This window comes from Uloborus diversus, chromosome 10 (assembly GCF_026930045.1).
Source record: "Uloborus diversus isolate 005 chromosome 10, Udiv.v.3.1, whole genome shotgun sequence".
NCBI lineage: Eukaryota > Metazoa > Arthropoda > Arachnida > Araneae > Uloboridae > Uloborus > Uloborus diversus.
Window position 1 is genome coordinate 134858731 of NC_072740.1, and position 465373 is coordinate 135324103.

Genomic DNA, 465373 nt, shown 5'->3' on the forward strand with positions numbered 1-465373 from the left:
ATGGGTTGAATATTTTAAGTGAGCTAGATACTCCTGGACGGCGATTGTTAATGACATGTTACGTTGCCATCCATGAAAACGAATTTATCGCCCACAGCACCACAGAACACGTGAACATGAGGCAGTAGACCAACATTAATGTATCACTAGCCGCCATAGTCTTGTTTGGAAGCACACAAGTGCGGTACGGCCATTGATCATGACCCTACCCATACCATGACACAACTTGTAGGATACTAGTCCTTTTCTTTTATGTTTGCCGACTTGTATGCTGTACCACTCTCATGCCAGGTTAGTTGTCGTCCACAAATAAACGACAGACTGAACCTACTTTCATCTCAGAATAGTACACAAGCCCAGTCGACTTCTCTCAAAATGCGATGCGGAAGACATCATTACAAACGAGCAAAACACCAACTTGTTGTAAATTAGATGCACAAAACAAGCTGACGGGCGTATAGTCTTGCTGCATTTTCAAACATCTAGCTAGTCTTTTGGGATATTTGCTTGCTAGTAGAGCGGGAAACTGCTTTGCTACCTTAGTAGCTGTGTTGCATGGTCCGTTTTCGTTGCTAGCACTAAGTACCAATCTTCTGATAACGTCGTATTGCGTACACGATCTCCCTTGTGACATTTGCTACACATTCCATTTGCTTGAAATGATTTCCAAACTCTAGAAACAACCCTTTGGCTGACGTCGAACACCACTGGTAAAATCTAAAGACATAGCAAAAAATGCAAGTTAATCAGTTGATTCTTTCCCGTCAAACTTGCTTTTGAACAACAATGGTCATCACGCTCCCAATCCTTCATATCGCTTATCAGCGCCATGACGTGACCAGCTACGTCGTGAGACTTAAATTTGCATACTAACAACACGTCTTACTGTGCCCCGAACTTAAGCTAATTTCTGTACTTCTATATTTCTATTCAAGAGTCACAACGGACTACAACTGTATTATGTCGAGGACTGCATACTAAGTGCCTTGCCTCCATTATTTTATATACCGATAGATGGCAGCACCATCACCGGATCGAACAGTTAATGAGAATTTAGAACTAGTCCAAGAGCTAATAGCTACCTGGTACTAGCACCCCCAGAGGTATCGTTTCACTTGGAGGACATTGAGACCACGAGCATATTTAACGTCGCCCAGTCCCCTTTATTTCTGTACTTCCTAGTCTTCCATTTTGTGGTTGCTAAAGCTGCTATTGCCATCCGTCCTTAGCAATTGTCTACCAGTATATATACAATGTGTATCGAAATGATAGCTCCACCCGCATTTTAAGTTTAGACTCTTAATTGAGAATGAGAATCACTTTTTTGGTATAGATAATTAATCAGTACTTGTTGTAACTATTTATGAAGAAATTTCGTAAAAATAAATAATTCCTTTTTATAAAATGCAAATTCTTATTTTCAGACCGTTTCGAAAAGATAGGTTCAACCCCAGAAATTTTACTCTAACCACGTCTATTTCCCAAAAAAAAAAAAAAAAAAAAAAAATGCATAAATCTCGTTGCTTAGTCTTACTGCGTTATCATGCTGGCTGCTGTGAGGTATTTAAACAGATTTAAGCATCAAGTTGTAAGCAAACGAAATGTGTCGTCGTTGGTCGTTGCAGTCTTTCGCTGGTTGAGCAAGGGAAAATTGAAGCATTTAAAAAGTGTAGAAAATCGAAGAGAGAATTAGGCAAGCTTTTAAATATATCGGATAATGTTGTAAACAATTTTTTGTGACTTAGAAATGCTTATAGCAGTAAAAAATCATCTGGCCGTCCATCAAAAAGTGACACCCCGACAAAGAAGGACTATCGTAAAGGACTTAAAAATCAGGAAATATAAGCATCCACTTTAGGCAGACAACAAAACCTTCCAATATCAAAATCTACAGTCCATAGAGTAGTAAAGAAGTTCGCCAATTTAGTTTACGTGAAGAGGCTCCAAAATTGACTAAAGAGCACAAAGAAAAGAGATTGAATTTCGCTAAGGAAATGATGATCTTTAAACAAGATTGGCATCGTGTGATATTCACTGATGAAAAGAAATTCAACCTGGATGGCTGGCAGTAGTATTGGCGCGATCTGCGTAACGACTGACAGATACTCTAGAAGAGGTAAGCTGGTGGTGGCTCCGTTATGATATGTTGCGGATTAGGAGGTGCTGAAAAACTAATATAGCATGTGTAGACAATTGTTTGAACGCTGCAGGCTACCAACAGTTGCTTGAACAATATTTTCTTCTACAATCAGAGTATATTGGGGCCCATTCTTCATGTTCCAACAAGATGGTGTGCACACTGCAAAGTCCACTTTCAAATGGTTTCTAGATAATGGTGGACATGTTTGGCCACCTTGCAGCCCCAACCTAAATCCGGTAGAAAACATGTGGGGTATACTCGAAAGATCAGTGTATGCAGACGGAACGCCATACAATAGTACTGCAGACTTGGAAAAAAAAACTATTTCTACCGAATGGTCAAAATACGAGGCAAACAAACGACGCGTGCAACTCACGGGAATAGTTTTCATGGATACTGGGTTCTGAAATTGGGTTACTCATCTTGAACATTATCTGAGGCTGCGTAGTTTTGTGTTTTCGGGCGTCAATCCTCTTCAACACCTGTCTATCATGGTAGTTCAACTAACTACTTTCGCCCAAAATTCAGCCTTGTAAGAGCTCATGCTGCATTTTTTAAATTCAAAAGCTATACTATGAAAAACAATATTGTAACGGATCCGGTGCGACTTCCAACTTTCTTGAAAGGACGACACAGTTCTTGAGGGAAACACAGGAAATTTATTTACACTATGTACAGGAAAGATCGTCAACAACTGCTAAATTAATGATCAGCAATTAAGCAAATATTACACAACACCGTAAACTCAACGGTTACATACGTATTTACTTCCAAATACGAAAAACAACACAGCGAAAAGCCTCGCAATAAACAGAGCTAATACACTCTCAGTACAAATTCTCAATCGAAACTAAACTCTTTATCATGCATAAAGCTTTTTATACACACCGAAAGAGAACTCTCAAATATTCCACAAGATTCCAAATGCTTCTAGAAAATCGTAGACCGTTATCTTATTTCATTCACAAATTTTATCAATGGAAACAGAAATAGGGGGTTCGTATACTTCAGCCGAATGTATAGGGGTTGTATATTCATTACAGGAAACTATTTACAGGTTACGTTACTACAATAATTTTAGATGAAAGATAATTTAGTAAAAGCCTAATTTAGCTAGATTACGACAAATTAATCACAAAAATAATTACTATTTATAGAATTTGTAACATTGCCCCCTTCCTAAGGACCGCACGTCCCGGGCAGTACAATCCCCAGAAAGGGTGCCAAACTTCTATCACAAGTTTACAAATATACACATTAATTAATAACTAACAGATACAGAAAACACAATAATAACAAGAAATATTACTGAACATTAAAACCAAAAATTATATACAACTTTTATGTTATCAACCATGGTTGTTTACGTAATACTCATGAACTATGGCCATAGTATGGGGTTAACCGATCATAATGTACTACCCTAGGTTTTGCATTAGGTGATTTTTGGATCCTCACTACGACGTCATTCAGTCGGTTAAGGATTTTGTAGGGTCCATCCCAATGCGACTGCAATTTAGGTGAAAGACCTTTCCGTCGGATAGGATTCCATAACCAAACCTTGTCGCCTTCGTTGAATTCATGTCCAGTAGACCTTGTGTCGTATCTGTTGGGGAGAATTTCTAATTTAATAATATCTCCCCAATAATTCTTTGATACTAGCAGAGTGAGTTCGGAAATAAGAACTTGACAAACTATTTCTAACTTTCATGAAGTTTATTTAAACGATAATGTAAATGGTTAAAAACATGCTGTAAATGATAAAAATAAATACTAACAACATAATCTCTCCACATGCTACTTCTGCATGAGAAAACTAACAGTGCAACGCAAACTGCATGACTATTGACTAAAAACTTTGATGATGTAGACCCATTGGGAAATAAGCTAAGTCCAGCTAATCATTTCTAATAAAGGGCGAACGGCACGAACAAGCAAGTTCGAAAGCCGAACGAGCGACCGCCTACCACGACGAGAGATGATGAAAGAGAGAGAGCGAACTAAAGCCGCGAACAGTTTAAATATCCCCCGGGTCATTAGCATATCAGAGTCACGTGAACGGACACATCACTGCTATCGTTAAGCACACATGCCATCAGATTTCTTCTAGAAGCTTTCTATGACGTCATCCACAACGGAGTTCCCGCCAAGGGTGAACGAAAGTGAAACAAACATTTGGTCGATTCGACCAATGTGAATGAGTGCTGATAAGAATCTTTTACCCCAGTCATGCAGAATGATTGGTAATACATTATAAGTAAGGAAAAACATTCTTTTACTCTTGGTGTTGTGAGGTGATGAGATAGGATTATTTACTGTTGTTATTAACAGGCATTTATGCCTAACAGTATCGGGTCTTCATCTTCTCCGCCGCGATGTTGATTCGCTCTCGTGCGAAGTTATAAACGTCTTTCAACCGGGCCTGGAGATCCTGGATGTACTCCTCAGGCGATGCAGGCGCATCCGGAGGACGACCGAAGACGAGATCACAAGGTAGCCGAAGCTCTCGTCCGAAGAGCATCTGAGATGGGACATATCCGGTAGTCTAGTGGACAGCACTGCGGTAGGCCAGCAGGAACAAAGGTAACTTCTTGTCCCAACCCTGTTGATTTCTGGAGATCATAAGCAAGAGATTATTCAGGATTGTGCGGTTAAATCTCTCCACCATGCCGTCCGATTGTGGGTGTAGTGGTGTTGTCCTAGTTTTCTCAATTCCGAGAATTTGACATAGGCCCTTAAACACAGCAGAGATGAAATTCCTCCCTTGATCGGAATGAATCTGCAAAGGTGTTCCATATATCGACATCCAATGTTGGACTACAGTCTCTTCTACGGTGGTAGCCTCTTGATCTGGAATGGGATATGCTTCCGGCCATTTGGTGAAGTAGTCGATGGAAACAAGAATGTATTTGTTCACATCAGCAGTTCTTGGTAGAGGACCCAGGATGTCGATCCCAATTCGTTCGAAAGGAGCTCCAACGTTGTACAGATGTAGCTTCCCTCTGCTTCTCTTCTTCGGTCCTTTACGAGCAGCACAGGCGTCACAAGAATGGCACCACTTCTCCACGTCATCCTTCGCCTTGCTCCAGAAGAAGCGCTCCCGAACTTTATTGAGGGTTTTCAAGACACCAAAATGTCCTCCAGCCGCACTACTATGTATTTATTTCAGAACATCTGAAACCATTGATCGGGGAAGTAGTAACTGCCACCTAGATGTTTTGCCGCCGTCAGATTCCCATTTCCGGTGTAGCACGCCGTTCCGTAAATAGAGCGAGTTCCATGAAGCCCAGTATCTTTTTGTTGCAGGACTGAAGATGGAAACGTCCTGCCAGCTAGGTCGCCGACTGTCACTCTCCATGAACTCCAAAATTGGTGTTATGTCGGGGTCTTCAAGTTGATCTTTTCGAACTTGGTCGTCACTCCATGGATCAGGTTCTGATGATGTTGGAGTCACTGTCACCTGATAGGCAATAGGGCTAGTCGTTCCATTCTGTTTCTCGATTCGGGAACAATAATTGCAGTTCTCAGGACAGGGTCTCCTTGATAAAGCGTCTGCATTACCGTGAGACAACTCTTTTTGGTGCTTGATCTCCATGTCATATTCCTGGAGTCGCTGTATCCATCTGGCTATCTGGCCTTCCAGGTTTTTGAAGTTCAAAAGCCAAGTTAACGAGGCATGATCTGTCCGAAGCAGAAATTTTCGGCCGTAGAAGTAATGATGGAAGTGTTCTACAGCTTTCACTATGGCCAGTAACTCCTTTCTGGTGACGCAGTAATTTTGCTCCGACTTTGATAAGCATTTGCTCCAGTAAGCGATGACATGTTCACTGCCGTCAATTTCTTGGGATAAAACAGCTCCGATGCCCTTGTGGCTCGCATCAGTGTCTAGGATGAAGGATTTTCCAGGCTGAGGATATGAGAGAATAGGCGTTGATGTTAAAGCCTCCTTCAGTCGTAGAAATGCATCTTCGCATTCTTTGGACCATTCAAACTTTTGCTTGCTCTCCGTCAGCTTATGCAAAGGTCGTGCAATGTTGGAAAAACCCATCACAAATTTCCTGTAGTACGTGCAGAGCTCCAGGAAACTTCGCAGCTGATGGATGTTTTCGGGACGACTCCAACTCTTGACCGCAGGGATCGGTTTGTTCACCCTCAGAAGAGATGATGTGACCAAGGTAGTTCACTTCCTGGCGGAAAAAATTACATTTGGACGGGCTTAACTTCAGATTGGCTTCCTTCAGCTTTTGCAGCACTTTCCGAAGATTAGCCAAATGTTCTTCGAAGCTGCGTCCCACGATGATGGTATCGTCTAAATACACCAAACAGTAAGAGAGTAAAGAGTCCTCTCCGTAAGAGAGTCCTCTTAGCACTGTCTCCATAAGACGCTCGAACGTAGCTGGTGCATTGCAGAGGCCGAAGGGTATCACTTTAAACTGCCATAAGCCTTGTCCAGTTGTAAATGCTGTCTTCTCTCGGTCATCGGAGTGTATCTCAACCTGCCAGTAGCCGCTCTTCAAGTTCAGGGTCGAAAACCACTTGTGTCCGGAAAGAGTGTCCAATGTGTCGTCTATCCGTGGAAGAGGGTAACTGTCTTTCTTGGTCATTTCATTCAGCCGTCGGTAATCGACACAAAATCTGGTGGAACCATCTTTCTTTCTGACCAAAACTATGGGAGAGGCCTGAGGACTGGATGAAGGTTTGATGACGTCATTCTCCTTCATCTCTTTCAGGAGGGTCTCCACCTCTTCCTTCTTGGCGAACGGTAGTCGTCTTGGATGCTGTTTAATAGGGTGGTGTTCGCCAGTGTAGATCCTATGCTGCGTTAAATTCGTACGGCCAACATCCTCTGATGTAGATGAAAACAGATGCTTGAAGTCGTCCACCAATTGTTCCGTAGCAGTTCTTTGCTCTTTCGATAATGGCGCACACCTAATTAACTTCGATGTCAAGGACTCAGAAGACACAGTCTCGGGGGCTTTGATTCTTCTAATGATGCAGTTTACTGGAGTACAAGTTGCCAACACTTCACCTTTCCGGATATTCCTTTGGTCTTTCACTCACGTTGGCGACTCTCACAGGAATTACATCCTTAAAGGTCCACAAGCGTAGATGCTACTAGCACTCCTTTTAGGTTATTGCTTAGGTTAGGGTATTCAATGAGTCCAAATCGAAAACTATTTCTTTCTTCAATGGAGCCAGGTATTAATGATTCTGACCTTGAGGGAATCGATAAATCTGTTTGGGCTATTATTTGATGAGCGGATTTTACATCATTTTCAGCGTTGAAGATGGCTATGTCTTCTCTCATCGAGTGCAGTTCATTAGTCTTGAAGTCCAGGATGAAGTCATATTTCTTTAAAAAGTCCAATACGAGAATGAAGGGGTCAGTGATATCAGCGACGAATGCCGTATGATGGTAGGTGGCATTCCCAAACATTATTTCCAAGTCCACTTTACCTTCAATCTCGATTTTGTCACCTGTCACAGTCTGGACTTAACGCGTGGCGATGTCCACAACAGTTTCAATCCAAATTCACGAGCCACATCTGTCCTAATGATTGTCACATTGGCTTCAGTGTGGACAATCAGTCTGCAGGGATTCCCATTTACATGTGCGTAAATGAAAAGTCCATTACTGCCGCTACTAGAAGAGGAAATCTGCAGAGCTCTGGTGGTGGTGATTTCCTTCCCTCGTGTAGCTTGGCGAGCCAGACAACTCCTTCGCAGGTGCTCTTCACTACCGCATTTCCAGCACTTCTGCTCTTGTTTTTTTTGGGCTGTTATGCTGTTCAGATGTCTTTCCAAGTCACCGAGTTGTCTCTCAAGTTCAGAGAGGTGGGACGACCTGGAATCAGACTCATCAGCTTCCTGAGGCCGGATTAGATGGCGATCCACACGGGTTGCTTCTTGGGCGGCCTCGTATCTCATCGCATATACCAAAGCGGATTTCAGGTCGTTTACATTCACCATCCGGAGGGCCTTCTGGATTTCAGGATTCTGAACTCCGTCGATGAAGTAGTTGAGTGCCAGGTTGTCTCGAACATCCGCAGGACAGACGCAAAACGCAAGATGAGACAGTCTCTTGACGTCCGCCGCTAGCTCTTGCAGGGTTTCCCCGGTTTTCTGGAAACGGGACTTCAACTAAAGTAGGCTGAAATCTTTCTGACACTTCTCTCCAAAGCGTAGCTCCAACGCAGATGTGAGGGCGACGAAATCCAGGTGCTGGCTGTCCGGAAGGTTCAGGAGAATGTCCGCTGCGTCACCTCTCAGGGATGCTGCAAGATGACAGGCCTTGGTAACAGAGTCCCATCTGTTTGCTTCTGCCACTATCATGAATAGGGTTTTGTAAACCTGCCACAAAGTTTTCCCATCAAATGTGGCAGGTTTAATGGACGGTCGAGCAACCGATGTGGGAGCACCAAACTGTACAGAGCTGCTTTCCGCGGTCGCCAATCTCCTTTCCATGTTTTTAATTTTCTCATCCACATGATTTTCAACTGTTGCAATACGGTTTTCTACTGTTTCAAATTTTTTATCAAAAGCATCAACTCGATGCTCTATCTCATTAAATTTATTTTCCATCAGTCTTTACCTAAGTAAGGTCGTTTTTAATTTCCTCTTGGTTAGAAGCTAAATGATTTTTCAGCACCATTAAATCACTTTTCCATTGTTTTTGATTAGCCGCCAATTCATTTTTCAATTGTTCTTGATTAGTCGCCAAATCATTTTTCAATTGTTCTCGATTAGCCGCAATGTCATTTTTTAATTGTTCTTGATTAGCCGCCATATCACTCTTCACAGAGTTGATTGCATCAAGAAGTTGTTTTAATTGTTCATCCATTGCGCGAGTAATCACCATAAAAATAAAGACTAAATTCAAAAAGTCTTTATGAAAAAACGTCCTAAGTCACACTTACTCCAAGAAAGTCCTGAAGTAGCCCCACGTTGCGCGCCGTAACGGATCCGGTGCGACTTCCAACTTTCTTGAAAGGACGACACAGTTCTTGAGAGAAACACAGGAAATTTATTTACACTATGTACAGGAAAGATCGTCAACAACTGCTAAATTAATCATCAGCAATTAAGCAAATATCACACAACACCGTAAACTCAACCGTTACACACGTATTTACTTCCAAATACGAAAAACAACACAGCGAAAAGCCGCGCAATAAACAGAGCTAATACACTCTCATTACAAATTCTCAATCGAAACTAAACTCTTTATCATGCGGGACGCTTTTTATACACACCGAAAGAGAACTCTCAAATATTCCACAAGATTCCAAATTGCTTCTCGAAAATCGTAGACTGTTATCTTATTTCATTCACAAATTTTATCAATGAAAACAGAAATAGGGAGATTGTATACTTCAGCCGAATGTATAGGGGTTGTATATTCATTACAGGAAACTATTTATAGGTTACGTTACTACAATAATTTTAGATGAAAGATAATTTAGTAAAAGCCTAATTTAGCTAGATTACGACAAATTAGTCACAAAAATAATTACTATTTATAGAATTTGTAACAATATGATATTTGCTGTATGTGTATATGTTCATTGCAATCAACAGTTATTTGAAAATTGTGCCCCCCCCCCTTTCTCTGTGTTAAAAAAATGAGTATACAAGTTAATAAAACACAAACTATTATCAACATTTTTATCTTCATATTATTTTACAATAAACACAACTTTATAACTTCTATAAAAAGTACAATTGTAGGTGAAAAAATATGAGATCCATTTGCATATAATAAATCTAACTTTATATGATTAGGAATATTCATATATCACAGAAATTCAAAATGACTGTCATTCTAGAATGAACAATGCACACATGACTGCTCTTCATAATTAATAAGAAATTGATATTGATTTTTTAAATTGCAATTTTAATTTATTCGTCTTTGCTCCATACTATTGAGAAGTCAGAGAAACAGAGTCTGCAATAGGGTCATCAGATCCTCCACTTTCCATATCATCATCACTGTCACTTATGTCTATGTATGGACTAGAGCCTAAGCCATGCTCTTGATCAGACTGAACAAGAGCAACTCGAGCATAATCATCTGTGTCAATGGATTTGCAGAAATGTATGGCACATTTTAACTTTTCTCTTAATACAAATTTACAAGAATATTTTGGCATTTTCAGCAAGAAGAAACAGGTGTAACTTTCTGGCAAGAAATGATCTGGGGGATTGTACTTTTCCATAACCTGGAAAAAGAAAAAAAAAAGCTTTAATTTTTAATGCAAATGGTAAACACGTGATCTGAATACTTATTATCTCTTTTACATACATAATAATATAGATAAATACTATGTCAATCCCAAATTAGTTGACACATTAAGATCAAAAATTTTGCTCCAATTTAGTTGCTATTTTTTAATACTTTGTACATGGGCGGCTGGTGCACCAAAAAAAGGGGGGGGGAATGCCCTTAAAGTTTATTTATTTTTTTGGGGGGGGGAATTAGACTACATTATTCAATTTTAACTCTATTAATGATCTTTGAAAAAAATCGGGAAACAGCCTCAAAAATTGAGGCAGATGGCCATCGTAGACTCTCCTTCCATTTCAATTTTTATGGTAATACAAACATAAAATAATTAAATAAATAAAATGCACACTTATTACGTCAATTCTTCTTTGTTTAAACATATATGAACTCATCAATACTAGCATTTTTTGATCAATCAATGATTTCGACTTGATAACAGTGGTGGGGCAGGGCCCCTTTGCTTTTGAAAGTGAGGGGGCAGTCACACCTCTTGCCCTCCCCCTCCACCAAAAAAAAGCCACCAATGCTTTTGTAACAAATGTAGAAACTGAGGATTTTCAGAGATTTCAGGGTGCTATGCAACCTGATCCATCAACCAAATTGCATAAAATACAGCGCCAGCTCAGTCATTTCATCTGAGGACTGCAGTTTGTGCTTTTTTAGCAATGAAATTGGTTTTAAAAATCAAGGACGCACAATCTAAAGCAACATCTTATTTTGTTCTCTCATCACTTGTTAATTGCATAAAGCTATTTCTAGCCAATTAATCATGAATTCATTGCAAAGCAAATTGAACCATCTAGGATACTGGTGACTGAGTCCTTACAAAATGGGATGCGGAAAAGTGTGCTAGATCTGGACTTTTGAAACTAATTTGGATCTGATTTGAAGAGGAAAGGTAAGTAAATATCGTTAAGGTATAGCATAGCACTTGAAAATAACTAAAAAATTGTTCAAACAAAATCATCAGTATCAATAATCAATACAAAAGTATTCAAACATAGCAACTAATTTGGGACAGGAGGGGTATGGGACAAAAATACTGCTTTTATACTGCCAGTTGATATACCAAAATTACTTTTGTAAAAGCTTTAGATTAATAATGCAACAAATTTTCCAACAGCACTTTAATTTCTCAAATCATTTGCAGTCACCTTTTTTGATTTTAGTGAGATTTTTATGGTGGTTCCTTCTAATGATAATAGAAGACAAGTCATTTTTATTTTCTTTCAGAAATTTTTTTGGCTGCGAACAAAGTTCCTAAAATAGGTTTCAAATTAGTATTTTTTTTTTCAAATCTACATTTTAAAATCTTCTATTATCTCGGGTCATTGCATATACACCAGATTTAATCCTTGAGGTTTTCAAACTCTCTTTAAGTTGAGCTGTCTCTTATAAGTTAAACCATATTGCAAAAATTATTGCTAACCTGCGGAACAACCTACCACGGTTGGTCAAACTTTGCGGACAAAAGTGAGTATTCAATTAGCTGTGTAGTAAACTTATATTCTACACACACACACACACATGTAATATATATTTTTAATTAAGAGTGCGAATACTCCATAGACAATCTTACCTTTTCTTTACAATGCTATAATGTTACTTGAACCAAAAAGTATTAAAAAATAACATTGTAATTGTTTGTAGTTAAAAGCTGTGTTTGCCGTGGATCATTGACTGCATAAAGGATAGTGGGAAGCATGAGATTTTTCTGAGCCAAGAACTAACATTTTTATTTTGAACGAATATACAGTAAAATCCCTCTGATGTGGACACTAACGGGACACATTTTTGTTATAAAATTCAAAATTACTTATCTGTTTCAAGGAGTAGAAACCTTTCTATAAAAATCCTTTATTTAACATGAACATCATTTGCTTCTTGCAAGAAAAAAAGGGCAACTGGATACATGGTGAAAAATAAAAACATGTTGCTGAAAAACTAACAGTTGGAAAAGCAGTTACATGTGTACATGCAGTTAGAAATGCAGTTACATGTGCATCACATGTGTGCCAACACCTGATTGGTCAACAGCCAGGAGCTAATTTGAATATCAATGGACCAATCACATGTTGGCTACAGTTAAGATACTAAAAAATTAATGTATATTCAATCTAATTTTATGTTAATTTTAATAAGTAATTAAATATATATTTTATTTATTTATTTTTTAACATGAAAGAATACTCTACAATTTTTTTGTCCACAATAGAGAAGTGTCTGCAGGACAGGGGTTTAATAATGTTATTTGCATTGGAACTGGGGAATTAAAATTCATATATATATATATATATATATATATATATATATATATATATATATATATATATATATATATATATATGAAATTTACATTCAAGTAACATAAAATCAACTAACAAATAAAACAAGTTTTGCCACTCTTTAGCTACGTAATGATGGAAATTAGATTAGGATGGAGCTGTGAAAATATTTAGCAGTTTAACATACCCCCTCCTTTTCAGATCCATACTAGAAAATGATAATTTTAAGCACTAAAATAAAACTCTTTTACAGAAACTCATTAACTGTTGCATGGTTAAACATTTTGTCAATCAATCTGCTAAATTGTTTTTTCTAGCAACATATTTTAAGTCAAATTTCCCATTTTTCGAATTTTCTTGGACAAAAAAAATTCAATGTATATATAGCACTGTACACCCTGAGCATGCAGTGTACCTACCTAACAAAAAACAAACCATCACATTGAATCAGTGTGCTTGCATTGGAATTTGAGATTTTCATGTTTCCATATGAAAGGCACATAGTGTAGCAAGCACGTGTTAAATGAGAACTGGGGGAAACCAGGGTATATCAGAACCAGGAGATGAAATCAAATGTGAGAATGATTCAGAAAAAGAAAAAAAAAAACAACTTCTCATATTTTTCGCACTATTTATTTCAATCAGGCATAGTTAAAGCGATAGTGAATGGTGAAAGTACATTAGAGCTTAATAGCAGAGAGAAGCAGATTGCATCTTGGGCTATCCTTACTGCAACCAAAATGTACACTATTTTACCAGTACTGTCAATTGTGTATGCATTGTTATCATACATGCTATTTCCATGTCTGTAAGTGAACTTTAAGTATTTTATGGCCATTAGTCAAAGTTTGTCAACAGACTGAAAAACCAAATATTTTGCACTTTAAAATAGAATAGTCAAGTTCCCTGTTGAATGTCAAAAATGCACTGAGATACAGGACCACCTAAAATACACTATTTATTTCTTCAGATATAAAAATCGTTCTTGGTTGTTAGCACTCAGAGTACACTCAGTGAGCACTTGTTTTATGTACTATTTATTGTTTACTTATGTCTGAAAACTTTTCTTGACCCTCAGTGCACAGATTCACAAGGTCTGAAAACATGGAAATTTTTGCTCTTGTCAACCAAGTTTGACCAATCTTTCCAGGCAGCACTAAAGTCCCATAAAAGTTACAAAATAGTTCAATTCACCTAATCAAGATCGTTTTAAACCTTAAGATTTAAATTTGGCTTATGCTCAATGAACATTGGCCCATTTCAGATATGTTGTAGGATACAAAAGTTTTTTTTCCTGGAAGAAAACAAAAATCATACCAATTTTATTATTATTAGAAGAAACTACTATAGAAATCTCAAAAAAATCAAAACTGACGCAAATAATATACTTCTAAGTCTAATACAATCAGTCTTTTACCGAGTTTCTTAGGCATCATCACACGTTAGGGGGAAATTTGCAAGTAAGTTTAAATAGCAGTAAAACATCTTATCTTGAAGCTTGCAATTTAAAATAGTAGCTTCAAATACCTTTAACATGATTTTTTTATGACCAATTGCTTACTGTGCATAGCTTTTGTGCATTCAAATTTTGAAGCAAAATAATTGTTGAACCATTTTTAATGTGGTGACTTTCCAGGTAAATTGAGCAAATTCAAGAATTTAACAGTAGAGTTAAGCACTTCTGCATGATCGAACAATAGACAAAATCTAACCTGTAGTACAAAGTCTCTCCCTCTGAAGTCAGCAATGGTACGAGGAAGTCTTGTCCTACCCCATACGAATCTTAAGAATAATGATCTTTCTGTGTTGTTAAACTCTTCCATTACTTCCCAAAACCATGTGACTAAAGGTGCATCAGGCTCAATTCCCTTATAAGTAGCTACAGCTTTCAGCAACTGAATAGGAATTTCAGGACTTCCACACACCTGAAAAGAAAATTTTTATTTAATGACATTCGTTATTTAACTACAATTTGTTGCGTATCACGATTTTTTTTTATTTATTTACTTATTTATACAGAAAGCTAATCAGCTTCACATACATATAGAACTGCATACAAAGCGCCTTGAATCCAGGCAGACACAGGAAAAATTTACAACACAATGAATGAGTGGAAATCAAACTTACTAACTCCAGCTTAAAAGATAGTTTCTACCACAAATTCACTTAGGCCCCTTTATTAGTTTAAAATTTTTAATTCATATAAAAATCACAATCCCTTTCTAATCACTGATATATGCAACAACACTATCTCAAATCAACTTGAAATACATGCCAAAGTTTTATAGTGCAATTTAATAACTCGCACAAATTATTATTAAAGGAACAATATGTACTGCTCTAAAAACTTTCACTTGAAACTAAAATTATTAATTCTTTCCCAAAAATAAATAGGGGGATTATTATGTTAGATGGTTAAGTTATCTGTAACTCAGCATTTTTAAAAAATACTTAATGAAAATTTTTAATTCCACCAAACTTTAATGTTGAGAAACAATTTCATTAGAAAGTCGATATCTTTGCCCTTTTCCAATACAAAATTTGTGATTGGCATGTTATTCTTTCATATTTACTTTATTATTAAGTTTGATTTCACACTCTATCAAAGCTTTTCATCCAAACAGTTAAATGTCTTGCATATTCTGTAGTTCTGTTCATGCATTTAGTATACAGAAAATCTTGTTAAGTAAATATGAAAAGGAAATATAAGCATGAAACAAGATTAAAACTTACTCAGAACCATAATTCAATAACTCCAAAATAAAAATATAATATACTTATACTGCATAAAAAATGACTAAAACCAAATTTTCATTTAAATGAAGATATGGTTCTGGAAACAGCATACATTTTTACACAATTACTACACTTCATAATAAGTACATTCACTTCTGGTACTTAGAACAATCTCATTAAAGTAGAAGACTTATAATGCACACCTTGGGACCAGAGCTTTTGCATTATACAGGTTTTGGCGTTATATATATCATTTCACAAATTTTGAGATTAATATACAGAACATATATATATATTTGCACCTCAGAATAAGGTGTAACTGCAATGAGTATTGAAACACTAAGTATAAACTCCTGTTTGTGAAAATTTCAACTCCATGAAGGAAGCATCATAGTTGAATGAAATTTAATACACAGTTGAGTGGTAATGGTACAAATATATGATTACATTTTCAAACCAAACAAACAATAAAAAGAGGTAGAAATTAGTATTTTCTGTGGCCATCACAGGACGCAATAAGAGCTGCTACACGACTCGGTATGGAGTGGAACAAAGTGAAAAGAAAATCTATTTAGCAAATTTGTGTTACATTAAAAAAGTTTGCAACTTTATTAATCTGTAATTTATCTCTAAAGCTTTGCTGGTTATTTTGCATTCATTAGATTTTACATCTTCCAATCATATGTAAAATTTATGGAAACCTTTGGGAGAAAACAAGTTATTCAAAAAAAAAAAAAAAAAAATTCAAAAAACACCACATGGTTTTAAAAAAAACACTTGGTTTAAACCAAACAACCCTCTATAGTTCGGCATTATAAATTATTCTACTGCTTTATCTCTTAATAAGAGAGTGTACAAATAACTCCTTCACTAAAACGCTACTACATATAGCAGATAACAATTAGAAATAGATGTATTTTCAGAAACACTCCCAAGAAAAAGGTTGTCAAAAACAATATTTTCACAAAATACGATGCAGGACATAAAATATTAATATTATTTTAATAAAATGCAATGTAACAGATTTTTCACCACTCCTAGTTTACCAGGGCAGATAAAGAATACCAACTTAAGGGGAGGGACATTCTGAACGTTGACCCCCTCTCCCTCTATGAACGAGTGTTTGAAAAAGTGTTTGAACACAATAGGAACAAATAGTATTATCAAAGAAAATTCGTCCTTTAAGAAAAGATCGGCAGAATCGAAAATTGATGCATTCATGGCACAAATTCATCAAATATATTTTGGCTTCGTTTAAAAAATGCAAATTCATAAAAAAAATATAAAGAGAGCTTATTAATTGCCATCTCTAGTGCCGGACATGAACTCTATAATTTACTATCATTCACAATAAATTTCCTTGTTTTGTTTTATTTAATAAACATGAAAAATCACAAAAAGTCGATGTTTTTGTTACTTGAATTATTTTAATCTCACTATTAATCAAGACAAAATCATTAGCAATTAAATCATTATACCATAGTCTCTAGTTCACTTCCAGTAAATAGGGATAAAAGTGGCACAGGAACAACTTTAGACATTCCATCCCTAACAGCAGCAACTTGCTCGTCGAATTCGTGTAATCTGGTTAAAAGAAGAAAAAGAAAACAATTAAACAATATTTCTAGTTTGTTATACATAAGGTTTCCAAAAACCTATTCAATAATAATCAATTCCCCAGTTTAATGCATGTACAGTATTACACCGATTTCACGATTGTCAAGGGGCTGGGAAAAGTTATTGTTAAACCAAGGATATCATTAAATCAAGGAGCATAGCCATTCAATTCAATCAAATCTAGACAAGTCAAATGTATCATTAAATTGAGAAAATTGTTAAATCAAAATTATACTCTTCTCCAAAAGAAAAAGGTAAGTTTTTTTTAGCATTTTACTAAAAAGCAGTTAAATTTTTTAAAACTGTTTCTGCAAAATATAATATGTATTTCTCACACAAATATTCATTATATGAGACAAATTGTAAACTAAACAATCTACATTATCATATTTTAGCCTTTAAAAGAGTAAAAACATTACCTGTAATTCAAAGCAAGTCTTATATACTCAAGACGATTTTCTGGTGTGATGTAAGAATACTTGGAACTGAGAGGAACTTCGGAACCAACTGAGTTATGAGTACTGAATGGTAAATCAATTTTTTTTATATTTTCAGGTTCCATGTACCTAATACTGACTAGACCTAAATGAAATGTAAAAAAGTATATGAGAAAAATATTTAACAAACAATTAGTCTAAGAAGCAAACAAAAATGAATTTAACATGAAAATGGCAAATTGAGAAATAAAATTATTAAATGTATATTATAAACATTAGACTTCACCAGAACCAACGTCTTCGATGAAGAAAATTAAATTGAATAACAATATTATATTTAAAGTTCTCTATATTTAGCCACATAAAAATACAAGGCTAAAAGTGAGTATCTTTACGTAAATTAATGAATGTTTGAGAGCAAATAATGAGCAGAATGAGTTGGTATTAACCTCTTTCACACAAGAAAAGATGTTAGAGCAAGTACTAATATCCCAGATGTATGAAGTTTGATATATATTCCTCAAAGTTTATGAAATCGATCATTTTCTTTTCAAATCATGCATTGAATTTTGTGTGGAAATTTTGCTAAACCAGCTGTGTACTTCCGCATCACAGAGTACCAGATTACAAATCAAGTCTGATTATCACATCATATACTGGGGCCATGTTCCTGAAACATCCAAATGTAACCCCAATGGGCTCCATAACAAAGAAGGAAAGTCATTGCAGGACTTAATATAATTTACATTTATTATATGATTTGAAACAAATTTCACTGCCTCCAGTTTGGTTACTTCCTAGTGTAGACTGATGAGTCAACAACAAGGACAAAACTGCAGTCTCAGGATGGGATAACCGGGCTGTTGGTACATTGCATCTAATTGAATTTTAGTTTGAAGTTGGACTTACAACTCAATTTTGGCACTGACAACCTTGAGTAAAAAGTTGTCTTTATCAATCCACTTCTTTGCATTACTCTGAAAAGCATTTCAGCAGATTCACTGACACCTTCCACAGTCCTTTCAATGGCCCGAGTTTAATGTAGCAATTTTAATATTGCATACTTGAGTGAATAAATACACTTTCTAGAAATGACAAAATATCCTTGTTTTTCACATCAATATTGAAGGGGAGGAAAATGAACATGTTGGCCAGAACTTCTGTAGTTCGAAGTTTCAAAATATAATATTGGTGGAAGAAAGTCTCTTATAGCAATAGAAGGGTTTTTCTAATGCCCTTCTCTAATCCAACTCCTTTACAATAGACTGTTGTCCACTGCCATGACTAATAACAAGTTCTTACAATTGGCGAAGTAGCCATTTCTTTGAACCACCAGATCCAAGATATTTAGGAAATCATCAGACAAATGACTTGTAGATTGTGTAACTTTCAATAAGCGTACAGGCCCATGTTTTGGGGAAGTATTTCCCTTTTTTTTAAAAACTTTCGATGGAACATTATTGAAGCAATCTTTTTAAAGCTATAACTTATATTTTATCGCATTATTAGTTCAACTTGAAAAACTCACAGCTCTGTAACATTATTAGCAGACATTAACGAACGCTACTGAGTGAAATGTTACAAATTTTTGACAACGAGGTCAGGGTCATTTTCCCCTCTATGTTACATTGCAATATCCTTTAAGTACAGTTCATGATAATCTAAACACAGTTGAAGCTTCATCAATATTCAATGAATGTTCGCCTTTTACACTATGGCTGTTGAAAGTGTGATGAAACCAGCCAGTGAGTCAGTATATGGGTATTTAGGGAAGAGGAAAGGTATGGATTGATATGAAAAAGTTAATACTCGTGATCATCAATGCTTAAACTGAGTCATAAGTCCCACTTCAAACCTGTATTCAAAAGCAGAAATCAGTTTAGTGTCATATAGTAATACATAAAAAACATGGCTGTGTAGATGGGAGGGAAAGATGGAACACAAAGTTCAGTCACCTCCTTGTGGTGGCTTCTGGGTTGTTACTGTAATAAAATATTATTGCTTTTCAACAAAAAGCTGCACAGTGTACATGTATTGCAAAAAAAGCTAAAAAAGTCGATTTTTGGTTAATTTCATGAGACTTTACAAGCTCTTACGCAAACTAAAAACTGTAAAGGAATGTAATTAATCAAAGCCATAAGAAATGACTGTTGTATACAATGATTTGGATGGTATTAAAGCAACAGTTTTAAGCATTTGTATTTAGACTTTTTGAAAGAAAACCAAGAGCTATAAGTAAATTGTGTTTTCCCAGTAACTAAAACTGCTTTCCTGGAACTTCCTTTCTTTTTTGCACCCATGGAACTCAAAAATGGTAAATACATCAAAAAATGAACGTTCTGAAACAAAAAAAAAAAAAAAAAAACATGCATTTTTATGACAGATCCTATTGCATATATTTGGCTAAGACTGCATGAGTGAAGAAAGAGCTTCCAAAGCTTTTAAAGAACACACTGCTTTCCTTAAAGAGGCAATGATCTTTGGATATAATTATTGTGTCATATAGACTGAAACATTTTAGTATTGTACATAAAAAGTTGTTACTAATGTTTGGCTATTTTAGAAATAGATATTTCACTGAGAATAAAGTACTAACACGTTCAAAATTGAAGAGAAAAAAAAAAAAAAAGAAAAAAAAAAAAAGCTTTAATAAGTCAAAAACTGATTAAGATAAAGAGTAATATTTTTTATAGATACTAATGAAAAGTAATTAATACTACTTGTTTTATTTAAAAAAAAAGATAATTGCTACAGAAAAATGCTCTCAATTTTTAAACCAGGGTCTCTTATACCATAATAGTTTAGCAGTTAAATTATAGAAAAAGATCAGCATTTATTTACGTTGTCAAAAATTTATCTCAATTTATACTTTGAGAACATACCAGGGACATAATCTTTGTCAACTTCAGTCAAGTCTGCTGAAGTGAGAGCCATTCCTGTAAGCTGCTTCCACACTGGTTCAGCCAAATTCAAACTTAAAGGACTCCCAGTTCTCATAGCAATACCCATCAACATACCTAAAAAAATAGAATGAATTACTACAATGTTGGACTGAACTTTAGAAAGTAATCCAGTTTTTGCATACAAAAGTTTTTTATATATTCCTTTCAAAGTACTCAGGCAATGGAGTTATTTTTGAAACACCAGAAAATTAATTGGTAAGTTTAAGATCGTAAAAGCTTAGAGCCTTTCATAGCACATAAATCATAACAAAGATAGCACATGAAAATAGTTTCCAAATTTAATTTACAACTACATAAGAAAACCTTAGTGTATCATCACACTAGTTAAATAAATAGTGTTTCTCCCAGGCATTTTTAGAAGGGTGCTGTGTCTTGCATCATATGAGTTAACATTTGGGTCACCCAGTCCCCTTTTTCATATTTCAGTGTAATTTCCTTGACTTTTCGAAGTTTTGCCAAAATGAAATCATAATAACGATTTTTTTCATTTTTTTGACAGGTAAAAGTTTGTGCACGCCTAGCCTTCAAATGTAACTCACTGGTCTCCCAGGGCTGCTGAGAAAAAAGGCTGGTCGCAGGTCCCCTCTCCATTTTTTAAACATAAACAAATTATACTACTCCAATGCCATGCCAGGCACTTCCAATGGCTGGGACTCTAGTTTCCGACTAGGCTGACACAGCCTCTCGTTGGCCATGCTGCCTCCCAATTCTAGATAATTTTATTTGAATTTAAATCTGAGTTTTTTCAGCTTTCAGCACAATTTTTGTAACCAAAAATTAAAAAGCTTTTCATTATTTAAAAAATAATTACCATAGAAAAATACTTAAGACTTTAAATGCTTACACTACATAGAAAAAAGTTTAAAAAACTCCTTTTCTACAAAAAATTTTTTAATTAAAAAGTGCCCTTTTAATTGAATTAAGGTGCCCTTTATCTGGAAGCACCCTTCCTATTTTTTGGTCTGGGGGAAAACACTAAATAACTATGACATTCCGATGATATTACATAAGCAGAGTTCTAATGATAAGTAACTTCAAAAAACCTATGTCTTAGGTGAAACAAGAAGCAAAAGAAAACTTAACATATCAATGCAAAATACAAATACAAATGTGACGACCAACAACAGGATCGGGGCCCAGCTAGGCTGGTCCTAGCTAGTTTATAAGTCACCAATGAAGATCAATGGCCCTCTTAAAGCTGTAAACCCCTTTGCTCCTTACCACCTTTTCCGGTAAGCTTGCGGTGTCAGCTTTTCTAGTAAAAAGAACTGAACTGAACTTGAACTAGTTTTAACTGCAACTGTACCCGCAGCAGTTGTTTATTTGCGTGCTCTCTGTTCTCCCAAAGATCGCGGAGAGAATTCAACTCTTATAGTCATTCCTTAAAATGTATAAATAAAGCGTATATATATTAGGGTGAGCCGAAAAAACATTTTTTGGAAATTTGTTTTTGGATAGTGTGGAAAAGTTGCTATATGGGCCTGTTATCTCCCTCAAAAAATTTCGCTAAATTTGCTAAAAATTTAGCTGGCCCTATTTGGCCTTGAAAATTGAAACAAAATGCAAAAATGTATTTTAAAAAAAAATAAAAAAAAACCCGTGGGATCCAAAAATTAAATTAATTTTAAACTATTTCCAGCAAACAGTAGAAGTATCATTCAGTGAATCAGTTGTAACACTCAAAGATGTTTATACATTTCATAGAATACTTAGCTGTGCCTATTTAAGACTGGAAAATGAAGGAAAAAATTAACAGCAGTAGTTTAAAAAGTAGTTTCAAAATAAGTACTAATACTGAAATGTTACGTAAATGTTGCATTACTTAGAATATACATTGAAATTTGAATCAATTTAATGTGACATTTGTATGCCAATTTTAAAAAATGCACATACTCAAATACATACAAGAAGCTAATTTTCTAATCTGCGGTTGCAATTGTTTCTCCTGGTTAATAATCGCCTCCCAACTGCTTTTATTATTCCTAAGATTATTTTACTACTATTTTAGATATATATTGTTAACAGCTACTGATAGCAATACCTTGCAAAGAAGATATACCTTTCAGATATACCTTGCAAAAGAAATTTTGCAAGGTACACAAATACAAAAGTGACAACCAGCAACTGGCTCTGGGCCCAACTTGGCTGGTCCTAGGTCCTGGCTTTGGGAGAAAGTGTAATATGAGCTTGCTCCACTTATCGGTTATTGGATGCGACGGAACAACTTTTATATGGATGAAAAGGTGAAGAAATTCGTTTACTTGAGACATATGTCAAGAGACTTAAGTATGCTAACATATATCTGCTGCATACTTATAAGTTGCCACTGAGGCATCTTATTGTGGAAATGGACGGTTGCACAAAGGACCACATTCATAGTCTGGAGCTATTGGACAGTTCCTCAGAGATTGAAAAAAATCCAGTGGTCAAATTTGATAAAATTGACTGCAATCTTCTGGCTCTGCATATGGAAGATATACAAATACAAATGTGACGACCAGCAACAGGCTCTGGGCCCAGCTAGGCTGGTCCTAGTCAATTAATTAGTCCCCAATGAAGATCAATGGCCCTCTTAAAGCTATCCACTCCCTTGCTCATAACGCCTCTTCTGGTAAGATATTCCAAGTGCCCACGACCCTGCTAAAGTAGTAGTTTTTCCTGATTTCCAAGTTAGCCTGAGATTTAAATAGCTTAAAACAATGACCCCTTGTCCTGCTTTCCCCACAAAAATTTAATCCATTTACATCTTTCATTTTGATAAATTTAAATAACTGAATCATGTACCCTCTGACTCTTCTTTGCTCCAGGCTATACATGTTAAGCCTATTAAATCTGGTATCATAATCTAAATCTGAGAGTCCCCTTACTAATTTAGTTACCCTTTGAACCCTTTCCAATACAAAAATATCTTTCTTCAGATAAGGCGACCAAAACTGAAGAGCATACTCCAAATGAGGTCTTACTAAACTCCTATATAAAGGCAGAAGAACTTTCTTAGATTTGTTTGAAATAGATCTATTCATGAACCCAAGCATTTTGTTGGCTTTGTTACTAGCAATACTGCACTGTTGACTCTGACACCTTGACCTGATTTATAAAGACACCCAGATCCAACCCATTTTCTGCCTGATTTATGACTGAACCCTGTAAACGATATCTCAAATGCTTATTTCCATGACCTAAGTGTAGCACTTGACATTTCCCTACATTAACTGCCATACCCCATTTATCTGCCCACTTAGTAATATGATCTAAATCCTCTTGCAGCTGTTTTACTTGTTCTTCATTTTCGACAATCCCCATAACTTTTACATCGTCAGCAAAACAATTCATGCTTCCAGAAATATTTTCATTGATGTCATTCATAAATATAATAATCAAAAGAGGCCCTAAAACTGATCCCTGAGGAACCCCACTTAAAACATCACTCCAATCAGAATGATTTCCTCTAAGAACTACTCTTTGCTTCCTACCAGTAAGCCAATTTCTAACCCAAAGTAAAGTTTTTCCTCCTATTCCAATGTCAGCTAACTTGCTGAGAAGAGCAACATGCGGTACCTTGTCAAAAGCTTTTTGAAAATCAATATAAACAACATCCACACATTTTTTGTTATCTAAAGCTGAGGTAACCTTGTCGTAGAAAGGCAATAAATTAGTAGTACAAGATTTACCTTTCCTGAAACCATACTGAAAACTAGTCAACAGACTATTAGCCTCTAAGAACTTCATGATCTTAATTTTGATCAAAGTTACGAAAATCTTACAAATCACCTAAGACAAATTTACAGGTCTATGATTCCCAGCAATACCTTTAGACCCCTTCTTGAAGAGTGGCGTTATGTTAGCCAGCTTCCAGTCCTCTGGCACCGTCCCCGAGTTATAAGAAGCATTGAAATTATTCAAAATAACATCCACTAATTCCTCTGCACATTCAACTAAAATTTTTGGATAAATACTATCTGGTCCCGGAGCTTTAGTTGCTTTAATCTTTTTCAAATGAAATAAAACCTCCTCCCTGGAAAATACAAATCCTCAAGCTGTATAATAGCTTGTGTCTTGTTAGTGTCAACTGTTGAGATACAGTTATCGTTAAACACACTGGAAAAAAAGTTATTTAGAACATTTGCAATATCCCTATCGTTTTGAATTAAATTTCCATACTCATCAACCAAAGGCCCAATTTGACTGTTTCCAGCTTTCCCAGAATTAGCGTAAACAAAAAACCTCTTAGGGTTCCCATCAATGTCATCTGCTAGCCTTTGCTCCAATTCCCTTTTCTGAATCCGTACCAAATACTTAAAATTTCGCCTTGCCTTACCATACTGGAGCCTCTTCGCACTCTGACCAGTTTCTTTAAACTTACGAAAAGTGGCTTGCTTATAATTAAGAGCTTCTTTAGTCTCCCTGGAGAACCACATGGGCCAAATTTTGGTACTAACACCTTTTTTCCTAAATGGAACATAGTCCCCAACCGTTTTAGCAAGTTTATCCTTAAATTCCGTCCACTGCTGATCTACGTCGCTATTTTCCAATCCTGACGAAAAAACCTCTTTCAAGTTCTTCCTAAGTGCAACAAAATCAGTGTTTCTGAAATTGGGCATAAACCTAAAATTATAATCTTTGCACACTTCAAATTTAACACGGAACCTAATGCTGTTATAATCACTATCTCCAATATGCTCCCCTACACACAACCCCTGAACAAAACTACCTAGGTCACAAAAAAACTAGATCCAAAATCGCCTCCTCTCGAGTTCCCTGAGTTACAACTTGATCTAAGACACAGTCGCCAATTACTTTTAAAAATTCCTCTTCTTTGCCATTACCAGGATAAAAATTATTCCAATCAATACCCGGAAAATTGAAATCCCCCAGTATGATAACGGATCCCTTACTGGACATGTCACTAATAATACGGTACATCTGTTCATCTTGTCCCTGGTTTGAATTAGGTGGCCTATAAATGTTTCCAAAGCATAGCTTTTTGCCCTTACTGCTCATCAATTCCAGCCAAACCATATCAATATCAGTAGGCTTATCATTTATGACCAATTCATTGCAAATAAAATTGTCTCTAACATAAAATAAAACCCCACCACCTCTTTTACCTACTCTATCCAGTCTGAACAAATTATACCCAGCAATATGTAATAACTCTGCATCAGATTCGGTAGCCCATGTCTCTGTAATTCCAATAACATTAAACTTCTCATCCATAACTATGCTTTTCAATTCATCCATCTTGTTCCTAATACTGCGAGCATTGGTATAGAAAACTTTAAGCATGCCTAAGTTGCATTTATTTAACACCCTGAAATTTCCTAAATTACAATTGTTAACATTACTACTCTTGTTCGTCACTTTATTTCCATTTCTAGCAATACCAAAAAAATTTCATTCTCTCGATACCTGATGCTTGAAGCATGCCCCCCATTCCAACTTAGTTTTTTGACTCTGAAGCCCTTAAAATTAATCCACTAACCATATTGACCCCTGTAGAGCTCAGATGCAGGCCATCCCTAGCAATCCAATCCCGTTTACAATGACTCCATACATCAATGAACCTGATACTGCGCTTTTCGCAAATTGACTTCAGTAGCAAGTTCATACACCTCGCACGTTGATTTAGCCAGCTCCTATGCACTCCATACCTGGGAAACAAACCAACCACTTGGACATTCGTCGAAAAGCTGGTTGCTTTATCCAACAGGGATTCCCATTCCCTAGAAAACTCCTCATTTTTACTGTCGCCATCATTTGTTCCCACCCACAAAGTAACCATGTCCTCCTTATTCAATACTCCCTTCTTTTCAGCAACCATATTAACGTCTTTTACCCGAGCCCCTGGTAAACAACACCTAGCCACCTTACGCTTTACTCTCCCAACTGTGTTACCCACCTCCCTTACCATAGAGTCCCCCAAAATTACACCCTTAGTTTCCCAATCTAACTCCTCATTTGAAACTTCCCCCTGAATCTCTGGAACATTTATACCCTCTACAACTGGCTTACATCCTAATGCTAACTGGGCTTCCAAAACTAGCATCTTAAGTCTGAGAGTTCAGCACATTTAGTGCAAATGTAATCCTCCTCAAAAACAGACTCATTTTCCCCCTTATACAGGCAGAACATATGACATAAATCACAAGAGATCCACCTGTCCCCCTTCCCACTCTTTACCTCTTTCATAATGCATATAACACCCATTTCTACTCAATGAATACATTCCAAAAGGCAAAACAGAAAGATAAATACAGAACTTAAGTACTGAACAACAGTATTTGTATTGAATCTGTCTTGCCAAAAAAGATAGTAGTTGCCCTTCTAGCGTGACTGACAGAAGCCCACGCAAACTCAGTCATGCACGATGGCTGACAACTGCAAACCATTTGTTGTGCTTGTGTATAGGCACTCCAAGTCCATCAGAAAATCTTACACTGCATGTAAAGTATGCAATTCTAGTTTATGCTCCAATGTGGTTTGAAATAAAAATGAAATCGATATGCCAGTATGGTGCCCAACATTTTTGGAAAATGATTTCTCTTGCAAGGCAGTTTCCAGACAAAGTTAAGCAGATAATTTTCAAAGTTTTCTCAAAAAATCCATATTTCGCTCATCTTGAACAGATACTGTTGACAATGTTGTTTGACTCTAGAAAATACATTCCGGAATTAGCAGTTAGGCGCATTCTCAACTCTAGAAATAAGAAGATGAAGAGTTTGGATGGTGTACGATTTTTTAAGCTTCCTAAATTCAATTTTGAAGCCATTGATTATGTAGATTTAGTTGATTAAGCAAACTGTGTTGTAAGAGAGACACCTCTCCCAATGCATCTAAAAGACCAAGACTTTAAAGACATGTGCAAAGAATAGCAACCAGAGTTAACTTTCGAGAAATTTCCCTGTCACAGGCAGGCTGTGGAACATTGTGTGAAACTAATAACTGAAGCTGCAATTAGAGTTTGAGGCGAAACTGCACGAGATGGATCTATTCCAAACTTCAAGCTAGGAAAGAACTTCCATCATTTGATAGCAAGGGACAATATTATTCGAAAAGATAATATTCATTTTACGTGAGGTATTATAAATGAAATTTGTAGATTTTTTTTCAACATTTTATTCTTTCTATATGAAATTCTAGAAAATGTATGATACTATTGCATGATAATAATTACTGTGATTAGTAGTGCTATTTAATTAATCACTCTATGAATAAATTTGGAAAAATAATTTTCATATTGGTTTTTGAAGAAACCCCATATTTTTTCATTTTTCTCCAATTTTTGAAGTCAGAAGCGGTTAAATATTCATTAAAATTAATAAAACATTTGACAGGCTCAAACTGGCTCATTATATAACATTTTCGTTGCATTCCAGCAAAATATTTGGAATTTAAAAAAAAAAAAAAAAAAATGAGCAAAATTCATTTTTCTCTTTTTTTCAGTTTTTCAGTGTAAAATAGGGCCCGGCTAGATATTTTTTAATATCCAAGAAATATTTTGTGGGTGCTAACTAGCTCACTACACAACTTTTGCGTGCTTTGCGAAAATGGATTTCGAAAGAAAAAAAAATTTCGGCTTATTTTGGCCCACCCTAATATATATCTCAATTTTCATAATAAAATGACGAAAAGAATCATCTGTATTCTTGTCATAGCTTACACTTTAAGCAGGTACTTGACTTCATCGAAACATCAGTACCTGTGGTGGTGACCCGGCGATTTCGAAACTAAAGGTAAGACCTCTTACTACTGCTATTTTATACTTCAATTGCCAGTTAGTGAGCTCAAATTTCGCTGCCGCCATGACAGACGCTCCGGAACAACAGACAGCTGCAACTCCAACGCTGGTGCAAGTTAATCAAGTAGGATTAAAACTTTCTCCTTTCTGGGATAAACATCCTATACTTGGGTTCAAAAATATTGTTCAATTTATTGTTTCTGGAATAGCTCAAGATGAAACAAAATATTACAATCTAATAGCAGCTCTCACACAATCCTCATCCCTCGTAATAAAAATATGACACCTTTACAAATAATCAATTGTTAAAATAATTTATTAAATGAAATACATTAAATGAGAAATTTCTTAACAAACCTTTCTAAACTAGAAGTTTTGTTTAAACACTAATGAAAGCTTATAAACAAAATGAACAAATTCACAATTTTTTTACGAAATTTTCCTATAAGAGAAATTTAATGATCAAATTCTACAGAACTTAATAGAATTAATTATCAATAGAAACCTTGTTCGAGTTCTATAAAATTTGCTATAGAATTTTATAGAAGTAAATATCTATAGAAATTTCATGTTTGAATTCTATAGCAGTTTCTAATGAATTTTTTAGAAGAAATTTTCTATTAAACCTTCAATCTCAAGTTCTATATGGAAATCTATAGAATTATATCGAAATAATTTCTATAAAAACTTTTTTTATAGACTACTATATAATTTTCTATAAAATTATATAAGCCTCTGTCAAAAATTTTTGTAAGGGGAGGCACTGTCCCTGAGTTATAAGAAGCATTGAAAATATTTAAAATAACGTCCACTAATTCCTCTGCACATTGAACTTAAGTTTCGGATAAATATTATCTGGTCCCGAAGCTTTAGTTTCCTTAATTTGTTTTTCAAATGAAATAGAACCTCTTCCCTGCAAAACACAAAATCCTCAAGCTGTATAATAGCTTGTGTCTTGTTAGTGTCAACTGTTGAGATACAGTTATCATCAAACACACTGGGGAAAAAAAATATTAAGAACATTTGCAATGTCCTTATCATTTTGAATTAAATTTCCATGCTCGTCCACCAACGATGCAATTTGACATTTTTGAGCTTTCCCAGAATTAGCGTAAGCAAAAAACCTTTTAGGATTTCTGTCAATATTATCTGCTAGCCTTTGCTCCAATTCCCTTTTCTGAATCTGTACCAAATACTTAAAATTACACCTTGCCTTACAATACTTGAGCCTATCAGCACTCCAACCAGTTTCTTTAAACTGAGGAAACGCAGTTTGCTAATAATTTAGTCAAATCTAAATTATATGTTTAGTTAAAGGCATTGAAATAAATAGCTAGTTTGCATACATTTTTCTAAGATTTTCATAGACTAAAGCAACTTTTTTCCCAGTTTCAGATAAATAATATGAAAAATGTGCATTTGCACTACGTAGATTATTGAGACATTCTTTGGAAAGGAAAAGTTTCAGCTTCAGTTAAAGATTCAAAAAAATTGCACACATGCACCAGGAAGCATGAGGGTTATTATACCCTAAAACTGAACTCGGAAGAAAATTCTGGTTATGCTAATGCTGGCATAAACAGACATTGATCAGTTAAAATAGAAAGGATCTTTTTTTTTTTTTGAAGAGAACAGGAGAAGTGCAACAGTTTGTCTGCCTTTTTTGGGGAGGAGGGAGGGAGTGCCTGTTTCCTCAGCCACCTGTTGGTTACACCAAAAATAGTTTTTTAAATTTTTATGCAATACAATCAAACCTTGTTGATTTTGAAATCACTTGATGTGAAATAGCACTGAACATGAAATGCTTGTTTAGTCCTTTGAGTAAACGATCACTAAAGAGGGTATTCCAGTCCAGAAATTAAAAAGAAAAAAAAAAATCTTTTCGTATTTTCAAAGTTAGTAGTAGTTCAGTATTTTCAAACCTTTAAGATTAAGCCTCTAAGAGGATTCATGGAAATTTGAATTATTTTCAGAGTTATAGTTAATTTTGTTACGATAAAGAAAAAGCTAGCAAACGAGATCAACATCGTGAAAAACACTCCGAGGTACAATCTTCCGAAGCTTCTAAAGAAGGCAGAACTGCTCTTATGGCTGAAAGATATGCAAAAAATGTAGCTTTTGAAGGATAAGAAGAAGCAATGTATAAAGCAGGGATAGCTGTTCAAAAAATATAAGTATAGCATACCATTAAACCCCTCAGGCTGCAAAAATGTAACTGCAAACTTTACACATGTTTTTCTAGAAACTACTTTTTTCAATACAGTTGACAAGATATCTCAAGTTCTAATTCACCGATTTGTTCGCCTCCACATAGAGGTTTCTGTATTTTTGTTCTTTTACTATTTTTAAGAAATTACTAAAGTTGAAAAAAGGAGCCTAAAATGACTTTTTTTTTCAAAAAGATGTCATTTTACATGTCTTTTTTTCTTCCCAATCGGCTAGTTCATACAATTCTACATCCTTGTTTAATAAGAATCAACCTTATTACCAGGCAATTTGGAATCTTGTCAACCAGTAGACACCTTTTTTTTCTGAGCCACATATTGCCTGCCTCTACTGATTTTAATTTTGAATTCCCCTCCCCCCCCACACTTTTTTACATTTTTATACTTCTCAAATATCAATAAAAAACTGACGAAAAATTGATAGAAAAAATGGTTACAGTTTTTTTTTATTACACCCGCAAAATTGCCTTAAAATTGAGCCTCTAGACTAGAATACCCCCTTATAATTTATAGGGTAAGATGAAATGTGGTTAACATGAACTAACCATGGTAATCTGAGTTTCACGTTGATGAGGTTCGATCACCAGTACAAAAAGCATCATTATAAAAAATTTAGAGGCAAAGTATATTTACAAGGAACATAAATGTATCATACCTAGAAATCGGAACATATCCATATGAAGAGTAGATTTGGCTGTTGGATTGAGCAGAAAGCAATCCTTACTAGTACCAGTATCATCACGCCCATTTGGTGTTTGAATGAGAAGTGGAAGAGATCCGTTCTGAAGTTCATCGCACATTTCAGCAATTGATTCACTATAACCACCACCACAGTCATCAACAGATTCACCTTAATAACACATATTTTAAAATTAAAACAAATTTAAACAGATCAACAAAATTATGGAGTGTAAAAATTACTTTAAAGTTAAAAACAATTTTGTGAAAATCAGCACAATTAGGACATGAATTAGGAGTGTTGCTAAATTATGTTGCAAATGTAAAGTTCTTATACAGAAAAAGCACAAGAGGATCTTAAAAAATTGATTATATTTTTATGCTTTTACCCAATTCAAACTTCCGCTCTTTATTACAATACAAATGTGACGACCAGCAATAGGCTCTGAGCCCAGCTAGGCTGGTCCTAGTAAATTAATTAGTCCCTTTCATAAATATTTTCTTTTTAGTTTTAAAGGATTCTAAGGTCACTAGTCTGTTTTTAGTCACTTGAAATAATACTTATATTAAAAAAAATGGAAGCATTATCATTTTTGCAATTAACTTTGTCATAAAGAACTTTTGAGAAAAGGAGACTGTAAAACTCCCCAAAAAACATTTTGCAATTACACAAGTGTTGCAAATAATTTTTAAATATTAAAATAAATTACAAAAATAAACTTCCTTTTGAAAGAAAAAATATAACTGATTTGAAATGAAATGATTTTTGCCATTTCTTGTTTTTTTTTTCAATTTAATTTCATAATACCATATTTACCTGAGTATAATCCGCGGATTATCTGCTAAAAAAGACGAAGTTTATGAGGTGCGGATTATACACAGCCGCGGATTAGCTGCGATTTTTTTTCCCCTCTTAACACCAACGCATTGAACCTTAATATTTTTACAGTAGGATTCACCGATCGAGATCGAGACCGTACGCCGACTGAATGTTGTTTATTTTACGAAGCATGCATGTTCTTCGCTGCCTGCCTGTATGTTGGTTATTTTAAGTTGCTTGAATCAGGTCATGTAAAATAAGCAACATTACAGTGAAATAGGTAGCCATTTGCACAAGATTAGACCGTTTGCTCCTTTGTCTCAACTCTTTGTTTTTCATGTAATTAGCGTACTAAAATCAAGATTTCAAGAAGAAATCATTATATTTTAGATTATATTTCAGATTAATTTTGATTATGCCTTGAAAGTAATTACTTTTTCACGTTTTTAGTTTAGTTGCTCAAATGGTATGTTAAATTCAAACTATCTTTTTACATCGTATTATCCGCGGATTATACGCAGCTTTTTTTTTTCTTCATTCCAATTTTAGGACCTGCGGATTATAGGCCGCCGCGGATAATACGCAGGAAAATACGGTAAGTTTGTTATGAAATACAAATAGGAAGTCATCAAAAATAAAGATTACAAAATAATAATACTGCCAATAAAAGTCTTGACTCAGAAAAGTGGAATTTCACATCACAAAGCCAATTAATTTAAGCTAGAGAGACTTAGTACAGTTTACATTTATCCACAAGTAAGAGTAATACTGTGTGAGTTTCTTTTTAAATATATTTTATGCCTATATATTTTGTGATTTACAACAATGGTTGCTAGACTACCAGAGTCAATGACTTTTTAAATGAATACTGTCATGTTATTATTAATAAACATGCATTATGATTTATTTTTAAAAATAAAAAAATGTATACAAAACACAATGGCCTCAAAAAAATAAGGTACAACCGGTTTTTTAAGTCTAATTTGCAAAAGAATGAATGTAGAAACAAAATTTGGAGGATATGTGCATTAAATGGTTTTGTATTGAATGCATCATAGAAATTTGTGTAAGTGTATTTGAAAAAACGATTTATAACAAAAAAAGCAATCTTTGTTGTTTGAGTGTAATTGTTTTTTGATTGCAATTTTTTAATAATGGCTGATATAATTTAAGACAGGAAAACTCATAATATGCAAGAGGGGTGGGGGACGGAATAGGAAAATAAATCATACTTTGATGGAAAAATGAACAGATGTCAGTAAGAAGAAAAAAATCGGGTTTGCTTTTACATGTCATTAAATGCATATTTAAAACATAACTCGCAAACCTCAAAGTAGATTTTAAAATAAAATAATTAATTTATAACTTATTTAAAACTAGTTGGGTACTGAAGGCTTTCTTGCTATACTTTTTCTAATTATCTTTTATTCATATTGGAGTAGAATATTTAAAATTATGCATCAGAGATGAATGATACACTTTGTATTTTAAAAACATTTTCCATCTTTATTTACCAACAAATTTCACTTTCCATACTCGATGAGGCAAACGCAAGCTGTCTTGTGAAATACTACTCATATTCGATACCATTTGCCCAAAAACTGATTTTGCACCATCTGCTCCAGCAAGACCACCTTTTGATCTTGACTTCTTCACCTAAAATTAAAAAATATTTATAAAAAGCAAATCCCTAAACCATCAAATTAAGCAATTCATTTCAACTCTGAATTCAGAATTCAATGCTATTGCTAAAAGATGCGGGGGAAAATACAAAATTTTAAATTTGGTAACAATAAAGATAAAAAGAGCTTTTTTTAATGACTTTTACTAAAGGGAAGAATTATGTGTTGGAATATTTTTTTTTTGTTAAGTGGTAATATAGCTGAAATAAAACCTTCATTTTAAATTATGACACTATCTTTGACTTTGTGCATATTTTAAACAAGACCACACAGAAAGACCAACAAAAATTGTAAAATCTAAGGAGCCAGGAAAAAATTGTGGTGCAAAATTATTTCTGAGTCTATAAGAAAATTCAGTGCAACATGGATTTTGAAAGATTTCTTTTCCTGAAGGGAAAAAGTTTCCAAAGTATTGGTTTTTAGTTTTCTCATCAACTTAGCAACCAGGATTTGTCAGATCCTGACAATGCAAAAATTGTTATTTTCTTCCTATGAATATGTGATTCATTGAAACAAATTCTCTGACAGTAATGAGAAAAAAAAACATGCAATCAAAACAGAAATAAAAAACAAAATTGCTTTTTAAAATATATAACAATCTATAGTATCACCTACTTGCATTCGGTTAAGCTCAATGACTGGTCCATGTTGTCTGTCTCTAATCATTGTTGCTTGCAGTACCTTTCGGAATGCTGCTTCCTAAAATAATATTTTAATGATTTTCCTGTTATTCAGGCAAAAGAAAAAACCGAAACATATAGAAAATTTGATGTAAAAATTAGTTTTCTATGTTCTTACCTCCCAATTTTGAAAACTAAACTTCAATGTGCAACAGAAACTTTTAAAAAATACTGTAGCTATTACAATATTATCTTTTAAAGCAGGGATTCACAACCTTTCAGGCTCTTTGCCCCTTTAAACATTTATGTGAAGTCACATCCCCCTCCCCTTATATATACAAATAAATACAAATACAAATGTGACGACCAGCAACAGGCACTGGGCCCAGCTAGGCTGGTCCTAGTCAATTAATTAGTCCCCAATGAAGATCAATGGCCCTCTTAAAGCTATCCACTCCCTTGCTCATTACCGCCTCTTCCGGTAAGTTATTCCAAGTGCCCACGACCCTGCTAAAGTAGTAGTTTTTCCTGATTTCCAAGTTAGCCTGAGATTTAAATAGCTTAAAACAATGACCCCTCGTCCTGCTTTCCCCGCAAAAATTTAATCCATTTACATCTTTCATTTTGATAAATTTAAATAACTGAATCATGTCCCCTCTGACTCTCCTTTGCTCCAGGCTATACATGTTAAGCCTATTAAGTCTGGTATCATAATCTAAATCTGAGAGTCCCCTTACTAATTTAGTTAGCCTTCTTTGAACCCTTTCCAATACAAAAATATCTTTCTTCAGATAAGGCGACCAAAACTGAACAGCATACTCCAAATGAGGTCTTACTAAACTCCTATATAAAGGCAGAAGAACTTTCTTAGATTTGTTTGAAATAGATCTATTGATGAACCCAAGCATATATGATTAATAATAGAACAGGATGGCGACAATACCTGTGGAAAAAAGTTCCCTGACTTTTCCTTGATTTACCTGATTTTGTTTACCAAATTTCCCTAACTTACATTGCCAATGGTAATGGTTTCCTTTCTTTGCCCTACTTAAAAACCATTGCATATTAAAATAAATGCAGTGTTTGAAATGTTTTAAGCTGTCGATTAAAAATATATTTTGAAAAAATGTTCCTTTGTTAGTAAAAATAGTACATTGAATTATCTACAGGGAAATATTGTAGGAAAACTATAACAAATACTCTTTACTTCCAATAACCAGTTAGCATAAGAATCATGAAATTATTCAAAACCACTCTTATTCTAATCATGATAAAGCTAAAAAGTTTATATGGAAATAATTTTGAAGTAAATTTTCTAGCAGTATAATTATTGCTGCAAGAATAACAAGTGACAGTGAAAGTATAGAAGTAATATAGTTTTACTTATGCAAATGACAGACACATTTATGTAAAACAAATTGAAACCTTTTAGCAACCAGTCATATTGAGCTAATTTCTAATCAAGAACTTAGGTTTTAAGAAATGAATACAGCATTTTAACTATTAAAAAATAATAAAAATATTTACTTATATGTACAAAAGGTAACTCAGCTTCAAATGCTTTCATTACTTGTAGGGAAAAAAAAACGCTTAAGACTACTTGTTAACGAACATTGAAATGCTTGGTTTTAAAACAAAGATTTTTAAAGTCTGGAAAAAAAATCCCTTTGTCTAATTTGAGGTGACAGCGAATAATACAATGGTAAAAAACGAAGTTGATTTTGATTTCCATTCAAATTTCGCAACTAAATTAAAAACGTGAAGAAGTAATAACTTTTCTTTTATCAGTATCAATTTAAAAAACAAAGATTTCTTCTCGAAATTTTGATTACAATATGCTAATTACTTCAAAACACCGAGTAAAGGCAAGGGAGCCAAGACATTAATAAGGGCTTCCTCTTTGCTCATAGGGTTATTTATTTTACGTAGCATGGAATGAGTGAAAGGAAATTTAAGGTACATAAAATAAACAACTTTATAGACACAGAAAAAATCATAGGAAGTTCACCCTGTGGTTAATAAGTTAAGGTTGGATACTTTGACGCTGAGAAAAGAGATGTACTAATTAATATGCAGCAGTGTGTAATTCCACCTCATAAGTTTTACTTTTTCTTAAAACAAATAATTGGCGAAAAATGCATAGGAAATTAAGGTACTTAATCTTGCAAAGCAAAAAAATTTCTCTTTTTTTTTCTTCATTTTATCAATTTTCAGTGAATTTGTTATTTTTTTGAAGTTTCCTGATATTTCCCTGATTGATGAAATTCCCTGATTTGTCTCCACCCAGTAGTGTAATAACGGCAACGATTTTTCACCAGAACTAACAGATCCACAGCAAATAAGCTACTTACTTTCTGCAGCTTGTAATTTTTCGTATGGTATTTTTCAAAGTTGTAATAATGTAAAAATCCCCTGTATTGTAGTAAAAAAACATCAGATCAAGAATTCTTGGTTCAAATCAATCTTCCAAACATATATTTTGGGTGTAACTCGTTTTAACTTTCCAAAAACTTATTTTTTTCTGTTATATCTCTGCACGCTTTTTTGAGATAATTGCAGGCTTTTCTGTAGAAATTAATCAAGTTTTCGATAATCACAATTCACTCTTATGTTACATGGTTTTTTTTTTTAATGAATAAGGTTTCTCAATTTTTTTTTGATTTTGTTGTCAAAGAAAATGCAACAATAATTATAATAATAATGATAACAATTAGGTCTCAGCAATAAGTGAATACATTAATTTATTTTTTAAAACTTAACACCAATCACCACCATATCAACCCTGGTGAGGGTTTAACTGGATGTGGTGATTATAAGTGAATACATAAAAGAAATTATTATAATATCAGCTTGAAATTAAGTAAAGGAAACATTAACATTTATTTCTATCTGTTAAAAGTCACAAAAGAAAATAATTCACTTTAATTAGTTTTCAAAATGCATCAGGAAATTTGCAATTAATTTTAAAAAAAGTATTTACATAATTAATTCTACTACATTCTCAATCCCTCTATTATTTAGAGAAATAGAAAATTTCCTACTCGTAATAAATAAAACATCGCACAGCACAATATCGTTAGCAGACGAACTCTGCAAGTTGGCGATGAAAAATAAAATGAATTTTTTCTATTAAAGTACTACATTAACTTCCTGTAGAAGAGAATCATACTTTATCCTCTTATCAATTAATTTCTAGTAGATTTTTTTCTCTCTTTAAATCCTTTTACAAAAAAGGAAGTATTGTATTCGCAAAAACAATTTCACTCAAAAATCGACCTTAATTTCCATTTTGCTCAACCCCGAATGAATATTGAGGTTTTTTTTCGACTCGACCACACGTGGAAAAGTGCCTAAGAAAGTAGAGACACGTGAAATATCCATTTTGACAATTCCCGAGTTAGTTACAACGAGTTTTCTCGTGACGTCTATATGTACGTATGTATGTGCATATGTTTGTTGCATAGTTCAAGAACAGTATGTCCTAGAAAAATGAAATTTGGTACGTAGACTACTAGTGGGGTCTAGTTGTGCACCTCCCCTTTTGGTTGCATTCGGGTGTTTCTAAGGGGGTATTTTGCCCCTTTTTGGGGGGAAATCATTGTTAATTTTGATGTAAACTCAAGTGATGTAACAATTTGGTGGACACTTGGCGATATATCGCCAGTCTTTTGGTCGTCAAGTTTTGTCGCCAATTTAGAGACAAATTTGGCAATTTTTCTTTTTAATTTGGTTTCAATTTGGCCACTGTTGGTGATATTTAGAGTAAACTATTGAATCACATTAAAATTGCCAATAATGGGAAAATGACATTAAATTGGAGTAAAAGGCAGTCATGTGAGACACACATCAGCTCGTTTGCTTTAATAGCAGCCTCTAAAAAAATGAGAAAAACTTTGCATCATTTTCATTGATTTGCTGTGATTGTACTTCCTGATTGCCTTCCGATTGATTTCTGGTTTTGTCTTCTGATTGACAGCACCCTCTGGAAAAAGTGAACAAATGTTGCCACCTGTTGTTGTTATTGTCATATGGCAAGTACAAAATAAAATACAATAAGAAAAAAAAAAGAGTTAAATTGAGCGGAAAGATTCAAAAACGGTTTGGGCGATTTCTTCGGCAAATAATGTATTAAAATTAAAACTTTTTTTAAAAATTTGCCTTTGTAAAGGGGGGAGGGTGCACCAAAAATTACTGCCTGAATGTAATCCATGCTAGGTTTACCACTGTATAATCACGAGTTTAAGAAGAAATCATTATTTTTCAGCTTAATTGTAAATATACCTAAAAGTTACTGCTACTTCACATTTTTAATTTAGTTGTTAAAATTGTATGTTTCGCCGATAGAGGGCGCTACTGTTGCTGGGGTGATATTTTGCTGCTCCTGAGATAAGTGATTTTTTACTGTAATTGTTTATTTTACTGCTTTAATTTCAGTATTTTTATTGTATTTTATCATATAATTAAGTATTTTTGTGCTTTTAAGTCTTATTTTTGATTTACTTGCTTTCTTAAAGTGTTTTTCTATTCTTTGTAGCTAAGCCTAAAATGTGCTGATTTCTTATTGTTAAGCCTAAGTGCTCTGTTAAGTGTGTAACTTGTTTATTTTAATTTACTGCTTGTCTTAGGATTTTGTAATTTTTGTACCTTTTTTACTTCCAATGCTTTCTAATTCTAATAATTAGTTTTATTTCTTCAATTTTGCATTTTTGTATTGACTTTTAAGTATCATTTTGAGCTAGAATGGGGGTTATATGCATAATGAAGGCGGTTAAAAGTGGTAAAGGGGACAAGCGGATTTCTTGTGACCTATGTCAGATGTTCTGCTTGTTTAAGGGGAAGGATGAGTCTGAGAAGGATTTCATTTGCACTAACTGCGTTGAACTCTCAGAAATTAGAGTTAGGATGCTTACTTTGGAGGGTGAGTTAGCATTAGGCTGTAGGAGTGTAGATAGGGTTAACACTCCAGAGGGAAAGGGGGAAGTTAGTAAAAAGGAGGTGGGCATCAGCTGTGTATTAGATAGTGGGAATATTCCAGAGGTAAGGGAGGAAGTTATTAAAAAGAAGGTGGGCATTAGCTGTGTGTTAGATAGCGGGAATATTCCAGAGGTAAAGGGGAAAGTTATTGCAGATGCAAAAGACTGGGAAACAAAGGGTATAATTTTGGGAGATTCAATGGTGCGTGAGGTGGGAAACTCAATAGGCAGAGTTAGACGTAAGGTGGCTAGATGTTGTTTGTCAGGGGCTCAGGTGAGAGATGTAAATAGGGTTGCTGAAAAGAAGGGGGTATTCAATAAAGAGGATGTAGTTACTTTGTGGGTGGGAACTAACGATGTAGGCCATAGCAACAACAATGAGTTTACTAAGGAATGGGATTCCCTATTGGACAAAGCAACCAACTGTTCGGCAAATGTCCAAGTGGTTGGTTTGCTTCCCAGATATGGAGTGCATAGGAGTTGGTTAAACCAACGGGCTAGGTGTATGAACCTGGTACTCAAGGAAATTTGTGTTAAGCGTAGTATCAGGTTTATTGATGTGTGGAGTAAATGTAAACGCGATTGGATTGCTAGGGATGGCCTGCATCTGAGTTCTACGGGTGTCAAAATGGTTAGTGGTTTAGTTTTAGAGGATTCAGAATCAAAAAACTAAGTTGGAATGGGGGGCATGCTTTAAGGAGCAGAATTCGAATGGGTACTAACTATTGGGATTTCAGTAGAAACGGAAATAGAGTGGCTAGTAAGAGAAAAGATTTTAACAGTTGGGATTCAAATAATTGCGCAGCATTAAATAAAGGTAGGATGGGCTTACTTAAGGTTTTTTATACAAATGCTCGTAGTATTAGGAACAAGATGGAAGAATTGAAAAGCATAACAATAGACGAGAGGTTGGATATTATTGGAGTTACCTAGACATGGTCTACCGAAAGTGATGATGATTTATTATCTATTGCTGGGTATAATTTGTTTAGACAAGATAGAGTACCGTATATACTCGCGTATAGGTCGATCTCGCGTATAAGTCGACCCCCCCTTTTTCAGAGAAAAAATCCAGAAAAATCTAAAACCCGCGTATAAGTCGACCCCCATACTTTCCAAAAACATCGCGAATTATTTTCAAAGAAATTTCAAAATAATGAACACATTTATTTACAAATAAAATAGGAATTAAATAGGAAAACATTTCTAAAAGCCTTCAAACTCGGATTCCGAGTCGGACGCAAAAAAAAGTTCATTAAAGTCCGCTTCCGTCATCACCGCGTCATCCTATACATCGGCGGCTGCAGAATCGTCAATGATATCAAAGGATGCGTTCGACGAACCTCACCGGTCACCGGTAAGTAACCAGTTACTAACCGCGGCGTTCTAACCGGTCGCGCTCGTCGAACGCACTCTCAGTCTGAATGGCGTGACTGTTGACGATAAATATTTTAATACGTTTCACGATATTTGTTAATTGCTGATTTGATCCTTAATAAAGAGGAATAAAATTATCTTTACTTATGTGTATTATTTAGGTTTTTTTAGTTATTATTTTTGAATAAGTTTACTTTTTCACAATAGCAACTTATCAGCGACTACCTGTAACCGCACATCGGCATTTCTCGTAGCTTCCCAGCTCTCGCTGATCGGAAAATTTTTTTCGGAAAATTTGACCCGCGTATAAGTCGACCCCCCTTCCTTTGATCTCATTTTTTGGACAAAATTTCTCGACTTATACGCGAGTATATACGGTAGGTAAAAGAGGTGGTGGGGTTTTATTTTATGTCAGAGACACTTCAACATGCAATGAATTGGTAATTAATGATAAACCTAATGAGATTAATATGATTTGGCTGGAGTTGATGAGCAATAAGGGCAATGAACTACGTTTAGGGAACATTTATAGGCCACCCAACCTAAGCCAGGGTCAAGATGAACAGATGTTTAGTATTATTAGTGACATTTCAAGCAAGGGGTCAGTCATTATAATGGGAGATTTTAATTTTCCAGGAATTGATTGGAATAATTTTTACCATAGTAATAGCAGAGAAGAGGAATTTTTGAAAGTAATTGGCGACTGTTTTTTAGATCAAATTTTAACTCAGGGTACTCGACAAGACGTGATTTTGGATCTAGTTTTCTGTGATATGGAAGGTTCTGTTCAGGGGTTATGTGTAGTGGAACACATTGGCGACAGTGACCAGCAGAGTATAAGTTTTTTGATTAAATTTGATACGAACGAAGTAGAGAATTTTAGGGTTGTGCACAATTTCAGAAATGCTGATTTTGTGGCACTTAGGCAGAGTTTGAAAGCAGTTTTTTTCTTCTGGATTGGACAATAGCGATGTGAATCTTCAGTAGACAGAGTTTAAGGAAAAGCTAGCGAAAACGGTTCGGGATCATGTTTCTTTTAGGAGAAAGGGTGTCAACACTAAAATTTGGCTTATGTGGTTCTCCAGGGAAACTAAAGACGCTCTAAATTACAAGCAAGCTACTTTTCATAGGTTTAGAGAAACTGGTCCCAGTGCAGATAGGCTCCACTATTGTAAGGCAAGGCGTAAATTTAAGTATTTGGTACGGATTCAGAAAAGAGAGTTGGAGCAAAGACTGGCAGATAACATAAACAGGAATCTCAAGAGGTTTTTTGCATACGCTAATTCGGGGAAAGTTTGAAATAGTCATATTGGGCCACTGGTAGATGAGCACGGAATTTTAATTCAGGACGATAGTGATATTGCTAATGTTCTAAATAAATTTTTTCGAGTGTTTTTAACGATAACTGTATCTCAACAGTTGACACCAAGAAGACACAAGCTATAGTACAGCTTGAGGACTTTGTATTTTCCAGGGATGACGTTTTACTTCATTTGAAAAAAATTAAAGAGGCGAAGACTCCGGGACCTGATAATATTTATCCAAAAATTTTAGTTGAATGTGCGGAGGAATTAGCTGATGTAATCGTAAATATTTTCAATGCTTCTTATAACTCGGGGACAGTGCCAGAGGACTGGAAGCTGGCTAACATTACACCGCTCTTCAAGAAAGGGTCTAAAGTGAGTGCGGGAAATTATAGACCTGTGAGCATAGGCGGATTTAGAACTGAGTTCCTGGGGGGGCAGGATTTTTTTTTTTTTTTTTTAGCAACATTTTTATTGCTTCCCACTCTCATGTTTTTGTCTGTTTCCTGTGATGCATAAGTCCATGCTTTACTTTTTTGTGTGTCGTTTTCATTAATGCATGTTTTCATGCTGTCCTTTTTGAATTAACCTAAAGATAGGGAGCTGTTATCGAGAGAGTAACGCAGGGCTCCAATTTTAAGGGTCCCTGGGTTTCTCCCCCGGAGGAAATTTTGTAAAATGGATATAAAATTCTGCATTTTGAAGCCTTATAAAGGTTAATTGTATAGACATAGAAATTGATAACCAGATTATACAGTTATACAGTATTGTTAAAATTTTGTAAGAAACAGTCATTTTAAGTTTGAAAGAAAAAATAAACAATAGATTTCTCATTGCAGCAACTTTTTTTTAATTATAAATTGTGCAGAAAACGAAAAGGAATAGAGGTAATGTATTTTTTTTTCCTGGCTAAACAGATTAACAATATGCAGTAGAAGTAATTGGAGCTCACATTGCTTAGGATTTTCAAAGACTTATCTAATTATTTTCAAGGACTCTAGAATAAATAAAATTATTTAACGCACTTCATTTGTACTTTCCAGTCTATGATATTTTAATACTTGAGTGTAAAGTTTTACCTTTGTGAGAAATAGCTATTTTAAATTTAAAAGAAAAAACTATAGATTTCTCATTACAACAACTTCTATTCAGTTACAAGTGGGACAGAAAACAAAGAGGAATTACACTCTACTTAGAGTGTAATTTTATTTTTGGGCTAAACAGATTGACAACATGCAGAAGTAAGATAAAAGCAAGCAACACCAAAAGAATATCCAAAATTTTGCATTTGGGATTGAATTAATAGCAAGATGTGAAACATGTGAGTCACAAAAATTTATTTCAAATAATATGTTACAAACGTGAGAACCATGATTTTTACATTTTTGATACAGGATGTGGCAAAGAGCTGAATTTGACATATTTTGGCATTCCTCCCCCTCTACCATTTGTTCTAAATTTTAAAATTTAAGGTTTGTAGCCACACTTTTCCAAATGTTCAAGGTTTTCAAGCACTTAAAAATGAAATTAGTTTTTTCAAGCAATTTCCATTTTTTAAGGAACGAATCATGAATTTTTTTGGGGGGAGTTGGGGACCCACTTCAAAGCAGAAGCCCTAAGCAATAGCTTGTTTACCTTATAGGCAAATTCGGCCCTGTTTGTAATTCACTCTTACCTGCAAATTTTTGCTTGATTTGCTTGTAATTTTTACGGTTAAAGGATTTTTACGATTTTACCAATCTTTGTTAGCTTTTTATAGACTTTTATAAAATTTCAGCAAATTTTTCCAAAACTTTTGATGACTCAATTATTTAGATTTCAGTAATGACAAGGTCTGACTCAATTAGATTTAGATGATTATGACTTGCATTAATTTTTAAATGTATTTATAAAGTAAGTAAAATTGTACTCTCCTTCTAAGTAAAAAGATTCATCTAATCAGAATACTCAGATAATTGAAATTTATTCAATTTGCGGTAGTATTTATTTTCTCTCTCTCTCTCTTAAAAAGAAAGAGAGAGAAAAAACAAATTTTTTTTTGTTTTTTAGAATTTCTCAAAAGGCTAATTAATCTACTAAGAACATAAATATTATGCATAAATATACTTGTAATGTGGACACAAATCATAACGAGTAGATCGTTCTGTTAGCGCTAATGGGGGGGGGGAGTTTTCCCCCCTTTGCTTTAGGTTCTAATTTGTTGAAATAATCGTCAATCATTATAAGTGTTGCAGCTTAATGTATAGCTCGTTTAACCTATATTTTCATTCATATACTTGCCCAAAAGGTTTTTCAGTCCAAAATAGTGAATTTTGACACATTTTCAACACCCCAGTGACAGCTATACTATTTTTATTTAATGTTCGTTAACCCCCCCCCCTTTTCTGTTCTCTCATCAGAAAAGGACATTCACTTTTCTCTTCATTTTCATTTAACTATTCAAAAAAGAAAAAGTCATGATTTTTTTTGTTTTAAGATTTTGGAACACGTGTTGTTACTATATAAAGTCCTCCCAAAACTGGGGGACATTGTCCCTATGACACCCTCTAAATCCACCCAACCCCTTCTGAACTATTCAAAAAAGAAAAAATAATGATAATTTTTTTTTTAATATTTGGAAGATGTGTTGTTACTATATAAAATCCTCCCAAAACTGGGGGGGCATTGCCCCCCTCCGACCCCCCATAAATCCGCCCATGCCTGTGAGTCTAACTTCGGTGGTTTGCAAAATTTTTGAAACATTGATAAAAATTAAGATAGTAAATTTTCTAGAGACTAATAATCTATTGACTAGTTTTCAGTACGGTTTCCGGAAAGGTAAAAATCTTGTGCAACTAATTTATTACATTTCTATGACAAAGTTACCATGGCTTTGGACAATAAGAAGCCTGTAGATGTTGTTTACATTGATTTTCAAAAAGCTTTCGATAAGGTACCGCATGTTGCTCTACTTAGCAAATTAGCTCATATAGGAATAGGAGGGAAAACTTTCATTTGGGTAAAAAACTGGCTGACTGGAAGGAAACAAAGGGTAGTTGTAAGGGGAAATTATTCTAATTGGAGTGAGGTTTTAAGCGGGGTTCCTCAAGGATCAGTGTTAGGCCCTGTTTTGTTCAATGTTTTTATGAACAATATTCACAAAAATATTTCTGGGAACACGACTTGTTTTGCTGATGATGTCAAAGATGTCAGGACTGTAGGAAATGAAGAACAAGCAAAACAGTTGCAAGAGGATCTAGATCATATTACGGAGTGGGCTGATAAATGGGGTATGGCTGTTAATGTTGGGAAATGTCAAGTGCTACATTTAGGGCAAGGAAATAAGTGTACTAGTTATTATTTGCAAGGTTCAGTCATTAGTCAGGCAGACAAAGTTATTGATCTGGGGGTCTTAATAAGTCAGGATTTAAAGTTTAGCCAACAGTGCAGAATTGCTAGTAACAAGGCCAATAAGATGCTTGGGTTTATCAATAGATCTATTTCAAACAAATATAAAGAAGTTCTTCTGCCCTTATATAGAAGTTTTGTAAGACCTCATTTGGAGTATGCTGTTCAGTTTTGGTCTCCTTATCTTAAGAAAGAGATTAATGTATTGGAAAGGGTTCAAAGGCGAGCTACAAGGCTAATAAATGGACTTTTTCACTTAGACTATGATTCCAGGCTTAGAAGGCTAAAAATGTACAGTCTTGAGCAAAGAAGAGACCGAGGGGACATGATTCAGTTGTTTAAATTTATTAAAATGAAAGATGTTACGGGGCTAAAGTTTAGCTCTGAAAACAGGACAAGGGGTCATTGTTTTAAGCTATTTAAATCTCAGGCTAACATGGATATTAGGAAAAATTATTATTTTAGCAGGGTAGTGGAACCTTGGAAGAAGTGGTAATGAGCAAAGGAGTAGACAGTTTTAAGAGGGCCATTGATCTTCACTGGGGATTGTAAATTGACTAGGACCAGTCTAGCTGGGCCCAGAGCCTGTTTCTGGTCGTCACTTTTGTATTTGTAAATCAAAACAACTTCATTTTCAGTTATTTTCAACTATATAATTTTAACATGCTATTAAACTAGACACTGCTCCTAGTATTCATCATTTCTTATCGCAAAATTAATCAAGTCTGCTAAGTGCATGTTTCATAAAAGGATATTGCTCATGTATCTTTATTTAGTTACCACATTATTACTTTCTAACTAGAAATTCTTAGAGGTAACCATAGATTAATAAAATCAAAAAGCCAGGCTATTCCAACTTACCTTTCCTGATGATACTAAAAGACCTCTCAAATTGTCATCATCAAGATCAAACATAGATATTGAAGAACAAAATATTTCAGAAAAGTGATAAAGTAAACAGTAACGATTGCGCAAAACAGGTATACTGATGTCTTTTAAATGATCATATTCCAAAGGTATAGCCGTTGGCATTCTTCCTGTATGGCTTGTTTTACATGTAGACCATGCAACAGTGTGAGCTGATCCGCAAGCAACTTTGTTAATTTTTTTTCCTAAAAATAAAGCATACATATTGAGTCAACATATTTTAAACAAAATGTTAACAAACATTAATATTTTCTGTTTTCATTAACTTCAGGAATTAAATGCACAGTTAGCATACATTTATGCTATTATATAGAAGTTCATGCTCAAATTTTAGTTATATTTTTCGATACCTGATCAGCAGGAGCAAATCTTGAAATTGTTGCTTTTACTCATTTTTTCAAGTTTTTAGATTAAATTTCCAAAAAAAAAAAAAAATGGTGAATTTGCAGCCCGGGGGTTTTACTGGTCCTCAGAAAAGTACTTTTGTAATTTTTGTTTATTACAGATTTTGTTTTAGTATTTTTACTGTATTTTATCATGCAATTCAAACTTTTTTGGGGGGAAGAACCCATATTGTATTTAATTGCATTCTTGTGTCGTTTTTGCATTTTTTTCAGCTAAGCCTAACATGAGGCGTTTCTTTGTTTTTTTCTTTGTTTGGCCTTTCTTTGTTTCAATTCTGTGCACTTTGTGGGATGCAGCAACTCAGTTTTTTTTTTTACTGCTCTTTTCCTGTCTTTAGTATTTATTCTGTGATTATTGCATTTTTGTCAATTCTGGTTTGCCTTTTTGAAGAGTATATAGAGTAGGACTGGATATTATATGCATTATAGTGGTACATGGGAAACAGGTGGATATCTTTTTACCTATAAATACAAATACAAGTGCGACAACCAGCAACAGGCTCTGGGTTCATCAGCTAGCCTAGTCAGTTTATAAGTCCCCAAAGAAGATCAATGGCCCTCTTAAAGCTGTCCACCCCTTGCTCAATACCACTTTTTTCCATAAGCCGTTCCAAGTACCCACAATCAATTAAGAAATTCACATTAAAACAAATATTCCAATGCATTTTAGGATTTTTAATCATTACTTTTTTTCTTATAAGGAAAATAAACACACGAGATATAAAAATAAGAAATAACATTAATTTTTAAATTTAGTGAAAGTTTTTGTCTTGAAAGCAGCATTCAGTATAAATTAAATTGCAAAATTTTTTTCAGAAAAAAATTCTTGCTCAGTTTTAAAAATTTATCTTTAAATGTAATATTTCAAACTGATTACGTTTTGTTGTTAACGTTTATTGATCAGCTTAAGAAAAGTTTTTTTTTTTTTTTTGCCTCTTGAAATGAACAAATAAATGAAAGAATGGAATCAAAGCAACTTTTATTTTAGTTACATTTTAAATATGAATTCTATATTACAAACGCATTGTACGAAAGAAAAAACATGGCCACCGTATGTGCATGCTAGTCATTTCGCTTTAACCAATCTGGGCCTTCAAAACTTTCACACGGTCCCCTGACAGAGTAAGGATTGTTTAAATGCGGTCCTGTATCTGAGTTATAAGAAGCATTAAAATTATTTAAAATAACATCCACTAATTATATCATATGTTCTGCCAGTTTGAGGGGCTTAAAAGAGAAGCCTAATTAGTATTAAGTTATGGGCTAGCTGTAGATGGTGCAAATATTCCACACGTAAAGGGGGAAGTTGCTAGAAAGGAGCCAGACTGGGAAACAATGGTGGTAATTTTGGGGGATCTTATGGTATGTGAGGTATGGGCAATACAACTGAGAGAGATTAAAGCATAAGGTGGCAAGGTGTTGTTTACTGGGGCTTGGATGAAAGATGTAAATAAAGTTGCTGAAAAGAAGGGAGTATTCAATAAGAGGGATGTGGTTACTCTGTAGCTCAGAATGAATGATACCACAGTAATAGTGAGGAGTTTTCAAAGGAATGGAAGTCCCTGTTGGAAAAAGCTACAAACATTTTGGTCAATGCCAAGGTGTTTGGCTTGCTTCTCAGGTATGAAGTACATAGGAGTTGGTAAAACGAATGGGCTAGGTGTCTGAGCCTGTTACTTAATGTTTATGTTTACTTACTGCTAAGACAATGTAATTCTTTGGTAAAGAACATACATTTTTTCAGGTATCAAAATAAAGAGAAATGACTAGGAAATAGAAGAATCACGAAATAACTAATTGTAGAAAGAGTATTTTAAAAATGATAACTTGGCTCGAGCAGCTTTAGAATTAAAATTTTTTTTTTGCTAAAAATACTTCAGTTTTAACTTTTGGGGAGAAATTATGTAACCGTCTCTGCACTTCATCAGTTTCATTAATGTAATATAACAGGGGTTCTCAAAATGGGTGCTGTGGTACTACTAGAATTGGTGAGGAGTGCAGCGAAGTGTTCCGATTTTGTGACAATTCCCACCAAGGCTTGGAAGGCTTATTAAAGGAAAATATTACCAATACAGCAATAACGTTGTTTTTACTGGAAAAACAAACTTTACACCTCTTTCAAATGTTCAATATGTGAACCTTTTGTTATGGGACAGATAACAAGTCTAAAGACCAATTCTGTCACTCGTTGTAAGATGTCACCATCAATGATCGTTTATTTTCAAACAAGATGGGGACGCCACAATTATCTGACCAACGTTTCCCATGTCCTCAGTAATGAGTTGCCTAGTCACTGAATTTGACGAGGTTCTGTTGACAACAATCACCTTCTTCCATGGCCACTGTGTTCTCTGAATCTAACTCCAAACAATTTTTTTTATGGTGTTACATCAAAGATCATGAATTTTTGCCCCATGAACCATGTGAATTGCAAGATTTGCGCCAAAATAGTCAAAACCACATTTTCTAAGATTGATTATGACATTTTATAGCGAGTGAAACAAGAATTAGACTTCAGACGTGATATATGACACAATACGAAAGGACCATATATCATATGAAACAAAACTTAGTTCAGATTATTTCTCCAGTAAAGTATATTTGTTTCAATAAGGCTTCCTAACCCCGAAAGGAATTCTGATATATATGTATATAACAGAGATCGACTAGGATGCTGTGAAAAAAATCCAATTCTTTAATGGGTACTGCAAGTTGGTAAAGTTTAAGAACCCATGTGTAGATAAATTAAATACTTAAGCACTAATTTAAAGTGAACACATTAAAATACAACATATAATTTGGTCATAAATACTAAGTAAACAAATTTCACCTGTAAGAGCCGGTACAAGTTTTGGTCTCTGAATTGCACTAGTTGAGCCATCACCAAGTTGACCCTCATTGTTGTCTCCCCATGTGTACACTTCACCTATTGAATCAATTTCAATAATAATACAAAATAAATAAATAAATACTGCAATGCAATGTTCAATGAAAATAAAGTAATCCTTTGTGTACAAAATTATGAAATTATTTGAAAGATCTCTTTTCTTAAAAAAAAAAGGATCTATTAAAAAACCATTGGTTTAAAACAATAAAGGAATCAATATAGTCTATATAGTCTGACCTACCGCCCATTAACGAATTACTTTTAAAAAAAATTCCATTTTAAGCATTTTTCTAAGTAATTGAGAATATTTGAAAATTTTTCTTGCAAAAAAAAAAAGCTATAACTAAGAGTGGTCATTTTTTCTTGGAAAACTTTCCTTTAACCTTCCCCCTTCTCCCCCATTTTTCAAATATTTTCTTTCTTTTTACAAGTTTCATGAAATAAAACAGGTTTTCTAGATAATTTTTCCGAAACACTGATATTCTTTACACTTCACTTTCTAATGGTGAAGCGAAGGGATCAATCTCAAACCCACTAGAAAAATTTCCCAGAACTTGCAGTGGATGTAATTTTCATCTTAATAATCCATGATTTTTTAAATTAAAATCATAAACAACATTTTAAAATAAAGGATACTAACAAATTTAACAAAATTTTCAAGTAATTGAAATTAAAGGTCCCATGCTAATATCATAAAACAGTGTAGCTCTAAATCGAAAAGCATTCTGCATTCAGTATTTTAAATTAAATATAAAATACTTGCATTAAAAATAGTAAATAGGTTCAATTCCAGACTGAAATGTTCTTTCTGTTTTTCTTTCAATTTTTTAGTGAAAAACTATGGCAAACAAATAAGATTAGTAAAGAAAAAAAAATATTTAGCATGATATTTAGTGCTCATGATTTTAAAATGTGACTTCATTTAAAATAAAGCGTATTATAAAATCTAAATCTCTATTTGGTAAATTTTATATTTAACTTTATTTGCAGGTTTTGACTTTGCTTAATAGAGTTCCAACTATAACTCATTCTGCAGAAATAAAAAATAAATGATCAAAATGACGGTCAGAAAGAAATTAAAAAAAAAAAACTGTGCTTCTCAGCAGAAAGCACTCTTAATATGATATGTGTGAAGCTCAAAGGCAAAGGTATGGTGATGTTTTCACCATAAAAATTGAGTGAATCCAATGTTTCAAGGACTAAATTTGACAACATAAAATCCACAAAGTACATTTTAAAAATTATATATACTCAACTCTTTCAAACTCACAGACATTTTCAGACCACACAATTTGTAGATTTCAGAATTTTACGAATTGCTATCAGATCACTGACTTGTTTTCTGCCATTTACCTTTTAAGGCTGAGATTTTTACATTTGGCAGCTGGTTAAATAAATTTGGCAATGGTATTAAAATTATTTCAACCAATACTTTTACCTCTACACATATATCTATTTTTACATATCTATCTATCTTGGTATCTATCAATCTCTATATCTATGTCTGTATCCATCTATATGTAGATCACACACACAACCTATCAGTTTCTTTATATTCATTTAACCTAACCTCCAAGATTAGTTTAAAACAGAAAAACTCAGACGAAACAAACTGTACCTATTTATTTTGCTTAAAATAAGCACAAAAAATTCTTGTATCCGCATGTGGAGGGGGGAAAAAACAACTTTTATTAAGTTAAAATGCACACAAATAATTTGACTTAAAATGAATAGAGAAAAGTGACCATAATAGTGGCATTTAGATAATTAAAAAAAAAAGACATAAATGAGGTTAAATACCATTTCAAAACTGACAGCATTCTTGAAATTTAAAAAAAAAAGAAACAAAATGTATGAAAAGATATTATTTGAAAAAAAGAAAGCAAGTGACATCTCTTGTTGGGAGAAAGAACATGAAGAACATAAACACATCCCAATCTCCCGGGCTCTTGAGAAGCTTTAATGCTGAAACATAATTGCAAGACTTCTCAAACAGGAAATGGCAACAGATTAAAATTGTCTAAAGTTTTTTTTTACTTCCTTTTATAAAAGGGAGGTATTGGATTCACGAAAAAATTTTCCCTCAAAAATCAGCCTTAATGTCCATTTTGCTAGCCCGCAAATGAATATTGAGTTTTTTTTTTTTTCAACCCAACCACATGTGGATACATGCCTAAGAATATATAGACACTTGAAGTATCCATTGTGAGGATTTCCCAGTTAATTACAACAAAATTTCTTGTGACCCTCGTATGTACCTATGCATGTATGTATCTTGCAAAACTCAAAAACGGTATGTTCTAGAAAGTGGAAATTTGGTACATAGACTCCTAATGGAGTCGAGTTGTGCACCTTCTCTTTTGGTTGCATTCGGATGTTCCAAAGGGGTTCTTTTATACATTTTTGGGGTAAAATCATTGTTAATTTCAATGCAAACTCAAGTGGTGTTAGAATTTGACAAACACCTGGCAATATATCCCCAAGCTTTTGGTCGCCAACTTGGCAACAATTTAGGCCCTTTTTTTTAAACCTGGTTTCAATTTGGCCATATTTTAGAGAGTTAACCATTGAATCACATTAAAACTGTCAATATTGGGAAAATTTATCTGTATAAAACGTTTTCTTTGCTTTGGTTTACAACAAACTTGGGGTGAAAATATTTAAAGTGTTTCTTTGTTTACAGCAAGGCACTATTATCATTAAATTGGAGTAAAAGAAAGTCATGTGATGCACACATCAGCTCATTTTTTCATTAGCTTTGACTTTTGAAAATGAGGGGGGGGGGGGGGGTTCAATCTTGTTCTATGCTTAAACAAACTAAAAAAAAAGTATTGCATATTAAAAATTTATTTTCTGAAGAGGGCGTAAGTTTTACACTGTAACATATGCAGAAAGACAAAATATACTTTTACATTTTAATTGGATATTTTTGAATCAATTTCAGAAACTATGCATATTATCCGTGGTGGCATATAATTCGCAAGTTATAAAATTGTCATCAAGGAAAAAAATCCCGATATAATCCGCAGATAATACGATGTAAATAAAAAGTAAAGTTTTGCTAGAACATATAATTTTAGCAACTAAATTAAAAGTATAACGAAGTAATAATTTTTAAGGTGTAATTGATTTACACCTTAAAAATTATTACTTCATTATACTTTTAATTTAGTTGCATGTATGTTAAAGCAAAACTTCGCTTATATATATTTTTTTTCACATCATATTATCCACGGATTACACCAGGATTTTTTTGTCCTTAAATTAAAATTTTCAAAAATTATGTGTAGAGGTAAAAAAAAATTAGTCTAAAAAATGATTTTTTTCTTGCAATTGTGGTTAAAATATGTTAATTATTTAAATCCAAAGGAGCAAATGGTCCAATCTTGTGCAAATGGAGGCTTCTACCTTGACTGTAAGGTTTATTTTACACAGTCTGAAATGCCTAAGAGAAAATTTCAATCAATGTAAAATAAATAATTCTAAATTATTCTAATTGGAGTGAGGTTTTAAGTGGGGTTCCTCAAGGATCAGTGTTAGGGCCTGTTTTCTTTATTGCTTTTATGAACGATATTCACAAAAATATTTCTGGGAACATGAATTGTTTTGCTGATGATGTCAAAGTTATGGGGACTATAGAAAATGAAGATCAAGCAAAACAGCTGCAAGAGGATCTAGATCATATTATGGAGTGGGCTGATAAATGGGGTATGGCTGTTAATGTTGGGAAATGTCAAGTGCTACATTTAGGTCATGGAAATAAGTGTACAAGTTATTATTTGCAAGGTTCAGTCATTAAACAGGCAGACAAAGTTACTGATCTGGGGGTCTTAATAAGTCAGGATTTAAAGTTTAGCCAACAGTGCAGCATTGCTAGCAACAAGGCCAATAAGATGCTTGGGTTTATCAATAGATCTATTTCAAACAAATCTAAAGAAGTTCTTCTGCCCTTATATAGAAGTTTCGTAAGACCTCATTTGGAGTATGCTGTTCAGTTTTGGACTCCTTATCTTAAGAAAGACATTAATGTATTGGAAAGGGTTCAAAGGCGAGCTACAAGGCTAATAAATGAACTTTCTCACTCAGACTATGATTCCAGGCTTAGAAGGCAAAAATGTAGTCTTGAGCGAAGAAGAGACCGAGGGGACATGATTCAGTTGTTTAAATTTATTAAAATGAAAGATGTTACAGGGCTGAAGTTTAGCACTGAAAACAGGACAAGGGGTCATTGTTTTAAGCTATTTAAATCTCAGGCTAACATGGATGTTAGGAAAAATTATTATTTTAGCAGGGTAGTGGAACCTTGGAACAGTTTACCGGAAGAGGTGGTAATGAGTAAGGGAGTAGATAGTTTTAAGAGGGCCATTGATCTTCACTGGGGATTGTAAATTGACTAGGACCAGTCTAGCTGGGCCCAGAGCCTGTTGCTGGTCGTCACTTTTGTATTTGTATGATGTATAACAAAATATTCTAAAATGTAAGATATTTTAACATAGTTTAAACTCACACATTATTTTGATTTTTCAGTCATTCTTGTTTACTTGAGGTTTCTGCTAATGGCTAATGTTATTATTTTTAATTGTCACTAAATTGCTACATTAATCCAAACATATGATGCATATTTGATCAAATAAAATGTAACTGAAGAAATAAGTCTTTGAATGATAGATTAATAAAAGGTATAACCAAAAAGTAAGCGTAAGATAGTGAAACCTGTCTCATGGACAAAGCATAACATGTAGTCATTTGGAGCAATTTTCAATTTGAATAATGATAGACTTCAAACAGATGAAACATAAAAAAAACTTTAAAAATTGCTTAGTACTTTTTAACATTAAGTACTCTCTCTTTACTAAGTTTAATGGTTTAGTTCATAAATACTGTGCAGATTTTAGGTCTGTGCATATGAGATAGTTGATTAAAAAAGACAAGTTAAAGACTTCGGTTCAGAATGAATTCATATAATATCAATTAAAGAAATAAAAAAATAGAACAACCTTTAGAGAATTCTATATTTTTTAATCACATTAAAGGACAACTCAAGGAACATCATCAAATTGAGCACAGAAAAAAAGAAGCATGTTAAAATTAAAGTAGAATATAGCAAATTATGGTACAATTGAAAAAAAAAATGAAGCAGCAGACCCCATTTTGCCAACCTAGCTGGCACAAGACAACAACAACAACAGAATATACTTTTTTTCTTCAAAACATTTTTATTAATTTTGTTTTACCAAAAATTTAAACTACAACAAAGACAAAAATACCTGAATCTGTACACACAACACAATGCAAAGACCCCACAGCAATAGAAATGACTCGTTTGTTGTGAAGAGCAGACACTTTTCTCGGTCTTCGAACATGATCATCAGTTCCATGCCCTAACCGATGATAATCTCCTTTGCCCCTAAGAGAAAAAAGGGATTCTCTAACAATAATGCTCATAAAGTAATAGCTTTTAAATAAACTAAGAATAAATCTTGAAAAAAAAAAGTGCAATGATATACAGGGTGTTTCTTTTTAACCTGAAAGATCTTTATTTTCACAACCGTTAGTCCTGGATGTATACTTCCAATTGCAAAAACGTTCAAAATAAGATGCAGAGCTAAGATATTGAAAGTTTGAAGTGAAAATGAAAATAAGTCAAAAAATACAAAATTTAACATTTTATACGGGCCCCAGGTCCCCTAACTTATATTTAGAGAAATAATCTCCATTGAAAAAAAATTCCAGCACAAAAAGTTTAAAATTAGTATGACCAATATTCACCAAGATATGGAACGTAGCATTTTGTGACTTCGATATTTTTCACTCATTGTCAATAACACCTTTTGGAGGGAAATATAGCAGTTAACAATAATTAAAATTATATGCGTGCATAGAGTGTGGTTTTTTAAATTGTTCAAGGTTTTGTGGTGTGTTTTTGCATATCACGGCAGAGTATTTGCATTTAATTTTGAATAGTGATGAAAAATATAAAAACCTTGTTTTTCTTACTTTGACGACCTGTCATTCTTCTGAGAGTACAATAAGTTACAATCTCATCTTCTGTATCATTCCTTAAAACTTTTAACTGGAATATCTTCTAGAGATTTGGTTGCCCAAATGTCAAGTTTTTTGTGTCAGTAATAGTTTTCAATGGAGATTATTTTGCTAAATATTATTTAGGGAACCTACGACCTGTGTAAAAAGCTAAATTTTGTTTTTTTTAACTCAATTTTATTTTTGCTTCAAACTTTTAATATCTTAACTCTATATATGAATTTGAACATTTCTGCAATTGGAAGTATACATCTAGGACTAATGGTAGCGAAAATGAAGGTCTTGCAAGTTAAAACCCTGTATACCAGCATTACTCGTATTGAAAAAATGAACTGAACGTTTCGTATCAAATTCTATCAACTTACTTTCTTTCTTTTTCTCCTTTGATTAAATCTTATATGTCAAGTTCATTTTGCATGTACAACTTAGTTTTATATTCCAAGTAAAATAAATAAACATCATAGACAACTGCAGAAATAGTTTTCTTTGAAAAGTTTGGTTGCTCAAGCATATGCTAAAACTGGGTTGAGTTATACAGATGCCATTGGGGCACAAGCCCTTTTGGTATTGTGTGCAACATGAGTTTGAGAAGCACTTAAGTACCGAGCCACTTACAGCCTCACATTTTTAGAAGGTGCCAAAGGGCAATGTACGGCCACACAGTTCGCACCAACTGGGGCTGCCACTGTCAGATACTGTATAATCTTACTGTTTAAGATTAGCTTGGGATTTAAAAAGCTAATTTCATTCTTTCACCTTTCTTTTTTCATACACACAGTTCGGAAACCCACACATAATAAATAAAAGCACACTTTTACATTATTTGGAAATAGAACTTCATATTAATTGTTATATTTTCAAGAACGAGACAGATCAAGACATAACTTTTTGAAAATATTATTATACATTCAAGATCGCTCACTTTATTCAATGTCTTAAGAAAATATAAGTGAAAAATCATTCATCAACCTACTGCAGTTTAATCTTCAACCTTTCATTGCATAAAGAAAATTACTATAAATGGCCTTATATATTATAACGGTTTCACTTCTTTTCAACTTAATATACCATGATTAGTTCATTTTCTTACTGAATAGTCAAAAAAGTAAATTAAAACAAATGAGAAAGCTTACCAGGTATAAACACTTCCTGATTTTGTTAAAGCAACAGAAAATTGAGATCCACATTCTACTTTCATGACACCAACACCAGTAAGAGTATCAATTTTCACAGGGATTTTACATCCATCACTACCGCCTCGGCCAAGTTTGCCATAGTCTCCATCGCCAAAGGACCATACACAGTCATCATCAGTAATGCACAATGTCTGTGCATCACCTGAGCCACATGCAACATCAGTGACATTATAATTAACCAGCAGTTCTACCTAAATAATAAAATTAAATAAATCAGGGGACATTATAGAGTTGGATATGTCACAGGAAGTTTTATCACAATTCATAGCTATAAACCTGAACAAACTGGGGATTAATGAGGTTCAATTATTAGATTTTTCTGATTTTGAAAATTGCTCATTTTTGTTTAAATGGCCTAAAAGTCAACTATACTAAACATAATTAGCTCCCAGTATCATCCAATATAAACTCAAATAAGAGCAACATTGAATTCATCTTTAAAAAGAGGTAAACATTTAAATATTGCACTAAATAGCAATTTTTGCTTATTCAAGTATTGAGACAGTGAGAAACGAAGTGATGTAAGTTGTAAAAGTAAAAATTCGGAGGTAACCAGTACAAATGGTAGGTGAACTTCTCCTGTGTCTTAGGGTAAGAAATAGTATTAGTAGCCATGGTATGTGCTGTTATACAGCATGATTTAGAAAAACTTTTTAATGAAATTCTAACCTAGGAATTTCATTTAAACATGTTTTACTTAAAATTCGAAAATGTCCACTTACATCCCTTTGCTTCTCACAGCCTCAATTCAGAAAATAGTTGGGAATGATTGATGAAATTCAGAGATCACAAAATGCACATTATATATAAAATACAAAAAATGCAGACTTGAAAAATTTTCTAAGTTTCAACAGTTTGAATATTTAGAAAACCTGATTTTTGATATTTGGCTTTTTTTTTTTAAAGTAATTCTGAAGTTATCTTTATTCAAAATTATAAAGTTATGATGATATCTAATGAACAAAATTAATTCATAAATAAATAATAGCAATAATAATAGTAAAACTTTTACAAATTACAACTTTTAAACCACTTGACATAATTCAATAGTACATTGTACTGTTCATTTTGGAAGTTGGCAAAAATGTCAGTGAGAGCAATACTTCAAAAACATCTTGTTTAAAAGTTAAATGATATGTGTTTAGATTAATGAGATTTCATTATATCCAACTGCTCTAATTTAAATGTCTGTTAGATTATTAAAAAAATAGTTGAAAGAATTGTTGGTGATTTAAAAGTGAATAATTTATTTGGCATTTCTACAAAGTTTGATTTAATTCCTGCAAAGTTTTCAACTTTATTTATTTATTTATTTTTTCAGTATGTAGTAGTTTTAACCCCTACAGTTTGCATTACAAATTGTAAAAAAGTTAATTTTGATCCCCAATACTTTTATTTATAGGCCTGAGAATATAAATGTTTCATACACATGAAAGTATAAATGATAGGGAATGTGGGCGCTGATATTCTTTAATTTTAATTTAGATTTCCGCCAGATCATTGGAATGAAGAATGGCATTCTCTTTCATGTGATAAATTCTTGAAGTCTTAGGCAATTTTGATTAGCAAAGTCATATTTCTTCCATGAGTTGTGCTCATGAATTCGCCTCTCAAATACACATTTTAAAAGTTTTTTTTTCTTTCAGTTTACTAAATGCTCCACAAATCAAACTATTATTTCAACAACAATGAAACTTACAGTCAGCATAGTGTCAGACGAAATCTATGTAAGTGGCGCCTAAAAATATTTGATATTCACTTTCAGGACCATTTATCTACAAAAACAAAGCACATAAAAAGGCAAAAAAAAAAAAAAAAAGGTATTGTGTGACACATTTAAACAAGGGTGTCTCTGAAATTTGAACCAAATTAATTTAGTTATGAACATCTTAATTCCTAAAAATAGGGTTACTTAAATTTGTTAAAAGTTTCCAAGAAAAAAATTTCTTGTTTATCAGCCTAATTTAAACTGCTTTAAGTTAAAGAAATTGATGAATAAAATTAAGAAATATCACAATTGAATTTTCTGAGCTAAACAATGTTTACCACTTAATGGTCTTTATTCCTGGATCTGCTAAACGCTTTAGGGTTAGGAACTGTATCAGGTGGCCCATGGGGGTCCTACATGCTTATCCATTTGAACGTTCACAAAATTAAAGGAAAAGAAACATTTCTAAGCCACTAAAAATGCAGAATCTTTGACATTTTTTTTACACAAAATACCAAGCTAAGAGAATACTGCAGCATATCTATACATACTCGTTTTGGCTTCAGTTGATCTTCACTATCCCCATGTCCTAAACGCCCATATCGGCCTTTACCCCAAGTGTAGAGCTCTCCAGATGATGTAATACAAGCACTATGAGCTCCTCCACATGCAATGTCCACAACCTCAAGGTCCTTAATGCTTTCAATTCGTTTGGGTTTGTCACATGAGCTAAAATAAAACATGAAAACATTATCAAAATCTAGGCAGTGAGATTAAAACTCTGAATTGATATCTATACTAGGGTCAGTAATGCCTCCATAAGTACTGACTAGGAAAGGCACTAGGGCATATCTCGCAGTGCCATTTTTTAAGGAACTTCCATCAGTGAAAGCTTGTTAAAGGCATTTTGTAGATTTTATTATTTAAATGCCACAAAACTAATATTAATTCAATTTGAGCAATATTAATTAAAAAATCTATAATTTCTCTTTACTAGATACTTTTTTTATAAGTAGCACTACAAACACAGGTTTGCTCCAGCAACTTGTTTTCTCCAAGAGGGGGGGGGGACCCTGACCTAAGCAATAGCTTAGAGCCTCAAGAATATGACCTTAACAATGGAAAAAAATCTATTCTACTTGAGACAGTATAAGAACATAAATGAACAAAGAATATGAAAATTGGAAAAGTCATGTTAAACATAGTGGAAACTTCAAACAGAATTCATTGCACCATGACATTAGGATTAGACCATAGCCTGCAGATCCTAAAACAGCATTCCAAACAAAACTGATACATAAGAATAAGGATATATACAAATACAAATACAAAAGTGACGACCAGCAACAGGCTCTGGGCCCAGCTAGACTGGTCCTAGTCAATTTACAATCCCCAGTGAAGATCAATGGCCCTCTTAAAACTGTCTACTCCTTTGCTCATTACCACCTCTTCCGGTAAGCTGTTCCAAAGTTCCACTACCCTGCTAAAATAATAATTTTTCCTAATATCCATGTTAGCCTGAGATTTAAATAGCTTAAAACAATGACCCCTTGTCCTGTTTTCAGTGCTAAACTTTAGCTCCGTAACATCTTTCATTTTAATAAATTTAAACAGCTGAATCATGTCCCCTCGGTCTCTTCTTTGCTCAAGACTCTACATTTTTAGCCTTCTAAGCCTGGAATCATAATCTAAGTGGGAAAGTCCACTTATTAGCCTTGTAGCCCGCCTTTGAACCCTTTCCAGTACATTAATGTCTTTCTTAAGATAAGGAGACCAAAACTGAACAGCATACTCCAAATGGGGTCTTACCAAACTTCTATATAAATAGGTATACATTGATAAATATACATAATGAATATATATATATATATATATATATATATATATATATATATATATACATACATACATACATTAATGATTTATGAAATTGTTGGAAAATTTGCAATATCAAGGTTTCAACTCTTTTTGGAGCTGTATAACGAGCAAAACATGCTACTCATGAACACCTCAAAAAGGGCTCCCCTGCTACAGTGCAATAAGAGCTGACTGTTTATTATCATTGTACCACTAATAAAGTACAAAATGTGTTTTGTGATTTTCAAGTGTTTCTGCAGGCAAGTTTTGAAACACTTTTCATCTACTAGTTCACATGTAAACATTGATATTTATCATAATATACTATAAAGCGATCATAGTTTTTCATCATGCGGTCATTCTTTAATTGCTAAAGTTTTGCTCATCAGTTTACAGGTTCATTTTCTATGATGGTTAGTCAGGTGTTATGGAATACTAAGTATTTCTTAATCTCCAACAAAACTCTTCTTTCAAGAGTCTTGATGTGATTGTTCCTGATACGTCTATGCTAACGTCTACCTAAAAGCTTTTGTGGTTTCCCCATATACCATTACCTCCAGAAAAGCAGAGGGCAAATAGAGGCAGGGAAATTGGATCTTCTTCTATAACAACCTAATGTATTTTCCTGCATATTATCCATGCAGGTCGGGGAGCACAATGAGCAGGTCCTAAAATCGGCCTGAAGAAAAACAAAATCTCTGTATAATGCGGATAACGCAACGTAAAAAATTAAAGTTTTGATTTACAAATACTAACACTAAAGACCAGCAACAGGCTCTGGGCCCAGCTAGGCTGGTCCCAGTCAATTAATTAGTCCTCAATGAAGATCAATGGCTTTCTTAAAGCTATCCACCCCCTTGCTCATTACCGCCTATTCCGGTAAGCTGTTCCAAGTGCCCACGACCATACTAAAGTATTAGTTTTTCCAGATTTCTAAGTTAGACAGAGATTTAAATAGCTTAAAACAATAACCCCTCATCCTGATTTCCGTGCAAAAATTTAATCCATTAACATCTTCCATTTGATAAATTTAAATAACTGAATCATGCCTCCTCTGACTCTCCTTTGCTCCAGGCTATACATATTAAGCCTATTAAGTCTGGTATCATAATCTAAATCTGAGAGTCCCCTTACTAGTTTAGTTACCCTTCTTTGAACCCTTTTCAATACAGAAATATCTTTCTTCAGATAAGGTGACCAAAACTGAACAGTATACTCCAAATGAGGTCTTACTAAACTCCTATATAAATGCAGAACCAGATCCATAACATTTCCTGCCTGACTAATGACTGAACCCTGTAAACGATAACCCATACGCTTATTTCCATGACCTAAGTGCAGCACTTGGTATTTCCCTAGATTAACTGCTATACTCCATTTATTCGCCCACTTAATAATATGATCTAAATCCTCTTGAAGCCGCTTTACTTGTTCTTCATTTTGGACAATCCTAATAAATTTACATCATCAGCAAAACAATTCATGCTTCCAGAAATATTATCATTGATGTCATTCATAAAGATAATAAAAGAGGCCCTAAAACTGATCCGAGGAACCCTGCTTAAAACATCACTCCGTTTAGAATGATTTCCTCTCACAACTACCATTTGCTTCCTACCAGTGAGCCAATTTCTAACCCAAAGTAAAGTTTTTCCCCTTATTCTTACGTCAGCTAGTTAGCTAAGAGCAACATGTGGTACCTTGTTAAAAGCTTTTTGAAAATCAATATAAACAACATCCACTCATTTTTTGTTATCTAAAGCTGAGGTAAACTTGTCGTAGAAAAGCAATAAATTAGTAGCACAGGCTTTACCTTTCCTGAAACCATACTGCAAACTAGTCAACAGACTATTAGTCTCTAAAAAATTCATGATCTTAATTTTTGATCAAAGCTTCAAAATCTTACAAATCACTGAAGTCAGACTTACAGGTGAAAAATTCCCTGTATTAACTTTAGACCCTTTCTTGAAAAGTGGCGTTATGTTGACGAAGTTACAAGCAAATTAGACGAAGGCACTGATACATACAGGATAAAATATATGAGAAGAGTTAAGAAAGATTCAAACTTATATTGGATATGGCCTGTAGAAGATGACATACACAAAACCAAACACGAAAAAATCATCATTATTCAACCTATAATAGACATTTCAGTAGATGTTTCGTCTACAAGAAAATATTTTTGAACTAATTAATCATATTTTAATTAATGATATTGCAGTTACAGGCACAGACAATATGTAACTTAGATTGTATTATCAAAGAAAATTACTCTAACATTTTTATTTCCTTATTGTTGTACACATTTTCAAAGCAATGTAAAAATGAGATATTAAAGTAAAAATATTTAAAAAAAAAAAACAGCTAGAGTTTGGACAATTTTTGTGATAATCAAAATAATTTGTATCTTATATCATCTTCATATGACATAGTATGATTTTAGGGGGTTCAATTTTAAATTCAGAAAAACATTTTTTTCCCATAGCAATGCTCCCCCCCCCCTAACAAAGTTAGTGATAAATCATAATTCCTGAGAACAAGGGATGACAGCACTTTTTTAATTATGGAGTAAAGAAACATTTAAAATTAATATATGTGTATAGATGAGTAATCTTCAAAAACATTGACATAAGAAAGAAACATTCAGACAGTTCAAAGCAAAGTAACCAAACTGTTTGGTTGCACAGTGATTGAAAAGAAGAAGAAATAATAAAGCAACTAAGATGAATTTTTGTGATTTTTTTCACAAACTCGCTTTTTTTGAGCACTTAGTTATAACGAGCAAATATTGCGGTTGAGAATTTTAATAATTATAAGAGTAACAATTATATTGAGGATAACAAAAAGAGCTTCATTGTAAATTTTACCCCAGCTTTCATTTTAAAATATCATGTTGATTGTTCAAAGCAATACTGTGTCAAAAAATTCCAAAAAACCAAAAAAGAAAAATGTCTACCTTTTTGAGCCATGACCAAGTTTTCCGTCGTCTCCTTCTCCCCAAGAATAAACATCTCCATGAATAGTAAGAGCTAAACAATGTTTTCCGCCAGAATTTACAGCAACTTTTTTTATTGCAATGTCTTGAATACTTTCTATCATTGTGGGAGTTGAAACAGAATCACATCCTCCAATTCCTAGGCGACCACCTGCACCATACCCAGTTGCAAATACCTTGACAGTAGAAAAAAGGAAGGTTTAAAATGTGAAGTTAAAAATAATAGAATACTTATGCAGCCTAAATTCATAATGCCATTCAAAGATAACAATATTTTTAAATAAAAAGCAAGGAACAAAATTGGAAATTTCAGGCTACATGAAAGAGAAAGGTAATTAATCTTTGTTGCATAATGCAGGTACAATCATAATATCTGTTTTGGAACAAGTGTGAGATAAACCCTGCATCCCTCATTCTCCCAATTTCCCTGGCATATATATAATGTTCATGACAGCGGAAGGAGCTACTATTCATTGAAAAACTACTTTCATATTAAAAACTAGTTTAATTAGAATAAAATGCTTGCTTTGCATAAGAAAAAAAATCTAAAAGTTACTTGATTTCATTATAAGTACTGTGCAAATTAATTGGGCCAAGATCAAAAATGTTTCAAATGTTGTTCAATTGGTCTAGGTTAAATTACATGCACAGTACAGCAATCTAATATGAAATACATCATGAGATGTTGTCCACGGTTTGGGCATGGATTTCACTAAATGGGAACATAAATTTTTGATCTAGTCCTCACCAAACAAAACTTTTATAACATTCTTAATCTTCGTTTTCTTTATTGAGCAATCCATTTTACTAAACAAGTCTCTTTACAATACTCCACTAATTTTCAATAGGATTTACATCAGGAGAGTTTTCAGGGCAATCCAAAACCTTTAATTCCTGTTCTTGAAAAAAATGTTTGGAAGATCTTGTAGAGCGATACTAACACCACCTGCAAACGTTTGCATAACATGCACAATTTTATCTTTCCATTATCAAAAATGTAATTTTTAGAATTCATCATTCCTCCAACAAGTACTGAGCTGCCTGGTCCTCCAGAAGTAAAACAACCCGAAACACAAGGATGGATTCAGAAATTTTAAGGGAGGGGCGATTGATTTTTATTACCTACTTACTTTTAACATGTATACTGATTTAAAGGTGTTGACCACAAAGGTTTTGGGCTTAAGTTCCGAAACAGTTCCGATATAGAGTCCCAAACCCAAACCTCTCTTCTCCCAACGTCAATGAAACTCATCTAAACTTGAGTCTTTTTAACTTCATTTTCGCAAAATTACCGGTGAAAAGTCCCTCAAGGGAGGGGCGATTGCTCTCATTGCTCCTCCCTTGTATCCATCCATGCCGAAGCATTTCTTTCTGAGGGTGCTTTGGTGCTAATCAGTTTGAATAAGATGTTTTTCTTTGAGGAGTTTTCCATCACTTTGCTAGACAAATCCTAATCAAAACCCTTGCACAATAAAATGATTTTTTGTCACTGAATACAACCTATTTTTAATCTTGTGCAGTTCAAGATTGATTTTCCTGGCCTAGTCAAAATGTTTTCTCTTTATTGCAGTTGTTAATAATTGTTTTTTGATTGATGTTCTTGCAAATCTCCCAGATTCGATAAGCTTTTGCATAGGCGGATTTAAGACTGAGTTCCTGGGGGGGGGGGGGGGGGCAGGATTTTTTTTTTTGGAGCAACATTTTTAATTGCTCTCCCTCCCCCTCCCATGTTTTTGTCTGTTTTCTGTGATGCCTAAGGAAATTCATTACTTTTTTATGTGTCGTTTTCATTACTGTGTGTAATCATGCTGTCCTTTTTAAATTGACCTTAAAAGAGAGGGGGCTGGTATTAAGAGAGTAACGCAGTGCTCCCTTTTAAGTGGGATATAGAATATCTCCTGTTTTAGGGGGCCCAGGGGTTACTCCCCCGGAGGAAATTATCTAAAATGGATATAAAATTCTGCATTTTGAAGTCTTATAAGGGTTAATTGGAAATAATAGGCAAATAATTTTTTTTTTAAGTTTTACGCTTTAAAAGTGCTTTGTGATGCAAGTTAATACTTTAAAAGAAATGGTGCACTGATTTAGAGAATAGGTATCAAGAGAGTAACATACTACCCATTTGAACAATTCTTAATTTATACACTTGATAAGAAATAAAATTGAAGCACACTTTGCTTGGGAGTTTCAAAGACTTGTCTAATTATTTTCAAGGTTTGGTTGGTTAAATAGGGTTTTTGGTTCAAGAGCCCTTGTAGGCTATATTGCGCCAATTCTTTTCAGGGATTTTAGAACCTATCAATAATTTGCACTTTCCAGCCTCTGAAATTGAGTAGTAGATTATACACTTGTACAGTATTGTTCAAACTTTGTAAGAAACGGCTATTTTAAGTTTAAAAGAAAAAATAAACTTTAATTTCCTATTCAAAAAATTAAAAAATCATGATTTTTTTTTGTTATAAGATTTTGGACGATAAGTTGTTACTATATAAACGCCTCCCAAAACTGGGGAGCATTGTTTCCTTTGCCCCCCCCCCCTATAAATCCACCCATGCTCTTCTGAACTATTCAAAAACGAAAAAATAATGATTTTTTTTTTTAAATTTTTGGAAGATGTGTTGTTACTACATAAAGTCCTCCCAAAACTGGGGGGGCATTGCCCCCCTCTGACCCCCCATAAATCCGCCCATGAGCTTTTGTCAAATTGCCAATGAACCCATGCTCGAACCTGTAGCTAATAATTTTCTTTGAAGTTGAGTATTTGTTCTCTAAGCAAGCATTTTTACAATTTCGTGCTAGAAATTAGTCTGTTTGAGGCGTGGTCTTGCGTTTACGTTCGCATTTACTCTTCTGGTTTGAAGAAACTGTCCCAAAATTCTATTAGTGATGAATAATCCTAGAAATACTGGATTTTCAAACTCTAACTGTGGCGCCCTATCCCTCACAGTCCTAGAAGTATATGCTGACTGAGAGTAACAATTCTAGACCTTTTCCTTGGGATGGTATCCATTTTTTAAATAAACGTGAGAAGCAGACAATTCACACAATCAATCACTTCTTAGTGCAACCGAAGGGGAAATTTTCGACATATCATGATCATGTAGTCATATCAGTTAAATGGGTCAAAGGCAGTTGCATGTTCTAAAAAAATGCAGTTGAAACTGGTTAGCCGCAGAAAATCACTGAGTAAAGGACCAATTTCCTTTAAAAAAAAATGGGTTTGTTCCAATTAATTTGCACAGTACTCTAAAATCGTGATTTGGGGTGGACAAGATAAACAGAAGAATTCTTTTAGTGTGGCTTGATGCAGCTGTGGAGGTATTACCGGTCCGTAATGGCTATCTTGGTCCTTGCATATTGAACACAAAGAAGGAAAGTTGAACTTCTACAGTTAGATTGTCATTGTAGATCTGCTCTTTTATCAAAGTTGTGTGATGACCCTCCTTTTTTTATGCATGCTTGTCTCCCGAATTCTTTCTAGCATAGTAACCAATGCAAGGTATTATGCTACACAGAATATGTTGAAATTATACTTAAAACTACTCATAATCATTAGAAATGAAGTGAATAAATCATTTACAATACCTTCATATCTGAAGTCACAATGAATAAAGTTTGTTCGCCTCCAACAACTTGCAAGGGTCTCAAATTAGTAATAGCTTCACACGGACTAGGCAGTTTTACTTTAGCTCCTTCCACACCCCCAAGCTGACCTCTATGGTTATGACCCCATCCATATATTGTTCCACTTCCAGCCCAGGAGACAGCCCATTCCTCAGGTTTCCTAAAGGAAAATAATCATTTCCATTATAAAGTGAAACAGTTGACTATCTGCATACAACATAAATTAAATTAAAATAACAAACAACAATGAGCCTCAAGACAGTTCGTCAAATATATACAGTTGAACTCTCTTAATACAATGACATTTATTACATTCTGTTCGTTAAGTTTGGTAAGCTATCTAATTACATTAAAATTTTCACATCTAATACATACTGTAACGGATCCGGCGAAACTTCCAACTTTCTTGAAAGGATGACACAGTTCTTGATTAAAAAAATACAAGAAATTTATTTACACTATGTACAGGAAAGAGCGTCAACAACTGCTAAATTATTCATCAACAATTAAGCAATTATCACACAACACCGTAAACTCAACGTTTACAGATGTATTTACTTCCAAATACCAAAACAACACAGCGAAATGCGTCGCTATAAACAGAGCTAATACACACTCAGAACAAATTCTCAATCGAAACTAAACTCTTTATCCAGCGTAACGGTTTATATACACACCGAAAGAAATCTCTCAAATATTCCAAACGCTTCTGGAAAATAGTAGACCATTATCAAATGTTATCAATGAACAAAAAAAGAAATAGGGGATCGTATACTTTAGCCATATGTTAAGGGGTTGTATATTCATTACGGGAAACTATTTACAGGTTACGTTACTACAATAATTACTATTTACAGGACTTGTAACAATACATTAAGTTCAATATCTCGGCTAAAGATGAACAAAAATTTATGACCTCTTTACTTAATTTTCTTTTTTAGGAATTATACTTCAATTTGTTAGGTAGTAGAAGTCACATTGCATAAAGTGAAGATAATATTAAATATTTTACCTAGTACCTGTGTGTGTGTGTGATTGTTGATTATCATTTTCCTTTTTCAATATTTTCCAAAAACATTCATTTATAAAAAATAAATGATTTTTTTTGAATAGACTAATAGTTATATACCAATGTGTGTATTAGTAGTAATGTTTTTTAAATATAGGTAAGCATTTCTCTGTTTTTTCACAGCATCACTCATTTAGGGTTGTTACAAATAATGCCTAACATGAACAAATTTGTGGATTTTTGGCAGTTTGTATTGATCAAGTTCATATATATATAGTTGAAGACTGTTATAACGCACACCTTGGGACCAGAGCTTTTGCATCATACAGGTTTTTGCATTATATAGATCATTTTGCAAATTTTGAAACTAATATTCAGAATATATCTATAAAAAAGCACTTCAGAGTGAGTTTTATCTGCAATGAGTATAAAAGCACTAACATTACAATTAGTCATTCACAAACAAATATGTTTCACAATTAAAAGAAAGTGAAATATTCTGCACTTCTGCTAGCTTCATGGTTTGCATAACAGCTGCATCTTCAAGAGCTATCTGGTATTTTCTGCTTACTATGAATACTAATTTTCATTTAAAAGCTTTAAATTAAGATGGAAAGATGAAAAATGGTTCCAAAATTTTGCCTAACAATTTTTATGTTTGCAAAGCAAACCAGAGGGATTTTTTAAACTTCAAAACCTATTGTTTACTTCTGAAAAGTTGGGCAGTTTATAGAGAATTGCGTTATATAGGTTGGCCTTATAAAGGTATTCTACTATATATATATATATATATATATATATATATATATATATATATATATATATATATATACAGTAAAACCCCTGCTAACGGACACTCCTCGAAGGCGGACACCCCTCTTATGCGGACAATTTTTAATTCCCCAGTTCCAATGCAAATAACATTATTAAACCCCTGTTCTGCGGACACCTCTCTATTGCGGACAAAAAAATTTGTCCCGTTAGTGTCCGCATTAGAGGGTTTTTACTGTGTATATATATATATATATATATATATATATATTAGTACCTCCTTAAAGGGACACTCTAAGGGACAGTCATAGAGAAAAATTGCAGTGATTTATGTACAAATGCATGAGATAAATTGAATTTATCGGAATAAAGTTTTTTGTTCTTTTTTTTTAAACATCAACTGGTAAAAGTTTGCCTTGACATTAATATGCCTAATATCAAATATGTATTTTAAAATTCTTGACGAGATTTATATTCACACTTTCTCTCTGAGTAATTTATTCATTTGGTTCAGCTGATGCAAAAATCGTTTTCGAGTTGAATTTTTCCAATATCGACAATTTAAAGGTGATTCAATTCTCTAAATATCACAAGTAGCGCCAAATTAATAACAATAATAAATTTAAAATTTATGCTTCTAAATTGTAAAATATTTTTAAAAAGTTTAATTGGGGGGTCAATGAGTTTAAATTAACTTTTGGTTTTCTGACCACTGCCCGGATTCGAACTTGAGCCCTACTTATAATCAGCAAAATGCACTTTTCATCCAAGCCAATGTGTCTTCTTTACTGGATGCTATTCAATAAAGTCAAGTATGACACTCAATTCACTAGTTAAATGAAAAAACAGAAAATAAAAGATTTATACAGTCAGACCTCGATATATGGTCACCCGCTTAGAAGGTCACCCCACATATAAGGTCACTTTTCTAAAGTCCCGGCTTGCTGAATAGGAATTCTACGTTATGTATTATCGGATATATGGTAAAGTTATAATAAATTAATCGCTTACAAGGTCACTTTTGTCTGACTTCTTTAAATGATTTCATTGCCTAATCGATTCACTTCCAAGAATTTTCTGCGATATACAATCCTTAAAAAGTGAAAAGTCATTTTTCCTATTAACGTAGTAAATTAACAGTAGAAAGTGAGTGTTACGACAGTGATACTAAAATATGAAGCAGTAACGTGAGCACTCAGTATGTACATATATTAATTTTTTACCACTCATTAGAAGCCGAAGAAAATTTTCAGAAGATACTTAGAAACCATGGTGCTTAAGGGGTCACAGTACCTTTCAAGAAATTTTTACAATTTTAGTAAATTTTACATTTTTTGAAACCATAACATGCTTACTTATTTCTTAATCAATAATTCATTTTCAAAATTTAAAAAATTGCCTACTTTTTTTAAAAACTCAAAAAACTGAAGAAAATTTCAATTTTTTGAAATCCCTAAGGCTTTTTTATTTTTGCACTAATTAAAATTTTTTTTTTTTTTTGCTAAAAGATCACTATAATCATCTCTAAAAATCTGTGCATTCATTTGTTTATGAGTTATTAGAAAATTTTCTGTGATTAATTATGTAAAATATCGAAGTTTTTTTTAAACATTGGTTTTTAAAGGTTTAACATGCTCTAAACATTTGAGTAATTTATAAAATGTTTATCCAATGCACAGTTTTGTCAAATATGTTATCTCAATTGCAAAAAAGATTACTTTAAAGCTGTATCTTTAATAGAAAAAAATCCTTAGCGATTCTAATGACATGAAAACACAATACCATCATCGAGAAAAAGTAGTTTAAAGTTTTTCTTTTGCATAAGAACACATGGCGAGCATGGCCTAAAACCACTCATAACTTTTTAAATATATGAACTAAAGCAATGAAACTTTTCCCTGTGTTCAGAATAGCTTTTAGTTTTGAAATAAGCAATAAAAATTTTTTGATCGTTTCATCATTTTTGAGGTACTGTAACCCTTCAAACTAAAGAAAAAAACTGTCAGTCCTGTATTGTTGTAATTTCAAGCAAGGTAAGTTGCACATCAGTTCTTTGCTTGGGCACATTTGAATGCAGTTTTATTCTAAATGGAAGTTTTAAAAAAGCACTTCAAAATTTCTTATTAATTCCAAAAATTTCAATTGGTTCAAATCAATTCAATTATTATAATTTAATTAACTGATGTTTTTGGATGTATTAAATTTTGAAAAGAATTAATATATACATCCTTGTAAATACATCCTTATTTACCAATAAATATATGTATATGAATCGGCTATAAGGTCACCCCAGTTATAAGGTCAGTTTTGTGAAGTCCCCTGGAATGACCTTATATCGAAGTCCAACTGTATTTATATTTAAGAAAAAAAAGGATGATGGTGAGGTATTAAGGAAGTTACAAAGCAATTCGTAGTAAAGCAAAAAGTAATAATGATAATAAAATAAAATTAACACTTCTACTTTGTAAGATATTTAAAATAAAGTTTAATTGGGATTTGATGCATTTAAATTAAATTTTGGTTTGTTGAGTTCTGTTAGGATTCAAACTTGCTCTCTATGTATTATAAGCATAAGGTGCTATCCTTCCACGCCACTGCATCTGCATTTCTGGATTCTAGTTAATAAAGAGTCAACTGTGACATTCAATTCACTAATTTAATGAAAAAACAAAAAATAAAAGATTTATATTTATTTTAAAATAATTTGTTTCATGTAAGTATGACATTCAATTCATTAATTTAATGAAAAAACAGAAAATAATTAATTTATATTTATTTTTTTGAATTTTTTTTTCACCAAATTCGTTATGAACTTGGCGATATATTTCCAAGTTGGCCATAAAAATTGGCCATTTTCCGCCAAATTATAATCTGACTTGAGTTTGAATTGATGATAACACTGATTTCCCGCCAAAAAGGTGTAAAAACCCCTTTTGGAACATCTGAGTACAACCAAAAATGAAGGTGCACAGCTAGGCCCCACTAGGAGCCTGCATACTAAATTTAAACTTTCTATGACATACCGTTTTAGAGTCATGCGAGATATGTACATACACACACACAGGCGTCATGAGAAAACTCGTAGTAATTAACTCAGGGATTTTCAAAATGGATATTTCGAGTGTCCATACATTTTTAGGCATATATGCATGTGCGGTAGGGTCGAAAAACCACTCAACATTGATTAGGGGAATGAGTAAAATGTAAAATTAGGCCAAAATTTGAGGGATTTTTTTTTTTTTTTTTTGCAAATACAATATGTCCTTTACTATGTAAAAGAAAGTAAAATGTACATTGGACATATTGATGCTTGAGAAATAAAACTGCTCCAGAAACCCCAAATGCGAAAGAATACTAGTAGATCTGCAAAACAAGCATCTTCTTCTTCTGCATCAAGCTATTTAGTAAAGAATGCAAGGGAAAATGAAGTGGAAGATGTGATGGAGGTGGAGACAGAGGGAGACAAGGTGCGCATTAAACACGCATCCACAAGACGTGTTCAAATACATTTAAAACTGAAAAACATTTCTTCTGAGTCAAAGATATGGCCACAGCTGCTATTGCATTGAGTGTTATGCAAGATTTGGGATTAATATCGGAATCCAATACCATCCTAATTGAAGATAAAATAAAATACAAAGGGAAAAGTCGAGAATTTACAGAAAATTGGTCTCAAAATCAAATGAAAATTGTTCCATTTTACTGTCCGACCATCACGAGAAAAGCCCCCACCGAAATGTCTTGGCCTGTCTGTTGCTATAATAAGGAGGCATCTCATTTTCCCCAGGGAAGCTTAATGTTGGAAAAACCCGTACGACTGCACAAGGGGAGAGGATGAGTGGCGAAATGGCGTCAAAAAACCCCTCCTGCTAACCCTCGCAGAAAATGAACAAAGTCCATTTCTATAGCAGTAGACGGGCTCAGACTTAACGGCGGGTGCTTTTCTCGTGAAAGACAGACAGCATCTGGCCTTTATTTTGCTGGCTGGCATGACAAAACTTTAATACCAGGAATATTCAAGGGCAAGCAGTTCCAAAGAAAAATTATAGAAGCATATTAAAGCTGTTCTGTTTTCTATAGGAAATCTTCAAGGATTCATACAAAGTATCAGCATTTCTGATTGCTATATCTCTTGATATACTACAAAAATCAGTTGATTTGTAAGAGTAACGGAAGAATATTGAAAAATGATTTTAAGGTTTTAATAATTATCCACATGCTGTCAGGTTGGAAAAAAAACTCAATATTCATTTGGAGGCGAGCAAAATAAAAATTAAGGCCGATTTTTTTCGATGAAAATTTTTTTGCGAATACAATACTTCCTTTACTTTGTAAAAGGAAGTAAAAAATTCTTATTCTACATGGTTTTTCATGTAGCGATTGAAATAGTTATTTTGCTAAGAGTTGTTCCTTGTCAATAGGTAAATAACAATTAATAATCATTAGATCCTCATGGACAACCTACAGGAAGACAAAGATCAGCCTATTTTGATGCAGTCTGTTGCCGTTTAAATGCTTGCCATTTATAAAAACTGAAATCATTTGCATTTACTAAAAATTCTTGCATTTGAATATGCTTCTTTCATTCAAATTGACACCTAAGCTATAATGTAAAAAGAACAAGCGTTGTCTTATTAATACAAAAAATAATTAAAAAAAAAAAAAACAATGAACAGATGTGAGAAGCAGGAGTTAGGGTTGAATTAAGCTCCAATATCACCCATAGGCTCTGGCTTGAAATTTGCCACTCCCTTCCTCTGAAAAGAACAAGCAAATTTTCCCATGCTAACCAAACTAAAGCTTCCAAAATGAACATTCCCAAAGTTAAAAAGCAAAGCTTAAGCAGAAATTGAATACTATTTTATTTATAGTTTTATATTGATTTATTATGATGAAGGGGCAAATATTAGTCTCGGGTAGATTATTTAGGGAACCATTTAAAATATACCTCATTTTTTTTATTCGACAGATGAATATAAATATTTAATAAAAGAAAAAGATGTCATTGAAGGAAACAAAAATTTACTGACATTTTGTTTTCAAGGAAAATTTAAAAAAATACATACAAAATAGTTTAACAATCGTAAAAAAATGCCACCTTATGCAATATTTAGTTTTTAAGAATATGGAATTTGAAAATTCAGCTCTAGATGGAGCTAACAAAATCACATGAAAAAGTACATATGAGGCAAAATAAATAAATAAATAAATTATTTCAAATTATTCCCAACCTATTTATCCATAAAATGAGTTGTTCATCATGCTCTTGTTTAAATAGATTATGATTTTCATGTTCATCTGTAACTTTTTCATCTTCTGAGCACATTTCCCAAATCTTTGCTTGGATTGTTTTACAAAATGCAAATGGAAGAGGAGTTCTTTGAATTAAAGATGCAGAAACTCGAGATGCAATACAATATCTTTTGAACCATAGCCACTTATGACTCTCATTACAAGATGGTAAGCTATCAATTCCAAGATCACAAGCTAATGCTACCAAGACCTGTAACAGAACCAAAAAGATAAACTTAGGAGTTAAATAGGGAGGCAGTCACTTAAATATAAAACATAAATTAAAATTTTCCAGTACAAATGCAGTGCACAATATGTGCACAAGTTTATATAACTTTAAAATAATTCAACAAACTTATTAAAATAATTTTTGACTAGGATTTTGACTGGATTTTAGAATTAAAAATTTTAATTCAATATAAAATTTTATGCACAGGGAAAAAAGTAGAGCAAATGATAAATATATTATGCATTAGAAAGTTTAGTAATGATAATGTCAGAGAAATTAAAACTTTAATGCATTTTCTAATGATACTGAAATAATTAGAAAAGAAAACAAAAATGATAGTTAAGTATAAACATAAGTTCTACAGTTGAACCTCATTAATTTGAACACACTTGAAAAGAGTTGATGGTAAGACAAACTATTTGTCATCCTTGTCCTATTGCTTGGTTGTTTATAATTTTTGGATAGAGTAAAATGTTGTTAAGACAAACTCATTTAAAAGGTCCATTTGAAATTGTAACTACCTCAACTTCAAATTAAAAAAAAAAAAAAACTTCTAAAAATATACGGATGTACCAGTTCAATTCAGCTGGGCTGTAATAATTGCATTTCGAATTGCTTCATCTTTACATTTCTTTAAACTTCAACAATGTCAGATGTGTATCTACTTGACTAAATATAAACATAAGTCAATCAACAGCACAACAGTCATTGGACATGTTAGAGAAAGGAGTCTTTGGCCCAGTGCAGGTATAAAGAAATTGAAGAACAGCCCACAACTACACAGGTTGCATAAGCAAACAAATAATACATGTCATCTGCCATAACAGATTAATATAGCTGAGTCATATTTGGAGAAGCACAGAAGATAATCCCCCTAACTACTTGACATTTAAAAAAAGCGCAAGAGACATAAGACGCTGGAAGGAGCACATAGAGGAGGGCACCCAATGCCTGCAAGTGGCTGTTATGTTTGTGAAATGGCTGCTGTGTGTATGTGTGCCAACCTCACAAAAGGAAAAACCAGGAAATTTTAATCAAAAACCAGAGGTTTTATTGTTATTATTATTGTTTTGCAGCCAGAAAAAAAAAAAAAAAAGATACTGTTGACCTTTTTACATCAAAAGAAAGAGAGAATACTGATATCAAGCATTCTGTAATTTAAAATAAAATGTGGCAGCTTACTGACCACTTATTAAGGTTTTTAAAAAAAAGATAAGAAAAAACTACAATCGATAGATCATTCAAATGTAAGTTATGTCAAACAGAAGACCCCTTATAATATGCTCCAAAATCAGTTACCTACTAGCATGACCTACTAGTGTTACCTACTAGCTTGGAGTTACCATTTTTATGGCATCAGTTACCTTTTTTTTTCTTTTGCAGCATAATTATACAAATGAAAGAATGAAAGTGACAAATACAAATGTAACGATCAGCGAAGGCTCTGGCCCAGCTAGGCTGGTCCCCTTCATACATTATAATTTTAATGCTAGTGAAAATATTACAACCAAACTTCAAAATATATTTGAATGCATTATTTCATCTAATATATTTACAAATTCTCAAACAGGTTACCTTTAGCCTTAATATAGATCTTTAAACACGCAACAAAATTTTTGACTCTGAGCCGCAACTCACTTTCTGATATTTATCCCATTCCTTGCATGAGGATTTTTTTAGGAATGCAAAACTTTCATGTGGCTTAGCACAAAACCTTGTCTCCTAGATGGATCAGACAGAATAATCCCTTGGGCTCAAACCTGGGGGATACAGGGCCCATTCTTGAGCTCCAATGAAATTCAGAAAATGTGTCTGGCTCAATCTTGAGTGCCTTTAGCTCTGTGTGCAAGTGTGGAATCCTGTTGAAATGTTAATCTTTTGTTTCCAAAGAACTTTTGCAACCAAAGTAAGGCAATATCTTCCAAAATGAGTTTTTGATAGTTTTTTTCGATTAATCTTTATTCCTTGATCAGCAATAACGAGTGGTGCTTTCCCACTAGAACGTATCCCCTCAAACCATTACAGTTTGGATCGAAAATTTTGTGACACATGCTCTGTATTATGGATAACGGTAGCCACTTTTCGAATTTGTAAATATATTAGGCAAAATAATGTATTCATATATATTTTTAAATTTGGTCGTAATATTTTCATAATTTTTAAAATTATAATGCATCTAGTGTGTCCAAGTTATTTCTTGCCACCCTGTAGTAGCAGTCGATTTTACTTTTTCAAAAATGTTGGTTGAAGTTCTTGCTCAGGAATTACAAATGCAATTTACACATTAATCTTGTGTCAGCTTGATCACTGCCCCCCCCCTCCTCTCCCCAGAAAACTTGTACTACTCCAATTCCGAGCCGGACTCCAAGACAGAAGTGGCCCCTAGTTTCTAACTATGCTGACAACTGCCTCTTGTTAGCCCTGAGCTAATTGTATCCCAATCAATTAAACCATGTGTAATGCTACGCAGTGCTTAAACTGAATGGGAGCTTAAGAATAAAATAAGTTCTGAGAGTTATAGAGCTCCTGAACTTCCTTTATTAGAAATTAAGTTCAGATGGTAGGTATGGGACACTCTGGAGTGTAGTCATAATCATATCTTTTGATTTCAGTACTTTATGCAATTACTGATTCCTTTCCTTGAAACAAAATTGCACTGAAAGATTTTACGCATTTCCAACTTCCATATCAACTAATTTCCTTTTTTCTTTTCTCCTTTGATTTTGAAGTAAGATATATTAATTCCTAGAATTTCAGCAGACATCAGAATCAAGTAAAAATAGGAAAAGGGGGAAAAAACCCTTCGAACTACACAAAAATATTTTATTTTGAAGACGGATGAAAAATTACGACCTAATTTTTTCCAAGTTGTTTCGGACCAACAAACAAGAAACTGCATAAATAATTTAATAATAAGTAAAATCAAGTAAACACTAAAATAATAATAATAATAATAAATGCTCAATTTAAAGTAGAATAGTAAAAAAAAACAAAAAACGTTCAATGTTAAAAATACTTTAAATACGAACCTAATGCAAAAGGATTGAAACCTCAAGCATGAAGTACATTTTTCGCGAAGCACAAGTGAAAAGTTTGTAAATTTCCAAAACAAATGTCTTTAACTATGCTTAGTAGAAATTAAGAAAAATCTAAATCTATTAAAATATTAGAGATCATTAAAATTTCAATGAAAATTATATTAATGCTCAAAGTGTAATGCAACTACTGTACTTTTACAGTGAAGCTTGATACATAAATAAAACTCAAATTTCTACTCTATGAAAGGATTTCAGGGCATTACAAAAACAAATACATCCAAAACTACTGACAATAAAATTGATATTAATTGTAGAAATACAAAATAGTTTTTTTTTTTTTTTGAAGAAAATTCAGCTGCATTGAGGACCAGTGAGAAATAAAAATGTAACACAGTAATTTATTAGGGGGGGCTGGAAAGTAACGCCATTTTTTCAAACAAATAAATTTTTAAAAGCTTTTTTTTCCCTAATCAACAATGTGTCAAATAATCAACAATAACACACGTTATCAACAGCCTTTTGCCAACGATTACGAAAATTTTCAATCTGAGACTGATAAAATAAATTGATTTTTTCAGCAAAATATCTGGAAACGGCACCTTAGATATTTTTAAGCTTTTGTCTCATAGAAAGTGTTTGAACAACAGGAAGCAAGGAAAATCAGATGGTGCAATTTATGGTGAGTATATTTCTACTATTATCAGCAGAAAAGGAGTGATCTTGAAATATGATAATGCAAGACCATACTGCTCAAGGCAAACCCGTAAAAAATTAATGAGCTGTGGTGGCTGCTTCACCCACCATATTCACCTGACATCACACCATCTGATTTCCCATTATTTCGATCTATATGTGACAACAAAAATTTGACAATTTGTCTGATATCCGAAATGCCATCTCCAGATATTTTGAGCGAAAACCGATTGAATTCTATCTATCTTGGAGTGAACATCTGTGCACTACATAACAAAAGGTTGTTGATAATGAGGATAATTACATCGTTGATTAAAAATAAAAACTTTAAAAAAAATTATTTGTTTGAAAAAACAACATAGCTCTTTCTGGCTCCCCTAAAATTAAAAAATTACTTTATGAAGAATAAATTTGAAAAGTGAATTTAATTTATGCTTTCTTCAATAATTTTATGTGGATAAATTTTTCAAGTTGAGGATAAAGACCTAGTGAAGAAAGCTACATTTGAAAAACTAGGGAGAAGAGAAAGAGAAGCAAACCAATTTTCAAGCATATCTAAATGGGGTTTAAGTAATAAAATAATTTGATGGGGCTCCTAATACAAACATAAAAAAAGTTTAAAACTAGAAATTAAACTACATAGGAAGTTAAGAGACAAATGTAAATTAAAAACCTTAAAAAAATCACTGTGCATAAGGTGCTTGCCAGCTCTGAGAACAGCATCTTCATATTCATACTGACGCAGAAGAGTCCAAGGAAGGTCTCTTATTAAATTAAACAGAGCAGAACCCGAAACAGGCTGAAAAATCATGAATATTTCAATTAAACTAAAAAGCACAAATTAGATGTATTTCGTTATAATAATTGCACACCATTTAATGAATTTTTAAACAAGGTTTGAAAATGGAAATTATTTCTCCATTACTATTTATTGGTGAAACGCAAAATTCCTATGAGATGGCAGAAGCACTTTCCTCAACATCCTCAGCACTTTGACAACAAAATTTAATGCACACTGCGATCCACCAATTTTGCAGTTCTTCTCAATCACTGCGTTAGAGCTCTTTTTTCAACAGGATAATATTTGTCCTCATACTGTTACTGTAATCTAATGCCACCTACACAATATCCTCAGTATGTTGCCTTGAAGTGCGAGATAACTAGATTACCTCCTGTCAAGATTGTATAGGACATTGCTGTATTTTGCATATCAAGCACCTTTCAATCGTCATTGACTGCTACTGATTTTACTGACCAAATGCAAAAGATATGGAAATCTATCCGAGAAATAACACACAGCATTCATAAAACATAATACTTGTCAGCTTGCTTGCCAGCATTCAAAGTTCCTGTTTTTATGACTAACATTTGAAGGGCGTTTTGGGGAAAAATAATAGTAATTCATTTCTTGAGAAAATCAGATTTCTACGGGAACTGTTAGATTACTGTAAAGAGATTTCAACTGTAATATCATTCTGGCAAGAAAGATCATAATTCCTGAGTTATAACAGGAGAAAGATTGACATTAACATGCAAGAATGATCATAGTCTACCTGCCAGTGGGCAAGATAGATCAATGTCTAATTCGTAACATTCACATCAGCTGCTCTACAGCCGTAAAAATGAAGGATTTAACATAATTTCATGTAGATAAGCCACTGCTCATACATGTTTTAAAGTTGAAATATAACATTTGTGGTGTATCTGAAGAAATCCCCCCCCCCCCCACCCTTATGTCGCTCAAATGAACGGCATAATAGAATTCATTAAAAAACACTAGAAGAGCTCTCGAATTACACCATGAAACAGGCTTCTCATTAAACTTAATTTCTCATTCACTTAAACCTGTGAGAGGTCAGTGGTTGGCGCCGATTTTACCACTGTTCTTTCCACTGTTGCCCGATTTGTGATGGTACCATACGTTCACAAGGCTGAAAACAGGAGGTATCGCTAACTTGTTTGAGTAATGTTTTAAAATGTCTCAATGATGATATATTAAAAAAAATCAATTGATAAAAGTTAAACAATTTTACAATGTACTACTAAGTAAAACACAATGATCTGAAAACTTCTCATCCAACCAAATGTAAATGTGTGCATCTGGCAAGACTAATTTTTTGCATAACCATAGCGTTTTCTTATCTTTTTCTTTTTTACACAAAGTTCACTATCTATCAACAAGTGCAGTTGATTGTTACAGTTTCGTTATTAATATAATCAATGATCGCAACCATAAATATAAATTATTATAGAGAGAGAGATATATAGAAGGGGAGGGGCGACTATGTTTTGATATGCTCTTTCTTCTTCAGCATATACAATGGGGCGACTTATCTACCCAAAATTACGTTTCTACATTTGAAACAATTCCTCACTAATCCCGACTCACAAATGTTCCAGAAATCTCTTGTTCCTGCACTTGAATTGCTTGAAAAAGAAGATGACACTGAGTTTTCAGACTACCCACCAAATGATCAAGCAGAATAATTGGTAAAAACAATCAAGGTCCTGACACCACTTTGTGTTTTAATAAATTTTTCATGTTTCATTTATGTTAATTGTCCCTGTTTATTTTCAACATGTAATAAATGATATCTCACTATATAATGAGTGTTAAGAAGATAATTTTTATCTAGTTTTCAACTACTTAAGCAACTTCAAAGTTCAAAAATGTAGTACTGGAAATTATTGTGTTTGGGACTCGGATCATTCTTCATTGAGGCCCTTCGTATAAAAATATGTTGAATTTGAGCAATCAAAGTTACTATTTTAATTACTAGCATTTATGAAAAATTAATGAACTTTTAAACAAAATTTGATAATGGATGAAAAAACATTATAGAAAGTACATTGCAAATTCAATTATTTTCAGTTACAGAAGAAAGGCTCAAGACTGTCTTTGAAGACCAGTGATAATCACTGAAAAGTATAGGATCATAATCCTCCTACAGTTACTATAATGCTAATTACATGAAGATTAATGAGAAAAACAATGTCAAAATACACAAAAATAGTTAAATAATGAGCTCACATATGCTTCAGGGATACTTTTAGCCCTAATAATGTCAAGGAAGATATTTTTTTCAAAAAACAAAGGAAAAGGATGAATAATTTAATGAGGGCACTTGATTTTTATTGTGGATTTATAAACAAACTAGGATCAGTCAAGCTGAGCGGTGAGCACAGAACCTATTGCTGGTCGTAATTTTAGTATTTGTATTTGCATTAACACATTAGACTCTTTAGGAACACTTCTAAATAAAATTAAGTAAACATAATTTACTTTCAGCATTATTGTTTTCTAACCGTCTTTTTTGATCAACAATTAATTCAAAGTAACTTTTTCTGCAGAGGATTTTGTTAAAGAGTTTCTGCTCAAATGATTACTTTGCTATGATGCAGAAAGTTTTTGCTGCAATGGAGACAAACTCATATTCAGTGAAGAACTGAATGAGTTTTGAGTCCATTTTGAATATAGTTTAAGAAGCTGTAAGTTTAATTTAAAAAACAAATGCAAATACAAATGTGACAATCAGCAACAGGCTCTGGGCTTAGCTAGGCTAGACCTAGTCAGTTTATTAGTCCCCAATAAAGATCAATGGCCCTCTTAAAGCTATCTACTCCCTTACTCATTACAGCTTCTTCAAGTAAGCTTTCATAAGTGCCAATAGTCCTACAAAAGTAATTATTTTCCTAGCCAGAGATTTGAATAGCTTAAAATAATGACACGTCCTCCTGCTTTCTGAGCAAAAATTTAACTGATTAACACCTTTCATGTTGATAAATTTAAACAACTGAAGCATCTTCACTCTGACTCTCTTTTGCTCCAGGCTATACATAATTAAAACTTTTAAGTCTGACATCATAATATAAATCTGAAAGACCCCATACTAGCCTAGTAGCTCTCTTCTTTGAACTCTTTCCAATAAAGAAATATCTTTCTTTAGATAAGGGCACCAAAAATTGAACAGCACAATCTATATGAAGCCTTACCAAACTTCTACATAAAGTACTTCAATATAAACTTGAATGTCTATCCCTATTTTATGTAGCCCTGGTTTGATAGAGTGTAATAATGTTAAATGTTGTGTGTTCAACGAAATCCACAAAAACTTTTGGTAACCAAAAAAAATTATGCTTAAGAAAGAAAATTTCAAAACAAAAAAACAATTAGTTTAAGAATTTAGAGAAGGAAAAAAAAAAGAAAAAGCTTTATACCCCTAACCTGTGTTTCAGAAGGTAAACTAATACTTGGAGAGTCTGCAGTCACACCAGTAATTCTTAATTCATCTTTAAGTACAGGGGAATTTAATTGCCGAAGTTTATTTAATGCCCACATTCTATAAACAGGACCTGAAAAAAAAAAGGAGACACAACATAATCAGGTACTGAAAGTTTAAAAATGGTTTTAAAAAGTAGGTGGGTTTTTCTGCATTTTTTTTTAAATATATAAAACAAAGATATTTTCAGTGGGGAATAATATTTTATGATAAATTTTTACTGCACCAATTTTGGTGATGTGAACAAATGATAATTTAACAAGTTAAAATAAACTTTATTTTAACATAGAACTCTGAATCAAACCATATGGCAAGTTACTCCATTTGTTTTACCATTTCCTCAATAAAACGTAACATTGCCTCTTTCAGTATTTGATGTTATATATTATTGAACTTAATTAATGACTTCCAGAAAATTTAATTGCTTATAAATGCTAATGTTAGTAACCCAAGCAAAAGTTATATTTCCTGAATTGAAATTGCAGATTTGGCAAATTTTCATAAACTTTGAACATGATTACATTCAATCCAGGGTTTAAACCAAGTACAAACGTTCTTTAGCAAAAAAGCTAATACAGGGAAAAAAGTTTTAGCAAAATGCTAAAATATTGAAGGTTAATGAATACGTTTACATTACTTTTTCCCTGACGATGTGTTTCATCTCCAGTTGAAAGCCAAATTCAAAATTCAGTCATGACATCTTTAAAGAAATAAATGCACAATAGCTAATATTTCTTTCAAATTTGAAATAAAAATTTAGAATCATACTTAGCATTGAGAAGAGAAATTTAAAACGCCAAGAATGCAATTACTGGGGAGAAATATAATGCCAATTAAGACAAAAGTACTGCTTAAACATTTCCGCTGAGATTTATATAAAAACAATATTGCAATGCTTGCTTTCTCTCTCGGATTATGCATAATTTTTTCTTTCTTGAGAATAAAAGTGTAAGAACCTTGCTTCATTTTCGTAAATTTAGATTGTTTTTCACATTTTGTGAGAAATGCGACCGTAGCAAAAACCCTGATTCAATCTAACCATGAAGAAACTTCCAGTTTTTTCTAAATCTGTACAGCAAAAGATGGCATTAACAGAAAGGAAAAGAATATGGGTATTAAATAAAAGCTAGAAGCTAAAATTTGCAATCTTAATTCTGTATCTCAGAGCTAGAAGGACTTAAGTCAAATTATAATAATTTTACGGGAGAGAGGAAAAACTTTTTTTACTGGCACATGCAAAGGATGGCACGCAAGCTCTTTTGACCCTGGTAAAAATTGAAAAGGATTTTTTTCTAAGAATTATGTTGACATGGCTTGATGTGGAATAGGCTTCTACATGTAATGCACTAATAAACAGAAAATCACGAATTTTGGACTTGCATCCATCTGGCTCTGAGGTACAGAATTGCTTGTTCATGTCTGTTAACTGCAGGTAAATGAAACAAAATCAGGCATTTAGTAGCAAAACCAGCTCAATCCATGAACTTTCAAAAGTGTTTTTATTTTATAATAAGATACTTCTAGGTAGATTCTATTTGGAATGCATCCAACTCAATCAGGTTAAAAACTGCTCTCACAAAAAGGTTTCCTTTCCAAAAAACAAAAAAGCTTAATCTGTGAATGATTTTTTTTTGTCTCTCCGGTAAAACTTTAAAAAGTATGTTGTACTGGTTTTGATACTTAATGCATCATATGGTGAAATTTAAAACAAAATTGTACTCATTAGAACATGAAAAATAATAATAATAAAAAAAGAGACAAGCATATTTATTACCAAGTGATCCATTCTGAGCACAAGATGCCAGTGCTGTTGCAAGTTGAGATAATGCTTTTACATCATGAGAAAAATTAATTTGTTTTTCAAGAAGGGACATAACAAGCTCAATTGATGGACCAGATAAAACAGATCTGTCTGATAACTCTTTGTCAGGACATTGTGGCATAAATGGATAAACTGTAAACTTCCAACCCCAGCCATTCACAGAATTATCACTAACAAATTTCCATCTCAATTCATTTCCAGTTATATAAAGATCAGATGACCATTCATGCCATTCTCTGCCTAAAAGTGGAAATTACAGATGTAAAAATTAAGAAGTAAAAACTATAACCTAAAAAAGAGTAAATTAATACACATTAAAATGTAGACATCATATGACAAGATTAGTCCTAAGTTTTTTGAGTAATTAAAGGTTTTGTAATAACATTTTCAAAATAAAAGGAAAAGAAAAAAAGCTGCTTAAGTTTTAATTTCCGGAGAGGGATTTGTATTTAAACATACGTACTTTATTAGTCAACAACTTTTTACAAAAGTGACTTGTATCTTATTTTAAAATAACTGTAAATGACATGCAAATGCAGGTTCAAGATAAAAATGTAATAACTATCACCTGATCTAATGGCAACAATTCTCCCTGAGCCATCTAAAATAGTCAATGGGTCATGTCTTCTTTCTGTTGAACACTGACGATCAAATTCTACCCTTAGGTAAACAGCACCTTAGCATGAACGAAAACAAAAGCAAAGATTAGAAGAAAAAAAATCCAGAATTTATTTTTCCTTTTTATAACAGAAAAATGATAATTTAAAAAAGCCTAAAGCAGTTTGCAAATAATAGAAATCCTTTATAAGGTCAACCTATAAAACGCAATTCTCTATAAAAGGCAAATCTTTTCACAAGCAAACAAAGTTTTGTAAAAAAAAAAAAAAAAAACCTTTTTTCAACCTTGAAAAGAATAAATTTTTTTTTGCAAATATAACTTTAAAGCACTTTTTCATCTTTCCATCTTAATTCACTGCTTTTAAATGTAAACTGGCTTTGATAGTGAAAAAGTGCTAGATTTTTCTTGAAAATGAAATTAGTCGGATCCTGCTGCAACGTGATCCGACTTACGCGAAATGGCTATAACGCGAGTTTTTCCTAAGTAATGAATTTTTTTATTGCTGACAGAAATTGCTCGCCTGCAACAAGAATTTTTTTTGAAAGGAGTGGTGGAGCGTTAGGATGGGCGTTGTTGGCACTAAATTTTGGTTTTGTGAATGGACTTTCATCCCTTTAGCATTACTGAAAGTGCAAGTTCACACACTGTATTATTAGTCTAAACCTATGCAACGATTTGCTTTAGTTTATACAAATAACCGCTCCAATTCTTATTGTTTTCTTTTTTTTCTCTCTCTCATTCTACATATGAACGTTGATAAAATAGAATGGCTCCCAAACGCGCATTTTCATCTAAAGTTGACGAAATTGGAAAGAAAATGAGAAAGTTTCTCACCATTCAAGAAAAGGTCAAGATCTCCATATGCTTGAATAATTAAAAAGTGGTGAAGGTAGCACAGCAATTAGGTATAAGTGAATCTTCGATACGTGCAATTCAAATTCAAGAAAAAAAGATCCGTAAAAGTTCAGAACTTAGCTTTAATACTGAAGCTAGCAGAGTAGTGTCTGAGCAAAATACAAACATCATGAAAATAGAAGATGCTCTTTCATTGTGGCTTAAAGAGACTAGAAAGAGGGGTGATTCCCACTCTGCATAAGCCATCATCTTCATCACTTTAAAAATTATAATTAAGTTTATGATATCTATTGTTCAGTGCTATTATAATGCAGTAATGTACTTAAGGTAAGTACCGTACTGTTTTAATTAATGTCTCTCACTGATCATTGATTTTTTGTGCTTCATAGCAGTAATTTATGTTAAATTGTTATGCTTTTTCCAAAATGCAGTAAAAAATTATTTCTTTATAAAAGATACGGTAATATGTGTATATAGTTAAGAAATGGTTTTAAACAGTTTAAGGGGTGTTAATACGTATCTGAAATAATTGGGTATGCTTATAAAAAAATTTTAAGCACACGTTGTCCCACAACGCCAAATTTTGACTTACGAGAGGGGTCTTGGAACGCATCTCTCGCGTAAGTCAGGATTCGACTGTAGCTAAGTAAACTGTTAAACTAGCCAAAGTGTAGGATAATACACTTTCTTTTTATTATGAAACATATTTATTTGTAAATGATAATTAAGTTGTATTATTTGGGATTTAATATTACCAGTTAAAACTTATGTGCAAATATATTGATACATTTTGAATACTATTTTCAAAAATTAAAATGATCTGTATAATGTAAAACTCAATATAACGCACAGCTTTTGGTTCCAAGCTCTGTGTTATAACAGTTTTCTACTGCATTCACTTATTGACATTAGACTGCACATTTTCCATGATTTTAATTTTGACAAACAACATAACAGTACTAAATTTTTAAACAAAGTTTTCCAAAAAGAAAGAACCTCCGCCCCCAAAAAGCATAATAACTGACATTTTAGTAAGCATTTGAAGTATTAATGAAATATTTTAACTATTTTACATGCATACATTAACATTACAATCTGAAATACATACAAAAACCGAAATCTAATCATATTTTTATCGTAATTATAAACATGATTTCCAGATTTAAAAACATTAGCTGACCCGAGCAAACAATTTGCACTTTTATAACAGGATAAACGCATACAAAAAAGTACAATGAGCCTTTTAGCATTTAACTCCTTAAGACCGAGTCCGCCCGAAAACAGCTTTGTAGCTTAGATCCGAGACCGCCCCAATCCGGCCCACTTAAACGAATGCAGGGGTAGCGGGCAGAAAGAGACCCCTACTGGGAGACCACTCCAAAGAAGTTCCTTTCTTCTCACCGGTAGTCATTTAGCAAGTGACAGCGACAATTGCGTGAATGGAGAGCTGTTAATGACTTGAGGTCACATGGTATCCTCAAAAAATGAGAAAAGGCGAATTCGTTGTATAATTGCGTTTTATTTTCTTGCACTTTTAATTCTCTCATTTTTATGCCAGTTTTTAGAAACAAATTGTATTTTGGGTTTTATAAATTTATGTATGAATTATCATTAGTAAAAATAATACAAAACAATATTGATAAAGCACACAATTTGCAAATAATTGCATATACATGCTTTGGGGTTAAAAGGAACTTCGAAACATGTGTATGCAACTACTATTTGCAAAATTTTGCCATCTGTTAACTTTTTTTTCCATTATTTTCATCCTCAAAGTACTTATCTCTTTCCAGTTTAAAAATCTCAAAAGCAACGCCTAGCAAATCAGAGCTAAAAAGGCATCTAAACAGATCTGTTAAGAGCTTGAATTAGGGATGAGAGTGGTCAAAGAGCAAAAAGGAGGAAATGCAAAAATATTTCGTGAAAGGGATGAAATCCAAAAAAATTTCGTAAAAAGGATGATATTCAAAACCGCATCAAAATAGAACCTGGAAGCCATGATATTCAAAAATTCAACAAAAAATGGCTAATTTACCAGTTTTAAAGATAATACGTATTAAATTAAGTATAAGTAATAATTTTGTTCAATTTGCTGCATTGTACTATTTCTTGTAAGAGTGTTTATTCCTAAATAAATCTACATTTTGAAAAAGAGGCAACAATTTCTAACCCCTGAGTCTTTGAACAAATGGTTGAGGGAGCCAGAGGTTAATCTTGGCCGCATCACACAATAGTGTCAACGTTTCATATTTTTTAGAGAAAAATACCTTTATTTCATTAAAAACATTTAAGTGTTAAACGAGTGTGAACATAAATTTAAAAATCTGCTTGTAAAGTAAAAATTTACAACAGAGAGAAAAATCTAAAATTTCTTTATATGGTAAAACATACATAAGAATTGAAAATAAATAAATATATTTGTATATAAACGATCGGTTATCTTTTTTCCTTGTATTGGAACCCAAACTTCGTTTTTTAAACTTCCTAATACGATTTTGGAATCAAAAGAACAACTTGCAGCTGCCTCATTTAATCATGAAATCTCAAAACTTTTAATAAGCATAAACCATTTGAGATTCACTATAAATATTTTTTACACTTTCATAAATACAGAAAAAAAAATAAATAAATAAAATAAATAAATAAAAAAACACCATGCCAAGTTTCAATAAATTCGAGACTGTGGGTGCTAAGCCACGTTTTTTGATTGACTTATGCATTTTTTCTAAAATAAATTAAAGAAATAAAAATAGTATTGAAATGATGAATAAAATAAGCAGATATAAGGCAGCATATAGTAAAAAACCACCCAACATTAAAAATAATGGAAATACTTGCAGGATGCAAAAAAATTGAAATCTAAAATGAGGCATGCAACTTTCGGTGCAGCACGTGGTTGACGTCGTTGGCATGATTCCAAAACATACGTTTTTGGCAGATATCGAGGAGGATGAAGATTCAAAGGTAAAAAATGAAAAGAGAAAGAAATCGAGGACCGAAAATTTTAAAAAATCGTATTTTTTTCTGATTGTTGAGAAAAATAAGGCCTGAAAGAGTCTAAAAAGGAGGAAAAGGAGGAAAGTCTTTAAAAGCCAACAGAAAAAGCTGGAAAAATCTCATCCCTGTTGAATGGGCCCTTGAAAATTAACTGCGTCCCCCCCACCCCACACACAACTGTTACCCAAACACTAGCGCAACAAAAAACGAGATACAAGGTCATAATTACATTAAGAGATAATAACTACACATACACACACATAATATGTATATTATGTAAGCATAGTCCGACCAACTCCAAGGCTCAGGTCGCTCTGGCGACTAAAAAAAATGTCTTGGCAACTATTCTCCCCGAAAGGGAGAGAAAACAAGAATTATGTTACCGTATTATAAAATATTTAATCTAGCGCTAAGGATCACTTTTCCTTTTGAGTTCAAAAGTGTAAGTAAAGTCATACTTACTAGTAATATATTAAAAATTTGCACTTCTAAAAATGTAATCACAAAACAGCATTTTCAAATTTTCTTCTGAACAGCATGCCACTCACGCTAAAAGCAATAGTTTTTATGCATAGATATCTATCTTTATATATATGTTAAAACAATGAAAATTTTAGGAAGATTTCGGTTAAGGATGAGGTTTGATAATAAAAAAAAAGATTATTGTGTGTCGTGCAATTTATAGTGCGGCTGTAATAAGTTGAGCTACTACGTTGGCAATATTCACCTTTTCTTAACGAAATTAGAAAAAATATAGAGATTTAGCTAGGTAGATAGATGGATACAGACATAAGTAGATTTAAACACATGTACAGAGCTATAGATTTTTTTTCTTCTCATTATTTAAGAGATACAAAACTCCTGATGCGCCGCAAATCACATGAGGCTTTGGAAATGATTCTTAGGAACCATCAAATTTACTTTAGCAGTCAGCGAAGGCAACATTCTTGGAGAAGAAAGTGAATGGCATAAAAGCGAATCGTGCAAAAAGGCAAATTATCTACACGTTGAAGGTGGTTAATATATATGTATGACATGTATTAAGATTTACAATCAATATGCGAAAGTTAAGGGATCTGGGAATTAACCTGGCAAACCTTCTCTCGCCATGCCCCTGTTACATATATATTTTTTGATTTTCTGTAATTCTAATATGTCTCTTAAAAATCTAAAAAATATTTATATTTCTAAAAAAAGAATGTTTTATAATTTTACTATAGCTTTTTTCAATAACTTTATAAAAAAGGAACACATGTATTAAAAAGAACTATATGTTTTATAATTTATTATTCTGCAGAAGAATAAAAGTTATTGGCTATGCTCAAACTTTTTTAATCAATCGAAATTGGGGGGAAATGTTTCCAAAAACTAAAGTTGCTAGAAAGGTTAGGCATTTTGCGCTGTAGGCTGAACATGATATCCAAAAAAAAAACAAACTGATTAACAATATGGGTAGGAACAGATGGAAAGTCACGCTGTGAGACCACCTCAAAGATCCTTTCTTCCGACCGAAGTATTTTCAACTGATGGGAAAGTGACAGTGATGTACAATTCCCAATGGCAATACAACTACAAGGATTGATAGCTAATAACTTGTGAAGATGCCCGCTTTTCAGGAGGAAGGGGAAATGAAGAAACTTTGAGATTTATTCTTTGTCATTCACGCGACTTGTTCTATTTTTCCCCTTTGAAATTCTTCATTCCAAAGTTGCTTTTGACTTTTGAATATTTTTTGTGGTTCAGATGTTTTATTCGTAATTTTAGAACATCCCATGTGTCTATAGATCGCAGCCAGCTGAACCAGGATACGCGATAAACACTAGACTAGGGAAATAGCGAAAAAGGCTGCACGCTTGAAGCGAGACAGCGATTAAGGTGACAGCTTACCACACCTCCCGCAATTAGTGCACACAAGAACTGACGAGATGCTGCCAATGGGGATCTCAGAGTGGACGATTCCATTTCCAAAATAGCTTGGTTGAAAAGGTCAGGACTTAACTGTAGTAAAAAATTCACCCCTTCCCAGTCTTAAAGAGTTAAACCTATTTACATATTTATTATACTTGCATGAATACAATACATGTTTAACATTTAGCAAACATATTTACATACTTACAGCACTTCTTTAAAGACAAACTTTTTAAGGGGAATCAAATTGTAGGAAAAATGACGGTACACAGCAACATTTTTTGTTTTAAATTCGTAAACCTGATAAACTATGCTTTCTAGAACAAATAATAGCTTTTTTTATACAATTAAACTACAGTAAACCATGAAGAAATAAAATATACTACAAAATAAGATCAGGAAATTTGGACGTTTTGCAATAACGGTTGTTGTTCTTTTGCCTATTGATGACAAACAGCCTACTGATAACGTTTTATCATCATTTATGATTTCTGATGACAATAAAGTCACAAACTAATGAATGTTTGTGATCCTGCATGGGAAAATGGGGGGGGGGAGGATAAGGGTTGGTCCTATTGGTCTGCATGGCCTTATTGTTTGGCACACCTACCTTAGTTCTCTTTGTTTGAATTTGTTTTCCTATTATTGTGAAATTTTATATAACAGCCAGGGTATCCCAGGGTATCCTAAACTAAAATTTTCAGGAGAAGACGGCAAATTTCTCAGTTGCAAAATGAAACTCCAAACTTTACTGAATGATAAAATATGAGCATGCACACATATTTAAACATAATTAGAAGATATATTACACCTAGAAAAGCTACACTGTATCCAAATTTCCCAGATAAATAAGCTTTTGGGGAGTCACAGTGACCTCCATGGGGGTGCACCTGATAACAGCAGGCCCATGAGCCAAATTAAGCCCCGAGTCACCATTGCATGTCCTTGTTTGATTTAGGACTCTTAAGTTTTAAAACAGAACTTAAATGGAACAGAATTTTCTTTGCTTCAAACTAACAATACAGCACTGAATGAACCTTCTTGTAATATTTGAATCAGCAGTTAAGTCAATTTTTGTTGAAACTGGGCATGTGTGGTTTTAATTGGTACTTTCTCAGTTGCTGAGTAAAACAAAATTTAAATATTCTACAAGAAAAAAAAGTTTCTTTGGAAGGAAAGCCTTTTATTGGTTAACTGTAGGCATGGAAACCACTTGTGAGGCTAGGAATTAGAACCGAGAGAACTTTTAGCACTGAAATCAAAATATGTTTCAAAAATATGCATGCTCAAAATTAAAGATAAATAATTATTTGAATAAATTAAAATCAGTATATATACTGAAATACAGTTTTGCATCATTTGAACCACTAGAAATCATGTGAAATATACAAAAAACGGGAAAATAATAGAATTTTTGGGTTTCCACATTACCTTGAGAACCCACTGTATACATATATTCAATATCACCCATATCAAATTATAGTACCTGGTATTCGTACAAAATCACTTAAATTAGCATTATCAGGATAAGGATGGGGAGTCTCTTGAATAACAGGCAATGGTATGTTTCGTCTAGAAGAAACGTCAGCAGCAACATCTTCTAGTTCCGTGACACAAAGTTCAAGGATCATTTTTGCAACCTATAAAAATAAACGGAAGATGAAACAACTAGTACTGAAAATTAAAATATTTCCAGCTGCATTTATATAACTTCATCAAAACATTAAAACCTCTTTTACTTTTTAAGAGACAGTAAAAGAACGTTGTATTTAGATGCTTATTTCTTGAAGCATTTGGATGGACAAGTAGTAGCATTTACAATACCTCCAAAATGTATCAATATTATAATAACAGAGGCAAAGAGGAAATAAAATTCATCTAAAACGAGTAGAAATGCAACTAAATTACAAAAGCTACATTGTGGCCTTTAACATTAGAATTACGGGAAAAGTCATTTTGACCCCCAACAAACGTGTATATATTTTCATTAAAAAAATAATTCTTCCTTGACCTTTTCTAAATCAATGTTTTTGCATATGTTTAAAGCAAATTACATAAGTTAATATATAGAGAGTGTGTTTGCATGTATTGAAAATTTTTGTGTGTACATCATCAGTAAAGTCTATATATTAACTACTTGAGCCGTCAATCAAGAATGAACTGCTCTCTCTCACTCATGTTCAAATATTTCCTTTTTTTTTTAAAGTTATCAAATTAAAATAATAATTATTCACTTAAAATCTGTTTCTTCAATGCATATATATATATATATATATATATATATATATATATATATATATATATATATATATATATATATATATATTGCATAGAATACAACTAACATAATTTAAGAAAGTGCAATGAAGTGTATGAACTAACCAGCAAACTTATTCAATTCGAAACACCTGTATCCTTTTTATAAACCAAATACATAAAACAATATACATAATGTGCATAATACTTGAATGAAATGTTCAATTGGCTAAGAAATTTTATATTTAATTCCAATTATGATTCCAATGATTAGTTTTTGCCATATTCCAGTTTGTGTTTTCAACTGCCAAGTGAGTTGTCCCCCTTGGAAATGCATAAAAATTTTACATTTGACCTTGACTTGAACCTGTTGCCATTATTTTAATTAAGTTGCAGCCATGTAACTCAGCATGTAGATTATCATGTTATACACTTCAACATCAAAGTGTAAAATTAACTGTCAAAAATGTAATTCAAATAGATTTTCGCCAATATGCAAAGGTCTAAAAGTCCCACTTTTGGCAACAAAAATGACTTGATCACCTTTAAAAAATCTAAAGTCCATATTAAAGAAAAAATATAAGTCGTTTTAAACATCTTTCATATGCAGCTTTGAGGGATATGAGTTTCAAAAAAATTAATAATAGTTGAGCCCAGCCATTGGTAGAAGTTGTATGGATTGACCCCATTTTAACAAATTCAGAACCTCCTCCTTTTTAAGTCTTAAGTAGTATCAGCCAATTTAAATTAAACCGAAAGCAGCTTGAAACAGTGAATCTAGAATACTGGTCAAACTTCAGAAATCAGACACCAGTTAAAATATATTTATTACGGATTATAAATTAAATAGTCTGGGGAAGGTGAATTTCTGTCTTTAATTCAACTTGAAATGAACACAAAATATGTTTAAAAACTGAAATGTTACAGGAAATTAACATGTCAATGACTAAATAATGCTATATTTATAAGTAAAAAAATTATTAGATCAATTAATTCAACTCCTTTAGTAAGAAAATACATTTAATTTACTGCTTTGTTATTTATATTTAGTAAGACTGTACTTAAAATTAACAGGCCACAGCATGAAAATTAATCACCCGAATGCCGTGTGTGCGTGTGTGTGTGTGAGAATTAAATATCATTCAGGATGAAGACAAAATCTCCGCCACAGAAATACACAATTCAGAGCAAAACCATGTGACCAAAGACATATCATTAAGATATGCCCACTGACTAGAATGTACTATTTGCCTGGTGATGTGAACGTAGCCAGAACATTTAATATTTGAAGAGTTTCTTTTATTTCCCTCATCAGACAAAGCCCAAATTACCGTGGGAACACTTCCGAAGTATACTTGGTTCAGGTGTCTTGGAGTATATAGTTGAGGAACACACAAAAAGTCTCTGACAAATTTCGAAAACCCCCTTTTTTAAAATTAGTGAAAAATCTACAAATAGCTTGATCTGTGTCTGTACCAATGAAAGTTATAAACAACATACATAAGGCACTTTAAATTTTTTTATAATCTTGTACACTTAAACTTACTTCTGGATTGATTCTACTCATATTTAGCAAAACTGTCGATATAATATCTTTTGCTTTCTCACTCATTCTGCCTGCAACAGCCAATTTTAGGAGATCAACAAAAACTTGAGCATCATATGGAGCCAAACAACCAATAAACTCATCCACATCTGAATCTGGCTCAGTAGCTTCTGAGCAGACCTAGATAATAATGTGAAGGAATATTTATAAAAAATTCAAAAGATTCAATTAAAATATCATAAAACTGCTTTAACATAAAAATCACGTTAGTAAGACTATGTAGCAGCTTTTCTTCCTTAAGATAAGAAAATACCATGTATTTAATTAAGTTAAAAATTATTGCTTTTAACTTATATGACACTACTGTTGTTGTTTATGTGTCCATGGTTAATAAACATGGATGGATTGAGAGCCATTGTCTCGAGATTTTGGACTTTTTTATTTATTCACATATGGACAACATGAGAAAGATTTTCAGCGTAAAGAAAGGAAATACACCACTCGGAGCATCCGAGGTTATCGAACCCATGTTTACCGGCATTTGAAGTGAATTTTCTACCACAAAGCCATGAAAGCCCCCAACACATAATGAATGAGGCATAATGAGTGATATAATTTACAAAATCATTCCAATAAATTAATGAAAAAGAAATTCTTTCGTAAAAATTGTCATTTTTGTGGAATTGCTCTTCACTGAAATTAGAGGCACAGTGAAAATTCGTTTTTACATGCATAAAATACGTTTTATCATAAAATCTGTGATTCTTTTGGTATGAAAATATTCAACTGGAGTGAGTATTTTGATGACAAGATTTTTTTTTTCGGTAATAATTTGCCTTCGTTGTAATTGCAACAGATGTTTCAATAAAATACCTTTTTATCAGGAGCGGCACAGATTTTCATTCCATTCTTTAAGTACTTAGTATTTAAACAAAATTATTTATTCTTTGGGTTGGGAGATTTTCACTTGATTCTGATTCAGCAATCAGGATTGCTCATAGTGGTCACATTGCGCAATGCCTTACGTTTGTCAAAACCTACTCTCCTTGCAACGGTAGGTGAGTAACGTGATCATTATCATGTTTTTACATGTGCAAATAGTGTTTATTTTTATTGATTATTTTTTGTTCTGCTTACAAATATTTTGAGACAATAAATCTAAGTTTAGTGATATTTCTATTTCTTTGCTTCTTTTACTGGCAGTATCTTTCGGAATGGAGAGCTAAAAGTTACTATCATATTTTTATCAACTTTAAATGCTTTTCTACGGCGATTTAAAATGATTCTAAGCATATTTAAATTCGATGCTATTTTCTTTGAAAGAGAGAATTTTGACAGACAGGTGTAATCTTTATATCAGGATTTTTAAAAATTACTTTATGTACTATGTTTGGAGCATAGACAAAATTATATGTGCACATTTTAACTAACAAAACAGAATCTTTCTTTTTATTTCGGAGTGGAAAGGTAAATTTACACTTGCTCTAAGAGTTTTTTTATTTGATTTTATAGCACGAGCAGAGCCATGCGGGTACTCCTAGTTGTAAATAACTTGAAAGCCACTGTTGTTCGTCTAAAAAGTAGCTTAATATATCTTAACTTAAACTACAAATTTAAAACTGATATCGTTAATTGACTCTTAGAAAATGAGTGCATTAAAAAACGGTAGTAATATTAAAAAATAATTTTATATTCTGCAAAGATTTCACTTTTTGAGCACCTCCTTAGTGTTTAATTTTCAGCTAACCGTTCCTAGACTCTCTGCCGATCTAATGCTTAATATTTTGTAGTTAATTTATTCGCATTTAAGTAGTGATTGTTTTCCATATCTAACTAATAATTTTAAATTGATGTTTCTTGATTCCCATGGCCGTAATTAAGGGGTGGGTTTTAAGGTTCAAACCCCCTCCAAAATTTTTTCAAACAAAGCAAAAATATGTTTTTTATAAAACTGTTTTGCTGAAAACTTCTAATAACTGTTTTATCATTTATTTATTTAATTATAATTTTAATTTCATTTAAAAAATAAAACTTTTTTAATGAATTTGTACAAACTCAGCTCTTTTTCAGCAGTCTTTATTTTTTATTATTATCATTGTGAATATCATTTCTTTTAAAACACTAGTTTTCTTCAGATTTTGAATATCTGACGCTAACAATTCATCATTTTTTTTTTAATTTACAAATTTTCTAAAATGCCAAACAGTATGGATTTAAGAAGTATTACTTTGAATGCAGATATGTGAATACAGGCATCTATTTTATTTCTCTTCCCCCCCCCCCACCGCCTTTTTTTTTGAGTCATCCAATATTTAACGGGGGTGCAGTTACATAATTTTTTTCTTCATTAAATGGACAAGTCCCCTTTTATATTTGCTTATATTGATACCCTTACCCTCATTTAAATAATGTATTGTATCAAAACCAATATAATATGGGGAAAAAAATCAAGTTTTATTAGTCGTATAGATTTTACGATAAATGTGTTGGTAAAACCCTCCCTGAAACAAAAATCTGACGACGGGCTTGTTTATTCTGACATCTGTCTGACTTTCTGTCCATTTTTATGCTAAAAGTGTCACTGATTCACTAGGGGGGGGGGGGGGGACATATAAAATTTTTTTGGACGGGTCCCCAGAAATAGAAAAGTGCTCCCGCCCATGTCCTTACAATGTTTAATTATCAAATTTTCATGACTTTACTTTTCAGATGTTTTTAAATATCCTCATAAGGCCAATTAATCTACTTTTAAGTACATAAATATTATTCACTGATATACTTTGAACGGGGCATAAAATATCTTCAACATTTCAAACAAATTAAATAATAAACCCTATATAATTTCACCGAGATGCTATAAAATTAGCGATTTCAATAAGGGACATTGTTATTATGATTATAATATCAGGGTATAGCTATTAAATAAACTTATACCTCATTTGAGCTTTTATAAATTAATTTATATTTTAACCATAAAATATTATGTAATTGAGAAAATCATAGCTTCATAACATATAAGCTTAATTAAAGAATTCAGAAACAATTTCATTGCGAATTTCAAAGCAATTGCTGATTTGTTCTTAAAGCCATGATACAGTTGAGATATCATTTTGATACTACATACCGTTTGCACTAATATTATGGTTTTGCAAAGAAACTGCTATGTGATTTCTTTCATTTTGCATTTTTCATAGCTGAGAAATAAATCTAGCATTTCACAAATAGCTTTGGATCGATATGGCTCTTTTAGGTACGTCTGCACATATTTTTTAAAATGTTAATTATTGATTTCATCACCAAAAATTTACTAAACAAATCACGATATTACCTTCTCTTGAGTTCGCAACCGGTGAGTTAAATATGCATTTTGTTGCTCTGGCCACTGATTACAGTATTACTTTTTTAACAAAGAAAAATGCTTTCGTGCAAATATGTTTTGTGTAGTATGCTCTTCGTAAAAAAGTAAAAAAAAATTTATTCATGTCACAAAGGAGTCAACGAAAAAATAATCAATGAAAAATTAATTTAGCCCTGTGGGGGGGGGGGATGCTCCCCCCTGCCCTCTTATTAAAATCCTCCACTGTGATTCACAATTACAGAGAAATAAGGTTGACTAAGTTAAACTAATAAAACACGTGTGGCTCCTTGGATAAGCACTAGTGAGGTGAGGTATGGTGTCATTTGATTGGTCAATCATTTCCCCATCTCGAGTTGCATGGCGAAGGGGAGAAAATTCTCATTAGGGAGTTTGAACATAGCATGAAATTGGCAACCAACTTTTTTCTCAGCGGTCCTTCCTTCTCGTGGGGGAGAAATAGGAGACACGTGAAGTTCTGGATGGCTTGAACGTAGATCGCCAGGAGAGAAAGCGATAGAAGCCACTTATTAGATTGAAGAGAAAAACACAATCTTAAAGTTAAGAAAAGAATTAGAAAGTGCAATCCCATGTTTGAAAGATGGGGGTTAGATGTCAAAATCTAATCAGATTGTGGTCAAAAGTGGAGAGTTCAATTGTTTTTTTCCTTAATTATAGGAGAACCCCCCCCCCCCCTTTACCCTATTGTCACTAAAAATTCAACTTTGTGGAAAGTATGAGTGTTTAAATTGTTATTTAAAAAGTAACCACACCCTTATTGGAAAGTACAGTATCCCCTGGTTATATCGTGCCTCGTTATCTCACTCATTCGGACATATCGTTCTTTTCTTCTGTCTCCCAAAATATTAAAGCCTAAAATAAGAAAAAAAAACTTTGCTTTAAGTTTGAAACCTTTTCTGAAAACATATGGTATTGCTCGGAGAAGGTCTCTTTCTTCTTTATTTTGTCAATGAACAAAAAGAAGCTATTCTTCTGAATTTGCTGGAAAAGTCGAAGCAATTCCTGTCATTCAAATGTACATACCCAAGCAGTATATTTCAGTTCAAGATAGTCTGTAAACTACTTGACATCTTCTTTTGTATTGATACACTGCCTTTACAGTGAGTGAGAGACATCAAGCAGGTGTGATACTAGCCCATGTAGAAGAGAACATATGCCCTTCTTTTAGTACAGAAAAGATTTGTGCTTGGTTGCACAAACCAGGATTTGCATCAAAGAAAGGAAGTATGTTCCATATGGGCAAAAGCGTTTTCTGTAAACAATGTGGTTACTTTTACTTTTCACATCCTTTCTACAGCAAGTCAAACGGATTTGAAAGTCTATTGGGAATAAGAGAGTATTGGAATGTTAACTCTTATCTCGCGGTAGCTCAGAAAGATCCTCTTTATTCACCATTTGATGTTTTTAATTTTCTGATGGTGAAAACTAACTTAAATTTCAATCTTGTTTAAATTTCAATAGGTGTGATAGTACATTCGTGAACTACATCGAAACCATTAGAGAATCATGTCAAAACAAACAAATGCTAATTTACTTGTGTACTGGACTAATAACTATTTTTAATGCCTTCCGTTATATCACTTTCAGATATATTGCTCTTTTTCTTTGTTCCCTGAAAAGTGAAATATAACGAGGGGTTACTATATTTCAAAATGAAATTTAAAAATAAGCAAAGTTTTTAATATTTTGTCTTGTAATTTCAGCCTTGTCTGCTAATGATTCAAAACTGTTAGTTGAATCTAATGAACAGCAACAAATTATTAATTAATTTATTAAATCTGCAACTCTATTACAAACTAGTACTTAGTTACGATTTTCAACTATTCTTGTTAAGACTTCACATTGGCAATGCCGGCACTTTGTACACAGTCCGGAAGGTGACAAGGAGGTTCGACTGCATTATATTCAGAAAGATTTTGATTACTGAGGGTTTTTTCGTTATTACCATGACAATTTCAGCCTTGTCAATGCAAAAAAGTTTACAAACTTTAAATATGTCTTTCAACGCTATTAGACCACACAAAATAACACCTAACTTTTGTATAACTATTATTACATTCAATAATTCAAAATGTACTACACAAAATAGGAGAAAATGAAACATATTAGGAGTTATTCAATTAAACTTCCTTAACATGAGCCAAAAGAAAAGGTTATAAATATAGTTGAAAAGATCACAACAGAGAGAACTTTGGCAATTTCAAGCATGAAGTGGCCAAGTAACTTACATTGAAAAAAAAAATCATATTGTGTTTAAACTACTACCTTCTCAAGAAGAAACTGAAAGAAAAGCAGAAATGCTAGTTTTTAAAATAGATTTTGAACTGATCATATGTAAAATGAAAGATATTTCTAAAACAGAATTTTTCTTATCCTTAGGATCTCAATTTTTTTTCACCAGCCCCCTTTTTACGTGTAAGAAATTTCATAAAGTTCATTTTGTATGCTCTATAATAAAAGTTATGTTTTTGTAATTGTCCTAATTTCAGGTAGATAAGCTGCACTAGCATATAAGCTGCATGTAGAATAATTGACTAACTAAAAACAAAAGATCCATCGGATAAGTCACCCTGTTGTGTAGGCTGCAGAAGAGCTTATCAAAACATGGCCCTTTCCCCTTCTACATATATGGACGCAATCAATCATAATATTAAGAACAAACCGTAACAAGTAACTGTGCTTGATAGAGTAATGGAAATGGACTGACCCTCACGTAGATGAGAAGATTGGAAAACGCTATGACTATACAGAAAAAACTAGTGTTGTCAGATATATACACCTACATTTGGATGGATGAAAAAATTTCAAATCATGTCATAATTGTTACATGGAAAAATTGGATTGTTTAATTTGCCATTCAGACATTTTAAACCAATATTCAAAATTATATAATTATAAGCTGCATCATCAAACAACAGTATCAAAATATTAAAAACAAGTTAGCAACTCTTCCATTTTCAACTTTGTGAAATATATGATACCATTAGGAATCTGGTAACAACAACAGTGGTGAAATCCTATGGAAGTGTCTAGAGCAACCTAATATAGTTTCAGGAGTTTAATAAGAGAAAAACTGTTTCATGATGCAATTTGAGAGCTCTACTAGCACTTAAAGGAATTCTATTATTGCCGCTGGATTGCATAAGCATGAGATGCGGCTTATGTGCCAGAAATTACGGTAGTTAACTGTTCATAAAATAAATGACATTAAGTGAACACATTAAAATTTTATTTTGATGGGGAAATACAAGATTAAAAGAACAAGGGAGAACTAGGAGAAATGGGACAGCTGTATTTATACCAAAATAAAATCTCGTCAATGTCCTGTAGGTGCAACAGCTGTAAACTCTACACCTGCTGAATAAGTTAGAAATAATTCTTCAAATTTATTTGGGCATAAAGGTAGCTGCCTCACTCTTTCTGATTTTCCCCTATATTAGTAATGTTTGTATTCAAGCAAAATTTTGAAATGGGGGCGGAGCCAATTTGTTTCATTATACCCTTACTTAAAAACTAAAATTTTCTTAACTGTGAGGTGGTGCATTTCAATGAATTTCAAATATTAAATGTATTTTAGTAGAAATGTTTTTTTAAATAAAGACATTTTTTCCAACATGTAACTGCAAAATCATGAGAAAAACCAAATCTACAACTAAGGTTTCAGCAAAAATACTTGCCTATATTAAAGTTTGAAACTGAATAGGGAAAAATAAATGAAGTAAATAGTACAGTGCAGAACATTTTATCTGGGAAATAAAAAACTGGGAAATCAGAAAACCGGCAACTTGTTGTTGATTTTCCCGCCATTTTTAAAAAATACTAATTTTTGGCAATTTTTGAAAAAGTAAGTATTTTTTTTAAATGCCTAAAAGAGTATAAACAGTTTCTTTATAAATACTGTAACGGATTCGGTACGACTTCCACTTTCTTCAAATGAAGACACAGTTCTTGATAAAAACACAGGAAATTTATTTACACTATGTACAGGAAAGATCTTCAACAACTGCTAAATTATTCATCAGCAATTAAGCAATTATCACACAACACCGTAAACTCAACGTTTACACACGTATTTACTTCCAAATACGAAAACAACACAGCGAAATGCCTCGCTATAAACAGAGCAAAAATCTTCTCAGTTCGAAATATCAATTGAAACTAAACTGTTTATCCATCGCTAACGGCTTAAATACACCGAAAAGAAATTTCTCAAATATTCCACACGCTTCTGTAAAGTAGTAGACCGTTATCAATGAAAAGAAAGAAAATAGGGGTCGTATACTTTAGCTGAATGAAAAAGGGGTTGTATATTCATTACGGGAAACTATTTACAGGTTACGTTCCTACAATAATTACTATTTACAGAATTTGTAACAATACTGTATTACTCACGTATAACTCTGGAAAATGTTAACAAAAACAAACTTCATAGCTGAAGAGTTATTAAGGAGAGGGGGGTCCTTTCTCTACATCAGGAGTGAACAAAATTCTGAGCTCTTGTGAATCAGTCTACGTTGAAACCACCAAGCATAGCATCAAGACACGCCTTTTAGAGCATGAACATCATTGCCGATTACGACACTACGAGAAATCAGCAGTAGCTGAACACATCCAACAAGGAGTCCATACATCAAACTTAAAAACACAGAAGTCCTGGTCACAACATCCTATTACTACACCCGCCTTCATCACCAAGCTTTTGAGATCTTCAAACATCTGTTTGGTTTAAATAAAAAAGAAGAGAACTTCACTTTATCAAAAACATGTCACCCTACTCTGAGATCTGCTCGCCATGACGCACAATGGGGGGGAAAACGCAAAAAGCGCTTAAAAATATCTTTAAACCTCTCTTGCTTGTTTGTTTACACAAGCATGATAATATGCTGATTTTTTTCAAGGTCTTTCTACAGACCATTTATGACTAATTAATACTAATTTCTAAGAGGACAAAAGAGGACATTTTTTCGTAGAGTGTTTTGAAAAAAAAATCCTTTAATTTCCATGTTTTCAGTGCTCATCAAAACCGATTTTCGGTTTGAGAATTTGATTACTCATTTTTTTCATCCTATTACTATCGTTGGACAGGAGATAAATGAAATATACCCGCCTTTAATAAGAAAAAAAAAATATTAGACTGCTTAATAGCAATTTTTGTAAATTCCCGCACCCATGGTTCTTTAGTAAACTTAGAGTAAGGGGTTTAGGGTTCTCTCAGAGAAATTTTGCAAAGTTTAAAACATTTTTTGAGCATAATTAAAACGTTATTTCAGAAGGAGTAACTGTAGGGTTCGGAAGTTCTCTCAGTATTTTTTTTTTTTTTTTTTGCTGATGAAATCCTAAGAACTCAGAGAAAGTCTTGAACTTCCTTTCACGACTTCAGAAAAAGATCTCTGGATTTTTTTTTGAAATTGAAGTCAAAAAAGCAGTTTATCGCTGTCTAGGAGGATTCTCTTCCCGATTTTTTTTCCTCAAAATGTAGTCTTTATATAGCAAATTTAAGTCATCTTTGAATTTAAAGAAAAGAGGAAGTGCACTCAAGAATTTTCGATTAGAAAAATTTCAAAATTAAAGCTGGTTACTGAAATTTTAAACAGTATCTAGTGACATTAATGTTCGGGTAACTTCACCCAGAATTTTTGGAATTGAAATTAGGCAATCTTTGATTACAAAAAAAGTGTGGGGGCAAGATGACCCCTTGCCTCCCCCCCCCTCCGATTCGCTGCCACTGATAGTGAAGGAAAGAAAACAAAAATTTATAGTAAAAATTACGAACAAAAACATAATATTAAAGCTCAAAAGTCATTTGAACAAAACAAAAGTAAAAGAAAAGAAAAGATGTTTGCAGCTTTACCTTGGGGTGAAAAATACAGCTATTAAAAATTAATTAAGTCACACTATTGGATGAATCAATCAGCTTTGTTATGGTAATGCAAACTCTAATGTTTTTTTTTTCTTTTCCTTTTGTAGAGAGGAACTAAAACTAGATAGGTCTTCCTACCTGCTCACAAGAGGAAAATGTTGCAGCTAAGACACTTGCTGCAGTAGGAGAAACTTTGGAAGAAAGACTTCCTGAGTTTGACAAGGAGTTTATGAAGAAAAAATCTTTGGATGGACAGTTTTCATCTTCACTAGGAGTCTGTGTAAAAGAATTTCATGAGTTTTTATGAAAAGAAAGAAAAACATTCAGCAATAAAATGGTATGGAATAAAAATTGAAAGAACAAAATTTGCAAAATATATACACAGGGGCATCCCTCATATAAAACGGTTAATTGGTTCCATGTAGTATCGAAAACATGCGCTGTGAGACTTTTTTAAGAATAACTTTAAAAACTTATTTTTTAAACTAATTAATATTGTACATAGTAAAAATTATGGCAATCTGTATTGTGTTGTATCGAAACCATGTTTCGTGTTACATTGAAACCGTGTTATACGAGACTTAGATCTAATGTATGAATCAAGGTATGTGTACCATGTTACATCAAAACCAAGTTTCATAAAAACAAAGTAAAAACTTATTAGAATTATTATGAAACAGTAATGAAGCGTATTTAACAAAAATAAACAGAGAGTTCCATCTTTTTTAAACATAACTTTCGCGTTATATCAAAACCATGAAGTTTAAATTCAAGTTTCCTACCATGTAATATCAATACCATGTTATAATAATCGCAAATTTGGTACTGTGTACTATAGAAATCGTTTTGTACAAGTACCGTGTTATATGAGGAACGCATGTATTATGCTGTACAAATCTGAATTAAATAAAATTTGAAAAGAACTACTTACATAAGGAATGAAAAATAATTAAAATGATTTTCAACATTAATTTACATTTAAAAGGACTACAACTGATGCAATTGATACACAACATCCAAAATGGAAATCTGCGCATGGCAAAAGCATTCCAATAAAACACTGAATGACAAAATTACAAAAAGAATGCAGATTACATATATTATTTAGTAAGGTGATTTTCAAATGCATTGGCATTAGGTTCGACACATTGTGAAAAATTTTGTTTCTCTAAACGTTAAAACTTTTTTTAATATACATTCCTTACAATTTATAGCTTTCTAACCAGGTGATTATTTGTGAGTTAATTTGCTTAGATTTTAAAAATTCCAAAAAACTTCTTGGGAAGTCATCGTTTTTCTCATGAATGTTACCATTACAAAACAGCCTGTAAATTCGTTTCCAAAAATAAATAATCAAACGAATCTTGATTAAACTATCTTAAATGCACAGTAATAAGTAAAAATGGTATAAATACTTATTTATTTATGAAATGTTTAGTATTTTTTATAACTGTTCTTCTCTTGAGTGTTACTTTCTTCCTTACATAAAGGGTAGAGTTTACGAAAAAAACATTAAATTAAATATTAAATGTTTTTATTGCAAGTATCATGAATAGCTAAAAAAATTCAATATGAAAACCAATTTTTAAAAGACAAAAGAAAATGCTTATTAATACAAATGCTAAATTTTAGCTATAGAGGTATTCAAAAGGGATGAACTAATGAAATAAATAATCGTAGAGTTTTGGCTGTGATTCCTCTAAAATATGTAGTTATTTGAATACAATATCTTAAGAATTAAAGTTCTTCCTAAACAACGCACACAAATTTCATTTTGCAAACATTAGCATTGTGTCAGAGTTCACTTTTAAATTTTTAATAAATGTGAATCTCTACTAATAATATAAAGCCGAAGAGTTTGTTTGTTTCAATGTGCTAACCTCAGAAACCACTGGTTGGAGTTGAAAAATTCTCTTCGTGTTGAAGAGTCCATTTATTGAGGGCCATTTATTGTTTATAAAACATTTAATTTTTTTTTTTAAAATCAGATTGACTGAAATATTTGTAATTACAAATCAAATGCTTAATCAATTGCTTAGTTATATGAATTCATAATAGATGGGGGGTTAGTTTAGTTCTATGAATTCCTGATAGATAAGTTAACTCATCGAGAGGGGGGTGGCCGACAGTGTCGATAGCTGCAAAGAACCATGCCGTGCATCTCCGTAGCGTGCTATATACTACATCTTCTACTATAATACTGCTACACTATTTTGGGACTATTGTGGTCAGCGAAATGATTTTTGAATGCTCTTCTTTTTGACATTTGTTGGCATAAGCCAACAATTAAATAGCTAGATTTTTAAAACTTCCATTAAAAACAATTAAATTTCATTTGAACAGGCAGCACAATTTTCCTATTCCTAAACCTTTACACAATTTCATTTGAATAACTTCAATTCTCCCAAACAGACCAAACCATGCTCTGTTACCACTTGTTGGCCTAGAGCCAACTGAGGTGGAGTGGTCTGTCCGGGAGAAATGAAATATAGATACTCATTTTAAATTAAATAACAATTTATTCAAAACCTGAGTATATGTGTACAGGAAAAACAATCATTCAACATCTATAAAATCATCAAATCCCCATAAACAAATTAAATAACATTTCCCTCCAACAAACATCATAAAGAAATATCACAAGACTTCGTTTCTTTTAAATACAAGTTTGAAAACGTCCTTGATACTTGAAATAAATCTACCCTAAACACAATGCCACACTGAGTTCTACAGGGGTCAAAATGGTTAGTGGTTTGGTTATAGGGGCTTCAGAATCAAAAAACTAAGTTGGAATGGGGGGCATGGTTTAAGGAGCAGAATTCGAAAGGGTAATAACTATAGGGATTTCAGTAGAAACGGAAATAGGGTGGCTAAGAAGAGAAAAGATTTTAATAGTTGGGATTCAAATAATCGCACAGCATTAAATGAAAGCAAGATGGGCTTACTTAAGGTTTTTTATACCAATGCTCGTAGTATTAGGAACAAGATGGCAGAATTGAAAAGCATACTAATAGACGAGAGGTTGAATATTATTGGAGTTATATGCCGAGACATGGTACTACCGAAAATGATGCCGATTTATTATCTGTTGCTGGGTATAATTTGTTTAGACAAGAAAGAGTAGGTAAAAGACATGGTGGAGTTTTATTTTATGTCAGAGACACTTTAACTTGCAATGAATTGGTAATTAATGATAAACCTAATGAGATTGATATGATTTGGCTGGAGTTGATGAGCAATAAGGGCAAAAAATTACGTTTAGAGAACATTCATAGGTCACCCAACTTAAGCCAGCGTCAAGATGAACAAATGTTTAATATTATTAGAGACATTTCAAGCAAGGGGTCAGTCATAATAATGGGAGGTTTTAATTTTCCAGGAATTGATTGAAATAATTTTTATCACAGTAATAGCAGAGAAGAGGAATTTTTGAAAGTAACTGGTGACTGTTTCTTCGATCAAATTGTAACTCAGGGTACTCAACAGGACATGGTTTTGGATCTATTTTCTGTGACATGGAAAGTTCTGTTTAAGGGTTATGTGTAGGCGAACACATTGGAGATAGTGACCACAACAGTATTAGGTTTGGGATTAAATTTGATATGCACAATATAGAGAATTTTAGGTTTGTGCCCAATTTCAGAAATACTGATTTTGTGGCACTTAGACAGAGTTTGAAAGCAGTTTTTCTTCCGGATTGGACAATAGTGACGTGAATCTTCAGTGGGCGGAGTGTAAGGAAAATCTAGCGAAAACAGTTGGGGATCATGTTTCCTTAGGAAAAAGGGTGTCAACACTAAAATTTGACTGATGTGCTTCTCCAGGGAAACTAAAGACACTGTAAATTACAAGCAAGCCACCTTTCATAGGTTTAAAGAAACTGGTCACTGTGCAGATAGGCTCCAATACTGTAAGGCAAGGCGTAAATTTAAGTATTTGGTACAGATTCAGAAAAGAGATTCGGAGCAAAGACTGGCAGATAACATAGAAAGGAATCCTAAGAGGTGTTTTGCATACGCTAATTCAGGGAAGGTTCAAAATAGTCATATTGGGCCACTGGTTGATTAGCACTGAATTTTAATTCAGGACGATAGAGATATTGCTAATGTTCTTAATAACTTTTTTTCGAGTGTTTTTAACGATAACTGTATCTCAACAGTTGACACCAGAAAGACATAAGCTATAGTACAGTTTGAGGACTTTGTATTTTCCAGGGATGACGTTTTACTTCATTTGAAACAAATATAAAGAGACTAAGGCTCCCAGACCAAATAATATTTATTCAAAAATTTTAGTTGAATGTGCAGAGGAATTAGCAGATGTAATTGTAAATATTTTCAATGCTTCTTATAACTCGGGGACAGTGCCAGAGGATTGGAAGCTAGCTAAAATTACACTGCACTTCAAGAAAGGGTCTAAAGGGAGTGCAGGAAATTATAGACCTGTGAGTCTACCTTCAGTGGCTTGCAAAATTTTTGAAACATTGATAAAAATTAAGATAGTAAATTTTTTAGAGACTAATAATCTATTGACTAGTTTTCAGTATGGTTTCAGGAAATGTAAATCTTGTGCAACAAATTTATTACATTTCTATGACAAAGTTACCATGGCTTTAGACAATAAGAAGCCAGTAGATGTTGTTTACATTGATTTTCAAAAAGTTTTTGATAAGGTACCGCATTTGCTTTACTTAGCAAATTAGCTGATATAGGAATAGGAGGGAAAATTTTCATTTGAGTAAAAAACTGGCTGACTGGAAGGAAAGAAAGGGTAGTTGTAAGGGGAAATTATTCTAAATGGAGTGAGGTTTTAAGCAGAGTTCCTCAAGGATCAATGTTAGGACCTGTTTTGTTCATTGTTTTTATGAACGATATTCATAAAAATATTTTTGGGAACATGAATTGTTTTGCTGATGATGTCAAAGTTAAGGGGATTGTAGAAAATGAAGAACAAGCAAATCAGCTGAAAGAGAATCTAGATCATATTACCGAGTGGGCTGATAAACAGAGTATGGCTGTTAATGTTGGAAAATGTCAAGTGCTACATTTAGGACACGGAAATAAGTGTACAAGTTATTATTTGCAAGGTTCAGTCATTGGTCAGGCAGAAAAAGTTACTGATCTGGGCGTCTTAATAAGTCAGGATTTAAAGTTTAGCCAACAATGCAGCATAGCGAGTAACAAAGCCAATAAAATGCTTGGGTTTATCCACATCTATTTCAAACAAATCTAAAGAAATTGTTCTGCCCTTATATAGAAGTTTGGTAAGACCTCATTTGGAGTATGCTGATCAGTTTTGGTCTCCTTATCTTAAGAAAGATATCAATGCGATGGAAAGGGTTCAAAGGTGGGCTACAAGGCTAATAAATGGACTTTCTCATTCAGATTACGATTTCAGGCTTAAAATGCTAAAAATGTACAGTCTTGAGCAAAGAAAAGACCAAGGGGACACGTTTCAGTTGTTTAAATTTATTAAAATGAACGATGTTAGGGGGCTTAAGTTTAGCACTGAAAACAAGACAAGGGGTCTTTGTTTTAAGCTATTTAAATCTCAGGCTAACATGGATACCAGGAAAAATTATTTTAGCAGGGTAGTGGATCCTCGGAACAGCTTACCGGAAGAGGTGGTAATGAGCAAGGGAGGAGATAGTTTTAAGAGAGCCATTGATCTTCACTGGGGATTGTAAATTGACTAGGATCAGCCTAGCTGGGCTCAGAGCCTGTTGGTGGTCGTCACATTTGTATTTGTAGGTACTGTCCAGAAAAACTATGTTGAAAAATGTTCTTACCACTGGCAGTCCGCACCCAAAAACTTGGCACACTGAAATCTCTAAGGCTACATCCGCCTGCAAGATGTACTGATGAGTTGAAAATGTACGGACATACCATCTGTGGGTGGAAGACAATACCATTTCCACGGTCTTTCAATTTCAGGCACACCCATGCCACAGTAGAGGATACCTCACGGAATGCAGCACATGAAATTATTTACCCAACTTCCAGGCAAAACAGGATCCATCCAGTAGTAGAGGGCACAAAGTCTATCAGAGGACACCTCACCCTATACTGAATTCGGTACAGTCCAATGGGCTCCAAAACCTGATATGAGCTGTACTAGACCATTTGGCCCCCATTAGGCCTAGTTCTTAAAACAACAACTCTTTAATTTTAAATTCCTTCTAAAAAACGTCTTCAAAACTTAGGGTACTGTTTTAAAACACTTCTGCACAAAAAGCAGAGCAATGAATCTTATTTTCTCTCTTTCACATATTTCAAAAACTACCAGGTCCTCTAAGTGAACAAATCAATCTTGAGCTCACATGCTCACTTCAAAACAAACCGATTGCAGTATGGAACCAAAAGATAAGAGAGCAATTGATAGATTGACTTTCCATTTAAGCAGTCACTGTTACCCCACTACTATAAACTACGTGATGTCATCAAATTTGCATATTATACATTGCATAGCCAACTCTACTCAGTTAATATTTAACTGTTTCCACTTTAAATTTGTTTCGTGCTATGCAGCCAGTCAAAAGTTCCTAAACTCTTTAGCTCTGACGTCACATCCATCGTGATGGGCAAAACACTTGATTCACTGTTGGGTGTTTAGACACTTAGGGGATTTTGCTTGCCGGTTATCTGTTACATTGAAAACTGAAATCGTTTTCATAGTTTGAATCAAAAAGTAAGTTTATATATTTCAAAACTTTCTAGCTTTTTATGAAATTGCTCCAAGAACTCTTTAAAAATGAAGGCTTATGCTAACAAGTGGTAGCAGAGCATGGTTTGGTCTGTTTGGGAGAATTCAAGTTTTTCAAATGAAATTGTGTAAAATTTTAGAAATAGGAAAATTGTGCTGCCTGGTCAAATGAAATTTAACTGTTTTTAATGGATGTTTTAAAAATGTTACCATTTAAGTTGTTGTTCCCAATATAAAACTTGGTGTGAATTTAAAAATGAATTGGTCCCCCATGTTTTTGGCCACAGTAGCTGCATTTAAGTAAAAGTCATGTGTTTTTCTTGAATTTGAATTCATTTGCCGCCAGATTATTTGGGCCCCTTTTATCATGAGTGTTGCTCTGTTCTCATGAGTGTTACCTGTTCAAAGTAACACGCATGAGATTTATATAAGAATTCTTTGATTTAATAAATTCTGTCTCGGTGTTTTTAAAAATGTAATTAGGTTTCTTGCTTCTTTAACAAAAAAATACATAACTGTGTAACTGTATATTTCTATACTTAAAAAAATATTACAAAATAAATGTGTAACACTCATGTGAGAGATGATTAAAATACTCCTCACATCGAATTGTACATTTCAATACACGACACATAACGAATAAATATACCCATTTTTAAACTTACACATTCTGAGAAAAAGCAAACATGGCTTCCCTAACACTGTTGCTAACTACAATAAAGAAATATTTTGCACATAAAAAATATTTAATACCCTGGGGTAACACTCATGAATTGCACTTAAGGACACAAACTGCATTGAAATTTTAAAATGTTAGATTAGCAGTTCAGTAAAATCAATTTCAGCTGTGTTTAAGAAACAAATATTACTTCTTTCTTCAATGCACACAAATAAAAACAGCTGCTTGAAAGCATACAAAATAGATAATGTTCACACAAACTTTCTAGTCAGGACAAGGAAATTTCCATTATCAGCTGACTAAAATAATAGAAAAGGCTTATTAAATTACAACCATGAAAAAAGGCACTGAATGCAAATACTTTAATGTAAGACAATACCTCACTACATGTTTATGCAATGCCAAAAAAAAAAAAAAAAAAAATTTAGTAACATTAAATTGAATAGAAAAAGTCAGGACACCAAACTCAGTTGTTTTGAAAATCACCCAGGATACATCTCAACAAAAATTTATCGTTCAGTTGTATTGTTTAAATTTAAGAAATACACTTGTATAATTGCACAGGTAGCAAAAAATAAAAAATATAATAATCTTAAATTTGTTGAATGCTAATTTATTCCGTAAAATACTGCAAATAAATTGATTTCACCAACATGGAAAGAATTGCACAATTTTAATTTGTAAGACTGTTTCAGAGCCAGTTCAAACTTTTTTTTTAATGAAGTTTCAATCAATTAATATTTTTTATTGTTTCGCATTGCATTACAATTTCTTAAAAACATACCCCTTTTTTGGAGAGATTTGTAGCAGATTTCAAGCTATTAGAAAAACTTGTTTTCATTATTTCTGGAAATAATGATGCAACATCTGATTTTACAGGACTAGATTTTTCTTGATTGGTTTCAGCTTCTGGTAATTCAGAATGAGGCAAAAATACAGAGACAACTGCCTTTCTATTAAATGCAAAAAAAAATATTGTTCAAGTCATTAAGTTAGAAAAGAAATTAAAATAATATAAGAATTCACTTATATGGTAAAAATATCACAAAGTCAAAATTAAATGAGTATTAAAAATAAAGGTTCGGAAAGTAGGGCTTTGAGCAGGGTTGTCTGGTTTTTCCACCCGGGGAAAAAAAAAACATTGGAAAAAAACCACCTCAGATGACATATCATTTTGTTTATTTTCTCCATGCGTTTCAATTATGAAATATCATATTATGAAATAAGAAATTGGTAAAAAAAAGGAAATGTTACACTGAAATAAAATTGAGTGCATTAATGATATAAATATAAATTTAAAGCTGACCTTCCTTTTTTTTTTGCTTTTTTTCATGTTTTGTTCACAAGTTTTCACTTTTAGCTTAATATTAAGCTAAAATTCATTCCGAGCCGTTCATTAATTGCAACAATACAAATGTTTGTTTTACATAATGTGTTAAGATTTCAATTTGCATACCTAAGAAAAACTTTGACAATTGAGATTTAAAAGTTGCTGGCTAAATTTAGCTGACAATTTTAAATTGATGAATGTGAGATATACCTTTTGGATTCAGAGATGGAGCATATCAAGCTTATTTCATTTATGCATTTTTTTCCTAAACGCAAGATGTTATTTACAATATTCATTAAATTTAACTTCCTAACCAAGTCTTTACTACTGACTCTGACACTGTATTTGTTTTTGATTAATTTATTATTACTTTGTTTATTTGATTATTTTAAAAATATTTTTACCATAATAAATTAATAACAGTGTATAATAATGCAAATTATGTTCAACAGCTTTTATATATATATATATATATATATATAATTTAACTATTTTGCAGTAAAAGATTGATTAAAAAAATATTGCACGAAAGAGCAAATATTTTTTTTTTTTTGTGAATTTACTGGATCATGATTAACATACAATAATTATGTTTACATAAATGATTAAAATATTTTTTTAAATACATAATGTAATCAAAGTATACAATAATTCTATCACATCACCATAGTATATATCAAACATATGGAAACTGCGTGAGTTTTCATTTTGTCCAATTTCTTCCCCTGACTTTTTACTAAAAACCTGTAAACCTGCTTTGAGAAGCCATAGATATGTGAAAAATGCAAAGAGCTGTCAAACTATACAATCCTAGTAAGCATTCAAAAGTCCACAAGATAAATATTTTACAAAGGTCTATGACAGGCAAAGGAGCTCCCAAAAATGCATTACAATGGGCCTGCAATCCCTTAAATGAAGCATTGGATTTGAGATGGGAAATTTTGTGCCTGATGGTAGATCACTCAGTCCCTCCTAATATCTTTTGAAGCAACAGTTGAGTTTGAGCTATTTCCCCCCCCCCCTCCAAAATCTTGTTTAGAATGTCTCATCACTATATTTCGTTTTTGCTTTAGTCAATTTTTGTTTGATTTTGAACAGTTTAGGAGAGCTTAACATCAGCTCTCAAGATGAAATTTAAGGCATACATAGAGCCTGAAATTAAAGAGATATTTGCATCAAATATACAATATTTGCAAGAGATTTTCATAAAATCTTCATAAAAAGATTTTTTGCTTTTATTACTTCAAAGTGGATGTTCGAACATCTGGGACAATAAAGAAATTTAAACCTCTTTAATTAAGTAACAAAACTTATTTTTTTGCACTCTTGTTATTAGAGATACATTCTGTTTTCAGAAACCAGTTTTAAATGTTTTAAGGCATGTTAGATATAGTTCAAAAAAAAGTGCAGCCTAAGCACCAAATGAGAACGTTATTTATTTGTTGTTAGAAAATCATAGTTGGTATGCAGTTAGAATACTCATTTAGTTTTAGACAGAACTTCAGTGTTGTTTAAGCGCCAAGTGTATTAAATCAGCAAAATCACATCTAAATGAATCTTCCACATAGGAGTTTCAATTTAATGCATCCGATCAGGCACCAACCTAATACAAGAACTAGAAAAGTAAATTTTCATATATTCATTTTCCATGGCTCTATGAAAAATGCTTTTTTGATCATTCAATTTCCCCGACAATTTTTCTTTTTCACTTTCAAACTCAATTTGTTTTTCCTTCTTTGCTTTATTTAGTTTTCATACATGAAGCATAATTACTGCTCGTACTACTTATTTAGGATACTAACAATAGAGTTCATGCACCTTCTTTAAAATATATATATATATATATATATATATATATATATATATATATATATATAACAAAATTGGTAACAAATTTAAAATTTCCCTCCAGATAGCTTGGGCGCTTAGTAAACAAGTAGAATTATATTTTAACAATGAAAAATGTTGAAAATATGCAGCCTTACTAAAGCTATTGCAAATTTTTGAAAAATAATGAACTCAATTGAAAGTTAAATAACTTTTTTAATACAACATTATAAAAACAAGTTACCAAAAACCACCAGACCAATTCAATTGTTTTAAAGAATCCTTTTACAGTAAAATGAATGTACTAATGCAAATGAATCGATTTCATCTTTTCAAGACACTGCTGAATTAAAAAGGTTTCAAATTATGCAGAAGAAAACTATAAAAATTGTTCTTGAAAAAATTTTATATATGAAACAGTGAGAAACAAAACAATGTAAGTGCCGAAACTAAAAATTTGGTGATAACCAGTACAAAATGTAGGTGAACCTCTCCTCTGTTTTGAGGCAAGAGAAATTATTAGCAACCCTGGAAGGTGCTGCTATATAGCATGATTTAGAAAATTTTCGTAAATGAAAGTCTACCAAGTACCGCAACTTTTAACACATTTTACTCAAAACTTGGTAATGTCCTCCTCCCCCCCCCCACTGCTGAAGATGTCATCAAATTGCAATTTAAAGACATTATAGAGAGCATCAAAAGACTAAAAAAGTCTTGTGGACAAACCAGACTCATTTTTGAAAATGAGAAAGACAATATTTTATCTGCAGAAAGAATAAAAGAGAGAAAAAAAAAAAAAAAGAGCAGATAAAACTAATTATGGTTCAAAAGGTTTCTTGATCAGAAATGACAAACACAAAAATACTGATCATGAATATCTGAATTTAATTTATGATTTTAATTTGTAAATGTTTTTACTGCTTATTTTTGTAAATTTGGGCGCACAAAGGTATGTTACATAACTTATTTCAAATGTATCCCTCAACATAATCATCATGTGTTATTGCATCACAAGAGGCAATGGTACTACAGTCAATGAGCAATGATCTTAAAACAATCTTCTGTTTAACAGAGCACGAGAAGATAACATTTGAATAAAAACTATTTGAACCTAGTTGCTTTAAATGAGACTTAAAACTTTCAAGTAAAAATTAAACTTAAATTATATGAACGTTAAAAGCAATATCAAATTGCACACATAAATTAACATAAACCAAGTAACAATTAACTAATATTAAATGACTAGTATGTTACTACATTCTCAATTAAAATAGCAGAATGGCTACGTCTATTAACAAAGTATCAGCACCAAGCAAAGCTGTCCCTTACAGAACTCTATCAAGATCAAACTTATACCAGTTCTGTTAATTGTGCTACTTTCACATTTGACACTTGATTTTAAACATTGATTCATCAATATATATTTATAGAAGACTTTCCCATAAGATAATTAAATGGCAGGCATTGTTCTGCTTTTTCTGAATGATACGCTTTATATTTATTTATAATTAAATGACATACATTTTTTTACGGCCTCAGTAACAAAATAGTGTTAAAGTGGCATTAGTTGAGAACAGGATAAGGTGGTCAAAATACACATCTAACATAAGTTGATAACAGTCCCAGAATATAAGTTTAAGGCCATAATTTTAGCTTTGGGTTGCTTGATAGATTTTTAAATTACGTAAAACACAGAGAAATGCTGCTACACTGCTGCTGCTACACTGCTGATACAAATGCTGCTACACTTAGGTCATGGAAATAAGCGTATGAGATATTGTTTACAGGGTTCAGACATAAATCAGGCAGAAAATGTTATGGATCTGGGTGTCTTTATAAATCAGGACTTTAAGTTTAGTCAACAGTGCAGTATTGCTAGTAACAAAGCCAACAAAATGCTTGGGTTCATCAATAAATCTATTTCAAACAAATCTAAGTAAGTTCTTCTGCCTTATATAGGAGTTTAGTAAGACCTTATTTGGAGTATGCTGTTCAGTTTTGGTCGCCTTATCTGAAGAAAGATATTTTTGTATTGGAAAGGGTTCAAAGAAGGGTAACTAAATTAATAAGGGGACTCTCAGATTTAGATTATGATACCAGACTTAATAGGCTTAACATGTATAGCCTGGAGCAAAGGAGAGTCAGAGGGGACATGATTCAGTTATTTAAATTTATCAAAATGAAAGATGTAAATGGATTAAATTTTTGTGGGGAAAGCAGGACAAGGGGTCATTGTTTTAAGCTATGTAAATCTCAGGCTAACTTGGAAATCAGGAAAAACTACTACTTTAGCAGGGTCGTGGGCACTTGGAATAGCTTACCGGAAGAGACGGTAATGAGCAAGGGGGTGGATAGCTTTAAGAGCGCCATTGATCTTCATTGGGGCCTAATTAATTGACTAGGACCAGCCTAGCTGGGCCCAGAGCCTGTTGCTGGTCGTCACATTTGTATTTGCATTTGTATAAATATTTAATGACAAAATTAGTATGATAATAAAATTTAGAGTTAATTACTTTCAGAAAAAATTTATCACTTGAAAGAGGTAGACATTTCTTCCACTGAGTTGGTTTTCAGAGTTGTTTTTTTTTAATGATAAATAAATAAACGTGTATAGAAGCAGAAATCCACATGACTAGACATACAAACTCAGAATGGGAAATTATATACACAATAAAAATTAAAAACTACCTTGCTAGATGAATCTGCATTGCATGAATAATGCTTTGTAGAGCTTGCTGTCTTTCATTATCCGAGTTTAATGACATGACAACTTTTGTTAAAGTTGGTCTTGGAACTTGAGGAAAATTGGAAGCAAGAACATTGCTGTTATTGGCAGAATCTACCTCATATTGCAAAGTAGAATCATTCTTTCCTGTGAATTCAAAAGAGTAAACGAATTAAAGTACACCATTGCTATATACAGGGTGTTTCGTTTTAACCAGCAAGACCTTTATTTTCACAACCATTAGTCCTAGATGCATACTTCCAATTGCAAAAATGTTCACAATCAAATGCAGAGTTAAGATATTGAAAGTTTGAAGCAAAAATAAAAAATGTGTCAAAAAATACAAAACTTAACTTTTTATACGGGCCCTAGGTCCCCTAACTTATGTTTAGGGAAATAATCTCCATTGAAAAATAATTCCAACACAAAAAGTTTGACATTAGTAAGACCAATATTCACCGAGATATGAAACGCAGCCTTTTGTGACTTCGCCATTTTTCATTTGTTGTCAATAACACCTTTTGGAGGGAAATACAGCAGTTAACAATAGTTAAAATTATATGTGTGCATAGAGTAAGGTTTTTTAAATTGTTCATGGTTTTGTGGTGTGTTTTTGCGTATCACGGCAGAACATTCGCATTTAGTTTTGAATAACGATGAAAAATGTGAATACCTTGTTTTTCTTACAGTTGCCGTCAATAACACCTTTTGAGGGAGAATATAGCTGTTAACAAGTGTTTGAAATTATATGTGAGCATAGAATGTGGTTTTCACATTGTTTAAGGTTTTGTTGTGTGTTTTTACATATCATTGTTTTATTATTCCTGAATAGCAATGAAAAATGTATATACTCTTTTTTTACTTTGATAACCTGTCATTCTTCTGAAAGGGGGAAAAGTTCTAATCTCATATTATTTATGGTACCTTAAAAATTTGAATTCAAATATCTCCTTGAGTTTTGGTCACACAGATGTCAAGTTTTCTGCGTTAGTAAAATTTTTCAATGGAGAACTCCGTTTCATACTGCTGGAGGGTTGCTGCATTTCATATTCACCAAGATATAAAACACAGCGTTTTGTGACTTACACCGCTTTACACTTGCTGTCAATAACACCTTTTGGGGGAAAATATAGCAGTTAACAAGTGTTAGAAATTATATCTGAGCATAGTGGTTTTTCACATTGTTTAAGGTTTTGTTGTGTGTTTTTACGTATCATGGCTGTATTATTTTTGAAAAGCAATGAAAAATGTAAATACTTTGTTTTTACTTTGACAACCTGTCATTCCTCTGAAAAGTCGATAAGTTTCAATCTTATGGTTCCTTAAAAATTTGAATTCGAATATCTAATTGAGTTTTGGTCACACAGATGTCAAGTTTTTTGCGTTAGTAAAATTTTTCAATGGAGGTTACTTCCCTAAATACAGGTGTTTATCAAAAAATTGGAAACACTCTGCGACAGGTGTATTGGGAATCGCTACTATGTCGTAAATGTTCTGTTAATAAAGATTACTTCTGACTGTAATCACTCACACTGGAGAATCCAGATAATGATTGAGTTCTGTGGTCTCTTTTGCTGCTATTATTCACTTTTTAGACCTTACAATTCGCAGCAATACCCCTTGGTTTCTTTCACTGAGCTGATCTTTCCGCCCACTATTTTGCTTTGCCAGAGCTTGTCTTTAGATACTGCACCTCTAGAAACGCCAAAAAGTTGAGATGTTTCAGTTACACTTGCTCTAGCTAGACGCTCTCCAACAATTTGGCCTCTTTTGAAATTTGAGAGGTCCGACATTTCACGCTCTTGAAAAAAAATCCAAGATTTCCAGAACTTCAATGAAGACACCATAGAGGTCCACCATAGAGATATATCAGAAGGTGTACATTGCTATTTATAAAAAACACAGATATCAAGTTTTATTCTTTATGACTCACGAATCACATTCAAAAATGTCACTTTTATTCACAGGTGTTTCCATTATTTTGATAACTACCTGTATACTGCCGTGCTAAGCACAAAAGTGGTATCTACACTTTTTGTCAAAATTGAGTTATTGTCACGAGGTGGTTCTTTATAACATGTTTTACCCCTATGCAATGTTTTATTGTCATTTGTGAACTGGAACTATTTTTTAAAAAAATCTAAAAAAAGTGAAATCTGGATCAAATACATGGAGGCGTAAAACTTTAAATAGTAGTTTTTCGGTTTGACCTCAGCTGCAGATACGACTTTTGCGCTTAGCACGGCAGTATAAGTTAGGGGACCTAGGGCCTGTATAAAAAGTTAAATTTTGTATTTTTTGACTCATTTTTATTTTTGCTTCAAACTTTCAATATCTTAACCCCGCTTCTGATATTGAACATTTTTGCAATTGGAAGCATGCATCTAGGACTAACAGTTTAGAAAATAAAGGTCTTGCAGATTAAAATGGAACACTCTGTATTACAAAATTAATAGATTGAGAAATAATATCATAAATGTAAAAATTATAAAAACATTTAAATTGCAATAAGAAATACAGACATATGCTTTGCGCTCAGAAGGAACCATTTATCAATGCAAAAAAAAGAGCTTATGGATGAGAAAACACCATCCATAAATTCGCTTAGCTTCAGCTTTTTTCAGATGTCTTCTCATCCATAATCATTATGGTGGTAAGAAATTTTATTGCGTGGTATATATCTAAAAGTATTTACAAGATTAAGCAGCGCAGAGAGTGCAATGACATTAATGATTATTAAGATAGAAGGACACCAGAAACCTATGATACATTCAGAAGTTATTAATGAAAAAGAAATAAAAACTTAAACACACACATAGTTACAATATTATACAAGAGAATAAAGCAATAACAAAAGGAGATTATTCTCAACAGTGATTCCACATAAGGGCATGTGACACTGACAAATTGTTACACAATTTATGAGAAATGCTTATAATGTGCTTAACACTGAAAATAAAATGCATAGATTTAAAAGTACTATTTATTTACTTTTTTAGTAATTCCAAAAAGCAGAAAATAATTTATATAAGAATTAATAGTTGAATGTTTAAAATACCCATTGTTAAAGAAATCATTAAATTATCATTTGAAATGTAATGTTCAAAAATCTCTCAATAATTCTTTATCTAAATTGATGTGCAGTCGACTCCCGCTACAACGCGATTTGACTTATACGAAATGGCTATAACGCGAATTTTTCACGAGTAACGAATTTTAGAGTTAACAAGAATTCCTCGTCTACAAGATTTTTTTTTTTTTTGGAAGGACGTACGGGCTTCATTATTGGCTACCAAATATTGATTTCGTGAATGTAGTTACATCCCTTTAGCATCACTGACAGAGAAAGCTCCCACACCAAACTAGTCTACGCATCACGTTGCTAGTGCATCAAATAACCACTCAGCTTCTTTCATTTTTTTTTCAGTCTAAATAGTAAAGTTGATGAAATGTAATGGCACCTTAGTGCGCTGTTTCATCCAAAGTTTGAGAAGATGGGAAGAAAAAAGTGACAAAAAAAACAAAGGTTAAGATTCTCGATGTGTTTGAACAACTAAAAACGTCAACGGTAGCACAACAATATGTATGAGTAAATCTCCCATGCGTACAATTGAAAAAGTCAAAGCAAAAATATATCCGTAAAAGTTTAGAACTTAGGTTCAATATTGAAGCTAGCTGAGTAATGTCTAATCAAAGTAAATATTATGAAAATGGAAGTTACTCTTGCATTGTGGATTAATGAGATCAGGAAGAGGGGCTGTTGAAAAAAGGGAAACATTATAAAAGAAAAGACGAAGCAACCATATTTAAAAATGTATTAGATAAGAAGAACAATCCGATCATGGAGCATAAAACATCACTGTCTTCATTTTTTAACTCATAAATATTATTACTGTACCTACAGTACAGTACTATTACAGTGCAACTATTTTTTATTACTACATTCTGTGTGTACCGTGTTGTTTTATTTCATGTATTTCTCTCTCATTGATCATCCAATTTGTGCATCTCTAAGTATTTTATGCTGAATAAAATAGCTTTTTTTTATATGCTGTAAAAGTTCAGTTCTTTATGTAAGAAACTGTAATGTATACTTGAGGAATGCTTTAAAGCAGTTTGAGGGGTGTTTATAAGTCACTAAAAGAATTTGCTATGTTAGCAAAAAAATTGTATACATGCATTTTTCCACAACGCGAAATTTCGACTTACGCGATTAGTCTTGGAACGCATCCCTCGCCTAAGTCGGGACTCGACTGTACATAATAACATAAAATTATCATGACCTTGAAACAACATACTTAATGACAGAGCACCAAGTGGGTCACGACGAATTTGAAAAAGCACTGGATCATGTCTTTTATTGCTCTCAACTTTGACAGTTGTCCATGCAACACTGTGCGATGATCCACAAGCAACACGTGTAATTTTAACATCATCTAGACCCTGAACAAGAGTTGGTTTACAATTACGAGTTGTTGTTCCATTAGCTTGTTGGCCATGATCATTGTCTCCCCAAGCAAACACCTGAAATTCAAATTTATTTATGAATTAGTTTTAATGTTCAACATGTACCATAAAATCCCGAAAGTAACCCCCATATTGATTATAGTCCTCCCCCCCCCCTTAGTATTTTGTGAAAAATGAAATAATTTTATAATCCCGAAATTACCCCCTCCCACTTTCACCTAAAAAATTTTCCAATCCATTTGCCACTCCCTCCAAAAAAAAGATAACATTTTCTGCTTTACTTATTATAGAAAGCTTTACAGAGGTTTAGTTTCCCCTCCATGTGCAGGTTTTCTTTTCTATAAAAAAAAAAGAAAAGAAAACACAATGATTGAAACAAAACAAAAAAACAGTCTCCATGGTGTATTCCTTGGACAATGTCTAGACTCCTTTTGATGCAAGGGCACCCTCTTTTTTTGTTCATATGTACTTCAAAAGAAATTTATGCAATTGTACTGCTTTTTATTCATTTTGGAAGGAGCATTTTTGCTCTGACTTGTGAAAATAAACAATCTTCAGCATAACACCATTTTGATAACGCAACGCCATTTTGGAAATGCGTTGCTTAAAAAGTAGCGCAAAACTTAAAAATAACCTTTTTTAAAGAAATAAAGTTCTTGAACGAGTTTAGGATGATCAGAAATGTATATTTTACTAAATCGAGTAAGAGATTTTTCTGTGTTTACGTTTGCGAATTTTGTAAAATGCAGTTTTCGAAATGATCGTGATTTTTCGTGATTGTGATTTATGCTTCTATTTTGAAACAAGAACATCAAGATTTTGCTTCTTTTACTGTAACCTTATTACATTCATTACATGATGAATTTTAAAGTGATAAAATATAGGGGTTTTGCCAACTTCTGGTGCAAAATCCTTTCTGACAAAAAAAATAAAAAAATGGCGCACACGTGCAATTTATTACAACGAGAAAAATATGAAAGGTTTTCATTAATTCATTCTCACTCTTCAGTAATATTAACACTTATTTACTTATTATTTCTCTTCTATACTCAAAAACTAATACTACTAAAAACTATTCTTTTGGCTAATTTTTCAAAAAAATCTCGAGTATAACCCATTCTCCTAAAATTAATAAGTTTTGTTTTGAAAATAGGGGGATTTACTTTTGGGATTTTATGGTCTTTATTAAATGAAAAAGAATTTTCATTAGTTACTTAAATTTGAGAAATCTTTATGAGTCACCTAATTTAAACCAGGGACGAGATGAACAGATTTATTGTATGAATAGTGACATATCCAGTAAGGAGTCAATCACAATAATGGGGGATTTCAATCATCCATGCACTGATTGGACTAATTTTAACCCCAGTACTGGGCTTATGCTAATTTTGGAAAAGTTCAAATTGTCTAATTGGGACAATGGTCTATGAGCATGGAAATTTTATCTAAAATGGTGCACCTACCTAGGCCTACGGCTTGTTGCTGCATGTCACATCTGTATTTGTATAAGCGATTGATGAGATTTATAAAGGTTTCCCTTAGGTAAACCAAAAGTCAAACAGGGAACTTACAACAAATGTGAAAGCAATAGTCATGAATATCACCAGTGTATACCAGGAGTAACTTTCTGACAAAACTGTAGGTACCCTATAGTTTTCAGATATCATTCTCAGATTTAAATAGTCTGAATTGCTAACAAATACTGTATTTTCCTGTGTATTATCCGCGGCGGCCTATAATCCGCAGGTCCTAAAATCGGCCTGAAGAAAAAAAGCTTCGTATAATCCGCGGATAATACGATGTAAAAAGATAAAGTTTGAATCTAACATACCATTTGAGCAACTAAACTAAAAATGTGAAAAAGTAATTACTTTGAAGGCATAATTAAAATTAATCTGAAATATAATCTAAAATATAATGATTTCTTCTTGAAATCTTGATTTTAGTACGCTAATTACTTGGAAAACAAAGAGTCAAGACAAAGGAGCAAAAGGTCTAATCTTGTGCAAATGGCTATTTATTTCACTGTAATGTTGCTTATTTTACATGACCTGAATCGCCAAGAGGAACATTCAAGCAACGTAAAATAACCAACATACAGACAGGCAGCTAAGAACATGCATGCTTCGTAAAATAAACAACATTCAGTCAGCGTATGGTCTCAATCTCGATCGGTGAATCCTACTGTAAAAATATTGAGGTTCAATGCGTTGGTGTTAAGAGGAGAAAAAAATCACAGATAATCTGTGGCTGTGTATAATCCGCATCTCATAAACTTGGTCTTTTTTAGCAGATAATCCACGGATTATACGCAGGAAAATACGGTCAGTAAAAATTCGCCTAATTTTGAAAAATGCAAGAGCTGAGCTAATGTGAGTTCTGATGGAAACTAAACCCTTGTGTATACTTTAAATAAAAAGTGTAGGTTATTGGATCTGCATAACTATAAGAAAAAAGTTGTAGCATCAATCCTAGAAATGAAGTGGAATGACACTGATGTAACAAAGTAAAGAAAATTTCAAATAAGCATTCTTAAAATGAAATGTCAGTAATCCAACGTTATTAAGCACAAAACTTGCAAATGATTGCAGACACGTGTTTCGGTGTTACAAGGAACACCTTTTTCAATGCAATGAAGTGTGAGCTTTTGGATGAAAAGTCATCCAAGAAAAGCAACACAGTGGAACAGGAGGTAGTATAAATATCAAAAAATAGAAATTAAACAAAACAAAAAAGATAAAATGACACATGGAGACAAAATTTATTATATAATTCCATCAGGAAAAAACCGTTAAGTAATAAATTTTAAAAGAAAACCCATAAACAATGCAAAAAGTCCAAAAATGAAACCACTCTGAATAAATTAGCAATAAATTTACCAGCGGGAAAAACTATGTATGGAAGCAATGTATCAAATGGAGAAATGCAGAAAAAACAGAGTGAAGGATAAACATATTGGAATTAGTTAATTTCTATTATTTTTATGTAAACGTCGTACATTTCTTACTTTTATTTTTTCATTTTTTGCTTTCTTATTTCGTTTTGTGATTAACTAATTCCAATATGTTTATCCTTCACTCTGTTTTTTCTGCATTTCTCCATTTGATACATTGCTTCCATACATAGTTTTTCCCGCTGGTAAATTTATTGCTAATTTATTCAGAGTGGTTTCATTTTTGGACTTTTTGCATTGTTTATGGGTTTTCTTTTAAAATTTATTACTTAACGGTTTTTTCCTGATGGAATTATATAATAAATTTTGTCTCCATGTGTCAATTTATCTTTTTTGTTTTGTTTAATTTCTATTTTTTGATATTTATACTACCTCCTGTTCCACTGTGTTGCTTTTTTTGGATGACTTTTCATCCAAATGCTCACACTTCTTTGCATTGAAAAAGGTTTTCCTTGTAACACCGAAACACGTGTCTGCAATCATTTGCAAGTTTTGTGCTTAATAACGTTGGATTACTGACATTTTAATTTTTCAGCACAAAGGTATTTATTCTTTATTCTTAAAATGATTCAACAATTTTACATAAGAATTTTTTTTTGCTTTCTGAAACTTACCTGGCCATTATCAGAAACAGCTAAACAATGTAATGCTCCAACAGCCACATGGACTATTTTTTTATTTCTTAAACTCTCAACAAGACGGGGTCTTCTAACATGATTTTCATCACCATGACCTAATCGAAAATAATCTCCTTTTCCCCTGAAAGTGAATATTAAAATTAATCAAAATAAGAACTTAGATTAAAATAGAAAACACTAAAGATTTTAATACATTCTTCTTAATATTCATAAAAACAAGAAAGCAAAGGGAAAAACTTCTAGAGATATTGAACCTTTATGTTAAAATGAGCTGTGAATCCTTGGAAAAAAAGGTGAAAACCTTGTAATTAAGAAATTACATTTAGTCTTACTAATAGAAATATGAAAGATAGTAATTACACTGATAAAAAATAATTTGAGGATCATTTTGGAGACAAACACTTTCAAGGTATTGCTGAAAACACAAAAACTATGATTTATGAAATACCGTATATACTCGCGAATAAGTCGAGAAATTTATTACAAAAAATAAGGATGTTTAAAGTTAGGGGGTCGACTTATACGCGGGGCAGAATTTCCGAAATTTTAGAAAAAAAAGCACTTAAAAATGTAAACATTTCTCCCGAATTAAGTCCATCCTTTTTAAGCAGACACTAAAGAAGTAAATACTTAAACATTTTGCTATGACTTTACATGGTCTGACTGTAAAATAAAGAACAAATAATTAAAGTAAATGACAGACTATGTGAAAAGTGCGGGAATCGAATTCTTCGCGGATTTTCCTAATAGTTGCGAATTATTGCTCATTTTTAAAAAATAATATAATATGGCTACAGCATAAAATTTTATTGATATAAAATCAAAATAAAAGCAACCAATAAAAAAAATAGTAACAGTGAAATCGAACCCTTTACAAAAATCGCAATTGCAAATAGGAAAAAAGACATATGCTTTTTAGTCGAATGTCTTTCATTTCTTTTGATGTGCTTTCTGGAGATGATTTTATACCAGATTCCTCTCCTGTCATGGAAATATTACAATCGTGCGTCTTTTATTTATATGAGAAGCACATTTTTTTGCTGTTGGAAAGGGCCTAACCTCGTTGAAAAACATTCAAATTTGTAGTACTTTTAAAAGTCTTTTTGGTTCAGTTTGGACCTTACTACACTCAAGCAGATTCATAAATGTCGAATAGAATTTCCTGAATCTGAAAAAGTTACCAATGGAAAAGGGATGACAAAATGTTGCAAGAAAAGTTGTAAAGAAACATAAGCTCTACGCTCTTTCCCGCCCATTATTCCAATAGAGAGCGCTGCAAGCGCTTATTGAATTAAGTAAGTTGATTATGGAAAAATTTAGTGGCATCACTGACAGTGGAAGAGATGGATAGAATTCGAAACACGAAGCGCAAGCTCCGTGGAAGCGAGTAATTTCGCTGTTTAGAATAAATGATTTGGTTTAATCATCAATGTAAATAATGTACATAGTCTTCAATAAAGATGTTAAGTTTTCTTCGAGTCGTGATAATTTGAACCTATCACTGAACCACCGGATCTACATAGAATTGCACATTTTTTCCCACATGGTGCATCGGCATCGGAAAGATGAACTATAACTTTTAGTAAGTGAATCTCATTTGGATAGCATTTTTATGCGAAGACTGCAAAAGGTAGGAACTTTTGAATCATTTACATTGTTGAAAATCATTGAAAATGGAACCAAAATCATTTATACAAAAAAGAACTGTTCTTCGCTCTTCTACTACGGTAATCATAAAAAATGTTGATAAATACATAGAAGAAGAGCAAAATGAAGAACTAGAAAATTGTTTACAACTGTTAAATAGCAAGGAGATAGAACTTGATAACTTAGATGAAAAAATACAAATTTTGATAGAAGACGAGAAGAAACTAGATTCTGATATAGAAACTTCCATGAATTATAAAGATAAAATAACTTTGACGAAATGTCGGATAAATCGTTATTTTAAGAAATTAGAGCAGCGAAATGAAAATAAAACGTCCCTTAATAACGTATCAAATAATTCCTCTCTTATCGATGAAATTCGAAACCAAACACAAAGTAACGTACGGTTACCAAAAACTTCCATCCAAAAATTCAACGGTGATTACGGTGATTGGATAAATTTTTGGAATTCTTTCGAAGTAACTATTCACAAGAACACAACACTTTCAAAAGTCGAAAAATTCAACTATTTGAAAAGTTATTTGAGCGGAAATGCTGCTAGTGCTATAGAAGGTTTTTCGATTTCGGAAACAAACTATGATTCTGCGATAGACATTCTCAAAAATAGATTTGGTCAAAACGACTTGATAATTAACACGCACATTTCCAATCTCTTGAGTGTGACCCCGGTACAAAGCTCAAATGAAGTTACGAAATTAAGAAAATTGTATGATAAAATTAACGCACAAATAAGAAGCCTTTTTTCACTCAATGTCCAACCCGAGAGTTACGCAAATATGATAATTCCTGTTTTGATGAAAGTAATTCCTGCTGATATCGCTCTAGAATTTCACCGCAATAGAGAGAATTCAACCAATATAGATTTGAATGCATTTCTAAACTTTCTCCGTTCGGAGATAGAATCTCGGGAAAAAATCGCTAGTATAAAACTTCCGCCTTCGAATAGCAGTGAACAGATTAAAACAAGTACTTTGAATAATAAGCAGTTCAGAAAGATCCCTTCCAGATCTCAGCACTTTACAGAAAACAGATGTCCTTCAACACATGAGCTAATTGCTAAAACGTCAATAAATCTTGACAAGTGTCTATTTTGCTCAGAAGATCACGAGTCGGAAAAATGCGTAAATCTCAACGTGGATGAAAAAAGGAATGTATTGCGGGGGGATGGCAGGTGTAACTTATGCCTTAGAAAAAATCACAGAATATCTGCTTGCCACTTTAAGGCAACTAAGCGTTGCAAAATTTGCAAAGGAGCTCATTCCGAGGCGATTTGTTATAAATCCCATTCAAAGTTAAAATATAATGACACCGACAAAAAAGAAGCAAGTTCACTTTCGAGAAATAATGATAATCAATTTGAAAAAAATAAGGAAATCATTTCTGCCGTATCACATTTTAAATCCAATTCGATGCTTTCGCAAACTTGCTCGGTAAAAATCAAAACAAAACAAGGCATAAGCTATCCGCGTCTTCTTTTGGACAATGGAAGCATGAAGTCTTTCATTACACAAGAATTAGCTAATAAATTAGATCTTGAAGTGATTAGAAAAGAAAAATTATCGGTTTACACTTTTGGAATTACTGCGCCAATTCAAAAGACTTACGACGTCATTAGATTAGGACTTGAACATAGAAGTTCCCCTAATTCTAGAATAGAAGTTGAATTATTGGTAATCGATCACATATCAGGTTCGGACATTCCTCCACCAAAATCAAAAGAAATTAGACAAAATAAACTGCTACGAAATTTGATATTAGCGGATTCTCTTGACAGTCAACAACCTGTTGGCATTTTGATCGGAGCAGATTATTACTACAATATAGTAACGGGTCACATTAAATGTTTGAACAAAAATCTTGTCGCTGTAGAAACTATTTTTGGCTGGAGCCTACAAGGACGAGAAGGAGAAGATAACTTTACTTTATCATTTAATGTGATAGTAGAGGAAGATTTAATCTCGAAACAAATAGAAAAATTTTGGGATTTGGAAAATTCCGGACTCATATGCGAAAATCAAAATTATAATTCAACCGAAAATGAAATCCTCAAACAGTTCGAATCTGATGTAGTATACGAAGATTGTCGGTATAAAGTTAAATTACCATGGAAAAGTGACACATCAAGATTGGATGATAATAGAGAAATCGCGGAACGAAGGTTCAACCGACTTAGAAATCGATTCAAAAAAAATCCGCAACTATTTTATGAATACCAAAACATAATACAAGATTACTTGAAACAGAATATAACTGAACCCGTCACAGACGAAACGGATAAAGAAAATATCGTGTTTTATTTGCCTCATAGGGAAGTAATACGTGAAGATAGAACCACAAGCAAATTGCGAATTGTTTTTGATGCGTCATCACATGACTCAAACTCCGCATCTTTAAATGACTGTCTCCACGTTGGCCCAAATTTGTATCCGGAGATATTCGAAATTCTGTTAAGATTTAGATATTATCCAGTAGCATTTACTGCAGATATAAAGCAAGCGTTCTTACAGATTCTATTAGACAAAGAAGATCGAGACGTAACCAGATTTTTCTTCACTGACTCCCCCACCAATGACAATATCCCGCCTCTTGTTTATCGTTTTTCAACAATTCTTTTCGGACTGAATAGCTCATCATTTTTACTATCAGCAACTCTCAAACATCACTTTAAAAAGTATAAACAACTCTACCCTGAAACAGTTAGTATTTTAGAAAATAATGTTTATGTAGATGATGTAATTTTAAGTCGAGACACAGTCAGAGAAGCCTTGACTACTTCTTTGGAAACAATCCAGATATTCAAGGAAGCGAGCATGCAACTGCACAAATGGCATACTAATTCGAGAGAATTACATAAACTTTGGGAAAAAGAAGGCATAATTTCAAATGCAAATTTTCAAATTTCTGATGTTGAAAACACCGCCTTAAAAGTTCTGGGCATGGCGTGGGATAATTCGAGGGATTTACTGTATTTTGATATTCGAAGCCTATTGTCATTTTTATCGAAGCCAATTGAGACAAAAAGGTTTATTCTACAAGTGTTAGGACGAATTTTTGACCCAATAGGAATTTTGGGACCCTTCACTGTAAGAATCAAGCTCTTGATTCAGAAGATTTGGGCATCACATATAGATTGGGACGAGCCACTTCCTGAAGATTTGATCTCCCTATGGAGAAAATGGTGCGAAGAGTTGCATCAAATGAATAAATTCAAAATCCCTCGACATTATTTTTTTGAAAGTTTGTGCTCAGACATTAGAAATATCGAATTACATTGCTTCTCAGACGCTAGCACAGTGGCATATGGTACAGTTGCGTACTTACGTTTCAAGACGAATGATAAAGAAATTTAAACGACGTTCATTGCTTCCAAAAATAGGGTAGCGCCATTGAAAATACTCACCTTACCCAGATTAGAACTAATGGGGGCATTACGATCTGCCAAACTGGGAAATAATATAGTGAAAATTTTGAATTTAAATGTTCCTTGTTATTTTTGGACCGATTCAAGCATAACGTATTTTTGGATCAAGAAACAGCCCGATGCATTTAAACCCTTTGTTAAGAATCGTGTTCAGGATATTCAGAAGTTGACGTCACCAAATAATTGAGGACACTGCAGAAGTTGTGATAATCCAGCGGACTTAGTCAGCCGTGGAGCAAAGATCTCAAAGTTGATTAACGAACCCCTTTGGACACAAGGTCCACCTTGGTTGAGACTTTCGCCTGACCATTGGCCAAAATTGATCCATGAGAAAATAGTAGAAGAATCTCAGCTAGAATATAGAAAAAAATCCCTGGAGACACATGAACTTGAATGTATAGTCGAAAATAGAGAAGACCCAGTTGATTTATCCAAATATAGTGACTTAGAAAAGTTGTTGAAGGTTACAGCGTGGACAAAACGCTTTATCGCGAAATTGAGAAAATCTAGTAACATACAAGGAGCTCTAATTACAGAAGAGCTACAAGAAGCAGAAAATTTATTGATACGATGTGAACAGAAGAGACACTTTGGAGAAGAATTTAAATCTTTAAATAAGGGTAATTCGGTTGAAAAGAATTCCCCGTTGTACAATTTCGCCCCCTACATCGATGAAAAGCAAGTCATGAGACTAGGAGGAAGATTGGAGTTCTCAGAGTTTTCTTTGGATAATAAACATCCAGTCATCTTGCCTACAAACTCCGCGCTAACAAGACTGATAGTACTTAAAGAGCATGAAAAAATAATGCACGGAGGTACATCTGCTACTCTAGCCAAAATTAGATCTCGCTTCTGGATCCCGAAGGGGCACCAGTTAATTAAAAAGATCATCAAAAAATGCTTGATTTGCCAGAAATATTTAGCCAAACCAGCAGATCAAATGACGGCGCCTTTACCGAAAGATAGAATCCAAGAGTCACCACCATTTTCCATTTGTGGAATTGATTTTGCGGGACCTGTATATGTAAAGAACTACAAAGATATGCAAAAGTCGTATATTGTTTTGTTTACCTGCGCAGTAACTCGTGCCGTACATCTTGAACTTGTGTCAAACATGTCGACACAAGCCTTTTTACTTGCATTCAGAAGATTCTTAAGTAGAAGAGGGAATTGCAAAATCATTTATTCCGATAATGCTAAGACGTTTAAGAAAGCTGAAGAAGAAATGAGAAAGTTTTCTAAAATATTGGAAGATGATACATTTAAAAATTTCATAGCTAAAGAAAGAACACAATGGAAATACATCATCGAAAGAGCCGCATGGTGGGGAGGATTCTATGAACGCCTTGTTAGATCGGTTAAGGAATGTTTGCGAAAAGTAATAGGAAAAGTCCTTCTGACGTTCGAGGAAATGACAACGCTTCTAACAGAAGTGGAAACAGTTTTGAACTCGCGCCCACTATCTTACACCTACAACGAGATAGATGAACCTGAAGCATTAACTCCCTTACATTTTTTAAATTATGCAAAGAATGACCACAGCTATCCAGTTCACTTCTCTGATCTCATCGCCAAAACTTCTCCTGACCAATTGAGAAGAAGAAAGGAGTCTCAGACAAAACTGTTAAAGAACATTTGGCTGAAATGGAAAACCCAATATCTTCTAGATTTAAGAACTGGACATCGCTTGGATTGCAGTAAAGAAGGAAAATCTCTCAAGATAGGGGACGTGGTACTTCTCGAAGGAAGTAACAAAAATAAGTTCTTGTGGCCTTTAGGTATAATTACAGAACTCTTTAAAGGACGTGATGGGCTTGTTCGTGCCTGCACAGTTAAGACAAAGGACGGACAATACAGGAGGCCGATACAACTAGTGTATCCTTTGGAAATGATCAATGGACAGTGAAAAAAAAAAAAAAAAATTTTGGAACTTTAATTTTTTTTTTCTTTTCTATATATTAGTCAAACAATTTGATAGTTTAGAACTTTAATTTCGTTATTTTGATTTTTGAATTTATCTAATTATTTTTCATGTTGATATTCATTACTTACTGAAAAGCATAATAATTTGAATATGATATTATTTGTTTCTCTAAATATTTCTCTCTATATTCATTTTTTCTTGTGTAAAATTGTTATTGTTATATTTCAATATATTTTGATTACAATGAAAATGTAAACTCGAGGAGTTTAGGTGGGGAGTGTGTAGAGAAACTTAAGCTCTACGCTCTTTCCCGCCCATTATTCCAATAGAGAGCGCTGCAAGTGCTTATTGAATTAAGTAAGTTGATTATGGAAAAATTTAGTGGCAACACTGACAGTGGAAGAGATGGATAGAATTCGAAACACGAAGCGCAAGCTCCGTGGAAGCGAGTAATTTCGCTGTTTAGAATAAATGATTTGGTTTAATCATCAATGTAAATAATGTACATAGTCTTCAATAAAGATGTTAAGTTTTCTTCGAGTCGTGATAATTTGAACCTATCACTGAATCACTGGATCTACATAGAATTGCACATTTTTTCCCACAAAAGTTGCTTGGCCAAGTAGACAAATAGAAAATAAGAAATAACAACGTCTATAGACATGTGTTTCGGTATTACAAGGAAAGCCTTTTTCAACACAAAAGAAATGAACTTATGGTTGAGAAGACATTCGACAAAAGTGTATGTCTTTTATTGGATGCCTTTCATCCATAAGCCGATTTCTTTTGCATTGAAAAAGGGAAACATGTGTCTGCAGTATTCTGTAATTTGTGCTATTTGATATTATTTCATATTTTACTTTTCATTCACAAGGGTATTTATTTAACTTAGACAAATAGTTTTTGTTCGTACTCAATAATTTATGGACATAATTTTCAATTTGGCTCCAAGTAGATGTTGTCTTTTGTTTCCATTTAAGTCAGTTTATGAAAATTTATTATAATATTGTTGCAAATAATAGCAATACAGTTGACTCCTGCTACAATGCGATCCGACTTGCGCAAAATGGCTATAACGCGATTTTTTTCACCTGTGGTGAAGAATTTTAGACAAAACACGAATTTCTTGCCTGCAACATGAAAATTTTCAGAACAGAATCACGGTGTGTAAATATCGGATTTGTTATTGGCTACTAAAAATTTTTTGCAGTGAATGGACTGTCTTCCCTTTAGCATTACTGAGAGCAAAAGATCCCACCCCATACTAGTCTGAGATATCGCTTAGATACAAATAACTACTCCTCACATTCCTTTTATTTCCATTATAAATATGAAAGTTGTTGAAATATAATGACACCTAAGAACGCTGTTTCATCTTATGAAGATAAAAAGAAAAAGAAAAATTCCTGAAAATTTCAGCAAAACCAAAAACGTCAACTATCCAGCCTGCCTGATCCATAAAAAAACTGGCTCTTAACTATTACATGATTACAAGCGATTTTACACTTCATTTTTGCAGTAACTTTGATATACAATGTTTAAAAGTAATATTAATGCAGTTTAGAGAGAGAATCAATTTTCTGTTTTTTAGGAAAATCAACAAATATAAGAATGGCAGATTTTTCCTTAATTATATCACTATATAAAACGAAATGAATATTTATTATTATTATAGCTGATTTTTTCATCAATGTTGCTTAAGAAGTTCTATTTTTCTAACATTTTTTAATTCCATTCATTTTCTTAAAAAATAGTTATAACAAAGAGCTTGACTGAAATGTAATTTTTCAGAGTATATATATGTGATGAGAGATAAACTATGGCTCTCTGGAAAGGGTTAGGCTGCACTTTAAATACCAATTTATTGTTCATCCCCCCCCCCAAAAAAAAACAATGACATAGCTGAAAGCCTTGAAAGTAGAAAATTAGAGATACTTGTATGTCAAATTAGGAAGACTGAATAAATAATTTTAATGACAAAAAATTGAGAGCAAAAAGGATATTTTAAATATAAAGTATCTTAAGTTCTTAAATTAAGTTTGTATAGGACATGAGATTCAGTATTCAGAGGTTCAGCAGGACCCAAAATTTAGATAGTGAGACTACAATGATTACATATTTGAAGATGAAAAACTAAAACTTTTAGGTTTAAAAAAATAAAAATAAAACAGACATGTTTGATTTTTTATATATAAACAAAAATAAACATTCCTTGCAACAGGTAAAAATTAAGGAAGTTCAGAGAAGGGTGTTAAAGTTTGGGAAGTATACAGTATTTTGTATGAAATTTGTTTTAGCAGTCTTGATCGTTTAACTGAAAGGATTTTTTTAAAACTTTGACCACTGCAAAATTCCATTTTTAGGGAGTTTTGTTGCATTAACGAAACTTTGCAAGCTATTTACTTTATTAGGGAGTTCAGAAGAAGATCGAAAATTGGGAGTCTCTCCAATAAATTGGGAGAGTTGGTGGCTATGCAATCAAAATTTTCCACAATCCAAATTTTGCTGTCCTGTGCTTGAGCATATTATGGTTTTTGCTTAAATGTAAGCCTGATTGCACACATAAAATGTATGTAACAAAAAGAGAACATTACTCACCAAGTCCATACTTGACCAGATGAAGTTAGCGCTAAAGAGAACTGAGCACCACATTCAACTTGAACAACACCCATTGAATTAAGAGATTCAATATTTTCTGGTTTTCTACAACCATCAGAACCACCACGCCCTAACTTTCCGAAATCACCATCCCCCCAAGAATATACCATCTCATCTTCAGTAAGAGCTAAAGTCTGAGCATCTCTATTTCCACAAGAAACTTGCTTAACTCTCTTTTCAGAAAGTCCTTCAACCTATAAAGGAAACATTTAATTTTTAGATTTGTACAAAACATCTAAAACATAATGATTCAACTGAATTCAATTGTCTCTTTAAATGCAATCAACTATTACAGGTGCACAGGTGCAGATCCAATGGAGGGGAGAGGGTCTTTTGAGTCATGACCTCCTTACGTAAAGGACTAAAAGAGGAATGTATAAGTACTAATACTTATTTACTTAGCTTATTTTGTTGACTACTTTAGTGCATTAAGCTTTGGGATTGGTATTTTTGCAGCTTTGAAAATGTTTTTGTATTTATTATATTGTTACAAATTCTGTAAATAGTAATTATTGTAGTAACGTAACCTGTAAATACTTTCCCGTAATGAATATACAACCCCTTTTCATTCGGCAAAAGTATACGATCCCATTTCTTTTTTGTTCATTGATAAAATTTGATAACGGTCTACTATTTTCCAGAAGCGTTTGGAATATTTGAGAGATTTCTTTCGATGTTTATAAAGGCGTCCCGCGTGATAAAAAGTTTCAGTTTTGATTGAGATTTCGAACTGAGAGCGTATTTGCTCTGTTTATTGCGAGGCATTTCGCTGTGTTGTTTTCGTATTTGGAAGTAAATACGTGTGTAAACGTTGATTTTACGGTGTTGTGTGATAATTGCTTAATTGCTGATGAATAATTTAGCAGTTGTTAACGATTTCTCCTGTACATAGTGTAAATAAAGCTCCTGTGCTTTTATCAAGAACTGTGTCTTCATTTCAAGAAAGTGGAAGTTGCACCGAATCCGTTACAATATGTATATTAAATACATAAAAATATACAAGTAACAAAAGTATTAAACGCAAAGCTAAAAGATGCACAAAAGCATTGTGTTGTGATGCTCTGTAGATTTTCGGAACTTGTACATTCCTCTCTTAGTTTATTTTAAAATATTTTGGTTTTTCAACCATAGATAGAGTTTCCACTGCTGATGAGTACTGGCTCCATTTATTAAGAATTTTTCTGTTCTCCCTTTAATATTTTATGCTTTCGTATGGCATTTTATTTAAACCTTATAAGCTATAACCTTTATATGCTATATATATATATATATATATATATATATATATATATATATATATATATATATATATATGCTATAAACCTACTGAAATAGAAAATTTTCCTGATTTCAAGATTTGCTCAACATTTAAAAAGCTTAAAGCAAATGAATCCCACTTCTGCAATCTACAGAAATGTAGTTCCATCAACATTTTTGTAAAAATAAACTTAAATAATTGGATTATGCTCTTTCTGACTTTCCTTGGACCATACACATTAAGGTTTTTGAGCCAGAAATCATTATCTAAATCAAAGTTCATTTACTAATTTAATAATCCTCCTTTGAACTATTCCCAATAGGTTAATATTTTCCTTAAGCTTACTACCAAACGTCACGACCTTGAGGGTCACGGATTTAGACGAAAGCTTAGATATAGGTCAACTCCCCGCTAGGTTTGAGCCCAGGTAAAGCGGTTTAACTGCATAGGCCCTAGTTTGACTGCAACGGTTGTCCAAAGTTGATAATTTGGACCCAGAAATGCAATGGAGTTTGCTTCAGAATTACCAACTGTACTGCAGTATGAGCCATTTACATGCTCTTACCTTTGAATTAATTATACTGAATAATAATTTTTAATAAGCGGTTCTCATATTTAAATTGGATACTACTTTTAATTTCAACAAGTTCAATGGCAAAATAACATAGTTACAGGATATTTATCGTTTGCAAATAAAATTAAATATTTTTGTTTTATATTAACTCTCTGCTAGTAAAAAGTATTTATCGTTTGCTAAAGAAAACATTTATTTTAACTGGATATTTATCGTCTGCTATCAAAGATATTTCACATAGATAAGCAAACAATGGGAGAGGAGAAAAAGCTCTAGTTTATTACACTTGGCACATAAAAAAACAAACGAAAATACAAGATCTTTTCAACATTTCAAGTAATTTAAATAATGCCAATGAATTAATAGTTCTCCCTTCCACTCCTTATACTAACAAAAGATGCCAAATATGTTAGGACATCGAACATAGTTTCAAAATCTAAAATTCCAATGGAAATGACATTGCATTTCTGGGACCAAAATAGCAAATTTGGACCCTTGTTGCAGGCAAACTAGGGCCTATGCAGTCAAACCACTTTACCTGGGCTCATATCTACTGGGATTGAAGCTATATCTAAAATTTTGTTGAAATTTGTAACCCTTAAGGTCCTGTTCTTTGGTCGTTAGGAACTAAAACTGAACAGCATATTCTACATGTGGTCTTGTTGTGAGATGGGTGTTAGATAGCAGTTTGGCGTAGGTCTTACGCATTGGAAAGTGGGTTCAAACCTTGGATTTTCATGATGCAAAAAATTATTAGCACCTATGTTGTAGGATTATGTAGTATGATAAAGATCTCTTCCATGTCCATTGGCTTAGACACTCATGGCTAAATTTCATTCCTAGAGTAATTTATCATTGTGAGATCTCAAGTGTTTCCATCTAGCTGGAAATTGAATGTCTAAATTATCATTTGTTAATAACAATCCATTTCTAGTGTGGCCAACTGAAAGATATGATGCTAAATCCTGGGAAATACACCAGGTCTGAAAGTAGCGAAGAGCTAACATGCAACCCTATTAAAAGAAAAAAAGGTTCTAACAAACTTCTGCAAAAAGACAAAAGAACATCCAAAGAATTGTGCAAAATAATCTCTTAATAACATCCACTTGTCTACTTGCTGTGCTGCACTACTAACTAAACCTATAGTCATGACTAATTAAGTCATGTAGAACAATTAAGACATCTGGATCAACATTTGTTTATTCTTTGTTAATCATGGATCTATGTCAATATTAGCTTCATGCTAATTCTCATGACTTGAATGACGTACTGGACATTTTCCCACACTGAGAAAAATAGCCCACTTAATTACTGACTTACAGTGGCACACACAAGGGGAGAGACCAGGGGGAATCGAGCCCCCTCCCATCGTCTTAAGAGTTTTAATAATTCCATAAAATAATTCCAAGCAAAGGTGAAAATAATTTCAGATTTAATAAATGGAAAAAAATATATATTTTCTCTTGTTCTTACCCTGCAAAACCGAACTGTATGTGAACATAAACTGTTCGATGATACTGAGTTTGCTTCTCTGTTTCTATTTGTAATTATCAGAAAAGTAAATACATTCCTTCTTGTGCTTTTTGGTATTTTAATCAAGCATTTGTTATTAACAAATTAATTTTATTAACTAATAATAAATAATTATTCAATAATTTTTTTAAAACCTTTATTTTTCCAGACAATCCATAAAATCAAATGATTATGTTTGGATGTGTGTTGGAGTATGATATGAGAATGGGTGACCTTTAATCCTGGTCACCCCCCCCCCCCCTTGAAAAATTCTTGTGTGCACTACTGCTGACTTATAAATCTGTTTAAAAGATTCCTGAAGCTTTATTAAATGTTTTGTCCTAAACTGAGGGTTTTTTTAATAATCCCCATACTTTTGACTGAGTAAACAAAAATATTGACTTTCCTAAAAAGCCTTTAACAAATATCATAAACGGAAACTGTAAACAACAATACTGCAAAAACTGAATCTTAAGGGATGCCACATAAAAAATAATTTAACTGAGAGTGATTATCCTCTACAACTACTATATTAGTTTCCTCCCACTCAGTCAATTTCAAACCCAAATTAAAGTTTTTCCTCCTATTCAAATAAAAGGTAGTTTGAAGAGCAAGATGTAGTACCATATTGAAAGCCATTTGGAGGTTGAAAATGTCTGCACACTTTTTCTTTAATCTAAAGTAATGATAACTTTGTCAATGAAATAAAATTAGTTGTTGAACAGAATCTACCTCTCCTAAAAGCATACTGCAAACATGTCAGTTTATTATTATTATGCAGAAAATTCATTATCTTTATTCCAATAAGAACTTCAAAAATTCTACAAATTGCTGAAGTTGGACTCACAGGTGTATAATTACTAGCTAAAGTACCTATTAGTACCATGCTAAAATAGAAAATATTATTAAAACAAATTACATGAAAAATGTGACATGTCTTTTTTAGCTAAACAAGATGAAATATTACCATTTTTGGAACAGTTTGAGTTATTAAATCACCATGACCTAATCGTCCATTATCTCCAAGGCCCCAGGTAAAAAGTTCTCCACACGAACTTATAGCAGCACTATGAGCACTACCACATGCTACATCACGAATTCGTTTTGATTTCAGAGCCAAAATGAGTTGCGGTCTTTCATAACTCCTATGGAAAACATACATAATGTTAGAGCTAAATGACTATGGCAAACTTAGTTGATATTAAACGATCACATGAGAACAAGCCTGACAGTTTTATTGAAGAGAACTAAAGCTGCATATCTATTTTTTTATAGCATAAAATGAAATTAAAAATTACGTACTGTACCCCATTATATGACATTAAAAGAAAATCTTTAACAAGGACAGTATTTACAGATAATTATTGTACTCTATTGTAACTTGAGAAAAAACGCTTTTAGAAAATATTTAAATTAGCTTTGTTTGTAGTGAAGTAAGGGATAAAAAAGCACATTAGAAATTTTTCATAAAAGTTTAAAAAGCAACAGCATTTTCTTTTGCTCCATTGTGCATTTAAAACTAAAATTTTTTTGAACTCATTACATCAACCAACATAAATGAAAGGGTTAGAACAGGGTGTTTCAAAAGAAACAACTCTATGTATGAAACCCTTACAGTCTAATTGGTTTCAATGCTGCTTGCACCAACAATTTCCAATACGGTTTTTTTTAGAGATAATGACAATTTTAAACAACCCAGAGCTCTCAGTTACAGTTACAATGAAACGATTTCAAAATTTTTGAATGGTAACACTTGTTATTTCTTGCACTAAACGGCCAGCATCTTGTCATATCACAAATGGCGTTAAAACTATTGCCTAGTGAAAACAATTGCTGTCTTATAAAAGCATTTGTGAAGAAGAGTCTTATTAAGGCCTAATGACAACACAAATGAGCAAGAGTTTTGATGCACTTAGCATAACTCACAGGGTCGCATCAACAAAATATTTGTGGTTTTTCAATATGCTGATCAATTTGCAGAAGAATAAAATAGGTGCTGTCTTTCCAAATTTTAGAAATCCACCACTGTTACCATAATTGTTAACACTGCATTGTTCATAATCATCTGCAATGTTTCAAATGTGTGAAATTTTGGTTTGATTGGTTGAGTGTGGATTGACCATGATGGTTCATATATACGTAGTTAGACCATCCTGTATTCTATATATAGAGTAGAAGGTGTATTTTTACATCACTATAAAATAGCCTGATTTATGCATTTTTGACTTTAACTCATGCATAACAAATTTGACAAGGAAAAATAAAAATAGACATTTACAGCTGTTATGTGTTGAGGCTGAGATTGAACAAAGAAACTGTCACAGTTAAAGCATTACAAAATGGCATTGTTTATGGTGGTTGAATTTCTGTTTTTTAAATTTATTGCTGATCTAATTTCTAGAGTGAAAATTAAATTATTTTGAAAACATCACCTAAATATATATATATATATATATATATATATATATATATATATATATATATATATATATATATATATATACAATCAATTTGTGATAACTCGAATCTAAAGGGACCGACGAAAAACTTTGACTTATCGGAAGTTTGACTAACTACTAGTTTTGTTTTATGACATTTTAGTATTAAAAACCATCGCACAATATGCACAGTTTAATCAAAGATATTGAGAGAAAAAAAATCAAAAGCATGGTTTTGATTTTGATACTGCTGGAACCACTTGAATAGAGCTGATTCTACTTCAGGAAAGGTTTACATCTACATTCGTTTTAAATTCGGATTCATGGATTCTACCACTTTAGAAGTTTCTCTTTTTCCTTTAATATCATGGACAGAGTACTTAATTAGACATCTTTAATAGTAAAGAAAACTATTTTATAGTAAGTTACCACCCTAAAGCCAGGGCTAAGGCAGAAATACTTAAAATACACCGCCAGCTCAGTTATTCCATCCGAGGAATGCAGTTTCGTGTTTTTTAGCACTCATCAGCCTGGAATAGAAATCACATGAGCTGGAGGCGAAAAATCTCTTAAGGGAGCCAAGAGAGCCAAACAAACTGGTAGCTAATGCAGAATTAGCAAACCAGATGAGCGACCGCAGCAATGGTGTGGTTCAACTCAAAGATTGATGGCAAAGCTAAGGTATTTTCTAGTAAGTTACTGCCCTAAAGCCAGGGCTAAGGCAGAAATACTTAAAATACACCGCCAGCTCAGTTCTTCCATCCGAGGACTGCTTGTGATTCCTATTCCGGGCTGATGAGTGCTAAAAAGCACGAAACTGCAGTCCTCGGATGGAATAACTGAGCTGGCGGTGTATTTTAAGAATTTCTGCCTTAGCCCTGGCTTTAAAGCGGTAACTTACTACAAAATACCTTAGCTTTGCCATCAATCTTTGAGCTGAACATACATTCAAATACATTTGTATCTATATTAAAACACTAGAATTATGGCAGTCTTCATATGACTAGAATTACAGCGGAGACAATTTTGACCCCTGAGAAGAAATCAGCCTAGTTCCCTACCTAATGCTACGCATTCAGCAAACTGGTAACTTACTGAATATACCTGCCTTGCCTTCAATATCAGTTGAACCGAACCATTGCTGGGGTCGCTCATCTGGTTTGCTAACTCTGCATTAGCTACCATTTTTTTGGCTCTCTTTGCTCCCTTAAGAGATTTTTCGCCTCCAGCTCATGTGATTCCTATTCCAGGCTGATGAGTACTAAAAAGCACAAAACTGCAGTTCTCGGATGGAATAACTGTGCTGGCGGTGTATTTTAAGTAAAGAAAACTCTGCCTCTCAGAAACTTATCAGCAAATGATCGCACTGAAGAATGAAGGGGAACGCCTTTTACCTGAGGTTAGCCTTTGAACAAAGGTACAATCAGTTGACTTGAAAACTTGACAGCTTAAAAGCAAATTCGTCGTCCAGCAACATGTCAAAATGTAAACAGCACAGTACAACAAAAGAAAACAAGCTAACTCATTTCTACACATGTAACTCCTTTATCGCACATTGGCTGAACAGTTGCTCACTGCTCATATTGCTTTAGAAGTCTATTGTGCAGGAACTGCAAGTTAAGTTGAATAATTTTTTCTCTCATAGTCACTTGTTTCTTTCTTTTTTTTTTTTTCGTTCTTTCGAAATAAATTTCAAGTCATCTTTGAAAAAACTTTGAGTTAAAGGAAGTTAACTTCGAGATATTGAGAATAATTAGCATGGAATTATAGACAAACGGGTCGGGACTTGATAAAAACTTCGAGTTATTGTGATATTCGAGTTATCGGACCTCGAGTTATCGCAAATTGACTGTATATACATGCATTCATGTTCGTTAAAATTGCAACACCAAGAAGAAATTATGCAAATGAACTGAAATTCACAGGAAATGTATAACAGGATAAGATATGCAAATGATTAGAATTACAGAGACGTTGCGCATGCGTGGACTGAGAAACGCCCTCTGAACTGCAACGTAGACTCTGTATATAAAGGGCTGTAAAGGTTTTTCGAAATCAGTGTATAATCTTCTGCTGAAGGTAGATGTTTCTCTAGTACTCAATATGTCTTGTCCAAAATGCATAGCCTCATACGAATGAGCAACGGAATACTAATGGGGCTGCATGATGGGCATGGGTGAGGGTGAATTTAAGTAGGGTCAGGTGGGGTGGAATAGGTATGTGGGGTGGAATGGGCAGTTTTTTAATCTTTCGAGTTACAGAAAAGAAAAATAATTTTTTTTTAAATAAAAACACTCATGTTATTTACAACAGCTCGACTTTATTTTGGTTCAAGAAAAACTGAATGGAAACAGTCAGTTTATTAGCAGCCTTCTTGTAAGTTATATTGTGAAAATCAAAACCATCTGATATGTTGAAACTTAGTTTTCAGGATTTTGTTTGCATTTATATAACATTCTATTGCTGTTATTTTCATTAAAGGAAGACTCCTTTGTCAACTGAAAAAGTCAGAAAAGAAAATTCCATAGATTTTAAGACATATGTTAAATTTTAAGTGGGGTGGAATGGGTATAACATTAGGCTTAATGGCATAGGCTGTGGAATTAAAATTTTTTCTCATTAAAAGTTATTCTCTGGAGTAAGTTCTTCATTTTATCAAAACCTTTATATTCTGAAATCCTTATGTTATGGAGTTGCTTATGATTGCACCAAATCTGGTTCGATGGATCTTAAAAGAATGATTCAAACTTTTCGCAAGGCATCTGAAAAGACATGCAAGCCAGCTGACCTATGAAGCTGTAAAGCATGCTATCGATAGTGAAATTATCATTTGCCTACCACCTAATACAAGTCATACCATGTAACCACTAGACAACGCCAGAGCTGACTAAATAAATTGAAAACCAGTCTGGTCAAACTCACATTCCACTAAGCTTATGTTCAAGTACAATATCTACAGAAGATTGGGTGCTAGTTGAATACAGTGTTAAAAAATTTAAAAAGTATTTTATTGCTCAATTTCTAGGATCTTTATATACATTTGCTCATGTTGTAAAGATTCTTAAGAAGTCTTTGATGGGAAATTTTTTAACTTTCCCCAATAATGCGAAAACGGAGATCAGATCATCAAAACTTAAGTCAGCCAATCATCAATAATCGTGGACATTATGTCTTTAATTGCAATGAAATTACAGACTACAGTGCCCAATAGATTTTTATCCTTATATTAATATATTTTTGTGAAAAAATAATAAATGAATTCATGTTTTTTTTTTTTTTCACTTATTTGATCTTTCAAATTGTGATTTTCTTTCATTTTCCCCTTTTCATTTTAAGATTTATAATTTAATAATTAAAAATAAAATTACTACTCCATTTTACAAGCAATAGCTATTAATAGTTCGAAAATCAAATCCACTGTTCTTCAGATACCATATCCAAGCACATGTTTTACATCAAACATATGGAACAGTTTTTAAAAGAAAATGAAGAAAATTTGAAAGATCAATGTCAAATTAAATTACAATCAATATCTATTTTTTTTAATACTAACACTTTATTTCCATGACCCAGTTTTCCATCATCTCCCTCACCAAAAGAAAATACTTTGCCATCTGCGGTAAGCACTAAAGCATGACGACCGCCTGAAAGAATTTCAGAAACATTTGCTTTAACTTACATGAATTTAAACATGAAAAATATAAATAATAGATATTATGGATGAAATCTTGTTTAGAAGACCGCATATATATATAAAAAAAAATAAACACAAATATAAATAACAACAAATGCTGGCATTTTATATTAATTTATGTTTGCACAAAATGTGAGAACAACTTTGTTTTATGCGGTTTATTAATACCTAATGTTCTACTATATTGTGGAGTCAAAACTACAACCGAGTTTTTTCATACTGCTTTGAGGAAAACTCAACAAATTGCAGTAATTTCTGGCAGATAAGCTGTGGCTCACATGTGTTTTAATGTTGAAATTTGACATTTGCGGCATATCTGCCAGGGCGGTGTACCTGAAATTCTTTTTATCCCACTCTTCTTAGTATTTCTCATGTTTTCACAATCCAGCAGCAATAGTAAAATTCATTCAAATACTAGCAGAGTTCTCAAACTGCACCATGAAACGGGTTTGCTCTCATTAAAATTGCCTAACTGCATTAAATTGTGCTTGGTACTTCCTTAGGATTTTGCCGCTGTTGTTGTGCTTTCTAATGTTGTTAGATTTATGATGGTTTTATATGTCTCACAAAGCTGAGAAACGGAGGAATTTTTAAATTGTTTTTAATATTTTAATACTGTTGATTGATGGTGCAGCTCATAATATTATAATTTTGAACAATGTTTTGAAATGCCTTAATGATGATAAGTTAAAACAAAAAACCAGTTCATATAAGTTAAACAATTTTTCATCTAACTAAATGTAGATATCAAACTGGTATCCCTGCAAAGTAATAGACTCGTCCGTTTTTGTCTGTAAACAGTTGATCTGTATATCTCATCAGTACTCAGACAGTAATTATGTAGTTTTGAAAATATATGACCCAAACAATGTAAATTATTAATTTCTGATGACTTTTGTAAATATGTTTTAAGAATATCAAGTATCAATAAAATATTCTATTCATTTTTAAAGTTTATTGCAACTTTTAGCCTGTAATTTCAATCAAATGTTTCTGAATCCCTCAACATATTTTTTAAGTTTTAAAAATCATTCAACTTCATACAATATTAATGAAACTCAGCAGTAAATGCTCTATCTGCGGGCCTTGAGGGCTACTTGACTTTAAAACCTGAATCTCCAAAAAGTCTAATTTTCAGATCTTGTCTTTGAATGAGGTTCAGTCGATTTTCATTATTCTATCATGTTCATTATTCAGTGATGATTCATCAGCAGTTTCTTTCTAATAGATATATGATGTGGTTTATGAACAAAAATTTACTTTTTCCTAAATTTTCATAAGATGCTAGTGGGTCGACTTACTCACTAGACAATTTCTTTTTGAGGAGCTATGAGTTTCAATATAGGGGAATATGGGGCAAAGTGAAATGGGGATATTCCATGGAAAAGTAGGCATTTTGTCCTGCACATGACAACCTATATTTCATTTGAAAATGTGTAATAACAAAAAATAAAATTAAAAATCCTAAAAAAGTCACACATGTGTGCGTGATTTAATATAAAATGCGAAACTGTCATTCAAAATACATTGGAAATAAATATAGTACTTGTGAGAGGTAATCATTCTTAGTAAAATTGAACTTTTAAATGGTGTCTGATAAAATTTAGTTTTAGGACTACAGTTGTTTATAATTTTTGTTAATGATATTAGTTAAAGCCGGGGTTCCCAAAGTGGGGGTCACAGGGACAGATAAGAGGTATCATACTTTAGTTGCTAATTAAACAGAAAAGTTTAACAGTGACTCATCAGAGTTGCACACAATTTCAGAGATATTCTATTTTAATAAACAAAAACAAAAAACACCATTCCTCCAAATTAAAAATTCAAAAAGTTTTATTTTATTCAATAAATAATAAGCAGTAACCCTGTTTAAACATACTTTCTGGTTTTTTCCACAAAATCATGCACATATATAAGCATTATGATTGACTGTCAATCTCTACTAGCATATATACAATTCTTTCTATTTAAAAGTAAATATACAAATATATACATATATATTAATCGATTGCTAGAAATAGATCTACAATAGAGGTGCCACAAAACAAAATTAATTGGTCAAAGGATGCAATGACCAGGAAAGTTTTGGGCACATCAATATTTTGCAAATGATGATGAGTTACAGCAATTGTTGTTCATGTGTTATGGTCCTAATAGAAACTTTCATGGACTGTGTCCTAATACAAATGAAAATAATGAGCAAATGAATTAATGAAAGAATAACTAAAATAAAAGATGAAATGCATTAATAAATGGCTGAATATATCAGCAAAGTTCTAGAGGTTATATTTTCTGGAAATATATAAGAATTTATCGGAAAAAAAAAGATTTTTCGGGAAAGTACAGGAGCAAAGAAAATATTACAGGAAGTATTATTACATTTTTCTAAAATGGATATTGATTCAAAATTCATACACATACACATTGCTGCTCTACTTCACGACATGCAAGACATTTAAAGAAAGTATGATTAAAATTTTTTTTTACAGAAATATGGAGTAATTCATGCTTTTTCGCAGAACTGCCTGTCAATAAAATAACGTCACTAAAGACAGCTTAAACTTTTTGATTTCAAAATTTTCCAAGGGACATTCTGAGAATCCTTTCTCTCAAAATATAGCTTAAAATTGGGAAAAAGATTTCTGAGGAATTGGGGGAGGCTGCAGAAATTTCACTGATTTTGCCACTGACTTCGTGTATCAGTTTCTTACAAAATTTCTAGCCCCTCCCAGGAAAAAAAACCTGGGTACACCACTGCTGACTGTGGTTGGTTGGTCAATAGATGTTAGGGCTGGTTCAGGGTATCCCATCCTGAGAGCATCTGGTGATGCTTAAGTTATAAGGGTTCTTCAAAAAGAAACTTTGAGCAGTAATATAATTTGGAAATTTTCATATTTCATTGATACTTCTACATCAAATTGAGTCACACTTTACCTGAATGGACAGCAACTTTTCGTACAACAAAATGGCAAAGAGATGTCATCTGTCGAGGAACAGAAACATTATTGGAATGCCCCAAGCCAAGTCTGCCATTAGTTCCTTCCCCACATGCAAATACCTTGCCGTCTTGTGAAACTACGATATAGAAACTTATTAATTAGAATAATAAAAATACACAGCATTATGAAATTCAGCAACGCAGTAAAAAACTTAAAACAGATAACAAACTTTAGAAAACTACTGGTTTCATGGCCAAAAAGAGTTTTAAATAATCATAATATATTAATACACACACACATACATTTATGTGTCTTAATGAAAATGACTAAGGCAAACAATTGCCTTCATTTCATTACTATCAGAACTATTGTCCGCAGTATATAACTACCGTTATTTATAAGTACTAGAGTAAAATAAAAATAAAGCATTTAAGAAGTAATTTTCAGTTTCACTAAATAACGCTGTTGGGACACAGGGACATAATAGAAAAATAACACATATTCAAGAATAAAAAAAAAACAGGAAACAAATGGTGATGGCTTTAAAAAGAAAATCATTAACTAAATCATACTTATAAATAAACTTTTTGATCCTCCGGATATTGCCACAGGTTTCAAAACTGACAGATTTTCTGAAAAAGCAGGCAGTTTCACCTAAAATATTAAATTAGATTAATGATGTTGAAAAAAATTATGAAAAATTTTTCTTATAAAGGAAAAATTGCAGTTCTGATGTGTACCTTAGACCCTCGTAATCCACCTAACTGGTCTTTATCATTTAAGCCCCACACATACACTTTTGTTTCAAGGTCTTTCTGAAGCTCATTGTTATTGGTTTTTGAGTTGTAAGATGCTTCACTACGATATTCTACATCAATATCTGAAGCTAAGTAGGTAAATCTGGCCCTTTTTTCTGCATCAACTTTACGCCGACCAACAACATTTAAGCCATGAATTTTGCAGTTAATGCCATCACTTAGGCACTTCTTTATAGCGATCTCAATATAATGATAAAACTAGGAAATAAAAATAGAATATTAGAAGTAACTAATACACTTCTCATAAAATGATAACTATAGTGCTTACATTCTTTCACTTCACTTTATTAAAGCATAAACATTGAAGTTAGATTGCACAAATAAGCATACCATAGGCAAATAAAATGAACAGAATATAATGAAATAGATAGGTTTTAAATAATATAGTCTAAAGTATATTTGCAAAAATAATCTATATACCGTATTACCCCACATTATCCGGCATGCTGGAAAAAAGCGAGGTTGACCGGCATGCCGGAAAATTCGAATTTTCCGGCATGCCGGTTAATTTGAGGTTTACTTTGCAACAAAACAAAAAGTCAATTTCCCCATTTAGTTCCAATCAGAAAACAAACTATTGTAAGGAAAAAAATAAACGAATCCTGGAAGTAACCTTCTTTCAAAAAAAAAAAAAATTCATAAATATGTTCTTGTTATCTATGGGAGGTCATTATTAACGGATTTAATTCTATGCGAATAAAGTAATCAGTTCAGAAGCAATCAATGTTACTGCCATTCGTTCATAATTTTTTTAAATAAATTATTTTAGGTACTTTTTAGAGAGGTGTGTTTAAGTTCGATTTATTAAATAGCACTGGTAAATTCTTCAGCACTGGCTTAGGGGCGGTAACGTAGTGCTTAAATGTTTGTTTAGTTTTAATTTAATTTTTATAAAATTATTCGTAATTTAATAATATTTTTCTATTTTTTTTTATTATATTAAATAACACAAATGACATTGTTAGTTAATATTACATATTAATATTATATATCGTTGGAAAGAGTAGAATTTTCTTCATTCTACGCAATTTGTTTCAATTCTCTAACTTAATTACAGCATTGCGTTTTTAGCTCGAATAATTTTAGGCTTAGCTGAAATTTAGGCACTACTTTCTTCATTAAATCTATCAATAAAAAGTAAAGGAGTTGAACCGCAGTTTTCCTTTTGACACCATTGGAAAAAGCAACATTTTTTATGCCCGATCTATCTCGACCTATTGTCGAAAAACTAAGCTTCTATCTCCAAAGGAAAAAGCTGCAAGCCGTTTTGAATAAAGTTCAAAAAATCTCATCTCCATTGAAATTATTGATGTTTTGTTTAATGTTGCTATGGTTACGTCTTTTAACTTTGTTTGTTTCCTATCTCTTACTAACATCTTCTCGCCAGTTTTTTGGCCACAGTATTTAGATACACAGCAGTGTGTCAGCCAAGTTCGGAAATCAGGAAATAGACGGGCGACACATTTGCCAGTGAGTATCTTACATGTACCATTTCAAGCTATTTTTGACCCTATCATTTCTCAAAAACTATTAGATATACATGCATGACATTTAGTATTTTTAATAAAGCTGCACAGAAGACCTATAATCCTAATGTCATGAGTCTCTTATAGTTATGGAATTATAAGTAATGGGGAAATGTTTTCACCAATTCTGCACATTTTACAATCTACGTTATGATAATTCCTCCAGACAGTGTAGCTCTTGTGAGAAGAGTTTGAGAATTAGGAGTCTTAGTAGTTTTCTCAATTGTAACTAAATTTCAGGAGAAGCAATCAATTATAGCAAATAATTGACTATCGGACAAAACCCAGTTACTAAAATATCTTTGAAATTACTAATGAAAAGAAACCAGTGCACTGTAAAAGCAGCAAGGGGGGGGGAGAAAGTCATGTATTTGTACGCTCTTTTACATTAAATTGTCTAAAGAAGAGCATAACGTATGATTTAGCTTTCAAATATTAATGATACAGTAGAGCGCCGATTATCCGAACTCCAATTAACCGAACTTCCAATTATCCGAACCGTGTTTTTCGCCTTTTAAAATTTTTTTCCGAACTTTATGCGAACAGCATGCAAGACCCTGGATATCAGATTTTAAATGACAATGAGATTGTGGCTGAAATTGAAGGCGAAAATGAAGAAAATAAAAATGAAATTGAAAATGAATGCTCTGAAAATGACCCAGGTCCATCACATAGCGAAGCCTTTGAATGCTTGGAAAAAGCTATGAAATGGCTCGAAAGGCAGAAAGACGCTGATCCTATTCAAGCAATGCATTTAAGAAGCATTAGAGATATGGCAGCATTGAAAAGAATGTCTTCTTTGAAGCAAGAAAAAATCAAAAGCTTTTTTACTTAAATTATAATCTTTTTAAAAAAAAGACAAAAAAAAAGTTTAAAAAATGAAAAAAAGACAAAAAAAAGTTTAAAAAATGAAAAAAAGACAAAAAAAAAGTTTAAAAAATGAAAAAAAGACAAAAAAAAAGTTTAAAAAATGAAAAAAAAGACAAAAAAAAACATTTTTAAACACGCCAGCACTAACAGTGTTGCCAGTCCTAAGCCTGGATAAAGTGTAAAGGTTTTTGTATAGATAGGGGTATCCTTTAAATTGTCTGTCCAATTATCCGAACTTTTGCTTATCCGAACTAGGGTCGGTCCCGACGTGTTCGGATAATCGGCGCTCTACTGTACCCCAACAAAACATAAATGTGAAAAGGAACTAAGTTCAATCGAAATGAGGTTCTGGGTAGGTAGTGTCACCAACAACAGAGTTCAGATCTAAACGGGTACCAAGTTCCATAGCAGTTTTTCATAGAAGTTTGATTGTCACAATGCCTACCCAGGACCTAATTTCAATCTAACTTGGCTCTTTTTCACTTATGTTTCGTTGGGATTTTAGTTTACAGCAATCCAAAGCACAGCTATTTTAATTACAATACAGAAAATAATACCTTTTAGTTCAGGGCAATTCCATGTGCAGCGTAAAGACAGTTTTGATTTTTTTTTTTTTTTTTTTTTAAGCTTTAAGCACTTACAGTGAAATTATTATCATTTAAGTTGTTTTTTTTATCTGCACTTTATTGTTAAAATATGTAAAGCAAAACAAGGAAAAAAATAATTTTTATTCCTTTTTTCTCAAAGTTTAGGCTTTTTTCCGCTTTGGGACAAAATGACAATGATTTTGTGAAATTATGTATTAATTCAATCTTTTAACTGATGAATTATTTCATGATAGTGAACTAACAGTAAAAAACTGCTAGTTTAACTAATTTTGACAAATTGAAGTTCATGTGTTGTGATAGAATGACTGTGGCAGAATGATAGGAACTTTTCATGTGTTGATCTATTACAAAAAGGTGACCATGTTTTTAATTAAGAAAAAAAATTGTTGCCTTTGGCTTATATGACGCTACTGTTATTGTTGTTTATGTGTCCATAGTTAATAACCATGGAAAGGTTGAGTAACATTGCCTCAAGATTTCGTATTTTTTTATTTATTCATATATAAGACAACATGAGAAAGATTTTCAGCACAAAGAAAGGAAATACCACTCAAAGCACCAGTGGGAATCAAACCTATGTTCTCTGGCATTTGAAGCAGTGGTGGATCCAGAGGCCTGTTTTGGGGGGGGGGCGATTTTATCCATGGGCGATTGGTCCACAAAAAATTTGGGGGGGGATCAGAGAAGTCACAGGAGGGGGGATGTGGGCAGCGCCCTTATTTATTTATTTATTATTTTATTTTAAATTTTATAAAATTGGGCTATGGTATTTTTTTGTTGGTTAAATGATCGTCTCAAAAAAAAAAAAAAAAAAACCTAGGGACACGACCTGAAATCTCGAGACAAATATCAACAGTAGACTTCCTTCTTTCGATTCAAAGCTCCAATTTAATCTTCATCAAAAAACGTGACAAACATTTAAAGTACCCTTATTAAGTCAATTCTTCTTTCTTTAAACACGTGAATCGATCAGCACCAGCATTTTCCAGTCGATCTATAACTTTGAAGTTAGAAAAACGGAGGGGCAGTGCCCCTTCGTTTTTGAAAAGGAGGGGCAGTTGCCCCCACGAGCCGCCTATGATTCCATCTCATCCGTTCTCACATGCGCTCAAAAGTATCAGACGCACAAAAGCTATTTTGTTGCGAAGATCATTCATGAGCTTTTAAATTGAGTCTTACAAATAAAGGAAATACATTCCCTTATATCGCCATTTTTTATATATTTTCTCTCATCCTATTATGGAATGAAAAAAAATACCATTTTAATGTAACGTGGGATTTTCAGAGATCGATATGACATGGATTTATGAGGCATTTCTATGAATCTCCTCGGTAATACATTTTTGAATAAAAATAATGTCTAATGATTGCAGAAAAAATGAAAACAAGTAACTACAAAAGTTCACTAATAGAATTTGTTTTATTCAATATTTATTCAGAAATTTTTATGTTTTAAAGATTGAAAAAAATATTTACTTTAATTTCAAATATCAAATTCTGCAAAGAGAGTTTTCTGTCGAAAAGGAAATATTTTGAAATTAATGAAAATTCAATTTATGGCTGAATATAGAAAATAATTTAAATGTTAGAAAATGCAAATTTCTTAATCTATACAATATGAGTTGATTCTGAGATTTCACGTACTTATAAAGACAGACTTGAAAAGTAAAAATAATACGTATATATTTCAAAAATTAAAACAGTTTTGAAAAAAAAATTAAAATAGTAATACAGCATTTAACTTCTATCATTTGAGCCTAGAATTTCGTTCAAAATATTTCAATTCATGATTTAAACAAAAATAAAAATAATGTTTGCTTTTGTTTACCTTTTATAACATACGAAATAGAAAGCTGAGAAAAGTTCGATTGCATAGCGCATTCGAAGATATTTCAGTTTTGAAAATAAAAACATCAAAATAAAAAACACAGTAAATGAATAAATAAAAAATTTACAATTAATATACAAAAGATACATACTTCATTTACACTTTGCAGCAGTAATGGATTTATTTTTTAAGGTAAAATCAAAACGCTCACAACTAATTTTTAGTTTTCCCTTAGTCTAATATTTCATTTACTTATTTATGCAGAAGTAAGATATTAGCTGGAAATGTTATGTATATAAACTACAAAATTTAAAACAATTGATACAAAAATAAAATTAAGTCAGCATTTCAGCATTTAATGACATTTGACACTCTCAAAAGGCACTCAGCTTCGTTTTAAAATGTTTAAATTAGTTTTAATAATAAAGAAAATATGTCTCTTTATAAAATGCAGTAAAATCAACAATGTAAAAACAGGATCTCTATCTTATAAAAGCATAGAATAAAATAGAAAAAAAATCACAAAAGCAAACGATTAAAAACTGCTGAGTTGGACTTATTTACTATTTACATAAAGTTATCTGAAATATAAAACATCTATGACGCGGAGATGACTGAAAATTCTGACTATTGTTTATTGTAAAGTAACATTTATTGTATTGTAAAAGTTTGTATTGTAAAGTATTAACTGAAGCTTCACAAATAAGTCAAAATAATAACAGTAATACCAACGATAATAATTTTATTATATTAGCAATAGTAACAATAATTTGTAAAGCGAAGAAATTAAAACTGATAGTGATATATATAAAAACAATTAAACAAGATTAAGTTTAAAGAAGAAGAAAAAACTACAAATAGCGGCAGTAAAAAACGCGAAACAAAAGTTTAAATAAAGATATATCGAAATAAATCTTGTAACAAAAATTGCTTTTATGATAGAACCAGAAGCAAATAAAGCGGTTAATTTTCGTTATACAAAACATAATTTTCCACTATTTAACCAGTATTAAAATAAATTTAGGATCAAAATAAAACGTTTTAAGTGTAGTTTACTTTTGTTTGAATAAGATTTTACTAGGAAATGCGAAATACAAGAGACAGAAAAGATCTTTTAACGATTAAAAAAAAAATTGATCTGTTAAAAAACTATATTCTGTTACAGCATTGTTAAATTACACTCAATCAGTGGCATAGCAAACTTGGATGTCAACCGGGGTGGTAATCTGGGCTATCACCCCTCACCCCTCCCCATCAACCGAAGGCGAAAAAAAACCTTATTCAATGTTCGATGAAAGAAACAAAGTTCAAACAATATTCATAAACAAAACGAAATTGTGTCCCCCCCCCCCCCCCCCGAGAGGGATATCATCCGAAATAAACGTTTCCCTCGTATTGATACCAATGCATTTGAGAGATTATAAAACATATGCGAATTTCTGTTGGTATTTACATTTTTCCGGAACTCTTACATGCGTTTTGGGTGTCTCCGCCCCCCCCCCCGGCCCCACTCCATATGAGTACCAGCCGCCTCAAATGCCCTTCTAGTGAGACCAATATGTTTGATAGAAAATTTTTTTTTTTTCATGTTGGAAATAAAATTCAGAATTGAAACATTGAAATTTCTCATATTCATTTTAGTGTCACACTCTAGGGGGTGTCACCCGGCTTAGCCCCGCCCTGCAAAATAATTTTTAATATAAATTGAAATGTTGGGGAATTTTTTTTAGAATTGAAGCATTTAAATTTTTCAAAAAAAGTTGAAGATCAATTTCGGGTGCCACCTGGGGCAAACCCATCCGCGCCACCGTAGCAATGCTACTGACTTCATCAACTCACATTTATATATAAAATAATTAAATTTATCAAATAGATAAAGGAGAAAAAAAACCCCGTATTTTCATATCAATCAATTAAAAAACCGCAAATTAAGGGAATATGTAAAACCCCCTCCCCCCTGGAGCAAAAATAAAACGTATGTATGGCACCAGTTATAAATATGCAGGTATGATTACACCTTCGAACGATATAAAACAAACGCTGAGAAGGAAATACGCTTTCAGTTTTTAACATTTATCATTTAAATTTTGAGCATAAATGAAAAAAAATTAATGTATAAATTTTGAATTTGAAAAAAAATTAGATTATTCTTCAGAAAGTGTTCAATCAAAAACGATTTATTTTGGTATGCAACCTAATAGTAAAAAAAAAAAAACCACGAAGTCTGTTGGGGGGGGCGATCGCCCCCCCCCCCTGTGGATCCGCCACTGATTTGAAGTGAAGTTTCTACCACAAAGCCAGAAAGGAACCCAACGCTGTACTGAACAAGGCATAAAGAGTGATATAGTTTGCAAAATCATTCCAATAACATTAATGAAGAAAAAAAGGTTCTTTTGTAAAATTTGTCACCATCGTGGAAGTGCCTTTCACTGAAATTACATGCAAAGTTTAAATGCATTTTTACATACATAAAATGCATGTTTTTCATAAAATTCTATTTTCTTTGAAAGAAGGAGTTTTGACTAACAGATATCGTCATTGTATCATGATCTTTTTTTATTACTTAATGGAATATGTTTCAAGTTTAGACAAAATTATATGTGCACATTTAAATTAACGAAACAGAGTCTTAGTTTTTATTTCGGAGTGGAAAGGAAATTTATATTTGCTTTTTTTATTTATTTTTACAGCATGATCAGAACCATGCGAGTACAACTAGCAAGTCTATAAATGACAATCCAGTACTTTCGTTGATGCCCAAATCCTTTTTTTCAGAAACCTAGCAAGAGAAAGCCTACCACCACACTGAATTTAAGTGGCTCTCTCCCAATTCTTATCCAAAGATCAAAACCCTTAACAGCTTGCATTCGACATTCATAAAGACATTGATGCATGTGAAGAGATTTCAAATGATCTTGTGAAAATAAATAAATAAGTAAACTTATGTAATGACAATATATCGTGTACTTATTTGTTCCTTCTTCGTTTAAAAGCCATGGTGATATCAGTGCAAATTATTAATTATTTTTTAGCAAGTGACACAAATTAATAATTACATACTAATAATCCCATGAAATGGTTTGATTAAGTACATTGAATAATATTTTCAAATCAAAAAATGACTGATAAAAAGCAAAAATTTTCGATTTTAAAAACCCCTCAAAGAAAATTTTTTCTGGCTGTTCCACTGACCTCCATTAACTATACTATGAATAAAATTTTGAGCTTTACATTCTGAAACATAAAGAAAATTGAGCAACCATAAAATCCTAAACAAGTGCTGAATATGACCTGCAATCTTATGATACTTTTTACAGGTTATGTAAAAAGACTAATTATCAAAAATGCAATTTAATAACTGTAAGAGTGATGCATAAAATATTTCAAATAACAACAAAACATTTAATTTAAATACAGTTAATTATAAATCATTATCATCATAGGAATTTGAATTTAGGAATTATTATGTTTGTCACTGACATTTTCCAATACATGTATCTGAGAACTATACATAAGGATCTCAACCTTATGACAAATGAAATGTGTCAAAAGCGATAAGCATAACACTGTGGAGAGAGAAGCAAAAGGTGGGCAGAGAAGGCTACGGATGACTTAGGACCTTTTCTCCTCTGTTACTCTTGTACTGAGAAATTAGTTTTAAAGGAGAACAACCTATATTTCTGCTTTTCATTTCACAAAACTGCCTACCGCATCAAAGCATGTTACTTTCTGAACATACTGGTGATGAAAGCTTAAAATGGGACAAAAATTGAGTGCAAAGCCATGTAGCCAGAACAATAATATGTTTGTCCTTAATTTGGTGTTACAATCCAATTGAAACCTTTTCTTCAAACTGCAGGTAGTATTTTTGATATTTAATTTGTCATTATAGATAAATACCCTGTTTCAAGTTTTTTTTTTTTTCCTAAGCAATTCAAATTATATTACTTTCCATATTAAAACTTTACTTCATTACAATTTTTCACAAAATTTGAAAGATTTTTTTTTTGTCAAATGTTATAAGTACACTTAGTTAAAAGGACATGCTAAAAAACATACCTCAGTTTGTTCACAAAGAAGTTGCACAACAGAATCATTAGGATCAAGCTCAATAGTTCGCAAATTCTTCAAAGTTGATAATGATGGACCACCACTCACAACTACTAGAGAAGGCATGCAACTTGATACAGAAGGATCAACTGCCATATGTAAATGATGAATTAAAATGTCTGGTTGCATTTCTAAGCGTATCCAATGCTGTAAAATTTTTCATGTACTTCATCATAGGAAAAAACAACAATATTTTAATAAGCATGAACTAGATGGAAATAGGACCAATGGAGGGGCGATCGCACCTCCCTGGAGGGACACTCCACCGGTCACTTTTGGAGAGTGAATTTTTTTTAAAAAATGCAATTTCAGACAAGCTTTGATGATGTTAGTGAAAAGAGTTTTAGGGTTTTCTCCCAGAAATGTTTCGATACTGAAATCCTAAAATGTGACCAATATTTCTAATCCAGGATATGGGTCATTCTTCAAAAAGTAATATTTTCTCACAAACCTTTTGCAATAAACACTTTAAGGAACAATTCATTTAATAATGTTTTTTACTTTCATCTAAAATATATCTATTTAAACCTGCAAAAAAAAAATTTAATAATAATTTTTATTTTATTACATTTTTGGTTCACAGCATTTGAATTCTCACCTCTGTGGCATGTTACACACCTGGTGTGACTGTTTACGTTGCTTAATAACTTGTTTAGGTAAAAGTATATATTTACTTATTTATTATTTCTTTTACAAGTGTCTCAAATACTAATTGTTTAAGTATATGTAATTTTCTAATATTGTGTTTTAGTTCGTTTTAGTAGTATAAGGAACTACGTCAATAAATTCTCACCTCCGTTACCTAAACACAAAATACCATTTCTCATTAACAGATGGCAGTAATGACATCACATTTTATTTCCCATGATACAAGAGAACCCCTTTGTTTATTTTCAACTAGAAAGAAGTTGTGAGATTTTTGTTGAAAAGCAACATAATAGATTTTGTTTTAAAAACCAAGAGTGGTTATTTAGAATTCTCACCTCCTTGAACTTGAACTTGAACTTCAGGGATGTAAATTAATTTAAAAAAAAAAAGTGTACATGTTTTTACATGCTTAACATGTGCAGATTGTAGCAACCAAGAAAAAAATTATTTCCCTGAAAAATGTATCCTTTAGGGTTATATTAATGGAATTATTTATGTCGTTATCAATGTCTTTATTTCTGAGGCGAGAATAAATGATGAAGGGGAAATACATCATTTTTAGACAGTCAATTTCTAAATTAGCAGTATATTCACAAATTTACTAATTTGGAAATACAGTAATATTATCCTATTTTTTTAACAAATTTGAACTAAAAGATAACTAAAATTAACGCTGTACTTTAATTAAGAGAGATTAATATTAGGTTCACACTAATCATTAAAATAGCTCATTGTTTGCACAATTAACAAAATTATTTCTTTGATATTAAATTGGCCTGTATTTTCAAACACTAAATTTCTTCTTTTTTTTTTTCTTTTTTTCCCGTGAACAGGGTATTTTATACATTTTTTTTTAAATTCATGAGCAAAATAATTGGAATTTAGCTGGGCCATTGTTTATGGTTACTTCTAGTAGGTAACACTTTCATGTAAGAATAAAAACAAAAGGTTTTGAGATTGAAAACTATTTTCGATCAAATGTTACACATTCTAAAGAATGACCCATATATTGTTAAGTGTAAGTAATTAAAATCAGTCGCCATTTCCTTGAAACGTTTCTGGATCTGATGATTTTTAAGAAATAAATAAAAATACATTGCAAGTGTATTAGTCAGTTACACAAAAAAAGTAAATACAAATACAAATGTGACGACCAGCAACAAGCTTTGGGCTCCGCTAGGCTGGTCCTAGTCAGTTTATAAGTCCCGAATGAAGAACAATGGCCCTCTTAAAGCTATCCACTCCCTTGCTCATTAGCACCTCTTCTGGTAAGCTGTTCTAAGTCCCCACGACCCTACTAAAGAAGTACTTTCTCCTTATTTCAAGGTTAGCCTGAGTTTTGAATCGCTTAAAATAATGTCCTCTTGTCTTGCTTTCTGTGGGAAAATTTAACCCACTAACGTCTTTCATTTTCATAAATTTAAACAACTGAATCATGTCCCCTCTGGCTCTCCTTTGCTTCAGGCTATACATAAGGAGAAAATACTCATTATGTTTCTATCAAAAAAAAATAATGCTTTATTAGCTGTTTTGCCTGCTTTAATCAGAATTAAACACAAATGGAGTAAGCTTCAGGGGGGGAAAAATCATGAAAATCATCTTATGTCATTGAGTATTTGCTAATACATTGCAACTTAACTATATCTTAATTTAAGGTTATTGAAAGGAAGACTAAGTTGATTTTTTAGATTTGTGGTTATTTCGGGAAAAAACAAACTACACTCTGGTGACGAAAATACCTGAGGTGGTCTTGGTTTTAAAATTAGATTTAAATTTAGTAGTTTATTTATTATTGGCGACTGGGTGGTGTTGGCCTTCTGTGCTGTGTTCCCCGGTTCTGACCTGAGGTGGCCAGTCGTTGAATTTTCAAGACTCAGAAAATGGTCAGCGCCCATGCCACATGATTATGCAACATGTAAAACTTCTCTTGTGTATTCGTTTGGCTTTGAAATCCCTTGGCAAAATTAAAACTCTAGTGCAGGTTTCCATCAAAGGGAGCCCAGTGCCTCCACCTGGTGGAAACTGCGCATCACAATTATCCATGCCATAGACATTTGCACTTTAATGGCAGCACATGAAAGACTGGATGTTGTATCGGGGGATAACACTAGGTCTGCTAAAGGCTAATAGCTTAAAGCAACCTCATTAGAAAGAAAAACTTATTATTGGCTCAGAAATTTGAACAAACAACAAAATCCTTACCTGAAATCAAGAAGCATTACAGATATTATGATTTAACAAAAAAAGCGCTTTTTTTTCTGTTCTGTGATTTATCTTAAAATCTGTTAATATCTTTACAATGTACCACATTATTTTAGACAAAACGAATATTCATCATTTTTTGACTTGTATAGTGAAGGCTCTCACTTTGACCATAAAGGAATTTAAAAAAAAAAAAAAGCTTCAGTTCAGGGAACTAGATTTCTAGTTCAGTGAACTAGGTGAGAAATCGAACTACTGGCGAACTAGATGCCAAATCGAACTAAGAAATAGAACTAAAGAACTAAACGAACTACTGAACTAGTTATGAAATTGAATGAGAGAAAGAAAACTAAACAGATTGAACTAAGAACTAAATGAACAAAGAACTGAACGAACTAAGAACTAAACAAACTAGTGAACTAGATTTTTTTCTATTGAACTAAAAGCTGAACTAGTTCAATCGAAATCGATCAACTAATTCGAGTTCGATTGTTCAGACCTGTGACCAGGTCCGAACTAAACGTTCCACCCGTAAAAAAAATGGATTGTTTCAGAGCTTTTTGCAAAGAAAATAGAACAAGTAAAACGGCAACATACCAATAGAAATTTAATAAGAAAATGTTTAATGAACCATCAATATTCTAAACCGGGAGCTGAAATGTTAGCAGGCTAATCCCATCCCATCAATGACATCTTCACTCTCCAGATAACACTAACTTCCATTCCACCACATGCACCATTTAGTGGAATTTGAACTATTTACTTAGTTACAAAAACTGCTTATTTTGGTCCCTCTACTTTATTTTAAAAAAATTTCAGAGAATTTTTATGAGAGTCTGAAAAATTAGAACTGAGAAAAAAAAATGCATAAAAGCTCACCTTTCCTTGAGACCCATTACTTTGCCAACATTCATTTGATCCATCGGTCAGTCTGTAAGCAAGATCTAACCTTGAAGATACACATACAGACTTAACACACTTTTTCCAATCGTGAATGAAACCTGTATTTGACTTTGTATGACATGAATCTGAGTTAAGAAATAAATTAAAATAAAAAATGTATCACAATGCAAGTAGTTTAAAAACACAAATATATTTTAGTGGATAATAGTAATACCTAATTCTTTAGCACAATACATTGGATGCATATGAACATGGCCATAGTTGTAGCATTTTGCACAAAATATGAAATTGCGGCAGATTCTACATCTGTATATAGGTTTTTGAATACGTGAAGCTTTTTTGTGACATCCCAGGCACCTTTAAAAGTACAATGAATTGATTTTATAATACATCAATGCAATAAATTTAAAATAAATTATACATCATTTCTAAGTAAAACAACATTTTAGGAGAACCAGAAAATACTGTTGTTTTTTTTTTCAAACAAATAAATTTTTTAAAGTTTTTATTTTAAATCAATGACGTAATTATCCTCGTTATCAACAGCCTTCTGCCATCTAACATGCAAACCTTCAGTCACAGATTGATAAAAAATAATTCATTTTTGGAGCAAAACATCTGGAAATTGTATTTTGGATTCAAGCCAAATTTTCAAGTTTTTGTCTCATAGATAGTATTTTAGCAATAGGAAGAAAGGGAAATCAGATGATATAATGAAATGGAAGTAAGTGGGGCTCAACCGAACCAAGCAAAGCGACCAGAGGTCTATTGTACCAGTCCCTAAACAGAAGTCTTATAACCGACTAGTAGCTGAAGCAAAATTCAGCAAACAACCTAATAGGAATGTCATGAATCTTCCATTACTCAAGCAAATGATAACAATATGTATGTGTGAGTGTATATGAGGGAAATTTCATACACATATCAGGACTAAAATCATCATCAGGGTAACTGATGCAAGAAAGGCCAGAGGTAAAGCTGCTTTCCAGCACAGAACCAACAACTTAATACCAAAGAATAGGTGAGAGAACACCACCCTGTGGACATCCAGCATTGGTACGAAAAGTTAGTTTCACCACCAAGAGAAGCACTAATATACCTAAAAGATAACAGATTTTTGATGGAGATCAGATGGTGTAATTTGTGGCAATAATATTTTCACTATTATCACCAAAAAAAGGATGATCCAGAAACATGATAATGCAAGACCACACTGCTCAAGGCAAACCCTTAAAAAATTAATGAGCTGTGGTGGGCTGCTTCAGCCACCATATTCACCTGACAATGCCTCGTCTGATTTCTTTTTATTTCAATCTACATGACACGAAAAAACTCAAAAATTTGTCTGATATCCAAAATGCAATCTCCAAATATTTTGCACAAAAGCTGATTAACTTCTTTCTATCTAGGATTGAAAATTTATGCATTACATGGCAAAAGGTTGCTGATAGGAAGAACAATTACATTGTTAATTAAAAATAAACTTTTGAAAATTTTAATTGTTTGAAAAAGCAAACATTACTTTCTTATCACCTTGATTTTTACATATATGGGATATTTACATACTTTAGGATAGTCCTTATATGAGGGTTTTAAAAAATATTAAATTTTCAATGTGGCACCCTGTGCTTTTGATCTAGTCTAGAAAAAAAAATTGCAGCATTTTTTCTTTAAATTAAGACAAATTTTAAGGGTTGCTGCCACAGCTGAAAAGTTTTGAATTTCTGAAAAAAATAAATAGAATTTATCTAATTTCAGTTAAACTTCTACTCGTAACTCCAGAGCTCAAATACGCTACCTTGCGTTGTTCAACAATACTAAAGAAAAAGGTAAAACATTTCATCCCGTGTGTTTTCTTTGTGGTAAATTACAGGCTTCAGACAGTTTATGGTGTAATGTAATTTCAGAAGAATAGAAAAGAAAGCTTCCCATAAACACGATGAAAAATTACTGTCATTCACTAAGCGTCAAAGCAAGTTATAAGTTGCGGCATTTGTTTGTTTTACCTTTTTCATCCGCCATTAGACAGGAGCTGCAGCGCCCCCTATAGTTTACTGGAGTTGCAAATAAAGCATTTCATACAAATTAAGATTAATCAAATCTATAAAGCCAGAAAACACATCAAATTAAAATAACAGCAAAAACAAATGCTTGTGTATTACAGCAATTTCCGATAGAAATGCTGCTAAATTCGTCACAAGAAAATTTTAAGTAAAACAATAAATCCTCCGACACATTAGTTAAATGAATAGAATTCAGAACAAATCTAGTTATTTAGAAATCTGAAGCTATTTATTCTTCAAATAGAAAAATATATACAGTTGATTCCCTATAACGAAGTCCAAAGGACCAGCAAAATCATTTTGTTATAAAAATTTTGTTATATACTAATATTATGAATGTTGACATTGCTCTTATGCAATTTGAGTTTGGAATTAATAATCAACGTCTTCTTGAAAAAAATTTTTTTGCTGTAATGAACTTCGCCAAAACGGGATTTGACTGTACTATGAACTTACAGTAGATACAATATATTCAACTTACAGTAGATTCTCATTGTAGGACTCAGGAACTTTTTCCACTTCTGAAGTTAATGCTTTCCAACCTCGTTGAGCAGGAAAATCTATGATCAACTTTTTTCTTTCTGATTTAATAGCTAGTGTTTAAACAAAAATATGAAAAAACTATAAGACTCAAACAATACAAAGATTTAAAATTTTTACTAAGTTTTAAGCAATACAATCAACGTTACTCAGTTATTAGCTTTAGTTTGGCTAAAATAATGCTAATCAACCTATTAATTTCTTATGCACTTCAGATGCTGAATGCAAACTACTTTACAATATCACTCCTGACTTGTTTTCAGTAAACATATCCTAAATGCAGAATGCCAGTGGTGTAAATCCTTTTAAGTTATTTTAAAACATGTTACAGATAGCTTTCGATGCAAGTTGACACATGATGAACATAGGATTGATGTTCAAAAGCAAATCCTTTTCCTTTATATTAGTGGATCAAAAAAATACTTGTCCTGAATAAAATATGTATGGATGAATTTATGCCAGATTGTACCTAAACCCCGTTTTGGCACTAATTTGCTGAAAAGAATAATTCTCCAGGGACCAGTCTGGATCAAATTAATTTTTATTCGCATTCCTGTGAAGGAAAACTTACGAACATATCAATATTGTGTGTTGCGACCTAAGGTGAACACTCGAATATTGTCATTATTTTCAGTGTCACATTGTGCACACATTTGGTGTGATGTTATGAAGTGCTACCACCTATACACATTCATCCCTTATATTGATCCAGGACACCATTACAAGCCAAGCAGTATGTAGGTGACATGATTCAGTCTCCTGTGTTAGCACTTATGTCAAGGCTTATGGGAACCATTTTTCACAGGAAAACACACAGCAAGGGTGCTTAGTGCATCCTAAGTCACATTATTACTTTGCCTGCACTGCTCAATCCCTAGATGTGCTATAAAATAAATATTATCTCAAGCCCTTGCCAAGCCTGAATGGCATTGTTGATAAAACGTCTTCTGAGCGCCTTTATGCAGTGATGTTCAAGGAAAATTTAGTTTAATGCTTTCGAAGAGTTATACATATTAAATATTTAAATTAAAAAAAAAAAACTGGAATACATAAACAGGGTGTTTGGTTTTAACCTGCAACACCTTTATTTTCGCAACCGTTATTCCTAGATGCATACTTCCAACTGCAAAAATGTTCTCAAAAACAGATGCAGAGTTACGATATTGAAAATTTGAAGCAAAAATAAAAATTAGTCAAAAAATACAAAATTTAACTTCTTATTCGGGCTTATATAAAAAGTCAAATTTTATTTTTACTCCAAACTTTCAATATCTTAACTCTGCATCTGTTTTTGAGCATTTTTGCAACTGGAAGTATACATCTAGGACTAACGGTTGCAAAAATAAAGGTCTTGCAGTTTAAAATGGAACACCCTGTATATACATACAGGGTGAGAAGAAATAACTAGGACACAAATGATACATTATAATTTTAATGAAAATATTAGGACTAAACTTAGGACAAGATAAGTATGAATACATTATTTCATGTAATAGATTTACAAATTTGAAAAGTGGTTACTTTTAGTCTTAACACCATGACTAATATATGTAAGAAAAGTAATTGTTCAATACATTACTTTACACTAAAAACGTACATGATGATGGAGACCTCGTCTTTAAGCAAAGCACAAAACAAAATCACATCTTATCTAAACATTATAACATATTTAAAAATCTTAAAACTTTATTGAATACTAGCGAAAATACCCGGCGTTGCCTGGGTCAGAAATAAATGTTAGGAACTCAAGACATATCACTTTAAAGTGATTAAAAATCGAGCTTCTTCCTTACCCATTAAAGTAAAATAGCAATAAGTATAAAGAACGAATGAATATTCATTTAGAAACGAAAGCACGAATTTAAACATATAAAAATTTGAAGAATTTCCAAAATATGAACTAACAAAAACAAAGATCACTGAAAAAACCGTGCACTTTAATTAAATAGTACACACTCAAAAGAAAAAAAAACCTCTCTACTGTGTTTCTTTAAGGATGCAAAAAGTAGAGTTTCTAAATGTTTAAACGATTTTAAACTCATGTCTGCTCCGGAGAAGCCTTGATTCAAAAATTTCATTATGATTAATTTTATTATTGCTGTTATTAGGCAACGAATTTTTGTAACAATGGGTTTTATATTCGCAACTTCAAAGCTCGAATACGCTACCTTGCGGTGATTACCAATACTAAAGAAAAAGGTAAAACATTCCATTCCACGAGTTTTCTTTGGGGTAAATTTCCGGCTTCAAGCAGTTTGTGGTGTAATGTAATTTCAGAAGAATAAAAAAGAAAGCTTCGCACAAATACGATGAAAAAGTACTGTCATTCACTAAACCTCAAAGCAAGTTATAAGTTATGGCATTTGTTTGTTTCACCTTTTTTCATCCTCCATTAGACAGTGGCTGCTGCGCCCCCTATAATTTATTGGAGTTGCGAATTTAATTATTTAATAGGGAAATGATATGAAATGTACTGTTTTCCACCACAACTTTTTACAAATACGTTTTTAAGGAATAAATTACAGCCTAAGTTGCTCCCTCATAATTTATCTATCTATGTTGAAAAAATGGTTAAAATCCGTCCAGTAGTTTTGAAGTTTACCCCAGACATTCGGTCAGAGATTAACCATAGCCTTGATTCAAAATTTACATTGTAATTACTTTTATTATTGCTGTTGTTAGGCAACGAATTTTCGAAACAATGGGTTTAATCTTTAATCATTTGATGTGGAAATTACATGACATTTACTGTTTTCAATCACGACCTTCTTAGAATAAGTTTTTTAGTGATAAATTATAACCTAAGTTGTTCCCCGATTATGTAGCTATCTATGGTGAAAAAATGGTTAAAATCCCTCCAGTAGTTTTGAAGTTTACCCCGGACATCCGGACAGAGATTGGCACTTTATGTATAAAGATGAGGATGCAATTCCTAAGAAATCAATGTCATGCTTGCTCCATAGAGGCCTTGTTTCAAAATTTACATTATGATTACTTTAAATATTGCTGTTGTCAGGCAACGAATTTTCGAAACAATGGGTTTAATCTTTAATCATTTGATGTGGAAATTACATGACATTTACTGTTTTCAATCATGACCTTCATAGACTAAGTTTTTTAGTGATAAATTATAGCCTAAATTGTTCCCCCGATTATGTAGCTATCTATGGTGAAAAAATGGTTAAAATCCCTCCAGTAGTTTTGAAGTTTACCCCGGACATCCGGACAGAGATTGGCACTTTATGTATAAAGATTTAGAGAATTTATCCTAATTTTAAGAGTAAACTGAATGGATTCATCAGTTCAGATTGTTTTAGTATCAAGTTTAAACAATTGTCTTCTTCACCCCAATTGAACCTATTTCAGAACTTTTGTCAGACAAAGAAACTGGGGGCTACAAATTGATTATGCCTCAAGAAATCCACTGGACTAGAATGGCAGATTGTATCTGCATATTGAAAGTATTAATCAACTTTGTTTCCATTTTCGAGGAAAACGATAGTCAAATTGATGTAATTTTCTACAACAAAGTCACAAAAAGAGAGAGAGAGAGAATACATAGAAGTTTTATAGTAATTTATTCATAAAACATCATTAGAGACATTTAAGAATTTTGTTTAAAATGGATGTTTTAAACTTAAATAGTTTTAACATGAAAAATAATGAAAAAATTGATCAATTATGGAAATTTTAAACATAGAGCAATAAGATCAAAACTTCAGGTAACTCTCAATTATTTTAATAACACTGACAGACACAAATGCTTACCAATGACAAAAACAGATCATGTTACAGTCAACTATCGATAACTCAAAGCCGCAAGGGATCAGCTAAAACCCTCAAGTTATAAGAAGTTTCCATCATTCTCAAGAATTTTGGACAAAATGAAAACTTTGAGACAGTAAAATATTCCAGTAACAAAGCTTGGGGTTATGGAGAGTTGACCGGACATACTGAGCAAAATTTGAAAAAGAAAAAAACAAACCTCTAATAATTCCAACTGAATCGTGTGATATTCTACCCCATTTATAAAATGGTCTTTTCACTGAAATTTTGACATGAACTTTATCACCAACTTCAAATGAGCATTGAGAAAACGTGCTATGTTCATATTGTGCTGGAGGAAAAATTAATTCTAACTGCAAATACTTCATTTGATATCTCCTTCCAATACGCTGCCATTCAACCAGAGCAACTACACTTTGCGAGTCATGTGCAAACTAAAAATATGAGAAGGAATAGTTAAAAAGAGTTACATGTCTCATACTGAAAACTCGAAAAAATACAAAAGATTGCATTTTATTTTAAAGCTGATTTTTGAAAATAAAAAGTATGTTTTAGTTCTAGTTTTAGTACACAAACACTCCATAGAAAGCAATAAGTACAACAAAAAATACTTATAATTATGTTAGAGTAAAAAAAAATCATGATTTATTTGAACAAATTGGATTTTTAAAATTTATACATTATTCGGGGTTAGTGAAATTTTAACATTACAGTAAGGAATGAAAAGTAAAAAATACTTGTTTTAAATATTAAAACAAAGTTTATTAAACTTACACATAATATTAATGTATACTAGCAATTTTTTCTGCTATGATAAATTTCAAAATCTTGAGATATTAAAGCCAACATCACAATCCAGATAATAGTATCAAGTTTCCCACCAAGATCTCTTATTGTTTGCATCTCTTCTCAAATAGCAAACTCAGTGGTCCATTATAAACACATTATTAAAAGATATTTTGTCACAGATTACAAACCAGGTGTATTCACAAGGAGAAGAAGTAGCTGAGCTAAGAGTACAAAATACATATCATAACTGCATATATTTGGATAGCCTTGACATCAAGGTTAAAATAAACTATCTCTAGTTGTAAGCAGTAAATAACCACCTTTAAACCAGGGCAAAAACATAACTACATGAAATATACAACAGCCTGGTCATGATATCCAGACTAGTTTTGCCATTGTTATGAACTCATTTGTCTGGAATAGTCTAAGGATTTAGTCTAAAATACTAGCTGGAGCCTCAACTCCCCGCCCACTAAGCTGATCCGAACTTTGACTGGCTCAACTGACAGATCACTAAGCTCAACTGACCATTGATTGGTTCAACCGATCGCCCGCTAATTTCAAAAGTTCAACTGACCTTTGATTGACTCGACCGACCGCCCACTAAGCTCAACTGAAGATGATGACCTCTCAGTGAAGCTGATACTACCTTCAAACTGATAGCTAACACTAATTTAGAACACCAGTGAAAGTGTCCAAACAGTGGTGTGAGTCAACTCGTAAAATAAAGGTAAAAGCTTAAGAAATAAGCAGTAAGTTACTGCCTTTAAGCCATGATTAAGGCAGAGATACATGCAATATACCAACAGCTCACTTATGACATCCAAAGACTGTAGTTCTCTCGGGGGAGCCTGTAACCCCTAGAGAGCGCGTCCCCGGGTGGCGGATAGGGGAATGCCTTCAGTGGTCTCCACTGGTGGTAGAAGGGGAATAAAATACCATCCGCGGACCAACAGGTAGAAGTCCAACCTTTCGAGGCTCTGGCAACCCTCCTTTCCATGGATAGTGCAATTTTGATTTCTAGTCTCCAAGCTACCGCGTCCGGGGCAGCCGACGCGTCGCTACCTGCAGTCCGGGGTTGCGTCGAGAAATATGTTACGGGGACAGTGAACTTTCTACAACTAAATATCAATGGCACCCAGAGAAAATGTGCCGAACTTTCAGATATCCTGCACACAAACAACATCCATGTTGCTTGCTTGCAAGAAACAAAGCTAAACCCCAAATTATGCTTTAACATTAAAGGGTATACTACTATCAGGAAAGATAGAAACTGTAGTACTGGAGGTGGAATTGCTTTATTAGTAAAAACACCTGAAATTAAATATACGGTCCTTCCAACCTCAAACACAGACAGCAGCACTGAAGCTCAAGCTATCAACATCTTTTTTCCCAAACACACTATTACGGTGGTGAATGTGTACCATCCTGATAATTTAACCATTGATACAAGTCCTCTTCAAGACCTCGCTTCAACATCATCTGAGATCAAAATCATTCTAGGAGACTTTAACGCAAAAAGCCCTACCTGGGGCAGCAAAGTTCTTGATCTCAAGGGAGATCAAGTGGAAGATCTCGCAGATGATCTCAACTTGACTTTTCTCAACACAGGAGAAAACACTTACGTCTCTAAAACAAATGGCACAGCATCGGCTCTTGACATCACTGCTATAAGCTATGACTCTGCAGATAAAACCCACTGGAGAGTACTTGACTCCGCTATTAGCGATCACTATCCGGTTCTCACTACCCTATCAATTGAACAGGAATGTCCTGCACAGGTTAAGCGCTCGTGGAACTTCCGCAAAGCGAACTGGCACGGATTTACACAAGAATTAGAGAACCTCTGCTCCGCCTCGCCGGAACACAAAGATCTTGAGCAACTACTCCATCTTTTCACCAGCTATATCCAAAAAGCAGCTAAACACCATATTCCCAGAGGAAAACGACGAGACAACTGGGTCCCGTTTTGGAAGGATTACAACATAGAAGACCTGATCCATGAGAGAGATGCCACTAGTCAAAAGCTCCAGAGGGACAATAACGAACAACTTAGAAGAAAATTTATTGAAGTCAGCCACAGGATAGAGGAAATGATCTCTGAGAGCAAAAAAGAAAAGTGGGCTGAACTATGCAGCAAACTGGACCCCACAAAAGGAACATCACAATACTGGAAACTATTAAAGGTCCTAAATAACTCTAGCATCCCAATGTCCAAGAAACCTCAGTCAAACGTTATCTCAATGGACGGAGTTAATGCAAGAACAAACAAGGAAGCAGCAAATATGCTTGCAAAACAGTATGAAGTCACAAGCAAACTTAAGTTCACAGTAGAGGACAGGTTACAGTACCAGAAATATAAATCAATCATTGAGAATAACAAGGGTTTTTGTGCAGAGGAAATTTTCACATCTGATCTTGCCCTCGATGAACTGGAATATGCTATTCAGCGCCTTAATCAAACGAAATCTCCAGGGCCTGGTGTTATCTTTGGTCAGATGATTGTACACTTTGGAGAAATTGCCAAAAGGTACTTACTGAACATTTTTAATACCTCCTGGCGCAGTGGCAAATTGCCCAAGATTTGGAAGAGCTCTATCATCATACCTATCCTCAAGGCGGGAAAGGATGCTTCCAATTGCAAAGGTTATAGACCTATATCCCTGACATGCATTCTCTGTAAGCTTATGGAGCGTGTAATCCACTGCCGTCTTATGAATTATCTCACGGAGCACAATATTCTTCATTTCTATCAAACAGCCTATCGTGCCAATCATAGCACTGTGGACCAGTTGTTCTACCTGAGTCAAACAATAATCAATGGTTTCCAAGAAAAGCCTCATTTGAAAACTGTCGCAGTGTTTTTAGACCTCTCTTCAGCTTTTGACCGAGTTTGGCGTCAAAAACTGGTAGACATTATCCACAGTTCTGGAATCAAGGGAAATGCACTCCTCTGGATTAATGACTTTCTCATAGGCAGGAGATTCTCTGTTAAGTTCAATGGTGTGCTCTCTGAGTCACGTAGACTGTGGGCTGGAGTACCTCAGGGTTCAGTTCTCAGTCCTCTTCTTTTTCTTACATATATGAACACCATTCACCCTCACATTCATCTAGACACGAAAATCGCATGCTACGCAGACGATGTCGCTTTATGGCATACTCACGCAGACATTGCAGCATCAGAGGAGGCTCTGAACAAATCTCTGAGGGGCATTGCCGCATGGGCAAAAGAGCTCAAGTTGACCATAAATGCTGACAAGACAAACTTTTGCATTTTCTCTACTGACAGACGACATAGAGGTACTTTTAATGCAAATATTAAAATTGAAGACTCCAACATCGAAAGGATTTTCTTCCCTACCTATCTCGGAGTAACCTTAGACCCTGAGCTTCGCTTTTCAAAGCACATTGAACAAACTTCCAACAAAGCGCTTGGAAAATTAAACATACTTAAAAAACTCTGCGGAACTACATGGGGATCAAGACCTAAAACCCTAAAAAGTGCTTATTGCTCTATTATTAGACCAGTACTTGAATATGCTGCCCCAATCTGGTGTCCGGCATCCGCCACTTCCAAACTTAAATTAGATTCAATACAACACCGAGCATCAAAAATTATTATTGGCGCAGTCTCTTCCACTAATAACGAAAAAGCTGAACAGGAATGTGGTCTGCCTCCTCTGGAGTGTAGGCGCAATCTTACCACCATTAAGTTCACCAACAAACTACATTGCTACAATAAAGACCATATCTCCACCAGAGTGTTCAACAAATGGAAAGACAGGAAAAGGCTTAAAAAATCATCAACGCTCCAACTTGATGGAGCCATCAGGAGGCAAATAAAGTTAGAGCATTCCACCTTGAACTTTTTGCAAGAGCCTCTATTTCCCAGAAAGCCACCAAAGGAAACAAAGATTAATTTGAACCTCCTACAGCCATGCTCGAAAAAAGAAGACCCACAAACACTCAGACAAAAAGGCCTTGAGACGATTGAAAAGTTCTCCCAGGGTAACTTTGTGACTGTCTATACGGACGGCTCATCTGACACACCCCTCAACAAAGGAGGTGCTGGCATTCTCTTCCTCCTTCCAAATGGAGATAAATATACACATAAAATCAACACAGGCATAATTGCTTCTAACTTCACCAGCGAACTTCTTGCGATTAAGGAGGCACTCACCTTTTACATGACCAATCAAGAGATCTCAGTCCCAACTGATGGATTAGCAATCTTCTCTGACTCAAAAGCGGCCTTAGAAGCAATCAAAAACGGAGCAACCAACATCACCTCTGCCATAAATGCCCTACTCGAAGACTTGCACGGCAATGGAAAATCCTGCATGCTGCAATGGATACCGGCACACGTGAATATTGAAGGGAATGAGTGTGTGGATTCCCTAGCAAAAGAAGGCAGAAACATTAGCGAACCTTGCACCACCATCACGCTAGCAGACTCAAATGCTGTCGCAAAACATAGACTTCTGCCACATACCTTTAAGAAGCCCCTCATCACCGACTTTGATTGCCCCAGAATCCTAACATCTACAATTGCAAGATTAACCTTTAGCCAACGGCGGTACATATGCAGTACCGACAAAAAGTGCTCTCTTCCTACGGCTGTGGTACAACGTCTGTACCAGTCCTTCCCTTCCCCCTCCAGTTACTTCCCGCAGTTGATAATCCTTTCACACACGCCTACGCAGGGAGAAAATGAATGAAACGCACTACACCCCTTTTGGGGGTCTGTCAATCAGAGGCGTTTGGCATAGTTTTGTTCCCAGTGAAGGAATGTGTGGCGAAGTTTCGAAAAAGAGGGGAGAAATTTAAGCAGAAGTAAAATACTTGAAGGAAAGAAAAATTTTTGATAGCCTTTTTCTGTTTAATAATCCAATAGTAAGGCTTCCTATAATTAATAACAGCATATTTTACTGAGTACAAAACACCTATTTAGTTTAAGCAGTGTACATATTTAGGGAGCAGAGCGCAAGAAACATCATTCTCCAAAATATTTCTTTTGTTATGGTTTTATAAAAATAATTAAACACTTGAAAAGCATATCTTATTTTGCTAACTTTTTGAAAATGAATATCATGCTGAATAAGAAACAACTTATCAATTTGCGATTTGCCACGTTTCATTTATTTCTTTATTTACATTTTAACTGAAAATTATTTGTAATACCGTTTCAACAAAACATGGAAAACATTCTAAAATCAATAAATTTGAAAGAGAGGTTCGATTAAGAATCTGTGTCGTGAATCTTTTGGTTTGAAAATTGAAAGTTAGACTAAATGCTCATTTTTTTTTTTTTTTTTTTTATAAAAAGAGTCACTAGCACAGCCAGAATTATCTTCTGGAGGGGGTTTTCTGTTCAAAACGAGCCTTTTCATATGTAAAAGTTATTGCACTAGGGATGGCAAGAATGTTAAAATCAAGGGCTCTGAGGGGTGTTTTTACCCCCCCCCCCCCTTCGCTATGCCTCAAAATCTATCTAAATGATCACTTATTGAGTGAAAAGCATAAAAACTTAATTTTGATATTTTAGAAAATATAAATGTATTTCCTTGATATTTTGTCTATAGCGAATATTATTTCAGTAGAAAGTCAAAAGGACTAAGGATATGCTGAATGAAACAAAATAAGTATGGTACACCAGGGCACGTTTACGAGGATTTTTTTTTTGATGAATTTTTTAATTTTATGGTTCAACTTAGGAATTCTTAAATGTTATGGCCTTATAAAGCAGTTAATAAAGTATAAATTTGTGCATTCAGTTTTCCCCCTGTTTGTATTTAAGGGGCTTAAAATGTTAATTTTTAAGTCAAAGTCGGTTGCTCCTCTTTCTTCCTTGCGCAAAAAAAAAAGAGGTTAAATGAAAAGATTTATAAGAGCACCTGATATATCTTACTCAGTTTTCAACGAGAGTCTAATGTCTGTTTATTTTTTTTTCTGTTAATTAATTCTTACATTTGGAACTGTTTATGCCAGTAAAAAATGGAAGAAAGAGGTTGGTTTTCTGTTTACTCATGCATATTTTTTTTTTACTTATCTTCTCTTACTCACAAATAACAACGTACTGGGTAGTGAAAATGTATTATAAAGATAGTACATAAATAGGAAATGTTGAAAAGAGGAAAGACTTGGAATCTAAAACAAATTTGCCCAGATATTTTTTTTGTGCATTGTGAAGGGAGCGGAACTTAATCCTTCAACAATTACTAGAGGTATTTCAACCACAATTAGAAGAAAGAGTGAATGGGGATATCAGGGGATTTGAAGGCTGTCTCTCCATATTATCTCACTCGACAGTGATTGACTTTGAAACGCCAGCTTCATATACAAAAAAGGGTGCCTTGCATGCTCTAAAAGATAGATAAGCGCTAACGTTCTTTATGTAAATGAATACGGTGTTCAAGCATATTCCGCTTGCACCTGCTCAGAAAAGCAAGGCAAGGAATTGTTCGCTATTATTGTGGATTCTTTCTTGGACACACGTATTAGTGTCATCATTTTTCTGAATAGCCAAGCTGAAAAGCAAAGTTGCCTCCCTTGAATCTAAGGTATTCTACATTGTATTTACAATGGCTTTGGTCTCAGTTGAACGCTATTTACCTCCGCATTTTAGCGCATAGATAAGGACATCTGGCATTTATTGAATCCAGTGGTCTACCACACAAATAGAGTTTGATATTTATTATTTGGTTGTCGTTAGCCTTAGGTTAGATGAGAAGCGTTATTTCAGTGATTTCAATTTTAAAACTGAACCAAATATACTTACAGAAAATCTAAACCTAGAGAACCCCATAAGGAACAAGGAGGGAAAAAAATTATTTCAAACCATTGAATAAGTGATGACTAGCCAAGTATAGTGTCCTACTATAGTAACCCTGTATTGCGGAGAGCTCAGCGGTGGAAGTGGACATCGTCCCCTTTATGCTGTCCTATTCGGGGGGGGGGGAAGGAACTAAGAAAGCTTTGAGCCGTAGGGAGAGGGAAAAGATAATTGTATAGTTGCCGTAGCCTAAAGGTTAAGAACAAACCACTATAAAGGGATGAAAATTCTTCCCGACAAAATGAGAACTTATATCCCCTGCAAGAACTGCACCGATGCCCAACTGACTCCGGATCACATTCTTGAGTGCCTGGCCCTTATCCCACATGTTCTGCAGCTGGGTATGGTGCCACTGACTTCAGAACTTCGAGAGGTCCTCTACAGCACAGATGCGTTGCAGCTAGCGGGCGCAGTCTTGAAGACACACGGAGCCATTTAATTGTCAATGGACACGACAAAAAAAAAAAAAAAAGACTGTAGTTTCATCCTTGTTATGAACTCATCAGTCTGAAATAGTTAATAACCGAGCTGAAGGCAGATGTTTTCACTTTGAAGTTAAGATACTGGCCTTCAAATCAGTAGCTAAAGTTAATTTAACACACGAGACAGAGAACACAAGTAATGGTGGGTTTCAGCTCAAAAGGTAAAAGCTTAAGTAATAAACTGTAACCTATAACCCGTTAGCCAGGGCTAAAGCAATGCAATATACCAATTGCCCCATTATGTAGAAAGCTTCAGATCTTAACATGGTTTGTGTTCTTATTGGTTCTTTTGATCTAGACCTCTCATTTTCCCATTGGTTGTTTGTTTCTTGACATTTACTATTTAAACTTAACTGTTCCACATCGTTTGTTGGATGTCTTTTCATCCATCACCACATTTACTATTATTTTTTCTTATTTACTAATTCACTTGAATGAAAAAAAGACTCCCTGTAGCCCTAAGGTACATGCTAGCATTTTTAATTGCTGTATGTGCAATTTAAATGGTGTTTTCGCTTGTAAATTATCACACAAAGGTAACTGTCTTATTTATAATGACAGCAAGATGTTCTTCACTCCGTATGTGAAGATAAGTAAGTGCCGAAGTTAATAACTTTTGTAATATTTTTTCAGTTATCTAGTTTAAAAAAATCAGTTGCTGAAATGGAGAAAAGGAAAACAGAGCACTGACAGTATTTATAAAAGTAAATTATGTGAATGTTCAGCTGACATGACAACAATATTTGTAACAAACCCAATACTTACGCCGACAACTTTCCCTATGTCTCCTTCTTGCAGATCTTCATACGGGGTCCAACAGCGAACGCAACTTCCAACACGAATGTTATCAAAAACATAATTTGTATACTCATAGCTGCTAGTAAAATCACTTCTTGTTTGATAATTGTTATCCTGAAAAAAAAAAAAAAAATTCAGAACAAAATTAGAAAATAAATGATGCATGAAATAAAATGATTCATATGAAATGACATATGATGGTTCCAAAGATCCATGAAACTTGAGAAAAAGCATTAGAAATATTATTAATATATCAAATGGGCAGTTATTGTTAAATAGATAACACTTTCACATGCACAATTTAACCCTTACAGGCGCGGGTCATTAAAATTTTAGAAATATAATAAAAAAACACAATGGATGGGATAAATTGGTTATCTGGACATAGAGTCAAAATTTTTTTTAATTCACCCCGTCCAACTGGGGGTGGTGTCCCCGTTTGTGACCACCGCCCTCCTAGAGCAGAAATTGTTTTCTGAAGTGGTTATGCTTACCTCGTATGACAATTGGAGTAATTTCAAATATTTTAAGCTCTTAAGCATTTTTACTAATTATTTCAATAATTTATGCCATTAAGAATATTTAGAACACAAAAATCAATATTTTTACTATAAAAATTCCAAGATAAAGATGAAGTAAAATTCAAGAAAGTTCATATAGAGTATATAAAATTATCTAAATAACAATTTAAAATGTTAAAAATATTTTTGGCACATTGTTCTTGCTTTATGTGCATTCCCTTTGTGCTATAAAATATTAAATGAAAAAATACGACTGTATAATACCATTTACAGAAAAAATAATATCAAAGCTGATAATAAAAAAAGTATACAACTGTCTGGTAGGAAAAGCAGATCTCAAATGTGTGCAGTCATGGACCTTCAAATTTACCTGTTCTGGGTCAAGAACCCAAAATAAATAAACAAAAGCCCATTGTAAACTATTCTTTTGGTCCCCCTTTTCTGAAATGTATCAAATTACATCTTTCACCCACAACAGTGAGATCAATGCTCTAGACGGGCGGTGTCCACATTTGGGGACACCTGGAAAGAAGTTTTGTTTATGCATTCAAAAATGAACTCTAATCTTTTGCAAGATTATGATTGATTAGCTCAGGATTCCTGAGGGAAAATGGTTGACTAATTTAGTTTATGGGGTAAATTTTAAAATCTTGAAAAAAATATTGTATTTGAGCTTGAAAATCGAGGTATTTTAAACAAGAAATTAAGCCAACAAAAAGAGTCATATTTAAGAGTGCTGCCATCTTTGTGCATTAAAGAGAAATAAAAGCAACAAATGCAGCGATTTTTGGAGTTTAAAAAAAAAAACTTTTTTTAAAAGAAATTTTTAAAATTGGTGTCCCTTTTTGTGACCACCGTGCCGGAAAGGGTTAAGGATGAACAGTGAGATGAAGTTGAAAAAGAAAAAAAAAGTAATCAACCAAAAATATTTATTAAAGATAAAATTACAAAACTTACACATTTTAATACATCAGTTTCATCATCTGATAAATCAAGATTTTGATTTCCATGCTCTATAAGCCAGCTGACCACTGCATCTAATTTAGTAGATAGATCTGCACATGGATCCAGTGAATCTGAAAAAGATTTTATTTAAGCTCGAAGTTTCTTCAATTATAACAACTAGCCATGCATCAAAAACATAAAGGATTTTTTATTCCATACAGAATAAGTAAAAAGCATTATTCACTATGTGTTGAGCTGTCTTTCAATGTCACAAGCAGATAATGAAACAAAAAACTCACAACCATTGATGATTAAAATAGAGCATGGGGACAAAATTCCCTTTGAAGAAAGACAGGTTTTCATGTGACATGGGAAAAATTATCAAATACTCTTTGTGCTAAAATGAAATTGAATTAAAATACCTATGTAAATATACCAAAAATTATCAAGAAATGGTGCACTTTTCTTGATAATTAATGCTTATTTGTGTTGGTGTTTTAATTCAATAATCTTGTATGTCAGTTTAGACCAGTGGTGCCAAACCTTTTTTTCACCTGAGGACTACACCTCATATTAAATTGAGTCTCATGGGCTAAAACGGATACAAAATTTCAAAATATTTTAAAATTCTCTAAATAACAGGAAAAACATAGATTTTTTTTTGTTGTTGTTCATTTAGATATCAAAAAAAGCTATTCACTTATGTCTTTGGCTGGTCTGGGGTTTGGAGACACGTGGCTTCACTTAACCCGTTCGCACTCAGTGTCTCACGGGTGCGATGCAACAAATCCTGTCTTTTCAGCTCAGCAGCACTTCCCTGTTACGCCCTCTGATCAACACTGACGTCCCAACATCACATACAGTGGCTCCCAAAAGTGTTTGTACACTTTGAAATTTTTTAGTAAAACCAAAATAACTCGAAACTGAATTCGAATACGGAGTCCAATATTTTTTCACATCATTCCTATGTCGTTCTAAATACAACCCATTGGTTTTTTCAAAATATTAACGGATCTACTTTTTTGAAATAGGTCAGAAACCGAAGAGACAGAGAAATAACACGCCACAAAAGTCATCGTACACTCAAATATTTTCGAATAAATTCATGATTAAAATTATCATATGCCGTTTTATTATTATTTTTGCATTGTTTTGACCCTTATAAGTCATTTGGCTTTAATTTTTTGTTTATTTATTTCTTAATATTGTGCTTATTGCTACAAAATCGCTGGTATTCGTGAAAAAACGCAAACACCATTCAAAATTCGAATTTGTTTCCCGCAGTTGCGGTAAATTGGTTTGAAATGACTCTAAATTAGTTAATTTATTTGTTTGTATAGTAGATTGCTTGATAAAATGCTTTAAACAAAGGAATCGGATCGAAAACAAGGTAAGAGAAGGTCAACCGGCAAAGTTGACAAAACATGATCAGAGATTTAAAGTTAAAAAAATTATAAAAAATACACATTTGAGTGCTGTAAAAGTTTTTACAGAGTTAAATTAAATATTTTACATTTAATTTTCACCTGAAATTTTTCGCCAAGTTCTCTGATTAGCTGGATTAAATGGGGCCTCTTCCCGCAGAAATTTTCTTGTTCGCACGAAAAACACAAAGCTTACGCTTTTCGTCGCAAAATCGAGGATAAATAAGCTAAAAACATTTTAGAGTTACGTCTTGTTTACAGATAAAAATGAATTTAACATTTTTGGTTAAATTGTTGCATAATTGTAAGTAAAAGAAAAAATTAGGAAATTAATCTTAAGAACTTAGTTGAATCAGTTAATCACGACGGTGGAGGTGTTCTAGTGTGAGGGTGCATAACAGCATCAGGACTTGGTAGTTTGGAATTTTTTGATGAAATACTGAATCATACTGTTCCTTTAAATATTTTAAAAACCAATTTTGAACTCTTAACCAAAAATTTGGTTATTGGAAACAACTTTGTTTTTTATCAAGATAACGATATGAAGCACTCGGTTTTCAACGTTTGCGTTTAGTGCCTCAAAAATCGTCCTAAAATTCAGAAAAAAAACCCTCAATCTCCATATTTGAACTTAATGTAATGTATTTAGAGATATCTATAGGCTAGATTACGAAAATACGGCTTTAAAACGAAAATAGAGCTAGAAACAGTAAGACTCGAAGTATGGTAGAACACTTACTCAGAAATTACTCAAAAAAAATTAAAGAAAAAGAATGAAATCTATTCCCAGACGTTTAAAAGGTGTTATGAATATTGTATGATATTCTACTAATTAATAACTTAATCAAAAGTTAGGTTATTCAATAATAAATAGACATTTTATAAAGTGTACGAAGACTTTTGTGACATAGAATTTCCGGCACTTTTTGGTTTTTGATTTTTTAAAAATTAAGTTTTAATATTTTTTAAAAACTTTTCATGTAGTTTTGTTAAAAATTAATCATAGATCTTATAATTAAATACCTATTCCGAAATATTAATTCTAACCAATGGATTGGGGCCTATTTCGTTGAAAGTCGCAGGTGTACGAAGACTTTTGGGAGCCACTGTATATGCTTTCTTGACATGAAACGACTGAATTGAAAATTTAAATGATAACAGATGGGGCCAAATGGCTATAACTTTTATCATATTTGTGCCACATGGTATTTGACCTTCATGTACGTCAGCTTCTTACTTGGGTCTCTCAATAGGACAGATTTATTAATGTAAACAGACAGTGAATCACTGCTCTGTGCATATGATTTATAAGATCTCAATTGCTCGTTTATATCTTTACTTCTTTTTTTGTTACGAGTAATTGAAAGAGATAAACATCTAGCTGAATAAATTATGGGGGAGGGGAGGTAGGTTAAAACATTTTTGCATATGTGTTCCAGACTATTGGGATTCTCCCGTTCAATGAAAGCACACGAATGATTTAAAGGGGCTTTAAATTTAACCTAATATGAAAACTAATAGAACTTTTATTAAATGTAGGAGAGAGTGTTGTACCTTGAGACACTGCTAATTTCTAAGAATCTATTTTTAGCAGCCATGTTTTTTTGTAATCTCTAATAGTAACCTTCACTACAAAATAGTGCCACAGTAACAATCAGCATCAAAAGAGTTAAATTGATGATTTTGTGAGAGAAAGAAAATTTCATGACTCCAGAGTAAATATTTTATTCATTTTTATTTCATTTTCTCTCTTTGTATTTCTAAAACTAACCAACTGAATTTTATTTTGCTATAAAAGAGAAGCACTATAAATATTTTGTTTATGAGAAAATACTAAAAGTGCATCTAGATTAACGACCATTTTGGTTTTTCTTAAAACACGTTATGATAGTACCTTAGGACAGTCAAACATATTGTGTCTTAGGACACATCCCCAGGTAAAACATATGCATGGTTCTTAATAATTAAGATAAGTTTAGGATCATGAAAAAAAATTCTAATCTGATGATAAACACATGTTAGAAAATAATTCATTAATTCTTGATTTAGTTCATTACCATGAACATATATACTGACATATTTTTTACTGTTTTTTGGTACAAAATTGGTTTAGGTATACGGCTACTTCCAGAATCATAAAGAGTTTCCCATGGTACAACAGGATGTATCCCAAGGAACAATAGGATGTTGTATCTTGGGGCAGTTTGAATTCTTACTTGAAATGGCAGGATATATTTTATTTTCAAAATATCTGAATTAAAAAAATGTATTGCAGAGCAATATGTTAGGGTATTTTAATGTGGCTTTTAGATTTTAAATTTGTTTGAATTATTGACAATAAAAATTAAAATAAGAAAAATGTATCAAGGTACAACACTCCCCTACTGTAATTTCAGATACCTAGGATTTTATTAACTACACAATTCATGTAAATAAATAAAACAAGTAGGTACAGAAAATACTAATTGCAGTCAGTTTCATGTAAATTATATACTTACTAAAAGCTAGTTCGATATGTCGTCTTGAAAATCCCATCTCTGTAAAAATTTGTATTTCTTGTGATTCAGGCCCAGCACACATAGAAGACTTCATTCGCATTTGTTTCTGCTTTGTAGTTGAGCTAGCTATTGGAGGTGTTTTCCTTGCTTCTTGGCTTGTGACACTATTCCCAGGTTCATTGCATGGGCTTTGAGAGTCATTTGCAAAGGAGGCTGCTGGTCTTATGGACACTGACATCAGGTACTGAGATAAAGCTAATGCAGCAGTCTTTTTTCATGAAAAAAGTGAGAAATCATTTTTTTAATAGAAAGAAAACAATAAATGAGATTCTTATAAAGCAATATGTTTAAAAACTAGCTAAAATAGAGTACTCAAAAAAAAAAAAATCATTAATTGGAGAACATGAATTTATGGTTATAAGTTTAATTACAAAATCAGGACAGTCAAACTACCTCTATTTCCTCCCAGGAAAAAGTAGATTTTAGTGGAGAAGGTTGACTAGCAGCAGCCATTAAGTACTGAAGCAACAATATATCATTTGTTTGATCAGATTCTTTTGAGCTTGTCATATCATTTGATGAAAATGTCTGATGATAAGGACATAACATTATTTTCTCTAACAAATGCTGATTTCTAAACAGTACATGTAGAGCTTTAATTAAATTAAGGCTAAAATACTGTTGCTGAAGTTGTGCTTTATTTATACCTAAAGTTAAAAGGGAAAAAAACAATTATATTAAACGATGAATGCACATAATAACTTCGTGACAATTTAAAGAACAGAAAAAACTAAATTTATTTGTTTAATATAACTTGCAAACTATTTTTCAAATAGTAGTTACTCCAACACTTATAAAATATATTGCTATTCACAATAAGCCTTCACTCACTTTCTTTAATGGTCCGTATACTTGCAGAGATAAGCAAAAAAGTATATAATGAAAAATACATAACTGCCGTATTTGAAAGTAACATTTTTTTTTAAACAAATAGGAGAAAAAACGGTAGAATTTTCATTTACAACACTTTAACATTAAGCTTATTTTATTAAATACATACTTATATAATATTACCTATTTAATAAAATAAAACCTATATAAAAATAAATGCAAAATATACTAAAGAAGTACTTTAATTTTTCTTTGCTTTTATTTTTTAATTTTTAGTACTCTGGAAACAAAACAAAAATGTATATATTCATACAATATACAGAAGAAACACATAAAACTTTTAAAAATTAGTTCTATTTATTTTATTGCTGTAAAAATCAAGTTTTTTTTTTACTTGAACTTATTAAATTTACAAATATAAAAAATATTCCAAAAAGCATCACTATTCAAAATAAATTATTAAAAATAATAGACACATCAAAATCAATTTTATTACTGATATAATAGCAAAACAGCACGATTATAACTATTGCATTGAAAAAAGAAATTCCCTTCAATATTGCATGGGTAATGTATCCATTAAACTCACTATAATTTCATTGGAGACCTCCACGGCTCATGGCTGAGAGGTGGAAACACTTGCTTCTTATGCCTAAGGTTTTGGGTTCCATTCCCAATGGTGCTCTGGATGTTATTTTCTCTCTCTTGTAATGTAAACCAGTTTTACATGGCCCTGTTTGAATTTTTTTTTTAAATGTACAGAGTAATGTCTTATTAGAAGTTCACCCTCCTTGTGAGGCAATGCCACCCCTCTTTGCCACAGCCGCGGGACACAACAACAAGTAAACAGTTTATTGTGATGAATAAATGCTTTTATTCAGAATGATTCTCACTGTGCTAAAGCAGCAAGTTGGCAAATTGTGATTTGTTACCAAATTTTGTTTTATGACTTTTTCAAAGATAACAATGATTTTTCCTTTGTTTCATTCTTTATTCAATTTTTTTAAAATTATTGGTTTTCTTATGTATAACCAAGGCTGAGCTTGAAGCCTTAGTATAACAAAGCTTAAAATAAATGTAAAGAAATTAATAACACCTGAAGTTCAGCATTTCATTTTATGGCATCTGAAAACTTGAACTCAAACTATCACAAAATTTGGTTTAAGCAATATCATAATAAAGTTTTAATCAAAACAAACATAAGTTCTATTTTTTTCAATATGGTTATCATCCCACTCCTGGATAATACTTTTGAAGCAATCCCGTGTACTTTTGAATTTGTCTATCCGTTCACAGTATCCTTAAATTTGTCAAGTTTAACATGTTTCAGAGCTTTCTTAATCATAAAGTCACAGATACAGAAACTTTTATCTGGCAATTGTGCATATCAGATTCAAAATCACTTCATCCACATCAGACTTTTTAACTCTTTAAAGAACAATTTGATGCATCATTTTTTATCATGTGGCACTTTTTAAATTGTTATTATGGTTGATAAACTGCTTGGTGGAATATTAAATTTTAAAGCAATATACACTCAAGAGCCAAAACATTATGACCACCCCTAAATTTTGCAATGAACTCGGCTGAATGTCGTGGAAGGCACGTTATTAGGTGGAAGTGGTATTTAAATGCTGTTGGAGAGTCTGAAGAATCATTCTTTCACTTACTTCTGTGTGTGATGGGAAAGGCTGCGGATCTAAGCGACTTTGATAGAAGGCAGATTGTAATGGCTCGAAGGCTCGGAACAAGTATTTTAGAAACTGCCCGACTCGTGGGTTGTTCGCGACCTACAGTTGTTAGTACTTATTCAATGTGGATGAATGACGGTGAAACCAGCAGTAGACGACATGGTATTGGACGTCCACACGCTATCGAAGAAAAAGGTCGTCGCTGGCTGTCTCACATGGTGAAGCAAAACTGGAGCCAGACAGTTTTGCTGGCTCCAGTGCCTTCTCTTATGTGTAGTTAAAGTGTGGGATGTTCTCTCCCCCAACAATTACCCCTAGAGGTTGAGTACCTCAACACCCCTGTGTGTGTGTGTATGTGTGTGAAATTGCCCCTCTTGACACGCCATGAATTTTTGTGTCTAGAAGGTTTGATTACAGAAGGCTCCAAAAACTGCTTGTTCTAGGGTCACCAAATATCTTAATCGGGTCCTACAAGTATTGTATACCAAGTTCCAATTCGTCACAAATTGTGCGAAACCATCATATGCAAGGCAAGAACTCACTAGTTAACCTTACCTCTTTGAAGCGTTGTTACTAAACTTGTCAAATATCGCATAATTTTTTTTTTAATTAACTGGTTGTAGACTGTAAATAAGACTGATATACTACAAGCGATCTTTGTTTCAGAAGCCTACACTTGCTTTATAAGTGCATAAAAGGGAGTTAAAACTGCACACTTTGAGCATAACAGCAGCACTGATTTCAAAATTAAAACTAATATAGAAAAACTAATTTCATATTTCTAGTCAGAGCCCCAATTTTTGCTAAAAACCGCTTCAAAACTTGGGGCATGAAAGAAAAAAATGTTTTTTGTTGCCCTGTGATCATGATTAAATTTTAGAAATCTTAAACTTACTTGTGCTTGAAGAACTTTCTGGAACAGTTTTATTCAGTTCTGCATGAAATTCATCGCCAACAGCAAGACCCAACAAGTATGCCCAAATAGATGTCATTTTTTCACATTTCAGTTTATCACACATTACAAATTTTGAACAAGGAACCTGAAGATACATTGTATAAGAACTTTATCATAATTTGTCAGATAAGTTGCCAAGTTAAGAATTAATTTTCATTAGTATAAACGTTAAAGCATAAAAACTTAATAAATCAGTCAACAAAAATTGAAAATACATGAGGTCTGTCAAAAAATAATACAGTGAAGTTAAGAAAAAACATTCAAAATGTAACTACAAAAGCTTGAAATGTAACCAAGTACCATGCACATTGTGGAAGGTTTGGAAATGGATCTTATTATGAGACTGCTATCTATGGTGAATAGAAAATGCTTGCTCAGCGGGATGCAGAGCTATATTTTACATATACAAGGAAGGTAACATCTTCAAATTTTTGTAGTAGAAATTAATGTTAATTGTTACTCTCCCTAAACATTCACATGAACTCCAAACCATTTTAAATACATACTCTGTGCAAATAACAACAGAACTTGTTGCGAGTAAGTATGGGACAGTTCTCAATTTAAGACTAATTTACATTAATCAATGACAAAAGTATTTTTGAAGCTTCCCAGTTTCTTATTGCTTCTTCAAGCTCTAAATTTAAGTAAAGATGTAAACAGAATTTTTTTCACCACTAGCATGTTTGTAACAGGAAAATATAAATAAAAATCACATGACTTACAACAATAGTAACAAATATTTTCAAGGGTTATGCAATTCACTGTCGGGAAAAATGATGCCACTGGAAGTGTGTGCCTCAAAATCTGAAAATCAGATGTTTTTTTTTTTTTTTCCTGCTTTAGTCCAATAATATGGCAAAGTTGTGATATATCATTGCTTTCATCAGCTTTCTTACATACAGTAGAGTGAAAAAATTGTAAAGCTTGGGACCAAAGATTGTGCCAATTTCCGGATTTTAGACCATAAAATATTGATTATTATTTAGATTTATTAGAGCAGAATGGAGCAAGCAAAAAAACGAAAACTTATACATGTTTCATTTGCAATGCATCATTTCTATATTAAATTAATGCAAGACAAAAGTAATGGATATTAAAAATATGTACAGCAAAAACAAATTAATGAAAAGTGACATCTGATCTTTTGAAAACATTTTATAAATCATAGCATGTTTTAAAACTCTAATTTCTGCCAACTTTGTACCTTTCTGGCATAAAAAAATAAGTAATCAGTAACGCAACTTTACTTCATTAAATTTGCTAAATATTTACCTCTAAATGACTTAATGTTAATTCTTCCTGAAACAGCAATTTGTCATTGTCATCATTATTATCATCCTTATCTTCTTAGAACTTAAACTTAACCCAGTTCAATATAAGAAATTGTCCAAATAACATCATGTCACCTGATGAGATGATTTTTTGTTTACATGGAACGGCACTTCAGATCTTCATGGGGCAAAAACAAATTTTAGTGTAAAAATAATAAGAGTAGGTTATTATTTAGGGCATTCAAAAAGTAAGTTACACTTGTTTCCCAATAGATGGCAGCATCTCGTAACAAGAGGGAAATATGCACAGACCATACTTTAGTTCCACAGCTTCCAACTGCAGCAATTTCATTTGGATAGTTTGAATCGTTGCGGCATAGTACGAGAAAAAAATGGTGCAGCAACTGAAAACGTACTCCAACATTGAAGTCTGTGGAACAGAACGTTTTTTGCGGGAAAAGCTGTGAAAAATGAGCGACATGGAAAGTTAAGCAAAGGTGTTGTCCTCTTGCACGACAATGCAAGACCTTACAAAGCGCGCATTGTCTTACAAGGTGCAAGATCAGGCGCCCTGCGACTTCCACGTGTTCGGCAAACTCAAAGAACATTTGGGGGGAAGAGAATTTACCAGTGATCATCAGGTTCAGATAGATGTTCTAAGCTGGCTCAAGGACCAGGGAGCGGATTTCTAGCGTCAGAGCATCGAACGATTAGTGCTTCAGTCTGGCGAATGTCTTCAGCAACTGGGAGATTTTGCATTAAAATAGAATGCTGTATCTGTGTCATATTGTATTATAGCACGCTTCTCAATAAAGAATTTTTCGACCTAAATTGTTCGAGTGTAACTTACTTTTTGAACCAGACTTTCTTTTTTTTGGGGGGGGGGGAATACATACATACTACCTTATGCAGCTATTGAGAATCAACATCACTGTGCAAACAAACCTTGAATATAAATTAAACCTCTTATGGATGTTGATTAGAAGTTTCAGACTAAACACAACAAAGTCAATTTTTACTTGCTGAAAAATGTCTAACAGAGAAGAATACACATCATTTAACATGTTAACATTAATTTGAAAAGACTTCATAGAACCATATAATCGATTATATTGAAAAACAAGTTAATAAGTGTGTAATATTGTAAAAGAGTTAAATTCTGAAGAAAAAACAGTAAAAAAACATTGTACAATAAAAACAGCAGTTGAACAATAAAACTAAGCACCTTAGTTAAACAACAAAGAAATTAGTTTTGAAAAAATAAAAATTTTACATACAGGGGTCACTTCACTTGGGTGGCAGTATCCAATCATTTTGGTATCCTGGAAATAAACATGAATTCCATCCCATGGATAAATTTTTTCAACAGCACCAAGATTTGAATCTTTGTCAGATACCATGCCACCTAAACGAATTCTGCTATCAACTCCTCCAAGAGTAGCTAGTACTGCAATATTTGTTCCAAGATGCTTCCCCATCATAAAATCATTCTGAAATTATCAATTAAATTAAAAGATGTGATAAATATGAAATTGAGTTTATAATAAAAAAAGAATAATGCACTTAGCAAAATATTTGTTAATCACTAAATCAAAACTTGAAAGTACAAATTAAATGTTTTACTGCTACTCTTTTCATTTATCCTTCATAAGCATTAGCATATCAGAAAAAAAAATCAATAACATCATTAGAAAAAATTAATTTTAGAGCAATAGCGATATGTACACTTTTAAAACAAGAATTAAGATTCTATGAACAAAAATATCAAAAAAATTATTGAATTTTGTAAATGAGAAAGAAGTTTAATGCTTATCTTTTTTTGAAAGTTTTGCATTGTCTTTTGCATGTTAAACTGGATCTTAAATGATTTTTATCTAAAGCAAAGGTTTTCAACCCGGACAGCAGAACATTTCTTTTAAAACTTCCAAATTTTATTTTTTTCTCTCTTTGCGTCCCATTATTTACAAATACGGTCACTTCATATGAAATACACAAATTTTCAGGCATTTTTGTGCAGCATCATTTTAAATTTTGTTGAAATTTGGTAGGTTATACAAAATATGACCAAAAGTATTGGAACACTTTCAAAAAGTCAAATTTTTACAGATTTATCGAGAAATAAAAGACCAATTGCTCTGCAATTTTTTTCACAAGTAATGTATACTCCGGCTGCTATTTTCCAACAAAAATTAAGTCTACTATTCATTTGGGGGACAAACAACAAATTGAGTAACTAAAAAAAGGTTTTTGATAATTTTTTATTGTAAAAAACTGGAAATAAGCTATAAATTTAAGAAATAAGTTAAAAGTGTATCAAGAATTTATTTTTATATTTTCGTTAAAGTACCTCTTATACTCATGGAGGGATAAGCATTTCTTTCAAAAATGCGAATTTTTTTTCAAGGTTTTCGGCTGCTATCACGCAGAGTTTTCCATCAAACCTTACTAAACTTTCAGAATGTTTAAAACCATATTAGAGAAACATAATAATAAAATTTGAAGTTAAAATATTGAAAATTTAATGAAATATGAACGTTTAAAGCAATTAATTTTTCACTGCACATGCTCGAAAGATAGCAATTTTTAACTTTTATAATCAGAAACCCAGATATTTCCTACAACTCATTAAAAAATTCCACCTTGATATCTTTAAAATGTAAAAAGTTATCAGCGATCTAATAAGCCGAATTATAACAATTCTTGGTTAGACGATGAATCATGAGGGATCGTTCACAAATATCCATTCTTATCATGAATCACCCTGCAATGACAATGGGAAAGTGTTGCCAGTTTACGAACGACCCCATTCCATTTGTTGCCTATCCAAGAATTACAGAAATTTGGCTCGTTAGATCCCTGATAACTTATTGAATTTTAAAGATATTGCAGTGGAATTTTTTTATGAGTCGTAGGATATATCTAAGATTTGGATTATGAAAGTTATAAATTGATATCTTTCGTGCATGTGTAGTGAAAAATTAATTGCTTTAAACATTCATATTTCATTAAATTTTCAATGTTTATACTTCAAATTTTATTTTTATGTTTTTCTAACATGCTGTCAAATATTCTGAAAGTTTCGTAACATTTGACAGAAAACTATGCGTGATAGGGGTTGAAAACCTTCAAAAAAAATTTGCAATTTTGAAAGAAATGCTTATATCTCTGTGGATATGAGAGATACTTTCATGAAAATATAAAAATAAATTCTTGATGGATTTTTAACTTATTTCAGAAATTTATAGCTTATTTCGGGCTATTTACAATGAAAAATGATCAAAAACCGTTTTTTGGTTCCTCAACTTGTTGCTGGTCCCCTAATTAAATAGAAAACTTAATTTTTATTGAACAATGACAGCTAGAGTGTACTTTGCATGTGAAAAAAAATACAGAGCAATTGGTCTTTTATTTCTTGAGAAATTCGTAAAAATGTGAATTTTTTAAAGCGTCCCAATATTTGGTCATATAGTGTAAGTATCAATCTTCTGTTCTCTCAATTTTTTTTTTTTGGAGGGGGGGATTTTTATCAGCTATTTTTTGCTCTATCGATGAGTAAAATTCAGCATTTCCTTATCATTTTTCTAAAAGCTCTAGTAAATTTATATAAGTTAGTAGGAACGTCAAACATGGCTTATTGTCAAAGGAATGAACTTTTATTTGTGCAGAAACAAATAAAATTTAAGTTAAAACTGACTACACATTTTTCGGGGCTAAATTGTGATTTAAAAAGTGTCGCTTTCATCATTTCAAGCATTATTTTCTTTTAGTTAATTGTTTCACACATAGCTTTGAAAAAAATAAAATAAATAAAAAATAAACATTTACCATATCAGTAAATGGAGCAAGTTTCTCCTTTATGAGTTTAAGTTGATTAAAACAGAGGGACCCAATTACAGATTTCCAAGTGGGTAAACTCTCCAAATGTCTCAAAACACTGATATATTCTTCTGCAACAGTGCTGCAATGAGATGCAGTCCATAATACTTGTGGACGCATTGCCCATCTTTCCGTGTGTGGGAACTCTAAAATAATATTCAGAAGTTTTAATTCAAGAAAGAAGGCAAAAACTGTAAACAAACTAAGGTGAGGAAATGAATGAAATGCCACAAATTATTTCGAACTTGAAGGTGAATAAAGTATTCATTTTAAATAAATTAACTCAAATAAATAGAAGTTTGGTAAGACCTAATTTGGAGTATGCTGTTCAGTTTTTGTCTCCTTATCTTAAGAAAGATATTAATGTATTGGAAAGGGTTCAAAAGCGGGCTACAAGGCTAATAAATGAACTTTCTCATTCAGACTACGATTCCAGGCTCAGAATGCTAAAAACGTGCAGTCTTGAGCAAAGAAGAGACCGAGGAGACATGATTCAGTTGTTTAAATTTATTAAAATGAAAGATGTTAAGGGGCTGATTTTTAGCACTGAAAACAGGTCAAGGGGTCATTGTTTTATGCTATTTAAATCTCAGGCTAACATGGATATTATGAAAAAAATTATTATTTTAGCAGGGTAGTGGAACCTTGGAACAGCTTATCAGAAGAGGTGGTAATGAGCAAGGGAGAACATAGTTTTAAAAGGGCCATTGATCTTCACTGGGGATTGTAAATTGGGGCCCAGAGCATTTTGCTGGTCGTCACTTTTGTATTTGTATTTGTAAATTATTGAGCAGGGGTCTTAACAACTAAGACAATCTGAAGTTTGACAGGTTTAAAATAATAACCAGATGTTCTAAAGATGATCTGTCACTTAATTTAACAGCTTTAAGTATTAAAATCCTGTAATATTCCTCTGATCTTCAACAGATATCCTGCACAATTCCAATTTATGTGAAAAGGAAAAAAATCAATAAATCAATAACAACTACTCTCATTACAACAGCAAATTACTTAAAATATGTATAACAAGTTTTAATCAAAAAATAAATAAGATAAATGGAACGAAACGGAAGAGGAATGGGAGAGAAAATATGTGCAGGGGAAATGGACGTATGAAGGTCTGGCCAGAGGAAGTTTGGGTCCATCTAAGGACTCTTCATGAAATTGCAACTACTTAAAAGGGACTGGCCACAGAATTCTGCTGTATCAAGATGGACCAATAAAAAAGTTCTGATTGACCAGATCAGACCTTTTACAAGCCCTCTTATTAATGAAATGATATGCAAATTGGAAATCTAATATGTATTGATACATCATGTTTGATTTAGATCTAGAAATTTCACAAATAAATTTGATTCTTCACAAAAAAAAATTATAAAATTCACAAAAATATGACCTTGAGAAAAACCTGGACAGATCTCTGATGTAATAATGTGTAACGTGTGATGTAATAATCAACTGCAACTTAATTTATCAAAAGTGTGAGTATTATCCTGTTATCTTACATTAAAACAAAATTATTTCAGTTGAACCTGTCTACCTCAAAAAACTGCATATCTCGAATTTTTCAAATTTTCCAGCAATCTTTATTTCTCACGCTTTTTCCCCTGTTTTTCTCAAATACTTCATACGCAAAACCTCTATTTCTCCCAATTCACAATTCGCTGCTACAGAAATTTGAAGAACAACCTTGTTTTTTCTTCGCTATTAAGAGAACAAAAGTAGGCAGGAGATTAGTATTTAACTAAGAAATAATGGAGGATGATACCCAGCCTCGGTAGGAGATAGAGGGGAGGGACAAAGTGAATGCAAGGTGCAAAAACTGACTGACCCACAATACTACATTGGGAAGGGAAGATGGAATATATCACTTCAAGATGACAAACTGGAAACGTGCTATTATTTCTCCTGCAAAAAAGGATAAATGAAAGAGTAGGGAGCAGGTTGAAGAAGGAAAAATCAAAAGCAGAAATTACAGCAGTTGCAAAATTTAAAAGAATTGTAGGTGAAACAACAACTGTCAATTTTTGTTAACAGATTTTTTTTAGTTGAGCATTAAATCATTATGAAATGTTTATCCAATTAATTAGATAATTTGTTTTCAGTATATTATATTTTTATTCAGTTCATTGGGGGGAAAAATAATTTTTTGAAAAGAAAAAAAAAAAACTTTTTTTTTCTGGTTCAAACCAGTTATTTTTGATTTAAACCATTTTTATTTCAACTGAACACTATTTTTAAGAAAAACAATTTTATTCTAGGAAAATCATGAAGATTTTATGAATAAATTGTTAAGGAATGTATAATATTCATATTTCTACCTAATTTCTTTGTAATTAATTAAACAATTAAAAGTAAAATCTTGCAATTTCATTTTCTCATACGTCAAAATTTCTATAGGAGAATATTGTTTGAAAATCTTTCACTATTATAAAAAGTACAATATGTAATGGGCCTTGGTATAAATAATCAAAGAAATAATTTACTGTGGTAGTTCAGACATTATTAACTACAAATAACCAAAAATAAATTCTTGTAAATTAATTTTCTCATAATCACAGCTATCTACAATAAATAAAAAATAAAAGTAAAATTAAAATCACCCATTCTTAAACATGGAAAGTATTTTGCAGTATCTACAAATGAATCACAAGTCTAATGTACATTACAGAACTTAAAAAAATCAAAGGTCAATGTACATTTTGTCTAAAGAATTTAAAAAAAAAAATACAAATCATGTAATATTTTTACCTAATGTATCAGTGACAACAATTATAGAAACAGGACAGGTAGGTTTTATGAAAATCATTATGGTTTTTCATTGCAGAGATTATTTCTCCTGGTTTATAAAGCATTTAGGAATACATTTTTTTTTTAATCAAAGAAAAAAAATCATTTTAATTAAAAGCCCCAGTATGAAAATACTCTTTTAACATATTTTAATAATGAAGACTCATAAAAATTAATGTTAATTTATCCTTGCACCATTCATAAGAGACTTCTTTTATTATCTTAGGATCAAAAAGGTTCTTAAAAAGGTGAAAATTTGGCATTAATTTTTTTTTAATAAGAGCACTGAGTTTCATGGATATTTTCTGGGTTTTTTTTTTTTTTTTTTTTTGCTCTGATGGCATCTTCTACCAGGGATTCAAAAAGTGTTCAAGTATAAGCGTAATTTTATGCCTACTCTAAGTGTTCTTAGACTTCTTTAGTTTTTTTTTCTCCTTTCATTTAAATATTCTAGCATTAAGATTCATATACACTATGCATTGCTTCAATGGTACATAATCTCTCTCAATAAATACAAATACAAATACAAAAGTGACGACCAGCAACAGGCTCTGGGCCCAGCTAGACTGGTCCTAGTCAATTTAATCTTAGTAATCAAATCTTAAGTAATGAAGCAAATTAGGTAGTAAATGAAATTTTGGTTGAAATATGCTTTTTGGAAAAAGTTTAAAATGCAAAAGATTTTTTGCATTTCAAACTTTTTTCTCCATGTAATTTTAGAAAAACTTAGTTGGTCTGCCTTGTACATTTATTTATGTACCTAATAGGAAAGCTGCATTGATTTAAAAAAAAAAGGAAAACACAAAAGAAAAACTATTTAGCAAACTTGTATTACCGTAAAAAATATAAGCTTTACGTTTATTTAAGCTGTAATTTATCTGCAAAGCTTTGCTAGTTACCTTGCATTAATAAGATTTTACTCTTTGCATTAATATGTAAAATTTATGAAAACATTTGGGAGAAAACAATGAAGTTTTTCAAAAAAAAAAAAAAACATTTCTGAAAAAAAAAATAACCACATGGTTTTTTTTACAAATACCCATTTGGTTTAAACCAAACAATCCTAGTACGCATTGCTTGAACAACTCATAGTCCACAGATTTTAATACATTAATAAAAACCTCCATATCTTGAAACCTATCTTTCTCAAAAAAAAATATTCTGAATCTCCCCAAGTACGGCAGATTGTCTTACTGTATCCAGTAAAACACATTTTAATAAAATTGCTTTTGTTAGGGGTATGTATAATTAAAAAAAGGTTGAGAACTCCAGATTATACTTTTTATATAATAGCTGCTCACATTATTTTTTACTGTTTTTTTTTTTTTTTTTTTTTTTTTGAGTCTAAAAGGGATTTGTTCTTCTTTTGTTTTTTAATTGGAAATTAGATCTAAATGTTTTGAACAAAAATGAGCTCTTTGACAAAAGAGTACATTTTGTTCTCTTCAGTGCAAAAAAAAAAACTGCAATATAGTTTTAGGAGGTTCTTATGTTAGATTCATAAAATTTTTTTTACTGTTATTGAAAAAACCTATACATATTAAGTTTTAGCATAATAAATTTTATTTATAAAAGGCACGGTACATTTGCACCTTCATTTCAACTAAAAGTCTGAATGTGCCCAAATGCCAACCTGGAAACAGAGATCTTGCAATTCAATAAAGTTAGTGCATGATTATGAGTTAAAAGCGATTTTGAATTGATGGGCATAAATCTTTCATTAAACATTTGGGGATCTGGTACAGTACAATTTTATGCATTTATTTTTCATTAACAAAATGTTTTTAAAAATGTTTATATCATAAAAATATAGCTTTCATTTGCAGTTAGATTCTTATCAACACAGCATTCATTTCAAACATAAATTGGCACAAAATTAAACACACATGCAATTTTACTCAAGCAGAGACAGAAAAAGGGCGAAAGAAATGTACCAATGAGTTCCAATGTCGGATCATTAGCACAAGACAAAAGAACGCTGCCAAGCATTTCAAATAACTGTTGAACAATGTTGATTTTTCTCATGTTTGAATAGCGACGATCCCAAGATGACAGGACTGTCCTTAAAAGTCTTAGAGCTTGGATCTAAAAATAATAAGAATCACTTTTAAAAAATAATAAAAAGAAAAAGTGGTGTACCTGGCATGTTCATAGAAAATACCATTTAAAAATATAATTTTGAACAAAATACAAAACAAAAACATTTCTATTCGCTAAAAAAGTTTAAAAAATGGATGATAGTGAATGAATAACGTAGGAAAGGAAAATATATATGATCTCAGACATTTCAGAGGTCACACTCCCCTCCCTCTCACCCCTTCAATTTGATTCTCAGAAAAGTGAGGGGTTTTTTTCATGGAATTGATCAACATTATGATCCTAAAAGTTTTTGTGAATTTCAGTCCTCCAAAATAGTTTCATGTCTCTAACTAACTAACTAACACACAGACACACACGTAACCTCAGAGCAACAGTAAGAGATCTAATCCCAGGAATAACAATAAGACATCTGACTGTTGCCATATATGATAAACAGTTAATTACACAAATTAAAGCATAATAAATTATGCAATTGAATTCTATTTAAAAAAATTCAATTGCTCTAAAAATTGTATCCTCTTTTTGTCTATTTATTATTTAAAGTTTTAATATATTGAACTGAAATTTTATTCTGAGGTGTAGGATCTTCTTGGGCTTTGGATTATGAAGATAATAAATGGCTATCTTTCACTTATAGGCAGTAAAAATTTAATTGCTCTAAACGTTCATATTTCTTCAAATTTTCAATCTTTTAATTTCAAATGTTATTGCAGTATAACTTTGATTTAAGGATACCCGATTGAACAATTTCCTCAATTACATGATACCATGATTTCATTGCTCTGGATCTGACCACATTGAATGTCTATGCTCCTCGATTTAATGATATCCTTGATTTAACGATAACATTTTCCAGTCCCTTGATAATCATTAAATCGAGATTATATTGTAATATGTTTCTCTTGTATGCTGTTAAACATTCTGAAAGTTTAGTAACAGTCGACAGAAAACTCTGCATGCTATGAGCCGAAAACCTTAAAATAAAACAAGTATTTTTGAAAGAAATGCTTTATATCTCCATGGGTATAAGAGATACGTCCACGAAACTATAAAAATAAAATCTACAATGTTTTTAAACTGAAATGTATAGCTTATTTCCAGCTATTTACAACAAAAGATGATAAAAACCTTTTTATGTTTTCTCAATTTGTTGCCGGTCCCCTAAATGAACAGTTGATTAAATTTTTACTGTCAAATAACAGCTGGAGTATACCTTTTACGTGAAAAAATTACAGAGCAATTGGCCTCTTAATTCTCAAGAAATTCGTAAAAGTGAATTTTTGAAAGTATCCCAATACTTTTAGTGATATAGTGTATCTTGGTGAGAACATTGGTCGAACTAATATATATATATATATATATTTTTTGTTCATATTGTTTGCTCATGCTTGTGTTTTTCCTAAATGCAATGTGGGGGACTTGGAAACTATAGAAGAAACTATAGGAAATATTTTTTTTTTTTTTTTTGCATTTTAAACTTTTTACATTTTAGCTCCACATCTTATTTTAACCACTTTAGCAACCGGAAGTATGCATTAGGGTGGTTCAAAAATGCATGTGAAAAAAAAGTTTCTCCTACATACCGGGACACCCCTCAATATTTTTAGACTTGTGGATAGCAATATACAGGGAGAATTTTAGTTTCCTATATATTTTGAGAATATGCTTTTTTTTTGGGGTGGGGTAAAATAGTATATTAAATTATCGACAGAGAAATATTGTAGGAAATCTAAAACTAATACTTTACTTCCTGGAACCAGTTAACATAAGAATTCTAGGAGAAATTATTAAAACCACTCTTAAAGATTTCTAATCATGATAAAACTAAAAAATTTAAATGGAAATAATTTTGAACTGAATTTTCAAGCAGTATAGTTGTTGCTGCAAGAATAACAAGCGATAGTTAAAGTATAGAAGTAATATAGTTTTACTTACGTAAATGATAAAGCCGTGTGCAGGTAAACGGCAGTATTTGCAGAAATTAGTTTTTGAGATATTTGAAGAAGTGTGGTGGATTCAGTGCTAACAATAGGAAAAATTTTGAATTAGACGCTTTTTTCACGGTTCTTTTTCAGCGGAAACCAAATTAGCGAGTATGTACAATAAAGATAATGTACAATAAATGACAAAAATGAAAAAAAAAAAAAGAAAAATGTGCAGTAACTGCCCTTTACTTGCACACGGCAGAATAGACATATTTATGTAAAACACATTGAAATCTTTCAACAACCAGTCAAACTTGTAGGGAATCAAAGTACTTCATTTTGCAAGAAAAATTTTTTTTTCTTCTTTGATCAATTTTCCATGAATTTTTGTTATTTTTTCAAAATTCCCTGATACTTCCCTGATTTTTCCCAGAGTGATAAAGTTCCCTGACTTTTCCCTGATCTCTGTGATTTCCCTGATTTGTCGTCACCCTGCTGATGATAATCTGCAAAAACTGCCAAATATATGCTGAAGGAACTGCAACATTTAATGCAAAATTGCACTTTTGGTGCAAGTTTGTCCAATTTTGGTTCAGAAAAGTCCATTTAGTAATCTTTGGGAGCAGTTTGACGTAAAATCGGTGATTGACACGGTTTGGCACAATTGGAGCTGCTGGCACATTCCTGCTTGCTTAAAAGACATACTTTGTTTTCTTTCATAGGAAAAAGTTTACACAAGAGCATTAAAAAAAGGTTAATTACTATACTTGAACGAAAAAAAAAAAAAACAGAAAAACCACGATGTAGTGAAGCCATGAAAGTTGAAACCCGAAGTAGGGAGGGACGACTGTACACAGTTTAATATGACCTTTAGATCTGAAGTTTTTTCTTAATATATTAGCCATTTTTCTGTGAAAGATATAAGCATCACTTTTCGGTTCTGAGTATGACATTGAAATTGAAAGTAATTTAATTGCAATTATTGACTCATTAAAACTCAAATATGTTCTGTGAGATAAATTATTTTCGTTCAGCTTTCCTTTTTATGTATATGAAGGTTGAGCTGTGAAAAATAATATATTTTTCCTTAAAAAGACATGAAAGTAAAAGGAAGTTTTGATGGACATTTGTCTCAAGTACATGTTATCAATTCATTAGTTAAAAAAATGCTAATGATGAAATTTCAATTATTTTTCCAAAAAATACTGAAATACTTACTTTTAAGAACTAAGCAACAAAAGTAGGAATCTTTGAGGCATTCGTATTTTTTCCTAAATGGTAACTTTTTTATGGATTGGGAGATGTATAACTTAACAGTACTGGTATATAACATTTAAAATAAAAACAATGCACATTTTACTAACTTATACAGAGTGTTCTGTTTTAACCTGAAAGACCTTTATTTTCACAACTGTCAGTCCTAGATGCATATTTCCAATTGTAAAAATGTTGTAAATCAGTTGGAGTTTAGATATTGAAAGTTTGAAGTGAAAATAAAAATAACTCAAAAAAAAAAAAAATATTATATATATATATATATATATATATATATATATATATATATATATATATATATATGGGCCCCAGGTTTTCTAACTTAAATTTAGGAAAATAGTTTTAATTGAAAAATAACACCAGCAAAAAAAGTTTGACGTTGGTACGACCAATATTCACTGAGATATGAAATGCAGCGTTTAGTGACATAAACCACTTTTCACTCGCTGTCAATACCTTTTGAGGGAACATATAGCGGTGTACAAGGGCTTAAAATTATATGTGTGCATAGACCCAGACAACCACAAATATCTCAAAGACATCTAAACAGGTCTATAACATGTCCAGACGTCTTTTAGATTTCTTAAGACATCTGAACAATGTCCAAAAATGTCTAAATCATTGATATAGATATGTGGACATCCTAAGGATATCATGGTATCTCCAAATCATGGACATAGATATTTGGACATCCTAAGGATATCCAGGTATCTCCAAATCATAGATATGGATTTGTGCATGTATTCTAGAGATCTAGGCAGTAACATGTTTTAGATATAGATATTAGGATATCTTATAGATAACTACTCAATATCCCGTACGTTGCATTATAAATATCCACGAATGTCTACTTCCAGGATGACTTCAAGATATTTGACTTTTAGATCTGACCGGATTTGTTTGTATTCTGAATTTTGCGGCGAAATTATTTTATTTTGAAATTTTATAGAAGAAAAGTGATTTCTTTTTTTTCCCAATTCGTACTTGTAAAAAAAAATCGAGTTGTGTGAACTGAGAAAACTCTAACTTCTTCTATTTCTAAACTTAGTTGATTTTTTTCAAGATCGCTTGTGACGATGCGGAGATTCAAGTCTGCTGACTTTTTTTTCTTTACGCAAGATTAAATTGATAGTGAAGGTGATATTCATTTCTTGATTTCCACAGGTGTTAATTTGTTTTTCAACGGCAGTTTGTAATGAAAGGTTAGTGATATGAGGAGTCAAAACTACAAGTTTAACCCTAACAAACTTTGATTCTGTGCGTGTACGGTTGGTCTGCATTTCTTCAATCTTTCATTCGTTGCTATTTGTTAAATGTTAAAAATCTATGTACAACTAGGCTAGGTACTTTGTTTTCTATGCTTGTGTTACTTTGCTAGTAAATTATATTTAAACTCTTATAACTGTGATGAAAAATGGGATGCTAAAACTTAAAATTGAGTTTAATTTTATAAGTGTCAACGTATCCGAATGTCCAATTGAATGATTTGTATTATGCTCAAATTTCTCCAAAAAAAAAAGTATATCCTTTTAATTAAATTGTTCAAATGCATACATTGCTCAAAATTAGGTTTGCATTTAAAAGATAAAGCAAACTCAATTTCCACAAATTCGAGTTTTCTCTCAATGTGTATTCAAATATCAAAGAGTGAATCTTTTCTTTAAATTGTATCAATTCTTTTGATTTGTAAAAATTGAAAATTTTGTCGTTGTGTTGTGATAAAAACCGAAAAACCCTTCGTCTTGCCATTCATATTATGTCTGATATCCTACGTATCATCATTTACACTAGTCCGATGTGTACTTTTATTGGTTTCTTCCTGTAGTTATGTTATCAAATATGTTAGAATTTTTTGTTTTATATACTTTACCTATAATAACTAATGTATTTATTTCATACTTCTAATTAAACCTCTCCGTGTTAATCATGATTTTGTTTGATTTTCTGATTGTTGCACTTTAATGATATTACAGTCGAATCCAGAAAACTCTGCGGGACCAAGAAGTGGTGTAGCTCTAAAATGCTGGGTTATTGGGTAGGCATTAAAAGTTTTTCATGCAAGTAGGGGAGCCCTGATGGGAAGTTATGTGTTTTTTCAGCATATGTTTGGTTATTTGGCAAATATAACGACATTATTTCCTTATTGATTGCCTTAATCTGAATAAAGATTTTCATTATTGATGTATGCATATGTGTATAACCGTATGTTATAATTCAGCAAAGTTTGAAATTCCTTTTTGGCAAATTAAGAATTTGACCTATCCAAAAGTTTAACGGGGCGTGCAAGTTTTTTCATCTTGCTGGAATGTGGTCCAGTTTTCTTTTCTTTTTTTTTTTTGTTGGGTTACCAAGTACCGCAGTGTTAAAAATAAGCAGTCATCAAGTCACATTTTGCGGCTGAAAATTTTTGATTCAATGCCTAGTTTTCAAACGCTTAGGTGGCGAATTTGACTCCATTTTGGATTTCAATAAAGCTTTTCTTTCCTGACTCTGATTAAGGACCAGTGATTGAAGGAGTAAATTTGTAGAAGTAACTTTCAAATGCTACGAATTTTGTTTTTAAAAAACCATTTTTTTCTGTGCATGTTAGAAATATGCTATTGGTTAGTGATGGGCATAATATAGTTCTCATAATCAAATCACTCGATTATTCAAGATCCCTTGAGAATTCAATTATCACAGCTCGAGTTCTCGATTGACACATCTTGACTTCTCGATTCCAAAAGCTCTCATATCAATCACTTGAGTTATCGATTTTAAAAGGTTTCTTATCAATTGCTCGAGTTCTCGATTTGGAAAGGTCTCAATTATCAATCACATCGATTATCAGAAGTACTCAATTACCGAGATCTCGATTATCAGAAGTACTCTATTACCGAGATCTCGATTATCAAAAGTTCTTGATTATGCCCATCACTACTATTGGTAGTGTGTAGTATATAGGAGAGATTATTGACAGTGAGCCTTCTATTTGGGACCTATAGTTGATTCATTAAAAATGGCTGAGGTTGTTTGTTTTAATGACTAGAAACATATACTAGGCGCATTATAATACCTAGATTTAAATTCTTGTATCTATGGCTGGTGCCAGGTTTTCGGGATGCTATTGTATTGAAATTAGAGATGTTTGAAAACATCTGAATGCTGTAAATTTTATAAAGTTGAAATATGAATTATCATAGTTTTCAAAATTCACCTTTTGTGTAATTGATGTTCCTAATTGATTTCAAGTGCCACACCAAATAGTGCTTTATGTGAGTACTCGACTTGGCAGTGTACTGAAAGTCAGGCATGCTTCAAACCATTGCCTCATGAACACCATGCCGAGTATGCACTAAGTTCTCGGTATACTGATATTTTAGAAGCTATCACTAATGCTATGCAATTGATTCACATAAAAATATTTGTCTGTTTTAGTTTAGGAAAGAAAGAAAGGAAGGCCCCGGCAATACACACAGGGAAGAACATGTAAGAGGTACTAGTTTAATTGACGTAGTATCTCTTTGATGTTTCATCTCTGTGAAGTCTATATTTTCCGAGCTGTATCCTGCTCAAGCACGTAAGGTAAGTATATCTCATAATTTAATCATTATAAATAGCAAAACACATGCTTTGTACATTATCATCCATCATTATACTATTTAATCTTATTTTCTGAATTGAAAAGTTTACTTGACTGTTCTTAAGAACAATAATCAGAAAAAAGGGATGTGTTCAGAGAAAATAGGTAAGTTCCAAGCATTATATTTATTTTTAATATGTATTTTTTAAAATTACTTATATTTTTCTTAGTTTTTGTTCAAAATATGAATAATCAAGTATAAGGCTCCTCGCAACAGATTCTGCTATGGAAGTTGCAGTTGAAAATTAGTTATAGTACATCGAAGCTTGAAATGATGAGAAAAAAAAGGAATGGAGATGTTTTGTACTCATCACTTTTAGAAGAATTGTGATGTTTTTTTTATACTGTATATTTTTAAAATATTTGTCAATAAAAATATTTTATAGTGTAATTTTGTTGACATTACATCTTTTTTAATTACATAGAATGTTGTTTTGAAATGTAGAAGCTGCTACGTACTACTTAAAGGAGCATATAAAGGTAGGTCTGCATCGGAATGTCAACATTTAAATCAAGTTAAGTTTTCACGTACGAAATTCAACATTGAAGCAATACAGTATAACTTTGATTTAACAATTTTATTTATACATTTCACTGGTCCGGATCTGACTGCATTGAACGTCTATGCTCTTCGATTTAATGATAACTTTTTCCAGTCCCTTGACAATAGTAAATTTGAGGTTATACTGTATTTCATTTGAGATAAAAATGAATACATGTTTTCACCATTTACCTGATATATAATTTCTAGATTATGAGATGCAGAAATGACAGAATATGAGAATAAAAATAGTTCACAGATATTTTAAAGTAACAGGGAATTATCTATTCTGGGGGGATTTTTTTCATTTATACATGTTATATTAGTTTCTTTTAGCATGTGAACTTATAAACATTTATTCAAACATTGTTTTGTTGAGAAGATTGTAGTAACAGATAACACCAATATGTAAATCAAAAGGAATGTTTCGTAAAAAACCCATAAATTACTTCATTAAAGCAATTTAGTTAGATTCATATTAACCAGAACTGATATTTTAAAAAGTTGAAGGAAAGCTAACTATTTCAAACAATGATTACATGGATGAGCTTGAGCTACATAATTTCACCAGAGTTCTTCAATATGCAAAAAATCAAAATTTGTTATTTTACAAAAAGTAAAACTTGGTTTCTAGTGTATGGTATTTGTTTGTAGTAAAGGAATGTAGAAAAAAATATCTTACAGGTTTGACAGAGGAACTTTAATATTTAAAACTGCTAATAAACTTAGTTGTACTAAAATGTATTCTTTTAAAAATGTAAACAACTTTATGGGTTTAAAAAATGGTTACTCATGGTGTCACAAATAAATTACTTAAAATGTTAAAACTTTTGCACTTAACTGCAGTTATTAACATTTATCCAAATTATTATTTGCAAAAATGTTGTTTTTAATAGATTATTTATTAATTGACACCAAAGAGTTACCACTTTTTAAATTGTAAATTTTTTTTAAAACATAAATCATAAAAAAAAGACTACTAAATCCAGCAGTCACAAAACTGAGACTTGAATTTAAAACAAGGAAGAAAAAAGCATCTTGCTTCTTTGTTTTTTAGCAAGGAGGGGGGGGGGGGCGAGTTAATTGGGGAAAATCTGGAACAGTATGCAAAAAAAAAAAAAAAAAAATCATAGGTACACATAGAATGAAAACCCATCTGTTGAAGATTTTTGAAAAAAGAAGAAAAGTATAAATAACTAATGAATGCCGACTTTATAACTTATTAATTTTTGTGGAATATATTTTAAAGCTGTAAACAAATTTACTGGTTTCAAAATCACAACTTTTTTTTCATATATCAATAAATAAGTTATTTACAAATATCAACACTTTTATTCATAATTATCAGTAAAATGGATCTTATAACTGCATTGAGAAAGTAAAACTAAGACATTTACAAATAACTTATTTATTAATATACAATAAGTTGCTTGTTTTAAACCTGTAAATTTGTTTACAGCTTTAAAATATATTTAAAAACATTAAATCTATGAAACATCGTTTCTTATGTCTCCTATACATCTACAGGATCAAAAATCGATATCAATAACCAGTTATAAAGACATCCAAAAGCTATCTGGACATGACATCCTATGAATATGCAAGAAACATCCTCCGGATGTCTATGAGATATCCAGAATATCCCCTGGATATCTCTGAGATCGCCACGGAACGTCTAGATATTTTCGACGTCAGAGGGAGTCAAAAAAGTGCAACCTTTCGACCACTGGTAGATATTCATTTAGACATTCGGACATCTTATAGTCATCTTCTGGACTTGCCTCATCTCTAGTTCTATATCTAGTGGATCTCTTATAGATGACTTTTAAAGATAGGTGGTTGTCTGGGATAGTTTCTTTTTCATTAATTCTACTAGAAAAAACTCCTCCCACAATCCGGCAACACGGGCTAAAGACGGAGGTTCAAAATTCAACTTCAATGACATCCATACAGCATATGGATCGTCTAAATCATGAATTGTTTTAACTCATCCTCTATGTTGCGGTAAATAATCGCCGCTGCTTGGCCCCTCCATTTCTTTATTTCTGCTGAAATACCTTCTTCTAATTTTGTTTGGGTTAATTCCCATAAATCTCTTTCTATCAGTACCATTTTCATATTTTTCGACCATATTGCCCAATTGCAGGAGTTAAGTTTCTTAATGTTTCGATAGTCCCGTTCCATATTTCTGAAAATTTTTGCAAATATGTCTCCAACTAAAAAGACATTCGACCGAGCTCTGCTACCAATCTGTTGGCATGATTAAAGTTAAGTTTAAAAATCCAAAGTTTAAGATATTTAAACTAAACCAACATTAACTGGCCATGTAATGTCAAGTTGGAGACAAGCAAAAAAACATGTTTCAGAAAAATACATTTATTAAATATGACTAGAACTGTAACACAATATCTCCATAAAAGAACACCCCCAAAATATCACAACAAAAGTGGTTCCAATAAGTAAAAGAAAAATGTCACCAATCAGTCGATGTAGTCGCTGGAAAGTCCGAAGGATCCACTAAAGAAACACAAAAAGTCCCCCGGATCACACTTCAGGAACGTACGTAACGGGAAGGCAACATTAGACAGTTCGGAGATCGGTGAACATCTCAGGTAGACACTTAGGAACTCACTACCCCGGCAATATCAATTGGCCGGACACAACACAAGTGTTTCTTCACCTGGACTCATACTAATTCCAGGACTTGGAATATTTCAATTCACACACCACTAAAAAAGCCACGCTAGCATCGCGGGGAAAAACCCCTCACACGTCAGCCGAACTAGGCTTCACGATCAAAACAAAACTGGGGATCGTTGAGAGAAGAGAGCGAAGAGTGCTGCCACTCGCCTCAATATATATGTTTCATCAGCCAATGAGATTCCATGCCTCGATGACGTCACCACACTAACTTCTACTTCAACCATCACTCATTTGTTTATTCTACTGCTGCGAATATTCGTACTCCTCTCCATAGCACGTGCAGTCAACAAGTGGAATTAATTCGAATCAATCAGGTGACAACTCAACTTTTTCTGAATCGACACATCGAGACATGCTATCTTCAATGGTTTTAGTAAACAGTCACCATTAATTATGGCATGGGGGAATTGTCGATTGAAGTGTTAGCACCAATTAGTTGACTAGTTCTACTTTTACCAGACTGGGCTTAAAGTAGGTACATTTAACTTTAAATTATTTTCTTTAAATTATCGGCTGTGGACCGAGAATAAAAATAAAATAATATTTTATGCCAACACATTTAGTATCTAAATTGAAATATATCTTGAATTTTGCGGCAGACCCTCAGTACAACCTTTCAGGGGTCGCCAAACTTTGTCCAAAAAAATGAAAAAGTACCATGTTTGAGAACCTCTGGTTCCCTGCATTGAGGCTCAACCATGGTTTTTGTACGTAATTTTTGTAGTAATATGTATAAATTATTCAATACCATCATTAGTTGGGTGACTCACCCTTTGCGCTGCCAAAAGAGAAGCCATTTTTGTATGAAAAAATGCTAAAAAGTGCAGTTTTCATAAGACTTGATCTCAGTGCACTGAGGGTCAATGTAGAACCGGATACCTGCATTTCAAACTAGAGTATGCGTATTTTCAAACAAGTGACAAACTATGGGCAAATTCTTTTCAAGAACACAATACGTATTTCAAAACAGTAAAATGAACTATGAAGATTTCAATTCAATCAACATATCCGGGTTTAAACTTCCCCCCAGGGTTGGCACTATGGTGATTACTGAAATTTAATTTGAGAGAGGTATAATAGAATACATAAAGTTCATCCAAATTTGTATTTTTTACATTATATTTTATTTCAGAAGTAGTTGTACAAGCAGTTGATTAGACTTATTTTATACAATTTGTACTTGTATAATCAAAAACTTACCATAAAAGAGTTATAGACTTATAAGTAGACTGATTATGCTTACTTGCATACTATATAATAATATAACAGTAAGCAAAGTGAAAAAAAAAGGCCATTATTGCGGTAAAAGAGTAAGTTACATATATTTGTAACATATTTTTGAAGGTGTTTTAGGTATATTTTTAAACATTAAATTAAGATAGCTTTTTTGGTTTGATAATGACGTGTTTTCTCCCATAAGAGGATGTACATTATAGTGACAAAAATTATTTTCTCTGAACTAAACTACCATGATAGCAAACAATTACAAAGTCAATTTAAAACTTACGATAAAAGCAATAATATGACATTATAAAACAAGGGTATGGTTGTCTTACTGACTTGTGGGTCAGTAAAAAACTGCAAAACAAAGCATATACCTTGACTACAACTAAGCTGGATGTGTCGTTTACTCGCATGCAATTTCCTCACATTGAAGTGCATTTTATGAGCCTGCGGAATCATTGCCAATAGCTCTGTCACTTGTTTATGAAAAGACATGCACTCTAGTTTGAAATGCAGGTATCAAGTTCCATACTGCTCCTCAGTGCACTGAGATACAGGCCTCTAAAAAGTGCACTTTTTATCATATTTTGATGACAAAACTGCTATTTTTTTGCAGCAGTGAGCATTAACCATATATTTAATGAGCCTATTTAATAATGTATATATATTATTACACAAATTGCTTGCAAAAACTATGGTTGAACCTCAGTGCATGGAACCAGAAGGCCTCAAACATGACACATTTTCACTTTTTTTGGCACAGTTTAGCCACCCCTGCCAGGGTGCACTGAAGGTCAGCCATAAAATTTACGATATATTTCACTTGAGGCACTAAATATCACATTGTAATCACAAAGATGATTACAACGTGCTGATGCTCAATGAGCAGAAATGAATCAATATCAAAAAATGTCGATTTGAGAACAACCCTGTGTCGGGACCAACTATCGGAATTTTTGTGCGTCACAAAAAGTTTTTTTTTGGAAGAAAAGAAAAAATATGTGTGTTCTAAAATTGTTCGAAGAATCCACTGTAACATTTTTAACGAAATCAAAAATGGCATGTATCTGACCTGCCTGACTCTTATAAAAATGGCTCTTAACTTTGTTTTCTTCTTTGTTTGAAATATCATAAAATTTGAAAATACTACATTCTCTTTCAAAACTATAATGTAAATTCTTAGTTAAGTTGATTTGATCATTGATATCTTTTTATTTTATTCTAACAAAACAGAAAATTACAAATAAGTAACTTATCGAAGCATATTGTTTTAAGAACAGAACTGAAACACTGTATAGTATTACTAGAAGCAATGTTAGTTCAAGTGTCATTTTACTTTTTAAATTTATAAGAAACAAATGTAAATAAATAAATGCTTAAACCTACTTTAATTTTAAGTTGAGAACTGGTGAGAGTCTTTCCACTAGATATTATCTTTATGATTAAGCTGATCCAACAGGGGGTGCTTAGAGTTTCACATAAAGCAGAGGAGGAAACAAGTGCTCTAATGAAACTCAGAGTGGCCCACTCAGAATGCTGCTCTTCAGCTAAGAAGTCTGATTGAAGTGATATTGGACTGCTACATTTTAATGCTGAAACATATACAGTACACTTATGAAATACTTGCAGGTATAAGTGGTATAAAACACAAATCAGCTTGCTGGCATACATTAAGAAGGAAAATAAATCATACACTATAAAATTTACAGTAGGGTAATATAAAATATTACAGCTAGCTTTTCAAATAGATCTGTAAATTAAACTTTTTAGTCAGTAGCCAGTGGCTGGAAGACATTTTTACTTTAGCAGGCTAGTTTTTATTAATAGTAGTCACTTTATGCAAGGCTTTTGATTTTTCAATGCTAACATTAAAGCAATCTTAAACCATATTGCTAAAAGGTAGCATATGAATAAAAGGTTTGGCATATGGGACATATTGTTACGCTATATGCATATTTTCACAAAATTAAAAATTAATGTTGCCAACAATATAGTTAATATTCTACAGTAAGTTATGGTCCTAAGCCAGGGCAAAGGCGGAAATACATAAAATATGCCACCAGCTCAGTTATTCCATCCGAGGACTGCTGTTTCCTGCTTTTTAAAATTCATCAGCCGGGAATAGGAAGTAACTGAGCTGGAGGCAAAAACCTCTTAAGGGAGCCAAGAGAGCCAAACAAATGGGAGCTAATGTAGAATTAGCCCACGAGACAAGTGACTGCTGCAATGGTGCGGTTCATGCTTTGCCATCAAAGAATGATGGCAAAGAATGGTATTTTACAGTAAGTTACTGCCCTATGCGGTAGGTACTGCCCTATGCAGTAGGTTGGTTGCAATATTTGAGACTAAATCACTTAAAACTACTACTGCATAAAATCTTGATTTTCTTCAATGCTTTTTTTTTTTTTTTTCATCTGTGTCACTTTTGTTGTCTGGACGTGATTAATGATAAAAAAATTCAAAGATAAAACCAATTAGGATTCAATTCATGAACATGAAAATCAGTCGTCTCCTTTGATAAAAACCCAAGAGATGACTGGTTTCGGGAGCCACTGATTAAATTTCTACCTATATTTTAAAGACAAATAACATTAAAACATTTAATTTTATTTAATTAAGATGTTAGACACAACAGACATCTTGTGTGCACATCAAAATATAACCCAAACATCATGAAGATGTTCAATTCCTTTTATGATCGTTTAGATGAGCCTTGCTTGGTATAATATACCATTATGAAAGCACAGCAGGGTTGCAATGAGAAGAGATTAACCCCGTCAGCCCTTTATTTTAAGCCAAATAGCTAATCTTAGTATATTACCACACATATATGTAAGGATATTTAAGAACCCTCTAGTTGTAAATTCTGGCTGCAGCAGTGAACCACAATTCATAGAAAAAAGGAAATTTTACTAGTCAACAAAGTGGAAAGCACATATCAAGTTTATCATAAAAGGACAAGCATGCATTAATTAGAACCAAATGCAGTAGATAATAGAATTTATAAATGTATACTAACCTTGATTCTGACTATATACAGCATCTAAAATATATCTCAGAAGGCCAGATAAGGTATTTAGAGATTGTTTAGGAATTTTATCTGCATATAAAGAAGTATAAAGGGATAAAAGTCTTAGCAGATGAATGCATGAATTATGAAGTAGCTTGGATGGTTCACGAATGCAAGTGCGCTCACATTTTACTACAAAGAAGAGAAAAGGATCAATACATAGATATATTCAAATGAACATATAGAAATGCAGAACTTAAACCTTTGCACTTATTCCTCCTATGAGACTTTAACTCAAAAACAGAAACATACATATTAAATATAAAAACATGAAACAAGCATTTTAGTACATAGAACTGAGGCTCTAGTTCAGGGATAAGCAAGTAATGTAAGTTGGGGTTTGAATACTGATGAAAACTTTTATGCAGTTCCAGTAGAAACCCTCATAAGCTACACAAGCCATTAAAAATTTTAATCAGTCATGCACTTATCCCTCCAAAATATACTATAATAAAAAAAATTGACACACCAAGAAGAAGTTGTACGATAGAGCCAAAAATTGGTGGATAGGAAGACAATGTACATAATAGTAAATGATTAAAATCTCAGAGCAATCGAATAACAGGGTGGCGACAGGAACTGTGAAAAAAAAGTTCCCTGACTTTTCCCTGATTTCCCTGATTAATACAAATACAAATACAAAAGTGACGACCAGCAACAGGCTCTGGGCCCAGCTAGACTGGTCCTAGTCAATTTACAATCCCCAGTGAAGATCAATGGCCCTCTTAAAACTGTCTACTCCTTTACTCATTACCACCTCTTCTGGTAAGCTGTTCCAAGGTTCCACTACCCTGCTAAAATAATAATTTTTCCTAATATCCATGTTAGCCTGAGATTTAAATAGCTTAAAACAATGACCCCTTGTCCTGTTTTCAGTGCTAAACTTTAACCCCGTAACATCTTTCGTTTTAATAAAGTTAAACAGCTGAATCATGTCCCCTCGGTCTTTTCTTTGCTCAGGACTGTACATTTTTAGCCTTCTAAGCCTGGAATCATAATCTAAGTGGGAAAGTCCACTTATTAGCCTTGTAGCCCGCCTTTGAACCCTTTCCAATACATTGTCTTTCTTAAGATAAGGAGACCAAAACTGAACAGCATACTCCAAATGGGGTCTTACCAAACTTCTATATAAGGGCAGAAGAACTTCTTTAGATTTATTTGAAATAGATCTATTGATAAACCCAAGAATCTTATTGGCTTTGTTGCTAGCAATGCTGCACTGTTGGCTAAACTTTAAATCCTAACTTATTAGGACCCCCAGATCAGTAACTTTGTCTGCCTGACTAATGACTGAACCTTGCAAATAATAACTTGTACACTTATTTCCATGCCCTAAATGTAGCACTTGACATTTCCCAACATTAACAGCCATACCCCATTTATCAGCCCACTCCGTAATATGATCTAGATCCTCTTGCAGCTGATTTGCTTGTTCTTCATTTTCTACAGTCCCCATAACTTTGACATCATCAGCAAAACAATTCATGTTCCCAGAAATATTTTTGTGAATATCGTTCATAAAGACAATGAACAAAACAGGCCCTAACACTGATCCTTGAGGAACCCCGCTTAAGACCTCACTCCAATTAGAATAATTTCCCCTTACAACTACTCTTTGTTTCCTTCCGGTCAGCCAATTTTTTACCCAAATGAAAGTTTTCCCTCCTATTCCTATATCAGCTCATTTGCTAAGTAGAGCAACATGCGGTACCTTATCGAAAGCTTTTTGAAAATCAATGTAAACAACATCTACAGGCTTCTTATTGTCCAAAGCCATGGTAACTTTGTCATAGAAATGTAATAAATTAGTTGCACAAGATTTACCTTTCCTGAAACCGTACTGAAAACTAGTCAATAAATTATTAGTCTCTAGAAAATTTACTATCTTAATTTTTATCAATGTTTCAAAAGTTTTGCAAACCACCAAAGTTAGACTCACAGGTCTATAATTTCCCGCACTCCCTTTAGACCCTTTCTTGAAGAGCGGTGTAATGTTAGCCAGCTTCCAGTCCTCTGGCACTGTCCCCGAATTATAAGAAGCATTGAAAATGTTTGCGATTACATCTGCTAATTCCTCTGCACATTCAATTAAAATTTTCGGATAAATATTATCTGGCCCCGGAGCCTTAATCTCGTTAATTTTTTTCAAATGAAGTAAAACGTCATCCCTGGAAAATACAAAGTCCTCAAGCTGTACTATAGCTTGTGTCTTGTTGGTGTCAACTGTTGAGATACAGTTATCATTAAAAACACTCGAAAAAAAGTTATTAAGAATATTAGCAATATCACTATCGTCCTGAATTAAAATTCCGTGCTCATCAACCAGTGGCCCAATATGACTATTTCGAACTTTCCCCGAATTAGCGTATGCAAAAAACGTCTTGGGATTCCTGTTTATGTTATCTGCCAGTCTTTGCTCCAACACTCTTTTCTGAATCCGTACCAAATACTTAAATTTACACCTTGCCTTACAATATTGGAGCCTATCTGCACTGTGACCTGTTTTTCTAAACCTATAAAAAGCAGCTTGCTTGTAATTTAGAGCGTCTTTAGTTTCCCTGGAGAACCACATTGGCCAAATTTTAGTGTTGACACCCTTTCTCCTAAAAGGAACATGATCCCTAACCGTATTCGCTAGATTTCCCTTAAACTCTGCCCACTGAAGATTCACATCGCTATTGTCCAATCCAGAAGAAAAAACTGCTTTCAAACTCTGCCGAAGTGCCACAAAATCAGTATTTCTGAAATTGGGCACAAACCTGAAATTATCTACTTTGTGCATATCAAATTTAATCCCAAACCTAATACTGTTGTGGTCACTATCTCCAATGTGTTCCCCTACACATAACCCCTGAACAGAGCCTTCCATGTCGCAGAAAACTAGATCTAAAATCACGTCCTGTCGAGTACCCTGAGTTACAATTTGATCTAAGAAACAGTCACCAATTACTTTCAAAAAATCCTCTTCTTTGCTATTACTATGGTAAAAATTATTCCAATCAATTCCTGGAAAATTAAAATCTCCCATTATGATGACTGACCCCTTGCTAGAAATGTCACTAATAATACTAAACATCTGTTCGTCTTGACCCTGGCTTAAGTTGGGTGGCCTATAAATATTCCCCAAACGTAGTTTTTTGCCCCTATTACTAATCAACTCCAGCCAAATCATATCAATCTCATTAGGTTTATCATTAATTACCAATTTGTTGCAAATTAAAGTGTCTCTGACATAAAATAAAACCCCACCACCTCTTTCACCTACTCTATCTTGTCTAAACAAATTATACCCAGCAATAGATAATAAATCATCATCACTTTCGGTAGCCCATGTCTCGGTAACTCCAATAATATCCAACCTCTCGTCTATAATTATGCTTTTCAATTCTTCCATCTTGTTCCTAATACTACTAGCATTTGTATAAAAAACCTTAAGTAAGCCCATCTTACTCTTATTTAATGCTGCATGATTGTTTGAATCCCAAGTGTTAAAATCTTTTCTGTTATTAGCCACCCTATTTCCGTTTCTACTAAAATCCCAATAGTTAGTACCCTTTCGAATTCTGCTCCTTAAACCATGCCCCCCATTCCAACTTAGTTTTTTGATTCTGAAGCCTCTAAAACCAAACCACTAACCATTTTGACCCCTGTAGAGCTCAGATGTAGGCCATCCCTAGCAATCCAAACTCGTTTTAATCCAATTAAGTTCACCAAATTTCCCTGATTTACGTTACCAATGATAATGGTTTTCTTTCTTTGCTCTACTTGAAATCCATTGTATGTTTGTATAAAATGCAGTATTTTGAACGTTTTAAGTTGTGTAAAGTTGTTGAAGTAAAGATATATTTTAAGAAGATGCTACTTTAATAAAATGGTTTTAAAAAAACATATCAAGTTTTTTTTTGGGGGGGGGGGAATCTAGAAAACAGTACATTAAATTTTTCAACAAATGGAAAGATTATAGAAAATTTGAAAAAAAAAATACTTTACTTCCAGAAACCACTTAGCATGAGAATTTTAAGAAACTATTAAAATTACTCTTAAAAGCATATGTGTATTTATGATAGAACTAAAAAGTAATTGAAATTATTTTGAACTTTGTTTTCAAACAGTATAATAATTGTTGTAAGAATAACAAGTAATAGTGAAAGAATAGAAGTAATGTAGTTATTCTTATATACCTAATTGACATATTTATGCAAAACAGATGGAACCATGTGACATCCATTCATAGGGAGCTTTTCTCTAACCAAGAACATAGGTTTTAATGCATGAATACAGCATTTTAACAATTAAAAAAATAAAGATATTTACTTAAGTACACAAATTAATTCTATTTTAAATAATTTCAGTATGTAACGAAAAAAAATTTTAGATTGCTTTTGTAACTTTGAAATGCTAGGGAAAAAAAAGAAAAAAAAAAGCAATAAGTTAATTTCAAAATATATAAAAGAAGTATACAACTTGGTTATAAAATTAAAGAATCACTTAAGTCTGATGAAAAGAAAAACTTTATAATCTGCAGTGACAACAAATAGTATAACGGCAAAAAACAAAGTTTTTTTTTTTTATTGAGAGTTCAATTTTAGCAATTAAAGTAAAAATGCGAAGAAGTAATAACTTTAAAGCTTTTATAGAATTAATTCAAAAACCAAAGATTTCTTCTTGAAATCGTGATTACAGTACACAAATTACTTCGAGACAATGGAATAAAGGCAAAGGAGCTAAGGCATTAAGGAAGGCTTCCTCTTTGCCTGTATGGTTGTTTATTTTACATAGTATGGAAAGTGTAAAAGGAAATTTCAAGCTAGGTAAAATAATCAACCTAACAGACACAGAAGCAATCTTAGGATGTTCATCCTGTGGTTAATAAGTAAGATTCAATACTTTGACGTTGAGGGGAAAAAATGCATAAATATGCAACAGTGTATAATTGCACCTCATTAATTTTACTTATTTTTTTTTTGAACAGATAATAGGCGGAAAATGCGTAGGGAATTAGAGTACTTAATTTTGTACAGCAAAAAAAAATTTTTTTCTTCATAAAATCAATTTTCCCTGATTTTTTCAAAATTCCCTGACTTTTCCCTGATTAATAAAGTTCCCTAACTTTTCCCTGATCTGTCGCCACCCTGAATAATTTACGTCAGATTTACAGTAATAAATTTGATAAGGTGTTGACCCCCTCTAGCCTGGATACAAGCTGAAGTTTGGTGTAGCATAGGCCGATAAAGCTCCCAGATGGAGTCCTGTGGTATTTCTTGCCAAATTCTCTCCAATTGTCAAATGAGGGCATCAACATTCCATGCCAGATGCAATCGCCTTTACATTATATCCCAGATGTGCTCCATGGGAGAGAGATGTGGCAGGCCAAGGAAGTGTTTGACAAGCTTGCAGACAGTTCATAGCAACACATCCGGTATGTGGTCTGGCATTGTCCTGATGAAAAACTAGCCGAGGGTACTGCAAAAGGAATGGTAGAAAAACACGTCGTAGGAGGTCGTTAAAGCACCACTGTGCAGTAAGTGTACCTCTAATTACGACAAAAGGGGTCTGGCTATCTAAAGAAATGGCACTTCAGACCATAATGCCTTGTTGAGGGCCGGTGTGGCCTGCAATAGTGAAAGCAGGATCCCTCTTCTGCCCTGGGTGTCTCCAAACAAATCTTTGATGATCGGCAGGACACAGTTGGAAGCGGGATTTGCCGCTAAAGATTATATGTTCCCAGTCTGCATCATTCCAACCTGATCGAGTCATGCACCACTTTAATTTGGCACGGCAGTGTGCAGGCATCAGTGGCAGGTGGCGTAACTGTCAGTGCAAGCGTAGATTTTGCTGTCTCAACCGTCTGTAAACGGTCATGATGTACATTGCCATTGGTGTTTGGCTTGAACGTCAGATGATTGATATAGATGAAGAAGGCACTGTGACGACTGATCGAACAATCACTTTGTCCTTACAATCTGCTGTGGCCCTAGGTCGACCGCTACCATCCTGATGCTTAACTCAGCCATTTTCCACCCATTCTTGCCAGCATCTTCAAATCGACGCATCGCTTCAACTCAAATGATGAACGATTCTTCAATATGTCTGACCCTCCTCTTTCAATCCAATGATATGACCTCTCTCAAACTCTGACAGTTGCTGGCAATGAGCACGAACCCTGCAGCAAGGCATTTTTTATATTGTTGAAAGGTACTCTGAATTGAAATCAAATCGAAAGTCTTAACCAGCCGTTGAAGAGCTACTCCTTATATACATCTGCTGGATGTGCAGTTCCGATGATCAAACTATTCATTCATAGGACACCAAATTTTAATCATTTGCATATCTGGTCAAAACACTCATGCATATGAAATTTCAAAGCAATCGGATGATTGCTTCTTGGTGCGTCAATTTTTACTTACTTTTACCAAAAAGGAGGTATTGTAGCCACAAAAAAATTTCACTCAAAAATCTGCCTTAATTTCCATTTTGCTCGCCCCCGAATGAATATTGAGTTTTTTTTTTCAATCCCACCACACGTGGATATATGCCTAAGAACATATAGACACCCGAAATATCAATTTTGATGATACCCAAGTTAATTACAATGAATTTTCTCATGACGTCTGTATGTGCGTATGTATCTTGCATAACTCAAGAACAATATGTTCCAGAAAGTTGAAATTTGGCATGTAGGCTCCTAGTGGGGTCTAGTCCCTTTTCGGCTGCATTTGGATGCTCCAAAGAGGGTGGTCTTTTACACCTTTATGGGGGGGGGGGAATGATTGCTAATTTCAATGCTAACTCAAATGGTGCTATAATTTGGCAAACACTTGGCAATATATCGTCAAGCTTTTGGCTGTCAAGTTTTATCGCCAACTTGGAGACAAATGTGGCATTTTTTTTTTAAATCCTTTTTTAATTTGGTCACTGTTGTCAATATCTAGAGTTTACCATTGAATCACATTAAAATTGCCAATATTGGAAAAATTAATCTGTATAAAACTTTTGTTCTGCTTCGGTTCGCAACAAACTTGGGGTGAAAATATTTGAAGTGTTTCCTTGCTTACTCCAAGTACAAGGCACTATTATCATTAAACTAGCATAAAAGGAAGTCATGTGATGCACGCAGTAGCTCATTTTGTTTCAGAATGTACTAGAGAAAGTCATCAAAGTGATCCCTAAAGATGTTGTTGCCAGCACAAAATTATTTTTAAATAATTTATTTTTGTAATTTTACTTACAAAACATTTTGATGGTACGATTTTTGACTTTTTGCAGTCTGAATCTGAATTGTGGTACGTCAGTTGCCGACTGCTGCTCTAGCTATATCAGACACTGTGCTTTTGAAGGGAAAAAAAGCCCTCTAGGTCTACCATTAAGAGCCATTGCTAATCTTTTATAAGGAGCTAATTTTTTTAGTTAAATAGAAAGTAAAGAAATTAATTAAGAACAATGTTGAAGAGGTACTTCATAAAGATGATGAGGGAATAGAAATTTCTTGGATGAGAAAGTATGATAATGTGGAAATTATATTCATGTTCCCTAAGTAAGAAAATGTAACTAACAAATGGCTCAGGTACTAGAGTTCAATGTAAACTTGAATTTCAGAATGTTTTAGTAGCTGAATAAATGATTGTAAATTGAAATCTTTCAAGTTTTTATTACTTTGAATTTCTGGTCCTTCCGTTATCATAAACAAGTAAGTAATTTCTGTGTTTAAAACAATTACTTTTAAAACCAAGGGGTCAAATCATAATGATTACACATTCTTGTAAATGCTTTAATTTTTTCAGATTTTCTTTTTTATCATTTAGCTCTGAATGTTTGGGGAGAATACGATAGAGAGAAAATCATGTCGAAAAAATATCATTCTGTTACCGTTTTTTAAATTTGAATTTTAAAAAAAAGTTATAAACAAAATATTCCTAACTATGGCTTTTTTTATGAACTTAAAAAAAAATGTTTAGCTCACAAACATAAATACATTGATTTCTCTGTATAAAGTATTCTTTTGTTACCGCTAGAATACACCTACTACAATAGTTTGTACTTAAATCCCTATTAGCATGTTGGCTACCAAGTTAGAATGCTCTAGCTGGCAGTGCACTTTGCTTTTACTTATTCTTTTTACTAATTTATTATCTAAAATGGTCAAACAAAATTGGTTTTATTCTAAGTAAACCCTAAAGATTTCTTTGACAAATTTTTCGTCAATATTCTTCTAGCAACTCTTGTTGCATTCAGTAAGGGCAGTTCACCTTAGCAGAGACATTAGTTTTGAACAATTTTATTGTTCAATACATATGAGGGGGTACACCTCTTGGGAAGAATGGGCACTTCTGCTGCAATGCTTCTATTTTTAAGCAAGACTACTATTAAATTGAAGATTAACCACCTATAACGTCATTTCAAATAGAGTAAAATAATAATTTAGTCAACTTGTGAAAAGTAGTTGTTTCTTTGTATATTTAATACACAATATAGACACACATGTTCCATCCATTTACACAACAACTACCGAACCAATCCCCAGACATGATGTTATTTGTATTGCCAATTAGTATCTTTATGCATAAAAAAAATTTCCATACTCTTCTGCAAATTTTATAGTCCTTAAATAATTGTCTGAATTTGTTGTGGTTGAGTTTATTTATTTGAAAGAATGCTGGGCTGCCATCCTAAGGCCTGCATACTGAATAATGCCATTGGACACTCTCTTCGTAGCTCAGACTTGATGCTTGAATGGCATAAACCAGTGGTGCCCAACCTATGGCCTGTAGTCCACATTTAGCCTGGGAAGACGATCTATGTAGCCCATTGTCATGTCCAATGTTATGAATCGAAAAACATATTTTGATATCTCCCAAAACAGTATAACAACATATATATTCAGTATTACGAATAATTGCTTCAAATTTGAAGACAAATAATTAGGAGCATAATGGTAAATAGTAGATGGAAACTTTGTATCAATAAAATAAAACTAGTAATTATAACAACACTTTTTGGTTCACATTTTCTTTTCTTTTACACATTTCCCCATGTTATCTATAAAAACGCAGGGCCGGTCCTAGGGTGTCGGCCGCCCGTGTGCAAGGACCTAAGGTGCCGCCCCTCAAGAGTTATTTGAATATTTTGACTAATCTTTAATGTCCATATAAATCTTTCTTCAAATTTCTATTCCAAGTCCTAATTTTAAGAAAAGAAAGAAAACAGAAGAATGATAACTTATAAGAAGGAAGAAAAGTTTTATAGTAGGAAACTCCTTAGGTGCAATTTATATCTTAAACGTAATAGATGCCAAAATTTACTAGTCGTAAAAACGCATTTTATAGTCTGTTTTCAGTGACATCATAAGAAGGTCTGAGGAGGGGGGATTGCTCCGAGAAGATTATCGAAATTGGCGTATGAGAAATAGTTTTAGTTCATCTTTGGTTGTGTTTGGTTGCAAGGACAGAACAGTCGGTCATATTCATTGAAAATTTTTCCATGGAGAAATTTTCAAAATTGACATCAAATATCGCAATTTTAGGAACTTTTTCGAGACTTCTGGGGAAAGTAATGTTGGAACTCTTTCCTAAAACTCTTTCAAAATTGAAATCAACTTGAAACTATTTTTGGTGATCGTAGCTTAGGAAGGATTGCGCTATTGCCAAAAATTCTCCGAAACTAAAGTTTTAAACACGCAATTTTGGATCACCTTTGTTGACGTTGCTAGAGGGAGGGAGATTCAATTGTCTCCCATCGAAAATTTACGAAACTGAAGTTTAAAACGCAAATTTAGGCTGTCTTTGCTTACGGTTTAGGGGATCTGATGGCCTTCCTCCGGGTGTTTCTCGGCACTATTATTTCAAAAACCCATTTTTGGTTATATTTAAAAACTATAGGGGTAATGTGAAAATGTTCTAAAACGAAATGTTTTTCGGAACTAAAATCCATTATATGGGCTATTTTTGGGAAGGGAGGGTTTTGGGGCTCCCATGCGGATATTTCTAAAAGCGCAATTATGTATTATCTTTGGTGACGTTAACGAAACTGGGAAGCTTCGGTGGATCTTTCGGATATTTTTCGATATTGATATCTAAAAAATAAAACTATTGACCTTTTGTCCACCTCACCTCGACCATTGATGGGTATGCCCTAGCGCCGTGAAAAGGTACGTAAGTCAGGCAGTTCTAATCCGGAATTTCTTAGAAATTGAAGTCCCAAAAGCATATTTTAGGCATTTTTTGAGAATGATGAGACTAAGAGCGGGCGGGGGTTCAGTGTGCCCTCAAGAATGTTTTTTGAAATTGAAGTCAATTTCAGGCTAGTTTAGGCAGGAAGGGTTCTGTGGCTCCACGGAACCATCTAAAAACGAAATTTTAAGGAGTATAGTGATAGGGATGGAGAAAAGGGGGATCCGGGGTCCTTCTCTGAAAGTTCTTGAAACTGATGTTTGAAAAATGCTTTAGTTTGTTCTTCAATACGTTAAGTGAGAGGGGGTGGGATTAGAGGCCTCTTTAGAGACGCTAATTGAGGCTGTCTTTGGTAGTTATGTTCGACAATAAATATCGGGGCACGTCATCGCAAAAATTTCAAAAAAGAAATCCGAAAAATGTCATTAAGTAATTTTTGATGACAAGCTGCCGTCTGAAAACACATTTTGGATTTTGGAGCCTACATTTTTGGGCTATGTTTGATTAAGTTAAGGCGGAAGGGGTGAATCAGAGACTTAATTAGGTCCTTAAGATCAGTGGTTCAACCAGCGAAATTTTCCGAAATTTAAGTCCTAGAAACGCAATTTTAGGCCTTCTTTAGTCTCGTCAAGGAGGCCATGGCTTCGTTTTGGAGCATATTTAAATTTGCTTCCCGGTGAAAGAGTCCTCCTACCTGCTCAGAAACCGGGCAGTTCATTCGGGATTTTAATTAGAAAAAATTGCCGTAAAGGGGGAAAAATTACAAAATTTTAGTTTGTCATTTAAATATGTTTGACTCCCAAGGGAGTCGCAATTATCCACTTTCTCTCCACGCGTCCATGATTGTTGAACACAGGATTTGTTGTTGAAATGCTTGCGAGACTATCTAATCAGTATAGCTTCTTTTTTTTTATAAATAAAATATGTCTTCATTGTCTATCTATACATATAATAAAATAAGATGTTTGTGTGTGTGTGTGTGTGTGGCGCGCATCCCGGGAAAACGGTAAGGCCTAGAAATATGAAATTTGGTATACAGGTGCAGTTTTTGCTGAAGTTGTGCACCTCGGGCTTCGATTTTTGATATTTTTAATAGTAAAAAAATTATTTAATGTTTTATGCGTTTGTTTGCACTTTTTACCTCACAGACCCTGAACTAATTGCACCACGCAAATATTTTTTGTACTATAGTGTAGGAAATTTAATTTTAAATATGATGAATGAAAAAAATTTGAAGATAGAGCAATTTTGGCATTTTTTATAAATTTTTGAAAAAAACCTTTATTTCGCATTTTTTTCTGGGTTTAGTTTTTTTCCAAACCCATCCTCCAAAAAGTATCGACCCCTCAATTCCAAAATTTTAGTTGGTAATAGTAAAAACATTTCGCCCCCTTCAGAAGAAAAAGTTTTTAAAAATACCCAAAAGTTTTTTTTTAACAATTTTTTAAATGCAGAACACGACGCGACCTGTAAGCATTGCCGGCTGAGTTCCGCACTTCCTCATCACGTGACCTAACTGAAATCGTTTGCTTTCTCTTCGCTTTTTTTTTTTAACGTTCAGAGATTTCTTAGATCTTTATTTTTCCAACTTTTTTTTTTTTTTCTGGACTGTTTGCTATATTTATTTTTGGTCAAATATTTTTGCGCATTTTAATTCAATAAAAGTGGTGATTTTTTTTTTAACTTTTGCAAGCGCTGCTTTTTGGACACTACAGGGAACATAGAGCCTTTTTTTACATGTAATTTTACGTAAATAAATAAAGCCCGCGATTTTTTTGCATGATTTTTGTAGGGATTGGTGGTTATGTTTGGTAGATAGAGAGATGATATTAAGTGGGCAAAAAATGTTTTTTTTTTTTTTTTACATATAAAGGATTGTTAATTACTATCAGAGGTAGATATGCTTGGATCGTATAGATAGATAGATAGAGAGAAAGAAAGTTGGATAAATATAGAGGTGGATACAGTAGATGGACAGTAAGAAATAGAGGAACTTCAACGGGGGATCAATAGCGCCCCCCCCCCCACACCATGACTTTGAAAAAACAATGCTTTCACATAAAAGTAGAAATGCTTTTTGTTATTTTCCGACAAAATTTGCATTAAGAGTATGCCTTTTGTGCCTCCCCTCCCCTTTCCTGAAAAATATTCCAAAGGACATAACGGGAGATAGATCTAGAAAATACTTTATTCAACACAAAAATTTTTTAAGCAGCCGCCGATGGCGGCAACCTTGGCGTAAAAAGGCGAATGCTAATATTGATGTATAGAGAAAAAGATTGATTAATACCATCGACAATTTTTTTAAGAAGACGAAGAAGTCAACATTGGTGTAAAAAGGCGAATGATAATATTGTTATATAGAGAAAAACATTGATTAATACCGTCGCTAAATTGTCTAAGCAGCCGCCGAAGGCGGCAACCCTGTCGCAAAAAAGCGAATTGCGTAAAAAGGCGAACCAGCTGGTCGCCGCAGGCGGCTAGTACATATAATAAAATAAGATGTTTGTGTGTGTGTGTGTGTGTGTGTGTGGCGCGCTTCCCGGGAAAACGGTAAGGGCTAGAAAGATGAAATTTGGTATACAGTTGCAGTTTTTGCTGAAGATGTGCACCTCGGGCTTCGATTTTTGAAATTTTAATTAGAAAAAAAAGTTATTTAATGTTTTATGCGTTTTTTTGCACTTTTTAGTACGTTTTACCTCACAGAACCCGAACCAATCGCATCACACAAATATTTTTTGTACTATAGTGTAGGAAATTTCATTTCAAATATGATGAAGGAAAAAATTTTGAAGATAGAGCAGTTTTTGTATTTTTTATGAATTTTTGAAAAAACCTTTAATTTGCATTCTTTCCTGGGTTTTATTTTTTTCTAATATCATCCTGCGAGAAGTATCAAAGCCACATTTCTAAAATTTAAGTTGGTAATAGTAAAAACATTGCGCCCTCTTCAAAAGAAAAAAGTTCTTAAAAATACGCAATAGTTTTTTTTAAACAATTTTTTAATGCTGAACACATCACGTCTTTCCACGCATCGGTCGAAAAAAGCGTTCTTCAATCTTTTATGTCTCTGACGTCACTATTTGGATTTCGATTCGATATTTAGGATGGAATCTTAATCGCAAACAAATGTTAATCTTCTTTTTTACCTACATAGTTTACTTCTACATTTTATGGAGTGATGACCACGTGTTTTTCCGGCAGTGCTTGCTTTTTTTCTTTCCTTTTTTTTTTGTTTTATTTAGGGATTGCATTTATTTCTTTTTCAATCCCCACCCCCACCCCCACCCAAACTGGACGTTTTGCTGTATCTATATTAGGCTACATTTCATAGTTGTGCGCATTTATTTCAATAAAAATAGCGAGATGTTTTTTCTTTGTCAAACGCTACTTTTTGCACACAACGGGGAATTTTGGGGATAACTTTTTTTTTTGCTCTACTTGAATTAAAAAAAGCGATTTTTTGAGTGATCTTTGTTTTTATTAGGAAATGGGCGGAGAGGTCAAAATAAATAGAGATAGATCGTAAAGGTGGATAGCCGCCGAAGGCGGCAATCTTGGCTTAAAAATGTGAATGGCACAAAAAAAGATAGAGATGGATTGATTAATACTGCTGTCAAATTTATTTAAACAGCCGCTGAAGGCGGCAAACTTGAAGTAAAAAGGTAAATGACAAGTTAGCCAAACAGCCGCCGTAGGTGGCTGCCTGCATAGAATGGCGAATGGTGTAAGAAGGCAAACCAGCTGGTCGCCGTAGGCGGCTGTGATGAAATAAGATGTTTGTGTGTGTGTGTGTGTGGCGCGCTTATTGGGAAAACGGTAAGGTCTAGAAATTATTCTATTCAAATTAATAATAGTATAGATATAGATTGATTGATACCGCCACGAAATTTATTTAAGCAGCCGCCGGAGGCGGCAACCTTGGTGTAAAAAGGCGGACCAGCTGGTTTTAGGTCTATAAAAGTTTGGGGGGTAAACATTAGTAGCCGCCCTCGGTGCTCCTTTTAGAAGACAACCTTTCATGCTTCAGGAGGGGGACCATTTCCCTCATTTCTCCCTCCCTGTATCCATGCCTAATTAACGGTTCTGTCACAATTTTTGCAACCAAATGAAGCATGTGTGTAAAGAGTAGATATTAATGAACAATGGACCAACAAAATGTTCCCTAATATTCTATTTTTCTTAAACTATGCAATGCTGTCGGGAAATCGACAGTTATGTACTTTGATAATTGAACATTTAAAATTCAGTATATTTATTCGACTTATTATTAGTTATCTTGTGAGAAATTCTTGAGGAATTTTGCTTGATTATAAGAACAATATGATGCAGCCCACGGCCGCCCCTTGCTTTGGCCGCCCTTGTGCGGTGCACACCCTGCTAGGATCGGCCCTGTAAAAACGATTTATGTATGTTTTAATTTGGCAAGCTTTCTGGCCTGAAAAATTCATCATAGTACGAGGTGTGGCCCTCAGGTAAAAAAAATGGTTGGGATTCACTAGCATAAACTATTCTAGGCGTTTTATTCAAAAAATGTATTAATATGTAAAGAGGAAAAAAAGGACAGTTTTTAGAATCACTAACAGAGTTGCCTGGTCCGTTAAAGAGGATTTTCAACATTGAGTCAGTAGGGGAAAAATTTGTTGTCTGGTTTTGGCTGTACAGAGAAGCTCAAAGAAGTTTTACTGTACATAAATTTTAATGGTGACTGAGCAAAAAAATTCTGTTTTCCTATGCCATTGTATATTTCTTCTCCTGTTCATATTAAAGTTACTTTGTGAAAATGCATGACAAAACTTACTTTTGGAATATCTTTCCAATTTACAGTGATTAAAATTAATTTGAAATATCATTCATATTATACCTATATTTTGACAGAACCAATTGAGCTTATAACACAGAAAAAAAATTACTTAAATCATCTTCATCTGAATCACTTAAGGATTCTTGTAAAGGCAGTGGCAGTGGATTTGCGAGCTTTAAATCATACTTTTCTTCTTTTCCCATCCTGTGACAGTTAGTAGATCCTGTATCCCATAACACACTTATCCAGCCATCCTCGCTTAATTCATTAATAACAGTGCCTTCTCCAGGTGGAGGACCATCCTGCAATAAAATAAAAAAATAAATTTGAATTTGTTTCTAATGAATTAGTTTTCACAATCAAGGATTACAGTCATATTTTAAAACTATTTATTCATTTTTTAATTTTTTTTTTCTATTTTAAATTTTTATGCTCTACAGATGATTACTAAAGGTTCCAAAAAATTATAGTTTTGCATTAATTTCAAACTTTTTCAGATTTTTTACTCACATTTTATACTGTACTAAAGGAACACTAAGAAAACAAACAGTACCTAAAAATTTGTACTATAATTCATAAAACAATCATTAACAAGTAAATTATATATGCTGTGACAAATATACCCAATTTTAATATAAAATAAAAGCTATATGCAGAATTGCAATATTAAATAAAACACACTGTCAAGAAATTGTAATACTAAAATTAATAATAATGATGAAGGTTAATTTTGAAGCAGACAAAATCAAAATGAGAAACATGTTCAAAATGAACACAATTAAATAGCCTAGTATGCAGAAATTCTCGAGTTAGCTGTGATTTAAAGAATAACCATTCTTGTGTACAACTGTAAAGATTAAATAAGATCAGAGGCCGATGCTAATTAGATTAGAGTTTTATTAAGGAGAAAAAGAAAGAACAGCACATGGCATATCCACACGCCTCGATAACACACCACAACAACTGAAGTGATGCCAAACTACCACACTGCAACTTAAGTGTTGCCATACTGGATTGACAAACCTTATAAATCATGGAGGTAGTGTGATTATTCTTAACAACAACATCCAAGTGTTTGATGTTAAATAATGGTTCCACAATCATATACACAAATATTAACACATAAAGAGTCTAGTTCATAAGAAATAGTCAAGAAAAAAAAAACTTTTGTGAATCAATTCTGATAAAAATCCTAATGTGCTTCAGTCAAGTGTTCAGAATGCAAAAGCTAAAAAAGAGTCTTTTTAAAAAAATCTCCATTAATTAAAGTCCCACAGAGATAAGACTGCACAAAATGGACTCCTTTTGAAATTCCAAATCACTTGGTACTTGTCTTAAACCCCAATTCCTAGCCATTCTCAGGGAGATAATGTTACATACATACTAATATATGTGTGTGTGTATTTTCAAAGGATTATAATGAAAAAAAAAAGTAGATCACTTACAGAAAAAAGAAAACAATAAAAATAAAAATTAATTTGAATTTTGACATCTGGAATTCAAATTATGTTTTTTACAATCACGAGTGTGTGTACGTAGGCATGTGTTTGCGTCTGTGTGCAGCATGAGTGTGTGTATGTGCATGTGTAGGAGTCTTGTGTATGTGTGTGTAGGTGTCATGTATGCGTGTGTGTGTGTAGGATATGGACCCAACCTAGAGACGGTTTTCGCAAGAGGAGCAGCATTGTGAGGTCGACGGTAATGCTGCAGAGGGACGCGGGGAAAAATCAAATCATAGGAATTCAAAACAGTCAAATGAGAACAATAAGCAATGTGATTTCTCAATAATACTTGATTATATGGGGGGGGGGGAGAGATAAACATGCTAGGCTTTGGTCCTCATGGGCTGTTGTGCAACTGAGTTTTAGAACAGATATATATTTAGGTAGATAGTAATAAAATTGGAAAATGAACATTTCACAGGAATAAATTATGACTTCAGCCTGGATAAGTAAAGCATTCAAATTTTAAATAAAAGGATGCCAAAAATATATTTGATAAACTTGTCTTTTAGAATGAAAAATAATAATTATTGTAAATTAATTCGACACAGAAGACAAATGTTACAAAAAATATTACCAGAGTAGTCGAACTCGCTTATAATGAGCGCCGAGAGTCCACATTATTTGCTAGTTACAACTGAGTGCTTGTAAAAATGATGAAATAAATTACAATCTATTACCTGATCATCCCATTTCCAATCACTTCCTTTCACAACTCTAGTTCCAATTTTCATAGCAGCTGCTAATTCAGGACCACTTAAAGAACTATGATCTTTCAGTTTCTTAAAATTTTCTTCCAAAACTGCATAGGTAGCAGAATTTTTATCTTCCTGTGAAGTATTTTTATTGTAGCCTTAAAGAAAAAAACATGAAGATGTTTATAAAACAGGGTGTGGGAAAAGATATTTTACAGTAAACTCCGTAAATTGCAAAAGAAATTTTAATTAAAAGAGTTGGTCAACCTTACCTTTTGGTGTAATTAATAAAGCAAAAAAAAAAAAAATTCTTTAACTAATTAAAAAAAAAAAATGCTTGAGTGTAATATAAAACCTAAAATTTTGAAAAAGAAAAAAGTTTTCAACTCTTAACACAATTTGATAAAAGTGATAGGTTATACTTTGGGACAGTGATGTAGATATGGTGTGTGCCACCCAGGGTGGTTCCTCAATTTGCCGCATTTTCGTTGTGAAATAGCAAAAACATTAAACTGTCAATGGTGTTTAAATTAAAAAAAGAAAAACAGGTAATAATTTCTATATACTTGTAAAAGGAAAAAAGTAGAGGGCGGATAAGGGACCACACTTGGAGAAAATAGCTAAATTTACTTAAAAAACCGCAATTTTAGCCAATTTTTAGTAATTTTAGAGCACTAGCGTAGCCAGAAATACCTTCTGGAAGGATTTTTTGATGAAAAATACCCTCTAGAGGTGTTTTTTTTGATCAAAAATACCTTCTGGAGGGGTTTTTTTTTGATGAAAAATACCATCTAGAGGTGTTTTTTGGATTAAAAATACCTTCTGGAGAGTTTCTTTGATCAAAGTACCTTTTGAAGGGAATTTTGTGATCAAAACAGCCCTTCATAAGCATAAACTACTGTATTAGAACTTGCATTTATGTTAAAATCAATGGCTCAGGGGGTTGTTTTCAGCCCCTCCTCCCCCTGGTGTGCCATTGTGTTAGAGGACAGGTTGGGTTGGGTTTGCTCCCGAATTTTTTTCACAATTATAGTCTCTTTTAGTGCTTCTTTGTTGACGCAAGGGTATTGGTGGGCACCTTCAGACGATTTTCCGAAATCAACGTTTTAAAATAATGCCGTTTAGCTACTTTAGAGAGGTTAAGAAAATTGGGAATGGTTGGATACCCGATTCAAAAATTTTAAGCTCTGAAATATGCAATTTTAGGCAATCTTTGGCAACGCAATTAGACGTCTATTCTAATGCAGTTAAAGACGTTAGGGGAGAGACTTGTGCTGAAGGTTCTTACTGAAATATTTTTTAAGTTGAAATCAATTTTAAGGGTATCTTTGGTAGTTTGGTAGAATGGGGAAGGATTGGGTTTCTTCTTTGGAAAATTTTCGGCAGGCACCAAAGTCTCATAAACGTAATTCTATCTTTGATGATGTTAAAGGGTTCCCTAACACCGTACAGCACCAAACATGTTGTGAAGCCAGGCGGCTCTCTCATGGAAAATTTTCGTAATTGACGCCAGACTTTAGGCTTTGATAACATTAGGAGCAAGAAGGGACAGAGGGAAGTGGGAATTTTCCTTCCAAAACCTTTCTTAAAGCTGAAGTTCATTTTAGGCTATCTTTGAGAAAGAAGGGTTAGCAAACTTTTCCACTCATGCAAAATATCTAGGAACGAAATTTTTGGCTATCTTTGACAACATTAGGAAAATGGGTATAAGAGGGCTTTCTTTCCTCCAAATTTTTTTTAATCGAAATTTTCAAAACGCAGTTTTAATTTTTTGATACATTTAGGTAAGCGGGGGAGAAGAAGGGGAATTAAGGAATATTACTTGGAAAAATTCCAAAATTGAAGTCCTAAAAACGTATTTTAGGCTATCTTTGATCATGTTAGAAGATCAAGGGTAAGGTTCAAATACTGTTTTCACAAATTCATATTACAGTATTGAAGTTTTAAAAATGTTATTTTAGGCTATAAGTTGAGACCTTTGAGAGTTTTCTCCAAGAAAGTTTTCAGAATCGAAGGTCTAAATAAGTACTTTTTAACTGTTTGCTACGTTAGAGGAAAAGAAAGGGTTTGGGGCTCTGCTGTTAACTTCTACTCTCTAAAAAACGTAAGTCCCATGACAGTCCACTGCCGTCCTCTCCCTCAGAGAAAAGAAGGAATTGTACAGATATGCTATCAAGAAAGACTCTTATTTTGTATCAAAGTAATTTTAATCTAGTAGTGATACAAAAGTTGAACATTCCAAAGGTTTTCTTTTTGCCTGCAGTAACACAGACTGAAACTATAATTTCTTTAGTTGGAAAATGCATTTCTTTTACACCTCAAAAGGGTTAATTTGCCGCCCCTAGAAAAGCGGTGCCCAGGGCGGACCACCCCCTCCGCCCCACCCTAGCTACGCCACTGTTTTGGGATGTTGTAAAAAATTACATCATGTAATGCATGTAATTTTTTTACGTGTACTTAAAGCTTATAATGTTGAAAAGAAGAAAACATTTAAGGAGTAATCTAATTTAAACTAGTCTTATTGGACATATCATTTGGCCTATAGCATACCAACATGAAATCTCAGCTGAAAACTAAATACGAACAACTCTTGATAACTCAAAGTCTTATAACTCGACTATTTCCTTAGCTTGAAGTTTTCATTGGGCCCCAAAATTATCAGTGTTTTCCAATGCTAAGTTGTCTCTGTATCTCCAAGGAAAAAACTTTTAAGTCGAAGCTTTAATTAAAGTTTTGTTTTCATTTCATACATGAAAATCCAGTAAAAATATGAAAAAATTAATTTTATTTTTACTTTTTCTTTACACAGTGCTTGGCTTTATCAATTTGCATGAGAGAGGAACTATAGTGCAACTTAACAGTATTTCTCCACCCCCTGCCAGGTTCTGTGAGACAATCGTCAGTGCCATGTCCTTTTCCTCCAGACGCTGATGAGGAATAGGTACAGTATTGCCTAGACGATGGAAATAATTGTGCTTTTGCGACAAAATAATGTTTGAAAGTAGTATGATCAAGTTAACAAACTGGTGCGTCAAGTCTTAACAAACTGAATAACTTCTAAAAGTCTGATAAAGAAAAAAATGTAAGCAGACAAAGATAAGTTCCTTTTTTAAAGTAAGTAAGTTGATAAAATTTATTCTCTGTGAAAATATATTTTTGTATTCTATTATTTTATTTTATTCTAAACTGTGATCATTTTAGTCTATCTAATATACACTACTTCTGAAGGAAAACAAAATGAAATTTTTGAAAAGGCAGAGGGGGGGGGGGGACTTTGGACAGCTCAATCTTCCGATAACGCAAAGCTTTAAGTTGGTCCCTTGCAACTTTGAGCTATTGAGAGTTGACTGTACTATAGAAATGCGCAACTTTCAGTCAAACAAAGTACAGTATAATACTTAAATAATACCAGCACTTTGTTTCCAAAATAATAGTTCTATCATTAAGTATATTTAAATTAGAACAGCTGGTTCTCCCTCTACTAGTTCTGTACAAAAGTAAAAAAGACAATAGAGAAAACCTTGCAGCAGGATTACAAACAACTTTCAATAGAAAAAATATGGAAAAACCTCATCCTTTCCCATTTCCCAATGGACTTACCAAGAGCAGTTTTTGTTGCAAATTTTAGAACAACTCTAAGACATGACTTTTTAGCTGGACACCTTCACCATATCTGTGTAGACAATGGTAACAGTCCATTTTGTTCCTTGGACGAAACTATGAACTTTTTACTTTTGACAAATTGCTCTGCACTAACTAGTTTTATGAATTTTACTCCTGAAAATTTCGCCAAGGCTAAATTTTACTGTGTTGTTAGTAGGCTTATGCCATAGCCTAGTTGACGTAGGATAAAAAAAGGATTTAAGTCTTAGTTGGGTAAATATTTATCTATACTCAATTGCAAGCTTACTTGACAATGGAGAAATAAGCTGAGACCAAGCAAAGGAAACAGTTCCTAGCTTTTTGTCAATATTTAGATGAAATTACTCTGTTACGAATTGCCGTAAGAGGGCGTATTCCTCACCTATTTAAGCAAGTTGTCTTGTATCTTTTGGTTTATGTTATGTTATGTTAAGCTTATGTTGGTGATGTTATGTTACATCAGTTGAAGGGAGCCGCCAGCCCTCATAATACTGGCAAGAACGAGCACTGCCTCGTTATCTTCATTCTCTTTTAAGTTTTAAACAAAAGTTAGTTTTTAAATTAGTGTTGATTTTTGGAACCACCGATAAAGCTACACAAGTCAAATTTTATATGGTGCATTACGGCCACGAATGGAGCTGCTATGAATTTGAGTAAAAGAGAATGTACTGTGAATTAAATCTTCTAAAGAAACTAAGGTAGGCTCATAAACTTCATTATTCAGTTTATCTCAAGTTTCAATTGTACGAAAATAAGTTTAAAAAAAATGACTTCAATCCAAGAATTGGAAAGCGATAAGTTTCAAAAACTTATAGCAAAGAGAACTGTTTTGCGAAGGTTAACTACTCAATTAGTCAATCAAATTGAGAAAAAGTTAAAACATGTAGGTGAAATTGATGAAGCAGAATTATGCGAAGATTATGAACTTTTAATTGCAAGGTCTAACGGATTGACAGCGCTTGATAGCGAAATGTTAGAATTTATTGAACTCGAACAAATAGAAAAAGAAGTAACTTTAAATGATGAATATGAAGCTAAATGCCTAAAGTTTTCTAAAAGAATATTGCGTTATTTAGAAGATAAAAATAAAGGCAGTCGAAATTTAAGTTCTTCAAGAAACCAAAGTACAAATCCTAGAATTAATGAAAACTCTAGACAAGGTTCAGTTAAATTACCTAAGCTAGTTATAGAAAAGTTCTCAGGAGATCCAAAGCATTGGCAAAGTTTTTGGAACAGCTTTGAAAGCACAATAGACAAAAATGAAACAATTTCAGAAGTTGAAAAATTCGCGTATTTAAAAGCCCTTTTAATCAGTCAGGCAGCTAATGTTGTGTCTGGATTCGATCTTTCAAGCGAAAACTATGATAATTGTAAAGAAATGCTAAAAAATAGATTTGGCAAAAGACATATCATAATTAACTCTTTTATGAACAAAATAATTAACTTAGAAGACGTTAAGAGCTCTTCCAATGTTCAAGCGCTACGGAGAATTCATGACGAAATTGAAATCGCTTTTAGAAATTTAGAGGCAATGAATGTAGAATCTAAATCCTTCGGACTCTTATTAATGCCTATTTTGCAAAAAAAGCTACCTCATGATTTAATACTGCAATTTAAAAAGCAGAGAGAGGACGGTGATATTGAAATTTCTGAATTCATTTCATTTTTAAAGAAAGAAGTGGAATGTCGGGAAATTACTTTAGCAGCATGTAATGAAAATAAAGCTTCGACAATTTCTGAAGGCTATAGTAATCAAAAGAATGTTAGTGAAAAGTACGATAGAGATATTTCTACAGCCAGTGCATTGAATACTTCCGTAAATCAAGTATGCATCTTCTGCCAAAATGCGCATAGTTCCTACAAGTGTAACATTCGTGCAACGGAAAATATAAAACAGCTTAAAACGGATAACAGATGTTTTAAATGCTTTAAGAAATTTCATTTGAGTAGGGTTTGTAATGATAAAAGTGTTTGTTTCAAATGTAATGGGAAAAATCATCATGAATCGATTTGTTTCAGAAACGGTGACGAACGTTCTAACTCAAGTAAATCTTTAGAGGAAATTAAAACTTCGGAAAATACTTTAGTCGCTTCTAATTCAAATAATGAATCTAGTTCCTAACGTAAATGCAAACGCTTTTGTTTCTCAGAACTGTAGTAATGCTTTGAGCGCGAAAAATGTATTGCTACAAACGTGTACTGTAGTAATTTGTACAGAATCAGACTCGAAAACTACGCGTGCAATTTTGGACCAAGGTAGTGAACTTTCTTTCATAAAAGACACTTAGGTTAAATCTTTGAATTTAAAACCCATACGCACTGAGAAACTATCAGTTTTCGCATTCGGAGCGGAAAAACCCATTGTTAAAAATTATCCTGTGGTAGTAATTGAACTTTGCGACAGGGAGTTGAAAAACAAAATAAGATTAGAATGCTTGGTAACCGACACAATTTCCTCATGTCCTGTGAATGGTCCAAGTTTACGCTCACTCGAAAAAATGCAGTGCTTGGGACTAAAGCCGGCCGATATTGTAGATAATGTCTCCGATTTACGACATTTGGGGGTATTAATTGGGGCCGACAAATTTTGGGATGTAGTGTTGACAGCGAGAAAACGCATAAATAGAGATCTTCAGGCCGTTAACTCTATATTTGGGTGGTTTTTAGTGGGTTTAGACAGAAATACGTTTAAGCAAGCCAACTTTTCGAAGCATTCAAATGTATCGGTAGGAAATGCAATTGTTTTAAATGATTTAAGAATATTTTGTGAATTGGATTCTATGGGGTTAATTGAGGAATCAAGTAAATATTCCAAAAAAGACGATTTAATTCATCGCTTCGAAACAGATTTGCGATTTGTAGACGGGAGATACGAATGTAAATTACTTTGGAAAACCACAACTGACGGTCTCAAAAATAATTTTGAGGTAACTAAAAGACGCTTTGAAACTTTAAAACAAAAACTGGATAAAACTCCAGAAATATTAGCGAAGTATAAGGAAATAATAGAACAGCAGTTAAACGAAAATATAGTTGAGAAATGCGCTAATGAAATCAAAGATAAAGATTATTATATGCCCCACAGAGCAGTCATTCGTAATAGCGAAACGACGAATGTTCGTATCGTATTTGATGCATCTTCTAAATCTGAAAATTGCAAATCCTTAAATGAGTGTTTAGAAATTGGTCCTAACTTGAATCCGTCCGTTCTTGATATTATTCTTAGGTTTCGGGAGCATGAAATAGCATTTAGTGGAGACCTAGAAAAGGCGTTTTTGATGATTGGGATAGCTAAACAAGATCGGGATTTTTTGAGATTTCTCTGGTTTGGGGAATCAAACGAACAGTTCAAAATTTTGTGCATGTGCCGCACGCCGTTCGGTACCAGTATTAGCCCATTTATACTAGCCGCTACTATTAAATATCATATTAAAAAATATAAAATTAAAAACCCTGATGTATTTGAAATGCTTAATTCATCAATTTATGTAGATGATTTGTTTTATGGTGCTAAAACGGTGGAAGATGCATACAAATTGTCTGTAGATGCAGTAAATATTTTCCGTGATGCGGGAATGAATTTGAGAAAATTGAAATCAAATTCAAATGAACTTAATGCTTTGTGGCTCAGGGATAATATTAAACAGGACGAAAATTTGAGTAAGAAATCAAAATTTTTAGGCATGAATTGGAATCCCATTAATGATTCTATCAATTTAGAGCTAACTGCTGTAATTGAATCTGTGAAAAGCAAACTAGACGACACAAAAAGGACAGTTTTAAGAACTGTAGCTAAAATATTCGATCCAGTGGGATTTCTTCAACCTTTTACTGTGCGGATGAAGATATTGTTATAAGATCTTTGGCTGTTAGGTCTAAACTGGGATGAAAGTCTTCCTAGTGCTTTAAAAGAAAGGTGGAATAATTGGTGCTCAGAACTTGAGTTCTGAAAAAATCTGACTTTCCCAAGGAAATTCTTCAGTGAGGCTGATTACACGGAACTGAGCATTCAGATTTTTTGCGACGCCTCTCCTAGAGCGTTTGGAGCGGTTGCTTATTTTAGATACACTAATAGTTACGGGGAGATTAAAACTTCCTTCATAATGGCCAAGGGTAGAGTTGCACCTTTGAAAACTTTATCTTTGCCAAGATTTGAGCTAATGGGAGCTATTATAGGTGCTCGATTAGCGAAATATTTAAAAGGCATTTTTCCGAACTTAACCGAAAATCTGTATTGTTGGAGCGATTCAACAATTGTACTACACTGGCTAAGAAGATCTCCAAATGAGTGGAAGCCCTTTGTTAGCAATCGCGTAGCAGAAATTCAGGCAATTTGCAGTCCAAATCAGTTTTTCTACTGCGATTCAAGAAATAATCCAGCAGATATGTTAACAAGAGGAGAACAAGCTGAAACAATGGCTTCTAGTTCACTGTGGCGAAATGGACCTAGTTGGCTTACTGAATCCGAAGAGGCCAAAGAAAATAGCAAAGTTCAACGAGGGAGAAATGTCCATTGAAAGCAGAAAATCGCGAAACGTCCTACAAATTTCCGCTAATAGTGAACCCAAGCAATCTGATAGTTCACTATTTGATTTAGATGAATTCGGCACTTTGAAGAAAGTGTATCGTATTACCGCATGGATAATGAGATTCATCAATAACTGCAAACCAAAATCTGAGAAGTTGTGTGGACCAATTGCAGCAGAAGAAATTATGACTGCCGAAATATTTTGGAGTAAAACCACGCAAATGGAACACTTCAAAAAGGAAATTGAAACCCTATCTGATGGAAAGAATATCGACAAAAATTGCAGCCTATATTTGTTGCATCCTGAAATTGATGAGAATGGTCTTCTGCGTTTAAAGGGGCGAATACAGTTTGCAGATTGTCAAGAATCAGCAAAGCACCCATTGATATTGCCATCAAAGTGCAGATACGTGGAACTTTTAATAATGGATGCACACGAAAGAGTATTTCATTCTGGAGTAGATGCCACACTAACACATCTCCGTGAAAAGTTCTGGATCATTAAAGCACGACAAAGAGTTAAAACGGTTCTTCACAAGTGTTTGATTTGTAAAAAATTCAACGCGCGTCCAGGGGCTCAGGTTGTAGCTCCACTCCCTGCAGATAGAATAATTGAGTCACCACCCTTTGCAGTAACTGGACTCGATTACGCAGGACCCTTTTATTGCAGAAAAAATAATGAAAAACATTATTTGCTTTTATTTACGTGTGCAGTTACGCGCGCGATCCTCTTAGAACTGGTACCTTCCATGAACACTGAATCATTTTTACTGGCGTTCCGGCGGTTTATATATCGACGAGGACTGTGTAATACAATTTATTCTGACAATGCAAAGTCATTTAAACGAGCAGATATTGAGTTGGAAAAAGTATTTAAATGCATTGGTCATCCTTCTGTTCAAGATTTATTTTCACATTACAATATAAATTGGAAATATATTGTAGAAAGAGATGCATGGTGGGGAGGATTCTGGGAGTGAATGGTAAGAACAATTAAAACAAGCTTAAGAAAAATTGTTCGGCGCTCATCACTCTCTCTCAATGAACTTGAAACGGTGTTTATTGAGATTGAAGCAATAATTAATTCTCGACCCATTACTTACGTATATGATGATCCCTCAGAACCCTCTCCCCTCACTCCTGCACATTTTTTAGTAGGTAAGCGATTGTTATCTCTCCCTCCAAAGAGAATTTCAAAGGATGATTTATTAGGATCTAGAAAATCCAAAGTTAAAAATCAGCAAAATGTGTTAAAACATTTTTGGAATCGCTGGCGAAAACATTATCTATTAATGTTAAGATCTGCTCATGTGTGTCAGCAAACTTCAAAAAATAAGGAATTTAAGCCTAATGATGTTGTTTTAATCGAAGATGATTGTTACCCAAGAAATATGTGGTCTTCAGGGAAAATTTTTGAAATTTTTCATGGCAGGGATAACAAAGTGTTTCGATCAAAACTAAGACAGGAATTATCAGAAGACCTGTTCAACTAATTTACAACTTAGAGCTCACTTGAGCAAATAGACTGTTAAGTTTGTGCACAAAATTTGAAAATTTTAGTAAGCATATTAAAATGTTTTGTTTAAATGTATTTGAAACTGTATTTTGTTAATAATTGTTTATATTTTGACAAGGTAGTCATAGAAGAAATGTTATGTTGATCATTTATGTAGATGAAAACATTAGATGTCCTATATGGTAAGTTTATAAACTCTAAGTAGAGTTTAGGTGGGGAGTGTTACGAATTGCCGTAAGAGGGCGTATTCCTCACCTATTTAAGCAAGTTGTCTTGTATCTTTTGGCTTATGTTATGTTATGTTAAGCTTATGTTGGTGATGTTATGTTACATCAGTTGAAGGGAGCCGCCAGCCCTCATAATACTGGCAAGAACGAGCACTGCCTCGTTATCTTCATTCTCTTTTAAGTTTTAAATAAAAGTTAGTTTTTAAATTAGTGTTGATTTTTGGAACCACCGAGTCAAATTTTATATACTCTTCACTTCAGAAATTGGTTCAGTTAGTTAAACCCACACATACGTAACCTTTTTCAGCCATAATTTCTGGCAATCGTAAAATATTTTCAACTTCATGAGCAAAGCAGTGTGGAACTTTACATCCATTTCAATCAAATGTGTCAGCCAATAGCAGCTCATAGACAGGTGGCGCTTTTCTCTTATTTTCTCTTATTTGTGAAGCAGGAAAGGTAGGTAGCTAGTAAGTGTGACACTTTATCTGTTAGGTCAGTTTTTCTTCCACGCACAGTAACGTCACTGTCAAGTTAAGTTGCAAGCAAGTATACCATATTACTGTTTCAAGTATATTGATTACCACCAGTTATTTATTGGATATTGGATTTTCTTTGCCTCTCAAGCTTCTCATTAAAGTTTCTTCTCATTTTTCTACAAACATTTATTTAGGTAAGGTAATAAGGTTTCAATATGGGTTGCTCCTTCCCCCTTCCTCTTCTAATAATCAGAATTTTTTTTTTTTTTTTTTTTTTTTTTTTTAACCACAAAGGAGTCAATGATGTGATTTGACTCTTCAAATGCATCATCTAGTAGGTTGGATTGTTCAGACTATTTCCTTGCTTTGAATTTAAAATCCGCAAGGTGAATTGGACCGCCAACATTTTTTTAAGATTGCAAGTGGAAGTTCTTTGATATACAATTTACTTTTTGATAACTTAATCAAATCTTTCTATAAAAAATAGTATAAACTGTATAATACATATGTATGTATCAATTTTACACATTTTATTTCATATTTGGATAAAAATTTATCATTAATTCACCTTTTACTTGTTTTCCAAAATATTCAGTCTTTGGGTTTTCCCCAGGCCTAGGTTAAATATCCAAAAAATATTTATCTACCCACTGGATATTTGCGGGATCCACATTACTGATTTTAACTAGAAAAAAAGTTGCCAATGACTGACTTAGGTCTGTTTCTTTATTATTTGTCCCCCTTTCAGCCAGAGATATTGCATTTAAAATCTCAGCAGAACCGTGTGCCGACAGCTAGTACCGTAATAAACACAGAACCATTCCAACCATACAGAACCAGATTTTAAGAATAATAATATACTTTCAAAACATATTTATACATAATTTTAAGCAGAAAAAAACTGTTGTAGACTTTTTTTCCCTTGAAATTATCAGGTGAAAAATACATACCTAAAATGCGTAGAATTGTCTGCATCAAAGCTAAGACTCCAGAACTTGATATGAGACCCACTTCATGTGCACGGTGCTCCCCAAACAACAAACCAATATATATCAGGGGAAAAGGAGCCAATGGAAGAATCTCAGCTATATATTTCAAATAGTCAATATGCATATCTTTTGCATCTACTGAAGCATATTTTGCTTTATTTCCATCAGTTTCTTGACTTTTATTTAGTAATTGAGAATGTAAAGTATCAACTTTAAGTACACTTAAACGGAGTTCAGATATTACCCATGTTAAGAAAGTAGAATACTGCACTTCCAAAGTGGCTCGGTCATAAGGAGGAATAACATTTATGTTATCCAAGCAATGGGGCATGTACCTGCTGAAAAACAAATTTTATTTCAGAACTAGGAATAAATATATGTTATAGAGTTATCACACAACAAAGTATAGGTATATTTGAAATTAGTTTTATTTGCAATAATACTACACACACTGTTGATTTTAATAAAGAGTTCCCGGCAGAGTATGAGCCCAGCACTCTTTTTAAGAAATCTCACACAAAAAAATTTAGTGTGCAATTTTTTCCTCCATTTGTTATGCCTGTTTAATTGAATCACTAATAGCAAGTAAAGGGGAGGGAGAGAAAAACACCCATACAGTGCAGAAAAGGAACGGCAATTTTAAACTCTCTGATTTTGCTGAAATTCAACCCTCTCTTTTTTACTGTGTTTTTCCTTACTGCAGGGCTGCCCATTCCTCCCAAGAGCAATGGCACCCCCCCTCAAAAACTACTGCACAGACTTCCCAGGAAAAAGAAACCCCCACAAATGAGAAAAATGTCCCCCTGAAAACTAACCATCTATAAATTCTTAATAGTGCGTTCTGCACCATGCCCCCCTCCAGGAAAGCGCATCTGATTACTGATTCTCTTCCATACTCTGTCTTATTTTAGTTATGTCTATTGATAGATTGACAATCATCCAAAGCAATTAATTAGTACATTAGAAGCTACATTATCCAAAAAATAAGTGAAACGCCAAATTTTGAAAAGGGGAGCAATTAAAAATTTCAGTTACCCACTTAATGTGTTGTGGCTTATCCTCAGACTGTCTGACGGAGTCAGACAAGGTCCATAAAACCATTGACCCTTTAGAAATCCAATACCAGGAGGGGAAATGAGTAAAGATCTTCCCCTAAAAGTCCTAAGCAGCTCATGATATGTTCAGGAGATGCCTATTGAGTTTGGCATTTTGTACAAAGAGTAAAAACCTTCTTCCCTTCACGAAAAGAGAGACTTTTAATGTGACCACTTTTCAATCTTGAGATAGCATCTTGGGAGGCTCGGTTGCACTCTAGAGAGAAGGAAGATCCGGGTTGTTTACTTCTGTACGGTGATGGTGGGGCAGTGTCTTCCATTCCCTAGATATTTCAGAATTTACTCTCGCCTGATGTTCCGAGTTGGTGAGAGCTGTGGAGATCAGTGAAGTAGTGCTACAACCCTCTTTGGTCAAGAGATCTGCTTGTTCATTACCCATAATGTCTACATGGGACAGAATCCACTGGAAATGGACATCATGGGACTTTGATATTTGTTTAAGTTTCCTTGTTTAAGATCTTACTTCAGTATCTTCTGTTAAGTAAGATATCTGGTTAAGTTAAGTTAAGTTAAGTTTAAGGTTAAGTTAAGTTTAAGGTTAAGTTTGTTTAAGTTAAGTAAAGAAGATCTTTACTCATTAGAATAGAGACGCTAGTTTTGTTTCCAACAGTAATCCAATTATCTAGGTGTTGAAGAGAACTTCTGCTATCGGAGAAAATTCAGATATCACCAAAGTCACATTCATTGAGAACTGTTTCAAGGCCATGTTCAATTGTAACAAGTTCACTTTTGAAAACTGAAGAAAAGTCAGGATTACGGAGGTAATGGGACAATTTTTCTCTCGGTTTCTCAATGTATACGCCACTACCAGCCTGATCGTTGAGTTTGCTGCCATCTGTGTAAATTTTTATGGCATTACTAGGGATTTTATTGATGACTTCCAATTCTAACTGCCTAAGATGGTAAGGAATCAAGTCCTTTTCAACGAGCCAAGTAGAAAAGCCAAAATGGAAGCGTACTCTTGGGATTCCTTCCGCTGGGCTGAGACAAGATTTCAAGGAGTGGGGCTCTACATCACCAGAAGGCAATTTTAGATGTTCTACATGACTAAAAAGGCTGTTTTTCTTTATTCGCAAATTGTTTCGTCAGGTGTTAAGGTATGTGGAAGTTTTGTCGTATTGGCTATAGCTAGAAATATTTATTGAAATATTTGGTGAGATCAGCCCGTCTTCTAATTCAGAGAAGTTTCAAGTTAGTCTAAAAAAGTATAATTTCTCTACGGCAGATTTGCCTCAATTCGGTGATAATTCTGGCAGCACTGAGTTGAACTCTTTCTAATTTGTCCAAATTAGCATCTGATGCACAGCTATAAATAGGAAAGCCATACACTAAGGAGGGTCTTATCAGTGCCGCATATGTATTTCTTAAAGTTATAGCATCGGCTCCCCAGTCTTTTTCTGCAATATACTTAAGAATATTTAGTCGTCTTCTGCCCTTTGAAACGATGTTATCTATATGTTTGTTACTTGTCCATTTGGGGTCCAAGATGTATCCTAGATATTTAGGGTATTTCTCATACCTTAGGTCTTGATTATCCATCTTTAATTTGGGCTGATGATTGCATAGCCTTTTGTTTGTGGTGAGACATTGGATTTGGTAGGATTGAAATAAAGTTTATTCTCTGAAGCAAAGGCTGATAAATCTGAGAGAGCATTATTACGAACAGTCTTCATCTTAATCAAGTCATTATCAGAGCGCCAAATAATGATGTCATCTGCAAACGAGCCCACTTTAACTCCACAATGTGTTTCTCAATGCCTGCTAGGAAAAGTGAAAACAGCGTAGGACTAAGAGCAGAACCCTGTGGGACTCCTTGTCCCAGCACAACTGGATCCAAAAGGGTTTTGTTAAATTTCACTCTAATAGATCTGCGATAGAGGAAGTCTGAAATCCACACCAAGGTGTTGTCATGAATGTTGAAAGTGTCATGGAGTTTGATCAACAATTTATGCTTCCAAACTCTGTCAAATGCTTTAGTAAGATCTAGAAGAGCGGGAGTTGTGTGATGATTAGGCTTGGTATTTTGTGCATCTCTGATGTTCTGGCAGAAAAGCAGAATTTGGTCAATAGTGCTGTGTCCCCTTCTGTAGCCAAACTGTTCGTATGGCATTAGGTTGTTGCTATCCAAAAAGCGCTGTATTCTAAGCAAAATCATTTTTTTCCATTATTTTGCAGGTGGCACTTGTCAACGAAATGGACCTAAAGTCCTTGAGAGCCCAAATCTTTATTCCTACTTTCCTGACAGGGATTATAGATGCTCTTTTCCAGTCAGTTGGAAGACCCCCTGACTTCCAACACTCAATAAATTGACAATATCGATAAAGTGCTGCTTTTCTTTTTCGCCAAAGTTTTCAGGCATTTGGCAAAAAATTCCATCTGGTCCCGGGGATTTGGTCAGGTCCAGCATTGCCATCGCAAGTAAAAGTTCCCTCAAAGACAAAGCCTTGGACAGTTCTTGATTCCCTATATCAGAGCTTGTACAGCCATTAATGATGTTTTTAGAAAACCCACTTAATATACATTGTGAGTGCAAAAATTGATATTTCTAATACAGAATGCAAAACTGTGCATTTGTGTTTCCAAAAATTATTTATTACACTTTGCTTTCATTCTTTCAAAAATATTTCTCTTCAACTTCCTGCCATAAAATAATAAAAAAAAAACCTTTTCCAAATGGTCTGACTGAAGAATCTTTTGATTTTTACAAGTTCAAACAAAAAATGACCAATCAAAAAGAAACTGCAAAAAGTAGAAAATTAAAACTTGTATTGTCCTATACTCAAGCAATTAAAAATATCATTTAACAAACTCTGAATAAATGAATATAAACATTTGCACTAACAAAAGCATGCTCTTAATTTAGGAGCTGACTAACATTAATAAAATGTACATCAAAAAATATTTCCTTTGATTGAAGTGCCAGACAATTTTCTGCCATATTTGGAATATGAAATCTGCTTTAAATTTTCTCAATGCAAAATAGTCTGTAATAATACTCAGTCTTCAAGCATTGTGATCTTTTGTGGAATAAATACTTTTAAAGGAACCTCTCTGAATTTTTAAAAATCTCACTCAAAGTTCAACTGAGGGTGAGATTTGCTCACCCATTTTTTCTTTCTAATGGGAACCTAAAAAATAATCCTCCTTAAAAATGGAATAAGTTGAGCTGAAAATTTCCCTTAGGAATTTCACATAAAGAAAAAAAATTTTGACATAAGGAGGTTTTGTAATCCATATTCTAAAAAAAACTGATTAAATGGAAAAAGATCAAAATGTTGCTGACCGAAAATATTAAGATATTCAATTTTCTTTAAAAGGCTACCACAATACTGGTGAATTCCAGCGGTAATGGAAGGACGGTTTTTACAACAAAAAAAAAAATTGACGGATTTCTGTCTGTGATCATATCAAAATAAATATTTTTTTCAAAAACTGATGCATAGACTTTTATACACATCACAGTAAACTGCTAAAAAAGCCAAAGCCAAGAATTTTTTGTTGGTAACTTTTTTTAAAAATCAAATTTAAAAAACGGTAATGGAAGGACATTTTTGTGACATGATTTTCACGCTATCATGTTCTCTTCAAAAGTTCAGCTAAACTATAAAAGAAAAAATTGTATAAAAATTAGAGCGCTTACGGGAGCGTTCAATCATTACAATTTCACCTCTAGTTTTAAAAAATAATTATTTTAAGCATATAAATCATGTATTTGTTAAGGGTAACGGAAGGACAAGAAGCCCAAAGCGATCAAATTTTGTAAATTTCAACTAAAAAACATTTATTCAGCTAATACAGCAGTCTGAAACAATGATATCTAATGAATGAGCCATCTGTTACCAATTCTGAATCATTTAAATACTCAATAATTTTATCAGAATCCATAGAACATTTATCTTCTTTCTCAAGAAATACAAAGATCATTCCCACATTATTATACATTCTCAAACAAGCTATTTCTATTCCTTTATCTTCTATATGAAGTACCTGTTCAATATTGCTCTTTTTTAGTTTCTTTCCCTTCCATCCAACTAACAAAACTTGTCCAAACGTTAATGAATCATTCTTACGATTTGGTGTTTTTAATTAAGCTGTATCTTCATTTTTAACATTATTTAAAACTGTCCTCAGTCTGTTGACTTTGAAGTGAAATCTCCTTTGATTTGTTGAATTACTCACTATATTCAATAACATAACTTGTTACAGGGTTCAAATAGTGCATATTTTGTGTGTTAGGATGAGAATGGATATTACTCCATCTTTGTGAAAGTTGATCTTTGAATGTACTGATCTCTTCGTAGTACTTTTAACAGTTAAACCAATGCTCTCAACAGTCCTTTCCTGTGACTTGTAGCAACAAATCTGAAAGCAGTTTCTGTATATTGTATTGTTTCAATATAAATTTCAAGTTTGTAAGCAAAAGTTTCTACTTGAATTGGCTTGTCATATCACAAACAGGTCATACCAAAATGATTTTCACATGCTTAGGCATTTTTAAGTGTAGTTTTAATGATTTTCGTCACATAAAATAGAAAAAACAAAATCACAAAACATTTTTTATAAAATTTAAATAAAAGTTTAATTTTTAAATAAAAGCACTTATAATTTTTGTTCAAATATTACTTATATATGTTTTAAATGTGACTACTATCTTTAACCAATAGTTTATTTTCTACTAGCATTCTTATATATTACCCTGTATCAGCTTATAGAGAAATGTCCTCCTGTTACCGTACTTTTTTGTCCTTCCGTTACCATTAAAAATCATATAAATTAAACATCTATTACAATTTTAATTATGCATCCTTGACAAAGGACAAAAATCTGCTTTGTATAAAAAAAAAATATTTTCTATACCCCATATTGAAGTAGTGTTGCTCTCTAAATTCAAGATCAGCTTTTCATTAGCAAAGTTGAAAAAAAAAAAAAAAAAAAAAAACCTGTTTTTTACATTTGCACAGAAATTTATCACAAAACAAAAATTGGTAATATTAGTACTTTAAGAAAAGTGACAAGTTTAGACAAAATTTAAGAAGACATTTAATCGCTGTAACCAAAAGTATTCCAAGAGCTGCCTTTGATGTAGAAAAATGCAAGATCTCAAATTGTTTTGTAAGAAAAGATAATTATAGAAGGATTGCCACACACGAATAATGTAGCATTTGTGTCAGTAATAATGAAACAAAAACTGGTAGTAGTGAAATACAAGCCTTTTGCTTGACCTTTCAAAAACATGAACTGGAAAGCTTTGGAGATATAAAAAGTCATTCTAAACTACGATATACAGTGAAGCACCGTTTATACGTTTCTCTTTTATACGTTTTTATCAATTATACATTTATTAAATTGGTCCCTGCAGAGTCTGATACACATTAACCTATACCTATTGTACCTTTTTTCATTTGTACGCTTTTTTCATACAGTCCCTACAAAAAAGTATAAACGACTCTTCACTGTAGTTTTACTCTAATGTTATTAGTCTAGCATGAAATCAAATACTTGGCGTAGCTTTTTAGGCATACTTTTATTTATTTATTTATTTTTTTCTGAGAACCACCTCACTAATAAAAAAATATAAAACCTGAAACAAGCAAAACTTTGGTTCAAAATTTTTCCAAATGAATCAATAAGTCAAGAATTCACAGCTCTAACTCTGGCTTCACTTAATTTCTCACTTATTTTTGAAACATTCATCAAATATTTGAAATTCACAACTCAATCCTTGAGACTAAATCATTAATGGGATCGGACACTAACAAACCTGAAAAATTATTTTGAAACTAACAGAAAATAGAAGTTAGAACAGCAGGGTACATGTTTATACTCTGCATACATGAAACAGCAATGGCATGTTATTAATAAATTTGCTAATACTAAAAGGAATTACACTAATTCACTGTCATATCATACTTCAGAAAACCTGCAAGATAAATACTGTGCTACTTAGAAAAATGCATTAATAGCAACTTACTTTTTATCATACCCAAGTTCTAGGAGAGAAAGCCATCCACCTAGCATGCAGTATTTCACAGATTGAGTGAGGTGGTTTTTCAGAACTAAAGACAACAATGATTGGTATCCTTTTCGTCTAACTTTTGCTCTTTCAACCTGTAATTTGAAATGAAAGAAGGGAAAAAAGATCTTACTTAAAACTCAATTTGAAAACCAATAATGATTAACATCAACTAGAGTAATAAACAGCTAGCAATTTCCAATAAAACACAGTATATGCTTCAGATTAAAATTAAAAATTACTAAATGAATGCATAGTAAAAAAATCTAAAGAAAATAATGAACGTTCTTACTATGAAAAGCAAATTAAAAATAACAACGAATCAATTTTAACACATTATCAAAAAACTATTGAGCAATTAAATACCTGAAAGTATAAAGCTTTTCTCAGAGAATCTACATCAACTTCAGGATCAAGAACAAATGAAACTATTTCATTGGCCAGTTTTTCCAATTCTGAGATATTCACTTCAAAGCTTTGCTAAAATTAAATATGATGATTTGTTATAAATATGTTTATATTTTGTGCCAACAAAATCACACATCGACTTTCATTGAAGAAAACCCTAAATACAGGATGATTTTAAATGGTTTTTACAAGTTAAAAAAGGAGAAAGTACCCACATATAGTCAATCAATGATTACATAGGAACATTGGATCACATTCCACACTAAGAAGTAAAAAAGAGGAATATTAGAATTTCAACCTGAATTTACAAGAGCTGGAAAAGTAAATGAGTGATACCAAAAGTTACACAGTCAGATTAATTGTTCAGTGAAAAAATTACAGGAAGTGCTCAAAATTCCGACCATGTCTGTCGTGGCACTGGTGAAAGATACCACTAGCACATCCTCTCAAAGATTTCTGGAACATATTAATTTTGAAAAATGCTGCTTCTTCTCAGTGGATATTTACACTATTCATAGTTGTAAGAGATATGCGATATAGGCAGGAACAAAATGACATCAGAGGCTATTACTTGTATTGCTTCCAGGGTTGGCAAGTTTCTGCCGAGGTGGTTAAAACCACTGGTAGAAACCGGTTAAAACCGGCATGGTAAAAACCAGTTTCTGCCACATTTGAGGCAGAAACTGGCAAAAACTCACAAAATGACAAAAAATTAATTATTGACACACAGTAGAAAATACATGAAAAAAATAATTAATTGTTAACTAAAGCACAATCAATTGTTGCATTGCAACAAATCTTACATTGTTTGGACCCTGCGGTTGCCTCTTAGAAAAGGTGGTTTCAAAAATCCAAACATTTTTTTCAATATAACGTGCACAAATGAGGCACTTAAGAATATTCTTGCAACATAAGAGCTAGCAGTCAATGCATCAAAGAACAAGCAATATTCGTGAAACTTTCATCTGTTGTATATTTTCTCAAACTGATCCACCATTTAGTAACTGAGAAAGTGGTAAAAATTTGCTGGAAAAATAAGTTTCGAGAAATGGGGCCAATTTCTTTTGTAAAGCTGTGACGTTAGGTACATACAAAATCTAGGTTAATATTGGCAAGTAAAATTCTGACACTTTCTTCTTGAAGCACATGATAACTTCAATCACAAGCAATTCAGATGAAGCATATAAAGCGAGCAAATTACAATCAGTAATGCCTGTTTAGTTCTGTATGTAACTCCTCTTGCCGAAGAACCCATATGATTTTTGTCCTTTGTTAGATTAATGCAACTATTACGAGCATTTGCAATTGAAAAGTTCCTTTTCTAAACTAAATTCAAGGGAATTAGCATAGGATTTTATTTTTTACAATGATAAAATGAAGTTTGATATCTCAGTTTATTTAAATGAATATCATTTAGTAATTATTTTAAAAGTAAAGTAAAGTTAAAGTGATTAAAGACACTTTTAAGTTTTTGCCAGTTTTTTCCGGTTATAACCAGTTTCTGCAAATGGCACGGCAAAAACTAGTTTCTGCCGGCAGAAAGTCAACCCTGATTGCTTCATCTCCCAGAATCTAGTTCTACTTCCTTTTTTTCTGCCTCTCATAATGGAATGCAACTATTTGTTCCTGTGTAATTATTAGTCTGAGATGTAATGCTTTTGAGATTGTTGCAAGGCATTTCTGTTACCTCACTGATCTCTTGAGGTGACATCACAAACTGATGTACAGTGATGTTCAGAGAGGCCATAGTGGCCTGATTGGTAGGGCATTGAACTGGAAACCGAAGGGTCCCGGGTTCAATCCTAGATCCTTCATGTTGATCAATGGTGACTGGGGCAAGTTAAAAATGTCATGGTCACAAAGTCCTTCAGGTGAATCAATATCTCCGAGGGCACTGGACCCAGGATTGCTCGGTTTTTGGTCTGGCTAAAAAAATCAGAGTTATCTTCAAGGCCGCAGCCAACCTGTTAAACCACAAATAGTGGTAGGTACGGGGGACTTAGGAGTGTGGAAGCAACGCAACTGCGACCAAATTGAGATTAAAACACTTTCATTACATCATCAAAGTAACTTGATTGTACAGTTAAAACATTATTTGTTGTTGCAGTAAAATGTTCAAAATGTCACTGTCACTTGAAAATCACAAAGTGACCAAATTGGGACATCTTGTGGGAATCATGTTGTGACATAGTTGAGTTTAACAAGACTTAGCAACAACATGGCTGAATAAGCCTAGATCTGCAGGCTCTAAGATGATGAAAGCTCAGGCCCTTTAGTCCAGGATCTGACAGCACTTCTGTAGGAAAGTTCGAGTAGGGAGAGTTTCTTTTCAAAAATGTTTAGTAGGTGTCCTAGAAAGTATTTTGGACTCGGGTGGACATCCGCCACCTGGTCACTTCTCCTGCTATGACGTCATCAAAGATGGCGGCCGCTGGCTCTCATAAATGCTTTAATACTTCGATAGGAAGATTGAGTATGGAGAATTTTTCTTCAGAAATGTTTAGTAGGTGTCTTAAAAGGTATTTAGAGTTCATGGGGACATCTGCCATTTCGTACATTTTTTTAGTTATGACGTCATCAAAGATGGCGGGCGCGCGCTTTCGTCCCCATATAAGCCCAAATTTATGTTAATACTTAACCAGCAAAAATTAAAATTTAGCCAATAAGTTACAATTAGTGATGTTACGGCGAAAGCAATATATTTTTACTACTGCTATAACGTAATAACTATTTTTTTCACTTTTTGGTTGCTCTTAATAAAATTATATTTAAAAGGGGTTGTTACAAGTTGGTTGCAAACCCATGCTATTACACTTACAGAAAGAGCAACAGGTTACTTCATTTGCTCTACAAGTACAGGAGGATTTGGCACACTTCAAGCAATTACATGCTCCAATAAAATAAGTTGGAAATCTCTGTAAGTTCTTTTCTGGCATTAAATCATCATCTACCACTGCAAAACCAAATTCACAACGATCTAAGTCAACAGCAACATCGTCAATACAATGTCGTTGTAGGTATGTGTAAAAATATGATCTTAATAAGTGGCCCTTAGCACTTCTGCTAGTAGGCGGCAAGTTATCAGTGTCAATATTTTTCGCATGATGATACAGCCATAACCTAAGTTCATCTAAAGATTTACAGAAGGACCCTTTTCGCAGTACTTGCACTAAGTATTCTTCTGCAGATTTAAGGCTTTGCTCTATATAAATCCAGTCAGATGATACGCCAAAACTCTCCAAATACTGTACAGATGCACAATGAAGAGCAGATTTTTTGGTACCAAATTTACTCGTATAATCTGATCCAGAGAGTGCGTGGACGGCAGGAAGCAACGAACATAAGTTTTCTCCTATTTTTCGGTGAATATCATTAACAGATAAGAATCGTGTAGAATCACCAACTCCAGTACGCACCCAAAGTTCCTGAACACCAAATCGTTGAAGAGTAAGATAGTGAAACAAAGCTAACACCATTATATCTTCGTCAGCGCTAACAGTAATGATTTTAGTGAACCCACACAGTTTCCACTTGTTTTCCACTTTGCACAGATGTACAGTTGAATATTACATCATCCTCTTCATCACCATGAAAGGCACTAAAAGTGTGGTTGGTATTGTTTGGTGTTTGAGTCAAAGAAGCTGTTACTGCATCAGCAATGAACTTTTGCAACATCAGTTTGTTTCTTGAAGATCCCCAAAAGCTGCTGAGTTGAACAGGCAATGGAATATCTTCTGAGATTGTGACCACATCTATAACGATGCTGCTACCTTGTCTTTGCACCCTTTCAGACTTTTTAGGAGAAAATTTGCGATAACTGTCAAAAATGTAATCCACTCTTCCACAGTTCTTGGTGATGCTCCCGATGTATGACGAAAAAGCTGAAACAGCTCCACCAAAGATTTTATTTTCATTTGTCATAACCTTTCGTACAGAGTTCATGACGACGACTATAAAACAGGTTTTATCGTCAGACTTGAACCATGTATCATCGCTAGTGCTACCATATGATGTTAACAGCTCTTTTAACAATGCACTTTTTTGTGGTTTTAACATTAGCCCTTGGTCATTGAACAATGAAGTTTTCAGACAGCTCATAACGAAAGAGCTCTTGCATGTCATACGAACGAGCCTGAGCTATTTGTATCATTCGGTGAGCTGACTTGTTCGATATCTTTTTAGTAACCTTCCTTGTAGCAGCTATACTTTGCGCTTTGGTGCAATGAAATGGTGGCAACATGGCTTTATGGATGGTGCTTGATATTCTTACTGTTTTGTCCTCGTATCGTGTTTTCCGCAATGTACAATACATCTCCTTGCCGGTCTTAAATAATTTTAATATTTTTTCCTTTGTATCTTGAGAAACCAGTGCTTTTGTTAGCAGATTGTGCAATGGATTGGGAAGCATATGCATATCAAACGGATTACTTTTGTGTAATATATATTTAAACATTGAGACAACCTTTGCATCTATGTTCTGAGTTTGCTTCTTCGAAAATTCATGGTGAATGTTCAAACCTTCGACAAAAGCAATAGAGTCTGTTATCTCTCGAAATAGATTTGATATCATCAAACGTTCATGACGCGTTATTTCCCACTCTGCTACAAAATCTTTCTGTTTAGTTCGCCCTAAGATGCCGGATGAGCTTTTTTGGGATCTATTTATGGTTTGTTCTAATGCCATATCCACAGCAACAGCTGAAAATTTATGATCATATCGTTTCACAACATGTTTCCCCTTCATAAACATTTCATGCACCTCTGGGGCTGTCTTGGATAGTCTCCTCATGTCTTCTAAATACAGAGAAGACCATCGCTGATAGTTGACACAGTCAAATACGGCGAATACTGGTTGAAGTTTCTGCACTGTATCTAAATGTAATTCCCAAAGACCTTGTCTATCTGAACGAATCAAATTTCTGAGAAGTTGGACAAGTTCCAAAAAATTGTCCCAGTACAAAAATTGCTCTGACATTTCCCTTCCTCTGCTGACAAACCTCTCAAAGTCCAAGAAGAGTTTTTCCACATTACCATCTACATCTATATGATCTGTTTTTTTTCCCATGCCAGAGAAATATTCTGCTGGATGTTCTGTAAGTTTTCAAACTCTATAGCGTAGGACTCAATGGAACGTTCTTCCAAAAAAGATTTCACCTGTAATCTGAACATGGTTTCCCCCAACATGAACATCCCCTTGACACCTCTCACAAAATTCTTTCCATTTAAAACCGATTGTAGCACATTTACTCCAAAAACTGAACATTCAATAAACACATCGGATATTCCACTTCCTCGAAGATATTTACCTAAACAACATAGCACAATTTTAGCCATATGGAATGCACCCAACACCAGTACAATATTTGAAAATTTATCTGGATTGCTAAGTTGCACTTCGCGTGCAATAGCGTATACACCTTCGTCACAGGTTACTGGTAAATAATTTTGATCCAACTGGTCGAGAACACTATTGAAATTCAATAGAGCAGTGTAAACCGTAGCATGCTGATTTACTGGATTTGGAATCACTGGTAGAAATCCGACTTGCTGTTGCTGCAAATTTTCATCTGTACAAAGTGCATTAAAAGCGCTCCAGGATGGGACAAGTTGTTCAAGGTTTTCTTCTTGATTACAATGCTCGTAATCAGCAATAACATCAGAGCTGTGTAAAAGAGGTTGTGTAATTCTTAAAAACTGCCATAACTTGTCTGAATTTTCGTATTTCTTCTTCTCATTCTCATCCATTCTAAACAAATCTGAGGAAAATTTATAATCGCTTGGAAGATCAGGACGTTTTGCCGATTTGAAATACAATTGTATCTTCTGGCATGGAAGTAGTTCTCGAATTGTTTTCAAACCTCGTGTGATACCAGTTTCCGATAAGCATGGTTTAACTGATATGTCTTGCTGTTTATCTTGGAATAGTACGCACACAGTGTCATGAGATCCTCCTATACCGGATAAAGTAGATTCTTCGTGGTCAAAGTTATCGAAAGCGCCAACCGTACATGAATCAGTATTAAAATGACTGGGCATTGGTACTGCAGTAGAAGACTGTTTAAGAGCATATTGAGCAAGATTATGGTGGTGACGAATGACCTCACTGTAGCTGACACTGAAGCCGAGATGATTCAAGCTTCTTATTAATGTTTTACTTTTGCATTTCTCATGTATTGCTTCGCCCATCATCATATGTAAAGGAGTTTTTTTAGTTCCACGATGCATGTTATAGTACATTATTTGTAATAACGCTTGTGCCTTAAGATACCACTTCTGAGAATACTTCCTCTTTTCTTCCTCTTCTTCCTCTTCTTGTTCATTCTCAACTTCTTTCATGGAGTTTGGATCTATGTCAAATAATGTACTGAAAAAGTTTATTAAAACATCAGGTATTTTACTTTTAGTCCAAGATCTTTTAAGGTGTTGCGCATCACCAAATTTATCGCTGAGCTCGAAATCTAGCCCCTGCAATGCGTCTCTTAGTAGAATGGCGCATTCTGTTACAGGATTGCAGCTTCTAAGGACATCTGCTACTTCTTCTGTGTGAAGATTTGCAGAAAAAAACATAATCGGTTTGTTTGCCTCTTTAGGTTTGGCGAAAGTAATGTCATTTTGAAAGTAATCACACAGCATTAGTTTAAGCTCCTTGTTGCTGATTTTGATGCCCTCATTTTGTATATTAAACTTGTCTCGAATGTAACTGAGCGTGTATCCATAGCCTTCGTGCAGTCCAGATTCGATGTCATGAGCTATAAGCGAAAAAGCTGCCACCTTTTCTGAAACTTGAGGTGTACTCTTGTCGTCTGCTTCAAGTTTTCGTTTGTACTTCAATAAATATCCAGAAATACAATTGTCAGGGCACAAAAGATCGTCGCCGAAAACACTTGATACATCCTCCAAATCACAAGTGCGAGTGAAAACATCATCTTGTAAGTATAATGTGGCTTTTAAAAACTCCTTAGCTCTCGGATACTCACTTATTCTGTACTTCTCGCGAATGCGATTATGTGATACATGGTTACAGATGATACACAATTGTAATCGATGAGGAATATCTCCTGCTTGAGGACTGTGATAACGTGCACGCTTCCTTCCAGATTTCCTTAAACTTTTCTGCACATTCGACTGAGCAGTAATGATGCCGTCTTCTTCATCTTTTGATTTTTCCTTCTCATTTTGAAGCTGCAAAAGAGGTTTCTTATGACAGTATTGCTTATAGCAAGCATTATTCATATGGTAGTACAACAAATCTTCCTGTCGTAACTCGTTCAAACGCTTTGTAACTACGTCATTTCGCAATTTTGCAGCGGCCTTGATTTCTTCACGACCATTTTCTGTATTTATCACACTATTGTCGCTTTTATTACATATAATGCAAGTCTTTTCAACTGGTTTAAGGTCTCTTATACTGTCTTTTGACACTCTCGACAGTTTAATAATATCCATATCTCAATTTTATTTCGATAAATCTCGAACAAAAGAATCACTCAGATTAACAGCGTTTCATCATCTCAAAAACCTCCCTCTGTCGCACTCATAACACATAAAATGATTCAATGACTGCCAACTTACTACTTCAAGGAATAACAACGCGCTCGAATGTTATGTCTGCGCCGCCTATAGTGGCGCGCCTAAGTGGAGCGACTAATAAACATTCGGATCGATTAGTCACACCAGGTGAAAATGGCAAATAAACATTTTTTTACGTAATTAGTTTTTGAGTATAATTTTATACGGTTATTCAACGATTGACCGTTGAAAAAATAATTTTAAAGAATGAATTTTAAAAAAGGAAAATAAATAAAAAACAATAAAATAAATTGTTTTTAAACTACTTTTCGAGAAAACTTTAACACTGTAACTTAAAAGTAAACTAGTTAATATAAATTAGTATAAAATGTGCAGGAATCACGAAAAAAAGTCAAGTATTAAAATAAATATGAGCATTTATGTGATCGAGAGGCCGCCATCTTTGATGACGTCATAGCAGGAGTAGTGACCAGGTGGCGAATGTCCACCCGAGTCCAAAATACTTTCTAGGACACCTGCTAAGCATTTTTGAAAAAAAATTCTCCCTACTCAAACTTTCCTACAGAAGTGCTGTCAGATCCAGGACTACTTAAAAAAGGGCCCAGAATTTTTTTAAAATACATAAAACTTCTTTTTAAAATGATTGCACAAATTTTAAACTTTGAAGATATTTAATAGAAAAGACATTGGGTATTACCTGACAGTCCTGATTTTTTACTAGAATTTAAGAATCAGAAAATAAATTCTCAATAGCACTGTGGCCAAAATGGGACGAGTACGTGACATTCACATGAGAGCGGTCAAGCTACTGACAAATAAGAAACTCTCAAATGTTGGTTGATAGTGACATCACAAAAGGATATTGCAATGACAATTCTTAACAAAGTCAAGTAACTGTTTTGTGATGACATGACACAATTACAGCAACCATTATGACATATTTGTGCACTTAATGACGTCACTGTAAAGCCCCATAGTTCCCAGAGAAGTAATATCCACAGGGATGCATCTAACTAACACAATTACTATGTGATGGTAAGCAGCTCATGATTTGTTATTTGTCATTCCCTCGTAGTGAGGGAATGACAAATTCATTAGTTTTGGATTCTAGGAGTTACGCCTAACTGATATTTGAGTTGATTCACATACAAATATTCTCAAACGAGGAAGAACTTATGATTATGCAGTTTTCATGCATTATTTTACTTTATTTTTCTATAAAAACAGGTGTGAAGGAATGACAGCTGCAAAAAACATTTTCTGGTTTTATGCTTTTTTATAGATTACAAGTAAAAATTTCCGACAAATCAAAGACGCAAATATGCTTTAATCTTTTTCTGAATTTTTAGCAGTAAATCACTACACTTTTTGGCAAAAAAAATTTATTTTATTGCGAATTTGGGAAGGTAATTGATTGTTGTAAAAAAATGACACTAATCAGTGGGAACTAATTTTGTGAGTATTACGTGAACTAATTTTTTGTGAAATTTTATATTTTTTTTCTAAAATTCTTTAATATTTTGAAATAAAACTACAAAAATGTAAACTTTTTGTTTGTTTGCTAAGAAATAATTTTTGTTTATTTTTTAGTACAAGTATGGACAAGTGAGGGAATGACATTTGGGTAATTTAAGACTTTAAATTAGACATTAAAGACATTTAAAATAAAATATAGAAATTTTACTTTAAATTATCTTGTTAAACTCTACTTTGAAAAGTATTTAAACACCTAAAATCATGTATGAGTTATAAAACATTTGTAAATTATAACAGGGATATGAAAATTACTCCTTCTGCAAGAATGGCCCATAAGCTTCTCATTATGGTCACTATACTATTAAGGCAGTCATAAACCAGTGAAATATTCACATAAAAGTTTTTAAAAAGTAAAGGAGAAAGATTTGCAGTTAGAAGGATAAATTTTAAAGAAACCTATCCATGTCATTTTACCATCATTGGAGAAACATATTTATAGTGATTGATATAGACGTTTGAAGCAAATGCATGCCAATTGCAATCAGTGCTGGAAATAAGCAATCATTAGTGGCATTGTGAGACCAAATATTTTAATTTGAAGCCTTGATTTGAAACCTACAATATATCACTAAAAGTATTTAAACACTTTCAAAACTTCACATTTTTACCGATTTCTCAAGAAATAAGAGACCAATTCGCTCTGTAATTTCTTTCACCTATTATGCATTTAGGGGACCAGCAACAAATTGAGAAAACAAACAAAAGGAATTGCAATAATTCTTGGATAGGCGAGGAATCGTGAGGGATCATTCTAAAATAATCTGTTTTTATCATGAATCACTCTATACACTAATAGGAAAGTATTGCCAGTTTGCAAAGGACCCCTTACCATTTGTCGTCTATCCAAGAATTATTGAAATTCGGCTAATTAGATTGCTGATAACCTTTTCAATTTTTAAGATATTGAACTGGAATTTTATTATAAGTTGCAGGATCTACATGGGCTTTGGATTATGAAGGTTATAAATTGCTATCTTTTGCGCATGCGCATTGAAATTTTAAATGCTCTAAACGTTCATATTTCATCAAATTTTTAATCTTTTAATTTCCAATTTTAATGTTACGTTTCTCTTGTATGCAATCAAATATTCTGAAAGTTTAGTAATGGTTGAAGGAAAACTCTGCGTGTTATGCGATGAAGACCTTCAAATAAAATTTATATTTTTGAAAGAAATGCTTATACAACCCAAATTCAAAATAGTAGAATATCTGAACTGTTTGATCAAAACTTGTTCCCGAGTCGGGAAAAATGAATGCAAACAAATTAAAAATAATAAAATACGTTATTCATGAATGGGTAAATCAATTTCATCAACTTTGAAGATATTATTTCAACAATTTATAGATTATTACATTTGAAAATTATATTCATTTTTTATACGCGTCAAAAAATTAGAATACTCTATTCATTCAATGTGAATTTTTTAAAAAGCAGCTAAAATATTTGCACACCCGTTAACTGATAGTTTGTCACAAGTATGAAGCTTGGGCTCCCGGATAATTTTACGTAGTTTTAAAAGCCTTTTATTGCCCAAAATGGGTCGTCAAGGTGATAAATAAGGAAAATACGAAGTTTTGTACTGTATCATAGCTTAAAGTTAGAGAAAAACAATCCCACTCAATTCAAATGACCTTTTTACAGTCTATGGTATGTATGATTTTAAAGGAATATAGAAAGTTCTTTTTTTTGTTTTCTCAACTCGTTGCTGGTCCCCTAAATGCATAGCAGATTTGATTTTTATTGGAAAATGACAGCTGAAGTATACCTTTTATATGAAAAGAATTACAGAGCAATTGGTCTCTTATTCCATGAGAAATCCATAAAAATGAATTTTTGAAAGTGTCTCAATACTTTTGGTGATATAGTGTAGGTGCCAAATAAGCGAATGCTTGACAAGATTTTTTTGTAACCAACGTTAAAGTCAATTCAGAATTGTCACCATAGAGATTCCCCCCCCCCCCCCTTGCCTGTACTAACTTGCATGGTTTACCGGGTTTAAGCAGCACCCCAAGCTGTAGCAAGTGGGTCGATCACTTAGACCTGCAGAAGTTTGTCATAGTACTGAATGAGAAGGAAAGTCTCTTATACCCTGAACCAGAGGTAACTGCTAGTGAAGAAACCCGAAACTTACTGATCCAGTGACCATTTGGTGATATATCCCCAATATTTTGGTTGCCAAATCTTTTATTTCTCAACTTGGCGACATGTTGGCAAGCTTATGGTTTGTATGCATGTTTCACCAAATGTGTCCCCAACTTGGAGATGGCGGCACCAAGTTAGCAAGGAATCATGCAACAAAAAAAGAGATGCAAACCCAGTGTCAGTTTGGTGATGCTGGCAATTTTTAGCTAAATTCCAGCAGTAAATTTGTACAGAGCAAATCACTTATAATTTTTCAAAATTATTGTCACAGTTATTGGCCTCACAAAAATTTTTAAGTTACATGAAGATATTATTACATCAAATCCACTTATTAAACATTCAATCTGATTTTAAAAAAAGGCAGCAGTCTTAACATTTTCTTCGGAAAATGGTCTGCTTTTCTCAGAGCCAAAAAAAATCAAAAATTACAAAACAACAAAATCATCTAGTGAATATTCATTGAAATGTTTTTAACACTTATTAAACATGCTCTTGAACATATTTTTTACCTCGCTTCTGACCAGGTGGTTGCTAGTTTTTAGCATCAAAGTTTCAGTGGACAATAAGTGCAAGGCCGCCATTAACTGCACCTTTTAATTTAAGCTACCAGCAATATGTATCATTTCGATTTAATATTTTCTTATCCTAGACATCATCACGATGCCTAAATTTAAACTTTTATTTCAAACAGTGATTGGAATGCTTTCAAATATGTCCAGGAACTAAAGTTTTAACTTCTGGTAATAAGTGTGGGATGAAAACTATTTTACAGTTGAACAGAAATCACCCAGGGAAAAAAATCACGAACTTGCAATACAATGCCCAGATAATGAACCTGCCAAAAACAAAGCTTAACACAAACTTAAAACTGACTATCAAGCGGATAAGAACAAAGGAACAACTTTGTGAAAGAACAAGAAAAGTAGCCCAGTTGGTAGTTGGTGGCCTAGACTTTCTCATCAAATCGATAGACATTACATTTAGAGAAACACTGGTGTTACTTAGTGAGAATCCTAGCAGTAAGGTTAACATTGAAACTCATGTAATTAAAATATTCTTTCCACATCATAAAGTTGTGATGATACCACTTTACAAGAATAAAAGCAAGACTTGAAAAGAAAAAAAATCTGAAATACCAGTATACATAAAGATGCTCAAATTTTCAGTATATTGCAAAAATACAAACATGAAAATATTTTTAAACTCTAACCTAATAAGTTTACTTACATACAAACTCCTGGATTCTATATGAAAGTTATAGTTTTCAATATTCTTGTCTCGCTCAACAATGCTTGGATCAACTTTCTCCTTAGGGACTAAAATCAGAAAATGTGAAAAAGGAAAAAACCAGAAATGTGACTACGGTGTAGCAAAATAATACGTTAAAAATGATTTTTACAGTAAGACAAAAGAGCTACAACAATAAAATACTGAGAATAATGCTTCCCTGGATTAAATCAACTACAAATTGTACAGAAACCACCCTTATATGCAGTTATGATTGCAAGAGGTCACTGGATATGAACAATAAAAAAGTAATATCAATAACAAAATAATTATAATAATAATAACAATTATTATTACAAGGACTGAGCATTAAAATCACCAAATTAGAGAAACATCTTAAATCCTGAAAATTGCTATAACAGATATTTTATTTCAAACTTAACATCTTGTTTGTCCTGTGTAGTTTCAAATTTAATAACATTTTCTAATTTACACAATTGATAACCTGACATAAATTGAAATTCATAGTATGCTTTTACAACCCGAATTCAAAATAATAGAATACTTCTCACTTTTTGAAAAAATGTTTATTTTAACTAAATATAAGTGCAAATTATGTATTTAAATGAACATGCCACCTTTCTTAGACCTTAAATTTTACATCGAGTCAAAAAATTAGAATATTCAAATTAAAGGGGGAGAAACACTTTCAAAAGAAACAATATCAATACTAAAATGCGTCATTTTTTACTGGATTCAATGCTTTAATCCTTTCACACACGAATTCTACCACCTGTTTACATTAATCGTTTCAGACGCTGTTTCCAAACCCTATTCAATGATGCAACGAGCTCAATTTTTTTGGCGGGCACCAGGTCTTGAACTGCTTTCTTTAGATTTGATGGTGCCTCAAATTCTTGGTCGTATTGAGATTGGTAGATTTGCTTGACTAGTTTAATACCGAAATTCCTCTTTCTGTTTAAAATCTATGAGTTGATTTAGAGACATGACACGGAGTAGAATCTTGCTGAAAGATAAAATGTGTCACTAAATGCATAACTTCTGTGCCTCAGATGAAGTATCATGCAGTATTATTGGTAAACAGCAGAAGTCATGCATTGTTTTACTTTAAGATATATATAATTTACCAATTCCAGCAGCCTTCATGCACCCACAAACCAAAAAGGATGTGTCAAATTGCAGAGAACGTTTTACACAAGATTTCTCATATGCTTTTCTTTTTAAACATCAAACCTGAAAACCTTTTTTTGTTCACAGATATTTCAAAAAAAGATTCATCACTGAATAAAAATACTTTTCCAACCTTGTTGCCTCTGTATGAGCTTCTCTTTGCACCAGAAGAGTGGTGCACTTTCTGCTTCATGTTTATCTTTGGTCTTACTTCGTAGATCCGCAGTTTTAACTGCAATTTATGCAACCGTCCAAGTGTAGTTGGCGTGGACAAGATAACTATACACTGATGAGCCAAAACATTATGACCACCCAGTCAATATCGCATTGTGCCACCTTTGGCCTGCAAAATAGCTGCGACTCGTCTTAGCATGGATGCCATCTTGGTAGACGTCTGGAGATAGATTGTACCGAATGTTATTGAAGCGGTCACGCAAAGTTGAGATATCTTGACATGGTTGTGTTTCAGCTCTCAGCTGCCTTTCCACGAAATCCCAAATGAACTCTATAGAATTTAAATCTGGTGAATTTGGTGACCAGGGCATTAATTAGAATTCTTCATCATGCTGCTGGAACCACTCCAGCACAATTTTAGCCTTTTGACATGCGGCATTGTCCTGCTGGGATATGCCATTTTCAGTAGGGAAGACCGAGGCCATGTACGGGTGCACCTGATCAGCTAACGACGTTCAGATAATCCACAGCCTTCATGGTATGTTCTATTACAACTAAGGGTCCCAAAGCCTGCCAGGAAAAAGTCCCCCAAATCATGATACCACCACTATCAGCATGTTTACGACCAACGGTACAAGATGAGAGCAACTGTTCACCTGTTAGACGGCAAACCCTGACACGACCATCCACGTGATGAACAAGAAATCGCAATTCATCAAACCAGACAACTCTCTTCCAGTCATCCAAGGACCAGTCTCAGTGTTCTCGGGCCCAGTATAGGTTTAGTTGGCAATGATTGGTCAATAGAGGCATACGAGTGGGACGTCTGCTGCGCATTCCCATATCCAACAGTGTCCACTGAACTGTGTGTTTGGAAACACTTCCACTCGCACCTGCATTGTATTCAGCTGTTAGTTGATCAACTGTCTGCCTCCTATTTTGCTTTACCAAGCGGCCTAGTCTCCGACATCCCGTATCTTTGATGACGAGTGGCCGTCCAACACCTTTACGCCTACCGTTGGTTTCACCGTCTTTTTTCCACTTTGCATAAGTGCAAACAATGACAGATTGTGAACAATCTAAAAATATTGCAGTTTCTGAGATACTCGTTTCGAGTCTTTGGGCAGTAACAATCTGCCCTTGATCAAATTTGCTAAGATCGTTAACCTTTCTCATAAACTTGCAAAAGAAAGTGCTCAAATGAAGCCTTACGTTCTCCAGCCCCCGTTATATACCAATCCCACCTCATCATGTGGTCTCCACGTCATCCAGAGGAGTTCTTTTAAAAAGTTAGTGGTAGTCATAATGTTTTGGCTCTTCAGTGCATATTCTTTCCAATACTTATGAATGTAAGAAGCATTTTTCAACGATTATTTTGGATGATTTACTTTAGTTTAGGTTCATCTCTGCCAGGTGTTAAAATTTTTCAACCTCCTTTACTTCAGTTACTTTTTGGTTGGTCAGTCCTTCTTTATTCCTTTAAAATCTTACATACCATAGATCGTAAAACGTTCATTTGCATTGAGTTGGATAGTTTTTTTCTAGCTTTAAGAAATGATACAATATGTCACTTTGTTTTTTCCTATTTATCACCTTGACAACCCATTTTGAGCAAATAAATGGCTTTTAAAAGAGCATAAAATTATCCGGGCGCCAAGCTCCATACTATCAGTTAACAGGTATGCAAATATTTTTGCTACTTTTTAAAATATTCACATTGAATGAATAGATTATTCTAATTTTTTGACCCTTATTAAAAATCTTTCTAATTTTTCAATGTGTTAATAATCCATAAGTTGTTAAAATAATGTCTGAAAAGTTGTTTAAATTGATTTACCCATTCATGAATAACAGGTTTTACTCTTTTTAATTTGCATGCTTTCATTTTACGTGACTCAGGGACAAGTTTTGTTCAAACAATTCTGATGTTCTATTATTTTGAATTTGGGTTGTAAAAGTAAAATTTGAGACTGAAAGAAAAATTGCACACTACAAAAAAAATGACAAAGCATAAGCAAATATTTAAATACATCTAATACAATGTATAATATTTAAATATTGTTAAATTTTATTTTGTCTTTCATTTCTATGCAATAAAGGCAATTAGAAAATGCAATAGATTAGAACTATTTTAGAAAGGCTCTTATATGATTCGGTCTTCATATCTCTTTTCCTCCCTTTCTCCCATCACCTGCAGCTTTTTATTAGCTTTCTTTCTCACAGAAGTTAAAACAAAGGACGACTAATGTACTGTAAAAATGTCAGTAAAAACAAAAAAAAACTTCAGTGCAAAAGATACTGAATTAAAAAAAAAATCAAAGTTGGCATGAAACAAAGAATTGTATGTGGCAATTTGTCTGTCTGCTGGTGTGTTTGGCTCACCCCCATATTAGCTTTTGAAGGAAAAGTTCAATTACAAACAAAAAGGTCTTTGAATTGAATATTTTAAAATCTTTTTGGCTATTTTACAAAAATTGAACATTACTGTCTACAAAATACCCATTTTTTTTCCCTCTCTAAAGAAATAACACTAAAAATAATTCATGAATTATATTTCAAATAAAATTCAGCATTGTTGAGTACTGAAAAAAAAAGAGAAGCAATTTGAATTTAAAAAAAACCAGTTAAATTGCAAAATCAAAATCGTGCACTTCTCTCTTTTCCCCTATAATATATATCTTCCATTTCATTTCATCCGCAAAAAGTTAAATTGTTTTATGAAATGTATCCCTAAACTCTCCTTTCTTACTACTCCCCAAAAAGTATTTACTTGCTTCTCTCCCTCACTCCCATACTGCTCCTCCAAAATGCATTAAACTTCTCTGAATATAATGAAGTATTTTCAAGCCTTCAAAAAATTCCTAGCTCTATCTCTGGCTACACTAAATCAGAGACTGAGATTTCCAATGCTAAAAATTCCTTGCTTGTATATGAAATTGAAGGCTCCTATAGTTTTGAACAAACTTATCTGTTTCTTGTATTTCAATTTCATGCTTCAATTACTCTATACTTTGTTCTTTTATTTTAATTTTCTATTTTCCAAACATTTAAATGACTAAAAGCTTAATTTTCATTGAACTTGAAATCTTTAAAATGAGCAACATTGACGAACTAGTTATTTTTTTCATTTTTTAGAAAAGAACTTACTTTTAGAAAGTCTGTGGTTCTTTATAAGTTTTCGAACAGCATCTTTCCACTTTGGATTAGGGCAGCAAAATTTCATATTTGATAAGGCTGAAACCTCAGGGCTTACAGAAGGTCGAACCTCATAGAAAAGAAACCTACATCTTTCAAAAACAGGGCTGCACACTTCCTTATATGATGTATTAATGTCCTGATGTGTCTGAAAGCAAATGAAAGTTTTAGTGACAAACATTAATTGAATCTCGGAAATAAAATTCATTAGAATGTGAAATCAATTTACTGACAAAACAGATGCCTCAATTATTTTAAAAACATGCATAAGTCACAAATATAGTTAAATATATTGTTATAAATGAAAGTAACACTTAAGCACACTTACATTTTAAGACAGCGATGTCCTGTTACAACAAATACAACCTATCCATTTCAGTGAAAATAAAATTTCAGTTCCAATTTCCTTACTAAGAATCACTTGTAATTAAGAATCACTTGTTAAGGTAATTTTGTCATCAATATTAATTTTAGATAAGTTTTGGACAGAAATTTCGGTTTTTGACAATTATGTCAACAACCATGTCGAAGAGTAGGGGTTTTGACATGAAAGTAAAATCTGCTGTTGAAACTTGATAAAACATCCAAAAACTTGCCAACCTTGTCACTGATGCATTAAGGGGATCAGCAACAAATTGAGGAATACGAAATGTTTTTTTTTTATCATAGTGCATTGTAAATAGCTGAAATTAATCTGTAAATTTAAGAAATTAGTTAGCTTACTATGTACAACTACACTGGTGGACAAAATTAAGAGATGGAAGGCATCTTCACACATTTCTCAGAAAATATTACATAAAATCTGGACAGTTGGTTGCCATATAATGGCATGATGGAGCTTGTGCTGCTGAGACAAGTTTACGTATTCTTGTGGGAGTTTCTAAGGCAGCAGGAAGTATAAAAGTCTGCAGCCAGCTGCTAAGCTTATTTCACTCTACAACACAGTAGCAACTTCTACTGTGTTTCTTGAATAATCTTGTTTTTTATTGATTTTTAGGTGTAATGAGGGAACATCATCCTTTAGACAAAGGTAAAAGGTGGAGAATTGTAGGTAGACTTGAGGCAGGCCAGTGTCAAGCTCAGGTTATTAGGGAATTGCGTGTAACTCCAAGCTTTGAGTCAAATTTGTGGAATCAGTTTAAAAACAGTGGGACAGTGTCCAGAAGACCAGGACAAAGTCGTCCAAGAGCAACAATGCCCAATGAAAACCAGTATTTGTTAATTACAGCCAAGCGTCAGGGGACGTCTACAGCAACACACTGTCTAGGGACCTCACTGCTGCCGCAGAAACATGTTTCAAAGACGACAGTTGCCAGGAGGCTTGGTGAAAGAGGATTGTATGCCAGGAAGCCTGCCATTTGCATCCCACTCACTCTCTTACAAATGGGAGATTGTAAAATGGTGCAGAGCACAAACACTGGACACAGCTCCAATGCACTAATGTTCTTTTCACAGCTGAGTCCAGATTCAGTTTACAACCACCAATATTCATATGGAGAGAACCTAAAACCCGATACTACCCCAGTAACATCATGGAAAGGGACCATTATGCTGGTGGAGGAGAGATGGTTAGGGCAGGGATCATGCAAGACACCCGCTTATTAACAGCATGCATATTCGTTGCATATGCTGTCTATCTGTCAGAGGCGACCACACACCATACTAGAGGCGGCCATACAATACAAGCCTCACTTTCAATGCCATCTTTTCAGTCCACATTAAACTGTGGGCAATAACTCTTGCCAATAAATGGCACTTTAAGTTTTGCTTTGCCACATTATTACCCATACTATAAGTTATACCCATACCAAATTTCCTTTATTTTTATCCAGTATTTCTCGAGATCTTTGAGAAAATACCTTTTAGCTCTTAATTTTGTCCACCAGTGTATTTTACATACTTTCGAGAGAGTATTACTAATATCCACAAAGATATAAGTATTACTTTCAAAACTACAAATTTTATATGAAGATTTTTGACTCATAACAAGCAATGTTTTCCATCAAAACTTACTGAACTTTCATAAAATTTGACAGCATACAAGAGAGGTATAATACTAAAATTTGAAACGAAAATGTTGAAAACTTTAATGAAATATGATCATTTAAAGCAATTAGTTTTCCGCTGTGCATGCGGGAAATATATAGCCATTTATAACTTTTATAATCTAAAATCCAACTAGATTCCTTAACTACTCATAATAAAATTCCAGTTTCAATTGTGTATGAAATTAAATCTCAATCAAGTTAACAAGAGAATTTGACCAGGAAAACACAAAACTAATACTTTGTTTCAAGATAAAAGCAAACCTTGGTAGTATAAGTTATTCATTTTGATTTTTTTTTCTTTGCATAACATAAAAAGAATGAAATTATAAAAAGTAAGAAAGAAAAAACTTGTATTTTAATTTTATATAAATAATCTGTAATACATAGAAAAACTGAGCATTTACTATAGTAGCTAAAACAATTTTACAAGCATTTAACAAAGGCACATACCTTTATCAAACGGCATTTTGCTTGCTGAACGATTTGTAAAATTGTCTCAAGAGAAGAAGGCATAGAGGAATTATTTTGTTCTACAAGTGAAATGCAGAAACTTTCAAGACTTAAATGCTGAATCAGTAGTGCAATCAGAAGCCTAGAAAAATAATTACTATAAGCATTATACAGCAATTAGTAATGAAACTCATATTAAATTCTTCTAAATGAATTAATTCTCTCACAGGAATTTGACTACTATTATTTTTGTTGATCAAAATGATTGAATGTCTGCATCTGTTTAGAACAGGGCTCGGGAAACCTTTTGCAGTAAATAGTTATTTGTTTTTCAAGTGAGGAGAATTATTTTTAAATCAGCAAAATATTAGTACTAGTTCTACTATCTACTATCACTAGTTCTGATATAAAAAAATAATATAATGTTAAGCTGCTATAAAACCAATATTTAATATAAAACCCAACTATTTATTTCACGTAGCAATTAGAATACATAATTCATCAACTAAAGAAAACTGATAAACATTGTAAAAAAATTAATTAAAATAAAACCAAATTATAGAAACTAAATGTCAATGTGTTGCAGTTATACTAAAAATAAAACTTCAAAGCAACAAATAATTGAATCACTAATAGATAATTATGAGTGAGATTTTTGGGATAGAGTAGAGGCAAATTAACAGCCAAAAGTTGTTCCAGTTTTGGACCATATTCAGAGCCTTCCAGCTTCAAGCATCTTTTAAGACTTGCTCATTAAGTGTGCTTCGTAATTTGTTTTTAATAATGGTTACATCTGAAAATAATTAATCATAACTCATCACTGTATTATCTGAAGTCGGAAAACCAAAATGATTATACAGTCAAACCTCCATATATCGAACTTCCACACATCAAAATTTTCTATATATCGAAATCCCAGCAAATTTCTATGTTCATTACATAGAAAAATCGTTTGAAAATCGAAAAAATCTCTACATATCTATTTTTTTTCGAGACATAAGTAGATTTTTTTTCTACTTTAGACCGCTTGTCTCATGAAAAATAAAGGTTAGGGGAGAAAATTATGTTCACTAAAGGTTGCTATGACACTCATAAGGAATCTGGGGTTGAGGGGTGTGTAGAAAGGTCGTTGTTTCGTTCTGGAGTTCTTAAATTCCCTCAAGTTTATTTCAGATATCTTAGTTGTAACCAGTAACATTGTCAAATCAGTTTCAAGTTATCCCTTTTGTCTGTTGATTATCATTATTAGTCGTTTTAGCTGCACTTAAATTCATTCCAGTAGATTTATTTTTTACTTTTCTCTCGATTACATTCTCAAAACAAAAATCCCCTAATGTTGCGGATCAAGTTGAATTGCCGAAGAATGAAGATGTACAAAGGCACAAAAATGTAATTTCTGTTTTCTTTTAAATTATTAACTTTCATTTAATCCGATGCTCGTATAAATTATAAATTAGGTTTCATACACAAAAATTAGCTTTAATTTTAATGTTTTAGGAGATTTTTAGGGTAAAATAAGATTGTTTCTCATATTGAAATTTCTATATCTCGAATTTTTTTCCGGCAATTTGCTACTTTGATGTATGGAGGTCCGACTGTATTTCATAATATGTTACTACAGGTAACAAAAAAGATAAGAGTTCAATTTTTTTTCTTTAATCAATTTTTTAATTTTACAGCAGTTAGAAGTCAACAGACCAATCATGAAATATTTGTTTAAATTACTAAAAAATAATAATAATTGATGTAGTTACCAGTGGAAAGTTAAAAAATAATAAAATTATTTTGCTTTTTGATTTGATAATGTGATTTGTATGAAGGGCACTGCAATGATTTCTTTTTTTTTTTTTTTTTTTTGTCTTCAGACGACCACCAACAGTTGTTGTGAAAGGCTCATTTCCTCATAAAAATTACAGAAAAATCACATAATTTTTCAAATGGTAATTCATTAGAAATTGGTAACTGCAGCAACGGTGCGGTTCAACTCATAGATTAAAGGCATAGCAAGGTATTTTGTAGTAAGTTACCGCCCTGTTGCTGCTGTCACTCGTCTGGTGTGCTGATTCTACATTAGCTACCAGTTTGTTTGGCTCTCTAGGCTCCTTTAAGAGGTTTTCCGCCTCCAGCTCAGTTACTTCTTATTCCGGACTGATGAGTGCTAAAAAGCACGAAACTGTAGTCCTCGGATGGAACAACTGAGCTGGTGGTGTATTTTATGTATTTCTGCCTTAGTCCTGGCTTAGGGAGGTAACTTACTACAAAATATTTATTAATTAGTTGATTGATTTTTATTTATTGCTTCACTTTTTTTCATATATTCATTCCTCCTTTTATTTAATCAGTCAATTGATCAAAAGTATTTTTTACAATCAAATAAAAAATATTTTACTTGAAAAATATTTTATTTTCCACTTTGCCCCATGCCAAAAAAAAGTGAAAATTTTCCACTTTTTTTTTTTTTTTTTTTTGAAGGCAAAAATTTACAGTTAAAAATTAAAAATAATGTTTCAATACAAAATTAAAACTCATCTTAAACATTTCACTTTGCCCCACATTCCCCTACATAGATTTTTTGACTGCAGTAAAAGATAAACTTACCACCCAATTTTTTCAACAGGATGCTCAGAAGGGAAGTTCAGATATGTTGCTTTATTTTCTTTGAAATAGGCTAAGACTAAATTGCCAAACTTCATTGAAAGATAATCGTTAAACCGATTTTCTGCAATGCTTTGAAGAAAGTTGTTCACCTTTAAAAATGCTGGTGAACTTCCTTGCTGTACACAGCCAGTTATAGTGCTTGCTTCAATTGGAACAGATCCTGAAACTAAACCTTTTTTTTAATTTTTGATTTAAACACGAGCATAAGATGAAACTATTTACTTGTCATGTATGTAGAAGAAATGAGTAGATTTGGACAGATTTTGACTCTTATACATATAAACAAATCAAGGATCACAGTTGCAGCTTAAGCAGCAACTTTATAACAACACTAGACTTGCTATGCATATAACACTACTAATACTCACATGCTTACTTTAATTGCCGACATTTTTACAATAATTTTTATTGAAATATCTTTCTGGTTCATATCATGTGAATTCTCATATCCGTGACATGTCACACACACCTGATGTGACTGTTAATTTTGCTTAATAACTTGATTTAAAAAAAAAATAAAAGTATATATTTATTTACTTATTATTTCTTCCACAAGTGTCTCAAATACTAAATGTTTAAATATACAGTTGGCTCTCTGCTTAACGACTTTCAAGGGACCACAAAAAATCGTCCTTAAATAGAATGCTTTTAACACTACAGTGAACCATCTGGAACCATGAAAAGCCGTCGTTAAATAGAGAAAGCCGTTAAACAGAGCGTTGTTAAACAGCTATTTTTAATACACATTTGAAGTTAGCTAAAAGGATATCTAACAAAAATTTAAGTTGTACTTGAATCAAAAGCTTGATAATTTGTTCACACTAATCATTAAAAAGCTCATTTTTTGCACAATTAACATTATAACTTTAATTAATTAGACCTCTATTTTTAAGCAATGAACGTATACATAAAATACACTGCCAGCTCACTCCTTCCATCCGAGGACTGCTGTTTCATGCTTTGACTTACTGCAAAATGAATGTTTCTTTGTTTTTTCCATGAACAAGGTATTTATTGTGTTTTTTATTTACACCCACTTGTTTTTATGTGCTGGACGACATAAAAAAGATTGTTCGAACTTCAGGAGTAGCTTTAAAAAGTAGTTTTTGCAACACAGTAAAAAAATATTTTTTTATACCGTGGATAGGGATGCACATAGAAAATATCCCAAAAACTTACAAAATTGTAATCTTAAAATGAAATTAAAATGAACCAAGTGATATTTTTTGTTAAGTACTCGAACAAAATTTCCCGAATAAGGAAATTTTTGGGAGGTCACAGTGACTTCCCAACGAGGTGCCTATGTTGTAACTTGAAAATACTACCTCGCACTCGTTTTAAAAAATCATTTCGTCAATTGATTCCCAATCTGATTGAAATTTTAATATACCACACAAAAAATATATTTGCATTTAAAAAATTGCATAAAAAAGACTGCACAAAAACAGGTTTGTGTGTATAATAGTACAGTAACAATAGTGGTTGGACCCAAACATCCAAAAAAAAAAGTTTGAACCAGTTGCAAATTGTTTATTACCCTCCCAATAAGAACAGGTAAGAAGTCCCACCCCATTGTGCGTCGAGTTTCCGAATGGGGGACATCAAAAAAAAGCTACTTTGGGTATTTTTTCGGAATTTTAGAGTGCATTTCAAACGGGAATACTATGTCATACTAAACTTATAAGCATTAAATTAAGGTGTTTACACACAAGAGGGATTACACAACCCAACAATGCTACAGAGATCCCCCTCTCCCCGTGAAACGCAGCAGTTCCCAAAATCCCCCTCCATACATTTCAAGTAAAGGGATTATTTCATTCAAAGTTAGAAATCAAGTGTGTTGCATCTTCCAAGAGCTATGGCGCAGCTCCTCCCATAGCTACAGCACCCCCCCCCCCCCAAATAAAATAATATCCCCAATCTCCCCCCCCCCTTTCCATTTCAAGTAGATTTATTATTTCATGCATATATATTCACATTATATAGTCACAAGAACAGTGGCTCCCCTCCCCAAAACAAAAAAATATACTCAAATATACTCCCCCCTCTGGTGGCACATTTCATTAAATGTGCCACCATAGGGGGGGCGGTTACGCTGAACTGATTTTTTTCCTCATATATATATATATATATATATATATATATATATATATATATATATATATATATATATATATATATATATATATATATATATTTGAAGTATTTAAAATCAAAATTTTTAGTTTACGTTATATATTACATGCATGTCTTAAATACGTCATCAGATTGAATTTAATTCTTTGTCTGAACTGGAGTTTTCTAATGATTTCTCCTAAGCTTGCAACAGTCTTCGTTATCAATCTTTTTTGGTATCTATATCCATTCCACGCCAGCATCTCATCACAACTAACTTTATTATCAGTCACCGACCAGTATCAACGAGTAATACTACTACCAACTTAATAGCCGTAGAGAGGGAAAATACTTCTGATGGCTTTAGAAACGAATTGTGATCTCCAAACTGGGAGACAAAAAGGTGTAAATATTTAGCATTCTACTATTGTATTGCTCATTGCTATCAGCAAGACTTGTTCTATCGTTGAATCACTACAGGTTCTGGACTACCAAAATTTGTCACTGCGTTGGGTCATTGGGTAGCCTGATGTAACACCTTTATCAATTTTTTTTATCGTATATTGTACTCAAAAGTGTCAGTCAGTGGTGCAAGAATCTGCGCGCATATTTAGCATAATTCACATAACCGGATGCGTAAAATAGAGCCAGTTTCGTGCTTGCAAACGAGAACCCCCCACCAACTTAGAGGGTGCAGAATTGCAGCATTGTCCATTTCATTACTGGCGATATCGGTTTTTTCCCCTTACGATGATGGCAAAAGATTGTAGAAAAGTTGAAGGAAACTAATTACAAAGAAGGAGGGAAACTTCAGTCAATTTGGACTTTTTTTTGGGCTGCACTGGGATTTCATTTTAGATATCACTCCAGCGCTCTAAACAGTTGAATACCTCGAGTCACAACTAAAAATGGTTATTGAGCTGCAGAGATTATTTTGGGATGAGCCTTCTGACATTAGTACATCATTGTGTGGCATTTTGTATTTCGAAAAGTTTAAAATCAGTGAAATTTTTCCATAAACTTCACTGCTGTTATTGATTTTAGAATTCAAATTAGAGCCGACCCCCCCCCCCCAAGCGATGGCACACCCCTCAAGTGTTATGGAGTATCTTTCCAGAATAAGAGCCCTCAAAATAGAAAGAGATACCCCTTCAAAAAAAAGCCTTAAAAATTCCAATGACGCAATCTGCGGTATTGAAGAAAAAAAAAGTTTTCGGTTAAAAGAATTTTAGATAATGGAGATCTCTACTGTTACACCTTCCATAGAAGTAGATGATTTTCTTTTTAATGCTCCAAACTTTTCCCTTCATGCAAGCATTTCATTTTCACAACTTTCTCGAATTTTTACTTGTGTAATATGCATAAACAATTGCTTATGAAAAGAATTATCTCATATTATATTTACAGAGCTGTTTTACTCTCAGTGATTTTCCTTTTTCAACTGAACTAACATGATATTCATGCAACTAATTCTGTCATTTGGTATTTTTCATATCAAATTTATCTGACACTCTAAATACAGTACTTTGTTTGAAGTACCTGGAGATGCAGTAGATGATGTACTACGAGCTTCACCTTTTTCCTCATTAAATGGATTTGGAGGGTGAGAAACCTGTAGTCCACCATGAAATACAGATGAAGATAACCAACGAGAATATGTTATTTCTGTTGCATTCAAGTCTGGACCAATGACTTGATTACGAGTGCTTAAGCCAAGGAGGTATGCTAATGTTCTCTCAGAATCTATGATAACAGATGTGTAAATACTTTCATCAGTATTGTAAGTGACTTCATTTGGCTGAAATAAAATGAGTAGTATATTTAATTTATAGCCCAAAAAAGTACACACACACATATATACAAGGTGCCACTGAAATGTCGTGTTTTTGAGACAGTATAAATGCTTATTATTTAACAATTTAATTTCTATTTAGTTTTTGGAGTGAATTGTTTGATGAGCCATTGAAGGACTTCAAGTAGGTGTCAGTTTTAGTTTGTTAAACATTTGGCTCATTTTTCACTGTTGTCTTGTGCCAGCAAGTAGAAATGGTATCAATTCAGAAGAAGACATATATTTCTGTTTTGTCCTAAAAATTTTAAACTATTGTAATGGAGTGAATATAGTTTTGTCATGCTTACAGAACTTACACATAATGTTGATTAGTTACTGTGCACTTTCATGTTTTTTTTTCTTCGAGAACTTAATTTGACAGACGACTTATATTAGTGAGAAAAATACATTTCAATCAATATTGCAGCCAAGCAGCCCTTGGATTCACCTGTTAGTACTACTCTCGCTCGGCCCACTTAGGCTGGTTAAACTGTTCTACAGATCGCCACAGCAGTGACTCTGCAAGTTCATATAAAGAAAAAATTGAAAATAAGGCATTTTGGAGTATAACTGTAATTCACATACACATAACCAGCAAAACACTCTATCAATTATTGTTAAACCATATTTGCAGGGTTAATGACTTTATACGTGAAGTAAACAATGCATAAATGTTTAAATTAAAATTAAGACAAACTTTGAACAGGCAGAAGAAGACCTGGTGCGTCTTTACTTTTGAAAAGAAATTCAATGTTAATGCATAGCATTTCAGCAAGCACCTTTTTAGAAAATTTCAAATAATGCTAAACAAGATATTTTTCTAATATACATAACCTGAGTTGCCAAAATGTTAAAAACATTTTTTTAAAAAATTAGTAAGTAAAAAATAAATGAATTTTTCATCTTTGAAATGAAAAACACAGTAAAAAACATTCATTTTCAATTAATCCATTGAAGTGAATTTAGTAAGGTAGAATCTTATTCTAAATCATAGATTATGAGAGATACTATGCACTTGCATTTCACATCAATTAAAAACCTCAAGTGCTACATTTAGGTCAAGGAAATAGGGGTACAAGTCAGTATTTACAGGGTCAGACATTAGTCAGGAAGAAAATGTTATTGAGCTGAGCCTTTAAGTAAATCAGGACTTCAAGTTTAATCAACAGTGCTGCATAGCACACAAGCAACAAAGACAATAAAATGCTCGGGTTTATCAACCAAGTTCACTTCCCATTATCCATGGGCAGTTTATCCATGATGTAGATTATCCACCACTTTACACACTTTCAAATGAAAAAAATAATCACCAATAATTAACAGAATGTAGAAAAGTGCAAAAATTTTAGCTTAACAAGTGCAAAATTAGTTTTTGGACTTTCCTATTTATTTCTTCCATTTCCCTTTCAATGACATCCAACTTTCCATGGTCATCCCAACTATAAGTTGAGACCTGATTTTCAAATCTGTATTACAGTAAGCTCCGGATTATCTGTGGAATAGGGTGGCACAGTAACTGCAGTTAACCAAATTTGTGGATAATTCGCAAACTGGATAAAAATAATGATAGTGTATGAATAGCTTAAAAACATCAACAATAATCACATACATTAAAATTATAGCTAAAACGATAACAGTGTATGTAAAAAATGCATTTCAAAGCTAAAAAAGGATCTCTCATTACACATGTATTACACGCATGGATTACACACATATGTGAGCAAATCATCAAATCAGATTACCGGTAACAGATGAAAATAGGTTACGTTCATCAAAAACACACAGGGGAAGGGAGGAGAATTATTTTAAGACTGGTCCAGTCATTTGCTTAAGCACGTAAGTAGTTTAGATCTAAAATTCAGTGCGTAGTTTAGTGGGGAAGATCTAAAAATTAGTAATATTAGTCTCAATTGAAAGAAGTAAGTAGTGAAGATCTAAAAATCAAGTTAAACTGGTCAGATTTGATCTCATTGGAAAAGAAGAGGAAAAAAGAAATACAAATTTCTAAAATAGATTTGCACTTGTAAAATAAAAATGTGTGCATTTATCTACATTCAACAAATTATCGCCAAAAAAAATTATATTTTGGAAGTGTGAAAGGTCATAGATAATCCATCCCGCGGATAATCGGGAGTTGACTGTACTTACTGCTTGAGATTTGCTCAACTTACTGATCTTTAGATCTACACTACTTAGGTACATAAATGAGAGACTGCACCAGTCATACTCAAAAAAATTTTCCTCCCCTTTCCTATACATTTTTGGTTTTCGCTTAGGTATGTAATCCATTTCTAATAAAGAGATTCTTTTTTGAGCTTTTACATGAATTTTTTGCAATGTTACTAATTTAGCTATAGTTTAACTGGATGTGAGTGTCATTGATCTTTCTTAACTATTAAAAAGAGTAGAATTGATTTTTACCTGTTTTTCTGGAATGTCCGCGAATTTGCTTATTCGAGATTACTGTGCCACTCTATTCTGTGGATAATCGGCAGTTTACTATATATCTATTACAAACAAATCTAATAAGGTTCCTCTGCCTTTTTACAGAAGTTTGGTAACACCTTATTTGGAGTATAAGTATACTGTTCAGTTTTGGTCTCTTTATCTGAAGAAAGATATTTTTTCCACTTATGATACCAGACTTAAAAGGCTTGATATGTATAGCCTAGAGCAAAAGAATGTCAGAGGAGACATGATTTAGCTGTTTAAACTTATCAAAATGAAAGATGTTCATGGGTCAAGTTTTTTCATGAAAAACATGGACAAGGGGTCATTGTTTTAAGCTAATCAAATATCAGGCTAATCTAGAAATTATAAAAAATTACTACATTAGTAGGATTGTGTGTACGATTATGAAACAAATCTTACCAATTTAAATAGAACTTATGCAAAAATTTTGAAAATAATTTATGGAGCTAAACAAGAACTTAATAAAAACGATACTATTTTACAAAAGTCAGAGAAAATCTATAATATCAAAGAAATATATGCACAGAGAATATTGTATTTTTTGCATAACAACAATAACTGGTTTGAAATTAATGAAAAAAATACTCAAATTTCAGGTAAACAATATAAAGTTATAAAACCAAATAAAACGATTATTAAAAAACAATTCTTTTACTTGGCACCGCGGCTGTTTAATGAACTAACGGAAGATGTTAGGCATGAGAAGAACTTTAAAAAATATAAACAAGGGGTCAATGAATATATACAAAATAATGACATTCTATCAACAATTAATTTTTAGCTGATAAAATATACTGACTTGCCAACCAGGGGGGGATTTTGTATTGTAATTTTTATACTATTGAATGTTTCAATGCGAGTTATTGTGTTTTTTTTTTCTGGAGTCAAACAGTCCAATAATTGTTCGGTGTAAAATTCTTACTACTTGTGTAAAATTAATTTGTAAATATTTCTGTTAATACATATTTGTGTTTGTACTCCATACTAAATCAATTAAAAAACACTGCGGACAGTGCCTTTGGCGCTCTTTAGTGTATAATTTAACACTAACTCGTGCTGAACTATAGTCAAGATTTTCTTAATGTTTTGTTATGAAGTTTGTAATTTATGTTTTATAATTTGTAAGTTTTTTAACTTTACTTTTTAATTTTGCTTACTGTTATGTATGTGTATTTTGTTTGTTAATAAATTTATCTTATCTTATCTTATCTTAAAACAGCTCACAGCACATTAATGTAACAAGCTGCTTTGAAAAAAATGCAAAGATTTGTCTCAATCTGTAGAACAGCAACCAAACCCAATCTGATTAACAAAAAAAACCTCTACAGAGAGATTATACTTAAAAAAAATTAAGAACATGAAAAAAAAACAACTACTTTACTATATTCATATAAAAATATCAAAGCAAAATGTTGCGATACAAAAAGTTTTATTCCTCAATTACCTAGTTCTATAACGAAAACAGCTGTATATAAAAAGTTTTCTGGGCAATATCATATATTAAATTTCTCTTTAAAATTTCAACATGTTAATGGTGAGCACTAAAGCATTAACAAGATAAGGTATCTACCAACTATTCAACTTACTTCCTGATAATGTCCAATAAAAAGGGTTTCAAGGTACTTCCTAGGATCTTCTGTATGCTTTACCATTTCGAATGCATTGGTTGCATCTTTCCCTGAAAGATAATTTTGAGCAAACCAACATATAAACTACATAAATTGTACTATAGTTTAAAAAAAAGGTTGATTTAGGTTGACCTTTAGACCCTACTTTCAATAAAAGTTTTTTTTTTTTTTTTTAATTGAATAAAGACATGAAAACAACTTAACGTATTATAAAATATCTCACTAAAAACAAAAAAAAAGTTTAAAATAAATTAATCAAAGGCCCACAGCATGAAAAATTTCTTTGGGTGAAAATATCCGCTTATTTTACAGTTTTGGCAGTCATTTTCTCAAAAAAACTCATTTTCTCTGTGAGTGTGTGTGTGTTTTTTTTTTCCCCCCCCCCCCATTCACTCATAAAAATTTCGTCATTTTATAGAAAAAAGTCATTTTAGGAACCAAAAGAATATCACATCAACTATTAGTGAATTGGCTATGAGCCATTCTTTAACATTGTACATTAAACTCAGTTCATGAAAATATTTGAAAGGCTCTGGAGAGAGAAGGAGAGACTTTCTTAAACCTGAGAAACAAAATTCAAAAACTTAGGTGGGGCAAAGGTAAAGGAGGCTTTTATTGCTTTACAAATTGAAGCAGCATTACATAATGAAGATATTGAAAATAAGCTGTTAAATGCAGATGAGGAAGCCTGAAGGGAGTTCCAAAAGTCATTGTTCAAAACTTTTTAATTGCACATATTAATTGGATGCCTCACTTGCCAACTCGATTAACTCCATAAAACAAAAAGTAGAGAAAACTTATGAAGAAGATGGTGTTATCCATAGAAGTAAATAGGACCTTGTGTTACATTTTCTGCCATCACATGGTCAGAAGTGTACTGAACCAAAACTTTTATATAAACTCACATGCCAAGCATTGATTAAGCACTATTAAAGCAGAAATCATTTTTTTTTAAAGTGGAGTTAATTGATTTGGCAACTTATGCATCCAAATATTACACTTCTTAAAACTTGTTTGTTTTCTTGTTAAAAATGTAATTTAGCAAATGTCATAAAAACATTCCTTAATTTTATGGAACTTCTCTTCAGTATTAGAATTTAGGAAGCAGTACTACTCCTCAAAATGAAATACTTATATCCCACACAGTTTTTCAAGAAACTAAATAGTTTTTTTTTTTTTTTAAACAATATTTGCTATACAATCTATGTTATTTTCAATTGCGCTGAGACAAGCATCCAATTCTTTTTTTGCAAACTTAAGCAATTATCTTGTCTACTTCGATCTCGCGAATGACCAAACATGGTAACAACACCAAACATTTAAGATAATAGTTTTTCGAATTTGTTGCATAAAAGTAATTATAAATAATTAAAAATACTCAAAAAACTACAATTTAGATGAAATAGTCAGTTTTTAGCACATTAGTGTCGAAAGCAATAAAGGTTAAAATAATATTCAGAAGACAAAATTTGAACGATAAAACTATTTTTCAAGAAAATAAGAGTCCCCCCCCCCCCCAAAAAAAAAAAATTAAGAGAAAGAAATCATGGCACATTTTGCCTCATTTTCAATAGTTTTGAATAGCAATAAACTTCCGATTCTGTTTTTGAAACTTAGGCAATCAAAGAGTCTTGTATAATTATATCTTCGGAAGGACCAAAAATGGCGACTACACCAAACAGTAAGCTAACGGATTTTAACTAGTAACATAAAAATAGTTAAAAAATAAAAAATCTGCATGAAACCACAAATTAGTTGAAATACTATTATTGTTTGCACATTAGCGTCCATAGCAAGGAGGATAAGACAAAATTTTAAACACAAAGTTTTACCTTTTTCGAAAAAAAAACTATTTAAAATAATCCAAAAAAAAAAAAAAACAATTCACAGCACATTTTGTATTATGTTATTATTTTGCAGTTAAACAAAGATCCAATTCTGCTTTGTTCTTACAAACGTAGGCACTCTTGAAATGTTGAAGCATCTAAGAAGCTTTCCGGTAAAAAAAATCACAATCTTCACGGATCGACCTTTTGTTATATACTTATTTTATGATGTGAAATTTTGTGAATGACCTGCTTTTATGATGTAGAATTTTGAAAGTGGGGCCATTTTTACAATGCGGTATTTTGTGAAGGAACCACAAAGCTGACCCAACTTGGGTCTGAATCAACCTTTGGGTTAAGTTTTGATTTTTGAAGCCCCTCAAACTTTTGAATTTTTTCCTTTTCTGTCCCACACCAAGCTTAATCTGTAAGCACAGGTAATTCTTTAATGAATTGTATTTAACAGAAATCATTCAGTCTAATTTCTCATACTTGTTGATGAAAGCATGAGAAATTCACAAAAAAGAAATATTTGTAACATATATAATTTAATATTACTTGAATGAAAAATAAATGTAAAATGATGAGCATTTCTTTTATCTTTTTGTTTGTAAAACATGATTTGGCAAAAGTAGATTTTTCAGAAAGAGGCACAGCCACTGAGCAACTATATATAACAACACAAGTTTTCATTTAGTTTCTTTCCTTTTGATCTCACATTATAGTCATGTAATCAATTTTATTTTCAAATCATAGCGTATTTCCTAAAACTTGGGTATTTATGCTACTAGATTTTCAAGGCATTTATCCTCATATATATACCAATACAGTACAACCCCGATTTTACATTGTCCGCTTCGTACGTTATCCAGTTTCCAACCTCATTTTCTGCTGGTCTGTGAAAATTGCAGTACTGATAATGTTAAAATATTACAGATTTTACATTATAATTTCTCCATTCTTTCTTACATTATAATAAAAAGTCTGTGTCCTACATTTTTCTAAAAACAGAATAAAATCATTTTTCCTCCACCAAGACTCACATTAACTTTTTTCCTGTTCTCTTTGTCAAGATAAATTTGTTTCTTAGCTGTTTGAAACTGTTCTGGCATTCTTTCCGCTTTGTCTGTGATCTTCTTTGATCATATTGTCTTTTTGTATGTGTGAGCAGTACGCCGAAGGAGTTCCCTCCAACCCCTTCTTTTCTCTCACTGCCTTTCGGGTCTTGTATTTAGTGATGGTGGGTGTTTACGGTGGGACTGGTTTCAATTAGTTTGTGGTAGGGCTGGTTTTAATTAATCTGCAAGAGTTCGTTTAAGCCACATAGCTGAAAACGTTTCTCTCTCGCCAAAAAGACTGAAATACCTGAAAAAGCTAAAATGTTTCATGGCATTCAAGTTCAATTTGCAAAATCTTTAGACTTTCCCTTATTCAACTTTTCAAACTATTTTAAAGCACAAAACTTCCACACAGTTAAACACTGAAAAACTTGGAAAATCAGCAAAAAAATGAAAAACTCTCAAAATATCGCCATATGATGAATTCAAAAACATTTTGATGAAATGGTTGAAGGAAGTTCAAGCAGAAAAAATTCCAGTAAACGGATCCATTCTAAGAAAGGAGACTCTCGAAATTGTTGAGAGGCTGAAACTCCAGAACTTCAATGCATCAAATGGTTGGGTTGACAGATTTAAAAAAGTCATATCATATAAACATAAAATTGCTTCAAATGCAGTGCATTACAAAAATTTTATCTGAACTTAATTCTTGAGGAATATCTTTCACACATCAAGAAATATAATTATTTTATCGCTCGCAAAAAAAAAAGATTGCTGAACATCAATTTTGTTCTTCAACTTATTAGAAACTTTATTGGTTTCACCTTTTTTAGGGAAGGAGAAGACAAACTACACTATATAACACAAAGTTATTGTGGTTCAAAATTTCAACTCGGTTACTCTGAATACGTAAAGAATAAATTTCAATGACTTTTAAAAACGCACAAGCTGTTTTGCTAGATTATACTGAGAACAGATAATAAATCTGTTGCTAAACCATTTTATATAAATGAGGCGACAGGTTGCAAAGGTGATGCCATATCACAAGAAGCCCCTGCCATGGGTCCAGGTTTGAATGCTCTGGCTAGATCATGGACATAAATAATCAACAAAGTACTTTTTCATAGTACCTCTACTGACCATGACCTAATGGTCCATAACCCATTTTTAAGCTGCACCCGAGTGATTTGTGGAGAAACATGATGCTGAGCTTGTATACCACACGTAAAAGCACAAGTTTGCTGGAAATTATGGTGCATCCAAAATTACCAAAAGAGTATCATCCGAAAACGTTTTACTGCAATTTCTGGGTAATATTTAAAGGAAGTTTGCAGCAAGTTAGAATATATAAATGCAAGTGCACTTAATACATTCATCTTGCATGCTATATCTCACAATTTGAAAAGAAATGCACGAAAGATATATCATGTGAGCAATGAGACTTCTTCAAGAAATTGAACATGATGTAAAACTTAATATTACTTTCCTTTTGACTTGGAGATTTTTTTTAATTTAAAAACATGCATGACAGTATTTAATCACTCATTAACATTCTTCTTGTGCATGCATTATAACGACAGACTGGGTATAATATCCAGAGACTGCAGTTTTGTCCTTGTTATGGACTCAACAGTTTGAAATATTCAACTATGTATTGACATTTAGTCAAGGTATAGTTAACTTGTATTGACTCTTCCAAACTGATGAGTCCATAACAAAGACAAAACTGCAGTCTCTGCATGTCATAACAGGTATTTAGTATATTTGCATGCAATTCTCCTTTAGCCCTGGTTTAAAGGGCTGTAATTTAGTGCTTATTCTTATCATAGTAAATGTCTATACATTAGGGCAGGGGTTCTGAAACGGCCCTCTGGGGTGCTGATGGACGAGGCGAAGGGTGCCGTGAAGTGTCCATGGTATCAATATATATATGATAGGTGTGTTTGCCAACTAAGGCCAAACAAACCAATTAGGCCATCCCCCCCATTTTTTGATGTAGCATAGTAGAATTTTACTAGATAATGACTTCATCGTCAACAGAAAGTCTAACTGAAGATAAAGCGTTATCAACAAACGGTCTTTAATTACCAGACAAAAGTGTAGCAAGAGTTCTTTTAGAAGATTGATGGAAAAACAACCTAATCTTATTTTGCTGCAAGTTTTGCTTCAACATGGTTTACTGTAGGTTGCTAGTGCAAAAAAATTCTTTATGGTTCTTGTAGCTTAAGTTATGTAGTTGAAGAAATCACAAAATGTTGCTGTGTATCTTCATTTTTTTTCCTGCAATTTGATAGCCTAGAAAAGTAGATTGTTGACCGTTAAGGTCGTGGTTTGCCTTCCAAACACTCCGGTGAACTTATAATGTGACACCAAAATATCAGGATGAGAATACGATCATGTGCTGCACATATATGCACGAATTGTGCCTATGAGTGACAAAAAAAAAAAGAAAACCCGAAAATAATGAATTAACAGTGGCAACCCAAATATGATGATTGACATTTCTCCTTTTTATGGAACTAAGTATGGAATTTTTGGTAATGTTCTTAAGGTTTTCAAATATGGTTTTACATTTATTGATATTATAATTCTTTCAATTCCTTTTAGTTTCAAAGTACTTCTTGATGCTTTTTCGTCAATTCTGCGAGAAGTAATCATTGATCAGAGTTTTCCTTATTAGGGTCCAGGTTTCTAATGAGGGAAAATCGCTTTTCTTTGCTAAAACTGCTGAAAAATGTAATTGATCCTCAAAGTTTCATTTGGTTTAATTTTTTTCTTAGTTTTTATGAGTTATCCGATAAATACGCACAAGCCGGAACAACTGACTCATAAAGGAGCAAGATACCAGGTTTTGAATTTTAGAGTTGCCTTATATGGCATACTTACACATTTATCTCAAAAAACAGAGATGGACTGGGGTGCTGTTTGAAAATTTAATTCCTCAAAGGGTGCCTCAAGTTGGAAAAGTTTAAAAACCCCTGCAGTAGGGTGTTCACGTTTTTTGGACATTCAAAGTGTCAAGTAGATAAATAATTGTTCCACCAGACCCAAGTATACCACAGCTTTTTTATTCAAATTAAAAAATATTTAGATACAACGCACGAGGCCGAGAGCTTATAATGTTCTACAAAAAAAAATTTTTTTTAAATATATTTTTTTAAAACTTAATGAGGGTTTTTTTTTTTAAATATTTTAAGTTGACTGATATAAACACCAAAGTCAAACATTACTGTTACAAGAAACTTTCTCTTATGCTATATGTAGGCCTTCTGCATAGTACTCAAAAATAAAGATTTTTTTAAAGTTTAAGTTAAATTTATCATTATGAACAAATGAAGTGCATTGAGAAAAATAAAAATTCTTCTGACACTATTCCTGCCAGTTCCTATGCAAAATGACCTCCTGAATCCAAATATAACCTCCGTTTTGCCCCATCACTCACCACTTTTTGGAATTGGCATCCTCCTATTATTTTTAGTTTTTGACAACTTCATTGCCATTACTTTGATTTGGAGGGAAACTATTAAATTAACCGTAAATATTCCTCTGAAGAACTAGAGAAATGAAAAGTTTAACAACATAAACATTTATAAGGAAGAAAATAAGAGGGATTAAGGAAGAAAAAAGAACAACCCCTTAATATTATTATAGTACTTTAAATACATACCATGCCATAGCAAATCTGCAGAATCTTCTTTATCTATTTCTGGTAGAAGACGATTAAATTTGTTTATGCAATCAAGCAACTCAGAAAGAAGAGGCGTTAAAGAAGATTCACTAATCAGACCAGGGTACAGAATTTCTAACTGCAAAACACATACTAATAATTCAGGCAGCAATATTCCTAAAATGAAATTACAAAGCATCATGACTAAACAATTTTCACTTTTTTACATATTTTACATTTAGTAAGCATGAAACAAATAATTTAAATTTTGAAATTTGATAAAAACAAATTTAAAGGAGAAATCATGACCTTTATGCTAAACAAAAGTTATTGTAAGATTTTCAAACTATCATGTTTTTCAAAAACATTTTATAAAAAATTTACTTCTCAAATTTAAATGTTAATGAATTTTGAATGCATATAATATCAACACAGCTTGTTAGTTGCTAACAAACAGCTATATGTTTCAAAATAATAAAGAATAGACAAGGCCACTCAGGCATGTTCAATAGGATTTAGGTCAGGAGAGTAAGAGCAGGTCATATTACACGGTGAATATTTTCACTTTGCAGTGTGTCTGATACCTCAACACTTCGGTGTGGCAGCACATTATCGTCAATAAACAGAAAGTCTGGACCTACCGCACCCTTAAAAAGATATACATGATCCAGAATTCTCTCTCTACTATACTGTGATAATGTAGCCCCTTCCACGCTCAAAGGTGTAAAGCAGTGTTCAGTCATTGTGCATGATGCCTGCTCACTGCATCACACCTGGAACTTACAGATCATGTTCACAAACAAACTTTTGTGCAAAATGTGTTCCATGCTCTCTCTACAATGATTGGAGGATAGAATCACTTGTCACAATGAAATGTGGTTTTGAGAATATAACTCTAGATCAACTTTAGTGATTTCAAATAATAATGTTCCTTACACCTGTGTAATCTCACTCGACGATGGCGTCATTGAAGTGGGATGCAACGAACATGCTTTCATGCATACTAACCAACTTGTGAGATGATTCTTGCAGAAACATACCTACCAGTAGCAGTTGTAAGGTTTGCAGAAAATAAAGTAAGGAATTTCTGTTCCTTTTTGCCACGAGGGCTACATAGTAATCTTCTAAATGTGTGGTGTTCCTTCCTTGACTCCCGGCATGCTTTTGAAATCATTTCCACCTTCAGCAGCTTCCTTTCATAGCCAGATAACATTGTTTGATACACCCAATGCGGTAGCCACAGTAATGACTTTGACCTGCTTCCAGTTGTCCAACTGCTAATCCACAATTGAAGGTACTCAAATAATGTCTTGCTGACATTTTGCTCTTAATTATTGCAAGAAACAAACAGAAGTTCAGAAATTAATTTTATTTTAACATTCAGCACTGTTTTTATCAATCATCAAGCAGCATGAATTTTTATATGAATCATGAGCTTGTACGCACTACCTTTTGTACAGATAACAAGCCTTGGTCTGTCACACCCTATGAACTTGAACTTACTTTCATTGGTCAGCTGTCTGAGACGCAATTTTGCATAAATCACTTGTTCTTTACAATTTGTCAAGCAGTGTATAAGAAGAAAACATTATAGCCAAAAAAAGGACAGTTCAATCCCGATTTTAGGTTTTCTCAATGGACTACTGATGAAAAACACACCAAGCCCGTAAACGTAAGATGGAGGGGGGGGGGATAAAAATTGAAGGATACTGTTTGAAAACTGGCACTTTCCCAATGGACTAGAAGGGAAGAAATGTGTAATGTTTACTTGTTTTTATATACAGTTTTTTTAAACACACTATACAACCATTTTTTCTGAAAATTTGACTCTTCGTATGCATTTTTAAATCAAAATTGATTTAGAGTTTTTATGCTTTTGGAATAAAGACAATAAGACGGAACATAAAGAATGCCGGACCAGCTTCAAACAGCTAATGACCAAAGGGCATGACTTTGAGAGTCACAGATATAGACAAAATTTTAGATAGAGGTCATATCCCACTAGATATGAGATCACGTAACGCGGATTGACTGTATAGGCCCTAGTTTGTCTGTAACGAGGGTTCAAAGTTGTTAGTTCGGACCCAGAAATGCAATGGCATTTCCACTGAATTTTCAGACTTTGACACTATATTCCATGTCCCAACGCATTTGGCATCTTTTGTTAGTACAACAAGTGGAAGGGAGAACACCTATGTACCGTATTTTCGGGAATAAGCGACGCGGCGCATACAAGAAAAAATTCAAATAATGCCTGTGCGGCGCATATAATGGGTGCGGCGGGTACAGTGTCGTTTTTATTTTTTTCAAGTAAAAAAAAAATCTGAGTTTTTGTCAAAAAGTTGAAATAGCTGCAATAGATGGCGCCACATCGATTCCTTTTATTTTGCGAAATCCTTTGCCCTTCGACCTAAGGGTCGAAACGGGGAGATAGAGGAGGTGAGTCAGCGATTGCACGTGTTTCACTGAGGAGAGAAACGCAGAATCACGTGGGCGAGCAAGCACCATCGGAGCGAAGGGGGGACAGTGGGTCAGGGGAGGAGCATTGTTAGCAAAAGTTCTATTACGGGAGGGGGGTAGCCGTTCCAGTTCTCCAAAGGGGATTTACCCTTGTCACAAAAGTGGGTTGCTCGGAGTGGTCAAGCGACCTAATTGGAAACTTGTTTCTCCGTCTCCCAGCTCTAATTTTAGTCACTCACATCGTCACTTCTTTTGCTGTCGTTTGTGCGTTTATCTTTTTATCACCGAATTACTTTGAAATGGCTCCTAAACGACTGAGAAGCTATACTGCAGCCTTCAAGTTAGAAGTAGTTTCGAAGGCAGAATCAATAGGAAATCGTCCTGCGGCCAGAGAGTTTGGAATCAATGAGAGATGCGTTCGCCGTTGGAGGACAGAAAAGTCCACTATCAAAGCAATGCCAAAGGCAAAACGTGCTAGACGGGGACGAGCAGCTCACTGGCCGGAGTTGGAGCGAGACCTCAAAAAGTGGATCTTGGAGCAGCGTTCGCAAGGACTCTCCGTTTCAACTGTTCGGGTCCGAATTCAGGCCCGGAACATCGCTGCGAACATGAGCATCACCAATTTCAAAGGCAATTCGAATTGGTGCTTCCGCTTCATGAAGAGAAACAAATTCTCTGTCAGGTTCCGGACAACTGTGGAGCAAAGCCTTCCGGCCGATTGGGAGGAAAAGAAGCAGAAGTTTCTGGCCTACGTCGAAAGGCTGAAGATTGAAAAGAACTTCCAGCCATCACAACTTGTGAACATGGATGAAGTCCCCTTGACATTCGATTGCCCGCTGACAAGAACAGTAACTTCTGCTGGGGAAAGGAGCGTCCCCATTACGACCACAGGAAACGAAAAGACTTCGTTTACCTGTGTTTTAGCATGTACGGCCAGCGGGGAGAAGTTAAAACCTATGCTTATCTTTAAGCGAAAAATGCTCCCCAAGGACACCTTCCCATCGACCCTCGTTATACGCTGCAACGAGAAGGGCTGGATGAATGACCCTCTGATGTTGGACTGGCTCAACGAAGTTTGGTGCAAGAGAAAAGGCTCTTTCTGTTGGCATAAAATATTATTTTATTTTTTTCTCGGTCCACAGCCGATAATTTAAAGAAAATAATTTAAAGTTAAATGTACCTACTTTAAGCCCAGTCTGGTAAAAGTAGAACTTGTCAACTAGTTGGTGCTAACACTTCAATCGACAATTCCCCCACGCCATAATTAATGGCGACTGTTTACTGAAAGCACTGAAGATTGCATGTCTCGATGTGTCGATTCAGAAAAAGTTGAGTTGTCACCTGATTGATTCGAATTAATTCCACTTGTTGACCGCACGTGCTATGGAGAGGAGTACGAATATTCGCGGCAGTGGAATAAACAAATGAGTGATGGTTGAAGTAGAAGTTAGTGTGGTGATGTCATCGAGGCATGGAATCTCATTGACTGATAAAACATATATATTGTGGCGAGTGGCAGCACTCGGGGCAGTCTCTCTTCTCTCAACGATCCCCAGTTGTTGTTTTGATCGTGAAGCCTAGTCCGGCTCACGTGTGGGGGTTTTTTTTCCCGCGATGCTAGAGGGGTTTTTTTTTGTGGTGTGTGAATCTAAATCTTCCAAGTCCTGGAATTAGTATGAGTCCAGGTGAAGAAACACTTGTGTTGTGTCCGGCCAATTAATATTGCCGGGGAAGTGAGTTCCTATGTGTCTACCTGAGATGTTCACCGATCTACGAACTGTCTAATGTTGCCTTTCCCTTACGGACGTTCCTGAAGTGTGATCCGGGGGACCTTTTGTGTTTCTTCAAGTTGATCCTTCGGACGGGCCAGCGACTACATCGACAGATTGGTGACATTTTTCCTTTATTTACTGGAACCACTTTTGTTATGATAGTGTAGGGGTGCTATTTTATGGGGATGTTATAAAAATTCTAGTCATATTTAATAAATGTATTTTTCTGAAACATGTTTTTTGCTTGTCTCCAACTTGACATTACACGGCCAGTTGATGTTGGCTTGGTTTAAATATCTTAACCTTTGGATTTTAAACTTAACTTTAATTATGCCAACAGAGTGGTAGCAGAGCTCAGTCGAATGTCTTTTTAGTTGGAGACAAATTTGCAAAAGTTTTCAGAATAATGGAACGGGACTATCGAAACATTAAGAAACTTAACTCCTGCAATTGGGCAACATGGTCGAAAAATATGAAAATGGTACTGATAGAAAGAGATTTATGGGAATTAACCCAAACAAAATTAGAAGCAGGTATTTCGGCAGAAATAAAGAAACGGAGGGGCCAAGCAGTGGCGATTATTTACCTCAACATAGAGGATGAGTTAAAACAACTGATTGATGATTTAGACGATCCATATGCTGTATGGACGTCATTGAAATTGAATTTTGAACCTCCGTCTTTAGCCCGTGTTGCCGGATTGTGGGAGGAGTTTTTTTCTAGTAGAATTAATGAAAAAGAAACTATTGGAATGTTCGCGGCTCGATTGAAGTGTTTGCTCCGACAGTTGGAGGAGAATGGCTATAAAATGGATGACAAATTAAAAGGATTTCAACTAATACGTAGTTTAGATCAAAATTTCAGGGGAATAGTACAAAATATTTATAGATGGGATGAAAATAAATTTAATTTTTCAAATGTTTTGAATAAACTTTTGGCAGAAGAGGGGAGATTAAAATTTTTAAGAAATGAAAAATTTGGAAATAGTAGTTCAGGTGTTAATGCTTTTTCTGTTCAAAATAAACCCCAGACTGGGCGGAAAGTTGAAAATGTAAATAAATTTGAAACAAGAGTTTGCTTCACATGTGGCAAAAAGGGGCATATTTTGCCTCGGTGTTGGAGCAGAAAACCAAATAATCAAAATAAAGGTAATCGTAATTTTTTCAAACAAGGTAATACCCCTAAGGCTGGAATGTTTTGCACCATCAGTAAAGTATCAGGAGTACAGGCCAACAGCACAAATTAGAAGGAGGAAATACCAGTATTTTTACTGGATACAGGTGCCACGGCACATTTCTGTAAAGATAGGGACCTATTTTGTGAATTGAGGCCTGTTAAAAATGCAAAAATGGAGGTAGCTGTGGGCAATGTAAATAGTCAAGTCGAGGGGGTAGGGAAAATTTTTTTCGAAATTAAAACAGATGGTAAGCTAGTAACCATCACATTGAATGAGGTCTATTATGCTCCAACACTTAGACGAAATTTGCTTTCCGGATCCAGGATAGACAGTCTTGGTTTTTCTTTAAGGTGGTATCCTGGTAAAATATGTATTTTTAACAATGATGGTATTAAACTTTTTTCTGCATTTTTAATTGCTAAATTGTATTTTGAAAAACCCACCTCATTTTTAAGTAATCAAAGTAGTGACTCGCCACCAAATGTAAATGTAACAGAGGTCAAAGGATTAGACCTGGAGTTGTGGCATGAACGGTTTTGCCATATTAATTATGACAGTATCTTGGAAACTGAAAAGAAGAACTGTGTCAAAGGACTTAATATAAAAGGTAGAAACCGGCCAGATTGTGAGCCTTGTATTATTGCAAAGAAAAGAAGGTGTTCATTCAAGCCCACTCCAGGGATAAGGTCTAGAAGACAACTTGAGCTTCTTTTCATGGATCTAGCAGGGCCATTTCCGGTGGAGTCACTACGGGGGAAAAGATATATTTTTCCATAATTGATGATTTCTCAAGGAAGTCCACTATTTACTTTCTAAAGTCAAAAGATGAAGCTTTTGGATATTTTCTTAGATACCAGAGGCATGTAGAGAGAGCCCTCAACATGAAAATTTTGGCCATAAGGTCTGATAATGGGGGGGGGGGGAATTTACAAATTCTAATTTTGAGACCCACTTAATTAAAGAAGGCATCAGCATAGAGAGAACCAACCCTTATACTCCCGAACAGAACGGAGTAGTAGAAAGGTACAATTTGACCTTGATGAATGGGGTTAGGGCGATGCTGAAAGACTCTGGACTAAAGGAAGAATTTTGGGCGGAAGCCGCCTTATGCTTTAATTATGTCAGGAATAGAACAGTTCTAAAAGAAAGAGGAAAACCCCATTTGAGCTGTTCTGGGGAAACAAGCCTTCAGTAAGGCATTTCCGGAGGTTTGGATGTATTGCCTACAGAGGCATGCAAAAACAAAATCTAAAGAAATTTGACTCAAGAAGTAAGAAGGGCATAATGGTGGGCTACGCAACCCAAGCAAAAGGGTACAGAATTTGGGACCCAGAGCTAAAGAAAATTTTTGAAACTATCAATGTGGACTTCAGGGAAAATTTAATTTGGGGGAAATCAAACTTGAATGGGAATGTAGACAATGATGATGATTATTCTTTTATTAAACCTATGAGTGAAGTTCTCTTAGATAAAGAGATAGATGAAATAAAGGCTCCCACCCCTTGTGAGGAAATTGAATGGGTAAGGGATGCAGTAAAAAGAAAGACAGGGGACCGTACTGATATCTACTACTATGAAAAGGGAAATAAAACAAGGTTGAGGTCACCCAATGATGTAGAAAAATATTGTAAGAAGAATAACATTGTTTACAATCCTGAACTATTTGATTTCAAAAGTAAAAATGTACCTTATAATCCTTTGTTTGATATTTTTAATTCCCCTAATGAACAAATGGAACCCGAGCCAGAGGCAAATTTGTCAGAAGTGCTAATTCCCCAAAACTATAATCAATGCTTAAAAACCCCAGAAGTAAAACATTGGTAAGAAGCCACGTCAGAAGAAATGAAAGTGATTCAAGAAAGGGGGGTGCGGCAGTTAGTTCCCCAGCCAGTTGGTAAACCAGTACTTGGTAATAAGTGGGTCTATGACTTGAAGAGGAATGCTAAAGGGGAAATTGCCAGGTTTAAAAGCAGATTGGTTGCGATGGGAAATAGACAGGTGGCAGAAGAATCGTATTCTCAGGTTTTCTCCCCAGTTATCAATTTCTCCCTGATCGGAATGTTTTTCTCAATTCTGTAATATTCCTGGGTTGGAGCCATTTCCAATAAGACGTAAAAAACGCATATCTTTATGCTGATTTGCATGAAGGAATCTATATGCGACAACCACAGGGTTTTGTAATCCCGGGAAAAGAAGACTGGGTATGCCGTCTAAAGAAATCGCTATATGGTCTCCATCAATCAGGGAGAAATTGGTACCTGGAAATTGATAGGGTTCTCCAAGGTCTAAATTTTATGAAATTTAAATGTAGTAACTGTGTTTATACAAGAGATAGAAATGTGTTTTTATTGATGTATGTAGATGATATAATAATTTTTGGAAAAAATGAAATCATAATTCAGGAAACAATTCATGATTTATCAAAACATTACGATATTAAAGAATTAGGGAGAACTAAAAAATTATTGGGGGTAGAGTTTGAAGAAATAAATGGGGGAATTTTTATACACCAAAATTCTTATATTAAGACAGTTTGTGAAAATTTTGAGAAGTATCAATACCCATACTCGACCCTCCCAATAGCGAAGGGTACAATTTTGTCTTTAGGTGATTGTCCAAAAACGGACGAAGAAATAAAAGAAATGGAGAAAGTACCTTATCGCAATTTATTGGGATGTTTGTCCTATATAGCAGGGAAAACTAGACCGGATATTGCCTATACAGTTGATCTATTATCTCAATTTCAAGCAAATCCGGGTAAAAAACATTGGCAGTGTTTATTAAGACTTTTAGGATATTTAAAATATACAAATTATTATAAATTAAGTCTATCTGCAATAAATGAAATTAAAATCAATGGTTTTTCTGACTCAGACTATGCTGCTAATAGGGACGATAGGATTTCGATGGGGGGAATTATTATTTACATTGACAAAGTACCTATTATCTGGCGAACATTTAAACAAAAGTGTGTTTCATTGTCCACCATGGAAGCTGAGTATATCTCTTTGACAGAAGCAGCAAAAGAGGTGGTGTGGTTAAAAAGAATTTTAGAAGAAACATCACATTTTGAAATAGCTGGATATAATTTTAACGGGTCTGTAATTAATTGTGACAATATAGCTGCAATTGAATTTTCAAATTCCCCTATAGAAAATTCCAGAACAAAGCATTTTGATTTCAGGTATCATTTTTTGAGAAACTTAGTAGAGGAGCATACATTTGAATTAAAATATGTGAAAAGCACAGAAAATCCTGCGGATACGTTTACCAAGCCTCTGACTCGGGGTACATTGAAAAAAATGTGCAAACTCATTTTTGGTAGTTATGAAAATGTAAAAGTTTAATATTCAAATGTGTAAAATATTCAATGTTAATCAAAAGTGTTTAAAAAATTTTTTAAAAATTGTTGTTTGAAATATGTCAGTTTTCATGTCGTTTTGAAGTGTATCGTGCTGTGTGACCGAGAAGGGGGGAATTTGTTGGCATAAAATATTATTTTATTTTTTTCTTGGTCCACAGCCGATAATTTAAAGAAAACAATTTAAAGTTAAATGTACCTACTTTAAGCCCAGTCTGGTAAAAGTAGAACTTATCAACTAGTTGGTGCTAACACTTCAATCGACAATTCCCTCACGCCATAATTAATGGCGACTGTTTACTGAAACCATTGAAGATTGCATGTCTCGATGTGTCGATTCAGAAAAAGTTGAGTTGTCACCTGATTGATTCGAATTAATTCCACTTGTTGACCGCACGTTCTATGGAAAGCAGTACGAATATTCGCGGCAGTGGAATAAGCAAATGAGTGATGGTTGAAGTAGAAGTTAGTGTGGTGATGTCATCGAGGCATGGAATCTCATTGGCTGATAAAACATATATATTGTGGCGAGTGGCAGCACTCGGGGCAGTCTCTCTTCTCTCAACGATCCCCAGTTGTTGTTTTGATCGTGAAGCCTAGTTCGGCTCACGTGTGGGGGGGGTTTTTTTCCCCGCGATGCTAGCGGGGTTTTTTTTGTGGTGTGTGAATCTAAATCTTCCAAGGCCTGGAATTAGTATGAGTCCAGGTGAAGAAACACTTGTGTTGTGTCCGGCCAATTAATATTGCCGGGGAAGTGAGTTCCTATGTGTCTACCTGAGATGTTCACCAATCTACGAACTGTCTAATGTTGCCTTTCCATTACAGACGTTCCTGAAGTGTGATCCGGGGGACCTTTTGTGTTTCTTCAAGTTGATCCTTCGGACTGGCTAGCGACTACATCGACAGATTGGTGACATTTTTCCTTTATTTACTGGAACCACTTTTGTTATGATATTTTGGGGGTGTTATTTTATGGGGATGTTATAAAAATTCTAGTCATATTTAATAAATGTATTTTTCTGAAACATGTTTTTTGCTTGTCTCCAACTTGACATTACACGGCCAGTTAACGTTGGCTTAGTTTAAATATCTTAACCTTTGGATTTTAAACTTAACTTTAATTATGCCAACACTTTCTTCCAGCCGAGTGGCATGCTAATTTTCGACTCCATGGCGGCGCACAAGACCGACACTGTGAAGGAGGGCGCTCGGATATGTTCAGCTTCCCTAGTCATCATCCCGGGTGGGCTGACAAAGAAATTGCAGCCGTTGAATTTTGCTCTCAATCATGCCTTCAAGTGCCACATGCGGTAACAATGGGAGTCATGGATGGCAAACGGTCTTCACGACTACACGAAGGGCGGCAACCTCAGGAAAGCGTCGTTCGGAGAAGTGGCCAAGTGGGTGGGATGTTGCTTGGAATGCTGTGAAGCCTAGCACCATCATTTCCGGCTTCGCGCAGGCAGGAATAATTCCCCCAGTCCCGGATGTAGCGGAGGAAGATGACCATTCCGACGATGGAGAAAATAAAATGTTTAATGGCGGGAGCGGCGCTTACATTAAATTTTTTTTTGGGGGTAGAAAATATTAGGATGCGGCGCTTATTTCCGAAAATACGGTATTTATGGGCATTATTAAAGTTACTTGAAATGTTGAAACGATCTCGTATTTTTGGTTTTTAATGTGCCATGTGCAATAAATTAGAGCTTTTCTCTCTCTCCCATTTTTTGCTTATCATTGTGGAATATCTTTGATAGTAGACGATAAATGTCCTGTAAAAGTAAATGCTTTCATTAGCAAACATATACTTTTTACTAGCCGAGAATTAATATAAAACGAAAATAATTAGTTTCATTTTCAAACGATAAATATCCTGTAACTATGTTATTTTGGCATTCAAATTATTGGAATTAAAAGTAGTGTCCGATATAAACTTGAGAACCACTTATTAAAAATTAGTATTCAACATAATTAATTCAAAGGCGAGTGCATAGAAATGGCTCATATTGCAGTACAAGAGAGGAAAAAGGGGAAAAAATGGTAATTCTGAAAGAAACTCCATTGCGATTCTGGGTCCAAATTAGCAACTTTGGATCCCCCTTGCAGCCGAACTAGGGACCTGTGCAGTCAAACCGCTTTGCTTGAGCTCATACCTAATGGGAATGGACTTATATCTAGGATTTTGTATAAATACGTGACCCTCAAGGTTGTGCCGTTTGGTAGTAAGAACCAAATTTATTTCAAAAAAAAAAGAGTTAGAGAAACATGTTTGTAAATCTTGCAGATGATATATGACTTTAATCTGTTGAGAAAAAAAAAATATTAAGCAGATTTTATGAGAAAGGTTAACACAAAATCAGAATATTTTAGTATTACCGGTATAACAATTTTAACTGACCAGTAGAAAATGACCTTGGAGAGGGGATGACACATGAAATGGGCAATGTAAAATGGGGGTGCTACTCTAACAGCATTTTGTTTTCATAATGGCAGGCTTCATCTTCTATATATATATATAAATGGATGTATGTTTGTGGGTATGTGTGTATGTTCCTTATACAAATCCACAGTTTTCGTCGGATTTCTTCCAAATTTGGCACAAAGGTAAATTGTTGCTCAGGAATTCATATAGGCGGGTTTTTCGAATTTTAAAAACATCCACAGAGGTCTAATTTCATATTTTGAGTCATAAAATTGCTCTTTTCTGCACGAATTAATTTTTGTATAGTTATGAATTTAGTCTAAATGAAAAGCCCGTAAAAAACTGCCCTAGATGAAGTTTCTTCAAAGATTGACTTTAATCGTTAAATATGTGAACCTTGGTTCAAAGGAAAAGGAAACGGTTATCAACATATAACCATCAGGAGCTATTTTAAATGCAATCAGCACAAAACGTATCCTAAACGATGGCCGTCAATGCCATTTAGCGATGAGCGTTGAAGCATGTTTTGCGAGAAAGCAGTAGATATAATAAATGATGCTGTACATCGTTTCTTAAGCTGCGATCTACGAGGCCCCAGGGGTCCATTGATGCTACTCATGAAGCTACTTAATATGATGTTACCGTTTAATTATAATTTTTAAATATTGTTTAATTATAAAATCCACAACAGTAAGGCTTCGTGTAATTTTTATCATTGTTTATCCCGTTAATAGCAGGAAAATACAAACATGAGTAAGGTAATAGTATTGCATTCAATATTGACGTACAATCTTCGACTGTTTCAACATTAGACTACTTTTATTAAAATCACATCTATTTCATCCTTGCAACAGAAATTTTATTTAATGTTCTATGATCCTTATCAAACCAATTTGCAATTTGTAAATTTTCTTTATACTATTGCTTGAGTTACGTCGAATCTTTAAGTAATTCGGTTCAACTATATCGGTATTTGTGAACCTTGGTTCAAAGCAAATGAAAATGGTTAACAACATATAACCACCAGGAGATATTTTAAATGCAATCAACACAAAAAGTATCCTCAACAATGGCTGTTAATGACGATTAGCGACAAATGTATAGCATGTTTGGCAAAAAGCCGAACAAAAAAGAAATGCTGTCTTTCAGTAGTTCTTAAATTGCACCTTGCAAAGACACAGGGATGCATTGAGATCACCATCGGTGTTTCTTCTTCAATTTGCTTGCGCATTTCGCTAATAAGTTTTCAAGTAATAATACCGTAACAGTAAACGAAATTTTGATTTGTATTTTCTATACATTAACAGCACAGAAAATGACAAAATGAGATAAGTATTATCGAAGTACAATCTTCAACAGTTTTACAATTGAATACTAAATTTATATTAAAACGACATCATTGCATCGGAAATATAATTTAGTATTGTATTATCTTTAAACAAATCAATATGTATATGTTATTTATACTGTTCCATGATTTACCTAATTCAGTACACCTAAGTTTCACAGAAATCGCTCCATGTTATCAGAGACCAGGGGTAAAAATACTAATATGGCTAATGAATTGCAAAATAATCATTTTTGTGCATAGTAGCGTAGATTGAATTTATCTTTCAAGGGGAAGGGGGATAGCAATGGGGTTCATTACATGTACATAAACTATCATACTAGGATTGCTAATGTGTGGTAGAGTAAAAGGCTGTGCACCTTTAGACTCGAAACCACACGAAAATTTAATACGGCGAAATTCATAGTTTTAGAAGGGTAAAAGTGTTGGATATAATTTTAGGTTTATGGCCTACAGCTAAGCTGAAAATTAGGCAACTCATTTCCAACTAAAAATTTGAGGTAGTGGTCTGCCCGAAGAAAATAAAACATGAATCATTCTTTACACTGAAAAACATTTATTTGACACATATTGAAAATTGGTTACAACACAATGATTTGTTCCCCGAAGAAAAATTAGAAAAAGAGATCTTACAATAAGTCCATGCATGGATTAAAAGTCCTGTTGGTGTTCCATGGTGACGCCTCACCGGTCGTTGGACAGTATGGCAATTTCCACGAATTGCAGGCAGGTCGATTCACACCGCGTGAGCAACAGTTCACCACATCAGGGAAAAGGTATACCAGGGATGGACACGATCTTCTTTCACAGGAGAACAAAAGACCCACATCAGGGAAACTTATAACTCTTTGCTTTGGTAGACGTCATCACAACACGCGCTTTCCAAACTTAAAACATCATCAGTGCTTCTCCAGGAAAGACCAGACCTCACCAAGAGACCAATAGCAAAAACTTAGGATGACATTTGACGAACACGTTCACGAGACACAGACAACACAAGACGAGGAGACGAGTAGAAGTAAAAAAAACGAAGCGATCGAGCTCCTGCCGGTCTGCGTATTTATAGCCAGATTCGGCCTTTCCCGAAACAATGTGACGTTACATGATTTGCATATTGCCAAAACAACACTACTCCGTAATCACACAGCTTGCAGGTTGCACAATTCTTATTTAATTTGGCATTCAGCACTTAACACCTCAACATGATTTCATCACGTCATTGACACGTGCTCTTTCGGAAGTTTACCGACATCTGCCGAATGACTGCAACCAATCCTAGCATGCCGCATGTTTTCCGAACACTTCCGATTCAAACTCGGACATTTGAGTGTCGGTGGCAGGTGGATGGGATTCCCCGCGCAAGGTTTTCTCTCGGAATGGCAAAAGGTAAGTCACAAAATGATTTTTCTTTTAAACAATATTGGTGAAATCCTTCAAGAACCAAAAATAAAGGCATTTAGCCCAACAAAAAGTTTAAAGTTGGAAAAATGAAAAGAAATGTTAATTTACATTTAAACTTTTAAAATGCATAAAATGTCTCCATTTTTTATGTAAACAAATTTCTTAATCGTTTAAAATTTTATATTACTTTAACGCTCGAAGCACTAGTACACCTGAAGGAGCATTATCGCTGACTGGCAATAATTTTAAACCAGTTAGCGGGTATGAGGCAACTTTTGACACGAAGAGATTGCTACTGAAATGGGCATGATGAAATATTACGCCACATTATAAAGTTCTTTGATTTTAGTCTTCATCGGGAAATTAGTTGAGCGAGGCTCCATTTCCAGTTACAAAACTCTCAGTTCGATAACTTTTATTGTAAAAAATCGAAAAATATTACTGTTTGTAACTACCACTAAGTAATTAAACCGTAATTGAAAAAATGTTGTAAGATAAAAATGGATACGTATCAGTGTTATAGAAGCAACTCTGTTCACAGTGGAGGGATAAGGTGAAACAATTTGTAACTCACATATGTCCGCTAATCGCAATATATCATTCTTTAAGCTTCAAGAAATTAAAATCTCCAGCGAGACTTAAGTTCTGTATCACGATCAATAAGTCAGAAGGGCAGGCGATTAAGTACTTTAAATGCATGTGAAATTTACCTATTTCCCATATAGATAATTTTATGTTGCATGCTTAAGGTTGGGTTCATTCAAAAATGTATTTAATTTTGCTGCTGGAAGGGGGACTAAGAATTGTATTTAGGAGCAAGATTTGAGTTAAATTTAAGAATTAGAAAATTTTGAATAATTTAACTTTTTAGTACTTGGATTACGTTTCTAAACGTGGAAATACATTTCCTTCGTTTGGAAGCTGCGGATATGGGGAACAGAATGTGCAACAAGTTTTTGTAAAGCATAAACAAAAGAATGGTCTATTATACAGTTGGAAGTAGAAACAAGACGGTTTTCTCTTTCTTTTAATTTCTTGGCCTGCAAATAATCAAAAAAAAAAAAAAAAAAAACGACGCGGATAGTGACCAAAATGTGCACGCCCTATTTCTTTTTCTATAAGGCAGTTCAGTTGGCGGATTTTATATAGTTCGTTCTATAAGTTCGCGTCCACGAACTCCAATGCTTTATGTATCTTAAAATAATAACAGTAACTGTTTTTATGGCAACTATTATTCAGTGGAACTATTCGTACCCCTTATGATGACTGTGCCTCTGCAAATTAAAATTCCGATATTCTCAAATTAATACTTCAGAGCAGCAAACCTAAATAAGTGATCTTACTACCTGCATCAGTTTGAGTTATCATGTACAACATTTACGGTAAGTGTGAGGTTTTAAAAATTTGAAATAAAATTTTAATCTAGACAAATTTTGAATCGTTGCAAGACACCAATATTAATATTTAACTGTTATTTTTACCTACGAAAATAGAAATTTGACATAAGTATAGGAAAAAAATGTAGTTGACGTAAGTCTTTTTATGCAATTTACTCTTATCTAATATTACTCCATGGCATGCTACTAAATCGCCACCGAAAGGGAAAACAACACATTTTGTAAAGTTATTTATACTAAGTGAATGTTTTCTACAGAATGTGCTTACATTCCTGAACACTTACAAAAAATTATAAAATGAGTCTACCTAACACGTGAAACCTTGAAAGTAAAAACACCGCCAATTATTCGTAAAACGAAATGTTAACGGCTATTAATAACAATGACCGAATTCCTTATTTTCTGTACAGTGGACTATCTGTTTAGCTTTTGGGTCATTGAGGATGATTTTCATATATGAAAATATTGTAACGGTGGCATATTTTGCATATATTTGTAACTGATAAAAGCCATTGAATTTATTAACGACTCTTTATAGGAAAACACTAAAAGATTTTTTTTTTCAGAATAAAATGTATGTGAAGAGTACTATAGCATGTTTTAATGTCTTGAGGTATACAAAACCATCAAAGGCAGCACAATGGTTTTTGTATTCGAAGCACCACGCAAAAGGGTGTCCCACAAGATATGCAAGACAGTGATTCCTCTCTGCATTAAGACATTGGATGTACCACCCGTCTGATTCAACCGCAGATAACGTGCCAGAGGACACGGCAGAACCAAAGAATATCGTTGACAGAACCCCGATAACATGTCTCATTGCTTTTTCGTTTTTACTTGATGCTATTTTTCCTTCAAATGCTCAACTTTCTGTGCTATTTACAGTCTTTTGAAAATTTGAGCCTAGAGTGGTGTGAATGCAGTTTTTAACTCTCATTTAGATAGAATTTATCCATTTAATTATCTAAATGATATGTTGTATTGAGAAACACCCCGGCAACGCCGGGTAATAAGCTAGTTGAAGATAAAACAAGAATAACCCAACTGGTATGGAAACACCAATGAGAAAAAAAAAATACACTGTAACATGTTTATCCCATAAGAATTATAACCTCCTACGTGACTTGTTTTACTACACAAGTAGTAAAGTAGTAAAACAAGTAAAAAAAAAGAACTTTTTGTCTGCATCCTAGTTTTAAATAGTCAATTCCTACTAATTTTGGGTCAAAAAAAAAAAAAAAAAAAAAAACGAATATGGAAGTGGATTTGCTTTATTAGCTCTTATTTTCCAAATACATAAAAGCTTACTGGAGAAAGATGCACAGCAACCACACATTGCTTTAAAGGTAATGTTAAAAAGGGAAAAAAAATTCTTTGCAACAAATGTTATTAAATAGGTCCTGTTTTATTGAACAATGCTTATTTTTCAGAAAGCAGTAGTTGCTTTTTGCTTATTGTTGTAAACGCTTCAGATTCAATTGATTTTTGTACGTCAAAGAAGCACCATTTCTTGTAATAGTTCAGCAGCATTTGGTGAGCATTAACTCAGCTCATTGACCCTGATATCAGCGTCCCATTGTAAAGATATCTTTGTGAAACCTTTTCTCATACTCACTGCTAATGGCATTAGTTTTTTAAACAAAATATCCCGGAAGAAGAGAACAAAATCCAGTTTCATTGACCACTCATTCATCAATGGTCATAGAACTTCCGTACGAATTGTTTGACCAACTGTTTTTAGTTCTTGTCTTCTCTGTTGTTTAGAAAAACTTGCAATACATCCTTAAAGGCTTCTTTGGTGGTTTTTCCACCCTTCTCAAATTTTTTTTCAAAAACAGTGAGTTAAAAATTCTCTCCTTAACCTTAGCTTCAACATATCTTGGAAATTTCCCTCTATGATATTGGAAAATTGTCTTTGTACAGCTTTCACCAAGTTCTTCATTATTCCCAGCAGAATAAGCATGGATGGATCTAGGCACATTTTGGGCATTTCTCTTCCCAGAATTCAAATTTCTTGAAGTCCATTGCAGTTTTTATGTAGTGAGATTTTCTATTCCAACCAGGAGTCAAACGTTAGAAGTGAGTCAGTAACATTAGGGGTATTTCTGTCTGCCAGGAAAAAAGAGCATTGTAAAGAATTCGCTATCCTAGTTGGCTCTGTATCTTGAAAACTAGAGCTAATTTCAACTTTTTATGATGAATTTTGTGTTTAGTGAGGCAAAATACTTTGGAAATAGTTATTTTTGAGCCGGATGTATTTTTGGGGTTGACTGGTGTTGTCAGAGAATCTTGTCCTGTTCATACACCTTGAAATTTAATAATTTTAAGAGTTTTGAGTAAAAAAATAGATTTATGGTAAAATATTATATTTTCTTCATTTTGCAAATATTTGCTATTTAAAACATAGAACATTTTAAGCATGAGGTATATAAAAACTCCCCCCCCCCCCCCAGACCTAGTTTTTTTTTTTTTTTTTTTTTTTTTTTTTTTTACCAGTATGATTCATATATCATGAGCAAACAGCATATGACTGAAGTAAGGTTAGTTGGGTCACTGGGGCAAGTGAGTTACCCCCCTAATCACTGAAATATGGATAAAGTTTTCAAACTTTTTTGCACTGATTATGTTACATTTCATCAGTGAATGGTTTTACTTTTTTTGGGGGGGGGGGGGGTATTTTTTTTTAGCTCATAACACTTAGTCAAAAAAAATTCTGAAAATTACTTTTATGGGAGCATAAGTAGCATTTTTCAAAAAAATGTTTCCAGGTTAGTTTTTTTTTTTATAATTATTAATATTTCATGTATAATTTAACTTAAAGTTAATACTGCCACAAGAATTTTCATATAAAATATTATTAATGTTTAAGAGGAGGGGTCCCACTTACCCTGTAAGTTTTTGCAATAAGGGGTAAGTGGGCCCCCCTATAATAATGGGGATTTCAAAATCAAAAGCAGCTCTGATTAAACATATATATTACTGAAATACAAAACAACTATGATGACCTAGTAAGAATTGACGGTTCTGCTATAAAAATTGCAAACATTGGTGATCATGTATTCAGAGGTGCCAAGTTTCAATGGAAGTTATCAGTAACCAGAGTCATAGTTGTAGTGAAAAACGGAAATCTAACGCACGTAGTCGCGCAAATCGCGATCCTAACAGTTGTGTTTAAACTTTAGTACACATTTCTCCTGAATAATTAAAATTTTCAAACAAATATGCATTTAATAATTGAAAAATAAAATACAGGAATGAAAATTCTCAAAAATCGGTGAACATTGAAGTTATTTACTTTATTGAAAATGATATACATAAAAACAATTAAGTAGCACAAAATGTTAAAGATTAAATTAAATTTTAGAAATCGGTTGAATGAAGCTGTAAAATAAATGCAAAAATTATTGAAAGAATAATAGAATGGATACTGTAAAAAAATATTAATATTCAAGAATCGGCTAGAAGTTCTTATTTATTTGAACATAAATTGATCCAAGTTGACTTTTTAGCAGCTTTACATTGTTCATTTGAAAATTTATGATCGAAACATTTTGTACTGAAGTTGAAATTTTTCTGTTTTTCTATAAGCAGTGATGTCAGTGTCTCTGTCCCCAGAGTCGGGCGAAAATCAGTTTGGTTCTTACGTACCACACTAAAAACCCTTTCTGAAGTTGCATTGCTATGTGGCACAAGCAATAATGCTAGCATTAATTTTGAGAGAGCATTATATTTTTTAGCTCCATTCTCATCAGATATCTGTGATATTTTGTGCCATATAGCATCTGCACTATCATTTATCACATCATACTCCTCAAAATTTTCAAATTGATACATACTAAATTCTATGTCCAAATTTGCTTTTTCTGCATCTGTCAAAACATTGGGAAATTTTGAAATTAAAAATTCTACAGAAGAGAATGACACTTTTTTCCGAAGAGAGACATCTGCAAGAGCTGCATGCTCCACAAATGAATTGGCTACGAGTATTTTATTTTTAATGTATTCCACACTTTTAACATAAAAATTTCTTACGTCTTTATAAAACTGTTCAGCTTCATCTGAAGAAATATTCTTCAGGCAACATTTGGTTTCTGATCCAATTACAAGATCATTGTCTGCTTTTTGATTTTTTCTTTTGACACAGTCGAGGCTTAAGAGTGAGTTTGGACTATCACCAACAGCAGAAGGTTTGATAAACCTTACAATAAGCCCTAATAATAAATCCTCAACAGTCTTGCTTACTTTGTGTATTAGGGGTTTTTCTTGTTGAAAAAATGTGTTTGCATTCAAAAACAGGGGCAACACACTTTTTAAAAATAACACATAAACTTTGGTAACAGGGTTTTGCATGCTGACTTTAATTTCCTGATACTTTGCATGCTTAATATTATTCTTTTCATCACAAAAATACAAAGTCAGTGGCTCCCACTGTTCGAGGACTCTTTGAATACATTCGAACAGAGACAGCCACCTGGTTGAAACATACTTTAATACTTTATGTGGTTTAACCCCCATATATATCTTGGCACAATTTAAAACTGTGCTGCCTTTTGGAGCTTTTTTGCAAAAAAATAATAAATATTCATCAAAAACTCCTCAACATCAAATTGTTGTATTGCTGCACAACCATTCTTTGCAGCTAGATGTAATAAATGGCAAACACAGCCCTGAAAATTAATATTTGGCTGAACTTTTTTTATATAAGAAAGCACACCCTTAATATTTCCTGTCATTGCTTTGGCATTATCTGATGCAAATGCAACACAATTTTTCCAACAAATTTCTTTCTTGGTGAATTCTTTATTTATAGCATTGAAAATTCCCTCACCAGTGTTATCAGTGCACTCAATGATGGACAGTATCATATAAATAATTTTGCCATGATTTTCGGAAAAATAGGACACAACAATGGGGTAAAGTTTCGTATCATTTTTGTCATTGCTGCCGTCTGTTGCGAGAGCAAAGGGCCTTGAATTTAAATTTTCAATCACATCATCCTGTGTAGCCGATGAAAGACATTTTAATAAAGCAGTTGTTTTTGTACGCCCACAAGCATATTTCGCTGCTATTTTGGAGTCTGGAAACATTCTTTTGAAGAGCGGTCCAGCATGATCAGAACATGATATTGGTAGATTATGCTCCGATATAAAACTTGTGAACAGAAGTTCTGCTTTTGTCACCAAAAGTTCATCATCGGCAGTTTTCATATATGCAAACATATTTTTGTTCGAATCGCAAGCTTTTGCGTACTTTTGATGCATGGCAGTTTTAATATGCCTTCGGCAATCATCTCTTCCACCATGAGCAATTGAGATGTCTTTGGAGCAGATAGTGCAAAAAACGAACTCCGGCGCTAAATTTGAATGAATCAAACATTGCCATTCTTTTGTGTACTCTTGTCGATATTTCTGAGTTTTTTTATGTCTTTTTGTAGGCTTTCCTACATCTTCTACTGGATTTTCTTCTACATCTCGAACAGCCGTTTTGTTCAATGTTAAGCGCTCCACTCTGGCTATTACTTTTTTCTGGTTTAGACTGTTGTAGAGATCCATTACTATTATTTGGATCAGGAACTCCACGTTCGGAACTTTTTTCTCGAGCTGACTTTAGCCATTTATCCATAATTAAACAAGGATTAAAAAAAATATGACGTGAATGTGAATCATCGGATAAGAAACAATCACGCAAAATGAAAAATCGCGCAAGTGTCAAATATCCAACGTGCACGCTGCGTTCTCGAACAAATCAACAAGCTTAAGTTGAGTTGTACCTATACTTCAAAAATTAGTGAGCGAGATGCAGTGAATTCTCAAAAATAGTATTTTATACTTTTTAAAACACACTTGGATGACTTTAAGTTTACAGTTCCTATCAATATTTAAAAATGACCTAGCGGAAAAAAAATTTGTAAGATTTTTCGAAACCTTACGCACATACATCGTTGGCCAGTCGCTATTCTTACAACGCATCCATGCGCCGTCGGTTTCTGCGCATCACGCGCGAAGTATCCGGCGAATACGCAAAGCGAGTTGGTAGGTGACATACACACTAAAGCGAAAGAGAGCGCAAGCAATGTTATCGCTTTCTCGGCAAGCTTAAACACGAAATAATGGTAGATAACACATTTTCTCATGAAATTACTCCAAACGTTCTAAAGGGAATAATTTTTTAAACTTTAGAAAAATTATCTGAGCAAAATTCGACTTTTCCGTAACTTTTTATCGATGTTCGTAACACCGTAATTTCGACGGGAATCCGTAGTAGTTACGGGCAAATCGTAATACTTGGCACCTCTGTGTATTTGTAAAACTTACATCAAAGTAACATTAATTATTATGTAGGTCTCACGCTGGAAGTTTATGATACGAAATTTAAAAAAATACTATTGCAAGAATGAAGAGAAATGGTGAGTTTTTATTGGCCTGTTGCAGAGGATGTTGGAATTATTATTGAGGATGACAGTTCTTCCTTAGCACACTTTAAACCAGATGCAGCTATTTAGTGTTTCCAATTTCTTTTTCAGCTTATAGTTTTGGATAGTTTACCAAAATTGACCTTAAACAACTGTATTATGTTCATTCAATAGGGTCTGGTGGGGGAAAGTGGACAATGGGGTAAAGTGGACATAATTCAAATAAATAGCTATAGTTCGGAAATTAATGTTCGAATAAATGTGAAAATTTTATGTTAGGGTAGTGCATTTATAAACTATATTTTGAACACAATATTTTACAACTGGCAAAATTTTATTAGGTAAAAAAAAATATTTTTTGTAAATATGAAAATTCTTAAAATCTAAACACCTTTTTTGACTTCCTTGGGAAATTTTGTTTGTTAGAATTATGAACAGATTGACTGCACAGGAAGCTTCCTACATGTCTCAAGAACTCTTACTCATTAGCAGTTAGCTGAATCTATTTTGAATAATTTGTTAGAACAATTTAAGTAAGATAGGGTAAAGTGGTCATAATATTAGGCTTAACGAATATTGTTCTTCTAAAGTCACTAAATCTTTAAGTATAAGGCAGATATGTATTAAATATTAATTTCACTTAATATGTATTGTTTTTACAATAAACAGGGTTAAATATACGAGTATATGCGTATGTATACGCAAATACACGTGTAGGCACGTATATATACGTATTCACATAAATGCACCAATAAACAGGTATTTGGGTATCTGCAAGTCTTTTTTATCTATACAGATATACATTCGACTATACAAATATATTCCCACTTAATATACTCGTATATATACAAACAATTATATACTAGGGAGACACGTATATACGCGTACGTACTCGAGTAGACACTTGCATATAAGCATATGATATACATATATACAGGGTGAGTCTAAACTCTTTGTCAAATTATTAAAAGGTGTTAGACGGGGAGGATAAGAAGCAAGAATCATAAGGAACATCCAGAATGAAACTCAAGGCTGACGCACTACATGCACGCAAAGCCAGAAACTGATGGATGCAAAACATGTCACAAATTTATTACACAAAGGCAATTTTACATAACATTTTAGGTTTTAAGAAAATTTTAAAGTTATTGATGAAATTTGCGGCAGCTGTAATACATGCATCGCAATCACTCTGCTGCAATTACGAGACTTTTGAAAAACTTTCATCAGTCGCTGTACCTTTGTTGCGATGCGTGTATTAGAACTACTACAGGCCGTAACTTTTAACAACTGCTCTAAATATGTCGTAAAAACTAAAATGTCGGGTGAAATCATCTTTGTGTAACAAATTTGTGACCTGTTTTGCTAACGTCAATTTCTGACCTTTTGTGCATGTAGCGCGTCAGCGAGCATAAGTTCCTTATGATTCTTTGCTTCTTATCCTCCCCTTTCACACCACTTAGATTTTGCAAAAAATCTTGGATTCATTCTGTAAGCATACATGTATATTGGCGGATATACTCGTGGATATACGTGGATACATGTACTGGTGTATACACGTAAATGCACGTATATACGTCTAACAGGTATAGAATTGTGTTTACACGTAAACATACGAATATGCTCGTGCTTTCATATATATTTACGTGAATAGACACGTACAAACACGCACTGGATATATCCACGAATTAACTCGTGTATACTCGTATAAGTATGTATGTACACTTATATATGCGTATATGCGTCGACTGTACGCGTATATACTCAGGTATGCACGCATATACTCGAGATACAAGCGCAAAAACACGCATATGATGTTCTTTTCTACGCTTTACTCGCATATACACATGATACGTATATACTCGTGTAGACACGTATACACTCCTATAGGTAATCACGTATACATGCGTGAGTATGTACGTGTATACACTCGTGTATACACGTATATACTTGAGTAGGCATGTGCATGCATCTGATGTATACAAGTATCTACTCATATATGAACATGTTTACTCATGTCTACACGAACGTATAGTAGACTCGTGTATACCCGTATATACTCGTACATATACTTGTAACTATAAAAATAACCGAAATATACAAAAATTGGGGTTATTTGTAACGGTTTTGCAGCTTTTTTAAACTATGACCACTTTACCCCATGCTATGACCACTTTCCCCCATCCCATGGGGTAAAGTGGTCATAAATACAAAGGGAAATGAAAGTGTCATAAAACTACTTAAATTCAATATTTTTTCCTGAAATGCAATGTACCGTGTTCTTTAATAATGCAATGTAAAATAACAACAAAAAAAGTTGAATTGTTTAAAGAATTTATTGCTTTTATTATCCACCTAAGTTGAAAACCTACGATTTTAAGACCACTTTACCCCACCAGACCCTACACCTCTATATGTTGAAAGATAAATATATACAAACAGGCTTTTAATAAATTTCACAGATGTAATTGTTTTGTTTTTTGTGTAAAAGTTTTCTGTCATACAGATTTAAAAGACAGTAAATATCTCGTTAATGGATGCGTTTACAAAAAAAAAATATTTATTCTAAAAATTTACATACTTTATCAAACCTCCGTACCCCTTTTTAGATATGCCTATTTTAAATATAAATAAAAGGGTGACCCACTTATCTCTTATTATGGGGTAAGTCGGACACCCATCTGATATTTTTTTAATCTAATCGTTAATCTAATCGTCGTTAGAATATTTAAAGCATTCTTTTAGGAAATAATGATGTACTTTAGTTCATTAGCAATACCTAAGATAAAATAAGACAACAAGTTAGGTTTTTTGTTTCAAAACTTTTGTATAAGGTTTCGAAAACGAACTGTGCTCAAAAGGGGTTTTACTTACCCCAACCTACCCTACATAATAAGGGAGAGGAAGAATTTCGCTGCATTTGCAATTTTTGGTTCAGGTTGTTTGAAATTAGGGGATAAATGCCCCAATGCTCCCCCCTTTGTAGACCTTGCACTTGCTAAGTCAATTTTTTTGCAAATTTTTCAATTTGCCCTATGTGAAAAATCCTTGGGTGAAGAAAAAAGGATCACACAAAAAATGCTATCAATTTCAGTAAATTTTAAAAGCATGACAAGACAGACCTTTACAGGTTAGTGTAGTTAATAAATATTACAATTTAAAAAAACCTTAGCATTCCTGATAAAATTATTACATAATTTGTACATGACTTACCTGATGTATCTTTTTCTAACATAGAACATGCTTTTGTAATAGAAGAGTGTTGTATTGCTATTTCAGACAAAACTTGTAAATTTTCTCTGAACACAGAAGTTAGAAGAGACATATACTTTTTCAACAATGATGCAAGGCCTTTAATTTCTAAAGAATTTACGGATTTTGTTGGTTCCTCTGTTTGGAAAAAAAATATTAACATTAGTTTATAAGTTGGTACACATTCCGCAGAATGATACTGATCAGAAAAAGAGTATTGGAAATTTCAAACAGGGATAAAAAAAAAATAATTTGTTAATAAATTCATGCAGATGTGTTAAAAGTAGAACTTAAGTTTGGCATAATTGTACATTTCCGATGGCATATTACAAAACAAATGAACAATTAAACTATTCATTTTTTCAGAGAAGGGCAAAAAACATACATAATTTTGAACAATACATTCTGGTTATAATTTTATGTAGCCCCATATGATGATAACAACACTAAGTTAGCGAGCAGTAAACTTATTGAGCATCCTTCCATAAAATGCTTAAAAGCGCACTTCAAAAAAGAACGTCAAATTTTTTGGTGCCATGTTGGAGGCCCCTGAGTCCCATTGAGTCCCCTGAGTCTCTCATCTCAAGGCTAAAATCAAAACATGTATCAATTTAAAATGCAATTAATCAATGGAGAGGGATCCTATTTTAAGTTTAAAGATTCTTTTCAAGGGGTAAAAATCGCTGGAAATAAACATTACTACTTATCAACTTTACAGCACATTTTTTTCTCATATTTTTTATTTATAATTTTCAGTTATTAATTTCTTTCCTATGTTACAAATTGTAACCATACAATAAGTAAATATATGGTTTTTAAAATGTTATAAGTACTCTCTTGCAGTTGATCTGATATAATAATTTGCTTGCATTTACAGTTCACAAAAAAAAAATGTGTTTTTAAGTAAGAATTTAAAAATTCTATTTTATTGAATCATCAAATTAAAAATTCCAAGAGATCTTGGAAGCAATGCTCTTGGGGCACTGAGTGCTGCAGTGGACACATTAAATTGAAAAAAAGAAGAAAGCTGGACACTTTTTTCCTAGTGTGTAATCTAGGTACATTTGTACAGAATATTAGTAGCAGGTGGGTGTGACATATTATGATTTTCCTCTACATCTCTTTGTAGACATTCACCCTCCTAAATGGTTTATCTCTAAGTTTGAATTATTTTACATGGTCTTTCAAGATAGTGGTTTGAACAGTAATATTATCATACCAAGTATGCAGTTTTCATCGAAAATCAGTGGCAGTTGCCGGACAGCGGAGTGGCTTTTCAAAGAGGGAATTTGCATCCCGATGCAGAACGTTTTTTCCACCGTCTTTCTTCGTGAACTTAGAGGGTGGACGCTTTTCAGAGGAGGGGGAGGTTAAATGTTAACTGTACATTCATATTCTAAACTTTTAAATTTGTTCAAAGTAAAATCACATACTTTATTAAATTAACAAAACATATTATTGTCTAGTTAGATTGATACCCATACTTTTTTCTTTACAAGATGTAGCACTACATGCTCCAGCAAAATAAAATTCTAAGATTAGAAGCCTCTGAAATTTTTGGAGCATTTTTAGAGAGGCTGATTTCTGGTCTTTTTCGGTTTTCTCATTTCTTTTACTTGCTGTGCAAGTATCTTTTGAAAGCTTCATCACTCTCTGAGAGGTATTCCTGAAAATAAAATAAATACTTTAATCAATTCAGGAAAAGAAAAAACAAAAAAAGAAGAAAAAAAAGTAGCTAAACCTACAAGCAAAATATATTTTAATATTGGGCTGTTATCGACTCAATGCATTTACTCTTTTGCTCAAAATAAGAATATCTTCAAGCGAGCACCAGAAACACATTTAGGTTTTAACAACTGGAAAGCAATTGGGTAGTTAAATTATTTTTGTATTATGAAAAAAAAAATTAAAGCAAAAACAAACTTGTTTTTTACTAACTGTTCGATTATTTTTTGGTTCAAGAAAAAATTTAGTAGTAACAACAACTTTAGTGTCTGCTATCGTATCTTCTAAGCAAACACTATCAATATCAACATTTATACAGAAAAACATTTATATAGAGATATGCAAAATTTCGTTTTTAAACTTAGTTTTAACAGATACTATATTGTCACTGACTGTTTCAAAGAAAGTTTTCTGAGTCAACATATAGAAACATGAAAACGTTCAACAGATTTTGAAGAATATGTATCAAGTGATATAAAATGGGTACGCAAATAGGTTTAACTACTTGAAAATGTGCACTTGGAAACTGTTTTTAAAAATATTTTTTATGCACTAAACTGTTATACAACTGAATTTTTTAAAGTCAAGAGTTCTTTAAAATCAATATGCTTAATGAAGGACACTTCAGATATAGAACAAAAAGAAAAGTTATTTATTTACCAGATTTCTAAATTATAATGAAACAAAATAAAATTTATTACTGATTTCCAGTTCCAATCAATCTATTTAAAAAATATTCCCTCTTTTTTTTTCACAGAGGTGTTATTTCATTTGTGTCTCATCTAAAATTGCATTATTTCAAGTTGTTTTTTCTACAATGGGTGATATATTCTGCCTGACAAGGCTCCAACAGACTTCTAGTTTGTGGCAAGGGAGAAAAGGACCTGAATTCTAACAAACAGGGAGGAAAAAGGGACCTTTATCTCAATGTTTGAAGGTTGAAAAATTAACAACATAGTTGAAACCTTTGGTAAAAGTAAAGGAGGAGCAAATCTTCCCAAGCGCAATGTGGTTTGCAAAGACAAAATATTACTGCAAGAAATTTATCACGATGAAGAAAGATTTGTGAAATATTAATTATGACACTAAATTTTTTTTTAATTGCAAAATAAATCTATTATCACTTGGTAAGTAACAACTATTTTTCTATTTAAAAAATAAAAAAAAATGAATAACAAAGAAAAAGTGCATACATTTAAACCTACATTTTTACTTCAAATATAGGTTAATTTTGTACCCTGTATTAAAATTGATAACAAATACTAAAAATTCCCAGTTTAATGACCATTTGAAATTTGCAAGTACTTTTAAAATGAGAAATAAATAATAGTTTTTTTTCTTTTTTGGTTGAAGTTACTAGTCAAGAGTACATCTTTTATCCTATGATTAATTATTTATCAGTAAGACTAAATAATGAAAATTATGACATGTCCTTCCATAAATTATAACTTTAAAAAATATAATCCGGAAGTTTCTTTAAGATAAAATGTAACACAAGTAGATTGTCTAAAATGACTAAACTCTCAATCTTATACTATTTATGCATTTTATTAGGTTTTCATATTTGCCGAATGTCTTTTATTTCTCCCCAATGGAATGCAAAAAATTAAATAATCCTGGAATTTGATTAATTTGTCTGTTTTACTATTACAGTGCCATGATCAGAACATTTCATTCAAATTTATCAATTAATGATGCACATTAACGGCCTTGCAGGAAGCAACATGGGAAAATATGAATTTTGAGTCACTTAAACGTAAAACAAAAAAAAAAAGCACAAACTGTTTTTTAGGCTTATCACTTATGGACCTAATAGCTAAAGCATGATTAATAAATTCATGCACATGTGAGTGCAAGTTTGGTGATGTGTTCAAGATGGAAAACATTTTGCCGCGCCCCCCCCCCCCCCCTTTCCCACATGCATGCTTACCGAAAAATCTTTGCTAGTTTTTGAATTTGTGCTTCATTTGAATTTTAAGCTTTCGACTTTTGTCTCAACATGTAGAAAAGTTTTAAGTGCAGTATTCAAACATTTTTTTTTTCTTTTGTGTGTGTCTCTTCAGCACTTTTGCATATCGTAGTTTCAAAAATGTAAATGTAGATAACCCTCAAAAAAAGAAGGGGGGGGTTCCGGGGACTCTCCCCTGGAACCTCCATTTTTGGGGTAGTAGTTATGAACAAAGGTCTGAATATTTACGCAAAAGAAAAGAGGGTGAAAAAATTGAGATTATATTGTTAGAGAACTCAAATTTTTGGGTGAAAATAATGTTTTAGAAGCATATTTTAAGAAAATTAAACTACTTTTCAATCGTGAGAGAGTCAACAAACTCATTACACAAAGAAACAATTGTGAAAAACATCAGTAACGCATGCATCAGTTTAATAGTAAATGGTTTCTATTTATGTTTTATCAACATAATTATTACTGACAACGAATTTTTCTGAATTTTTGATCACTGATATATATATATACAACATGAGATACATATTTTAAATATAAATTCAAAGACACTGAAAAAATGAAAGAATAAATACTAAAATGTACTGTATTGCAAGCCCAAAGCTGCTAGAAACAAAAACAGTACAAACATATTCATGAATAAACAATCTAAAAAAAAAAAAATTGAAGATGCAAAACACAAGAACATACAAATGAAAAAGGTGAACCAGGGACCAACACTTTCTCAAGGGGAGGATTGGTCCCTAAGTTCACAAGGCCCTTTCTGTTTAGCAAGAGGGAAGGTCCCAATAACTTGCTATCCTCCACAAGAGCCTTGGAGGAAAATTGAACAATAAAACATACCTGGAAAATAATTAACGAAAGCGAATTCAGGTGAACCATCAAAAGGAAGAAACAATCAGAAAGTAGACTTTGAAAGACCTTCCTTTTGATGGTTCACTTGAATTCACTTTCATTAATTTTTTTCCAGGTTCGTTTTCTTGTTCAATTTTCCTCCAAGGCTCTCGGGGAGGATAGTAAGTTATTGGGACCTTCCCTCTTGCTAAACAGAAAGGGCCTTGTGAACTTAGGGACCAATCTTCCCCTTGAGAAAGTGTTGGTCCCTGGTTCACCTTTTTCATTTGTATGTTCTTGTTTTTTACATCTTCAATTTTATTTAAATTGTTTATTCATGAATATATATATATACATATATATATATAATTATAATGAAAGTGAAAAATATTGAAAAGACCAGTATTTGGCTTGCATATTTTTTTATATTTCCTTGGCTTTTTAGTTTTGTTGCGTTGCACATCTATAGGCTTTTGGTGTGGTCTTTTCAATATTTTTCATTTTTATTATAATTATTACTATTATATATATATATATATATATATATATATATATATATATATATATATATATATATATATTAGGCTCAAAAAACAATAAATAAGGAGTTACATATCAAACCTCAACAGCTTTTCAATGAGATGTAGCAGGCAACTCTTACTGCTGGTAGATTTCATAGATTTTATCTTATCATCTAGCACATAATCTTCCTAAGTAAGATTTTAAAACAAGGTTACTTACACATGGAAGACAAAAACTTTTTAAAGCATTTGAGAAAAATACACCCTTGTGCAAATTAATTGAAACAAACTCCAAAAATTGAGAAAACAAAGAAGAAATTGTATTTTATTTAAATTTATATGAAATCAAAAGGTTTTAGTACATAATACGATCTCCACAACTCTTTATTAACATTTAGACACAATTTGGCATGGAATCCATCCACTACTATTTACAATCATTTATAATATATGTGTCCTTGTACCAGACAGGAATTAAAGCAGTGATTAGCTTCTCCATAGTTGAACATTCAGGGCTCCCAACACATTTTATCTTCAGAAAAGGGTAAAAGAGGACCATTTTCAATCAAAAAGGGAACTAAAGAGGACCATTTTCAATCAAAAAGGGAACTAAAGAGGACCAGTTAGGATCAAAAAGAGGACCTTGGGAGGACCACACATAGTTAAACCCATGGAAGCACCAAAAGGCAAATTAGTTGTCAGTTGCTAAATTCGTGAAGATAATTCGTTAATTAACTATAATAATGAGAGATACAATTCTTTCATCACCTGTGAAACTGATCTTTTTATCCATTGATAGAGTGAATAATATTGGGGGAGGGGGAGGCACTTAGTTCAGCACTTAAGACAGCCTCTTTAGAACTAAATAGGCATAATGATACATTTTGACTTGAACCAGGGATGCTGGTAGTCTCACTGAAGGATAGGTGAAGCTGAACTTCATCTTTATTTAGTTAAAAATTATTTTTATGTTTTTCTGTGTTTTAATGCTTCTTAGTATAGCATTATCATATACCAAACAAAAAAACTTTATTCTCTTGTTGTTTTTCCCAGTCTCGAATTTTGTTCCCATCTTCATCAGTTTCATCTAACTATTTGCTGAGAAATTTGCACTTCTTCATGACTCACACTGAAACCAAAAAATTTTGTTTTGGTTTTCAACAAAGCTACAACTGAGTTAATAATAGAATTATTTTATATTTGAATTTTAAATTTAATCTCTTATCATAGGGTTCATACCATTTAGGGAGAAAAGAATTTAAGCACTTTTCAAGAGTAAAAAAATATTTTTCAAGGTACTACCCTAAATTCGCACTATAAATATTACATGCAGATTTCATTTAATGCTTACATATAAATAAAAGAAAGTAATATGAAAAGTATAGGAAAACAAACTGCTTTTTCTACAAGAGACACTTTGATAAAAGATTTACTGTATTGAAAGTTTTCCTAAAAATGTCTGAAATGCTTAATCACAAACAGAAGCAGATCACATGAGGCTTAGTTTTGCAATTTTCATATTCAAAGTATATTTTCAAGAATCATAAAACTTAGATTTAAAAAAAAGAAAAGAAAAACTCCATGATTGCAAGACCACGCGTGCTTTGAACTTTTATGGGGGGGGGGACTAATTCCCTCTTTAGCAGGCAACATGACAACGAAAAAAATGCACAAAAATTCTCCTTTATAAAATTTTATATTTCAACTTTGTTTTAAATACAAACACTAAGTTAAAATGTTATGCACTCAACATTTAATACCCCCCTCCCTATAAAAAAAAACAGTAATAACCGAAAATAAGCTAATAATAATTAAAATTAAGTTTGCAAGTTAAGGTTGCAAAACTAGAAATTTGAATTTTAAAAAATATTAATTTTTTAGTTATTTAAATAAAAATTAAAACGAGTTAATCAAATGCAGCATGTCAAAACAACTTCAAATTGCCAAAAACATAAAAATATTTATTAGATGCAAAACGATTGGAAGCTCAAATAAGCAAATTTTCACGAACCAAGTTCATTTTTGGCATATTTCCCATAAAATAAATCTCTTTATTTTCTAATAAATTAAACATAAAGCATGCTAATCTAAGGTAGCATTTGTGAAAACAACATTCGATTGGGCAAACTATTTTAATATTTTCATGATGCAAAAAGATTGAAATTTCAAACACTAAAACTCATTTCCCGCGAAGTCCGAGTAAGTTCAATGTTGCCATGATTTCCAAACTAATTCCTTCGTTAATTATTGAAATTAAATGAAAAATAAGCTAATTTAAAGTAGTATATGTCAAAATAACTACCTACTGTTAAAAAAAATCAAAATATTTACAAGATGCAAAAAGATTGAAACCTCAAACACGAAAGCAATTTTTCTCGACACTGCATATCGAACCTATGTTCAGAAAATTGCACACATGAATTTTTTTTGAAGAATTGCAAGCAATTTAAAGTATGCTTTAGATTTCTTGTAATGATTTTTGAAAGAATTCAAGCAATAAACTTCTCATACTTTTTCAAAGGCTTTCAAGCACTTGGAAAAAAACTTTTTTTTCCCCATGAACTTTTCAAGGTTTTTCAAGGGCTTAAAATTTACGAACATATGCGCCTCAAAAAATGGCGCATGCGCCACGAGATTACTTCCGAATTTATTTGCAAAAGGGGTGGTTCATAGCAGCGTTACTATTACAGTCAATGCGCGACAACTCTATGTCCCAAGGGACCGGCTAAAACGTTCCGAGTTATGGGAAGTTTCCACAACAGTCTCAAGAGCTTGGGATCCAATGAAAACTTTGAGATAAAGGAATATTCGAGTTTCGAGATCCGAAAGTTCGTTCGTTATTGCAAACGGAAGGGTGAAATTCCGAGAAATATCAGTAGCACCCTGCTCTGCGATTCGACGTCATAACTCCTCCCCCAAACCTATTTTTCATGGATTTCCATGCTGCAGCGGTTGAAGGAGGAGTAATGACGTCAATCTGAAGCGAGATAATACGGGAAAGTCAGGTTAAGGCGCCGCGGCCGCGTGTTTGGGTGTACAGTATCTTTTAACACAATGGAAAACTTTTAAAATCTGATTTTTAAGTAAAAGCAATATAAAAGCGGACTAATCGAACCAAAATGTTAAAAAGCGGTCTAAAGCGGACTTAACCCTAAAAAACGGACTTTGGCGGGAAAAGTGGACTATTTGGGAGCCCTGACATTCCTTATGCAACAGGCTATTCCTGCATATAGCCCAATGATTATTGATTGTTTTGATATCAAGAGAGTGCCCAGGTCATTTCATTGTCCCAATTCGATTCTCAGACATGAATTTCTTGAGTATTTTAGATGCATGGAAAGTGGCTAAATCCTGCTGGAAAATCCCCATTCCATCTGGGTATCGTTTTTCCAACTGTGGTAAAACCCTTTTTTTTCCCCAGAATAGTAATATATTGATAACGAATAAATAACGAATAAATACCTTTGTGTTGAAGATTCAAAAAATCAGTAATCCAACGTCATAAAGCACAAAAATTGCAAAATATTGCAGACACATGTTTCGGTGTTACAAGGAACAACTTTTTCAATGCAAAGAAATGTGAGCTTCTGGATGAAAAGTCATCCGAAAAAAGGTAGTAATATATTGCTCGGAACTCATCATACCCTCAACAGACTTCAAAGAATCAACCCCACTGCAACCGAAACAACCCCAAAGCTTCTTCTTTTGAGGGTGTTTACAAATTGGGGTTCATGTGGCAATCACAAATTCTTTTGCCTGGAAATCTCTGCAAGTGTTAAGTTTGTTGGATTTAGACAATGAAATGACTTTGATTGCTACATAGTTCTTCCCTCCAATTTTCAATATTCCAATTCTAATTTTAATGCCAACAAGTAGCGTTTTTTCTTCACTAATTAGATCAGAAACTGTATCTTCATAAGCGATAGGCTGGCTGACCCGCTGCAATAAAGCACCTCCGAACACTAGATGGGCTAATATTTATTCCATGCTCTTTTAAACACATGTTTAGTGCTGCACTAGTCTATCGATGGTTTTTTTTTTTTTTTTTTTTACTTGGAATAAGTAGAAAAAAGTCATCTCTTGGTGTTGTTTTCCATTTTTGACTACATTTCTTTCTCCACTTTAGAGATATGGATCCGGTTTTTTTACTTTGTTTACAGCTCACAGTTGCAATACTAAAGCCAACAATCCTGGAAATCTATCTATAAGTCATTGCTGCATGTTTGGAAGGAGTAACAATGTTTGTACGCTTTCACAGTGTCACATAGATCGCTGATGACAGTGAAATCTCAATTGCACAAGGGTGTATTTATTTGAAATGAAATTAAATATCAAGATATTTTTTCCAAGTGGTTTTAAAATACAGGGTGTTTATAAAATCTTGCACTAATAAGAAAATTTATTTCAAAAAAACTACTTCAAATTTATACATAATTTTTTTATATTTTGAGTCCTATCCTAAAATGTTTTTTCACAACACTAATACACATCGACATATAGTATTTGCAATTAGCTTTTGATACTAAAAAAATTAGTTTTTTTTTCATACTTGGATATTCCACCAATATCTAGCTTATAGCTTTTAAACGAAAAGGATATTGTATTTTTGTTCCCGAACTCAATAAAATTATAGAATCCATATACGTATCCTTCAAAGAAAACACTTTCCACAAGGACGAATTCGCGAGTTTAAAAGAGAAAGAAAAATGCACCCCAAATTAGCCTTTCACTCAAGTGAAAGTTCTGACCTTGACGTGACAGCAGAAGACTCTGTTTTTAGTGAAGAGGGAGAAACTAGTCAAAGCAAATCGGAATCAGATTCAGAAAGCGGAAATGAAGGAAAATCATACTACTGTTTCACTTCAAAACAATTCACTTATTGAAAATCATAAAAGCAAACACATAGATGTAAAATTATTTTTTATTAGAGATCTGGTTCATAAAAATGTTTCTGACATTAAATTCAGTTGAAGTAAGGAAAATTTGGCTGATATTTTCACGAAATCTCAAACCTGTTTTGAAATGCAAACATTTATTGAAAATATTTATTGTGAACAAAAGAAACATTGTTTTTAAAAAATTTTACAAATTTTGAAATTTTTTTTCTTTTCTTTTCTTTTTTTTTTTTTGTAACTCATTTGTGTATTTGTATTTGCATTTACATAATATGTTATTTTTCTTGTTAATTCTCTTACAAGGTGAACAATTTAATTGACCATTCACACACTCCCGTCGCCTTTCAACATTTATTTCCGGGTCATTATAACTGCCACAATACCAATTCAGAGTGATGCATTATCTTCGTTAAAAAGTCAAGTAAACGCCATTAGATCCTGTTCACTGTTGTAATTGATTAAATAGATAAATGAATAAGAGTGGTGCAAATTAATTTTTTTTTGAATGGAAAATTGTTAAAATTACATTTGAAAATATTTTTGAATTTTTAAAATGTTTCTTGAGTAACAAAATGTATAAAAACATGCAGAAAAAAAAAAAAAAAAAACTAGAATTTGAAATGGTCAAAACTTTAAGGGTCAATTTTTTTAAAGGACCAAAAGTTTATGATAAATTAAAAAAAGAAAAAAAAAACTCGTTTGAGTTTCTCTTAGCGATGCAAGAATGCTGTATGAGAAATTTAAAATAGAACTCAAACATAGTATATCAATTTTTTTTTCCTCCCACATTGATTTTACCATTGATCAATATTAGAAATTCTAATCCTAGATCACATTTTTCTACAATGTATTTATGTGTGCTGATTTTAACAATTATATGTGTATTTCTTTTTTTTTTTCATGTTTTTCAGGCAAATGTGTACAATGTTCAAGAGACTGATTTTGGTATGAAGAACTGTAATAATGTTTTTGGAAAAACTTCGTTAATTCAAGATGGACTTTCCTTGAACTGTTTTGATGTAACACTTTGGATGTTACGGATCTTCGAATTCTCTTTTCAATGTTGAATTTAGTGTTCTACTAATTGTTGGTTGTGTTATTAACATTGTTATTGTACTTTTGTAAAAAGGATATGGCTAAATTTTTACAGATTGTTTAAAATTTTAGTTTCAAATTTTTAGATTATCATAATGATAATGGGGAGGCCTTGATAGACATAGTATGTCTACTTAAGTGAAGGTTAATTATCATTATTCTTTCATATTAGATAACCTTTAGATTTTTGCATGTTTCATGTCATTGTTTTTTAATGAACGCTAGAATCCGTGACATAAGTCTTGGAATAGTAAACGGCACGTGTGGTGGGTGTTGCCCATGATGTCACTACTACGGGAAAAACCGCTGACGTTGATCCTTCTAGAACAAATGATGTCACTTGCACACGCTACAGGCTTGAAAACTGAAGATCACCGATCACGTAGTATCGGAGTGATAATATGCTAATGAGATTGGGGATATAAGCGGTGGCTGTTATCAGTTGATCTCGCTCTCACTTCTTGCACAGCCTTGACGCATTGTCTTAGTTCAGGCAAGCCAACTTGCTGTTTGTTCAGCAACCTTCGGCTGTTAGTCTTTATGTTTAATTAAAGTAGAATGTTGGTTATCCTTTGAAGACTTTGTTCATTCATGAACGAAAGTCGGGTCAATTAGGAATTAAACTAACTTAGTTGTCTAGGTCAATGGGATAGTTGCAATAATGTTATACTTTCTTATTTACTTTTATTAAAGCCATATATTATATTTTTATCTCATAATAAACTAACTGATGTTTACTAAACTTTTTGTCTTCAGTCATATTGATTTACGAACTCGAATTTCACACTCTGCTAAATGTATCACGTTGTTTGGTAAGGTTTAATTTCAATCATACCTTGCCAACCAACAATTTTTAACCATGGGGATTTCGTAATGGCATTGTGTATCTGTGAAATGTTCCCAATATCTCAACTTTCAAAACCAGAAAAATGTTACTGGTACGCGAAATTAATCCCCCCTGCCCTTCAGAGGTGTGGAAAGTATTGTGCATTGCATGCAGTACCTGGAAAATCTTGATGTTGGTCATATTGAACCTCATATGTTGGTAAAAATCATATTTTGTGAATAAAATTAGTGCATATTTTATCAGTTAGCATTTAATCCTTCAATAGTCACAGTAATACACCTTTTCAAGGCCAAAATGTCCCTTGGTGGCGGTTTTTGGTACTTTTTTTTTTTTTTTCAGAAATCGAAATCCCATGGTCTATTGTGTGCATGCCCATGAAATTTAACAATGGTTCATACACTACTTTGCTCGCTAGAGGGCTCTGAACATTTCATGTTATTTTATAACCACCCTGCATATATATATATTTATATATATATATATATATATATATATATATATATATATATATATATATATATATATATATATATATATATATATATATATATATATATTACTACACATTTAAGAATTTAAGCACATCCATAAATGAGGGAAGAGTATTTTCTCTTTAAACATTAAAAAAATCATAATCAACATATCAGTCAGATCAAAAATTTTAAATATTAAAATTGTCTATGAAGTTTAATTATTGCTGCCATGACGAAAAATATTCCCAAGCTAGTTAATATGGCTTCATGCTTCCATGCCGCAGGCTTGGGTTTGATTCCCGAGTTGGGCACAATCGACATAGCTTTTCTTCCCTTCAGTGGGTCAACAAAATGAGTTACAAGCATGCTTGGGATCTAACCATGTTTGGCTGACCATCTAATCCGAACATCTGTCTTGCACCTCAGCATGGTCACGAAAACTGAGATGGGCACAATAGGCTTTGGATCTCATGGGCTGTGGCACTAATGAGTTTAATTTGGCAATAAGGAAGGAATATTTGTCAAGCTAGTTACTCATAAAACATTGGTGTTAATGGCAATAGTTTTATAACATTTGTAGCCCAGAAGCAGGGCAATTTTATTTTATTTTTTATAATTAGATCTGATATATTTATCTTTACTTGTCTTATTTTTTCTCACAATTAATTTTGTTTAAATTATGAGTAAGAAGTTTTTACATGCCAAATTTTAAACTGCACGTTTTGGGCAAAATCTAAAACAACATCACCATTTCATTTTGAGCTATATGGTATCAAACAGCAAAACCAAATGTAAAAATTGAAAATTAAACAACTCATTTTATTCAACTTTAATTTTACCTAAGCATAAGAAACATAAGCTACAGAAATAAGAAACTCTAAATTTGAAAGTTAGCAATTTATTTTTTTGCGCACAGCTCAAAGAAAAGCCGATATATTTTGCAGCAACTGGCATATCTATACGTAAGAAGACCCCCCCCCCCCCAAATCTCCTAAATTAGCTTTAAAATTGGTCCTATTTTTTTTCTTATACATAGAAATCTTCTCACAGTATCCCTGTCTTTAAGTATGTGCTTTTTTTACTATAATTCTCTTTTTTTTTTTTTTTTTAAATGAGCTAAGAAAAGATTTGAATACTTGCTTTTATAACATATTCAATTTCTTCCATTTCTTCACTCATAGCAGTTAAAAGAGCAGACTCTAAGCCTTCATCAGTCATTAGGCATTCAACTAACAGTTCTGTCATAAAATGGAGTCCTGAATTATCTACACTACTTTGAATACCTATCAAAAAATTAAGTGAACAGTATAAAAGCTCTGAACTAAATATTATCAATAAATAATACACAATAAACATATGGAATACCTATAAAGAGGTAACTATGTACCTGACAAATATCGTGAAAGAGTGGTGGCTCGTTCATCAGCAGTGGGCAACAATAAAATCCACCCAGCTCTCAAAACATTCTGTGCTGCTGTTTTAATTGATGGAATTACACCAGGTGTCACAGCTAGATCAATAACTTTCTGCTTCAAATTATATAGCTTCACCAAATCAGTACTTCGGATCTTGTTTGCTTTGGCAGCAGTAAGCTGAAAATAATAAATTAAAAGATGTCAGCCTCAAGATATTGGTTACAAGCATAGTTTCCCAAATCCTATGTATTAATCCCTATAAGGTATCATAAAGCATTGTAGTAAAGGAAGTGAAATTGAAGAAGGATCAATTTAAGTAATGAGAAAGCATGAGGCAAAAAAAAAACAAATATAAATATAGGGTATAAAGCTGAAAAAAAAGTAATAAGATTGGAATTTTCTTCGATAACAAAAGCTAATTGAACAGAGATAGTTTTATATGAAAAAAAATCTTCATTTTATCTCATTTTAAATCAATAAGAGCATGAGAAGAGGGAAAGAAAGGTCTAGATGATGTAAATATGGTTTTAGAATTGAATAATGCTTAAATTGAACTTTTAGAAACCTTATTTATATTTTGTTTATTTTTTACTTCTTTGGATGTAAAAACTTAAGTAATGTAATCCAATTTTTCTGCTCTATTCTCCTTCTCAACGAATTGGTCAAGATGGAAATCCATCTTCAAATGGAAGGTCTTGCACCCATGACCCAGGTCCATCTTACAGTACCATTTTGCTAAGCAGCTTATGACATGGGAAGGTTCACATATAACGTCGAAGCAGAATCAAAACACATTGAATAAGCAATTCATTAAAATATAAGAATTTGCACATCGAGAGAACAGTGAAAAACTTGCTTAATTAGTTTATTGCTGTTAACAAGAGGAAAATCTCTTACTAGTTGAAGCTTCTTCTAAAATCATTTTTTGGGTTCTGCCACTACTTCATTATTTTGTTTTACAACAAACAGGAAAAAAATGTTATTCATCTTCTATGAATACTCTTTTATTACATACTAGTGGGGCTTGCAGGACTTTGCTCGTAGTAGAAAATTGAAAGGTCATTTGGTTCGCCTGTATATTTACAAATATGAATGATGAATTTCTCGCCAATTGGCTATGTTCATTTGCTCGCCCATTTTACGGTTCCACGTTATGATAATTCCATAATTTAATCTTCCACGTTGTGATAATTTGCTCGGTAAAATGCTCCTAAAATTAGAATATAAAAAGAACAAAATCAAATTTTGAAAAATTGCTTCGAGGTGCACATTTCCAAGCTACACTATAGCGTTGTGCCAAATTTCATGAAAATCGGCCAAACGGTATACGTGCTATGCATGTCACAGAGATCCAGACATCCAGACAGAGATCCGGATATCCAGACAGAGATCCAGATATCCAGACAGAGAGACTTTCGGCTTTATTATTAGTAAAAAAATTGGGGATAAGCCTTATTGTTTACAAAAAAAATTGTACAAAACTCTAATTGTTGATTGAGAAACTTAAATTGAAGAAAACACAGAGTTTTATTACATCATACTGAAAACTACCAGAAAATAGAGTTTCATTATAAATTTTCTGCAAAAGTATAAAGGAAAATTTTCTTGCTTACATTACTAATGGATACCCTGTTTCACATGTCAGATATACGGATCTTTTGTTTAGTGGCTGGACTGAATACCAGATAGTAACAGATCAGCTAGATGGGAGGCAGATATTGGATACATGATGCATCTCTCATTCAAAACCGATTTTAAATCTCATAGTTTTGTGGGATAAGTTTCAGTGTGCCAAACCATTATTGGGACAAACTGAATACTTCATGGAATTTGTTTACATTTGAACATATTTTAATAAAAAATGATGACATATATTTCTCTAATTAAATATATATAGCTATTTTTGTGATAACACTTACTTGTAATCTGAGCAAATTTAAGCAAGCAACTGCAATGCACTCTTTTGCAGAAGTAAAACTTAAGATTAAACTACCATCAGGATCATCAAATATAATTTTCAATAGCTCATCCAAAAGACAAAATGTAGTAGGGCAAACATCTATAATGTATGGGACTTGATATGGAATATTTGCTGGCTCTGAGCTGACCCATATAACTGTCTAACAAGGTTAAAATAAGATTAATAACACAGTCAAGTTTTACAATGCATTTAAATTTAACAAAGCTATAGAAAAATACAGAATAATGATGTTACTTTAGCAGACATAAAGAAAAGTATGCACTTAAATATTCTACTTTATAAAATTATATAATTCAAAATTGTATTTAAAATACAAACTTTAATATAAAATGTTAGGTGCTCAATTGATAAAATTCAAATTTTTTCAAAAAATCTGTAATAGCAGAAAATCAGCTAACAATAATTAAAATCAAAATTGCAAAATTAAATAAGTTTATAATTAAATAAAACAAGAGTAATAATTTTTTTTAGTGCTTAAACATAAAATAAAACAAACTATTCTGAAGTAGGGTGCATCAAAATAATTTCTAACTGCCAAAAATATAAAAATATTTAAAAGATGCAAAAGAATTGAAATATCAAACAAGGGGAAGCAAATTTTCGCAAAACCAAGTTCAACGGTGGCATGTTTTCCATACAATAAACTTATTTAATTTTTACTAAGATTAAACATAAAATATGCTAATCTAAGGTAGCATATGTGAAAATAACATCCAAATAGCCAAAATATTTAAATATTTGCAACCCTCAAAAAGATAGAAATTCCAAAACGAGAATCAATTGAAATCCAACTAAGTTAAATTTTGTCATGGTTTCCAAAATAATTAATTCCTTTGTTAATTACTGAAATTAAACAAAAAGAACTACTCTAAGGTAACATAGGTCAAAATAACTTCTGATTGTAAAAAAACATCAAAAGATTTATAAGGTGCAAAAGGATTGAAATCTGAAACACAGAAGCAAATTTTCACAATGGTGCATATCAAACACATGTTCAGAAAATTGCATCGATGAAATTTTTGCTTTTTTAATTTTTAAGTACAATTCAATGATTTTTGAAAGAGGTCAAGCACTAGGTAACTTTTTCAAGATTTTCATGAAGTTGAAAATGAACTTTATTTTCTAAGCACTTTTCAAGGTTTTCCAAGGACGTACAAACCCTAAGTTTTGAAACATTTTGAAGAATTACTAGGATACTTTTCTAGCAAACAATGGGAAAATGACTGCATAACAAATTTAACAGGTTATTTTTTTACACCGAATTATATTATTCATCTAATTATTCCCTCCATTTTGCTCTTGTTTCTTAATTTAAAAAGGATAACTACAAATATTTCCACTGATTAGTCACAAATTATCAACTTGACTTACTGTTGAGTGACCACAGGAAACTCCAACTTTTTTCCCTTTGAAAGATGCTACAATACCTGGAGTTGGACCTGAATAAGGTCCAAGTTCCCCTTGATCATTTTTCCCCCAACCGTATATATCACCTTCTTCTGTTACAACAGCACAATGATACAGTCCAACAGATAAATCTATTACTTTCAAACCAGATAAACTTTCAACAAGTTTTGGATGCCTCAAATATTCTTGACTTTGATGACCTGAATAATATCGACCACCTTGTCCCCTAAACAAAAGAAAAAGGAAATATATGAACAAATAGTGATAAAAGGATCATTCCATGCGAAATAAGCAAATCAGCTGTGGCTGACATGTCAGATTTTAATGAAAGTTTTTATTTTAGGTAAACCATGCTGGTCTGAGGGAATGCAAAGTATGGAAGTTGAAAACCTGTTTGTTGCTTTGTTATTTAAATTAGAAGTTGATGCTTACGCTAAGCTACATTTTCAGAGTTCATTGCTGCCAGTTTGTGACTCAATAACTCCATAAGTTATAAACATACACTTAAAAATAAATATTTCCGCATTCTATAAACAAATCTCTATTGGGAAAGAGCAAAGTAAAGTTTATTCGGATTTTTTTTTTTTTTTTGAATCTGAGATATTAACAAATATTGAAAATTTGCCAATTTACTTCAGATTTCAAATCACTCTTCTAGCTCTTTTAATGAAAAAATAACAGTAAAAATGATTCAGATTGAAAAACTATCTGTTACTAACTATCTGCTCTAATTTAGTAATTGTTCAGGAATTTCTTAATGACGAAATCGTACTGTAAAAAATTGAAAATTTCTGAAAATTTCACTTTTTCCTCTATTTCAGATGTTTTTTTGAAGATGAGGGAACGCTCTAAATTTACTTAAGTTTTTTTACGTAACATATTGAAGTGTCTTTTAGATGAGACTAAATTTTAATCATTAGAATCAGCATATTTTTGTTACTAGAGTAATTTGAACTAAGGCAAAATTTCATTAATTAGTTCTTTTTATTGTAAGTTTAGCAAAACTAACCATTTCTTTCGTGTTTCATTTTCTCAAAAGCATGTTTATGAAGTACTTGCTAAAATGTACATTTTTTAAAAATCGAAATTAATGTTAGATATGCTTGCTTTTGCATCATTGAGTCATTCATCTAGTTTTTTGAATTCTCGTACTTTTACATAAGGGTCAATCCATATAGGTTCCATACAGTAGAAACTACTCATTCATGTACAAATATTTCTAAGTTATAAAATTAAAATAATTATTTTAAAAATTACAATATGTTTTTTCAGTGTAATGTATTATATAGGGCACAATGTAAGTAATTTAAGAAGATACAATGGAGTTTTCACACTTTTTATTTTTGTTTTAGTGTGTGAATTGACTAGCAAAATTGCTCAATTTTAAAGACCTGTATCTTTTTTACAAACCAAATACAAAAAACAATATGTATAACATGTGCACACATACTTGAATAGAATATTCAATTGGCCAAGAAATTTTATTTTTAATTCCATCCCCTTTTGGTTTACAGGGGTGTAAAAATGTAATTTTTCCGATTTTTGTGGGGCTGTAATTTATAAAGGGTGCACAAACACACAGCAACAGTTACATATTATTTTTAGCTTGGTTCCAGTGATTAGTTTTTGAAGAATTTCATTTTATGTTTCCGTCCCCTACGCGATTTATCTCCCTTTGAAATGAGTAAAATTTTTACATTTGACCCTGAACTTCAACCTGTTGCCATTATTTTAATTATTAACTTACAGCTACATAACTCAGGTAAGACTATCAATTTATGCACTTTAACATCTAAGTGTTAAATAAACTGTCATAAATGTAATTCAAATAGATTTTGGTCAAAATGCAAAGATCCAAAAGTCCCATTTTTGACTACCAAAATCACTTTTGATGACCTCTAAAAAATCAAAGGTCCAGTTGAGAGAAAAAATAAAAGTGGTTTTAAACATCTTTCATATCCAGCTTTTAGGGATATGAATTTCAAAAAAAATTTTAAATGGTCGAGCGCACCCATCCGCCGAACCTGTATGGATGACCCATAAAACAAAGAAAATGCTATTTTTCTGAATTTTATTCCACGTTTGGAAATCAAAAACCAATTTCGAGTTTCTTCAAGTAAATAGTAGAAACACAGCTCTATATTCTTGTAAAACCTTAATGTCGTTTGAATTTTCCCTCATTTGAATTTATGTATCTATGTGAAGGGGAAAATCATCATTTTACAAAATGTCGCTAAGTTTAAAATTGATTTTGAAGACAAAGGATTTAAAATACAACTTCAAAAGTAAGGTATTTCTTTTATGATACTTAGCACATTATTTATTGGGTATTAATTTCATCAAAGCTAATGCATTCCTTAAAGATTGAGATTAAAAAATAAAATGCTTACTTATGAGAAAATTGAAATATTTTCAGTTTTTGAAACTCAGTTAAAAGTTAACTATAATAATTTTGAAAATTTTACTGACATCAGATTAATTACTAGGGTGGGCCGAAATAAGCCGAAAAAAATTTTTTTTCGAAATCAATTTTTGGATAGCGCGCAAAAGTTGCGTAGTGAGCTAGTTAGCACTCACAAAAAATTTCTTGGATGTTAAAAAATATCTAGCCGGCGCTATTTGACACTGAAAAACCGAAAAAATAGAAAAAAAAATGAATTTTTGTCGAAATTTTTTCTAAAAAACTAAATTCCGAATATTTTGCTGGAATGCACCGAAAATGTTATATAATGAGCCAGTTCGAGCCCATAAAATGTTTCATTGATTTTAATGAGCATTTAACCGCTCCTTTCTGACATCAAAAATTAGAGAAAAATGAAAAAAATACTGAATTTCTTTAAAAACCTATGTGAAAATTATTTTTCGAAATTAAATCATAGACAAATTAATTAAATATCACTATTAATCATAGTAATTATTATCGCGCAATAGTATCATACATTTTCTAGAATTGCATATAGAGATAATAAAATTTTGAAAAAGAAATCTTCAAATTTGATTTATAATACCTCATGCATAATGAGTATTAATTTTTTGGAATAATATTGTCCCTTGTTATCAAATGATGGAAGTTCTTTCCGAGCTTGAAGTTTAACACGAATGTATCCATCTCGTGCAGTTTCACCACGAACTTTTATTGCAGCTTCGGTTATTAGTTTCACACAACGTTCCACAGCTTGCATTGTGACAGGGAAATTTCTCGAAAGTGAACTCTGTAGGCTGTTCTTTGCACATTTCTTTCAATTGTTGGTCTTTTAGATGCACTGTAAGAGGTGGCTCTATTACAACACAGTTTGCCCAATCAACTAAATCAACATAATCAACGGCATCAAAATTGAGTTTAGGACGCTTAAAAAATCGTACACCATCCGAACTCTTCGTCTTCTTATTTTTAGAGTTCAGAATATGCCTAACAGCTAATTCCCGAATGTATTTTCTTGAATCAAACAACATTGTCAACAGTAGCTGTTCAGGATGAGTGAAATATGCATTATTTGAGAGAACTTTGAAAATTATCTCCTTAACGTTGTCTGGAAACTGCCTTGCAAGAGAAATCATTTTCCAAAGATTTTGGGCACCATACTGGCAGTTCGGTTTTATTTTTATTTCAAACCACATTGGAGCATAAACTGACATTACATACTTCACAAGCATTGTAAGATTTTCTGATGGAGTTGGAGTGTCTATATACAAGTGTAACAAACGGTTTGCAGTTGTCAGCCATCGCGCATGACAGAGTTTGCCTGGGCTACTGTTAGCCACGCTAGAGGGACAACTAGCATATTTTACGGCAAGACAGATTCTATACAAATATTGTTGTTCAGTACTTAAATTTTTTATATCTTTCATGTCCAAAACCAGAAGATTGCAGTCAATTTTATCAAGTTTGACCACCGGATTTTTTTCACAATCTCTAAGAAGTTGTCCGATAGCTCCAGAATACGAATGTGGCCCCTTTGTGCAACCGTCCAACTCCAGAATAAGATGCCTCAGTGACAACTCATTAGTAGGCAGCAGACTTATGTTCCACCGTAAAGGTCTTTTGAGATATGTCTCAAGTAAACAAATTACTCCACCTTTCCATCCCGTATTTACATTTGTTCCGTCTCATCCAATAACCAATAAGTTAAGCAAGCTCATATTATACTTTTTTTGCAAAGCCTTTAATACCTTGCGAAATTTCTTTTGCAATTTCACCACCTGTTAGTGATAAATGACCAATGTACTTGCTACCTGGTTCTTCTATCAGTGCTATACATGTGCTTCAGATGCTAATTTTTGATGGCCAGATGTCTTTTGCAGGGTGTCATCTTTGCGGCCGTCAAAATACAAACTCTTTATGGCTGCCCCTTTAATTGCTCATAAATCCATTTCTCTTGGCTCACTCCTTTTTTTATCGACTCCCTCCTTTGGTTTTATCGGCTATATTTTTGTTTTGTTTAGGATAAACTAAGTCGAAATCAGCGAGAACTGCTGTAGCAATTTTAGCCACTGCTCTATTTGAAGCGACAGCTAGATCTGCTGCTAAAGCTGTATGAGGCATAAAAATGTCAGCATGTCCTGCATTTCCTGTCAGGGGTTTCGTCTCTTAAGTGGGTAGTAAAATCCAGAGGAAGAAATGGCTTGAGAAAAAAGAAGAATATTTGCGTTAAATTCATTGGTCAGTTTAAAGGACTTCAGGGGATTCACATTTTTTTAATACTCAAGGGCTCTATTTGTTAACCATATATAAAATAGTTGTAAAATAATCTTAGGAATAACAGAAGCAGTTGAGCGCCGTTTATTATCCGGGAGAAACAATTGTAACCGAAGATTAAAAAATGAGCATCTTATATAACTATTTTTTATTTGAGTGTGTGCATTTTTTACAATTGGTGTACAAATGTCGCATAAAATTGATTGAATTTTCCCTGTTTTTTCTACGTAACGTATTGCGTAACATTTCAGTATTTACGTATTTTGAAACATTTTTTTTAAATTATTATTTTCATTTTTCCCATGTTTCAGTCTTAAAGGAGCGTAGCTAAATATTCTACGAAATGCATAAAAGTCTTTGAGGATTTCAACTAATTCACTGACAGATACTTCTAATGTTTGCTGAAACTAGCTTCAAACTTTTATTTTTGACCCCTTCTTTTATTTATTTATTTATTTATTTATTTTTTTTTTTTTTTTTTTTTTTTGAAAAAATTGCATTTTTGCCCTTTTTTCAGTTTTTCAAGGTCAAATAGCGCCGGCTAAATATTTAACAAATTTAGCGAAATTTTTTATGGGTAATAACGGGCCCATATAGCAACTTTTCCGCCCTATCCAAAAACAGATTTCCAAAAAAAGTTTTTTCGGCCCACCCTATTAATTACCCTACTCCATAGGTTGCAACAACATATAACTTTTATGTTTTCATTAAATAGTTAATAAGATACAAGCCTTCAAAAATGCAACATTTAGCATTTATGAGAATGCTGTTCCATTTGACCAATTTTCAATCGCATGTAACTATTCAAATAAAAAATTTTAAGCAAAAATATTTTAGATGTTTTTATATAGGCTTAAAAGGAACCTGTATACAAAATTTCATAAAAATCTGTCACCATGTGGCCACCACATTTTTGCGAATTTTCTTCATTTCGTATGGAATGACCCAAAAATAATACAGAAAATTTACTGAGTAAAAACATCAAATAATCTTAATAGTACCATTTAACATTCTTTCATTCATTGATGCATATGAAAAAAGTAAAAACTAATGTAACACAATGCATGGTTAAACATTCAAATTCAAAGTTTGATAAAGCATATACAGTCAACTCCCGATTATCGGCAAAATAGGGTGCCGCAGTTAATTCGCGGATAATCTACAAAATAGGTAAAAAACAATACTAGCGCATGTAACAGTTTAAAAACATTGTTAACACTTGCATATACTTAAACTATAGCTAAAATGAAAACTGCATTATAAATGGATTATACAAATAAATGAGAAAATGGTGCAAACGGATTTACTGGAACAGATCACACTAGGCTATACCAAAAACGAGTAGGGGAAGGGATGGGAGTTTTTTCATACAATATTTGTCTGGTCACTTGTTTATGCACTCAAGTAGTGTAGATCTAAAATAATATAAATAGCTTAGATCTAAATTATCTCTTGCATATGATATAGGAAGTGAATTTTTACTCAAGATTAACATGAGAACATTTCCAGTTCATTAACTTAGCGTTTTTTTTTTTTTTTACTCTGTCAAATGTATTTGTTACAAATTATCTGAAAAAACAGTATTTTTTGCAAACAAGTTAGCAGCTTTAAAACTAGCTTTTGAAATATTGAGCGATTGTTCCTTGAAATTCTTATTTCCAATTTGAAACAGACGCTAATTCCAACATGAATGCTAATTTCTGGAAGCAATAAGTGCTAAAAGCATGAAAGAAACTAAATAACACTTGCTGTAAGTTGCATCACATTTTAAGCTTGAAACCTGAAATTGTCAGAAGTTGTTCCCATAATTTAACTTCTTTCAGACATTTAAATGTTCAAAAATCCTAAATTATTTAGCAGTACAAATACTGAATGCAATAGAGAATGAATGAATACGGATCATTATGAATATTGATAGAGAACAATTCTTCAAATTCAAAACAGCAGTTCAATTTTCAATACAGAGTAGTACCAAACAAAACCTTACCATGTAAACAATGAGCCATCTTGAGAAATTGCAGCATTCAAGTTAAAGCCTGTATAAACTTTAATGATGAATATTCCAAGAAGTTTATCCAACACTTTTGGAGTCTTTTTTTCATCTGGAACATTTCTTACATTTTTACTGTCATCTTCATCACCCCAAGCAAAGACAACACCTAAAAATGAGAAAAATTAAATTAAAACCAAATATTCACTTCTGCACCAGCATTAACAAATATCAACTTTACATTTTAATTAAAGAAAAATGAGTACTTGAAAATATGATACAAGTAAAACTTTCATTTCTGAAAAAATTCATCACATTCATTTAATCTTTGCAAAAATATCTTTACTTCTACAATATAAAAGTAAATTTTTCATAGTTTCTGAGCTACTGTGAAGAATAGAACTTATTCCCATGAAATGATTGAAAATTAAAACTCATATCTTAGCTTTGAAAAAGCTTGTCTAAGCAAACCTAATTCTGTGTTAAATAAGCCCTAATTTTTACTAGAAACAGATGTGAAACAAAAAGAAAAATGCAAGATTAGTAACTTTCTTGAGTATAAAATAACCCCAAAAGAAACAGAAGTCAAGATAGTTCAAGAAATCAATAAATTTTCCAGGAGTTTGACAAGGAAAGTGAAAAGAAGAGAGAAAGGTTGTACAATATGTAAAAACAAAAAAAGCAGAGAATTGTCAGCAGTTGTTCATAATTGCAATGAAGTTACATCTATAGATATAAAATAGAGAAAAAGTTTATCTATTGAGCCTATAAGTAAAACATAACATCAGGTAAAAGTATTTTGAAAGAAAGAAACAAGATATCTATGAAATGTTAGGGGTTAAGATATCCATTCATCTTCTGCTACACTCTATTTCTTTTGAGACAATTGAACTTTTAAAATCTGGTTGCAGAAATGCTTTGACCAATTTTCTAGTAACCACGGTCGTAACCAGAAAAGATTCTAGGGATTTAAGCATCTCCTGAAATTCAGTTCAATACAAAGGATGTACATCCAATTCAAACTGAATCTGGGCCCACATAGTCGGTGCAAACATTGGCAGTGTTCTGGGGTTTGCAGGTTGGGGGGGGGGTGCATTTCCCAAGAAATAAAGAAAAAAAGAAGAAAGAGGGGCATTGGAAAATTGATAATGTTCTTTTGTTAACAGAAATGCAGCGGCTTGTTGACATAAATGCAAACTTGCATGTCATATAAAGAGTAATATTTTGAAAAAGCGTGATACTCCTGTGTTGATTATTTAACCAGATGTGATGATTGAGGGGTTCTTTTTTCATTAAGCAGCTTATGTAAAATCCCAAAAACATGCTCATTCAAGTAAAATGTAAAGTAAATATAGTCTGACTGAGCAAATGTGGTACCAGCCGATCATTTCAGAAATAAGTTCACTCATTAAAGTGGATAAAAAAGTAAGAGAGGACGTATGCCATACTTACCAGTTAAAAAAAAACTCAAACTTTGTACAAAACCCAAGAATGGATGAGCCATGATTGCAGTTTTCCAATTAAGCAGGAAAGGCCTATTGTTTGATACCTGAATGCTAGAAACAATTAAGCAAGAAGCTACATGGAGTACACCTCCCCCTGTTAACAAATACAATCAGGACAAACAAATTTTCTATGCATTCAAGGTCATCATCAAAAGAGGAAGGTACAAATAGATGAACAATAGTAAATGGAAGAGTAATGGGCCGGTGTTTACATTTTACTCTAAGTATTTGTAAACATAAAATATATAGGCAGTTTCTGGTCTATGTTTTGTTGATTTTGGTTTGTGCCGGATCTATGTTTTTTTTGTTTTGCATTTGATTCACAAGGGAATGACTAATAAGTTCTCAGCATTGTTATTTTGTCATTTTTTACGTCTTGAGGATGTAAAAGACTATTGAATTAATAAAACTTTGAATTTAGAACTATTTTTAGATATTTTAAAGCATTTAAACAACTTTTGAGGAAATATGTCAGTGAAATGTCTTTCTTCATAACCTCACTGGGTACAAACACAAAAAAAAAAAAAAAATCTAAGTGATGAAAGGATGGTACACAACCCTGAACCCTAACAGAAATTGGTGCAGATGGGGCCCTTCTGTGAAAAAGTCAACCCTTTGTCCCGCACAAACAGGCTCATATATTTCATTAAAAAGGAATAATTTTAAAGAGTAATGATGACAGTTCTTGCAAAAGAAATCACACATCAGTTTGTAATTTGCTAAGCAGATAAAATTTGTTCATTAATATTTTCAAAGTATCATATTTAGTGAAATATATTGAGCATCACGTGTGGGACAAAATGACTGTTTTCTATGGATCTCAGATTAGTTTTTGGCGTCCATTAATTAAAGGCCAGAGAGAGGGGCACAATCAAAGGATATTATTTCTTGCATTTTACGTCTCAATTTCGAAAAATATTGCAAAGTATCCCACAAACGGAATCATAAATAAAAAATGTATAAAAATATGCAATAGATAAAAAGAACAGAATTAGTTCTGATTAATTTCTGTATCAAATGTCTAAAGGAGAAAATGTAATTGAACATTTTCCTGTTAAGTAATGTCATGCATCAAAAAAAAAAAAAAAAAAACTGTTGTACAGATATATAGATGGAAGCTGATTTATGAAATGGAAATATTTTTAAAGAAATTATAGGACTGCATTCAAATTGGTTAAAATTTCCCCCCACCCCTGCTTTTTTTCTTCCTAACAAAACATTCCTATAAAGAATTCTCAATTGTATTAATGAGCAACAAAAAAAGTTACATTTTTGTTATTCTATCTGAATAACATGGAAATTTATTTGTGAAAATGTGGCTATTAAGCTCATTAGTTATTAGGACCAAAATATACAGCCTGTGTACAATGCACAGAAGTAGTAAAAATGTTTAGTTGAAATTAAACAGTTGAAGAATTCAAACTTTTTACCTTTTATACACACTATTACTTTTAACTAACTTACCTAAATCATTCACAGCTAATGATTGACTGGATCTTCCAAAGGCCATGTCAACAATGTTTGAATCTTTGAGAGCAGATACCAATGTTGGTCGAAGACACATTTCTTCATGGCCTGCCAAAATCAACTTATATTTAGTAATATGAATATATACTCATCAATTGTAACACAGAAACATCTTAAAAAGATAATTAGCATAAAATGCTCTCCAGAAAGTAAATAACAGTAAACTTCACATAATTCAGGGAATGGGGGGGGGGGGCACATTAACCATGGATAAGTGAATCTGCGGATAATACACAAAATAGGTGGAAAAATTATATTAGTGTCTGAAACAGCTTAAAAAAATCAATAATATTTGGTAAACTATAGCTAAAATGATAAGTCTATTTAAATGTATGTAGAAACTAAAAAAGGATATCTTATTATTGCAAACTGATTAAATGCATATGTGAGCAAATCTTGCACACCGATTTACTGAAACAGATGAGGGTATTTCAAAGGAGGTATGTCCAGTCACTTATTTACGTGCGAAAGGAGCAGTTCTAAATATCAGTAGGTAGTATAGATTTAAATATCAGTAAGTAGTGTAGATCTAAATATCAGTAAGTTGTGTAGATGTAAATATCAGTAAGTCTTGTAGATTTTAAACAGCAAGTAGTGTAAACCTAAAAACCAGAAACTAGGTTAGATATAAAGCAGTAAGTAGTGTAGATGTAAAAATCAGGTTTCAATTAGTCAGGTTTTGATGACTTTGGAAGGTTTTTTGTCATTGGAAGGAAGGGGGGGGGGGGGAGGAAAAAATAAAATATCTAAAATAAATTTTGCCCCAGTCAACTTAAAATGCTGCATTTATCCACATTTAGCCAATCAATGCCATTGTTTTTTTTTTTTTTTTTAGAAGAGTGAACAGCCACGGAAAAATGAGAGTTTACTATATAGACTTTAGCAACAAAAAAAAGGACCTTTGATGGTTTAGTTTCAGTTCAGTAATCATTATAATGTGCACAATAGGGTGGTCCAAAAAAAGGCACTTTTTAAAATTGTTTTGATTTTTACTGGTCCTATTTGGTTCTATATATGTAAAAAATATTTTTTATTTTTATTTTGAAGCTTTAACTCATAATTTTAACTTTTAGAGGTAGCTCAACATCCTCAAAGTTTTGTATTTTTTGATTCTATGGAGTAAGTACAAAAGGAAACAAAACTCAGGCAAGGATAATAGCACAATGTTATTTCAATGAAATATATAGCATTTCGGAAGTTGAAAATCATAATGCAACAATGATATTTAAACAGCTAATCTGCTTTTGCTATCATTCTTCCAATCTCTTTTTGCTGTCAGTATAAGCTAGGCAAAGTTTTTTGACAACCTGCAACAAGAATTGCGGTTGATCTTCAATGTGTGCCATTTTCTCATTAATCCTTTTCAGTAAGAATATTGACAATTGGAATTCCTTCAATAATTTTTAGTGCTTAGTGATAATCCCCCTGAAGCTCACAGATTCTGTATGATAAAACCTATTAGTTTCATTCTTTCAAATAATGAAGCTGATTACGTAGTTAGGAAGTCTTCAAATTTTATTAAATTTTTGGGCATAATCTCAGGGTAGCTGTATTATTTTTTTGAATAACTTCTTTCACAGCTTTGGCCAATTGTCTTTTATTGATTGATTGTTAAAAAGAGCTACGCAATTTTTCTTACTTATTCATCAATATTTTTTACATTGAAATCAATATTTCACTAAATTAAAATCATTACATGGTACATTTTGAGATATAGAAACTGTTGTTCAAGCTCTTAAATACCAAAAAACAGCAAATGTACCATATCATTTGTAAATCAACTTCTTTTACTGAAGTGATGGTGAACTAGTGGTTAAACATCTATATTTTACGAACAGTACAAGATTTTTAACAACTATTGAGTATGGTGCATAGCTCCAGGTACAATAAACCTGGTTCCACAAGAAGGAGTGTTTTATGCAGAAATACAGTACAACCTTGATATCTCAAATCTCTCAGGACAGGGAAAAAATTTGACACATCAAGGTTTTTGAGCTATCAAGGTTTTAAAATAATTACACTAGTAACTCTCATAATTGCACATACGTACGCTATATGCATTTATATATGTCTATGGGACCACTTCAAATTACGATCAATTAAGTAGTCTCCAATATTTTACTAGATTTGAAATTTTATAATTGTCGAAAGTGCACAGAATGAGATTTTAAAATGAACAACAATTTCAACTTGGTTTTTTCACCTAAAAACTTAAAAATTCTAATTTTATCTTCAATCTGTAACCCCACATTCAAAAAGTTCTCAGCAGCTATTTTGTAGGAGTTAAAAAAGCAAAATGATGAAAATGAGGAAAGCATTTTTCGTTTTTTGCTTGAAAACAGACGGATGAAAAATCGACCCCCTTTCCTAAAAGTGAACAACAAATGCACAAAGATTCTAAACTGTGGGGGAAACACAGCACCTCTCTCACACCAACACTCCCCTATTATCCTGCCCCAATCCTCAATTTACAAAATTTCCAAGAAAAGGGATGAAAAATGTTAAGCAATTGTCCCTGGAACTGGTTTTACTACAAAAGTTGCCAAAGAAAAACGACAATTGAAACTTGCTTTTGTGCAAAAATTTTGAAATATCAAGGGTTTTGAAAAATAAATTTCAAGATAACTACGGGAAATACATAGGAGTTTTATAGAAAATGCTGGGGAATTTTTTTTTTTTTTTTTCGAGACATCAATGGTTTCAAGATAAGGAGGTTTGAGCTATCAAGATTTGACAAATCAGTACAAGAAATTCTTGATAACAATATTAATAAAACAAACTTAATAAAGCAAATTTTATTCTATCTTCCTTTACATGAGCCATTTTCCTAGTAATTGAGTCTTGTAATGCATCATTCTTAACAATAGACTCCCAGTACACCTGAAAGCTATTAAAGAGAAGAACTTATGGTGCAGAAGAGATTCCTATGCATTTATTAAAAACAGCACCAATAATCAATTCCATAATGTGGTGTTGACATTCCAGAAATGATTTTTTTCAGTTTTTTAATGCAGTAATACAGGTGCTATTGCTTCTGCCAGTAATGATGCTTATTAGGTCAAAGCACAACACTTTGTCAATTAAGCCCAACTCCTGTAGAGTTACATAAACTGCAACATCTTATAAAAAACATTTGTACATTTACAGTATATAGTTCATGGTTAGAGTTAAAACAGTGTAATAAAATAGCATTTTTATAATGTAATTAATTTCTGTTAATGGAAATAGCAAACACTTTTGTCATTAGTTTGGTCCTTTGTCAATACATTTATATTCAGCAATGATGCAAACTTCATACTTTGAGGAACCTCTAAATCTTTCTAAAACGTTACAAAATTTCATCCCATTGTTTTTCTAATGCAATGGAACTAAATGGGATGATGGGACTAAACAATTTTCACCTTTGAAATCTTGGGATATCCTAGTGTACTTGGCAGAAAAAACATGCCAACAAATTGCATACACAGCTTTTGAAGTTATATACAATTTAACCCTTCACTTGAATAACAAAAAAAAATGGACTTCAATTTTTAAAAAAATAGGAAATTGACTTTTAAATGAATTTCAAAGTTCATAACAAAGTAAATCAATTGTAACAGTATAATAATTACAGTTGGTTCTCTCTGTTTAACGACGCTCTATTTAACGACTTTCTATTTAAAGACGGCTTTTCATGGTCCCGGATGCTCCACTGTAGTTTTAAAAGCATTCTATTTAAGGACGATTTTTTGTGGTTGCTTGAAAGTCGTTAAAGAGAGTCAAGTGTATAATAAGTAGAATAACCATAACAAAGAAAAAATATAAAAATTATTTTAAAAAGCACAAAATGAGTAAAACATTGCAGAGGTGTTTTAAGGTAAAAAAAAAGAAAAGAAAAACATTTTTTAAAGCAAAGAAATCAACTTATAAAGATTTTCATGAAAAGACAGCCAGTTATTGTTGAATGTCTTTTCCTCCATAAGCTCATCTCTTTGCATTGAATAAGAGGTTCCTTGTAACCACAAAGCACATCTGCAATGTTTTGAAAATTTCATGCATTCTTAACATAGGTGTTTGAATTTTTGTGCTTGTAGCGCAATGGTATTTACTTGTATCTTCAAGTTAACATGCTTTATTAGTTATAAAAAACAGCTGGATGTACAAAAAATGTACAAACGAGTCTTAAAAATTGATATAATTAAGCATAACATTTGATAATTTTTTTGAATTTTGTGAATATTAAAAGAATTGAATAAAGTTTCTTGAATTTAATTTAGTTCTCATACTTTTCTCCGCTCAAATCAGTATGCTAAAATTTTAACGTTCATGCCATAAAAAATAGTAATTTCCTTATTTTTTTTCCTTCCGGACTTGTCACAATGAGGTCTGAACAGCTCATATATGATTTTGTACTTTAACACTTTTAAAAAATTATTAAAAGAAAGAACTTAAATGCTAATCTTAGTACTGCATGGACTTGGAGAAGAAAAAACTATAAAATAAATTATTAAAAATATTGATAAATCAAAATTTTTAAATAATAAACAGATAAAATGCCCTCAAAATGTGTCAATTTATTTTTCACCATTTCTGAAATTTTATTTTCATCTTTACTGTTAAGTTTTGAACCCTTCCTCAAATATTATCTCATTCTGATAAGCTTAATGATTCAAGAAATTTTACTAGTTGTAAAAAACATATTTAATAAAAACTATACACAATGCAGAAAAATGATCAGCTATTAAACTTATCAATTTCAATAATATATGGGAAAGTATGAAAAGTTTCACTTACTGTGAAATGTAAAATTTGACATTATTTCTAATATCCATATTTTTTTCCTTTCAATTTCACTTTTTTATAAAATGTAAAAACTAAAAGCTGTTGCAATTACCAGTAAATAATAAACAAAGATAGTAAAACATAATGGAAACTATAGAATGAAGTTATCTTTCTAGCCTTTCTCTGCTTGTGTAGTTTTCAACAGAGATCACTTGAACTGGCATTTTACATTCTGACAATTTAAACATTCTTTGCAGTCAAATTAAATCTGTAACATGACATTGAAGCATGATGTGCAATATAACAAAAAATATGAAATTTATATTTTTGAGCAAAAGAAATCACAAATATATGTTCAAAGTAATGAAAATTTGAGTAACACAAAGAAATTAGGATGGATAAATGTGATAATAATCAAAATTTTATTGTTTCATTGGGTAGTATATGGAATACAAAAATCAAACAAAACAAAAGGAATGCAGAATTGAAGTTTGTTTGAGTGAAAAGTATAGTGCACATATAACGGAAATTCGACAACTTTTCTTAAAGAGTAATGATTTTTGCCCAAAATTTATAATTAACACATTACTTTCTTAAACAGTGCATAAATTGAAATCATATGATTAAAGAAAAATAGGGTTCCTACATCAAGTACTTTTAGTGACTGATTAGGAAAAACAAGAATTGACACTGCAACATTTCAACACATAAATCTCTTTACACATTAGAGTAAATTTGAAAAATAATCATAATAATTAAATTGAATAAAATTTGAAATAGATTTTAAAATTTTCAAAAATTGCAGCCAATAAGAACATAGCTTATTTACCATGGCCTAAGATGTATCTTCCTCCAGCTCCCCATGTATATAAATCCCCTGAAGATGTAATTGCACCACCATAAGCACAACCACAAATAACGCGTCTTACAAAAATGCCAGTGAGGTCTTGTATCTTTGTAGGAAGAGCAATTGTCCTACAGTGAAATAAAAAAAGAGAAACATTGAGCAATTAAAAGTATATTCTATGACAAAGATACATTCATGTAGAAAATTTGACCATGGTTACAAAATTAGCATGTATTTAATGCTTGAATGCATTATTTAATATACTGGAGAATGATTGTCCCCCCCCCCCCCCCACAAAACAGTACAGTTCCATATGTGGTAGTAAAATCACTTCTTGTAGTTATATAAATGGATTTTTCCTAGAGAAAAAAAACAGTAATCTCATAGCAGATTATTTTGATTGCAGGTAAGTCTAAACTTACGCAAATAATGCATAAATATGATTTTTTCATGAAAGAAAAAAAAACTATTTTGAGGCGTTGTATAATGCATCTTCAGTTTTTCTGTTATTTGAATCTAGCACTAATGAAGTGGGTTCAAATGCATTGAAACAAACAATTATTTTCTTTTATGCAAAAAGTTTAATTGGCCAATCAGCACATTGCTTTTACTTAACAGTTGATTTCTGCACAAGAGTTTCTGGTTTTAATTACACTGATTTTACAATTCTACAAGAAAATTATATATTGTTACAGCATTTTGATTCACTGCAGCTGTAAACATATGTTCAAAAATCAAATAAACCCCAAACTAAAAACTTACTGTAGGGCTTTGACTATCACAACATTCGATACAGCTCTATATAGAGCATGCTCTATATGATAAATGGTACAACTCTTAAAGTAGTTTGTAAGATAACCACATTGTCATTAAAACATGCCATTTAAGTTGAACCTACTATTCAAAAATTGTATTTTAAAGGCAATTTTCTCCACCGGGGTTGGCACTCAATTGTGGGCATCATTACAAACACTGAGCAAACACTGATATTAGTATAAAAACATTAATATCACAATAGTTTCATCACCAAAAAATAAATATAAATAAGGGGAAGTAAAGAACTCATTCAAACTAAAACAAGAGTATTTTAACTGAATATGTATATTTAAATTTAAAAAAAACTGCTCATTAACAGGAAAAATGCATTACTTAAGCAGAACAAAAATATGGCTCGTCACGCGCTCTCTAGATTAAATTTATATAAAATTAAAGTGACATGTCAAATAAAACATTGAATTTTTGTTTTCATGATAGACATTTTAATACTGTCCGTTCTCAGAAGCAAAGAGTACCACTCAGGACAGATTCCATTTCAAAAGGGGGCGATAGGTTGAGGATGGGCACTTATCGCTCACACTTGCTGTCTTTGAACACCTAATTTTGAACCTTTTACTTCCGGGTTTCCCTCCCAATTTTGATAAAATCACAGCAGACCTGACGCATGTGCAAATTTGCGCAAAGTCTCGTCTTAGGAAAATGAACAGTACTCACTTTAACAAAAAAATTTAAAAAGAAACTTTAAAGTAAAAATAATATTTTTTTTCTTGGTTGTTTACAGTATTTGAGTATTAATAATTTTTATAACTTTTGCTGACTTTACAGTCATACATTTCATTTTTTCTTTGTATCAAATTGATTTGGAATGCTATTTTGCACCTGTTTGACTTTTATTTTTACTACTCAATCTTTCTCTAAAGCTTAGTAATATCTCATACATGTTTAGTATATTCACTTCTTGGTGAGTTTGCAAAGAGGATTGAGGATTTGTGACCAGCACACGAAAGTCACACAAAAATCTCATTATAGTCACTGTGTCATGAGGTTACACTCCCGCTCATGACCAGCCACTCATACCCGAGCATAACCATCATTAGGACATACTCCTACCACATTGTAGGTATAACATTGTTGAACAAAAATTGTAAAATCTAATTTGTATGTGAAGATGGGTACTAAATGTAAGTGTAATTGCTTAAGAAAAAATTATCTGTTTTATTTCTGACTTCTTTTCATTGAAATTTAAAAGAATGGTATGATTACTGGTCACTTACTTTTCATCTCCATGACCAAGTCTACCTCTGTCTCCACATCCCCAAGAATAAACTTCTCCATCATGCGTCAATACAAAATAGTGTCTTCCATAAACAATAGAAGCTACTTGAACAACTTTTATGCCAGCAAATTCATTGATAAATGTAGGAACCTAAATTATAAAACAAATCAAAGAACAAGGATAAATATTTTTCAAATTTAAAGCAACTAGCTGAAGAGTTATTTAACAATAAAAATATAGTACCGTGTTTCCGGTAGTATACACCACATTGTAATATTTATTAGAGAAATAAAACAGAATCATTGTATGGTGGGCCCACTGAGAAGGAATAGATGGAGAGAGTGCAACCCTATGACCCCAATACAGCAACGATACCATGTGACCTGGGGAGCAATTTCGAATTGATTGTAACCGTTGAACGAACTTTTCATTAGCTGAAGCCATGAACATTTATAAACAAGTAATTGAATGAGGGAAAATTTATATTTTTAACAATGGTACACTCTTATTTTATTACCAATTATCAAGGTAATCCACATCAGGAGGTTCAGTGACTTTTCACAGGTATGTATGAATGTTTATAATATAAAAATAAATAAAAAGTAAAAAACTGATGCATTCAATGAGTACAGTATATCCCAGTGTTGTTTATAAATTTTTGGTTTTCGTACTGATTTCATCTATAAATGTAATGAAATATTGTATTTCATGAGTGCAAATAACTTTTTAGTTCCATCAGAACACTTTTTACACAACTAGAAATAATTTTATCGGCTCTCAAGTATTTTGTGCACATTTGCTTCGTTGGCAAATAGCCTTCTCGCCAAGCTCCTGTAAACAGAAGATACGATTAAAACAAGTTTTGGATTTGGGAAGTAAGATTTATTTCCTTAATGATTTAATTTGAAAACTAGTATGCATTCGTATGAAATAATTTTAAAACATTAATTATAAGACATTGGAATCATTACTTTTTAATTCATAACACATTACTTTCAATTCATAACATAACATATTACATAAAAATTTGAACATGCCTGTCATTTCAAGAAATACTAGAAAATATCAAAATACATGAAAAATGCATAATTACATATATTTTAAAATCCAGGTGGAGGGGCGGGAGCAATTGAATCCCCTGATTGCCCAAATAACAAGCCTGTACACTCAAATCTGTTTTGGGGCGGTCTTTTTTTGTGCGATTTCCTTTTTTTTTTGTGCAGCATATAAAATTCTGAATCAGATTGGGACTTAATTGATGAAATTATAGTCAGCAAAATGTGTCTGACACTTAGCAAAATTATCATCATTGGCGAAACTTGGAGTTCCATTCGGCAAAATGATAGTCATTTGGATAAATTTGTAGCCATTCAATGAAATTTTTGGATATCAATTCAGCAAAAATTTCATTTGGCAAAATTTGGAGATCTATTCGGCAAAATTTGGAGTTCTATTTGGTAAAATTTTCATTTGGCAAAACTTGGAGTTCTAATTGGCAAAAATTGAGGTTTGGTTCGGCAAAATTTGGAGTTCTATTCGGAAAATTTTCATTCGGTAAAAGCTGGAGTTCTATTCGGCAAAAATTGGGGTTTTATCCAGCAAAATTTGGAGTTCTATTCAACAAAATATCATTCAGCAAAATTTGGGGCTTTTTGATAAAACATTATTTGACAAAATTTGGAGTTCTATTCGGCTAAATTTGGAGTTAAATTCAGAAATTTTTGAGTTCTACTGGGCAAAATTTTCATTTGGCAAAATTTGGAGTTCTATTCGACAAAATATTATTTGGCTAAATTTGGAGTTCTATTCGGAAAATTTTCATTCGGTAAAATTTCGAGTGCTATTCTGCAAAATTTGGGGTTTTATTCTGCAAAATTTGGAGTTCTATTCGGCAAAATTTTCATTCGGCTAAATTTGGAGTTCCATTCAGAAAATTTTCATTCGGCTAAATTTGGACAGGTTGGGGGTTTTGTTCGGCAAAATGTGGAGTTCTATTTGGCCAAATTTGGAGTTATATTGGACAAAATATTATTTCGTAAAATTTGGAATTATATTTGGCAAAAATATTATTATTCGGCAGAATTTAAAGTTGTTCTCGACAAAATAATCATTCTGATAAATTTTTAGTACTATTCGGCCAAATTATTATCATTTAGCCAGATTTGTAGCCATTAGGCAAAATTTAGAGTTCTATTCAGCAAAATTATCATTTGGTAGAATTTGGAATCCTACTCTGCAAAAGTATCAAGATTTGGCTAAATTTATAGCCACTTAGCCAAATTTGGAGTTCTACTGGACAAAAATATCATCATTTGGCTTAACTTTGAGTTCTATTCCACAAAATTATCATTCGGAAGAATTTGGAGTTGTGTTCGGCAAACTTATCATTCTGCAAAATTTGGAGTTCCATTCGGGAAAATTTGGAGCCATTAGGCAAAATTTGGAGTTCTGTTCAGCAAAATTTAGAGTTCTTTTCGGCAAAAGACCAAGATTCAGCAAATGTCCACATTGCCTGGGACGACAAATCTACTAGAGTGTCATTTCCGCTCCCACCCGCAGTCCTCGTTTATAGCCCCGACTTCATAATTAGCGTTTTTGCCTAATAAATATCTAATGCCAAAAGAGCGATTGTGTGCCAAAATGCGACAACTTCTCAGTCGAACTAGTCACCTGACCTGGGAACATTGCTCTTTTCAAGCTTATCCCACTGAGACATTTGCTATCACTCCCTCTTTTAGTATTACTGTTCTAAGGATGAGCTACATTGTTATATATTAGAGAAATAAAACAGAATCATTGTATGATGGACCACATTGTAATATTTGTTACAGAAATGAAACAGAATCATCTTATGATTGGTATGCCCCTTATCCATCATAAGCGCTGCACCTGAAGTTAAGGAACTTAAAAAGCCAAATTGTTTTTGTTAGTTGTTTTTTGAAGAAAACTGAAATTCAATAGAAACGGATTTCATGCTCTAGAGTTTTTCTTTTGTTATTTTTTTTTTAAATAGAATTACTTACACTTCAGGACCCTAAATCTGCCAACCACAGACTTTGCCGAATTTCGGATCACTGCCAAAAATCTTGACATTAGGGATATAAAAATAATGAGTGATAGCCTTAATAGATGTTTAAAGAAGTTATAAACTTTTGTTGAAATAATTACGTATATACTGTCCTAATTTACAGCACTTTAGTCCAAAAAACGATGGTTAAAACTGGAGAATCCCCCAAGATTCTTATTCCTGAGATAAAAGTTCAGAAAAATTTTCCTGAACTACTCTCGAAAATCTGGACATTTTCCCTGATTTCAGATCAACCCTTTTAACTGAACATTAAAGACATAAATACTCACAAATTCTGACAAAATTTTATACGGTTTGCTCGTTTATTATAGACTTTAATTGTAGTAGAAGCTTGACTATGAATGTGCGAGAAACATTGAATTCTTAATTCATCAATTTTTCGCATAACTGAATGCTTGGAATTTAGTTAGTTTAAAAAAATGTGTGTGAAATAATGCTACAAGAAATTCAAAACAAAAATTTTGTTCATTTCAATTCAATTAAAAGCAACAGTTAAGATATAAAAACATATCACAGAACCTAATCCGTTCCAAAATTCTGGATTGCAAATATAAAACAATTTTAAAATTAAGATTAAAAATTTGTTACATTTCCAATCATTTTAAAACCACTAATTACCTTTTGTTTGTCCTCTTTTAAGAAAAGTTCATTATCTCTGACTTATGGTAAATGATAAAAAAATAAAAATAAAAATAATTAATTAATTTAAAAAAAAAGGTATGTGCCGCTGTATCTATGTCTTTAAAACAACTCACATAATATAAACCTAACTAATATCCACAAAATCACAAAGTTTTACAGAAGAAATCAATACGTCTAAAAAAATTTATTAATACTGAAACATAAAATGGCTCAAGTACAAATCATATGGTTAAAGTATATGAATGTCTGGAAGATATACAGTGAAGCACCGTTTATATGTTTTTGAAGGGACTGTATGAAAAAAGCGTACAAACAAAAAAACGTATAATAGGTATAGGTTAATGTGTATTAGACTTTGCAGGGACCAATTTTAAAAACGTATAATTGATAAAAACGTATAAAAGAGAAATGTATAAACGGTGCTTTACTGTACATACAGTTTTATGGGCATTTTATAATAAAATTAATTGAATAAGTAATTGAAAAAATAAACTCATTTCTAAATAGTGAAACTTTTATAAGTGAAAGATGCAAGGAAAGAGGGAAAATTTGACTTATCAAAATTTTAGCTTATTAAAAATAAAAAACAAACACAGAACCAGAAAATAAAACTAAAATGTTACTACCGATATTTATTAACTTTATATCATTAGCAAAAGAATTAGTAAAATAACTACAAAAAAGGTTACACATACATTAAAATTTTTGTGTGCAAGTAGGTACACATATTTATATACTTGTACAGTTTATACAGGCCAAAAATAGGTCCTCATTCTTTAAAGAATTCTGTAAAAATACATTACTTCTCAGCATCAAGTTACTGAAATAAATATCCTTTTGATACATTTAACGCATCAAAGTGAGAATCAGGAATGTTAAAATAAATTTCTACGAAAACACCAAACCAAAAAAAAAAAAACTTTGCCATCAACTAATATGATATCAATGAAATTTGTGCTCAAAGGTATGATTGTTTTATTCATTTTCTTTTTTTTTTTTTTTTTTTTTCAAAAAATCTGCTTTTAATTTTTAGTTCTACATTCAACATCGTAACCTCTTTTTATGCCCTCCCTCAATGTTCAGGAATCAATGAATTGAAATACCCTGAACACACTTGCTTTTTGTAATAACAAAGTCAAACCCTCTTTTGGAAAAAACCAGCAGCTTGGAAGACAAGACATTACATTTCCTTCAAAAGAAGAGAGAGACTACATCCCTGAAGATAAAATACCAGAACTAAATAAAATAAGTATAATTCACTGTTAAGGGTGCTCTTCACTGAGAGTCTGAAAGATTCGGATCTAATGTTAACCTACGGGGAAAGTTGGAGCTTGTTTTACAAATTCCTGTAAAGTTTTCGGATCCGTTTTTTTTTCTGAGTATTTTTCAAGACCATGTCTGTTTCTTTTAGTTTTTACTTTTTTGATGTGTCAATTCTCCGATTTTTTAAAATTCGAGAAAAAATGAATTTCTTCGAAAACGAGGTACTGTTGGACATTTCGCTCTGTAAAACATCTGCAACTCGTGCTATCGAAATTTTAAGAACGCCCTGACATGCAAAATATTTCCAGCTCTCTTTTGAGATCTTGTTTGAAATAATGCGACCATTTTTTAAACAAATATCATGTTCTAACTATTGAAAAAAATTACAAAATACGTTCACTTTTTGCATTCGCTCCGCCTCCTATAAGTTAACTCCCCTTTTTGAGGGGTGAACACTAATGGGGTGTAAGATTTATTACCCTCTCATTAGTCCCCCTCAATGACCTTCGCTGGACGTCCTTTCTTCTTTCCTCTTTTCCTAAGGCTTTCTTGAAGAATCAAGTGCTTTTGAAAGTGAATCGATGTAGATGCGTGCTATTAGCTGTTAAATTAGCAACATCTGCTCTTTTTCAAATTAGTGGTTTGAAAAGAAACAGATTTGAAAGGGATATTTCTAAGTTAAATTGTTTATTAACAATATAATGAACATTGTTACAATGCTTTCGAATGCGAAAAGTTGTCATTTTTCCCTTCCAGTAGAAAAATATTTTTATATATAGATTAAATCGTATTCCAGATACTAGGTATTTTGCATCGTTTTACATGTGTTTTATGTTACTACAAATGTACACACATAAAGTGCTTTCCACAGCTCAACAAACATTTTTGAAAATAATTTGTGTCTTTAAGAGCCAGACTCATAAAATTTCTTTAGAAGGTAGATATACATTGAACATGTAATTCATAATATACAGTAAAATCCATCGAATTTCGGAATCGGGATTGGAAATTTATTTGGTTGAAACAAGTATTTCGTTGCATTAGTATGCGTTGTAATAGGATTTTACTGTATTTCTCTTTAGAAAATTCCTAAGGAGGAAAACGATGCATAATTTGACCCCAAATAGAATCGTGAAACGTTTCTTATGGGGTCGCAATATTACTCCTTCTTTTAAGACATGTACGATATTATACCGTTTTTTAAACATTACGTGAGAAACAAAATAGCATAATTTTTATTTTCCAGCGCAGCAATGCGAACCGTGGTTAATTTTATTTTTATTAAAGACTATTTCCTAGCTTACATTTTGTGTCATAATTCCTGCGTTTTACCCCAAATTTTTATTTATTGCCAGAAACAATGAAAAAAAAAAGTTAAAACACTTATTTTTAATTAGCTGTTTTGGAAATAGCTTAAACATATGGATATTGTGATTAACTGCAGATTTTGAGTGTTTTAATCAAGCAATCATGTACTTGTGTTATTCCATACTTTTCAGAGCGAATCAAGCTTGTACAAATAGTATTTACAATTTAAAAACATGTTTTATATTTTTTGAAGTACGTTGCTTAAATATTATTTCTCCAACAGTGCTATCATTTTTGGAAAACTACTAAAATTCAGGACAATATTTATTCTTCCAGAAAAAAATAAGTTTTTTTTTTTTTTTCTTTTGAGCAATTGCGAATGCTTATTATCCTTACTTGAACAAAGCTGATGTTGCTCTGATTTTTCAGATTGTCATGATGACAAGAATAACTCTAGCTCGTTGTTTTAATATTTACTAAGAAGTCAAATTTTCGTCGCCATGGTTACTAATCGTTTGTGTTCATTCAATGTTTAACTTAAGTAGATTTTACTTTTAAAAGGGGGGGGGGTGTAAAATTACATTTCAGGAAAAAAACATCAATGTGGATGAAATTAAAAAGCAAAATTTCATCCAAATACAAAATTTCCAGATTACTAATACCGACATTCAAGACTGACAAGAAAACAAAAATACAGAAGGCTTTCTGATGTCTTCAGAAAATTTTCACAATAGAAATAGTTTTTTTTTTTTTTTTAAACTTTATAAGAATTTGGAAGCTGTATTTTTGGAGAATAAAAATACTTTTCAAAAACATTTATTCAGTTGCGGAAAACATTCCTTACACCAACATACTCATTAAATACATAGAAAATCATGAAAAACATATTAGCAATTTAATATGATTCGGTTAATATAAAAAAACACACCGTGGTAGAATTACTGAGCATTGTATGTATTAGTTTTAATGACGTTTTCAGCCTTATGTTGCTGACAAAGCTAACTAAGATGTGAACAATATAGAATGAAGGTTACAAGTTTTCACTGTTTTCTATTTTCATTCTCAGAAGCTAGATCAGCATTTTAATACAATGTAGAAAAAATTAATTACAAGCATAAAGGTTTTCAGGTCACATAAGCACCCCCCCCCCCCTTCAAAAAACATCATTAAAGATCGTCTTAAATTTCGTTTTTATGGCTTTAATTTCAAAAAATTTCGGGAAGGGAGTTTCTGAAAAGTCCTTCTTTGACCATAAAAAAAAAAGTCGTCTAAAATTGCATTTTTGGAACTTTTATTTCAAAGACCTGAATGTCCCCAACGTTACTAAAAATGGCCTACAATCATGTTTATAACACTTTGAAAATTTTGCCTCCCCCCAACATCACACTAAGACTGCGTTTTTCGACTATTTCGAAAAATTCCGGGGAAAGCTTCCGAACTCCCCGTTTCCTAACATAATTGAAGAACCTGAAATTGTGTTTTTGGCGTTTCAAGTTCAAAAATTTGCTGGTGGAAGATCACAGGACCTCTTACTTACTTCCAAATACTACCAGAGTTCGTCTAAAAGTGCATTTTGAAAATTTTATTTTCGTGAAAATTAAAAGGCATAGCCCCCAAACAGAGTGCTTGGGAAAATAGGGAGTACTTCTGAGTAAATAGTATGCTTACGATAAAGATCATGTTAATTAAATATAGAAATGGTTCCCTCTCCTAAACAAGAAGCTAAATCCTTTCTCTCGCTGTATTTACATATTATTAGGAATTAGGAGTCAATAGAATAGAAAATGTGGGATCTCAAAAAAGATTTTTGTTCTATACGAATGAAAGTTACTTGATAATCATTTGATTAGAACATTCATTTTATTCTGTGACTGAAGACACGATACGATAATTTTTCGGCACAGAAGTGCGTAACACAGAACTTAAAAAGAAAAAGTTTGTCTTGATTTTTTTTTTTTTCTTTTTAAATTGTGAACCCTTACTTGTACTTATAATTGCTTTCCTAAATGTAAGCTGTTCATTTTCATTTTTGTTTTAACTTTATATATTTCCTGCAAATCTGTTTCTTGCCCTTTTTTTATTTTTTATTATTGATTCATTAAATGCAAGATGCATGAAAACGAGGCAGAGCGATAAAAACTTTAAAATCTGGCAGAGGGAGGCGTTGAGATTTTTTTTCACCTAAGTATTTCGAGTTTTTTTTTTTTTTTTTCAGGCAGATATACATGTAGGTAATATTTTCGTGCCTCCTGAGAAAAAGGACAACCCTTAATATTTATTATGACAACTAACGAGGATCAGACACTCACAAGACTTATTAGGAAATTTTAATAAAAACTCAATGTGTTGAAGTAGAAGCACTATATACACTATATGACCAAAGCATTGGGACACTTTCAAAAATTCACATTTTTAGGGATTTCTCGAGAAATAATAGACCAATTGCTCTATAATTTGTTTCGCATAAAATGTATACTCTAGTTGTCATTTTCCAATAAAAATTAAGTCTGCTACTCATTTAGGGGACCGACAACAAATTGAGGAAAAAAGTTTTTTGATCATTTTTCATTGCAAATTGCTGGGAATAAGCTATAATTTTCAGAAATGAGTTAAAAATCTATCAAAAACTTATTTTTATATTTTTGTGAAAATATCTCTTATACCCATGGAAATATAAGCATTTCTTCCGAAAATGCAAAAAAATTTTGACGGTTTTCGCCTCATATTACGCAGAGTATTTCGTCAAACGTTACTAAACTTTTAGAATATTTGACAGCATTTTAGAGAAACATAATAATAAAATTTGAAGTTAAAATATTGAAAATTTGATGAAATATGAACAATTAAAGCTATTAATTTTTCACTGCGCATGCACGAAAGATAGCAATTTATAACGTTCATAATTCAAAGCTCAGATACATCCTACAATCCATGAAAAAAATTCCACCGCAATTTCTTTAAATTTTAAAAAGTTATCAGCGATCTAATGAGCCGAATTTCTATAATTCTAGGATAGGCGACGAATGGTAAGGGATTGTTAGCAAACTGGCAACACTTTCCTGCCACCGTTAGAGTGATTCATGATAAGAACGGATTATTTGTTGCTGGTCCCCTAAATGAATAGCAGACTTAATTGTTATTGGATTTGACGTCTGGAGTATACTTTTCATGAGAAAAAAAATTACAGAGCAGAGAGCAATTGGTCTTTTATTTCTCGAGAAATCCGTAAAATTGTGAATTTTTGAAAGTGTCCCAATATTTTTGGTCATATAGTGTATGTAATACCTCATGTATTTTGCCGAATTTAGTAACTGGGAATCTGAAACTCTAAAAGTGCTAGGTTTAGTTTTATTCTAAAATTTCAACGCAAGATAGTTTACAAACATTGAGAGTGGGGGAAGGAATGATTTTTGCCTTTGAGCTTGGAGCAGGGTGAGCACCCCTGCATACAAACAAAGATCACAGAAAAATCTTTAATTTTTCAAATTCAGGAAATCCTTATCCGTAGCCGTCCGTGACTTTGCCGTTGTTATGCTCAATTTGAAAGAACTTTCACCATAACAACCCATTGAGAAATGCTATCGTAGCCTTCTCATCTACATATAAAATTAGATAAATAAATAAATATTTTTTCAAAAAGAAAAGGATTCAAAGATAAAGATTAGGGGAATTTTCTGGTCACCAGTGGTGAGAAAAGGCAATTATAGTAGCCGCATTTTTTTCTATTCGCCACTGCATTTGTAAAACAGATAACTAACCAACAAAGTAGTATTTAATTTAGCACTAAAATAAAAATATTATCAGTTCAAATAAAGGTTAATGTAACTAATTAGTGGCATTAATGTTTATTGTACAATCAAGTATTAACTATGCAAAGAGGATCTAGTTTCATTTTTAAGAAGAATGTTTTCTGGCAACTTGGATGGGGTTGGGGAGAGTGGCAAACAGGCAGAGGAAGCGAAAAAATTTCGCCAACCGATAACTAGTTAGTCCCCAGTTTTATTCGGCACTCGAATTTTCAAATATATTAAGTAGGATCATCCATTTTTAAAGAATATTTTTTGGTTAGAATTTGGAGTTCATTTCGTTAAAATTCAGTGTGGTCATGCAGGCTATCTTTTTTTTCCTTCCTTTTTTGAAATCATCAATTTTCAATAACGAACATTTTTCTAAAAATAAAACGAATTTATGAATTTATTTATTGCAAATATTCATTCATTCGTTAATTTTTCCTAGATGAGATCTGAAACCGTATTAATGGGGGAAAAAATCTTTGTTTCAAAATTAATTTTAGCGCGAATACAAATAAATTAATATCACAAGTAGGATTGCAAAATGCGCGGCAATGTAAAATTTCGCGCCTTTTACATTGAGTTATTTTTCTTTTACTTATGTAGTCAAGACTCAAGAGGGAAAGAACTAGAATTTCCTTGGAAGGGTCTGTAAAAAGCTGCGGTTTCATTTCGCCGACAGCTATACCTCCCTTGACTTGCACAGCAGGGGGAGCGTCCGGTCTGTCCCCCTGCAAAATGTGACAGGTCACATGATCCACACTTTCATCGGTCACCGTTCGTTCTATTGGCTGTTGAAGTGTCAATCATTTCACTGATGTACACTGCTTTCGTTTAAAGAAACTGCCCATTTTCAAGCGACATCGTTTTTCTTCCCCACTGAAGAGCAGCCTTAACAAGATTTCATGTGCATTTTTAAATAAGTTAATTCAAATTATTTGAGCTTAATGTGATTTTAGGTTTTGTTTTGTGTCTAAAAATGTGGTAATTGCTTCTTGTTCATTCCCAAGAAAAAGTCCTTTGAAGAAGCAAGTGCTGCACTGAAATCTGCATCTTTTCTGGTTCATATCACAGTAAGGGGAAATGAGTCATTTTCTCTAAACTGGAAAATACTTGTTCTTGCTCCAAAAATAACAATTAACTTGTATAGAAAAAAAACTGTTGCTAGAATGCTTTAACAACATGTTTTATATAGTAAAATAAACTAAAACCAAACTTTCTATTATTATTATACATTTAAATAACTTTTTTACACGATAAATGTAATTCCCCTGTGTGTCCCTACTTCCACCTTAAAGCAAAATTAGCTCTAAAGATTCAAGAAGCCATGCATATTTGTAAAGAATCTGTTGTTTAACCTATTAACAGCTGTTATGCAATGTTGTAAAATAGAAAAATAAAGACTTTTTAAGCTTTGTACCAATTGAAAAAATAGCAAAAAATGTCCTTGGATTTTTTGTCATTCCCCTGTCAAAGAGAGAATGGATTTTTCTTACATCTGGTAATAGTTGCATTAACACATACTATAGTCCCTGAATTCTGGCCTCATTACAGAAATAATTGTAATTGGTTCTTTTTGCAAAAATGCATGGAGTCAAGTATAATTAGGTAACTTCAAGTTAAATCTTGTTAAGTATTTTAGTGACAGTCATTACCCTGTCTCTGACAATTAATTTAATTTTATAATAATCACTCAATGAGTGATTGACTCTTGTTTGTATCAAGTTTTTCGATCTTACTTTAAGCGACATTGATTTTTGTTGTTTGCAGTTATGACAATCTATAAGTTATTTTTAATTTTTGTCATTCCCCTGTCACATGCAAGGGAAACAAATGACCACAATAACTACTTTTTGCACACAACCACATTGGATATTTTTTAATTTCAAAATAAATGTGTTTCCTTTTCCCACAGAAATTATAATAGCCTCAGTAAAATACATTATTCTCTCTAAACATCATTCCCCTGTCAAAGTGAATGTCATTCCTTGCCCTGTCTAAATTGCACTATTTATGGAAAATGACTCTAATACCAGATACTATCCACTGTCTCTTCCCAACATTGCAAACTTGTGAAAGGGGGAAAAAGTTTCAGAGAAAAAGCTGGATAGAGTTAAAGAATATTTTTAAGTAATTGAGAAAAGGGAAATTTTTTTCAACTTATAGATTTAGCAAGGAATGTTTTTTGTTCATGTTTGAGTCATGACTTCTTGAATACTTGAACTCAACAAAATTCAGCTTACCACAACTAAATAATATGCATTCTCTATTCACTTAGGCAGGAGGCAGGAACAAACCATCACTTGTGTCTTATCAAACATTTTGACTCAAAAAAAGTTCTGACTTTTGAAATTCTACTGTTTACCAAATTATATTACATTCAAATTCAGTTTCACAAAAAAAAAAAAACTTATGTAATTTGATACAGTAATTATTAACAAGTTATTCAAACTATCTGAGCCATTGAAGCAAATAATTAAAATACAAAAACAACATTTTCATATTTTTGGATAACCATAAAAACAACAAAACAAATAAAAAAAAGTCTTACTGGTGCACGAGATCGATACATAACAGAGTACAACTTCCCATATTTATTGAGAAAAAAAATAGGATCAAAACTGCTTTGTACTTGAGAAACTGTTAATTCTGAAAGTGTTTCACTTTTAGTTAAGACAGAAGCTTCCTCTTTTGGAGTCCATCCAAAAGCCCCAAGGCAATAAACATCATGCATTTGAGAACCTTCCTACAAAAACAGTAAAATTATACATCTACAAAGCATGTGTGGTAAAAAAAATATTGAATAAATTAAAATATTTCAACAACTTCTCATACATATGTTTCAAAAAAAGTTTTATTGTAGTTCTTCTTTAGTTCTTTTATTTATTTATTTATTTATTTTTTACAAGCACACTATTAAACATTTTCAAGGATCAGCATACCAAGAAATGTTACACTAAGTTTTTTACTTTATTCAAGAGTTAACTTTCCTGGTAGAAGAAACAGGGTTGCTTTTCTTTTTTTTTTTTTTTTTTTAGTTTCAAGATAATTTTCAAGACACATAATTAGCAACCAATAATACAGGAAATATGTTTTGCACATAAAACCTTACAATACAAATTGTAACTTGCCAGTTAGATGCAAGGCATGCAAAGTTTAAGAAACTATGTTATTGTTAATTAAAAAAAAAAAGATTAGGAGCATTATTTACTCTGCTTTTACCGCCACCTACCTAATATTTTAACTACATACCTGCCAACATCTACTGGAGAAAAATCTAGTATACTATTATGAGAGATTTTTCATTGCTATTTATATAGGTAAGAATACGGGTTTCTTATAATCCTTCTTAGTACAACCAAATGCTCCTTACATCATATAGGACGTATATTCATTTGTCAGTTATTTCATTCACAATCCATCATTTAATAATTCATTTAAATTGTTATTCATTAACTATTTTATTCATTCATTTTTCTCATATATTGACTTATTTATTTATTCATTTATTGTTTTATTTCCTTTTCATTTATTCATTCATATTTCCCATTTACTCATTTATCTGATCAAAAATAACTTTAACAATGGAATAGAAAATGTTTTATTAGAAAAATATTTTATTTTTCACTTTGCCCCATGAAAAAAAGTGAAAAATTTCCATCTTTTTTTTTTTTTTTTTTTTTTTGAAGGTACAAATTTACTGCCAGAAATAAAAAGTAATTTTCAATGCAAGTTTTATCACAAAATATATTGTTCTTTCTTTATGAAACCATAATTTTCAGAATGAATTTCCAATTTGTTCCTTTTGAAAATAGTAAGTTATCTTAACTATTTTCCTTTGCCTCACATTCCAGTACTATTAGAAAATTACACTAAAATTTATCAGAAAATTTTCCCACTGAAAATATCACTTTCAATGAAACTTGTATCGTTGGCTAATGAATTTTTGTCACTCTAGGATTTTTCACCTTCATTTCTGTTCAAAGAGTTGGAAATTCAAATCAATTAAAAGCTTTTTGAAACCATATCACTTGGAATGACTAAAGTATAAAACTAGATATAAGTTTTAGGGAAGCATTGCATACTGTATTTTACTGCATATTATCCATAATGTCATATAATCCACAGGTCCCCCCCCCCCAAACTGTCGACAATAGTATTCGTCCACATTGTATTCAAACACTTTATGAATAAAATATAAATGATTTCAGTAGTCTTTCAATTCATGAAATATTTTTGAAAGTAAATATTTGAAATACAACATCTTTTCATTGCTTGGGAAATTAATTTGTAACGTTTATGCCTTATTCCTGGCTGATTTAGTGCTTTTTATTGACACCTAAGCAGTTTCAGAAATTTTTCGTGCCCAAAACTACAAGTTCGTTTGTGAGGGGAGGGGCATCCTTCAGAATGACCCCCCCCTAAAATGGTAGTCTGTATCTGTTGGTGTTAAGGGAAAAAAGCACAGATAATCCGTGGCAGTGTATAATGCACACCTCATTAATTTGACTTTTTTAACAGATAATCTAAGGATTATACGCGAAAAATATTATTGTTAATTTTTAAAAAAAGATTAGGAGAATTTTTCGCTATTCACTGAAAATTTCATTTTATTGTGAAAACCTTAGGAAAAATTAAAGTATAGTCGAGTCCCGACTTAAGCGAGGGATGCGTTCCAAGACTCCTTGCGTAAGTTGAAATTTCGCGCTTTGGAAAAATATATGCATACAATTTTTTTAAAGCATACGAAATACTTTTAGGCACTTATAACACCCCTCAAACTGCTCGAAAGCATTCCTTAACCATTACAGTTTCTTCCATAAAGATCTAAACTTTTACTGTATTTAAAAAATAAAAAAACTGTTATTCAACATGAAATACTTAAGATGCACAAATTGAATGACCAATGGGAATAAAAGATATAAAATAAAACAACATGGTATGCACTGCATGCAGTAAAATTAAAATGATGCACAAAATAGTACTGTAAGGTAGATACAGTAGCAATATTTACGAGTTAAAAAATGAGGATACTAGTGATGATTTATGCTCCAAGATCAGATCGTTATTCTTATCAAATACATTTTTAAATACGCTTCACCTTTTATATAAAACGTTTCAATTTGTGGCTACATCTCCTCTACCTGATCTTTTTATTAATCTACAATGCAAGAGCGCGCGTAGCTTCCATTTTCATAATTTTTACTTTGCTAGACTGCTGTGCAAGCTTCAATATTGAAACTAAGTTCTAAAATTTTACGGACATCTTTTTGTTTTGACTTTTAATTGTACATATGGAAGATTCACTCATACTTATTGTTGCGGTACCTTCGACGTTTTGTATATGTTCAAGCATATCGAGAATCTTAGCCTTTTTAAATTTTTTTTTCAGAAACTTTCTTTTTCTTCACATTTCCAAACTTTAGATGAAGGTGACACTAAGGTGCCATTATGGTTATTTGATGCACTAGACTAGTTAGGCGTGGGAACTTTGGCTGTCAGTGATGCTCAAAGGGACGTAATAACATTCACGAAATCAATATTTAGTAGCCAATAACGAAGCTGATACTTCCTTCTAAAAAATTCATGTTGTGGGAGAAAAATTTGCGTTAGCTCTAAAATTCGCTAATCGTGAAAAATTCGCGTTATAGCCATTTCGCGTAAGTCCAATCCCGTTGTAGCGGAAGTCGACTGTACTATTAGAAAATTACACTAAAATTGATCAGAAATTACTCTCACTGAAAATACCACTTCCAATGAAACTTCTATTGTTGTCGAACGGATTTTTGTCACTCCAGGATTTGTCACCTTCATTTCTGTCCAACAAATCATTTAAAAGTTTTTTGAAACGATATCACTTGGAATGACTAAAGTATCACTACACATAAGTTTTAAGGAAGCATTGTGTTACTACAGAAAGTCCCCCTTCCAAGTTATTATTCAATTTCCATACATTTGCTTGGTTTAACTAATAAATTAACTGCTGGAGAAGTGATATGTCTTTCTAGAATGATCACAATACGTGTTCTGACCTTGCAAAGGCTTCTTCTCTTTACACTGTCAATAAGATGGAGGGTTTTTTTTTTTGTCAAAATGGTAGTCTGAAAGCCGAAAAATGTAGATATTTCAATCCACTATAATATTAAAATTTGTTCGCGTCCGTCTGTCTGTCTGTCTGAAGATGGATCTTCTCGAGAACCGCTGCGAATCGAGAGTCAAACGAGATACTGATCAATTTGAAATTTTCCAAAGGAAACAATAGGACCAATCTCGTAATTGTGGGACTTCAATTAGCGGAGATATTAATTAAAACGTTAATTAACATAACATTATTCAGGAATTTTTATTTCTTTCCTGTTGCCATTTTGCATATGCGTGAGCAAGTAAAATTCTAATAATTGTTTTAAAAGAGATTTTTTTTGGCTGTTGTCCAAATCTTTAAACAACGTTTCCATCTAGAATTTCATTTTAAATTAGTTTAAAATTGGTTGCTCTATTCGTACATAGACTTTATTTTATCGTCTGTCCATTTTTTACATTCAACGTTTTTAACTCTTTTCAGCATATGAAAGTTGTTTCTTTAGCTATGTTTATTGATTGTAGTGTAAGTTTATCATTCACCGGCCTCATATTTTGGCACACTTAGGATGTGCGACTAATTATGTTTATTTTGTTGGACTTTTTCCCGTCACATGGCTGAGTTTTCGAATTGTAATAACTCTCTTTCTCCTTCCTGTTTCTATTTTTAAAATACAGTTTATATCGTTAAAAGAACATGTTAAATTAAGATTGTTTGGATTTCTTTGTGAAACAGAGTTGAACAAAAAAGATTGTTTTTAAGGATTTTAACTAAAGCTAAATTGGAATCTGATGACTTGGTATTAAATTAATGCTTATTGGTAGTTATTTAGTCTTGGTGCTTTAGTTTCACGTAATCAACCAAAAAGTATGTGTCATTCATGTAAAAAGCTGATTGTAATTGTACATAAATAGTTCAGATATAGTCTACCAGGTGTAATTCATTTTAACGTGATCACAGATTATAGCTGATAATGCATATATTTTCATCTTTTGTGCTAATTGAAAATACTCTAACACATATCATTGATAACTATGATTAATGTTAAAGAGATTTTTGCCAGAAATATGCTCTACTGGTGTTTTGAAAACCTTGCATTACGCGTATTTATTTACTCCTTAGCGCTTTAGAAACCGATTTCAGAGTAATACAAAAACATCAATTGGACATCTCTTTCATTTTTTAAGTAGCCCGTGCAACGCCGGGCACGCAGCTAGTTTACTTTAATATGATTTGTTGGAGGTGTTAAGCAACAATGAAAGGGACTAATAAATTATCAATTAAACTTTAAAAAGGCAAACGTCAGTTTGTACTGAAATATTTTTTCCAAACCTCTCATCAAATACTATTTACCTCTCAAAAAAAAAAAAAAAATGCTTTGAAATCAATGCAAACAATCTCAACTTTTGCTATTTTTACATAATCTAAATATTATAGTATCAATTTAGCAATTACAAAAAAAAATTATAATTCTTACCCCATATTCTTGAAGGGGGGAATATGTAGAGCAGTACTGATCTAAATGAGATAAAATACAAACAGCCCCTTTCTGCAGGTCCACAAGATCATCATCTCTATCAGGAATGGGATTGGAATGTAAAAATAACTCTGTTGGACTCACATGCAGCTGTGAACTCTATATTAAGATAACACTTAATGTAGCATTAACAACTATACAAATGATGAGATATTATAACACAAACAAAATTAGGTAGTTTCACAAATAATGAAAAACACTCTACACACATGCACAAAAATGCAGATGTAGTTAGTTAACTCTGAAATCAGTATTTTTATCACCTTGAGTTCAATGAAAAAATCCCCCTTCAAGGAAAATGATAGCCCTAAAGGAAAAAATGCCTCCAAATACATTATCAACAATCTGGCAAGAAAAAGGTTGAAGGGCTTTGCTAAACTAAAGGAATCTGTTTAAATTTCTCAATGAAAAAAAAAAAGGTTAGCACAGCACCTGCTGAGATGTTGAAAATGTTCAACATTTTTGGTTTGTAGTTCTTGCTCAGTGCAAGATGCTTCATGTGGAAGCTCTGCCTGACATGTCTTGACAAACAGTGCGCCTGTTTTCACTTTCAGAAAAAGGTTAAGAGCATTTTACAGAAATTTTCAGAAATGCTTTAGGAAGATAATGAGATTTATTCTCTTTACGAATTGAAATGAGCAATATTCATACTCTTGTACAAAAGGGGCTTTTCATGCAGGGTCCATTTTACAATACAGGATGGTGCAATTCTCACAATATCTTTCCAAATCCCACTTTACAAAATCAATTTTCATGCATTCCTACAAAAAAAAGCACTTAAGATTTTGGTCAAGGCTTGGAAATTCCAACTTCAACTTTTCTCAAGTGTGAATCCTGTCATGATAAAGATTTTTGTAATTGGTTCAATATAAGGATTACAGGTTTTATTAATTATTCTATTGCTTTTATTTTAAATCAATATCAGTAAAATTTTGCTTTTCAATTATTCGTAACCATGTATGTTTTTCCAAAATGAGCTCAGTCTCCATGAGATGAACTATAAGACGATTATGAGAAGCTGGCATTTTCCTTACTTTTCATGTGGTCAGTACAGGAATATATTGCTTATCTGAACTAACTGGGACAAAAAGCAATCCAGATAAATGAAAATCTGGATAATCTGGATAGTATGGATAATAAGCAAATTAAATCCTTAAATAAGTTGACTTACCACTCATTACGACACAAAAATGTTTTGTTACAAAATTGGATAGAACTGTCTACAAGGCAATAAAAAATATCAAAACATTTTTCCACTGTATTTCTTAACAAAGTTGGTTCACAGTGTTCTGGTTTAAACACCTGAGGTAACTGAGTAAAGCATGGTCACCCAAAGGCTTTATCTTTAATCGATAAAAATAAGCGAATGTGAATAATAAATAGCTTTTCTTGCTTTCAAATTTTTAAAATTATCTATGCTAACATTAATTTTTTAAGCCCATAAATTTTATTTGGATACCTCACAGGTCTGGATAAATGATGTTATATTGTACTATCTGTAAATCTGAGATTGGGAACAAAGAATAAGATAAAGTTTCACATAAAACTTTATAAACACTCTTCTTTGAACTCATTCATGCTCAGGAGAAGAATACTGAATACTCTAAACCTACACATGAATAAATTTGAAGTGAAACATATATACTTTACTTGCTTCACTTTAACAACCAACTTCAAGCTCAATTGTATGTAATACTGCAGCCAATTATGCAATCAGTTTTGAAATAAAAAATGAGGGCGATATTTTCATCCACAAAATCAATGTTTCCCAAAAAAGTTCTATTGTTTTTTGCAAAAGCTAAAATAGTTATTCATTTAACACATGAATAACATTTGGAAAGCACTATGAATTGATAGGCATTATATTTATATAATGCCATATAATGTATGCCAATAATTCATCAAATTGTATTAAACCAGTTAAGTTACTAATATGTGTCATTAACTTCAAAAATGACGGAAAAATCAAAAAGTATAAGATTCCTGCTTTTTGCAGGTTTTTTAAAATTAATTATAATGTCATTACTAAGATTAAAGCATTCTAAAAATTCATAAATCAAATTACACATGCCTATTTCATATTTTTAGAGAGAAAAGAATTAAATTCAAATTAGAGTAAAGTTTGGAAATAAACTTACTTCGATGTCCTCTCCAATATCTATTGGCTTGTAGTTTAAAATTGATTCCACTCTTTTTAATACTGGAACTAAAGGAGCCTGTGTACCAAACTCACTAACCCTATATCAGAAAGAAAATGTTAACAAAAATTTCTTAATATATAACTAATATTTTTGACTAAGAACAAAATAGGCAATATTGCAGAATTGTATTCCATTTTGAACATTAAACATCACATAAGAAAGGCAAATACGTTTTAATACATTTCTATAAAGCTAAATGGGAAGGTCTATCTCTGGACAGGTGCAATTCTTTGTCCCAGGCTCATAGCAACCTTAGCTCAAATAACTTTCAGTTTTAGTAGCAATCCTCATTGCTTTGTTAACAAAATGAGAATTTTATGTGCAGAAATTTCTATGCTTTTTAATTAGGTGTGTTTATAAGGTTCATTCAAATGAAACCCGGTCAGTGTGTCTAACTTCACATTGGACGCTAGATGGTGTCATGAAACTGCGTGTATAGAGGTACCATCTATTGGTTGAGAGACCGACGCAAGCGCAACGTTTGATGTTGCACAGGGACAGTGTGGTTCCACACCAAAGAGAAGGGGTCACACAAATTATCTATCATCCACTACGGAACATGTCCTTGTTTTTGACCACAAGGGCCCACTGCTTGTCGAGTCCCTGGAGCGGAGAATCAATATCAATGATCAGTGCTATCAAGCCACTTTACAGAACCTTAGATGGGTCATTAAGTCGAAACAGCCAGGCATGTTGTCCAAAGGTGCCCACAGACGGTCAATGAGGTAAAGATGATTTTTCCCTAGTTTCGGTGGGAAATGCTGGAACATCCACAGTACAAAGTCCAGACCTTTCATTATGTGACTTTGATGGGTGCGTGTTACTTTCAGATGTTTCAGAGGTCAGATGTTTTTGGACAACAAGCTATTTGCAGACATCGATTCAAAATGGACAACGAAGTGTGTGACTGAGTCACGAACTGGATCGAACAGCAGCCTTCTAGCTTCTTCAAAGAAGGAATCGAACGACTAATGTCGTAAAGGGATAAATGTGCCAATAGTTTTGGCAACTATTTTTCAGTTAATAAAATTGTTAGTGTTACTTTACACTAGTGACTGGGCTTCATTTGAACGGCACTTATAATATGAAGGTAAATTTTAAAAAAATCAGCTTTCATTACCTTTCAGAGCTGATTAGGTTTAAATTCAGCTTTCATTACTTGTAATGAGTTCCCTTTAACATTATTGTTCAGTTTTGTTTTGCTTTTTTATGTTTATATTGGCGAGCCTTTGTTAAAACATGTAAAATTTTAATGACGGTAGTCATATATTATGTCTTGTCAGGTGAAATATGTTACAATGTCATTAGCATTCAGCACAAAAATTATAAACATGTGGTTAGTAATAATGGACTAATGATAAAGTGACTGCATTATTTCCAATATTTTAGATGTTTGATTTTTTAAGTTTTTAACTTTGAATGTTTTATTAAATAAGTTGAATGGAAACCCATTATGGAAAAAAAAGTTGATGAGTAGTTTTAAAATGTTTCTAAACTCTTTAGCATTTTTAGTACATTTATTGATTTTAGATAAGAAACTTAATGAGGTATTAATTGATTGATTTACAAATCAAAATTAAAGAAAACTAAGAAAAAAATCGCATAATGTCATTTTATTGTCGAATTTACAAATGTAACCCTCATTATCGCGAAAAAAAAAATATGTATAAACTTTTACAGTTTAACAAAAATATTTTTTTTTTTTTTTTAATGCCAAACTGCACTGCTTGAGACTAGTAAAAAAGTTTGGTTGTAAAATAACTTTTCTGTAGAATTGCACATACATGAATTTCAACTCAAACAAAAAGCTATATTTTAAGAGATATCCCAGACTGCTAATTCGAAAATATAACCATTTGACATACATTAATGTCACGAAAATTGCTCAGCAGTGTCGAGAAAGTACTTTATTATTAATATTTCTAATACATCTGCCTAGCAGAAATCATATTACTACAAAACTATTTTTATATACGAGGCATTGTGATTAACAGATTATTTTTCAACCTGATCCAACATAAGAATGCTGATAAATGCAAATTGATTTGCAACACCACTGAATTAGTTTGGAATGGTCTCACAAAAAGAAAGAACTTTGTATTATGGAGTTGGAAGCCTACTAATGTTTTATACATTAAAATAATGAACAAGGGTTCATGCTTGATAAAATAAAAACTAATAATACTGGGAAATGCAAAGGCTTTTGCTTCTCTATACACTATGAGCTACATTTTTGCTCAATGGTAAAAGGATAATATTTTTAAATTATGTAAAAGAATAAAATTTAAATTAGCAGAAATGAATGAGTTTAAATATTACTTTATAGAAAGCAAAATATAAGAAGATAATAATGACAGATAATAGTGAGACATACTACTTTTTATGCATGAAAACCCAAGTGGAAAGGTTAATTATTTGACTTACACACAAGTTCCTATTTGATTCTCTACTTTAAAGATAGATCCTTTTGTGCCTCCTGTTTGACCATATTTTAATAATATTAAAAAACCATTCAAAACACTAGAATTTTGTGCAACGCAAAATATTTTGCTTAGCATGAAAATGAGCAAGATGAAGGAAGAAAAACACATTAATAAAATGTAAAGGCAAAAATAAAAACTCGAGGATCATAAATAGTTTTAAATCTAACGATATTTCATACTACGAGTATGTAAAATAAATCCTTAAATAGATTATAAAATCCCAGAACGACATATTGTTATTGCTAGTAGTACCCACACAGTGCTGCCCGTTAAAAGATTCTTGATAACGTCAAAAGACAAAATTATAAAACTACAAAAGCATCATCTAAAACAGTCAAGTAAATACATTATTGTCCTTTCAATGACAAACTAAAATTATAAATTAATAAATGATAATACTGTTATTTGGTTTCAGTGAAATGTATTGAGGTAATAAAAATTATTGGTATCTAAACAAATCTACAAAACAACTATTACAACAATTTATAAACATTTATCATTTTATAAATTATTTGCCTCCTTTCATGGTACACTCAAACCTGTCTTTGTGCAGATAGAGGCTGCATGAAAAAATTGCTCAAAATTTGACTGGCTATACAACTAGCAAGACATGAGTAGCTATAAAAAATAGCTTTTGCAACTTTTTTTATTTAATGCAGTGAATAGGGACAGCATAAAAAAAGTCTCACGAAGAAAATAACCTATAACCATATAAAATAACTAGGAATTACTTTTTTTAATGAAATCAAAACACAAAGCTTGGCAGCTACTTGGAATCTCAACAAACCTTTTATAATTTGATTCAAAAAATAGACATGCCAGCATTTTTATGTACATTATTTACCTATGTTTTGAAAAGTTGGCATACTGCAAGAGGGTAAACTTTTCAAGCAGTACACACTAATACCCAAACTTCTGAAGTAATCACCATTATTGTTCGGAGTATGACAATATGCAAACTTTCTTGTGGTAAAATGGCGTAAAATTGCTTCTGTCAATTGAACATAATACATCGCACTCTTTTTATTAATACCTTGGGCAATTAGTTTCCAATTTGATTGTAATGTTTATATATTGGACAAAAGAAATTTACACAAAAAAATTACACAAAAATACTGCACAAACTTGAGTATAGATGACAAAAAATATGAAAATAACTCTTAAAATTTGTTTTGTAAGAATATATTATATAGTAAAATTCCATTTCAAACATTATAATATTAAACCACACATTAATATAAACTTTTAATGGTTTCACTTGTGCACAAAAAAATAAAATAAATAAATAAATGCAATTTTCTTATTTTTAATGACACTCAACACTTAATACAATATCTTTTTTCTTTTTTTAATGAGTGTAAATATGAAGCAATACATTTTGCACACACGAGAATTCTAACAGAGGTATCGGAAATATTAGTTTTTCAAAAAATGAGAACAGAAACCTAAGACTTAAAGTGAAACTTTATGAAAATTACCTATTATCAGTGATGCTATGCTGACTTTTCCATAATCTCATTAATAACAGGACAGCATCTAATATATAATGCAAATTTGCATGTTGAACAGCTACTTCAAGTAAAATTGCTAAAGATAGCTGCTTTTTTTCAACTGGTATATGAACACCACCACTAAAGTCTCTAAAAGAGAAGAAAAACGGAGCATGATACATCTTAATTTTCAATATAATATATACCTAAAAATTCATTTAACCTCCACCTTAAAATAAGCATAGATTTAACTATATTTAGTTGACGAGTGAAAAGTTTTGGAAACAAAAAGGAATAAAATGAGTAAAACTCACTTAGGCTTTAAAAAAATTGAAAATTTACAGGGTGCATTAGTCACGAAGAAAATGTTATTGATCTCGTTGTCTCAACAAATCAAGACTTTAAGTTTAGTCAACAGTGCTGTGTTGCAAGTAACAAAGCACAGAAAATGCTTGGGTTTATCAATCTATTTTAAATAAATGTAAGAAGGATCTTTTGAATTTGAATGAAAGTTTGATAATACTTCATTTGGAATATGCTGTTCAGCTTTGTTCTCCTTATCTGAAGAAAGGTATTTCTTTATTAGAAAAGGTTCAAAGAAAGGTTACTAGGCAAGTTAGGGGACTTTCAGATTTAGATCATGATACCAGACTTAATAGGCTTAATATGTATAGTCTGGAGCAAAGGAGGGTCAGAGGGGACATGACTCAGTTGTTTAAATTTATCAATATGAAAGAGTTTAATGGGTTAAATTTTTGCATTGAAAGAAGGACGGATGCTCATTGTTTAAAACTATTCAATTCTCTAGGAAAAGTTATAACTTCAGTAGCAAAGTGGACACTTGGAACAGCTTACCGGAGGAGGCAGTACTGAGTAAGGGGGTCGATAGCTTTGGGAGGAACATTGATCAAGGACTAACAAACTGGCTAGGACCAGCCTAGCTGGGTCCAGAGCTTGTTGCTCGTCATGACAGTACTTGTTTATCATTACTGATTCTTAAAAGTGTCTTACGCTTCAGTTAAAAGTATGGATTTGTAAAGAATGAAACAAAAAATGGGGAAGTATTATACGAAAGGAAGTTAAACAAAATTTACATAAAAAAGGTATGCAGTAAGCACAACAATCATTTTTAATTTCTTCCCCATATCAATAGTTCATTGAAAAGTTTTTACTAAGATATGAAAAGAAAAACCTTTCATAAGCTCTTAACCATTATGCAACATTATTAACGTAAGAGGTTTCTCAATGAGTGCAACTACCAAAAGTGATTCAAAATGTGTCGAATTGGCGAGGTAATTTTTTGCTACTTCAAATGCTTTTATTAACATACACTATTCACCAAGAAACACTTTAAAAAGGCCTTAAAGATAATCATTTTTATCAAAATTCACTTTTTTACTTTGATCACCCTGAGCTCAAATCACATGGTTCTATTATTTTCAAAACAGGATGAAACTTCTTTGACTTTTCCCTCAAAAGTGGTCCAGAAATTGGTACATCAATACTCTGCTGTTGTTGAAATCTCTATTCAACATCGGAATCTAAATCTCTGGATCCTGCATCTTTAACCTTTATGCTTATTTTCGTCAAAAAAAAAAAAAAAAAAAATCTGCCGTGGACAGGTAAACAGCAGTATCTGCAGAAATGAGTTTTCAAGATATTTCAAGAAACTTGTGTTGGACTCAATACTAACAATAGGGAAATGATGAAGAAAGATTTTTTTTTTAGCGGAAACCAAATAACCAAGAATATACAACAAACCTAACCTACAATGGATGACAAAAATGCAAAAGATTAAAATTGAAAAATTTGCTGTTACTCTCCAAAACCTGCCCACAGCAGAACTCTTCATTATAGCTAATGTCATTCAATGACAAAAGCATCAAAGCTTTGAGCTTTGGGGAAAATTAGGAAGTACCCTCAAACTCCATTTTATTCAAACCTTTCAACTGCTTTCAGAATTGTCAAACCTCACTGAAAAAAAACCCTGATACATAATCCATTTGATATTATTCTTCAGAGTTTATTTGGAAAAAAACACATGATATCAAATACATTCTCATAAAAATATGCATTAATGAAAGATTGACGAAACCTCGTTAAACTGTCAACCTTCACTTTTGCTATCTGTCAGCATGTCCCTGTGGTTGACGGTTTAACAAGGTTAGGCTGTATTTAGCTTTAATTACAGAACTACTTTCAGGGTAGAGAAACTTTCCGAGAAGACTGGCTTGCATTTCCTATATTTTTACATTAAGCTTTGTTGAGCATTTAAATGGGGAGGAGGGGGGTTAATGCTAATGGGAGGTTTATTTTGGAAATATTCATTGAATATGAAATGACTTCAAAAGATGGAAAATTTTCACTCCTTCAATCTACAAAGCAACATACAAAACTTACAATTCAAAAAGTTAAAAAGATGCATAGAAATTCATAATTCTTATACTCACTCAAGCACAACGGATCGCAAAAATTTTGAAGCTCTTTCAACAGTTTCTAACCATACAGATGAGACTGAATCTGTGTCAAATAAAGTTGCAGGAGGGAGAGCTCGTAAAGCTAAAAGAGATTCCATCAGTAATTCATCACACAAAACTTTATTTTCACCAAATCTCACAGCTCTTTGAAGGGAAGAAAATGCAAAGCTCATAGCAATTCTGCATCCTACTCTGGCTAGTGTAGTTAATGCTGTTTCATTTTGTGAGCTAAAACAAATCATTAATAATAAGAAAACTACAGTCACTGAGAGCTGAAACATTCAAGAATACATTAGAATACCATTTTGCATTTCACATACAAAAAACATTTTAAAAGTCCAACATATTATGAACTTCTCATATATTTCATTAGAAACAAAATAATGGAGACATAATAACAACTAGTTGTGCTGATTGTGTTCAATTTGTTAAAAATACATACATATATTTATTCAAAAATGTGAGAAAAAATCCTAAAAATGGCTCTTACACTAGAGATTATCTTGCAGAAAGAGTAGAAATTCAAATATCTGATGATACAAATAGCAAAAAGATAAAAGTAAATGATACATGTGACGTAAGAAAAAATTTATGTCTTACTTTGTTGTTTCTGAGGAAAAATTTGTTTTAATTTCATTATGAGGAATTAACACACTTGATTTTGACCTTCTTCGAGGAAAAGCTGAAAAATATCTGTGGACAATGATAAGACGATGTTTCAACTTAGATACTGATGCAGTTGAGCTAAAGGCTTCACTTTCTATCTCTCGCTGTTCAGTCTTAATAAATTCTAAACAATTTTTCAATTGTTCTGTGCCTACAAAAGTCAAAAATAATATTCAACATTTAAAAAATATAGAAAAAGAGAAATATTTTACAGAATTTCATATAAAGGAGCACATTTTAATACACAATTTGAATTCAAAACACTTAAATGTGCCCGAGGAACCAGTATTAATTTCCAGACAAAAGTCAGTAGTCATGGAAAAATAAAACTCACACATGAATCAATGAAAAAAAAAAAATGCAATTATTTTAACTAATTTACAAGAAAAAACTTCTTAAGATTTCTGCCAAAGAAGCATTTTCATTAACATTATAATAAAATTAAGTTTTTTAAAAATTACAAGCTGATTTATAACAATAACTTACTGCCTTACCTTGAAATCTTATATACTAATAAATATATTTTTCCCGTTGTAACTCAGCGTGTAGCTGTATTCAAGGAATTTTTACCAACTCAATGGTAAATCTTTACACAAACAAATATTTAATTGCTTGTTATCTAAAGATTTTTTACAGATGAATGTAACGCATTATGTCCTCTATGAAAATACAAAAAAAAGCTAACAATAGCATCAGTATAACTTCTTTACACATACCGCAATTTGGGGTAGATAAGCTGCCCTATGGTATATGCCGCACATACAATAATTTGCAAATAAAAAAAAAAGTTCATTGGATAAGCCGCCCCATCGTGCACACCGCAGAAGAGAGTCTCAAAACATGGTATCTCTTTCACTTTATATATATGGATGAGATCATTTATTATAGTAGGAACGAAATCGTAACAAGGGGCTACACTTGATAGAGTGATTGAAATGGAGTGAACTCAGTGAGTGAACTTCATGTAAAAAAGAGAAGATCGGAAAACGCTATGGTCACACAAAATACTAGTGTAGCCAGATGCTTACATCTACATTTGGTAGGATGAAAAATTTCAAATCATCGTTTTATACTTACCAGGAAACCACACAATCAAGGAAATTCGAAAAAATTCCAAACTGGTACCATGTGGAAGAGCATCGTGAAATATGTTTGTGGCACAAAAAGTTACGTGCCCTCGTGGCCCCGTTATCGGCCTTAAAGTTTGCCAAATTTTAAGTAAAGTCTCCAAATTTAGCGAGCTTCATTCGAAACCGGAATGTACGGCGCAAATTCAACATCTGCATCGGACAAGACAGCTTATTGCCATTTTTGGACAAAGTGCGTGAAAGATGTTTTAAGTAAACTCTTTACTCAGGGATTGTGGCACAGACTGCTCCATTAAAATTTTTAGGGAGTTGTTTTTAGGGGTATTCTTTTCTTGTCTGGAGGGGGCTTTTGTTTCTATGAGGCCTTCCAAGTATTGGGGGGGGGGTGTAGGACTATCGCTCTTGGAGGAAATAGGCACCTATACTTTACTTGTGTTTGTTAAAGTTCAGAACCGCTATCAAGTTTATAAAGTGAAAAGTTTTTTCAGAGAAACGACACAACTTTAAAACAAGATTAAACTTAAGTTTTATCGTATTATTGGTGATGAAAGCTGGCCCACCACTTAAGGTGGTCAGGAAGTGGCAGTTGACCCCCCTGGTATTTAAAGAAAAGGTAGTTACATATACTTGCAAAAGTGTAGTACAGTGAAACTTCTATGAGCGACCACCTCTATATGGTGATAACCTCCATTAACGACCACTTCTCTGAGGCACGGGTTTTCCCCCGCACATGGCTAATGCTATAATACCTCTGGGAAAGACCATTGAAACCTTTCATATCAACCGGCAAATCGTAAACTTCAGCATTAGAAAATATAGGAATTTTGTTAGAGAAAACTCAAAGAGAGACAACAAAAGATAAACAATAAATAGAACATAGAGCTCATACACAGACCAGTTTTCTCATGTTGACGAAGGTGGAAAGAAACCAGAATAAGGGATTAAAATCTATTCTCCTGTGGATCCAAACGTGATCTTTCTTGCTCTCTCTGCTTTGAACCTCAAAATGTCATAAAAAGGAGGGCGTGGTTTTTCAGACCCTTGGGAAGCCATGGTGGCACATGCAAATCTCAAGGCAAGTCAAGCGTGCGTCTTTCATTGAGGGAGGTTGATAAGAATAGAACTTCATTAAAAGGTTGTTTCTTGGAATTTCTCGGTTGTTTACGGGAGAGGAAGTTAGAACAGAGCATTTCTAGTTCATCAGAGTGGAAAAAATCAATTTTTCATGCCTTTGAGTAGCTCAAGAATTGGTTTCAGTAAATACATACATGTCAAAATTTCGAAAAAGTGAGTTATCTCACTCTCGAGAAACATGTAGAAGTCATGAACTTAAACGAGAAAGGAAAATCAGAAAGGAAATTAAAGGAAATTAGAGGTAAAAAAAGGTTTTTGTCTTTCAGGCACACAGAATTTGATGAGGAAAATGAAAGTGATGAAAATGCAGAATTGAGGGATACTGTACCACTAAAGCTCTCAGTACAATAAACTGTAACAGAAACAGTTAATCTTATCTTGTAATGAATGACATATTAGTAATTTACTTTTGCAGATGAAAACAAAACTAGAAACTAAAGTTGTTTTAGGATAAACAAAGAATCTGAAGCAACCGAATCTCTTCGCATATTTTAAAGCTATTAGTTTTTAAATAGAAAAATCATGTAAAAAGTATATTTTACATTTAAAATTTAATAAAAAAAGTTTCTTTATTTAAATATATTTTTATCATAATGTTTTTGATTAATATACTGCAAGAAGAAGGTAAATAACAACTATTGTGCTATATTTGCATGTTGGAAAAGGACCTCTAAGAGCGACCAACCTCCATTAACGATCACTTTTTTCAGGAACAGAGAGTGGTCGCTCTAGAGATGTTTCACTGTATTATGATAGGGGAGGGTTACGCGAGGGAACGCAGTCACCTGAAATATTTTTTTTATTGTAAAAACAATGCAAATACAATGAAACTGATTTTAAACCACCTTTCTCTCTCTCTCTCTCTCTCTTTTGGCGAATCCTCTAATCCCTAAGGTGAGTTTCATCAAACATTTTTTCTAACTATAGCAATGTGTATGTTTATGTTGCTTTTCGGTACAACAAGCATTTGCCGTGGGAAGATAAGCGTAATGTCTGCAAATTTTTCTTCTTTTTTTTTTTTGCCTCTTTGTCACATTTTGTGATTCAGCTTTAGGGTACAAGCTTGCCTATTTGGTTTTCGCTGAAAATTAAGAATGAAAAGAACATTATATTCTAACGTTTCTCTTAAGCTCATGGAATCCAAAACGCGGTTCATTAAATATCTCAAAAATTCATTTCTGCTGATACTGTACTTTAACTTCCCACAGCAGAATTGACCCGTGCCCCAGCAAAATTTTGAAGAGACGGGTCGGATAAAAGTATATTTTTGTATTTTAGTGGATTTTAAGTAGATTTTACTTTAGTACATTAAGTGTTAATTACAATATTATTGATATAATATATTTTAAGTACTTTCTTATTATTGTACTTATAAGTATTGTTACAAATCCTGTAAATAGTAATTATTGTAGTAACGTAACCTGTAAATAGTTTCCTGTAATGAATATACAACCCCTTTTCATATGGATAAAGTATATGACCCCCCTATTTTCTTTTTGTTCATTGATAAAATTTGATAACGGTCTACTATTTTTCAGAAGCGTGTGGAATATTTGAGAGATTTCTTTTCGGTTTCCTATTCCGGGCTGATGAGTACTAAAAAGCACGAAACTGCAGTCCTCGGATGGAATAACTGAGCTGGCGGAGTATTTTAAGTATTTCTGCCTTAGCACTGGCTTTAGAGCGGTAACTTATTACAAAATACCTTAGCTTTGCCATCAATCTTTGAGTTGAACCGCACCAGTGCTGCGGTCGCTCATCTGGTTTGCAAATTCTGCATTAGCTACCAGTTTGTTTGGCTCTCTTGGCTCCCTTAAGAGATTTTTCGCCTCCAGCTCATGTGTTTCCTATTCCGGGCTGATGAGTACTAAAAAGCACGAAACTGCAGTCCTCGGATGGAATAACTGAGCTGGCGGTGTATTTTAAGCAGTTATTTTATCCGACTCGAAGTCTGCAATTCAAGCTGTCGTCTCTCCAAAACCAGCAGACTCACACAGTTCAAGACTGCATTGCTAATTTGAGTATGTTACAAACCTTAGGAAAAAAAGTTATTCTGCAGTGGGTTCCGGCTCACGGAGGAATATATGGAAATGAAATGACTGATTTCCTTGCAAGAAAGGGAACGAAAATACTACAAACTTCATTAAACCCTGTCCCTTATTCCCCTATAGCAGGCATAATAAAACAAAAGATGAATTTCGACTTTCGATCCAGGCAGACTCTTCACATTTTTAAGATAAGAGTTGGCGAGAGTCTCTTCTGGCTATACCAGCCACACCTAGAAGATTCGCAGTGGTAGCTTTTCGTATGGAGACAGGACACGATTGCCTTGCAAAATATCTTTATATAGGTTCAATATCTTTTCTTCCCCAAACTGTACATTGTGGGACAGTAACACTGAAATGGATGCCGTGTATCTCAGGGAATGCGCGGAAGTGTCCGGAAACAAATACGACAGGTATTGGAAGGCCAGAAAAAAACAATAGGACTTATAGACTGACTGACCTTTTTAACTTTTTTGTTTAACATTTTATCCTTTTGGCCTGCTAGAGTTTATATTTTAACATTTTATACCATTGTGTTTTTATAATTTTACAGTTTTTTAATTTTAGATGTTACTATTTTTTTTACATTTTCTCCTTTTATATTTTAACAATTTTTAATTCTAGATGTTATATTTTATATTTGTACATTTTCTCCTTTTAAATTTTATATCTTTACAATTTTTCAATTTTACATTTTACATTTGCATATTCTACCTTTTCCTTTTTTACTTGTTACAGTTTACATTTTTATAGTATACTTTGTTCCATTTTTATATTGTACTTTCTCTTCATGTGTGCCAAGTGCTCTACGTATGTGCACTCTTGTCAATGAATTCCTATGTTCAAGTGCTACTACTAAAAATAAAATTAATATATATATATTGCTCATATGCTCTAGAATGACTTAAAACTGGTCTTGCATACAAAAACAATAAAGAACTGACACACACGAAATGGATTTTCTGAGCTTTTTTACATCTTGTTACTAATTAAAAAAGACCTTACTTCCATATGTTAAAGGGGCAGATTTTATACAAGTATTCTACATCAGTTAAAACATGAACTACAAATTTCTTTGGAGTCAGAAGCAGAGGTGGACTGGGCTACCAGCGGATGCGCCCTCAAGTCTGAACACCTTTTTTATTATTAAAAAAAATTGTTTTTTTTTTTTTTTTTTTTTTTTTTTTGGTGCAACTTCCATATTATTATTTTATTTTATTTATTTATTTTTTTTTTTTCTGGTTAACAAACCTGTGTGACTGACTTCACTTCTCGCTTTTTTTTCTTTTCTTTAAACCAATAAACCTGTGTATCATTGTTCTTTCTTTTCTTTCATTCTTTCTTTTCTTTTTGGCACTTTTTTTTTTTTTTTTTTTGAACCCTTTGGAGGTCAAGGTTGCCGCTCTCTTGCGGGACCCAGTCCACCCCTGGTCAGAAGAATGTACATAAAATTTCAAGAACTTTAATTTCAACTATCTATGTTTTTACCAATATTAAAATCCAAACTCCAAGTCTTGATGCAAGCTTTTAAACAAGCTTCTACTTCTTCTCTATCTGATTCTTCTTCCTCTGTTTTGGTTTGCTTTGATTCATCCTGTTGCTGCATTTTTATAAGATTACAAAGCCAGCAAAAACACATACCAGGATTATTACAAGCATCAGCTCTCCCGGGAAATTCTGAAATTAAAAAAAAAAAAAAAAAAATACATTTGGGGAAATTTATAATAAAGCATTTAATTCCTTAATGAAAACATTATCTGAGCAGTCCAATCTTGTTAAATCACCCCCTCCAAGTTTGGCAAAAAAGACAGTAAAAACATCATCCTGTTTAGAAATTTAATAAATTCTCTCATTAAACCGGCAATGATTTTTGATGGAAACTGTACAATCGGTATGCCAATATTACTGTTTAAATTGCCATGCAAACGGCCACATGCCACACAGGAATATTGTAAATATGTCACACACTTGCCACCATGCCTGCAATTAATATCCCTTACAAATGCATCTATATTAGCCACTAGGCAATTGCCTAGCTTTCTTATCTCTTTCAGCTGCACCTCTACTCGCTAACTATTCACTGTCTAATCCAAAGTATTGTTTAAAAAACAGCTACAGGAATTCTTAACCTGAGCTGATTGGTTTTTCCAACCCTTTCCCCTTTCTCATTTTGACACTTCCCTACTCACCACTATGGAAGCATTCATTTTTCAACTCCTTCTCTGTTCCAGTCACAGGTATTTTGAGGCTTAACCTGTGATTGACATAGTATCTTAAGTCTGCATGAAAAATTCTTAATTTGTCCGTAAAAGAATAAAAGCATAGCCAGAAGCTAGTAATTTAATGCTAATCATTTTCCTGAAATTCTAAAAACAAAAAGTTAGCCTAAGAAAACACCATTAGGGACACATATAAGCTACCTTTACTCCTGTTCGGGCATAGGGACATTTCTAGCACTCTGATTGGTTGTTCTGGATGTCAATCAAAGTTTCCACACCATTGCACTTTTATTCAGTCTTAAACACTATATTTCTAGCTTAAGACATCCACTGAATACAAATTTGTGTCGGAGAATAAGATCTTTAACTGAATATTTAATGTAGCTAAAGAAAATATCTTTGTTATTCCCAAGAAATTCAATCCTTTATAACACAAACTATAATGTACAATTTAACAACGATTTTAATAGCAAAATAAGTGGTGGCGCCCTCTCTTAGAGAATATGAAAAACTATATTTCATGAAATCACTGGAATTTGAGTTCAAATATACACTCTATAACAAAAACATTGACGCACCAAGAAGCAACCATCCGATTGCTTTGAAATTTTGTATACATGAATGTTTTTGATAGACATAGTATGTCAATCTAAGCGAAGGTTTATTATCATTATTTTTCATGTTAGATAACCTTTAGATATTTGCATGTTTCATGTCATTGTTCCTTAACGAACGCTAGAATCCGTGACGTAACTAGTCTTGGAATAGAGAAAGGCACGTGTAGTGGGCATTGCCCATGACGTGACTACTTTGACATCGATCCTTCTAGAACAAGTGACGTCATGTGCACACGCTTTGGGCTTGGCCACTGAAGATCACGATCAGGTAGCATTGAAGTGAAGATATGCTAATGAGATTTGGAATATAAGCGAGGCTGTTATCAGTTGATCTCACTCTCACTTCTTGCACAGCATAGACGCGTTGGCTCATATCAGGCAAGCCAACTTGCTGTTTGTTCAGCAAGCTTAGGCTGTTAGCCTTTATGTTTAATTGAAGTAGTATGACGTTTGTCCATTGAAGACTTCGTTCCCCATGAACGATAGTCGGTTTAATTGATAATTACTTATTAGTCTAGGTCAACAGGGTATTTGCAATAATGGTATACTTATTCTTATTTACTTTTTGTTAAAGCCATATACTGTGTTTTTATCTCTTAATAAATTAATTAATGTTTACTAAGCTATTTGTCTTCAATCATACTGATTCACGAACTCGAATTTCACACTCTGCTAAATGTATTACGTTGTTTGGGTAAGAGTTAGTTTTAATCATACCTTCCCATCCAACAGTTTTGACCAGATATGCAAATGATTAAAATTTGGTGTCCAATGAATGAATAGTTTGATCTCCAGGGCATCAAAACTGCGCATCAAGCAGATGTATATAAAGAGCAGTTCTTCAACAGTTGTTAAAACTTTCGGTTTGATTGTGATTCAGGTTACCTTTCAACAACTTAAATATGCCTCGTCGCATGGTTCGTGCTCTTTACGAGCAACTGTCAGAGTTTAAAAGAGGTCGTATCATTGGACTGAAAGAGGCCGGTTGGTCAAATCAGAGAATAGCTCGTCATATGAGTCTAAGCGATGTGGCTATAAAAGATGCTGGCAAGGATTGGAAGAAAATGGCAGAACTCAGCGTCAGGATGGTAGTGGTCGACATAGGGTCACAACAGATCGTGATGACAGAATGATTGTCCAATCAGCTGTCATAGTGCCTTCTTCATCTCTATCAACCATCTAACGTTCAACCCAAACACCAGTGGCAATGCCCATCATGGTCATTTACAGACGGTTAAGACAGCAAAATCTATGATCCCGCCGACAATTACGCCACCTGCCACTGACCCCTGCACACTGCCGTGCCAAAATAAAAAGGAGCATGGCTCGATCAGGTTGGAATGATGCAGGCTACGGACGTATAGTCTTTAGCGAGGAATCCCGCTTCTAACTGTGTCATGACGATCATCGAAGAAGTGTTTGGAGACACCCAGGGCAGAGGGGGAGCCTGGTTTCACTTTTGCACGCCACACTGGCCCTCAACAAGGCATTATGATCTGGGGTGACATTTCCCTTGATAACTGGACACCTTTGGTCATAATTAGAGGTACACTTACTGCACAGCGGTACGTGGACGACATCCTAAGACCTGTTTTGCTGCTGTTCTTTTTGCAGCACCCTCAGCTGGTTTTCAGCAGGACAATGCCAGATGACATACGGCACGTGATGCTATGAACTATCTGCAAGCTTGTCAAACTCTTCCGTGGCCAGCCAGATTGCCAAATCTCTCTCCCAATGAGCATGTCTGGGATATGATGGGAAGGCGATTGCATCTGGCAAGGAATGTTGATAACCTCGTCCGACAATTGGAGCCAATTTGGCCGGAAATACCACAGGACACCCTTCGGGAGCTTTATCGGTGTTTGCCACACTGTGCTTCAGCTTGTATCTAGGCTAGAGATGGTTCAATACCTTATTGAACTTGTTACTGTAACTCTGACATAAATTATTCAATTGTTCTGAGAATTTAATCATTTACTATTCTGTGCATTGTCTTCCTATCCACCAATTTCAATCAGATCACTCTTTCTTGGTGCGTCAATTTTTTTTGTTATAGAGTGTATTTTTAACGATGTGTCAGTGTAAATTACTTTGTAACTTACTAAATTACTTTGTAACTTACTAAGTAAACTATTCCTTTTTTTTTCACTTTACAATATTCAATTTTATTGTTGAAATTAAGTAATTTAAAGATATTTCTTTGTAATGAAATCATTGACAGTTACAACAGCGAATATTTAATAATTATTGACGTAAGTCCTTACTGGTTGATTGCTTACGTAACAGGGTAGGCTTTCTGCCGGCAGAAACTAGTTTTTGCCATGCCAGTGGCAGAAACTGGTTACAACCAGTAAAAACCGGCAGAAACTGGCAAAAACTTAAAAGCATCTTTAATAACTCAAGTAATTACTAAAGGATATTCGTTTTAAACTAAAAAATTTAATTTTATTCAATCATTTTAAAAAAATAAAATCCTATGCTAGTGCCCTTGATTTAGTTTGGAAAGGGAACTTTTGAGTTGCAGATGTCTGTAGTATTTGGATTAATCTAACAAAGGAGGAAAAATCAATGGGTGCTTAGGCAACACATATAGAATTAAACAGGCATTACGGATTGTAATTTCATCTAAATTGCTTGTGATTGAAATTATCATGTGCTTTAAGAAGAAAGTGCCAGAATTTTACTGGCTTATATTAATATAAATTTTGTACCTAATGTCACAGCTTCTCAAAACGAACTGGCCCCATTTCTTGAAACTTATTTTTCCAGTCAAATTTTTACCACAATCTCAGCAACTGAATGGTGGATCACTTTTAAAAAAAATGTACCAACAACAAATGAAAGTTTCACGAACATTGCTTGTTCCTTGATTGCCTGTAGCTCTTCTGTTGCAAGAATATTCTAATTCGTACATATTAAATTAAGAAACTGTTCAGATTTTAGGAACCACCTTTTCTAAGAGGCAACTGCAGGATCCAAAACAATGTAACATTTGATTTTGAAGTGTGATAATATTGCAATTAGATTGTGCTTTGGTTAACAATTATTTTAACCATGCATTTTCTGTGCCAATAATTAATTTTTTTGTCATTTTGTGAGTTTTTGCCAGTTTCTGCCGCAAATGTGGCAGAAAGTGGTTTTTGCCATGCCGGTTTTAACCGGTTTCTACCAGTGGTTTTAACCGCCTCGGCAGAAACCTGCCAACCCTGTTACGTAATGTAAAATAAGTAGTAATTTAAAATGTTTTCATTTTAATTCCTACAATTCATTTCCTACAATCATTTAAATGTCTCAAATTACTGTGTATCATTATAATTGAAAACCCTGCTAGTAACGAGAGGATTTCTCAGATCAAAAAAAAAACCCTACAGATTTTTAAATTTCTGCTCATATTTTATCAGCGTATTTTGTGTCATTAATACATATTCTGGTAAAAAAAATTAAAAAAAAAATTCACACATATTTTTAAGCTATATCCAGTTGGTTTTTGATCTATCTATAATTTGCGATAAGAACAATCAACTTAATTAACCGTTACATAATTCAAGCCAAAAAAAAAAAAAAAACATAAATCTCTGGTCCCAAAAAACCACGTATTTTTTTTTTTTTTTTTGCATTTAATTCAATTATTGATGTAAAAAAATATTTTAAGTAGTTAACAGTTCAATAGCTTCTTTAGTTTATATTGAAAACAAGTAATTTTAAGATATTTCTATGTGACAAAATCACTGACAGTTAAAAAAGCCAATATTTTATAATTACCTTTAGCCCTCACTTGGTGATGCTTACTTAATTAAAATAAGTTATAAAAAGCTCTCATTTTCCTTTGTGCAATCTTTAAAATCACATAAATGAGTCTCAAATTACTGGTTATTATTATAATTGAAGAGAAAACCTTGCTGGTAATGAAGAGATTTTTAGTTGAAAAAATAATTCATAAAAAGACGACAATTTTTTTAATTTCTGCAGTCATTCAGTCAGTGTATTTTGGGTCATCAATTCCTCTTTTTCTGAAATCAAAAATTTTAATTTCACAGATATATTTAAGTTATATGCGGATAGTTTTTGACCAATCTATAATTTGCGGTCAGAAAAATGAACTTATCCGACATAATTTGAGCAAAAAAAAAAGCATGAAACTCTGGTTCCGAAAATTATGTAGATTTTTTTGTTTCATTCCCATGTCCATTTATTCGGTATATTTTAAAACGCTATACCAGTATTAGATGTTTCTTAAAAATGATCGAAAACATTTTTTATTCAAGCCATGTTTCATAACTTTGTGCAAAAAATGATCATTTACGAAAAGATATGTAAACAAATATAAAATAAAAGAATAAATACTATTAAAAAATCAATTTCAATAAAAAGAAACATTATGCATCTATGGAACTGTCTTTATGCCTGGAACTTATTTTAGTGAACAAATTTCCCGCAAATAAAAATACTCCTTATGAATTCACGCAGCTTGGTGGTACCTGCTAACAATGCGCAATACACCTCCTGTAATTGCCTCAAAGTCCTTCCTATTAAAATAATTCGGTATCTTGCACGTCCTTTTTATATAAATCATTTTGTGTGCAATTCTTTTGTACTGTGTGTAATATTAATCTTTTTTAATTTATTTATTTTTTCTTTTTTAACATTTAAAGCTATAGCTAGATGTAATTTCTCTTCAAGAGACGATGCTTCTTCAATACTAACATCATCTTCATCAGTTTCTTCTTGATCAGGATAGGTTTTTGTTTGCTTTTTATTAGCTCTCTGGTTTGAAATTTACAATTAACTGAACTAAATCTGATCTTATTAGTTTCTTTTATTTGTTTTCATTTTCTTCTCAAAATTCTTTACAATCATCATAATTATGTAAATATTGGGAAATAATCTAAAATACTAACTTAAATTGAAAACTCTTTGATTAGAAATATTAATTATTTTCAGGTAAAACCAAAAATAACAGAATTATACCTCAGTAAATACCTGTATTACGAAATTGCAAAAAAATCTAGAAATACCGGTATTGCAATCACTAATTGCAAGCAACATTGATTCATGCAAAAAAGTAAATAAAATCTCACCTGTGTTAGGAAATACAATCTCTTTTTCTCTGACAAGTTCATTCCATAAATTTTCCAATTCAGTAAGTGAAAAAATTTTCTGAAGAGAGAGGAAAAAAAAAATCAGCATTTTTTTTTTTTTTTTACAAATTATGCATTTGTATAAAAATGATAGCTTCTACTTTTTAAGATGCAAATCATATACTAAACCAGCTGAAGAATCATTAAATAGAACTCTGCAGTTTTACATTAACAATAAAAAGTATAAAGATATTTACTTGCAAATCTAATTTTCTCCATTTATAATCACATCGACGTTGAAAATTCAGTCTTATTTTTTCGGAGCACAAATCTGACGAACTTGAGTTTCTGAAAAGCAAATAATTTTACTAGTAATAGACAAAGGCAACAGAGAAAGCATTCCATCATTATCTAATACTTTAACATAAGATGATACTTAAAGTCATTTTATTAATCCAGAATCACCTAAACTATTCTTAGTCCATAAACAAATACCTGTTAGATGTTGTTACACTGTGTCAAAACAACATGAAATTTGCCTTGAATTGCTCATACGAAAACCTAACGACAAAAGTCATTTATATTTTCTAGGTAAATTTAGGCGTTTTGGAAGTTTGCAGATTCAAAAAATATGTGTCTCACTGTTCTCACATACCAGGAGAACAGTGAAACAAAATTATATTTCGTATTTATCATTTGTGTGAATTTGTAGTTTTTTCTAGAACCACTTTTATAATACCGGTTACAATCACAAATACTTTACCATTTGAAAGAATTTAGTTTCTGTACTTTTTAGAGACGTACCGAGTACTCGGTAACTACTCGGTACTCGGCCAATTTGCCGAGTACTCAGTACTCGGCCAAATTTTGATCAGATACTCGGCCAATACCGAGTAGTTATAAAAAATTGTATATTGTTCAAAGCAGATTTTACAATTATTGAAAAAATGCAAGCATATAATATACTGCAATCATTTACAATTCAGATTTAAAAGATGAATTCAAATTTTGAGAATAATACAAATACAAATGTGACGACCAGCAACAGGCTCTGGGCCCAGCTAGGCTGGTCCTAGTCAATTAATTAGTCCCCAATGAAGATCAATGGCCCTCTTAAAGCTATCCACTCCCTTGCTCATTACCGCCTCTTCCGGTAAGTTATTCCAAGTGCCCACGACCCTGCTAAAGTAGTAGTTTTTCCTGATTTCCAAGTTAGCCTGAGATTTAAATAGCTTAAAACAATGACCCCTTGTCCTGCTTTCCCCGCAAAAATTTAATCCATTTACATCTTTCATTTTGATAAATTTAAATAACTGAATCATGTCCCCTCTGACTCTCCTTTGCTTCAGGCTATACATGTTAAGCATATTAAATCTGGTATCATAATCTAAATCTGAGAGTCCCCTTACTAATTTAGTTACCCTTCTTTGAACTCTTTCCAATACAAAAATATCTTTCTTCAGATAAGGCGACCAAAACTGAACAGCATACTCCAAATGAGGTCTTACTAAACTCCTATATAAAGGCAGAAGAACTTTCTTAGATTTGTTTGAAATAGATCTATTGATAAACCCAAGCATTTTGTTGGCTTTATTACTAGCAATACTGTACTGTTGACTAAACTTGAAGTCCTGATTAATAAAGATACCCAGATCCATAACATTTTCTGCCTGATTTATGACTGAACCCTGTAAACGATATCTCATACGTTTATTTCCATGACCTAAGTGTAGCACTTGACATTTCCCTACATTAACTGCCATACCCCATTTATCTGCCCACTTAGTAATATGATCTAAATCCTCTTGCAGCTGTTTTACTTGTTCTTCATTTTCGACAATCCCCATAACTTTTACATCGTCAGCAAAACAATTCATGCTTCCAGAAATATTTTCATTGATGTCATTCATAAATATAATAAACAAAAGAGGCCCTAACACTGATCCCTGAGGAACCCCACTTAAAACATCACTCCAATTAGAATGATTTCCTCTCACAACTACTCTTTGCTTCCTACCAGTAAGCCAATTTCTAACCCAAAGTAGAAACAAAGTTTTTCCTCCTATTCCTATGTCGGCTAACTTGCTGAGAAGAGCAACATGCGGTACCTTGTCGAAAGCTTTTTGAAAATCAATATAAACAACATCCACACATTTTTTGTTCTCTAAATGTGATAACAAATAATGAAGTTTGTTATGCTTCAATGGAGTAAATCTTATATTTTAATGCCCCAAAGTTAATGAAACTTATTTATGAAAAATAGAGCAAAAAAGGTAAGTACAGAAAATATGAAATTTTCATGTTATTAAATGGATTTTTGAAGCATAAAATTACCTTTTACTTAAAAAATAAAACAACCTTCAAAGCACAAATGTGCAGGAACACTGCAGAGGTGTGTTTTGGCATTACAAGGAATGTTTTTTTCAATGCACAAAATGTGAGCTTATGAATTTAAAGACATCTGACAGAAGTCAGATTTTTTTACATTCATTAGCTCACATTTTATGCACTGAAAAAGATGTTCCTTGTAATGCAGAAACACTGTCTGCAGTTCTCCTGCACATTTGTGCTTTTAACGTTGTTCCATTTACTTTTAAAAATTATTTACGTTTAGCGGACTAGAAGTATAGATTGATATAATTTGTTTTAATTCCAACTTGATTAATCCTACCTTTTACGTATTTGTTTATTTTTAGTTTAAAAAATAACTTATTTGTAAAATTATTGAAACGAACAAAATCTTTTCAAGAATGCGTAATTAACTTTCAGCTGGAATTTTGTTTTAAAAACTATTATTTGGACATGGAGGTCTATACTACTATTCTAATGAGTTCAAAATTCCTCACGTGTGTGTCGTGATTCTTCTTAAAACATAATTGGAACTCGGTACTCCGCTGAATAGTGAAAGGCCGAGTACTCGGTACTCGACCAAAGTGCTACTCGGTATGCCTCTAGTACCTTTTTATAACAAAAAATGCAATTGAATTTTCGTGTCTCACTGTATATACTCTTCCACTATGTCATAGGGTCCCTCCCAAATGCCACCAATGCAATATGGTAAATTCGCTACTGGGTATTTTTTAGCTGCTTCCTAGTTCGTTTTTTTTTTTAAATAAATCTGCATTCATAAAATGGGGGGGGGGGGACACCTGTAGTGGGAATGTTACTGTCCAAAATAAGTCAATAATTTAAAGGGAGCAGGAAAATTTGAGTGCCCTGGGCACGGAAACTTGCAAGTTGAGCCCTGATTAGTGCACTTTCCCTTAATTTGGAGCAGAGAAGCATTTAAAAATTGTTTTTCGAGTAGTTGCTGCCAACGTTATCACAGGTTATTGTAGCTTTAACTCAAACTAAAGTAGATGAAAACAATCATGCAAGCGACAACAATGATGACAAATGTGAAGAATTTCAAGTTGAACCACACTCAACATAGTGAATGGCTTTTGATGTCCAAAAAAGCTTCAAAAATTTTAGAAGTCAGAGGTACATCTAACAATGATTTTCAAGCCATGAGTATTTCTCGAAAAACAATAAAGCAAGAAAGAGACAATGAGACCAGTTCAAAGCATATTAACTTCTTTCGTGCTGTATAGAAATAAAACTCACACAAAGCATGTTTGACTTTTTACGATTCTTTCAAAACTGTTTTTTACAAGTACTCAGTTATAATGAGCTAATATGATTATAACACGCTACTATCGCCACCCCTTTGAGCTCGTTACAAGCAAGTTTGACTGTAGAATGTTATTTAAGTAAAAATATATCATAAACTGATTGCAATAAAAAGGTAAAATTAATTGAATCATTCTGTCACCTTTCCCCCCAGTACAGTGTAGGAAATAAATATTTCAATTTGAGAAGCAGTACTGCTCCTCAAATATTGATATTGAGGAGCAGTTCTGTAAAATTGAGGAGCAGTTTCATGACGTTTGCTATATATCATTTTCAACAAGAAAATAGACACGTTCAACGAAATGTAATATTTAATGTGTGCATCAAAAAAGTTTTTCAATAATGACTCCAGTTCACTTTTATTAATTATATTATACAAATACAAAAGTGACGACCAGCAGCAGGCTCTGGGCAGAGCTAGACTGGTCCTACTCAATTTACAATCCCCAGTGAAGATCAATGGCCCTCTTAAAACTATCTATTCCCGTGCTCATTACCATCTCTTCCGGTAAGCTGTTCCAAGGTTCCACTACCCCGCTAAAATAATAATTTTTCCTAATATCCATGTTAGCCTGAGATTTAAATAGCTTAAAACAATGACCCCTTGTCCTGTTTTCAGTGCTAAACTTTAACCCCGTAACATCTTTCGTTTTAATAAATTTAAACAGCTGAATCATGTCCCCTCGGTCTCTTCTTTGCTCAAGACTGTACATTTTTAGCCTTCTAAGCCTGGAATCATAATCTAAGTGGGAAAGTCCACTTATTAGCCTCGTAGCCCGCCTTTGAACCCTTTCCAATACATTAATGTCTTTCTTAAGATAAGGAGACCAAAACTGAACAGCATACTCCAAATGGGGTCTTACCAAACTTCTACATAAGGGCAAAAGAACTTCTTTAGATTTATTTGAAATAGATCTATTGATAAACCCAAGCACCTTATTGGCTTTGTTGCTAGCAATGCTGCACTGTTAGCTAAACTTTAAATCCTGACTTATTAGGACCCCCAGATCAGTAACTTTGTCTGCCTGACTAATGACTGAACCTTGCAAATAATAACTTGTACACTTATTTCCATGCCCTAAATGTAGCACTTGACATTTCCCAACATTAACAGCCATACCCCATTTATCAGCCCACTCCGTAATATGATCTAGATCCTCTTGCAGCTGATTTGCTTGTTCTTCATTTTCTACAGTCCCCATAACTTTGACATCATCAGCAAAACAATACATGTTCCCAGAAATATTTTTGTGAATATCGTTCATAAAGACAATGAACAAAACAGGCCCTAACACTGATCCTTGAGGAACCCTGCTTAAGACCTCACTCCAATTAGAATAATTTCCCCTTACAACTACTCTTTGTTTCCTTCCAGTCAGCCAATTTTTTACCCAAATGAAAGTTTTCCCTCCTATTCCTATATCAGCTAATTTGCTAAGTAGAGCAACCTGCGGTACCTTATCGAAAGCTTTTTGAAAGGGCAATTATTTGGTTCTACAAATACAAGAATATTTCACTCACGAAAATTTTAAAATTAAATTTATGCCATTAAAAAAATAAAAACTATTTTCATCCTGTTTATTAATAAAAATAGTTATCTTAAATCATTAAGTACACTGCATAGACATCTAATTTTGGCATTAACACTTCAAAAACATTTAGTTTTGTTTTTCTTTGCATCACAAAATTTTCGAGGCAACTAAGGAGTTTGTACCTTGTTTCATACTTTTGACTTGCCAACTGTGTCGTGATACCACTTTTTTCTTACGCTGCCCCAGAACTGCCACTGAATGTGTACAAAAAATTGAAAATCAATAACATATTGCTTAAATCCTAAACACAGACAGGGCCAGAGTGCACCATTAAAAGGTCCCGGGCGATTTCCCAAAACTGGCCCTTAGCCCAAGAGTACATCTATCCCTCCATGATCATAATCTCCTAAGTTCAAGGGTTTTTTAAAAATGGAAGGAGAAAAGAGCGATAAAACAAATGCAGGGCCTTCACAAATCAAAAACTTGAGGAGTGCATGAGTTTGGCGGCCTATCATTTTTTAACGCATTTTAACAGAGAGAGACAAAGATTTCAGCTCCTGGTTTAGGAGAGTGTCATTACAAGATTGAAGCATTAGCAATATAAACAAAAAGTGTAACATTCTCTTAGATATAGGGAGTTGAGGGGGTTTCTCCACTGCAAAGTGTTCGAAATTGTAGCTTTATAAACCCCGTTGAAGACAATATTTAGCAGAGTTGGGAGGGGGGAGGGTAGAGAAAGTCGAGGACCCTCGTCCGGTAATTTTTTGAAGTTAAAACTTTAAAAACACACACATGTAGATAATCTTCGATTATGGAGGAGGGGGGATCTTGACTGGAAAATTTTCGACGTTGTAGCTCTGAAAACGTAGCTTCAGATGCTCTTTCGTGGTGTTCTCCAAGATTTGAAGGCCCTCATTCAGAAATGATTCGAGATTGAATCCTTAAAATTATTATTTAAATTGAATGGAGCAGTTTTCCGATAGTCTCTTCCCAGAAATTTGCCAAAATTGTAGTTTTAAAAATGCAATTTTAGACTATATTTGGTACTGTTTATGAGAGTTGATGTTTTGGGGCCCAACAACTTTTGGAAAATGAAATTCAAGAAATGCAGTTGCAGATGATTTTACGAGAAGAAGGGGTTCAAGGGCTCTCCCTCAAAATTTTTTAGAAGTGATGCCCGTAAACGAAATATCAGACGATCTTTAATGATGAGAAAGGAGCGTGCTCTTCTGGGATTTTTTCGAAAATTTAAGTCCTAAATACGCAATTGCAAGTTGCAATTGTGACGTTTGGAAACTCTCTCACTGAATTGGTACAGATGTGATATACCCCCCCCCCCCCCCTTGGCGAGGATAGAATTTTTAGCTCATTTCGAAAATCACCAACGTTGGCGATAAAACTTTTTTCGGTAGCCCTAGTAACCCTGCAGAATATACCTGGGAAGTACAGATGTGAACTAATTCTTTTCGCACGTGTGTCCGTGGAGGTAGGTGCACATATGTTCCGCTCTTAGGGGGATTTTACGACGTGGTGTTGTTTCGTGCAATATACCTTACAGGAATGCTTATTTTGTGTTAGTTTAAATTCAGTAGTTGTGTTTTGAAGTAAAAACATTAGAAAATGCCAGTTTCTTCAGACTTGAAGGTTAATTAAAAGTTAACTTCAACGTGGTGTGTATCTGTAACGTGCCATTGTCATATGATGTATTGTTTTAGACTGAGTGTGAATATTCATACCATATAAAAAGGTAAGTTCTTTAATTTAGAATTCAAAAAAAACCTCTCACTTCCAAAATTCTTTGTTTTTACAAATCCTTGAGGGGTTCTTGTAGTATACATAACTGTGATTATACTCCGACTGTAATGTATATTAACAGTCGGAGGGATAACGGACCGAGCGGAGCGAGGTCCTGGCGAGCCAGAGGTCTCATAGTACTTTCGTAATAAGACTGAGGCAGGGCCGGCGAGCCGAGGTCTCATTACGAAAGTACTATGAGACTGAGGGCTCGTATCCCGGAAAATAATGAAAAAAAAATTAATGCATTAATTTCAACTTGTAATTAATACAATAATTTATTTCATTGTATTTTAATATGTTTACAAAAAACCCCGGCCCTGTACATTTTTGAAGCATATATTCGTGATGCTTTTTGTTGTGCTTTTATGTTGTTTTTATATATATTGTGTTCTGAAATGCTTTGATCATGTTTTCTTATCTGATTTTTTCCTGTTGGCGCTAAAAAAGCATCGCTAAGAACGATGTATGACATATGTCGTCATACGTCGTTTTATTGGCGACGCTTTCTTGGCGCCAACAGGAAAAAGTCGCCAAGGGTGGAGTATATCACATCAGTTCCCACTGAATTCTTCCAAAATCAAAGTTTCAAAAATATTTTCTTTACCTTTGGTGACGTAAAATGAAGGAATAAGGTTTGAGGAACAACTTCTTGGCTATCCTCTTATTTATTACAATTATGGTTAAAATTGTTGAGGAAAACCCACAATCTGTTTTTCTTCTCCAAAACCATTGGACTGCTTGGTTTGTACAGCCCAGTATTTTTATTTATTCGGAATACAAAGCCATTTGCGGCCCCAATAAAAAGAACTTTTAACTTTTTTTGGACTGATGTGTTCTTTACAGTGGTGCAATTAAGTCTATTTTCCATTTCTTTCATCCTTAATATCATACTTTCTAAATCTTTCAACTCTTGTTTTTTTTTTTTTCAGTACATTCGAACTTTATGCATCAAAATTTTCCATCGGCAATCCTGATACATAAACCGGCTAAATTTCACTGCACAGGACACCGTCAATTTACTTTATACGACAATTTCATTTCAAAAAGTTTTTATTGCAATGTTAATGCAAAATAACAATCCAAAGATGACAGATAATTATAACTTAACCTTACGTAAACACTAAGTTTATAACGGCGATTATTCTCACTATCAAATTTCTACCGTTAAGAATTACTCAAAACAAAAAACTTTCGCAATTATTCATCATACACCTTCTTTTTAAGGAAACTTTTACAGCCTGTTCTTTTAAAAATCGTGCTAATCCTTCGTAAAGGAGTACAAAGTGTTGTGATCTGAAGTTACTCTAAAACTTGTCAACATAACGGTTTCGAAACAGAAAATGTGAACACCGATTTGATAAAAAGAAGCAACTATCACGCTAAAAATGACTACATGCACACAATCTAAATCGCTTACATTGCTATGGGTACGAATAAGTTAGACTAACCTTTCAGATCCCATATTAAAAATGTTATTCCTCACAAAACAAAACACATGCTCTGTTAGATGACAACCATTAAAACTAAACACGTCGGTCAATGCAGGAACGATCCTGGTCCATGGTTACCATATTGGCGACTTCATCTATTTCAAGGCGAGTTCTTATCAACATGACGAACATGATGCCAAAAAAAAGTGCGATACCATAAGCAATACAGTTGCAGTTTATTTCTCCTTTTTGGAAACACTTCCTGAAGGAGTATGTTCTATCGGATTTTAAGTGTACTTTTTTTTCATGTATTGGTATTTTCAAGAATGGTAAACATCATTAAATGCAAATTTGTTTAACAAAATAAACTGGTTCGTTCTGTATTCTAAAGTTATATATTTTGAATTATAATAAAACAAACTAAATGACGTTACAGTTTTTTCGCATTTTTTATAAAATTCCATTTGCACCAAAAAAAATCTTTCCTAAATCAGAGATGCTCCTCTTCCCCCTCAAGAACAATGACATCCCCTCCCCTCAAATGCATCCCCAAAATGAGATCCCCTAAAAACGACAAAGACAACTTTTAGCAAACCCTCCTCTCCCTAAAAATTTCAATCATGCTGTATGCTCTGAAGTCCCACTCGTTGCACTTTATTTATCTATTTATTTAGAAGCTAGACAGCTTCACATAGATAGAGGGCTGCGTGCTAAGCGCCTTGGCTCCGGACACACACAAGAAAGATTTACAACACTAGAAAAGGAAATAACACTCAAGGCACAGGCAGGATTTGAACCCACGATCTTCGGCTTGGAAGACGAAGCTTCTACCACAGAGCTACGGAGGCCCCCTCGTTGTACTAACTACCTTAATTTTGATAACATATTAATTGACCCCCTTGAGTGCCCATTCAAGGGGGATCGTGGCACGAACCGCACCATAGAAATTTTAAGGGGTATCCTGGGTGCTGCTCACGATTGGGGGGAGGGGACAACTACGAAACACATAGATGCAGAGGGGTACCCACCTTGGGGAGGTCATGGCGCGCTGCACCATCGAAATTGTTATGGGGGGGGGAGTATTTCGTGTTGGTATTTTCCCTGTTATGGGGTCTTATTTTGGAGGGGGTGCATCCTTGCTCTTAAGCGGAGGGGGGAACCCCTAGATGCAGTAATTTTGCAAACTTTTTCTGAAAAATAATTGTTGTAACATTTTTCATTAGAAATGGTTCATTAAAAATTTTAATATTTTCTCTCTTTTCTTTTTTTGTAACATAGATACAGTATACGCAACTTTCAAGAGAAACAATATTAACTTTTGTGTCAAAATGAACTGTATATCGCTTTTCCAATCCCATGCCGTTAAGCATAAGCTTTGGAATAAGCAGCAATAAATAGTTGGATACTGTGGCAATAAATATTGAGAGTTCAGAGATTGGTAATAAAATGATATGTATGACTTATTAAGAACGTGAGTAAATAGCTCAAGCAGTACTTCCTTGCAAATGAAGAAATTCACAGGACATCAGTGGACGCCCAAAAACAGAAGCACAACCTTATAGATATTGGGGTTTGGGAGGGGGGGGGGAGCACCTTCATTGAGTCTCAAGCAATTCTCACTAATCCTTGAGTGCTTATGAAAACACGAAGATTGCTAATGAGCCACAAGTAAGTCCGTCGTCATTTAGGGGGTTCGGGGCATGGGCGCGCATAAGCAAAATTTTAAGGGGGGAGGGGGTCAGATATTTTTTCCGTGGTTTAGTAAGATACTTTTCGCATAGAAACCGATTTCAGTACAGTTTAGAGTTATTAAAATTTGACATTTTTAATAATTTATTCATTAATGGCTGGAGAAATGTTTTTTACTTTCTTGCTAGAAAAAAAGTACTAAAAGCAAGGAAGTTCTAATTTCCAAGGTGGGGGCTTGAGCCCCCACTTGCCACCCCCCACTCCATGTGGACGAAAGGGAGGAAGGTCGAAAGTCCCCCTTGCTTTGGAAAAATAATGCTTTTTATTAGTTATAAGTGGATAGCGGGCGTGTTTTTCGTTGTTTTCCCCAAGTCAATTCCCATTGAGTGCACACCCCCCTCCCTCCATTGTCAAATTTCGAAATGAAGGACCGCAGAAAAATATTTCTGATTGTGCTGCCCCCTAATAGAGAATATGTTAGAATCCCCCCCCCCCCCCTTCCACTTCAAAGAAAACGCAAATCTACCTGGACTTAAGGCTACCCACCGATTTGTTACGTTAAACTATTATTCATTAATTTATTGCAGCGAAAAGGCAAGGAGCAAGTCACTACTTCATTAAGTTATTTACTTAGCCCAATTTATATAATATGTGCATATAAGTATACAAAGGGCAAATGTATGTTCAAACTGACAAACTAAATAAATTCCTATCCTCTCCTACTCCATGAGTAACAGACATTTAATTAACGTGACTAGGGGTGCACTGCCCTCTCCCCTGCCCGTTTAAAAATTCCCTACTCTTGATTTTCTCCTGCAATAGAAACTGAGTATTTTCCGCATCGTTCCCTTGGTTTTTTTTTTTTTTTTTTTGAAATGACGAGCCTGTCAGGTGCTTGTACACTCAAAATAGCCTTCATTAAAAAAAAAAAAAACTATGACTTTTTAGTAATTTAAAAAAAAAAACGTTTAATACAGAAAAATGTTTATATAGCTTTCAAAGCATGTCTATCGTGTTATATCGAAACCAAGTTTCATGAAAAACAAAGTAAAACCTCATTAGAGTTATCAAACATTAACAGAATGTATTAAACAAAAAAGAAATGTCTTCTTTATTAAAGATAACTTTCGTGTTATATCAAAACCATGAAGTATTAAATTGAAGTTTCGTACTGTGTAATATCGAAACCGTGTTGTGCAAGTACCATGTTATACCAGGGACGAATGTACTACAGTAAATTTGTTAAAATCGAACGTCAATTACATTGATTGTATTATAAAATAAAACCTGCTAAGTGTGAAGCATATGCAAAATATAATGCTCTGGTTTTATTTTAATTTAGAAGCAAAATTACCCTCTTATAATTGTAATGTGTGTTGTTTAAATGCTAACACTGAAAAACACAATTACAGCATATAACCAAATCCAGAATAAAACATTCTTATGGGGATTCAATGGGATGGTATGATAAATTGAGGAATGTCTCCACATGCTTCTCAGCACTTATTCAAATGGTGCGAATATTTTTAATGCTCTTGCTCAAATGTTCTTGACATTGAGACATGAATATAGCTTAAAATTATTCCTCTGTTAATTTGAAAGGATGATCTTTTTAAAATCCCCACGGAAAATACATGCCTAATGACTATCATGCTAAACTTGTTACCAAAGTACTATATTATTTTTACCATTAACTACTAATATAGTGCTTTTGTAGAAAACAATAAATTAAAGTACAAGAAAAATATATTTGACCCAAAGAAAGACAATCATTTTCTCTTTTAACTATAGCTTTGAAATTTAATATTTAAATACATAATTTAAAAAACTATATATGTCATTGCTTTGACGGGATTTTTGAAACATATCAATAACATGAAGCATATATACCACTACTATTATACACTTAAGTTTTGTTGATACCTTTTACTTAAAATGCAATGTTGATTTAATGCTCATTTTCTTCACTCCCTAGAATACTTTGCTTAATTTCTACTTTCCTCATACCCCTAATTTCTTACACCATAAAATTACAGATAGTGATCTCCAAGTTTTAATGCCAGCATGCCAAAGAAGTTTTGTAAATGCTTTTCTTTTGACATTTATGAAACTTATGCACCAGGAAAAACTAGAGTAGAGCTAACAACTTAGAAAAGCATATTCATTCTTGGTATGATAACAGCAAGAATGTTTTAAAATAGAATAATACACAGATTTTTTTTAAGCCGGCTGTGTTACAATTCTAAGCAAAATAATTGTACCAGAAATAAAATATATCTGTGACCAAGTAAAAATATTCAAACCAAACTTTTTATCTCGAGGAAAATTAGCCTAAAAAATGTTAGCATTTATAAAGAGGGTTTTAGTCATAAATTAAGTGACAACATCTCTATATTAATTCTGTAAATGCTTTTTAATACATCAGACACAAGAATCATATATTTAGACTACACTATATGACTGATGTTGAATGCACTTGAATTTTAACAAGTCGGTTTTAAAGCATTATTGCCAGCAAAATTAGTACTTCACAGCAGACTGTTGTGCAAGTTCTAAATTCAACTAGTGTGCTTTAAGTTTCTATAGCCTCATCCATCTTCTCATTATTCAGGATCAAACAACTGACATCTTGGTAAACCATGGAACCCTTCTGAAAAACAGATACATTAATAAACAAAAATGTATTCATAATTCACAATACAAATTGAACTTTCAACTTTGGGCCACATTGAAATAATTATTTTTATACTTATCTTCACAGGAAGTTTGTGCATCAGATGAACTTAAAACTGATTTCTGGCTGCAAAGCATAGACCCAGCATTTCAAAGATTCTAATGGTTGTTCTTGCTCATTGAAAGGTCCAGTTAAAGCATTATTACCAGCAAAATTAAGACTTTGCAGCAGACTTTAATAAAGTAACTGTCATGCAAAGTCTAAATTCAACTAGTGTCGTGCTTTAAGTTTCCATGAAATCATCCATCTTCTCGCTATTCAGGATCAAACAATTACCATCTTGGTAAACTAACATGGAGGAACCCTTCTGAAAAATATACAATAAGCAAAAAATGTATTCATAATTCACAATACAAATTGAACATTCAACTTTGGGCACATTGAAATAATTTTTTTATACCTATCCCACAGGAAGTTTGTGCATCAGATGAACTTAATACTGATTTCTGACTGCAAAGCATAGACCCAGCATTTCAAAGATTCTAATGGTTGTTCTTGTTCATTGAAAGGTCCAGTTAAAGCATTATTACCAGCAAAATTAAGACTTTGCAGCAGACTTTAATAAAGTAACTGTCATGCAAAGTCTAAATTCAACTAGTGTTGTGCTTTAAGTTTCCGTGAAATCATCCAACTTCTCGCTATTCAGGATCAAGCAATTGACATCTTGGTAAACTAACATGGAGGAGCCCTTCTGAAAAATAAACAATAAGTGAAAAATGTATTCATAATACAAATAGAACATTAAACTTTGGGCACACTGAAATAAAGCATTTTTATACACATGTCTGCAAGAATTTTGTGCACCAGATGAACTTGGAACTGATGACTGACCAGTGAAAAACCCACAATCTCAAAGATTTCAATCATTGCTGTAACAATGACTGGTCACTGAAAGGTGAACTTATACTTCAGGTTCTATTGACAATTGTACCAGGTGCCCTACTAATTTAATAGAATAGTGTTTCATGCTTAAATAATTTAGCTCTTAGCAAACTACAAAAATCCTTCATTTGTTGCTAGACAAAGTTAAAGTTCAGTAGAGATTAAAAATCTGGCATATAATTTTAAGTAATGAATTAAACAGCTAAATAGTTTCAATTATGTAAGGAATAGGAAATAAGTATTTTACTCATGATAAACACCTATTTGTTACACATCTATAATGCTGGATAAGAATAATACCTAAAATTCATGAATTTTGACAGTAAATTAAACAGCATACTGATTTCTCACACCAAGAATATGAAAATTAATAAATGTTCATTTTTGGCACACCCAGGAAGGCTAATAGGGAGAATATTCAACAAGAAGAAACAATATGATAGTTGAAGGGAAGGGGACTTAACAGGAAGAAACTTTACAGAGTTAATTTTTGAAGGAAATATTTTGCCAGGAAATTGAACAGTTAAAGGGTATTCCACGGGAAACGGTAATTTTTTCCTGCATGTGACGCTTCGTATATTTCATAAAAAATAATAATTAAAAAGGATAATGAACAAAATTTTGTTGCTTAAGACATTACAAATGCATGTGTGACTTCTTTAGCCAAAACTTTCTTCTAAAATTATTTCTTTTTTATGAAATACAGAAACCGTCACGTGCAGGACAAAATGACCATTTTCAATGGAATAGGCATAGACATATTTTTTCTTCAATGGTTTAAATAATTATTTCTAAACTTATGAGATATGTTTCCTTTACATTGGAACCATAGCTTTCAAAATCTGTAATTTGTTTCGTCATTGCTGTATTAATAGAGCAAAAATATTAGCTTATCCACAAGCAAGTTACCAGAGGTTGACTTTAGATGTTCCGCACGTGATGCATGTAAATAAATTTTAATTTAAATAACAAAATTGTTTCAGAAGTATCTTTGTACCAAATTTAAAGATTAAAATAATTGCTTACCCCAGTTTCATTAAAATATTAAGAGATATGATGAAATGTTAATGAAATTTAAGCGTATTTTTGTCCCACATGTGATGGAGGAATGGCCCTAAATAGTTTCAACTATGCAACAGGAAAAGAAAATAAATGTCAGAATGAAGTCATTTGATGCTCAACTACACAGGAGACAGAAAGAATCCTTACTTAAGACTTGATATCTGAAAGAAAGTTAATTTTGGCAGAAAATTAAATTTGCTGCTAAATATTCCTAATTGTTCAAGGAACAAAAATGCTTTACAGTACAATTTTCAATAGCGTTCATTAGAAACACATCTTTGCACGCTAGTGGCTAACAGGAGGAATCTGCCCTTAAGAATAGATGACAGGAATAAATTTAATTCTGGAAGTAATTAAATTAATCATACATCAAAATGGTTTCACTAAATGAAGGAAATTAAACAATTTACTCACGATAACAGATTTCCAGTTGACGCAGATCTACGCACGCTAAAGGCTGACAGGAACAATTCTGACAAAAGTCAACACGTCTGAGAAAAATGATTGTTAATTTTGGATAATTAAGTAACTCAGTAGCTTCAATTATGCAAGGAAAAGGAAACATCTAAATGTTTCACAAAGGATAAACGTTTAATGATGTGAATACATGCACGCTTACAGGAAGAATCCTTAAGGACGTCTTAAGAGAAATGTACGTAAATTTAGGCGGGAAATTAAAAGAAACCTAATAGTTTCGATTATTCAAGGGGGGGGGGGAAGCAAAAATCTCAAGCACACGAGAAACGTTTATTTAATGCACACCTATGCAAGCTAACGTCTAACAACAATTTTCCATATTATATTAGATATTTGAAAGACGTCTAATTATGGCATAAATAAATATAATTTTTGTCCGGATAGAAAGTACAGATGCACAGAATGATAATCTAGAAAAAAAATCTAAGGCCTAGCCATAATAAATCTTAATACATGCTTTTAATTTCATGACGGTTGTACTGTCCAACCACAGATTGTATGGAATTTTCAAACGTCCAGATCAACGAATCTATGTGAATAAGGGGGAAAAGTAAAAATTTGATGAGCGTATTCCGCTCATTTGAATGAGACTCTGCTTCTGCAAAAGCTGACATCGGTAAAAAATAATAAATTTATCCATTTCCGGCTGTAAAACGGTGTTTGTCATTCCATACAATCCGTGGTCAGACAGTAAGCATAAATAAAGGAACACGATCTTTTTCAAAATAAAAAAAACAAAAAGATACAACTTAATATAGTCACATCCAAGAAAATGTTTCACTTACTTTCATGCATATCTAATAGTAAAAATCTCATCATAATAAATACATCAACACATTACTCATTACTACATTCTTCAAGCCATTTTTTAAACCACGCACGAGGTACAGGAAGAATCCTTGTCGCCAAGTCTGAGAATGATATCATTTAGCGCCAAAATAAAGGGTTGCCTCCCGTTTATCTGTCAGGATCGTTCCTGCATTGACCGATTTCCTAAAAGTCCGTTTTGTTGCCAATAACCACCGTGCAAATAAATTACTCTCTGTCACTGAGAAAAAGAGAAACCTGGAGCCTGGAGCGTAGAGTCAGCATTGGGAACGGAAGGTAATTATAGGTAGCGCTGTAAATAGGATAGATATAAAAACTACTTCTCTGCTACGAGCTTCTGCTATATTATTAAACAATATGAATCATTAATTTTCTATGATATTTTTGCCAGTTTTTCAAATTTTATGTTTGTCTCGTTAGTATCTGGTTTTTAATTTTGCATTAATAATTCATAACCAGTAAATTTATTGATTTTCTTTACATATTTTGATTTCAAATGCCCCATGGAGGTACAGGCGCGGATCCACGGGAGGGGAAATGGAGGAACGTTTCCCCTCCAAAATCCCAAATGTACCTAAAAAATTTCAGAACTGAACACAGCTCAATTCTTCCATTTTTTAAAACTTGTTGGAACTTCAAGAAAGGCGCCAGGAAAAGCGAGGAGAGAATTGCAAAAGCAGATTCAAAAAGAAGAACTGTGAGAATGCCCCCCCCCCCCGTCTCAAAAACAATCCCAAGTGTACCTAAAACAATACAGAAAACAGGAGTACAGAAATTTTTTCCGTTTTTTAGAACATGAACTAAGGCATCAGGAGAAGCAATTAGACAACAGCAGAAGCAGATCCACGGAGGGGAACTGAGGGAATGCCCCACCCCCATCTCATATATACCTAAAAAATTTTACAACACAGTGCAGGAAAATTCTTCTACTTTATACTTTAACTTGACTCTTACTTTAGCTTGAAGAAAAGCTCCAGGAAAAGTGATTAGAAAATAACAGAAGCGGATCCACGGAGGGGAACTGGAGGAATGTTCCCCTCCCCCCAACATATCAAGTGTCCCTAAAAGGTTTTAGAACAGAGAGCAAGAAGATATTGTTTTATATTACTTGAACTTGAAAATAGGCTCCAGGAAAAACGATCAGACAATAGCAGAAGCGGATGGCGGATCCGTGGTTGAATATTCTCCTCCCCTCAAAATCTCATGTGTACCTAAACATTTTCACAACAGAGTACAGCAAAATTCTTGAACTGGGGAATGGTTTCCTCTCCCCTCAAAAAAAAAAAAAAAAAAAAATCCCAAGTGTTCCTAAAACTGTTCAGAAAACAAAGTACAGGATTTTTTTTTCTTCTTTTCTGTTTTTTGAGCTTGACGAAAGGCTCCAGGAAAAAAGATTAGACAATAGCGGAAGCTGATTCACGGAGGGGAACTGGTGGAATGTTTTCCTCCCCCCAAAATCTCATGTGTACCTTTCTAAAAAGTTTTAGAACAGAGAGCAGGAAAATTCTGTTTTATAGAGCTTGAACTTGAAGAAAGGCGCAAGAAAAAGCGAAGAGAGAATTGCAAAAGCTGATCCAAGGAGGGGAACTGGGGAATGTTCTTTCCCCTCAAAAAGAAAAAAAAATCCCAAGTGATCCTAAAACTGTTCAGAAAACAAAGTACAAGAATTTTTTCACTGTTTTTAAAACTTGACGAAAGGCTCGAGGAAAACCGATTAGACAATAGTAGAAGCGGATTCACCGAGGGGAACTGGAGGAATGCCTCTCATGTGTACCTAGAGTCCCTATATGAAAACGTAGTTTTCAGAGTTGCGACAACGCGGTATCATTTTCCTATTGGTCGAAGACCGCCTGAGGCAGTGTTTCTTCTTCTCCCGTAGGATTAACATGGAGCGTATGACAGTGCTGTGGAAAAACCCAGAATCTGGAAAATTAAAGGTGAGTCCAAGATTTTAATGCTCATATTACTGTTCTACAATGTTCAAATTATAAGTGTGTAGCTTTACTTGAGATAGTCCATTCCTATTTCTTTAACTATCGCGTAATTATATCAAGAACATGTGTTCCGGTGTGCTAAAATTCCCTTCTGACACTTTATTTGGGTCTTTTATAGTTAGTTTTCCTGTTAAATCATTTAATCGAATCACAACATTATTGAAAAACAACACTTTAAGACAAGGCAAAAGTTTAAATTGTGTAAATTAAATTTTTTTAACGATAGATCTCTGTATTCGGTTTGGCGCGATCAATTTCGTGCTTGGCGACGAGTGGAAGTAAACAAAACATACACTTGTGATGTACGTGAGGATGTCTTAACTTGTGATTTGTATTATAAATGCTGTATGTTGCAGAAATTTTTTTTTTTTAAATAAATGTGACTTGATATTAAAACCCATTTTAACTTATGTTTTAATTTTAGGGTTTTTATTTTTCCTGATCATTGACAAAAATTTTGTATCGTTTTTAATATTCCTTCAAGCTATAAAACTCCAAGTTAAATCTTCTCTTTATGCAACGTAAGTATTTACAGTGTCAAATTTTTGTTTTTTGAAAGGAGATGCAGAGGAAATAAAATGCTTATAAATTATAGAACTTTCAATGCTTGCTGGCAGTATCTTTTAATAACGTTTAGATTTAAGGAAAAACAATTTGTTATGATTTTCTGCCAAATATTTATTAGTTAAAAATTGTAAAAAAAATGTCGATTCGATTATGAAATTAATGTCACTACATGAATTTGCCAAAGCGTTTGAAGTGGATATGAAGTAGAATACTTGCTTGGCACACGGCAGTTTTTATCGATTTTTTGATTTTTTAGGTTGAGCGAGCCAATTTAAAATGTACTATTTTATTAAAAATTTAATGAATTGTAGGCAGTTTTGGTTATTTTGGTAATTTACTCTTTTTTATTCAACAAGCATGTCACTCGCTGTGTGTTCCATCATAAACAGAAAACTGAGATGTTCTAAGTTCGTTTCAAGTGTGTTGGTACTTTTTATTATGTTCTAATTAGGGTTTACTAATTTTTAGGTTGCCTAGTTATTTCCTTTACATGCTACTCTTTCTTTATCACCTGAAGAATAAAGTACATGCTATCACCCCGCTTCAGGTTAGTAAAAATTTCTATTTTTATTGAGAAAATGATTTTTAAATAATTATCGCCATGATTGATACATAATTAAGTTTTAACAAATGTTGAATTACCTTTGAGATCAGGACCGTTATCATGGGTTTTTGAGATTGTAAAAGTCCTCCCAGCAACAGCTCTTGTTTGTCAGAAATTGGGTACATTTAAAATTTTGCGGGTTGAAATATCAATACTTTTATGATAAAATGCTGAATCAAAGATTTTTTAAGTGAAACTTTTTGCGCGAGGGCTTTGAAGTTATGATCCTTTCTTTTTGTGGGACGAAATGTGGTGGGGATAAGCAATGTCGGTTAGAAGGAAAGAAGTGGCTTGCTTGCCTTCAGGTCTTGGAGAAAAGTGAGACATTACACTCTTCTCGCTTCCTTTCTCATTTTGTATGGTTGCATGTACTGCGTTCAGGCAGCGCAGAGATCAATATGTACATTTGTTATTACTTACTTTAGTTATCGTAAACAGATCATTTCTCTTCTTAAGAAGGAAGAAGATGATCATTATCAGTGGACACATTTATATAATTTTATGTAAAAATATGAATAAGAAACACAATCTATTCAAAAGTGTTTGATGAATAGTTAAAATGTTTCACGTCTATCGTGTGTCATTATGACACAACGTGTTTCTTGGTATCAAACTTTAGAAGAATTCTACTCTTCTAGATCAGCAGAAAAATAAAGTACATGAAGCTCTCACCCCACATCAAGTTCGTAAAAATTTCGATATTTGGTGGGAAAATGATTTTTAAATAATCCTATCTCAATTAATGTGGAGTTAAATTTTAACTATTGTGGAATTGCATTTTAAAATAAAGGCTGTCATCGTGGGGTTTTGAGATTATCTGTAAAGATCAGGGTTCAAAAATATCCGATATTTTCATATACAGTTGAGTCCAGACTTATGCGATGGATGCGTTCCAAGACCCGTCGCGTAAGTCCAAATTTCACATTGTGGAAAAAGGTATGTGTAAAAACTTTTATAAACATAACCAATCATTTTAGACACGTGTAAATACAACCTTAAACAGTTAAAAACCTTTTCTTAACCATACCTTACTGTTTCTTACATAAAGAACTGAATTTTTATTTGTATTTAAAAAAAAGCCGTTTTATTCAACATAAAATACTGCTATGATGCACAGAAACAATGATCAATGGGAAAGAAAGACATAAAATAAACCTGTACGTACGGCATGTAGTAAGGAGAGCAAATGCCCTATAGTTGTACTGTGCAGTTGATTCAATAATGATATTTGTAACTTAAAAAAAGTGAAAATGATCATTTATGCTGTTGTTATTCTAATATATTTTTAAATACAGTTGCTTCATTGGTTCTTTTATAAGTTTCCATCTATGGCATTACCCCTCTTCCTGGTTTCTTTAATTTACAATAAAAAACAGCTTCCATTTTCATAATTTTTGCATTTTGCTTGGGTACTATTACTCGGTGAACTTTTATGGATTTCCTTTTCTTGACTTTTAATTGTACGTATAGAAGATTCACTCATACCATCATACCTAATTGTTGTGCTACCCTTCGAAGCATTTTTTAGTTCAGCTTCAGCTTTTCAAGAAGCTTTACCTTTTCTTTAATTGTCAGAAACGTTCTCTTTTTCTTTCTATCTTCACCAACTTTAGATAAAGCAGCGCTCCTAGGTGTCATTATATTTCGTTAACTTTCGCATTTAGAATGAAAAAAAAATAATGGAAAATGAGAAGTAATTATTTATATAAGCGACAAAAGACTAGTACAGTGCTTCTCTGCTCTCAATGATTCTAAAGGGATGAAGGTCCATTCACGAAAAACAACTTACTCACTGCGGTTCCTTTCCGAAAATTTTCATTTTGCGGGCAAGGAATTCGCGCTAGCTCAAAAATTCTTTACTGTTGAAAAAATCACGTTATTGCCATTTCACTTAAGTCGGATCACTTTGTAGCGGGAGTCGACTGTATATTGGATATTTTGATATTTATCCGATGTTTTCAACCAATTACAAAATAAAGTGTTTAGTAACTGCTTCCTTAAATCAGAGTTATTTATTTTCTTATATTATTATTATAATGCATCAACTTTTAAAGTAATTTTTCTTTCATTATTTATATTCATTATTACATGTTCATGATTTCGCCTCACCCACTCAAAAAGTAATTCAATTGCATCGAGTTCATTTCAACCACTCATAAAAATAAATATATCTATAAATGAATGTTCAATTTATCAGAGCTTATCTTAATTTGTTGAGGTCTTTAGAAAATCAATACTTTTGTCAGGAAATAGAACATTGAAATTAAGGGGAATTCAAATGCTCTAAAACAGTGGTGCCCAACATACGGCTTTCAAAACTGATTCATGTGGCCAGCTAAAAAATCAGGTACAGATAAATGAATTTGCTAAAAAATGTGGCTTTCTTTTAAAGAATTTAAATTCAAGCATCAGTATATTGCATTCCCTATATTTTTACTTCACTTAAATTTATACATTAAAAACAAACAAAAACAGTTTATGGTTAATTTCTTTAGTATGCACTCACATTTTTTCCAATCACAGTCACAAGTAAGCGCTTTGATGAGGTAGTGGCATTCATGTAAAAGTTGAATTCATTGAAGTTGAAAAATTGAAAAAATTGAACTCATGTAAAGACAGGAGTTCAATTTTTTTTTTCGCAATCTTGACTAAAACCATTAAAAAAATTAATTCATAGTTTTCTGAAAAGTACTGAGGACTGCTGAAATACCGCTTTCTGGAATAAAATTTGTTCAATATAACTACTATGTGATTTCATTATAGGATTTGTAGGACCATAGGAGCTATTTCTTGGTCAAAAAATAAATTAAAAAATATTAATATTCAAATATTTGGAACCCGTACAACATGCCCCACTGTCCAATGTGCCCCACCTTCCCCTACAATTTTGTTGTGGATATTCCTAAGTAAGGTGCAGAAAAAACAAGCAAGTTTTCTCACGGTTCCTAAAAAATTTAGAATCACGAACGTTCATTACTTATTTTAGTCATCATAAACTGATGATTTCTCTTCTTAAGAGCAAAGATGATGCACAGTAACAAATATGTACATAACTAAATGAAAAACAATCTATGCTAGTCAAAAGAGATTGATGAATTAGGTAAAATATTCCCCTGTAATATGTGTTTTACTTTTTCAAGTGTTTGTAAAACACACCCTGTTATTTGAAATTAAATTTTACAACACACTTAATGCAAAGTAGTTGAAATACAGTTCTATTTCTATTAAAGTGTGTTTATTTATTTTCCATTTATAATTTTATGAACGAGTTTAAAAAAACATTCCTACCAATTGTGTTCAGCCGTATTGATGATTTAGCACATTTGAAGAGTTTTACTTCTGCTTTTAAATTTATTTGCCCTTAATGTTTAAGTTTCTTCCAGATATTCTGCAACTTGAAGAAAGCTCAACTACTAGCTGAATGGCCCTGATGCAGATGTTCTAGAAAACTCATGATAGTATTGTACTGTTCACTTAAAGAATTGTATAATAGAATGATCTCCAATATTTAGTTTACAAGGATGTCCAGAAATCATTTTCCAAGTTTTCTTAGCTTGACAGCTTTATCAAAACTAATGAAGTTGTTAAAAAAAATAATAAACTTCCATACATAATATGCCATTCATGTTTGTTATGCTTCTTATTATGCTGATGACTTCAGAAAATTTGTTGCCGAAATGGTCTTTGGACTTTCAACAATGACACACAAACCAACAAAAATTTTGTGTTTAAATGCTAAATAGTGTAATTAAATAAAATTTTGATCTTCTTCATACAAACAGTGCTGTATTTCTGATTTTTCACGCTTATTATCATATTTATTATCATTCATTTGTATAATAATATTGAAATGTAAAGAGGTAAAACAAACAATTTTGCAACAGAAATTGAGAAATAGCTGGAATTCTGTTTTGATTCTCTAAATTTAGAGTTTTGAATTTGTTTTGTAAAACAAATGCTTTAAGGTTTATGCTTGTTTGTCATGTAAAAATATTGTTTTCAATTTAGATTTTTAATTAATTTTTCGGTATTCAATTGAAGTAATTTAAGGTATACATAAAATTATGAAAAATATATTTAGGTTTGTTTACTTCTGCATTAAATGAACAGTTCATTGATGCTTATTCTCTTTGTGTAGTTATCCAGAAATCCCCCCCCCCTCTCAAGAAGAGATTTTTCTCCCCACTTAAACTACAGGACAGGATTTGAATAACTGCAGATAACTCCAATTTTGAAAGGGATAGGTAGCAACTGTTGTCTTAGTCTACTTCCGACTGTCAATGCACCTTCTCTGTTTCTGACTAAATTCTGGAAGCATTTTTCAAGATGTTGGAATATAGGTCATGTTCATCCATCCATGATACAGGGTAATGAATGGAATTGCAATCTATATGAAAAAATCTGAACAAAAAATTCAATTTATTTCAATCAAGGGTTTTTTTTTTCACAAACATTCACTTCACAAATAGTATAAAAGAAAATAAATTACAAGCATCAGTATATTTTGCCCTGTCTAATCGAAACTCCCTAATTGAGTAGATGGGAGTAAAGCCTATAACAAAATGTATTTTCTTTATGCTTATAAATGACTGAAATTTTTGATTAAACTTGTGTTTTGTCCATAGTTATTAGTTTTAGGAAATGATACTTTGGAGTAAAGAATTGATAAAAATTTGATAATAATAACCACATTTTGAACATGTGAATATTTTAAAGTTACGTTGCATTCCAGAAAACACAAAGATTAATCTTTGCTTATTTTGTAGCAGTTATTGACAATAATAGTTTGCCCAAAATCTATAAAAACTACAAATTCTGTTTTGGTACCCTGAATTTGATTTTAATTGCCTCATTGAGAAAAATGTCTTTGTTTTCCTTTTTTTTGTGTGTGTGTGTGTAAAAATGTTAGAAATTCTATGTTTGAAATAAAGTTTACAGATGTAACAACACCAAAAAAATTAATTGAACACTAGAGACTTTTGTAATCTTTATGTGGTAATGACCTGAACTGTTAGTATGGAACGAATGAGTTTTCTTCATGCTAAGTTGTATTTAAAATTTCTGTCAAAATTAAATGTAAACATTGCTTTTCCACGAACATTGAAAATAAGAACAAGTCCTCTACTGGTGCTGGGAATGATTTTTTTCTTTGCTTCATTAAGAAAGTGTCTACTTTCTTTTCTTTATAATATTGTTTTGATTTGAAAATATTGTTCAAAATGTAAGTAATAGATGCATGATGTGATGCAGAGAAATAAATAACAATAGAAACATTTGTTTCTTATCCATATGAGTTGAAAATAAGTAATGTTTCAAGTTACACCCCTCAACTCCTTAATTTATTTCTGAATATTCCTATCTTCATCAAATTAAAGTAATAATTTTCAACTTTATTCAAATTAATATTTTAACCAAGAGTGCCTACTGAACCACTAAAATATTTAGAGGTTCTTGGTATTCTTTCTTTCTTTTTTTTTGGGGGGGGGGAGGGATTACCTCGTTTTGACCATCTACCTATTTCTAGTATTGAACTTTCAAATTTTCCTTTGCATATTTATCTTTCAAATTTTATATTTTAATGTTTAACTTAATCACATTTAAATCAGAAAATTGTACAGGGTAAACTAAAACATGCAATTTTTAATTAGCCTTTTTTTATAGCAAACCATTTTAATTAGTGATATTGCGTTTCAGATGGTTACAGGAAATACTTTTAGATTTAAAACTCTTTACAACGTTTGCCTTTCCGAAACAAAAACAAGCAATTTCTAATGTGCATTATCTGTCGTTCATTTATTCATTTTCATTTTCTTACCTTTTTTTATCTCTTTATTTATTTTGAATCAATTAAATTCTAACACATGGAGGTGAGAATTCACATGCTGCAAACCAAAAAAAGAAAAATTATTACAAAAAAAAAAAAAAAAAAACTGTTGGCAGATTTAAATGGATATATTTTTGCCGAAATTAAAAAATAATAAATTATTCCTTAGTTTTAATTGTAAAAGGCATGTGATAGCAAAGTTGCACTTTTTAAAGATTAGCCCATTAGTGACTGAAGTTTTTAATTAAACTAATGTTTTCTTTTTCGGATGAAAATGCTGAAAATTTTGTGTTTTAAATAAAGTTTATAGATACAATAACACCAAAAAGTAAATTGAAAAACAGAGATCTATGTTGTTTACAACAACAACAAGATTACAACAATAAGATCATGCTATTGATCTGAAAACTTAGCATGAAAGAAATGAGTTTTCCTCATGCTAAATTGTTTTCAATTTTTAGTTTTTGCCTTGTGATAAAAATTCAAAATAAGTACAAGTCCTTTTTTGGTGCTCTGAATTGTTTTAATTTTGTTTCATTAAAAAAATGTCTACTATCTTACTACCTTTCATTCTAGTTTTGTTTTGGTATAAAAATGTTGTTGAAAATTTTAAATAATAAATAGTGTACTTTCAAGAAATAAATATAAAATAATGGAGACATCTGTTTCTTATGCATATAAGAATGTTGAAAAAATATAATGTGTCGAAATACACCCCCCCCCCCTCCTTAACTTCCCATTTTATTTCTGAATATTTCTATCTGCATCTAGTTTCAAATAAAAATGACCTCTGATTAATATAATTTCAGTTTTCAACTTTATACAAATTAATCTATTAACTAGGTATGCCCACTAAACCATTAAAATATTCAGAGGTTCTTAATCTCTTTTTTTTTTTTTTGGAGTGGGTTGGGGCGAGATGGGATCCCCGCAGTGTGGGGTGCCCCACCTCTTAAGGGGTTCAACGGCCTCTGAAATTAAAGACAAAAATTGACAAAACCTAGCACTAAGACTTATTTAACGTTACAAATATACACTGATGGCCTCTGGGGAGGGGCTATACAGATTTTGTTGCAGGGAGGCCTAAAATGTATAGATCCTGGCCTGGATAGGATACCTTGTTTTAAGCTTCTACATATTTCTTGTATTCATCTTTCAAACTTTCCTTTGCATATACATGGGTGCCCCCCCCCCCCCCGTAGGTGGGCATCCCAGGCATATATTTCCTTTCAGAATTTTTAAGCTAATGCTAAGCTTTGTGCTAAGCTTTGTTCCATTTAAATCAGAAAATTGTATATTTTTCTTTTTATAGAAAAAAAATAAATAAGTAATGCTTTTGATATCAATATAAGAAATATTTCTATGTTCAAAAATCTTTATAAAGCTTAATTTAATGTAGCAAAAACAAGCAATTTTTTATGTTCGTTATTTGTTGCTTATTTATTTATTTTCATTTTCTTAATCAGTCTTTATTCTTTCATTCATTTTGAATCAATTAAAATTATAATATAATTTTCGTTGTCTCGGAATCTTTTGATTAATTTAAAATTGATCGCATTAAAGAAAATAAGGTTTAAGAAAAAAATATCTGCTCTTAATTCTGCTAACACAGGGCCATTTTGTCTTTTTTTAATGTTTGAATAAAAATCGAGCGTTTCACTTATTGAACAGCATTCATTTTCGAATCCGCGTGCTTACATCTTTTCAGAACCAGAACCCGTTTCAGCCAGTCTTTCCGCTCCCGTTTGCGACTATTTTTTTTAAATGAAACTCGAAAGCGAGCAAGGAGCCAATCTTGCAACTCGGCGGCAACCCTATCTTCCCCCTGTAACTGGTTGCGCTTTCCGAGCATAGCTGTTGTCGCAACTCTGAAAACTACGTTTTCATATAGGGACTCTATGTGTACCTAAGGAACCTCATGTGTACCTAAAAACTTTTAGAACAGAGTGCAGGAAAATTCTGTTTTATAGAAATTAAACTAGGAGAAAGAACGAGGAGAGAATTGCAAAAGCGGATCCTAAGAGGGGAACCGGGAAATGTCCTTTTCCAAAACACAAATTCCCAAGTAAACCAAAAACTGTTCAGAAAACAGGGTAAGGTAAAACCACCAGTAGTTGACACTTTAAAGATTAATTTTTTCTGTTTGATAACATAGCTTTGGAGGGAATTCATCGTAGGAGGAACTTTTAATAAGTGATACCAACTATTCCCCTATTATAATGCAACAAAATTAGATTAATAAAAAGAATGCACATTTTTTTAATAAAAGAAAGGACATTAGGTAGGAGTTGGCACTAAACTAAAACGAGAACATCTAATTGTTGACACATTTTGTTTTCAGTAGTTGATACACATGCTTTGATACAGAAAAACTGGAGTTGCTTAATAAATGAATTCGTGCCTACTTGTGTGAATATAGGAATCGCACTGCCGGATCTAGGCAGCAGCAAGGCAATACCTTTGGCCTGCCTTTTTTACATAGTCGATAACCTTTGCCCCTCCCCCTAGTTGCCGGGTAGCAATTTCTAGAAGGATGCAAATTTAGACTATTTCTGTTGTTTTTTCGTTGAACCTATATAGAATTTCAACGAAGGTGGGTAAAAGGTGGCGGGATTTAGGTTTTGTTCCGGTTCAGAAAAATCGAAGATCCGGCCATGCAGGATTGTAAAGACAGTTATAGAAAAATATAAAAATTAAATGCTTCCGTCATTGTTATAAGACTTTGAGAAGTTTACGTAAAAATTCGAGTTCGGGGACTGAGTAAATATTTTTCATCGTACTAAAAGGCTCATCGATATGTCACAGTACAGCTTCCCAGTAGCAGTTCAATTAATCCTCTTTAGGATCATTTCCAGTCTCCTAAATTTTCGTACTTGCTTTTTGCATCTGTTTTCCAGTAATCTTTCAAAATAAGTCTTTTTGAACACAAACCAGTTTAATTTATCTTTTGCATTCATTTGGTGTAGACTTGATCAAAAACTTTAAAGCTTCTACAATTCAGTGGCGCAACCAGAGGGGGTGGGGGATAACCCCAGAATGCTGATTATAATGTTTCTTAAAAATATTTCTAGCAACTAAAGAGAATAACAGAACGGACCTTGGAAAAACAAAGTTGTTTCAATAAGTTGAAAAAAAAAAAAGAATGTCGCGAAAAAAAATCTAAATTTCTTTTGAGAAGAACCTTGAAATAAATATTTTCAATCGTGGTGGTTTATTAATCAGTTAATTACATCCCCTCCATTTTTTTTTTCTTTTTCCTAGTCGGTCTAAAAATAAGAAAGTCTTCATAATTGGGGAGCCCCCTTTTTCCCGGCGAAACCTTTAAAGAGTGTCTCAGATCTCGTTTAGGGCTTGAATTTCGAAAAAATTCCAGGGGAGAACTACCTAACATCTCGCACTCTAAAAACATCGAGAATCGTTTAATATTGCTTTTTTGGAGCTTCAAATTTGGAAAATTGCCAAAACCCTAATGTTACCAAATATAATCTAATGTCTCGTTTTTAAGACGTCCATTACGAAAAATTTCCGGACAAGGGCCCGAATGCTCTCGTAGGAAATTTAGAAATGAAAAAATTGCAATTTCGAAAAATTTAAAAGGGTGAGCATTTAAATCCTTCGTCACTGAATATTACTTAAAAACTTCGTTTCCTGTGACTTCAATTTCGAAGCATTTTTTTGGTAACAGCACCAGAACCCCACTGCTCGTAACATCATCAAAGTTAATCTGTACCTGCGTTTTAGGAAATTCAACTTTGAAAGATTGGGTGGAATGGTGATCGCTTTAGATCAATTCTGCAAAAAAAAAAATCTGAGGCAGCCCCCAAAAGTCCCGTCCTTTACCTCGAGATGGGAAGATTTGACGCAGTCAATTGGGCGCCGGGAACATTGGGTGCCGGGAACATTGGGACCAATGGTGCTTGACGCTTAAAGTGCTCGGCGCCCAATGTTCCCAGCGCCCAATCTTCCTAGACCGCTCTTACCCGTCAACAAATATCGCCTATAATCGCGTTTTTAAAACTTCAATTTCTAAAAATTTCCACGGAAAGCCCCTCGAAACTTTCCTTCCCGTAACATCATCAGAAGCCGTCTAAAACTGAGTTCTTAGGGCTATACTTTCAAAAAATTTCCGGGGGAGACCCCCGGACCATTAGTTGGCGAAAATTTTAGGATTAAAATATAAATATAGCAATGAAAATAACGATTTTTTAAATTATTTTATGAAAATTATACTTGCAAAATTTGTAAAGCAAAAATTTTTTTATAAGAAGCGTGAAGAAGCAGAGGATAAGTTGTAAAACTCAATTTTTACGGTTATTTTTTTGATGAATAATTTCATATACCCCTCCCATCCCCCATAAACATAAACTGCTAAAAAAGTTCCTAAATCCATATAGTCTGGATCCGCCCCTGTGGAGGCATCGATACAGCAAATAATATGAGAGGGAGAGGCAATAGCGAGCATATGGGCAAGTAGAAAAAACTTAGACCAGACTTCTCTTATGTGGCCAGACCTTAGCCTAGCTAAGGCAGTTAGGGCAACTCCTGAGCAGGTCCTCTGAAAGGACAATTCAGGATACTCTGCAGTGTACCAATCGTGTTCAGGTGGAATCCTCCAAGTTGATTTTATTTTGCCAATAAACATGGAATGAACATCTAAGACTCTTAAAATTTATGATGGGAGAATGAAAAAGTTATTGCCTTCCACGGGGAGTCTGTCACCGGCATCATTACCACGAAATAGGAAAATTACTTAATTTAGAACCAGTAAAGAATGCGAACAACACCTTTGCTTTGCGTAAATTATATGATGACATCGAAATTCAAATTTGAAGCTTAGAATCGCTTAAAGTAATTTCTGGTACGTACGGTACATTACTGACACAAATTTTGTTAAAATTAATTCCGAATAATTTAAATCTGGAATTTCAAAGAAAAAGAAAATCCAAAGATAGTTTTTATGTTAACGAACTAATTGAGTTTTTAAAATTGAAAATAGAATGTCGCGAAGCAATGATACAAATGCAAGATAAATTAAGTATTCAGAACTCGGAACATAATAGAAAAGAAAAAGTTACGGGAAGAAAAAATGTTCCTTCAGCAACTGCGCTGAAGGTTTTGATTCTCCAATCGGGGCCTCATACTCAGTGCGTATTCTGTGATAGGTCAGAAAACGAAACCCATTCATCTGAAGCTTGCCCAAAGTCGATTGCTGACAGAAAAACGGCCTTGAGAAAGAGCGGAATCTGTTATTTATGTTTGCAGAAACAGAACCACTTAAAGTACTGCTATGCGAAAATAAAATGCGATTATTGCGGTTGGAGACATAAACAGCCTTGTTTGCGAAAGGAATAAAATTAATGAGAGGAAACCAATTGATAGAGCTCATAATTTAACGAATAAAACACTTTTCGAAGAAGTTTAATTGCAAACCATGGTTGTTAAAATTCAAGGCAATGGAATAGAAAGATACATACGTGTTTTGACTGACACGGGGTCTCAAAAATCTTATATCCCGAAATATTTAGCTAAGGCAATGCATTATGAATGTATTAATGAAAGTAATCTGATTCATAGTCTCTTTGGAGGGAATGAAGTCGTTAAAACTCATAAAGAGATCATTGTACACTTAGGTATAGTGTTAGGGGAGATTATCTTTGCAATTTCAAGGTTTTAGATCAAACGAAAATCTGTGCTGACATTCCACAGATTAATATTAAACCTTTTTTGAATGAAATGAAAGCCCAAGGTATTTTTTTGAATGATGTGAAAAATTTGAACAAGAAATTGTTTTACGAACATTCTCCTGCAGAAATTCATCTTCTCATGGGTGATGCTGATATAGCGGGTAAACTATTGATAGGAAAAGTAAAGAATTAGATTGCGGGTTAGTGTGTGTTGAAACTTACTTAGGCCGGAATGTAATGGGTCAAGTCCCGCGGTTGAATCAATCTCAAAATGTTAATATGACTGTCGTTAGTATGTGAACTCAAGAATTACCGATATCCTCCTAGTGGGATCTGGAGCTGCTGGGTATTAGAGATACAGTTGAGCCAAATACTAAAGACGATTTGCAAAAGGCCGTGATGATACATTTTCAAGACACTGTGAAACAGAATCCTGACGGTAGATATGAAGTAAGTTTGCCATGGAAAAGGGATCATGCCGTTTTGCAGCGCAACTATGAATTATCTCTTAAGAGTTACAGTCTGCGTATAAGAAATTGAAAAAAACTGAATATAGAGAAAAATACAAGCAAGTTTTTGAACCGCAGTGATGTCTTCTTTGAAAATCAGACCCGTCTTTGACGCTTCGTGCAAAATCCCTCAGCAGCCATCCCTGAATGACTGCCTAGAGACTAAAATAAACTTTATAGAAACAATTCTGTCCATTTTAGCTACATTTCGACTCTACGAAATCGGTGTGATTTCTGATATAAAAAGAGCATTCTTACAAATATCCCTAAATGAAATCGATAGAAATTTCTTGCGATTTCTTTTGTACAATGAACAGGGGAAGGTCAATACTTTTAGACACCGTCGCTTGGTCTTCGGACTGACGAGAAGTCTGTTTTTGTTGATCGCTGTTATTCATCATCATTTGCCAAAAGAAATTTACAAGTCCGAGAATACTGAAGAACTGTTGAAAGTTCTACGAAGCAGCAGGGCTGAATTTAGTTCCATGCCGCCCCTAAACAAATTTGAAATCTGCCCCCCCCTAAAAGAAGCAAAATATCCTTGACTCAAAAAAAAAAAAAAAAAAAACGTAAGAAAGTGTTCCCGCCCCGATGAAATGATCACAGTGATCTCCCACAAAATTTTTTATTCGGCAAATTTTGCTGACGATTCGACAAATACCATGATTGAAAAACATTTGAATTTCATAAGATGTGTGAAAGTAATCATTATTAAATTACAAGAAAAAATTGTCTCTGTGGAAAATGAAAGAATGCTAATATTTTACGTTCAAGAATAACAATTTAATTCAAAAAATGTGTATTATAATAGCAAATTTGCCGCCACTGAAAATTTTGCCACCCTAGGCAGCTGCCTACTCTGCCTATTGGGAAATTGAGCCCTGATAACTCCCCAGAAATTTTGTCAAATTTAGTTTTAAAAACTCAATTTTCGGGGTAACGAGATATTAAGTGAGGGGGTGGATTTAGGAATCTCCTTCGAAAATGTTTCAAAGTTTAAATTTTCGAGTAATTTTTGAAAATTAAGAAACTAAAAATGCATTTTGTCTATTTTTGATGATGTACGGAGAAAGGTCAGGTTTCGGCCGCTGGATCCAAAATACTTTTTGAAAATAAAGCTTAGAAACCAAAATATTCTGTCATTATACTTTGAGAAGTTAGAAGAGGAGGGGTGCTCTTCTAGCTCTTCAGCTGTCCAGCCTAAAAATGCACCTTTAGGTAATGTTTGCTTACATTAAAGGAAGTGTGAAGGAGCTTAGAATCCTTCCTTCCTGGAAATATTTTGCCTTTGAGGCTCTAAAAATTCGATTTTTAACTATATTTACACATATTTTAGAAAGGGATGGATTCGTGAGCTCCTCTGAAAAACCTCCTTTTAAAGCTATCATCACGATATAAACTAGGGAAGGAGGGGGTCCTATCAAAACTCGTTTGTAATTGAAGTCCAAAAAAGTTGCTTTTAAGCAAGTTAAGTGATAAGGGCTGGATAAGCTAGTTTCTGTTGACATTTTTTCCAAATAAAAGACTTAAAATGCAATTTTTTGCTACATATCAAGGCATTTGTGAAAGGGCATGGGAAAAGGGGATTCTCCTCCTAGTTTCGAAATTAAAGCCATAAAAACGAAAATTTACGCTCTCTTTGGTCTTGTGAACAATAGGTATACGGTATACTCTGAGAACCGCAGCATTTAGAGATTGTACAAGTGTCTGTAGTTGGAATCAATAAAGGATGTAAAAGATGGAGACAAATTTTGGAAAAAAAAAGTTTTGTTTTGAGGATAGGGGTATAATTTCTCCCCCAATTAAGGAATATACTTCTTTTTCTGTAAAATACATGTGTTAAATTTTGTTATCTTCTCATAATTTTTTTTTCTTTTTTTTTCTTAAAAAAATTCCTACAATCACAAGGCTTTGGGAGGGGCTATGGCCCCCCTCTAGATCCGCCCCTGTGTGTATGAGAGTATTTTATGTAGACAATTGTGTTACGAGCAATGTAGACAATTGTGTATGAGAGTATTTTATGTAGACAATTGTGTCACGAGCGTGCAGAATTTGACAGTTAGAAAAAAAATATGAACAAAGCCACGGAAATAATGAGAGAAGGTCAATTTGACTTAAGAGGTTGGGAAAGCAATGAGCCTTCTGTTAGTCCTACTTTAAATCCTGAAACACATGTTTTAGGATTGATGTGGAATAAAGACTTTGACACTTTGAGAATTGATAACAGAATCGTTAAAATTAGAAAACACAGAAAAGTTAGCTCAAAGGAAAATTTTATCGCTCATAAGTCGTATTTACGATCCCATTGGATTCATCACTCCAGCTTTAATAAGATCAAAACTTATTCTGCAAGAAACTTGGAAGAATAAAGATAATTGGGACTTAGAAGTTAATGATGATGCAAAAAAGAAATTTATCTCCTGGTTCAAGGGTTTACACTATTTAGAAAATATCAAGATCCCTAGATGGTTAGGAGTCAATGTGGAAACGAAAATAAGTTTACATACATTTGTTGATGCAAGCAAAATTGCTTATTCAGCTTGTATATTTGTAAGATGCGAATCCTTTGAGGGTGAAGTAAATGTGCAACTACTTCAGGCTAAATCTAGAATAACGCCGATGAAGAAAATAACCATCCCTCGCCTCGAGTCAATGGGAGCCACTACCGGAGCGAGATTGTTCCAGTCCATGAGCAGTGCTCTTGAACTGGGACACTACAACGTTGAAAATTACTTTTGGACTCATCAACCGTGTTAACATGGATTAAAAGACAAGAACAATGGTCAGTATTTGTGAGCAACCGAATCGCCGAAATAAGAAGATTGACTGAACCAAAGAACTGGTTCCATGTCCCAAGCAATGAGAATATTGCGGACCTCCTTTCTAGAGGATGTGGAGGTGAACAACTTTTGAAGTTCGAGTGGTGGCTATAGGACCAGCCTTGCTAAAGAAATCCTAAGAAGAGTGGCCTAAGTCTTGTGAAAGTGTTAATGAAGAGGAAGTTGAATGGGAGAGGAGGAAGTTGAACGGGAGAAGAGAAAAACTGTCGTCTCAGCCGGCAATGTGGAATTTGAATCCACTGCGAGTTCATTAGCATCAAGAATCTCCAGGTTTTCAAGAATGGTAAGAGTTACAGCGTGGATATTGTGCTTTCAGCCGAAAGCGATTTGCGAAAACATGGAGATTTATCACTAGAAGAAGTAAAAAAATGCCAAGAAAGCATTATTACGCTCGGTACAGAAGGAATGTTTCAATGATGAAGAAGACAAGAAATCTTTGAAAAACTTTCAAGTTTTCATTAATAACATACTTCGACTGAAATCAAGACTTACCAACGAAGATGAATCACCTGAATTCATTGCTGCTTTGATTCTTTCTTCAAAACATTTAGTGGACAAACGACTCATTGAACAAGAACACTTGGTTAATAAGCATGATGGAACATACATTCTACTAACAGTTTTAAGAGAAGACTTTTGAATTATTAAAGGTCGGAGAACCGTACGCTCCGCTATTAGAGAATGTTTCATCCGTAAGAGACACAGAGCGAAAAGTCTTGAAATTTCATTTCCACCTTTGCCTCTAGACCGTACTAAGTTATCAGCAGTGTTCCAGGTGTCCGGGGTGGAACTCTCAGGTTCCCTAATAACTAAGACGAATGAGAAAGTTTGGGTAGTCCTTTCTTCTTGTGGTGTTTACAGGGCTGTTCACTTAGAGTTGATACCTTCTCTTAGAACGAATGCTTTTACTCAAGCATTACGACGGTTCATCGCAAGAAGAGGTACAGTACCAGTTTTATATTCAGATAATGGTATAAACTTTACTGGCCTGAATGCTTCGTTAAAAAGGCTTGAGTGGATAAAAATCCAAAAGGAATTCGAGGTAAATCAAATAGAGTGGAAATTTAACCAACTATCTGCCCCATGGTGGGGAGGATTTTGGGAAAGATTAATTGAAATCCTTAAAGATCTCCTGAGAAAAAACTTGGGACTGTCAACTCTGACGTATGATGAACTCTTGACTCTCGTCTGTGAGTGTGAAAGCATCATGAACAACATTGACTTACTTATCAGATGAACCAGATTTGTGAGCTTTGACACCGTCATCCTTTCTACAAGATCTCCCTACCAATGGCGTGCCCGATCTTGACAAAATTGACAAGAAAAATATCAGTAAGAGATATCGATATGTTCAGAGACTGAGAGCAAACTTAAAGGAACGGTTCCGAACTGAATATCTCGGATTTTTGCGGTCATCAATGCCTAAGAAATGCGACCAAATCGCCGTTGGAGACATTGTCTTAATTGGTAGAGAGGACAAAAAGCGCCTTCACTGGCCTTTAGCGAGAGCAAAGGCACCTTACTCAGGTCTTAGGTTGAACACCACTGATTTTCCGATTAAAAAAAAAGAAATGGTGGTCCCATTTTAGAAATTTTGGCAACAACCGACTCAAGTTATAGATTATGAATAATTTTAACACTCGTCGCGTCGTTTTGTGGATTTTTGACTGCTGTATTTGACTCTTTCTTCGAAACTTGCTACTAATTCAAAAAAAAATCAAATTAAAGTTGGCATTCATATATACAGACGGCAGAAAAAAAGTGTTTCAGCAACAAATTTTGTAAAAGCTGCTGCTAAATTGCTGTTTCTAAATTTTACCATACTTTCCTTTAACACAAAAGTTTTTTTTTTAATTTTTTTTAAAACAAAATTGAATCAAAAGTGTTTCTTTTGATTCAGTTTTGCTTAGCAATCTCAAAACAGTTTTCAGGCCGTAGCATGTAGGAGTCATTCTCGATATGAAAAATGCTACTAAAAACCATATATATAAGGTTCCACTGTTTTTTTAAATTGTACAACAAATTAAACTCCTGTTTGTGAAAATTGCAACACCATAAAGGAAGCATCATAGTTGAATGAAATTTAATGCACAGTTGAGTGGTAATGGTACAAATAAATGATTACATTTTCAAACCAAACAAACAATAAAAAGAGATAGAAATTAGTATTTTGTGTGGCCACCATGCGCCGCAATAAGAGCTGCTACACGACTCGGCATGGAGTGAAACAAAGTTTGAATATCTGCCTGCGGAAGAGCATTCCATATTGTTTGTATGCGCAACCAAAATTCGTCTGTCGAAGCAACAGAGGACGCACGAGGATCACGAGCGAGACGCCGCCCAAGAAAATCCCACACATGTTCAATCGATGACATATCCGCATAATATGCAGGCCAAGGAAGAAGCTGTACCTGCGGCGAATCAAGGTAGGATTTGTCAGTCCTCCGACATGTGGACGAGCATTATCCTGCTGGAATACAGCCCCAGGCAATCCTTGCAGGAAAGGAATAGCCTGGGGCTGTAAAACTTCGTTTATTTATCGGGTACTGTTCAAATTGTCCACAATTCGTAGCAATTGTGATCGTCCATGATATGCTATGGCATCCCAGACCATAACTCCGAGTGTTCTTCACTGTGGCGTTCGATAATGCACTCCGGAATGTACCGTTCTCCTGCATAACGCCTGACACGAATTTGGCAATCATGCTGCCACAAATTGAAGCGAGATTCGTCAGAAAAGACGACCTGCTGCCAATCAGCACGCCTATGCATATTGGTCCATTGTAGCCACAGGCGGCGATAGTTTGCGTCACAGGAATCCTGTATGAAGGAATCCTTGCGCGCAGCCCACGCTGCAGCAGATGTCTCCAAATTGATGAAGCACACATTGAAACACCTATACCTGTTGACCACTGTGCTACCAATTGTCTAAAAGAAGCTGTGCGGTCCGTCAGCGCTATACGCACTTGCGCCAGAAAAAAGCAAAATTTAAAGAGAAAAATAGCAACAAAAAATGCAGACATGTATTTTGGCTTTACAAGCAGTGGAGTTCCAAGCACCTGTGCCACATGGGTCGATATCTCCTTGTGTTGTACTCCCCCCCCCCCGCTACTGATTACAAGGAAACTTTTTAGCACCAAGTCTCCCATTTTGGGAACCTTTAATTAAGATTTTTTCCCTCATCAAGTAATAAGGATATTATTTTGAAATTATTTTAAATTGAATCATAGAGTACTTAACTTTATTGGTAAATTTTTTCCAAAAGGTTTGAATGTAAAATAAAAAAAATACCCTTGAATTTCAAAAATTTCTCGTTTTTGCATTACACGGAAAAAAAAGTTCCTTAAAAATTATTAATATCAATGCAGAAAATTAGAAGCATAGAATATGAAGCTCAATAGAGCTTTTTTCTAATCACAAAAAGGAGGTCAAGAAAAATAATTTAAAGGAGTTTTATAGGACTTCATTTACTGAAGTCCAAAGATGGGAGACTTAGCATGTTCTGATTAGCAGAGCAAGTCATGGCTAGTAGAAGCGGTCTTCTCCCATTTTGCATGAATGAACCAGTGGCGGCTCGTCACTATGGGCCGGGCCCACCCAACAAACAACAAAATAGTGCATAGTTAGAGTATTTAAAAATGTCTTTTGTGTTTCCGCTTTAAATAAAATCAGGACATGAAATTCATTTTAAATTTCTAGCACTCTGCTATTCGCTAATATAAGAAAAAAGTGTTCCTCTTCTGTTAACTAGCGATAGCGCTTTAAGAATGATCTTTTAGGCCATTTTAACGGCGGCCCACTACTTAACGAAATGCGAGCATTAAATCAAAGTATACAATACAATATTTTTGGTTCCCACTCATTTCATTGCATGGGATGTCCATTTTAATTTATTTTTCTTTATGGAACTTAGAGCGCATTCTCGAAATTTCTGAATGGACATTTTATTTTCGAAAAGGCGTTTGCCATTTTTTAAGTTTCAGTTTGAATTTAGGTTCAGTTGGTTTTCAGTGTCGTGCTAACATAATAAGAGTTAAGAATTTATATTTTTTAATTAAAAGCTGTACCTAAAATGGTCTTCATTGGGTGAGATTTTTTCAATTTTCTTATAAGCTATGATATTTGGTTGAAGTAATAAGTCTTAACAGTGTTGGCCCTATTTGTGATGCCTTTTCTACGCTGGAGTATTCTGACGCTGAGCAAACCTGAATTATTACAATGAAAATTAAAAGTAATTTAAATTTCTTATAAAAAGAATATATTGGTAATTAAGTAAACTGTGTTTCTAGAAAAATTAGTTACTAGTTTCGTAATTTGATATATGAGGCGGTGAGAAACAAAGGGATGAAAGGGATGCAAGTGGCAAAATTAAAAATTTGGAGATAACCAGTACAAATGGCAGGTGAACCTCTCCTCTGTCTTAGGGCAAGAGATAGCACTAGATAGAGGCACCTACCAGGGCAAGAGATAGCCCTGGTAGGTGCTGCTCTACAGCATGATTTAACAAAAAAAAATCTATGAAAGCCTGCCTAGGAAGTAATCTTTAAACGCGTTTTACTCAAAACTTGAAAATGTCCACTTACATCCTTTTGCTTCTCACTGCCTCATATAATAACGAAGCATGTTAAAGTGATAATCCTGCTGCATGATCCCAGTCACAATCTAATTTTTTCTATCCTGTTTGGGAAAAAGGAGGGGGGGGGGGGGTCTTATTGGTCTTCATTGCCTTATTATTTGGCACGCCCACCTTAGTTCTCTTCATTTTATATGTTTTCCTTTTTCTTGTGAAAACTATACAATCGTCAGAGGCAACCCGACCTTTTGGGAGGAGAGTGGTTGAGTTCTCAATTCACAAAATGAAACTCCGAACTTCACCGAATTATATAAAATGAGCATGCACGCATACTAAAACATAATTATAAGATACATTAGGCCTAAAAAGCTACATGGGCTCCAAATTTGCCAAATAAATAAAGTTTTGGGAGGCCACAATGACCTCCATCGGGGCTTCTCCTGGATAACAGCGGGCCCACCCGCCAAATTAAGCCACGAGCCGCCGCTGGAATGAACTCTCTCCCCTCTTTATTTTTTCCTGTTCAAGCCACAGCCCCCTTTGTATTTTCTCATTATAAACTCTTTTGTTGTTCAGGGTCAAGAGCAGGTGCTTTTATCGAAACAATAGACATTCCATTCGTTTAGAAGAAAGTACTGGAAAAACAGGGGTGCCAATCCTCCCAAAGGAGTATGACGCATACCTCTGAATTTCTACAGAGCACGGAAGAGATTCCCCTAAAATAAGATTAAAGATCGCTTTAAAATTATCCCCCAACCCTTAAAAATGTCAGCTCAATCAGCGCCATGTGCCCCTCCCCCGTGAGGGCACCCCTGAAAGAAATACAATAACAGAGGTTAGATTTTTCAATAGAGAAATTTCAATGGAAAATTTTACTGTTTTTTGCATTTTTCACTTTGCCACAAGCATCAAACAATATGGAAATAATATATTTTAGCGTATTACAAGAAGATGACTGCAGTATCACTTGTTTGTGAACAGCCAGATTCAGTTTGGATAGTTGAGAAGAAAAAAATTAAACGAAATTGCTTAGATCACGGATATTGTGATAACTGTCTCAATTTGCGATTTTACAATTTATTGAATAAAATTATTGAAGCTAGAACCATTGCTAATTCCTCAACTTGAAGCATGCAGGCCATAAAGCTCTGAAAGCATTATGATGATGTAAATCATTTCATCAAACATGTTGTGAAGCAACCGAAACGTACACTGTGAAAAAACCCTCGCCTATGATGAAACAAATACACTGTTAGGCAGCCCAAGCAAATCTTAGTTTCGTTTTATACGAGTTGCTTCGGGTCATTGTCACTTACAGTTACTCAATCCTCGACATGGTTACTTGAAGAGACCTACTACTTCTCTTTTTGTATAAGTAAAACCTAAATCTTTTCGCTAAAAGATATTAAATTGTGTGAGAAAAGTTCCCTTTAGTACACAAATGTATAAGAAAAAGGAATGAAAACCAGGCCCAGATCAGTGTACCCGCAGAGTGGGCAGGGGGAGGGGGAGGCACGTCCCTAAAGAACCCAACGGCTCAAGAATTTGAAAAAAAAAATGAAAATGACTACCACTAAGACTTATTAACGTTGCAAATATACACTGCTGGCCCCTGGAGCTGGTTTCCACATATATTTTGTTGCAGGGGGGCCCAAATTTTATAGATCCGGTCCTCATGAGAACTTACAAGATCTTTTTAAGCTTAAATACGTTAAATATGTACTTAAAGTACCAATAACTAACTTTATTAATTACATAAAGATGATTTTCGTATTTTTTAACTGGATTTAGTCAGATATTATTCAAGTATCAAAATAGTGGAAGGGATATGTTTGTTATCCTCACTAAACACAAAATCTCCCATTTTAGGACCGTACCATATATCCTACCTAATGAATATTTTTGCAAAATGTCAGCTACATATGATTAGAAACGTGTATTAATCCTCAAAACATATAAAATATTTTCAATGTGGTTCATGCAGTGGCGTTTGATGGGTTAATACAAGAATATGTGAGCTTTTGAATGAAGTGCATGACTTTGCATTCTTTTACTAACATCTTTTTGCACTAAAATAACATGCAATCTCAAAACCTGTCTTCAATATTTTTCACTAACTTGCGCTTTTAGCACTGCTTTATAGTATAACGAATTTCTTTCTGGTGCTGGAATCTGTTAATTTGTATCTGGCATACAGTCAAAAAAAAAAAAAAAAAAAAACCCGAAAAATTTCGGAAAAAACTTTTTTTCGAATGGGTTTATTTCTACTCTGGAAAAATTGAAAACATGAATTTTTTCAACTTTTCATGAAGTTTAAATTGAAATTTCTCATACTTAAAGTCTGAAGCAATTTCCTCTCCCTGCCCCCCTTGTATATTAAAATACTGTCTAACTTTGAGAATGAAAGTTGTTGTATGATAATATAATTTGCATATAAATCAAAAAATATTTAATACTTACCTCAAAAAAAAAAAAAAAAAAATAAACCTATATCCTTAGTGAAGAATTTATTTTCCTTCTTCATTAAACAAATGAGCATAACTTTAACCACAAAACTATGTTTCTGCTGACTGTGCCAGTCAAATTTGTCAGGGTGCGGGCGGATAAAAAAAAAAAAAAAAAAAAAAAAAAAAAAAAAAAAAAAAAAAACGGGCAAGCAATTTTCCATGTCACTTTATTAAAAGTAAATAAATTAACAAAACAAAAATATAACAATATGAGAAGAAATTTAGCAATAAATAAATAAATTGGTTTCAAACTGGCTGCCGTTTGAAGTAATATAGAGATGCAACTGTTTAAATTTTCATTCAAGGACTGCAAGTCCTTTAATCAATCCTATTTCCTATAAAGCAATTGTCTTAGAGAGTCCAACCTTATGTGTAACTTAGGGTAAACCTGCGACTCTAAAACAGCCCATACAGTGTAGTAAATGGGATTGAGGTCTAACAAGTAGAGCATCCACTCTAAAGATGATATCATGTCAAAAACAATGCGGCTTGCACCACTCTTCTCTTTTTGTCCGTATGAACTGGTGTGGAGTCAAATTGAAATGTTTAGTCTACATTGCTGTGCAGAAGTACTCTTAGGTTCACAGACGTACAACTGCTTCTAAAATGTCCTTCTGGTACACTATTTGATTTATTTTATGGTCCTCATCCACAAAAAGATTTTTTCGCTTGTATTGATTCCATCAAAGACAAAACCCGACTATGGATTTTGGTGATGTTTAACATTTTCTAAGGTGCTTGGAGACCAAATCCTATTGTTTTGGAGGTTATGAGCTGGTTGAAAGGTAAATCAGTAAAAGGTATCCTCTTCCAGCGTGGACTTAAGGTTCTTCTCAAGCGTTTCTAGAATTTTTGGAGTCCTATGAATGCTTGAACTTTTTGCAATTTTGCAAATCTTAAAACTTCTGTTTGATCTGTTCTTGCACTTAGTCACACTTATCGGTCACAAATTCCCATCTTACGAACGATTTCTCTCGTGGAAACTCAAGGATTTCATTGAACTCACTTTTGGATGACCTGACGATTCATTGAAATGTTCACTGTTCGTTTTTGTACACTTTCCAGACATCGACTATCATTTCCAAGCCACTTGAAGCAGCATACCGCATCAAATACTGTTTGCCGAGACAAATTAAGCAAAGAAACTGTCGTTCTACATGGTTAAACAGCTTTAAAATAGCAAGTTTTTTGCTTCAAATTGTAAGAAAACCAAAAAAACAATACATAAACCAAGAGAAAGATTGCAAATTATTTTCTAATAAAGTGAGAGACAAAAATAAATAAGACACTCATTTTAAAACAAAATTACTTTCCTTCCATTTGATGATGCAATCTTTGTTGGAGTTTTTTTTTTTTTTTTTGGCGCACCTTGTATACCAGAATTTCCCTAACTGTGGTCCACAGACCCCCAGGGGTTCGCAAGTAAATGCCAGGGGATCCGCGGTGTTATCCAGTTAAAACGTAAAATTTAATCGAGATTGTAGGACGAGTAACGATATTTTAAGTCAAAAAGAATGTGCATTTAATAGGAATAAAAAAAGTTCTTGTTTAAGTACATGCAGGATGCAGCAGCTCCCTCCTCCCCCTCCCTTGAAACTCTCATAAGTAACTTCCAGAAACTAGTGACCGATAGCGAGCAGAGGGAGGTGGCTCCCTATGATTGACGCAAACTTAAGCAGGCAGCATTATGAAGGCTAGGCAGATCCTAATCACAGCATTACGATGCTGACACAGGGTAGGTTTGCCGGAACCATAGGTAATAATTAAAATCCTAATACACCATAAAAGTACAACTCATATGAAAAATTTCCACACTTAAACTAGGCTAACACTGTTTTGTTCAATAACTTCAAAAGTTCACTTTTATCAACAAACTTGTAGAATAAATTTGCTGATAACATTTTTATTCCTAATTGAATTTCAAATAGAATTTTACTTCCATAACTCAAAATAACAATGTAAGAAATGATTACCAGACAACAGCTCTGTAAAGTATACAGAACATTGAATAAATAAATTTAAAGGAAAAATAGCCTAAAAATATATTATGAAACACAGATTTAACTGTGTCAAATCGTTTTTTTATCGTACGCGCCGCGAGGGGGACGAAGTTCCTAATTTTTCCGGAGGGGGGTCCGCGGAGGTCTGAAGTTTGGGAACCTCTGTGTCTACTACCGTGCTAAGCCCATAAGTGGAACCTGCAGTCGAGCTCAAGCTGATATTTTGAATAGTGTGTTTTAAAGTTTGGCTCTTCCATATATTTGATTCAGATGTCTTTTTTTTTCCAGAATTAAAAAAAAAAAAATCAAATGACCTTAAAATATTTTATTAAGTAAAATATGAAACAGAGAAAAACTTGGTTATAATAACTCAGTTTTGTTCAAAAGTGCTGGTATGACTACTTTTACTACTGTTCTTAGCACGGTCATATGAATAAACAGAAACTGCAGTTTACGTTTTGGTTAAGCTTTAGAAACCATTATGCAGCTTTGGTTAGGGGTTTTTGTTAGAAAGAAAAAGAAAAACCAATTTAGTTTAGATTTGGAAAAAATCAAAACTCAATAGCTTTCATTTTCAGACAGTAAAGTTACATTGTAAGGAATGGAAATCATACTCATTTTTCTTTCAAACAATATCAATCATAATAACAGGCATTTATTTACTGCTTAATATCAATTATGTTTGAAAAAGTCAAAAATTACAAAGGCAATCTAAAACAGAAAATGTAATTGGTTTCATAAAAATCCTAGACTATGAGTGTTAAATCCTATTTTCCTGGCTGATTAGGCGCAAAAACTAAAATCAACTTAAGAAATTAATCAATTATTGAGATCTATGTATATAAAGGTAAAGAATAAAATTGGCAGACTTAAGGTGTCTTACTTACTATACTAATTAACTTCAAAAATAATTGAAGCCTTCACAGAATGCAAAAGGATTGAAATTTCGAAAACAAGGCATATAATCTTCGGCAAAATCACGTGTTTGGCGATGGTATGTTTCCAAAAAATGTTTCCCAGCGGAAATCATGGTGTTTAAAGATCAAGGTTGGAAAAATAGAAGCTGCAAGGAAGAAGGGACTAAAAATATAGAGAAATAGGAATGTTTTTATGCCTAGCAATACCCCAGTATATTCTACTTTTTGTTCTGATATTGAACCATATGTGTTACCATAGTGTAGAAGCACGCATTTCAAACTTTGCTTTGAGCAAATTTTAAACTAATAAGGGTATAATTTATTCAAATTTTGATTACCAGGTGCGGCACAAACATGGGCAAAAGATTAACCAGTTGTAAATAATCATTGTCACTATTTTCTTTCTTTTGAAACTGCAATGTACACAATTCCAAGGTTACAGAATAATTAAGCAAAAAAATTTGTTTTCATGCAATGTTTAGGTTTAAAAGTCTCCGCTGAAAATCAATAAAAATCACTTACCGAATTCAGGCACCAAGCATTTTTTTAAAAATTACTTATAAAAAGAAGTTCAAATCTTGTTCTCAGCCAATTTTTAATTCACTTTTTGAACATTCATTGTTCGATTTTCAAAATAAATGAAAAATCAGTGATGATAAAAAAGCACAAATTTGCAGATGTCTCTCAGGGCTACAAGGAACATCTTTTTCCATGCAAGAGAGTCAGATAAGTGACTTAAAGACATCTTGAACCTGAGTTAAGGATATCTTAACATCCATAAGATTACACTTTGCATTGAAAAAGAGGTTTCTTGCGACTCCAAAATATTTGTTTTCTAAAATGTGCTTTTTTAATGTTGATGGTTGTATTTAAACATTCTTACACAACAGGTTTTTTTTTCCTTTCAAAATAAAATACTCATCTTTCATGTTTTTCAGAAATAATGGCCATTCAGTATTACTTATTAAAAATATTTGCTTTAATAAACAACATACAAATAACATATTTAATCAAGATAAGACTAAGATTATAACTAATTTGAAATTTTTCAAAACAAGATAATCCAAATATCACATTCTGAAAAATGAAATGATTTTTTTTTTCTTTCTTAAATTATTGAAGTCTATACTTAAGAGTCATTCTCCAGAAAACGTAACTTTTGAATGCAAATATTTTTCAATTTTGAAACCTGTTTTCTTTTTTGTCCATTCTTACATGAAAAAGTTACCAACTAGAAGTAACCATAAACAATGGCCCAGCTAAGTTCCAATTATTTTACTCATAAATAAAAAAATGACTTGTTCGCAAAAATGAAAAAAAAAAAAAACTTTTAATATTTAAAAAATTGAGGCCAATTCAATATTAAAGTAGTAATTTTGCTAATTCTGTAAACAATCAGCTATTTTAATGATTAGTGGGATTATAATATTAAGCTCACTTAATCAAAGTATGGCTTAATTAGTAGTTTTAAATGTATGTTAAAAAATAGTATTTAGTATATTTGAGGATATACTAGCAATTTATAATTTTGATAGAATGCCTATTATTGATGTTCTTCCCCTACATCATTTATTTTCATCTCAGAAATAATGACATTGATAAGGTCTGTCATAGAGGTGAGGAATTTTCCATTAATATAGGCCTAATAGATACATTTTTCAGGGGAAAATGTTTTTTCTTTGTTGCTACAATCTGCACTTAATAAGCATGTGAAAACATGTTCACTTCTTTTTTACATCCCTGAAATTCAAGTTCACGGAGGTGAGAAGTCAGAATAACCACACTAAGTTTTTAAAGCAAATACCATCTTCTTGTTTTTCTACAAAGTCTCACAACTTCAACTATGGCTGAAAATAAATAACAGGGCCCCCTTCTGTGATGGAAAATAAAATTATATGTCATTACTGCCACATGTTAATGAGGAATAGCATTTTGTGTTTAGGTAATGGAGGTGAGAATTTATCGTGTGACATGACTCCTTGCCCTACTAAAACACAATATTAAAAAATTAAACATACTTAAACAATTCGTATTTGAGACAGTTGTGAAAGGAATAATAAATAAGTATATACTTTTAATTAAACAAGTTATTAAGCAACATGAACAGTCACACAAGGTGTGTGACATGCCACAGAGGTGAGAATTCACATGTTGTGAACCAAAAATATACCGAAATAAAAATTAACAAAATTTTGGCAGGTTTAAATAGATATATTTTTGATGAAATTAAAAATCATTGTTAAATGAATTGTTCCTTAAAGTTTTTACTGTAAAAGGTGCGTGACAGAAAAGTTACTTTTTGAAGAATGACCCTTAAATGTTCATTCAAAGGTCTTAAGAAAATACGTAGATTAAATTATGACAGGAAACTAAAATTAATCATATGTTAGCCATTTTGCACAACACTTTCAGCATTATAAAAGGTTTCAAATGTAACCTATTATCCATGCAAACAAATAGCACTTAAATTATTTTGCTGCAACAGCATGTTCAACAAAAATGCAATAAATGCATGAAATATAAGAATACTTGAAGTTTCTTATTCTTGTTTTCGTAAAATAAAATGAATTATTAAGAAAATAGATATGATGAGGTAAATTAAATACAATAACAATTGAAAATTATCTACAGCATATTTTCACAAATAAATATATATGAGCAAGTTAAAAAAAAAAAAAAAATTACTTTTTGATATAGAGTACATTTTAGGAATACTGTTTTTACAATTGCATAAAACTAGCACAGGTAAAACAATAAAGGAAGGGCCTGCTTCTTCCTTTTTCATTGTAGAAAATAAATTTTGAAAGATATAAATAGTTTGAAACTCAGTTACAAGTCTGCTCTATGTTCCACATAAATACCAATATATGCCCTTGTTCTTTTGTGAACTTTCCTCTACCTAAATTCTTAAGCAGATTCTAAATATTGAATGCATGAATGAGATTCCAATGATGTAAATGTTTCTTTAAATTTCATTTCTAAATTTATATTCAATATATATATTTTACAATCGAATTTTAAATTTAAATTTATGCACTTTTACTATACCAGTACTACACAAGAAAGACTTACTTGAATACTTTTGAAAAAGAGCACAATCTGGATTAATTCTCATCTATTATCTGGGATTTCGGAAAATCCAACTTATTTCACCTATGCAATCACGTAGAATTTTTACTGAATTATGAAAGATTAAGGGCAGGGGTTACCAAACTTTTTAATTCGCGACATCCTTTGAAGAACTGAAATTTTCTCACGGCACACTTGTCTCTCTTCATTATATGCAGCAAAGTTCCGTGACAATGAATATCAATACAACGAATGCTCTTTTTCAAAGAAATAAATTTTCATTCCTAATTTAATAATTCTCAATACATTGATTGAATTCTAGTAGAACAAAATTTACGTTTCAATATACAAAATTTGCTGTCCCTTGAAGTTTGTTGCAAAGAAATTTCACTCTACACTTCCTGACTCTCCTCGCCACACCCTATGGCTTAGGGAATACCCAACTTAGGACAAATGAAAGGAAAAGATCAACTTTAAAAGTCATGGTAAGTAAAAGTTTTTTTTTAAATGTAACCTTAAAAACTGATGCGTAAAAATTTCTAATTACTGTTAGAGGAAAATATGAATTAATAAATAAGTAAATCTGAGCACATGTTATTAAAAGTAAAGATTTTTATCATACCTTAACGTTTAATTCTACTTTTTGAACCATTTATATTAACTCAATTGCCTCCATATATGTCCACACCAAACATTAAAAACTATTCAAAAAGGATTCTCAAAAGTTTATTTTAGATTCATGAAATTGCTTAAAAGCAATAAGTAACTTGTCATATTTTATTGCATTAAATAAAAATACCAATAAGCACTGTACGATAAAAATTTATGAGGCATTGTGGATATTGAAGCATAACTCAAAATTGGATCTTTTTTTTTCTTTTGCCTTCCAAAACTAGATCTTATAAAGATTCTATATGTATATTACTCAAGTTTAATTAGTTATTTATTGCCTTTAATTATTGAGCAATACATTATTAAAACATACAGAGCCAGCTAGAAACTGGCATAAAAAGGTGGATATGAAAGACGAACTATATATCCCCTACTCCTCTGCTTTAGCACTCTATGGAATGATGCAGTCCTTGATTTAGTTTGTTCATGACACTTGCCCTGAGCAGTAAAGTTAAAAAAAAAACATTTTGCTATTGTCAACTATTTTAACCACTTGAGCATATCATTGAAAGAAGCAGGCTTCCTGCTGCGGAGGCTCTGCAGGAAAGCAAACACAATTTAGGAAGATGTGCAGATACAAGGTGTGATCCCATGTGGGAAAAAAGCATTCCTCTCCTATGAGATATAGGAAAATATTATTGCCTTTGTAATGATATAATTATCTTTTGTGCTCTGTGAATAAAAACTGCAGTGTATCTAGCTGCCGCTATGTATGAAGTAGGAACGTATGCATTGTAAGCAATGATGTTCCCATCAATTTTTCTGAGGGCATACTCCCAGTATTTCATTACACACAATATGTGTATGCGATCATATACATTATACAGTAGTACCTCCTGTAAGGGACACCTCTATTTAAGGGACACTTTTGCTGGTCCCAGTCCCTTTGAATAGAGACTCCAATGTATTTACCTCTCATTAAGGGACACTCTATTTAAGGGACACTCAAAGAAACGAAAAAACAAAAATTAATGCATAAATGGATAAAAAATATTGAATTTTCTAGAATTCAAGCTCCACTTTTTCTGAACAAACTAACTGGGGAATAATGGTATAGGTTTCAAAACATGAACAAAGAAAAAGAACTATTATCACACTAAAATGTTAGCTGAAAACTACTCCCAAATGCTTTCCCCATTCATATGGGTTCAGCACTGACAACTTGAGCAACGCCCTTGACATTTTCTATTCCTAACAGGAAAGTGCATACTATTGCTCTAGAAGGGGCAAGGGGTGAAATTATCTGCAAGGTGTTTCTTACAAAGTGTGGATCTGGATTACTTCTGGTTGATTTTGTTCTCACCCTCACTCATACTCATCTTTTAAATTCTTATCTCAAGTTTTGAGAATGCCTTTGAAAAAGCTCCACAGGTGTCTCAGAATGTACACTGGTGTATTCAACTCTAAGCAGATTTCACTAGCAAGTCAGGGGGGAGGGGTGTTGTTCAGAAGAGTTTGATAAGGTTTCTTATGAGAAGGAAAAGGCTGTATGCATAGAATGTTGCTTACTAACAATCAAGAATGGAGAAGGCAGGGATTATCTTGACTGATTGGCCCAGTCACTATTCTAAAAGGCTAAATTTAGATTCGGTAGGAAAAAGGAGATTTTTTGCTTTTAATGTCCTGTCACCAGTCAGGTAGGTCATATAGAGCTCTGTTGCTGAGAGGAATTTGTTTAGTTTTCAAGCTTTAATTCTAGCCATGGCTTCTAAAAGAAAAAGATTAACTTTGAAAGAAAAGATTGAAGTAATAAATGTGGCAGAAAATGAAAAACTAAGCTTAAGGGATTTAAGTGAGAAATTTAAAATAAGTAAAAACCAAGTAAGTAATGTGCTAAAGGAAAAAGAAGAAATAAAAAGATTGTGGATTCCAAATTCAAATGAAAATTCTAAAACTGTTAAGTTTAGGAAAACTGAAGGAGAAGATATTGATCAAATAGTTTTTAAATGATTTTCGGCTATTAGAGGAAAGAACATTCCAGTTAGTGGAGTACTGTTGCAAGAAAAGGCGAAAGTTTAGGATTGTAGAACTTTAAGGCCTCTAATGGATGGCTGGAGAAGTTTAAACTACGTCATAATATTACTTTTAAAACTGTTTGTGGGGAAGAAAAATCTGTAGATTTGCAATGTGTTACAGAATGGCTGGAAATATTGACAGAAATTTGTGAAGGTTATGAAGCTAAGGACATATACAATGCTGATGAAACTGGACTGTTTTTCAGAGTTTTGCCAAATAAAACCTTATGTTTTAAAGGAGAAAAGTGTTCTGGCGGAAAAAGTTCTAAGGAACGGTTAACTGTGTTACTCTACTGTAACTCGGATGGAGAATTTGAAGTACCACTTGTAATTGGTAAGGCAAAAAAACCTAGATGTTTCAAAAACATTAACCCAAAAACCTTATCAGTTCAGTGGTATTTCAACAGAAAGGCATGGATGACTCAAAATATAATGATAGAATGGCTAACTGCTCTTGATGACAAAATATGCAAAACAAATAGGAAGATTTTGTTATTTCTTGACAATTGTAGAGCACATCCACAAAATTTAAAATTGAAGGCTGTGAAATTGGTATTTTTTCCACCAAATTCTACATCTGTGTTGCAGCCTTTAGACCAAGGCATTATTCAAAACTTTAAAGTTGGATATAGGAAATTGTTTTTAAGGCATGTTATTTCGCAAGCTTCCAGTGAAAACAGTGCTCAGCTCGCAAAGTCCGTGAATGTATTGAATGCAATCCAGTGGATCACTAAAGCGGTTTCCTCAATATCCAAAAGTTGCGTTCAGAACTGTTTTAAAAAAGCAGGCTTTAAAATCCAAGGTGTAATAGTCAATGAAAGTAACAACGAAGAAAATGAACTCTCCGAACTTGCTCGAGTCACTGGCTGTGATATTCCGATTAACGATTATATAGCGATAGATGAAAATTTATGCACTGATGACACCAATGAGGATATCACTGCTTTCATCTCTGAGAAAATTGAAGATGCAGGAGGAAGTCTTCCAGAGGATCTTGAAAGTAGTGAGGAAGAAGAAGAGCCAGAAGAAGATTGCAAAATCAAAAATTATAGTGATGCTTTAAGACATATCACACAGTTGCAAAAGTTTATGTTGATAAATGGAGACAGTGAAGGACTCGGACTCATTAGCGACTTTAGTATACATATACAGAAAAATGCGTCTAAATTACGTGCTGCAAAACAAACCCTTGTAACAGATTACTTTAAATAAATATCTGTAAGTACTTTTCATCACTAAATTTTTGCTAAAATTAATTTTTTCTAAATAAATAACTTAAAATTCAAAATATTTTCAAACTTTATTTAATACTAGCGTTACCCGGACGACTTAGCCTGTACTAGAAAACTGAAAGGGCATTTTAAAAATTATTATTGAATTCTTATTAATTATTATTGTATAACGTTAATGCTCTATTTAATGTTTGGAAATCTTGATTTTTGTACCTCCGAATAAGGGACACCTCTATTTAAGGGACAAAATTTCTGGTCCCCTTCGTGTCCCTTATTGGGAGGTTCTACTGTATGTCATAATATGGACATTTTTGAAGCTTCAGGGTATACGCTATGTGCCCAAAAAATGTTTGCAAGTATACAGCGTATATGGAGTATACCCTATGGGTATACCACTGATGGTAAGTAGCCCTAGTCAAGGGGTTATACAGCCATGTAAGTATCTTCCAACTGGATTAAAAATTAAATTGCAGTTTTTTTAAAGTATTTAGAGTAGCTGCATGAAATCCAGCTAAGAATGGAGCTCATCACCATGCATTATTAGTGTGATGTTATTAGTTCAGAATATCCGGTTTGAACCGATTAGCAGCTTCTGTGAAAAAAACGATATCTATCACTAATATTAAAAAAATAAGAATGCCTCTGGTGAAGATTTTCCAATTCATATAAAAATCAAAGTTCTACACTCATAAAATTTACAGTTTAAGCTTCAAGCCTGCAGTGAAACTCCAGATAGGAAAGTGAAGCTTTTATGCTGCCATACGAAGGTAAAAGGAATTTGCAGAAATGATTTTTTGAGATGTTTGAGGATCGGATTCTATACTAATAATAGGGAAATGTTGGAATTTGACGTTTCTTTTGTGCTTTATTTTCAGCTGAAACCAAATAAGCAAGATTGTACCACAAAGCTTAAGTACAATTGTTGACAAAAAAAAAAAAAAAAAAAAGAAGTTTCTGATGGCAATATGATTTTATCTAAGTTTAATCTTATAAAAATTTCATTAACTCTCACTTGCCTGTGCTCTCTGCAAAATTATTAATATGTCCTGCTAAATGTTCCATTACCTTGGTCTAATACTGTCAGCTATTATTGAAAATAATCACCATTTCATAGCTGCCAACCTCAAGATAAAAAAAATAGGAGCACTTAAGAGAAAAAATAGGAGCAATGAGGGTTAAATTAGGAGCATCAAATCGTGGCCTGTGCTAAACCTTCCTTCTGTACCGTAAGCTTCTATAAGTTCTAAGCACCATTACAATGCGTTTCTGAATTTTCATGTTAGATTTTCAACAAAACTACAATCAAGTATAAGATAAAAATATTTTACATTAAAAAAGCATCATTACGTAGCTACATATTGAAAATTAAAAAAAAAACAAAACATGATTACTGTTTGATTTAATAAAACAGCAACCCTTTTTAAAAATATTCCTTTATACATATCCTACATGTATTGAAAATGCATTGCATAAGAACATATTGAAGATTAAAAAAAAAAAAAAAAAAAACACGATTACTTCTTTTACTTGGAAGTAAACCAACTTCATAGTAAAGGTCAAGAATTGGAAATCTTCTAAGTGGTCAGTGACCACTAGACTCAAAAAACTTAGTGGCCACAACTGTCACCAAGTTTTGAAGCACAAACTGGAGGGGAGATGGGGCACTTTTTACAACTTTCATGAAAAAAATATATAGATGAATAGGACTTCACACATTTTAAAATAGAGTCATTCAATACTTTTTTTGTACATGGAAAATTCAAGTTAAAATAGATTTCTGATTTATTAAAAAAAATAAATAAATAAAATGAGAAGTCAGCAGAAACCTTCATTTTAGATGAAATGGTTTCAGCTTATAACAAAGCCTCCAAGGCAATAAGGATCAAATACAGATAAAATTTCTCTTTCAAAAAAATAATTAAAAAAAAAAAAAACATAACTTTTTGCCTTTTGTTATTTTTAATAGTTTGCATTGAGACAAACAACCAATTCTGTTTTCGGAAACTTAGGCTATTAATAGTCTTGTCTACTTCCATGTTGCAAATGACCAGCATGGCAACAATGCAAAAAATTTAAGATGATAGATTTTTGAATTTGTTGCATTAAAAGTAATTATAAATAATTAATAATCCTTCAAAAAACTAAAATTTAGATGAAATAGACAGTTTTTAGCACTTTAGCATCCAAACCAATCAGGATAACATAATATTCTGCAAAAAATTTTTTTCATTTTTTAAGAAAAAAATTAAGAATTTTCCGGAAAAAAAAAAGAAGCCCATTTCGCATTACTTTCAATAGTTTGCATTGCAATAAACATCTAATTCCGATTTTGAAAACTTGGCCACTTTAAAAGTTTTGTGTACTGAAATCTCGCAAATGACCAAATCTGGCGACTAAGTCAAAAATTCAGATATAAAATTTTGAATTTGTTGCATGAAAATAATTTGAAGATAAAAAATCCCCATGAAACTACAATTTAATTGAGAATCTTTAGCACATTCGTGTCCAAAGCAATAGGGATGAGATGAAATTTTAAATAGTATACTTGTTTTCATTTCTCAATAAAATTATTTAAAATAACCAAAAAAAAAAAAAAAAAAACATTTTGCAGCACATTTTGCTGATTTTCATTAGTTTGCAGTTAAAAGAAACCCCCAGTTCTGCTTTGTCTTTGAAAACGAAAGCACTTAAGCATCGTCTACTTCCACCTTCTGAATGACCAAACATGGCGGCTACGTTTTGCACGTAGCTGAAATGCTCAATGAAAAAACGATGTTCTCCGATCGATTAGCGCTCCCACTCAGTGTTTATCTTGACACTAATGCTTCCAGGGCATAAAATTGCCTCCTCTTTTGTTGAGTTTGTGCACAATTCCTACCTTCCAGGATAGGGAAATTTCTTCTTTTTCCTCAGAAATCGAAAAGTGTACAAGCAAAGTCAAAAAACGGAGTTTTTTGGAATAAATCGGATTTTCGGAGTACGCAATAAAAATCGGAGAAACTCCGGGGAAAACGGAGCACTTGGCAGCTATGCCATTTTACTTACCCCACACCAAAAAAGAAAACATGAGATGACCAAGATTATAGCAACTGAATATTGCTCATTCAAAGTTCTTTACAAAAACATTATGTTCTGTAAATTACAAATAAAATGCTTTTTTTTTTTTCAAAGGAAGTTCAACCTAATTTCTCATTACATAAGTTTATTATTATAAAACATTGCTATGAAATAAAACCTAAAATGAAATATCACACACTGAAAATACCTAGAATACCTTGTTTGTTTTAAAACATGAGTTTTTTAAAGCTAACTTTGGTTGAATTCAACCTTCGCATCCACAATGCCTCATTTAGCAGTATGAGATCATACAAATATAGAAAGGACAATTGTTGCATTTAATGCATAAAATATAACTTTCAAAATAGTGAAATTCGAATGAACATTTGTAACACAACTGTATGAATGTGATGCGTTAATATTTCAAATGATGCGTAACACGAACCCGCATTAAGCTAATTACACGTCTGAAGTTGTCCTAAGGCAGATGGACCCTCAAATTTTGAACAGTCACTTCTAAATCTTGAATAGAGATGCACAGCGGCGTCTAGCGTTTCAGCTGATTCCATACATGCTCTATACGGGACAAGTCGGGGGAGCAGCTGGCCACGGAAGAGTCTCAAAAAAATGTATGAAGTCTTGAGCAACTCTAGCTGTATGCGGGCGAGCATTATCTAGCTGGAAAATTGCCCCTGGGAGACCGTTTAGGAATGGTCCTACATGTGGTTGCAGAATATCATTAAAACAACCCTGTCCCGTTAAGGTTCTGCGTACCACAGCTAGAGTGGATCAACTACCATAGTCTATGGCCCCCCAGACCATCATGCTCACTGTTCGGGCAGAGTGTAGTGAAATAAAATGGGTTGAATGGTACCTTTCTCCAGGGCACCTCCACATCCGTTCGCGGTTATCATCTGACCCCAAAACGAACCGGGATTCATCACTGAACACCACCTTTTGTCAGTCAGTGACATCCTACATCGCTCAGGCTCCGCACCAGTGTAGAAGGAGTTGCCCATGCTTTGGTGGAAAAGGGAGTATGCGAAAAGGGCGCTTGGACTGCAGATTCAGTGCCGCAAGATGTTTAGAAATGGTTCGAGGAACAACTGCTACCCCTGTGTCTGCTTGTATGGTGGAACGAATCACTGCAGGATCCACGGATAAGTGCCGCACGATCCTTCAATTACCTTTCCTCGTTGACTTCCTGGTTGCTCCAGACCCGTTTTTTTGCACATGGGTACCATCTCGTGTCCACTGCCAACAACAGTTTCTAACGGAACACTCCTAACGATCCACCTGAGCAGCAACGCGGCTTGTCGACCAACCTCCAATTTTCATGCGAAGGATCAAACCTCTCTCAAACTTGCTTAACTGTAAGAAACGCTTTCTAACTAATCGATCTGGCATCCTTCACTCATTAAGGCTCTCCTACAATTAGGATGCAATCATGACATTTATAAATCTTTAATTATGAACTGGTTTACATAGCGCCTTTTTCCCGATTGCACCACTACTGTAGGGTAAACGGTCATGCGCATTGACACACCAAACTTGGATCATTTGCATATCAGATGTCACTTTTCTTATATGCAAAATTTCTCAATTGTTCCTTTCTTCTTTCTTGGTGCGCTAGTTTCAATGTTCCTGAGTGTATTATAAATATTTTAAAATGTACCTTATATATGAACATTCACTGCTTGAATATTTACTTTCTAGCCCAGTTTGGTCCTCAGCAGCCTAAACAGTTCTGTGAATTGACTTTCAAGTTGTGCACCCCTATACTACGATGATTCAAATTTTAAAAGATATTGAAACATACCTGAACTGTTAAAATAACTAAAGGACTGGTAATAACTTTCAATATTTCACCATTCTTATCAACTCCACACTATAAAAGGGACATTTTTGGAAAATTTGCATTTCAAGTTTTAAATATTAATTAACAAATATTTTAAAAGATATTGAAACATACCTGAACTGTTAAAATAACTAAAGGACTGGTAATAACTTTTAATATTTCACCATTCTTATCAACTCCACACTATAAAAGGGACATTTTTGGAAAATTTGCATTTTAAGTTTTAAATATTAATTAACAAATATTTTAAGCAATAAAAATCAATTCTAATTTTAATATAAAAACTACATCCTTAAATGTATATCAAAATCATTTTTCTTTTAAAATTTCTCAAAAAAAGTTTTTCTCATCTTTTTAAATAGTAAATTCAAATACAACTTCATTGTTTTACATTAATATTTAAAAATAAACTAAACTGACATTTGTTTTGTACAATGTGTATGACAGAAAATAAAAAGTACATATCTCTAAAATGTAAATTATTAGAAGAAATAATAGGGAAAACTTCTCTACATCAGAGTGTTCTTCAAATTTTGTAGCAGAAATACAAAAACAATTTTTCTTTTAAATATAAAGAATGTTTTTTACACCCCCCCCCCCTTTTAGCCATAATATAACTTTAAAACATAAATAAACATTATAATAAGCTTTTCACAGAAATGCAAATATTTTTCAATTTTAAAATGAGACTTTACACAACTCATACTCTTTACATTTCGTATACATTTCAAATGTATCACACTGATACAAAATTTAAATAAACAAGGATCATTATAGAACTACTGAACTATTATAGATCTATACAAATACTTGAATTTTACTTTATTTCCTCTTTCAAAAATGTCTATGAAGCCAGAACAACTGTTTGAAAAGAAAATATGTTACTGCAAGAGTTTATAAAATTCTCTCTCGGCTGTTGCCTTTGTTGATTCTTCTGTTCAATTGTTAAAACTCTACGAGACAAATTCCTAACTTGCCTTCGGAGAATTGCCACTTCTTCCTCAGGAGCACAACTTAAAGATGTCTCATTCAGATCAGCAGCTCTATAAACAAAAAAAAAAAAAAAAAAGAAAGAAAAGAAAGAAACACAGTGCTAAATTCCTTTAAAGGCACGAAAAATGTATTTTATAAAAAATGAAAACAAATGCAATGAAAAGACGTAAAATGCACTTAAGAGATAAAGTGACCCAATGTTTTAGCCTTGCAAAATACCTAATTTGTTCAAGTTTTTAAGATGCTTATTTCTGTAAATTTGGTCAGTATAAGTTTTTTTTTTTTCATTTCTGCTATATTACAATGTACAACAACAGTTTTAAATCAAATATTATATGCAAAGCTTTAAACATAAAGAAGTTCTACACAAGAAGAATACAAATACAGGGTTGCCCACAGGAAAAAAAGCAATAAAAATAGTATAAAACTTTCAAAAAGTTAATACAACTATCAATTTTGTCTGTAAGCAAGAGCACATAGTGCAACACCTGTAAGCACAAAAAGATTATTAGTGTTTCTGTAAGTAGGGCTGGGCGATGCATCACCAAAAATTAGTGTGCATCCTACATCGTTGAACCCGTTTAGAATTTTTCTCTAAACTGATGCATTGACACTACTCCGATGGACAGACACTGGTTCAGGGTTGCTGACGTTTTAATCTCTAATTTTTTCACACTTATGTTAATTAGCAGTCTGTCCATCTAATCCAGTTTAACAATGAAGGTGCAAAGAGTTAGACCTTCAATTTCTCCCAAAACATGTAAGAATTGCACATATGTTCTTAGTTATAGACAAGATACGTTGATGAACTAGTAAGTTTATCATATAGTCACTTGTCAGGAAAAAAGCAAATTTAAAGAGCAAAATAGCAATAAAAAATGCAACATGTATTTTGGTGTTACAAGAATGGGAGTTCCTCGCACACATGTCACACGGGTCGGTAACTCGTAGTGTCACCAACCCCAATGGGAGTTCCTCGCACACATGTCACACGGGTCGGTAACTCGTAGTGTCACCAACCCCTCCCCATGCCTCCAAAAATGAAAAGAAAAAATTTTATAAATGTTTCATGTAAATATGAAATTTATATAATTTTCAATTCATTTGTATGATCAACTTTAACTCGGTTCTATTTTGTGGCATAACAAAAGTTTGGAAGACAAATATAAACTGCGAACCCATTTTATGCAAAAATTTGCCCTAGATGATATAAGTAATCTCCCCCTCTCCCTGCAATATTGAGAACTTAATTTTTGTTGAATTAGTTAAATTAAATATCATTTAAGGCATATTGATGAAATTTTTCAAAATTGAAGTATTTATATTTTTTATGTACTATAAAATCCTCTTCGAGTGTTACCCGGTGCAGCCCATCTCTCCCGTACTGATTACAAGGAACCATTTTTTTAATGCAAGGAATATGTGAGCTTTTGAATGGACTGCATGACATTGCGTCCATTTACTTACATCTTTTTACACAGAAAAAAAACAGGCTCACTGTAATCTCAAAACTTGTCTGCCATATTTTTCACTAACTTGCGCTTTTAGCACTGCTTTATAATATAATGAATTTCATTCTGGTGCGGAAATATATGAATCCACATCTGGCATGATCAGTGATGTTTTCATCAATTTTTCTGAGGGTATACTCCCAGTAATCAGCTATGCCCAATACGTGATGCAATCATATAATGTGTAACAATATGAAAATTTTTGAAGTTTGAGGGTATATGTTATGTGTCTAAAAAAGTTTGAGAGTATACGGATATGGAGTCGGGTGCTGGATCTAGGGGGGGGGGGGGAGCAAGCCCGGGCATTTGCCCTGGGCGTCAACATCTATGGGGCCTGCAAATTCACACTTTTCTGGGGTTTTTTTTTTCAATGAAATTATAGGGTTCATACACTTGTGGCTATAAAAATTCCCCGACTTTTCCAGGTTTTTTAGGTTGTTTTTTTAGAAAATTCCAGGTTACTTGCTTCATTCAAAATTAAGTTTAAACAGCAATATTTTCAAAATAATTAAAATTTTTTAATTTAGCAATGCGCATAAACTCATACTTTTCCCCTTAGATTAAAAAAAAATCTTAAAATTTTGCGAGAGAAAAAGAAAAAATTACAAGATTTTTTTTTTTTTTTTGAACATTTTGTTCAAAATTGTTTTAATGCCTTTACCACTTAGTGAAAACAAAGTACTTTAACTATAGCATTTCGTCAATGTCACATGTCATGGGTTATATTAGCGTTTTGCTGTAATTGCGCAACTTTAGCATCTGCTTTTGGTTTACAATACAGTACCTGCCACTTATAAAATCATTGGATTTATAAAATCAGCTGCTTTTTAAAATCAAATCTGGAAGAACATAATCATTGCAATACTAGAACATGTTAAAATTACCTTTTAATAAAATCACTATCGCCGTTTTATAAAATCAAAGGTTTGGACATCATACGTAAAAAATTGTTAAAGCGCCCCCAAGAAGTGAATAGGAATCGGCTTCAGAAGATGAGAATATCTCAGAGTCAAATTTGCCTCTTCATTTTCAATAGATGTCAGAAAAGCGCTTGATAATGTACGATGCACTTTAGAACAAAGAGGAAAATATGTTAAACGTTACAAAACACTTTGTAAACTCTCAAACAATATTGAATCTTGGTTCTCCTAATTCTGTTAAGCAAACAACAATATACCTACATTTTAAGATCCTTGCACAAATAACTATATAAAAAAAAAAGCTTCATGTTTTGTTAAAATGATAACTGTATTTTGAAATACTTAAAACAGAAATAAATGAAGTAATTCAATTCCTTTTTAGAGTATTTAAACATCAAAACCTTTCTTTTTTTTGAATGCCAGTTAATAAAATCAGCCACTTTATAAAATCAAATGTCTACCGAACGAATATGATTTTAATAAGTGGCGGGCACTGTACTACTTTTAATTTAGTATATAACAAAAAACATATTGCACAAACCACAAAGCTATTTTTCAACATAAATATGATTAACTTATTGCATTGATTGGCAGACCATATAATATAATGCATACTAATAATAATCAACATCCACCGATCATAGGCAATGACAATAATCAGTTATTTTTTATTTTGCATATTAAAGGATGCAAACACTAAAATTAAAATAAATTCAAGAAAATGATTAATTTTTAAAAACCATAATTTATTTTATATATTATGTTACTCTCAATAGTTTCCTTTACATTGAGAAAAACATTCAATTCTGTTTTTGGAAATTTACGTCTCCATCCATCTGCAAAAATCCATCGTGCAAACGACCAAATATGGCGACTAAGGTAAAAATTTATGTTAATCAGTAGATTTTTGAATTTGTAGCATAAAAGTAGTTATAAATAATTAATAATCTTTAACAAACTACAATTAAGATAAAATATTTTTTAGCACAATCAATTAGAATTTTAAAACATTTCCTTTAAAATATTAGAATTTTAATTACATTTTGTTGGGTACTGTTTACAATAGTTTGCATTGCAATAAAAATCCAATGTCGTTTTTGGAAAGTTAGGTACTTAAGAAGTCTTGTGTACTTCCATATTGGGAATGATTAAATATATCGGCTACGCCAAAAAAAAAGCTATGTTTTGAATTTATAGCACTAAAACAATTTGAAAATAAAAAATCTTCGTGAAACTACAATTCAGTAGAAAAGTTTTTTGCGCATTTTGCATCCAAATCAACGCGGACAAGATCAAGTTTTATTAATAAATTTTTTCATTTTAAAAGAAAATTGTTAAAAATAATAAAAATTAAAAAAAAATAATAAAACAATTTGCAGCACATTTTGGGTTATTTACATTAGTTTTCAATTGAAGAGCAGTTGAAGGAAACTAGTTTGCAGTTGAAGGAAACTTGGGCATATTTAATGATTGTGTCTACTTCCATCTTGTGAATGACCAAACATGGCAATTACGTTTCAAACGTGGCTAAGAAGGCTTTCCGATCAAAAAACGATTTTCCCTGATTAATCCTCCCACCTTCAGGCTTGTGCTTCTGAAGCAGTAAATTGTCTTCTCCCTTGTTGAGTTTGTGCCTGCTCACACGAGAAATTCTTCTCTTGGGAATAATTGAGGGTCAAAAATGGTGAATGCGGAAGTTGTTTTTTGGGTCACCATTTTTAATTGCCAGCATCACTTTACCTCAATTTTTTCCAGGAAACATCGATACATATGAAGATTAGATCTCATACAACAAAACTCCCATGGGAAAAAATTATTTTTTTTTGGGGGGGGGGGCAGATTTGGAAAATCCCCCGACTTTTCACTGACATTTTTAACAATGTCATTTTTCCTGACAATTCCAGGTTTTCCTGGAGCGTAGAAACCCTGCTTCAATGGCACGTAATATATAAGTTTGCACTAATTTTCATTATAAAGTACTGTGAAAAGCAATTGAGTGCAACAATGGTTTGAGATTTTACTTTATCAATATAAAAACTGTTCTCTTAGTTGCTGCATTACTTAAATGACAAAAATGTTTTTTGAGATAAGGACCTTTCATTAGCTATTTAATTTATTCTGCCATATATGAATCATACCTCTTTTTTCTTTGATTAGAACTAATACTGATGGAGATTTTGAAACCATGTAATTTGTTATCTATTTACCCTTCCTATTTCTGCAAATACCACACGGAAAATAAAGGTTCTTAGATTCAATTTATTTTGTAATAATTTCATCAAATCTTTCTATCGGAAATATTATAGATCATACATTACACGAAAGTGTTCTTCAATTTTAACAATTATTTCATTTTGATACAAATTAATCCACCCTACTCACTATTTACCTCCCCCCCCCAAAAAAAACCTAGTTTTTGGGTATTTAGCCAGGCCCTTGGGTAAGCCAATACATAAAAAATATTTACCTACCCACTGGGAATTTACTTGATCAATCTCATTAAGACAGAATTTACACTATAGAACTTTTGTTAGAAATTAAAATGATGCTTACAATTGCCCACTGCTAGCACCTTTTCACTTTCTCCTTAAATAGATTTCATTTCCAGAGAGGAATACACAAAAGTTAGCAAAAATATATATAATTACCAAAAAATCAACTCGTTGATTAGCAAAAAACTCCAGCTTTACTGCTCTTGTCCCTTGACAATTGCTTGCTGAGGACCAGCCGAGTTACATCACTCACTGAACTACCTCCTTTGGAGATCCAAAAACTGGAAACAAAATTACAAAATAACTTTTATGGGTCAGAAAGGACAATTTAAGTATTCCTGAAGTTTAATAATTCCAAGAAAATGACATCACAACCGAAGAAAAGTGCAGCTCAAGTCATGAAGAGAATAACTTTGAGTGTTGAAACATGCCTATTTTTCTTATTGGGAAGGTTTGGTTTAAAAATGACTAGAACCGCACTTTTCTTCGTTTGTGGTGTCGTTTTCTTGGAATTTTTGAAAACCACAGGATCACAAACCCACAACATTGTGACACTCTTTAACCTTTTTCTATGGTCAAAAAGGAAAATTTCTAAGGGTACAGTAAATCCTCATTAATCCGAACCCTATTAATCTGGACAGTCATTTAGCTGCACTTGGCACAATACAGTATTTTCTATTTTTGTAATGTATATTAAACTTACGCTTATGCCATTTTATTATTTTTTTGAAATCAAAATACAGTTTTTTCTGTGTACAGTAGTTTGTTTATGTAGCTGGCCTGAATTGATAAGATTTTTTTTAAACCTATACTTTCATCAATTCAAACCACTTGGATTGAATGTCCACCCTATTACTCTGGACTAATGAGGTTTCACTGTATACTCAAATCTCCTCTCCCCTCAGATTGACAGAAATGTGTACAGTATATCCATTGCTGTAAATGAAGAGGGAGAAGAGGGAAAGGGGGAATGCTTCTGCCTAAATAGTTCCTTTTTTATTGTTAAAAAAATGCAAATGTTAATATAAACTGGCATTAAACCACCTTTTTTTTTGGTCCCCCACATAAAGGGTTCATAGACTGTTTGGATAAAAAAATTTCATGATTTTTCCAAGACCATAAAAATTTTCTTGACTTTGTTACATGAAAAGAATAGTTCTAATTGTTAATAAAAAAATATTTAATTTCAAATTTGATAATTTTTGGAAATCAACATTACTTTATGTGAATGCCACCACCTCATCGAAACTCACTTATGATTGAAAAAATAACAGTATACACTTAAAAACCTTAACTATTCCTATTTGTCTTCATCATATAAATTTAAGAAAAGTAAAAATATAGGGAATGGAATAGCATGATGTTTAAATGTCTAGTATTTTTTTTATAAACAGGCAGAATGATAATGAAAGGGGAAAAGGTTGTATAAGTCCTTACTGACTTTCAATAAATTTGCTTCAAAGGTCGCTTTTTAGTGTCATCACCAGTAGATTTAATCATCCTCATAACTTGAAAATATTTTGGTTCCTTAAAGTAAAGCCATTCTTTAGTAAATTCATATTTCTAAGCTAGATATTTATCTTTTAAAAGAATTAATGGTGATCTTTTCATTCAATTGCACATTTTCAAATGCATATAAGTTAATAGGTTCATAAATTCCAGAACATAGTGTTTGATTTTGCATGGATTAGAATGAAAATTTTAATTTTCCATGACTTTTAAAGTTCTGAAATTTGTTTATTTTTTCCCATGACTTTTCAGGATTTCCATGACCCGTATGAACCCTGCATATACGTTCTTCCAACTACAGCTCTGTGTATGTCTGTTATTGGGGGGGGGGGGGGGGGGGTTGCAGTTTCAAAAAAGTGATTTTTTCTTTTTTATTTCTACTTGTAGTTAAACATTTCAAACATATATCCCAAAATTTCAAGTCCGTTTGAGCAAAATTCTCAAAGTTATCAAGTATTCAGTCTCCGCTCCTGCAAACTGTAGCTTCGACAGCTGGAGACACTCAGAATGTCACTGCTGCACATGAATGTGGGCTGCTTTTTTGGGGTTAGTTAAAAAAAAAATAATAATGATGAAAAAAAAAAAGGCTGATGAAATTGAAGCTGCAACAGGGACTGTCTTTTATGAAGCTGGATTTGATGCCTCTTAGTTTCTAAATGCGTTTTTCTCAAAACCACTTTTTCAAAATCTGTGTTCACTCCCATTTTAAAACCAATTGCTAGATACATTTCAAACTTTGTAAACATATTCTGCATATAAAAAAAGTCCTCCCTCGTTGAGTTTTAGGTTTTTTTTTTTGTTTTTAATGGCTTTTTTACAAAAAAAAAAAAAAAAAAAGCGGACTTTTTTGTAAAAAATAGCACTTTTAACTTCAAATGGTTGGCAAAATTTTTAAAGTCAAAAAAAACAAAAAAAAAAAAAAAAACCCTGAGAAAATAGAGCGAGGATTAATTAATACTCCGACTAAATTTAATTAGAATTTGATTTCAGATAAATGTTAGCTGAGATACAGTGAACACTGCAAATCATCTTTCTCCAAAGGTGCTTTGTCACCGGCTTGTCTGTGGATATTTTTTGTTCAAAAATTTAGAGAATATTCTCAAAACCATACACAATAATGCACAAAAGCTTTTCATAAATTTAATCAAACCATTTTCTAAAAAAAAATAGTCCGTAAAAAAATGATTTTTTTTGCCCATGAAAACCCTACACTCCCACCTTTCAATCAAAATGCATCATAAATCAACAATATTTCATTGTAAAAGTTGAAAACATTTACAATGAAAACAGCAGCATCGTCCTCTTCCCACGTTGCCTTGGCTTTGTGCGTCCACTTGAGCACAAACACTGAAGAATCCTTTGAGTCAAACTTCAGTAAATCCCCATTGGCGCAGTACAGCCCACAAGGGTTTTGTGCCATAAAAATCCAATAAACCAACCAAATCAGCAAATCTCCGAACGTCCTGTGAATTAAAGCTGGCACAATGAAGTCCTGAATGAGATAACATTCTGAAAAATAAATGAATTAGATCAGAACTTGGACACTTTTTCTCAACTCCGTCATACCTAAACAATTCTCAACAATGAACCACACTAATAGTGTAATGATGGAAAATAATAATAATAATAATATTAGTAATAACAAGTAGCAGTTGAAAGAGCAAAGTGAAACATTTTTTGATGCATCCACGTCATTGAAACATAAAAGTCTAAATGATGTGATTTTTTAAGAAAAGTCGCAAAATTTAGCAAGAAATGGAAGGTTCCGGAAACGGTGATCAGAATGTCGACGACATCTTTGACTATATCGCCAAGTGTTTGATAACGGACATTCTCCAGTCTCTACCAGAAAAGTAGCTACAAAAATTTAGTTACTAAAATCCGAAAAGAAAAAAAGGAAATCAATATATAATGAAAATACAATATAAAATAAGTAGGTATAGGGTAGTACATGTTAAAATAACTTCAAACATTAAAAATAATTGAAATAATTTCAAGATTCAAAAAGATTGAAATCTGCTACAATTTTCGGCAAAGCACGTGCTTCATTGAACATGCAATGTGGAAAGCTTCTAAAAAAAATTATTTTTTACTAAATGAGTTATTAATTGTAAAAATTCTTATTCCCTGACATTGGTAGACTAGAAAAGGGCGCCATCTATTGAGAAGAAAGTGAAACTTTTTAATGATTGACTAAAAAAACTGCAAAAACGGGAGAAAATCGTAAAAAATGGGAAATCGGGAGATGGAAACAAAAAACGGGAGTCTCCCATTAAAAACAGTAGAGTTGGCAAGTATGGGAATATTTTCGAGCCCTAGAAAAAAATAGAGAATCATTCTGAATTTTGTGTTTTTGACTGTGTATCTATGATACATGAAATGAGGGGGCGTCGCAAGGCACCCCTAATTTTATGCAATTGGGGCATTTTATACGATGAGGGGCACCTTGCTGCACCCCTCATTTCGTGTGAATGTCGTCGTGTTCCGTGGAAACGAGAAGTACTTTGCAGCGCCCCCTCATTTCATGGTGCCCGGGGCGATTACCCAGCTTGCCCCCCTCTTGGGACGGCCCTGACTATTGTCATTGCCATTATTGTAAAGGGAAATTTTTCCGTATTTTTTCCCAGGCCAACAGTGCAATGCTGGGTGATGACGCAGATAGTAATTTATAAAATTATTCTAATAAAATCAGTGAAAAAAAAATATTTTATTAAAAGTTATTATTTTTGTGAAAATACCCTTCACCTCTGAAAATGTGCTTTTTCATAATTAAAACAGTTAAATAAAAGCTTTGATTATTTTTGTTAGGAATATACGTGCAATTTTTAAGCTGAACAACATTCAACTTGAGTATGTGCTTTAAGGAAAATATTTCTATTTGGGGGGAAGTGGTATTTTCATTTATTGTAACAATGTCACATATTTCAACCAAATCAAACTGTACAAAATATTTCAATTCTTTATTCTTTGGATAAGGGGATTTTCACTTGATTCTGATCTTTCACTGCCTGAACAATGAAATTCATTCTCTAGATTTAAATATAATTTTCTGCATGAATAAATAGCTTTTATTTTTATCGATGTTTTTTTATATATTTATCGATATTTTTAGAAGAAAAATTGAAAATTTAGTGTTAGTTTTCATTTCTTTGTGTTTTTATAGGAATCTTTTTTGGATTAGATAGTTACAAGTTATTATCTTTATGCTTTAACATTAAACACTTAGCTACAGTGGTTTTTAATGATTTTAAAGAGTACTTGAAATAAAAGATGCTTTTTTTTTTGAAAGCGAGAGTTTTGACAGGCAGTGTATGTCATTATAGCAGGATTTCTTATTTCATGGAATACATTTGGAGCTGATGTAAAACTGTGTGAGCATATTTTAATTAACAAAGCAATCTTTTTTCGATTTTGGTGCAGGAAGAAAAATTTGCATACTCTCAAATAGCTTTTAAAAAAAATCTTAAAGCATATCCATGGCACAGCCATGGAGATACAGCTACAAACTTAAAAATTTCGAAAACTTGCCATGAAAAAGTTTCATAACATAACTCATTAACAGTTGAAAGTAACATGATTTCATCTGAACTGGTAGTTACAATAAAGAAAAGTGAGTATAGTACTCATTGTATAATAGCACTTAATGATAGAGAAAAATCAGAAAGTTACTTTTAATAAAATTTAAACAATAGCAAATATCAAAATTATTAAGCAGTCTAAATAAGTATTACACATACTTCAGAATCATATAGAGGATGAGAATTCCAGCACATTACATCTAGCACATAGTATGTCTTTGTTAGTTCAACGCATATACACAGTCCAATATTGTATAAGCACCATTGGAATCAAATTCTAAAATAAGCTAGAATTTGAGATAGTTTTTCGAAAAATTTATTCGAGATAAACTTAGAAAAAATGTTGAATTTGTATAACAAATGCAGGAAACTAAAAATTTCGATTTAGAAGGGTTTTCAAGAAAAGCAGGTTCAAGATACTATTTTTCAAACAGATAGATATATAAGTAAATGAAAAGCAAAGTATAAAAGAATTATATTCAGAGTCCAAAACAAACCATATGTTACTCCTTCCAGCTCGGCAATCAAAGATTGACAAAACAAAACACTATGAACAAATAAATTAATAAACAAATAAACAAAAATAATAGTAATAAAAAAAGGGGAAAGAAAGTCTAAATTAGCTTAAGTTTCCATTTGTGGCTTACGATATTTACTGCACTTCATTCAGGGGAGAGCAAAATGGAAATTAAGGCCGATTTTTGAATGAATTTTTTTTGCGAATACAATACTTCCTTTTTTGTAAAAGGAAGAAAAAAACAAAGTATTTATATTTTTCATTGTTATTAAAAAAAAATGCAAATGTTATGCCATTATACGTATAAACACACAACAAAACCTCAATTTGAAAAACCACTCTATGCACACATCTAGTTTTAAACCCTCATTAACTGCTATATTCCCTACCCCCCAAAGGTGTTATTGACAGCAAGTGTGAAGTGGTGTAAGTCACAAAATGCTGCATTTCATTATCTAGGTGAATATTGTTCGTACTAATATCAGACTTTTTGTGTTGAAATTATTTTTCAATGGAGATTTATCCCCCGAATATAACTTAGGGGACCTGTATAAAAAGTTTAATTTGTATTTTCTTAACTCATTTTTATTTTTGCTTAAAACTTTCAATATCTGAACTCTGCACCTGATTTTAACCCTTTTTGCAGTTGGAAGTATACACCTAGGACTAACAGTTGCGAAAATAAAGGTCTTATAGGTTAAAACGGAACGCCCTGTATACACACAAACACAAATGCATATTGTTCCCAGAATGCAGGGAGAAGCGCAATTGACTGCAATGGCCCATTATCAGTGAAGTATATTTTAAATTTTCATACATCACAGTGATGAGATGGAAATCAGAAAGAAAAAAGCATAACATACAAACACACACACAAAATAATGAAATAAAATAGTTTAAAATAAAAAAAATCAACAAATTAATTTAAGAAATTAATAAATTTTTCAAAAAATTCCCCGTCAAAAATCTTGATGGCGCAATTTGAGCGATAGTACCTCTGTGTTCACCCCTGTTTGCATCACAATTGCCTTCTGTTTTCAATTACAGTGCTTATGAGAATTAAAACAAATCTAGAGTTAATTACATTAGTCTTTCTTGCTTTCTTCGGTTTGGGTTCCGATGCTGTGCAATCATTTCTGTTCTTTTCATCTTTCAGCTAAACAAAAACACATAAAATTCAAATACTTTCCATAAGATATTGTGGTAATTGAAAAAGAAATACAAAACAATGAGCAACAATTTTAAATACCATACTTAAAAGAACATTTCACTGATTAATATTTAAAAATAAAATGCAAAACAAAAATCTTAAAAGTGTCTTAGTTCTCAACTGTTTGAGTTAGCTGTAATTTAGTTCTGGTCACCATAATGGAATATCGCAATAGTGTGAGTTGCAAGAACGACGATTTTTTCCTTTCAAGCTCACAAAAACAGCACAAGACAATATGATCACATGATCAATTTCAAAAACATATAGTAGTAGTGGTGGTAAATTTATGGCCTGCAGGGTCGACAATCAGACACTGATTCATGAATGCTTTTTAACACTGTGCAGACTTTTATTAACTTTTGTTTTAATAATGAAAAACTGAACTGACTGAAAATTATTTAAAAACTAAAGCAGAAATATCTGGTGTTGAATTTTAATTTAAAAAATATATCAAAGTGAACGTTGTCCAACTGTTTGTAGTGTTTCACTCAAGCTGCGCAACTCTTATACCCTCTGACGGATTCAATGTATGTCACGTGTTACATACTTGAAATTTTAGTAGCGCAGATACTTATAAGTTGTCTGATGCAGCCAGTCCAGTCATTTCAATTTTTTCAGGCGGGGGGACAAATGGTATATATTACTTATTACTAAGTATTCCAAAAAACCAGCAAAAAAAAAAAAAACACGCCATAATATTATTATTTACATGAAAATGCATTCATTTTCCAAAAACGTGGGAGGGCGGAAATTGAGCCCTCTGTCCTATATGACGGACCTGGATGCAGCAAACTCAGGCAGATGTTCAGTGATTGCATTTCGTTCTTTATTTTATGCGAGAAAAAAAGAAATGCTTAAAAGTAGGCTTTTATCAAATTCATCTTTTACCGGGATGTGAAGAAAACGGGCTGGGACACCAGGATTTTGCCTGAAAAGCGGTCATGGTCAAACTGGGAAGTCTGGAAACCTACTTAAGAGTGTTTTTCAATGCAATGCTAGGTGTAATAAAAATCAAAATTTTATAGATGAGAGAAACTTTTGTCGGTACTACTACGTAAACTTGCACAATTAATTGGAAGAAAATGAGTGTCAATATTTGATGGACTAGTTCTGGTCCAGTTCTTAACCAATTTGTCAGTTTATTAGAAGAAATAAAGCTATTTTTGATTGAAAAGAAAAAAAATAGCTATGAAAAAATTTCAAATGCAAATTAGTTAAATGATTTGTTTTTATAATCAAAAACCCTCAGCAATTGAATTAACATTTGAAATTTCAGAGAAATGAACAAATTGTATCAATGATAATTAAAAGTTATGTTAAATATAAATGATGAAACTTCATGTCTTCACCAAATATTTAGAAAAAGAAAAGCATTTACCATCTCCCAAAAGTAAAAATATAATTTTCAAATAATGCTAAAATATCAGCGATAAAACATGACATGTTCAATAAAAATCTGGGAATGAAAATTGTGAAATATTTTCCTCTACAACAAAAACAATTTTCAAATACCGTTAAAATATTTCTGAGAAATCTCAACAACTTCACTAAAGATTTGAAAAACAAAAATTATGGAAGATTTTCCCTACATTGCAAAAATGTCTCTTGAAAATGCGTTCAATTTTCCAAAAAATACTATTTAAAAAAATATATCAAATTACTACAAAGAAAAAAAAATAACAGAAAACAAGACTTTTATCGAAGATTTAAATAATTAAAATAATTCTAAACTTCATTTCTCTTAATTTGAGGAATTTACCGTTTTTCATGTCAAATCACAATCACAAAACAAATTTTGCACAAAATAATCCTAAACTGCGATGCACTGTTTTGAACATTAGAGACATTTGTAGAATTTAGTGATATGCAGAAAACGAATCATCATATGAATAATAGCAAATGCACTGATTGAGTAACACTGACGTCACCAACAATGAAACAGTCTCCACGGCATGATAATTTGATAATATTTTCTGGCAAAGTTGAACATGCGGGGAAATGTTTTATTTTGACAAGACTAAAATGGATATGGCAATGTAACTGTTTTACTGGTAAGACTAATTTTAGGAGAATAAAAAAATGAAAAAGTGGGCAACAATTTACGCTATCAACTGGAGTTTAGGGTTAATCCATTGGAGTTGTGGGTTAAAACTTTAACTATCAAAACGTCACCATACATGCAATGGCATCATTCAAATATTGAAGCAATTTTCACCATACTACCTTGAGGGGTGATTTTCTAGTACAAAAATAACCAAGAAAGGTAGAAAAACTAAAGTGAGATATGCCGGTATTGAATTATAGACATTGCCACATGAAATAAACACAAATGAATGTACAATAATGAATATCACGAAGAATACTGCCCTATTTAAAATTCATACAGAAAGAATCCTTTTTGATAAAAAAAAAGTTCCATCTAAAATTGCGTTGATCATGTGCCTTACTAAATCACCATACTTATAAAGTTGACAATAGTCTATCAATCAAAACAAAATGAACAAAACTTAACTCATTGGCTTATAAATGCAATAACTGTATGTCTAGTTTAAAGCCTATTAATAATAATTAAAGACGTACCGAGTAGCACTTTGGGCGAGTACCGAGTACTCGGCCTTTCATTACTCGGCCGAGTTACCAAGAACCAATTATGTTTTAAGAAGAACCGCCGACACACATGTGATGAATTTTGAACTTATTGGAATAGTTGTATAGACCTCCTTGTCCATATAATAGTTTTTAAAACTAAATTCCTGCTGAAATTTAATTACGCATTATTTAAAAATTTTTGTTTATGTCAAAAATTTTACAAAAAAAATATTTTTAAAATTAAAAATAAATAAATAAAAGGTATGATTAATCAAGTTGGAATTAAAACAAATTATACCAATCTATTATAGTTCTAGTCCGCCAAACAAAAATAATTTTCAAAAGCAAATAAAACAAATGTGCAGGAACACTGCAGACACGTGTTTCTGCATTACAAAGAACGTCTTTTTCAGCAAATAAAATGTGAGCTAAAGAATGTAAAGACATTTGACAGAAGAATCTGACTTTTGTCGGATGCCTTTAAATCCACGAGCTCACATTTTGTGCATTGAAAAAGGAATTCCTTGTAATGCCAAAACACGTGTCTGCACTGTGCTGTTAACATTGTTTTATTTCCATTTATTTATTAAGCAAAGGTATTTTTATATTTCTTATAACTAATTTTTGTTTATAGCAAAAATCCATTTTTAATATAAAAATTCCATATTTTCTACACTTACTTTTTTTTGCACGATTTTTAATAAATAAGTTTTGTTAAATTTGGGGACATTAAAATAAAGATTAATTCCATTGAAGCATTACAAACTTCATTATTCTCAAAATTTAAATTTGACTTGTAAATGATTGCAGAAAATTATATATGCTTGCGCTTTTTTTTTTATAAATTTTAATATCTGTCTTGGACAATATTCAATTTTTTGCAACTACTCTGTATTGGCCGAGTATCTGATCAAAATTGGGCCAAGTACCGAGTACTCGGTACGTCTCTAATAATAATAAAACACACAGTTTGAAAAGTAAGATAAGTTAAATTAAAACATAAAGTAAACAGTCAAAAGAGAAGATTGAAAAAGAAACAAATCCCAATATTTGTTCACTTTCATACTATAAATCCTAGAGTTAAAGTCATATGTTGTAGTTCTATTCGAAACATTTTTGTTAATAGATTCCTTCTGCGCTCTGAAATCTACCAAAATACACACATTTTTTAAATTTTACTATTCTTTACAAGAAAACATAAGTTGCATCAGCTCAAATTTTAGAAAATAACAGCTTTTAGAAGGGTGGGAAAACCTACATGATGCATCTGCCGCCAGACAAAAACTGTCAAAAAGATCACTGGTGTCTATAGAAAATATAGAAAACATCTAAAAGGTACATAAAGCCAAAAACAAAAGATAATTCTCTTTTTTCCCAGATGGCAACGATCAGTTATTTTATATAGCAAAACTTTGTTCTTTCATTTTTTTCCCCTCAAAACGAGCCATTTATCAATTTTAGGCATCTGAACTGTAATAAGACAAGTCGTTAATTTTAGTCCTTTTCCGCGTCGATAAATCGTCGTTTATGCTGCCATCTGGTTGATAAGCTAAAAAGTTATTTCTATTTTATTACAGAGGGGCGATTGCTAAATTAACAGAAAAAATATTGTTTTTTCCATGTTTTCTTTTATCCCAACTCTCAAAATCTATTCTATATGTTAACTTTTTTTAACTCACCAACAGTTAAGCTTCAAAAACTACACTTAGTCTTCACTCAGCAACAGTTAAGTTTCAAAAATTACTACAATCATGGCAATACAGTTTGTTTCGTCATTTACCCCACGTTTCCTTTTACCCTAACTCTCAGAATTTATTCTTAGTCTTCACTCAACAACAGTTTAGTTTCAAAAAGTACTACAAGTGGGGCAATCGAGTTTGTTTCCCAACTCACCCCATGGTTTCTTTCACCCCAACTGACTTCACTTACTTTGATCACTTTTGGAGTCCTCTTACGGGTAAAATTGTATAGAGCAAAAACAGTGTTCTTGGATTCCGGGCAGTGTGTGTTCAGCTCTTGGGTCCAAGATCGAGTTATTACCCGATTTTTGTACTGCTGCACTTGGGGCAGGCCCCAAGGCTAAAAACAAATGAAATACATAAAATATATGAATCAATAATTATGCCATATGATGCCAAATATTTGATTTGTTTTTCTGCTTTACGTAAATAAAAGTTGACATAATTTAAGCGTGTGCTATCTTTAAACTTCTCAAAAAGATCTTTTTCATCCTATATTTTTCGGGTTAACTTCACTATCATACCTTACAGTTTATGAAGCATTATTCCAAACAACAAACCGGGATCTACGTGGAATAAATACAGAATTTATAAAACTCAAGTTTAGAAGAAAAAAAAAGGCAGTCTCAGGACTGGCCAAGAGAAGCTCTGCTTTTACAAAGAGGCATCGAAAAACAATCTGAAATGTTGAAAGTACAGTAAACCCTCATTATTCGGGGCCCTGTTAAACCTTACTTTGGTTAATCCGGACAGCCATTTAGAAGTAGATACTGCATAAATGAAAAGCGAAGTAATTTTTTCTTGAGCTGTTTCATATTTCATTTTCTTGGTTTCAAAACACAATTTTTAATGTGTACAGTAGTTTATACAGTGTATTCTGTTTTGACCTACAAGACCTTTTTTTTTCACGAACCGTTAGTCTTAATGTATACTTTTATTTGCAAAAATGTTCAAAATCAGATGCAGAGTTAAGGTATTGAAAGTTTGAAGCAAAAATAAAAATGAGTCAAAAAATATGAAATTTAACTTTTTATACAGACCCTAAGTCCCCCAACTTATATTTAGGGAAATAATTTCCATTGAAAACTATTATTGACACAAAAAACTAGACATTTGTGCGACCAAACCTCAAGGAGATATTCCAGTTCAAAGTTTTAAGGAACCATACAGAAGACAAGATGGGAACTTATCACCCTTTCAGAAGAATGACAGGTCGTCAAAGTAAGAAAAACGCAGTATTTATATTTTTCATTGCTATCCAAAAATAAATGCAAATGTTATGCCGTGATAAGCAAATATACACTACAAAACTTTGAACAATTTGAAAAACCACTCTATGCAGACATATAATTTTAAACACTTGTTAAACTCCCATTAAATTATAAATTTATTACTGAAAAAACACATGAAAAAGAGATAAATACAGTAGGATCTCTGTTTAATGGCGCTTTATTTAACGATTTTCTCTATTCAAAGACGGCTTTTCACAGTCCAAAATGGTCCACTATAGTGCTAAAAGCATTCTATTTAAGGGCTCTTTCTACTTAAGGAAGATTTTTTATGGTCCCTTGAAAGTTGTTAAACAGAGAGCCAACTGTATTTATCACAATTTAGTAGTATGAATATAACTAGCTGAATAATGACCATTAACAAAATGTCTAAGAATAATTAAATTTGTTTACATTTAATTAAATTTTATATTTCTGTACACATATTTTGTTTTTTCAACATAGCAAGTTTTAAAACCATTTCTAATCCCAATCTATTTTTCAAAATGAAAAAATGTATACACTTGCTTCACTCCAGTTTATGATTTTTCAAGAGTGTATAACACACCTGAGCCTTAAGTAGTTAACATTTGGAAAGAATTATAACATTAAATTATTAATTAAAACTACTTTACCATCTCCTATAGGGGAAAAATATCATGTTCATCTGTGGTTTTTTCACAATAAAAAAATTTAAGAAATAGTAAGTATTTAAAAAACAATGAAATGCAGATTAATTTTGCATTTCTTACATGTAGTCATGTTGTTTTTGAAGTATTTATTAGCTGCTTGAATGCTTAACTGTAGGTTTACATGTTTTTAGTACATACATATATGTGTAAGAGTCCTGTACGTAATGATACTTCTAGGGGTGCTGGACCAGAGATTGCTTGGTTTCTGGTCTAGGTCAAAAAATCAGAGCTGTATTCAGGGTCCCACACAACTGGTTAAACCACAAATAGTGGTAGGTATGGGGAACCCTGGAGCGGAAAGAGTGAAAAGTGTCCTGTACACCATATTATTGTAAAAGACAACATGACTTACTGCATCAAATTGGAGATTGAGAAATAAGTTTTTTCTTCATGGATCCCTCTTCATTATAGAAATTTATTTGCAAAACAGATTAGGTTTTTATCAGACACGTGATCAAATTAAAAAAAATAATTTTGTGGAGCAGTTTCGTATTTTGTATAAAAATCCATAAAAATAACCAAAACCACTTATCTAAAATTGTTTCAGAGCTTTAATAATCATTTTCAGCATTAGTAATTATTTTTAAATTAATAAAACAGTTTAAAACACCATTTCCATCTTTGAGTATATAAGCATTCTTAATTTTCGATATATACATGTTTGACATGAATATAGCACAATATAAGCTTGAAAACATTCGTCCGGGAGATGCGGAGCAAAATAACTTCTTTGCGAAGCCGCAGAGTTTTGCCGCGGAGCAACTCCGCAAAATGTGGAGCAGTTGGCAACCCTGAGGGTATATTTAATAACTTACATGACTACAAAAATTTGAAGAAAGCCCAAAAATATGGAAAAATGCCTGAATTTGAGAATGTTTGCATATTCATTACCAGAGCATTAGAACTCCCTAATTTCTGACATCTTAAGTGTCTCCAACAAAACTAAAGAACAATTTTCTGTCTTAATATCTTAAGAAAACCAAGAAAAAAAATTGGTGAACAACATTAATTTTAAATACAGCATTGGTTTAGATAAATTTGGATGCAACTGGACTGACATTTTCGAGTGGGCTTGGCAAGAAGATGAACTGAGTTGTCCTTCTCTACTGAAAACTAAAGATAAGATTGGTCAATACAAAATTATTGATCTCAAAGTGGCAGAATCACATAGTAAAATAAAACGATCGAGGTTTTAAAAAGCAGTTGCAATCGGATTTTGAAGCGAGTAAAAAATTCGGGTCTAACTCAAAAAATCATAAAAAATGGCTCTAAATGCAAACTTTATGCTAAACTGCAAAAACAGTTATATATGCTGAAGGAACTGCAATATTAAATGCAAATTCACACTTTTGGAGTAAGTTTGTTCGATTTTGGCGTAGAAAAGTACATTTAGCAGTCTTTTGTAGGAGTTTGGCGCAGGATCGGCAAGTGGCGCAGTGGGCACATAACTGAATGAAAGAGCCTGATAAGACCCGTATTGAATGAAGCCTTTCCTTTAGTTGACAAGCATGAGTATGGTCACAGCATTTTCTTATGGGGATGCCTGGTGAGATCTTACCACAGACCACTTCCATTTTACCAACTACGCATAACAGTTTTAATGACCTCTCGGGTCCCTTCTCCTTTCAGTTAATGTTATCTCATTTGTACCCAGGGGTGCTCCTCCTCCCCCCTCTAAGTTGGATGGTGCAAACTACCCCAAGATTTTTCTCATCCTTTATCTCTTATGTTTAGCCCTTTTAGCTCAGTGATTAGGGAGTGAAAAAAGGTCGAATACGGAAGTAATTGGTGGAAAGCTGGAAATTGCTTTAAATTGTGCTGTATGGGTCTGGAATGACCATTAAGTTTTCCTCCTCCTTTTAAGTGAGCTTTAGCCGTTATGGGCAAATTAGTGACAAAAAAAAACACATGTTTTTTTATTAATATATCAATATCTCAAAAATAACGCTCCCAATGGCCAAACATATAAACAGAATACTTGTAGAGATTAAAATTCTGATCAAAATGAGTATCTACAATACATATCTTTGTTAAATACTAAGCGCACAACTTAATTTCCAATTTAGGCTCAAATCACTAATCAAGCTATTCAAGCCTGAAAGTATCTTTTTCACTCCCACTGGCCCTCCCCGAGACCCCCTGGAATAGAACATAGAAACACCAAATCAAACGGCGGGGCTTTTCTACCTACGGAAGCAGCTACACAGGTACGTAATCATCAAGTTGACATACTAGATGTTGTAGAAAACAATTTATTTCATTACAATGTACCAAAGTAATGAAAAAGGATCCAATTTTTATACAGAACTCATTCTATTTCTCAAAAGGAAGCACAAAAATACTGATAGGTTAATTTGAAGTAGAATTACCTAGAGAAAATGACTGATTTTGAGTGACATAATTTGAATTAGAAAATTTGTTATGGTAAAGGTAAAAAGTTTTCCAGTTTGCTTCTTGAAGTAAATCAATTTTTTATTTTAAACAATTTAAATATTTCATCTATAATAATAAATGTTTAGCTATGAGACGTGGTATTTATATGCGATGCGATTTATGAAATTAACATAAAATATTACAAAATAAAAGTTTTAAGTAAATGCGCATTAAAAACAATAGATTAGTATTTAGAAAAATGTATTATTACAACAAGAATTTAAAGTACAAATGGCAATCATCTGGACTTCAAAAAAGTTATGATTTTCCTATTAACGGAGTAAAATAGAAAATATTAAAGCAAAAAGTTAATATACGCAGACACTTTAAGTAGTTTTCGAACTATAGCTGAAAAGTTTTAAAAATTCAGACACATAAACCATAAACTAAAGAATTTGCCAAAATTACTATAAAAAAATTAGTCCAGAAATGCAAAAATCGTTTCTAAAAGTATGCATAGTGAAATTACATTTGCTTCTTATTCAAGATATTTTTTGCTAAATCAGCAGCAATTCATTAAAAAATATTCATCTTTTTCACAAACAATAGACGATAAATAAAAATTCACACCTATTTCCATGAATCATCAACTTTTGCATTTCATCAGTGTATAATTTCTTCAACACATATACTTAAGAGTAATTAGAAAAGTATTAAACATGTGATTATAGAGAAAATATGTTAGTACAATAACTTGAAGTACAAAGAGCATAATTTAGAAAGACATCAGGCATAAAAAGTTACCAACAATATGTAATATACATATGGGTCACCTAAAATATAAGGCTGAACATGACTAAAACATTTGAAAACAAGCAAAAGTTTAACGGTGCTTGGATGGTGATAGAAAAGTATTTAGTATTTAACAAAGATATATATTGGAAATACTCATTTTGTTCAGAATTTTAATCTTTAAAAGTAATATGTTTATATGTATGGCCATTGAGAACATTATTTTTGAGATATTGTTAAATTAATGAAAAAACAGGTGTTTTCTGTCACTAATTTGCCCAAACAGATAAAGCTCACTTAGTAGAAGGGGCAAAACTTAGTATAGTCATTCCAGACCCATACGGAATATATTGAAGCACTTTCAAGCTTTCCTCCAATTACTTCCCTATTCAACTCCTCAACCAAATTTTTTTTTATTCCATAAAAAAATTTTTTTTAAATAATTTATTCATTTAAATTATTATTATTATTGTTTTGTTCGAAAAGTTCCCCCATAACATACAAACACACACACAAAATAATTAAATTTAAAAAAAAGTTTAAAATAAAAAAATCAACAAATTTAATAAATTTAAATTTTTTTTTAATTCCCCGCCAAAAATCTTGATGGCGCAATTTGAGCCATAGTTCTTCTGTGTTCACCCTTGTTTGCATTACAATTACCTTCTGTTTTCAATTACAATGCTTATGGGAATTAAAACAAATCTACTGTTAATTACCTTAGTCTTTCTTGCTTTCTTCGGTTTGGGTTCCGATGCTGTGCAATCATTTCTGTTCTTTTCATCTTTCAGCTAAACAAAAAAACATAAAATTCATATACTTTCATAAGATATTGTGGTAATTGAAAAAGAAATACAAAACAATGAGCAACAATTTAAAATACCATACTTAAAAGAACATTCCACTGATTAATATTTAAAAATAAAATGCAAAAGAAAAATCTTAAAAGTGTCTTAGTTCTCAACTGTTTGAGTTAGCTGTAATTTAGTTCTGGTCACCATAATGGAATATCGCAATAGTGTGAGTTGCAAGAACGACGATATTTTTCTTTCGAGCTCACAAAAACAGCACAAGACAATATGATCACATGATCAATTTCAATAACATATAGTAGTAGTGGTGGTAAATTTATGGCCTGCAGAGTTGACGATGAGACACTGATTCATGAATGCTTTTTAACACTGTGCAGAATTTTATTAACTTTTGTTTTAATAATGAAAAACTGAACTGACTGAAAATTATTTAAAAACTGAAGCAGAAATATCTGGTGTTGAATTTTAATTTAAAAAAAATGTATCAAAGTGGACGTTGTCCAACTGTTTGTAGTGTTTCACTTAAGCTGCGCAACTCTTATACCCTCTGACAGGGGAGGGCTGAAATTGAGCCCTATATTACGAACTTGGATGCAGCAAACTCAGGCGGATGTTCAGTGATTGCATTTTGTTCTTTATTTTATGCGAGAAAAAAAGTAATGCTTAAAAGTAGACTTGCCAGATTCGTATGAAATATTCAACCGAGACACCGGAGTGCCCCCTTCCCTCCCAGCGTAGCGAGTGTTCAAAAGGGTTACACATCCCTGGCTGGCTTTTAGAGTTTCGAATGATAGTTCGTTCTCAATGCTATGAATAAATGGTTTCTAAATATGAACCAAAACAAGGGGTAATAATAAAAAGCAATCTTTCACGGCTAATTATTTTTAGGCTTTTATGAAATTCATCTTTTACCGGGATGTGAAGAAAACGGGCCGGGAGACCGGGATTTTTCCTGAAAACAGAGACTGTCCCGGTCAAACTGGGATGTCTGGAAAGCCTACTTAAAAGAGTGTTTTTCAATGCACTGTCAGGTGTAATAAAAATCAAAATTTTATCGATGAAAGAAGACTAAACATAAACTTGCACAATTAATTGAAAGAAAACAAGTGTCAATATTTGATGGACTACTTCTGGTCCAGTTCTTAACCAATGTGTCAGTTTATTAGAAGAAATAAAGCTACTTTTGATTGGAAAAAAAAAGCTATGAAAGAAACTTCAAATGTAACTTAGTTAAATGAATTGTTTTTATAATCAGAAACTCTCAGCATTTGAATTAACAACTTTCAAAGAAATGAACAAATTGTATCAATGATAATTAAAAGTTATATTAAATATAAATGATGAAACTGCACATCTTCACTATATATTTAGAAAAAGAAAAGCATTTAATACCTCCCAAAAGTAAAACTAATTTTCAAATAATGCTAAAATATAAGCGATAAAACATGACATGTTCAATAAAGATCTGGAAATGAAAATCGTGAAATATTTTCCCATACAACAAAAACAATTTTTAAATACCGTTAAAATATTTCTGAGAAATCTTGACAACTTCACTAAAGATTTGGAAAACAAAAATCGTGGAAGATTTTCCCTACATTGTAAAAATGTCTTTTGAAAATGCGTTCAATTTTCAGAAAAAAACTTTTTTTTTTGTCGTGTCCATGGACAATTAAATGGCTCCGTGTGTCTTCAAGACTGCGTCCGCTAGCTGCAACGCATCTGTGCTGTAGAGGACCTCTCGAAGTTCTGAAGCCAGTGGCACCATACCCAGCTGTAGAACATGTGGGATAAGGGCCGGGCACTCAAGAATGTGATCCGGAGTCAGTTGGGCATCGGTGCAGTTCTTGCAGGGAATATAAGTTCTCGTTTTGTCTTGAAGAATTTTCATCCCTTTATAGTGGTTTGTTCTTAATCTTGCAATTGTAGATGTTAGGATTATGAGGCAATCAAAGTCGGTGATGAGGGGCTTCTTAAAGGTATGTGGCAGAAGTCTATGTTTTGCGACAGCATTTGAGTCTGCTAGCGTGATGGTGGTGCAAGGTTCGCCAATGTTTCTGCCTTCTTTTGCTAGGGAATCCGCACACTCATTCCCTTCAATATTCACGTGTGCCGGTATCCATTGCAGCATGCAGGATTTTCCATTGCCGTGCAAGTCTTCGAGTAGGGCATTTATGGCAGAGGTGATGTTGGTTGCTCCGTTTTTGATTGCTTCTAAGGCCGCTTTTGAGTCAGAGAAGACTGCCAATCCATCAGTTGGGACTGAGATCTCTTGATTGGTCATGTAAAAAGTGAGTGCCTCCTTAATCGCAAGAAGTTCGCTGGTGAAGTTAGAAGCAATTATGCCTGTGTTGATTTTATGTGTATATTTATCTCCATTTGGAAGGAAGAAGAGAATGCCAGCACCTCCTTTGTTGAGGGATATGTCAGATGAGCCGTCCGTATAGACAGTCACAAAGTTACCCTGGGAGAACTTTTCAATCGTCTCAAGCCCTTTTTGTCTGAGTGTTTGTGGGTCTTCTTTTTTCGAGCATGGCTGTAGGAGGTTCAAATTAATCTTTGTTTCCTTTGGTGGCTTTCTGGGAAATAGAGGCTCTTGCAAAAAGTTCAAGGTGGAATGCTCTAACTTTATTTGGCTCCTGATGTCTCCATCAAGTTGGAGCGTTGATGATCTTTTAAGCCTTTTCCTGTCTTTCCATTCGTTGAACACTCTGGTGGAGATATGGTCTTTATTGTAGCAATGTAGTTTGCTGGTGAACTTAATGGTGGTAAGATTGCGCCAACACTCTAGAGGAGGCAGACCACATTCCTGTTCAGCTTTTTCGTTATTAGTGGAAGAGACTGCGCTAATAATAATTTTTGATGCTCGGTGTTGTATTGAATCTAATATAAGTTTGGAAGTGGCGGATGCCGGACACCAGATTGGGGCAGCATATTCAAGTTCTGGTCTAATAATAGAGCAATAAACACTTTTTAGGGTTTTAGGTCTTGATCCCCATGTAGTTCCGCAGAGTTTTCTAAGTATGTTTAATTTTCCAAGCGCTTTGTTAGAAGTTTTTTCAATGTGCTTTGAAAAGCGAAGCTCAGGGTCTAAGGTTACACCGAGATAGGTAGGGAAGAAAACCCTTTGATGTTGGAGTCTTCAATTTTAATATTTGCATTAAAAGTGCCTCTATGTCGTCTGTCAGTAGAGAAAATGCAAAAGTTTGTCTTATCAGCATTTATGGTCAAATTGAGCTCTTTTGCCCATGCGGCAGGTCTAAAAACACTGCGACAGTTTTCAAATGAGGCTTTTCTTGGAAACCATTGATTATTGTTTGATTCAGGTAGAACAACTGGTCCACAGTGCTATGGTTGGCACGATAGGTTGTTTGATAGAACTGAAGAATGTTGTGCCCGTGAGGTACTTCATAAGACGGCAGTGGATTACACGCTCCATAAGCTTACAGAGAATGCATGTCAAGGATATAGGTCTATAACCCTTGCCATTGGAAGCATCCTTTCCCGCCTTGAGGATAGGTATGATGATAGAGTTCTTCCAAATCTTGGGCAATTTGCCACTGCGCCAGGAGGTGTTAAAAATGTTGAGTAAGTACCTTTTGGCAATTTCTCCAAAGTGTACAATCATCTGACCAAAGATAACATCAGGTCCTGGAGATTTCATTTGATTAAGACGCTGAATAGCATATTCCAGTTCCCCAAGGGTAAGATTAGATGTGAAAATTTCCTCTGCGCAAAAACCTTTGTTATTCTCAATGATTGATTTATATGTCTGGTACTGTAACCTGTCCTCTACTGTGACCTTAAGTTTGCTTGTGATTTCATACTGTTTTGCAAGCATAATTGCTGCTTCCTTGTTTGTTCTTGCATTAACTCCATCCATTGAGATAACGTTTGACTGAGGTTTCTTCGACATTGGGATGCTAGAGTTATTCAGGACCTTTAATAGTTTTCAGTATTGTGATGTTCCTTTTGTGGGGTCCAGTTTGCTGCATAGTTCAGCCCACTTTTCTTTTTTGCTCTCAGAGATATCCTCCTCTATCCTGTGGCTGACTTCAATAAATTTTCTTCTAAGTTGTTCGTTATTGTCCCTCTGGAGCTCTTGACTAATAGCATCTCTCATGAATCAGGTCTTCTATGTTGTAATCCTTCCAAAACGGGACCCAGTTGTCTCGTCGTTTTCCTCTGGGGATATGGTGTTTAGCTGCTTTTTGGATATAGCTGGTGAAAAGATGGAGTAGTTGCTCAAGATCTTTGTGTTCTGGCGAGACGGAGCAGAGGTTCTCCAATTCTTGTGTAAATCCGTGCCAGTTCGCTTTGCGGAAGTTCCACGAGCGCTTAACCTGTGCAGGACATTCCTGTTCAATTGATAGGGTAGTGAGAACCGGATAGTGATCGCTAATAGCGGAGTCAAGTACTCTCCAGTGGGTTTTATCTGCAGAGTCATAGCTTATAGCAGTGATGTCAAGAGCCGATGCTGTGCCATTTGTTTTAGAGACGTAAGTGTTTTCTCCTGTGTTGAGAAAAGTCAAGTTGAGATCATCTGCGAGGTCTTCCACTTGATCTCCCTTGAAATCAAGAACTTTGCTGCCCCAGGTAGGGCTTTTTGCCTTAAAGTCTCCTGGAATGATTTTCAGGGTTCATACTCTATTTGGATGAAAAAATTCCATGACTTTTTCATGACTTCAATAAAAATTTTCATGACCTTGTTTACGAAGAGAATAACACTACTTAATCTCAAACTTGCAAAGTTTTGGAAATGAGCTTTAGCACAACGCCTATAGGAATGCCACAGCCTCATTGAAGCACTTACTCGTAATGGAAAAAATATAAGTGTACACCTAAAAAACTAAACTATTCTTATTTGTCTTCATCACTTAAATTTAAGTAAAGTAATAATGCAGTGAAACTAAAATTATGATGCTTAAATGTCTAATTTTTTTTATATATATATATATAAACAAGCAGAATAATAATGAATGAGACAAAGGTTGTATGAGTCATCATTAAGTTTCAATAAATTTGCTTCAAAAGTTGCCTTTTAGTGTCCAACAGCGCATTTAATCATCCACATAACTTGACAGTATTTTGGTTCTTTAAAGTAAAGCCCCATAGTTTAGTTATGTTTCTAAACCAGATATTTTTTGAAAAAACCATTCAGTAATGAATCAATCATCTGCTTCAAAAGTACATGATTTGTTTACTTATTTTCACATTTTTAAATGCATATAAATTAATTGATTCAGAAATTCCAGAACATGTTCGATTCTTGACATTGAACGTAGCAGTGGGTTGCATGGATTAGTTTTGTGGGCCGTATGTTGGGCACTACTGTAGTACAACTTTAGTGTATTAGAATTCCCCTTTTTCTGTATTCTATCGCCTGATTAAAGATCTTTACTTTATAGAACCTTCAACAAATTAAGATAAACTTTGATAAATTTAATAACAAAGATTTTACAAGTACTGGAATCGAACTCGGATGCAATTGGATTGCTTTTCTGAGCGGGCGTGACAAAACCAAGAACTTGCAAGTTCGCTACTACATAATATAAAACATAAGAAGTGTTGAAAATAACAGTAAATTCAAAATAAGAGATGTCCAAGCAGTAAAATCACATCCCAAAAAACGCAAGCAGCTGCAACAGAAGTGAATACAATAATTTTTCAAAATTCAGATTTGATTTTGGGATAGTTCAAATTTTCCACTTTTAATAACTCTTTTTTGCTATCACTCAATATTTGTAATGCTCTATTAGTTAATGTTATTTTATCTCTGTCCAGGATA

General features: G+C 32.9%; 4 protein-coding genes across 4 annotated transcripts; all 4 read right to left on the minus strand.

The window, feature by feature from the left end:
• Positions 1-9888: 9888 nt before the first annotated feature.
• LOC129231584 (E3 ubiquitin-protein ligase HERC2-like) lies at positions 9889-162944 on the minus strand. Its single transcript, XM_054865941.1, has 37 exons — positions 162925-162944; positions 160595-160737; positions 160357-160505; positions 156577-156774; positions 147608-147883; positions 147440-147521; positions 146863-147003; positions 143788-143878; positions 138764-138941; positions 134393-134646; positions 124758-124902; positions 121037-121247; positions 116687-116870; positions 111626-111794; positions 103599-103736; positions 94225-94404; positions 91909-92062; positions 84612-84719; positions 83996-84283; positions 82167-82294; positions 78615-78740; positions 73921-74192; positions 66871-67069; positions 63247-63461; positions 58985-59162; positions 56663-56916; positions 54755-54894; positions 49431-49526; positions 46131-46381; positions 34224-34307; positions 33441-33582; positions 31084-31278; positions 20385-20519; positions 17485-17647; positions 16927-17032; positions 14425-14637; positions 9889-10362 (listed from the first exon to the last, which is right to left on the minus strand). The coding sequence occupies exons 2-37, from the start codon at positions 160623-160625 to the stop codon at positions 10063-10065; spliced, it is 6174 nt and encodes a 2057-aa protein (XP_054721916.1). The 5' UTR covers positions 160626-160737; positions 162925-162944; the 3' UTR covers positions 9889-10062.
• On the minus strand, positions 161807-181095 carry LOC129231191 (probable E3 ubiquitin-protein ligase HERC2). Its single transcript, XM_054865438.1, has 5 exons — positions 181059-181095; positions 177149-177267; positions 175638-175784; positions 167060-167203; positions 161807-161824 (listed from the first exon to the last, which is right to left on the minus strand). The coding sequence occupies exons 1-5, from the start codon at positions 181093-181095 to the stop codon at positions 161807-161809; spliced, it is 465 nt and encodes a 154-aa protein (XP_054721413.1).
• Positions 181096-181203: 108 nt separating this feature from the next.
• Positions 181204-250141, minus strand: LOC129231192 (putative HERC2-like protein 3). Its single transcript, XM_054865439.1, has 12 exons — positions 249836-250141; positions 248597-248868; positions 237502-237875; positions 226145-226317; positions 224072-224264; positions 208942-209124; positions 207309-207514; positions 194467-194617; positions 189692-189888; positions 187144-187356; positions 184536-184680; positions 181204-181326 (listed from the first exon to the last, which is right to left on the minus strand). Exons 1-12 carry the CDS (start codon positions 250139-250141, stop codon positions 181256-181258), a joined length of 2484 nt encoding a protein of 827 aa, XP_054721414.1. The 3' UTR covers positions 181204-181255.
• A 123684-nt stretch (positions 250142-373825) lies between these two features.
• On the minus strand, positions 373826-389094 carry LOC129231546 (E3 ubiquitin-protein ligase HERC2-like). The gene is made up of 4 exons (XM_054865894.1): positions 389015-389094; positions 380823-380913; positions 380566-380644; positions 373826-374328 (listed from the first exon to the last, which is right to left on the minus strand). The coding sequence occupies exons 1-4, from the start codon at positions 389026-389028 to the stop codon at positions 374120-374122; spliced, it is 393 nt and encodes a 130-aa protein (XP_054721869.1). The 5' UTR covers positions 389029-389094; the 3' UTR covers positions 373826-374119.
• Positions 389095-465373: the final 76279 nt, after the last annotated feature.

Bases quoted from the DNA above. Each gene is read 5' to 3' on its own strand.
- LOC129231191 (XM_054865438.1), bottom strand. From the start codon at position 181,095: ATGGGATTTTCAAGACGACATATCGAACTAGCTTTTA. The intron at 175,785-177,148 runs GTAAGTTTTGTA...TTTTTTTTTCAG, and splicing joins AAACTGATGTATTAAAATGT to GATAACAATTATCAAACAAG. The intron at 167,204-175,637 runs GTAAGTATTGGG...TCATATTTTTAG, and splicing joins ACATAGGGAAAGTTGTCGGC to TTTGCACATGACTCGCAAAG.
- LOC129231546 (XM_054865894.1), bottom strand. The intron at 380,645-380,822 runs GTAAATATCTTT...CTCTCTCTTCAG, and splicing joins GGAGAAAATTAGATTTGCAA to AAAATTTTTTCACTTACTGA. The intron at 374,329-380,565 runs GTGAGATTTTAT...TTTTAATTTCAG, and splicing joins GATTGTATTTCCTAACACAG to AATTTCCCGGGAGAGCTGAT.
- LOC129231584 (XM_054865941.1), bottom strand. From the start codon at position 160,625: ATGCATCCAATGTATTGTGCTAAAGAATTAG. The intron at 124,903-134,392 runs GTGAGTAATGTT...ATTCACTTTCAG, and splicing joins TCTGGTCAAGTATGGACTTG to GGGAAAAGGAGATTATTTTC. The intron at 94,405-103,598 runs GTAGGAAGACCT...ATTATTATCTAG, and splicing joins CATTTTCCTCTTGTGAGCAG to GTCTGCTCAGAAGCTACTGA.
- LOC129231192 (XM_054865439.1), bottom strand. From the start codon at position 250,141: ATGGGAAAAAAAACAGATCATATAGATGTAGATGGTAATGTGGAAAAA. The intron at 237,876-248,596 runs GTGGGTTCACTA...GTTTTTCAGCAG, and splicing joins GGAAAACAAGTGGAAACTGT to GTACATGCCCCATTGCTTGG. The intron at 226,318-237,501 runs GTATGTATTTTT...TTTTTCTTTAAG, and splicing joins GACAATTCTACGCATTTTAG to GCTACAATAAAAATACTTCA.